Source organism: Camelus ferus, chromosome 16 (assembly GCF_009834535.1).
Source record: "Camelus ferus isolate YT-003-E chromosome 16, BCGSAC_Cfer_1.0, whole genome shotgun sequence".
Classification (NCBI taxonomy): domain Eukaryota; kingdom Metazoa; phylum Chordata; class Mammalia; order Artiodactyla; family Camelidae; genus Camelus; species Camelus ferus.
Window position 1 is genome coordinate 13594899 of NC_045711.1, and position 574969 is coordinate 14169867.

General features: G+C 46.2%; 9 protein-coding genes, 1 long non-coding RNA gene and 1 other non-coding gene across 24 annotated transcripts; 3 read left to right on the forward strand and 8 right to left on the reverse strand.

Moving 5' to 3' along the window:
* Nucleotides 1–310: 310 nt before the first annotated feature.
* GSG1L2 (GSG1 like 2) lies at nucleotides 311–11118 on the reverse strand. Its single transcript, XM_014552598.1, has 5 exons — nucleotides 10824–11118; nucleotides 6553–6600; nucleotides 5182–5334; nucleotides 3237–3348; nucleotides 311–569 (listed from the first exon to the last, which is right to left on the reverse strand). The coding sequence occupies exons 1-5, from the start codon at nucleotides 11116–11118 to the stop codon at nucleotides 311–313; spliced, it is 867 nt and encodes a 288-aa protein (XP_014408084.1).
* Nucleotides 11119–15191: 4073 nt separating this feature from the next.
* On the forward strand, nucleotides 15192–58985 carry GLP2R (glucagon like peptide 2 receptor). Its single transcript, XM_006176950.3, is given in 14 exon segments — nucleotides 15192–15575; nucleotides 22077–22164; nucleotides 24107–24211; nucleotides 26359–26480; nucleotides 32254–32360; nucleotides 33355–33508; nucleotides 35592–35751; nucleotides 36794–36854; nucleotides 38503–38572; nucleotides 42988–43076; nucleotides 49917–50055; nucleotides 55212–55253; nucleotides 56270–56497; nucleotides 56499–58985. Coding segments are annotated over 14 exon segments (1812 nt in total). The 5' UTR covers nucleotides 15192–15236; the 3' UTR covers nucleotides 56607–58985.
* Nucleotides 58986–61152: 2167 nt separating this feature from the next.
* RCVRN (recoverin) lies at nucleotides 61153–70341 on the reverse strand. Its single transcript, XM_006176951.3, has 3 exons — nucleotides 68107–70341; nucleotides 64950–65061; nucleotides 61153–61538 (listed from the first exon to the last, which is right to left on the reverse strand). Exons 1-3 carry the CDS (start codon nucleotides 68485–68487, stop codon nucleotides 61423–61425), a joined length of 609 nt encoding a protein of 202 aa, XP_006177013.2. The 5' UTR covers nucleotides 68488–70341; the 3' UTR covers nucleotides 61153–61422.
* Nucleotides 70342–72779: 2438 nt separating this feature from the next.
* On the reverse strand, nucleotides 72780–260598 carry GAS7 (growth arrest specific 7). Of its 12 annotated transcripts, none has more exons than XM_032498796.1 (14): nucleotides 260218–260400; nucleotides 143147–143267; nucleotides 121690–121770; nucleotides 110984–111064; nucleotides 104148–104206; nucleotides 98581–98670; nucleotides 96651–96766; nucleotides 94074–94148; nucleotides 89357–89435; nucleotides 82588–82716; nucleotides 81589–81712; nucleotides 80497–80576; nucleotides 78987–79085; nucleotides 72780–78258 (listed from the first exon to the last, which is right to left on the reverse strand). In XM_032498796.1, exons 1-14 carry the CDS (start codon nucleotides 260398–260400, stop codon nucleotides 78145–78147), a joined length of 1431 nt encoding a protein of 476 aa, XP_032354687.1. In that variant the 3' UTR covers nucleotides 72780–78144. The 12 variants fall into 12 exon arrangements, with proteins under 12 accessions (XP_032354687.1, XP_032354691.1, XP_032354692.1 ...); XM_032498800.1 differs by lacking the exon at nucleotides 260218–260400 and adding an exon at nucleotides 200971–201319 and having other exon boundaries at nucleotides 104148–104207; nucleotides 110982–111064; XM_032498801.1 differs by lacking the exon at nucleotides 260218–260400 and adding an exon at nucleotides 173439–173460 and having other exon boundaries at nucleotides 104148–104207; nucleotides 110982–111064.
* A 94-nt stretch (nucleotides 260599–260692) lies between these two features.
* LOC116669321 lies at nucleotides 260693–319449 on the forward strand. Of its 2 annotated transcripts, XR_004326686.1 has the most exons (6): nucleotides 260693–261332; nucleotides 279736–279913; nucleotides 295660–295844; nucleotides 318571–318627; nucleotides 319042–319235; nucleotides 319328–319449. It is a non-coding gene; the product is annotated as an uncharacterized LOC116669321 (long non-coding RNA). The 2 variants fall into 2 exon arrangements; XR_004326688.1 differs by lacking the exon at nucleotides 295660–295844.
* A 628-nt stretch (nucleotides 319450–320077) lies between these two features.
* Nucleotides 320078–320149, forward strand: TRNAA-GGC. Its single transcript has one exon. It is a non-coding gene; the product is annotated as a tRNA-Ala (tRNA).
* A 9505-nt stretch (nucleotides 320150–329654) lies between these two features.
* LOC102507296 (myosin-13) lies at nucleotides 329655–375065 on the reverse strand. Its single transcript, XM_014552593.2, has 38 exons — nucleotides 374862–375065; nucleotides 372337–372480; nucleotides 372095–372251; nucleotides 370487–370514; nucleotides 370286–370397; nucleotides 369225–369317; nucleotides 367266–367329; nucleotides 367081–367179; nucleotides 366865–366968; nucleotides 364472–364610; nucleotides 361412–361530; nucleotides 360567–360716; nucleotides 360289–360459; nucleotides 358361–358670; nucleotides 357122–357195; nucleotides 356939–357026; nucleotides 355141–355258; nucleotides 353393–353516; nucleotides 352203–352339; nucleotides 350379–350634; nucleotides 348041–348283; nucleotides 346148–346324; nucleotides 345140–345285; nucleotides 344946–345036; nucleotides 343764–344153; nucleotides 341455–341581; nucleotides 341250–341368; nucleotides 339345–339541; nucleotides 338786–338969; nucleotides 338186–338351; nucleotides 337384–337508; nucleotides 336161–336469; nucleotides 335877–336080; nucleotides 334277–334402; nucleotides 333806–333976; nucleotides 331610–331714; nucleotides 331414–331509; nucleotides 329655–330062 (listed from the first exon to the last, which is right to left on the reverse strand). Exons 1-38 carry the CDS (start codon nucleotides 375063–375065, stop codon nucleotides 329670–329672), a joined length of 6060 nt encoding a protein of 2019 aa, XP_014408079.2. The 3' UTR covers nucleotides 329655–329669.
* A 21487-nt stretch (nucleotides 375066–396552) lies between these two features.
* MYH8 (myosin heavy chain 8) lies at nucleotides 396553–424985 on the reverse strand. The gene is given in 41 exon segments (XM_032498793.1): nucleotides 396553–396830; nucleotides 397787–397882; nucleotides 398434–398538; nucleotides 398720–398890; nucleotides 398989–399114; nucleotides 400076–400279; nucleotides 400950–401258; nucleotides 402224–402348; nucleotides 402443–402608; nucleotides 402689–402872; nucleotides 403983–404179; nucleotides 404307–404425; nucleotides 404772–404898; nucleotides 405295–405684; nucleotides 405774–405864; nucleotides 405949–406094; nucleotides 406180–406356; nucleotides 406448–406690; nucleotides 409101–409356; nucleotides 410840–410976; nucleotides 411072–411195; nucleotides 411558–411675; nucleotides 411761–411848; nucleotides 413466–413533; nucleotides 413643–413952; nucleotides 414789–414959; nucleotides 416084–416200; nucleotides 416202–416234; nucleotides 416323–416441; nucleotides 417530–417668; nucleotides 417831–417934; nucleotides 418026–418124; nucleotides 419025–419088; nucleotides 419219–419311; nucleotides 419405–419513; nucleotides 419610–419637; nucleotides 421783–421939; nucleotides 422025–422168; nucleotides 422869–423107; nucleotides 424637–424680; nucleotides 424886–424985. Coding segments are annotated over 39 exon segments (5814 nt in total). The 5' UTR covers nucleotides 423079–423107; nucleotides 424637–424680; nucleotides 424886–424985; the 3' UTR covers nucleotides 396553–396680.
* Nucleotides 424986–441201: 16216 nt separating this feature from the next.
* On the reverse strand, nucleotides 441202–461695 carry LOC102507826 (myosin-4). Its single transcript, XM_032498791.1, is given in 39 exon segments — nucleotides 441202–441472; nucleotides 442272–442367; nucleotides 442467–442571; nucleotides 442661–442831; nucleotides 442927–443052; nucleotides 444307–444510; nucleotides 445122–445430; nucleotides 445699–445823; nucleotides 445925–446090; nucleotides 446171–446354; nucleotides 447543–447739; nucleotides 447867–447985; nucleotides 448412–448538; nucleotides 449033–449422; nucleotides 449515–449605; nucleotides 449854–449999; nucleotides 450079–450255; nucleotides 450557–450799; nucleotides 451465–451720; nucleotides 451849–451985; nucleotides 452079–452202; nucleotides 452528–452645; nucleotides 452732–452819; nucleotides 453392–453462; nucleotides 454296–454602; nucleotides 455302–455472; nucleotides 456790–456939; nucleotides 457028–457146; nucleotides 457349–457418; nucleotides 457420–457488; nucleotides 457642–457745; nucleotides 457836–457934; nucleotides 458619–458682; nucleotides 458817–458909; nucleotides 459004–459118; nucleotides 459874–459901; nucleotides 460959–461115; nucleotides 461233–461376; nucleotides 461477–461695. Coding segments are annotated over 39 exon segments (5817 nt in total). The 5' UTR covers nucleotides 461681–461695; the 3' UTR covers nucleotides 441202–441319.
* A 12158-nt stretch (nucleotides 461696–473853) lies between these two features.
* Nucleotides 473854–498149, reverse strand: MYH1 (myosin heavy chain 1). The gene is made up of 40 exons (XM_032498792.1): nucleotides 498060–498149; nucleotides 497778–497808; nucleotides 496065–496308; nucleotides 495830–495973; nucleotides 495555–495711; nucleotides 494467–494494; nucleotides 493597–493711; nucleotides 493410–493502; nucleotides 493212–493275; nucleotides 492426–492524; nucleotides 492232–492335; nucleotides 491940–492078; nucleotides 491619–491737; nucleotides 491381–491530; nucleotides 489893–490063; nucleotides 488840–489146; nucleotides 488678–488745; nucleotides 487489–487576; nucleotides 487286–487403; nucleotides 486513–486636; nucleotides 486285–486421; nucleotides 485932–486187; nucleotides 484199–484441; nucleotides 483930–484106; nucleotides 483705–483850; nucleotides 483366–483456; nucleotides 482884–483273; nucleotides 482150–482276; nucleotides 480222–480340; nucleotides 479864–480060; nucleotides 478909–479092; nucleotides 478464–478629; nucleotides 478253–478377; nucleotides 477551–477859; nucleotides 477260–477463; nucleotides 476805–476930; nucleotides 476539–476709; nucleotides 476152–476256; nucleotides 475949–476044; nucleotides 473854–474108 (listed from the first exon to the last, which is right to left on the reverse strand). Exons 3-40 carry the CDS (start codon nucleotides 496266–496268, stop codon nucleotides 473956–473958), a joined length of 5814 nt encoding a protein of 1937 aa, XP_032354683.1. The 5' UTR covers nucleotides 496269–496308; nucleotides 497778–497808; nucleotides 498060–498149; the 3' UTR covers nucleotides 473854–473955.
* A 2422-nt stretch (nucleotides 498150–500571) lies between these two features.
* Nucleotides 500572–524937, reverse strand: MYH2 (myosin heavy chain 2). Of its 2 annotated transcripts, none has more exons than XM_032498795.1 (40): nucleotides 524873–524937; nucleotides 524598–524640; nucleotides 522899–523122; nucleotides 522664–522807; nucleotides 521161–521317; nucleotides 520391–520418; nucleotides 520199–520307; nucleotides 519899–519991; nucleotides 519463–519526; nucleotides 519241–519339; nucleotides 518679–518782; nucleotides 518012–518150; nucleotides 517532–517650; nucleotides 517294–517443; nucleotides 516024–516194; nucleotides 515591–515897; nucleotides 515429–515496; nucleotides 514241–514328; nucleotides 514038–514155; nucleotides 513265–513388; nucleotides 513037–513173; nucleotides 511368–511623; nucleotides 509570–509812; nucleotides 509279–509455; nucleotides 509051–509196; nucleotides 508858–508948; nucleotides 508383–508772; nucleotides 507165–507291; nucleotides 506352–506470; nucleotides 506014–506210; nucleotides 505117–505300; nucleotides 504872–505037; nucleotides 504645–504769; nucleotides 504182–504490; nucleotides 503891–504094; nucleotides 503236–503361; nucleotides 502970–503140; nucleotides 502786–502890; nucleotides 502574–502669; nucleotides 500572–500858 (listed from the first exon to the last, which is right to left on the reverse strand). In XM_032498795.1, exons 3-40 carry the CDS (start codon nucleotides 523100–523102, stop codon nucleotides 500706–500708), a joined length of 5808 nt encoding a protein of 1935 aa, XP_032354686.1. In that variant the 5' UTR covers nucleotides 523103–523122; nucleotides 524598–524640; nucleotides 524873–524937; the 3' UTR covers nucleotides 500572–500705. The 2 variants fall into 2 exon arrangements, with proteins under 2 accessions (XP_032354686.1, XP_032354685.1); XM_032498794.1 differs by having other exon boundaries at nucleotides 524796–524899.
* Between the last annotated feature and the right edge of the window lie 50032 nt (nucleotides 524938–574969).

Genomic DNA, 574969 nt, shown 5'->3' on the forward strand with positions numbered 1-574969 from the left:
TATCCTTGGCACTCACATGCTCCCCCCCTTTTTTTTTTGTCACCCTTGTTAAAGTGTCAGGAAAGCTTGAGATGCTCATTTATACTACAATGTCATTGGTTGATATCTTCTGTAAATGCTATCTCACTTAAAGGTACTGGCAATTTAAAAAGAATCAGAAGATGAAGCCAAAGGTGTTTAGTGATGAATGAGATGGCAGGTGGAAGATTTACCTGGACCACAGCCTTGTGAAGCTCACCCCAGAGATATTCATTGTGGACGTGGTGCCTAGCTTGCCTGCTTCTGCAGGTCTGGCAGCTTTGAGCACTGGCTAGCACATGGACACCTTGCCTGGGACATCTGATGGCAGGTGCTCAGATACACTGATGACAGCATGCTCAGCGGGGCTGGGAGCAGCTTCTGTTTCCCAAACACTTTTCGAAGACTTAGGTTCCTGGAAGTTACGCTGAGAGGGCTGACTGCCCCTCTGTACACTTTTCTTCTCTGCGATTTCCAGGCGGGCTGTGGTGTATCTGCTCGTGGCCATGACTGACACAGCCATACAGAGGGCGAAAGAACACCACGCGAGGCTGTCAACAAAAGGCACAATTAGGAGACAGTGCAGGGCTATGATTCCAGGGCTTCCTGCTGGGAGTCAGTCTGGTGAAAAGTCAGCTCCTGTTTCTACCCAATTTGAACACGGATTTTGGATTACAAATCTCAGAGATCAGCCCATGTGTTGTTGGAGGCGTTGTGTTGACAGTTAAGAGGCTGGATCCTGGAGTCACTGCGCTGAGTTTGCTCTGTGGGTTTGCACCATCTCTCATTAGCTGTGCGACCTTGAGCCCGTGACCTCACCTTTCTGTATCAGTTTCCTCACCTGCAAAACAGGAACAGTGGTGCTGCACCCTCGGTGTTTGTGAGGAATTCAATGAGTTAATGTGTGGGACGCTCTCAGCATAGTATCTGCTAACATATGTGTTACTTTTTATTGTTGTGGCCGCTAATCCAGGACACCGGCACTGGGGTATTGCTCTTTTTACATTTCTATCCTCCGGAAGCCTGTTGCATTCTGAGTTGGTAGTCTCCACTTTTCATCTTTCACAGAACCCAGAAGAGTGGTTGCCGAGAAGAACCTCTACAAACTGGCATTTGTGTGTGTTTTCATGGAGCGGAATTCCCGGGTGAAATAAATGGCTCCACAGCAATCTTCTACCAGAAAGCCGTGCAGGAGGTAAGCTCTAACCCCGCTCCACAGTTCCCAGTCATCCTTAAATATGACTTGACAACCAAGGATACCAAGATCTAGAAGAAAGGCCCAACAACAAACAGAAGGAAGAAAAAAAGCATCTAAACAAAAGAGATAACACAAGAAACAGAAGAAAACAGCAACGAAACTCTTTTATTAGTATCTTCAGAGACAAATGAGAAGATATTGCTTCAGTAAAGCAGGATCAGGGTATAGGAAAGAGGAACAACTAGAAAAAAAAGGAAGATCTCTTGGAAATTCAAATACAATTCGAAAGAAGAATTCAATAGAAAGGCTTTAGAAGACAAGTAGAAAATTTTCAGGAATACCAAAAAGAGAGAGAGAAGATGTAGGGGATGTAGTCACATCTAGGTAATTAACCCAAGAGACCCAATGTCTACCTAAGAAGCGTTCTCTGAAAAGAGAACATAAGACCGAGGAATGGGAATAATCGAAGAAATAATACAGGGAAAAATTCTCAGAATTCCAGGACATGAATATTCAGATCGAAGGACTCACCAAGCACATGAAAGAAGTAGGTGAATGTAAAGAAGATCCTCTTCAAGGTCCATTATCAGGACATTTCAGAACACCAGAAATAAAGGGTAGAAGACAGCAGATTACCTCTAATGGAATATGAATCAGAATGGTATTGGGCTCTTGAAGGAAACAATCAATTCTAGAAGGAAACAGAGCCACGTCTTCAAAATTCTAAGGGAAAATTATTTTCAACAAAGAATTTTATGCTCCACCAATCTATCAATCAAGATGGAGCATTGAACAAATAAATTTCCAGACATGCAAAGAGTGAAATAATTTACCTCTCGTTGAACCCTTGCTTTGGAAGCTACTGGAGGATGTGCTCCCACAAAATGTAGATGGAAACTAAGCAGAATACTGATGGGGAATCTGGGACAGAAGGAAGCAAGGGAATCGCAGAAGGAGATTCCACTCGACAGCTCCATTCCAGACCTGAGCAGGAAGGTGGAGGGCTTGATGGGTTGGAAGAGTGGAATAGGGAGGGATGGGGCTGAGGGATTGTTATGTTTAGTACCATTTGATTTTTTAAAATTACGTGTATATATTTCTTTTATTAAAAATTATGAAATTAAAAATGATAGGAAACAAAAATCAAAACGAAGTTGGAAACAGACCATTCTTCCGACTTCTGTCGTGTTTGGGATTTGCTTCCATCCACAGCAACAGGACCTCAGTGTAAACTGGCCACATTTGCTGGCCCCTCCGCTGACATTCATCTGAGCCCTGGAGCAGCTCTCCTCTCAACCGTGTGCAGTGCCGGTGACGTCACCTCAGGACCAAGGGCACCTGTTCAGAGGGAGGCGGCTAAAGTGACAAACAGGTGGAGGGAACGGTGTTAAGAGAAACATTTGTGAAAATTAACTTCCTCTGATTTGGGAGATGAAGAAGATTCAAGCCTAGTAAATCATGAAGCTCATGGACAGCCGTGACATACGCACAGTCCCCAGACCCTGGAACAGCAGGGCGAGAGAGCGAGCCCTGAACGTGTTACACAAGAAGTTACACGGGATGAAACTGTAAGTATATATCCACACACTTTAAAGACACAGCCATGCCTTGGACGTCCACATCAAAGAGAACCCCTGTGGTCTTGTGTGACGTGGCCACGTCTTCCTGTTAAAGACGATTTCTGTCGTGGCCTGTCTTTCCATTACAATCAGGGGCTGGGCGCCCCCTCATTGAAGTAAGCTGTGTTTAAAAAGATAATAACACTCTCTTCATTTCTCAAGCACTTCACTCTGCACCAAGAATTTTATAAACGTAATCTCTTTACCTTCCCATAAGAACATCTGAGACAGGTATCATCATTTTACAGATGAGGAAACTGGGCTACAGAAAGATTAGGGAACTCATCCAAAGTCACAAGCGTAGCAGATGGCGGAGCTCTGGCCAAGGTCAGCGGTCCTGCAAAACCCGTGTGCATCCTTGTTGGCCCGTCAGGACTTGAGCACCATGGTCAGCGACTCACCAGTATGACCAGCCATAGTCCCACGTCTGAGGCTTCCAATCTTCTGGTCCAAGGTTCACAGTGATTTCAAAAATGGTTGTGTACATCATGTGAGCCACCATGGCTAGGAGCCCTGCATGGGGAAAGCTTGTGAGCCACGGTGCAGAACGTGGTTTCTCTACCTTGCATGAGCTGGAGGTTGGGAGCCCACTGGCACCTCCTTGAGCCCTTCCAAGCAGCCTTCTTGCTTTACATGGACACTAATTTCTTAGAGTCACCAGTCTGAGCAGTGATATATGCCCCTTGGCACATCATCCCTCCCATGACCACCTCTTTCCATTTTATCATGCCCCTGTGTCCCTTCGTTACACACTCTTTTTTCCAGAACAGATGAGGGGTGTTTGAGCCACACTTCACAGTGTTCTGTCATGTTATTCTTTTTACTGTGGATTGTTTGCTAACACTCAGAAACTTTGCCTAAAAATCTGCATGTGTTCCGGCCACACTAGACTCACAGGGCAATAAGTCAGTTGCCAGTGCAATTTTCTGTCCTTCGTAAGTGAATTGGTCTTTTTGCCTGGAAACCCAGAGGGTTTTTTTTTTTTTTTAAGTGGTTTCAGTGGGATGTGTCTGGACTTGGGTTACTGCGTCAGGTCCTCCGGGTCGGACGGAGTTTTCTATATATAGATTTGGGCCTTTCGTTCAAGGAAGTCTCCTTGAGTTTTGCTTTTAAATACAAGTTGTTTTATTGTTTTGTGTTTCTTTTTTTCAGGGACTCCCATTACACCTACGTTTTAATTTAATAAACGACAGGCAGTGACCAACTGGGGATTGGTTTCAGGAGTCCAAATAGAAATTAGTTTTAACTGGTGGGGCCATTATTTAAATATTAATGGGAAAGTTTAAAGTCCTTGTGCTGCACCTGCTCTTATAAATCCTTAAACGTTCCCCGTGAGATCACACGCACACAGTTGAAACTAAAGAGCTATCCAGAAAGAGGTCTACTCTTGACTGGGGGACCCTGGGGGAGGCCAGGCCTGGGGAGGAGTCTCCAAGACTCCTTGCTATGCAGATCTGGAAATTGGATTTTATCATCTTATTCACTGATAAGAAGAGAAGACCTGGGAAGGATGCGTCACACCTGTCCAGCCCACCAGGGATCTACAAACTAGACCGGTGCACTGTTAACTCAACAGAGCTTTGTGCGTCCAGCCGGAGAAATGGAGGAAGCTATTTGTGCAGGGTGCTTTCCGTGGTGGAGAAACCCACTTAGGAGACCAAATTAAGCTGTTCTGAAAGTTGCTTGGAGGAGGGAGGGTATAGCTCAATGGCAGAGTGCCTGCTTAGCATGCACAAGTTCCTGGGTTCAATCCCCAGTACCTCCATTAAATAAATAAATAAATACCCCCCCCAATTTTTTTTTAAGTTGCTGGGAGAATACAGAAGATCAAAAAGGAAAATTCTTTATTCATATGGGATGTTTACCCCAAGCACAGATAATAATTTTTAACGAGCTACCGGTTTTTGAGTGCTCACTGTACACTGTGTGCATTCTTAGTCATCACCGTAGCCTTTTGAGATAGCTAGTTTAGAGAAGTTAAGTTACTCGCCCAGGATCACACAGCCATTAAGTGGTAGAGACCAGACAGGCAGGATTCCTCCACAGACTTGTGCCTAACCGCTGGACTAAATCAGGCAATTTCTGTTCTTACAGCCTGTGGACTCCCTTCCCAGGGTTGTGATCAAGGCATGCTGAGGAATTTTATTCTCCATTTGTGCCTGTGCCCTTTCTTTTCTTCAGTCACCCATTGCCTCCGGCAATGGGATTAATTCAGTAGCTTCTCCAGCAGCCCAGCGGTCCCGCTGAACCGGCCGCGGGCAGGAAGAGCCAGCCTGGAGTTTCGCCATTCCCTCTGGGGCGGGGTGGGGGGAATCTAGCCTTTCCGATGATGTTCTTGGAAAGTACCTGCAAGCACCATGAGGATGGCTACAGAGGCGTCCACCTTGAGCCAGTGGAGCCCCGAGCTGTGATAACTCACTCTGGAGCCCAGGAGGACAGCGCTCATCAATGTCAGAAGGATGTTCAGGACCTCAGCCCCGATGGACAGCCACAGAACACCTGGAATATGCAGGGATGACAGATGCTGGGAACTGAGAATTCAGAAGTACTAGGACATTCAATCCTTTGAGTAGAGGGAAAAATATAAGACAAACACCACAGAGTGAAAGTCCACAGATAGCTTTGCTGAGTCTTGAACAGTTGGCAATGAAAAGAAAAGTTGGGAAAGATTGTCGTTAACTGGGAGGAAGGGAAAAAAACAACCAAGCAAAACTTTGATGTGAGGAACTGAGGGATACAGGGGTCTTCATTCCCCAGTTCAAAGTTGGGGAAGATATAGCTCAGTGGTAGGTCACATGCTTAGCATGCCTGAGGTCCTGGGTTCAATCCCCAGTACCTCTATTAAGATAAAAATTTTTGAAAAATTTTAGTGGGGAGGGCATAGCTCAGTGGTAGAGTGTGGGCTTAGCATGCACGAGGTCCTGGGTTCAATCCCCAGTACTACCATCAGAAAATAAATAAATAAATAAATAAATATTTTTTAAAAGTTAATGTGTTGTTTTATTCCTCCAGAAGATACTGTCTTTTAAAGGAGAAGATAGATTAAACCAGAGGCTGGGGGTGGGGAGAGGAATCTGAGAGTTTAAAAGCCCTGATTCGTGATACCAAACCCCCATTGTTTTCTCATGGGCCTATTATTTACCATTTGGATGGGACCCCAAATACAGCTTCAAGGAAATGTGTTGGTTGTGGAAGGGATTGAATAAAAGACGGCAGGGAGAGAAACTAATATTTGCAAAAGGCCTCCTATAAAGCAGTTTGGTACTGAGGACTCAGCAATGAATGAAACGGACGTTGTCTATGCCATCACAAAAGCTACATTCCAGGTGGGAAAACATATTAAGAAAGTAAGTACACATTTGATGAGTGTTACAGAGAAGAAAAGCTGCTGCAGGCAGTAAAGAGCTACAACTCATCTTTTTCCTACTCTGTGTTCACCTCTCACGGACTGCTTGAAGTTGGCCATGGCGGGAGCGTTTACACCATGGAAAGCTGCGGACACTACCAGTCAGGTGGTGCAAAGTGGGTTGTTTCTCAGTTTCTGGCGTTCCTGACTACAGGGCACGTGAAGACAGCCAGTGGCTCTGGCTTTTGGACTCGACTTCATGAGAAAACTAGAAAAATCTCTTTCATCTTCTCCGCCAGCCCAACCAGAATAAGAAAAATTGTCCAAGTTGCAAGGATGGCTGGTGGACAGAACGTGAGGGAGATATTTACCTCGTTCTTCAGCTGGTATTACACTCTGGAAACTCCTACACTTTTCACCTAGGAGAAAAAGAGAAGAGGATCGTAAGTAGGGTTAACCTTGACCACTAGGGGCAAACGGTGTTTCCAGCCCCGTATGAGCTAGAAGTGAATGTGCTGGTTTACACCACTGGGAGCTGGGGGCTGTGTGTTGCTGCAGCATAACCTAGCCTGTCTGGACTGACACTGCCAGCCTTAGACTAGGGGAACTCAACTTCCCAAACAGCGTCCATTAGGATGTGAATCTCAAATAATTAGCTTCTGTAACAACGTTTGTAATGATTTTTTAAAAAAATGCATTGTCGGTTCAGTGGTCCTCACAATAGCCTTGCTTTGAAGATTAAATGGGCTAGGAAAGTTTCTCTCACAGTTGATACGCGCTTAAACCTTATTGCAGTAAAATAAGTTCTGCTGGGGGCTTTTTGCATATGGTGAGCTTACATCATCATTTATTACTAGACTGCAAGTACCTTGAAGGCCAGGATCGTGTCAACTACATTTTCTGGACATTTTCAGGCAGAGAAGTAACTTTGGGGAGCATCTTTAGACTTTTGAAAATATATTCCTTTTATAGGAGAGAAAAATTCCAGGTAACTTTCCTATTCAAGAACTTATAATGGCTCCCCATGTCCTCCAGTCTCAAGTCTAAATTTCTCTTCTTCTTTTACGTCCTCCCTCCGTCCAGCTGACTTCTCAACACAGAGCCCATCTTTTTGCTTCCTGAGCGCGAGCCAGCGTTCACCTTCTGCCTCATCAGGCTCTCCCGGGAAGGACCATCTGTGCAAATAGATGCTTTAGGCGGTACCTGCCCAAAGATCATAAACCTTAATACTTGCCATGCTCAACCTCCGAGTGCCCTTGGGCCTCATTCCTTCACACTTCTTCGTTGCCCCTCTGCTGTGCTATGGACGGAGAGGAATAAAGTTTGGGTTTATGAGACAGCTGCTTGGTTGAGCTGCTCTGCTGGGATGCTTCCTGGCTTGAACGTGAAGCAAGGAATCATCTGTCATGTTAACTGTCCACAAGTGGCCTGAAGGAGTGTTTACAGCCCCTGGGCTGAGGGCAATGGAACCAGGGAGCTGTCTGCTAATACACAGCCATGGTGGCCTCTGCAGCCTCTAACTTAACTCAGCTTTGGATTGATGGATGCAGCAGGACATTTCTCCTGGTTGATTCTCTGATTTCGGCAGCAGCAGGGGTGTGGACAGAGTCTGCTACCTGCTGGATCAGTAAACAAAGGATGCTGTGGAAAACAGGACACTGGCCCTAGAAGGTTAAGTTGTATATCAAAGGAATAATTTCATTAAGCCGAGACTCTTGTATCTTCCTGCCCATAGAAAAACACTAAGTTAACTTGAGATGCCTGGTTTTTCTTCCATTAGCAGTAACCTTTTGATGTTCAGCTACCTGTTTTTTGGTAAAAACTCCTATATATCCTGGCTCCTCCCGTACCTCTTTGGAAGAGTCCCTCAGAGCTATCTGAGAGGTTACCTCCTGGCTTTAAGTCCTCAGGAATGCCCCAAATAAAACATAATTCTCAACTATTAGGTTGTGCTTTTTTTTTTTTCCTGGTCGTTAGCAGCATTATGGACACAGTAGCAAACGTTTGCTTTTGTCCTCCCAGTTCTACCAGTGAGGTCCCCACAGCCTTGGGGGCATCACAATATTCACTTTGGGCACAGTAGGGCTAATGTAGCCCTTTGTTTACATCTCATCAGGTCCTCACTAGAACCCTGAGAATAGCAGGCGGACATCGTGGACAGAAGGTGGCATTTAAACCCAACAGGACTGGCTTCTATGCCGGTTCAGCCACAGTCAGGAATCATAGGAGGTTAAGTAACTTCTCTGAGCCTCGCTTTCTTCATCTGCAAAATGCGTATCACCAAAGTCCTCCAGTGAGAAAGCTATGCAAGTATTTTGCAAACTGCCTCTCATGTTTTGGTGTGCCTAATGATTGACAAAGGCAAGTACAGCTATCCGGAGTTCACAGATTTGAAGGCCAGGTTCAAAGAGCTTGGTAGAGTCAGGAACTGAAACTGGGTTTTCTCACCCGAGACCAGTGCCTTTTTCTACTTCACCACCCTGCTCTCTTTCTACGTAGCGCCCGGAGGACTGAGGGTCTATCTGGTCTTCTGCAGAGGGCTGTCTCAACTCACAGGAGTCAAAAGGAGGCCAGGTACAGAGCCAGGAGCAGGGCAGAGCGAGAATGGAGTCCAGCCAAGGAGATTAAGAGAATTCACAATAGCTTAGAAGGCTGAATTTAGCCTGGGCGAAGGGTCAGACCATAATGACCCCTTGATTAATATGAATCCTCAGAAATGATGTTCCTTTTGAATAAGGCCAGCAGGATTAAAAGGAAAAATCTTCATAAATCCCATGAAGCTAGAACAGGCGGGTGTTACACAGCTCGACAGAGGTTCACCAGCCAAGCGGCGCATCAAACCAGCCTGGGGAACCGTGTCTGAGTCTTGGGGACTGAGTCTGGCACCCTGTCTGCTTGTTCTCCCCAACCCCCCACCCACTACAGGGTGCCCAGGCCCCTCTGTCCTTGAACAGCCTAGAATCGGAACTCAGCACATTTGGTTGGCTAAATCCCCCATGCAAGGAAAAGAACATTCAGTTGAAGCACTGCCACAACCAGGCATTTTTGTTTCAAATCTTCATTTTGGGAGGGAGCTTTCTCTCTTCAAAGGCATTTCAGGCATCAGGAAGAAGGTGCAGGGAGGGGAGGGTATATCTCAGTGGTAGAGCGCATGCTTAGCATGCATGAGGTCCTGGGATCAATCCCCAGTGCCTCCGTTGAAAAATGAATAAGAATAAATAAACCTAATTACCACCCCTCTACTGAAAAACAAGAAAGTGCAGATCTATTCTGGGGAATCAGGAGGATTCCTGAAATAGCCCTCCAGGTAGGGGCTCAATGGAAGGGTCAGCTTATGGGGGGACGGAGGTGGAGCTGATTCAGAAGGAACGTATCCAGGAGGCCTCAGGGGGCAGCAGAACTGGGGGTGGCCGGACACCCCAAAGCCCCTCTCCTGGGCTTGTTCAGGGTCCAGGAGCAACCTCCCCAGGCTGGAGTCCTTAACGACAGGGCTCTGTAGCTCTGTAGCAGTGTCCTCACCACACTTAACGCAGAGACCAGGGTACTGGCCTGGACACGTGGAGGGTGAGGCCTGGCGCCGCTGTCTGCAGTGACCATGGGGGCAGGGATGGGGAGGGGCACACAGCATCTCAGACAGTTCCTTCTTGTTGCCTTTTACTTAGACCTCAGGAATAAACCACTAATGCTACGAGTATGGGAAAAGAAAAGGCAGTGAGAAACTCTAGGAAAAGTAAAACACTGTATAAGAATGTAAGGTAACAAGCCTGAGGTCAGGATAGGGATGATGGGGGGGGGTCTCTCCCGTCCACCTTGGGGATGTGCTTTCCCAGCATGAAGGGGAGACCGTCCCTGTCCCGCGTGTGGGCTTGGCTTTGCAACCAGGCTGCTGAGCACTGAGGAGTCCAGCTCCTCCCTCGTCCGTTCCTCACGAGGTAAAAACACTCTCCTTTGACCTTTCCCGTCCCTCTTCTTGCTCCTTTTCCTTCAACATTTCCTTCACCACCACCCTGTCAAGCCCACAGGTCAAAAGATGGTGCACCAGGGCTGAGTAATACAGTGGAGGAGGGAACAGACTTGTCACTAGGTGACTTGAAACGCTCTGAGCCTCAGTTTTCTCATCTGTGAGTTGAGGAAAAAATACTTACTTTGCTAGATTATTTCAAAGGTCGCCTAGAATCAAAGTCTAACTTGTTCATGGTTTTACGTCTGGTGAGTGCTCCATAAAGGGCGTTCCCTTCCCACTGATGATGATAAGAGTTTGTTTGCTAAGTGAAATTTCTATTCCAAGACCTCTTAAAAATGCAAAGATGCAGCTTAGAGTTGAGCGGAGCACTTAGATTCTCCGGGAGTTGAATGACACTAGCAGACCGTAAAAGCGAATGTTTAACAAACCCTTAGAGTGTCAGGTGCTGCTGCAAGTGATTTATGTGAAGCCGGTCATTTCATCTTTATAATAATTCTAGAGCTGTGTCCTGACTGCCCTTGTTCCTATTTTATAGAAGAGAAAACTGAGGCTTGGAGAGGTGGAGGGACTGGCTAGAGGACACACAGGCAGTCAGTGGCAGAGCTGGGTTTCAAGCGTCTGCTCCTGGCCAGTGGCCTGCACCTGTCACCCGGGGTAGGCCATGCTGGCCGTGCTCACCTGGGCTGCCGAGGCGCTCCTCGCACGAATGCCAGAGCCCCACGTGGAACCTCCGCTGGATGAACTTGTCGTCCCCCATCTCCCAGATGTACTGCACAGCCTGGCTCCCGTTGTCCGCGCTGCCCGGGCTGTAATGGATGCAGTGCAGCGCCCCTGGACGGTCCTGGCACAGCGGCTTTGCCACCCGCCGGGTCCCCTCACACCAGTAGCTGCTGCCCACGGCCGTGAGGGAGCAGGTGAGGGCGAGGCCCACGGGGAGGAGGGTCAGCGCCCGCTGCCGCCTGGCCGGCTCCATGGCCGAGTGAGGGGTGTGCAGCGTCAGGGTGAGCAGCCGGGCCCGCTCCTCCTCCGCCTCGTCGTGGTACCTGCCCCTCCTCAGCCCGGCCATCTGGCATCCTCACGTCTTCCCTCACATCCCCCTGGGGAACCGGCCCCCTCCAGCGAGTGCCATCCCTGTGAGGCCAGCACCCTGAGGAATCACAGAGCTGGGACCCCCTTCAACACCGCCGGTCCTTCTGTCCTTCCCACCATGCAGAAGCGCTGCGGGGCGCGGCTTTCTGTTTTAGTTCTTTTTAAATGGTGCTGAAATACACATAACATAGAATTGACCATCTTAACTGTGTTTTTGTTTTGTTCTGTTGTGTTTTTTGGGGGCGATGGGGTAAGTCATTAGGTTTACTTATTTATTTAATGGATGTACTAGGAATTGAACCCAGGACCTCGTGCCTGCTACACTTGTTCTCTACTGAGCTGTACCCTCCCCCCATCCATCTTAACCATTTTTAAGTGCACAGTGAAGTACATTCACGTCCTGCAACCAGTCTCCAGAACTTTTTTCATCTTGTGCAACTGAAACTCTAACCCCACTAAACACGAACTCCCCAACCCTCCTCCCCCTGCCCCTGGAAGCTCCCCCGACCGCTTATATTCTCTAGGGATTCGGTCACTCTAGCTATATGTGGAATTTCTCTTTTTGTGACTGGCTTATTTCATGCAGCATAATGTTCTCAAGCTTCATTGTGTTGTAGCAGGAGTCACAATCTCCTTGCTTTTGTAACTGAGAAGGACCCTTAAGGGGCCTTCCTGGCACAGACTCCCCCACATATTCTCTGCTGTAGCACCTCTTTGAAATACCTAGATAATGGTATCTGATGCGTATTTCCTGAGTTTTTCAGATGCTAAAACCACCAGGGGAGGGAAGAAATTAACTACGTGGTGATCATCAGCAGAGCTCCCAGACTTTCTGGAGCCTAAGGATTGATCACTATTAACCATTCAGAGAATTGTGCACAGCTGACTACATATCCTGGGACACCCCTCCCTCACCTGGCCTTTAAAACTGCTTTGCTGAAACCCTTTGGGGAGTTGGGCGGCCAAACTTGGGCATGAGCCGACCACTGGGCCCTGCAATAAACCTTCCTCTGCTCCAAGCTCCAGCATTTTGGTTTGTTGGGCCTCGCTGTGCAGGTGACACTTTTAAAGGCTGAATAATGTCCCACTGTGTGGCTAGACCACGATTTGTTTATTCATTCTGGAAGACGGGGTAATTCGAGCGGGTGTCCGGTAAGACTGCTCGCCTTTGCCTGGTGCTTTGAGCAGGGTCCTCAGGCTCCCAGAAATGGGGAATCCCAAGGCCTGCCCTGCTTTATGGAGAAAGGGACTGCTGAGGACAGCTCTCTGTCCCAGAATTCAGCACCACCCTGCAGCCTCTAAAGCTGGCAGGCAGAGCCCCTTGGCACACCGTTGCTGGAGCTGGAGGAAGAACCATCACATCCCCAGGTCTTGGGCAGGTTTCTGCAACAAGGGAGTAGGAAAGAATTCAAGACAAGCCGTAGTAGGAGGGGTCCCTTTTCTCCACACCCTCTCCAGCATTTATCATCTGTGGACTTTTGAATGATGGTCCTTCTGACTGGTGTGAGGTGATACCTGATTGTAGCTTTGATTTGCATTTCTCTGATAATTAGTGATATTGAGCATTTTTTCATGTGCCTATTGGTTATTCATATGTCTTCATTGGAGAATTGCTTGTTTAGGTCTTCTGCCCATTTCTGGACCAAAAAAAAGAGTAAGCCATAGTAAAGTGACAGTTTATTTAGAGAGATACACACTCCACAGAGAGAATGCAGACCGTCTCAGAAAGTGAGAGCGCCCTGGAGTGTGGGGCTGTTTGTTTTATACTTTTTTTTTTTAAATAGTGGTACAGGGGACAGAACACAGGACCTCGTGCATGCTAAGCATGCGCTCTATCACTGAGTTAGACCCTCCCCTGCTAATAAGTGGGAGGAATATTCTAACTATTTGGGGAGAAGGGGCGGGGATTTCCAGGAGTTGGGCCCCGCCCACTTTCTGGCCTTTTACGTCAGCCTGGGAACCGTCGTGGCGCCTGGCGGGGGTCACTTAGCGGCTGACGTAGTGCAATGAGGTATAACGAGGCTCAAGGTGGACGGGGGTCGAGTCTTCCGCCATCTTGGGCGCAGGAGGGTCTGTCCACTTTCTGCCGTATCCTCAACAGCTGCATCATTCTTTTAATGGCTGTGCCCTGCCCCCTCCCTCCTGAGTCGTTATCACTCATGCCCGCGCCAAGGGGGCATTGCGGGAGTGGCCACGCTGAGGCTGCTTCTCCGGCAGGACACTGATGATGCCGTGAGGGCGGGAGGAGGGTAGCAGAGGAGTCCACGTGGCATCTGGGCACACAGGTTCTTGGGCCCCCGTTAGACACCTTGAGGAGCCCCTCGGACCCCCTCCGATTTTGCCAGCCTGGGCAGGTAGGAGGAAAAGCCGGATGTCATTTGGTCAGTATCACTCTGTCTGTATTCTCCTGATGGCAAAGACTAGGGACTGTGTTACGACATGCTGTCGGCAGCCTGTGAGCTGTGTCTGTCTGTCCTGGTTGCCGGCCAGTCTTGCGGGAAGAGGAGTTACCTTGTTTTATCACTAAGTGGCATCCATCCAACGGGTGAAGTCGTGTGTAGCCCCCTCAACCCCTGTCTCTTCCAGGAAGAAGATGTTTTTGAGAAAAAGTTTAGAGAGGTTAGATAAAATATTCTTACCAAGCAGGCAACTTGGAACGTAGTCTGTAACGTGCAGTTGCTGAATAGCTAGCTTTACAGCCACATCAAGGGTCAGAGGCATCGCACCAGCCGTGTTTTTCCCCTATCACATCATCCTACTCTGCTGTCCCAAAGAGATGACCACATTGATTCCAGGTCACATCCTTATATGAGTCCATTTTGGGGGTCTTTATTCATCATAAATGTTTTACTGCTAAGGTTGAAAATCTTGCTGTGTGGGGTTTTTAAGATTTCCAAGGATATCTATTAAGTGATGCTCACCTGTTTTTCCCAACTGTTCAAAATTCACTCACTTAGGTAAGTTAACCAAGATGAGCTCCTTCAGTTCAACTTATGGGAGAAAAAAAAACCTAAATGGAAACACTGTCTTCTCATCTCTTGCTGACCTTGTGTTTCATCCAATCAGGATGTCTTCTGCTTGGACCACCAGTTGGGAAGGCTGGGAAGACTTGGAAAGGGATGCTGGGAGCTGAAGAGGAAGAGGCTGGTGAGAAGCGCCAAGCAGAGCCTTTCAGAGACATGGTGCTGAGCCTGCTAGAGACAAGGAACTCACTTAGAGAGTCAGAGTCAGATATGACACTGTCCCAAGTAGCTGTGGTCAGGGGACTGGTCAGAAGACCCAGGAATCCTGGCTCTGCCATTCACTTGCTGTGTGGCTTAGGGCAAGCCACCTAACCTCTCTGAACCCGTGTCTCAGCTGTCAACTGGGGAAATAATCAGCCCCTTACAGGGTTATCGGGATGATGAACAACTTAGGACGCTGGGTGAAAAGATTTGGTCAGTGTGAGTCGTGATGAGAAGGATCTGTAAAAGGACCGCCAGGTGGGCTGAGGGAACTTTGCTCACAACAGTGGGGCATCCAGGGACATACTCGTTTCGGACTTTTCAGCATGTTGTGTTGCTGCTGTGCAGACAGGACTTGAGTTGCTGAGAGGGATTTTGCTTCAAGCCCTGGGTCAGGAACTGCTGTCTCCTGGGCTGGCTGACTGTCTCTCTGGAAGCCTTGGCATAAACATGGCCCAGAGGAGGCCCTGCCTTTGTGGCTGGACAAGCTTGAAGCTTAGTCAGAAACGTGCCCCCTCACCTCAGACCTGGCTGGGGGCCCGTCCTCCCCATCAGCTGGTCCCAAGCCTGTTGCATCCCCGTCTTGTGCAGAGAGCCTGACCTTGGAAGGGGGGGTGGGACCCACTGACCGCTTTGCCTTTTCTCCTTGGTGGCTTCTGCCCAGAAGTCCCAGGAGCACAGCTGACTTGGGGGAGGTCTGGGAAAAATCTCCCTGCCTTTGGGGGGGCCGGGGCGGGGGATGAGCCGCGGCTGATGAGAAACTTTGGAGATTCGGTAGATGGCTCTCGACCGGAGCAGCTGCTCTCGGCGTGGCGTGGAGAGGGTTCGTGCAGACATTTCCTTGCCGTGCGAAGAGGATCGCAGGAGGAGGCCGCCTGCGGCACATCTCGGACGGTCAGAGCCATGTGTCGGCACTGGTGACCACACAGCGAGGACGATGAGGCCGCCACCGAGCAGGGCAGGGCCCGGGAGGAGGAGACAGGGGCCCCTGCCCAGAGCCCACACGCTGCCCAGCGGCATCCCTGCCGCCCGGGCACTGCCCTCCCCCGGGAGACGCGCTCTCTCGACCCCTGCGAGGCCCCTCATGGCCCTGCTGCTCCTGGTCTCCATCAAGCAAGTAAGAGCTGCTTTTATTATTATCTCTACACTTATGATCAGTTGTACGTATTTTCCAATTATAGAAGCCCCTGAGGCCTCTGGTAGGCAATTTGGAAAATATAAAACATATTTAAACAATAATATTCAACCATAATCCAAGCATTCAGAGATAGTAATCACTGTTAATATTTTGGTATATTTTCCTCAAATCCTTTTTCTCTCCTTTTTTTTTTTTACACAGCTGGAATTAGGATGCAGAAAACATTTTATATCTCGGTCTCCCCGTTATATCATATTATAAGCATTTTCCCTTGTAAGAGTGAACGCTGCATATAGCCTTTACAATTCCTGCATGTTTCCTCCTATCTGTTTTCATCATTCTTTGAGAATTTAGATTGAATGGGAGGGTCTTTTTTTTCCCCTTCCTTCCTTACTTCTTTCCTTCCTATTATAAAAATCCAGAATGCTCATTGTTTAAAAATATACGTTTATAAAAGCCAAAGAACTATCAATACAAACTATAAATCACTGTAATCCCATCACCCAGAGCTCACCCTCATTCACGTTTTTTGGCTTATTCTTCCAGACATTTTTCTACCATATATTTACATATAGCTTTTTTTTTAAACAAACATAAGGCTCATACTATAAATATTATCTTGTAATCTGCTTTTTTCATAACAAAACACACTGATAACACAAGCTGACATTTTTCTTGAATGCTCACTATGCGCCAGGTCCGGTGCCCCAGTATGATTTATGCTCTCAGCAACCCCGTGAGGGAGGGTCTCCTGTTAATCCCATTTTACAAATGAGCAAACTGAGTCTCCGGGAGTTGAACGTTTTTCTGTGTCAGTAAATGTAGCGGTGCAGGCGTGATGTTTAAGGGCCTCGGGGATGCATCATAACGTATGTAACTATCCTCTTTAGTGGGGCTTCTGTTAGCTTGTTTTATTCTTATCCAAAGAGGTGAGACCTTTGCCCCTTCCCTTTTCAGGGTTCCATTTTTATACTGGGCCACGATGTGAAGGAACTTCAGTTCCACACATCTGAGGAAAGAAGAGTCTTGAGAAACGCTTCTCTTCCTTCGGTCCGTGGGCAGAATTTGTCTCTGTTTGCAGCCTCGGAATTCTGATCCTTCCTGCTTGCGTGGAGGGAGGGCCGGGGTTCCAGATCTCTCACGTGTTTGACTTACCAGACTTTCCTTGGGGCTGGCCCAGAACTGGACAGACAGAAAACCCCTACCAAATTCTCCGTATTCAAATGTTCCCAGAGGCTGGCTCCAAACCCTCATAGATTATAGACGGGAGCCCAGTGCATGGTTTCCTGGGATTCTTGCCCTGGTGGTGGTAGCTTCGTGGTGAGTGACCAGAACATTCCTGAGGGCCAGGTGGCCTGGCCAGCCTCCTGTTCTCGGACTTAATTAGTTAGTGGTGGGGCTGTTGTTGGGAGAGTTGATAGAGAATTTGCTTCAATACACTATTGCATATTCACACAGAGTATATTCAGCGAATTGGTGTTGTTCACCTTCTATTTACAACCATGGGTCGACTGTCTATTAAGAGCCAAGCTCTGCTGCAGCACTTGGCATTTCCTCATTTATCATCTTGGCATTTTATCATTTATCATCTTCCCTAAACCCCCCAATGAGTCTCTGAGAAAAACGATTGTTTCTGAACCCATTTTACAGACGGGGAAATTAAGATTCATGCGAGTTACACGATTGCCTGCGATCTTTCACTTGTGAGCAGGGAGCCATTGCGCCTGCTCCCAGGGCATTTGAAGTCCTGTGTTCTTTCTTCCCTAGCATTCCTTGGAAGCTGTTGACATACGAATATTTCTGTGTCACAGCAGCAGAATCTGCAGTGCCTCAGGCCGGCTGAGGTCTCTGACAAAGCCACTTCCTCGGTGTTTTCATAATTAATAATGTGCCTCTTAAGAACTCCCCTCCCCGCCTCGGCCACCAGCCTGTTTTCAGAATCTCTCCGCGCTGTCTGTCGCGCGGTGTGTGCAGATGGTTCTGACGGCCCTCCTCTGGGCCATCCGTCTTAAGCCTCGTGTTCTTTCTCCAGATGTTTATGTCAGGAGGCTTTGCGCAGACTTTTGTGATACGTTGTGCTCATAGACGCTGTTCCTGCGTGGATATAAATGACCGTGGCGTGGTTTTTGGCAGGAAGTCGTCATAAAATTCACTTCATGAGAAATCCTCAGGGATAGTTTAGTTTTTAGTTTCTAAATTCAAGCTGGGAAGTAGTGCTATCCCCTTACCATCCCCCCAACTCATTTAAGTTAATTAGTTGCTTTGGCATCAAAAAAACATAAACTCTCTAAGGCTCTTGGAGAAGTGAACGTGTGGCTTTTTCATACGTTGCTGGTGAAAGTGTAAAAAGCTGCATCTTTTTACATTAAAAAAAAATTTTGGCAGAGATAGTTTGGCAGTACACTGTCAAAACCTTTTAAGAACGTATAGTCTATGACCCAGAAATTCCACTTCCTCCTAAGAAAACAAAGATGAGCTCAAGTGTTTATGAATACTTTCATTACAGCATCATTTATATTAGCAAACATCTAAAAACAACATAGATGTTCAGTGCGGGAGGATTTAAAACATAAATTATATCACATTCATCCGTAGAAAATTACGTAGCTCTTAAAATGGTGTTGTAGAAGTGTAGTTCTTGGCATGGAAATAGATTCATAATACATCTTCTAGCGAAAAAGGGACTATGCAACAATATGACTTCCCTTTGGGGTAAAATTAAAAAGGAAGGAAAAAGAAGAAAGAAAAAGAATGTATGTGCACAGACTGAAGAGTCTGGAAGGAGATGGTTATTTCTGAGTAAAAAGATTCTGATTCCATCTGCTGCCCTTTTGCTGGTCTGTAATTTTTATTTTATTTACAGTGAAGTGTATTCCTTCCATAACGAAGAATAATAGACATTTTATTTAAAAGCAAGTCAACAGAGACTTTTTTCGCCTTTTCCTTAATCCTGTCTCAGCCAAGTTAGCTGTTGATGCTGGTTGTCTGTGCATGGGAAGAGGAACCAAGACCAGGCTGGACTTTTCCAGTAAGAAAACACCCACTCATGTATCACCTTTTATCATTACTTTGTTGAATTTGGCTGTGCTTGAACTTGGATCTGCCTCTTGCGTTTTTGGTGTCGTTAGGACGAGTACCTGGGAAGGTGGTCTCAGTTTGTCCAACTCCCTTAGATTGGCCAGATCCAGTGTTTCTGAAGTTTGTTTTTTTTTTTTTTTCCCTCTTTTTTTCCTGCTCCTGACCACAGCCATTAGTCATGGCAAGGGACGGGGAGTGGGGGAACGTTAGTCCAGGGAGAGCTCACATATCTGATTGATTTTATTGTCTCTTCCTCTGCTAGGTCCTAGTGAAGTCCCCGAGGATATAAACAGCACTTTATCCAAGGAAGGTCTTACTTTGGTGACCTGGGGGATTCTGGAAACTTATGATTTGGTTATCAACTTCTCAGCTGAATTTGTAAAAATAATATAGAGTCGGTCATGGTCTCTTTAGGATGTGGGTTTCTTTAAACAGTGTGTTGCTAATGTCCCATTGTGCCTCTGGGGCCGTACCCAGGAGAGAGAGATGAGTAATGGAGACTTAACACTCACTGGAGACTGAAACCAAGGGATAAATGCCCATTAATTCACCATCATTATCATCGTGATTGCTATTGATTGACAAATCCCATGTTTCCCAAATTGTGTGCTAAGGTGCCCCAGGACACCCACAAGGAACCTGTTCTGAGGGTAGCAGTGAAACATGACAGTTTACACTGTGAGAATTACTAGCTTATGGTAGTTTGTGGTGCCAGCGTTATATCATACTGCATTACTTTTGATGATGCATCTTTGCAAAGCTCGGTTTTCTGCAGTTGCTGTGATAAAAAAGCAAGCACTGCAGAAAATCAGTGCAGAGCAGGAACCTGCATGGGGCTGTCCAATCCGATTCTTAGGTTTGGGACATTTTTCAGTCCCTAGTAGGTGCTAAGTTGCTGGGATATAAGCACTTGTTACGCTGTTCAGATCTACCTACTGAATTAGCGGAGCTTGAGATACTTCTTTTGGCTTGGGGTGCATGGAAAAATTACTGAAATATGAAAGGCAGCGTTGATTGAGAAAGTTTGGGAACCTCTAGTCTAATGACCATACCAGCTTTTGTTCAGAAGGTTGGCTGTGTGACTCCTGGGACAAATGCAGAGGCAGTGCTCACTGACCGCATCACGAGTGCCCTGGGGCTGGGGGGTGGGGCATGCTCGGCACAGAAGTGGGGAGACTGGATAATTACTCAGGAGGTAAAAACTGCCTACCTGTTGGGCTCATGGATTTTTTTTTCTTAAATGCTTTTTCTTTCTTTCTTTCTTTTTTAATTGAAGTAAAGTTGATTTACAATGTCATGTTAGTTTCTGGTGTACGGCACAGTGATTCAGTTATACATGTTCTTTTCCATATGCCTTTCATTATAGGTTATTATAAGATGCTGAATATAGTTCCCTGTGTATACAGTAGGACCTGTTGTTTACCTATTTTATATATAGTAGTTTGTATCTATTAATTCCAGACTCCTAATTCATCCCTCCCTCCTCTCCCCTTTGATAACCATAAGTTTGTTTTCTGTGTCTGACCCTGTTTCTGTTTTGTAAATACGTTCATAGATACTTTTGTTTTGTTCGCTCTCTCTCTCTCTGTTTGGATGCCTTTCAGTGGAACCTCTCCCCAGTTTACAGTAGGCTCCCCAGCTCCCTGTAGTTACACCTGTCCTACCTCCTTCTTTCAGGTTATCTACCTGGCCCAGAAAAGCATTTTGAGTTTTTCACCTCTAGTGAGGGGAGACAAGACTTGAAAGCAAGTTGATGAGATGGACGATCTTAGCCCTGATCACATATTCAGCCTCTCCGTGTTCATCCCTACCCTCCGCCGCTCCACCTCTGCGCCTGTTTCTTTGGCTAGAAAATGAGAGAGAAAGAGGACAGTAGCCCCTGTGCTGGGGGCTGGTGTTCAGAGACTGTGAGGCTCTCTCAGCCCTCAGGGAATGTATTTAGGTGGTTAGGGAGATGAATGAGTGACCCACCCTTGACAGTACAGGGCGATGAGGTCACGAGACACTGAGAAGGGTTACCAGCTCAAGGTCCAACTCAAGTGGGACCAGCGGTCATTGGCTTGAGTTGAGCCTTGAGAGATGAACCAGGAAACGAGTGTGGGAGGGAGGGACCATTGGGAAGTATGAAGATCCCAAGTCGTGACTGGGGTTGAGAGACTTGAGATGGGGATGGCTGAGAAATTAAATCTTGAATCAGCAGGTCCCCAGGAGAAGACTTTAAGCAGGAGCGCCCTGTGCACAGGTCTGTCCCATGGACCTATCCCTCTGGAACAGTGTAGAGGGGGCACGTGGCACCAGGCTGGAGGTGGAGGAAATGGGAGGCAGGGACGGACAGGAAAGAAATGGAGGAGGATGGACTCCGGTGCATGGGTGGATGTGGAGTGAAGAAGGGGGAGCAGTGGAGGACAACTCCTGGTTTCAGGTTTGTGACATAGAGGACCGGGGTGTCAGTACTGAGCCACTGGGGAAGAGCCTGTTTGGAAGCAGAGGAGGGCAGGGTAGGATGGTCATGTGACTTCTTGGGCCAGCCAATTACCTAATCTCCTTCTCCTTAGCAGGTGCTAAGTCCTTGAGGGCAGAGACAGTGTCTTGCCATCTTTGTATTCCCTTCAACTCCTTCCTAATGCAAAGCTTGCACACAACATGTGCTCGGTTAACATGAGTGAATTGAAGAAGAGAAAGCCCCTTTAATTTTTTTCTTCTGTTTTTTTTTTATTTAATTTTTTATTGAATCGTAGTTGATTTACAATGTTAGGAGAAACCCCCTTTTAAAACCAGAACACATGGTACAGCTACACAATTAGAAGTTGTTAGACAGCCCAGTTATCTGGAAAGCCCAAAAAGCGTGTGGCTGTGCATCCAAGGTTCTACGGGATGGGACAGTGAACGTCAGAAAGAGAAAAATCCCTGATCCTTGGTACAGGAGCAGAGCATCTGTTAACCTAATGTTTTCGACTCTGGACCCACAGATACCTGGGCGGGATGGTCGGGCCCGCAATTGTTCCGACCCTTCTCTGACACACTACTGAGCCCCTTTAGTGGGCTGCCCCTCACTTTAAGACAGATCCACATTGTCTTAGAAGCATGCAGTTATTCATCTGTTTGGTTGTGAAACTTCAGACTGGGCGTATTGCATCCTCTTGAAATGTCAGCCTCACTTTAAGATTTTGAAAAAAATCTTTCATGTTTGTATTAAAACCCAGCATGATTAGATTACAGCGTGAATGTAAAATTTGTATGTCTGTTGATGGTAGAACAGAAGACACCAAAGAAATTGTTGCATGGTGCAGACCATCACAGGCAGTTCAGCGGGAGGGTTTGAGAATCATGGTATTAGACGGCAATGAGGCCACCTGTGTGCTTGCCGCCACCTGGGAGTCACTATAGTTTTTTTCCACTCAGGTTACAGGATCTCTCCTTGAGGAGACAACTCGGAAGTGGGCTCAGTACAAAGAGAAGTGTCTGAGAGACTTGCTCAAGGAACCTTCTGGTGAGCACATGTATTAATTATCTATGGCTGTGTAACAAATAGCCCAAAGCTTAGTGGCTTAAAACAGTAATTGTAATGACTTGTTATCTCTCCCAGTTTCTGTGGGTCAGGAATTCAGACAGAGCACATTGGGGATGGCTGGTTTCTGGTCTGCAATGTCTGGAGTTTGGCTGGAAAATGCAGAGGCTGGGGGTTGGAATCCTGGGCCGTCTGGTTCACACCCATCTCTGCTGGCTGATGCTGGGAGTCGAGCTGGGATCGTCGGCCAGAACGCTTCCACCTGGCCTCTCCGTACGGCCTGGGCTTCCTCACCGCATGGGGGCTGCATTGCAAGGGCAGAGATGACCAGAGGTCATGCTTCCTTTAATGACCTAGCCTTGGAGGTCACTTCTGCCATGTTCAATTGGGTCAGAGTTACAAAGGCGACCCACCTACACTGTAAAAGAGCACGTGAGATGGGACATGTATGCCTGTGGCCATCTTTCATAAAAGCCACCTGTCACAGCACACTGACCACCTAATCACGTGACACGAGCCACCATCGCAGAGTAACCTAGGAACCTGTTGTGTGTGGGGTTGTCCCTCAGTCTCCCAGCGTGCTCGCTGACTCTGAGTTATAACATTTCTCTTATCCAGGTCACATTAGGTGTAGAGCATTCTAGCAAATATGCTAATAGTTTGCCCACAGCCGCTTCTGTCCACATACTGACCCTTTGGGTGCATCCAGATTCATTTCTTTTTTAAGGAAAAAAATAAAGGATTAAGGAGCCTTGACCCACTGCCTCTGAGCACGGGGAGCTGTGGATTGAAAGTGGCCCCCTCCATGGTCTCCTGGCTTCTTTCAGGTCGTTTCATTCAGGGGCCCAGAGGTGACAGGACACTATAGACTCTCTCCTCCTTTTTCTGACCTGAAGTCAGTCCCAGCCTCCAAGCCATGCCCCACTCCCTCTAAACAGCTCTCGAGCCAGGCGGCAGCCATCAGGACTTGCCCTGTTACAAGAACCACTCCCACTTTGGGGAATGCTGCTTTCTGAGATCAAAGGAGGGCAGGCCTCCTGATCTGGAGCCACGCTTTGGGTGGCTCAGCCAGGTGAGCGCACACGGACTGGGTGCTACCACCTGGATGCCAGGCCCCCCAGGTGCCCTAAGCCAGCATAAGCAAACAGATCTGTGTTTGCAGCATCTCGATACCAGTAATCTGACAGTCCCCCCCCAAGTGGCCCTAGCAGATGGTGGGAAATGAAGCTTGGTACCCAAGAGTGAGGAGCTTGTAATACGGATGTTTGGGACCCAGGCTGAAACCCCTTCGGTTGATTCTGGGGCCCCACAAGCCTGGACCTTATTTTTGTAGCATCTCATTGCCAAGCGCCAGGGTGCAAGTCATCCCATGAGCTTGAGCTTCCCAAATATTTCATAATGATCATGGGATTAGTCTTTAAACAGAGAAACAGGACCAGATAGTGCTTGTGTTGGGTACACGTGACCAAGAACCTCAATTCCGCAGGCCCCCTTACATCCACTGGCCATTTTGCACCTCTCACAGTAAGGGTGTTCCTAGATTGAATTGGTGAGGGCTTGACCATGATTTAGTTAATTATGGAAACAGAAGACACTGGCTGAACCTCCCACTGTCCTCCTGACCCTGCGTTTCTGGGAGAGTTCAGCTTGTGTAAAGTAAACCGAAATCAGTGTGACCTGCACGTGACCTAACTCCCTGGACTGCTGCCAGGGGTCAAGTTGGGCAGCAAAGCCACAGTGTACAGGGCTGCATTAGGCATTCCGGTCCTCCCTGTCCCATTCCTCATCCTTGACCTGTCTGAAGAGGGGGACGTCCACACAGGTCCCTACACAGGCTACACCAGCTTCTGATGCGGGAAGGCAGGCTCTGGGCTCCCGAGGCCTCTGCTTCCATCAGTTCATTTTACCCCTCTTCTCTCTGCAGGCACAGTTTGTAACGGGACCTTCGATCAGTACGTGTGCTGGCCTCATTCCTTTCCGGGAAATGTCTCCGTCCCCTGCCCTTCATACTTACCTTGGTGGCGTGAAGGTAGTAAGTCTTATTTTACCACTTTCTAACATTTCCTTAAAGGCCAGTCTCTCTTGGGTAGAACAGCCAGGGGGCGGCTAAAAAGAGAGGCTCCCACCTGGTGCTTTTCTCAAGCCTCCTTATCCTAAGCTGTCAGTAACGCATCTTCCTTTTTCTCTCTGCCTCTCCTCTCGTCATCCTGCAGTTCTTCTGCGCCTGGATGTTCTGTTTATGTAATGGTCTTTAAAGATTAGAGTGTCCGGGTCTGGCTGCCACAGACTCTGCTGCAGTGAGAGTAAGAATTATCACCATCCTGGAGAGGAGAAAGAGATGGGGAGAAAGACTGGGAAGCTCACAGCCACGCAGTTTTTGGCTTCTCAGATGGCAAGAAAGAACGTCAAATCTACCCTTGCAACAGCATTGGAAGGAGGTGCTGTTGAATGGGTGCTTTTAAGTCCCCGGGACTCAGATGGTGAATTTAACCCTTAGCTGGCCCTGAAGTGACCGTTACTTAAGGCCCACCCCCAGCCTGCCCCAGCAGTGCAGCCTCCTGGTGGTTTTATTCTGGAAGGGGAGAGAGAAACAATTCAAATCTAGGGACAGGCAACTATTCGCAAGAAACGTCTACGGTGACGCAGTTGCAGGCAGAAGAGAAGGGGTTTCTGAGAAGGCAAGGTGGTGACATTTTGTATTTCATTTCAGACCAAGGAGTCGTCACAGCAGTTAGAATTCCGTCTCAATATTTCGATGGCTCCAGTGCAAAGAGGGAGTTTCGAAGGAAGATGTATTTCTGGAGGGGAGTGGTAGGGACGTAGTCCGTGGAACTGTCCTCTGGTGAGATGCAGTGGGAAGCAGCCCAGGAGGCGTGAGGATGTGAGGTTTCAGGAAGGCTGGAAGAGAAGATGCCAGAGAGTTAGCTGGACGGGAGGAGTCAGTGTTGGCGGCTGGGCCTTACAGGGCTTTGTGGGAGGCCAGATGAGCACTCTGACTTATTTTCAGAGAGCCCGTGGAAGATTTTGAGTGAGGCATGACTTACGCAACTGACGTTTTATCCAGCTCACTCTGGCTGCTGTGTTAACCGTAGACCCGGAGGGGCAAGAGTACTGAGGCCATTTGCAATAATAAGAGTGGAGGTACCAGGTGGGGGGTCCTAGGAGGTGAGAAGTAGTGCGGATATTCTGGACATGTTTGAAGGGAGAGAGACAGGATTGGCTGCTGGAGGACATGAAGAGTACGAGAAACAGAAAGCAAGGATGGCTCCAAGGTTTGGGGCTGGAGGACTGGGAAGATGGGTTTGCTATCAACTGAGGCGGGAAAATATGTGGGAGGAGCAGGTCTGAGGAGAAGATGAAGAGTTTGGTTTGGAGCATGTTGTCTGAGATGGCAATTAGCAAAGCTTTCAGACGGAGAGTAGCCGGAGCCATCGGTTAAATCCAGCAGGTAGTTATTGTTGGCCCACTACCCGCGGGGCCAGGAGTAGGAAGTTCCAACAGATTTCCGTTTCTTATTTGCAAGTCCAGGCCCTGATCATCCAGGTGGGAGGATGCCGCCTCTGGGGAGGGGCTCCTGGGACTGAGTCACTGAGCCATCATCGTGGGCAGCAGCTTTGCTTGTCACTTGCAGAGACACATTTTTTCATTTAATCCTTCCCCAGACAGCTGGGGGTCCGTACCGTTATTATCCTCAGCCCCTGATGCAGAAAGTGGAAGGCTCAGAGGGTGGGAGAGCCCTGTGTAAGGCCACGGAGCTTGCAGGTGGCTTGGTCCACCGCCCTCTCTTCTTCCTGGCACGGCCTCTTGGGCGTCAGGAAGAGATGCCCCACTGTGCCGGCGCTGGGAACCCCCAGGTCTGCCTCTCCCAGCTGGGGCTGCACCTTGGAGGGCTGTCACGTCTCTGAGTCCCCGGGGACTGTTCTAGCTCCCGGGACTTTGGGTAAACACAACGGATATTAACGGCTCATGGTTTGTTACGAAATGCTGAGGCTTCCGTGTTTTCCTTTCCATCCCAAATAAACAGCAAGGCTGCTAATGAGCCCCCAGAAGGGGAAATGAAAATTCCTTTCCCCTGGGATTTTCCACAGCTTTGCAGTGCGGACGAGGGCCTTCCCACGTGCTCTGGGGATGGGCTGCGTGTTCTGACCTTTCCCCTAGAGCTGTGTTTACTTTCAGAGAACTCAGGAAGGGCCTACAGATACTGCCTGTCTCGGGGCACTTGGCAGACGCAGGAGAACTCCACAGATATTTGGCAGGACGACTCCGAATGCTCTGAGAATCACAGCTTCAAACAAAACGTGAGTCCCCTGAGCTCGGTAAGGAAGTGCCCCGGGGCCCAGACGCCCTCCGCCGGGGGCCCCCACGTGCACGGCTGGCACTGGGGGCCACACTAGGGGCCTGCACCCAGCGTGTCGGCCCCAGACTCTCCTGAGGAGATCCTCAGTTACATGAAGCAGCACCCCTGTGGCAGCCATCGAATCTCTTCTGCTGCTCAGATGAGACGTGAGCCTCCAAGGGAAGGTAGCCTCCAGCGCTGGTCCCAGCCTCTGTGCTTGCTGGTCCTTCCACCTGGGACACCACAGCTCCTCTGTGGTTGGGCCTTCCCATCCTTCAGGTTTCAGGCCAAGGTCTCCTTTCAATCCAAGTCTTCCAAGGCCACCTCGTTGAGAGTGGCCTCCTCGGTCACTTTCTACCCAGTCCTCCAGTCGTTACAGCATCTGTCACTGTCCTACTTTCTCCCGTGTCCACCCCCTCATTAGAATGTAGGCTCCACCCCTAGTTAGAATGTAGGCTCCACCGCCATTAGAATATAGACTCTGCCCCTTATTCGAATGTAGACACTGCCCCCTCATTAGAATGTAGATTGGGTTGTGGCAGAAGACTGTGTGTCCTGAGGGAACACACACCAAGTGTCGGGGCGAGAGCTCAAGGCCAGGGGCCCAGGCAGCCCGACTTCATATCCAGAGTATTTGTTTCCTAGCCCTTCATACACGGCTCTGTGCCTCCGCTTCCCCATCCATCCCGTGGGGAGCGTATTTATTGCACGTGACCGCTGCGAGGGTTCAAAGAGTTGATAGACTTGGCGGTTCTCCACGGAGAACTTGACCTCTCGGCAGCGTGCCATACATAGGGGTGCTGGGTCCGCCACCAGAATCCAGCCGGTAACTGGGCAGTAAATCATCGTAGCTCGGCAGATGTCTGGCGGGGAGGGGGGCAAACAAATCTGCACGTCAGACGGCTCTCCACGCGTCTTCTTTCCAGCATCCTAGGCCACAGTCCCTCAGGTACCAGTCTTCTCCCCAGAGCCCTCCTGTTTGTACTTATCCTGCTGACCCCCTCCCAAACCAAGTGCAGGAGGCAGCGTGAACAGAGGCAGCGGTGCTTGCGAAGCAGGCAGATATCTAGGGACTCATCTTGGTTTCTTTCATTCAGACAGTAAGGATGTGAAGCACCTACTACGTGCTAGATTTTTGCACTAGGTACTGGGACAAACAGTGAATGAGACGTGGATACGGGATTCGTTTGTCGCTCTAACACACAATGATTTACTGCCCAGTTACTAGGCTGGGTCCTGGTGATGGAGGTCCTTAATTAATTTTTAGTGCCAAACTAGTTATTCCAATGCCCTTTTACATTTTATGCTGCATTAATATATTTAAGATATTAGATGCTTTAAATATTTTACATATCTTAAATATTTATTATGACAAACAAATCTTTAATTATGACATAATTCTATTTCATTGACTGCTTCAGGCTTATCAGGTGGGTCTTAAATTTTCTGAAGTCAATGCTGTTTTCCTTAAGTTTCCAATTTAAACTTAAAAGCACGTGCTTATTGATAGATCTCATACTAACCCTTATCCTCATCCTTTTACAGGCTACATTCTCTAAAGAGTAATACCAGTTCCATACAGTCTGTGCAAATAATTTCGAAAACCTCTCTCTAAGGGATGAATAGAAGGATAGTTATGTGATGACGCCGAGGAAAGCGTTGATGTTAGAATCGAGGTGGTGGGTGTGCAGCTGTTCTCCAGAAAATTCCTTCAACTCTGCTGTATGTTTGACCATCTTGGTTGTGACTCACTTCCTCCCGAGCCGAGTCGGGGTCGACCTGTCCTTCACTCTCTTAGGTCTATCATGTCTTCCTGCTAGGCACGGAGAGCCTTCCATCAGAGCCTTTGCCTCTGCAGGGAATTCTTTCTAGACCTCTTTTTAACATTATTACTTGATTTGAGTTGACAGAATTCCATGTTCCCTCCACCACGTGACAGGTCACACCTCTTAAAGGTATTAAGACCGTGCTTGTGTTTGGATGGGCTTCAGCTTATCTCAGGGATTGGTCTGACTTTTGTCACAACCCCAAGCTCATGCTAACTGCATGCCGTGAATTGGGCCAATTGCATATATTTCTTACCTTCTCTCCCAGACTAAGCTGCTTGAGAACAATGACAAAGCCATAGTAATATCTGAATACCTAACCCCCCACCTGGCCTGGTGCTGGGGTGCCCTAAAGCCTTGGCATACAGTGGGCATTTAGTACATACTGAATGAATGTTTCACAAATTCTGAGTCAGTGGAAGTGTGATGGGGTCAATACTGGTGTGAGAGTTTCCCAGGTGACTCAGCTGTAGCTGAGGCCGGAAGTGGAGGTGATGACAACGAATTCCTCGGCAGGTGCTTGCTGCTTGCTTCTTGCCCTGGGCTGAGGTCAGTGGACAGGGACAACAAAACAGGACTTGAAAACCGTTATTTCCAAGCTAGGAAGGAAAGATTTCTCTGTTTAGAACAGTGAGAACCAGGGCATTGGCCTCTCTGCAAATGGCCATATTTCCAAGAAATCAAATACTTAAAAAAATTTTTTTCTGGCCATGTTTACCTGTATTTCTAGTAGAGGGTTGAAATTTTGCCCCCAAAAGGCTAGTGTTAATAAATCTTTGCTCTTTGGAGTTTTAGCAAATTAGACATGTTAATGTTCTTCCAACTGATGACACACCTGGGGGTCCTCATGCACGTTAACTGACAGTTTGTAAGGAGATTGTATGTGAGTGTGTGTGCGTGCAGGTGTCTCTCTTTTTCAGAGTATCTTACTGTACACATTTAATGCCTTTTCCATCCTAACCACGTACTTATCACGCACTGCGGTCATAACTTCTGCAGTTTGAGGTGTGACAGCCAGACTAGCACAGCTTTCTTTACAATTTCACAGCTAGAAGATTGGTCCCTACTGTAGATCTGAGCAATTGCAGCATATGATTTTACTTTCTTTCCTTATTAAGTTGAGAACTTTCATCTTTTCATTTAAAGGAAGCACTTTGTGGCATCTCTTTGGTGTATCCGGATTGCCAGCATCACTACTCTTTGGGGCCATTATTAAAATAAGAGTCACTTGAACACAAGCACTGTGACACTGAGATTGTCTAATCACCGAGAGGGCTACTAAGTGACTAACGGGCAGGATACGCTGGACAAAGGGATGGTTCACGTCCCTGGGAGGACGGAGTGGGACGGTGTGAGATTTCATCATGCTACTCAGAGTGGCACACAGTTTAAAATTTATGAATAGTTTATTTCTGAAATTTTCCATTAAATATTTTCAGACTGAGGTTGACAGCAGGTAGCTGAGACCACAGAGAGCAAAACTGCAGATAAGGGGGACGAGTGTAAAAGAAAAGGTTGATAAATAGGAGTTTCTCAAAATAAAAAAACTTGTGCTCTTTTAAAGACACTTAAAAAAAAAAATAAAAAGGCAAGCCACAGAACGGGAGAAAATGCTTGCAAAACATGTATCTGACAGATTTATATCTAGACTATATAAAGAAGATTTACGATTCTAAATTAAGACAAACAATCCAATTTAAAAGATGGCCAAATATTTGAACAGATCCTTTACCAAATAAAATACACAGATGGCAAATCAGCACATGAAGTGATTCTCAACACCATTAATCATTAGAGAAGTGCAAATTAAAACCATGATGAGACACCACGACACACCCATTAGAATGACTAAAACGGAAAAGACCGATTGGATGAAGGGTAAGCAGAATCTGGAGCAGCTGTGTGCTCATATATCCCTGGTGGGGATGGAAATGGTTACAATTGATTGAGAAAATAGTTTGGCAGTTTCTTAAGAAGTTAAAACATACACCCTACTACCCCCCATCATTCTATTTCTAGATATTTATCTGCAAGAAATGAAAACCTATGTCCACAGAAAAATTTGTACAGAAATTTTCAGAGCAACGTTTTGTGTGTGTGAAAGCCAGACTCTGAAAACAATCCAAATGTCCGTCAATGGGTGAGTGCGTAAGTAGAGTGTGGTATTTTCACAATGGAATACTACTCAGTAATAAGGGAATAAACTATTAAAATTTTTTAAAATCTTAGGTTTATTTTTTATTGAGGCCGTCTCTGGTTATAACATTATATATTTCACGTGTACAACATTCTATTTCTACCTCTATATACCCTACAGCTCACCACCAAAAATTTAGTTTCCATCCATCACCCTGCAGGTTAATCCGCTTTACCCATTTCACACCGCTCCCACCCCTCCCCCTCTGGCAGCCACTGCTCTGTTCTTCACATATGCATGGGGTTTATTTGGTTTGACGATTTATTTTGCTTTTTTGTTTGTTGATTCTTTTATATTCCACATATGAGTGAAATCATACAGCATTTGTCTTCTCCGTCTGACTTATTTCACTTACCATAATACCCTCCAGGTTCATCCATATTGTCACAAATGACAAGATTTCATCTTTTTTTTTTTTTTTAATAGTTGAGTAGTAGATCACATCTTCTTTATCCAGTCATCTGTTGATGGGCACTTGGGTTGTTTCTATATCATGGCTGTTGTAGTTAACACTTCAGTGAACTTAAGGGTGCATGTATTTTTTTGAATTAGTGTTTTTGTATTCTTTGGGTAAATATCCAAAAGTGGGAAAGCTCTATCGTAGGGTAGTTCTGTTCTTAATTTTTTGAGGACCCTCCATACTGTTCTCCATAGTGGCTGCACCAGTGTACGTGCCCACCAGCAGTGTCAGAGGAGTTCTTTTTTCTCCACCTTGTCACCAACACTTGTTACTTCCTGCCTTTTTGGTAATAGCCAGAGAATGAACTAGTGATACGTACAATGACATGGATGAGTCTCAAAATAATTATTCTGAGGGAAATAAACTTGACAAAAGTAGAGTACTTATAAGATTCCATTTATAGAACATTCTAGAAAGTACAAACTAGTCTCTAGTAGCAGGGGGTAGTGAGAGGAGATGCATTACAAAGGGTCACAAGGAAACTTTTGGGAGGTGATGGGAATGTTCCTTATCTTGAATGTGATGAAATCACAGATATATTCATGCCCTAGTTCACCCAGCTTTATACTTGAAATATATGCAGTTTATTGTATATGTCAACAAAGCTGATGAAAGAGTTAGGCAGAGAAATTTAGGCATAATTTATTAGGAATTAAATATTTAGTGTGGGATCGTGTGCAAAAATTTATTTAGAAACATAATCTTGATGGTGATGTGCGCAATGGATTGGGTGAGAAGACGAGATTCCATTGGAAAATCATACTTAGTAACAGAATTTCCAGTAAACTACACTCTGTTTACAATCAGGCTGTCCTGGAACTCAGAGAAAATATTCCAGTGTCTTGTTGGGTCTTTGTTTAAGAGATCATCTATGAAAAGTTACATCCAGATGGAAACCTGGCCCCATCTTCCAGAGCGAGGGACCGCTACATTCTAGGGGAAACACACTCCCGGAACAAAGAACCTATCCTCACTTCCAAGGCACCCTGTTGTCCCGGGCACAATTCTCCTATGATACTGTGAATCTTGGTGCATCAGTGCTGGGCTGTGGGGCCAGCCATGGAGGAGAGACCTGGGGTGGGTTCTTCACTCATGAAGGTTCCCTAGCCTCTGAGATGTGCCAGAGAGCCAAGATGTCAGCAAGTCTCCCAGGGTTCATACCTTGACCTTGCTGGTCCTGGGCATGGATCTGGGGGCTGGACACCATGGCTGCCTGGCTCGTTGGTCATGTCTGCTCTTCCTCTGCGTTCAGGTGGAACATCACGCCCTGCTGTCGAGCCTGCAGCTGTTGTACACGGTGGGGTACTCCCTCTCCATTGTCTCCCTCTTCCTGGCTCTCACCCTCCTCTTGTTTCTTCGGTGAGTAGAACTTCTGCTCGCACGTGTTGAGACATGTAGCCCGGATTTGCTCATTAGCTACCTTTCGAAGGCAGGAGAAGGGTGGATGATGTCACGGTTTATCAGAGCTAGAAGGGATCTAAGAGCGTCTCTAGTCCATCCATCTCATTTTGCAGGTGAAGGGGAAAGTGATCTCAGAGGTCCAGAGGGAGGCATTGAGTCACCCCAGGTCACAGAGTACAGCTAGAGCTGGGATGTGGGAATCCTAACTCCTCTTTTGTTTCTTTTGGACTTGGTGACCTACTAGGTGCCTAGCCCTGCTCTAAACTCCTAATCATACCCATTACTAACACAGCCCATTCTCCCCACAATTCTACCAGATGAGTTATTTATGCAGAAGAGATTACAAAACTTCCCCAAAGCAAATGAGTGAGTGGTAGAGCTGGGATTTTAATCCAGGGCCCTCGGACTCCAATTAGCTATCAATCATTTGAGTGCTTCCTGGATGCCAGGCACTGTTCTAAGCATGTTACATGCATTAAGTCATTTATATCTCTTCCTAATTGGAATTAAGATGAATTTTAATCCTAGAAGATTAGCATTACTATTACCCCCATTTTAAAAGTGAGTTAACTGAAATACAGAGAGATGAAGTCACATGCCCATGGTCACACAGCTGGTGAGTGAGGGAGCCAAGATCACCACCAGGCAGGAGACCTGCTCCTCCCGTGCTTGTAAGGAGTAAGGATACCCATCAGTACATCCACATGCAGATAGCTTGGAACAGAGCCCGGAACGCTGAGCAAGCTATAGATGTTAGCAGTGATTATCTCCAGCTTACAGATGAGGAAAATGAGGCACCAAGAGGTAAGATCATATAACCCAGCCATCCAGCCCAGGAGCCTGCACCATGAACCTGTGCCCTTCAGCAATGATACACAGGGTTCAGGCACACAGCTATTGATCTGAGCCCTTCTCTTCTGAACGAAGGCACTTGTTTTTTCTCCTCGTGCAGAAAACTCCACTGCACCCGCAACTACATCCACATGAACCTGTTTGCCTCTTTCATCCTGAGAGCCCTGGCTGTGCTGGTGAAGGATGTCGTCTTCTACAACTCTTACTCCAAGAGGCCCGACAACGAGCAGGAGTGGATGTCCTACGTGTCAGAGGTATGTCTTTCCTCGCCATGGCTCCCGCTGGCGGGTCAACACTGCAAATCAGCACTGGGAATTAGAGGGCAGGAAGGTGAGTCTGGGGAGGGGAAGAGAGAGATAAAGGAGTGTCAAAGTCTTTCTGGTTAGCAATACATCACCTAACCTTAAAAAAAAAAAACCAGCCACCTCCAGAGAGTGGGACAGGTAAAGGCAATTGATAGTGGAAGAGTTCACTGTGGGGCTGCTTTATGCCCAGTGGGTGGAAAATTTCTTTATCTGTAAACAAAAGAATTGGACCAGATCAACTTGTTAAAATCATTACTTCTTTTTACAGCAGTAAAGCTTTTCAGCACTCTTTGTGATGGGTTTTCTTGTGTCCTGTTATTAATGAATGCAGTAACCTGTTAAACTAACCTTGCATTCCTGGAATAAATTCAACCAGGCTCTGTTAATTAATGTTTCTCCTTGACTGCTGCACAGTTGCTAACACTGTGTTTTGTTTAGCATTTCCTTATCTGCATTCAGAGATAATTTTCCCTTCTTGTACAGGCATACCTTGAAGATTTTGTGGTTTGGTTCTGGACCACTACAATAGAGCAAATATCACAATAAAGCAACTCATGTGAATGTTTTGGTTTCCCAGTGCATATAAAAGTTATGTGTACACTATGCTGGCATCTATTAAGTGTGTGATAGCATTATGTCTTTTAAAAAAAGTACATACCTTACTTAAGAAATACTTCATTGCTAAAAAATACTAGCCATCATCTGACAGCACAGGGTTGCCACAAACCTTCAATTTAAAAAAAAACAAAAACAAAACAGTATCCAAGCTCAATGAAGCAAAACACAGTATACAAGTTATGCTTGTACTGCCTTTATTAGGTTTTGGAATCAAGTTAATGCTGGCCTCTTAAAACAAATCATCTCTTTCTCATTTCTCTGGAAGAATATAAGATGGGTATTATTTCTTCCTTAAATGTTTACCCCAGTGAAGCCATTTAGGCTCAGAGTTTTCTTTACTGGAAGGGTTTTAATTATGGATTAATTATGAATTTTATATTCAGATTTTCTGTTTTTTTCTGGTGTCAGCTGTAGTAATGTGTTTTTCTAGGAAATTGTTTACTTCAGCGAGGTTTTCAAGTTTATTGGCATAATATTGCTTATATTCTCATAAGCTCTTTTTAAGGTCTGTTACATCTCTAGCAGGGTTCCCGTTTTCATTCCTGTTATTGATTACTTGTACCCTCGCTCACTTTTCTCCCCCATTGATCATTTTTGCTGATGTTTCTCAATTTTATTGGACTTTTCAAAGAACAGACTTTTGGCATTATTGAGTCTCTTTATTTTGTGTCCTCTATTTCATTAATTTCCACTATTACCTTTATTATTTCCTCCCATCTTCTTTGGGTTTAAGTTGCTGTTCTTTTTCTAACGTTTTTGACATTTATAAGCTAACTGACTTTCAGCCTTTTTCTTCTTTAATAAATGCATTTCAGTGTGTAAATTTCATTCAAGGTGTGGTACTGGCTGCATGACACAAGCTGTTTTGTTAATGGAGACACTGGGGATTGAGCCCTGGACCTCGTGCATGCTAAGCATGCACTCTGCCACTGAGCTATACCCCCACCCTCCCCCGACAAGTTTTGATGTACAGTGTTCTCCTTACGTTCCATAAAGAAATAATTTCTAATTTCTATGATCGTTTCTTCTTTGACTCATGACTTATTTAGAAGTTTATTTCCTCATTTCTAGTCACATGAAGATTTTTAAATCGTTGATTTCTTGTTTAACTGAACTAAAATCAGAGAACATACCTTTCACTGTTTTCTTTATGGATGTTACCGATGATGAATTCTTCCTGCCTTTGTCTAAAAATATCTAGGATGTCTAGGAAGAGGCTGGGCTTTAAAACCTGCAGGAAGCCCTGCTTCTGATTTTGATATTGTTGCCAGCCTCTCTGAGATGGTCAGCAAGGGTTTGGGAGAGAGGGGAGAACAGAGGGCGGGACTGTGCGTGGGGAGGCCCCTGTCCACCCTGTTGGGGTCCAGACGCTGCGGGAGCCTGGACTCACCCTCGGCTGCTCTGTCCTCCGCAGATGGCAGCCTCTTGCCGCTCGGCGCAGGTTCTCCTGCACTACTTTGTGGGCGCCAATTACTCGTGGCTGCTGGTTGAAGGGCTTTACCTCCGCACGCTGCTGGAGCCCACAGTGCTTTCTGAAAGGTGGCTGTGGCCCAGATACCTGCTGGTGGGCTGGGGTGAGTGACCTGAACTCCCAGCCTCTTCTCCTGGGGACCTGTCAGAACACGGGAGCCCAAGAGAGCTTTTGGCTGGAGTCAGAGACCAACTGGAGGGAGGTTTCTGGGACAGATAATTCTCCAATGATGAGAGATTCTGAAGGGGGGTATGTGTGCGTGGATGTGTGTGAGTGCACACATGTGCATGGATGTGTGTGAGTGCACACGTGTGCATGCGAGTATATGTTAAGTGCTGCAGACCTGATGCACACGTTCAGAAATTGGGACGGTTTTGGGGAGAAGCAGGTGACATTCCTCCTACCATGTTGGTCTACTTGGGCTGCCATAACAAAATACCAGAGACTGTGTGGCTTAAAACACAGACATTTCCCGCTGCTCTGCAGGCTGGAAAGTGTGAGGTCAGGGCACCAGGTTGGTTGAATTCTGATAAAGCTCCTTCTCCTGGCTTGTGGACGACTGCCGTCTTACTGTGGCCTCCCGTGACGGGGAGGAGAGCGAGCTCTCCTTTCTCCTCTTAGAAGAGCATTGGTCTCATCATGATGTCCCCCCCACCCCCGCCACACACACCTCCTCGAAACCTCATTAAATCCAAAGGCCCCATCTCAAGATGCCATCGCGTCGGGAGTTAGGACTTCAACATATAAATTTGGGGGGGACACACCAAGTCCACGTGCCAGCTCAGTCTCCCAAGACGAGCTCTGGAATCCCCGTTGCCACAGACTCGTGGAGAAATTGAGGCCGTGGCACTCGGAGGAGGTAACTTTGGCCTGTGATGCTGGAGGTTCCGATGAACGTCTTTGAATTTACTGTAAGCTGCTTTTTGACGTGCGGCAAGTCTGTTCTCCTCTCTGCTTCCTGGTCTCTCTGACAGGAAAACAGTGGGTGGTCCTGTGTCGCCCTAGGTCTCTCAGCTCTTCCAGTCCCTAATTCCATGGTGGTTGGGTTTTTATGAATTTTAACCAGGTGTGCTTGGCCCATTGGGGCGGGAATTAGGCAAGTCTGGCCAACCAGCTCCTGATTACATCTCTGTGTTTCCTCCCAGCCTTCCCGGTGCTGTTTGTTGTTCCTTGGAGCATCGCCCGTGCACAGCTGGAGAACACAGGGTAGATAACTCACCTGTTTACACTTCCACAAGCTAGTAACTCCCAGATACGCCAAATATAAGAAAATACACGATTTTCCCAAAGAGAAGACCCCCTCCTTTCTACTTTGACCATCTAGAATAGACTTAAGAAGGTAGATAAAACCATCAAAGATCCTTCTTGTAGTCATTAGTCTATTAATTTAGTGACACATGCAAATTAGCACAAATTAGGACAAAAAATGGCTGCTTAGGTTAGCAGCGACCCTGGGTGTGTACAGATGTAGGTGCAGGAATGGCTATTGCATCCACATTCACGGTGAGGGAAAAGGAGCAAAACCAACCAAATGAACCCCCCCTCCTCCGAACATCCACTGACATGGAAATCATTAAACTGTGGCACACCCAGGGGGTGGGCTAGTATAAAGCTACTGAAAAAGCCAGTGAGTTCCCTGTCTCTTGGCTTTTAGGGACTAAACCTCAACAGCACGTTGTTAAGCCTGTTGCTGAAAGATGTGTATCATATGATCCCATTTTCTCCCCTCCAGATAGCCACCACCGAAAAATCCCCTCTACAGGCACATGTTAGAGACACTGTGGGCTCTGTTCCAGACCACCGCAATGAAGCGAATATCTCAGGAAGGCGAGGCACGTGGATTTTTTGGTTTCCCCTTTCGTATGAAAGTGGCGTTTGCACTCTGTTGTAGGCTGTTCAGTGAGCAATAGCATTACGTCTGAGAAAACAGTGTGCACACCTCAATTTAAACACCTTACTGCCAAGAACAGAGTTCTTCTGTATGGCACAGGGAACTATATTCAATATCTTGTAATAACCTTTAGCCAAAATGAATATGAAAATGAATATATGCATTTACACATATGTATGACTGGGACACCACGCATGCTGCACACCAGAAATCAACACATTGTAACTGACTATACTTCAATTTAAAAAATGAAAAAATACTTGATTGCTAAAAAAAAAATGACAATAGTTAACATCAAAGATGACTGATCACAGATCACCACAGCAAATATCATAACAGTGACAAAGTTGGAAATATTGACAGAATTACCAACATGTGATGCAGAGACACGAAATGAGCCCGTGCTGTTGGAAAAATGGCGCTGATGGGTTTGCTGGACACAGGGTAGCCACAAACATTCAATTTGTGTATTTAAATAAAAGCTATGTCTGCAAAGCACAGCCGGGGGCAGGGTATAGCTCAAGTGGTAGAGCACATGCTTAGCATGCACGAGGTCCTGGGTTCAATCCCCAGTACCTCCTCTAAAATAAGTACATAAATAAACAAATCTAATTACATTCCCCACCCCCAGGAAAAAAAAAAAAAGTCGTGCAAAGCACGGTAAAGGAAGCCCAGGAAAATGAAGTATGCTTGTCTAAGAGTTTATGTTTGTAGGAACACGGAGAAAACTGTGGAAGGATACACACCAAGATGTTAGCATGATGAGCACTTCACTAGTAAGAAGAGTCAAGAGTACCGTCCTAACAGGAAGGGACTGGAGTCCTCCCTTCCCCTCCCGCCCTTTAGGAGAATGGTGGGAGGAAAATGAGTCTTGAGTATGAGCATCCTTCTTCCGGAGGGCGTGAGCCCTTCCGTCAACCTTGTCTCGATTGTAAGTCTTCTGTCGCCTGCTTTTTGCCGTAGGTGCTGGGGAACCAACAGGAATAAGAGTATCTGGTGGATCATCCGAGGACCCATGCTGCTGTGTGTGATGGTGAGGACAGCCTGCCCACCTTCTTCCTCTCTGAGCTCTGCAGCAGGAGAACCCCGCCCCCTTCGCTGCCACCCACCCTGTTCTCTGGCTCAGAATGAACCCGGGCCAGGTCCCCTGAGATGGAGATGCTGAGCTGTGAGTAGGATCTGCTGAAGGAGAAGAAACAACTTAGAAAAGTCTCTTTGTTCTGGCTCAGTCCCGAAATCCAGGCTTATACTATCAGCCTTCTTCCCTCTGGGTTTTCAAACAAGGTAAAGAAGCCTGCAGTCAGCTCAGTGACCTCCTCGTAAGGACTGGCTGTGCAGTGTACAAGGCCCTGGGGTTAGTGTTTTCAGTCACAGATGAGCCCAGGGCTGGCAAAGCTATTGGCCTGGATTTTAACACCACTAGCCAGAGGGAGGGGAGACAAAGGAAGCTTCTTTTTGAGGAAGAAAACATACAATGGATATTAACCCAAAGCCCTGGTGGGGGTGGAGTCTAGAGATGCTGCTGCTCTGAGATCTTGGGGAGGAAGGACCTCTGTTCCTTAAGGCTCAGAATTTGGGGGCGGAGGAGAGACTGCTCAACCCAGAGTCCTAAAGCTCCTTTTGTTTTGTTTGCTTTTGTTTTTCTGGGGAGAGAGGTAATTGGGTTTACTTATTTATTTTTAGAGGAGGTACTGGGGATTGAACCCAGGCCTTGTGCACGCTAAGCATGTGCTCTGCCGCTTGAGCTGTGTCCTCCCCCACCTAAAGCTCCTATGGATGACAGCGTGTGAGAATGATACCCACCAAAGAAGTCCAGGGGAGGGGCAGGGAGTTAGTGAACAGTTGGGAGGATGAGCAAGGTCCTGCAGGGAAGTGGGAAATCCTCCTGCCTGGACCCAAGGCCAGCGCCTCTGGGTGCTCACCAGCCAGGCTCCTCTTCCATCTGCTCTCTTCCGCAGGGGGTTGCTGGGCATTCTCCTTTTTCCATTTTATGTAAATAGTCTGGCTTTTGTGGTTCCTTGAAAAAAAAAAAAAGCTTGTTTTCACAGAAGAACGTCAGTGTTTGTCAATAACAGAAGGCAACTCTCCGCCCTGAAAGGGAGCCTTCTGTGCTTGAGGTTCTGTGTGCCCCCCATCTGGCCCCAGAGTCCAAGAGGAGTTGGCTGGGCTCCTTAAAAATTTCCTCCTTCGGTCCCTTTCCTGCCCATGCGCAAATGACAAACAGCCCCATCCGAAGGTGACAGCAAAACCCTTGTCTCCTGGGGCGCCTGGATGAAAGGAGGCTCTGTGGTCAACCGAGCTGGTGTTTCCTTCCGTGGCCGTGAAGATGCTGTTCTTCCATGTGGTCCAGTGGTTGATGCCCATTTTCTCTTGTCTGGTCTCTGGGAGACACAAAGAACCACGAATCAACACGCTTCTCATCCCAGCCCTTCATTTCCTAGGAGACAGTCCTCACCGAAATTAATTCGCTGAAATATGTGCCTTTCCCCTGTTAGGCTTACTTGGTAAGAAAAATGCCCGAGTTCAACAAATGGCTAAGCCAAGGACACAACGTTTTCCCTTTGTGATGAAAAACAGACAACCCATTAAAAGGGATAAATTACTTGGTTACATTTGGTTTGTGTTTAAGTGTTCTGTTACTAAATAATTCTTTGGCTGGGAATCTCCATTATTCCCGTTGGCTTGTGGATTGGAGGAATAGCCTCTTGCCTGAAACCCTAGTCTCTTCGCTTTGAGCATTGATTCTCCCGAGGCCAATGAGGCAAGTAATAGCAGGTGGGTATTGGATTCTACAGCTTGTGTTTCGTTCAATATGTGGTTTAAGACAGGGACATCAGTATTGTGTTGGCTCAATGCCGTAAAGACTTTTCTCCGTTAATTGTCACCCGACCACCATCTCTGTGGGCTCTTCCTCCATCGCACAGAGGCATTTTTAAGTCTTTGCAATTTTAAGAACAACTGCACCCAAAAGCCTCTTCTAGCGCCGTAAATTAGTGGAGAGACATTATCTCCAATCTGCATCCCTTGCCAACTACTGTTCCATCGATCTGCTTCCTATCGAAGCCAAGCCTCTTAAATGTGGTCTACACTCGCTGCCTTCCATCTTCACAAAACAGCATTGAGACCTGGCTTGTGCTTCTGCCTCTCGTAGTGAGCTCCTTGTTGCTAAGTGCGGTCTTATTTTGCCTAAATTCCTTGTAGCGTTGAAACCTTCTTGAAATTCTTCCCATCCTGAGCTTCCAGGAAACCGCTTCCTTGTGGTTCATTCCGGTTGGCTACCTTTTCTCCATCTCCTCTGCTGTCTCCTTTCCTCCACCTTTCCCTTCATTACAAGGTGATTCTCTTAACCCTCTTTTTCTCCCAGTCTGCGTAGCCTCCCTGGACATCTCACCTGCTTCACTGGCTCCATGCTCTGTCTGGGACCTCCCTGCTGAGGTCTAGACATAAATATCTCACTGCCTTGAGATAGCTCTTGTGTCCGAAACTACTAGATTCCCCCTGGCCCGAATGCTCTTCCTCCTCCAGTGGTCATTCTCAGTGAGGGGTACTAGCACACGTTGAGATCTACAGGAAACTTTGGAGTCATCTTTGACCTCACACCCAGCCGGTAGCAAAGGTCATCTGATGCAGACTCCTTAATACTGTCTGATCCGTCTCTTCTGCTCCGTCACTGAGCCACCAGCGCTACTGCTCTTCCCCTCGCCCTCATCCTCCCTGGGAACTCAGCAACTGCCTCCCAGCTCATCTCCCTTCCTCCATCCAGTCTTGCTTTCATCCAGTCTCTTCCCAGCCTGCTACTAATGAGATGCAGAAATGCAAATCTGATCAGGTCACTTGCCCCTTTAAAATTCATCACTGGCTCCCCACTGTTTTTCAGAAGAAAACCCAAACTCCTTAGGGTGACTGTGAAAGGCCCTGTAGGAACTGGCCCTCCCTCCCTCTCTCTCCCATCTCATGTCTCACAAACCCGGTTCTCATTCTCCAAGCCCTACCCACGCTCGGACCACTTGCTTTGCCTTCCCAGGAGGTTCGCAGTCTCTCATAGGGTTGCTGTCAAGAAGGTGGCCGGGCTGCAGCCCTGTGAAGGCTTGGCTGGGCTGGAGGGTCAGCTTCCAAGGGGGCTACATGTGTGGCTGGTAAGAGGTGCTGGCTGTAGGAGGGCGCGGCCCCCGACGTGGGCTTCTGCTTGAGTGTCCTCACAACATGGCGGCTGGCTTCCCCCAGAGTGAGCGCCGAGAGAGAGGACACCAGGTGCAAGCCATCCTTTGGAGGACCTGGCCTCGGAAATCGCATAGCATCACTTCTGCCATATTCTTTTCATTAGATGCAAATAGCTAAACCCAGCTCACGTTCCAGAGAGAAAAGGGAAATTCGGCTCTGCTTTTGAAGGGAGCAGTGTTGAAGAGCTTGCAGACAAATTTTTAAAAATTTTTCCAGCTTTAGTTAGATATTATTGACTTGTAACACATGTAAGTTTAAGGTGTTCAATGTGATTTTTTATTGAAGTATAGTTGATTTGGGGATTATCAGATATAAACTATTATATAGAGAAATAGATAAACAACAAGGACCTACTGTATAGCACAGGGAACTGTATTTAATATCTTACAATAATCTATAATGAAAAAGGATGTGTGTGTGTGTGTGTGTGTATATATATATATATATATATATATATAAAATAGCTGAATGACTATGCTGTACACCAGAAACTAACACAACATTGCAGACGTATTCTTAAATGTCTCCCAAGGCTGACAATGAAGGGTCCAATTTTCCCAGGCCATGACAGTTATGGAAAATTGTCTAGGGAATGGAGAAAATGTGCTTTCCAGTGAATTCCGTGGCAGCAAGAGGATGTCAAATTTGACACCAATAGGCCTGGAGTCCTTTGCAGCAGGAGGCATTGTGGCCTTCGGCTTAAGTAAAGGGAGGGTGATAATCAGATAAATCTGGACTTAACTACCAGCTCGTCCCTTCCTAGCTGTGCCACCTTGGGAATGGTACTTGCCTCCTCTGTGCCTCTGTTTTCTTACTGTATCATGGCATAAAAATAGTGTGGCTTCCTCAGAGGGTGTTGTGAGGATGAAATAAAATAATGTATGGAAAGTTAGCCCAATGCCTGGCATGGTGAGTACTTAATAAATGTCAGTTAAAAATAATCATGTAAATGTCCAGCTGCCTTCCTCAGATGGCTGCGGTGGTGGGTCTTCCTGAGGCAGAAGAATAAACTAAGTGACTTTTCGGATCCTTTCCAGACTCTCAGTTGAGATGGTATTAGGGAGAGTGGGGATTACGGTAAACACTTAACTACCTGACGGGCTGACTGCTGCGTTGCCCCTGTTTACATGGACAAGGATCTGATGGCCTGGTCCAGGGTGACCTGAATATGCATAGCCACATGGAGTCCATCACTTACCCATATCTCTTTGTTTGTTTTTTTTCCAGGTCAATTTCTTCATCTTCCTGAAAATTCTCAAGCTTCTCATTTCTAAGCTCAAAGCTCATCAAATGTGCTTCAGGGATTATAAATACAGGTAAGTAGCCAGAGGTCAGGACATCCTTTACACAGTCACCCTTTCTTTGTAACTTGCATTTGCTGGGTCCCGCCTTCTGTTTCCATGGCGACCGCTGTCCCACCTTACGGTAAGTCAGATCATAGGTATTTCTTGAGCTCTGAATTGCTGTAAAGACGAATGAATGAAAGAATGGAAGATAAAGGACTCCCTCCCACCTTCTCCCGTTACTCTTTACTTTCTGTAGAATGTGTGCACTTCTTGGGGACAGAATGTTTTAACCCAAAGTTTAGCTCCAAAGGTGGAGATTTCAGTCCATGTGCCAGGCCAGAGGTGGAGGGGTGAGTGAGGATGGCTGTAGCTCTGTTTCTCCCTCTCTGAGGCCAGAGGAGGGTCGGAGCCAGGTGAGACGGGAAGGTAGTTTTTTCATTCGCCTGGCAAACGTTTAATGAATGCCCGCAGTGTGCTTGGCACAGCGCTTCGAGCAAAAGGTAAATAGGATGGGGATCCCGGCTGCGAGGAGCACACATTCTGACTCACCAAGGGCCTGGATGTTGGTCTGGAACGTGAGGCCGGAGGCCATGGCCCCAGACTGACCCAGGGCAAGTTGCTTGGCCTCCCTGGGCCCGCCCTCTGGTGTGTAACGTGGGAGTGGCACACCGGGCCCCCCTACCCTGCTCGCGGTGAGTATTAAAGGAGGTCAGAGGCACAAGTGGCTCGGTGTGGTCGGATGTGGTGCTTGGTATTTACCCAGGGTTTCCAGACCCCACATCTTGTCTTCCTAAAACTCTCCCCCCAGGAATTCCAGAAGGGAAAACACACACAGCTGAGGGCCGGGCAAGTATGTACCATAGTTGGCTCAAATACCTTACAAAACCCCCGAGCCTTGGGGCACTTGGGCCGGCCTGGACCGCACAGAGCTACGCCGACTTTCTTGGCGCCTCTGGCCGAGTCTCCAAGTGGCCGACAGCCTCGTTGGCCCTTTTCCCAAGGCTCAGCCTCTCACTGCTCTCTGAGGGTGGAGGCCCAAGGCCAAGAGCCGGGCTTCTCTTGTCTGCTGCGTGGGCCCGTTCAGGCAGGGCAGCCCTCTCCCTAACCAGGGGCCGGGGACACCCAGGCACCACCAAAACCCAGCAGGAGACGGCAGGAGACAGAAACGGGGCAGACGAATGCCAAGGCACCACTTTCCACTCAGACCGAGAGCCTAAACCCCACCATCTTGTGCCCCCAAAGCCCACCATGGAGCACTGGGGCTGTCCCCAAGCTGCAGACCCACAGCGGCCCCTATAGTAGCTTTCCGTCCTTGCTGCTTTAAGCATCACCTGACAGCTGGCCCCAACTTGTGAGCCCCCCACAGGGTACTTGACTCAGTACGTGAGGGAAGGAACCCCACCACGTGACCTTCTTACAGGAGAATCCCCAGAAGATTCTGATACACAGCCAGAGTCGGGGGCCGCAGCCAGATGCTCTAGTGAAATAATGCATGGAATTTTCTGGTCGGCCCATGGCAAATGTGTTTCTAAGCAGCCTTGACATCCTCTTTTCCTGGCTTTCCTGCCTTTCCTCTAGAGTTATCCAGGACAGTGACTCCCAGGCTTTTCTAATCACACATCGCTGTCAGTAAAGAATGATGTCACCTCATCACATACACATGTGGTCTACTGAATGAGTGCATACATTGTAAATACCGACACAAGACAACTACAAGGAATAGATAAAAATTAACTTACGTAGAACTTCTATTATCTTCTGTTGTATATTCTTCCAGTACCAAACAGATTTCCTGGCAGAGCCCTGAAGTGTGCACACCTGATTGGGAGCCAATTATCTAGGCAAGTGTAAATTAGGATGCTGGGGAGATCTTCATGACTGAGCAGTGACTCAGGCCAGCTATCCTGGGGAGAGAAAGAGTAACCCTGACTTACATCCACAGTCTAAGGACCTGGTGGCTCCTTTTTCCTTTCCCCTGTCATTTCCTCATTCAAGGAAAAAGCTCAAAAAGAGGAACCTGGGTACCTACCAACCTGGAGGCCTCCCAGTGTGAGACACCTCACCTGGGCGAGTCTGCCCTTACCCGGGGACTGTCCTGGTGACTTCTCAGTGTCCCTGAGTGGCTGAGACTTTGGAGGGCTGACAAATACCAGCTGAAGTCACAAGAGACTAATACACAGACCAGACTATACAATTATTCATTCTTAGAGTCTGTGAAAGATGGGGGTAGGGCGGCGGCAGGGGTCCTTCTAGTGCCTGCACTCCTCATAAAGTTGACATCGAAAGATCCAGAAATCCAAAGCAGTCCGCAGAATGCTGCTTGGTGATCATGTCATCTAAGTGGTTGGTGTTGAAGGGTCACTGTGGTGGCCTGAGAAACCACCACTCCCCTGTGGCGCCCCTGGCTGTTGAGAGGGAGGGGTCATCCCCCAGAGTCTCCACCCATAGGGCTGGGTAAGTCCTGAGAACTTCCTGCTTCTTTGTGACTTTTCCTGCCATTTTGGTTGCCCATCTGTTTTCTGTTTATTCATTCTATCTCCATGCAGAGTGCAATACAATTGATTATCCACTAAAATCTGGAACAAGACAAGGATGCCCACTCTTACCACTAGTATTCAGCATAGTATTGGAAATCCTAGCCATAGCAATCAGACAAGAAAAAGAATATATATCTGAATCACTAAGCTTATGCTTATTAATTAAGAAAAAGCGAGGGCTCTGTCTCTTAGGATGCACCCAGGCCGCCTTATTTTACTCCCTGGGCTAGCTTTGATAAGCCCATTTGCCCATTTTTTCCATCTAGGCTGTGCTAACTCCCTCATTTCCAAGTTCTGGGAGGGCTGCTTTCTATTACCCCAGTGCGTCATGAGCACCCCAGCTCACACTGCCCTCCTTTACATTAGAAAGTTCTCCTCTTCCACAGCCCCCTCCATGTACATGTTCCATTAGGGCCCCCTGCTAGGGTGAGGAGGAAGGGGCAGTGGGCAAAATGGCAGCCCATTTTGTCCAAACTCTGGTAGGAACAGGCCTGTCTCCAACTCTCCTAGATTTTGAGAACTTTCAGAATGTAGTTTTGGCCCCTCTCCAGGAATATATTTCAGGAAAGTTTAAATTAAACACACTTGCCAGAGAGGCAAGTTGCTAGGAGCTGGAGAACCTTCTGGAGTCCTGGCCCTTGTCCCCAGGCTTCTACCTTTCAAGGGGAGAAACTGTAACCAGCCCAGCTGCCTGGTCTGGAGAGGGACCACTGAGCCAAGCCTGGAGGGAAAGCAGTGCCCTTGGACTGTGGACAGACACCAGTGGGCCCTCAGCTTCTCTGCTCTTTGTGGTTCCCAGCACAGAATGGCTGTCTCCTAGATAAATGATCTTAGCTTTCCATGTGACCCGTGGGGCAGAACTCTTAAACATATGAAGGAGAATCATTTCTTAACATGCTAAACCCCTGAAAGGACGTTCTGGTAGGCAGCTGAAGATGAAAAATGTCACAGATGGAAGTAAAATTATTTATCCAAGTCATTGAGGTTGTGTACAACTTGAGGGCAGGGATGTCTTCTGTAAAAATAGTGATAGCTGGGAGGTGGGTGTGGCTCAGGGGTAGACAGTATGCTTAGCGTGCAGGAGGTCCTGGATTCCATCCCCTGTACCTCCAATAAAAAAGTTTTTTTTAATTTTAAAAAAGAACTATAAAATTATTTAAAATAAAAATAGTGATAGCTAAATTTTATTGATCATGCATCCTGTATCAGGTACCATTTATTCTAAGGTTATTTAGTTCTTACAATGACATGTTATTTAATCCTGACAGTGGCACTGTCAGGAATTACCATTAATAATACTTTTATTATTTTAACATTTCACATTCTATTATTAGTAGTACAATCCTCATTTTCACAGATAGAGAGGTGAGATGATTTGCCCAAGGCCACATCTCTAGTAACTGGCGGCGCTGGGGTTTGAGCCCAGGACACAGGTACTGTCCCCACGTCCTGCTGCCTTAGACCCCAGCCCCTCCTCTCTCACTTACTTGCTCATATGCCCAGAGAGATGCTCAATAAATATTTGTTGAATAGCTAAACGACTGCAATAAACTAAACCATTTAAATAAACAAATGACTATAGATGAAAAACAGGCGTAAACACAGTCCCTAAGAGGAAGCTGCTATAGATATTTAGGGATTTTCATGTGGACAGCGACACACATAGTACTTTGTCTAAGGAGAGCTGAGAATGAGATGAGGAGTGGGAAGTCCCTTCTGACATCCACCCAGCGAGGCGGCAGTTATGAAAATGGCCCAGAACTTCATAAAAAGATGGTTATTCCTTCTTTTCATAAAATAAGCTGCAAGAATTTGGATTTCTGGGTCAAAGGATGTCAATATTTTAAAAGATTTTGATGTTTAGTTCCAAATTACCTTCCAGAAAGTTTGTATAATTTACATTTCTTCAAAAAAAATTCTTTAACACTGGATATTAAATTTCAAATATTTTGCTGATTTTATTTGTAAATATTAGCAATAAAAATAATATGATTAATATTAAATATAATTAATATTGGGCAAAATATGGTTATTTAAAAATCATCCCATGCTAAATGTGGGATCTTGGATTGGATCCTGGCACGTGGAAAGGACCTTAGTGGGAAAACTGGTTGAAATCTAGATAAAGTCTGAGTATTGGTATTGGTCACATGCCAACATTGCTTTCTTAGTTTTGACAAAGGTTCGGTGGCCGTGTAATATTTCAACATTAGGGGAAACTCAGTGAAGGGGATGTGGGCACACTCTATGCTGTCTTTGCTAGTTTCTTACAGATCTAAAATTATTCTAAAATAAAAAGTTTATTTAAAAAATATGTCAGGGGGGCAAGGTGTAGCTCAAGTGGTAGAGCACATGCTTAGCATGCACAAGGTCCTGGGTTCAATCCCCAGCGCCTCCATTAAAAAAAAAAAAAAAAAGTCATAGCCTGGCCCCAAGACTAAGTTGATAAGACATGGGTCTGCATGTAAGTATGTAAGTGCATGTCCGGGTGGCCCAGAGCAAGGGTCGTAGACTCACACACTTGCAAAGACCAGCAGGCTGGTCAGGGTTGGAGAGCACGTGGCCCCTCTAAAGCCTGTAGCCGACGATTGCCAAGCAGCAACTGGGGCCCAGAGTGGCCAGATCTCCCTGTTCCAAAGAAGCTGGAAATGTGGACACCTTTGCTTGAAATCTCCTTGTTTTCCAAGATGGTGCCAATGACAAAAATCACTGCCTAGCATAAGCAGAAAGTGTCTGCAGGCCGAATAGCCCATGGTTGCCACTTTGCAACCGTTCAGCTAGAGGGTTTTAAAACACTCCTGGAAATTAAACAAAACCCCAAACCCTTGAATAGTCTCTCCTCGGGAGCGCAGTTAGGTGGCCCTGGGCGTGGAAGCGGATGTGAGGTCGGCCCAGGAGGACCACGTAACTGGGGCCCGTGCCTCAGACTCCCCACTGCTCGGCCTCCCCTTGACCACCAAGGCCCTGGGACACTCAGCCCACGTGCTCAGGTAGAGTCCCTGTTCCTTGGTGACTCCTGCTCAACTCTTACTGGCTTGAGGTCCTTTTAGGACACAAAGGTGAGGCTTTCTGTTTCATTGACAACATTGCATTGAAATGACTCTGACAGACACAGGATTCGTGGTCAGCGCTTCCTCTCGGATAGAGTTAAACCTTCCTGGAGATACCGCCCAGGAGGGGCTGATGACCCCCTCTGTGTCCGCATCTTTGATTCCAGGGGACTTGTATTCAGTGGGGAGGGACTCTGGCCTACTCTGGCCCTTTAAGACAAGTGACTTGGGCTAAAAAAGAAAAAATCATTACATTTAAATTCTTTTTTCCCCAATGTGTATCAGACAGTAGCTTTGTTTATGCCCTGAATGTGAGTCACCTTTGCTAATGGAGTTAGTTTTAAATTGAGAAGCAGCTCAGTGGTAGAGAGCAGTTGTTCCCAAATGTGGCTGCTGACGCCGTGGCCAGTGGGGAGGTCTTTCAAAATCCCCGTTCCCAGGATATATATATATCCAACCAATAAAAAATATATATATTTAAAAATCTCCATAAGGAATTCTGGTAGCCTATTTGGGAACCACTGGCATGCGGTGCGGAATGTTTGGGCCCCAGCTGTGCAGTTTGCACGTGGGTGGTACCAAGGAATGTTTGTCTTTTTCGTGTAGAGTGTATACAACAGTGACCTTCCACACAGTGCTTTTTTATGGGGAAGGATCAGTGTCTCATTTCCTGCTGCCTTCGCTGTCACCAGGGTTGAGGGGCAGCCTGCGGGCAAATGGTGAAGTCTTGCTTGGAGGGTGCAAGGCTTGAGTGCGAGGTCTGAAGCCCAGCTTCCAGGCTGGGATGTACCACTTAGTAGGGGTGTGACCCTGGGCAAGTCACTTTCTTTCCCTTCTCAGGCTCAGTAGAGCCCTGACACAGGAAGTCTGGAAAGAGAAAGAGGTGGAGACTCGCTGGCTAGCCAGGTGATCGGAGACGTGTCAAACCTGGAAGGGGCGTGGCGTCCCAGGGTGACAGCCATGGGCATGGCAATCTACCCATCAGGCAAAACGTTAGGGTCTGTAGGTATATCATAATCTACGTGGGGGAACTCATTCATTCATTCATTCATCCATTTATTCATTCAATCCATGTGCTCTGAGCATCTTCCATGAGGCAGGTGTGGGGATGCTTCAGTGACCAAGACCACACTGGTCCTTGAGGCATTCCTTGAGACAAGCAGACAAGTGGGAAAACCCGCTGTCGGCAGGATAAGGGCTACAGTAAAGGACGCCCAGGAGAGAAGGAAATGTTGCCTGTTCCCCGTGTGCCCTCCTGACAGCGGTTGGGTTGTTGTTTGCAGACTGGCCAAGTCAACGCTGGTCCTCATTCCCTTACTGGGTGTTCACGAGATTCTCTTCTCTTTCATCACTGACGATCAAGTGGAAGGATTCTCCAAACTTATCCGACTCTTCATTCAGTTGACTCTGAGCTCCTTCCACGTAAGTAGACATCTGAACAAGGATGCCTTGGTTTTGGAGAAAACAAATTGCCCTTGACCTAAACAGATTCAGCATTGGGAGACCCCACGGTTAGAAACAGATTCTCGCATCAGCAGGATTTATCGGCGAGGGCCTCTGGCATTGAAGGGTGTGTAGATGGAAGTGTCGCCTTAATCCTGCCAGCATGACTCAATGACAAGGAAAGGAAAAGTGGTTTGTTTCCTGCCCTCCAAGAGTTCGTGTGACTCACGATCATATTAACTGTGAGTGTCAACATGAAGCCTTTTATTAAGTGCCTATTTTTTGCCGGGTTCTCTGCAGAGCTTGGGCAGAATGAACGTTGTCTGTGCTTTACACTCTCAGAACACAACACAACTTGGGTAGGAACCAGTGAGCAGAGGCCAAGAGGGTCTTGAAACTTGACAGATGTGTCGGGGCTGAAACCAGAACCAGGAGGCCAGCTTACCTCCTAGTTCAGGTACCTAGGTGTTTTGGTTATCCATTGCCTCAGGTGTTATCCATTACTTAGCAGATTAAAATGACAATACTCTATTTCTCACGATTCTGGGGGTCAGGAATCCAGGTGGGACCAGTAGGGCTGTCTCACCTGGGCTCCATGTGATGGCTACTGGGGCTGGACCTCCTAGATCACTCCCCGCTCACGGGTCTGGGGCCTAAACGTCGAAGGCTTGAGAGGCTGAGGCTGGCTGGAGCGGCTTTATTTGGGTCAAAATAAATTGCACTGACCCCTCACACCTGCCGCTGTAAGGGAGCAATTATTCTACAGTTTTAAAGATGAAGGGCCTGAAGCGCAGAGGAGAATTTGCAAATAATGCGAGGAAGTAAGTAAGAGATGAGATTTGCATTCAGAGATTAAGCCCTTGTTGGAACCACTGTGCAATGGTGCCTCTCAGGTGCCCCTGAGGGACAGAACCAGGAGACACCAGGTTCCTTATATCAGGGTCTGAAAGCCACTGTCACCAAGCAGGGTCAGGAACTGAGATTCTGTGGACGGAGGGAAGAAAACGTGCCTGACCTCTGCACACACACCAAAGGCCAAGGAGACAGAGCCTGGGTTACGGGCTGGGCAGCTGGACCATGGCTCTTTTTTCCTTCTGGTAGAGCTGACCTGATGTGGCTTTGAACCGAGACAGAGGACCCACGGGTAACTTTCTTCATTTTGAAACCATGTTTAATTTATTTCAATCTTCTGGGGGATTTCAAAGACTAAGGCTTAGTAATTTGGGTTTCCTCTGTTGCTTGACCTTAATCTTCTTTAAAAAGTAATCCCAAATTAGAAACAACAACAAAACACAAAGCTACAGCTGTTCTTTCTGGTGTATCTGGTGGTCTTTTTTCCTCTGAGGGCTTGGTCGGTCACGTGACTCCTGGATCAGCTGACCTCCCACACCCAAGGCTAGCTGAAGATCAGGCACTCACGCAGAGCTTTGCAGGACAGATTTCTGAGAATGAATCCGAGCCCATCAGACTCCTCTGGTGAGGGAGCAGGTTTTGGTTGTCCACTACTCTGCCACAAGCTACCCCCAAACTTCATGGCTTGAAGCAGTAACCATGTCATTATCCTTAATGATGCTGTGAGCCTGGGTGTCTGGACTCAGCAAGGTGATCCGTTTGATACACGTAATCCTTGAATGGGGCTGCAAACATCTGAAGGCTTGACTGGGCCGGAACATCCAAGATGGCTCCTTCCCATGGCTAGTCAGTCGTTGACCTGCGCTGTTGGCTGGGAGCTCTGCTGAGGCTATCAATGAGAGAGCCTCAGCTGTCCTCCATGGGGCCTCTCCATCTATCCTGCACCGCAGCTGGACTCTCAGGGCATCCCAGGAGCAAGTGTTATGAGAGAGAGGAAGCAGGCACTTCTAACCCTCTCAAGGCAGAGGCTCAGGAAGTCCCAGATGTCACTTCCACCACGTTGTGCTGGTAGAAGGAGTCACAAGGTCGCCCCAGATTCAGGGAGAGGGGAATAAGGTCCACGTCTCGATGTGAGGAGCATCACATGCCTACAGGGAGGGGAGGGATCCTTGGGGCCATCTCTGGAGAGCAGCTGCCACACGGGACCATTTGGTCCTTTCCTTGCTACTTTGGGGGCCCTTCACTCTCCCAAGGGCTGATTGCATGGAGAGTCTCACCAGCTTCCTGCTGTCGAGGGACCTTTGGAGGGACTGCCACGTGCTGGTGACACATGACGTGAGAACCTTACGTTCATGGGACCACTCCCTTCACACTTGCTTTGGTAGGAGACCTCTACCAGACTCCAGGACATTCCTCAAACCATGAATCAAGAACCCAAAGAAGAGAAAGACATGCTTGTGCTGTGGAATCCTATTTTAGCCAACTCAGGCGCAAGAGTTCTGGCTCCCTGAAAACCCTCCTCTTCTAACCTCATATGCCCAGAGGCAAATAACACCTGCGCTGCCAACTGTGCAGGGCAGCTGGGACCCTCCAAGGAGATGGTGTGTCTGAGAATGGTGACCTGGACCACCGCACCCCCGTCCAGGAGCAATCACCATGGAATAAAGGTGCCTGAGACAAGGAAAATTCCACACTCATGGACAGAATCCCCACATGTGACAGCCAGCGTGGAACTCTCTGGCTTCCGTAAGAAGGAGCATAAAAATCTTCCCCCAGAGCCACATTTTATAATTCCTTTTCAATTTCAGCTCCTTTCCCAGGACCAAACCCCCCTTACTAGCTACAGAGGGTGAGAGAAATGTTGTCGAGAGAGATGGAAGGGTCAGTCTGCACTGTGAGCTTCACTCTTGATTTGGAAATGTGTCCTTTCTTTGTGAGTCCTGGCATTTTACGAGATTCTTCCCATAAACACTCACGTCCTTGGGTCCTGCACACAGATTTAGCGCCAATATATCAGACACACAGCCTGAGTCCCACTGACCCTCGCGTCCCAGGGAAAGCCATGGCTCATAGGTTGCCACAGGAGGCTATTTAACAAATTAGGATGCAGAAGAGTCTGGGAAAACAATGGAAACAAACATTAACGAGGCGTCTTTGATTCCAGACCTCTGGTGGTTAAGCAGCACATCCAGAAAATGTTTGCAACCTCAAGAGATTACCCCTTGGTCGAAACTTCCCCAACGTGGATGCTTTGTGAACAGACACGCCATATAAATGTGGCCTCATGTTTGTTGTGACTCGTGCCCACAGTTCCAGGAAGAGAACAAAGGAGGTTGTCCTGTCGTAATTTAGAAATGGCCTGACATTGTACAAGGCAAGACTCTTTTAGTCATAAGTGACAGAAACTCAATTCATTCATTCGTTCACTCATTCACTCAACAAATACTGTTGACCTCCTACTATGTGCCAGGCGTTTGTTTCGGGTGCTGGGGATCTGGCAGTGAAAAGACCAGATAAAGGCGCTGGTCTGGTTGGGGAAGGTGGGGGCGGGGAGGGACGGATAATAACCAAGTTGGCAAATAAATAACAATTCTGGTTATTTGTATCCTGAAGAGTATAAAATGGAGGACTGCGATAGCGACTGGAATGGCTACCCAAACTTGAGTGGTCGGGAAAGACTTCTCTTTTAGGGAATTTTTGAGCTGAGACCTGAATTTTGAAAAGCCAGTTAGGCAGAGATATGAGGGGAGAATGGTCCAGAAAACAGGACGTGTGAAGGGACCCGAGGAAGAAGTGAGTTACAGTAGCCAGTCTCCAACATGGCCCCCAATGAGCTTTGCCTCCTGGTTTTCAGGTCCTTGAGTCACTCCCTCTTACGCTGAGTAGAGTTGAGCTGGGTGACCGTTAAGGTATTGTGGACATGAAAGCATGTGATGTTTGAGACCAGGACATAAAAAACGAGTCGCAGCTTCCACCTTGCTGACTTGGGTCACCCCCTCTAGGGGAGGCCAGCTCCTATATCATGAGGACACCCAAGAAGCTCTAGTTGAGGGGACAGAGGTCTCCCACCAACAACCAGCACCAACTTGCCAGGCACGTGAGTCACCTTGGAAGCAAGTCAAGCCTTCAGATGCCCGAAGTTCCATCCAACATCTTGACCGTGAGTCAGAATACCCAGCTAAGCCATGGCCAGATTCTTAGCCCATAGGAAGTATGTGAGATGACAAATCTGTTGTTTGGATCCACTTAGTTATTCAACATCCTAATACATCAGCTTGAGATGCTGGAGGCAGCCAGAGGGCCCGCATGCCTGAAATGTGGCGACCGAGGGGCAGCGTGGTACAAGATGAAGTCAGTAAGACGGACACAAGCCCACATCACCTGAGCTCCTTCTGTGGTTAGGATGTTAGATTTGAATCTAAGTGTGATGGGAACCCACTGGCATGGCATGATCTATCTTTGCAAGAGGAATATTCTGACAAGAGAAAGGGGTATCTGTGATCTCACAAAAGTGAAAAGTCCAGGATCAGGCATAACTGGATCCAGGGACTCAAAGAACATCATCAGAAATCTGTCTCTGAGCATCTCCAGGCTCTGCTTTTCTCTGCGCTGGCTTTACCCTCAGTCGGGCTCTCTCCGTGTAGCTGGGAATATGCCCTTGAGCATCTCCAGGCTAACTTTGACTGTAAAGCTGGCAAACACAGGGAAGACGGTGCAGCCTTCTCTTCTTTCACGGTGAAAAGAACTCAGATGGGCCCTGCTCGGGTCACATGCCCATTGGGGTTGGTTATAGTGGTCATGGCCACCCTGGAACGTGAAGACCACATGATTGACAGCCTTGCCAGAAGCCCAGGGAGTAGGAGAGGGTCAGTTTCCAAAAGGAAAGGATGCAAGCCAAGCAAAAAACAAACCAAAAAAAAAAAAAAAAATTAGCCATTGCCCACTGTGGACAGGTAGAAATCAGTTACCTTGTACAGTATTTATATAATTGAATGAATGAGAATTTAGGGTCTAATCATCATTGACCTGTAAGCACCTAAGCAAACATCTAGGCTGATATGGGTGGTGGGTGCTAATGAGGACACCCCGTGGAAACCTGAGTTAACAGTGACTCAGTCACTGTATGGTTAGTCACAGAACACGACTAACTGCAGTTACTTCTGGCAGGTAGCTGCCTGCCTCTTGTAGGGGCTCCTAGGACAAGGGTGACTTTAGGACTTTCCAAGTAACCCCCAGACACCTCTACCAAGTCAAGCTTCATGCCCCTCTTACTTCCATTCCAGGGACTACTCGTGGCCTTGCAGTATTGCTTTGCCAACGGAGAGGTATGTTTCCCACGCTGTCACCCTAGGCTCCTGCGAGGCTGGGGCTGGCGTCCCACAGTCCCCGGGGATTCCCGCGTCCATGATGGCGCCATGGGGGGAAGTGCAGTGGCCAGCATGTGCCGTGGGCATCCAGCAGAGAGAGCAGGAGGCAGCTTAGAGCGGTGGGGAAAGGTACTGGGATGTGCGGCAAAGCCAGAACCCAAACCTGGCCCCGCTGGAGCCACGCTGGGAGGATCAGAGTGTGACAGAGGGAACCAGCTGGAACCCTGGTGTCCAGAAATCTATTTAAGCCACGACTCACCTACTGAGGAGCTCTGAGTTAGTCAGGTCAGTGTAGTTCTTTGAGCCTCAGTTTCCTCATCTGTAAAATGGGAATAATAACTGTCCCTACCACACAGTGTTGCCCTGGGCATGCCTGGGAAAGGTCCTATGCCTGGTAACAATGATTATTTTTATTATTTATATTATAGCTTAGCCCCAGCCAGCTCTGTGCACCCTGGGAAACAGGCTTGAAGCGGGGGGGGGGGGGGGGCAGGCAGAGGCCCGAGCAGTTTTCTCCTGACTTTAGGAGTTGGTGGAAATTTTCTGGCTCTCTTTCATGGTCCCCTCTCTCCACCCCAGGTTTAAATATGGATTTCTGTCTCCTGCCACTAGAATGTAAGCTTCTGGGCAGCAACACCTCTTCCGCCTCGCTCACTGCTGCCTCTTCTGTATCTTCACGCAGGGACCCCTTATCTGCCAGGCAGGTCTCAGATGCCACCTCAACACAGTCCTTTTCTGAGTGCCGTTTCTCACATTTTTGTCTCTTACCCCACTGTCCTGTTTAACAGCCTCCAGGTGTCACTCCCACCTGCTCTGCTCACATGCATTTGTTTGCTTCTCTTTGCTTGTTTCCCCCAGTGAGAAGGTAGGTTTCCCAAGGGTGGCCCAGAGAGGACACTTGAGAAATATTTGCTGGGTGGACACGTGGTGCATTGGCTCCAAGACAGTAACCCTGCCCTCTCCTCACCTGGCAGGTGAAAGCCGAGCTGCGGAAGCAGTGGGCCCGCTTCCTGCTGGCCCACCACTCGGGCTGCAGAGCCTGGGTCCTGGAGAAGAACTTCCGATTCCTGGGGAAATGTCCCAAGAAGCTCTCGGAGGGGACCGGCGCCGGGACGCTGGGGAAGGTGCAGCCCTCGTCCGGCAGCAGGCAGCTCCTGCACTTGACTGTGGAGGGCCTGGGGGAGGTGGGCGCCCCGCCCCGTCCGCGGCCACGCCGCCTGGCCCCGGGGCAGCAGCCTGTCCGAGAGCAGCGAGGGGGACTTCACCCTGGCCCACACCATGGAGGAGATTCTCGAGGAGAGTGAGATCTAGGCAGGAGTGCCCCGCTCTGGCTCGGCTCTGGCTCCCGGGGGACTCCTGAGACCAGCGGGGACGGAGGCGGCCAAGCCAGATGATGCTGCTGTGGAGCAGAGTCCGTGTCCTCCCGTGCATCCCGCCCACACTGACACATCCGTCTCCTGGCTCTTCTGCTCTGTGTGGCAGAGGCTGCGCAAACACACTGCTTCTGCCTGCCCTCATCATCCTCATCACCCCGACAGGTGTGCTTTCTAGAATGACCCCCAGCCTCGGGGGCTGGCCCTACATTCAAGTGAATGGAGCCCTAGGACACAGGGAGATGTCCGCTGTGAAACAGGCCAACCGCCATCCTTCCTTCACCCTTCACAGTGCAAGGTGTGTATCTGAAGTCGAGTTCAAGGTGTCCAAGGACTGCCTGCAAAGCGACTTAAATGCAGAGCCTGACTCATGGCAGAGATTCTAAGAGACTGTGTCCGGGGCCATGGGAATTGTGTAGCACGCATCCCAGGTAATCCGGATGCAAGCCCACACTGGGCAGGGTGTGCAGGAGCTAGAAGGCCCTCTGAGCCGGCAGATGGCGGGATACGGCCGGTGCGTCAGCGGTGAGACGCACGCCTTCCTCTGATGGTGTGGACCCCACATCGCCCACCAGAGCCCACTCCTTTCCTTCTCTCCTCTTCCTCTCTTGTCAAGTCCTTCCTTCCTCTCTGCATCTCAGTTCTCATCCGTGGGCCGTAGAAGTTCTATCTGATCCGTAACAGCTCCATCCTTCCTCTGAGGGTTGGGCCCTGCTCCCAGGGCTCCTGTGAAGGTTGCCGTTGGTCATCTCCTCTGCTTTCTGGTTCCACCGGCCTTTCCGAGCTCAGCTTCTTCAAGCCTGCCTTGCCTACTGTTCTCTTGGTTTGCCCTTGGTACGTGGGCGGCTGTACCTCCTGCTCTGGGAGGTTTGCCCACTGCTCTCCCTGACTGAGTCCGCACCGGTAAGACTCCGACTCCTCTGATGGGGACGGGTGCTGAAAGCTGGAGGGGGCCCAGGGGAAATGCAAGGACTGGGGCTGATCTGGACACGCCCAGGCGGCCTTGAGGACCCGTTCTGCTGATGGAGTGCAGGGTGCTTCTGGAGACTGAGGAGGACCCAGGCAACCAGGGACAGGCTCAGTGGCTGAAACTGTAAGTCTAGAGGCTGAGGAAGATCAAGGGAGGAACATTCTCTGGAAACAGGGTGTCAGTGCTCAGAAGTGTGGCTGTTACAGTATGTAAAAGTATGTGTATGTGGGTGGGTGGTGTGTTGTCATGGAACCAAATGCTGCCCTATGTTAGGGGGAGGGGGTGATATGATACTATCAAGCAAGGTTGCCAGATTTAGCAGTCGATTAAATTTGAATTTCAGATAAATGAGTAATGTCGTTGTATAAGTATAGCCCATAACTGTAGCCATAAGTATAGTATGTCCCATGCGATGTGCTTTCTCTGAGATTCAAATCTCATTGCACATCTTGTATTTCACCTGGCAACTCTCTTGCCAAGAACAAATTGCATCTGGGCAGGGACGAGGGCAAGGCAAGTGATGAATTTGGGATGCAAAATTTAAGAGAGTACTGAAAAAAACCCCTCCATTGTCAAGATAAGTAACAGTTTAATGCAATATTTTAAAAAATCAAATCTGCAAACTACAGCCTATGGGGCATTTATAAAAATAACATTTTATTGGAACCAGGGCTGGGAGGAGGGTGGGGCAGGTGAGGCCATGAGATGCAAATGCAGGGTCTGGTCCTCACTATTTACAGTTTTGATATTTTGCTCATCATGGACATTTTAAGATTAATTTTTATTTTTAAATGATTGCATCAGAATATTTATCTTGATTACTGAGTTTTTTTTGGCTCCTGAAGGTCAAAACTAAATTTTGCTCCAGAGGCCAGTGCCCATCTTGCCTTTGCCCCAGTCCTGCCTCTGCTTTGCACCGGGGGATACGGAAGCAATGACATTAGGCAAGTATGTAATAAAGTAAAAGCTTTTTGGGAGCGTCCAGATTGTCTGTAGTTCAATCATTAAAATATGCATCCTTCTCACTTTTCTTTTCTGCAAATATCCCTGCCATTTCTCATCAGCCCATTAGCTCCTGGAAAGCTGGGGCGTCTCGTATTCCCAGCTTGTATTCAGAGCAGGTGCTTAGAACACATTCATCAAATGAGACAAGACAGAAATGTCTCGGGAGCATTGGATGCTGTTGGGGGTCAGTTATCTAGGACCTGGTCACTGATAGAAGGAACTTTAAAAAAAAAAAAAGCATTTGTAAATATATTCTCCCCCCTCTACAAATGGGGTGGCGCACACACACCCTGCTTGCTCTTGTTCTCCTAATAATTAAAATAACCAGTTTATTGAAGTTGATCTGTATTGTTGATTCTTTTATGTTGGTTTCTCACTGGGGCTGCAGGTCTCCACCCCTGGAGAGTCTGGGGCCAGAAGTGGGGAAAAGAGCTGCGGTATTAAGCCTGGGGACCTGGTGGTCCACTGTCTCAGGGACCAAGAGGAGTGGGCAGAAGGGGAGGGGAGGGGAGCAGAGGTCAGAGGTCAAAAGGGTGGAGGACAACTGTCTCCCTTCTTCTAGACTACTCTCTAAATTATTCACTTTGCTGTTTCCTTGAAGATCCAGCTGGTGAGTCTCAATCCTGGCATTGCACTTACCTGGGAAACTTTCAAGAAACACTGATGGCTGGTGAGACCAGAAGTCTCACCAGCAGCCCAGCACACAGCTCGGGCATGTCAGGAACGCAGTAGCCTGGCTGTGGTGGGAATGTGGTGCCCGGTGGCAGCAACGGCCCCTGGCACTGAGACACCTATTGGCGACTCTGTAGAGGACACCTCCTAGGGACGCTAAGAAATACCCAAGAGCCACCACACAACAGGCTGGGACCATGTGAGAGCAGTTTGGGTCATTGTTCTTGATGAGGCCACTTCTGCCCTTGAGTTTCCACGCACATGAGGAAGCAGAAATTCAGAGGTGTGAAATGACTTCCCCAAAGTCTCTGTCGTGGACACCTATTATTACAATCCACTTCTCTCAGACTAACAGCACCAGCATTTTCCTCTTGGAAATCACACATCTCCCACTCTCAGTCCATGAAGTTTGAGTGGTTCCAACTCTACCCTCAAATCTGAAAATCTGCTTGGCCAGCCTGAGCATGACATCCTCCTGGCACCAGATACCGGGTCAGGGTTGGGCGTATAGCCAATCAGAGCCAATGAGAGACAGTCCTGGAACTTTGGGACTCTAGACAAAAAAGAATTTTTTTTCACTGAAATTGGAACCATGAAGTAATAAGCCTGGGTTGGCTGGTGGCCCCTTGGGGAAAAAGCCTGGCTGGGAATAGAGCCTCCACAGCAGGAAGCAGAACCAGGAGAGGGAGAAGGAGCCCCGAGACCTTGCTGCAGCCCCTGGATTAAGCCTGGCCCAAAGCTGGTGCTACTCCGGGAATTTCTGTTGCGTGAGTCAATAATCTTTGTGCCACAACCGGTGTTGGGTCTTCTGTTCCTTGCATCTGGAAGGGTCTTGACATGGTTCCTTACCACCCCTACCTCTTCCTCTTCTCTTCAGTCAAGTTGGACTTTACACTGTTCTCTTAGCATCTTCACAGAGTGTACTTCACAGAGTACCCTACAGCTGTACAGGATGCCAGCCACCTTATGCTCCCAGAAGACGTGCTATTTAGGTTATGACTCCTGGGTCCTCCAGGTGGATTCTCCCTTCTAAACATCTCTAGAGTTGGCCCCGTTCTCTCCATCTCACTGCTGGTACCCTGGCCTGGGGCCACCTGGGCAACTATGAGAGAGTGACCTTCAGGCTCCCTGCCCCCAGTCTGGCCCCTCTGATTTATTTCCACCGGCCAGAGGGATTTCTGACAAACACATACCCCCCTTGCCTCAAACCCCGCAGTAGTACCCACTAGCCCCACGGTAATGCTGGGTCTTCCCATGGGCTGCAGGGAAGGCCTTGCATGGTCTGGCCCCTGCCTGCCTTGGAGGCTTAACTCACAATTTGCTCTCCCTCCTCCCTCTGCTCTCCGGCTACACGTGCCTTCTCATGGTCCCAGAACTTGAAATGCTCTTTCCTGCCTCAGGGTCTTGGAGACACAGTTTCCCCATCCTCACCTTTCCCCCAGCCCAGTCCACTGGGTCTTCATTTAAATGCCTCTTCATCCGGAACCCCTTTCCTGACCTCTGGACAGGTCAGCCCCTCCTGTTGTTTCTTCCCACACTGCTTTGCTTGTCTCCATGGTAACTGCATCGCCAGTAAGGGCGTCTTCAAGGTCTGCAGTCCCCTGTGCACCCTGAGCCGCAGGAGGGCAGGGCCAAGTCTGTCTCCTCCGCCACCGCAGTCCCCGCACCCTGGCCTAGGACTGCAGTGGCCACGCATTCCAGTCTTTGAGGTTGAACCGACAACTCATCTCCTTTTCTGGTTCAAGAACGACCAGTCAGCCATGTGCCCAGCTCCTCTTGCATTTATTGGAACCTGCTTACCCAACAGTCCACAAAGCAGCTTACACAGGGACTGATATTTGGGGCTCCTGTGACCTAATCCTGGGATTATCAGGGAGGCCTGGGCTGGCGGGCGGGGGGAGGGGAGGCGGGCAGGTAGGGCGGGCGGGACGCTAGACACAGAGGGAAGGTGGGACCAGTGAATCGCTAAAGACGCTTCCGTTTGGCAGGGAGCTGTGCTGTGGGTTTACCGTGCTGCGGGTTGGAGGCTCTCCCGGCCCCCGGGGTGTGTGCACACGTGTGTTTGTGTGAATGGCGGGGAGAGGGGAGGAGACCTGAGCAGTTGACATCAGGGTTTCTTTTCCTTCAACTTCTCCTTCACTTTTTGTGGCTCAAATTGGATCAGTCGCAGAATTTCCTTATTCGCCAAGGTCCCCTCAATGAATTCTTTCTCTGTAAGTTTATCTGCACAGGGGGAAAAGATCACAGTCAGGATAGGCTGTTTCCAGCTGTGATGAGGCTAACATCGGCCAGCATGCCCAGGATGGATGGCTCTATTCTGAAAAGACTGAGTCTCAGTGCCCCTGGGGGTACCCCCACCCCTCACTCCTCCCCAGGACCCCTGGATCTCCCCATGAATGAACAATAAAAGGGTTAATGACAGGCACGGCAGGGCCTCCCGGGTGCGGTCTAGTGCTGTGTCTCCTCTGACTGGTTGGCACCTCCGCCTTGCTGGTTATGAAATATTTCGAATATGACTCCAGGTCTCCAACCTCACGCTCTGGGGGATCTTCTAGGGGACTGGGCAAGGAAAGAGAGTCTCAGTTAAGAAGCAGGAAACAGTGTCTGCCCAGGAAGTAGGGAGTGAAGGGTGAGGGGTCCAATGTGTCCCAAGGAGAGGCTGGCTTATGAGGTGGCTCTCCACCCTGCTCCCAGCTCCTGGGCAGCCCCCTGATTCTTGGCTGACAACCCCTCCGTGGTCCTCCCTGCGTGTCTCTGCATCCTCAATCTACCTCCTTGTTTGGGACGAGAGAGAGCCTCCAGCTATTGAATTCAGTCCTATCTAGTTAAATGCACGTCACAGAGCCCTCCCTCCGTGCCAGAGCCACTGTGCTTGTGGCTGAGATTGCAGGGGGCAGAGGGTGGGGTGTGGCATGGAAGGGAGTGAGAAAAGGCCCCTGGCCCTGGGAAACTGTTGGTCTGATGGGGAGACAGTCACCTGTAGAAATGACTCTAGAATGAGGCAGGTGCTCCTTCCTGTTTATGGCTATCCTCATAGTCCTGCACGTAGTAGGTGCTCAGTAAAGCTTGGCTGAACTCACTGTTTACAACAGCCAAGATGTGGAAACAACCTCAATGTCCATCGACAGGTGACTGGATGAAAAAATACTACTCAGCCATAAAAAAGAATGAAATCATGCCATTTACAGCAACATGGCTGGACCTAGAGATGATCATACTAAGTGAAGTTAAATCAGACAAAGATAAATATCACACGATATCACTTATATGTGGAATCTAAAAAAAAATGACACAAATGAACTTATTTACAAAACAGAAACAGACTCACAGACACAGAAAAAAACTTAATGGTTACTTAATGGGAAAGGAGGGGACGGATAAAGTGGGAGTCTGGGGTTAGCAGATACAAACTACTATGTGCAAAGTAGGTAAACAGCAAGGTCCTCCTGTACAGCACAGGGAACTATAGTCAATAGCTTGTAATAACCTAAAATGAATGAAAAACCTGTAAAACTGAATCACTACGCTGTACAGCAGAAACTAACACAACATTTTTAACCAATTATAATTCAATTAAAAAAAAACCTCAGCTGAACTGAATTGGGTTTCCATTGGCTTATGTCCCAGGCCTTTGGGGCAATCGTAATCATTCCTGGGTTAGGAGCCAGGCTGCTTCCCGGTGCAGGTCCGGCTGGGAAACTGGGTTTTAAGGTTCCAGCTGCCCTGTCAGCCTCGCACAGAGCTTGAAATCCCACCCTCGGAACCCGATGCTGGAGTGAGGCGTTGACTCCAGATGGGCCGTGTGGAAACACAAGTCACCAGGCACGAGCGCGCGTGTGAGCCCCCAGCACCTCCCTCCCCACTGTGACTGTGAAATTCACCTGGGGCAGTTTTCCGGTTAGCAAGTAGCAGAACAAGGGCCTCAGCACGTGGCCGACCCCGAGGGACGTCACGAAAGGGGCTAAAGAGGGGCGAGGAGCCTCAGGGAGGAGCCTTGAGCAGCCAGGGTCTGGGCAACGGAGGAGAGGATGCTCGAAGGGGGAGATGACGGCTGGGTGAGGCACGGGAAGGGCCTCCCCTGCGAAATCTGAGGAGGTGCTCAGTTTCAGGGTCGTGTGAGCACAGGGCTGGCACTGACAACAAGGGCCGCCTTCCATTTGTGCCTGGGCACCTCCTTGCCTTGCCCTAATTCTGGCCCTACCATCAAAGACCTCGTTGCTTCCCGACTTCCTCCTGGACCGCAGAATAGTAGGGCCCTGATTTAAGGTCCTGCTCAGACCTGTGCCGGGGAGCCCTGTAAGAGGCTGCCCCAGAGACCACAACAGGGGCCAGTCCTGGCTCCGCAGGTGGCCTTGGGCCATGCAGGCCGTCATCAACGGAGGCGCTTCAGAGGTTAAAAATCTTGACTGCAGGGGTGAGGGGAACAGCTCAGTGGTAGAATGCGTGCTTGGTGTGCATGAGGGAAAAAAAAAAGAAATCTCAATTGCTGGCTGCTCTTTTTAAAACAATCAGGTAGCGAGACACCAGCAGCCCCGCACCCCCACGTGGCAACAATCGATCAGAGGCCATCAGACCAGACAGCCACTCCCCACTGTTCGCCAGGCCCTCACTAACTGGGCAGCCGCTCTCCTGTTCATCCTCCCAGCCCCGGGAGCCATTCAAGTTTGCCGCCCCCGTCTGACACCAACCCCTCTCTCATGTCCTTCCTGAGCTGCATGTGGGCACCCTGCATTAGCAGCCCCCTTTCAGTGCCAGACCACGCTGCTTCCAGCCAGACGGAGCAGGGCAGGGAGCCAGGAGCAGGGGCTCGAGGACGCCCCATCGGCTTGGCCAAGACCTTCTTAGCCCAGTGCTGCAGTCTCAGACTTTTCTTAAGCCCAAACTACCCAGAGGCGTTTGATCTACTTTGCAGCCCGATGGCTCCTCCAGATCCCTCCCCATTTTCCCTCATAGGCCTTCCCCCCCATCAATCTCTTGCCGTCCAATTTAAATCTAATCCCATCTGGTGCTGCCTCTCGTGGGCTCCAAATTAACTTCCTAAAGTAAAACCGTTTAAATCCAGATCCTGCTTGCTTGGGACTGGGTGCTCATTCAGATGGAGACTGAGCTGAGGTGTGCCTTGTCCTAATTGTGCAGAAGGCCTTTTTATAAACAAGTAAACCAAAGTGTCTTTGAAGGAAAAAAAAAAAAAAAAAGGGCACTCCATTTAAAAAGAAAGCCGTTCGCAAAGTCTCAAAACTCGCCATTTGCCTACGAACTGCTCCTGAGCTGTGCCCTTCCTGGTTACTACTCCCTCAGTGTGGGTGAGCTCTGTCGTAACGAAAGAGGTTTTCTTCCTTCAAAAGCACAACATCATTTAGAGCCTTGCTTCTCCCCAAGAGCGTCTCAGGCAGCAATGGAGTTTTACAAGCAGTGGGAGGCAGTACTGTTTCCCGCCAGCTCCAGAGTGGGCGTACGCACGACTGCCCGCTGGCCGTCCTGTCACCACCCACAAAGGCCCGTCAGGCAGCCCTGCAGTGGGCGGAGGTGACCTCTGTCCTGCCTGGGCACCGGACTCGGAAGGATAAATCTGGCTGGGCTTTCTGGGAAACACCCTGGGACTGGAACAAAGGCTAGGAAGGAGAAGGAATTTACCGTCTTCCTTCTTGCCAAAGAACCCCCAGACCTTCTCGGCTCGCTTCTCCGGGGTGTTTTCATCATCCGGAAGTCGCTTCACGTCCTCAGGACTGATCATTTTGAAAATAGCCTGCACCAAATCAAGAGGAGGAACCCATCAGAAGGAGCAGCTCCGGGGGAACCCACGTCGCCAGCCAGCATCCGCTGCGGCAGAGGCTAAAATGCAGGTGTCCAGGTCCCAGCTTGCCCTACTGAACCCCAGTTCCTGGGAGTGGGGACCGGGCATCTGGACTTTTGAGACCCTCCGAAGGGATGGAGAACGCAGGGGAGGGGGTGAAAGCAGCTTTCACTTCTTATTTTGTCCCTTTCCACCCTGCTGGAATTTCCTGATCATGTCAGCATATTACTTTCATTTTACTAAAAAGTGAAAATAAGAAATAAAAAGCTTCCTGATGATAATCTGACAGCAGCCCCAGGGCGGAAGTTTGGGATCTCCTACCTCGAACCCCACTGTCCAGAAATTTAATAACAGCAAATGGCTTTTTCTGGGTCCAGGGGGTACCTTGGTTGCCAACCCGGCTGGGCTAATATATAAGTGCTTAACGTGTGCCACCTTTCTAAGCGCTTTGCATGTGACCTTCACGACAACTTTATGAGGTGGGTATTATCGGCCCCATCTCACAGATGAAGAGACTGAGTCAACTAACCTGCTAGAAGTCCCTCACCTGGAAGTGGAAGAGTGGCGGTTCTAACCCAGGTGAGCTTGGTACTAGAACCTCTACACCTGCAGCACGTCCTACCCCCGGAAAGCCTTGGAGAGCGTTCTGGGGGCTGGCGAAGGTCTCCCAGGGCACGGGAAGCCCCTCATTTACTCTTCTCAGGGAGGCAGCCAGAGACAGATTCAGCTTTAAGCTCAAGGGTCTTGCTCATCACCCTCTAGTCTCGCTGACAAAGGAGCAGGAAGTGGTCAGGGAAAGGGACAACGCCGTCTCCACGTGCCCTTCCAGCTCCAGGCTACTAGGAGTCCACCAGGGCTGGCCAGGCCCAGAGGGGACACTCAGGATCGGACTCCAGGGAAACTAGGCTGGAGGGAGGATCAGCAGCGTCAGCAGCCCCCTTTCAGCGGCCCCCGCGCTGTAACACGCGGAAACCAGACCCAGCGGCTCCGGGCAGCAGCCCCGACGACGGCGGGACTCAGACCCGGGAGGTGCCCAGCGCAAACGGCAGCGGCTCCCTTAACACCGCCATCTGTCCTGAGCCGGGGAAGCACGTGCAGGCCGGAGGGCTAACGGCTGAGAGTGATTGGCTGCCTGCCCACCCTGCGTCCAACACTGAGGACAGACCCTCACGGCCTCAATAAAAGGACAGAGAAAGAACCATTGCATCTTCACCCTGGGCCCTGGGAGGTTATACGGTTTTCCCGAGGCCACGCGGCTTGTTGGTGGCACAGCTGGGACGAGAACCCATCGCTTCGGACTCCCAGGCCAGTCACGTGGACCTGGTAAACAGCGGAGGCTTGGCGTCGTCTTGCATAACCTCAGGTGTGGGTGCTCCACAACCTCTCTCCCCCTCCCGGCCTCCGTCCTCCTCTCCCCGCCCTCCCTCCCTCCCCTTCCTCCTCCTTTCCCCGAAGGAGAGCCAGCTCACAGGCCTCTGCTGGGCCTGGCATCCTTTAGGTGGTTCCGAGGGTGTGGTCCTCACCCCCGGCCACCTGCCAGTGCAGGGGGGCTCATTCTGCAGGCCGAGCCCAGAGCCCAGCGAGGCTCCCACACACACCTGTCCCTAACGGGAGGCCCAGGCAGAGTCCACTGACCAGAGGCTGCCTGCTTGGCCATTTTATTTACAGTTTCCCCGAAAAAGGGTGGGAGAATTGTGCGAATGAAAGCAGGATTATAAATGCATCGAAAATTATATAAAATATGAAAAACATCCTCTCTCACAGAAATGGAATTAGAGAAATAAAGGAAGTGGCATGAGGTAGAGGGCAAAAAACAGATCAAGTAAAACGAGGGCGCTGTAAATGAGGTAAGAGGGGAAAATGCAAACATTCGAATCCTCCAGACATAGAGGAGTGGGTACGTAATATGGCATGGCCAGACGATGGCGTTCTAAGCAGCTGTTAGAAATGGTTTGATATTGAAAGCACTCACAACAAAACAGTGACTGAAAAAAGGAAGATAAAAATCACATGTGAATATGTCATTGTTCTAAAATTACTTGTAAATATGTGGATGCAAGGCTGGAAAGTTGTATGTCAATACTTTGACAGTAGTTTGCTCTGGACGATGACATTAAAGGCCATTTTAACTTTCTTTTGCGTCGGTTTCTAAATTTCACTAATTACTTACATATTATAAAACTATTTTCCAGACACTGAAAGCCTTCTCAACAGATGATCTGATGCTGGGCCAACATGGACAGAGAGGAGAGCAGGTGTTGGGAAGCCCTGGCTGGCAAGGAGAGTGAGGAGCCAGCAGTTTGTGTAGAACACGAGACTGGACGCGAAAGGCAGGCTCCCGGGATGAAGTGACCTGCCCCAGGTCGTGAAGGCAGGACTAGAACCCAGATTTCACGTCCTGCAACTTGGGCCTTTTTCTTCGGGATATTTGACACATGCTATGTCTTTTAAATGACTTGTGGGGGAGGGTGAGTCTATAGCCCAGTGGTTGGGCATATGCTTAGCGTGTGTGAGGTCCTGGGTTCAATTCCCAGTACCCTCATTAGAAAACAAAATTTTTAAAAGAGGGCAGGGTATAGCTCAAGTGGTAGAGCGCATGCTTAGCACGCACGAGGCCCTGGGTTCGATCCCCAATCCCACCCTTAAAATAAATAAGTAAATAAATAGACCTAATCCCCTCCCCCACAAAATGACTTGTGAAAGAGCCAGAACGTGTACTGTTGAAGGTTTTGAAGGACATTCTCATGGAGAAAGGAAGGAAGTTGGGAGGGAAAGAAGGCAGGACGGAAACGAAAAGATAAATACTAGGAAATGCCCCGATTCTTCTGGAGGAGGAAAACGAAGCCATGGGTAAGTGTCCCTCATGAATATCGGACCCCTCCTGACCACGCTCTCGGGCCACCGAGTCACAAAGCCTGGGTCCCCACCCCGCTGCAGCCCCGCCCCCAGGTGGTGACCCCGGCCCCCAGAGCCGGAAGCCCAGAGGCCAGCACTGACCGTGACGATCTCCAGCACTTCGCTTTTGCTGATGGTGCCGTTGCCGTCCACGTCGTAGAGGGAGAAGGCCCACTCCAGCTTCTGGTTGGTCTTGCCCGCGGTGGTCATGTGCAGGGCGATGACGTACTCCTTGAAGTCCAGGGTGCCATCGCTGTTGGCGTCGAAGCTGCGGAACACATGCTGGGCGTAGGCCTTGGGGTCGGCCTCGGGGAAGAACTTGGAGTAGATGCTCTGGAACTCCTGCCGGGTGATGCGGCCGCTGGGACACTCCTTCAGGAAGGACTGGTACCAGGTACTCAGCTCCTCCTCCGTGAACTTGGTGTTCAGCTGCAGCTCCTCCAGGATCTCCTTGGACAGGGCCCCGCTCTTGCTGTTCCCCATGGGTGAGGCGGCGTGGGCCCGGCCGGGCAGGCGCTGCTGGGCGGGCGGGCGGGCGGGAGTGACCGAGGCTCCCGGCTGCCGGGCTGGGTGCCTGCTGGGGACGGTCAGACCCTGAGAGGCTGGTGGACTAGGCGGATTTGTGGCGGGTTCACCCCAGCACTTGGAGGGAGGAGGGGCCTGGAGCTGGAGGCGGGAGACAAGCTCCTAGATGCCCCCTGAGATTAAAATAAAGAGCTGACAGCGGGAGGTCAATCCACCTCGGCCTCCTGGCAGGACTGGGCAAGGGGTAGAATCTTCAGAGCGGAAGCCTCCGGCCGAGGCCTTTCCTGCTGCCCCTGGTCCATCCCTGCCCCAGCCCACCTCTGCCTCTGGCTCTCTGGCAGCACCGATGCTCCCTGGCTGCCCTCTGCCCTTACTCTGAGGACCTCAGAGGCAGAGATGGCCCTGTAATGCAGTGATTAGGAGCCACGCTCTGAAACCAGCTTTGGTTCAAATCCCAGCTTTGCAGGTACTAGCTGTGTGACCCCAGGCACGTTTCTTAACCTGTCTCTGCCAAGAATGCGCTTCTAATCTCTCACAGCTTTCCTTAAATGTCACCTTCTTAGCAGGGCCTATACTGAGCACTCTATTTACCATAGCACCCCTACCCCCAACCATCGGCACGCCCCCAACTTTCTCCTGCTCAGTGGTTCTCCCTCACGAGTACGCCTGACTGTTTATTTATTCTTGGTGTTGTCTGTGCTTGGCAGGACGAGAGCCCCGTGGAGGCTGGGGTTCTGTCTACTTTGTTCTCCACTGCAGTCTCCATTGCCCAGACTGGTGCCTGGCAGCTTTGGGCCCTCAGTGACTATCCCCTGAGCAGACAGCAATTAACAATGGTGTCTACCTCATTGTTACCGTGGGGCAGAAATGAGCCAACGTGTGCAGTGCACTTAGAATTGAGCCCGGCATGGAGTGAGAGCTCAGTATCTACTGGCCATTGTCATTCTTTGCCTACCACAGGGACTCAGCTGCCTCCAGGGGCCTGCAGGCAGGGTGTGCAAGTGAAGCAGGTGGGTCGGAGAGGCCGTAGGGAGTGGTGAGGCCTGTGTCGTACATGCAGGGGACGGCCAATGTTCAATTCCATTTGAATGTGATCATAAGGGACAATGGCCCAGTGTTACTCAATTTCTTTTTGATAATCCAAGGGAAATCCAATTGCTAGATGGAATTGCCAAACTTTTAAATGTTGAGAGCCATTTCAAAATTTTCAAAAACCTGGTGTGGGCCAAATACAGCTTCTCTGTGGCTGTTCCAGCCTGCAGGTCGTCAGTTTGCAACCAAGCCTGGTGCCAGGAGCTGGCAGACAACAGTCCATGCTGTCAAGTGAATGAACGGGTAAATAGGAGAGCAGGGCTCAGCCAGGGAAGGCTTCCACCCCTCAGTCAGCTCAGGCCACAGGGAGAACCCTCATGAATATGTACCTTAAATCGCACCACCCAGAGGAAAGGTTGGTGCGTCCTGGCGTGGCTAAGCGTAATGCCTGGGATCCCAGAACCACCATCTTGGATGGGAAAGATGGCTCCGCTTTGTCTAGGGGTGGTAACTACAAAATCAAAGCCCGCAATGTCTAGGCAGGAGAATTGGGGTTTGTATTCTATTTCATAACAGTCTAGCAGCAGGGGAAAGCAGGTCCCTGTTGCTGGGAGAAAGCCACCTGCCACCCCTCCCCCCGACGTCACTCAGGAAGGACTGAGACGCTCAGGCACCGATGTGCTGACCCATCCCTCCCACCCACCCCAGGCACTGCGAGGCCAGAGTACTTCTCAGGAAGCCTTAATGTTGTGGGCGTGTGTGAGTGTGTGTACTTAGTGTTTTTCCCCACCAGTTTGTGAGAGCATATCATTTCTTAAAAGAAGCCCTTTCTCTTTCTCTAGCTTTTCACTACCCACAGCAAGGCATTGTTCTCAAGAGTGGTTAGAACCAGGACAGTTGCTGACTGGACTCAAAAACAAACACACAAGCAAGACGCAGGCCATGCCAGTGAGGCCAGAGGCCGCCAAACCTGGCACGGCAGGCGATTAGAAGTGCCTCCTGGGTGTCCACACCGAGCCTGCAGGTGAGGCAAGGCCAGCGTTGCAGGAAGAAGCCAAGCTGCAAAAGGATGTTGCCTGCCTACGTCACACGGTTGCTAAATGACAAAGCCAGGAGGCGAGCCTCCCTGCTCAGAGCTGTTTTCACGAGTTACAGTCGCCTCCCTTCCCAAGGAGGCCTGAGCAGAAGGGGTGAGAAGATGAGTTTCCGGAGGTGAGGGGCTGGGTTGCTGTGACAACAGAGGAGGCCACGGGCAAGGAGACAGGGCCCCGGGTTCACACAGAAGGCGGCGGAAGCCCTTCAGTCCCTCCTGTCCTCCCTGAGGGCGAGGAGGAGGAGCCAGACCAGGTACCATCCACTCCTCCCGGCTGCCGTGCCTGCGAAGGGCCTGGCGCGGGGGGGGACCACTGGCAGCTGTGTTGATGCTGCTGAGAGAGAGGTCATGACCTGGAGGTTTGTTTGAAAACCTGCGTAAACATCTTCTATCAGAGGGAGAGTTTATTCCCCTTAGCCAAACAAGTTGTTGGAGATGATGTATTGTGAATGGATTTGTTAAGTCTGAACTGGGGCCATAAACTCTCCCCAAACCCCAGAGACCACTGGGAAGAAGGCCTCAGCTCTGGCCAGCGAATCTCAGTTGGTGACTCCCCATCCGGGTCCCACCATGACTGAAAGAAGCAGGCTCTTCCCAGAGGCTGGCCCTGTTGCGTCCCAAGCCAGGAGTCCCCCAGCCACCACCCCATGCCTCTTCCCTCCCCTGTTAGGAGCTGAAGGACAGAGAGCCCTTCCACGCCGGCCTGGAGCCAGAGCCTGCCCACAAGTCTGCCCTCGGGGGGAGAAGGGGCTTGGAGAGGGTGGGTGGGAGGCAGAGGAGGGGGAAGAACCCTCCTCCCATGGCTGTCCCCATCCCAGTAAATAGCAGTCCATCCTTTCGGTTGCTTGGACTGAAGTCCTCGGAGCCACCCCAGTGCCTCTCTGTCACACCCCACTCTAATCTGCCTAGAAACCATGTTGGCTCCACCTTCAAAGCACATCCAGAACCCGACCATTCTCCCTGCCTCCACGTCACCACCCCTGCTGGCACCGTCCCCTGGACGTACAGCGAGCCCGACAGCAAGGACGTCAGGCCGTGCACCTCTCGGCTCCGACCCCCCCGAGTAAAAGTCATAGGCCTTCGATGGCCCGAGAGGCCCTGGAGAAGCTGCCCCACCCCCACCCCTCTGCTCCAGCCACACTGGTCTCCCCCAAGTAGGTGCCTCTGGCCTTTAACCAGGCCACCTCCTCTGCCTGGAACATTCTTCCCCCAGCTACCTGCTGGGCTTCCTCCCAGGAATCCCGTCTTGGATCAAATGCCACCTGCGCAATGAGGCCACCCCAGTCATCCCACCTCATGCTGCAGCTAACCCTCTCTCACCCGAGACCACTGATCCCCCTCACTCCGCCCTGTCTCTGTAACACCCAGCATCTTCTACATCCACACTACACAATTCCGTGAGTCTGTCTCTTCCTGCTAGAAAGGAAGTTCTATGAGGTCAAGGTTCTTAATCTGTTTTAACCACGGATGTGTTCCCAGTACCTAGAGCAAGTGTCTGGCTCACCGTGGTGGTCTGTAATTACTGCATGGATGGATAGACGGACAGACGGATGCATGGGTGGATGAATGGATGGACAGATGGATGGGAAAAGAAACAAAAGGCAGGAGCCCTTCTGTCCACAGGGGAGGGGACTGGGGCCAGGGCCAGGGGTGTGATTTTGGCAACGTGATACCCCGCTGGGGGTCAATGCCCAGGTGTCCTCTATTCCCCTGCTAAGTCATCAGGGGTAAAAATAAAATCACGAAGCCTGGGAGTCTGGGAGCAACGCTGAGCCCATTCGTACAGAAGGGAGTGTGGCAGTCCTCCAGGAAGGAGGGTCGCCCAGCGGGACGACTCAGTGTCTCTGGACAGTTTATTTTACATGGGATGAAGCTAAGCATCTCAAGTGTACACACAAAGCCAAAGGGGGGAAAAAATGAGAGCATTTAACTTCCTGAAAATGCTCTATCATAATGCAGAACAATTATATATAGCAAATGCCTTCAAAATTTAAACTCTTTAAAACATTTAATTTGTCAGCATCAATACACACAAATGCTATTACAGGGGTGGGGGTGGGGGTGGGGAGAGGGTGGGAAGGGCGGATTACAGCCTCCATAGGGATCAGAGTTTCAACAGTGTTACTTATAAATTATAGCACATCGATTTTATTTACTGATCTAGGCAGCCGGGGATGGAAGGATATACAATGTGGAGTAAACACATTCATACTGGGATGAGGATTGCTGGCAGGAGACGCAGCATTTTAACATTAAAAATGTATAAAGTATTTAGCAAAAGTTACAGAAAACAGAGCAAACAAGCAAGTCTGTTAGAAAATTCCACGTTCATGGGGTTTGCTGATGTGCTCGCGTCTGTGAAAGGGCTGCCCCCCACCCCCATCATCTCCTTCCTAAGGGAAGGGCAGAGATGCAGATGTGGGGCCCCCGTCACCTAGGATGGCTGGTGTGACAGTCCCTGGGTCCACCTGGCTGCCCGGAGGCCACGGTCCCAAGAGCCGGCCGCTGTAGCTCGTGACGCTGGGTGCGGAGCACCTCCACTAGGCAGAGAACAGAGGTCCCAGGAGGGGACGTGGCTTAACTTCAGGTTACAGGACAAATGAGACAGCAGAATGGGGCCAGTCGGTGCCCTTGCCCGGGTACCTCCTTCCCTTCCTCGTCCCCATGTCACACTGCCCGCATCAGAGCACCCAGGTGCCTGCCTGCCTCCCCCACTGCAGTCCCATTAGGAACGTCCCTCAGACACCAAAGGGTCCGTCCCCCTGAACAGCACTCAGAGGTGCAAGGGCATCACGACCCCTCTCCCTCAGAGGCGCCCCCCGACCAGGGCTCCACACAGCCACGCCCCAGCATCTGGAGGCTCAGGGGAGACGGGACATGGGCTTCTGTCCCCTGTTTATTCTCACCCAAATCAGGAAAGAGTTGGGTCCCTCACCTTCAGGAAAGGCCAGAGTGCTCCGGGGGGACGAAGGGGAAAATTCAACCCAGAAGCGTCCTAGCAACATGGGACCCCGAGACCTGAGCTCCATGACCCACACCCTCACCCGGCCTGGACCCAGGAATGCCTTCCATTTGCTGGGAGAGGTGCCTGGTTGCCTTCCGGGGTTCACCTTTCACTGAGCAGGGCACAATCAAGTATGGCTTGGAGGGGTCATGACCCTGGGGGTCACACCCAGAGCCTGACCAGTGTTAACAGCAGAGATCCAGGAAAGGGTGGTGAGCCCCCTGCCTGCCGTCTCATCCACGTTGCCTCCATCTTCACCCTCTAACGCTCAACAGATGGCTGGGAATGTGCGGGTTGAAGGGAGGGGAGGGTCCCCGGGAACTAGTGGATCTGCCAGCTGAGATACAAACTTCAGGGTGTAGCGGAGACCCTGCCAGACCCTGCCCCGACCCCTGGCCACTTTCTGCATTGTCAGAAACCTAAAATGAACCCCATAAGCAAGTGTGAGCCCTAAGAACCACTCGTGGGCACAGTGGGTGGAAGTAGCCTTACAAACAAGCTGGAGAGCCTGGGCTGGGGACTCTGGGGACAAACAACTCATTTTAAAAGCAAGGAAGCAGTGGGTGCCCCCAGGCAACGGACGGAAGGCGACTTGGAGATGGAGATGCGAGGGAACCAACTACTGACACACAACGTGGTGACTCAGAGGCATCAAGCTGAGTGAAGGAAGCCAGACTCGAAGGCTGCATCGGTGTGGCTCCACTTTTAGGACGTTCTGGAAAAGGCAGAACTCCAGAGTCACAAAATCCATCAGTGTCTGCCTGGTGCTGGGGCTGGGAGGAGCGGATCGACATCAAAGACGCCTGAAGGCATTTCTGGGAGTGATGGAAATGTGTTGATTTTGGTGGTGGTTACAAGACGGCATAAATTTGTCCAAATTCATTGACCCATATACTTCAAGTGGGCGAACTTTACTGTATGTCAGTAAACTCCCAGGACTGTATATTGAATACCTCAATAAACCTGGAAGAAGAAAAGCCAGTGGCTCTTGTCAGGGTGGGGAGGATGTGGGAACGAGACAGTGTGCTGGCTAAGGCTGCGTGCTGCTGGTCTGCCCCCCACCTAGCATCTGTCCAGTGCTTCCCCTACCTACATCATCCCCAGCAGGTCTGCAGGATCCTGTTTAAACGCTCCTTGTCAAGGCCACTCACAGCAGGAAGTAAAATCACTTAAACAAGCCGAGGTCTTTGACGTCCTTTGAATTTTATGGCTTGTATTTCCAAGAAGGGACTTTGGCTCTGCCAAGATCTCTATGCACCCATCCCCTAATCTAGGAATTGATTGGTTTTCACAAAGGGAGTAGAAACAAACCCCTGGTTCCTGAATGTGTACACGGTTTCTATTTGCTTTAGGCATTAATCAGCCCCACCGTGGGGAGAAGTGTCTCCCCCCGCAGAAACGCAACCCTATCCTGGCCAACAAGCGTTGGCTGGAGTAGAAAGGAGCCCAGAGGGGTCCGATGGCAGACCCTCAGCACAGCCGTCTCTGTGGTTCAGGCTGTCACGGCAACCAAGTCACTTTTGTCTTAGAGACTGTTTTTTTAAACAATCACGTTTTCGCAGACAAAACGAAGCAGCACCCATGTCTCCCAGGCAGAGGCAGGTAGGAGAGGCTCACCTGTTCTCAGGAAGGGAACCATGGATGTGCTCAAGAATAACCCGGAGTGGCTCACTCTGAATAAAGCCAGGCAAACCCCCTTATAACCTAAACACCAAAACAGAAACCCAACCAAACTAAACTGAAACCGCAGAGCGCCACTCTGAAGCGCCCCTTCAGATATTCCAGACTTCATCCGAATCTCGATTTTGCCCAGAGGGGGAGCCCTGTTAATACTGGAACAGGGGCCTGGACCTTCAGCTCCAGCCCAGCTTGTAAATCACCATTCATTTCATGGCCCTCAGTGGCCATCCTTGGGTTTCATTCTTCCTCTTTGTGAAGCGAGGGGAAAGGAAATCTCTGAAATCTGAGTTGGATATGAGCTGTGAGGGTCTGGCTTTTCCGTCCTTGGGGAAATGCAACGTGGCAGTAGTTTGTATGATGAGTACAGGCTCCCCGTAGGTTAAATGTGGAAGGGTGCAAAGCTGTCATTCTCCAGAAGGGTCTGAACATCCCCCTGTCCACCTGGAGAACAGAGGGGACGTGGGGAGTGCCTGTCCTGTACGCACCCACACAACGCCTGGCTCGCCCCAAGTGTCTGCTGAGTAATAGGATGAAGGAGTGAATGAATGGACAGAGAGCTGTCAGCGCAACAGACAGTATCGCGGCAAACCAAAATTCTGCACAGGGTGCCCGTGTGTGAAGGCCAAGGTCACTGAGCCGCAGGGCCCTGGAGAAAGACAAGTCCACACAAAACAAGAGATCGTGGGGCTTCCCTGATGATAGGGCCATTTCTTGTCCTCAGATCTTAGCACATGGCCCAGACTTAGCTAAATGCTTGATGATGAATGAAGGAGGGAAGGAAAAAGGAAAAGAAGTATGTGGAGGAGCTAATGAGACCAAGGGGAGGGGATGAAGCGGAAGAAATGACTTCAGAACGCAGACTGGCCCGCACTGGGCCAGCCCGGGCTACCCTGGAAGAGGCAAGAGAGGTCCACAGAAGAACAGAAGACTCTGGAATCCTCAGATGGGAAGGAGGAAACAAAATCCACGAGCCACATCACACTCAAAATATCTGTGTTAATAACAAGGCTACTGGCTTTGAATGTTTTAAAACCATCCACAGATTAGTTTACCAAGCCACAAAGCGACTGCTACTAGCACCCATTTTTTTTTTTTTTTGTAAGAAACCAAGGAATATATATCCCCAAACTGTCAGCTGGTGTCACAGCCCAACCTCACACCCGGAAGGAGTGGTTCTCCACACCAGACACACAGACCCGTCCTGCAGGCCTTCGCCTTGAAGGCCTTCACGGTGAGCTTTCTGGTTGGGACGTTTTAATAAAAGTGGCCGAGCTTGGTTTGCTGTAGGATATTTGGCATCTTTTCTGTGATAAACTATGGCGGCGCCATTCTGACTCAATGAGAGAGAAGATTAACGAGTCATCAGTTACCAGCATGTAAGACGGAGAGAAAGACCAGTGATTTGTGCTCTTAGACTTCTGCCCTTTGGGAGACGTATGGGATCTGTACATCCAAAGTAATCAACGGGAAAGATTAACAAGAAAGATGGGTTTTCAGGACACGGGTTCCAGGCTAGAAATCTGCCCCTTGCTAGTGGTGTGACCTCCCTCAGCCCCTTTCTTCTTCTGGTCCCCTTGAGCTGAGCCTCAAGATTTAACATGATGGAGAATGTGTTTGCTGTGGTTCTGTAAAGGGAGAAAGTGATGAGTGAGACAGGGCCAAAAGCTTCCCAGGTCACACTCAGCCCAGGCTTCTCCAGGAATTGGGAGGCGGGGAAAGGGCAAGGTGGTACCAGCGCCAAGCGGGGGCTCCGTGCAGGGCTCTGGAACGTGCAGAAGGGGCTGAGAGGCCGAGGCGGCCGACTGCCTGGAAGGCGACATGTCCTGTGGACGTGAGGGTCTACGGTGCCTGTATGGTACACACCAGTGAAAGCCACACAAAGGACAGTGGTCCCAACCCCGCCGGGCACAAGCAGGTGGAGCCATCTGGGGGGTGACAGAGACTTGCACCACCACCCATCTCCCTCGTGGGACTGAGCCAGCCCCTGGGATGGGCAAGGGTGGGAGGAGGGAGCTTCCTGGAGGAAGAGGCTGCAGGTTGAGTGGACGGGGATGTCCAGAGAGGGGACTTGACAGAGGATTCCTGATCTATTAGGAAACAGGATTTGATGCTCCGACTTGGGGCTAATTTGCTGAGTGAGGTAGTTCCATCCTGACCTCTCTAGGCTGGGTCAGTCTGGGAAGACAGGGGCCAGGCCTTCTTCCCAAGACTCCCAATGATGAAAAGGAGCAGAGAAGAGCCAGGATGTGGGCTCCCGGAATGCAACGGGGAAAAATCAGAGAGGAGGGTTGCAAAGGATTCTGGGTGCGGGCTGTTGAGCTGAACGGTGGCTTCTATCCATGATTCTGTCAGGACACTCGGTTTTGAGACAGAGACCTCCCTCCCCTGCCCCTCCAAAGCCCTGGGGACAGGGGGGCCAGCTGGAGGAAGGGCCTTGGGGCTTCCAGGGGCACAAGCGTGTGACACAACCGTCTCTGGGTGGGGAGGGGACCCTGCAGTGCTCAGCAGGGACCAGAGTTCCAGCCTCAGTTGGTTCTTGGAGTGGCAAGCACAGCACAGGATTGGGGGGCTTCAGCCTCGGAGACAAGGGCAGGGCTGTGGTTCCATCTCCTCGGCCTGGGAACTATGGAGAGCTCCCAATGGGGCCGTCCAGGCCGCCCTCCTGGCATCACTGTCCCCTCTCCTCGGGGGACCAGGAGAGCGGGTGGGAGGGAGGCTCCGCCTGGCAGCAGCCCCCATGGCGGGGGCGCCACTTCCTCTCCGTGGGGCCCCCAGCCCCTCCTCGGCAGGACCCCCGGCCGCGCGTCTAGATCTCCATGTCCACAGGGCGAATGTTGCCCGTCTTGTGCTCTCTGACCCACAGCTCCCGGTCTTTGGCTGGGTCCACTTTTCGAAGCAGTTGGTCCACAGGCTCGACTGTCTGTAAGGGACGGAAAAGCAGGGAAACCATCAGAGGTGGCGGCCCAGCCAGGGACGTATCTTCTGAGCCATGCCGCCTGCACCTTTGCGCCCGTATCAGAGCAGCCTCTCTAGGGGGTCGTGAGGCACCAGGAGGCCCAGGCAAGGGACACGTGCAGGGGGCCATGAAGGGCGGGCCTGGAGCCCTGGTCCCTGGGAGCCTCCAGACCTCAGGGTGGATGAGAGGGCAGGTGGGTCTGCAACCTGTTTCTCCATTTGTCCCCACGTTTACCACCTGAGAGCAGGTCAAATGGAACTTCAGCTTTAGCTTTTTGCTTTGTTTTGTTTTGTTTTGTTTTGGGGGAGATTAGGTTTATTTAGTTAGTTATGTTAATGGAGGTACTGGGGATTGAACCCAGGACCTCGTGCATGCTAAGCATGTACTCTAACCCCGCCCCCCAGTTTCAGCTATTTTGAATATTTCTAGAATTGTAAGAAGTCCACCGGGGGAGGCAATGACATCTCCAGCGAATTCAACTATCGTGAGCATCTTTTACCTCAGCGCCCGGGCTCATCTACGTCACGCGCTCAGGAAGGATTCACGTGGACGTCCAGGGCCATTGACACGTCCACCCCCAGAGGTCGCCTGCAAGGCCGAGCCCCCGCCCAGCGCCTGCCTTCAGGACAGATTCATCTGTAGCAGCTCCTTAACCTGGTGGCCCAGGACCCGGGGCCCCGCCGGGAACTCACGCTTTGGTTGAACATGTCCGTCTCGTGCCGCAGCTGCGTGTACTGGCACAGGTGCTGCCGGATCATCTCCACCCTCTCCACCTCCAGCCGCTCCAGCTCCTGGGGAAGGAACCACCGGAAACCTCCGAGCGTGTCGCTGCACCCTGGGGACCACGCAGGGCCCAGACCGCCCGGCTCGCACCCCGCCCCATCGGGCCCTCTGGGGTCTGCCGAGGAGCTCGCCCCATAGCCAGGGGAGGAGGTGCGGCTGCGGGTGCAGCAGCTCCTGATGCCTGAGTCTTGTTCTGCCAGGCGCGCTGGGTGCATTCCTTAATAGTCCTCACAATAAATTTAAGGGATAGGTTCTAGTCTTATCCGAATCCTCCAAACAAGGGAATTAATTCCCAGAAAGGGAACATCACTTGCTCAAAGTGACACGGCATTCTGGGAGGAGTGGGCTTGGCACCAGGGTCTGCTGTCCTCTCAATCGTGGTTCTGCACCAGCGCAGCCCAGCCCCTGGTGGGGGAGGGAAACGGAACATGTGCAGGGGCTTCTGTGCCTCAGACTCCTGGGGCTTTGTCCCCAGGCCTCTGCTGGGTGTCCTTGTCTCCTCTGTCCACCCCTAGTGCTGAGGGACCAGCCAGAGACAGGCCGGGAGGGTGGGAGCGGGGTGGCCACTGTCAAAGGGAAGAGCGGACAGGGCTCGCCCTTCGGTTCCCCAGTGGTTCTGCATCTTTGCAATTTAGGGGATCAGACTGTTACTCTGCACACAACTAGGTCACTGCCCAGGTGGTTAACGGAGGTAGGGGGAGAGTAAAGAAGGAGCTTAATTAGGAGATTAACCAGGAGGAAAACTGGGTCACTGTCCCTGGGGGAGGCCTCTAATCTGCTCTGGTGGGCTGACGCCTGGGGACGGCAGGGGGTTAGTCCCACGCTGGACGGACAGATGGACAGGGGTGGCTTTGGGCAGTGGGACGGTGTGATAAGCACCTGGCATGTCTCCTTTCTCGTCGCCCAGTGGCCCAAGCGCCAGCCTCACCTCACTGTCCCACTCAGCAGGTGCTGACTGACTTCACTGGAAATACTCGGGAGATCAAATAAAGGGGTCTGATGCCTGACCCCCTGGCCCCTGGTCAGAAGCCTCCCCTGACCCCTCCCACACTGCTGCCCCAACCTCACCTGTTCACCCGCCTCACAGGGCTCTCCTGTCTCGGACCTGCACCTCTTCGGGGCATGGGGAGGCTCATGCTTCCTACAGCTTGGTTATTTTTCCTAAAAGGACCACTGTCTGCTTGGTTGACCCTGACCCCCCAGGGGGCGGAGCAGAGAGCAAGAACTGATCGTTGCCTGTGTTCACAGCCCGGAAGGGCCAGAGCAAGGATCTGAATCCACACGGACTGGCCCGGAGCCGAGGTCTTGGTCCCAACACTAGAGTAGACCTAAAGACCATCTCCAGGGTCCTCTCCACTCCGGGCTTCCTGAGCGCCTGTCCCTGTACTGTGGCATGCTTATGCATCTCTGGTCACTCACCAGTGTGGTGGTCACCATCTCTTCGAACCACTTGGACTGGGCCTGGTTGTAGAGGTCCACACAGCGCATCAGGTCATCTCCTGAAAAGGGCCAATGCCACCGTCAGTGCTCCATCCTGTCCTCACCGTGGCTGCCCTTTCCCACCTGCACCCAGGAGCCAGGCCCCTCGTCTCACCAGAAATTGACACAACATTGTAAACTGACTATACTTCAACTTAAAAAAGTCCAAAAAAAGACCTTTATATACAATGCTGTATTTAATTTCTTTGTCATTGACGTTTTTATGCCACTTTATCTCAAAATGTCCATAAGGTGGCTGTTTCATCCTATAATGAACTGATTGTACTAGGTTCACCAGAAGTTAGGATGAAAGGGATTTAGAGACCAACTAATCCAAACCCCGATCCCACAGCACACATGTTAATCCCCCGAAGCAAGATGCATTGTCCTTATACACAGTAAAACTGGTTTTTTAGAAATATTCAACATTTTTTTTAGCAAGCTTTTTCTCTTCCTTCGTGGAGGTACTGGGAAATGAACCCAGGACCTCATGCGTGCTTAGCATGAGCTATACCTACCCCCACAATTTTGTTTAAACTGTTTCTAACTAGCTTTTCTCCCCCTTCCTTGTGCATTAGCTAATTTTTACCTCTAGGGGGAAGCAGAAGCTAACTCACTGGGGCACTCCTTTGGAGAGACTCTGAAATGTGGTTATTTCATCAAACAAAATGTCGGCCTCTGTTCTGGGACAGAAGCCTGTCACCGCAGGTGAACTGTGCAGCGTTACTCCCCGGGGAGGTGGGACAGATGGGTGGGTGGGGTTTGCACTTATCCTGGAAGCTCCACGCGGCAACAGGACCCCTGAGTTCTGGGTGCCTGGAGGTGCTGGTCCATCTCCTGGCCAGAGACCCAGGACTTCAGCCACAAGGAGCCCCCTCTGGGGAGGGTGGGGAGCCCCGGCCCCCGCCATGGCCTGGCCACGGCCTGGCCTGCTCCCCACTCCACAGCCTCATCCTGTGGGACGCACCTGCCCGGGGCCCCGTCTCCCGGGCTGCTGAGACCCGCCGAGGACGGCGGCGGCGCCGCGCTCACCTGCCTGCGTGGACTTCCTCCGCGCCTTCTTAATGTCCTCCTCTGTCTTGTTGCTCAGCTTAATCTCCAGCTGCTGGGTCTTCATCTCTAGGTCTCTCTGCCGCTCCGTGAGGGCCTTCCGGGCCTGGGGTCCGAGGATGTGGAGCTGTTCACGGGGCTCAGAGCCAGGAGGGCCCGCGGGGCACCCATGTGGCCTGGCCTCCCCTCCTCGAGGTTTGAGTCCTGGCTTTTCCCTGCTTTTGTGGTTGACGCCACGTGGCTCCGACAGGCTGAGCAGCTAGACTCGCATCACCCAGCCAGTGAGGGACCCTGCAGGGACCCACCCCTGCCTCTCGGCCCAGAGCAAGCGTCTCACACCGTGCTTTCACTGGAGTGGGTGCACGTACTGGGGGCCCAGGCAGTCCCCAAACCACAGAGGTCACCCTCCGTCACAGCAAGGCTAAGCAGATGGAAGCACCAGCCACTGCTTTCTGGGGCAGGATGGGCCCTTTGGAGGAGCCCGCAGCAGTACGTGCCCCCTTCTCCTGCACCCCTCTCTAAGGCTGGCTGGAGTCAGCCCCCAGGAAGACCTCCCCCCCTCCACGACTGGCCACCAGCAGCTCCCACCGAGGTCACCTCAGCCTCTGGGAGGGAAGCGATTCCGTCAGGAGGGAATCTGCCAGGTGAGACCCAGACAAAGGGGGATGTGCTGTGTGGACCAGCAGCACATCCAGACTCCAAGTCCCACGAAAGCAGGGTGGACCCTGTCTCACGTGCCGGATGGAGGCCCCTCCATCGCCCACTGCAGGTGCAGCCTCGTCTGCTCCCACCGGGGGTCTGAGCGCCACCAGCTCAGAGGGAGCAGCTCTTACCTGCCCTCTAGCTGGGGGTAGGGGTGCCCCCAGTCCCACCACAGAGTAAACAAAGGCCCCTGCCTTGGCACACGGGCCCCATCCTGGCTCCCAGCCCCCTCTCCCCCACAGGACCGCTCCCACGAGGCCCGGCGTCCTGTACCCTCACCTTCTCCACCGCGGCATAGCGGCTGGAGAGCTGCTTGCGGAGGTCAGCGATGTGGTGGTCACACTTTTTCATGTCTTTCTTGAAGTTCTCGCGGAAGTTCATCAGGGGTCTCTCCACCTCGCTGTGCAGCTGTCGATGAAGGAGACACACTCAGGACCCCGGGCATCAGCGGCAAGCAGAGGGAGGGCCGCTCTCCCCAACCCCGCAGGCGAGGATGGGGCCCATCCCGCAGGAAGGGCAGGGACAAGCGGCTGCTTGTCCGGTCACGGTTGAGGAAGTCACCTCAGCTGGCCAGGCCCCGGTGCTCACGCTGATGGACAGGTTAGCGTCTGGAACCTTCCGAGTCCCCTTTTGGCACCCCCTTCCTGCTCTAAGCCCCCAGAACTTCCTCTAGGGCTTTGCTCAGGTGTCTGTCCATCTTCCTAACTTTCCAAATTGGGAACTTTCTGGGTGTGGAAACCAAGCCACCACCCCTGCGTCCCCAAGCACCTGGCACAGCGACTGCGTGTGGATGACGTTTCATCAGGTGATCCTGACTCGGTGCTACTTACTGGTCATCTCCTGTGTGCCAGGCGCTGAGACCACAGATGGTCCGGACATGGTCCAGGGCCCAAAGAAGCCAAGGTGGGAGCTCACAGGGCCCCTGTCCTGAGCTGCACCCTCACGGCTGCGTGGAGACAGGCGCACCCCCATCCCATCAGACCGACCTGGCCTCGCACCCTGGGGGCCAGAGAAGGGGTTTATGCTCTGAGAGGCACTAGGTGACGTGGGTTGTCGAGCTTTTTCCTTCTCTTTCATTCCTTCCCTCTTTCCCCCTCCACTCTCTTTGGAAGAACTTTTTACTTAAACCTTTTTTTGGGGGGAGGGGTGTGAACATAAAATGCATCTGGTGAGAAAACAGATAAATGTGGACCTGCTGTGGTCAAGGTCACAGCCTAGATCCCCCCGGCTCAGCCTCTCAGACCCCTACCCACCCCAACTTAGCTTCCTCTGGCCACTGACCCTCCAACACAGCCTTCCAGGACCCCTGACCAGCCTCCTATGCAACTTTCCAGAACCCCCCTGATTTGGTCTATGCCTCCCCCAAGACAGCTTTTTCCAGCCAAGAGTTTTTCAGGAACCTCTTGATTTGGTCTGTGACCCCCCCCCCCCCGCCCCAACACAGCTTCCCAGGACTCCTTGACTCAGCTTTCCAGGACGCCTCCACAGGCCTTCCAGGGTCCCCCAGCCTCCACCCATCTCTGGGAAGCAGAGCTGAATGTCCCCAGCCGGATGACATCCCAGCTCCAGGATCCTGTGATTTCTCTCCTCTTCCTCCTCAACAGGCCCTTGCCACATTATCCTTTCCCCGGAGACCTCGAGGACGGGGTGTTCCTAGTTCCAAACCACCGCTCACACATGGCTGTGAGCTCTAAGAGGGTGAGGGCCACGCTGGCTTGGCCGCTGCTGTGTCCGCAGCATCTGGCCAGAGCTGGCACGCAATGAGTGCCTCTCACTACTTGGAAGAATGACAAAATCTCCAGGGCCCGATGCCCTGGGTGACAAGACGACGTCTGTCAAAGACTAACAGAGAGCAGGCCACGCACACGCCCCTCTCCTCCTATGTTGGTTATGATGTCTGCTGTCTTTTTTTTTTTGAGCTCCTGGAAGTTTCCTTGTACAGGAAAACACCCCCATCTGCTGGCAGTTTGCAAGATGCTACAAACTTGAGTGCTGCCGATGAAAACCTCTTCCCCACAGATTAGGCCTTGGATGGGAGTCCATGTGGGTTAACTGGGCCTGTTGACCCGGTGACTCTGGGGTCTCTTTCTGAGGGCCTGGGAAGAGACAGACGTCTAGACTTCAACACGCCCAGGAGTGGCCTGGAGGGGCTTTCAACACGCAGGACTCCTGGGCCCCGGCCCCAGGTCCTGTGGTCTGGGGAAGGGCCCGGGATCCTGCCAATGCAGCCAAATGCTCTCCCCAAATTCCAAACGACATTCTGGAAACACGATGCTACTAACTGTCAGAAGTGATTTAATCCTGTAGATGGAAGATCCATGGATTCTCTCTATATATGTTAAGTGCTTAAAAGGCTAATTGTTTTCTTTAAGAAAGTTGTCTGGGTATCTTTTCATACTCATTCTTAACTTTCCAGCATCTTTGTTTAATAGGAGGCAGAAGTCCCTCCAGCAAAGCTTGCCCTCATGAACTTGAGTCAGCCTGTCTTGGCTGGAACCGGCTATTACAACCATTCAGTTTGCCTTTCAGAACTCCTGCCTCCTTTCAAGTCACTCATCAGAAGAGAGTAAGAGAAATCTCAAGTTGGAAGGAATTTCAGAGACTAAAGTCAGACCTCAGAGACAGTGCAGTTCAGTTCCAGACCACCACAATAAAGTGGAAATCGCAGTAAAGCTAGTCACGTGGATTTTGTTTTTTGGCTTGCCAGTGCACGCAAAAATTACATTTATGCTACATCGTAGTCTATTAAAAGTGTGCAATAGCATTATGTCTTAAAGATGCACATACCTTAATTTTAAAAATACTTAATCGTTAAAAAACGCTAACCATCTGACAACACAGGTGGCCACAAACTTTCAATTTGTAAAAAACACAATAAAGCAACGTGCAGTATAAAATAAGGCAAGCCTGAATGTAGTCCAGGGTTTTTGTTTTCCAAACAGTGAGTTGCTAAGAGTTGTGAAATCAGTTTAGTGGGTCAGGACGAGCTTTCAGATGAGAAGAGACCAGACATGAATAGAAAACAGGGTGCATTTCAGGCAAAAGGGTAAGCAGTTTCACGAAGGAGCTGTTTCAGCTACGTGTGTGCGTAGCTGCGTGTGGATACCTGGGCGTCCTGGGTGGCTGTGAGAAACGTATTACTGTGAGTCACAGTCAAATAAGTTTCAAGTTCACTGATCTGGTCAAAACGCTTCATTTCATACATGAAAAAGCGGAAGCTCAGAGATGCTACGTGACTTGCCCCAGGCTGCAAAGCTTGTTAGTGATGGCACTGACAGCAAAGTCATGTCTCCTGACTCCCGCTGTGCCCCTGAAATCTTCTGGCTGAATGCATGGCCTCTGCTGCGGGATCAGCTTTTCTCTCACCATCAGAAGGAACTTTTCTCTTCTCCCTTCCTTTATACGCAGCAGTCTTATTTCTTTAACAGTCCGTTGCTATGAACAGTGGCTCGGGCTAGCAGACTAGAAAGGCCTAAAAGATTGCCGTAATGAAATTACATTTCCTAAAGAGCTCTTGCCCCAGACACAGCACATTCAGGGCGGAACTTCAACGAGCCTTTTGGAGCAGATGTTAAAATGGGTTTTGCGTGTACATGGCTGTGTTATCCTTGGTGGATGGATAGTTCTTGCGGCCTTTTCTTTTTAAGGAATCATCAGATAACCACTGGGCCGCCACTCCGACTGCCTGGGGCCACCAATAATGATTGACAGGTTGGAGGCACAGACATTCTTCTAGAAAAATCTATGGGTGAATTTTGTGGAAATCATCTTCATAAGCCTCCCATCAGCTAGATGAAGTTGGCCCTGACTTAAAACATCCTGACATTTGGAGGGCCAGCTTGTACCACCCCGCACAGTCCCTAAGAGAGGGTACTGTGCTCCTCAGAACAGGGTTCTGTGTTTTCAATGCCACTGGGCTTCCAGGAGGAAAGGTCTGGGGCTCCAGCCTCCAGTTCGCTCAGTCCTCTCCTTTGCTTCTTCAGTAGCTGAGCCCATGTGGCTGTGTGACCATGGGCTGTGATGTAACCTCTCTGTTCCTTCTCATGTGTGAAATGGAGAGGATGTCTTGTGTGGCTGATAAAATTGAGAGGGATGAGTTTGTATCCTACACATAACCACCTAGAACATGCACATCACTGTGATTTAATAACAAACATATAGTTTGGTCTTTGTCCCCAGCTCCTGGCCACAGCTCCTAAAGCCACTGCAATTTCCTAAACAACTAAGGTGCCAGAAGCATCTTTACATCTAATGTTGGGACTTTGATCCCGGTTCCTGACCCCATTCCTACATCCTTTGGAATTTCATGGGTGATAGGAGCATCTTTTGTTCTAATGAGGCGACTCTCGGTGGGCTTGTCGAAAGCTTCAGGATGGGGGCTGGTCACCAGAAAGGCCAAGCCATGATTAGAAGCCTGGGACTTTTGGCCTGACTCCCCATGCCCTGCGGAGAGGGGCGGGGCAGGAGCTTGAGTTCACAATTGATCATGCCTTCATGATGGAACCTCCATAAAAATCTGTAAATCACAGGCCCCAGAGAGCTCCTGGGCTGGTGAACACATCCACGTGAGGGGAGGATGGGGACAGGAACAGCATGGGGACAGGCTCTCCTGCACTCAGGACTCTTTCATACCTTCCCCTACATGTCTCTTCATCTGTATCCTTTACGATATCCTTTAATATATAATAAACTGATACACCTAGTGTTTCCCGGAGTTTTGTGAGCTGTTCTAGCAAATCATTAAACCTGAGGAAGGCGTCATGGGAACCCCTGATCTGTAGCCAAGTTGGCAGAAGTAGTGGGACCCATCTGAAGTGGGGGAGGGGGGTTCTGCGGGACTGAGTCCTTAACCTGTGGGATCTGATGCTGACCCCAGGAAGTTAGTGTCAGAATTGAGTTAAACTGTTGGACACACAGCTGGGGCCTGGGAACTGGTCGGCGCCAGGAGCCCAGGGACAGGAAGGGCACTCCAGGCTTCCTGTACCAGCTCCTCCCTGGCCAATTCCCACCCACTCATTTGCGGACCAGAAGCACTGGTGCGAGTGGCGGTAGTAAAAGGAAAGATCAGAAGGAAACAGTGCAGCAGGCGTTCTGTCGCCCGCTGAGCACTTTATAAACAACCGAGAATCGGGGTCCCGCTGATGGAGAGTACACATCACCAGGATTCCCGGGGAGCCACAGGCGACCATTCAGAAGCTTGCAGACCTGGCTCCCAGCCCCACCACTCCCGGCGACAGCCCCACCGCCCTTCATCTCACAGTCAGTGGAGGTTTCTCACCGCAGGGAACGGAGCTGCTGGGGGCAGGAGAGGAGAAGGGAGACCTAGAGGGAACACCGCCATGAGCTGCAGCGCAAAAATAACTCGCTGCTTTGTAAGCAAGGCTCAAAAGAGACTAATTCACGGAGCTCCCTTGTCTCTCAGTGGCAATTTCCTTGTGAAAATGCTTGGGGTATGAGGTTAGTGTGCCGCTGTCAGCTCAGGAGTTCTCCCTCGCATCTGGTGTCAACACCACCTTGGGGCACTAGCATCCTTCAGATGCGAGGACCTGGTCCTTCCTCCCACCCCAGCTCTTTATAAAGCTCCTCCACACGTCTCAGCTGTGTGAGTCATTCATTCTGCCCTCACTGTGCGGAGAACCATGCTGGGGTGGATTGGGGAGAGCTGGATACAAAGCCAGTGTCTTGTCCCCCGACAGGATACAAAAGCCCAGAATCGCAATTGCTGTGGGAAAGGCACTAGGAAAGAGAGAGGACCAGAGAGTGCTGAGTGTGGAGGTCCCGGGAAGGAGCAGCCGTCTGCGGGATGCCACCTTCAGTAAAGGAGGTAGTGTACCCCCGATTTTAAAATGTGGGCTCAGAGGGTTTAAGCACTCTGTCCCACTGTTGTCTTGGGCTGCTGTGTCTGACGGGTGACTGTGGGAGGGCAGAAGAAAGAGTGTGGACCCGGTAGGCAAAGGTCACTGGGAATGGTGCCACTCTCCGGAGCTCCTCCTCCTTTAAAAGGCAAGCATGCAAGTGGGTGGTCCCATCAGTCATGCACACTTTAGTGTGAATTTCCCCCTTAGACTCTTGGTTTATTTTCACCTGAGAAGCAGCTGAGAGCCTGAGAGGGAACCTGGAGGCAGGAGTCAGGGACTGGGGAAGAGAGAGTCATTAGGAAACTTGGAGAAATCCTGGGAGAAAGTAGGCCTGAAAAGACGAGGGGGCCGAGAGGAGATAGGGGCCTGTTCATTCATAATTCCAGGAAACATTTGTTGAGCATCTACCATGTCCCAGGCACCACCCTGGGTACTGAGGGCAGAGTGAGCAGCACAGAAACATCGCTCTCCTCAGGGTCACAGTGCTAGAGTCTTTTGGACCAAATGAAAGAAGGGTCAGTTACCTAGTCTGAAATTCTCTAGTAACAACAAATGAAACAAAACAAAATTCTCCCTTTGAAACAGTCTAGTTTCTCTAGACACCAAGAAGAGGCAGAAAATGCCAGTGCGTTCCTTTGAAGGCCCAGCGACATGAAAGTGTGGTCCCATCACTCAGGGGCTCACCTGAGGAACGGAGGGACACCCACCCTCACGGCACACAGGTGAGCAGGGGCGGCTCGTACCGGCTCACCAGAGCCCAGTGTTAAATTCAGAGGAACTCTGTCGCCTGGTTGTTAAAGATGGCCAGTATTAAAAATTACACGAGCGAAACTTAAAATTAACAAACTATGCTAAAAACAGGTAACACGGGGAGAGAAGGAGGTCTAGCTCAGCAGTAGAGTGAGTGCTTAGCGTGCATGAGGTCCTCAGCTCAACCCCCAGGACTTCCGTTAAAAACAAAGGTAAGGCACACCCAGCCCCTGTCCCTTCCTAACCACCTGGGACTGTTACCCACGCTCCTGATGGACGTGTACGGCTACTGGTACAGGGGAGGACCCTCTAATGCTACGTGTTTTGTACTCTTGAAATTTACACCACTGGGCGACACCACACTGGGAAGATATTTGCTAAACATTCAGCGGTACATCGCTGTGTAGGACCAACCCAGGGAGGCCGCGGGGAGAGGTTACCTTGGCGGAGAACTTGAGGTGAACTTCGGCCTCGTCCGCAAGGCTCTTCTTCACCTGCGCCCACGCTTCTCCCAGGGAGCTGCAAGACCAAGGGCACGGTGAGGCTCGGAGGGGTCTGCGTGACCTCCCGTCAGACACCACGGCCCTCCCTGAGGCTGGCTGGTGGGTCTCGACCCCGAGTCCTGGGGGAACGCAGGACCCCTGGGACGGTGGACTTGGATGAGGCAGAGGCCAGGCACAAAACAAACGCGGGTACCACACCTCACCCGATGGGACCAGGTGAGGGATCCTGAACTGAGCTGAGGATCTTGGAGCTGAGAGGACAGACCACGGCAGACAGCTGAGTGCCTGTGGAAATATCAGGGGGCCCAGAGGACTGGGGAGATGTGAAAGGGAGGTGGGGTACAGTGCTGTGAGGGCCCGGACACCTGGCCCGTTACTGTCCCCTGCCTTTCCATCACTGCTCCCGGGTTTATTGTTGAGGAGTACGAACGCCTGCTGGCAAACCAAGGAAGGAGGACGGCTGCATTTTTAGGGAGAAGCTCTTCTCAAACAGAAGGTACCAAGTAGCCTGGCTTGCAGGCAAACGTCCAGTGGCTTGACTTCCAAGAGGGGTCAAAGACGGACCATCTGGGTCAAGGGACCTCTCAGAGAGCTCACCATCACCACCCTCAGAAGCGTGCCCCCCCCCCCCCCCACAGGCTAGTACTGATTCTGGATATGAGCTCCAGGGCTGCCTGGAGCCCGCAGAGAACAGAACAGAAAGTCCTCTAAGCTAAATCACTTTTCCACTCGAAGGAGCTGCTCCAAATAGAAGCAATCTCCTGAAGTCCCCAAGACCTTCGAACGCAGGCCCCCACGCTCCAGTCTCCCTTATTTGGAACTCTTGAACCTCGCTGAACTTCCAAACGATACCCCAGCATCCTGACTCGAGACCTCTCCATCCAGCGGGTAAACCCCGGCTGAATGTTCAGTTGACTCAATTTCTTCCAAAAGCCACTTCCCCCAGAGAATTCACTAAACTCAAGTGGCAAAGGCTGATTAAAAGACAGCGTACTGTGAGGCTTCTGGGTTTTGAGCCCAGCGGCCTACAGCTGAGAATTACCCAACAGAACAGAACGGATCCCTAAGACCACAGTCCAGGCCTGTCCGGTCGTGGGGCTGGCTGGGGCTGAGGTGGGTGTCTATGGGAAATGACTGACAGCTTTTATCTAAAGTCTGGCAGCTAAGAAGGTCCGCTCGGGTGATCTCAGCTGGGGGGGCCCACCAAGAAGAGATGGAGTGAGAAATGGGGTCATCCAAGCTGTTGACATTTGTCTTGGCCTGACGGGCCTGAGCTCCTGGAAGCCGGGCTGGGGCAACGCTGGGTGGCCTGGCTCCTCACTTTGATTTGGCAGACAGGTGAGGGGTCCACGGTAGGGGAAGGAGGGAATGGAAGCAGGCGTGATAGTCATGCAGATACAGAAACTGAAAACCAGGTCCAGAAAGAAACTCACCCAGATACGGGCGATGAGGGTGCATCAAAGATGCCAAGCATTTCAATGGGGAACAGACGGCCTTTCAACAAATGGTGCAGGGACAACTGTGCAACCACAGGGGAAAGGGGGTCCTGACCCTGACCTCGTGCCACACACACAGATTATCTCAAGATGGACCGCAGGTCTAAAGTGAAAGCCAACAAGCTTACAGAGGCAGTCCCGGGAGGAGCGGGGACTTGATTAAAGGAGGCTGGAGACGGGGGCTTGTCCCTGCAGCAGAGCCACACGTGAGCCTGCGGGAGGTACACACAAGAGCCTGGAAGCCAAGAAACCCTGGGTGGTGTCGAGAGTTTCTAAATCTTCTGTCAGCAGAGAATGTGGTCTGTAATTGGCCCAGGGACCGCAGTAGTGGCTTGAGACTGTCATCTGAGGGTTGCCAGGAAGAAAGGAGGAAACCCTGTTTCACACTCAGGACAATGTCCTTGGCCCCATCTCCTGGCTGGGCCTTTGCGGGGGGAGGATGTCACTCCAAACATTCAGATGGGCCTCTCTGAGCTAATACATTCCCAGGCAGGTCTCCCCGCTACCAGTATTCCAGCCCCACTTGGAGCTGCTTCACAAGGTAGAAAAAAGCAATTTAGAAATTCTCTCATTGAAGAGAGATTTCTTCATCTGATAAGAGGTTAATGAAAAAAAAAAAACAAAAACAAAAACAAAACCCGAGCTATAATTCCTGTGCCAGGAGACCGTCTGAGGCCTGCCAAAGCAAAACGCATGTGACTGTCACAATTCCCAGCCAGAAAAGACCAAAATCCCGTTTCCTTTCCACACAGGAGAGAAAACTGAAGACAGAATAAGTCTCCTGGTTCTGTTTATGTACTGACCGACATGCACGTCTCAAGCCTCCCCATAGGCATCTTCCTAGACGGCCCCAAACTTCTAGGCTCCAGCACTGCCCTCTTCAAGTTTCAGGTGGACGAGCTGATGCCCAAAGCCATGCAGTGTAGCTGCACGTTGTGAGTCGGGGGCCGACGCGCCTGCTGGAAGGAGCGGGGTGGCCGCAGTGCAGTGCGTGCGTGCAGTGGCCGTGGGGTATGTGTTCACGGCCATGAGCAGTGCTGGTGCACGCCCATGAGTGTGCGGTGGCTGCCCCCTTGTAGGTGCTGTGTGTACGGCGTGGTGATACCGCCTGACTCGTGCAGCTGGGAGCATGTGCCACGCATGCTGGCGGGATGCAGTGGCCCTGGTAGCAGCCCAGGCCGAGGACGTGGAGACCAGTGCAGCACTGCGTTCCAGGGCACGGGGGTACTTAGGAAAGCCCCCTTCCTGCCCTGGTCTCAGGCCCAGTGTTCGGAGCAGGAGTCTGGAGGCAACTTCACTGACGTCCCCAGGAGACACTGGCCCTGTGGGGCTGCCTGTGGCCTGCTGGGTCAGTGAAAGCCATTCAGAGGCGGCCTCCTGGCTGCACAACAAGCCCACGCGGAGGCCCTAATCAAAGCTGCACTCGGTCGGCAAAGCCCTGTCCCCTGAAGGACTCCAGCCGTGCAGGCAGACTTGGGCTTGTCCAACATCACAGCTCTCTGCACGCTCCAGCCATCGCACGGCAGAGTGCCTTCCATCCTTGGGCTCACTTCCCCTCGCAGGAGGGATTCAAACAGAGACTGCACTGCAGGGAGGTCGGACTAGAGAGAGGACCTCGGGGGACCTTTCAACTCTAACCTCCCGAGACTCTGCATTTGTGTCATTATGGAGGTGAAATTCACAGAACACAACATTAACCATTTCAAAGAGAACAAGCTTTCAGGACACTCACCACCCTGTGCAACCACCACCTCTCTCTAGTCCCCAGACATTTTTATCACCCTGTTAAGGACTGAATGTTTGTGTCCCCCAAATTCACGTGTTGGATGCTCTGACCCGCAGTATGGCTGTAATTTGCAGGTAGGGCCTGTAAGGAAGTCACTGAGATTACATGAGGTCATATGGATGGGGCCCTGATCTGATAGGATTTGCGTCCTTGTAAGAAGAGACACCAGAGAGCTTGTTCCCTCTCACGGAGGAAAAGCGGCGGGCAATGCAAGGAGAGAGCTCTCACCGGACACCAACCCTGCCGTCACCTGACCTTGGACTCTCCCAGCCTCCAGAACTGTGATTAATTGAATTTCTGTTGTTTAAGCCACCCAGTCTATGGTGTTGTTACAGCAGCTCAAGCAGATAAATAAACATCCCCCCCCCGAAAATAAACCTATTAGACAGTTACTCCCTTTTCCCCCAGGCCCTGGCCACCACCCACCTTCATTCTGTCTGTATGGATCTGTCTCCTCTGGACGCTTCCCATAGATGGAATCACACAAAATGCAACCTTGGTGAGTGGCTTCTTTCACTCAGTATAATGTTTTCGAGGCTCATGCACATGGTAGCATGGATCAGTACGTCATTCCCTTTACGGCTGAATAATATTCCATCATATATCCATGTATCCAATGTGGAGGGGCCACAATTTGTTTGCATTCACCCCCTGATGAACATTTGGGCTGTTTCCACCTTTTGGCTACAGTGAGTCCTGCTGCTATGAACATGCACGTGTATGTATTTGAGTATCTGATTTTCAGTTCTTTTGGATACAAACCCAGGAGTGGGACTGCTGGGTCATACAGTAATTCTACGTATAGTTTTTTGAGGCACTGACAAACTTTTTTTCCATAGTGGCTGCGCCATTTTGCCTTCCCGCTAGCAGGGAGGGGGTGAACCCTCTTTGCTAACAGACGGAGCAGAGACGGCCACAGTCTTTTCCCAACGAGGGATTCTTCTGTGGCTGAGAAGGTGGGGCTGGGCCTCCCCCAGCCCAGGGCCCTGCCCGGGAGGTCTGGGCTGCTGCAGCTGGAGGGGGCGGGCAGCCTGGGCCTCAGGCCCACAGGAGGGAATTCTAAACAAGGGGCTGGGTGTCAATCCTCACACAGCCAGTTTCCCGCCAGCCTGCTCTCAGAGGAAGGGGAGCAGGGGCGGGCGTCTGGGGCCGGTGCCCAGCTACCACGGGACGGGCCAAAGGGGGTCCTGACGCACTGCAGCACCTGGCGGGAGGCCCATGGCCACCACAGAGGAGATAATGTGCAAGTGCAGCCTTGAGCCAGGACTATGGAGACCTCCCTATCCACATGGGACCATGGCCATGGTGAGCGAGGGGTGAAAAGGGACTCCCCTTCCTGAGTGTCCCCTCTTCCTCCCCACTCCCTACTCACCCCTCCTCCTGTGCGGCCAAGGAGTTCTGAGACAGCTTGGCTAAGTTCTTCGCATATTCTTCTTCAATCTTTATCCTGCAGAGGGAGAAAAATCCAGGTCAGCTCCCCGGCGCCAGACTGTGGGTCCGACCTGCAGCCCTGCTGCTTACTAACCACGTAAAGGAACCCACCAGGCCACAAGCTCTGAGAACGTGGCTCTTGTCCATCCCCCTGACACACAGTAGGTGCTTAATCAGTGTTTGTTGAATGAATGAGTGAACGAAATTGTTGGAACCTCCATCTCCTCATCTGCAAGGTGGGATGTCTGCACCTGTGTCCCTGGCTGTGGCGATGAAGAGCTGTCATTTGTGCAGCTCCTGGCACAGGGCTGGATGCCTGGCAAACCCTTAACTGAGTAAATGTCACACATGGACCACTGCTGTCCCCCTCTCCCAGCCCCAGAGCTTGGGGTGGAGACCCTGCAAGGCAGTGTCAGCCCATCTGCATTCTCCCAGCCCCCAGTGCCCCTGTCAAGCCTGCAGGGCACAAGCATCTCCATGGAAACCAGCAGTGCCCGGATCCCACTTCCCCTGAGAGCCAAGATGCCTTGGGATTCGCTTCCAGCAGGCAGGCCCTTGACACACTTTCTAGGCAGCTCTCTGGGGAGTGTCTTGTATTATCTGGCATGTCCGTGTAAAATGTGTTGTCCTGGAATTATTCACCACCTAAGCGGTCCCCCGAGGAGCTGCGCTCATCATGACCAGAGCTGGCCAGGAGGCGGGGGCCTCAGAGCCCCTGGGCTGTCACTCGGCAAACAGAAAACCCCAGAGATGCCCCCAGGGCTGCAGCACGTGCTTCCAGGCTGCACAGAAGCTGATACGCGCAGTGTGTGAGGATGCACGCAGGACGTCCCGATCAAGTCCCGTGGCAGCATGCTGAGTGAGGATGATCTCCCGCTTTGGTGCTGAGAGACCACAGTCTGGTTCCTGCCCTCACCGCTGTGCCCTCAGCGCGCTCTCCATCTACCTCCGGCCCCCATCACTCGCTCTCCGTTCACTCTGCCTGTAGTCCCTCCCCTCCCCTCCCCAGGACCACAAGGATGGCCAGCCTGCAGCCTCTAGCCTCCAGCCTGAGGCCAGGAGACCTCTCTAGAAAGCAGATCTTACCATGTCACATCCTTAGCATCAAACCTCCAAAGGCGTCATCAGTGCCAACTGCGTGCACCGGGCACGAGGCCCGTCACCCCCAGAGCCCGCGCCCGCACCGCTCCCCAGAGCCGAGGCCACGCGGACATCCGGCCTCCAGCCCAGCGGGCGTTCACCTCTGGCCCCTCCTGGCTCTGAAGGGGCCTCCCTACCAGGTCCCGGGTGGGCTGAGAGAAGTCTCCGGAGCCCACCTGTCCCAGGGAAGACCAGAGTCCCCGCGTGGAACACTCCATTTACTTGTCAACGTGACGTCTTTGTGAAAGTATGAGCCGTAAGTGTGCTCACAGTCAGCTTCTACAGCCATTTTCCTCTTGGCCTGCTCTGCACCGCTGTTTTCTCACACCTGAGCTGTGCCACTTCTCAATTTCCTACTAGTTTAATGGGTCATAAAATAAAGACTTGATTATACCAAGAGGAAACAGGTGCTTTAAAATGCCAAAGAATTGCTACTGGATCATCGTTGTTATCATCAAAAAAGAAATGTTTTAAAAACACACTGCCATTTACTACAAATATTTCCAGTGTGTCCTGGAAACTCGAGAAGGGAAGTGTGTGTGTGTGCACGCATGTGTGCATATGTGGGGGTGGGGTACGTGCACATGTGGGAGTTTGCAGGTCTGCGGGTGTGTGTTTAACGGGGTCTCAAAACTTGGAGAGGCTGAGAGGAGGAGGGAGATGGAGGAGCTTCTCTTCTTTGCAGCTCTCCCCACTTGCGTTAGGCTGAATTCACGACTTCCTCATCTATGGTCAGGCAAACCGCTACTAGAATCCCTGCACTGATTATAAGGACCTTATCTGACTCCCCCATTAGAATGAGCTCCCTGAAGGCAGGGATGGGATGGTAGGGGTTTCCGTATGCCCAGACCTGCGACATAGTTTTGGCTGAAAGATGAATTGAAAGGTAACATTCTCCTTTTTTGTTATGATGAGAAGCAGTGCTTCAAATGGGGGCCCTACAGGTAAATAAAGGGGTCTGTGTGGGGATACAGTAGGGAGTGGTGGAGAGTGTGGCAAACTGGACACACATGCTCCCTGTACAGGGGCAGCTCCAGCCAATTACGGCATCACTTACGTTATAAGGGATGCAGAGTCACTGTGGCCAAACTTTCTGCTTTCCCCAGAGATGCTAGCTATCCAGATTTCAATGCGAAACCTACCAATGTTTTTTTTAAAAAGTCGGTTCAAATCTTTAAAAACACTACATAGGCCAAAGCAACACATCTGCTGGCCAGACATGTCCCCAGGGCTGTGAGTCTGCGGCTCCAGTCCTGCGTTGCCCTGTGCACTAACCGAAGTGCTGGGTGTGAGGTGCTCAGCCCCTGCTGCTCACTCCCTCAGGCTGAGGGTCCAAGGTGGTCACCAGCCCCCAGAGCTGGGTGGGCCCAGGCCTCACCTTTCCCGGATGAACTCCGACATTTCCTTCTGCATCTGTTTGCCCTTCAGCTGTTTCTGAAGCAGCAGTTCAAACCCAGCCACAGTGCCATTGCCTTGCGGGTCCTTCTTATCCGCCTAGGAAGGAAACAGAGTCCTGAGTGTCTAGGTGACACCGGCACCTGGAGCCAGGAGGAGTGCAGCGTAGGGAGGACAGGCCCCAGAAGGGAGTTGGACGCCCCTAGTAACCCCAGCCTCAGCCTGAGAGGAAGTACAGGGGCGGCAGTGCCAGCTGCCCCAACTCGTGGCCCCCCTGGTGCCCCGGCTCCCCCACGTTCCTTGGTGCTTAAGCAGTGCTTTGTCCACACTGGGAAAAACCAGCAAGATGTGGGCTTTAATAACTGGGTCAGCAGAGAGATTTCTGTGAGAGGAAAAGGTCTTGGCGGTCAGGGGGGTGAAACCCTGAGCTAAGTTTCAGAGTCCCAGGAGAGCGGGAATCAAGGTGAGAACTGGATGAGGCTGACCAGCGAGTGGCAGGATCACACAGTCCCCTTGGCTCCCCGACACCCCTACACGATACCCCACAAGCTGACTCCGGCTCCTTGGGTGCCCATTCCCGGGGCTCGAGCCAGTCTCCCCGCACGCTCTGTTTCCTGCACCCTCTTTATGGATGATGTCTCCAAGCCCAGCCGCGTCTCTCCATCTCCGCAGCCGCCACCATCTTTCCCGGTGTCCCCCACCCGCCTGCTAACAGGCACTCCTGGCTGCTTACATACAGCCCTGCCAGCACAACACAGATAAATCAGATCACACCTTCTTCCCACTTCAACCCCCCAGCACCTTCCTACTGCAAACTGAGTAAAACTCAACAGACCCGGAGAGCCTATGAAGTCTCTGATCCCTGCTCATCCCCGCCCCAAAGGTGTCAAACCCAGAGCCATCTCTATCCTGTTTGCTGCCTCTGCCCAGATCTCAGATCTGGAAGACACACAGCTGGGGCAACAGGAATCTTCCACTATCTTTTAAAGCCTAAGAGATTTGGTAGGAATTAAAAAGCACTCTTGTCCAACACTCGGTTAGCGAATCTAAAAACAGCGTAGATACAATCCATTTTGCACGGTGGTGAAAAACAATTTTTAAAAATTTTATTTCTTGTTCCCTGGGGCCTTTGCAAAAGTTAATTTTTTTTTTAGGTGTGCTATTCACTGGTATCTGATTCCAGAATGGGGTGATTGTATTTTAAAAGTGATTGTTAACTTTAAAATGCAAATATCTAAGGCTATCCCCAGAGCTTCTGAGTAGGACTCTGCATTTCACCAAAAGGCATTTATTTAATCGAGGAAAAATACACATGAAATTTACCATCTCAACCATTTCTAAGTGCACAGCTTAGTGGCATTAAGCACATTCATGTTGTTGCGCAATTGTCACCATCATCCCTCTCCAGAACTTTTCTATCCTGCACAACGGAAACTCTGTCCCCGTTAAACGATTTGCCAAGGCTCTGGGACCACAGAATTCTTAAAGTTGCAGCTCCCCCCAGATCCATGTGCCCAGCCTCCTCGTGACTTTGATGGAAACAGTCCAGGAGGAGAAGCACTTGTCCCAGGTCACCAACAAGAGTGACAGAGCAGGTGTGGAGCCCAGGCTCCTTTAATGAGGTTGATCCTGCTCTCCTGCCATCACTAAGGGACAAAGTGACCCTCCAGCATTCTGGGTGGGGTTTGCATGTTTTCAGGAATGAAAACTCTGTTGACTTTGAGATTCGTGGAATGATCTGGACTCCAAGTGGGTCTCAAGTTCCCACCTCAGGTGCTCAACCGACTGCCAACCCGTGAAGTTTCATCCGGAGACGTCACTCCACTTTGAGCTCAAGGCCCCTCCCGCCTCTCCTGGGTGTCCACTCCTGGTCCCTGGGGCCACAGTGCAGGGGGAACTGAGGCACCGCTCACCCAGAAGTAGTCGCAGTAGCTCCACTCGGTTGGCTTCAGCAGCTGTTGCTCTGGCATCGTGTCTGGGTGAGGAAAGGTCACGCAGTTTATCTGGAGGGCACAGAACAGGGAAGAAAATGGTTTGACTAGAGGGTTGGGAGAAGCCATGAAGGCTTTGGTTCCAGGACACAGCACTAAAGACGCCTCCTTTTAGGGCCAGCTTGCTAGAGAACTCACACAGGGGTCCCGGGACGCTCCAGCGGCCAGCACTCACCCTGTGCCCCCAAGAGGGGCTGAAACTGATACAAATTCTCTAGAGAGCAGCGGGACAGGGTCTGTCTACACGGCAAACGTCCAGAGCCTTCCATCCAGCGGCTGCCCTTCTAAGACTCTGTCCTCTGGGTGTGGTCACACGTACGCGTTCTTCACCACGGCTCGATTTGTAGCAAAGACTGGACCCCGACTCCACTGCCCATTAACAGGTGAATGGTTAAAAAGTGTGAGGCCGACACTAACGGGGACTGCATCTGTGCTGAAGGATGTGAGCACGTTCTTACACGGTGGGTGGGTGGGTGGCGGAAGAGCACGATGTACAACGTATTTATTGTTTGCCACCTTAGTGCAAAAAAGAAAAGGAGGAAGGAAAAGATACACAGTTGGTTTATTTCTGGAAACTGGTAACATTTTCATCTGCTTCCAGGGAAAGGAATTAAGTGGCTGAGCATCCTGGGTGAGAGGCTGCCTTGTGAATTTTATCTCACAACATATATTCTAGGAACAGGGGAGTTTAAATTCTACTCCAGGGTGCATGCCCGGGGCTGGCCCGAGCCCAGGAGAGGGCAGTGCAGGGGCTCCTGGGCTCTGTCTCAGCCTTTCATGCCCGAGCACGTTGACGATGCCCCTGGCTTCCCCGCTCGGTGGAAGTGGCTTTGCCGCTGACCCCACGGATGTTGCTTCAAGCCCTAGATCCACTCCAGGGGGAGCCGGCTAATTTGTTTTGGGAGCCGCGGGCCTCAGGAAGGCAAAGCCTGAGCCCTGTCAGTCTTTAACACCCATTGCAGCCCCAGCACCTGCCAACATGGGAGCCGTCAGATGTTCAAGGCAAGAACAGCGCAGAAAATCCCCGAGGTTTTGAACAGAAGCTGCGGACTCTGATGCCTGGCAGCCACACAAACAAGGAGGTGCTGGATGTCACGGAAGCTGCAGCTCGAGTTGAGGGGTGACCAGCCTCCGTTTTGGGAAGGACGGGGTGGGGGATGGAGCCTGTGAAGGTCTGTCTAGGGGCCTGATCCCCTTCAGCTCCCACCAACTGCTGTCAAGCCGGAATGAGGAGTCCAGGGTTGTCAGCTGACATGATAATTTGACAGATGCTGAGAATCGGGCTTTTTATAGGAAGTGTCTCAGTGTTTAAATGCTGGCAATTAATTCAAGGTTTATCATCGTCATCAACACCGTGCAAGCCAAACCAACCCCTGTCGGCTGAGTTGGGCCCACAGGCCCCCAGCCATGGTCTCTGGTTCAGGGGCTCAGGGCAGCTGGAGGTAAATCTAGGCCCCTTGGCTCTCAGGGGCACAGGCCTCACTTGTGGTCCTGAGGGGAGAACACAGGAGAAGTCCCAGCCAAGCAAAGAGCCCCTGCCTCCCAGATACTGACACCCAGCCGACGTGAGGGCGGAGATTCCCGCTCTGGAGGGAAGCAGGCCACGGGAGGAAGCATCAGGGGCAGGAATGACCCAGAGATCCCTGGAGATGGGGAGCATGGAGTTTTACCAAGGTCAAGGTGGAGGCGGGAGGGACCCCTGCAACCCCAACCAGGGTGGGGAGTTTTCTCCCAATGCCACACCTGCAGCCACCCAAGGTGTCACTGGCCTGCAGGAACCTGCTCAGGGGAGGGCCAGCCTCCCAATGCCCAGCTCAGACAATGGTCTCCCCACACCCTCTTTTTGGGGCTGACACCCCAAAGTGTGTCCAGAGGTGGGTTTCCTTCTGGAAACCAGAGCTGGATTCCAAAGTTTCACATGTTCCTTATTTCCGATTCTTGTTTCAACAATAACAATGGTCACAGCCCATCTTTATTTTGCTTAATAACGTGGTCCATGAAAATTTCAAGCAAATTTAATGATAAATTAACTACGACATTACACTGGGCATTAAGAATCATGGAAGCGGGAGGTTGAAGGTACGCAGCAGTGGGTATAAAGGTTTTCTAGAGTGCCCTGGCCAGGGTCTAGAAGGTTGGGCTGTGTGTGTGTTGAGGGGGGTCCCCACAAGTGGCCCTGTAACAACCACTGGAGGAGAGAGATTGGGGGTGGGGGAGAGGGGTTAGGGGAGGGTAAGGCCTCATCCCTCTTGTGGCTTCTGCCCCCTCTCTGAGGACACCAGTCCTTGGATGGACTGGCCAGTGCACCTCCCTCCCCGGGTGCCTGTCCCCACCCCTGTCAACTCTGGTTTTGGGGTTTCTCACACCCAGCAACCCCACCACAGTTTCCCTGAATCCTCCCAGAGCCCTGCACCCCCTGGTGGGCATCTCGAGAACTGCACCTCATCGGCCCCATTGTGGGATTCCTGGGAGAATTCCTGCCAAGAGCTTTAGGTGCATTCTCACTTCATCTTCCTGGCAACACCACGAGCTGGGTCACATTGGCCTCATTTTATTAACTGAGGATCACAGAAGTATCTGCACCCAGACTGGGCTGACTGCAGAGCTCAAGCACTCAACCACGATGCTGTGCAATGGAACACTTGCTTGATCACAGTCCATGCAAACATTTGTTGAATGGCTACTTGGGGCCACGCACTAGGCTAGATCTTTCCAGCACTTTGCATATGTCCTCCTGGCAGGAAGCTAACCTGGGAGGGTGTGGCAGAGGCAAAAGCCAGAGCTACGATCCGTGGAAGCAGAACAGAAATGCCCTGAGTACTTACACCCCATCCTCTGGTTCCCACTTCAGGTCCTGAGGTCCCAGACTGGCCACACCGGGAAGCGCAGAACCACGGGAGTCCCCAGATTCCTCTTTCTAGGACAGGAGCATGGCTGGGTGGCCTTACTGTCTACCATTCTTTCTGGAATCCTCCAGATTCTGATGCATCACGTTTGTGCCGAGGGCTGGAACCTGCCGTGAGTGCCCGTCACTCCCAGTCAAGCCCACTCACAGCAGCCCTGCGCGGGGGGAGGCCCCAACGCTGTCAAGAAGCCCACGTGTCTGCCTCTTCAAAACTTGTTCCTGGCCCAGGTCAGTTGGGGAGCTTCTTGACTGCACTGCTGGCCAGACTCGGATATCTAGCTGCATCACCCATCGCCACGCAGGCCTGCAAAGTTTCTGCTCCATGGGTCAGACTGCCTAAGGAGATGCACGGGGAGAGGGGAGCTTGGGCTCTGGCCTCCTCCCCTGCAGGGTCTCCTCCTAGGGCAACCATGCGCTCTGGAGGGTCAGGACTCTGGGCAAGGGGCCGGCATAGGGAGAGCAAGGGCTCCGTGGAAGGGACCGAGCAGCGGCTCAGAGGTCTTCAGCCCCACCGGCTGGCCAGCAAGGATGCCCGTCTCCACCCTGGAGATAAATGGGGCCACCTGGGCTGGCAGCCGGCAGCCCCGGGTTCAACTCCAGGGCTCTGCTCCTCACTCACCCTGTGCCTCTCCTTCAGTTTCCCCAGCAAAAATTCCCCGAGGCTCAAGTGTTTATTTAAAGCCTCTAGGAGTGCTGGTCACAATGCAAAGTTCCCAGCCTGGCCCCAGAGAGACCACCTGTAGGTCCTAGGATTCTACTGAGGAATCTGCATCTTAAATAAGCATCCCAGAGGCGTCAGATGCCAACCAGTTTGCAGGCTACCCTGTAAGAAGCACTGATTTAGGGCAGCGGGAAGGAGGCAGGAAGGCGGTGAGGCAGGGATGGACCAGGTGTGTTGCCAGGAGACGCGGGCCCACTATGAGAAAGCCCCAAGCTCTGGCTGGAAGGCAGACCGGAGCAGATGACTCGGGCCGCTCCCGGTGAGCTGGGCACCACCCCCAAAGGTCTTTTAAGCAACTCTGGGAGGCATAAGACACTGCTTTTCAATCTCTCGGATTCACTTTTCTTCTACGATGCTAATATATTCCCTCTCTTGTACTTTTTTCTGCCTCTTTCCAGGAACCTGTGGGAACTCCTGCTTTGCCCCCAGCATTCTGGGGCTTTTTGTGATGATGGAGACTGTGCTCTCGGGAGGTCTGCCGTGTGAACCTGTCCACGCCCTGCCTGGCCATCATCAGCTCCAGTACCAAGGAAGCTGTCCCTGGCCCAGGTCCACGCGGGCTGAGCCACCTGGTCCTGCCCTCGGAGGGCAGCTTCCATCGGGGACACTGCTGGTGGGTGAGAGCGTGGGTCTCAAACCCCTATGCTTTCCAGCTGTGAGACTGCGGGTGAGGCACTGCTCTGAGCCTCAGTTCCCTCATCTGTAAACAGGGTGATGAGGAGACCAGCGCGAACTGAGCATTTACCATGTGCCAGGCTAAGTGCTAAGTGCTTTCCACGTTGAGACTCACTCAGTCCATACACCATTCCTGTGACATGCACGCTCACCGTCACCCCATTGTACAGATGTGGACACTGAGAGACCGGGAACCTTGCCCTGGGCTGCTGCCCAGCTGGTAGGTGCTGTGACTGGCACTGGCTTCAGAGTCCAGGTTCACAGTCACCACACTGCCTTGGTCCTGTCACCTGCACTGGCGCATCATAAATGCACACGCGATGGCAGCAATTATTATTGCCATTGTTTGCCCAACGCTCTTCTTCCTCCCTAGCAGGACTTTATGCCTGCAGGAGCCCAGGCAGGGGACCCACTCTTAGTTCCATCTCCCTGGGGGTCAGCAGCATGGCCAGAAGTGTGTGACGGAGACTGAGCCAGCGACTCCCCGTCCCCAGCTCTGCAGACTTGGGTCAAAACCGCAAACCTAGAACCACACATCTCACATCTCCAAGTTCTTGGCTGTTTGAGCAGCTGGACAAGTCATTTCTCTACCTGGAGGGGCACTGACGTCCAGTGCTCACTTTCCCTCAGGAGCACGGGGCTGACCTGGGGCCAGAGATGGGGGCCTGGCGGGCTATGGAAGGGCCCTGGGAGGCAGTCTGGCCACCCCAGGCAGAGGCTGCCTGCTTCCCGTCAGGAACTCCCAGGAACTCTATTCTTAGGGCGCATTCTCTTGCTGTTAACTTTGACGTCTTCCAGAAGTTACCCCGCACAAAAGCCACCCTGCCGTGGCTGTAATTTACATGTCACAGCACTTGCTCAGAGCACAGTCCACCCCCTCCAACCCACTCCTGCATGCGTACCTTCCCCTGCCAGCCCCGCAAAAATGGCTTCTGCATGATTCCAACCTCCATCCTTCCACCTGTTTGCCCAGAGAGAAAAAGTGAAATGGGAAATCAAAGGGCCGGTTGAGGGTGGTGGGGGAGGCAGGGGGCAAACTTCCGCTACATCCAAGCTTTGGAACTTCCCAGATTACAGGCTGGGCATCGCTTCCACTCCGCGGTCTGCATTGCCATAGCAACAGCCCAGCCGTGGTCCACAGCCCCATCCTGCCACCCAACCTGCGCGCGCTCCGCGGGAGCCGCTTACCGTGATGGTGTTTTCCTTGCTCTGCTTTTTGCCTGGTGACGAAGATCCCAGGTTCTGGGGAGAGAGGCAAGAAACATCGTCAAAGCTGCTCTCCATATTGGACATCCTCTCTTTCATTCAGTTTCCCTGAAGGTGGAGGGACTGGTTAAAAGCCCCTTGCCAGGGAAGTTCGGGGATGCTCCGTTAACCCCCTAAGTCACCATATTCTGGGAGAAGGCAGGCAGGAGTCTCTCGCGCCCCAGCTTGAAGGCAAATTGGAGGAAGCCTCCAGCACAGGCTCGGAGGAAACTGCTCCAAACCAGGTCTGCCTCCTCTTCTCCCCGCTGTGGCTGGGGGAGTTAACCCCTCAGCTGCCCTCTGCTGGTAAGCGATTCCGTGCGCCGCGTGCTGCCTGAACCCACAGAATCCACCCGGGAGCACAGAGTTAAGGCAGATCGCAGACCACCTCCTGGCACTGAGGATTCAGAACATGACATCTTATTCCGAATTCCCCAGGTCCAACATACCACGCCCTATACCACGAGCACTGTGGGCAGGGGTGCTGGGCCACCTCCGTGCTGGGCCCCCTCCCAACCCCAGGAGCAGGGAGGCTGCGTTCTGGCTTCCATTCAGACTTTGGGTTGGTTTTTGATGTCTTCCCTTTGCCAGCAAGAAAATCACCATCCCAAGTACTGCCAACCCCACAGGTCCTCAGCATCTTGCCCCGGACCTAGGGTGCTCCTGGCATGAAACATTAAGGACTGCCAGGTGAACACGCCACATTGGTCACAAAGGGGAGTTCAGTTCTGGGTCTTTGTTGTCCCACAATCAGCGTTATTACATTAAGGACTCAATAGGGTCCCTGAGCAGACATGGGGTGCCCACTCCTGTCCCGAGTCCCATGTCGAGCTGGGAGCAGGCACTGTGGTGGCATCACTCGCGTGGGTGTTCTGGGACTCGTGGCCTTATTCTGTCTCTAGTGAAATGGAAGGGAGTGGCTGTTGGGACTTTACAGAGAAAGGCCCAGAAAAAAGCGCAAAGGGGCTCCCCCAGCAAGCCTCAGGGTACCAGCAGCCCCGTCCCGGGGCCAGCACAGCCTGGCGCACCCGGCAGGATGAGCCTCAGGAACCCAACTGCTTGTCAGGCAAAGCGGGGAGCTTTGAGGAGTCCCTGCTTACGGTGCCCTCAGCCCCTCAGCCCCATCCAGGCCTCCCCTGGCTGGCAAGTAGACGAATGAGGACTGATATCTCTGACCGTCCAGCTAAAAGGGACCTTACAGGCTCCTTGGAGAAACGGCTAATTCCCAATGCCAGGCGGACCTGGAACACCTACTGGGCTTGGAGGTAAGACAGTGTTCAAAGAATGACGCCACAGAAGGCAGCTCAAGGGGGCTCCCACAAGCCAAATTTGGGACCATCTGAGCATGAGTATGAATAATGACCAAATATTAAGTCCAAAAGATGGAGGGGGAGAGAGGGCCGTGTTTCCTTACAGAATGCCAATTAAAGTATGCATAAGGGCTTCAAAAGCCACGTTTGTGAACCCCAGCGTCAAGAGACTCAGGTCGCGGCGTCAGGGATGCTCGGAGCTCTGAGTGAGAAGGTCGCTCCGGAGCAGAATGTGTACGCGGCCTCGCCCTGCCACCCCAGAGGCTGCCAATACATCCGGAAGGGAAAACGTGCCCGTGCCAGGGAGAACTCTGGGGGTCCCCGCATGCACAAAGCACTGATAACCCGGGACTGTGTCTCCTGACGGCTGCAGGGAAAAGTATTCCACAGGCCCCCAGAGCTGCTGAACCTGAGCCCAAGCAAAAGGGAACAGCCAAGTCAAGAACGTAGGTCATTCTACCAGACAACTGACCCGCACTCTCCCCTAAAAGAGTCAGCGTGAGGAAAGACAAAAGAACAAATGCGCAGGAAATAGAGTCTAGATGAAAAGAGACTAAACAAAGCGAGAATCTGGATGAAATGGTAACCAGACACACACAAAGACCACGTATGACATGATCCCACATGCGTGAAACGTCCAGAATAGGCGAACGTGGACACAGAAAGCGCATCTGTGGTCGCCTAAGGCTTAGGGGGACTCTTCTGGGGGTGATGGAAACGTTCTGAAATTGATTTTGATGCTGGATGCACAACTCTGAGACTAGACTAAAAACCTCTGCGCTGTACAATTTTAAACGGGTGAACTGTACGCTATGTGAATTACATCTCCACAAAGCTGTTCTTAAAAGAGAAACTAAAGAGAGCGAGAGAGAGCAACTGATGCATCCACGTGTAAAACTGGAGCCTGGGCTGCGGAGAAGAGCAGCTATGAAAGATATTCTGGGGACAACTGGGGAGCATAAACACGGCTTATACACGTACGTATTAGATGATCTATTGAGTTCATGTTTTCGTAAAGTGTGCTAATGGTATTGTGGTTATGTCTTCATCCTCAGGGATATGTTCTGAAATATTTACAGTTAAAACAATACGTGATGAATTTGCTTTAAAGGAATCCAGTGAGGGGGTGGGGGAGGGGAGAGAGAGGAGAGGGAGAGGGAGAGGAGACGGGAGTATAAGTGAAACGAGACCGGCAGAATATTTGCTGAAGTTCCATGACTGGTCCGTAGCACTTTATTATAATATTCCTTCTGCTTTCATATATGTTTGCAGATATCCATGACCAAAGTTAGTTTTTTAAATTTCCCGTTCCTGATTCTAGAAGTTTTTTCTCCTCGTCTTTTTTTGAGCTCCCTCCCCAGCCTGGTTTCCTAGCCTTGCCTGGGCTGCTTTGCTGTCACTGTGAGGACTGACAGACAGTGGGGACACACAAGGCAGTGCCAGGTGGACTTGCAGTGGGTCACTCCCGGCCGATCCAGTGAGCCCTTGGTCCACATGACTTCTCAGCCCTGTCTCCTTTCTCTGTGAATAATCTGGGCCCCACATTCTCAGCAGGTGGGATCCAGCGTGAAACCCCTCAATGGCTCCCAGCAGGCCTTGAGGACTCCTCCAGTCACCTCTTCCATCCTCCCTACACCAGCTAATAGAGTAAACCACAGCCCTACTCGGCCTCTCTGGGTTCTGTGAAATCACTGTTCTCTGTCCTGCCTCCAGGCATCCATATATGCTGTTCTCTCCACTTGGAATGCTGTTCCCCTACCACCACCTCTTAACCAAGTTAAACCTTTGCTCATCTTTCCAGTCTTAGCTTTTCTTAAAGAGTCCATCCCCGACATTTCCATCACCACCTGGTCAGGTCCTCAGAGCACACACTTCCTCCAGCCCTGTCACTGACAAAATGAAATAATCCTTTATCTCCAGTCTTTCTCCAGGACCAGCTATTACCCTCCATCAAGACAGGGGCTATACTGTCTATGACTTGGTGCCCAGCAAAGACAGAGATGCTCTATAGAACATGTGATATTTACTAAGGAGGGAAGGGGGAGCCCCATGAAGCAAATGAGCTCTCAGAATCTCACCTCCTTCTCCATCTAGAGCTCCCTTCTCCAATAAGTCCCTTAAGTTTTCAAGCTCTTAGTCCTGTTCCCTTTCCTCTCTCTTGCGTCTAAAGACAGCCTTCCTGGGGGGGGGGGGCAGCTCATGGAAGCTGTAACAGTTGAAAGGTGGGTCACAAAAGGGCCTGGGCTCTGATGGGAAGGTTCCTTGTCCACCCTTTACATGTGCAGGGATCAAAGAGGGCCCCCACCACCCTAGCCACAGGCAGGCAAGGGACGGCCTAGAATGTGTCTCCGCAGAGGCCAGCAAGACTGTCAGCCTCTGATTCCCCCAACCTCCAAACAGGTGGGCCCCACATATCCAATACCCAGGCAGGGCTGCAACCCGCCCCAGGGCTGCAGACTTGCAAAGCTCCACTGGGTGGCACTAGATCACCACCACCACCTGTGCCCAGCTGTCAGGTCTCCCAGAGCTGGGGAAGGAGGGGAAGGGCAGGCGACCCCAGGGCTGCTGGGCACCCAGCCATCAGACCCCACCCATGATGGCATAGACACACTCCTGGTTTCCATGAAGATTAGACACGACCCCCACCTGCCCAAAATTCTAATTTTCCTGATTAGTTTGCTCAAGGAGGGGCAGCTAGCTGGTAACAGAAAAAGAAAGATGCTTAACCCACCCCCGACCCTGCATCTCCAATGGCCATGTGTTCATTCATTCACTCATTCATTCTTTCACTCATTCTTTAAATACTATCAGGTGGTAACTGCCATTAGTTACAGCCGGCAGCCTGGGGCAGCGGGAGTAAATACCACGCACACTCAAGTGTGCCGTATATACTCCGGGGACCATTTGCCAGCGCGCTCCGTAAACGCCAACCCTGCTTAACCTGTCTCTATGGTTGGCCTCTGGCGCCTCTGTGGTTAGGCAGCTCCGCAGTTCACAGACCCTTTGACAGCATAAAAGAATAACACCGTACCTTACAGTTCTGGGAAGCAGTGAACGAACGCGGCTTTGCTCTCTCCGCGTCCTGCACTGTTTATTTTGGTCACTTGGACGGTGCCGCACCCTCTTGACCTTATCGTCTATACAGAATACGCTGGAGCCCGCCCGTCCTGAAGCAGCACCCAGGCCTGGTTCTCCAGAGCTGCCCTTCCCTGCGTGCCCAGGACCAGCACCTCGCCTCTAACTCCTTGCTTTAGAATGCTCACTGTATGTGCCTTCTGGAAAAGTAAACTTGTAAATTTTAAAAATACTAAAAAGCGTATTTTAAAAAAATCACCTCAGACTAAGATGTCTCAACCTCTGCCCCAAGCATTTTTCCAAGCTAGGTACTTCTTCATTGTGGGGCCATCCTGCGACTTGTGGGGTGCTTGCTAACATCCCTGGCCCCCACTGCCCGGGTGCCAGCAGCACCCCCTCCCCAGCTGTGACAACCACAGAGTCCCCCAACGCTGCCAGACGCCCCCTAACTGAGAACCGCAGTCTGAGACGCAGACAGACCACCACCAACGTTCTGGCTTATCTGTCTTCTAGCCACTTGTCTCCACATATGGGTAGACTGCCTCCTCCCAAGTGAGACGGACTGGACACGCAGCTCTGTTCTGACTTTCCCACTCCATATTACGGCCTCAGCATTCTCCTGAATCATTCAATTTTCTTCCAAAGAAGGCGTTTTTCACAGCTGCCTGGTATCTCTGGCTGGGTGGGTGTCAGTGCCATAATCCGTTTGACCCGTCCCCTGTTGTTGGACAATTAGGTTGTGTCCAGTGTTGCAAGACTGAAAATAAAGCTTGAGTGGACAGCCTCACACACAGATCAGAATCCCTGAATGTACCCCAAGAACATGCTGGAAGGGAAATTCCTGGGTCAAAGGCATGGCACACACTGTCAGACTGGCTTCTGAGAAGGCTGGGTTTTAAACGTTAGGTGACAACTTGGTAGTCTTTCAGGGTCGGGGGAGCCGTGTTCCGGGGGGGAAGGCAGGCAGAATGATGGTGGGGAGCAGGGGCAGTTTCCAACATCCTTCCTGATGGTGCCCAGGGGAGACCAGCCTGTTGAGCTGCCGGTAAACCACAGCACGACTTCGGCTGGCGTCCTAGGGAAACCCACCGCAGGTACACGGCAGATACCCTTCATTTCAAACAGACCGACAGAGGCTGCGATGAGAAGGCTACCTGGGGGCCCTGCAGGCAACACGCAAAGTTGCTGTGGGGGGTGCTGTGAGAGGGGGCGAAGGGGACACGCTTGACTGCCTGGATCCTCGGCGGTCAGGCACGGTCCCCCCACCAGCAACACCAGCATCCCCTGGGGGCTCGTGAGGCCCCCTCCTTAGACCCCCGAGTCAGAACCTGCAGTCTAATAAGAGACCCTGGTGGTTCGTAAGCCCATCAGCGTATAAGGAGCCTTGTAGGTAAGAGGTCCCAATTCTCTTCCAGAGTTTGAACTGACCTGACCTGAGCCCAACGTTCAGCCTCCTAAGACAACAACATAGTTAGGTTTCTGAGAATTAACACTCTTGCCTGCATGAAAGCTAAGTGTCTCATTTGAGCCAACCGTCATCACAGACCACAGGGTCTTCCTCTCAGTGATGGCACGTAGTACCCACCGGTGTTGACAACAACCAGCTACTGTCACCACCACCACCACCATCACCACCACCACCCTGGGAGCCTGGCATTTTAACTCCTGGAAAGGGCTGGTGTGGAGGCTTCGTTAGGAACATCTGGGTAACTCGTGGCTGGACCACAGAAGACCAGTCCTCAGGTCCTCAGACACGGCTGAATGCCACTGGAAGAAACATGGGACTTGGCATCAAGTCTAGTCTGACCGCTTGGTAATCGTATCTACCTGCATGAGTCACTGAACCGATCTGAGACTCCGCGACCTCACCTGCAACACAGCCATCGAGCTGACACTTGCCTCATGCGCTTGCACAAGTGTCAGCTGAGATGACACGTGAGAAAGGAGCCTGGGAATCTGAAAACATACTCCCACCGCCTTCCATCCCATTGCTGCCCCTCTGCTAGACTGTTAAATGTGATCAAATGTTTTACTCAATTCCATTCTGGGTGAAGTCTGGGGGTGGGAAAAGGGTGGGTAGAAAGGAAAATGGCCTGGCCTCGTCCACATTCTTCAGAGTGCTGCAAAATCCAGACAGCAGGATGGAACAGCTGTAATTCCATCACCATCACCCCATCCAAACCACCCTCAGCTTCTAGAGAAAACCAGCAGACCACAGCGGTCTGCTCTCCCCGAAGGGACGCTGGAACGACCTGGACACCAGCCACTTTCTACTTGGGGCAGAACAGGGCTGTAGCCACCTGGATCCCCACAGCATCCCCGTCCTAAAGACACCTCCCTGGCTCTGCCTAAATGGCTCCCCCTACCTCCCGAAACAGGACCCCTTACCTGGGGAATCACCGGTGGACTTTCGGACACTCATGTGGGCAGTCTCGGGAGGGTGCGCTGGGGTCCCTGACGTGTGGTATCCATTCACTGCGGGGACAGAAACACCGCTCAGACGCCGTGCTGGCCACAGGCGGGCACCGCTGACCTTCTCCCACCTCATCGCCTGGTTCTGAAGGGTCGTGCACGGCTAGGACCACCTCTCAGGATCTCCCCAGTGTCTGGAGCTGGAAATGGGTTGAGAGCCTCTCTCTAACCCCCAGCACGCAACTACCGAACTCTTGGGGGACCAAGTTTCCTTTTGGACCAGAGAGGAAAAGGAAGATGTGTAGAAAAAGCTGAAATCGTCGGAGTCAAACAGCCACCACAGACAATGCCGCGTCAACTGTGGTCACTGGTGCTGATCGAGGGTCCTATCTTTCTCTACAGGTTCAGATGGTCCTGGGCCACCTTCCTGCAAATCCCACTGAGGAACTTCTCCCTAAGGACCTTCTCACCCTTAGTGAAATGTGAGTACAGTGAAAAGAGGACTGGCTTCACTGGTTTCCATGAAATTTGGCTTTACCAATTAATAGTCAGAGGATCACATGACATCCTTCTTGAGTCACGGTTCTCCTGAAAGTTTACCAAAAAAAAAAAAAAAAAAAATTCAAGGCCCTAAAATTCTACCCCTATGACACTCATTCATACTCCTAACGTGAGCTGATACACCTGCTCTCCAAGGGGGGATGGGGAGCCTGGTCCGCAGCATTTGCCAATTTCTGTGGCATCAACACTCCCATTGTGGCCAATTCAAATTCCCTGTCATTGCTGCCTGCTCCTGACACCACAGGTACACACTGCAGCCCATGCATCCTCAGCTCTCAGAGGCGGTCCTGCCCTCTCACAGGTGTAGTTACATGAGCCTCAGTTTCTGAATCTGTAAAATGGGGACAATCCCACCTCAGTCTCTAAACCTACTTTGTTGATATGAAAATCAAACAAGACAATACTTGCAAAAGGGGTCTGTAAATTACAGAGTATCCCACGACAAGAGATGGGAGGGATGGAGAGAGGGAAGGTCATTGCTTCTGTTCCTGAATCTGGTGGCCTTGAACCTCAAGCCTGCATGATCTCTGGAGACCGGGAAAGCATGCCTTCCTCAGGCCCCGGGCTTGGCGGACTTGCTACAACACAGACACTGAAGGTCAGCCTGGAGAAAAATTCACCAGCCGACATCCAGCTGAGAGCACTCTGCAGTGAGGGAGGAAGGGGAGCAGGAGGGGTTGAAGTCACTACCACCTGCCCATTTGCAGGGCTGGGGTCGAGCAATGGGGTGTAAAGGCCACCCCACAAACAGCCTTTTTCATGCTGGAGGAGCCTTCCATTCTCCACCAACTACAGCCAGAAAATCCAGGACCACTCGGAAGCAGAGATGCACTCAGCAGATTCCCGCGGGTGGCTGCATTTCTCCCTGATCTGCCTGTTGGTTCCAAGCTCCAGAAGGAGAGTGGGCAGAGACACTCCAGGGCGACAGCAAACTGGCCACAGAGCTGGCCTCCCAGGGCAGTGGCTTAGGGAAGCCACAAGAGACAGCAAATGAACCCCGCGTGGCCAGCCACGCTCAGGGCCCTCAGGAGGCCAGCCAACTCTTGATAGTTGCCAGCAGTCCTCTAGGTAAAGGAGGGGTGGGTAGGGGCCAGGATTCCAAGGGCATCGGAGAATGTTGAGGTCGTCAAAGAGAATCTACTCATGTAGGCATGAGCTACGTCAGGCAGGCACTAGACTGGTGCTAAATAAAACCCAAAGGAAGGCATAACATTCGAGGAATTTTTACTAACCCAGGAGCACAGGGCTGGCATGGACAGAACACAAATGCTGGAGGATCTAAAAACAACAGTAGGAAACCTTAATATATTGCTCTCAGCCTTGGGCTGATTAGTGGGCAAAAAGTCAGGATGTGGACTATCTCGGTAACTTAATTTAAAAGGCTGGCTGATTGAACTTGATGTATTAAATGTCATATCCTATAAACACAGACAATATCTTTTGCCAAGAAGCCATGGAACATTAAAAAAAAAAAAAGAGTTGGGCATATTCAAGCCACAAATAAAATATCAATAAATTGCAGAAGGCATAAATAACACAAGCCACATTCTTTGACCAGAAAGCAATTAAAATAGATACTAATAATGAAAGAACAAATACGCAAGGTTCCTCTCCCTCGGACTCCCAAACGTTCAGAAATTTAGGGAAATACCCCCTGAAACAATCTCAGGTCACAGAGGAGTTTAAAACTATAATTACATAATATTTGGAAAACAAGGAGGAAGAACATATCAAAACAAATGGGATAGGGCCTGAATTATATTTAGAGAAAAATCTATGGCCTTAATTATTTCATTACCAAAGCCAAGAGAATAAAAATAAATGGACTAAGAATTTAAGAATTTAGAAACAAATTTTAAAAGCCAGTAAAATAAATCAAAGGGAAGCATGAGAAAAGAATATAAATATGACCACAGAAGTTAATGAGTTAGGAGACAGGATAACATTAGCAACCCTAGCTGGTTCAGTGTGTGTCAGGGCAGTCGGGACTGGGGGTGGTAGAGGGGTGGAGAATCACAACAATAAAAAAGGCAGAGCAGCCTAATTTGAGAGTAAGAGAAAACCCAAGTGCTCAGAATTGAGAATTAGAAAACATAAACATGACAAATATAGTAGAAAAAAAATTTAATACAAGAGCATATGATTTATAACTATGCTATTAAGACTTCCGTAAGGCTCACAGGATCAAAAGGGGTTCAGAGGACACCTTTTACCAAAATGAGTAAAAACTTTGAAAAATAACCTCCTTCCAAAAGGCACTGGACCCAGGTGGTTTTATGGGCAAAGTCATTCAAACTCTCAATAAAGAAATACCCAGGCTCAGATCGCACCACTATAGAAACACCTGGTGAGTTTCCCAGTTTATTACACAAAGCCAGACTCTAAAATCTACCACCACCAACAAAACAGAATCAAGTTCAGTTGATCACAAAAATGAAACACATAGTTCTTACCTCAGCAAGCCTTAGTTTGGAACCAGTCACTACCTCTGATGGCGCCGGGTCCTTGTAAACCACCTTCCTGAGGGCAGAGGCTGCCCTTCTGACCCCAGCTGTGCCCCTTCACAGCGCCTCAAAAGTGCACCCTCAACACACCGTTCTGTATCCCCAGCTTCCAGCCTCCCCCAGGCTTGCGGCCCCCACGCTTAGGGCAGCCAGGAACCGTCTAACGCCACGGCATTTGCCTCTAATCCATCCTCTTGTTCTCACTTCAGTTCTGGTCTGTCAGCTGTTGGCTAATTACTGCTCATGTCAAAACAATTACTGAGGAAGAAAAAATAATTTTCCATTCAACCATCTCTCCCCACACAGCAGCTCTGCTCTGACACCCTGTCTTGCTGCATTTCACTCAAACAGTCCTGACATCTTCAAAAAAAGTCATCAGTGGGGATCTGAACAGTTACATCTCACCCACAACGCTCCTGACTGGCAATCCCATGCCTCTGGGCCCCCAGTGCCAAGGGTGAGACCCCAAAACAAACGAGGCCAGAAGTGGGTGCTTTCGAGGCCTCCAGATGAAACCGAGCAGTACCCTATGGGGTCCGCCCCAGTACACATCGTTTCCATGCCCCCCGTTTCTTCTTTGTAGCACATAGGCTTCATTCAGCCTCCTTGACCCCCCCCCCCCCCCCGACGAGTTCCAAAGGGCAGATTCTAACAGTTGCTAATCAAGGAAAGGAGAGAATGCAGAAACAAGGGAGGAACCGCCAAGAAACAACAGTGCAGGCTTGGCAGGGTCCTGGTTCCTCCTCCAGGGACACACGTAACAATACGAGTAAGTCCTTCTGCAGGAACTAAGGCCCTCATCCAGGTGGAGGACAGCAGCTTCAGGCTGGACCAGGATTCCTGGAGCACCGCCTGTTACCTCACCGCCAGCCAATTAGGAGACAGTCACACGCTCTGCAGCCCTCACTCCAAATTTGACCTATAAAAACCTCTCCCCGAAAACCACCAGGGAGTTCAGGGTTTTTGAGCACAAGCCACCCGTCCTCCTTGCTTGGCCCTGCAATCAATCTTCCTCTGCTCTGAACTCCGACATTGTGGTTTGTCTGGCCTCACTGTGCATTGGGCACATGAACTTCTGTGCAGTGACCCAGCCTCCGAGGGGAAAAAAATAAAATAAAATTGATCAAGGATTACTCATAACCAAAGGAACATAATTCAGTTGGGGATACAAGAAAAAAAATGTAAAATGCCAAATTCAGCTGTTTTTAAGATAAGAAAAGGGAACAGAAAGCCCTATCTAGTGACTTTTGTAACTTCAAATACAAAAACATACACATTTTATTTCTCTTTATGGGCAGTGAAAGAGAGAGCTTGGGAGACTGGATGGTGAGAGGCGGGCTGGATCCTGTGTAGGAAGGAGGGGGGGCTCTTTGCAGGGGGAGGGAAGTGGATAAAAACGGAAAATAAGACGCAAAGAAAGAGCTGTCCCCACGAGAGTCAAAGCCACACAGAATTGCCAGCGTCACCCGCTGCCCAGAACTCCACCTCCCTGCAGTCTGGTACCATCCCCAACTCCAATCCACCACATAAAACACCCGTCCTCCGAGTCCCACTGTCCAGCTTCTATGCCCTAAAGAAACCCGAAGACAAGACTTAACAGCTTCCGAACAGGAAATCGGCCTGACACCTTCCTCCTGCCTCCTGTGGGGATGGCCTCACCTCCCTTCTCTCTGGAACAAACAGGTGATTTCCTTCCTCAACCAGAAGAAACCTGGCAGCCCGAGGGCCCTTGTTTTTGAAATCCTTCTTCCCTCCCAACTATGACATCAAAGGCGGAAGAAAGGAAATCTCTCCCCAGGCGTTCGATGCACTGCACCAAGTCTGCGGGATGTTCACTGGATGTATTCCGTGGTGAACGTACAGGGCAGGGTCTTGTGGTCCAAATGCCCCCAGTATTCAGATTTGACGTTGTTTGTTTATAGCAAGCCTTTTAAAACACTCTGATGTGCTCTGTGAATCTCAAACGACGCAGCAGCGAGGTAGTCCTGCACTTACACGGACCGTTTGGGTGCAGGAAAGCTGGGGTGCTGCAGAACCCACTTTGGGAAATGCAGTGGAGGGCTGTCAGAAGGCAGGTTTTGAAGTCAGGCTACGAAAGCAAGCACCAGAGCCAGATCCGCAACTCAGCATCTCTGACTGCGCAGCAGGCAGCACCCTGCCTCACTGCCCCACCAGGCCCAGGAGGCCACGGAGGGCTGCCCTTCCAGCATCACATCCACCTCGCCGGCTGAGCGCTGCACCTGCCCGGGTCTGTTCAGGGGACTGGTTTTCACATTTATAGCCTTCTGGTCTGGAAATTCTTCTGGTTTTGAAATTTCTATCTGGCCACCCTGTCCCCACTGCCTCCCTGGTTGTCTGAGATGTAAACTGTATTCCCCCAAAGAGAACCCACAACACATGTGTCCGTGGGTGTGTGGGGTTGGAAAGCTGCAGCTATTCTCCAGGGTGTCAAAGGTTAAATAGGCCTTTGGGGCCTCAGCCAACAGGAAGCCGGCTTCTAAAGGAACATGAGGCCCCTGTGCCTTCCCAGGGGGGCCATGGTGAGGTCCAGTTGGGGCCACAGAAACTGCTCTAGGCCAGGAGGTTTTGCTAATTCTGCAGTGAGGAGGGGTCCCCGTTTGCTCCCAGCGTGGGAGGGGACAGCCGCCCAGGGCTTCCTGATCTGGAGGAGAAAGTGTGGTGTGGGTGGGGCCCTGGGTCTTGGAGCCCTTTTCCTGGGGGAAGCACAGCTGTCTGTCCGCACACACTCCAGGCCCGAAGGCAGGCCTTCCCGGATGGACAAGAGGACTGGCTCACTCCCCTGGGACCCGGCTCTCCTGGGGCTGCTGGTGGCAGGCTGTTTATCCAAGCATAATCCCTGAGCGGGGGTCAAGCTCCTGGCCAGGCAAAGCCAGCATCTGAACCCAGGGTTCCTGACATCCCCCGTCCCAGGGTAAGTCAGTAAGAGAGAGATTTCCTCCATCCTGAAAGGAAACAGATTCAAGCTCAACACACATCCAGGCCCAAAAGCTCAGAAAGGGATTCACTGCCCACACTGGCCCTGCCCAGTCAGATGGGGCGGCCACTAGCCACAGGCGGCTATGTCAACTTCAGTAAACTCTAACTGCAGCGCGGAATCCAGGATTGGATCCTAGAACAGAAGGACAATCTTGGAAAAGCTGGTGACATCGAATGAAATCTAGCTTAGTTAATAATACTGTACAACACCGATGTCTTAGTTTTGACAAATGTACCCCGGTGACGTAAGACGCTCCCGCGAGGGGAAATTGTGTAAAGGGTATATATAAGAACTCTCTGCACAGCTGTTGCCATTTTTCTGTAAACTTAAAATGACTCCCCAGTTTAAAAATCACTACAGTATGTTCAATGAAGTTGAATATTCAGCCCCTCACACATGCATGACACATCATGTCAGGTACCCGAGAGCCACATGTGGCCAGCGGTTGCCATACGGGACTATGCAGATACAGGACACTTCCGTTGGTGCAGAAGGTTCTAGGGGACAGCACTGGTCTACGTGGTCATCCATTCTACCCCGAAACTCCCTCATTTTTCACTCACATTTTTTCTTTCCATCTGCCTGTTACTGCTTCTCTCTCTCTGAATCACGACTTCATAGTAAACCAGCCTGAAGGAGATTTTTAACACAAGCAGTCGTTACTGACTAGAGCTTTGGGTGTGCTGTTTGGATTTCAACTTTACTTATGTGGACCTCGCCCAAAAAGCCTGGCATTAAGTGCCTCCTGTAAAGCTCCTGAATAAACACAGCCCCCACTGTGACATTAAAGGAAGCCACGGAGGGAAAGTCCGGGGCCCAGTGCTGACTCCAAGCACCCCGCCACATTCAAAGGGCAGGATCCGATGTGTGGGGGGCACTGGGTGTGTTTCCAGGTCTCCCTCCCCAGCGGACAACCTGGCTGGCTATGCTTCAGGCATCAGACAAACCTGTACTAGGAAGGGAGAACCAGCCCTGTGCAGGGGTGGTCCTTCCAACCCTCTCCAGAAGCTCGACTCAAAAGTAAAACTGAGCCCCGCAGCCGCCTCCAGCCCGAGGCCTCCTTAAAGGGGAGCTGCCTGAGCTTGGCTGGTTCATTTGTGGTTCCCGCCCTCCTTCTTCCTGACCTGTGTTTCCATGATCTTCACGAACGGCTACACGGGATGCTTGTGGTCAATAAACGCAGTTAAGTTTTCCTTCCGCACTCCCCCACCCACCTTGCAGGTAACGACCCCCGACCCCACCACGGCGAGCCAAGAGCTGCCTGGCTGCTTCACGGAGTCAGCTTCTTAGGAAGACGGACACCTCTGCTGCGTTTCACTTTTACCTGAGTCCCAACCGTCACGCTCAGAGTGAAATCCCCATGGCGCCTTCCGCCGGCTCAGGGAGCCCGTCAGGCCCCACCCCAGCCACGGTCTTCCTCCCGGCCCTCGGCTTACCAATGGGCAAAGTGAGGCCTGGTGAGAAGGGACGTGCCCCGAGGCCCCAGTCTAACGAGTTGCAATCTCAGAAATCCAAGGTGTCACCGATTGTCAGAGGTGCCCTTAGGTACTACTGAGCAAGAGAAAGGATGCTTGCAGCTAGACTAGGCTTCACCGTTGACTTCCAAGGTACCAAGCCTGGGGAACAGTACGTGGGTCTGAGGATCAGTGAGCTGGGGTCCTGCAGGCCTTGTTGCTGCTTCTCACTGCCATGGGCTGCGGTCCGTCGTCTGACCCCGAGCACTGCTGAGAGGATGCTGAGTCCCTCGAGAAAAGAGCTTCTAGCCCGGGCCCTGCTGACACACGGGACTGGATGACCCTTCGCGGTGGGGCCGTGCTGTCCTGAGCACCGTAGGGTGTCTAGTAGCATCCTTGGCCTCTACCCACTAGAGGCCTGTAGCATCTCCCCCGAGAGTGACAGCCAAAAATGTCCCCGGACATGGCCAAATGCCCCCTGGTAGGCAAAAATCACCCCTGAGTTGAGGACCACTGCACTCGAGCCAGAGAAGCTTAACACCAATGAACACAGGATGCAAACACACACGCGAGGACGGAAGCACCGAGTTACACGATGTCTTCGCTTCAGGCCTTCTCTGAGCAGATGTGCAGTCTCCAAAGGGGCAGAGAGGAGTCAGGATTTCCAACCATATTTGACCACAGAGCCCTTTCTGGCAGAGGACCTGGCAGATCTGGGATCCCACGGGAATCAGGTGCCTGGGGCGGGTGGGGCAGGGGAGGGACAGTCGGGGTCCACACACTGTCTAATGCCTTGGCCACCTCGGCAGGTCTCATCACTGGACCAGACCCTTTCCACGTCTCCCACCTTTCTTGGCCCCTCGGAGCCCCAGCACCCAGCACAGTGCTGGTGGACAAAGCTCTTGGGCTGGTCGTGAAGGCACGAATCTGTCATGCCGAGGCCTCTGGGCCAGGGGGCCTGAGCCAGCATCTCCCAACCCTTCTTTGGGGGATGGCCCCACAAACAGCAAAGAGGGGACAGGATGCTGCCGGGGACAGCACCAGGGCCAGCGGGCTTTGGAGAGGTGACCCCACCGACTCAATGGGAAAGTTCCCTGACGAGTCCCACGCTAGCAGGCTGCACAGCCTGGCAGTCCTCACCTGTCCTCTCTCACCCACACCTCCCCCCGTGGCCTGTGTCACAGCCTGGTCCTGCTCCCCAGACCACTGCAGCCGAAAAAGACAGCTGGATTTTCTTTCTAGTGTGCGGGTGGCCTGGAACCAGCCAGGATAGAGGGCCCCACCTCACATTATCCACACTAGGCATTTCTATTGTTTAAAAAAAAAAAAAGCAAAACACAAGAACAGCAACAAAAGACAAGGCAGTGTGCCTGGAAACGCCTACTGTCACATGACAGCCAGGAAGGCCGATGGCCCCACTTCTGGCCACTTGGTCTGAGGCTGCAGCACTCACTGCATCGTGAAATCAGGAGGAAGTGCCCCACGGCCTTGCCCCACACGGGGTTCCTTTCTTTAAAAAAAAAAAAAAAAAGGTGGGGTGGGGAGGGTAGAGCTCAGCAGTAGAGCGCGTGCCTAGCAGGTACAAGGTCCTGGGTTCAGTCCCCAGGACGCTCACTCACTCAATCACCTAATCCCCCTAGCCAATTACAGTTAAAAAGAAATATATATATATATGTGATTACACATACAGACAGACACACGATCACAAATATAAAAACACTTCAAGAGCCTAGAAGAACTTTCCATGGGAAACAGCCACACATCCCCTCTCCCAGGCCTCAGCTGATTCTCCAGATGTGTGTTCTGCCACCACTTCGGTTCTGAGTTCTCCTGCCGACAGTCTTCACATCCCTGAGTAATGCGCTTTGCTCACACTGTGATTTCTGAGTGTATCAGTGGTGGAGAACACCTAGTCTCTCCACGAGGACAGGTGGGGCCCTGGCCCGCTCCCACTGCACTTCCTTTCCCCCGGCCCAGGGTTTAAGAGTCCTCTTAGGACTTTCAGCTTTTCATTCGGTTACCTGGGATGCCTGAAGTAAATTATTTGTGTTCCAAGAAGGTTATGAGGCTCTCATCTCCCCTCCCCTGGAGTGAGGTGAGGGTGTGGCTGCTGCTTCTGCCCTCCCCTGACCCCCTACCACGTGCCTCCCCTACCGCCTGCCTCCCCTCCCCTGTCTAGCTGCAACCACGATGTCACAGCTACTGATGTTTACATTCCAGGCTGCAACCACCACCACGATCACCATCACCAGGCCTGGCCTCAGATTGATGCCTGAAGTCAAAAACCAACAAATGGGCTTCACACACCACATGATTATGGAGACATTTGTGAATTCACTCAACACTGAGGCCAGGCTCTGTCTGGGGACTGAGGAGTTTACGAAAGAAAAGGAGAAATGAAGTCTCCACCTCAGGGAGCTTACAGTCTGGAGTGGGTGAGTGACAGACAACAGGAGGAGTGCTCTAAGGGCAAGGAAACAGCAGGAGGCGGGGATCCAGAGTGATGGGCGTGGACGCTAAAGTAAGCCGGCCGGGGAGGCTTCTTGGAGGAGGTGACATTTAAAACAAAGCCTAAACCACAAGAAGTCAGAAGCTGTTCTCCCCACTGCTGCGTCTTGCAGTCTGTCTCCTGGGATCTCAGAACAAGGTACTTCCTAAGAGTAAATAATAAACCTCCCACCTATTATAGTAATGTCTACCTTGATGACCTCCACTTGATTACCTATGCAGACGGAGAACTCATATCCTTCACAAGGAATCTATTTCCTTTCCAAACAGTGTGAAAATTTCCCTGGAAACATCTGCCTCCTTTAGCTTCTACTCCTTGATGCCTTGGGGAACCATGTTTGTAGCAAGTCTGCCCCTGGTTCGGGTCTCCACACTGGCAGACAGGGGAGTGCTCTGATGCCTCACCTCACCTCACCATCCCCTCTCCCTGAGCACCTGAGAGGGAGTGAGAGGGACCAGAGCTGCTGCCGGCACTGCCAGGGAGACACCAGCCCACGGGGAAATAGACTATGGAGCCTCCGAGTCCTTTCTAAAGCCTTCCCCAGGTTTGGCCCACCATATCCCTAGCCAGGTTTCAGACCCAGGATCCAGAGTCTTGGCCTCTCCAATGAAGGTGTGTGTGCGGTCCCTCCCGGATGCCCCGACGTAGCGCATGGACAGTACCTGTTGGAGGCAGAGAGCTCCGGTGAGGGCCAGGGCTGGCTGGAATCCCAGGAGAACTGCTGGGACGCTCCCAGGTGGTCTCTGGTCAAAGAAAGAAAACAACCGCTTTGAGAATTTCACAGGGAAGAAGCTTGGAGTGTCACAGAGCAGCACTAGCTGGGAAAAACAGAGGCATCGCTGCCACCTTCCTCCTGAACCTCGGGAAACAGAAATCTGCCTTCTGCTCCCAAATCCATCTCCCTTCCTGCCTCCCGTGATGACAGAGCTTCTTTGCTGGGGACCCTGCTCCATGCAGCTGGGACCAGAGGAGGTAGCCTTCCAGCTACGCCCAAGGCTGCTAACTCACACACCTCCACTTTGGTCTCTCGTCCCAGAATCCCAACTGCTGACTGGGCATCACTCCCCAGACGCCCATTGTCACCTGAAACCCCCGAGTCCAGAGGAAAGGAGCCCTGGCGGGGGTTTGCACAGAGACACGGGTCCTCTGCCACACGAGTGATCCTCTTCCTGGTCTACAATTCTGCATCTTGTTTAAGTTACAGCTGCTGCATCTGACTGGACACTTCTCCCTCCTCCGTTGCCCAGAGAGGATTCTAGAGAACTGGATTTTTGCCTCGGTTCTGCCTCTCATCTGCTGTGCAGCCCTGGGCAAGCACGCTACCTCTCTGGTCCTCCGACTCTTCATCTAAAATAAAGGAGCTGGGCTGACTGGTCTTTTAGGCCCCATACTCTTGCCCTCCAGCTTTGATCAGTGGTCTTAAAACCTTAAGACTCATCATTTAGGTGTAAGGATCTTATGGCTCTAGGAGTCGGGTGGTAATACAGTCCCTTCAGGTGCTCCCGAGAGCACATCCCGCCTCGAACCTCCTGCACATAAGTGTGTCTCAGACTTGTCTGAGAACCTGACCTCAGAGCCCCACCCCCAAACATTCCATCCAGCTCCTTCCAGGGAATAAGCACTTTGTCAAAACCTCAAGGCACAGATCTTAACCTTGACATTGATCTCATCTCCTAAGGTCCACATCTGTGGTTGGCTCCCCTTTTCAAACAAAGCACCTCACTTGACGGACGCCCGGACAGATGGGCCGACAGGAGGATGGACATCGTGACGGCACGATGTGGATTCCCACCCGACGTACCTCCTCTCTCCAGGGATAAACAGACAGCACCAGTCTCCGAACAGCGGGAAAGGTCCTCAGAGAACTATCCACTGGGTACTGTGGCCTCCACCCCTTCGGTGGTTGATGCCACCAATCTTACTTCAAAAGAAGACCCAGCAGCTCCTTCCAAAATCTCGGAGCTGGCAGAAGTCTGCTGGGAGCTGGACTTCCAAGTCGGCAAATATGTCTGGAAGGCTATGGTCTGAGGCCATTGCTCTGGTTATAAGCGGAGTCTCTGGAACCAGAGGGAACCCACAGCTCTTCTCAAAATAAAAGGTGTTCATGCCTGAGATGAAACTGAATTCTATTCGGGCAAGAGATGTGCCTATGTATACAAAGCAGTGAACAATACAGTGACTCCTGGTGGCAAATGGAACAAAACCAGAGGAAGGGGAGGGGAGGTAACTCATGCCTTGGAAACAGTAGCATTTGGGTCAGACTGCAAAGCAATCTTCTAGCTCAGGCCACTGGGTCTGTGCAACACTGTACCCCTCAAGATGTGAACTTATTGAAAAGTAAATAAATAAAAGTGTAAATCTGCTCTCTTGCAAAGGATGGGAGGAGGGGAAAGGAAACCCAGCAGCCAATGTGAGGACTCTGCCATTTTATTTCCTGGCAATAGCAGGGGCTCCCGATTCACGCACAGACTCTTTCTTCCATCCACGCACTCATTCGTCCATCCCTGTGCGCTGCCAACTGCAAGACACCACCAGCCGTGGGGAGAAACAGACACTTAATATTTAGCAGAGAAGCTACTGGTCCCCACTCCTCCTTCCCGAGCCTCCAGAGCTCTAGTAAGCAATCGAGTCCTCAGGTAGCTAATGGAAACGTGCCCAGAGCAAAGGGCATGGTGCAGCTGCCCCTGAGAGGCCCATCTGCCTCTCGATGGGAATCCCAGTTACAGAGAAGAGAGGCCAGTGTGGCATCAAGTAGCACAGGGGGCTGCAGGAAGAGGCTCTGAAATCACAGGGAGATGCTGCCTGTGGTCACAACCCCACTTGGGATGCTGGGTCCCAGTGGACGGCCCCTTGGCCTGAACTCACTGGCCTGGCACACTCACAGGCCCCAAAGGCTGGAGTCCCTTCTCCCCATAAGCACTGTGCCTGCCCATCCGACCTCCACCAGGGGCTCCATCAGGGACAATGCAGACGCCTGAAGGATTCCACCCAGCCTATGTCTTGGTGTTAGCCAGCTCTGATCAGCCCCAAACACAAAGCTCCTGGGAGCGTGGGGCAGGAATGGGGCAGGCCAGGCCTGACAGATATCTGGAGAGAGGCCCCAGGGCTCTGGCTGAGGGACCTCGGCAGCAGCAGGAAAAAACTGTCCCAGATGACCGCACCATCCACAGGGAGGAAGCCATTTCCAGGTCTTTTCCCATAAAAGACTCCCTAATCTATTTACAGCACACCAGGCTCCTAGATGGAGCCAGAGCCAGAGCAAAACCAAAGTGGCAGCTTGGGGCCCAAGTTACCCTGGGCTGAGGCCCCCTTGCATTCTCTGGGCTGCCATCCTGGGGTTCTCGGTCATTCCAGGTGACCACCCAGACTCTTAACAGAGTCACTGCCATGCCCCAGAGGCTCTAGGGTGACAGCGAGGTCAGAGTGCAGGGAGTGAGACCTGTGCTCTGAAAGCCTCTGACCGTCCAACCCAATTCATGAGAAACACAGTTTTTTTCCCCCCAAGGCAACTCTAACTCAATTTGAAACTCTTCCACTGAAACCAGGGGAGACAGACACACACAAATGACCTGACCATGGATCAAACCACCTCAAGGGAGGTTGCTATGCTAGCCACCCATGCTAGAAGCCAGAAATTTCCAGTTCCCCATCAGTGGATTACAGCAGCTGCCCTATGTAGAATAAAACCCTTAAAGAGAAAGTATAGTTGAAAGGTGGAGTGATGTAAATCCGGCTTCAGAGCAGAGGTGCCCCTTCCTTAAAATAACGATAATTATTATAATTATTATTTTAAATAAACAGTAAGCAAGGCAGGAGTTAGTAGCTCTAAACAGTCACTTCTGGACTTCGTTTCCCCTTGCTAAGACTGCATCTTGCTTGCATTACATGTGTTAGCTTCCAGTGGGAAAGACCCAGGCCACTGGTCACGGTGATTTGCCCTGGGCCATCTGTAAGCCTGGGCTCCCTCCCTTTACCCTCTCCCCACTCTGCCCCACCCACCAGAGGACTCCTGTTCCTGATTGGTCAGTTTTCTTGGTTGGGTAGTGGCTCTCTGCTGCCCCCACTGGGGGCCTGAAATTAACACAACATTGTAAATCAACTATACTTCAATTAAGAAAAAAAAAGAAAGAAAAAAGGGTGTCTTATTGAGCCAACCAGGTGTGGGCAGCCGTCGGCCAGCTCAGAGAGATTATGACCCCTGCTGTATGGCTGAGAAAACTAGGTAGGTATTGAGAAGAAAATCTTATCAATTCAAAGCCTGGATGCTCAGGATTCAGGCCCTAAGCACAGCTACTTGGCAAACCCCAGTCTTGTTTCCCAAACTTGTTCGCTCACCAGGATGATTGGAGCTGCCTGCTAAAATGACAGATTTCCAGACCTTGTGCCCAAAGATTCTCATTTAGCAGAACTTGGGTGGAACCCAGAAGTCTGCATTTTAACAAACAGTCTCAGGGATGAACCAGAGGCCGGGAAAACTGGTACAGTCCATGGTGAAACATGACAGGAACCAGCCACAGACTGGGAGGTACCAGGATGAGACAGAAACCCCAGGGGAGGGGTCAGCATCAGGTGTGGTAGGAGGCAAGATGCATGGTAGCAATGTAGGTAACTCAGGGAACCCCCAAATGCCATTTCCACCTCAATTTTCTAAAAATAGCAGGTTCATAACATCTGTCCCCAGAGAGTCCCTGCTTTGACATGTGGCTTTGTTATCTTAGTTCCTGCGGGAGCCTTATGAATTAGAGTGAGAATTACAGTGATTACCACAAACCCTTTAGCATGACTGAGTCCTTGGAGTTTTTCCTAGAAAAGGAGAGGGAAGAAAGCACTACAGTGAAGGAAGCCAGGAGGGAAAAGGCACCAGGAGGGAAAAGGCACCAGGAGAAGGTTCTAGTGAGTGTGCAGCATGGCGGGGGAGGTGCTGCAGCAAAGTCTTATCTTAAGGCCCTGAGGGCAGAGTCCTGAGTCAGGACAAGAAGGGTGAGTTTTCTGCAATCCTGTTCCCAGGTGGTGCTTGGCGAGGACGGAGCTGACAGATCAGGGCCAGCAGGATATTCTCAGCCTGGCTGGGACACTCACGGTCCTGTGTGCGCCCCATCAACATCATTCAGACTTTCTGAGCACTAACTATGACCCGGCACCAGGCTTAGGGAAGAGATCTGAGAACCCACTGCATCGTCTCTGCCCTCAGGGAGCTGACAGCAGGGGCGTGTGGCTGACTCTTCTACCTCAGCTGTAACGTCTGCCTTCAGATCCCACCCCACCCTAGATGTGCTCTGAGGGCAGGGACTGCGTCAAATACATGTATCCCTGTCTCCCTGGCACCCAGTACAGCAGGCACTCATAGGGGTTTGATGAATCAATGAAGATTCAGTTCAAAGAGCTGTTAGAAGTCAGTCTAGTTACACGGCCAATGGCTGACTTTAAAAATGAGTGAGTGAGTGTGTGTGTGTGAAAAGACAGAGAAACAAATGATAGGAAGGCAAAGAAGGGCTGGAAGGGCAGATAGCACACCAATTCCCTTCACACAGTATGAATTACAGATCAAGCAAGACGCCCAGTCTAAAAAGAGCCAACACACACACAGGTGACTCACAGAAAAATAGTTACAAATGATCCATGAGGAAGAAAATGATGTTCCTTTTCACTCAGGATCGGAGAAGTGCAAATTAATAAGATAAGACACATTTTTTCACCCACTAGGTTGCTAGTCTTTGAAGATGAATAATCCCTCATTAGCAAGGATCTGGAAAAACAGGTTGGGAATCTCTCTCTTCAAAAGGCAACACGCATCATTAAAAAGTCCACAAACGATAAACGCTGGTGAGGGTGTAGAGAAAAGGGAGCCCTCCTACACTGCTGGTGGGAATGCAGTTTGGCACAGCCATTTTGGAAAACAGTGTGGAGAGTCCTTAAAAACTGAAAATAGACTTGATCCAGAAATCCCACTTCTGAGCATATATCCAGAGGAAACTCTAATTAAAAAAGATACATGCACCCCAATGTTCATAGCAGCACTACTTACAATAGCCAAGATATGGAAGCAACCTAAATGTCCATCAACAGATGACCAGATAAAGAAGGTGTAGTGTATGTGTGTGTGTGTGTGTGTGTGTGTGTGCATATATATATATGGAATATATATAAATGGAATACTACTCAGCCACAAAAAAGAATGAAATAATGCCATTTGCAGCAACACGGATGGAACTGGAGATCGTCATACTAAGTGAAGGAAGCCAGAAAGAGAAAGAAAAATAACATATGATATCACTTATATGTGGAATCCAAAAAAAAAAAAAAGACACAGATGAACTTATTTACAAAACAGGGTCAGACTCACAGACAGAAAAAGTTATGGATACCAGGGAGGAAAGGGAGTGGGGAGGGGTAAATTGGGAGTTCAGGATTTGTAGATACTAACTACTATATATAAAATAGATAAACAACAAGGTCCTCTCTGTAGAGCCCAGGGAACTATATTCAATACCTTATAATGGCCTATAATGAAAAAGAATAGGAAAAGGAATATAGGTATGTATAAATAAATCACTATGCTATACATCAGAAATTAACATAACATTGTAAATCGACTATATTGCAATTTTAAAAAAGTTAAAAAAAAAAAGGCAACGTGGAGATAGCTATCAAAATCCGAAATGCACATACCCTTTGACCTAAATAATCACGCTAGGTGTGCAATGATGTAAGTATAAAGATATGCTTTGGAGCACTTTTTGCTGAAGGGAAAACACTCCTGAGAGACAACACAAATGTCCGCCAATAGGGGACCAATGATGCTGCGTGGAAGGGATGGCGTTCTGTGCAGCTGCTCCAGCGAATGAGGTAGACCTGGGAGACGCCGACAGGCAAAGCAACTCCAAAACACCCTGCTAAGTGCCGGGTGTACCAAAGGTTCTCAGATGCTTTTATAAAAGCGCCTAAATTAAAGGGCCATGAATGGAAAGCTGCAGAAAGAACACACAAGAAACATCTGATGCTGATTAATCCCTAGAAATGAAACCAAAGTAAGAAGGCTCTTTTTTTTTTTTTTTTTAATAACAGTATAGCCCATGTGAATGTTTTCCCAAGTACATGAGAACTTCCCATGAAAGAGAAATAAACTGTGCAGTGCTGGTGCAGGAATAAAACGACAGATCTATAGAAAGGAAAAGAAAAAAAGAAAAAGAAAACCCAACAAGAAACAGACCTAAGCGGACCAGTTTAGCGCATGGTAGAGAGGTGCATTTCAGGCAGCGGTGAAAGGCTGACTCAGTCAGTAAATGCTGTTAGAACAACCGGCCAATGGTTTGAGTAACAAAGAAGGCAGATCCATTTCCTATGTTATTTTCTGAAATTAAATTCCATCTGGATTTAAAGCTTTAAGAGGGGTGAAAATTCCCAGCCTAAAAGAGTGGTCAAGATAATATTACTCTTTTGTTGTTGTTGCTAAAGGTCTTTAGAAGTGTGACCTCAAAAGGCAGAAATTGTAAAAGGGAAAAGACTGGCTGTCCATAAAAACAGAGTTTAGAAAAATCACAATCAGAACGATAAGACATTAAAAAAAATTAAAACTATGTGCCACTATGATCAAGACCCCTTTCTAAGAACTGTCTAAACCTCAGGGCTCCTCCTGGGCAGACCCACGTGTCAAGGGTGTGCCAAACTGGCCATTGCACTTGGACCAGCATCCCCTAGAATAGGACTTGGGGTGGATATCTCCTACCATCTGCAGCTGTTTTCTGCTAAACAGTTGCTAAAGAAAAAAGGCAAATCTGCAGAGAAAAATACGTATGAAGCAAACCCAGAGGAAGAAGGAGGCATAAGACATGAGGAAGTCCCAGAGACCCAGGATAAACAACGCAGCTGATTTTCGGTTCTTAAGTGGAGGCTTCTGGGAGATGCCCCATATCCTTCTAGTGAAAGTCTTTTTTTTTTCATGAGCTAGTCTAGGTAAGCTTCTGGTCCTGTAACAAAACAGCCCCTGCCCACAGACATTCTCCAAACTGCACTGCCCTGTGAATGGCCTATGCCAGCCCCAAGGCCATTAGATCCACATCTGGAATCTCCTTCTGTGACCATGCTGACTTGTGATTTCTTAACAAGCCCCCAAGTGGGATTTCCATACCCTCCTAAGGAAAAAAATCACACTGCTCAACTGTTGAGAAGCTCCTCTACCCACAAAGTGGTATGTTCTACTCTTACATCATCTTGTTTTGTTTTCTGAGAAAACTCAGCATTTATGAACTTCAATCGTTCTGCATCACTAATCCAGATTTAGAAGACTTTTTCCAGTAAAAGGTGTGACTTTGTATTTATAAATAATGCTCGAAATCACTCGGAGTGTTGCTTTTCACAAGCTGGAGGAAACTGTCAGAAAGAGCTAAGGTTATTTTGGGAAACAGAACTCAGCAATAATCTCTCTGAGGTGCAGCCACAGAGGCACTTCCCAGCCCGCTGGATTCCCAAGGAAGGCCGGCCATCCCCTGCCCAAGTCACAAAGGGCCCACAGCCCCTGCAGGTGCACAGAAGTCCTTCTTGTGAATCAGCGCCACGATGAACTGGTGTAGACATTCTGGGCAAAATGAGTTCTTCTCAAACGTCAAGAAAAGGTATTCAGGATAGACAAGACCACGCCAGATGGGGAAAAAACAGGTAGCATTTTAGAGTTGAATGAAATAAGATGCCTCGGGAAAACTGCAGGAGCAGGTTAAAAAAAAAATTCTGCTCTGCAAAGAAGCCCCAGAACACTTGATCCACTTAGGGGAATTCAAGAGCGCGGGGAACAGAGGCGGCCTCCAAGGTGGGGCTCCTCCAGCTTTACAGCGTCACAGCATCACCTGGAGGGCTGGTCAAACCACAGAACACAGCGCCCATCACGGTGTCTGATTCAGGAGGTCTCAGGTGGAGCCTGAGAAACTGTATTTCTAACAGATTCCCAGGAGCTGCTGATGCTGCCGGCCTGGGGACCCCACTTTGAGAACCACAGACCTAGAGGAAGAACGGGGAAGGGCAGAGTTCCCTACAACTTTGGGAGGTGGGGCCATCAAAAAAATTTTTTTGAAAGGTACAACAATCAAACCAACCCACGAATTACTACTCCTGACTTGAAAGAAAGTGTCCACTGCTCACCCCTTCCCTCCAAACAGGCGGTGCTGCCCAAAACCGCGGCAAATAATCAAGTTGTCTGGAGACATCCAGAGAAAGCCACGTGAAGCCCACAGGGCAGGTGCTCTGAGAGTGAAGAAGAAATCCACCGGGACCACAAACACTCAGGATGTCACAGAAGCCCCCGAGAGTCCCCCTCCATCTCTAAAGTCCACTCGCTGAGAAAGCTGTGCATCCGCACAGCCGTAATAGGAATTCACTCTTCACGCGCAAGAGCTGAGCCCGCTGGGCGGGGATGTGGTGTCCAAAAGCACCGTGTGCTCCCTGCCCCTTCTGTCCTGCTTCCCAAGGCTGTGCCCCTGCTCTGTCTTCTCCATACCTTTCCCGGCAGTGTCTCCCCCATCAGCACATATAGTTTTTATATACCAGCAGCAGAAAGCAAGTGAAGTCTTCATGTGAGGTAGGGGCAGAGAGAGAAAGAAGAAAGGGAGGAGGGGGAGGTGGGGGAGGGGGGGGAGGGGGAGGGGGTCTCCTTGACTCCCAGCCCAGCACACCCCTCCTTCTGTGGCAGACATCACGTGGCCTGGCATCCTCGGACACCCCTCACACCATATGAAAAAGGCCCCTTCTGGCTCCCCTTTGTGCATCTCAGCCCTGGAAGAGCCCCCTGAACACAAGACCCCCTCTTCAGAGGGACAGAGGAGGGTGGATGTTGTGCTGGGGAAGGGGAAGAAAGATCTCTGGCGCTCAGCCCCGGTCTGCTCCTCTGTTTCAGAGAAATTATTTTTACCCTACTTAATACAAGTAATGCAGGGCCAGGGAGAAAACACTGGAAAACACAGGAAAGTCAAAAGAGAAAATAAAATTCCTCCTTAGTCCCACTGCTCAGAAAGAACCATGGTGAACAAGCATCTCCCTCCACATCTAAATGCCATGGTACCTCATGAGAGTGGAGGCCACTCCGGGCAGCAGGGTCAGGGACAGAGGGAGGCGGTGGCAGGGAGCTGGGTCCTGTCTGCATGGCCACGGGTCTACCCCTAGAAAATACAGAGCTTGGAAGGGGCTTTCAAAAGCATCTCCTTTAGAGATGGGGGCGCTCGAGACCAGGATGCAAGTAGGAACTGGTACGCCAGGCAAGGGCAGAGCTGGAGCCATGACCTCCAGCCAAGTCCTCTCTGGTGTATTCAAGAGAAGCATCATAAGTATCTGGAAATTGATTGCTTTATTAGGGTCTCTTTTCTGTGGCTTGTACTAAAGGTTTCCTGCAAGCACTTCTCTGGGAATTATCAGAATTCTGGTACCCAAGGCAGCTCTTTTAAACCAGAGCCTACACCCCATATGCACTGTTAGGTTGGAAACACAACAGAAAAGCAGGCTACCCTTCCTGCTGCTGGTGCTACCTGACCCTTAGGCCAGGTGTCTGAGACACGGATGGCAGACTGCTCCATCCCACGGCCTTGCGGAGGACAAAACATCACCTGTGTGGCTTAGCAATGCCCAGAGGTGATGAGTGGCATGATATATGTGGGAAGGGTACTGGTTTCCTGCGCTGCCCGAACAAAATACCACCAACCTGGCAGCTTCAACATCAGAAATGCACTGTCTCACGGTTCCAGAGGCTGGAAGTCGGAGATCCAGGTGTCAGCAGGGTGGGTTCCTTCTGAGGGCGGTGAGGGAGAATCTGTTCTAGGTCCCTCTCCTGGCTTCTGGTGGTCTCGGTCATTCCTTAGCTCATAAATGGGCTCTCCCGTAGTCTTCACATAGTCTTCCCTCTGTGGGTGTCTGTCTCTATGTTCAAAATTCTCCTTTTGGCGAGGATCCAGCATATTGGATTAGCATCTTAACCTGATCATCTGCAAATACTCTATATCCAAGGTCACCTTCATGGGTCTTGGGGGTTAGGACTTAAACTTCTTTTTTTTTTTTTTTTAACATTTTTTATTGATTTATAATCATTTTACAATGTCGTGTCAAATTCCAGCGTAGAGCACAATTTTTCAGTTATACATGAACATATATATATATTCATTGTCACATTTTTTTCTCTGTGAGCTACCATAAGATCTTGTGTATATTTCCCTGTGTTATACAGTATAATCTTGTTTATCTATTAAACTTCTTTTTTGGGGTAAGGGGATTGCACAGTTCAACCCGTATCAGGAAGCAAAAGGCTGGAGCTGGCTGGGAACTGTAGGACCCCCGAGTGGAGGCTGAGCTAACTCAGGGAGTTGATCTGGGTTGCAGGCAAGAAAGTCCAGACAAATGAGAGACAGAGGAGTCCGAGGATTCAGCAGCAGAGGGTCTGGGTCTGTGGCAGGACCAGAGGGGCAGCCAGGAGCCCGACCACCAAGGAACAGGGGACAGCTGAGCCCCAACCCTAGCGCACATGCCAGCAGGCATCCAGGCAGAGTGCACGAGTGCAGTTAGACTGGTTGCTCTAATAAGTGAAAATTTTCTGTACCAGTTGGAAAACTGCTTCTGCTCTGATCTCTCCACTCCAAGTATCCACAGTCACCAGGACCTCCCCATTAGGTCCCCACAGGGCCACTAAAGTCCTAATGCCTGGGGAGGGGGCAGAGAGAAGTACCCACCTCCGGCATGTTGTTCCCACCATCCATCCCTGTGCCAGACCACCCATTACCGGGGCTATTTCTTCCCGAGCTGAGGGCATCTCTGGGCAGATGGGCACACTAACCACAGCTGGCAAGAGGGCAGAGCTTCATTCAACAGGAACACCCAGGGGGCCCAGCCTATGATCTGTTGAAGGACAGCAAGACCCTTCAGGGGAGGCTCTCAGTGCCCCGTGCACAGCCCAGCGCCCCACTGCCAGGGAGTGGCAAGCAGTAAACACTCATCTCGCATGAGTAACTTCTCACCCCATTCTCCTCCCACACCTCTTGGAAGAGCACTGCCTACTTTGGAATCCAGCTTGGACTGAAATAACAAAAAAGCTGTTCCCCGACTCCAAGATCTTCCTCCAATAGTGAAGATCCGATCGCTGGGAAACCACGCCAGCTTTCCATACGGAGGCACGTTCCCCAACGGTGGTGGGTGATGAGCATGGTGGTGTGGCAACTCCTGGTCTCATAGAATCTTAGATCCGGAAGGGACCTTCAGAGGGCTATTCAGGCAGGAAAGGAAATTGACTTCAATCCCCAATCTCATCTCCACTGGGAAGCACTCACGTAGCCACTCGCATCCTGCTCGCCCACACCACCCCTGCAAGAAGCCATCCATCCAAGTGGATGTTAGAAATGCCATCCATCCAAGTGGATGTTAGAAGTGGGCAGAGAGAAGGCACTGAGCAAACACTTTATTGCCTGATAATCAATTCACACAGTCCTTGCCCACTCACTTATTAGAATATGACTTATGGATAATTTCCATTTTTGCCAAGAGTTCCACTGGCTCCATGGGACCTAACCCTTTAAAGAGCGAGGATGGTTACCTCTGCTGAGACTGCCCTTCCCTGTGGACCCCGACTTCCTGCTGCAGTCACATGCTCCCATTCTCCCCACGGACACACTTACGGGCTTTCCAGAAGCCCACAAGAGGCAAAGCTTCCTGAGCTAATATGTCAGGTGCCCGTAAAAGCTCCAAGAATACAGCAGAGCATGGGATGAGTCTGAAGGTCCTTGTTGAAGCTAACCAGTCAGTCCTTTCTCCCCAGATTCTTGAATCTCATGCCTGGTCCGCTTTCATAATCTCCAATTTCCAAGTTCATTTATAAAATAGCTTCCCAGCTTTCTGTCTACTACCAGTTCTCCCCTACAATGCTTGCTGGGAAGCCAGGAGGCTCCTTCTGAACAGAGGTCAAAGCTCAAGCTCCCACAAGAGCCAGACACATAAGATGCTTGCACGAAGCCAACTAAGTAAGAAGAATCCGGAAAGGTGGCAACGTTCTCAGCTTCACCCAGTTGTATTCAGGCAGGAAGGTGGGTGGGATGTAGTCACACCTCACGATTTTTCAAAATGAGACATGTATTTGGGTGCTTGTGGGAAAACTTTCAATTTTTCAATGTTGGCAACTCGTCGAACATCTTTAAGGACTGTGGACGCAGAATGAAATGCTTCTGTGGACAGCCTCTGGCCTCAAGACAACACAACATGTGCCATCTACTACACCTCAGTCTTCGCAAGACAGCTCCCCTGGATCTAGAGGTCCTGACCCTGCCCTGCCTGATGCCACCACACTCATAGGCACTACGATGCCACTGCCCTTGAAATGCAATTGTCACAGACCAGCATGTTGTTTTTAACAAGAGTTCAAACCAAGCAAATGTCATTCCTTCTGGGTGCACAGCTCACAGTCAGCTTGTACTTTCTTTGCTCTTTAACTAATGGATGTGGGTGGGTCTAATGACTGGTATAGATCTGGCCAATCTGCATGGGTGGATTAGCCTGACACGGCTAGATTAGGCATTCAACACAACCCGATCCCACTGACTCACTAGGCCACTGGACTCTGCAGTGTGACGAATGAAGGGGGCACAGCCTTCCTGACCAAAGCAGAGGCAAGCGAGGATCCAGGCTACAAATCTCCAGAGAAGAGAAATACGAAGGCAGAAACCGTACAGCTTCCTTACGTCTCCAGGGACTGAACTGTTTCACTGGACTTCACGTTCCTTGAAGGCAGGGGTGGTGTTCAGTCTGCCTAGATGCCAGAGTGCTATGCAGACGCGGACAATGAAGACAGTACAAGCTCACAATTCTCTGACTTAGCTGCAGCTAGAAGCAAAGCTGAAACCGGAGTCCATAGGTTTTTTATTTTTCCCTAATGGCAAAAATACACTTTTTGAGATTAAAAAAAAATTGTTTTTTGAGCTATTGACTCAAAAGCTTTGAAATTATAAGACCTGCCACTACATCCTGTTATGTTGGTAAGAATAAATGCTAGAAATAGCCACAAGTCAGCTACCTTGACAACACTGAAGACTATAAACATTAGCCAGGTGAAGGGCCTTTCTTGGCAGTTTTACACTCATTCTGTGCCCTGTCATATAAAACTGAGTTATTCGTCTTCAAGTCCCTTTTCCATGAGATTCTACTTTAAAGACAATAGTTTATGGTTATATAACCTTTAACCTTAAGACCAGAATGCATGTTTACTTGTTTAAAGAAAATTTTATTTTTGCATTGGATTTCCGTTAAGAGAAAATTGGATTTAAACGGACTCTTTAGCTTCAGAATATCTGATCCACTGACCATGCTGCCATCAATCTGGTTGTCTCCTTGCAAGTAAAAAAATAGGTGATGACTATTTAAAAAGACTTACAATTCTAAAGCATAAATTTTTACTCCTACCAAACAGTAGATTCCAATTCAGTAGGTCTGCAGTGGGACTTGTCTATTGATATTTTTTCAACAAACTCCCTACGTGCTTGTAATACCACCAAAGTTTGGGAAACAGGCAGAAAGAATGCCCCAGCTGAGGCATCTAAGGAATTGTTCTGGAAGGACACCAGGAAGGTCACCAACTCGCTCACCCTCCCCAAAATGCCTGTTTTTATTGTGATTTAATTTATCTACCATAAAATTCACTCTCTAAAATCATACACTACAGAGGCTTTTAGTATATTCACAGAGATGTGCAACCATCACCACATCTAATTTTAGAACATCTTCATCACCTCAAAAGGATCCCTCTTACCCATGAGAAGTCACCCTTTCCCCCTACTCCCTGGAAACCACAAATCTACTTTCTGTGTCGATTTGCCTATTCTAAGCATTTCACATAAATGGATTCACACAATATATGGCTTTCTGTGTTCTGGCTTCTTTCACATAACATGGTATTTTCAAGGTTCACTCATGTTGTAGCATGTACCCATTAATACTTCACTCCTTTTTATGGCTGAATAATATTCCATTGTGTGGATAGAACACACCTTATTTATCCATTCATCTGTTGATGGACATTGGTGTTGCTTTTGATTTTTGGCCCTTATGAATAAAGCTGCTATGAACATTTATGTATGAGTTTTTGTGTGGACATGTTTCCAACTGTCTTGGGTGATAACTAGGAGCAGAGCTGCTGGGTCATATTCCACACAGTCCTTTTTGTTTCACACCTGAACCATTCGCTAATTGGTGACTCCAGCTCACAGTCAAAGAGGATAGTTCTTACACTGCTGACCAATAAGTAGTCTTTTTCAAAGTAACTCCAGCAAGCAGTAAAATTATTTGTCTCCTCTGTCTTTTGATTTTAATGGGTCATCAATTTACAGGCAGCGTAAATGGCTCTCTAACCCACTTGGCATTTGCAAAATTCCAAGAGATTACCCGTCTTAAAAACTGCTGAGAAATGAAGGATGTGTTGTATGCTTAAGTGTTACCCTAAAACTACAAATTAAAATGAATTCTCTGCAAGGAAAAGCAAAACCCACACAGAAACATACTAATAGTAAGATTTAAGGTCTAACAGCCTTCCATTAAGACTCCATCAAAGAAAAATAAGAAAGCCAAATTAAGAAACATGTATAAACACACACACACACACACACACACACACACACACAGAAAGAGAGAGAGAGAGAGAGAGAGAGAGAGAGAGAGAGAGAGAACTAATCCAATCAACAGAATGTGCCAATTAAAAGCATCTTTTTACTAAAAGCGTCTTTTTAATCTCACATTTGTTCAACACAGATGGACAGAAGAAAACAGATCAATGTTTTTGCATGTAGAAGCGTCTCAGGGCAACTTTTATGAACAGGGAATTATCAGGGCTGTTCTATCTGGGGAGTTAGAAAAGTATCTAATTGCTTGTATCAAAGAAAAGCTCAAAGAACGCTTTAAAAAGTGTTCTACAGGAAAACTTATCCAGAAACTCACATTAGCTCCTGGTATAATAAAGTTAAATGGGAATCTGCTCATTTAAAGAAAAATTAAAACAAGAAATCAAGAGAAGCACCACCTATGTGGCAGACGAATCTAAAAGCTCAAATCCTGGCTTAATCCTCCAAGCTTTACTCACAAACATAATAAAACATTTATACAGATGAATTCTTTGTCAAAAGAGTTTAAAAACAATCCCCAGGTCTTCTGGGTTTCAGTTGATGCTCTAAAAAGACAGTTATGTTTCCCTTAAAAGTAAAAAGTTATTTCAGATCGTTTTTTCTACTAATCCATGAACTCAGTCATCCTAACTGCAAATTAAGTCACCACTCCCCATGCCCATCCTCCTGGATACTGAGGCAAACAAGAAAGGATTAGAGGACAGCAGACCCAGGCATAGCTTGGCCAAGGGAAGGCCAAGGAACTCTGACTGAGTCCCTCTACCATGTAGGGGACTCCATTCCGCCTGTGTGAAATCAGTGGGCTCTACTTTGCAGAACCATCAAACTTTTTCTTCTAAAGGCCAGAGAGTGACTACTTTGGGTTTGGGGAGCTACATGGTCTCTACTCAGCTCTGCCACCTTGCTGCAGCAGCAGCCTTTGGCAACAGGTAAACAAAAGAGCACAGCTGTGTTCCAGTAAAACTATTTACAACAATAGGCTGCCAGCTGAATTTGGCCCAAGGGCTATAGTTCACCAACCTCTGTGTTGGATGATTTGGAAGGTTCCCCCTAGGATGACTGCAGAGTAAAAGTCATTGGCCACCTAAACCCTATACATAAGCAAGTCCTCCAGGTCAGACGGTGGAGAGGGTCGCACAGCACTCAGCGCTACAGGAGCCTTCGGGCTGGGACAGACATTGGGCCTTCCCTCAAGTGTCCATCGACCGCCTCCTTCTATTTTGGTTGGTATCTCACCCATGCTCCATTGACCATCCGCCTTGGGCTTGAATGAAGCATCACTCCATAGGGGTGGAATTGGAATCAGGCTTTCCAAGAGACTGCTGGGGGAGGGGAGGTGGCGGGTGATACAACCCCAAAATGTGGGGAAACAGCTCTCCAAGCGGAGGAGCTTGGCCAGTGGGAAACAGGAGATGAGAGGGAGGTGAGCAGGTAAAACACCTCTGCTCTCCTATGGACTATTCCAAGGCATGGCTTCTCTCCGCAAACATTCCAGAGAAGTGAACACACCTACTGAGTGACCTGCTGATCTCTCTCAGCTTACCATCAATGCTAGCCAAAATCATGGGGCATCTCCCTTTGCCTCTCTTCCCCATCTCACCTGCTCTCACTGCTCTGGGCTTATACCTCCTAAATAAGGTATTAACACTTAATCCTTGTCTCAGGCTCTGCTTTCTAGAGAAATAGGGCTAAGGCGTCACCCTCCCAACAAATGATCCTCTTTCTTTAGAAATGAAAGACATAGATAAATGAAACTATCCCTTCAAGATCCCAATGGTCAAATATATCCTAAACAATAGCTAAAAAGTCGGTATCTCTCCAAAAAGAGGACCTGAATCCCTATGATGCTATCACTATTAAGTGATTAAATGCGCGTATCTGGCCTTCCAGTTAGAAACAGAACAAAACAACTTTGTTTCTGTATTTCTTGAAATGCAGTTCTCTGTTACACAAATAAGAGGTGCCCCTTAACACTAGCTTAGGTGCCTGAACAGGATAGCTAATGATGATAGCCAGACATCCAGAAACTAAACACAACCCTAATTTTTGAGAATAGAGTCAACTTTAGGTGCAACAAAGCACTTTCCAAGACAGTGTAGTGCAAGCAATTTCCTGATACCAGAACCCCTGGGGTTCCTGGGGCCTCAGCTCAGGACTGCCCTGCATGACAAAACACCCTGGAGAGCCATTAACCATGGGGAGATAGGGTAGATGAAGGCTTCCCAAAGTCATGTAAAGCATGCTCTGATGGCCTTGCTGAGTTTATATGAAATCAACAGCATCACTGCATTAACTTACCCACCGAAATTTCCTGTTAGCCATCTGGTCCAACACCATTTATTAAATAACCTGTGCTTTCCCCAAGGATTTAAAATATTCACCCCCTACCCTCCACCATAAATATGATCTGTATTTCAGTCTGTCTTGACAATCTTTTCTCCTTTGCCTTTCATGACACTGTCTGCTCTAGGATGCCTCACAGCTCTGACAATTCTTTCAAAGCCTCCTCTGACCGTCCCTTAAGTGTGGTTCTGCAGGGCTCTCTACTCCATGCCTGCCCTGGGTGGTCTCCTGCATTCTCATGACTTCATTTCTCTGCTAATGAAATGCAAATTCTGGGCCACCCGTGCCTGTGCAGGTCGTTCACCACACAATAGGGCCAGGCCAAGAGGCAAATGAGGGAGAAACCCATCCTGCTCTCTGCCCGCAGCCACACGGCTCCCCAGAGTCCTGTCTCTGGCCCAGACACCCCCTGAGTCACAGACCTATCCATCCAACATAGGCTGACCATCTCTCCCTGAATGCTCCACAGGGAACTGTACACCAACATGGATTTACGTCCTTTCTTCCAAACCTGTTCCTCCCTCATGTCCCTGTTCTCACTGCACTGCTCCAGCACACAAGGCAGAAAATGTGGAGGAAGCTGAGAGGTTCCTCTTTGCGGGACCCGCCACATCCCATCTGACAGATCCTACCTCCTCCCCTCCCGCCACAGCTGCAGACTCGGCCCTGACCTCATTACTTCTCCTCCTATCGGGTCTGCCAGGTCCCTGCTCACCATCACATCACCCTTCACTCTGCTGCACGAACAACCTTGCCACAACATTCCGATGATGTTAAGCCACCACTCGGAAACCTTCCATCACTTTCCAGGCCCACAGGGCAAAGTCCCAAATCCTCAAAGGGCCCTATGGGGTCTTTAGCAACTCAGACTGAGTCCCTCTGTCTCTCTGCTCCTCACCCAGGCCAGGCACAGCAGCCTGTCCCCTGCTGTCCGGCTTCTGCTTGTGCTGCCACCGCAGCAGGGACGACTGAGACGAGGGCTCCCTCTTCAGAGATTTGTCTGCTGCCCAGATAGAGCTGACGACCCCATTCCTCGAGCCCCTAGATTTCCACGCTGACAGCCACAACACGTGCTGGTGTCTGCGCCTCTCTGCCTGCACTAGAGTTGCAGTGGACTGAAGGCGGAGACGGCCTCTGGTTCGGTTTTGTGTCCCTAGCACTGTGAGCATCCCCATACAGAAAATCCTAAATGGATTTGAAACTAAGCAGATTAGCCAGAGCAAGGGGATACAAATGTAAATTGAGCTGTCACCTCGTTGTATCTGTACATGGTATAAAAACGGGGGGCAGAGTGCCTAGCGTGCCCCAGGACCCTCTGCCAAAGAAACGATGGGGGATTAAGGGAGACTAGAACAGTTTGGAAGAAAGGGAGAAATGGCCCGTGGCAGCTTAGAGCCAGGCTCTGCGTCCTGGGCAGTGGTGCGCGGCTCTGGCCCGAGTCACACGGTGGGAGAGGTTCAAGAGTTGGGGCCCAGAGGTGGATGCAGCTGGCCCAGTTGAAAGGAGACATGAATGCCTCCAGGAGTCAGGAGGTCAGATAAGCATCTGCATGAGGCTGTTCTGATAAGAACTTCCCCGCAGAAAGGCAGTCAGTCTGATTCAAAAATTTAAAAAGCAGCCCAGCAGCCAAACATAATAGGTCTGAAGAGATCCCAGAGGAGAATCAGAAAGACAGCTGGGCTGCCAAGTCCCTTTAAAGAGCAAAATCCTTCCTGTGATATTTAGGGTCCACACGATCCTTCCCAACATGACTATCTTTGCTGTCAATGTCAAGAAGGACTTTCCCAACCCCAACTCCTTCCTCATGCTCCCTGTCTCAGCTGAAGGGCACCTCCTCCTCCAGGAAGCCTCCCCTGACCTCCCAGGGTCTCCCTGGGACATGCTCTCAAAACACCCTGCCTGGACTTCTCTCCTTCACAGCCCTGCTCAAGACTGTCATCAAACACAGATTCATTTAAAGTCTGCTTCCACTCTAAGGCGGCAAGCACTTGAGAGCTGAGCCCGCTTCTTTTTTTTATTACTATATCCCCAGCATCCAACACTCTGCCTGGAACAGATCTGAGGCCCAGTAAATGTTCGTTAAACAAATAATTCAATCAACCAAACAGATAAAAAATGAATTAAACAATGAATTAATAAAGCTGGCATGTGTCTAGAACGCAAGACTGAAAGCCAGGATTGCGGCGAGCACATGGGAGAAGGTGGGGAAGGCTGGGCAGGGGATGGCAGACAGCCTGGAGTGGCGTTGGCAGCCATTATGGCCTGTGGGCCAACCCTGGGCCACTCTGTTATCATACAGGCGGGAACTCCTTAACTAAGACCCTTAGTCTTTGACATTTTTAAATGGTTGAAAAAAGAAGCCAGAGTTACCTGAAATTCACGTTTCAGTGTCCATAAATAAAGTTTTATTGGAACACAGCTGCACCTGTTGGTTATTATCGTCTACAGCTGCTTTTGTGTGACAGTAGTAGAGCTGAGTAGCTCTGACTGAGATCCCATGAGCCTCAAAGCTTAAAATATTTACTATTTGGCCCTATACAGACAAAATCTGCTGACCCCTGGCCTGTGTCTCAGGACCCACAAGACAGGGCTGACCCATGGCACATGCTAACATCTGGGCTTCAGGAAAAAAGTTTTCTGATGTCTGGTAACGTAAAATGCGACTTAAATATCCCCTTAAAAAAGGGGGAACTAGTTAAATTAAGGAGAGCATACACTAGCAATGGACTGTTCTATGGCTGTTTTGGAAAAATGAGTTCGACTTTAGAAAGCCACTTTTACCTCATGCCCCTTTGCTCCAGAGTGACTCACTCAGGACATGAAGCCAAATTCTTAACGATCTCAGCATCACATGGACCAGTTCCTGCACTTTACAGATGGGGCACTGCACATAAACACAGTTTCCTCTGAAACTTCAAACTCTGATAACAACACAAAGCTGCTCGTGTGTTTATTTTGAGGAAGCTTATGATTAGAAAGGTCAGAAACAGTGCTACTTCCCTTTTCCTAGAAACCCCGGTTACCTTGTCAACGAGAACAACCCCTTGAGCCCGCAGAAGGCCGGGTTGCCAGGGAGTATAAACAAACCCAACACCCCGAGTGGCAGCTGTCAGCTGCTTTCTCTGCGGCTCTGGTCTAAACAGCAGCTGGCTCTCCTGTCACCAGGTCCCCTCCGAGTGCAGGTTCACAAACATCACTCATGTCAACGGTGCCGTCCGGTGGAAAGGTGGCCATCAGTCAGGTGGGCACAGGCGAGGGAAGTGACGCATCAACAGGTGCATCTGGGAAGGACCTGGCGTTCTGCCCGGGCACACACCTCTGTGAGGCCCACCAAGTCTAACTTTCTGTGTTTTCCTCTCTCGTGGCAATTTCCCTGGGGAGTCTTGGAGGTCGAGAGACAGAGTCGCTGGCTGGGTTTGCTCTCCCCGGCCCAGGACCACAGCCTGCACACCTTGTATAAATCCTGCCGCTCCTCCTTCTATAACCCTTCTCTGGCCTTCTTGCAGGTCACTCTGCAGCCTACCTGCTAGGATCCTGGTGTCGCCGTGAAGGCCCAGGAAGCCCACAATAATTGCGGGCAAGGAGGTACGAGCCTAACTCAACTCAGAAATGCACAGAGAACTTCTGTTACAGGTTAGAATAAATCATGAAGGAGCCCCAGCATTTCCCAAAGAACATTCTAAGAAATGCCAGCCAGTGAGATACTTCAGGGAAGAGAGAGTGATGCTGTGGTGAAATTAGGAAATCCTCACTGTCGTTAAGCCCTGCTCAGGTAGCCACTAGTGCATCCCAGGTTCCAAGAGATCGTGTAGTAGCTTAACCTGTTTAACTTGACTTAAACCAGCTGTGCGCTGTAGACCCCTCTGAGATCCCAGTTTGGAAAACACAGCCCCAGACCATGAAGCTGAGTTCCACAAAGATGCCAGGTGGTCGTGGGGTTCCAAGGATGACCCTGACCTTGAAGGGCACCCTTCCCCACCCAGGCGCGGCCCCCTCCCACCCAGCCCTGCGGGGAAGACAAGATCTCACTGCAGTAGACTTCAGAAGGAAAAGGCTAAAACCCAGGAGGTGGAGGAGGGAGGGGAGAAACGCCCCCCACCCCCGACAGAGGACCCAGGAGCTGGCGCAGGACGCTCCCCGGAGCGAGACTCACCGTTGGTGGCCGTGTTGACATAGTAGCGCCGGCCCTGGGGGGACAAGTAGCTCTGCCAGCCCGGTGGAAGGACGAAGGTCTGGCTTTCCTCTCCCGGCGGAGGGGGGACCATTCCAGGCTTCTGTGGAGGAGGAACGGAAAGGTCACACACATGTGGCATTTTTTGCAGCTGTCTTTCAACCAGGAAGTCAGAGGCAGATAAAGGCTCCTTGGTGTGTCTCGACGTTGAGGGGCGTGTGGCCCACAGGCCTCCCTAGGGGAGGTCACCGTCCACGTGTGTGTTTCGGGGGTTGCCTGAGCGGGAGGAGCCCTTGATTTTCAGAACGACCGGAGAAGGGACAGCTCCCCCCAGAGGACAGAGGAGATGCCAGTCAATTAGCAGAGCTGAGCTTTCTCCTCCTGGCCGCTAGAAACCCACTTACAGGGCTCCCACTGCGGAATCTGAAAATCCCCAGGACCACCGAATTCAGCAGCAGACGAGGCCCAGGGCCTGGGGTGGGAACCCCCCAGAAGTAATTAACGCAAGTCGCAGCGGACTTCCATAACAAGTCCGGGAACTGATGAAGGGCTGGGTGGGTTTTTCCTAATCTAGTATCCAAATCACTCTGGCAAGGAGAACTGGGAGTCTGAGTGGAAAGAGGCTTCCTTTCCATTGTACGCACTTGTGTACGGTTTAATTCTTTTAACCATGCACAGTAGTACTTTTCTTTAAAACAAAATGAGAGAAAAATATGTAACAGAGGAACGAGATGCAGATACAAAGGCTGAAACAGACAATTCCTGGTGGTGGGATGACAGGGAATTTGTAGTCTCTTCTTTTTGCTTCTCTCCTCCACCTAAATTTCCTTCAATAAACACAGAAATAAAAGTTGTTAGCTCAAGAACATTTAAAGATAAGGAAAGAGGGTCCAAATGAGCCCATTCAATTGCTGTTCCTTGCGAAGAAAGAAAACTGACTAAAATCAGAATTCCAGCCACACAAGAAGTGCTGTCAATTTCTCAACAAAGATGGACTAATAATAAAAAATATTAAAGCTCATCAGCTCTTCCCAAGCATCCTCAGCATCCCCCAGCCAGGCCTGCAGAGGCGGTTTCCAGTCACTAAGGACCCCTACTTAGGAAAATAAGAGACTGAAAGCCAGCAGTAGAGACACACAGCTCCCAGACTGCTCTCGGCTTTCTGAAGCTGCGAAACCACAAGCGTCCGCTCCCTGTGGTGTGCCCTGCACGCCCTCAGCGGGATCAGACCAATCCTAGCTGCTCCTGGGACTCAAGTAAACAGCCTCCCCGTGGCCCTCTGCGTAGTCACGGTGCGTGTTTCATTACGAATTTTCACAATTTAATTAAAAGCCCTCCCCCATGCCCCAAATGCTTCTGTCTCCCACACACCTGTCAACCCGCAGTGCCTCTCTGATTCCGTGTGAAAGGACTGGCTTCTAAAGACGGCAGCCAGGAGGCCTCCTCACCAGCAGGGCACATTCACCGAGCCCAAGCACACACCTGAGCATGTTTACCTGGGCGTCTAGACACTGCTCTCGCCTCTCCCGATCGACGGGTGGTCAAAATACATGCAAGACCAATAGCCCTATGATGAGCACAGGGCTTGTACATATAAAATATCCCACGTGCAGGAGGTGGACCTTTTGGGTGAATGGAGTTGGGCGTAAAGTAGGAATGGGAAGGTCTTGGCTTGAGAGAAGAAGTCTAGAACCAGGTTGCTTCTGCTTGAGTTCAGGTAACTTATAATCTAAGAAGAGAAGGCCAGATGGGTGCTTGTCTAAATAACCTGGTAAGAAATGAGAACTTGTTAAGGGGTGTTAACCAAGGGTCAGAGATAGACACGGCCAGAAATAGGTGGCCGAGGAGAGAGGGACCCAGAAGCACAGTGAACCAGCCCTGTGGCCTCAGGCTCACTTAATCCTGACGCGACCACATAGCCACCATATGACCCGGGGAAATGACTCACCCCACCTGCCTATTGCCACATCTGTGAAATAGAGGATGATGGTATTAGTCCAGCTGTAGAAGATGCCATGGAGGTTAATAACCAACTGGGGACCTAAGGCAGTGACTGTCACCATCGTACTCAAAAAAATGGGAGTTCCAGCCAAAAGGGGACCATTTGATGCCAAGCTTCACACAGCCTCTGCCTCCTGTGATGGGAAGTTCAGGGGCACACACCCAGCCTCCACCCAACTCTCACAGCAGCTGAAACATCACCATTCACAGTCACTTCCCTGAGGTGTCTGTTTCCAGGACTACTCAACTTAAAAGGCAAACACATACCCACAGGGGAGGCTGATGGGTTAAGACGCTGACTCACATGCTCTGGTGAGAAGGCCTCTCCTTATCTGGGCTGGTGGACGGAACCTGCCTGACTCTCTGGGTCCCACCTGCGGAATCGATCAATGAAATCCATCCCATCTCCACAGCTGGGTGGTACTTTTCTCTTTAGAATGACTCCAGTTAATTTACTTAATTCTGTAGGGTCAGAGCAGCCCTGCTTTACAACTAAGGACACTGATGACCAAGGAGGGGCTGTGACTGCTCCGAGGTGTCCCCCATCTAGGAAACGCAGGACCTTCGGAAGGTACCTGGAGGAGGCATCTCTGATGCCGAGCCAAGGAGGGTCAAGAGGTGCTGACAGAGAGAGGGGGCACCAGGGCCAACTCAGCCAATTTCCTAATGTGGCCATTGTGGCAAAGATGGTCCCCAAATCCTCTCTAGCAAGGTCCCTGCTCTGCCTGCCATCTGTGCTCTGCCACCACCCTCCAAGGCCGCCACAGTCCCCTTGCCTTCTCCCCTCTCCCAGATAGAAGTTATTCCTGTTGGCTGGCCTGAGATAAGTCAGGGGTCAAAGACATGGAGACAACTGGGTACATCCCAAGAGAACTGGAAACGGAGCTCAAACACTACACTTACACACACATGTTCACAGCAGCGTTATCCACAATCACCAACAGGCAGAAGCAACCCAAGTGTCCATCAGCTGATGAACAGACCAAGCGAATGTGGTGTATCCATAAAAAGGAATATTCAGTCAGCAAAAGGAATGAAGGGCTGATATGCCCTAACCCACGGATGAACGGTGAAGTCACACTAAGTGAAATAAACTAGACACGAAACCCCAGATTCTGTGTGATCCCGTTGACATGAAATGCTCAGAACAGGAAAATCCACAGAGACAGAAAGCAGATTAGTGGTCTCCAGGGACTGAGGGAGGGGGAAGATGGGTACAGGGTTTCGTTCTTGGGGTGATGAAAACATTCTGGAACTAGATGGTGGTGATGGTTGCACAAAACTGTGAATGTATACAGGTCATGGATGGTAAATTTTATGTTATGTGTATTTTACCACACACACAGTTGGCTTCCCCACCTGCAGGCCCTCATCCAAGAGGCCCAAACCACCATGGTTACCTCACTTGTCATGGCCGTGGACGGGCAGGCCTCGTGGGAGAGCTGCCCCACAGCCGTCAAGGGGATTCAGCTGAGTGACTACCCAGTAATTAAGGTCTCTGCCAAACCTATTCTTCTAATTACTTTTCTTCCAAGTTCCTTCCAAGTCAAATCCTCCCCTTCCCTTCCCTAGTCCTGTGGCTTCTCCCCTTCCATTCTGGCATCTCTTTCCCATGGGAATAGGAACTAGACGCAGTGGTGAGGCTGGCCCAGGGACTGGGGGCCCCGCGTACAAGGAACAAGATCAGAAGGAGTGGGAGTCGAGGGAGATGAAGACAGTTTACTCCAGCTCAGAAATTCTTAACCTAATGCCCAGGATGGCTGTGCGGGAATTAGAAAACGCTGTCTCTTCCTCCAGATAGGCCAGCCCCCTGAGTGCAAGGCTGGGTTTCAGCCTCCTTGACTCCCTAGTCTGGGCCCCCTTGTTCAGTAAACAACCTGCTCAACTGCACATGACAGCCCATCCTCTGAGAATCGGAAGAAAATGATGGAGCTTCTGCCCCAGCAAATGAAGGCAGGTGAACACGTACTCACTCACCCTATTTCCTATGGAATAGCAAGAGTCTCTAGAGCACTCCAGAACTCCAGTCTCAGGTACTCAAGAAACATCTGAGCACAGATCCCATGTGTGGCCGTGACAGTGACACTCACCGCTCACCAAATGCTACAGCGCACAAGGACTGGGCCAGGTGCTTTACATACTTATCTCTGATCTTCACCACAAGCCTACCACACAAACACCATTTTTCTTTCCCGTTTTAGAGTGAGGAATCTGAGACTCAGAGTTTAATATCTCACCCAGTGCTGCACAGCTAATTAAATGGTAAAATCAAACATGAAAATACTAGCTTTGTCCTAGAGACTTCTGTCCAGTCATCCAAATCCTGGCTACCCTCAGCCTGTCTCTCCCCAGCTGTCCATGAGCAGCTCCATGTCTTCACCTGGACCACCTGACATCCCAGCTCCCACCGAAGGAGGATGGCAACTCATTCTCCTGCCTGTCTCGTGGTCTCCAAATGAGCATATGCCTTCCAAGGAGATGGGCAGAAATATCACCACCCACATCCAGGCAGTCACGTTCCCCGGCTGCGGGTTGACTTCCTTGTCTCCTTACTTAAAACAACACAACCGAAGGAATTTTCCTCTTAATGATGGACTACTGATTTCCCCCGGGGTGGGGGTGGGTAGAGCAGGCAAACAAAGGGAAGTCACTCAGAGATTAAAAGCAAATCCCCCTACAGCAGTGTTTCTCAGAGTGTGGTCCCTGGGACACCCAGTCTTTCCCCTGGGATGTGGGTTAAAGTGTAGATTCCAGAGCCCTGACTCACACATCAAATCAACCTGTGTCTGGGACGCCTGCTGCCTTTTAACAGGCATCCCAGGTGCGTCTATGCTCTGTGAACTCAGAAGAGACTGGTCCGCGGCTTTAGAGGGGAGCCACTGAGAGAAAACATCACTTCTGACACCAGAACTGCGAACAGGGAAGTAATGATTTACAAAAGGACAGTGTATGGCTGCATGGCTACTTATTAAAGAAAAGGCTCTAGCCCCTAGCCCAGACCCTTCAGATAGACTATTTTAAGAGAGACTTGATCTTGTGTCTGCAGCCCTCAGGCAGTAGCAACCCCACACTCCACTCCCCACAGCCTCCACCACAATTCAAGTTCAACCCGGAACTCCTTTCCCCTCAGGAGACTTCTGGGAGCACCTGATTCCTACCTTCTGCAGCTGTGAGCAAATGTTATTCGCCAATGGTAACGGGTGGTCTTCAGATACTGGATTTCACAGCCGGATCAGACAGTTTTAAGGTCCTCCTATTCCACGTCCTCTCACATCCCAAACCCAGAAGCAATAGGAGCTCTAAAGAAAGGCATATCCACGGGGCCCCACACCCCCACTCCCCCCACACCCAGATCTATATATAACAGTGCTGAAGTTGTCAGCCTAACGAGCCACTTTCTGGCAGACCCGTTGCCATGGCAATGACTGCTAATGAGCCCGCTGCTGTGATTGGCACGGCTTGAAGGCTTCTCCACAAAGAACTCTCCAGCAACTTCTTCCTTCCCCAACCACACGGCCAGCTGGGATACCTGGGAGCAGCCAGGACCTGGCTGGGTGTGCCTGGGAGCGCCTGGGAGGCATGGGTCTCTGGGAACTGGTTTGTTGGTGGTGCGCCCGGAGCAGTCCAGACCCAGCGGCCAGGAGTGGCCTCCACTGTCACTCAACGTGGGTCAGCCAATTAGTGACAGGGCTGCAAGGGAGCCACCAAGAAGACCAAGTCCTGGCTGGGCAGGAAACTGGAGAGTCACGTCCTCCCCATGCCTTTCTGCCGGACACCTGTTTAGGGTGGAGAGATTCCTGTGCAAAGCCAGGAACGGCTACCCAAGGATAAATGAGCTCCGACTCCAGGTTGAAGACACAAGGCAGAAAGCAGGGCCTCCTCCCACACCCACGCCGCAAGCCTCAGGGTCTGTGTCTACACGAATATCGGGCACCTTGCCTCGGTCTCACAGGTGAGAGTACTGTTCTCTCTGGCTGCCTTTCTATCCATAGAGAGCGACTCACAGAAAATAGCTGGGGGAAGAAGGAGGGGACCCATGGCAACAGCACGATGCATTTTGGGAAGTATAGTCCTCACAAGCAGTTTTACAGGCTGGTGGGGAGAGGATGGACACTGGCACCATCTTCACGTTCTTCTAGGGGTGAGAGATCTGGAGACCTGGCCAGAGGGAGGAGGAGGACAAGAAGTCACACAACAGAGAAACAGACTAAGGTTCAGGAAGGCAAGGCCATGTCCATCTTGCTCCTAGTGTTAGTCTCTGTTCAGTACCCAGAAAACTGAATGGATGGATGGATGGATGGATGAATGAACAAATGAAAACTGGGAATTGTAGTAGCAACTGGGCTTTAAACAGATGTGAGAGGCTATTTCGCCAAACAAGTAGGCAGAGAATGGCAGTCCATGCAGTGTGTGTGCCCTACCTGTGAGCAAACCCCAGCTCTTCACGGATCTGAGTGAACCAACTGTTCAACTTTGAGTGCAGGGAGGTGGGGGAGACAAGATAAGAAAGCGTTTAAGTGCAGAAAATAGACCGAGGAACAGTATCTGAAAGCCTCAGGAGAAGCACAAACTTCTACTTGAGAGCTCATCTGGTCTCAGAAAAGAAAAAAAAAAATTCCAGGAAACCATTCAGCAACCTCAAAAGTGGGCAGGAAGATACAGCATCCATCATACAAAAGCAAAAAGTCATAAGGAGAGAACAGATACAAAAAAGGCAAGATGGTTTAAAAAAAAAAAGATATCAAAGAAGGACAGGATATGCTCCAAACTGTAGGGAAATTTAAAAGGTAGTAACAGGAGGAACATCCACATTGGTTACAATAGAAGACAGAATTCGTACTGCAGAAAGGAAAAAGAATTATGCACAGAACAAACTTACGAACTTTTTTCCCCAGAATGCAAAGGAAATGGGAAAACATGAAAACAGAAGCGACAGAAGATATGGATGTTGTGCGTTCCTGAAGAAGTGAACAGAACAAAAGCTGTGACAGAAAAGAAACTATAAAGGAAGGTTAATGGGGGAAAAGAAAACTTCCCTCAGCTCAGAGAAGACGCGCACGCGGCGCGTGGAAGGTCCTGTGCGGCTCCAGGCAAAACGGGTTTTCAAAGCCCAACAAGCAAAGCCCTTCTAACAATACGTTTACACAGCAAAGATGAGGCTGAAGTCCTACAACTGTTTAAGTGGGAGGAGGGCACCTGCCTCCAATAAAGCAGCAGAAATAAGCCTCAGGCTCCTCCGTGACCACAGTCCCAAAGACAGCCCCGTCTGGATTGTTAACGCAGTAACACGCCGACCCCTTCCTCTGTGGCCCCCATGTCTTTCACGAGTGAAAGCGATGGAAATACCTTGCGTTACAGACAAGGGTTCAGGATATTTACCACTCGTGTGGTTAGGAGATGCACTCCACCTGCCTGAAAGATTAAAATCATCACAGGTGAAGAAGGAAGACCTCCAGTTCAAAAGGGCCAGGGCTGAATACCAAAAGCTTTAAAAAAAAAATGTGTACGTCATCATCACAAACCTAGTTACAGAACATGTGTATGTGTCACTATTCTCAATATATAGCATAAAAAATGAAATAGTAACCTGTATCACGAGTTCCAGGTAATACTAGAAAAGGTCACGGGGTGGGAGGGCAAAGTGAGGACACCAAGAGGAAGGAAGCAGGTCCCGCTCTCCCTTTCCTCCTCTCCCCACCCGTGCCGAGCCTATCAGGTACCTGCTGGTGGCTCCCCTCCTCTGGCTTCTGGTATCTGCTCTCCTCTCTTCCCCAGAGGAGGACACGTTTGCAGCCAGAGGGAACACAGTTCTTGGAGACCAAAGACCTTCCTCCACAGGGAATCCTGAGCCCTGGAGTCCATAAAGTTGGACAGGTTGGGACCGAAGCGTTTTGCTGGATGAGGGAAAGCTCCTAGGGGCCCAGGGCTTCCAGAAGACTCAGTTGCACCCTCTGTTTGCCTTTGGAAGTTCTCAGCGCTCAGAGAAAACTCTAACCACTGCCCGGCCCGAGTCTGAGCTGTTCTGCATCCCTTCATCCACTCTGCTTAGACGCCTGGTGAAAGGGGATTTAACCATAAGGCTCACCTCCAGCCTTTCCCAGCAAGAAGCCACAGAGCCATGGGGACACCATTCTCCCTTCCACTTCTCTGCATGCAGGATTCCTCAGCAAGCAAGACTGACTTAGAGGTTTTGCCAGAACCTTCCATGGGGATCCTCACACCCCCCTATCTATAAATCACCTGGTTGGCAGGGCTGCCTCTTGGAGTCCATTTGAAAGGAAATATCCAAACCAGGCTCTCCGCACTTAAATGCAAATGTCCCAGAACTCTTCTAAACCCGGTACCCAGGCATCCTCAGGCCTCGCTGCCCAGAGTGGATGGGTGGATGGGCTCACATTCACAGCAATAATCCACATCCCTCTGGCTTGGACCCCCCTCCCCCCACCCCACTTCCCCTTGCTTATGCCAGATGTTGTATCCGCTGCTGAAAAGCCTCCCAGGATGACACCTACAAGTGCCCAGACGGGGGCTCACTTGGACTCCCCAGCTCCATTCCCCACGAGCATCTGCCTTGCTCTTCCTTGCCTGCATCAGCTACCTTCTGCAATCCCCCACGCGACTCTGTCACTGTCCTCCATCCACAAAGCTGCTAGAGGAAGCCTCGCCCTGTGGCTGCCGCTGGTGCCCACTACGAGAGGTGGACGTCAGTGCCCTGGGGGTGCCCGCATCCACCAAGCTGCCAGCCCTGGGCCTGCAGGCTGAACCGCTTTGAGCATTGCAAACATGTCTCGCTCCTGGAAGACAGTCCAAGCCACTCTGCATCTCCATCTGCAAGCCCCCAGTGCCTCCCTGGGGGCCAATCAACTCACTGGGCCTGTTTCTCAGGACTCAATAGGCAGAGAACACAGAACAATAAACTCTGTATTTTCTGACCCCAAAAAGGAAGAGGATGATCTGGTTAACCAGGAATTTTGATTAACACAATTACAATGTAGTCCATGCAAGGAGACAGGAAGTCAACCCTCGCAGGAAAACTTGCTAAACTGGAAACCATGGGGGTCTCCACCGGGGCAAGATGGATGGAAAAGTTTTGTAAACAATACCGTGAATTACAAGAATGAGCTGGAATGAATGAACCCTCCTGGTTCGGAAGCTATGCCATGGCCGTGAAGTGTCTGGGGGCCAAGCAGCAGGGGGGCCAAGCAGCAGAGGGGCGGGAAGGAATCGATCGTGTAGGAAGTGGCTTCCCCGTGGGCCCTGGGTACCTTCCTGCATGAGCCCCATTTCACCGACCCTGGAGGGAAGAGACTTTTATTCTTGTTGTACCTGGCAGACAGATTTAAGATAGAAGAGCCAATTAACAGGTTCGAGAGGAGACAATGCAAAAGATGAGGAACTCTGGACGGCTGGTGCTTTTCCTGGTGACACCGTCCGTCATGACAGGGATCTGAGAGATAACACGCTCTTCAGCATCTCTGGGGAGAATCTCCACCTTGACCCGAACAGCATGATTTGTGCCATTGAACAGCACAGTCACTCGTGCTGCTTACGAGGTTTGGAGCAGGTGCCCAGAGGCCTCCTGGCCGTGGTGAGGGCCACGTGGGGAAGGGGATTCCCACAGCTGTCCTGGAATATGAGAACGGCTCCAGGAATAAGATGGGAAGCCGCAGCTGCCTCCCCACCTTGGAGTCTAGAGGGGCTTGGGGAACCCCAGAGAAAGACCCCAGGTTTTGTCCCGTTTCTCAGGTCTGCCTGACTTTGAAAGGGAAAGGCAGTGTGCTCCCGGCAGCTTGTTCCAGCAACTGGCTTCTGAGCAGGAAAAATCCAAGTGATTCTGCTCACCGGCTTGTGATTAACAGAGACATTTTATTCAAACCCAGCTTCCTGATGGGCTGCTGAGAAGGCTGGCTCCCTTCCTCCTACCCCTCCCCTGGCAGATAAAAATAGCAGGGGCTGTTCTGACATCCTACCTCCACATCGGGACTTTCACAAGCATCTGCAGCAAGTACGGGGGGTCTGGGCATAACGAGACTGTGTTTCCCGGGCAACACGCTGTCTGTAATTTACAGTCCCCTTTGCCTCTCTGGACCTCTGTGTTCTCACCTGTAACACCAGGGACTGCCAGCCCTCAAACACTGGGGTTCTGCACCCTGAGGAACATCTTTCGTAACAGAGCCTAAAACTACCGTAAGGGAAATTTCAAGGGATTTAAATGCCCAGCGCCAACTTGCAAAAGCAGCGGCCACATAAGCAAAAGCGAAGACAGAGACGTCCTGGCAAGGAACATAAATGTCCATGAAACATTACCTTTTATTTTTCTTTTCCTGTGCAAGTCCCCCAAACTCTTTTGGGCTCCAAAGAGGAAGAGGTCTGAAACTCTTTTGGTCTGGAGATCCTGCTTCATTCACTCCAGACTCAGAATTGGTAGGGGGAAAGATGCCACTAATGTGAAACAATTAACAGAAATTGGAAATCATGAAATTTATGCCCAAACCAGGATACTAAGTTATGGGCATTATACCCCAAACCTCTACGTGGAGGCTGAACATGTAATTCTCCTCCTCTGCCACAGGTCACTATTCTGGCCGCTTTAAGGCTGAGATGTCCCTATTTGTCAGAGGAAGGAGATGGGCCAGAGTTTAGCACTTCCCATAGTTCTAAAGGATCTCAAAATGCACCTGAGATTTTCTATACTAGTTTCTATCTACACTGATGTCAATTCGCCTGCCCTGGGAAATGCTTTTGAAGGACACTTTGAGGCTCATACAGCAGCAACACTCTTCCTAGGGAGCTCCTGCCAGGGTGAAGCCCCCTCTAGATGATTCCAGGTCCAGCTTCCCTTCGCAGAGGAAAAAGCCTGGGAACAAGAGAGCTATGCCAGCACTTGGTACTGGGACAGGGTTGGGGGGACAGGCGGGAAGAGAAAAAGAAATACAGCCTTTCTTTAGTATTAAGGTGCAAAACCCCAAGATGCCTTATGCCACTCTTTCTGGTACTCTCAAGTTCTTCTGACTCTGAAGAAAACCCCATAACCAAATTTCCCAAGCATTCTGTCCTGTTCAAAATTGACCTAGGAAGTTCAGAAGTGAGGGAGGGAGTTGAAGGTTGCTAGCCCCGGCACTCAGAGGCTTGGCACCTCATGCAAACCAGCCTGCTTGCCAGAAAGAAACTTCAACGACAGGTGACACAGCTGATGCCCACAGATGCTCTGGGGGGGGGGGTTGGTGCCGTTTTAAAGGAAGGTGGACTGGAGCTCATTAGGGCACAAAGCTGGGAGTCTCTGACAGCTGGCCCGTGGCCACCATCCAGCTGGTCCAGCTTGGCGGATGCTACTTGCAAGCCCACGGGCACCAAAAGAAACGCAGGGCAGCCAGTCTTCTCACTGCCGAGACGCAGTCTGGTTACGCTGCAGCCCCAACGGCCCGTGCTCCCAGTGATTCCAATCAAAGGCCTCTGACTCTGCAAGCTGGTTCTCAGCGAGTCCTAATTGGCTCTGAACCCTGAGCACCGGAGGGAGATAATGGCTCAGAGGGGCTGGAACCGTTTCTATGAATCAGAAGGGGCACACTTCTGACCAACCCAAGTCATTTTCAGAGCCTCTGCTCCTGGAAACTAGATGAATGGGACAGCCGAGGACATGACTATGGGGGATGTACCCCCGGCTCTGGGGCACAGGGCAAAGAACACAGGATGTGAACAGGGAGGCGGCAGTGCCCAGGCCCGGAGCGGCCGCTGTCTTGCTGCGAGATCTTGAGCAAGCCACTTCATCTCCGCTGGTATGGAATTTCCTCATCTCAAGAATAGGGAAGTTGGACCAGATGGTCTCCAGGGCTGGGGTTTTTTGTTTGTTTGTTTTAAATATATAGCCTAATAGTCGATGTTTCTGGATGTCAGTCTATCATTTTTGAAGACGTGCAATTGTTGGAGTAGGAAAAAAGTCACATTCAAGTGTAGACACAGGATTTAGAGGCATCTGACTGTCCTGGAACGCATCCCAGGCCCCAAACACCTGGGCTTCTGCCTCTCACCAGGGTGAGTTCTGGTGAGTTCTTCTATCCTGATGGCCTGTGTCCATCCCCTTTCCTGTCACTCCCAGAGCCACCCAGGGTTGTGCTCTATTTAGCCTAGAACCAGACGTCCATCCCAGCATCTTGGGTGTCCCTGTGTCCAAAGTTAGAATTTGCCTAGCATGGAAGGCAGCCTCCAGTGGAACTGTTCCAGGCTCGTGGGCAGACAGCACCTCTGCTCACCCCTCACACCACTCCTGCAGCCTGGGCACAACCCGCCAACGGCCCGCACCCCACACACCTCGGTCTCTGCCAAGAGCTTTTCTGGGCTCCTCCCCACTCCCTGAATGCCCCTCAGTGTTCATCTTCTTGCTAATCCCTTCTTCCCCATAAACCTCCTGGCCACCATCCTCAGCCAAGGCCAGAAACACCAGAACCCCCAGGGCTCTGCAGCCAGGTCCTGGGCAGCTGTAACTGTCAGAACTTGATGGATTGGTCTCAGTTCTTTACCAGAATCCTTCTCCAAGTGTGGTCCCTGCACCAGGAGCCCAGGCATCCTCTGTGAGCTGATTAGAAATGTAGTGAGTGCTTAGCATGTGCAAGGTCCTGGGTTTAATCCCCAGCACCTCTGCTAAAAAATAAATAAATAAACCTAACTACCTCCCCCGTCAAAAAAAAAAAAACAAAAAACCAAAAACAAAAAAACAGGCAAGCTCTCGCCCCACCCTAGAGCCAGGCTCTACAATTTTCAAGGTCCCTGGGCAATTCAGATGCACTTTGAGCTTTGAGAAGCCCTGCTGTGAACTTTCCTAGGTCAAGATGCTCCAGGATAATGAGCACTCTTTCTCCTCCTGGTACAAGTTCAGGCGTCTATTGCAATTCATGCCGAAACCAGAGATGCTGATTTTGACCCAGCCAGTGGGACAGAACGTCCTGGAAGAAGCTTCTGTGCAGAGACAGACGAGCCTTTCTATCGAAAGTGGACTTCCCTCAGCTGTCCAGAACCTCAAGACAGTGGCTGCTAAAGTCTTGGCTGATAAGAGATTTTCTCTTTCCAACGTGGGGAGTCTAACTTTTAGAGGCAGAAGGGTTAGCGAAATAAGGCTGTTCTCCTCCTGCATCTCAGGAAAGCATCCATCATCTTTATGGAGGCCACTGCTGCCACCACCAAACTGGACAGAAGCCTCCAGTCGAGCCTGGAAGCACAGTGCAGATACCAGATTAACTGGACAGATCTTCTAGGGAGCTGTGTCCCCTAATGGGCTTTTCACCCTGCAGTGCCCCTGCTGGAACTGGGCCATGGAGTAGAGGGTAGGTGGGTGGGTAGAAACCAGGCCTTGGATTTGGGAGGAATTAAGTGGGAGAGGCAAGATCTCTGATCCCCATGATAGAAAAATGCACATCTCTACCCTGCTTCTCAGTCACAATGAACTAAACTGCTTCCCCAGGTAACCAAGGGGGAGCCAAGACTCCCCTCCTCTCAACAAACGCCCCCTTTCAATCATCTCCCCCTCTCTTCCTGCTTTCTCAAACAGCAACCGCATCTTCTCTTCCCCTCCCTCCACTTGCCTTGGGCCTGCGAAAGGCGCCCCCAACACACCAGACCTTGTAAGCTCAGCAGCTGGGAGCCCACATCTCGGGGGAGTTCTGAGAACGGCCTCTTTAAAATGTCAACGTCATTCCAGGATCATGCGGAGAAAAGCCAGCTGAACACACATCAGCAGGCGAGCAGGATCGGGTCTTACCATCATTGGGGAAGAGCTCATCTTCGGGGGCTGTGCACTCAGAGAGTCGTGGGTCCTGTCTGAAGTCGCCGGGCTGAGGGCCAGGCCCCTGCCAGCTTCCTCTGCATGGCCCCCTCTTCGGGAAATGAGGCCCAGGCGAGCAGCTCCCCCAGGGTCAGGGCGCCAGGCACCCGGGAGGATGTTCCTGCGGCTTTTCTCACTGCTGTTCTTTCACAAAGAACCCACCACATTGCGCATTTCCTTCCAAATCTGCTCCTCTTGTGGGGAAATCAGCAACACATTCTGGACTTTCCAGATGCAAAGGATCTGGAGGCCTGCTTTCTTTCTTTCTTTCTTTTCTCTTTTTTTGCACTCTCCCTTTTTCCCCTTTCTCAGCTAAAAAAAAGTTGGCTGAGGTCACGACATACAATGGCCAAGCCTGTGTCACTGACCAGATGCCTCCCACCCCCAGGCCGGTGGACAAGAGCGCCTTTGTCCTCTGTATTTTAGGCGGGACTCCCTGGGTCTGCCCAAGCCCTGCTGGGGAATGTTCCGCCAACTTCTTCCCAACCTGAAGTCACGGCTCTGGCCCCAGCTCCAGCCCCAGCTGCGTGAACCCAAGGCCAGATAAAAGCCAACAGAAAAAGGATGGAAAAGGCTCCCCCAAAGAACCAGTGTGTCAGACCCGTCCAGGGCTGGGAAAGCCGCGGCTCCCAGAGGGGCAAGGTGAGGGTCCCCTGCCTTCACTCACCCTCGTCACCTCCAAACCAGGACAGACAGCAGGTGAAAGCGGAGGCCATGTTGGGCATCTCAGATGAAAACAGCTCATGGGTCACAGAGCTGTTAAGTTTCAAGTGAAGAAAGGATTGTGGGAGCAACATCGCCTCCACCAACGAAATGAGTTTCAGCAGGGACTTGGATCCTTGGTGAATATATCACACTGCTCAGAAAGCTTTTTGGAGTAGCTGAAGGTTTAGCACTTCAAATGTCATGCACTTCTAGGGGCAGGTTATAGCTCAGTGGAAGAGCCCACGCTTCACATGCCCGAAGTCCTGGGTTCAATCCCCGGTACCTCCAATAAAAAAATGATTACTTAGTGAAAAATTAATTTTTTAAAATGCCATGCACTTCTGGGTTTGCTTTCAGATGCAAACCTCTGGGATTTTAGGAACTGATTCTATTGAAGTAAATACGGTTTTCTGGAGGAACCGAGGTCCCGAGGCCTGGGTGATTTCCTATAAACTATCACTTCTTTTCTCAAACACATGGATGAAGTGTCCACTATGAAGAGGTTTCAATGCCAGCTCCTTGGGTGGGGGCGAGGACAGCAATGCTATCCTCGGGGGACAGAGTCAGACCAGGGTCACACCCTCTAAGCTTCAGTTTCTTCCCGTGTAAAATAGAGATGACCGCAGAATCTTCCCCAGATGGCTGCTGTGAGGATTAACGGGGAGAAAGAACTCCACGTAAATACTTCACGCAGCGCGAGGGTCACGCAAGTCATTACGGCGGCTGTTACTATCAGCAGGGGCTGGTGGAGTAGGACTTGCCCTGCAGTTTCCCTGGACACAAAAAAGTTTAGCCTCAACAGCAAACACAAACCACCCAATTTTAAAAGAGGTGAAGGGCATTTCTCTAGAGAAGATATACAAATGGCCAAAAGCACATAAAAAGATACTCACATCCCTAGTCATTTGGGAAATGCAAACCGCAATGAGATCACACCTCCCACCTTATTCACAATAGCCAAAGGTGGAAACAACCCAAGTGGCCACTGATGGATGGATGGATAAACAAAATGTGGTCCATCCATACTGGGATACTGTTCAGCGTTAAACAGGAATCTGACACATGCAACATCATGGATGAACCTGGAAAACACTGTGCTATGGGAAATAAGCCAGCCACAAAAGGGCAAATACTACACGATTCCACTTCTGTGTGGTTCCTATAGTGGTCAAATTCACAGGGGCAGGAAGTAGAATGGTGGCTGCCAGGGCCTGGGGGGAGGGGGAGGGGGAGTTACAGATTAATAAGGGACAGAATTTCAGTTTTACAAAGTGGATAAGTTCCTTAGATGGACAGTGGCGATGGTTGTACCACAATGTGAAAATACCTAATGCCACTGAACCGTACCCTTGAAAATAGTTAAAATGGTAGATTTCATGTTAGGTATATTTTACCTCAATTGAAAACAAAAGTCTGGGACCCACAGACATAGTTTAGATCAAGAGAACCTGGCCAGTGTGACCCAGAAACAGGCACCCAGAGGGAAGCTACCCAGCTCCCAACGAGAAAGGCAGCCAGAAAACGAGAGGGACCATGGGCAGCAGGGCTCACCGAGCTCCACTGTGCATTTAGTCTCAGGGACCTCGTCCTGCGCTGGACAAATCGTGTTGTCCGATAATGACAATAAGAAAGAATATCTGGGAATGGCAATGACTCACTTTTTCTAAATGCTTCATAGTCCTGGAGGGAAATCATTCACCAGCCCGTGCAGTCTCCAGGGTACAGGGTCTCAAAGACACGCCCACCCCCTCCCTGATGGGCAGCCCCTTGGCTACGTGGTCCATCAAGCAACTAACAGTGACTAACGACCCCTTTCTGAATGCTGTGGACCATGCAGGCAAGCATCCTGTACAGGACCTGACTTCTAAAGCTTGGAAGATAAGGCAGAAACACAAGTGAAAACAAGGAATAACCGTACATGGGAGTCTGTCAGTAATGAGCGCCAACTGATAAGCCGATGGACAATGAGAGCTTTCAGAACCCAGAGGAAGGCAGAGCCCTTTCAGCTGGGACGGGCAGGAGAGGCTCCTCAGAAGGTACGGAATTTGCCCGACAGTGGGGATGGAAAGGAAGGGCTTGACTGAGCAGAGGGACAGGAAGTAAGAAGGAGAATAAGCCCTGGTAACTGATGAGACATAAGGGGAATGGGAGAAAGTAAAAGCCGGCGCTAAAGGGAACGAGAGAACTGGTCACCCAGAGATCCAGCCGCAGTGGGAGCCATCCCAGGGCACATGGTGGAGGTTGTTGTCTACATATCCAAGTTCAAAGTGATCCCTGGACGAGTCTGGCCCTTGGCACGTGAACTGGAGCATCTGACCGGAGATGGCGGTGAAATCCTACAGGCTGACTCTGAATTCAGGCAGAAAGGGTGCACAGCAGAACCTTGGTGGGGATGGGGGGGCTGGCATTCAAGTAGCAGGAGAATGAATTCTCCCCGATGCAACAGCCCAGTCCATCCCACCCCTGCGCCCCTCTCAGAACTCTTAAAGGCAAAAAACCAGGTTTTAATCCTCTTCCCCTCCAACCCAGCCCAGTGCCTCACACTCAGGGGCTACATGATAGGGAGAGAATGGATATGAGGTTTGAGAATCAGAGTCACAGGAAGCAAACAAGGAAGGGCTCTTAAGAAATTCGTAGTTAAATGTCCATGTGATGGGGTGGGAAGGGATAAACTGGGAATTTGAAAATTGCACCTCTTGAGGAGTGATGGAAATGTCAGCTATCTTCATTGTGGTGGTGGTTTCATTGGTGTAGACATCTATCAAAATTCATCAAATAGTACATCTGAAATATGTGTAGTTTACTGTACAGGAATCACACCAAAATAAAGGTGTTAAAAAAAAAAAAAAACAAGTGTCCACGTGAGATAACGAAGAAAACGCTTACTGACCACTGAGAGGCGGTTACCCCTGCTCATCTCCAAAGGAGAAATTTGGAAGTAAGGTGGGCGTGGAAATCTGCATACAGGCACACAAGGAGCTGGGGAGCGTTGAGGACAAACAGTGAAGGCAGGTAAGATATTCATATAGATGCCCACGCAGAAGAGAGCAAGAAAGAGGGCAGGGCTGTATGAAGGTAGGGGCTGGCCCAGCCCACGGGGCCAGTCGATGGCTTCCGTAAAGTGACTGGAAGTCATTTTCTTGAACCCAACACGGTTGCGTCCAAGGCCCCTTAAAAGGTTTGTATGTGTCCCACACCGTAACAGATTCCCAAGATCAAGTGGACATATCAGAAATGGCACCCAGTTTCAAAGGCCTCCTAACAGGCCCCGTTCTAGACCCAGGAGGTTTCCTCAGCTCAGCATCTCCCAGACCTCCGTCACCCACATTCCACTGTCAAGATTTTCCCATAATTATGCCTCGGCTGCACGATGCTTTACATGACTTTTTTAACTGACTTACAGGGAACCTGAACTTAGACTGGCCCTCAGCAATACATATCTGTGAAATCATGGATTCATTTGGTTGGTTTTTTTTTTTTTTTTCTATTACACACTAAAATAAATGTAACTTAAAAACTGTTATCTCAATGTGATCTAAGATCATCTCGCCTAGCTTTAGTTGTAGACCCAGCCCACTTTGAGAAACACAGCTTCAGGCCACGTGCAAAATGATCGTGCCGCATCCACCAAATGGCTTAAGAGGTTCTTTTTTGAATCCCAGAAAACCAAACTTGAATTCTTTACTGACCACATACCCACAACTATAGAAACGAGGTCCCCAGTGCGAGCCTGAGTCACCACGGGGAGGACCAAGAGCACAGTAAAGGGATGCAGAGGACTTCCCATGGAAAGGGACACCGGGCAGGAGCCCTGTGGACACCACTATCAACTTCTGATTAAAGTAGCAATAAGAGGAAAAAAAACCAAAAGCTAAAACTCACCCAAGCTTCAAAAAAACTAAAAATTGTGGACAATCAGAATCTGGTGGAAAAACCCTCCAGAACCATTAAGGCCAGTGGAGCAAATGGAGAAAGTCTTATAAAATGGAGACTAATTGTGAAAGGGGAAACAGCCCCCACCCCCTCGCTGCTGTCTCTAACTGGAGATGCACCTGGCGTCTTCACCATTCCCAGCCCCTGATGTGAGGTGCATGACCTGCACCCACCTGAGCCCCGAACAGCCAGCTCCTGTGGCTCAGAAGCAGCCCGAGATCTGCTTCTCCGTCCCCATCACCTGTTTCTGTACAACAATTCCCAGGAAACAAGCAAGCAGGCAGCGCAGGTGGGTGCAGGGGCTGGGAAGGGGTATTAACCATTCAGAGCGGGATGAATCACACAGGTCAAGTCGGAAGAATGCCCTGGCCGCAGTACATGGGGATGGGACCAGGGGAACTGTGATTTCTCACGCACTCCACCCGTTCAGAACATCAGAGAGCCAGGCAGCCGAGGAGCAGTGTGCCAGGTGACAGCCAATTTGAACACAAGAACTGGACTGGGAGATGTGTGCATGGTTGAACCTGCAAGTATGCAACTTGGAAGGGAATTCAACCTTCTTCCAAGTGCACAGAGTACCACAGCCAGTGACAGATATCTGTACTCTGCTGATATAATGCAGAGTCTACACAGATCCTGCTTTGTTAAGAATGAGTAAAGAAAGGGAGGAAACACATGGGAAAAGAGTGAGGAAATGCCACCCAGAAGGCTCAAAGGAAGAGCACATCTCAGAAAGAAACGCAGAATGTAAGTCAAAGTGTCAGGAAACTGCTAGAGTCAAGAAGCTGTTACCTCTTTGAAAGAGGAACAGAAAAATCATAATGGAAAAAAACCAGGTAAAGTAGAATGGATGACATAAAGAAGAAACCAGATGAGGTAAGGATTATACGAAAACTGCTCATTTAAATCCACAGTAGCAGTTGTGGATAAATAAAAATATTAAAAGTTACATCAGTAAAGTGCAGGGTAAACTTAAAAGGATCTCCCAAAATTGCAAAGTGAAAAAAAGCAAGGAAATAATGAATTAGTGTGGGCTTAAGAAGGAACACATTAGAAAAGACCAGAACAAGTATGTTAAAATGAGTAATCAATGGCAAAAATAATAAAAAGATGATTTAAAAATTCATGCACACCAACAGGCAAAGAGGGAAGGTATCTAGGAAATTAGTTCTTCCCCAGACTTCTCCTCTGCTCCTACTAACAGCTGGAGAACACTTCCCACTAGAATAAAAGCTCCGTGAGGCAGGGACTCTGTTTTCCTCACAGCTCATCGGGGCCTGGCATTGCGCATCTGAAAATGCTACAAACTGCTCAAAGACAAGTCCCACTGAGGTCAAAGCTTCATGGGCATGGTCGTTGTTTTGTTCAATCAACATTTGTTGAATGATGGAACAGGCTGAGCTGCAAATAGGAGTTTCTGTCCAAAAAGTTTGACATCGATGGGTACATATCCAGCCAAGCTGTATTAACATTGGATATGAAAGAAACAGCATTGTGCTGTACCCCAGAAGTTGATGCATTGTAATTGACTGTACTTCAAGCAAGCAAGAAAGCAAGCAAGCGAGCGAGCGAGACGGTTTCTTGAAGGTATGCAGGTGAAGACACCACCCACTTACTCTCCAGGCACTGAGAGATCAACTGAAATTAGGAAGATGCCACCAGGGAAGTGATCATTATCAATGCATCTGAGACCCCTCACTTAGTGAACTCTCCCAACTCAGGAATCCAGCCAATTGTGCTGTCTGGTGGATTCTCCAGATCAGGGATGAGGTTGGTATCTGAGTGTTTCCCTTGGTCCCCCTCTGCTGCTTCCCTCCATTCCAGAACCAGGATAACATGTTTCTCCTGAAACATCCTTCAAGGCCAGTACAGATGAAGCCTCTGGCCATGTGTGGGGAGCCATCTGTAGCTGATGCCACCTTTTCTGTCCAAGCTCCTGCCGACAATGGGGGAACTATTGAAGCTTTGTGGACGCTGTGCTGCGCGACTCACCAAACAAGGAGCCTCTGTCTCCCTCCTCCACCCAAGCAACGCTTCACTATGCAGAGCACCATCGAGGCCGCTTTCTTTGCCAGAGAACCTGAGTGGTGACTTTCTGCATATTTAAAACTCATATTGAATGAACCAAGTCTCCCCCCTACCCCCTTAAAACAGGAAAGACTAATAAACCACCCAGTGTCCAATGCTTTCTGCCATCAAAACCCTCTTTTATATCATCATCTCTCTAAGAGTGGTTCCTATTTTAGACATCAGAATCTGCTGCATGACCTCAACCACAGAAAAATAATGCTCTCCCCACCCCAAGCGAAGCACGAAGGAAACACACAAAAATGTTAGCAGAGGTTATTTTCGTATTGTGGGATTCCGCTGTCTGTTGTAAGTGTATTTATTTTACCATATTTAAATTTTTTAGTAACTTTTTTAATTTTGAAAATTAAAAAAAATTTTTTTCTTTATTTTAAAAATGTATTTACCAAATTTTTTTTTATAAGCAGGAAAACACTGCCCTTCTTCCAAATGAATATATACAGCTTTAAACATACCATATGATCCCAATCATGTAGACAAATATATACACCAAAAAAACAAGGAAAAGAATGATATTTTTTCTTATTTCTGCTTTTCTGTATTTTCCAAGTTTTCCATAGTGAGCACATGAATTTTAGTGCATTTTTAAAATCTTTAACTTACTCCATTATGAGCTAATGCACAAATATAGACTTATTTAAAATATTTAGATAATATTTGGTAGTAAAGTCCCCCTTGACATATCCCATCTCACTTGCCAGCCCCTAAAATGAACACTGTTCATTAGTTTAGGGTTCACTGTATTAGCTTTTGAATGGCAGGGAGACCTGCAGGGAGGGAGGGCTTTATTTGTAAGACGAATTGACTTAAGACAAAATGAACAACAGTAAAGAACTTTCTCAAGCAATGCAGGGCTGACACAAAAATCAGAGATGGAAGGGGCCTTAAAGATCATCTGAGCCCACGGTGCCATTTTACAGGAGGGGAAACTGAGGCTCAGAGACAGACGGGGATTGGATGCCGTGTCTCCCAGTCCAGGGACGGAGTCTCCCCCTTGCTCTCCGGCCACTCTACACCCTGGTGCTGGTATTGTCGTCATGGATGGAGGACTAGCTCTGGCCAGGTGGCATGGCAGAAGCCAAACCCCACTGAAGACCCCTCCCCAGGCTGACCCCCACACAGCTCTGTGCAAGGCGACCTTTGCCAATGAGCTTGGCTCTCTGCTCGACCGCGAGTCACTTCCTATCTGTTTGTGGCCAGTAGGCCTCCGTGAAGGGGGGTGACCCAGGGAGGAAACATCTGTGCACACAAAGAGGAGTCATAAACTCACTTGATTTTCCCTTTTGGCAAATCCTCTTCTGCTTATTTTTTTTCCACTCATTGAAATGCAAAGCTCCATTCCAACAAGGGAGCCTGGAAGATTCCAGAGGATTCGAGGAACCACAGCCTCCACTCTGTGACCCAAAACAAGGTATGCACAATGCACTGGGGTGTGGGGATGAGAAACAGGAGATGCAACCCCCACAGACCACTCGGTCACCCACAGACGTTCCTTCGCTTGTCCCCAAACCCAGCGTCTAACCTTCCGCCCGGGGAGAGGAAGTTCAAGTGCAGGTTCCACCCCTTGCCAGCCATACAACCTCAGGCAAGTCACGTCACCTCTTTGAACCTGTCTTTTTTTCTCTTCCATGTGTAAAAATGGAAATACCACCACCAATGCACAGGATTCTTGCCAAGACTAAATAAGAGGGCCGCAACAATGGAAGAAAACTCCGTCAGTATTAGCTGTGCCCCGTACCGTCCCAGCCCTGTTAGATCACTGAGCGACCTTTAGGAAACCCATCAGCTGAGGTCACCAACGCTGAGTCACTCCAGCTGCTCGACCTGCAGGCTAACCTCTCGGAGCAACACCTTCTGCCCTTCCTGACACAGACCACGCCAGCGAAGGAGAATGAGGAACAGCACGTGAGATGGAGTCGGCACGCTTGGCAGGCAAGACTGGGATTTCAGGGACCGTCAGAAGGAGCCAGTAAAACCCATGCAGCCAAGAACACCCATATCCACCGGGGCTGCTGGGGAGCTGGTGACCCCAGCAAACCAGACGGAGAAAGACAAGAGCTGTGAGTCAACCAATGCAAGGCCAGTCTTCAAAAAGCGGCCTGTGTTATGCCTTCATTTGACCTATTGCCGTCAGCAAGGACACCCCAATAGAATGCTCCCAACCCTGATTTCAAGCTCCTAATGAGACAGGTGCATAGTAAGAAGGACAAAGGGTCAGGTTTTTTTTCCCCACCGAAGTTGATCCACTCTTAGTTCTTTCCTATGGTTCTTCCTTGATGAAGTGCTGTCTGTTGTGGTTGAGTAACTTGTATCTATTGTAGCTTATCTGACCTTTACAAGAATCCTGGGAGAATTTTATTTTCATTTTATAATCAAATAAACCCAGGTCTTATCCAAGGTCTTACAAGTAACCAGACACAGAGACCGGTTTGAGCCCGGTGTCCCGTCTCCAAGGCTGACGCATTTCCTCCTGACCCCAGGCCATCCCCGGATTCTTCCCTGGATATCGAGGCTCAGCCTGGGTTCAACACTCCAGCTGGGGCGGGGATCCCTCCTGCTCTGTCTGAGGGGCCAGGCTCCTCACTGCTTGCTGTCTCCTGGGAGATGCAGCCACTCCACAAGTCCCACGTCCCTTTCCCCTGGAATGGTCCACTCCCCACCTTCATGGCCCCTCTTGTTCAGGGGCCAATGATGAGTGGTCCTCACCCCACCGCTTACCTGAGCTCCCTGAGAACACAAACAGTGTCTGACTCAAATCTGTCCCCAGACACAGAAAATACACCCAACAAATACTGAATCAATGGAGTTCTTTCAGTCTCCGGGTAGGACTGTTAGCCCACTAAGGAAGTGGGGTTCAACCTCCAAGTAAATATACTTGGGAAAAATGTACTCTCTTGGCTCACTTAAATGACTGGTGAAGTCACTAAAGCCTTTAGCCAGAGAGCAAGTGGACAGAAGCCAAGTGACCCTCTAGGGCCACAGCAGTCTGAGTTACCGAATTAGACCTGGTACGTTCATAGGTGATTGGCTTTACCTCCAAGTGTTTAAAGAGCTGGTATATTATTTCCCCCTAAGGACTCCCAGCCCAAGAATGCCTGGTTATCTTTGCTGAGCTTGTGCAGCCAGCCTGGTCCCTCTCAGTGGGATTCACTCCCTGGCCTCGTTTGCTAGAGTCACACACTGACACTCCCCTGGGAAGAGAGCCCAGTGACCATCTATCTCTCCAGGACAGTCAAAAGCACCAGGACTCCTCCACCACTGCTGCCCCAACGGGACCCTCAGATGGGTGGGTTGGGGAAAAGGGGACTGGATTTGCTGAGACGTTGTAAGTCGGAAGGATTCCTCCAGCCCTTGAAGCACATACAGGGCGCTGCCTGAAGTGATGTCGGGTGAAACCCTTAACTCCTTCTCCTCGGCTCGGGATCCCCATTTTCCTCCCCCGCCCCCAGGTCTTAAAAGGATGGAAAGTGACACTAATGGGACCCTGCCCTTGCTCTGGGCCCAGAGGAGTGGTTCTCAGCCTTCAGATGCATCCGAAGAGCCAGCAGGACCCAGACTGCTGGGCCCCACCCACCACCATGTTTCGGAACCAGTGTGTGCGGGATGCACCCAACAATCTGCATTTCTAACAAGATCCCAAGTGCTGCTGCTGCTGCTGGCTCAGGCATCACACTTCGAGAACCAGAAAACCAAAAGAAAAAAAAAAAAAGGCACCTGGTCTAAGTCTACCACCATTCCTTAAAAATTAATCTTTAGGAGATTCACTTTCAGAAAGAACCTCCTTAACACCTTGAAAACCGTGGTCCTCTCCCCTTCCCTCTTCTCACAGACACGGCTACAGGAGCTATTTCACATTTCCCTACTCATGAGAGAAACATCACAAATCACATGAATATCCATTACTGCTTTCAGGACTGGCAACCAGCAGAGATGGGTGGGGACTGTGGCAAACTGGAAAAAAAAAAACAACTCATTCACCATATTAGAGCCACAGAGGACGGTGGGCTCGGCATCGCCAAAGCTACTCATTTTTGCAAGAGAAGCTGGAAATCTGAATTTTTAATGTGAAATTTACTGATTTTTAGATGTTGGCAACCAACTCAAAAAATTTTAAATGAAACCATAGGCAAAAACGAAAACAAAACCACCACCAAAAGCCCCCAGAGTTTTGCACTTGATTTTTCCCATCAGCCACCAGTGTGCAACTCCCGGTTTTAATTGTTGGGTATCCACACAAGCAGTCATTTGAAGAGAGGGCGCCCTAGTTTTAAAGAACCGAACACCACAATCCACCTAGACTAAGAGTGTAATTAGCACTTTTACCCCATACTAACCATCCTCTTGCTAAGACCTCTTACTACCAGCGTCTCCTGGTAGCTGAGCTCCATGCCGGCTTCCGGGTTATCAGTGCAAACTTCCCAAGGGCTGCAAAGTTGTGGCCAACTCCATCCCACCCAGAGCTGAGCACCCCAGCCTGGGTCCAACCTTCCTTGGAAGGGAAGCATGGGACAAGGTGTGGGGGCCAGAAGGGACCCTGGAAAGTCTGTCCTACTCTGTCTATGGAAAAGTGGTCCCCCAACAGCTGATGAGAAGGTTCAGAAGGGGAGGTGGTAGGGAGGAAGCTGATACAGCTTCAGGAGCCAGGCACGCACCACTGGTGGGGCAGGGAGGCAGAGAAGGTGGTCCGTGCACAGAGCAGGAACCAAGGAGAAAGAGAGCCAGGCCCAGCAGCCTCGGGAGGCGAGACGCACGTCCACGGTGTGTAAAGGTCAGATACACAGGTGCCACAGTGAGCAGGGAGATTCCCACGTTTTGCATGCACTGAGCAGCCAAAAACCAGCATCCTGGGAGCACAGTGCTGGTGGGAGGACAGCTGGGTCCATCCCTCGTGAGAGCAGTGAAGGATCCACACCTGCAGGGCTCCAGGGCGGGGGAACGCGGGCTCTGGGGCCGCTGGGGAGCGTGCAGGGTGAGTTGGCAGTCACCACAAGAATCACAGGCATCCTTCTCAATCTGCCCACGGGGAGCTCTGACCTCAGGCCCCGGGAGGGGGGCTACCGCCTCCAATCCCCTGACCTCATGCTTCCCAACCAGTCTGCTGGTCCCTGTCTGGGCTGCACGCTGCACCCCAGCAGCTTCTCAAGACGATGTTTGCGTGGGGCTCTCCCCTACTGAGAACCCTTCTTTTTTCCTTCCAGCTTTTCCTTGGAAAAGAAATCCCCAGCCAGCCACAGGAGACTTCAGGCTCGTCGAGTCACCACTCAAGACCAGCAGTTGCCATTCTTTTGTTTTGAAAAGTCTGACCCACAGGAAAAAGCACACTTCACTCCACACGAAGCAAGTTTCACGTAGCAGGACTTGCTTTCCCACGTGCAATGCACACTGATGCTTTCCGACTCTGGTTTTCATGCTGGTTAATATGGATTACAGACACGGCGTGTTCAGAATACACTGCTTTACCTGGTCTTGATCCCCCCTTTTTAAGAATCTCCCCCCTTACACTTATTTTTCATTATAAATTCCCATAAGGGATTTCTTCATTCCACTTTTCTTATTCACCCAGGCAGAGGTGAGTGCGTGCTCCCAATTCTGAATCTCGCAGCCCCACAGACTAAATACCACTCACAGGCACCTAGATTCTAATCGTACGAATATTCCCTTTTCAAGAACAAGGAGCCTTGAAAGTCTGTGGATCCAGGGCACTTAAGTTATTTGTAGAATGTTTGTTGTTAAAGAGGAAACCCGAACGAGGCTTCCTAAACAAAGATAAAATTGCACTGCGCTTCAAGGCACACCGCAAAACCCCATCTGCAGAGGAGCCCTCAGCTGCTGGGGGCAGCCTCTCCCGGCAGCAGCGGGCGGACGGCGCCCCGAGGGTGCCTCATGGTTTCCAAACCGCTCTGGCTCCCCGCAGGTTCACGCCGGCTGTGACAGTGACCTTCCACAACAGGGCTGGGAAGGGATTCCAGCGTTTAGGGAGGGAAATGGAGCCTCCAGAAAGGCGGACACAGTTGTCCCACAGGAAGTGGCTGAATCTGCATGAATCCCAGTTTTCCAGACTCTAACTTACATGCTCTTTCTGGAAGCCTTAATGGCTTCAACTCCTGTTATATAATCCTGGGTTCCTTACAGGACCCCCAACTTGTGACATGAGAAAGGAGCACCCCTGAGGGGACCACCCTCTCTGCAGCACCCTAAGTCTGGTGTGTACACCCACAGCCGTCCTGACCCCCATGAGAGGAATGCCTGCATCAGAAGATCTCTGGGCACCTGGTTCCCGTCCCACTCTCTCCCTGACTGGCTGTGTGACATCTGGCAGAGTGTGCACCTCTCTGGGCTTCTCCTTCATTTAGAGCTGAGGGAGCTGAACCTGCCGATTCCCAAGGTCCCTTCTGGGCTTTTCCTGAGCACTCTCTCTGTACCATGTGGAGTCATCTGGCCCCAACAGGAGAAAAGGCAAAACAGAGGAGGCACAGATTCAGACCGGGGAACCAAGTCAAAGGAAACAAGGAAAATTTACTCTGCCCTCACCTCACCTGACACCACCCTGCCTCAGTGGCTCGCTCTTCTCTCCAGAACTTCTGGTTCCCCGAGGCCCAGGCTCACTGAAAGGATGAGGAGGGGAGATCCGTGGGGAAACAGAAGTATCACCGCCCCCAGCCCAGCAGGAGGCCATCCAAGGAGGGCTTCCCCGCTCCCACAGGTGTGGCAAGTGTGGCTGCCTCGCTCTCTCCCTGCACCAATGAGCTTCAAGCACCTGGCCAGAAGATAACCCGCACCGCCCGGGGGCCCACTCACCTCAGCCCCGCAGTCCCTCCTCTTGCAAAGCTGACCCGCTGGTCATTTTCTGCCACCGTCTCCACATCCGCTGCTTCCCCGTGGCATCAGCTAATTCACTGTGCAAAGCAGCATTTATATATAGAAAGTTGCAGCCACGCAGGTTAGCATTAAAATAGAGACTTGATGTTGCTGTGGCAACCAAACAAATGATATTCAAAATGAAAGAAGTATTCTGCAATCGGGAAAGCATGTCCACCGCCTTCCAGGGCAGCTGCACTGTTTCCCCTGCGAGGGTGGGTGGGACCACCCCTGAGAAGGGCCTGGTCCCCTATAAGCCTCCACCCCATGAAGTCACTGGCTCTGGTTTCAGCTGTGGCCACGGCCCCCGGCACAAGCTCCTTCCTGAAGCCAGCTCCCACCCAGAACAGACCTGAGTCCAAGACACCAAGGGAGTATGGTGATCTTGACCAGGTGTATCAACCTGCAGAAGCTCTACTCCTCAAGCACCAAGGGGACACAGCCTGTGGCCCCAGGGATACTCCCACGATGCTTCTGGAAATCAAGGTGGCTTCTGCCAACTGTGGGTCACATGCAAAGGGTCAAGAGGCACCAGTGAGCTGTGTGACATTTGGCCAGCTGCTTCCCCTCTCTGAGCCTCGATTTAAAAATAAGGAGGGATGAGGGGGTGAAGGAGCCTAGTGCCTCCCACCTCTGTGATTCGAGGATATGCACCTTTTCTCTTGCCTCACTTCCTGTTTCTACTTTCCTTGTTTCCTTAGTCCCTAGATACATGCCTTTACCCTGCCACAGGTGCCCTGATATTTCAGAGTCCCCAGTCTCACACAGAAGCTACCGGTTTCTAGTCTGGCATGTGAAATAACCTGCTCAGCACAGCCACCACCCAGAATGCTCACAGCCATCAAGTCAGAAGGTCTGGATTCTAGTTATTCACGGAGCCACCAAGAGGCCAGGGGCCTCGGACAACTCTGAGCCTTTCTGAGACTCATTTACACATTTAAAAATCAGACATGATCCAGAAAGACTAAAATGTAAGAGACTGACCAGGACCAGGTGCTGGCCAGGATGCAGAGCAACTGGCCATCTCAGCCACTGCTGGTGGGAATGCAAAATGGTGCAGCCACCCTGGAGAGCAGTTTGGCGGTCTTCTATAAAGCTAAACACACCGACCATACGACCCAGCAGTCCCACTCCTAGATATACACCCAAGAGAAACGAATATACAGGTCCACACAAAGTCGTATACACAAATGTTCACAGCAGCTTTATCCGTAATAACCCCAAACAATCTCAGCGGGGACTAAGGAACAAACTGTGGTACATCGACGCAATAGATCACTCAGGACAGACACAAAGGAACACACTGTTGATGTATGCCACAACCTGCAACCATCTCACAGATATGATGTTAAGAAGCCAGTCTCATGGGGGAGGAGGGTACAGCTCAGTGGTAGAGCGCCGTGCTTAGCATGCATGAGGTCCTGCATTCAATCCCCAGTACCTCCATTAACACGCTGATTGCCCCGTCACCCAAATCTGGGTGACAGTGTGTTTCCCCAGAGGCACTTGGTCCACAGTGGGCGGTCAACGTGGAAGGGAGGGAGGAAGCGAGGGAGGAAGAAAGACAACCCAATACTGTTGTCATCTAATGGCCGAAATAATTCAACATAAGGACATTAAAAAAAAAAAAAAGCCAGTCTCAAAAGGTTACCTCCTGTATGATTCCATTTATTCAACATTCTCAAAAAAGACAAAACTATGCGGATGGTTGATGAAGGGGCAGGTTGGGGGAGGCTGTGAACGGAAAGGGAGGCACGAGGGAGGGTCCCGGGGTGATGGAACTGCTCTCCACCGGGGTTGAGGTGGTGGTTACACGAATCTATAGCATGTGTTAAAATTCCAGAGAACTGTGAAAAAAAAAAAATCACAAACATCGATGATGATGCTGTCGCCTCATAAGATTTTTCAGATCAAAAGCGGGGTCCTCACAAGCAACAAGGATGTACTGTACAGCAGAGGAAAACAGAGCCGTCCTTTTGTAATAACTTGAGGTGAAATATAATCTATAGAAATATTGAATCACTAATGTTGTACACCCGAAACTAATACTGTAAATCAACTATACTTCAATTAAAAAAGTGAGGTAGGTCCTCACCAATCAACTGTAAAGTCCTGAGGACCATCAGTTTCATCATAAAGACCCTCGTCTGGTTCTAGACCAATGACCCTCAGCCTCGGACCAGCAGCATCAGTATCACCTGGGAATTTGTTCCCGAGTAGAGACTTCTAGGCCTCACCGCGGCCCTCCTGAAGCAGGAACTCTGGGGGTGAGGCCCCGTAGTCTGTTCTAACAAGCCCTCCAGGTGAGTGTTTCTAATGCAGGTTGAAATTTGGGGACCACTGGCCTCCACACACCAATTAGATCCAGCAAAGTCCAGCCCATCATGGAATGATCTGGCCCTTTAATATCAAAAGCACAAATACAGGCGATGTCTTCCTCCATAACCTCCTTGCCCACTCACTGATTGTCCCTCTCTTTTCTTCTCTCCCTGCATCTGCCTTTCCTCTGCCCCCAAGCACGGCCAGCTGTTGCCTGCAAGGAGGAGCCAAAGGCCGCAGCTCCATCTCTGGGCTGCACCCAGAGGCAGCAGGTGACATGGAACCACGTGTTGACTCAGCCAGGGACGCCTGGAATGAGGCATCGTATGACCCAAGCTGAGGACCAAGGAGGGGCTCTGGCTGCGCACACCCACCGCAGGCTCTGCAGAGCCTCCTCCCTTCTGACCCAGCGTGGCTCCTGGGCCAGGACCAGAACCAATGTGCTTGGGAAGCAATGTCCACCTCCCAGTCGCAACTCCCAGAGCCCTGCTTGAATCAAATGGGGATCTCACGGTTGCCCCCGTGAACCCTGAAAAAGCACCACGTCCCACTTACCCCAGAACAACCACTTCAAAGCCGCTTCACATGGATTCTGGCTCCGAAGCCACACAGAGACGACGGATCACAAAGAAGAAATCGGAACCATGTGGATTTCGCAGTCAGCAAAGTAAACAGAATGACAGCATCAGGGTTGGGTTGAAGAAACCAGGGGGCGGTGCATTTGGCCCAGAGCCCGGGCTGGGTGGCCCCCCATGTAGGCTGGGCTCCCGGCCTCTCCTCTCTGCCCACGACGCCCACAAACAGTGCGGGGAACACCCCACGTGCTGGCCCACCTTGCCCCGGACGCCGCTAGCAATGCTACTTCGGCTGACGTTTACTGAGTTCCTACATTCTCTTGGATGATGTAGTCGAAGACAGTTCAGCTGCTTTTCTAGTTCTGTACAAACAGGCACAAGTGCACTCTGCCACGATGACCGCGCGACAGGTCCAGGAGCCCCGGGGAGGGGCTGGGGGAGCAGCTGTGGCCCCCACCCGCCTTTACACCACTGGTTCCTTCCTTCCAGAGAGAACCGTGCTGGGTGCACCCACGCCTGGCCTCACTCTCATCACAGAGCAGAGAAACTCTTTCCTCTCCCAGTTTCTAGGGAAATACCATGGCGGTCCCCATAGCCAGCGTCTCTGAACCAAGGGTGATTTTGCCCCATGGGGACATCTGGCAATGCCTAGAGACATTTACTGGTTGTCACAATGGGTGAGTGTATCAGTTCCCTATTGCTGCTATAACAAATTACCACAAACTCAGTGGCTTAAGACGACACAAATTTCTTACCTCAGAGTTCTGTATTTCAGCAGTGGGTCTCACTGGGCTAAAATCAAGGTGTCGGCACGACCGCGTTCCTTGTGGAGGCTCTAGGGAAGAATCTGTTTCCTTGTCTTACTGAACTTTCAGCTTCCAGAAGCCACCTGCATTCCTTGGCTCATGGCCCCTTCCCCCGTCTTCAAAGCCAGCAACGGTGGGCCGAGTCTTCCTCAGGCTGCCAACTCTCTGGTCTTCTCTTTTCTGCCTCCCTCTTCCACTGACAAGGACCCTTGTGATTATGTCGGGCCCACCTGGCTCATCCAAGATACTCTCCTCACCTCCAAGTCAGCTTATTTGCAATCTTAATTCCACCTGCAACCTCAATTCCTTCTTGCCATGTGACTGAACATACAGGTTCCAGGGACGTGGACATTTTGCAGGGAGGGGGGTCATTTTTGTATCTACCACTGGCATCCAGTGAACAGAGGCCAGGATACTGCCAGACAGCTTACAATGCACAGGACCCCCTGCCCACAGAAAAGAACTGTTCATCCCAAAATGCCGACAATGTCAAGGTTGAGACACCCTGATACAGCCTAACGCTCAGACCGGGTCTTAGCTGGTTCCCCATGACTCTGATCCAAGTCCATTTCCACAGAGAGACCAACTGTAGGACTTCTGGAGATCACAGAGAAGCTCTGACTCACAATTAAGGAGGAATATTAACCATTCTGTTAACTACTTTAAAGTAGATTCTGTAACTGCCCGAATCATCCTCAAATGTTTCCTTGTTGATACACACAAAAAAAATACACAGACTTTAAAAACAAATAAAATGCATCTTGCCCACTGAAGGCACATGAACACTGTGGACACAGATCATTTAAATCTCTTTATGTAAATAATGTCAAATAACATGGCTAATTTGGCTTGGCTGCTGGGTTGCTGTTGCTTACAGAAGTGCCTGAATTAGCAAGCCAGGGCTGCTAGTGTTCCCTCTCCTCCCTCCCTCAGGAGGGCTGAGCCACCACCAGATGATGAGGGTTTCTAATGACCCTGCAGATCTTGGTCCCCACACCATATGCCCTCCAGCCCCCGGGCTCCTGTGGGCGCCCAGGGAGCCCCATACGGGTGAGGCCTGTGGCCACCAGGACACCCGTAGGGAAGGGACGGCTGCCCAGGAGGCCCTGTCCAGCCCTGCAGGCAGCAGGGGCCACTCAGAAAGGACAGTGCCCAGCAAACACAACCTCTGCCCTGCCCCAAGGGCCGCTGCTGGCTGGCCTTCCCAGAGCAGGTCAGGAAGAGGCAGCAGAGAGTGACTTAGTGGTGGTTTTGTGGTGATTTGCTGGGTCAGGAAAGGCAGGCAGAGCCCACTAACACCACTTTTTGTCATTCTGACAAAAGGAGTCCCTGCTCCCTCCCACCTCCATCAAAATGCTGAGTAGGGAACCCCCCTATGCGGTTGGTAGTTTGGTGCAGCCACTATGGAAAACAGTATGGAGATTCCTTTAAAAACTGAAAATAAGCTTAACCTATGATCCAGCAATCCCACTTCTGGGCACAGACCCAGAGGAAACTCTTAATTCAAAAAAGATACATGCACCCCAATGTTTACAGCAGCACTATTTACAGTAGCCAAGACATGGAAGCAACCTAAGTGTCCATTGACAGATGACTGGATAAAGAAATTGTGGTGTATTTATACAATGGACTGCGACTCAGCCATAAAAAAGAATCAGATAATGCCATCTGCAGCAGCATGGATGGACCTAGAGATGATCATACTAAGGGGAGTAAGCCAGACAGAGAAAGACAAGTATCATGTGATACCACTTACATGTGGAATCTAAAAAAGTGATACAAATGAACTTATTTAGAAAACAGAAACAGACTCAAAGACATAGAAAACAAACTTACAGTTAAGAAAGGGGGAAGAGGGGATAAATTAGGAGTGTGGGATTAGCAGATGCAAACTACTATACACAAAATAAACAAGGTCCTACTGTACAGCACAGGGAACTACATTCAACAGCTTGTAATAATCTATAATAAAAAAGAATATGAAAAAGTATGTATATGTATATGTGTATAACTGAATCACTCTGTTGCATACCAGAAAGTAATACAACATTGTAAATCAACTATACTTCCAATTTTTTAAAAATGTTGAGCAGACAGAGGCATGGGGGGAACTGGCATGTGCACGTGTGCCCACATCCAGGGGTCCCCCATCTTCCTACAGCCCAGACAAGCCCCTGCTATTCTGCTCTCTCTGCTCCACACAACCAAGTGCTTATCTAACTTCTCTGTGGCAATTATCCAGCATTTTCTGCCAGAGCCACCATCTCTGCCCCAAAGCATGGAAGCAGCAGCTCAGGTGAAGTTGGCACAATGTGTGAATTACCCGGGACTCAGGAACACCCGTGCCAAGATGCCGGCTAACACAGCACACACTGTGTGCGTCCACTTATCTGTCTAGCAAACACTTGCCGTTGCATGTCCTATGCTCCAGACACCCTTCTGGACCGGGAAACCATCGCAGCCAGCAAGACAAACAGGCCTTGCCCAGGGGGAGCTTAAATCCAATGAAGGGAGAAAGTAAGTTTCTGCTCTGAACACTGATGCACATTATCTCACTTAACACTCGCACCGACGCTGGAGGCAGGTGAGGCATCTTAATTTTCAGTTCATTACAAGCACAGCAGGAAACACTTAACGTGACACAACGTGCCTGAATGTTCTCATCAGTTTACGTACAGTCACTCACCCCACCTCCATCACCACCCTGGAGGTATGTCCTGCAAGTACAGATGGTCCCCGACTTACGACGGTCCGACTTAATGATTTCTCGGCATTACGACGGTCCAAAAGCGATACGCTGTAGAAACCGTACTTTGCATTTTGAATCTCGGTCTAGCAAAGGGATCCACTGCTCCCAGTCAGCCCCACAATCAGGAGGGTAAACCCCCAGTCATTCTGGACCCAGGGGACCACTCTTTTTCACTTTCAGTACAGTATTCAATCAATTACATGAGATCGTCAACACTGTATTATCCAGCAGGCTTTTTGTTAGATGATTTTACCTGACTGTTGGCTCCTGTAAGTGTTTGGAGCATGTTTAAGGTAGACAAGGGTAAGCTATGATGTTCAGTAGGTTAGGTGTATCAAATGCATTTTCAGCTTGCAACATTTTCAACTCACAATGGAAATACTTAAGTTGGGGAAGATCAGTATACTCATTTCACAGGGGGAGGAAACTGAGGTTCAAATAGTTGGCAGCCTGCCTTAGGGTGTAAGTGGCATTTACACTTGTAAGTGTCAGCACTGGGTGAGGCTAGACCCAGGTGGCCCTGAAACTTTGTCAGGGTGACAAACCCAAGTTTACACCGTAAACAAGACATGACAGAAGGCAGCCTGAACCTGCATACCTGGCTCCAGAACTCTGAGCGCGTCACCTCTCCTCTGAGCTGCTCGTGGAGACAGCTTCCTGACCATCACCTTGCACAGCTTAACCGCTGGGCACCCTCCAGGGCCAGATGCCTCCTCCAGGACACGAGGCCCAGGGCTCCCACCTCCACAAGGCAGAGAAGGGGCAGGAGGAGCATTGTTTTCACGTGGCCACAGCAGGTCCTCTGTTGCTTAGTCCCCACAGTGAGTCACCTCCCTCCACAGACTGTGGCCAAAGAGAGCCCCACTGTAGCGGGAGCGCTCAGCTCCACTCTCCTTTTCCGTTTCCCAAGCGCAGCTCTCACCAGGTCGAACATTAGTCATGAAACGCCAACAGAAGTTCAAAGATGCTTTGATAATGAGATTTTCTAATACAAGCAGCTGCTGCTGCTGGACACAGAGCTTCTCAGCTCTCTCACCCGATCCCTGCCTTTTTTGTGACCTCCAGGGTCAGCTTCTCCATCTCCTGTGATGTGTGGGGCTGAGTCTGGTTTTCACACTTGGATTCTTCTGGCAGAGGGAAAGCCTCAGTGGCATGGCCTGGCATCTCCAAGCACATTGTGGGGGATCTGGGGCCTGGAAACCACCATGGTCTTCACTGGTGTCTCACAAGCCTCAGGAACCACCAGGCAGGACACAACTTGAGACAGTTCTCAGCTCTGTGTGACTGTCCCACAGCCGTGCTTCTGGTAAGAGCACCCCTGGTTTTCCTCTGGGGATGTGCTTTTCCCCGACTCTCATTCATCACAGTTTGTGGGGACAGGTGGCCCCCACTTCTCCAAGGAGTCTATCCCCTTGACCACAGTGGCTAGTTCTGGGATGAGCAGGTGACCCAGAGGCTCAATCCCTGGACTTTGGTTGGAATTACTGGGGAGAGGAAGCAGTACTATGATAGAAGGTGAGCCTGAAGCTGCGGATGGTCACCTTGACACCCTACAGGGAAAACTTCCCTGAGAATGGAGGCCACAGAGAAGAAAAGTGACTGGTGAGAAACAGAAGGGACAGGGTGGGGGGCAAAGAGAGACATCAGACTGCTGACACTGTGTGAACCCCTTGATCAAACCATGCCTGAAGCTGACACCTGGAAATGTTTCAGTTATACCAACCTACAAATTTTTCTGTCTGAAGCCAGTCTGAGGGGCATTTTTGTAACATGCAATAGAGTTATGCCTAATAGTCCCTTGGCACAGGCCAGGGCAACAAAGCTTAAAGATCATAAAGTAGAGAGTATTTAGAGAGTCAGCCCTTTTCATCAGCCTGCATTTGTGGTAAGGGCTTCTCCCAAAGATACCTGCATTGCCAGATACCCTCTGTATTACTTTCCTATGGCCACTGTAAAAACTTATCACAGATTTGGTAGCATAAAACAACAGAAGTATGTTGTCTCTCCACTCTGGAAGCCAGAAGTCCAAAATCTGTACCACTGAACTGAAATCAAGGTTTTGGCAGGGCCATATTCCCTCTGGAGGCTCTAGGGGTGAATCCATTTCTTGCCCCTTCCAGCTCCTGGTGGCTGCCAGCCTCCCTTGGCTTATGGCCACACCACTCCAGCCACTGCCTCCCTGATCCTCCTCCTCCTGTTTTGTATGTAATAAAATCACCCTCTGCCTCCCTCTTAAAAGGACAATGGCATTTAGGACCATCTGGATAATCCTCTCATTGTAAAATCCTTAACTTGATCACATCTGCAAAGACCCTTTATCCAAACTGGATACCATTCCCAGGTTCTGGGGATTAGCATGTGGACACAGCTTTGGGAACCACTATCAGCTGCCTCCCCCCAAATCTGGCCAGGTCGGACTGTTGTGTGACTGTGGATGAGACATGCTGCTGTTCACAGCTCCAAGGCCTCACTAGGTCTGCCTGGCTGGGCGCCACAGAACCATGGGGAACTGCTGGGCAGGTCGAGTGGCACTTGGAAAAGAAGTTACTGGGGCGGGGGTGGGGGATGGCTCAGCGGCAGAGCACATGCTTAGCATGCAGGAGGTCCTGGGTTCAATCCCCAGTACTTCCATTAAAATTAAAAAAAAAAATATATATATATATATAAAGTAAAAAAATAACTGAAGCATAAGTAAAACAGCATTAGAGCAGAAGACATACAGGGAGCAGAGTGCCGAGCACAGCCAAGCAGGGCTGGCACCCCCGGGACGAGGCCTGCTCAGGGACATTTGGAGGAGCTGGAGTCAGGGGCCTGCTTGGGGGTAAAACGCAACTTGACCTCAGAGCAAGATGCAGATAATTAGAATACACCCCCACATGCACCCCAGTTTCCCCAGTGACCAGGAGGGCTGGGGCAGGATAGGGTGGAAGGCCCCATGAGTACTAGAAGCAAGAGGGACAGGGGGAGACAAGAGAGTGTGACAGGAAGCCACGTCCAGCTGGACTGTTTCTTACAACGTAGGTGCTTCCGGCCTGTACCTGCTGTCAAGGGGGCCCTGGCACCAGAGGAAAGGGCAAGCCCGCCAGCTGGAGAGACCTGGAGCTGCCGGTGCAGGTGCTCACCAGCCGGGCAAAGGTGGGGTCTTGCCTCTGGGGTGGAGAACAGAGGCTGGCCAAGCCCACAAGGGTGTCTGGGTGGACCTGGAGCTGAGTGGGAGTCCACCGCAGCCACCCCGAGAGGCCTCAGGCAACCAGGGAAGGTGCCCTCACCCCCCTGATCACAGCAGGAAGCCACCCCCCCTACCCTAGCCACGTGGGAGTGCTGCCACAACGCGAGGTGGAAACAGCTCTAGGGAAACACCGCCATCGAAACCAACTGTGGAGCTTCTGTTGTGGTCTGCAGACCTGGCTCTAAGACAAACTGGGTTCCCCAAAGTGTAGGCGTTTCTATAACACTGGCAACACCCAAGATGAACCCTTAGGTGGTGCCCAAGATGACACACAGGATGCGCTGAATTCCCCCAGCAATGAGCTCTGACAATGGTGGGAAGTTCACCTACCAGGGCTGCTCGCAGAGACTCAGAGCCCAGGGGCTCCGTGGGGGGCTGGTCACACAGGCACCCTCTGCCCGATGACGTATAGCAAAACCCCAGTCTCCCTGGAAAGCAAGTGTTCACGAAACCACAACACGTGTAAGAACAGTTTCACTAAGAGCCACCCTTATCATTCAGGGAATGGTGGGACCCTTACCTAAGTTCAAGGTCCCGGGTGCCAGGCAAAGACAAACATTGTAAGCAAGTTTTGTAACGGGAGAGGTCTTGGGCCAGCTCTGTTAACTTTCTGCACACAGGCTACAGAATGTTCCTTAGAAGGGACATCCCCTGCTGTCTGGCCCATTCAGTGGCAGATTCCTGCCACCAACTCCTAGGCAGGCGATGAGTCTATGAAACATTTGTGCTGACGGAGAGCTCACTCCCTCACAAAGCTTGCTAGTCCACAGCTGGCCTGTGCTCACTGATGGCCTCCAGGTGCAAGATTTCATGTTGATGCACACTTCATACAATAATGACCACCACTTACTATCACTGCATCGGGCACTGGGCCCAGCACGTGACATACATGAGTTCATTTAATACAATATTCCCATTTTACAGTGGCGTCAACTATGGTTCAGAGGCATGAAATGATGTGCCCAAGGTCCCGTATTATAGGGTCCCGTTTGACCCTAGAGCTGGATACCCTGGACCCCTACACCCAGCTCCCCCGGGGAGCCAGGTGTCTTTTACCAACCACATTATCATTTTCAGCCTCCCATCATACCACTTCTCCTCTTGTTTAGTTACTATTTTTAGTTGACTTACTTTTTCACTTAAAAAAAAAAAAGCCTTTCTCACAAAATTTTATAGTATTCTCTGAATGGAAAACTAGTAACATTTGCCAGAAATAGCACAAAAATAACTGCGACTGCAAAACCAAGCAGTTACTGAGTCCCGGCTGGAGCACTACCTGCCGTGGCCGGTCCTCACCCAGCACCGCCGGAAACTCTCCTGAACAGAACCAGAAGCACTGAGGGCACTGCAAAGGGAAAACCCTTCTCCTTTTGTGATTCCGTGCTACTGAAAGCCTTGCCCAGAGACCACGGAGACCCATCCTTGCCCAGTCTTCTGGAAGATGCTACATGATTACTTTCTGCGCTATATGAACCTGCCCCGTCTGGCTTGTGCCCTGGGGTCATGTGCCATCGGCACCCATGTGGATCCGCTGCTGCTTCCACTCCTGGCCTGTCCCCCTGTTCACCCTCGTTCCTCGTTTCTGCTGCCATGGGCTCCACTCAGCTGGCCTGGCTACTGACCTGACCTCAGGGAGACAAAATGCCAACAAAGATGCTGTCCTTCCGGCCCATTTCCAAAATCAAGAGGAGGCCGGGAGAGAGGGGCAAGTCATAATCTGGGATGTGGGGGTGGGGACAGGAAGGGGGAAGAGCTTACAGAAGCTGGAAACGTACAATTTCTCTAAAACAGGGGACAGTGGAGGGGGTGGATATAGCTCAACATCAGAGCACGTGCTTAGCATGCTGAGGTCCAGGGTTCAATCCCCAGTACGTCCATTAAAAATAAATAAACACCAACTTAAAAAAAAAAAACAGATCAGAGAATATATATATATATATTTTTTAATTTTAAATAAAATAAAACAGGGTACTCTGCATTCCAGATTCCTACTTCCCCAACACCACACATGACCCTCTGATGGGGCCCGACCATAGGCTCTGAGCCAATCAGAGTCAGAGGGTCCGCCTCAGAAGCTCATCTGTGGGGTATCCGCAGGCAGAGGGCACCAAAGGACGCCACGCACAGAAAGGCAGCAGGATGGCCAAGAGCTTGAGATTATGAAGCAAAGAGACCCAGGTTCAAGTCTGGGATTCACCATCCCATTGGCGAAGTGACTTCCCACATCTGAGACACAGGATCAAAATAACATATACCCCATGGGGTTGCTGAGGGCTAGCAGGAATTACCCAGCGTCTGGGCTCAGCAAACATTTTTATGGAGCTGGACTCTGAGTCTGAGGCCAAGAACAAGAACAGGACACGGGCGTACTCACCCACAAGTGCAGGGAATGGGGGACGGGCGGAGCCCAGCCTCATCAGCATCTGTCTGAGAGGTGTGGGCTTAGCCTGTACGTCAGGGGCCTACATATGAAAACCAGGAAATTTCCCATTGAAAAATAAAGATGGCAATCATCTCCTGAAAAACTGAAAAGGCCGTGCTGAAGTTGCCCTGACAGCATGGAGATAAACGTCTCCATCTTCTCTGCCATCCCCTGATGCAGTGGTTTTCAGCCTGGCTGCCAGTGAAAATCATCTGGGAGTTTTAAAGCTGCCTCGATGCCCAGGAGTCCCCTGGCCCGTGAAATGGGATGCCTTGGGGAGACACCCAGAGGCGGGGGCCTTGTAAGCTCGCAGGTGATTCTAATGGTGGCCGAAAGGGCTGCTCTGACATCTCCATGGCCACCACTTGCCTCTTGGGGACAGTACCAGACACGACCTAGCCCACAGCTTACTTGGCCAAAGTTAATAATTAGGAAAGGCTGGGTCCCCAGGACACAAACCAGCATGCAGACCCTGCCAGTGGCCCCTGATTTAACCATCAACCATTTTCCCCAGCAGCTGTGCAGGCCAGTGTGGTGCCCCTGAGCCTCCTCTCAGGGATGCATCACCTCTGCCCATCCTGGAAAAAACCGACGGACGAAGCTTGTCAGGGTCCATGAACGCACTTGGAGCCGTACGCAGGGAGGCTGCCCCTGCCCAAGGTATGAGGACGGCCCCCAAGGCATTCAAGTTTCCACTCTCCTCCTGAGTAAGAGGTTCTTCTGGCTTCAAAGATGCTTTCTGTAAAACCCTGGAGCCAGACCATACCCAGAGAAACCCCAGGTCCCATCACTTACTGATCAAATGATCTTCTGTCCACAAGCCTCCAGGACCCACAGGAGTTGATAAAAAATGTGGGAGAAAGAACAGAGTGGACCACTTGCCAGCACTGTTTCGGAGACGTGATGGGGAGAGCCAGGGACAGAGGTTCGGGGGTGGACCTCTGGTCTGTCTGGCCCCAGGGTTGGTGCATTATGGATTTACGTGCGATTTAGGGCACTGCCCCCTGGTTTTGTGTCATTTCTCTGAAAACAAGGGACTAAGAAAAATGAAGAAAGCCAGGGTGAGGATGTCACAGTCTCCAGTCTGTGTTATGATTCTGGGCGTACAGGGTGAGCTGCCTGTGTCTTGCTGGGGGCAGGCAGCAACAACGGAGACATAAGAGGAGGTCCTCCCGCCTAGGGACCCGAATGACAGCAAGGCGAAGGCTCGCCGGAATGAAGCAAGGAAACAGGATTCTGACTGCACAGATAAAGTGTGGCAGGGCCAGAGGACAGTGACAAGTGACATGAGAATCACAAAGACGAGAGCGTTTCAGGATGCAATGCGTCCAAACAAGCCAGGTAGCTCAGCCTGAGAAACAGGAAAACGGGGAGGAGGGTGGTCACGGTGCAGGGAGCTTGGAGAACATTCAGGGTTCAGGGCTGGGGACGAGCACACGGGTCATGAAACACAGTTTGGGGCAGTGATACCCTTCCCTGGCCAGCATGTGCTGGGATCTTTCACAGTCACTGGTAAGAATCCTGGAAGTCAGGATGGTTTTCATTTGAGTCTGTTCTCCAAGGATAAGAGTCACTCCTGTTGTCCCCGAGGCCCTGGGGGAAGAAGCCACGGTGGCGATGACAGCATGAACCCTTGCTCCATAAAGCATGGGCCACATACCAGCAACAGTGAGCATGCTGGAGACGCAGCATCCAGGACCCCGCCCCCCGCCCCTCCTGCATCAGCATCTGCCGTCTAACAAGCGCCCCAGGTGACCTGAGCTCAGGTTAATGTTTGAGAAGCTCTTCTTCGCTGCGCAGGTTATTTTACTGCCTCTCGGGGAACTACCGCGGACCCATCGAGGGCAGAAAAGCCACACGGACAGCTGACGACTTTATAGGTTTCAGCTGAGGCATCTCACCCTGCCCTTTTCCCCAGTCAAATCCAAGGCCGCAGTCTGCTGTCTCGGTTCCCAACTCACAGATCCACCCAGGCGATCGCTGATTAAAACAACTCCCCATAGCCATTGAACCTGACAGAGTAATGCCTCTGGATTTACTTGCCCCTCTGTTCACTTACTTATTTACTTGTTTGCCCCACTCATTCAAACACTTACTGGGCACATGCTCTATGTCAGGCACTGCGAAGCAGCAGATAAATGACCCAGAAGAGGTCCCCTCCTGTAAGAGAGAAAGATGGCAGACGGGCAGTCACAGTGCAAAGTGATGGAGGTGTGCAGTGCTAAGGGGAAAAGCCAAGGAGTCCAGAAAGGCCGAGGAGGAGGAGGTGCTGCCTGCAGGGCATCATGATGACATGCTTTCTCTTTGCCAGGCTTTTCTCTTTGCTTCTTCTGCTCCCCCTTGTCTTGCATTTTTTGAGATTGATTGTATTTTCTTTAGTCTCCTTCCAACCCCACAACCTTGGCATTTGTACAGTCTGTTGATACTTACTTAGGTGGTGACACTGACATTTTTAACATGTACACTTGACTTCAAGCACCAAGTTAATCGATAGCTCTTTCCTTCCTCTGAATAACACAAAACCCTGCAATGCTCTAACTTTGATCTCCTCCCACCTACCTCCTAGGTGTCCGCAGATTGAAGATGCTATCAGCGGAAGATGCTTTTTTCCCACGAGTCTTGGGACAGCCTGGTTATTTACTATCTCCTGCCACTAATCGTTTTTCAGAAAAACTGAAAATTCCAAACTAACTCAAAAGGAAATAGAAAACCTGAATAGATCTATAACCTTCAAAATCAGATGCTGCGGTCTTAAAATCTACCTTAAAAAATGATAATGGGTTTATGTGGTTTTACTGACAAGCTTTCTCAAACCTTTAAGGAAAAGGCAACAGTTAGCCTCTCCCAGAAAGAGACAGAAAAACAATCAATTCCTTTTATAATACTCAGGTACCAACCGTCGAAGATAAACAATTTAAGAATTAAAAGCCTGTCTCCTAACCTCACAGGGCATAGGTATAAAAATCCTAAATACACATTAGCCAATCCTGGGAATTAAAGGATATGAAAACATTAGAACACTCACTAGTTACACTCACCATATTACAAGATTATAAGGAAAAAACAGAATAACCCAGAAACAGAAAAAGTACCAGACAGTTTAAACTCCTCACAAACTAGGAATGGAATTTTCTTAGTCTGATAAACTCTATTAAAAATTACAATAAACGTCACATTCAATGGAAAACACTGGAAGCTTTTCTTTAAAGTCAGGAATAAGACAAGGCTGTTCTCCACCACTGCTTCTTTTCAATAGTGTTGAAGATTCCATAACACAGAAAGGCAATAAAAAGGAATTTTAAAATATTTAAGGATTGCAAAGAAAGAAACTGCAGACCCAGATATTCATTCCCCTTCGAGGTATCTGTCCTAGAGGAACACTCACACATGTGCACAAGGAGAGGTGTACAATGGTTCCCAGTAACCTAAAGTGTCCACCCACAGGGATAAACTATGAGACATGCATGTTCTAGAAAACCAGAGGGCCGTTAACATGAACTAGGTCTACATATATCGACGTGGATAAACTTCAAAAACAACGTGTGAGGAAAACCCAGTTCCCAAAAGGGAAATACATCTCATACAAGTTTAAAAACACATGAGACATTAGCAAATGTTATTTTAGATGCATATGTGCTAATAAAAATTTTAAAACGTGCTCATGGAAAATATGCATCAACCGCAGACTAAGGGTTACCTCCGGGGAGAGAAAGAGAAAAGGGAATTGAATTGGAGCAACACGCAGGGATTTTTTTTTTTTAATGCCAAGTGATGTGTTATTTTTGACACTTGGCAAGTGTTAATACTTGAGAAATCCGGAGATGGTGATGAGCACATGAAAAATGTTCAATATCGTTAATCCTCAGGAAAATACAAGTTGAAAGCACGATGAGAAACCACTTCATACTCACTAGAATGGCTGAAAAAGAAAATGTTGGTGAGAAGCTAGGACAACGGAAAGCGCATAGGTCTCTGTGAGTGATGAGTGAGGTGGAGAAGATGGTTTTGCCATTTCTTATAAAGTTAAACATACTCTTCCCATAGCATCCAGCAATTTCACTCCTAGGTATTGACGCCACAGAAATGAAAACATGTCCGAAGGACTTATATACAAATGTTCGCAGAATTATTCATAACAGCTAAACACCAGAAACGATGCAAATGTCCGTCAACTGACAAATGGATAAGCAAATCCTAGTATGCTCAACTGATGGAATTCTATTCCTCAATAAAAAGGAATGAACAACTGATGCAATGATATGGATAAATCTCAGACATTATTCCCTGTGAGAGAAGCCAGATTCAGGAGTACACACCCCACGATCTGTTTCTATGAAATCCTAGAACAGGCAAAGCTAGTCTACAGGGCAGAAAATCAGAGGTGACCTCAGGAGATGAGTGAGAGGAGAAGAGAGAAACTGACTGCAAATGGGCAAGAGAGAACTTTCTGGAAAGATGTCCTGGACTTTCATTAGCATGGAAGTTACATAAGTGTATATATTTGTCAAGTCACCGACCTGTACACTTGGATAGGGTGAATTTTATTTTATAGTAAATTATAGCTATGGTAAATTTTATTTATTTATTATGGTAAATTATGATAAATGTATGGTAAATTATATATTTTATGGTAAATTATATAAATTATAGATGATTTTTCAAGTAGGGACAGTAGATACATTGGTTATAATTTTTTTTGTAGACAACTATTATTAAAAATTAAGTGGATTCTACTCTACACTAGAATTTGACACAATGTAAAATGACTATCACTCAATGAAAAATGTTAAAAATAAATAAATAAATAAATAAATAAATAAATAAATAAATAAAATACAAAAGTAAAAAAAAAATTAAGTGGATTCTAGAAAATATTGGTCATTATCGACATATATGGTGGAGCAGGAGGTTTCAGGGGTAAAATGAAGAACTGAAGGCTACCGACGCTAATTCCTGGCCCTTCGCCACAGAAGAGCCATCTTTTTCATCACTGGAACAACCCTGTTAGAAACCCAAGGGTCCTTTGAGATCATCTAGTTCAAGCCTCTCATTTTCAGAAAAGCAGCCCAAAGTGAGATTTGTCCACAACCATTGCAGCAACTGCTGCTTAAGTGCCCACTGTCCTTCACCACTTATTTCAACACCACGCCATTTCTGTTTTTAGGAAATCATCTCTCAGTGGGTACTTTCTCTGTGCATCTCTTAAACACGAAGGGGTCCCCGGGCGGGGGTTCCTTACTTTTCCGCAGAGAGAAGGTGTGCCTGCCTCTAGATGCTCTCTGCTGATCCCTCACGAGACAGGTGGGGTTCCTCCATCACCGCCAAGCACACCTGGCCACACTGGGTCCGCTAGATCGCTCCTGTTAGTCCTACCACCTGGCCTCACACAGCTGAGCACCTTGGCTTCTATGTGCTTTTAGGAGGTTTCCCCAGCCTCCTGCCCATTCTGTGAGCTTCCAGTATCTTTGCAATAAATTCCACTTTGCTTACATCAGCTAGAGTCGGTTACTGAAGTTTGCAACCAAAGAACCCCGTGTGACACATCACCCAACCGGCCCCAGGTAGACTGGGCTCACAGCCCAGAGTTCTGGATTCTTGACAACATCCCTGGGCGTGGCCGCCACCTAGCTCAGTGTCAACACCTCAGTCCCGCTGGGCTGCTGCGACACAGCATGAGAAAATGATCCCGTACTGAGTGACACGTTAAGCGCTCCGCCATGCTTTAATTCCATCCTTCCCACAGCCTGGTCATGTAGGGATTACCCCACTTTACCTATGAGGACAAAAAGGAGGAGGAAGGTATTTTTCCAAGGTCACAGAGCTCATAAGTGGCAGAGCCAGGACTTGAGCCAAACTCTAAAGCCTCACTCTGTTTTGTCTCGCTCAGGCCAGCTCTCATCTCGCTGCCTTGTCTCAAGAAACATTCAGTCTTCTCCTCCTACTTTACAATTAGGTCACCAGGACTTCAAATTAGGCATCAGAGGCATGCCTGGATGTTGGCCACACCTACAAAGTGGCAAGGGGGCAAGGTGGGTGGGGACGGGTCAACCGCATACACTGGGCCAGGACACCCACCCAGAAGAGGGTGACAATGGATTGGGGGGGGGTGATGGGGGTGCAGCAAGGGGTGGGGGGCTGAGGAGGACATTGCAGCTTCAGGAAGAACAGACGTGCCCGGAGAACAGTGTGGGAAACATCCACATCCCTGAGGAGGGGAAGTGAATTCTTTCTGCTTTGAGATGAATGCATGTCCACGTTCCCATGGCAACGGAGCATGCTCACTGTTGTCCACACCTGACAGTGAGGGACTCACGTTTCTGGCATCACATTAGCCCAGTCCTGTCATTAGCTAGTCAGCTGAGAATGCACACACAGGGGGGTGGGGTTCGGGGTGTCCCTCTGAGGCTCCAAGAGCAGAGATCATATCTCCTTTGCTTTGACAGGGCATTTGCAATCCCTGGCTCAGTCCCTGTTGCCAAATCATTGTAAGGAACCTGAATTTGTTCCGGGTGCTCTAACTAGAGGGGATGGTAGCCGAGTTTCAGCTAAAACTGAGGGTAGGGAATTAAACATGACACGAAAAGTCAATCAACTTGGGTTGCACAAGCTGTTGAAATCAATTAAGAACTGCTGGGGAGGTGGAGAATTCCAATTTCAGACCAAAACTTGTTAATAAATCCTGACGGGTGGCATGGGGAAGAAATGATGAGATCCTGCTGGGGGTCGGGCATACACATCCCCAGGGAGGAGGAAAAGGCATCTCAGAAGATTCTACATAGCTACTAGCTCCCGGGAATGCACCACGGCTAGCTGAGCCGTAAGAGAGACGGGGGAGGTGGGGGGAGCAGTAAGAGCCGTGGCGTAGACTCCAAAGAGAGCCCAGGTCAGTGGCCTCTCCAGGAAGAGGACGCCTAGAAGCTGCAAGGACACCCCCAGACCAACCTGGAAAAACTTGAATGTTTCCCAAGTAACTAAAATGATTCTATTGGTTTAATAAATTTATCTATAGGGCACCAGCAGATACTGCTACGGTTTCCCTCTAAAGAAAGGGAACACCTGTGGTTCCCACGTAGTTTCAGGAAAGTTCAGAGGTTCAGGTGGGCACGGGGGAAAGCCAAAGAGGAAAATCTACCAGACGAGGAGAGTCGAGAGTTAAGGGGACATCCCACCCGCCCAGATGTCCCAGTGAGCTGGGCCCTGACTCCCTGGGGGGAAGGGGGATGTGCACACAAACTACCCCAATTTCTGCTCAGTGGGCAGCCCTCTCCCGGAAGATGGGATTGTTGATAAAGACTCGGACCAGGATGTTTTTTGAGGGGCGCTAACACCACCACCACTTCAATAGCACTTGTCAGAGAAGGTTTAAGTAGTGCCTGGCACATGCTTCTCCTGGCCTGGCAGTGAGCTTGTTGGCTGCTGGGACGCAGAAGGCCAAGTGTCCACACTGGGTGTCTACACTGCCCACAGCACCCAGCAGACAAGCCTTGCCCACTGAAGAAATTCAATAAAGGTTCACTGAACCATGCTGGATGGATGGATGAACGAATGAATGAATGAATGACAAGGCCTTTCTGAACAGCTTCCTCAAACAGTTCGGAAGCCTTCATCATTGTAAAGAGGCCTGACTCAGGGAGCCTTTAGGTCTCAGAACGCAGCCAGGCCACCAGTGCCGAGCTCAGGAATCCTCTATAAAGAGAGGACCTGGAAATACAGAAATGCACCAGCCTGTTAGAGGATATATTCAGAAGGAGGGGAGAGAATGAAATTCTGATCAGTTGTGCTGAGAGCAGACCTATCTGCTCAGCAGGAGGGTTGCTGGGGTTTCAACCAGCTTGGACCTATCTCACCTTGCTGTGAACCAGGTCCAATTTCAGTCTATTAAAAGGGTGGGGGGGGGGTGGACAGCATGTGCTGCTTTAATAAAAAAACAAAAGGTGGGGGGAGAATCAATTTCTCAGCCAGCGAACTGTGGCTGTTTAGGGTACCAGGGAGGTGGGTTGGGTTGGAAGGAAGATAGAGAGGGTGGTACAAGACCCTGGGCAGCCAGCTGCTGGAGAACATCCAACAGTTCGGTACTCTGAGCCCCTGAGCTGAAGCGATGAGGGCTCAGGAAAAGGGGACCCATGCATCCCGACATGAAGCTCATTGGCCTCTGGTCGACTCTCCTTAAACCAGTGCAGGCTTCACGTGGCATCTTTTAACAAGGATCAGCCCCGCATGTAGGATTCCAGTAAGTCCTCACATGGACCATTATCTCTAACAGAGAAATAAATCATCCTTAATGACACAGGGCAAGGGGCCACGCGTCCTATTTCTGAGTGGTTGCTTCCCATGCTGGAAGTGGGGGAGAGTGTGGGATGGGCACAAAACCCAGAGGAGGGAGGTCAAGTTCAGAAGGTCTGACTTCAGAGCAGGGAGAGGCTGGGAGGATGGAGCGGAGATGAGAGAGTTAATGAAAGTCCCCACACCACATCTTCCCTCATCCAGACCCCAAGTGCAAATTAGAGAAAGACAAAATAGGAGCAGAAAAAATGTGATGAGGTCTGGCTGAGGTCGGGGACCTCTCCAGTCCAATCTCCCAGCACAAGAGGGTGGCCCCAAATTTGGCATGGAGCTTTGCAGCCAGAGCAAAGAGGGACCTGTGTTTGGCTAAGGAGCCCTTGGTGTCTGTCCTGAAGATAAAATGAGCCACCTGCCCAGGGGAAGCACAACCATCCCTGCCCTGATGCTAAAAGAAATTCCTCCCATGGGTTCAAAGAAAAGAAAAAAGAAAAGAAAAAAAAGAAAAGAAAAGGAAAGGAAAGGAAAGGGAAAGGGAAAGGGGAAAGGAAAGGAAAAGGAAAAGGAAAAGGAAAAGGGAAAGGGAAAGGGAAAGGGAAAGGAAAGGACTTGAGAGACCATGAGTTTCACAGGGCTGTTCATTCTAACCCTTGGTTTGAACCAGATCCTTAAACAATAACCCCTGGCATCAGTTTCCAGCTGCCGTTCCTACCACCCAGGTGTTGGTGAATGCCTGGCTAACAGAATAAGTAAACGTAAGCAGCAAACTGTCCCATCTGGGGAGGAGGGTAGGCAGAGTGCAAATCACTCCTCATCTTTCTTAACAGGGAACCAACAGACAGTGCTAACGCAAACAAATCATGAAACAACAGCGAAGTCTTTAAAATTCTGGCAGTCACGGTCAGAAAAACTAAGAATAAAATGCAGCTGGAGAGGGAAGGAGGTGGGTGTGAGTTGTATAGTTTAAAAATGGTCAACTTTCAGGGGGTGGGTAGAGCTCAGTGGCAGAGTACATGCCTAGTGTGCACGGGGTCCTGGGTTCAATCCCCAGTACTTCCATTAAAAATAAATAAATAAATAAGCAAACCTAATTACTTCCCTGCCCCCAGAAAATAAATAAATAAAAATAAACATTAAAAAAAAATCAGGAGATTTTTTAAAAATCAAATGCTGAATTTTTGTTAGATGAATTTTATTAATTTTATCTCAATCTTTTAAAAAATGTCATGCCTCAAATCGCATCTGTCCAGCGAATGCCTACCTTCCTCAGAGTGAAAACCCATGTTCGTGGTGGCCTGAACAGCAACCCCCTCCCTCCCTCTATTCCAGACCCAGCAGAGGGGCCAAGAGCACATCCACCCCTTGGCCCACGAGTTAACTCTTCCCTCCCCTGGAACATTCTCTCCTCAGACATCCATTGGCTTGACCCCTCGTATTCGGGTCTTTGCTCAAATGTTAGCAGCCAGAGACCCTTCCCATCGACCCCACTGAGAACAGCACATCCTGTTACCCTCTGCTCTGTGAGAGGAAAACAGAACCTCATTAGCTTGATACTGTATCCCACAGTTATTTGTTTTCTATTGTTTGCTTTCCCCAGGAGAATCGAAGCAGTGTCAGCAGAGACGGTGTTGTAGACGCCCAGCACCTAGAACAGGGCCCAAGGTGCAACAGGTGCTCAGTAAAAATGCGTTGAAGGAATGCATGAATGTTCATGTGTTCAAGGTGCAAAGTTCTAAAACAGATAAACAGTAAGTTTACACTGTATAGCACAGGGAACTACACTCAATATCTTGTAGTAACTTATGGTTAAAAAGAATATGAAAACGGATATACGTACGTTCCTACATGACTGAAGCATTGTGCTGTGCACCAGAAATTGACAGAACATTGTAAACTGACCACACTTCAATATAAATATATTTTAAAAAAAAAAAGGTTCAAAGTTCTTTGACCAGGGATCACTATTTCCCCCACAAGGGGCATCTTGATAGGCTGGTTTTGACAAATGCTCGCTGTATTAGTCTCATTCAGCTGCTGTAACAAGTAACCCCAAACTTGGCAGCTTAAACCAACACCCATCTTTTTCCCTCTTATAATTCTGGGAGCCAGAAGTCTGAAATCAGTGACGCTGAGTCCAAATCAGGGTGTCAGCAGGCCTACACTCACTCTGCAGGTTCTAAGGGGCTTTGTTCCTTGCCTCTTCCAGACTTCCTGATGGTTGCAAGCATTCCTTAACTCGTGGCCACATCACTCTTATCTCTGCCTCTGCAGAGAAGTGGGGACACATCTTTACCCCACAGCCACAGGGATGGGCATGTTGGCTCATTAAGCCAGCTTGTACATGCAGGCGGACTCTGACTGGCTCTCCTCTTCCAGGGCATAGAAGGTGGCCCATGGCAGTAGCCATGAAACCAAGGAGAAGGTGCCCATGGGCCACAGGCTGCTAATCACTAACCAAAGGCGATGACCCCAAGATCAGCCTCTAGTAGCCGCTGCTTTGCATCCCGTGGCTCATTCCTAGGTCCCCACTTGGGTTCTGACTCATGTGATAAACCACATTCTGCTTTAGAGACACACGCCATGAACACCTCAAATTCAACATGTCCAAAAGCAAATTCTACTCCCTGCCACATAGACAAAATATATACATATTTTAAAATATTGCTAGTACTCAGAAACCCAAACCCCACATCAGACATCTTTGGTTTTCCCACTTACCAAATGCACCACAGTCAGTCACTTCCAAAGTGGTCTTTAAAGTTTCACAGGGCTGTTTATTTTAACCCCCAATTGGAACTAAGTCCTTAAGAAGCAATCCCTGGGTTTCCGTTTCTGGCCAAAGTTCCTATAACCAAGCTGTCAGTGAAGGCCTGGCTAATAGCAATAGGATAAAGAAGACAACTAATGCATCTGGGAAGAAATGCAAGGGAGGAGTCCTAGCTACTCAACCCAGCAAAATCTCTCCACATTTTCTTCCCCTACCCACCCCTCTGCTGCCTGCCAGGACAGTGTCCGCCTACTCAAAACCACCTCTGACAGCCCCTGAACGGCATGCAAAACAAAATGCACAAACCCTGCAGGGATCTTCAGCCTTCTGGTGAGCAGTGATAAACACCTGCCAATCTGCCCGCCTATGCCCCCGGCCCCCTTCCTACAGCACTGGCACCCCACTTCTCCTGTGGGGACGCACACCTCTCCATTCTCAGGTGTGGGCAAGGCAGAGCCATTACCCAGCCAACGAGCACACTCCACGCCCCTGGCCACAGCATCCGGTCTGAAACCTACCGGACTTAACTCGGAACTTCATGGGAAAAGCAGCCCTTTTGCTGGCGGCCTCAAAGCAGGGAGGACGACAAAGTCTTCACCGTGGGGCTGGCCTAACGATGCAGATGAAGTGAGAAAAAACACATCCTGACGTCCTTGGGACTGTGGACCCTGTAGGGGAGTTCAAACATTCTTTTCTTGGCTGAAGCAGCCCTGAGCTGGTTTTTAGCACTGGCAATAAAGAGGATCCTGTCAGAGGCGACAAGTTCCTTCCTTCTCATCATCTCACCTCTCACCCCCATGCGCCTTCGGCCACGCCAGATCAAATGTTTTCTAAATCAATACAAAGCAATCACCAATCAGCCTATTCAAGCAAGTCCCCTCAGTTAATCCCCAAGCTCACCTTTGGTGCCTCTGTGCCTTTGCTCATGCTGATCCCTGGCCTGGGTGGCCCTTCCCTCTCTGGCACCTGGGAACCCTCCTCCTCCTTTTAGAGGAGAGGACTCCCCCTCCGTGAAGTCCTCTTCACCATCTTCTGAGCCCCTGTTAACATTCTGAAGCCAGCGCCGCAGGCTCCCTTCCAGGCTGCTTTGTTTTCCTGAGCTTTTACAAACCCGAGACCTCAGAACCGCGTAACTCACTCAGGTTCCGGGCTCCGTGCCTTTGGCCAGACCTACAGGCAGGTATGGGAGGAGCACACTTGTAATTTCCTCACTCTGGGTGGGGAGGGGGGGTTAAAATGTGCATCGGGACCTACTTCCTTTTGCCTGAGAGACCCTGGGGAGCCTTGAGTTCCTGTTAGGCTCCAAAGCTCCCATCCACTTCACTGCCCCGTCTCTCCTCTCCAGGGAACCTTCTGGGTGGCGGGGCAGCCAGAACAGCTGGAAGGAGTGGTGGTGTGGGGGCTGAGGGACACGTGGGGACCTGCCCCCGGGGCTAGCCTGGCCAGAAAAGCAGAGATGGCTTCCTCAGTTGACATAAAAGACTCCTCTGACCACAACGCCCCAGCCGCCCCAGGCAGGGGGCACTGCCCTCTGCCCTCTCCCCTCTTTCACGCTGCCCTTGAGTGACTTCTTTGCTCAGATTTACTCTGTATTCACTACACAGAACAGATCTAATGGGAAGACAGGGCGATGGGGTGGTGTAGGCATCACGTGGGGAGGCAGCTTTCATTTGCCTAAGGTCCCAGTGGCCAAGATGGCAGAGGAAGAGGATACTTGTGAGGCAGGATTCGAGAAAGCATGAGGGTCAGCTCAGGGCTGGGGGAGCTGCACACATCCCCCATGCTGGGCACTCACTTCCTGAGTGTAAATTATCAAAGAAGGTTATGTGAGGGGCAGAATGTGTCCCTGTGCATGGAGGCGAGCGACAGGTCCCCTGTCCACCTTTCCACTCACTGCTCCGGGACCTTCCGGAAGCCCTGTTTCCTCATGCTTGTGAAATAAGCCTGCTGGATCTGATGATCTATCTCTGAGGCCCCTTCCAGCATCGCAGCCTGTGAGTCATCGGAAAAAGCAGAGGGAGCTGGGGACCGGCCTGTCCTGCCCTCCCTCCACCACGCCCCTGTTTACCACACAGCTCCTGCTCCTACCAGCCGGGCGAAGTCAGGACGCATTCCTGCGGAGTTCAGAGCTCCCAGGAAAGGTGACACAGAGAGCCCTGCTTGGCCTCCTCCACACATGCTGCACACACGCAGTCTGGGCAGGCAGAGACCTGGTAAACCTTTCCAGGCCGGTGAAAAGTTTAAACTGGGTTGCGGCGTCAAGCGACCCAAGAGGAGCGTCTCTCCACCGCCTGCCCAGGGGGTGGATTCGGGACAGTTAGCCAGCTTCTCTCCATGAGGGCGCTGGACGTGAAGCAGGAACTGCATTTCTTAATGTCTCCTCCAACGTATTTTCACTCGCAGTATCCTGGCGTAGTTGGATGGTCAGGCACGAGCTGAATCCTCTAACACCCTGGACGCCCATCCTGTGAGATGCCACAGGAGAGAGGGCCATCCCAGGCTGTTATAAAAGCACCCACACGCCTGCACACACAACGCTTGATTCTGAAAAGAAAGCTGCATCTCCATGCCTTCTGCAAGATTAATCGTCCTGGGCGCACCACCTAAGTGTGCCGGTCCATGTGGTCCCTGTGCCAAGGTTTCCCCCGGAGCTGTTCTCTCGCAAACCCAGCACAGCTCAAACCTGACAACGTGATGAGCTAACTTCCTCCCAGACTCACTGGAAATGATCAGCGTCTGCTTCATACCAAAAGGTGGCTGACTGAGCCCGGGAAGGGCCAGGACTTTGCTTCTCTGCTGCTGGGCTGGAGAAATAGTCTTAGCTTACTGCCAGCCCAGCTCTTTAGCAGGAGATCAGGAAAGGACACAGAGAAGAAATGAGGAGGCTGGAATCCAACCATTCCCCACCTTGGTAGGAGTTCTGAAGGTTCAGGAGGAGGAAGCAGAAACTTTAGGTTAAAAGAAGACTTAGGGGACTAATTCAGGTTTAAGCAGGTGACAAAACGAGTGATTTACAAGGTTCCTGGCAGCCTTGTCTTTTTGTGATTCATTTCATTATATTTTTAGCCCTGCAACCGGCAACCTGCAACCCTGTCTCCTATTAGCACAGGTGATCAAAATCTTGCCACCAGACTACTCAAAAGAATGGTCTCTCTCTGCCTGCCTGGTGCCTCACCAGCACCACGTGTTCCCTTCTTCATGTCCTTGCCTGGACACGGGCACAGACACTCTCTCACACAGTTAAGAGGGATCACCACTTCCCACAGGCCTTTTCTCGGCCCTCAGTACCCCAGGCTCCTTGCAGCCGCTGCTTTCACACCTTGAGACTTAACCCACTGATGTCAGTGACACTGATCATTCAGTCCCCTCTCTGCCTGAGAGCTGGGCTGGTTCTCCCAAATCCCATCCAGGCTCACCTCAAGGATTCCATCACTTCCACATCTCATCAGTTACCATTTGGGGGTAGATTTCCATTCTCCTCCCTCTGGAACCAGCCGACCTTGATTTTCTCCGCTGGGTACCACTCTTGTTCCTTTCTCAGTCCACGTGTTAGGATGACCCCATCTCCCAACTATGCCATCCACTGGAAAGCTGCCCAGTGATTTCCCCTTTTTCTTGGAATTACCAAGAGTTTTCAGAATCTTTCCGAAGAGGTGGCTAAGCGAGACAATGAAGCCGACCCACGGAACGGAAGCCAAGAGACAGAGACTTTTGACGACGTTGCCTTCACCTCTTCTACTAGTTATTAACTGTTGCAGTTTTAACAAATTAGCCCAAAACTCAGTGGCTTCAAAACAACACATGTGTCATCTCAGTTTCTGTGGGTCAGGGATCTGGGGACAGTTTACCCAGACTTTGAGCCTTACCCAGGGCTTCTCACAAGGCTGCACCCCAGGGATGTAGTCATATCAAGGTTCAATTGGAGAATCCACTTCCAAGTTCATTACCGTGGCTGTTTGCAAACCTCAGATCCTTGCTGGCTGTCTAGGTGTTAGTTCCTTGCCACATACAGAGATGCTTTAGTTCCGTCTGACTTGCATCATGATTCCTGTTAATGAGTGTTGGCAACTGGATGCTAGGACCCATCTTATAAGTTGGACTTTCTGTTGGTCAACTGTTTTGTTCCTCTGTCCTTGTTCATGACCAGGCCGTGTGGCTCAAGGGGCCCCACCATTTGGGTGCCTTCTTTGAAGCTGTCTAAGGGGCCTGGGACCAGCAGGGACTGGCAGAACCTATGAACAACCCCCTCTCCAGACCCAAATAAGTTCCCCCCAACCCATGAAGCCCATACATAAGGTAGACCAGATGGCCCCAGGAGCTCTGGCCCGTGAGCCAACATGGTCATCCCAGGACCCCATGAAGACTCCAGAAGAACAGCCTAGTGAGCAGATTGCTCCTGCTGGCCGACGTGGAATTTCTTCGGAGGGACTATGCAAGACTGGGCAGCTAGAACAGCCTTGGAACGCTGATTAGGGGTGACGAGTTGTTTATACAGACAGGGGCCCACGCATCCTGGGGGGGCCCTGCCTCCAACCCACTTTGCCCACCTACTCCCATGGTCATCCCCTTGACCCAGTATTTTAAATTAGTGTTTCTCAAGCCTGGATGAACACTAGGATCAACAGGGAAGCTTTTTTAAAAAATGAGGGTGGCTGGGATCCACCCCACACAGATTGATTTGGAATCTCATTCAGAATTTTAATACCCAGGCTCGGGGATTCTTGTTTTTAAGTTCTCCATAGAATTCTAACTTTGAGAAGACCTGCTTTAAACGGATGGCCACAAATTTCAAACTGGCACTCAACTCTCGCTGCTCTGCCCTGAAAGTAATCTCAATGTGCGACAATTCAGGCATCTCCGGGGCTCGAAAGAAATTGTATGTCTTCCTAAGTTTCCCACCGCAGAAGCACAATGGAGTCTTGTTCCTCAAAGTGGGATCCAAAAACCAGCAGCGGCAACACCACCTGAAAGCGTGTTAGATGTGCAGAATCTGCACCTTAACAAATCCCCAGGTGACTCACTTGCACGTCCGAGAAGCACCATTCAAGTCAACTGGCACCCCTACTGCGGTCAGCCCATGATTTGCTCTCCATCTTCAGAACAAGGATTCCATACTCTTTCTCAGATAATGGCCTTGCCTCATACTTCACTTAGAAAGACAACAGCAATCTGACAGTAACTGGTCATCAAGTCCCCGCCCAAATTCCATCCTGCCCACATCAGTGCCCACGTTCTCAGCCTTGCCTGCCATTTCAGCAACTGAAAGGCTCTCCTCTTATCAAAGGTAACCTACAGCTTTCTACCTGTCAGCACATAACACCTGGCTTTAAAAAAAGAGAGAGAGAGATCTATCTTCTTACCCCCGCTCCTCCAGCCAGTGTCTATTCCTTCGCTTCTCATCACAGTGAATACTTTCACCCAAAGACCTACTGATATCATGACCTCTACTTTCTGACCCACTCCACTCAGTCTGATCTCCAGTGTCAACAATGACCTTCATGCTGTGACCAAATCCAAGGGCAACTTGGACTCTTCTAGAGTCCCTGGCCAGGCAGCCACATTCAACACTCCCTCCTTCAGGAAACCATGACTTCTCATGGCTTCCATGGCATCTCAAGTAGTCATGTTTCTGGATCTTTCCCCATGCTGTCTTAAATGTTACAGCAATCTCCTGCCCTTTCTGTTCTTTCCTACCTACTCACTCTCTCTTTAGTGGCCTTACCCATAGCTTTATACATCCCCTATTTCCTGAGGACCCTAAATTCACTTCTCCAGCCCTGACCTCTCCCCAGGGTCCATCTGACCACTTGCCAGTGCTACACAGATGCTCGAAAGGAATCCCTAAAAGATCCCAAAAAAGAACCCATTTCCTTGCTTCCAAAAACAAAGCAAAACAAAACCAAACCCACTCTCCATGCCTCATTTGAGCAGATGGCGCCATGATGCATCCTGTGGCTAAAGCCCCTAATCTAGGATCATCAAGTTCTCCCACTTTTTCCATCCACTCCCTCTCCACTCCTGTCAGTCTTCCTCCAAAACTCATCCGGAATCCACTCAAGTTTCTCCGTGTCCACTGCTGCCATCCTGTCCCCAAGGCACCATCCCCACTCCCTACATTGTCACAATGATCTTCTAACTGGTCTAACTGGTCCCCTCTTCATCCCCTACAATCCTTCCTCAACACAGCAGCCAGAGGGAACTTACAAAGCATTAATCAGATCGTCTCACCCATCTAACTACAATCAGGCTTCGCACTGCCTCTTCGAGAAAAAAAATCCAAGCTCTTTATCCTAATACACCAGGCAGTCAAGTCTGCCTTTTATCGACCTGATCCTTCAACATTTTACAGTCCCTCTCCCTCCAGCCATGCCGGCCGTCTTGCTCTGGGCTGTTCAATGCAGTGGACACCAGCCACATTTTTCTCTTAAAAGTTAAATTTAAACTCATGAGAACTAAAGTAAAATGTGAAATTTGGTTCCGAAGCCTTCCTAGCCACATTTCAAGTGCTGGCTTGTCACATGGGGCTGGTGGCCCACACAACAGTGCAGACCCAGAACATTTCTGACACTGCAGAAAATTTTCTTGGACAGTGCTATTCCGGCTGTTCCTTGGATGAGGAAAGTGCAGTCCTTAAGGCTTCTGCACTCGCTGTCACCTCTGCCTGAAGTCCCCTTCCCCCAGCTCTTCCCAAGGCTGGACCCAGACATCAGCTTAAATGGGCAGTCCCCTTGCCCAAGCATCTGATCTAAAGAAGCCACCAGTTTGTTATTCCCAATTACACAAACCAACTTAATTCTCCACAGCAGTTACCACCGGATAGCGGTCCTCTTGTTTATTTGGGTTTGTTGGATTATCGCCCAGCTCCACACGCCTCCCCACCCTCAGCAGACTTAGGAGATCAGGGACCTTGCGTGTCTTGCTCCCAGCATTCCAGCGCGTCGCCCTGTGCCCATGGAGGAGGGCACCTGACACACCTGCTCCATCAGTGGTGACTGGTTGCTAGACCCACGTCATTCTCATATTTCCTCTCAAATCCCTGACACTCATCACGTTTCCTCCATTTCCCTGCCACCACCCATCTGGGACTCCACGCCACCCCGACAGCACTACAAACAGAACCCTGCCTCTGCCCTGCCGCAACCCTGCAAACACCAGCAGGTTAAACTTGTTAGTATTCCTCTCTTGAAATCAGTTCCCCGTCCCTGTCCTTTCTGATCCTAAAGGGCCTCTGTGTCCCCAAGTGGCATGCTGGTTCCTACCTCCGTGCTGCAGTCGTCTTTCCCTCCACCTGGAGTCCTCTCCCGGCTTCTCGGTGCGGCCACGCCTTCTCCTGCCTCCCAGGTGTGGCTCAGGTGGCAGTTCCTCTGCAGACTCCGGCCCCTCCTTGATTTGCTCCAGCGCTTCCCATCTGCAGCACTCACTCACAGAGGACGAGAAGTCCCACCTCCCACACGCATGCCGACAGTCCCCGAGACGGCTCCTCAGAGCGATGGTCCCCAGACTTCACTGAGGCGCAGAGGCACCTGGAGAGTGACTCAGGAGCACACCAGTCAGGGCACCACTGAAGCAGCACAGATCCGGCCCTCAGCCCCTTTTCCACAGTCCCTCGGTGGCTGGGAGACCCGCCAAATTTGAGCTGCACTGCTCTGTAACATCAGACCCTCAGGGTGAGTGGTTCAAGTCCTGCCCACTTCCACCAACTCAGAACCCTTGGGCAATGCCGGAAATACCCTTCTCTTGCACAAACTTGCTCTCCTTCAAGTACTGGAAGCTACCCCCTCATGGTGCTCCCCCCACCAATGGAGCCCCATCTTAATCTTTGGAACCTGCATATGTTACCTTATATGGCAAGAGAGACTTGGCTGGTGTAATTAAGGATTTGGGGATGAGAAGGTTATGCTCACTTATCTGGGTGGGCCCTAAATACAATCACAAGAGTCCTTATCAGAAGGAGAAATGGTCAAAGAGGGAAGAAGCCAATGTGAGGCCAGAAACGGGGAGAAAAGGTAACAGGATGTGCAGCCAGTGAGCCACAGAAGGAGCTTCTAGAAGACGGAAAAGGAAAGGAACAGACTCCCTCCAGAGCCCCCAGAGGGACGCTGCCAGCCCTGGGACACCTTGATTTGCACCTCGTCAGACTCATTTTAGACTTCGGACCTTCAGGTGTAACAGAGAGGTGTTGTTTTAAGCTACTATATTTGTGACAATCAGAAACTAATACAGTTCCTTTTAGGTAACACTACAAGGTCAAGTTCCAAGTGTCCAAGGATGATGATTTTCTCCTTAACTCATTACTGCAAGACAGCAGGGGAAGAAAGAAATACATGAAGTCCAGAAATAGATCACCGAACTTGACCATCTTGGGGCAGAAGTACTACCATATTTTGACTTGTGGAAACCTGCTTCTTAGACTCTTATTCCCATCCTGAAAAGTGCATGACTTAGAGCTGTGCCGTCCAATATGGAAGCCACTACACACACACAATTTAAATATTAATTAATTAAAAATAAAACTGAAAGGGGAGGGTAGAGCTCAGTGGTAGAGCACATGCTTAGCATGCACAAGGTCCTGGGTCCAATCCCCAGGACCTCCATGAAAAAAAATTAAATATACAAATAAACCTAATTATCTCTCCCCACCCGCCCCCAAAATAAACAAAAACCAAAAAACTGAAGACCCAGTCCAGCAGATACACTAGCTACACCTCAAGTGTTCACATGTCAGTGGCTACCACATTGGACGGCCCAAAAAAGCATTTCCATCACCGTGGAAAGTTCTACTGGACTGTGCTGGCTGAGAGCATCTCTCCGACCACGCTTGTCTCCAGCCCCACCTCCAGCCCCCTCACTAGGAAACCTTAGGGGAAAGGAATGCGGCCACCACGCCCCACTCTGCCCTGGAATTCATTCTTGAGCATGTGTCCTAAGACGCACAGCTAGGAGTGGGGTCCAGAGATTCTGGCCCAAGTCTGACTTTCCATTGAAAAGACTATCTTGGGAAAGTGAGGAACAGAAGTAGCAGCTACAGAAACTGCACACGAGTGACAGGACGTATGCAGGGGTGAGGTGAGGGACAACGGAGTTGAGAGAGAGGAAGAAGCAGGGAAAGGTAAGAGGAGCAGCATGCAGGAAAGGGGCTCTAGTGATGCTGCCACGAGCAGAAAATTCCAATGTCGCAAAGGAGGCCTCCCCAAAGATGTGAAAGCATGTAAAACAGCAGCCAGCCTGCAGAGGGGCGAGACCACTGCCCAGAGGAGGGTCTGCAGGACAGACTTTTATCTGCTGTGCGTACCCTTACCTCCACGCGCTGTCCCCATAGTGGGCAGAGAGAGTGTGGAGGCAAATGGGGACAGGAGGTCAACCTGAAAGCAAAGGCACGAAACTCTTCCGTACAGAAAATTAAAAAACTGGAACATGCATGGTGCTGGTGAGGCTGTGGGGAAATGAGCACTCACGGACATAGCTGGTGGAGGGTAAGCAGCGCTGCCCCGGTGGAGGCAATCTGGCACTTTCCATCGAAATTACAAACATTTAGACTCTTTACCAGACTTTCAACTTCAACAACTGATCCTTCCCTGGCAAGCCCCCATGGCTGGAATGAGGGACACACAGGGTCTCCCCGGCAGGTCAAGGAAACAGGAAAAGATGAGAAGCAACCTATGTGTCCATCAGTGAACTGAATCACGGAGGCATTAAAAAAATGAAGATGCTCTTTCTATGGACTAAACTCCAAGAAATATTGTTACAGGGTCTGAAAAGCAGAAGCAGCAGCAGCAGCAGCAAGGGGAAGAAGGAAGAGGGAGCTGCCACAGGCATGAAGGGAAATGTAGCCGCAGGTCTATCTGTAAATATCTGCGCTGTTTCTTCTACACCCACAAGAAACTTGCAGCTTGCTCACCTTTGGGGAAGGGAACTGACAGGCAGAGGACAGGGTGGGAGGGAGGCCAACTTTCTCTCTGTACTTGTTAGTGCCTATCAAACGTCAGAAATGATCAGTATATTACCTAGTCAATAAAACTGACAAAGATATACTTCTGGGTATGCATACTCAACAAGAGTTTAAAACCAACCCCCTACACACCCTCCTGCATGGATGCTACAACCTCAACAGGAAAGTGGTATCTGCCAGGTGAGTGGGCCCAGCGGACCAGCTGCACAGCGGCCACCAGCCCCCAGGGTGCCCCAGGCACCACTGTTGCCCCTCCCTGCAGCAGGTGTCTCCTCCCCTGTGGTCTGGGGCCTCAGAGCAGCCTCAGCAAACCCAGGCTGCAATTCAGACTTGGAAACAACCAGGGACAGTCCTGCCTCAACCGGAAGCCCAGCTTCCCGGTCCCACTTCTGACCAGGGTGCCACCACATCCCAGTCCTGCGAGGGCAGGGCACCCGCTGCCACAGCCAGTGATGCCCCGCCTGCCTCACTCTGGGGGCTAAAATGTACGGCTGCATCTGATAATCACTATGGACACCAGCCACCAGCTTGTATCAGGTCTGCGTCCAATTAGCCACCCCCACAACACCACCATAGCAACGAAGGTAATATTATTGTTCTATGGAGAAAAAGAGAAACACACACACACACACAATGTGTCATACAAAGGCTTTCAAAGCCACAGAGATAACACTTCCCTACGCCCTACAGCTTGCGCCTCTCACTCCTCGATGAAGTGGCGTCTTCGGCGGGAAGTCACAGGCTGGGACAATTACCTCGTCACACACCTGCAAGCTGTGTGCCCTTCACAGGAAACAGAAGGAGTCCCCAGCAAGCCAGGAGTAGGGGCTGTGTGCCTCCCTCCTGGAGGCAGGGAGGCCGGCTGGGGGCAGGACAGCCTCCGGGTGAAGCTCCAAGCTGCCCTCTGGCTGGCTGGCTGTCTGGCTGGCTGGCTGTCTGGCTTTTCCGTGCCAGACCCAAGGTGGGCACTGGGGTTTTGGTGGCTGCAGCAATGAGCCACACGCTAATCTTCAGACCCAAATGTGGAAAGCATTAACCCAAATGGAAAGACATAAATCAGGAGGGGAGCTTATGGCACAGAAGAAAACAGCTCTTCTCGGAGGGCCTGGGCTGTTGCACAAGAGCTGAGTGAGTCACCCGCCGGCAGAGGGAGGACTGCGGACCGAGGAGGGAGGGGAGCCCCAGCGGGACAGGCGGGTGTACGGGGGGCGGGGGGCGGGGGCAGTGGTGCAAAAACACAGCTGTGGGTTCATCACTAACCACCCTTCATCAGCAGTCCGGGGAGAGGGGGCTAACATGTCACCTCCCCTTCCCAACTCAGGAAGTGTTTCAAAATGTGTCTTCCCCAGAGAAGACAGCAGGAAAGAGTCTTCCTAACAGTCAACTGGTCACCCTCTAGGGCCTGCAGCTGCGTCCCAGGGAAGCCAACCTCAGGTCCTCTACAAAGAAGGCCTCCCTTCTCCTTCTTTGCTCCTCCCTGGCCAGGCGCCATGCCCTCTGAGGGTCTTCAAGCCCAAGATGCCCACTGTGGGCATACAACCCTTGCCCCACCTGCCACTGTTTCTTTTCTTCCTTTCTGTCTTCCAAACACCCCATTCTGCAAACAAGCTGCTGGTGACAAGACAAACCCATCAGCTTCCCCGTCTCCCGTCCCTGGGGAGAACCTCCTGGCTTCTTTAAAGACCTCGCCTCCCTCACCTAGTCCTCTGCCAAGACGGACTCCCAATCTTCTAGTTCTGAGGACCTGCTCTGAGGGAGGCCCTGCAGACCCTGGGTGTGGCTGTGGGGAGGAGCCCCCGAGAGAGAATGCAGCTGGAGAGTGGCAGGACCAGGCAGCCTGAGCCCTGGGGGCTCTAGAAATCCCCATGGCAACGCGCTAACTTTGGGCAGGACCCATCCCTCCTTAGGTCATCTTCATCTCGCTCTGATGAAATAAGAGGTCGGGCTTAGAGATCAATGCAGGGGGTCCCTTTGACTCGGACGACGCTATGGGAGAAACACACAAACAAAACTAATCCTCCCAGGGTCCCTGGCCGCCGTGGGGCTCACCCCCGAGAACTCCCAGGGCTCTGGGTGCTGCATAAGCATGACCAACAGAAGGCACCACCATCCGCGCCCTGAGAGGCAATTCGCTTACAGGAGAGGAGAGGCTGAAATGGACTTAGACAACCGCAAGCCAAGAGGACAGGCTAGGAGGAGAGGACATTCTTGGTCTGGAACCATCCGTTCACTCAAGACCGACTGAGCCCCTCTTCTCTACCAGACATGTTTAGGTGCTGGGATGCCCCCGTCAACAACACAAAGATCCGCGCCCTAGCGGAGCTTAAGCGTCTCTGAGGGCAGACATGCGGCCCATGAGACAGGTAAATCATCCGGTTCGGTTGGAAGGTGATGAGTGACGGAGAAAGATCAGAGCAGGAGAAAGGGATGGGCCTGGCAGAGTGAGCAGGAAACTCAAAGCAGATGAAGGAATGGCCTGGTCTCCGGTGGCCGCTGTACCAAACCATCAAGGGCTAAGAGGCTCAAAATTACAACACAAATTTCCTGCCTCCCAAAGTCTAAAACGGGTCTCCCTGGGTTACCGTCAAGGCATCGGCAGGGCCGGTTCCTTCTAGAGACCCTAGAAGAGAATCGGCAACCCTGCCTCTTCCAGCTTCTAGAAGCTGCCTGCATTCCTTGGCTCGTGGCCCCTTCCTCACGTCCTCAACCTCTTGCTTCTGTTCTCACATCTGCTCCTGACCCTGACCCTCCTCCCTCCCTCTTAGAAGGACACTTGTCCTTACGAGGCGCCCACCTGAGTAATCCAAAATCATCTCCTCCGTTCAAGAGCCTTAATTTAATCACACCTGCAAAACCCTGTGTGCCTTATACGGTAACATTGACAGGCTCTGGGCGCCTATGGGGGACCATTACTCAGCCCACTGCCGGGAGGTAGCCACGTGGGCTGCCAAGGCCTTAAGGGGGAGGCATGCCTGGAGCATCTGAAGGGACACCAGAGAGGCCGACCCGCCGGAGAGGAAGGAGCGAGGGGCGAGGGAGGAGCGGCCCCGAGGTCAGGGCCGTCACCATCCTGTGGCACCCTGTCAGCCACCATGAGGACTTCTTCAGCTTTCACTCTGCCGTCCTGGGGGCCCATCGGGATGTTCTGAGGGACAGAGTGATAGGACCTATTATCTGAAAAGAACAGACGGGGGTCTGGCAGAGCCGTCAAGAGGTGACCGCCCTAGTCTGAGGGCACTGTGATGGTGGCTGTGGCTCAGAGCAAGATGACAGTGGTGAGGGTGGCCAGGAGTGGCTGGATTCTTTAAAATTCTATCTGGAAGGAGGAACCCATCATGCTTACCTGACAAACTGAACATGGGATGTGAAGGAAAGGGCAGGTGGGGGGAGGGGTCAAGGGTTTGGACTGGAGCAGCTGGAGGAACAGGCCTGCCAGTTAACTGAGTTGGAGAGGCCGTGGGTGGCATGACGTTTGGACAGATTGATGGGGGATGCCAAGTAGGCAACTGGATATGGGTCAGGAGGTCAAGGGCAAAACCGAGCAAAGACTTGAAATGGCCTCGGAGTGGGGGCTGCCAGGGGTCTGGGCTGGGCCCAACCACCAGGCTAAGAAGTGGAGTCTGGACTTGAAACTGACAGCAATGGAAGTCTGGGCCCAGGGGCAGCCCCCAGTGGAGACAGCCGTGAGGACCCGGAATAATTCTGTGGGTTGGGCACCAGCTTGCAAGACAAGATAGAGGCTGAGTAAACAGGGACTTCACCTTAGCCCTCAATTGCTCAACCGGGCACCTTTCCATTTCTCACAGCCCAGCGGGTGGGATCTGAGTTGTGGGGATGGGAGGAGGAGAGGGCAGGATTCAGGAATGTGGTCCGACCACAAGCTCCAGAATCCTGAGCTACGGACAGCTCTACTCACTGCCTGCTCATCCCTCCCTGTCCTGCCCACCAATTCTGGAAAGCCTGTGTGTGCCTGGGCCGTCGGGCAGGCTCAGCGTGGTCCCACCTCAGGGGCCCAGTGAATCATGAGGACCAAGCAGGCCGAGGGCAGGCGGCCAGACTGTGCGGGCACCTCCCAGGGGACGCAAAGCTGCCCCTCCCACAGGACAGCGTGCTCAAAGGTCTACTGCAAGCGGATTCCCAGGGACAGATGGCACAAGCCAAGTACCTCCTGGGCACTCTGATCCATTTATTCATTCGACAAATATTTAGTGAGCACCTACCAAGTGTCAGGCACAGTTTCTAGATACTTGGGGCATTTCCTGTCATCAAAACAGAAGGGAGCACTGGTTCCAGCAGGGGGTGGGGGGAGCAGACAATAAAAACTATAAAGAAGCAAACTATGAAGAATTTTAGAAGGTGATGGAAGAAGAAAAAAAAGAACAAGGTAAGGCGAATCAGGAGTTCAGGGTAAACTGGGAGGGTGGGTAGCAATTTTAAATAGTCCAAAATGTTGCAGTTGCTTCTAAGACATAGCTGAAGATCTTTCTATCTCTTCTGTCCCTCTCCCTCCTTCCTTCCTCCCTCCCTCCCTCAGTTATCGAGTGCTGACCTAGGCCAGCCCTAGGCGCTCCCCACTCTCAAGAGACCGTTTTATTTTATATTTTGTTACATTTTATTACACATTTCATTCAGGGACACAGACATTAAGATGACGACTAATTCCAGAAGGGTTACGAATGAGCAGAGACTCACTGTCTCCTAGGATTCCTGCAAGCATGCTAATCACAATGTGGAATCCTCCCAAGAGCATCTGATTCTTGGTCCAGGTCCCTGGTCCCCCTTCCTCCCTCCTGCTTCACACCTCGTCCCCCCGTCACCACCATGACCTGGATGAGGAGAAACCACACCTCAGTGGTTTCTCCAGAAGCTGCCCACAGACTGTCCTTACACCTTGCCCGGTCGCCGTCCCAAAGCACTGACTGGCTTTAGGGCCTCTGGACTAACGTGGGCTCCACACTCAGACCCAACGACTTCTCAAGAAGCACCAGCCCCAGTGCTGAGTGGGCCTGTCGGCCGCCACCTCACCTCCTCTGCTCTGAGTGCCTCCATCAGGCAGGTTTTGATTCCTCCTGCCCAGCTTTGCTCACCTCCAGGCCACGGTGACCCGGGGGCAGAGAATGACAGGGGAGGATGTCACACTTGGGCTGTCTGAGGACAAAATCTGTTTGGCAGCTCACGCCTCTGACCACAACTTGGAGCTCTGTTCTCAGCGGTGCTAACCACCAGGGAACAGCAAGTGAGCCCAGCGCGAAGGCGCTTCCTGTCTGGAGCAGAGTCAAGGCCGGCCTCTGATGCACATGCACATCCCTGACAGTCTTTTGGCCTCTGGACCCACCGTCTCCTCCTGCTCTGCATCCAGCTGTGAGCCAGCTGGACCTGTGCTGGCCCCCGGCACCAGTGGATGACACAGCCACCAACGAGAGGGGGCAGCCACCAGGAGCTGGCCCAGCCGCTGCCCTGGCGGCAACCCTTCCGTTCTCATTTCCTCGCAAGGGTGGGGGGAACTTGAGAAGACGGGGCACCATCACTTTCTTTCCTTCCTGTCTCACTACTGAGTCTCCCCCAAATGGTTCAGCCAGACCAGGACTCAATCCCCAGACCACAAAGATGACACTGCAAAACTGCCTGGAGTCCTCCACACCTCCATAGCTGCACAGATGGGCAGCTGGGAGGGGGAGGCATGTAGCTGCAATGGCTCCACTTCCCTCCGTGGGAACGGGGTGCAGACTCAATACAGCCACCAGCAGTTCAGATCGCAGGCTCTGGAGAGAGATGGCCTGGGGACAGACCCGTCACGGACTGGATGACCCTGACGAAATGATCTCACTTCTCTGTGACTCGGTTTCCCCACAGGTGAAACAGGCCTGGCAGTACTCATAGGTTTGTTGTGAGGATGGAATGGATGACTAAATAAAGGTGCCGTGTCTGAAACAGTGCCTGAAAAATACCAACTGCCATGTAAATGCTGTCTGTTATCATTCAATATTTTTGAGTCGACAGATCTGTTTTAAAATAGTCTATCCAACCTGTGCAGCCACAGGTCTGTTTATTAGTTAAGAAAATACAGAAGGAGGTAGTAGTGAAGATCTGCCCACGTACCACGGAGGCTCACTACTCATCAACCTCTCCCACGCGTCTCCAGCCCCATTTTCCCAACGAAGTCTCAGAAGGCCAGGTATTCCTGGGTGCCACCAGCACCCCAGCAAGAAGCTCGGCAGCCCTCCCACCCAGGGCACAGCACCGGCATCTCAGAAACCACTGAGACCCATTCTCACAGGGGAAGACTTGGGAGCCGGTGGGCCCCTGATACAAAACCCCCAAAAGCACGTGGCAACAGTCTGGCCGCTCATCAACAGCCATACAACTTCCGTACTCCAACAGCATCCTCAAAGCCCCACCCTGCAAATGTCATCAGCGCCACAGCCCTTGCAGGTGGCAGGATGGAGGGAAAAGAACGTCCGAGGACACCGTTTACCCGAACCCCCTGAGAGCACGCCTTCTCATCTGTGAACGCGGTGGTCTGCCTCCCCTAGACCCACCCAGGAGACAGCGCCTCAGAAAGCCTAAAGCCTCAGAAACGGTCAGCCCCTGGGTCTGCCTTCTTCCTGCCCTCCCACTGAAGACTTGCAGAGAGTGCTTTCTCCTTGGAAAAGCCAGCTTCTCTCAGAAACCCTCACATGTTGAGACAGGGACCCAGACACCCTTCACTGGAGGCACCGTCCCAAACACTTGGGCTGCTGTGTGTGGCCGTGTTTAAAAGCGCACTCATTTTCTCAGACCAGGCCAGGAGCCACCTGGGGCCTGGCTCACTGGGCGCTCCCGGCCGGAAGGGGCGGCCTCACCCCGCTGGCCTTACAGTTGATGGTGGGTTTGGTTAACAGCCGTTGGAGGGAGGGTAGAGAGTGGGAAAGCCTGGCTCCCAACCACATCTCCACTGCACAAACATGTTACTGACTACCATGAGCCTCAGGTTTTTTCACACATAAACCCAAAACACAACCTTGACACAGCTGTAGAATTAACTGAAATATGCACAAATGTGCAGAATGAGACCTTCATCTTTTTTAAGGTCATATGGGGGGGGGGGCTCATGTTCAAAAAGATATTTTCATTACTCTCCTTTTTCACCTTGACATAGTCTGTCTCTTCTTCTGCCGCTTTTTTTTTCCAATTGAAGTCTAGTTGATTTGCAATGTTGAGTTAGTTTCTGATGTACAGCATAGTGATCAGTTATACATACGTGTGTATATATATATATATATATATATATATTCTTTTCCATATTCTTTATCATTATAGCTTATTACAAGATAGTGAATATATCTCCCTCTGCTATACAGTAGGACTTTGTTGTTTATCTGTTTTATATATAGGAGCTGTGTCTGCAAATCCCAGACTCCTAATTTATCCGTACCCTCCCCTTACTATCTATTTGACTGTCTTTAGATGGGCCTAAGCCCTCCAGGTTGCTGTGGCTTCAACACTCCTGAGTCACCTGTTGGACCCCAGAAGGCACTGAAACCTGTTTTCAAACACCCTACTCAGAGCAATGGTCCTGGAGCTCCCGTGTGCCATAGAATTCCCTGGAGAGCGTGTATAACACAGATTTGGGGGCTCCACTCCTGCTTTCTGATTGAGCAGGTCTAGGGAGTGCTGCTGGATCAGGGACCACAGTTTGAGAAGCCCAGCCTTAGAATCTGAAGACTAGAAAGTGTACCAGGATCCTCTTCTAGGATCACGAGAAGAGCCAGGGGACACTCCAGGCCCCGTGCCTGGTTAACAGCTCCTGGTCCAGTCCTGCCACTGACCTGACACGGGGCTGTTCCAGCTCCCATCTCAGACACAGGCGGGGCCAGGCAGAGGCCCCAGCATCTTGTTCATCATTCACACAATCTGTGGCCCCTGCTGGTTCCTGCTTCCTGTCCCTCGGGTCCCCGGGCTGCTGCCTTCGACATCCAGCCTCTGGATGGCCTCTCCTTGGTCCCTGCTCCGAGCCAGGATCTACCCTCCCTTCCAGGAACAGACAGGCGTGGTTGCTCATAGGAGGTTCTCAAGGCTGGGAGGGTGGAGTCCGAGGCCCCAGAGAAGGGAAGGGGTACCGCAGAGCCATGGGGGGCAGTTGGTTTGAGGCCAAGCCCCTCCATCCTGAGCAGAGCTGGAGACAGTGGGCTCTGGGGGGTGGGGGGCCGGGAAGGCACACACACTGCACCCAGTGTCCCCACCATACAATGGACAAGGGGCTGGCGGGGCAGGCAGCCAGGGCCCACTCATGCCAGTACCATCTGGGCGCCCTTGCCAGGCCTCGGAGGGCCGGCTGAAGAAGCTGGACTCTGTCCTGGGGCACAGTTGGGCTCTATTCTTATCTCAAGGGGGAATGCGTGACTCTCTTTGCAGTGAATGGGGGCCCCGGGCGAGGTGGAGGAGGAAACAGGGCCGTCACTGTGCCCAAGAGGGCTCCCCACACGGCTCCGACCAGCCCCTGGTGCCAGGGCCTTGCACGAGCCTCCGACAGGGACAGGCCAGGCGACAGCGGGCAAGGAAAAGCACAGCCCAGCGCAGACCGGCCCTCACTCCCTGCAGGCCCCAGGCTGGCGAGGCCTGATGGAAACTGGCACACACGGGTCCTAGGTAAGACCCAACAGGATGGGTCCTCAGGGGAGACACAGCCTCCACGACACAATCCCTCACCAAATCCCAAAGGAAGGGGCCCAGAGAGCCTATGCACCCCACACACGGGCAGAAGCCCCCCTGGCAGACCCGGGTCCCCCTCTCATCCAGCCCACATGTGCAGGAGGCAACAGATATCATTAAGATCTTCCTTTCGTTTGACAGAAAGAGTCACCAGTGAACCTGGCATGCATTCAGCCAACCTTCCAGGTGTCTCAGGACCAAGGAACAACCCACTTAAGAGCCTGGGTCACTACAATGCACTCAAAGACACAAATCACTCATATCTTAAGTCTGCAAGTATAAAGGTACCCCGTGGTGGATTAAGTGACAGATGAGGATTACAAGTGATGTGCTGGGGGGCAAGGGGATGGAAGAGCAGCTATGTGTGTTGGAATAACTGAGGCATACCTGAAAATAAAGAAGTGAATTATTTACTCGTCACCCACTGTGTGTCAAGTATATAACTCTGTAAGGCAAGTATCAGTGTTCCCATTTCAAGATCAGAAAACAAAGTCACCACGGAGACAAGAGATTTTCCTTAGGTAGTTAAATACACAGCCAAGATTCGAGACAAGGCCCTCAAGTTCAGCCCTCTCTGCCCACTAGTACCCCCACCCCAGTTAGCAAGGTGCTAACTGGGCCCAGAAGGGACGGGCAGGAACAAGGCATTGAGGAGGGATCAGTGTTGGAGAGGGAGGAGGTGTCTCAGGCACGGTGACCCACAAGGGTGTTGGCAGACTACACCGCTGCACATTTTTCTTTCACATTTTCTCCTTTAGGCCTGCAAATGACAGTCGTGGCCAGCCAATGGGGCAGCGAGGGCTGGAAACTGGTACCACCTTTCTGAAGAGCAATGACAGCACGGGTCAAAATGTACACCATAGAGGTACATGACGGAAATACAGAGCATCCTTCTTTCTAGGAAAAGTCCCGTCTCAAGGAATGTTGGCTTCAGTGATTTTAATAATAGCAAAAAAAAAAAAAGAAGAAGAAGACACAAACTCAGTGCCCATCACTAGGGGATTGTAAATAATAAATAGTTCATCCAAACAATGAACAGCAAACACTAAAAATAATGCCTTAGATACATCTACTGACATAGAAAGATATTCAACATGTATTAAGTTTAAAGAAGAAAAGACAGTTTTCACAATTGCATATGTAATACGATTAAAAGAGGGGAAACAAAGGAGATTGTTCTTTCTCTCCCAGGAGGATGAAGGAGGGAGGTGAATGGTGACAGGGCGATGGGGTGGGGTCAGGGTGGAGCTGGGAGCGAGGCCGAGGGTAGGGGGGTCAGCTGACGGTGGGAGTCAGTGGACAAGTTAGCTTTCCTCTAGATCAGCCCTAAAGGACTAGAAAACATCCAGAAAATACTGAGCTAGTAAACCTTTTACAACCTCGTCTGCTTTATTTACTAATGTTTCCTGCCCACTCATACCCCGCTTCCACCCCTAACACTCTACCCCGATTCCCATCATGGGGGCCGAAGGACCTGGACAAGGTGGACCCGGTGAGCCCTCAGGCTCTGCCCACTGTGGGTGCTGCCAGTCGGGGGCCAGGACTCCCGCAACACCTGGCTCTCCATCTCAGAGCAGCCCCGGCAGCTGCAGGGGACCCACAGCAGGCACTGAGCCTGGTGACATGACTCCGATTCCCCAGACACCAACTCACCAGTAGTGACCGACCCAGAGTCCGTGCCCAGTGAGGAAGGGCCCAGGTTAAACGGGCCTTCCCTGCAAAGGGGAGCTGCTTCTCAGACCAAGAAACACACAGGCCGACCTCAGAGACGCTCTGGATTCGGTTCCAGACTCCCACGATAAAGCGAGTCACGACAGTTTTTTGTGGTCTCCCAGTGTGTCTAAAAGATATGTTTACATGACACTGCAGTCTGTTAAGTGTGCAATAAAGAGTATTATGTCTAAGAAACAATGTACATCCCATACCTTAATGTTCAAATGCTTTATTGCTAAAAAAATGTTAATCATCCTCTGACAATGCAAGGTTGCCACAAACCTTCAACTTGTAAAAAAGAATGCAGTATCTGCAAAGCACCAAAAAATGAGGTCTGCCTGTATTTCCTTCCTCTTCTGACTCTCAAACTCTCTCTCTTCCAGGGAGCTCCTTGGAGTTCTCAGGGAGGAAACCCGCGGAACAGTAAATGGGTGTGGGGGAGAGAGAATTCACATGTCTGCACACACACACGCCCTCTAGATCTCCTCTGGTTCGTGAAAAGTCCACAGAATTCCGGGAAGCTGTTGCGGTCAAACGACAGCTGTATTTGGAGGCTGAGGAGCCAATCTCAGGGTGGAGCTGTGGGAAGAGAATGTGACCAGGACCCTCAGACCCCGATTCCTGTTCCAGTGACAGCGGAGCAGACAGAGCCAGCCAGTTCTGGGTTCAACTCCAAACCCTGCCCCTTCCTGAGCCGGGTCGTCTACCTCAACCACGTTGGGTCTCCTCCGTCCCCTCCGCTCACGTGGACGGCCAGACACAGCACCCGAGCCTGGGTGTCCAGACCCAGGTGAGCGCAGGCTGACGACCAAGCCGGTGACCTTGGGCAAGCCACCCTGTCCCTAGAAGCAAGCGTCCTAGGCAGGGAGAGGGTTGCAACCAGGCCGTTGGTAAGTTCTGGTTGGCCCACTGTTGCTGGCTGTTGTTTTTAGTTTGAATCAATTACCAACATTACAAAACGGGGCAATTTCAAATTTCCGGCTGGGCAGATGGTCCCCAGGACGGGCCGAGGCTGCCTGTTCCCAATGGCACATAAATCCTGGGAGCTTAGTGGGGTCTACCTGGCGCCTGATAGCTGAACCTGCCACCCCTGCACTTGAGATGATGCAACATTCTGTGACTGTGAGTATCTCTTCGCTCTGAATGCTGGGGTTGACTAATAAGCCGCGACGCGGGGCGCCCCTGGGAGAAGGCAGCAGTGTCCCCCTCGTCAGCCCCTCCTTGGACCCAGCTCTGACTTATGACTTACAAGGGAAACTGCTGGTTTCCCAGGCGGGGTCACCACATGGCCCTCAGTTGGGAGCTGCTGGGGGCTGGCGGGGGGGCTTCTGCTCCTGGCCCCATGGTCTGGAAGAGACCTGGGCTTGAGGCACTACATGGCAACGTTCACTTTTTCCTTGTTGCAGAATCTTCGTCATCAACAGCTCCACCCAGCTGCCTGCAAAAGCATTTCAGCTATAAGCTCACAGAGGGGTAGGCTCAGGGCTGGAGGAACCAATTCTTGCTTGAGAACTTTGATTGACTGATTGGTTGATTGGTTTTAATGGAGGCACTGGGGACTGAACCCAGGCCCTTGTGCACGCTAACCATGCACTCTACCACTGAGTTATACCCTCCCCTGCAAAGTACTTGGATTTTAAAGACACTAACCTCAACCCAGGAAACACTGGACCTGGACAGAGAACTCCCCTAAGTCCTGAGCTCTGACCGGATTTCCCTCCAAGATGTGAGCCTCCGTCTCCATCCCCTGAAGGCCCTGGGACTGGGCAAGTTCCCACCAGGCTGAGAGGACCAGGGGAGAAAGCTCTGAGCAAATCCTGGAACCCCAAGTCTCTCCTCGGAAGCGCAGACGAAACACGAGAACCACACAAAGATCTGAGCGATTCCAGGACCACCTCTGGGGCCACATAAGCTCTGGAGAGAGCACACACAAACCCTGAGTCAGGGTTCTAAACATCTGGGGCTTAGCTAATTCTCTGCTCTGGGGCGTTCAGCTTGGGCGGACTCCCGGGAACTGCAGAGCCGGCGGGGGAGCCGGGCCAGGCCTGGGAGCCCAGCACACAGCCCTGCCCCGGCTGGGGCCCCGAGTCCCACCCGAGGCCAGGCGTGCATCCCCCTGGCCCACGCCTGCCGTTCTGGGGCAGCTCCTCGGCCCAGCCCACACGTGGGAGGCAGAGGCCTCAGCCCTCCAGGAATTCCAGTCTGCGGTGGAGGCTTCTAGAGGAAATAATTCCCTAATCCTCTTCCTAAATCAAGGCCAAGAAGCCGACTTGTGCAGAGTCCCCCAGACTGCTCCCTCTGCCCGGCTGTCCTTGCGTTGACCTCCTGTAGCTAAAGGGCCATGGAGGGGTTCCTCGTGCTCACAGACCCACACTTGATGCAGTCGGCTCTGATTTTCAGTCCACAGTCCATCGAATTCCAGAGCAAGCCAAGGCCAAGGGCCTCTCCCACTCACCCTTAACTGGGCCAGAATATAAAACTGCGTTTCATTACTTACAGTTATTCAACACCATTGTTTGCTGCCTATTTTCACTTTCAGGGAAAGTTTTCATTGGAATCTTGTTTAAAATTCCAACCAAGGCATCTTTTAATGTAAATGTTCCTTGATTGATTTGATTTCTCCCTGTGGGTCCGCAGACAGACTGGAGATGTTTCTTCGCCCGATCACTTAAATTCATAACGTAGTTAAAAGATGCCTCGATGATAAAGGTGCCAAGACTGTAAAATGGAGATAGGACAGTCTTTCCAACAAACAGTGCTGGGACAAGACAGCCACCCACGAAAGAATGAAGCTTCCGCCTTTCTCTCACCCTTTACAAAAATTAACTCAAAAGAGATCTAAGTTCTAAACTGTAAGAGCTACGACTCAAACTCTTAGAAGAAAACAGTGTAAATCTTCACGGCCTTGGGTTAGTCAACAGGTTCTCAAACAACGAAAGCACAAGGGACAAAGGAAAAAAAATAGACATTATCAAAATTAAAAACTCCTGTGATTCAAAGAACACAAGAAAGTAAAAAAGACATCTCAGAGTGGAAGAAAATTTCTGCAAATGGCATATCTAATGAAGGACTTTTCTCTGGAGTATATGAACACTTCTAGCTCAATAATAAAAAGACACTTGTTATTTAAATCAATACAAGAAAAAAAAAAGGCAAAGGCTCTGACAAGACCCTTCTTCAACAAAGATATAAGAACAGCCAATAAGCACTTGAAAAGATGTTCAACATCATTAGCCTTTAGGGAAATGCAAATCAAAACCACAATGAAATGCCCTTTCACACCCACCAGAAGAGCTGTAATCAAAAAGACAGATAATAACAAGTGTTGGCAAAAATGGAAAGACCCTGGTACAGACTAGGAATGTAAACTGTGCCCCAGCTTCCGAAAATACTCCTGTAGCTCCTCAGAAGGTTAAAAGTTACCATCTAACCCAGCTGTTCTGAACTCCTGATCTTCAACCCCACCCACCCGACACACGTGAACACGTTCACATGCACACGCAGATGACTGTCACTCATCATTGGTCTTTGTCTCCACAGCCATGACTCAGCCTCCCTACGGCATCACATTCGAAGAAACATCACTCAGGCAACCAAAAACTGTTTTAAAAGCAATATGACCTTAAACTAAAGTCTCTTTTAAAAGAGGGAGAAGGGCCTCATTCACAACTACATAACAAAACTTAAAATCTTATCTTCCCTTTCAATCTGAGTCACAGGCAGCAGCCAAAGTCCAAATCTCCTTTGTCCTTGCTCCAGTGGACTTGAAGTTCCTCCCACACCCCTGTGGCTTGGGTCTTTCCACCCTGCAGACATCCTTTTCCAAAAGAAAGAGAGACAGACAGATACTCATACACTCATCTTCAAGATCAGTCCTTTCTCTCTTCTTCCTGAAACTAGCCTTCCAGGATGCTCCAACTCTGTCCCTCTGCCCACTGCTCAGACTGGTTCTCCACCATGAAGGCCAGGGACTGGGCGAGCCGGACAGATTTCTCCTAAGCCAATAAAGGCGGAGGAGCAGCTATGATGGCCCCATGTCGCTCTGCTGGTTTACGTCTGTTTACATTTCTGACTTCACCTTTTACTATTATTTTTCATGTGTGTTTTCCCATCTCTGTGTGGAGGGAAAAGGTCCGGCAGTACAGGCACGATGCCATCTCATTCCTGTCCACCCATAGCTCTGGTCCCGCCTTCCGAGCTCTGTGCCCCTCAGCACACAAGATGCAGGCTTAGAACTAAGGGTGGGGTGGGGATGGGGTGGGGGGGGGCGCCTGCCTGCCAAGCCAGGGTCGGTGGAGGTGGTGGTGAGGGGTGGGGGGGTCTGCATTGCTCAGAGCTGGATGCCTCAGCTCCAGGAAGGAAATAAATTTCCAGCAGCAGATCAAAGGAAGGAACACTAGCAGAAAACCAAGAGGGAAGACCTGAAGCTGTAACATTTAAGGAGAGATGAGACTTTTCCCCGTTCAGAGCTGGGGGTGGGAGAGAGTCTCAAGAGCAAGGACATCAATTAGCAACTTGGCCCCACGGGAGCTCGGGGCGGGTGCAGCCGGCCCAGCACAAAGGGATGTCTGCAAGAGGACCAGACGCCCCGAATTACAGCAAACGCCTCCCAAATGCGGCCTGTCTTTTATGAGTTAATCACGATGTCACCCGTGGCTGTGACTAACGCCAGCTGTAACTCAGGGGGGCGTGGGGCCAACTTACTCATCTTTCTTTCCAAACGAACATCCAACGACCCATGGGAGGCTGGGGCTTCCTCCGTGGATCCAATCAAACTGCATTGTGTGTTTCTGGGCTCGTCCTCAGAACAGAATTTCTCCTGGGGACAGCCAAACCCCTTGGTTAGTTTCGTCTCTCAATCCAGCCAGAGGTTGGGAGAGTTGCTGGGGGTGGTCCTCAGAGTTTCTTCCGACTCAGCACAATGGTGCATGTGGAAAATGCAGGCCAGATTTCTCCGGACTAGAGAAGGGGGGCTTGACACATTTCCTTCTCACAGGAAAAGCCAAGGAGCTGTGTCTAAGACGAGGCTTGCAATCCATCAGCAAACTCTGTCAGTGCCTCCTCTGACACGGACCCCAAATCCAACACTTACTACCACCTCCACAGTATCGTCCCAGGCTGGGCCACCCTCCCTCAGGCCACAGCCCACTTTAACTCAGCCTCCATGGGCAGCCAGAGTGACCCATTAGGACAGAGCGACCCACCTGTGTCACTCACAGCTCATACACCCCTCAGTGGCTTCCCTTCACACTTAAAAAATAGAGCGGCGATGATGGCCCACAAAGTCCTGCATCATCTGAGCTTCCTTGACCTCTCAGTCCTCCAGTCCTCTCCCTCTCCTCCTGCCAGCTCAGCCAACTCAGGCTCCATGGGCACCGCTGCCCTTCCACAGGGCCTTTGCACATACCACCTCTCCCAGATCTCCACGTGGCTCACCTCACTCCGTCTTCATTTTGTTCTCTGCTCAAGTGTCACCACAGAAAGGTCTTCCCTGACCACCCCACTTAAAGTAAACCTTCCCCTACTTGCCTCACTATCCACTCCCTCCCCTTGCTTTATGTTAATCATATTCATAATATTTATCACTTAGCTGACACATGTATGGAAAGTGTGTGTTTACTGGGAACTTAGCTTCACGGCTTAGGAAGTTGGTCTACTTTGTTGACAGCTGTATTCCCAGCGTCTGGAACAACTCCTAGCATGTTGCAGTTGCTCCATAAATATTTGTTGGGAGGAATGAGTGAATGAACACATGAATTCCTGGTTGATGATGGTCCAATAAAGAGGTTATGGTACCCTCTCATTTTACGCTTTTTTCATGGTTCAAATGAGAAAGCATTTAAAGCATTCAAGCAAATGGAAAGGAAGGAACTACTGATCCATTGTTATCTTTCCAACTCACCAGTAAGAAAGGGAAGGAAAAGAGAGATCTGCCCATGTGATGGATGTGAACATAGAATATCTTTAAAAGGAATAAGGAAGGGTGCCAGCTGGTCCGAGGTCAAATTTGCAACCAAGAACCAAACTAAAACTAGAATCCAGGTTCCCAGACTCTCTTCCAAGTTGCCTCTGATTTCAACACTGTCCCGCTAGAAAATCTATTAATATCATTAATAATAACAATATTTCCAAAATTAAAAATATATATAATCATCTTGAGAGATGTTGACAAGGCACCATTTGATAAAAATCCACACCCATTTGTGGCTTCAAAAATACCTCTTCTTGGTATTAGGACCAGCCTAATCTTATACTCTCCATGAGAACACAGGAAAACACACATAAAAAGGATATTAAAATGCTAAGTAGAATATACACATGCTATCTAAAACCAACAGCCAGTATCAGAGTTATAAGGAAATTCCCATTAAAGACAGAACCTGATTATTTATCAACATCCTTCTGGAACAATATATCATCAATAACCAGTTTAAAGCCTTAATTAAATTTCATTCACAATAACAAGAAGAAATATCAGCTTCCTAGGAATGAACTTAATGCAGGGAATTATGCAGCCATTTATGGAGGGGACAGAGTGAAACTGAATTATATGGAGGTATTATGTTCCTGAATAGTGTCAAGAATAGTGAAAGGTCTGAGATTTCTTACTGTCAGTCCAGGAGCAAAGTAAAACACTCGACATTCTGGATTTGATTTAATCCTTGCAATGAATCCTCTACAAAGAGGGGTTTAGGGTTCTTATTTCCCCCTTCGTGGAAGAGGCACCAATCAGATAACTCCCCCAAACTGAGATCGTTCTGACTCCCGAACCTGCTGTCTTCCCATCCGCTCACCCAACCTTCAGGTGGTGTGATGGATTTTAATGTGTCACCTTGACTAGACTGAACTTCAGCTCCCAGAACACATGTTCTTGTACGTTCTGGTTCAAGTGGACCATAGGAAGAGTCTCGGGAGGTCAGAGGGCAAAAGGGAAGTGGCAGTCACCTGGTAGTTCACACGCCTTCCTGCCGACTGCTGACCCGCCCCACGGGCATGAAGCAGCAGCCTGGCCACAGCTGCTCAAACCCAACCACACCCCCACCCCAGGATCGCCCAGATCCTCCATCGGCTGCAACTGCTCCAAACCCCCAGCCACCCAGCCTCCGCCAGCTTCTCCACTCCCAGGCCAGATGTGTGCGTGGTTTGCAGGACGCCCACACCACCAAGGTCAAGTTCATCCTCTTGAGGTTCCAGCTCATGATCTTCCCTCCTGACTCCGCCTGCCCTGTGGGCATCAAGCTCCAGCATCAGGAGTGGAGATGACCACTTAACCAGCCCCAGTGCATAAGACCGATTCCCTGTCAAAACCCTCTCTGAAAATGCATATATGCATTTATAGGTAGAATTTAAAAAAAAAAAAAGACACAAATGAACTTACTTACAAAACAGAAACAAGACTCACAGACATAAAAACAAATTTATGGTTATCAGGGGGAAAAGTGGTGGGAAGGGATAAATTGGGAGTTTGAGATATGCAGATACTAACTACTATATATGAAATAGATAAATAACTAGATAGAGCACAGGGAATTATATTTGATATCTTGTAGTAACCTACAATGAAAAAGAATATGAAAAGGAATATATGTACATACATGTATGGCTGAAACATTATGCTGCACACCAGAAATTGACATAACATTGTAAACTGACTACATTTCAATTAAAATATGTGTATGTGCATAAACAACAAGGACCTACTGTAGAGCACAGGAAACCATATTCAATAGCTTGTAATAACCTCTAATGTAAACAAATATGCTGCACACCAGAAACTAACTCAACGCTGTAAATCAACTATACATCAATAAAAAATTACATTAAGTGACAGAAACCAGACACGCACAAAATGCGTACATATTCGTGTATGTGTGTGTTGTGTGTGTCTACACGTGTCTGTGCATATGTGTATACATGTGGTTGTGTGCACTGTGTGTGTTTGTGAACCCAGTGCCTAAGATGAAGCCCCACGCTGGCCACCATCCCAGTGCACCTCACTGGGTGCCCCATGCAGGGGACACACACACAGGGGTCTCCATCATTACTGCCAGCTGCCAGGCTGGCCCCATCCCAGCCTGCACCCAGCTGGGCCCCTCTGAGAGCCACGTTAAGGCTGCTTCTGGAGACCCTGGGAGGTGGCCCCAGGACCCTGGCCCTGCCTTGGGAGGCTGCTCACAGGCCACATAGAGGGGACATTAGTGCCACTGTTCAAATGAGTGCTTGGCAGCACTGAACAGCCCCTGCAGGTACCCCAGGGCAGAGCCAAGCCCTAAGAGCTGCAGCTCTGAACGCTCCCCTCCAGAAAGCGAGCTCCAAAAAAATAAAAGGGAGGGAGGGAGCAATGAAAGCAATTACCCCAAACATGCAGGCCTGACAGGATGGGAGCCACACAGACTCCAGGCCAGACCCCAGATCTGCCAGATCCTAACTCGAGTGGCCTTGGGCAACTGCTCTCTGAATGCCTCATCTTTCAAACATATATAGAGGGGTGGGTACAGCTCACTGGTAGAGTGCATGCTTAGCATGCATGAGGTCCTAGGTTCAATCCCCAGTACCTCCATTAAAAAAATTTTTTTTAATTTTTTAATGTATAATAGTCATCTTACAATGCAGGGTTGTGGAGAGGGTTAAAATTTTTAATATTTTAAAAATTAAGTGTAATAAGTGTTAGCTATTTTTGTTGAGATTACCACTCTTAAGAACAACTTTGCCACAGCTCATAGCAGAGTCAGTAAGTATGTCTGAAGAAACAGGGATGGAGTATTTACAAAGTCAGCAGTAGTCACAAAGATAACGATTAGAACTAAAAGCTGACTGTAAACCTTTCAAGTTATCTGAAGAAACACACAAAATACAGTCAGTAAAACAGACTATATAGTAAGTCTATGTAACTAACCACATATTTTAAAGGTTTAAAGACAGAGAACATCATAAAATCAGAGCACTAAAACCCATCATAATTCTCATAGAAAGATTCTCAGATGTCCTCAGTAGGTTCTGAACTTACACAATTTTTTAATTCCATGCACCCTTGATCAAGCTGGACGGTTTTGTACGTAGGCACAGGCGGAACTCATGGGGGTTCAGACAAGAGTAACAGAGTGTGTAACAGGAGCTGCATTGTGTCACACACTCCCAAACCCATATGTTGAAGTCCTAACCCCCAGGACTTCTGGGTATGACTGCCCCCTGGAGACAGGGTCTTTTAAATCACCCCTTTTAAAGGGTGATTCCGTTAAAATGAAGTCATTAGAGTGAACCCTAATCCAATAGGGCTGGTGTCCTAAGAAGAGGAGATCTGGACACACAGGAGGGGAGACCAGGTGAAGGCACAGGGAGGAGACGGCCGTCTACACGCCAAGCAGAGAGGCCTCAGAAGACGCCAACTCTGCCCACAGTTTGACCTTGAGCTTTGGGCCTCTAGAGCCATGAGGAAATAAATGCCCCTTGTTTAGGCACCCGCGGTCTGGGGAACTTTGTTCTGGCAGCCTGAGCAGACGCATACAGTGTGTCGGGGGCTCCACGGGCAAAGGGGCTTTGCAGCTCAAGCTGGTGAGTGTGGGGGAAACAGGAGCCTATGGGAGGGGCTCGGGGCCCAGCCCCGGCCCTACTCCGACCTGGCCCAGGACCAAGAATGGTTGGGCCCTGGTCAGGTGCTCGCCCTCACACTCCCGCAGCTCAGAGGAAGCAGGCGGGGCCCTCAGACTGGTCGGCCAGTGGCCCACCGGGATGTGATCACAAGGAGTCCAAAGGCTGGGGCGGGGGAGGGGGGGGCTGGCGACCGGTTCCAGCTGGGGTCCTGTGTGTAGCTCAGGAACCCGCTGCTGGGCCCACCGACACTCCTCGCTGCCCCTAAAACAGAGCCAGGCGTGCGTCCTGACCACAGCTGCCAAAGTGCTCGCCGAAAGGTGCCCAGGAGGACAGAGGGGCTTCTGCCGCTAATGGGCAGTGCTGGGCCCAGGGGAACACCTCCTAGTGAAAGAGAGTGACTCTGGTCAGAGCACAGCAGACCCCGGGCTCACCGTACGGGTTTAGGTCAATCAGGCCAGAGTAAATCCCATGCAAAGTTGTGACATCAGCCCACAGCGGCTCATGTCTGCAGGACCCCTGGTACCGGATAAAAAAGGGTCTGGGTAATGACTGTGTAAATCACTATCTATGCACATCGAACTTCTAACAAAAACTACAGCTTCTGTGCTCAAAGAGAATTCTATGACAGACACCACTGGCCAGAACAATAGCTGCTGCCCGCCTCCTGACCAGAATCCCCTGGAAACCAAACCCCTAATCAGAGACTGGCACTGGGGGAGGAAGTAGTTTGTATCTGGGATTACTGTATACACAATAAACAACTGGGTCCTACTGTACAGCACAGGGAACTATATTCAATGCCTTGTAATGGCCTATAATGAAAAAAGAACATGAAAAAGAATACATATATATATTTACCTGAATCACTATGCTGTACACCAAAAACTAACACAACATTGTAAATCAATTATACTTTAATAAAAAAAATAATAAAGGTAATAATATAGATTTTTAAAAAAGAAATGGAATGGTGTGTCCACTCAGCCCACCCCAGGTCAACCCAAGAAAAGATGCCCCGGGAACGGGTCCTGGCCAAGCCTTCCACATAGGGACTGAGCTTCATACCTTTCTTTACAAAGCAAAACCCTCTCAAGAAACAGAAGGTGAATTCCCTGGAGACCTGCTACTCAAAGTGGTGGTCACAGACCAGAAATGCAGGTTCCCAGGCCCTCCGGTTGGGTCTGAGGCCCCGCTCAGCTTTAATGCACCATGGCTGGAAACTGACCACCTCGGTAGGTAACAGGCTACACCACAGTCAATGGGTAACACCTTAAAGGTCACTCCTTTCCGGCAGTGAGACAGTAAAAATCTCTTACATTAGGACCTACTATTTCAGAATCCGTGCTCCTCTGGGTGTGCTAACTTGAGATTTACCTATTAAGTTAAGAATTTCGATAAGCAAGGAGGAAACCAAAAAGCCTTCTTCAAATGTTTAGTCACTCAGTTTACATTTTTCGTTAACATGTCAATGGCAAAATACTTTTTCGTACCTACCTAATTCGCTTTAAAACATTTGAAAATACTGTGTTCATCATACTTGGGCAAGATCCACTTTACGCCTGGTTTTTGGCTTATGAATAAATAGTTGTTTTCACACTTCTAGGCAAAGCCACAGCAGTGGGGTTTGGGGTTTTTGGGGGTCGGGGTGGGAGGAGGCATGTATGTGTCCCTGTGTTTAATCACAGTTTAGTTTAAATATACAACTGTGTCTCTGAAACTTGCAAAACCTCCCAGACAACCTCAATTCGGTTTTGTTTTGTTTTTTTTTTAAACACTCAGACAAAAGGAAACATCCTGAAAGTTTCTGTAAATGGTGTTTGATCCCAGCTGAACCTATCTACCAGTTCGGAATTTACTAGCTACTTAAAAGAACAGGGACATCCTTCTATTTCCTCTTACAGCTCAAAGAGAGACGCTGAGACCAGCCAAGCAAAGTAAGAAACCTCACACATAAACACAGAAAATAAACTTGTAAAAATATGCTGGGTAACTGTGTGTGTGCACACGGGATGGGGTCGGCAGGGGCACAGGGCTACCCCTCCCTCTTGTGCCAAAGATCCAGCCACAATTTTACCAAAGCTTCCCAAAACCAAGCTTGAACTCTCTAACGTGATCCTTTAAAAAAAAATTAGAGTATCTTTATCTTGATTTTAAAACGAGCAGTGAACATTGCCAAGATCTTGTAATAAAAGAGCACAGAACTCAGTCAAAACGTCTGAAAGCTAAGTCTGTCCTTGACTAACGGCCACTTCCTAACCTGGAGCAAATCACAAATTCCGAGCCTGCTGTGCCCTTGGCTATAAAACCAGGATGATGGGAGAAGTAACTGCTCCCCCAAGCTCACAGGTCCTGCTGAGGACCCACCATGCATTACACGTGAGAACATCTGGTAGACCTGAAAGCTCATGCAAACCTTAATTATTGCCAAGAACAGGCATTTTTGACTGAGCAGCTTGGGAAAGAGAGAGTTAGGGTTGTTCTTGTTTTTGTTTTTTTAATTTCTTGGTTGCATTTTGGTGTCGGGGCTGACTTCCGTGGGAGTGGCTTTGTTGGTTTGGGTTGACCTGGGCTCTCTCATCCCTCTGATGATCCGTTACTGCTGGTTAAGAACGACCATCAGGGCTGGGGGTCCTCCCTCAGGTGGTCTAGATGAACCCACAAGCCAACCCCCTGCTGCAGAAGGTTGGCACATGGCATGTCAGTTTCAAGAGAAGAGGGGCCATTTTTAAGGGCATACCATCTCCCATCTCATCAAATTCAGGATACTACAGCCAAAAAATGAAGCACCAAGTTGCAGGTTTACAACCTTCCATAGATGGCATTTAAGGATTAGAGGTTAAATAGCTAGGAACAAGTTGGCAATTCCTCAAAAAGTGAAGCACTATGTGACCCCACAGTTCCACTCCTGAGTATGCACACCCAAGAGAAAGAAAAAATAGCCACACAAAAATTGTACACAAACATTCAAAGCAGCATTATTCATAACAGCCAAAAATCAAAAATCACCCAAATGTCTGTTAACAGATGAATGGATAAATTAGATGGGCTCTATCCACACAATGGAATATGACTAGCCATAAAAAGGAATGAAGTCCCGGGAAGGGAGGGTATAGCTCAGGAGTAGTGTGTGCTTAGCATGCGTGAGGTCTTGGGTTCAATCCCCAGTACCTTCAAATAAATAAATAAAATACTTAATTACCACCCCTTGCAAAAAAGACCATTCTCTTAAAAAAAAAAAAAAAAAAGGGAATGAAGACGCATGAGACAACAAGGATGAACCTTGAAGACATTGCGCTATGTGAAACACCCCAAACACAAAAGGCCACACGGTGTATCATTCCATTTATGTGAAATGCCTGGAACAGGCAAATCCAGAAAAGACAGACAGTAGATTAATGGTTGCTGTGGAGAGGGGGGTGTCACCGTTAATGGGGACAGGGCTCTTTTTGGGGTGACAGAAATGTTCTAGAATTAAATAGTGAACATTCACTGAAGGGTATACTTTAAAAGACTGAATTCTATGCTACGTGAATTCTGTCTCAATTGTTTAAATATATTGTAAAAACAAAGCACGAGGAATGGTGCTTAGCCAGCTCATTAAGATGACAACTAGCCGCCCTAACAGGAGTTACTCACTGACGCCCAAAATCAGGTGTGACACAGACAGCGGACTCCATCTTACCCTCAGCCTCCCAACCCCACACATTCTTAGACACCTCTTACCTTTCTTTTCCCCTTCCTCCCACCCTCTCCCTCCTGCCTCTGAATTTTCTTTCCTTTCTCTCTTTTCCTTCTATTTCTTTCTCTCCCTGAACTGGTTATATCCTTGAGGGGAAAAAAAAAAAAAGAACGACTGAATGCAGGTTAGGAGGTAGAGGGTTTTTTTCCCCCCAAATTTCTCTCCTTTCAGACAGTAATTGTTCAGTAACACCTGTGAGAGGCAGCATGGTGGGATCATTCAGAGCATGAGCTGGGAGACTGGCTGTCAGGCTTTAATCCAGGCACCAATGTGTGATGGTGGACAAGTCACTTTACTCCTGTGCCTCAGTTTCCTCACCTGTAAAATGGGGACAGCGGCAGAAACTACTTCCAGGAGTCGCTGTTAGGATTCAAAGAGTTAGAACAATGCCAGGCACGTAGCAAGCACTCTATGTGTGTCTGACAAATAAGAAAAATGAAGGAAAGAAATCTGAGGTCCCCCAGACCTGACTCACAAGCACTCTTTTGAATGCAAAACTTCTTTTGAAGACTGTCTTCTAACTGCAAAACTCACACATGTTCACTGTTCCTTGGTGATATTTTGCCTTATTAAATATTCTTCTACATCATTCAATGACAGCATAGCATTTGATTAGAGGAAGATGTATACCCATTTAAAATAAAATCTGCCAGTTTTGACTTTTTACCTGCAACACCCTTTCTCTTCCCCTGTTGCTAGTGGGACAAGAGAAATCATTGCTGCCTTCCAGGATGGAAGGAAAGGAGAGCCAGGGCTCTCAGTCATCCACAAATTTAAGCCAAAAAGGATGGGGAGGGGGCAAAGGGGAGTGGACTTATAAGCTCCTGTTACTGGGTAGAGTTCAGGGATGACTGATGACTGGTTCCAGGGGCTCACACAATGTCAGTGGAGTGCCATCTCACCTCCTGATTGGCTGTTCTCTGCAGGTGAAATCTCCCTAATTTAGGGGACCATTGGTAACTTCCTCCCAGCTCATTTAGCAACCTACCTTGGCTGGCAAGCACCACCAGGACTACAGGGTTGGGGGTGAGGGGGAGAGGAGGCTAATTTCCCCAAAAGATGAGAGACAGGACATCATGATGGGCCAATCAAAACTAAAGCTACAGCAACTCTCCTTGGAAAGCAATCGACTGCCCCAGAAGATTTTATTGGGAAGCTATTGGGTGCTCAGCACTGGCTAAGGCATTCTGGTGGAATACAGAAGGATTGATAACAATACCCTGAGTTTCTATAACTTCTATAATTTTGCTTTACAGTGAAGAGGTGGTTTCACAGACATTTACCTCTTAACTCTTACAGCTCTCAGTAATATTAGCTTAATTTTACACATGCCAAAATAAGGCCGGCCTAGACTGAGTGACTCGTTTAAGGTCAGCCAGCCAAGATGTGAATTCAAGTATAAATTCCTTGAATCTTAGTGCTTCATACATCACTGCCCAGGTACAAGAGACCATATTAAAAATCACAGAAGAAACAGATACAGTCCCGGCCTCAAGGACCTCTCGGTTTTTACATATATGCTTCAAAAAAGCCAATTCAAAGCAGTATATGTCAGATGCCTCTTAGGTACTTCCTTCCCAAGGAAGGAGAGAGATGGATGACCAGCCAGACTTCCTGGGGGAGGGCCCTGCAGGATGCAGGGAGATGGTAAGGAGGGACAGATAGGCCAAGGCACAGTCCAAGAGTGGGTCATCTGTTGGACTCCTTCAAAAGGCTCCCAAAAGAAATCAGTAGGGGGGAAAAAAAGATAAAGACAAAACAAAATCTCTGAAGTTCTACCTTATTTACATATATTAACTGCTTTATTTAATTCTTCCAAAATTTCTGTTTGAGTCCCATATTATTATGCCCATTTTACAGATGAGGAAATGGATGCAGTGAGAGGTTCGAGTAGCTTGCCATGGGCCAGAGGCACCAAACATGACTCAAACCCCGATCAAAGTCAGGTTCCCCGCGTTCTTATTGACTGTATTCCACTGCCCACTGTGATGCTCCAAGCCAGCCAGGAAACAGCTCCATGATGAAAGCTGAAAAGACATACTCATCTCACTGTGCTCTGGGAAACCCACCCTGGAGAAATGTTTCATAAAAGTGGAGTCACCATCATCCCTTACCCAGGCCACACACACACCACCTCCTAAAATTCATCTCCACAAAGCTTCAGGGAACCTCCACCCCTAAATCCTCCTGACCACTAACTTTTCAAGATGAGGAAAAAAAAAAACATTTAAAAGTTTTCCTCTCCCTCAACCTCCCTACCCTCAGCACTCTTCCTTCTGATGCCCACACCCCCATGCTGTCCCCCAGCTGTGCTCTATTCACAACTAGAAGGGCCAAGGACTATTCATACTAATGTGTAAATGACTAGTGAGCCGCCTCTGACAAACGGCCAGCCTCCAAGAAGAAGCTAACTCAAGCCAATTTCCTTGGCTCACCTCCCACTGCTTTCTCAGGGATCAATTTGGATCATGGCTTCCCTCCCATTTTCTCTTCCCCGGAGGGACCATTCCTCCCTTCCCTCCCGCCCCCAACCCCAAAACTGCTCCACTCGGTCCTCCCTAGTTCACAGGCAGCCTTTGGGACAGGGTCAGAGAACCTGACAGTTAAACCATAAAGCAATGGTTTACAGTTTCTAGCTACTGACTAGAAATACCCAGGAACCTTTAAAAATATGCTAATGCCTCGGCCCAGCCTCCAGAGGATGCAGGTTTCACTTATGCGGGCCAAGCAGTGATATTATTTAAAGGACAATCATATTAATAGATCACACTGATTGCCTGGTTACTCTGTGCTGGACATTATTTTAAGGTTTGTGTCCATTTATTCATTGGAACCTCAATACAACCCTATGAGATTGGTTTAAGAATGGTCTCGTCTCCAGATGAGATATCTGAGACACAGAGAGGTTAATTAATCTGCCCAGGGTCCCAGAGCTAGTAAGTGGCAGAAGAACGCAGCACTCCGGAGCCAGAGTCTACACGCTGGACTATTTTCTTCCACGGCCATAAATAAGCATCACCAGGAGTCAAGATCCCAGGGACTAACTTCTCCTTCCACCAGCAACTGGCTTAAGCTCAGCCCATTCCACAGACTTCTGCCCTTGGCCCTTGTATTTCCTTTCTTGTTCCACAAGCCAGCCTTGAGGTGGGGTTCTCTACCTCAGACCTGGATGCTTCTCCAACTCTTGAGTTGACTTCTCCTTCAGTAAAACCTAGGCTCTGCCATGACCTCCCTTTCTTTCCATCTCTTTTTGATACGTGATATTTCCTTAACAAGTGGACTTCCCAGGTCCCTCTACCCCCAGGACCTCATTCTGGCTCCCCCCACCTGAGACCCACCATTTCTCCAGGGTGCCTCTGTTCCTCCCAGACCCTTGGTACCACGGCCCAGGAGTACCCCTCTCCCACTGTCTCCTGACTCAAAGTAAAGGAAGAATCTCTACGTTCAAGGCCCGTATTTGCATTTGACCTCACTTCCGTTCTTAAACCAAAACTCCTTTCCAAATTCTCCACAAGGGGTTTTTAATTTCTTCCTCCAGAGCAAATATATTGGCACTTTAACATGGGACAAAGGTCTGGAAACAGTTCCGGGCTGATTACTTTCTATTTGCCTGTCAGGATCTGCACCCAGCCCTTCTCCCGCCTGCTCTGTGCACCAGACGGAGAAGGGACTGCACTCAAGGACTCCCCTGTCCACTGGTTAACAAGTGGGTTCAGCCAATGGGAGAGACAGGTAGGAGGCGAGAGGTAGGAGGCGAGAGGTCGGAGGAGAGCAAGGTCTGGGCATTTCCACCTGCTGCCTCTCTGCGGCGGGCTGTGGTCAGCGGTAACATCCACCAGTCAGCCCACTCCAGCTATAGATCTCTCTCCAGTTTCCTGTCTCTGCTCCCTCCCCTTGCCTCCCCTGGGCATGCTCCGCCCTCTTCTAACCCCACAAACACCTCCATACAAAGCCCCTCCTTATATGCCCCACTACCTCCACAAGGGTGTTTCTTTGCTCTCCAAACTTTTACCGATACACCTTCCAGTGGTGCCTTTGGGACATGACTGCCCCTGAGGACAGGCTCTCTGGACAACATTTTGGTGACTACCTGCCCCTAGCCAGTAGCTCCTTCACAAAATGACATCTGACAAGAAACAAAAAACCAAATGAGGATGTGCTTGACCTCACTTCTCCCCCCCACCCCGGCCCAGCCCGCTCTCCATGACGAGGCCACATGCATGCAGCTGCAGGATGCGACAGATGGGGCCCCAGGGAGGGGAGGAAATACCCGCCACTCACAGACTTGCAGCAAACCCAGAGTCCTCGCCCACGAAGGGTGGGACGAGGACCGAAGCCCCGAAAGGCAACATTAGCCAACCCTGACACTGACCAGGGAAATGATTTTTTTAAAAGCTCCTTTTCTGCCAACTTCCCTGAGCACATCAGGCCTTGCGCCAGCACCCTCGCCTTTCAAGACAAGGACAAGTCTGACACCCACGTGGGGGGCTCAGAGTCACACTTCCTCTGGCAGCTGCTGGTCAAATCCCTTTACAAAATCTGCTAATGATTTTGAGTCCTCTTGCAAGACTGACACTCACTGTAAAGAAAGTTACATAACTGGAAATGATTAGATGATAAGGCTTCGAGCAACATGCTTAAAATTTTCACTACTCTACCCAATTTCAGGGTGGATTTTTAACAAGCCAGCATTTCCTTGTTGGGAAGTCTTACAGGGCATGAGAGAGTTGACCCTCAATTAACAGCAGACACCTTGGAATCATATCGTTACAGGAATACACTCTCGGTATCCCCTCACCAAACCCCCCTCAAAATTAAAAGTCATCCTTAGACATGTTATAAGCGAGAAAACCCAAACAGCATATTAAAAGGTGCCCAGCATCATTAGTCATCAGGAAGATGCACGCTGAAACCACAGTGTGATGCTAGAATAGGGAAAGAAAAAAAAAATCAGAGCAATGGCTGCTTCTGGCAGGTGGGGGTGGGGACTAACAGGGGAAGGGACTCGTGGGTGAAGGTCACGTTCTATAACCTGATAGGGTTTGGGGCCACACAGGTGTAGGCATTTGTCAAAACTCAACAAATGACTCTTCCAATATACACACTAGACGGTACATAAATTAAATCTCAAAAGGATAAAATAAGTGTCAACACTGTGCTGTAGTGTTTAGGGTGAGGGGTACTGATGTTCTCAGCTTACTCTGAAATGCTTCCCCCCAAAATACGACCGACGGATGGCTAGAAGAATGGATATGTGATAAAGCAAGAACAATAACATGCTAACGGCAGACGCCAGGGGAAGGCACAGGGAAGCACAGTATGAAATTCTTGCAACTTTGCTGCATGTTTATAATTTTTCATAATAAAACGTAGAATTTTTTTTAAACTGAAAAGGTAAAGATAAAAGACATAATGTGAAACTACTACACACTCACCTAAATGACTAAAAGTCCAAAGGCTACACCAGGCGCAGGCCAGGATGTGGAGCAACAGGAACTCAGACGCTGATGGGACGAATAGAAAAACAGCACAAGGTCCCAGAGAGAAGAGAATCTCACTGGACCAGCTTGGACCACAGGCCCGCGCCTGGATCACTTTGGCCAGGGGCAGTCAGGACAAGCCTGGGTCACGTGTCCACCCTTAGGGTTCAGAGGCAGCACGAGCCCCAGTAAGAGCATTCCATTTCTATGCACTCATCACACCTGTGGTTCCCCAAAATAAAACTGAGGTGCTGTTACCAGAATAAGGAGAATAAGGGACAACAGAGAACAGATATCTACATGGTCAGTATCATCTTTGTCCCCTAACTCAAGCATCATAGCAGAATTCTACCATGGCCCCGGGGGGAAGGTCACAGGCTTCGAACCTGAGCTTCATAGGGGCTCACACATTTCCGCTGTCATCCACTCAGTGACTGAGTGTTACACGTAAATCAAATATGCCCCCCAGTTAGCCCAAAACATCCAATGACAGATGAGGCAGCCAAAGACAGTCAACGTGCCCATCGATCTCAAACACCTCTCCAGCCTCCTGCAGAGTCCTTCACGGGCTCCCACTTGGACATGCTAACTCCCCAGGCCTCTCTGGAGATGCAGCAGACAGCAGTCTCGGCTGAGGACCAGCCCTGCTCTGGCGGCCGGGCCGAGGGAGTGGGAGCTGCCCTGTGTCAGTCACAGAGCCTGTGTTCAGAGCGCTGGGCGGACTTGTCTCAGCTGAGGGGGGAATAAAACCCCATGAATCTTCTCTCTAGGAGGGAGCTGAAGATTTTATAAATGGTGTGAACCATACCTGCTGTCATTTCCTCAAGTTATTTGAAGAACTCTTCGCGTTTCCCCCTCCCAGGCACTCTTAACAAGCAAGGGGGATCTCATATCTTCTGACTTTTTTAAGGAAGAATCAGGGAAAAAAAAAACCCTCAAAAAATTGCAAAGATCTCAGTTTGCTCCATGGTCATTTTTTTAAAGTTCAATCTTTTTCATGTCACCAACCACTTGTCCCACTGCTTTTCCAGACAGGCACAAAGTGAGAAAAAACAGCCAGATCTGATCAAGCTGTATTTTTCTATGAATCCACAAGTCGGTATAAAATGGAGTCACTTGTGCTAAGCCCGATGTGTCCAAAAACCCAAACACAATACCTAACCAACTGCAGTTTCAGCCTCACTCCCAGGAGTGGAATTTTAAACCAATGAGTCTAGAATTTCCTGATCAACACTAGTGAGGTCATCTGCATGACAGACTAGGACCCACCCTCCAAAGGAAGGCGGCCTTGCTCCAAATCATCCTTTTTCCCTTTCTCATCCCTTCTCTGCCTATAAAAACCTTCCTTTAAATCCAGATTCTCAGAGTGCTTTTCTATCCACTATGTTTTGGGATGCTTCCTAATTCATGAATCGTTTAGTAAAATCAATAGACTTCCAAATTTACTCCACTGGATTTTGTCTTTTAACAATTATTTGCCTATTAAAAATATTTTAGAATGCTAAGTGAGATAAGCCCATCACAAAAAGACAAACACTATATGGTTCTCCTTATATGAGGTACCTAGAGTCATCAAATTCATAGAAACAGAAAGTAGAAGGGTGGTTGCCAGAGGCTAGAGGCGGGGGTGGAGAGGCATTGTGTAACAGGTGCAGAGTTTCAGTTTTTGCAAGATGAGTAAGTTCTAGAGCTGGCTGGTGATGACGGCAACACAACCAAGTAAATGCACCTAATGCCACTGAACTGTACCCTTTAAAAAAAGGTGAAAATGGTCAAATTATGTGTATATTACCATATTTTTAATGGATAATAAAAACAGACAAGGAAAAAATATTTTACATAGGAATAAGAGAACAAGGTTTAAAGAAATAAAAACATCCAGGTATAAAAAATGCATTAAAAATGCACTAGAAGGGGGAGGGTATAGCTCAAGTGGTAGAGCACGTGCTTAGCACGCAGGAGGTCCTGGGTTCAGTCCCAAGTACCTCATCCAAAACTAACTAAATAAATAAACCTAATTGCCTCCCCTCGACAACAGCAACAACACGTTTTTTTTGTTTAATGCATTAGAGAGGAAAACACTGTTTCCACCTAGCTGAAGAGTTCTTGGGCCACCAGCATGGTGCCCTCACTGGTCTCCACAGCCTCCTTTTACTTAGCAACGCCTTCTGCCATCAAATTCTATAGACTGCTCACTATGTCAGCAAGCTTTGTCCCCCAGCTGGGTTTTTGCCAAGAGTGCCTTTAAAGTTAAACCTTCCCCTTCCCCTGGACATCTTCAAATAGAAATCCACCCCCAACATAAATACAACCAGAGTCTTCTGCTTGCATCTTTATGTCATATTGACCCCTCCCGCACAGAGCCCCCCAGTTCCAGCTCCTCCCACTGTGGCCCCCACCCGGGGTGAAATCTCTGTGTGTGTCATCTCTTTTATCCATTCATCCAACTGAGGTTGTTTCCATGTCTTGGTTATTGGAAATAATGCTGCAATGAACATGGGGGTGTGGAAATCTCTTCCACATAGCTTCCTTTTGCTTTTTAATGAAATACTCATGTTTCTCTTTTTAAAAATGTTTGTGTTTCTCCAATGACAATATTTATACGTGTTATCTGTAAGAAACTGAGGAAAAGGGCTAATTGGAAAAAGCCCAAAAAAGCAACTACACGTTCCCATAAACCCTTCACCCGGCAGTAACTTTCATTAGCATTTTGATGAATCTTCTTCCAGCCTTTATTTTATACACACTCATCTTTTTCACACAAACTTGGGATTCTGTTGTGTATATTTTGTGGCCTTTTATATATGGTGAACTAATATTTTTTCAAAGAAAAAAATGTTTCTTATTCTGCTTAGTCAGTGAAAGCACCGGGTAGTAAAAACAGCTTCAAGCCCTCTAATATTTGAAAAGTAAGGAACCCTTGACTGAATTAAAAAAAGACTAGCATCTTGATCAAGGCAGGGCCCAGCCTCCCATGAGCTCTGTCCTGGGCAGCCCCCCCAGGGGGTCCATCCCAGACCGGAAGGACCCTCAGAGTCCTCCTCACCTGCCGCCCCATCACAGTGGGCAGGGACTCCGCCCCAGGTCTCCCCTCTTCCACGGCCTGCTGCATGACCGTGGACAAGATGTCTCACTTTTCTACATGTCAGTTTTCACACACCTAGAGCAGGGCATGAAAAAAAGACCTGCCTTCTGGGGCTGTTGGAGAGATTTAAGGACACAACATGCTCCAAGGCCCTGTCACGGAGACTGACGCCAGCGGGGTGCTCAACCTCCCCCACCCCTAAGACTTCAGCCCCACCACCTAGGAAGTCCTCTTTTCATGTTACCCATCAAGCCTGGGCACATGTGCAAAAATGAACACTGCAGTGGTATTTTTAATAGCGAAAAAGGGTGGGGAGAGAAGGGAAGACAAACTAAGAAACACCCTAAACATCCATTAACACAAGATAAAAAATGAAATACACCACATCCATACTGCAGAACATCACATGGCTTTTATAAATAACCACGACGTATCTGTGCTAACAAGACAATACCTCCAAGCTGGATTGTTGAGTGGCCACGAAAAAGAAGTCAAGAAACAATACACTCTTATAATTTATGCAAAAGAACTAAACCCACGAATTGTCAGGATATATGTCCACAAGGGGCTGGGGAGGTCATCCAAGGAGGCTTCGGTCTAATTCAGTTTCTCACCTTCCTATTCACGATCACCCTCTCTAAGGGGCCTTTGAAGACGTCTTCTGTCATCACTCCCCTACCATCAGGAAGTTTTAATACTTCAGTCCTACTTGCTGGTCTGTTTGTGTATCGTGAGCCTTCAGAGAGCCACAAATTACGGGTAAAGACCTAGGATAATCAAGAACCAACTCTCTCCTCCCCACTGTGGGTATGTGGTTGAATTCACATGTTATTTGTGTGATTAACAATTAATCATTTTAAAAATTCTGCCCTCGGCACCACGTGAACAGGGAGGCTATGCTCCTTCCCAAACTATTTGTGGATGGGCTGCCAGGGAGGCCGGGGGATGGGGCAGGGGATTAGCAAACTGCAAACATGATTTGAGCCATGCTAAGACGTCTGTGTTTGTGCTGAAAGGGTGCAAAAAAAAAAGAAGAAGAAGAAAATTTTAGTCATCCTATAAGCTGCAAGTCTTATCTCAGAAACTGTCTGGGGTGTGCTTAGGACCCCTGAATGCTGTCTAATCCTGGGGAGCCTCGGTGTCCCAGTGACCCTGAGCTGCCGTCTCAGAGTGAGATTGCTCTGGTCTCCTGATTCCCCTCCCACCCACCCAGTGGCTGAATCTTCTCCTTTGCGGTTGGTATTCCCCTCGCCCCCTTTGGGGTGCCTCTGGGCCCCATCCCTGGCCCTCTTCTCCGCCCACCATACTCCTTGGGTGATCTCATCCAGTACAGACCATCCACACAAGAATGACTTCAAAATCATAACCGCAGCCAACCTCTCCCCTGAACTCAAGCATCATCTTTCCAAATGCCTACCCAGTATCATTGCTGGAATATATGTAAGAATCTGAAACATAACACGCCAAAGCAAACTCTTGATACTCTCCCAAAACCCACGTCTTCCAATCCTCACCTTCTCGTTTAATACCAGCTCCTTCCTTTCAGTTGCTTAAGCCAAAAACCTTGGAACCATCTTCAAGCTCTCTCTCAAACTTTATACATTCAATCCCTCACCAGATCCCATTGGTTTTACCTGCAAAATACAGCCAAAATCCAACTGTTTAAACCACATCAATATCTACTACCCTGGTCCAAGCCAGCATAACCTCTCGCTTGTGTTACCGCGATAATCTCTCTACTCACCTCCTTCCTTTCATCCTTGCCCCCCACTGCACCTGCATTCCCCACATCCATTCTTAACAAAGCAGGAGAGCAATCCTTATAAATAAATCAGGTTACATCAATCCTCTGCTCAACGTCTCCCCCTGGCACACGAAGTAAAAGTTAGGATCTCGAAGCTCCTCCTGCCCTGGGCCCCTCCCACTTCCCTGCCCCCATCTCTAATACGCCCCACCCACAGCCACACAGCTGTTCCTGAACTCCAAGTATGTGCAGGCCACGGGGCCTTTGCACTGGCTGTGCCCTCTGCTTTCTGGCTGGAATGCTCTTCTCCCAGAAATCCACACACTTGCTCCCTCTTCCAGGGGCGTTTGCTCAAATGTCCTCTCCTAGTAAGACCTTCCCTACTCATCCCATTTAAGATGATAAATCTTAATCAATACACAGCTTAGTTTTCTTTACTGTCTGCTGCCCTCAACTAGAAGGTAAACTGTGTTACCTGGTTTACTCCCGTATCTCCAGCTTCAAGGGTGGCGCCCTGTATACTGTAGGCTTCCAGCTTTCACTCAATGAATGAATTCCTTATCTTGTTCACGTGCCAAAGGGTTCCAGTGTGAAGGCAGTGCCCCTGTATAATACCCAGCAGTTTGGTCATCTCAGGGAAGGTCTCTAAGCTTAAAAAATACCACCTCCCTGCCAACACATACACACAGGTCCCTGAACAACTCAAAGGCCAGTGGGCACTTCCTGTGGCTGAGCCAGCAAACATCACTGGTCCATGTTTTCTAAGCTCAGCAACCTGCCCAGGGCGGAGCCCCTCCTAACCGCCAGGCACTGTTTTTCTCTCTACAGCTTTACCCAAGCCACAAAAAATCTAGGTTCCATCAAGCTCTGAGCCCCATTCATGGAAAACCCTAAAACTTCCATCATTCCTTAAGTCAGAATCTTTTCCTTCTCTGATTTGGAAGAAAACCAGAGGTGTTAAAACCAAACATCTTGACCCAATTTCCTCCAGGCACGTTTTCCCTCGGCTCCCTCACTCCAACATCCCCCTCCCTCTGCAAGACCCAGTTGAAGCCAGACTTCTCAGTGACTTCGTCCAATGCAGAACTCCAGAAGTGAACCCGGAACCCAGTTCCAAGCAGCAACATCATTCAGAGCTGGCTCCATGCCTGTTACCACGAATGGTAACAGTTCCTTAAATGAGACTCGCTGGTAGCAAATGAGGAACACAGCAAGATAGCAGGACACTGGCTTTCCTTGAGGCTTCTCTGAAGTTTGTTGAGAAAAGAGGAATCTGTACGGGTTGAGTAATAGGGCAGGCCACCTGCAACTTCTACAGAAAAAAAAAAAAAGAAGATCTCCAAGATGAATGGGGTCCAGCTCCACAAGGATTCATTTCCCATCTCCCTAAGTAAGTGCTGCTGTGTGTCCAGAGCAAGTTCCTTAACCTCTCTGAGCCTTAAGTTTGTTTAGTTGAGGGATAGACTCCACTTTGCCAGGCTGTTAGGAAGATAAACAAGAAATCGCACATGGAAGCCCTCTGCAACCACTACAGGCATAAACAAGCAAAGTTCTTATCACTTATATTCAACACCACTAAGGTTCAGAACCTATGAGGGATGCCAAGAGCAAGCACGAGGGGGAGAAATAAAAGACAGCCATCGCCTTGCCTCCAAGAAGTTGAAACTGGGAAAACAACACAAACGGGATGACATAAGATGAAGCATTTGCAAAGCAACACACCAAAGAAAGCACAGACCTCTCCATCTGCCATTTTCCTCCAAGTGTCCTTTGGGTCTACTTATTTGGATTCTAATATCTGCCTAATTATCCATCAATCTGGTTACTTTCCTGGACTGCAAAAGGTCTCGAAACTGCCTATAAATGAAGTCTCTAAAGCCAAGCCCAAGGGAATGGTGGGGCCACTTCAGCCCACGTTTTCCCCACTCAGGTCCGGCCGTGACTGACTTCTCCCCCATCATCCAGGCAACGCTGCCAACCACCTGCCTCTGCCGCCCCTCCCAGCCCTCCCAGCGATGCCTGGATGACACCCCATCACTGTGGGCATCTCCAGTGAGGCACTGGATGGAAGACTACCAACTATGTCCCTGGGCCAGCTGAAGAAAGAGGAAAGGAAAAGGGAATTCAAATGAAGCTTTTAGCAAAAAGGAGAAAAGAAGAAACAGAGAAAAACAGAAAGTGAGAAAATCAAAGGGAAAATGAGGAACATCAGTAACTCGCATTTGACATTGGATTTTCCAGCTCAGAAAGGAATTCAGCTCACATTGTAATGATCTGTGCCTCAAACAACATTCTGTGAGGCTGAGTAACGAAGGCAGAGAATTTTATACCCATTTCAGCAATGAGCAAACTGAGGCTTGACAGGGTCTCAGAGCTGGAGCGAGAGCTAGGACCATGAACCTACCTCCTCGTCTCCCAAGTGCTTTGTCCTCCACCAGCAGCCCATGCAGCCTGGATGGGCTAAAGAGCATTTGGAAGCAGCACTGGAGACAGAAAAACAAGTGAACGGTGCTAGTCACGATGGCCAAGATGTGGAAACAACGCACTTGTCCATCAACTGACGACTGGATGAGCAAAGGTGGTGAATCCATATGATGTAATATTGTTCAGCCCTGAAAAGGAACGAGGATCCTGACCTGTGCTACAATGTGGGTGAACCACGGAGACATCATGCTAAGTGAAGGAAACCAGACGCAAAAGGCCACAGACTTGATTCCATCAACATGAAATGCCCAGAACAGTCAAATCCAAAAACATAAAATAGATTAGTGGTTGACAGGGGCTGGCGGGGTGGAGAGAGGATGGGAAATGACTGCTTAATGGGTATGGGGCTTCTTTTGGGGGTGATGAAAATGTTCGGGAACGGGATAGCAGTGACTGTTTACAGTGTACAATACTGTAGATATATTAACTGTCACTGAACTTTTTATTTTATTTTATTGAGGGGGGTAATTAGGTTTATTTACTTATTTACTTGTTTAATGGAGGTGCTGGGGATTGGACCCAGGACCTCGTGCATGCTAGGCACGCACTCTACCACTGAGCTACACCCTCCACCCCCCGAACTGTTTACTTTCAAATGGTACATTTTGATGTGGTATGTGAGTTCACCCCAATTTTTTTTTAAAAGCGGGGGTGGAAATGAAAAGAAAACTGGATGCAGAGTAGGAGGAATAGGAAGTAGTCAAAAATTCTCGGGCAGGTCACGAGTTTCTCAAAGTCAGGGACCTTCTCCACATGTCAGACCAGGGGAACTCTGCCCTGTAAAAGAAGCCTCTCCTCTTACACTGAGCGGATAACAGGATGCCTGAATCAGGGGCTGCAGACAAAGAACCCCCAGCAGCAGCCTGGGGAGGAAAACAGAGCAGCAAGCACAGGGCTGGCCTCCCTGCACGAAGTCCAGCTGATCCCACCGGGAAAGGCTTAGCATTGACTTATCTACTCTTTATATTGATGGAATTATTCATTCCCCGAATATGACCCAGTCCCCAACTCTGTGCCAGCCACTGTCATCGGCATCAGGGACGCTGCAGTGATCAAACCCCTGACCTCACTGAGTTAACCCTCAGGAAGGTGACAAACCCATTGGCTGTATGACCCAGTTTAATATCTGTGGCTCAGCCCACCAAGTGTAGAAAAACTAATCAATGAACCTTTCTTCTCTGATTTTTAACACATTTTAATCACATTTGGTGCCTGAGTGGAGATTAGAAAGATAAGGGACACAGTCTGGTGACAGAGAAGGAAGCCACCTTGCAGGGTGAGCTCCAAGCTGAGACCTGGAGGCGAGAAAACCAGCTATTTTAATTAAAAATTTTGGATTTAGGCCCAGAGTGAGGAATCTGACTTCAGGCCGTTGCTTTAGACAGAATTCATCCAGAAGACGCGTCCCAGTGCCAGCGTGGGCCCTCACCTGTGCCGGGTCCCGGGGAGCCTGCAGTGAGCGGACCAGACACAGCCCTGCCCTCGCGGGCTCGCGTTCTAGTGTGGGATGTGGGCATGTCACGTGGTCACGAGGGAGAAAAAAACAGGACAACCAAGGTTTCGATCCCAAGCAGAACTATACAAATAAGTCCTTCACCCAAATCCAGGTTAAGGGACCTGCAGGAGCCGGCTCAGGAAGCCTGAACAAAGCACCGCGGGCCGAGGGCAGCTCTGGGGGCTGGAGGTCCCAGATTAAGGTGTCGGCAGGGTCGGTCTCTCCTTGGCTTGTAGACAGCCGTCTTCTCCCGTGTCTTCATGTGTCTTCCCGTGTGTATCTGTGTCCTAACTCTTCTTATAAAGACACTCTAATGACACCATTTAACTTACTTACATCTTGCAGGACCCTACCTCCAAATAAAGTCATCTTCTGAGATACTGCAGGTTAGGACTTCAACATATGAATTGGGGTGGGGGACACAATGCAGCCCCTAACGGGTCCCAAGTGCTCCCATGGCCCCAGACCACCACCTAGGGCCCCTTGCTGCACAGGGCTTCTCTCCCTGGCCACCCTCCCAGTCCCCCATGGACTAAGAGCCCTCTGACCACAGGGACCCGTGAGTCGCATTCTGTCAGCCTCATTTTCGGCTGCATCCACGGGGCCTAGAACATACCTTGTGCCTCGGAGGGGCCCAGTTCAAGGCCGCGGAGAAGGAAAAGGGAGGTGATGAGGCTGACGGAGCTCTCACTCCAAATGCTTAAAGCACGTCTGGGACAAGAATATCAACAGCTCTTTTAATCACCCAAGCAGTGGACAAGGTGGCCACTTCACAAGCAAGTTCCAAGGGTCCAGGGCAGAAAGGACCACCACAGAGGGCTGAACGGTTGGGACAAGGCCACCAGGGAGAGTCAGAACAGCGGGGTCCATGAGCACCACACCCTCCCCTGCTTCCTGCACAGCCTCTGGTCACAGGCCTTGTGCTCATCAGCTCACCCTGAGATTTAAAGCAAGTTCACATCCACCGTCACCTTGAAACTCCTTTCAACTCAAGAGGCAGCAGAATGGGGGTCACCTCCCCTTTGCACATGAAGAAACTGAAGGTCAGAGACTTTTAAATGACTTTTGCAAAGTCAAAAAGTCAAAAGGTGTGTGGGGTAGAAGGTCCTACAATCAGAACCCACGGCTTCTGACCGTTGTCCACAGAGTCCTGGGCTCACTCACCCGTCCCTGCAGCAACACGGCTAAGAAGCAGGTCGGGGGACCGGCCCATGTGATACCTGCTCAACTGTCCCCTGCCACTCTGGGGTGTCCTGTCCTGTAGCCCAAAGAGCTTTGTTCTCCAGGCCCCAGTGGCCTTACTTTGATGTTCAGCTCTAAGCTGACCTGGCTACCCGTCCCCTTCTAACTGGGGCCTTCCATGACCCCAAGCCTCACCCCAAGGCAATTTACATCTTTTCAGAGAAAGGTGGATTCAGCCATGAGCCGAATTCAGAGCAAGATGTGCCCAATTCTCTAAGACAAGCTCTCTCTTCATCCTCTTTGGTTCATCCATCCATCCAGCCGGCTATCCCACAGTTACCAAGCCAGACCTCAGGGATGCCAAACGCTGTGCCAGGCTGGGCAGTTTTCCTGCCCTGGAGGAGCTCAGAGTGCAGGAGGGGAAAGAGTTGTATAAACAAGTCACTGCAGTCCCACAAGGTTAAGTGTCATCACAGTGGGAGGCCTGGGGAGAGATCAAAGGCCACACTCAGGCTGGATCTGAAGGCGGGTGCTCACTCCCCAGGCAGGCAGAAGGGGGAAGGGACCCCAGACAGAAAGGCAGCTGCGCCAAAGGCACCACGGTGTACCAGGCACCAGGTGTGGGCCAGGGAGGGCAGGTGAGGTGGCCAGGTGCGCTCTGGGAAGGACTGTGTTCGCCCCGACAGGGAGCGCCTTGACACGGGGCAACAGGAGCCAGGGGAGATGCCTCTGTCGGACCCAGGTTTTAAGAGGACACCATGGATGGCCACATGAGGCCAGTGGGAGAGGGACAGTACCTCTAAGCCTGGGGTTCCTGGCTGAGTGGAAACAAGGAATATTTACTAAGAAGCAGATTAACGGAAAACTTGTCCACTTCTGGCGAGGTGGAGGGGGATGTCAGTCAGCTTCAAACCGCTTCCCTCCAGCCTTCCCACGTGGGGTCCAGCCCTCCAGGAACAACTCTTGCTCCTCCTGCCCCTCCCGCACAAAGCCAAGTGCAGGTGAGTCCGTGACCAGCAATCATGCCAGTGGCAGGTCTGCGCTGTAACCCTTTCCAACTTGCCTGCATCTCACATTGGTCCTCGTTTGCAAGAGACTCGCAGCTACAGCTGAATATATATATATATAGTCCTGACGATTTCCAGTGAAGCACAATTTACACCTGCTGCTGCTTCTCCAAGTAATCATTTCCCCAAGACTAATAATAAGGCGGACCAGCCACCTAAGTAACAAAGCGACCCAACCTCCCCCTGGCACCCAACTCAGAAACAAACCAGAACGACACGACACTCGGCGGTGGCACCTCCCCTCCCCCACCCCCACAACCCCTCCCCCAAGCAGCACCTGATACTGGGCTTTCCAAACCGTGTTCCCCAGAGCCCTAGGTTTCCTGGAGGAGTCTCCCGGAGCCACTCTCAACAGGAGTGATCAAGGGCCGGCCCACAGCCCACTAGGAGTGTGTGTGGCCAGAACAGAAGCGCTTGCATCCGGCCTCCAGAAGCCAGCCCAGGGAACCCCAGGTCTGGGAGACGCGCAGACTTCAGGCTGGCTCTGCCTCCCATTCACGCAGCAGCATAGCTGTCGTCTTGGGCCGGGGGCACAGTCAGGAGCAAAGGGCCCAGGGATCAGGCCAGGGCTGGCTCCACAGTCCCCCGGAGTGGCTGGTAATGCTTTGGCCAAGCTGTTCCCAACACCTCCCCCACCAGAGGGGCTCGCCACCAGCCAGACGCACCCGGAATGGCTCCACGCAGAGGGCTCTGCACAGATGAGCAGGAGGCCTGGCTACACCTTCATCCTATTTTCTCTGGGGTGAGGCGGAGGAAGTCCACCTGAAATTCTAAACACGACCAGGATCTCTGTGGCCACAGCCACCCCAGGGCTCCTTAAGGGCACACGCAGATCAGGTCATGGACCACTGCTGTCTGCACGGACCCCTGCAAACCCCAGCTCGCTGTCGCTCTGATCCCAAATTCCCAATCAGTGTGCGTCAGTCACCTGGTCAGGGTGCAAGCAGAGACCTTTCAAAGATCCGCACCCATAGATTTTATTTCCTGAAGGCCACACTGCCTCCTCTTTCCAAAGCAGGAGTCAGAAGCAGGAAGACCCTCCCTGCCCTCTCCTCTGGGTGGGCTGCAGTGAGCCCAGGGAGACTTCTCTCTTCTGTGCCCCGGTTAACGGGGGGATGAGAGGGGAGCCAAGGATGAGCAGAAGCCTCACCAGTGCCACCCTGAAGGCCTGGGCAGAGGGGACCTGGGACACAGGCAGAGGTTCCCACTATTGGGCTACCCTCTCGCCCCCAAAGAACCTACAACAGTAGTGCTCAGAAATCCAGCAGCTGGCTGACTGAAAGAAGGAATCAAGGGCTGTTTCGCCACGCCACACACACACCAACTTGAAAATATCCCCAGGTCCTACGATCCCTCACTCCGAGCAGGACCGCACCCAGGGCCTCTGGATGCAACCTGCTGCAGAAAAATCTGCATTTCCAGGCAGGTTTATCTGCCCCAGGCTCTGAGACAAAATTCCCCTTAACTACTGACCTGCAGCTAAGATTCTAATCTTGCTCACACACCCAGGGAGGTTTAGCCCCGTCAGAGAGGGTCCAGATGGGAGGCGATTCAGACAACTGTGACATTTCAAAAAGGGAATTTCTGGTTGAAGTTAGTGGTCTAAAGACGCCATGGCAAAGCAGAGGGTCCTTCCGCAGAAAGGCCGTGACTTCCAAACCCATCTTCAATGATGATTCAAAACCTGACAGGAAGGGTCTTACTTGGAAGAACCAAGATGGAAACTGAGCTGAGTTGACAAGAGCCAGAAAGACAAGGTCTCCACCAGAATTGATGACCCAGGGGTCTGGAGTTAAGAAAATAGTGACCAGAACCCTGAGTGATGGGTGGCCACCAGCACCTCCAGGCCCTGGCCCCAGGCTCTCTGCAGAGCATTAACAACCAAGTAGACAGTTCTAACTCTCACAATCATCCTCTGATACGAGCCTCATTATCCCCATTTTAAAGATATGAACACTGAGGTCCGAAGTCAGATAAGCAACATGCCCTAAAGTCTCACCCAGCCAGCATCCAAACCCAGGTCAGATCAGCTGGAAACAGCATTACACTAGAGGATCTACAGACCCACTCTAGGATTCCAGGATGACCCAGCAATCAAACAGTCCCCAGGGAGGTCAAATTCCTCTGCCCGTTTCTCCCTCCAGCAGGATATCATGGTGTGCCGCAACTTCTGGACGAGGAGACAATCCTACCTCATGTAACCCAAGCTATTTGCTCCCACAGGGGGATGTTCTGCCCTGAGTCCTGCACACTCTCTTCCCCATCTATCCTGGACACACAGTCCACACGTTCAAGATGTCTGGGTGGGGAGTAGAGATTCCGTAAGTGTATCACTCTGCGAAGTCTTTTATTATTGTTTGTCCCCTTTGAAACCAAACAGCTATCATGGGTGCAAACCCAGAATCATGTATTCGGCGGCGCCATGGTCAAAATGACTGAACTATGTATGGTCCGCCTACGCCTGGTTGTGCGCTGCACGCTGAGTCTATAAAGATCAGAGACCCAACCCTCGACCTCGAAACATTGACAGTGCAGTGGAGGCAACGTCTGTTCCAACACCGTGGGGTGAGTGCTAAGATGTCTGGAAGAATGCAGGGGAGCTGTGTCGGCGAAGTCTTCCCAGGAGATTAACACCCAAAGCTAAGAAGTGAGAACAGGTTCATCTGGCTAAAAGGAAAAGAAAAAGAAAAGAGATCACAGCAAAAAGCATGAATAATGCAGGGGCAGGGAGGGCATAGCTCAGTGGTAGACTGTATGCCTAGCATGCACGAAGTCCTGGGTTCAATCCCCAGTACCGCCATTTAAAAAGTAAATAAACCTAATTCCCTCCCCCTTCAAAAAAAAAAGCACAAAGCATGCAGTCAAAAATGGACAAAGAATCTGAATAGACATTTTCCCGAAGAAGATACACAAACTGCCAATTAGCACATGAAAAGACACTCGTCATTCTCAGTCCTCAGATAAATGCACATCAAAACCACAGTAAGATACCCCTTCGTATCCACGACCATGGCTATAATTACAAAGACAGATAATAAGTGCTGGTGAGGAGACAGATAAATTGGAACTCTCATACACTGCCCTTGGGATTGTAAAATGCTGTCACCACCTTGCAGAAGTCTGGCAGTCCCTCAAAATGTTAAACATAGAGTTACCATAGGACCCAGCCATGCCACTCCTAACTATATACCCAAGAGAAGTGAAAACCTATCTACACAAAAACTTGTACACAAAGGTTCATATGAGCAATATTCCTAATGGTCAAAAAGGAAAAACCCAAATGTCCAACAACTGATGGATGGATAAATGAAATATGATGTACCAGTACAATGGAATATTATTCAGCCATAAAAAAGAATGAAGTACTTATTTATGCTACAACATGCAGGGACTCTGAAAATAGTATGTGAAATAAAAGCCAAACACAAAAGGCCACCAATTCTATGACTCCATTTATATGCAACTGTTCAGAAGAGGCAAATCTACAAACAGGCAGTGGATTAGTGGTCGTGTGAAGTTGGAGTTTGGTGGGGAAACGAGGAGTGACTGCTAACAGAGATGGAGCGATGACAATGTTCTAAAATTGATCCTGGTAACGAATGCACCACCCTATGAACATGCTGGGAAAAAATCACTGAACCACACACTTACAATGGTATGTGAATTATATCTCAGTAGAGCTGTTAAAATCAAAAGAAAACAGGATGGGAGTAAAGAAAGGATGGGGAGGAAGGTCATGTCAGGGAGAAGAAAGCAGGACGTGCCAAGGACACACCCAGGAAAGCCAAGGTACATCCCAGAATTGAGTGGTCCCTACCTGGATGTGACAGCATTATGCATATGGAGAAATGGCTAAAACACCGCTGGGGACAGAGGCAGAGGCTACGGCACAAAAAGCCTTATAAGCAAAGCTAAGTCGTCTTACATCCTAAAGGCAACGCAAAACCTAAGGAAAGTCTTAAACAGGAGCACTCCGTGATCAGACTGGCTGGAAAAATCACTGTGGCATCATTGTGGAGAAGGGACTTCACTGAGGGATTAAAGGAACAGCCACTGCTTTTAGGCAGCCATCCAGGCAAGAGAAGAGAGGCCAAGTCTGAGCAGTGCAGGCCTGCGTGTTCTACCCGGGGGGCCAAAGAGGATGCCTGCTTTGTGGCACCACCACCAACTCTGGTTTCGTGCCCTAGGGCACGGGCCCACTTGTTCTGAGCCCCACAGCAACACTTGCAAAAGCGAATTTCCATCCAGATCCTTGAAACAAACCTTTCCTTCGCCCCAGGATCAGCAAAGATTAAAAGGAAAGCCTAAATCCTGTAGCAGCCTCTTACACATCACCTCTCCCAACAAACAAAGCCTCTTTCTCATTGTAAGAGCCTCTTCTGGGAGCATCCGGGCAGCCAGGGGCCCATCAGACCCAGGAAAGAAGCAATTACGACTAATTAGCCCGCCTGAGCTCGGCAAGGATTCTGCAGCAGTTTCAGAAAACTAGAACCGGCCAGCAGCGATGGTTCACTTCCTTTAACTAGTAGGACCTGTGTCCTGAAAACCGCCCCCAAAAGTGCTCTCCAGTCGTGCTAGTCAAAGTGTGAGCCCAAGACCAGCAGCATCTCTGTGTTAGAGCCTGTTAGAAACGCAGACTCTCAGGCCCCAGCCCAGACTGTCAGAAGCCGAATCTGCATTTAGTAAGATGCCCAGGGGATCTGTGCCCATGGGTGGGAAGGCCCTGACCACAATGCTGCAACCAGACAGTCTCGTACCTGATCTCAGAGGGGCCCATAGAAAAAGGTTTCTCCCACCCCAGCAGCTCCTGCCCACAATGGGAGCCCCAATTAACTGGCAGCTCTCAGCATTCCACTTGGCAGGATCCCCAGAACATGTGGGATGTAAACTCCATTAACAGAGTGTATACAAGGTGCCAGCTACCCTCACAGGAGCCCAAGGAAGCTGAGGAAGATTCTGCAACTCGCCTAGGGTCTCGCAGGCGGCAGAGCGGAGCCAGGATTTGAACCCAGAGCTGCCTGCCACACTCTTGTCCTGCACTCCGAGGCCCACATGGAGGGAGGTTCTGGCCACGTCCTTGAACAAGTCCAAGCAGTGGAAGTAGCTGCAGGGCTCACATTCAAGCCCACAAACCCAACCACACAAGGCAACCAGCATCCCCTTGGAACCGAAAAACTGCCTTGAGATGTGGCAGCCACATCCCCAACGCACGTTTTTCCAAACACTGTTGGTACCTGGCAAGACCATTCCAGGCTCTCTCTCTGCCATCATGTTCGCACTGCAGTCAAGACGCTGGGCCCGCTGGGCCCGCCACGCCCGCCGCGTCACTCACCACTCTGCCCCCAGCCTCTCTTCCTCCACAGCTGGCTCCTCATCTGGTAAAACATTGAGCCCTGCCTCCACCTGTGATGGAAGGTCCCTCTGGGCAAACAGGAACACCAGCTTCCCCCATCTCCACACCTCTGTCCTCTCACAGTCAAGTCTAATTCCAAAATCTGTGTTCTTTCCATGACCCTGTGTAGCCTCATATCATCCACAAAGGATAAAGAAAAAAGAAAGTAACCGAAATCCAATCTAATTTCAGGATTTAATCATGACTGGCAAACTTAAAAACCCCTTAGGGTGTTCAAATGTTCTCCTACTCAAATCGTGGCTCAGAGGCCGGCTGCTTCAGCACCACCTGGGAGCCAGTTAGGTAACACAGAGTGTCCGCCCCGCCCCAGCCCCACCGAATCCAAACCTGCATTTTAACCAGAGCCCCGTGTGATCTGCACACACACTAATATTTGAGACATGCTGGCCTTAAAGCCCTTCATGGTAATGTCATACAGGTAGATTCCACATGCCCACACCAAGAGAGAGGCCCCAGCATCCAGATCCTTCTGTATAATATGAAAATATAAGATTGAGTACCAGATTAGTAGATTTTGTGGTATGCCCTCGATTATTCAAAACTCAAGTTTTATTTTTCACTCCAAGCACAACAAAGGTTTGTAGCCATTTATCAATAAAACACTTGCTAAAATAAAAACAGTCGACTCCAACTTTCTATTTCTATTTCCACATTGTGTCACGAATCAAAAACAAATGCCTCAATGACACTCATTCTTCCATGAACCACTGCTCAAGAATTCCTGTCGTGATTAAATTAAGACAAGGACTCATTTCTGTAGAATTTTTTAAAATATCTCTGAAGGGTTCTCACAACTCAATTAGTTTTTTGTTGATGAATCCTGGAGTCCTCAGTGCATTTGACAAGCCAATGAGAAGAGAGGAGGAATTGAGGCATCTGAGAAAGAACAATGGATGCTAAGTGACAAGTCTTTTAGAGAAGTCACCCACCAGAGTCACCTGGAGGGGCCAGGCCAGCACATCCCCAAGGGCTCCCAGAGGAAGACTTTGGCCCCAGGTCTTGGCTGTATCCACTGATACAGCTTTGTGGAGAGCCTGGCCCACACAGTAGGCGCTCAAATATAAATATTTGTTTTTGTTGAACCAAAAGTTGTGACAGATGCATTTACTGCAAACAAACAAAAAAAAATCAGGCAGTCTGGGATCAGGCCAAGAATCCACTGGTGCGCCCAGCAGCACGCAAGATGCCAGGATAGCTCGAGGGAGGGAGTGATTTGAAAGACCAGTCAGAGTTCATCCTGGTCTCAGGAGATAACGGCACCTGTGAGGCTGAAGTCCAGGGGAGCTCATCAGACATGGAGAGTTCCAGGCCTCATCCCAGACCTACCAAGTCAGAATCCAGCCAACAAGACCCAGAAGTCTTGCTCTAGAGGCATCAAAACCAGCTTGAGAAGCACTGCTCAAAGTATGGTCATAAAACACTGAGGCTGAACTAGCCCAGAAGCGGGGCATCCCCCTGAGTGAGGCTGCACCTGGTGGTCCCAGGAGCTGTCCACGAACAGGAAGCTCTCCCCTTCTCTCCTTTTGGGCATGTGGCTAGAGTGCATTTCCACAGTCACTTGAACTTTAGCATAGCTGGGCTTTAGTCAATGAGTTCTAAGCACAAATGTCATGTGTCACTTCCGGGATGAATATGATCACCAGCAGGATTCCAGACAGTGGTTATTCCCTTATCCTGGGTCCTGGAGGGTCTTACAGCCCCAAACCCACTTGCAACAGACTTTTAGCATGAGGTAGATGCAAACCTCTGTTGTTTACAAGCACTAAGATGTGGGGGTCGTTTGCTATGGCAGCATCACCTAACCCATCCTGACTGGCACAGCACCTAAGCCCCCGATGCCACCATCTTCACAACATCTCTCTTACTCCCTATGGAGAACGGCTCAAACACATCTTTCCTTGAGAAAAGGACCTCTCTTTAAACCCTGAACAGTGTTACTTAACTCAATTACCTTCTACACTCTTCCTTCTTCACTCCAACAGTCATCTTATTTTCTCCTTCCCCTAGATTTCCCCACGTATTTGTGCTTTTATCTTATTGTACCGTATGCTTTTTGGTAAGCTGCTTTATATCCTTTTCTCGACAAGGTGATAGACAGACAGTCACATGTACAGACACACCAGACTTGGCTCCAAATGAATTTTGCCTGTTTCCAAAAAAAAAAAAAAAAAAAATCAAATCCACCCCTCGAAAGACAAAAATTTGCTGTTATAGAGGATATTTAAAAGCATATGGTCCTGGGCCAGGCCAGCATCCCTTCAACCTGTTCTTGGCACAAAAGAACACATAGAGCATGCATTGGAAACACTGTCTCTGCTTTTAAAAAACAGTTCATTCTTGGAAACACTATCTCTATTTGCCTCGTCATAAGGCAAAGTCTGAACCATGCTAACTCCTTGAAAACACTTAGTATCACTGACAAAAAATGTTTCATTTACAAAATTGAGCTGAGTTCCCTCTGCATGTCTGGCCTGTGTGAAGCACAGGTGAACCTTATTTTAACCAGTCCCTCCTGATGGGCAGGTAAGGCGTGGCCAATCTGTGCTCTATTATAAACAGTGCTGCGAAAGGCACTCTGGTGCTTACAGCGTGCCTACCAGATGCTTCCTGAGCCCAGATTTCCAGACGTGGAATTGCTGGACCAGAGGGCATGCACGTTAAGGTTTCAAGGTATACTGCCAAATTTCCCTCCAGGATGCGCATGGCAATTTCCCTGCACCCTTGCCAACACTCATTCTTTTATTTTAACCACTTTCATCAAAGCTATCTTTTACAAAAAAATTTGCAATTCTTTGATTACTAGTGAGGCTGAATATGCTGATGACTGCATATCTTTTATGATAAAGTGTCTATCCAAGCTCTTTGCCCATTCTTATAATGATGTGTTCCTTTTTTCTTTTCTAATCATTTTTAAAAGTACTTTCTGCATTAAGAGCATGAACTTCTTCCCAATTTTTATTTGCCTTTTACCTCATTGTTTTAAGGAAGTGGTTTCTGGTGGCAGCATGGACGATGCACAGATGAGGAAAATACAACAGGAAGTGTGTATCACAACTGGCCTGCAGAGGTGAGGCCCTCAGCGCCTACAGTCAATCCGGCAGCAAGTCCTTTTGATTCGATCGATCGACAAAACACATGCCCAAAGCACCTACTTCTATCTCAGCATCTCCACTCCCATCGCCCTGCTCCAAGCTTCCTAACTCATCTTCTTGCTTCCCCTCTGCCCTCTTTAAATCCATTCTCCACATTACACCCTAGGTGAGCTTTCCAAAACAAATCAGAGCACAACAGCCCCTTCCCTCAAACCAGAAGTCTTTCTGCTGCATTCAGACACCTACCAACCACTAAAAAGAAAGGATAATTAGGTAACATGATAGAGGTGTTAAATATCACTATCATGGTAATATATAAATGTATCAAATTAACACGGTATATACCGGGACTTGACACAAGATTGTATGTCAAAGATACTCAATTTTAAAAAATCATTGATAGGGAGGGTACAGCTCAGTGGAAGAGTGCACACTTAGCATGCACGAGGTCCTGGGTTCAATCCCCAGTACCTCCACTTAAAAGAAGAAAGCAATTAAAAATACATAAGTAAACTTAATTACCTACCCCACCAAAAAACAAAAAAAATAATCATTGGTAGCTTGAAATCAGCCACAGCGAGAGTATTTACACCCTGGAAATTGGTAAATGCTACAAATCAGAACTTCTCTCTCTCTCCGCCTGCCACCCTCCACCCCACCAAAGCTGGCTGTTCAACATTTACCAGCACACCAGTGGAGGCAGAAGCAGCTTTAGACAGTGCCAGTCCTCCAAAAACTGCTGAGAAGGAGAGGAGGGAGCTCCAGACAAGCGTCTGTCTGTCCCTGGCAAAAGTCTGGGTGGACAACAGAGCCCCACACGGGGGAGGACAGTTCAGCAGATGCCCAAATGACACTGAGGAACAGCTGGGCCCTTGGAATGATGCTGTTTTCGGTTTAGTCCCCACCAGCACATAAAGCAAACCTGGGGAAAGGCAAGGAACCTCAAATTATTTGACATCTCTTCCACCATGCAGAATAGAGACTCGAAATAGCAATTCTCATAGAAAAATCAAGTTCTGCACATTGTGGGGGTAAAAAACAACTCTGCAACTTACCTGCCTCCCTCTGTGTCACATCCCAGCCTCTCTTGCCCCGGCTCCCTGCTCTCTATCCATTCGGGAATACTCTGGCTCTCTACAACATATGAAACACACTCCCCTCTTCAGGGTTATCTGCAGTTGTAGTGCAGGTACTTACACTCCCCCCAGATACTCACATGGTGCACTCCTCTGTCTGCATCACTCCAGTCTCTGCTCAGGCATCCCCCTCCTTGGGGAAGCCTTCCCTGAGAGTCTTACGGAACCCCTTGCCTCCACCCCATACCCCTACTCTGTCACAGTACCCTGTTTTTTTTTTTGGCCCCATGCCATTTTGAAATTATCTTTCTTTTCTTTTGCTAGTTTACCATCTCCCCAACTAAAAGGTAAGCTTCTTTTCTATGCCTTTCACTGCATCACCTCCAGCACCTACAACAGCACCCACAGCTCACCCTAGGTGCTCAAATTAGGGATTGTTGAATGAATGAATGATCAACTTCTGAACAGGGATTGGCAAACTACACACAGCCCATAAGCTAAGAATGAGCTATCCATCTTTAAATGGTTGAAATCAAAGCAAAAGAAGAATACTGCCTGGCACAAATTCAGATCTCAAGATCCAAAAATAAAGTTTTATCCGAACGCAACCACGCCCACTGGTTTCGGGACTGTCGATAGCTGTTTCATGCTTCATCGGCAGAGCTCGGTAGCTGTGACAGAGACCAGATGGGCGCTCGCAGCTTGTCGCCGACTCCGGTGCTCTACCAAACACAGGGATGCAGCTGTAACTCGGTTTCGCCTCTTGGCCCACAAAACCTAAAATGTTCCCTGGCCCTTGACAGAAAAAGTTTGCCATCGCACGTTGAGGAGGAGAAAGCTTCGAGGCATGTTGCTAAGGGAGAGCAGACAAGGCTTGGTAACAGAATGAACAGGAGGGAAAGGGCGGGGGAGGGGAGGGGCAGAGGCAGGTGACATGATGGAGAGCGAGATGGTAGGGACATTCACGACGCTTTGGAGGGTGGGGGAAGAAGGCAGCGAAGGGAAGAAAGAGATGAAGAGTTGAGTCTGGACATGTGACCAGTGAGTACCTTGAGACTGAGTCTGGACACTGGCTCTAGAGTGAGGGAAACACAGAGAGCCAGGAAGTGAACCTAACAAACCTTTATCAGATGATTGGACAAACAGGTGACACTAAATGTGAAAGAAGGGGTGGGTGGGTCCTCTTAGGAATCCACAAGAACCTCACACAATTCACACACTCGTTGCAATGGATCCTCCACAATGTCACCCCAGGCTCTAATTCTCCAAAGGACAAGCCAGTCCGAAGCCAGTCCGACCTGCTGGCCACCATTTCTACATCTCCCCATGGGGATAACCACCACCCAGATGCTCGCCATTGCAGGGAGACTAGAATATACTCATTTTGCAGTTAAGTACCGGGGGGACCAGTGCTGACATTTTTTTAAAGAGCTTGTCACGTGTTGCCTTGCCCCTGGGAGCAATGAGGGAGCAAGCCGGGAGAAGCACGTCCCCTGGAGGGGCCCGACAAAGACCCTAACACCTTACACAGATCCGAGCTTTCCTGGTTTACCAAATGTTTTCTCTCACTAGCCAGGTGGAGTCCAGCATCCGTGCTCGTAGACGAGGTCAACCAGGCTGTGAGATAAAAGCTGGGCTTTTCCAGGCTGAGAAGAATACAAGCCCGTCAGCATCTCATTCATGTTTCTAGCTGGTCACGGACGGCAGGGATTCACGTGGTGGTTAACAGATGTCAGGGATTCCTGCCGACTTGTTGCTAAGGGAACTTTTGTGAAGATGCCCCGAATCCAGAGAACCCATAATCCCTGCCTACCGCTTTGAAGTCCTGTGAAGTGGCCACCTGACCAGACCCGCACACGGCAGTGAAGGGGGGGGCTCCCCTGGAGCAGAGGCAGAGAGAGGGTGGCACCAAGGTAGAGTTTCCAACCGAGGGAGCCACAAACTCGGGCCACAGCCCCCTAATCAAAGGGCAGGATGACTGAGTGATGATTCCAGAAAGCACTTGAATCTTTTTGGTCACAATTACATGCTCCACAAAACACCAGCCCTAATTTTACTTTGTGAACAGAGCTAACGACCGCCTGAAAAAAATCAGCATGAGGGACAAGGTCACACCCCTTGTAGGTAATTTCCACGTTACAGAAAGACAAGCCCGGTATGAAAATCAATTTGCGCCACCCAGCAAGTACCTGCTAGATGTCAGACAGCTCAGATACACCATGTCCATTAATAACCAGCACCCAACAGCCCCGACCTGAAAAAGCTGGGCTGGTGCGCTGATGGCCCGGGAGACAGACCCCAGGCTTCAGGGACAGGAAAATCTGGTTTCAAATTCAGCTGCCACCATTTGTCCTATGGGATAAAGAAATTCCTGGTGTCTTTTTTTTTTTTTTTAAATGGAGGCACAGGGGATTGAACCCAAGACCCTGTGCATGCTAAGCACACACTCTACCACTGAGCTATATACCCTCCCCCACTCCAAGTAATCCCTGGGGTCTTTAAAAAAAAAAAAAAAGCCTCCAAGGATGGTGACAGACTACCCTTCTGAGGCAGCCAGTTTGCAAAATGGCCCTCAATAAACCTTGCCTTGCTGCATCCACACCTGTTTGCATCTCCCTCCCACACTGAATCCGGACTGGTCCTGCAACTCACTTTACCAATGGGACATGCTGGAACTGATGTGCTAGTTCTGAGCCTAAGCCTTGAGAAGGCCTGGCAATTCACACTTCTGTGTTCCTGGAAGCCAGTATGTAAAAACTCCAACTGCCCCCTGCTGAAGAGAAAGGCAGCAGAGGATAAGACGCCAGGCAGAGAGGGAGGCCCCGGGGAAGAGCACCAAGACACCAGACATGGGAGTGAAGATGTCATTTTGGAGGTTCCAGCCCAGCTGAGCCTCCAGGACCCTAGCGGCAGCCACCATCCAACTGCAAATGCGCGAGAGGAACCAAGATAGACCAGAAGAACTGCCCAGCTGAGCCCCATCGACCCACAGAAATGAAGGAGATAGTAAGTGGTTGTTTTGTGACGTTAAGTTTGGGGGTGGCTTGTAACATAGCAATGGATAAAACATTATCCCTTAATTATCTACAGCCCAGCCCACATCCCCAGCTCTGTATCCCTCTCCCCCCAGCCACATCTTGTAAACTCTTGCAGCACAATCACATGAACCCAAAACGGGAGAACAGAAGGTGGAGAGAAGGAGGTCAAGTCCAAGGGTGACCCTCTGCAGCCAACTGGTTTGGTGGGCAGTCTCATATTCTGTTAGTACCTCTGAGGTCCAGACCTTGCAGCCAGGTCATGGATTCTGAGAACAGCACCCTCATTCAAGGAAAGCTGTTGTGTCTGCATTCCAATCTTATTACCCACCAGCATGACTTCCCAAGAGCTCTGGCCGTTTTCGAAGACGTCTTACAGCATCTTCCACATCCCTAATTTCCTCTCCTCATTCGAGGTAAGAGCATCACCTCGGCTCCTTCTTGACCATGTCTCTCTCAGCTTCTCTCCCTCCTCATGGCTGAACAGACCCTCAAGAAAGATGCTTCTGGTGGCTTCTATCTAAAGGCCTTGATAACTCCTGGGCAGCTGTGGGCCTTATCTGCTAGGCCTCCTCCCTCCTCTGGGAGCAGCTGGCTCCCTCCTCCCAGCACCCTCTGGAAGGCTGCCCACCTGCAGGATCCTTGCAGCCACTAGTTGCCCACCATCACTGCTTGGCTGAGGCTTCCCTGGTGGCCACCCTGTCCCACCATTTCCTTGGGGTCTTGGCCAAAGAGATTTCCCCAGTAACCAGAACCAGAACCTCCACCAAACTGGCCTCTCCCCCAGGGCTGGCTGGCCACCAGGGCAGATCTTCTGGCCCTCTCAGTCAGCTCCCAGCTCCCCGACATGCTTCCTGTAAACCAGGGCCACTTGGTTCCCCTTTTTTCACATGCACAAGGGGGAAATACTCGGGGCACGTTCATTTTGCACACACTGCTCTCAATCTTTAGCACATTTTTGCCAAGATGGGGTTTCCTGGAATCACTCTTTCCACCAGAGAGCACATGGTACACTGGGGCGGGGGCGATGCTGGCGGTGCCATCTCAGCTGTGTACCCACCCTCCCCCTCCTCCTGCAGGAGGCTGGTGAGGTCCATTCTGTCTGTACTTGTAACCCCAATAGCTCCCCTGGCCGTCTGAACTCCATGCTCCCAGCAAGCTCGTTGCCAGGCACCCCAGTAGCGGGGGTTTTTCCACTTCTCGTATCCCTGGGCCCCTTCTCTTGCCTCCTGGCTTCTGCACCAACTGCCAGCCTTGAGGAACACATGACTGGTGCTCCTTTAGGCTCAGGATTCGTTACTTTGGCCAGTCCACCACCAGTGACCCCTCGGGAGTTCTGCATTTTCCACTCATCCACTTTGTCTCTGGGGACTCACTCCATCCCAAGGGACTCTACCTGCATATACTCCATCTGTACCCAGCCCTGAGGTCCAGCCTGCTCATGCACAAGGTTACCAGACACAAAGGGCCCTGTTGAAACTGCATCTGTTTTGCCCTGAAAAGAGTCCCAGGGCTGAGGCCCACTCCTGCCTTGGCTGGGAAAACCAGCCAGCTCTGGGTGAAACCAAACTTCAGGGTTCACAGAAGAGATGCTCTATGTGGGAAGGAGCCACTGCCCTCACTGTCACCCCAGCATCCCAGCCTCCCCTCATGGATGCTGTCACCAGCATGCTGACCTCAGGGGCTGCACTGGCCCTTTCCCACAAGGACCCAGATCCTGCCTTCACTTGCCTTCTGGTACATTTGGGCCCAGGGTATTGGATTTAAAAGAGACATGGGAACATTCAGTCAGCTGAGCCACTAACCAAGTATACCAACATAACTCCTTGGGTGATTGCCTTCACCTGTCTCATACTCAGTTTGTCTGCCTATAAAATGGGGATAGTGCCTCCCCTTCCCAGGGCTGTCAGGTGAATTGCTGACCATGTATGTACCATGCCAAGTAGGTGCTGAACAAATGGAGGCTCCTCTGGGGTACTGCTCACACAGATGGGTAGACGTCTGAGAGCCCCTTAGGCGACAGAGATTTCCTGTGTATGTGTATGCCACAGAACTGAGATTGACACACCCACGACTGTCCCAGATGATCTTTCTGCAGGTTCCCCTGGGTCTGATTCACTTTCCCCAGGAAGAGAAAGCTGAGCCACTTCACTCTTGCTAACACAGCCTACAAACCCAGCAGCCTCACCCCCACCCAACACACAGCTGGCTCAGTCCAGCCAGGGACGCTCCTCACCGGACCTCCAGCAGCCAAATTTCCACATCAGTATTTCCTGGAAAACTGTGGCCACCGGAGGACTCTATAATAGTCTCTCCCAGGGCTTCTGGGCTGGAAACAGGAGGCTCCAGGTCTTCAGAAGCAGCAACTCACTCGCTTTCTTTCACTCCTGAATCTCAAGAAGGGAACCAGGAAAGCTGAGGAACACCTGAGCCTCTCCCACGCACACAGGTTCTCAAATTACAGAACCCAGAAGGTCCCAAACATACTCAGCAGACAGCCTGTGAAAGCTCCTTCTAGCCTCAACTTTACTCAAATGCTACTAATCCATTTAGGGGAGATTTTGCTGGTTACCCCGAACCTGAAAGAGACGTACCTGCAGGAGGCCAGGCTCTGTTTTTGATAATGTTTCCACGGGCTATTTCTCAGGCAAGCTCACCCATAACCAATTCGCCTCTATCTTTCTTTTTTTCTTTTTGGAGTTGCACAGAGTATTTTCAGTCAAAATTTGCTACTTTGTTCTTCATGAAGTAGGTCAGAGGTTAAATTATTAATGAATTCAATCTCTATGATTTGGACAGTGTTTTGCCAGAATATTCCTGTGTGCTCACAGTGTCTACAGCAGTCCTGGGGTCGCGCAGCCTTTCACTAAAGGGAACATCCCGTAACCCCCCGCGTCCCCCCACCAAAGGACTTTAGAAACTTCAGATCCCACTCAGTCTGTAACCATGAGCTCTGCAATGGGAGGACAGTGAGGCCTCCCAACTGTCACCCAGACAATAAACAGCCAGCTGGCTTGGCTCAGCAGGTCCTGTGAAGCCCCGGGGCCAGGACAGAACCCCAGGACAAGCCACTTTTCAGGTTCTGAACCTTGGCCTGGGGAAGCTGGGTCGGGGAGGAGGCGCTGGCCGGGGGCTGCGGCACGCCTGGATCAAGCCTGCGGACGGGGCTCGGGCTGGTGGCCAGCCAGGCGCAGCTGACCAGCAAGTGGGCGGCCCCGAGGCGGTCAGGCAGTCCGACCCGCCGCAGCACGACCGTACACGGGTCGGCAGGCTCGGGGCTCCGGGGCCCAGGCGGTGCCACTTTTCCGATCCCGATCCTCCGTGCGTCTTCCCCAGACCGCGGGCTCGGCAGCCCTCTGGCGGCTCCGGCCACCGCCGGAACGCGCCCGCCCGCTCGCTCCAGAACTCATACAGGCAACAAGTTCTCGCTTCCTCGGGGCGGCCACGATGTGCTCGCGAGGCCCGGCACGGGGGGCGCTCGGGGGTCGAGCCCCGCACTGCCCACGCCCCGAGGAGCGCCCGCCGCCCTCGCGGCTCCTAGGAGCGCGCGGCCCCGGGTCGGGTGCCCCTCGGGAAGGGGTGGCTCCGGTCTCCGCGGCGCGGGCAACAGGTCTGCATGCACGCCGAGGACGGATGCCCCGGCCTCTCAGCCCCGGCCCTCGCTTCTTACCTCCAGCAACTGCACGTAGCTCGCTGGGAACCAGCCGCGGAGCCCGTCCTCCTTCTCGCCTTCCCACCAGCCGCCGTCCGGGACCTGCAGCAGCGTGATGAGCTCGCCCGCGGCGAAGCGCAGCCCCTGGCCATGCCGCTCCCCAGAGAAGGGGTACAGGGTCCGGCAGCGGGCGCCGGACATGGCCTTGGCGCCCGGGTTCACAGCGCAGCCTGCATCCCTGCCGAGCCCAGCGGGCTGGGCAGCGGCTCCGCCGGATCCCAGGCGCCCGGCGCTCCGGGCTCCCGCGCTCTGGGCGCGCGCCGTCTCGGGGGTGCACGGGGTCCCCGGCCGGGCGGGGGACGCACACCCCGCGCAGAGAAGCGAAGACTCGCGGGCTTCGGAGAGCGAGCGGCGACGCCCCCGGGCCAGGCGGCTCACGGCTCCCAGCTTGGGGCGGGGCTCAGGGGGAGGAGACCCGAGGCACCGCGGGCTCCGGAGACAACTTCCCGGGGACGCGGAACGCGGGCAGCCTGCCGCGAGGGCCCAGCCGGAGCCCGGGCGGCTCTGGCGCGCGGAAATGCGCAGCTCCCCGCGGAGGTGGGACCCGGAGCATCCCCCTCAGCCCGGCTCCGCGGCGAGGGAGTGGCGGCGGACGTGGAGAGGGGGCTGGCGGCCGGGTGGGGGCTCGCTCGGCGCGAGGGGGCGGGGCGGGGGCTGGACCAGGGCGGCCACGCCCGCTGAGGGCCGGGCGCTCCGTCGCAAAGGGGGCTGGTCACTGGGGAGGGGTCTCCCGGCTCACAACCCCACCGCCACCGAGAGCCGCGGGAATAGAAACGCCCGTCTCTGCCTGTTTTGTTGGCCTGGTGGCCCGTGGCGGGCGGGCGCCTCCTCTGAGGTGCCTGTGAGGGAATGTGTTTGTGGCCGTCACTATAGGAGTTGAACCTGGGGTTATACTTGACTCACCGGAAACTGGACAATGGGTGAAAGACAGGTTTGAAGCCAGGCGCCTCAGCCGGGAAGCCGGGTGGCAGCGTGTTACACCGGAGGGACAGAGCGGGGAGGCGACGGAGTCGGAACCCGAGTTGGTAGAATTGGAAGCAGGTCGATGGGCATCAAAGGAGAAGAGCGGGAAGGTGAGAGAAACAGCCCTCATGATATTGCATGCGAAGGGGAGGCTGGCCCTGGGTGCCAGACCTCTTGAAATAGAGATGGGCCAGGCTGAGGAGTCTACATTCATTTACTCAGTCAACAAACATTAGTGGGAGGCTGCCACCTTCCACACAATGTGCCAGATAACTGCAAAATTCATTTGGACAAGCTCCTGCTATGCAGGGAGCAGTGGACCTAGGTGCTGAAGGAAGCTGACCTTAAACTGAGGATATAGAAGTAAAAGACAGCTTTCTTTGTTAGCCTACTCTATAGGAAAACTTAAATTCCACTTCCTAAATTGTAAATAGCTGGACTCTTTAATTTCTCTGTATACTTCTAATTGCCTATCCTTACATCCTCCTCAGTAACCTTCCATGGCTCCCTATTGCCCTTTACATTGAGTACTGACTTCTCAGCCTGTGCATTTCAGGCCCTCCCCCAGCCTCATCTCTCACTGTGCTTTCCTGGATACACTTTACCAAACCAATCTGGCTGGGCTGCCAGAGCCTTAAGACCTCTCACATCTTTCCATGCTTTGAATCGGTGGTTCTCATTAGAATCACCTGAGTAACTTTTTAAATGCTTATCCCCAGGCCCACCCTAGCTTTGAGAATCCCTGTTGAGCCACATTCTGCATTTAAGTCATCTCTCCTAGGCAGCCTCAGCCTGGCCTCTGGCAATAGGCAAGTTGACAAAGGCAGGTTGTTTATAATACTCCATCAATTGCAAACTCACAAACCCTTCCTTCTCTACAATCAAAGGGAAACCAACTCTTGACCACCGTCACCACTGAGAGTCCCTTAAAGCAGAGCTGTGAAATTTGATATAGAAAACAGTCACGAAAAAGTAACTGACCTAATCAAGTCTTCTAAAAAATAATTTTATTTTTGTTTTTGGGGGGAGGTAATTAGGTTCGTTTGTTTATTTAAGTGGAGGTATTGGGGATTGAACCCAGGACCCTGTGCATGCTAAGCAAGCACTTGACCACTGAGCTATACCCTCCCCTCAATCAAGTGTTAAAGGGACTGGAATGCCCTGTATCTCGGCCATGTGTGACTGTCAACAGGTTAATCTCAGGTTTCGTATCTGATGATATGGCCCAGTTCAAGTTAGGACAGCTGGTCCAGAGCCTTCCTGCAACCCAAAATCCTCCAGGGTGCCCATCAGCAAACTGAGATTCAGTTTAGGACTTGAGACATCTCAGCCTACACAGCATCCCACACACTTCAGTTCCAAATGACCCTCCCCAAACAGTTCTACAGCACCAAAAGTGAGCAAGGCTGTCAACCTCTTCAATTCTTTCATTTCATTCTTGTAATCCTATGAGCTGGTGTGGTTATTGCCCCCCGTTTACAAGCAGAAAAACTGGGCTCAGAGGGTATGACTTGCCCACCATAATATATATGGCCAGTCAACAGCAGAGGTCAGGTCTGGCTTGTTGTACATCGAGCACTGCTTCTTCTAGTCCATGCTGCCAGAGTCAGAAACCTGTGTATCCTTGTGGCTCATCCCACAAATAGCATTTTAAGAAAAGGCTGTCATCAGTCTTGATAGAAGTAAGACTGCACCAGCATCAGTGGAACTCCTGTCCCTGATCTCTTATCAATCAAGTGACCTCAGACAAATCCAGACACCTCTGGGTCTATTTCCCCACCTGTGACTGGAGGCTGAGTCCATCAGCTGGACTATGGGACTTGAGGTGGTTCAATATGTAAGCCCTTGGGGGGAGGGCATAACTCAGTGGTAGAGCGCATGTTTAGCATGCACAAGGTCTTAGGTTCAATCCCCAGTCCCTCTGTTAAAAAAAAAAAAAATGTGTAGGCTCTGGTCTCCCTGTATCCAAACCTCAGTTCTGCCATCTTCTAGCTGTGGGCCCTTGCGCAACTTACTTAACCTCTCTGAGCCTCATTTTCCTCATCATTAGAAGATGATAGTAGTATTTCTATCATAAGTTATTAAGAGGATTAAATGAGTAAAAATCTTAACTGTTTGGAGCAATATCTGGCACATTAAGTACTCAAATATTAGTGGTCATTTTTATCTATTGATTTAGTCCAATGGTCCTGGTTATTTACTATCCAACACTTCTTTTTGAACTTAGATTTCCAGGACAATAATAGGAGGGGAAACCCTTACATCTTTGGAATGTCAAAAATTTTAAAGGAACACACTCTGGGTTTCTATTTTCGCACCAGATCTTGAAGGAAGGATGAGTTCCTCCCTTATCTGTTTTCCTCCTTGCCTTCCTCCCCTGCCCCAACCCCCCATTTTCTATTATTATCTTGAACTTGTATTTGAATCTTTAAATTGTTAACTTCTTTGATAACTCTTGTTTTACTGATTAGTTGCTTAGTAACTGGGTGGAGGACTTGGGGGAGGGAAAACATGTTTGCTTTAAATTTCCATCTATCCCTCTTAAAGCCTAACATTGAGTCTGGCAAAAAGTAGGCATTCACTGCTTCCCAGATTCGTTTTGCACAGATTGTTTGCCTTTGTTCATATTCAGATTTCCCAAATTGCTGAGTTACTCCATAAACACATGTGTTAGAACATCTGGATTAGGCTGTAAACTCGTAAGAGCAGGCTTTAGTCCCTCTTTCTTAGCTTTTTCTCAACACTGCACGTTTGATAGCTATGTGCTGGCAGATCATTCTTTTCTACTCAAAACAGCCTCATGTGCCTTTCCATCAGCAGCCTATGGATGGCAGAGAAATTTAAGGGTTTCAGTTTCTTAAAAAGTTAAACATAAATTTGCCATTTGACCCAGCAATACTCCTAGGTATCTACCCAAGAGAAATGAAAACAAATGGCCACACAAAAGCTTGCAGTGACCATCCATAGCAGCAGTATTACTAAGAGCCAAAAAGCGGAAATGATCCCAGTGCCCATCAGCTGATAGAGAAGGTGTGGTCTACCCAGACAATGGGCTATTCCCTCTGCCACAAAAAAGGAATAGAGCACTGATCTACACCACGGATGAATCTCAAAGACATCATACGACACAAAAGGCTACATATTGTATGATTGCATTTATAGAAAATGTCCAGAAAGGGCAAATCTATAGAAACAGTTAGCAGATAAGCAGTTGCCTGGGGCTAGAAGTGGGAATAGAAAGTATGCAAAGGGGCAGGAAGTTTCTTCTGGGGGTGATAACAGTGTTCTAAAATTGGACTGCAGTATGGTTGCCCAGCTCTGAAAATCACTGAATTGTACACTTAAAACAAGTAAATTTGGGGGTATGTACATTATACTTCAAAGAAGCTGCGAGCATGAACCAAAAAATAAACAAAAACATATAAAGGCCTCATTTATTCAACAAGGGTGCTTTCCCAAATCCATGCATATGGGTTCATTCAGCAACAAGCTATTAAGCACATGCTATAAAAGTATGGAGCATGTATAAAGAATTCCTATGGATCTGTAAGAAAAAGACGGATGGCACCATAGAAAAAAGGGCAGAAGACTTGAACAGGCATCGCATAAAAGAAAATATCCAAATGGCCAATCACATTAGAAGGTGCTCCACCTCGTTAATCAGTCAAGAAAAGCAAATCAAAATCATAAGGTGGTAACAATATACACTCACCAGGTAAATATAAAAACAAACTAGAAAATAGCAGGCATTGTGAGGCCATGGGGCTCCTGGCGTGCTCGCTGAGAGGAGCCCCTTGTGATCGTGGTGCTTGGCAAAGCTGTATGGAGCATCTTTTCTGAATCATCCATTCCCCTCCTAGGTACAGAGCCACCTGAGATGTGTTCATACGTTCACCAAAAGACATACACAGTGCATACAGCAGCCCTGTTCATAATAGCCCCAAACCGATTACAGCCCAGTGTTCACCACAGCAGAGTGGATAAAGGATGACAGATTTACACAATGGAAAACTTTACACTTTGAGAATGAACAAACTATTGCTCCATGTAAGTGAATCCCACAGATGTAATGTTGAACGAAAGAAGCCAAACACTAAAGGGTACATATAGCGTGGTTCTGTTTCTGTGAAATTCCTCAAAGTCAAGAGAGTCACTATTTGAGGAAGGAGTAGTGAGGGCATGGGGTTGGGGGGTGGACCTGGGATGCTGATAATATCCAGTTTTTGATCTGGATGCTAGTTACACAGGGTGATTCTCCAGACGGTACATTTACCTCATGCACTTTTCTGTATGGACGTGCTATGCTTCAAGGCAGTTTGTTAAAGAGAATAATATAGTGCCTGACCCCAAAGAATAGGTAGTATCTTGATTCTAGAGTGATATTCTTACGACTTTATCGACTGTGGACCTCTATCAGTAAAACTCCCAAATAGATGTATTTCTATTTTTTATAAATTAAATACATGAACCACTAAACTAATGAGTATAATACACAAGATTAAAATTTTAAAACAGTTATATTAAAACATACATTATACACAATAAGAGGTTCTAAAGTTGTCTTCCTGCGTTGTAGTGGGTGTTCTGTGCATTTCTTGGGAATCTCAAGATTCAGCTTCAAGAAGACAGTGGGAAGGAAAAGAAAGTTAGGGTACTGAAAATAAGCCTTTTGAAACCATGACTTTGGAAAAAATAAATGAGTCCAGTTCTTCTCTTGGAGTCTGGGGAAAAAAAAAAAAAAAACTGGCGTTGGGACCACGAGGAAGAGAAAAAACATTCAGAGCTTCATCCATCCCCTCCCCAGTTCTCCCATCTGGAGTGTGAGTCAGAAGTGTAGCCAAAGAGTCTGAAACTTAAGTGTATCTAAGAACCACCGAAGAGCATGCTAAAAATGATGCCTATTCCTGGAGATTCTGATTTAGTGGGTCTACAATGGGCCCAGGAATCTGTGTTTTCAATAAAACTCCAGATTTTTCTACTGGAGTCCTTACGCTGTACTTTGAGAAACACCATCCTTAACACCAAGGTTGCCAGACTCATTTCCAGGTATTCCTTGTACCATCAGAGAACATTGTCATTTATAAGAAGGGAAGGTTTGCATGTGTATCCTATTTGGGCAGGCACACCACCACTTAAACAGATGCTGAGAGGCGTGGAATCAGAGCCAGAGGCAGAAGGTGGGAGGCAGAGACATAAGGGATAAATGAGGAGGGGAGGCATTGTGGGGAAGAGAGGAGACAGAGACTATAGAATAAGAGAAAGGGGGTGCGAGAGCAGGGAGGGAGGAGGAAGAGAAAATACAGCCCATCTTTCCCCCCACCTCCCCTACCCCCAACCCGACTAGGCTCTGAAACCAAGGAGGACCAGACCCCACTTCCTCAGTGACATTCACTAAAAGAAGCTTGAAGAGTAGAAAAGACCTCAGAGAAATTGTCAGTTGTGGGGCCAAAAATAACATTTAGAAATTGAAGTCTGTCTTTCCACCGGCCTTGGTGGGTGAGGAGCAAAGGAGTGTCCACCCCCTTCGCACTCGTCCCAGGGTGGCTGCAGCAGAAAGTATGGAAATGAGATCCCCCCCAGGAGTAAATAACAACAAAATACCCCTCAAGGAGTCCAGCAGAGATAGGCAAAGCTACATTAAAGAGACGGAGTGTCCCCAGGGAGAAGATCCACCTGCAACTTGATGGCGGCTATTAGCATATGGAAAGCATGGAAAAATACACACACACACACACACACACACACACACACACACACACAGAGGATGGGCTTCTGATTAACATCCTAGCCTGCTTCTCTTACCCCCAAAGACAAGCCAGACCCTAACCCCTTTCCCCAACAGTGTGGCTGAGACTGGAGTTTACCTATGGAGGTGCTGCCTCACTTATCAAGATGGGAATATCATTGTCCAAAGCAGCTTAGGTGGACACAAATCCCCGGGGAATCTTGAGCTTTGAATAAAGGCACAAGGATGACCTTGCTGCTTGTTGGCTTGACCCTGGAAGACTGCTGGAAATAGCACGTTTCTAGCTTCTGAACAAAACCTCACCACAAGTCTCCATTCTTTAGAAGACTAAAAATAAATTCAGAATTAATCACGACAGAAAAGGAACAGGCTCTTCAATGACTATAATTAGCTCTCCATTTATTAATGATGACTCAAATTATTAGGCTCATCGGAGTCCCAACTTTTTTGCTTACTAATTACACACCCGGGACAAGTGGCTTCACCTCTGGGAACCTCCATTTCCTCGTCTGCAGAAGAGGGGTGGTGATACCTGTTTCAGGAGACCACAGGAAGGATCCGCTCACAGGAGGCCGTCTGGGGAGTGTTCTCAGTCGAGAGTCCAGCTCTAGCGAGCAGGCACTGGTCTGGGTTCAGACTGGAAGAGACTTTACCCAAATCTAGGATCTGAGAAGCCAGAGGGTGGCTTTATTAATCATCATTTATTAATGATGATTGTCCTGATGTCATAAGCAGATGGAATTCATGCTAATTTACTCTATAGACTAATAAAAATTCCTTCCAGAGCCTTCCAGGACAACCTTGATGAGGAAATAGAAGACAGGTTTACATTCCTCCTGACTTCCCCAGCAGGATCTCCCGGTCAGGCAAATGCTCTCCGGTGGTCACCTAGAGGCCAGAGCCTGAGGAGCATGTGGACCCTGGACGCAGCCTGAAGATGGGGGAAGATGGGCTTTGTGAGAACCTTGTAGCAAATTGCCCTTCAAAGCTGCCCGGGCCAGCATCTTTTTTTTTTTTTAAATGAAGTATAGTTAGTTTACAATGTTGTGTCAATTTCTGGTGGACAGCATAATGTTTCAGTCATCCGTATACATACATATATTTCTTTTAATATTCTTTTTCATTATAGGTTACTGCAAGACTAGTGAATATAATTCCTTGTGCTATACAGTAGAGCCTTGTTGTTTTGTGCATCTTGAGTTACCACTAAGAAATGAAACTGCATGATAGGGTCCTCTATGGGTATCCAAAGTTGATGCTAACAGTACGGGAATATCCAGGTCCTTCAGGAATCCAGAATTCAACAAGAACTGAGCAAAAGGGAATTTTGGACAAACAAGGCAAGAAATGTGTACCATGTAGTTAATTGTTGAAGGTGGGATCCTTCAACCAGAGGGGGGTCATTAGTCTGTTCTCTCTCCTTTTTTATAGGTTTGAAATTTCCCATAATAAAAAAAAGAAAGTCTATGTACCCAAGCCTCTTCCATGTACCTACCTGTTAGGAAAGTCCTTCAGGATCTCAGTGAGAGCCTACCTGCTCAGTTTTCAAACAATTCTAACAAACTAATTTTTCTTAGCTAGTTTTTTGGTCCATACTATATGGAACAAGGTGTCTTGACAGCAGGAGGAAGCGCCAGCTGACAGTTGACACTGATGGGGAGAAGGATCTGGGAGAATTACTAAAAAAGACTCAAGAAAATGAAAAGTATGTTAGCCCAGAGCCATTTCTCACTCAAGATCTCATTAAGGTGTCGGTAATGGACATTCATGAGCATGCTGAGCAGCACAGACAGACAAGGCAGAGCTGAGTCAGCAGATCCTGAACGAAGCTTGAAAAGCAGGTGATGTGGCTGGAGCCTCAGTCTCCTCATCTGTGCAACAGGAACAAAGGTCTCTGCCCTACTGATCTCACCGCTGGGAAAACCAAAGTAGGCAATGCATTGAAGGGTGGCTCATGAACTAGAGAGCTTTCTCAGATACGAAGTTTTGTAAGAGTGGCAATGACCCTGAGCCCTTCCATTTTAAAAGTCAAGGCACTGTGTACCCCTTTTTAAAATGATCTTTGTCTTAGTCCATTTTGGCTGCTATAACAGAATACCAGAGGCTGGGTAGTTTCTAAACAGAAATTTAATTCTCACAGTTCTGGAAGCTAAAGTCCAAGATCAGGGTGTCAGCAGATTGAGCGTCTGGTGAGGATCCACTTCTTTGTTCGTAGACGGCCCCCTTCTCACGGTGTCCTCACAGGGCAGAAGGGGCAAGGCAGCTCTGTGGGGTCTCTTTTACAAAGGCACTAATCCCATTCATGAGGGCTCCATCCTCATGACCTGCTCAGCTCCCAAACACCCCACCTCCTAATACCATCACACTGGGGGTTAGGTTTCAACATATGAATTTTGCAGGGGGACTCATCCAACCATGACCACCTTCATCCACAGTGCTTAAACTACCTCAAGTTATTTCAAGTGTTTGCAAGTAAAAGGGACAGAAGTTTAGTTGATTGACAATATTGTGTTAGTTTCAGGTGTACAGCAAAGTGATTCAGCTATATATTTTTTTCCTTTTCAGATTATTTTCTATTATAGATTTTATATAGAATATAGTTCCCTGTGCTGTACAGTATAATCCTTGTTATTTCTCTCTTTTATATATAGTGGTATGTATCTGTTAATCCCAAACTCCTAATTTATCCCTCCCCCGATTTCCCCTTTAATAATCATAAGTTTGTTTTCTATGTCTGTGAGTCTGTTTTTGTTTTATAAATAAGTTTATCTGTGTCATTTTTTTTAGATTCCAAGTATAAGTGATATCATATGGTAGTTGTTTTTCTCTGTGTGACTCATTTCACTTAGTATGATAATCTCTAGGTCCATCCATATTGCTGCAAATGACATTATTTCATTCTTTTTTACAGCTGAGTAGTATTCCTTTGTATATGTGTGTGTTCTCTCTCTCTCTCTATATATATATAGTATATATAAAACATCTTTATCCATTCATCAATTAATGGGCATTTAGGTTGCACCCATGTCTTGGCTTTTGTAAATAGTGCTGCTTATGAACATTGGGGTACATGTACCTTTTCGTATTAGAGTTTTCATCTTTTCTGCATATATGCACAGGAGTGGGATTGCTGGATCATATGGTAACTATCTTTAGTCTTTTAAGGAACCTCCATACTGTTTTCCATAGTGACTGCACCAATTTATATTCCCACCAACAGTGTAGCAGGGTTCACAAAAAAGGACAGTTGATTTATGGACAAATTCATTGATGTGGAACCAACTCACTTCCTAACAAAAATTAAATGAGGTGGCTGTAAACATTGGTCATTTGGGGGGAAAGGCAGTGGAAATGGAGGGGAGGGTAGGAGGAGATGACCCTTTCTTTATAAATCTTGGCATCTTTTCATTAGTTTCAATGAGCACATATGACTTCTGCAATCTAAAGCTAATAAAAAAAGAGTATTAAGAAAATGAGGGGGGAGGGTATAGCTCAGTGGTAGAGTGCATGCTTAGCATACACAAGGTCCTGGGTTCAATCCCCAGTACCTCCTCTAAAAATAAACAAACATAATTACCTCCCCCCACCAAAAAAATAGAAAAGAAAAGAAAAGAAAATGAAATACTCATAGTAAGCAAGGGAATAGAGATCTTGAACAGAGATCTTGTACCGGTGGCCCTTCACCAGGTTAGGCAGGGGATCTGGACACTTTTTCCCATGGTGAGCTCCATCTTCCAGCAACACTTGCCTTATAGGGGCTGAACCTGTTAGCCTCCTGAGCAGGGCATCAGGCCCTGAAGCTCTGAGCAGAAGGTTACTGAGATGCGGAGTCCAGGTCTATGCTGGTCACGGGATGGGATCAAGAATTAACTTTGGGAAGATAACTCCAGCAGGGTCCTATAATTGCACATATATCACGTGCAGGTAAGCCTGTGGGGCTACCTGGAACCTTGAACTCTGACCCTCCCCATGTGCCCCCACCCTCCCTGCCTCTTGAAATAGTATCCTAGTGAGTTGGTATTAAATTGAGTCATACAAAAACAGCAGTGCCAGCTCCTTTTGGGACTTCCAAATAACAATTTTAACTTCACAATTTCGGTGCAACATCTCCCATCCAGACCTACCCCTAGGAGGAAAATGAGGCCCATGGAAGCCCCCAGTCCAGTCCCAATTCTCCCACATTCCTTGTTGACCATCCACTCTACAAAGCTTTACCTTATGTTATGCTGGATTCATGATATAAAACACCAGCAGTTCACTGGAATCACTGGGAGCTTGTGACAAATTCAGATACCTGGGACCCACTGAGGAGACTTTGGTTGGGGAGGTCTAGGTGGTGTGCATGCTTAAGTTCCTTGGTGGTTCTCACGCACAGACCTGGCTGAGACCCTTGGCTGAGTGCAAGGTTCCCACCTCTTGCTGTATATCAGAATCACCTGGAGACTTAAAATATCCTGATGGCAACCCTGTACTCCATACTCAGTAAATCAATATCCAGGAGGGGGAAGCAGGCATCAAGATATTGTAAAGATCTCCAGGGGTGTCAATGAATAGCCAAGTTTGGGAACCACTGACACAGTGGGTAATGGACTTTGCTGACTTTTATTCCCAGAGCCAGGAGTCACCTGCAGCCCCAAACTGACCACATCATCAGGGAATAAAAATCATGCAGGGAGGGTAGAGACCTGCCCATGTGGGGCTCTGATTAGGCCCTGGGTCAAGCTTACCTGTTCCCCTAGTACCAGACTCACTGGCTTTGCCTACCTGGCAGTCTGGCTGTTGAGACTGGATACTTGCTAAGCCTTGCTGCCTCAGCCCCTCCTGTTTCCAGGGCAGCTCGCCTTCTGATGCCCATAGCGAGAGACACACTTGGGAGCTGCTTCCCCTGCCTGGGAGTGCAGCCCAGGACCCACCAGGGAGCGTGTTGCCATGACAATTGTGGCACACTGCTCCCCAGCCCCCTTCTGCCACTGCAAAAGCCCTGTGAAAAATCAGAATTCACAGGGCTTTTCAGACTGCCCTGACTTCCCACGAAGGGGATGTGGGAGATTTTTCCCCCTCTGTAGTTTGGGAAGATGGGGCAAAGGAGAGGACAGCCACCAAAAAACCAAAAAACAAAACCCAAAAAACCCCAAAACAATAAAAAACAAATTTCCCTGTCTACTAGGATATATGAAGAAATCTACTTTCCTATAGCAAGGATTGTCAACCGTAATTGTTGTCATGGCATTTGTCAAGAGGAAAATGAGTGGGGACATAGGAATGAAAAAGAGCCATTTCTTCAGCTGGAGGAGGAAGGCTGGAATGGAGAGAGAGGGGAGAGAGCGTGGGGGCTGCACTGAAGGGTGATCCTTAGAGAGAAAACCACAACTGGAGGAAGAGGATGAGGTTGAAGGGCTGTGTGGGGCAGGAGTGGGTAGCCTAGTAAAGGAATCAGGGAATTTCGCCAGGAAGGAGAGATAGATCAGGGAAGAGAAAACTAGTTACCCACTGTTATGGAACAATTCCTGCAAAATATAGTGGCTTAACACAACAATAAATATCTATTAGCTCATGGTTTCTGTGGATCAGGAATTCAGGAGCAGCTGAGCCGGGTGCTTCTGGCTTGGGGTCTCTTAAGAGGTTGCAGTCATGGTGTCAGCAGGGGCTGCATCATCTGAAGGCTTGACTGAGGCTGGAGGACCTGCTTCCAAGATGACTCATTCATGTGGTTGATGAGCTGGTGGTGGCTATTGGTAGGAGGCCTCAGCTCTTAACGCAAGGAGCCTCTCCTTTGGGCTGCTTGAGTATCCTCATGACCTGGTAGCCAGCTTCCCCCAGAGAGAGCGATCCAAGAGCCAGTAAGACAGAGCTGCTGCCATGTTTACGACCTAGCTTCAGAAGCTACTCACCTTCCCTCTACAATAGCTTATTGGTTACACAGCCAGCCCTCTGTGGGGCTCGGAGGGATTATGTGAGGGTGTGAACACCAGGAGGTGAGGCTCCCTGGAGGTCATCTTGGAGGCTGGCTACCACAAGGAGGAAATCCTTCTGAGTCATGGGACTGTCAAGTATAGTTGCACAGGTTAATCTCTGCACAAGGAAACCCAGCATATGGGGCAAGCGCGGATTGCAATCCAGGTTGAACTCTGAAAGTCTGGCCATGCCCCAGCCAAAGCAGGCAGGTATACCTTTTTGTAATGTGCCTCTCTAGAAGAGGCATATGCATTCTTCCTACAAAGGTATAGCTTGTGCCTCAGCCTCAATTTATCAAGATACTTTTAAATGTAAATAATAGAAAATCCACCCCCACCCCCCCACAAAAGAATGTAATGTATTGGTTCCTATAAATGAAGGATGCAGGGATATGAAGCTTCAGGCATGGCTGGATCCAGGGTCTCAAACAATGTCCTAATCTCTCTATATCTTAACTCTGCTTTCTTCTGATTTGATGTGACTCTGTCAACTTTACTCCTTAAAGCTCTCTCATTATCATGGCAGCCAGCATCTTCAGTCTTACTAATGCTCAGATTCAGCCCAGGTATGGAGATTCTTTCTTCCAGCATTTGAATTAAAAGTTCTGATCCTGACTCTCTTTGACCCCTTCCTTGAACATTCTCTGTGGCCAAGGGGACGGGATATGCTGATTGGCTTAATCTGCAATATATGGTCACCCCTCAAAACTATGGGGGCTGGCTTAGCCCCACCCTGCAATTTCAAGACGTTTCCCCCAGGGGAAGCTGTGGATGCTAGGGAGGTAAAAATCCCAGTGGTCTTCCATAACTCTGAGTCAGTACTTGACTGAATCTGGATGGAGAGGGTTCCTCCTGGAGCCTTGGGCTGATGCTAATGGTCAGAAAATGGACCAGGTCAGTGCTGAGACACAGAGGTACAGGAGGAAACATATGATGGCTCACTTAGGCGAGATCAGAGTTTCCCCCAGGCTTGGCTGATGGAGCCTCAGATGATAGGCTTATGATCTAAGCTGCAGACCTTTTAGAAGTAAAAAGTAGAATTTTGTTTTCAAATTACTTTTCTCAGTAGTATATAAACTAAAAGAATCTATTCACTTACCAAATTTTCCATCAAACACATTTGAAGCACTGTGCTACACTGACTTGTGATGAAACAATATTAAAATAAAAAATGGGGAACCATAGGTGTAAATCCAGGACTGATCCCTTTTAGAATTTAACTCTCAGTACCCATTGCTTATCCAAATCTACTCACAGGCATGAGTTAGACTAGCCTGACTCTCCTTTTGGAATTGGAGACCTCTCCAGGTGTGTGCCCATTTGGGCAGTTCCAATTTTGGGGATGAAAGTTTCCTGCTTTGCCTTTTCCCATGCTTGAGTCATGGGAAACTCTTCAAAATTCAGCATATTCTTCTCCGGTTGGGGACCTTATCAATTCCATCCCTAAACTTTAAAAATCCTCAAATCTTCCCTTGCACAGCAATTCCTGCTTTACCTACACATTCCTCTGTCCTGAGGCAGAGAAAAGAGAAGCACCTGGAGACCCGCGATTCAGGTTCAAGCAGGGGAAATGAGATTCCTGTTAGCTAGATGAGCCACCAGCTCCAGCCCCCTGCTAGCACACTCTATGGCTCCCTCCTTCCCCTTTAAGTGTCCTTATCTACATGTTAGTAACTCTACCAAGAATGATTTAAGATTCTGCTCAATTCTGCGTTTAAAAATCTGACTCTGCGAAAATTTGCTGGAGAAATGGCTTCTATTTTTAAAGGGGCTGATTCTTTATTCTTTTTTTCTGATTATTTTCAAGTGAAATTTGAACTTAATGGAGCGGTTTTGAAAGCCCAGCTGCACCGTGGATCCTTCCTAAGCTGTGCAGAGCTGGGTCTGAAGTGAGGGGGCACTTCCATTGGGGGTCTGGTGATTTATTAGGTAATTGCAGGGGGCATAGGGATGAGCACTTAAAATGATGTTAAGTTGAATATTTTGATGAGCATCAAACATGATTTCATGAGGTTTTTGCTAGCACAAGGTGTGGTAAAAGTCATGAAGGTGGCTTTATTAATGTCCCACAGCTGCTTTAACAAATCACTGCAAACTCGGTGGCTCACAAGGACATACATTCATTCTCTCATGGTGGTGAAAGCCAGAAGTCTGAAATCAGTTTCACTGGCCTGGCCCTGCAGCCTCCAAAGGCTGGAGGGGACAATCTGTTCCCAGCCTCTTCCGGCTTCTCTGGTAGCTGTGGCTATTCCCCTGGCTTGTGGTCACGTCACTCCAATCTCTGCCTCCCTGCTCACATGCTTTTTCCTCTTCTGTGTGTAGTAAAATCTCCCTCTACCTTCCTTTTATAAGAATGCATGTGATGGCATTCAGGGCCCACCTGGATAATCCAGGATAATCTCCCCAACTCAAGATCTTGGATTTAATCACATCTACAAAGTTTCTTTCTTTCTTTCTTTCTTTCTTTTTTTTTTTAAACCAAACAAATGTATTTATAAGCAGCAGGGATTAGGATGTAGATATCTTTTGAGGGGCAAAGGGGTATTATTCAGCCTGTCACAGTGGCGTAGGAAATTTGGAACAAAGCCAGTTAAGAAATAAAACTTTGTGTACAGCACTAGGAACTACATTCAGTTTCTTGTAATAACATATAATGGAAAAGAATCTGAAAAGAAAAAATATATATAGGTATGTATATGTGCAACTGAATCACTTTGCTGTATACCTGAAACAAACATTGTAAATCAACTACATGTCAATAAAAATTTTTTTTAATTAAAAAAGAAAGAAGACTGTACCTTGTACACCCACCCAAGGGTCTCCACCTGCTGTTGTGGAATCTGCTCCCACCTAACTGTCACCAAAGACCCTGGAGGAGTAGGATGTCAGGGGAAGGACAGTCGTCTCCAGGCTCCTGTGGCCTGTGGAGGGGAAATACTTGTGGGAGCGACCCTGGACCCATTCATTCTCCGTAACCTGAGATTCTTGGACACTGGTGACAGCCACCTTGGACAGCGTGAATTTTAAGTTGTCCAGATTCCAGTGAGGGCTGTTTTACTCCATACCGATCACTACCTTGGGGGTCCCCCTCAGATTTGCACTGTATTTATTTAAATTACTTTTGAAATGTTAATCACCGAATGTTAATAAACACAGTAATTACTCTTGATTTTCCTTATGGGTTCCATTTATTAACGGGAACTGAGATTATTCATGATCTCAGAAGGAAGCATGAGCTCTCTAAGTAGGCTAATGCGCTTTTCTTATGAAATTAACGAAGACATTTTCTTATTGCATAATCAGTAAATTAGAAACGGGATTATGCCATTTAGGGGAAAGGTGCCGGAGCAACTTCTCGCTGGATCTGATTAGCGCATTGACAGAGAGGGCTGTCTCTTGGGCGCCTTTCTGGAAGGAGGGTTTAGCAACTGACCTCGTGTAATTCGGCAAGTTGAGTTAAAGTGTGCAAGTGAGGCCAGTGGGAGAGACGGACTGGATCTCCACCAGCTTTGATCCGATCTGGCCTGCTCCCCACCCCCACGCCCACCGCCCGCCCTCCACGCATCTGCATCCGCGGGGCCTGTGATCGCTCTGTCAAGTGGCACCAGCAAGTGATGTCTCCTTTGGCTGAGCAGACAAGAGCAGACCGAAGGAGCCCGAGAGCTCCGGGGGAGAGGCCTGACGGTCTGCAGCTGGCGGGAAGAAGGAGCCAGACCAGCGTCAGGTCTTTCTCAAAGACTGAGAACCTTGGCAGAGAAGCTCGCTCAAAAACCCCCTTCCCCAAAGGTCAGGCCTGATGACCTTTCTTTGACCCTGCTCTTCTTGGGGCTCACCAGCATGGGAGATGCTGGCTCCGGACCCACAACGACCGACCCCTACCATTGTCAGGCTCAGCTCTTGCCTCCCCTGATCTTGATTCAAATCCCAGTGTTGGATATTTTTCCTCAATGGGGTCCTTTTAAATAAAGGATGTGTTGTTCAGGAAGATAGGAGGGCTTCATGCCTGTGCTGTAGTCTTTGGTCAAACACAGAGCAGACTTCCCCACGGAAAGAGCATGACGTCGTCCCGCGGCTGGGGTCCTGGGTCACAGGGAGACAAAGCTCTGATTAGAGCTAGTCAGAAAGACACGGCGGGGTGGACATCTTGCTGGATTTATTCACAGGACCTATCACTAGTGACCAACAGCTAGAAGCAATAAAAATAGGTCTCAAAAAAATTTTTTTTTTTTCAAAAAAGAAGCTTAAATGAACATTCTGTACCTTTCCATATGATAAACGGGGATTGATCTTACTATAAATTATGCATCAGCACATAGAATTTGCCTCAAGTTTTTGGATGAATACTCCCTAAACTGACCATGTTTCTAACAAGCAATATTTAAATAAACTACATTTATTTTCTGTCTTAGAATATTAAAAATAAAATAAAAAGAGTCCCATGTCAGGGGGGCAACGGACTCAGTGACTTTAAAGGTCCCTGCAGTCCTGCCAGTCTGATTCTTTTATGACTCGCTCATGCCTTCCTCCTGGGCAGAGCGGTGGGGTGGTCAGAACATGGGCTCTGGCATCAGACAGATGGCCCAGGGTTTGTATCAAATCCCACTGCTCACAACTGTGCAGCCTTGGGTTTGTCACTTCTCTGGTCACTTGCCCTTGTCTACGAAAATGGAGATACCATGTTCCTCGACAAGTTGTTGGAAATTATGAGACAGAAGGGCACTGGGCCAGTAACCAAGCCCAGGCCTTCTTGACAAGCAGCATGTGCCCTGCCCCTGCCTGGCTTTGTAGGTAGACAATGCCTTGGTGCATCTGGGCACCTAGGGTTTCAGAGGCAGGAATTCAGATCGAGGATCCAGAAAAATTCCAGTAGGGGGAGAGCCTAAGAGAAATCCCAAGAGCAGACTTAACAGACCTGGCCATGTGGACCCCAGAGCCTTGGACCACTTTGCTTTTCACACAAGATGCACCTCCCTCTGGGGACCTCCCACCAATGTTTTCTGGTTTTGGTTGCATCAACAGTTTCCTCCCTTGGGTGGAGAATGGCCAGGTGTGACCTGAGGGGAGGAATTGGGGCGCTCCCCCTAGTGGCCATCACCAAGCATGTCAACAAGGGGCCTCCCGCCCACAACTCCACCCCATCTTCTCAGGGCCTTGTCCTTTCTGAGTCTGCTTTCCAAATCTGGCCGCTGCCTCTTTACACAGGGCCAGTGACCATAGATTGGAAATCCGTGGCTCTCATTTACATGTTCAGCACAATATTGTTGAAAAATGTTATTACATGGTAGTACTTAAATATCCAATTTGACATAAAAATCCCAATGTGTAATTTCTCTTGAAAAATCAGAAACTCTGGCCACACGGACCTTGGGCTTCTGCCTGGTAACAATTGGTCAGAGCAGTGTGCAAAACAAGCAAAAATTCCTGCCCTCGAGGAGCTTATGGACTGGTGGGGAAGGGGAGAGAGAAATAGCCCTTAATAAAACCAATTGTGATGCATGTGGGGGAGGTGAGACCCTGCAGGGCTTATAGGCCACTTAAAGGACAAAGGTTTTTACTCCAGTAGACAGGGGGCCATGGGAGGGCTCTAAGGAGGCTTCTGTCATGGGACACGATCGCTTTTACTTTAAGTTAGGTTGTTCTGGTTGCTGTGTAGACTGGGGCGCAGGGGCAGAAGCAGGAGGTTCCTTCAGGGGGTTGCTGTCATCCTCAGGTGGGAGGTGACTAGGATGCTGTCAGGTGGGAGGTGGGTTACCCTCCTCCAAGTCTTCACAGGTAGCCCATGTTTCTATATCCCGGGGGGATCATTCACCAGGACCCAGAGAATACCAGCTCTGTACCTGCACCATATAGAAGACACCAGCAAAGGCCAGCCCCCCGTGTGACTCACAGAACACTTAAAATTTTGTTAAAGTGTCTCCCTCAGGTTTCTGGGATCTTCTACACACTACTCTCCTTCCTTAGAAGACTTCTCCGCTCCCCCTGGTTAGCCCTGTTTTCAGCTTAGACATCGCTTTCTCCAGAGAGCCTTCCTTTACTCGAGGCCTTTGCTGGGGGTTGTTGTGTGGTGTGTGCCTCTCCCAGTCTAAAGGGGCTCCAATCCCACCTTACACAGGACTGGGACTAGGGGACAAATTCTGAGGTGTTACTCTCAGGGCCGTGCAAGGGTAGGGGTGGCTTGGGGGAGCCTCCTTACCCCAGCCCAGCCCTGGTTGTGGTCCCCCATATGGGAACCCCAGGTGAGGGGTCCTCTGCCTGGCCCTTCATGGCCCCAAATCCCTTGTCCAGTAGGGTTTCCCTGCCAGGGTGTTCCAATGAGATTGTGGCAGGAAAATGGTTGTGTTCCAGGTCTCAGGTAAGTCCCTGGGACACTCCTCGCCAAGGGAGGGTCCTTGGCTTCCCATAGGAAAGAATTCAAGAGTGAGCGGTAGTAAAGTGAAAGCAAGTTTATTTAGTGAGATGCACGTTCCATAGGCAGAAATAGGGACAGTCTCAGAAGGGAAAGCGGTCCCCGATGCAAGGGGTGGTTAGTTTTTATGGGCTGGGTAATTTCATATGCTAATAAGTGGGAGGGATATTCTATTTCAGGAAAGTAGGCGGGGATTTCCAGGAATTGGCCCCGCCCACTTTCTGTCCTTTTACGTCAGCCTGGGAAGCGTAGTGGCGCCTGGAGGGGTGTCACTTAGCGGCTGGCGTAGTAAAATAGCGTAGGAGGCGCAAGATGTACCGGAAGTCCATTCTTCCGCCATCTTGGTTCCAGGAGGTTCTAATTACTTTTTGCTGTATTCTCAACATCTGCGGCATTTCTTTTCCAAGGCTGTGCCCTGCCCCCTCCCTCCTGTCTCCGGAGGCACCGGTGTGGTGTTTGGAAGAGAGAAGAGCAGCAGAAGCCACGGCTCTCCAGCGCCCTCGCCTCCCCCCGCGGACGCCCCTCACTCCTGAGTCACCTTCCGGAGCTCGCCCCGCTGGGGGCCGCCGGCTGCTGAGAACGTAGGTGAGACCATCCCGCGTGTTCCCCACGCCCGGTCATTTCCCGCCCCACGCTTCTCTTTCCCTCCAGTGAACAGCTTCTTCCCTTAACTACCTGAGTGGCTTCCACTTTCCAGGCTGAACCCTCACCGACATAACCCCCGCCGTCCCCCATGAGGGGGTGGCTAAAATTGTCCCCAGCCGCCTGAACAAGCACCTAGCTGCCGCCGGTGAGCTCCGCCCACCTGGGCCCAGGCCTCCCGCCTTCCTTTAGTGCCTGCACCTGGCACACGGCTCTGCCTCTGCCTCCCAGGCAGAGTCCTCAGGAAGCCTTCTCTGGCCATGCTCACCCCTGAATGCAATTCACTCTCTGCCCCATTAAATACTCAACTTCTAACTCCATAGTTTTTTCCGCCCTCTTCACATCAACTTATCCCAATGTATTTCTTGATTATTCATTGACCACCAGCCTCTCTCAGTAGGGTTTATAGGGGCAGGCAGCCTTCAGCGCTGTGGTGTCTTGTTGGGAAATGAATGAGTAGCAGACACATAATAAGTAGATAAATGATTTGTTGCACTGAATTGCATCAAGCAGTCACCATCCATTGAGTACTTAGGGTAACATCAGCATAGTGACAGGCCCTGTGGGAGAGGTAAACAATAAATAATCTATAAAGAGAAATGAAGGGCTAGGTGTTGTTTATTTTTATTGAAGTACAGTTGATTTACAATGTGTTAGTTTCTGGTGTACAGCATAGTGATTCAGGTTATATATATATTCTTTTTCATATTTTTTGTTATAGGTTATTACAAAGTATTGAATATAGTTCCTTGTGCTATACAGGAGGACCTTGTTGTTTATCTGTTTTGTATATAGTAGTTCATATCTGCTAATCTTAAACTAACTTATCCTTCCCCTCCTTTTGATAACCATAAGTTTGTTTTCTGTCTGAGTCTTTCTGTTTTGTAAATAAGTTCATTTGTATTATTTTAAAATTTTTATTTATTTTTAATTTTTTAAAAATTATAGTCGATTTACAATGTTGTGTTTCCGGTATACACCATAGTGATTCAGTTATATATATATTTTCATATTCTTTTTTGTTATATGTTATTAAAAGATAATTGGATATAGTTCCCTGTGCTATACAGTAGGACCTTGTTACTTATCTATTTTATATATATCGTTTATCTCTTTATTATATGTAGTAGATAAATATAAATATATATAGTATATAAACATATGGTGTGTGTATATATATAGGAAATATATATACATATATAGTTAGTATCTGCAAATCCAAAACTCCCAATTTATCCCTCCCCTCCCCATTCCCCGACCTGTAACCATAAGTTTATTTTCTGCGTCTGTGAGTCTATTTCTGTTCTGTAAGTAGGTTCATTTGTGTCACTTTTTTAGATTCCACGTATAAGTGATATGATACAGCATTTGTCTTTTTCTGGCTTACTTCACTTAGTACGACAATCTCTAGATCCATCCATGTTGCTGCAAATGACATCATTTCATTCTTTTTATGGCTGACTAGTATTCCATTGTGTGTATGTTTATATATATATTTGCACATTCTTTATCCATTCATCTGTCAATGGACATTTAGATTGTTTCCATGTCTTTGCTCTTGTAAATAGTGCTGCTGTGAACACTGGGGTGCATGTATCTTTTGGAATTAGAGTTTCCTCTGGATATATGCCCAGGAGTGGGATTGCTGGATCATATGGTAGGTCTGTTTTTAGTTTTTCAAGGAATCTCCATGCTGTTTTCTATAACGGCTGCACCAAACTATATTCAAACCGGTAGTGTAAGAAGGTTCCCTTTTCTCCACACCCTCTCCAGCGTTTATTGTTTGTGGAGTTTTTACTGACAGCCATTCTGACCAGTGTGAGGTGATACCTCATTGTGGTTTTGATTTACATTTCTCCAATAATTAGTGATATTGAGCATCTTTTCATGTGCTTATTATTCATCTGTATGTCTTTGGAGAATTGTCTATTTAGGTCTTCTGCCCATTTTTTTTTATTGGATTTGTTGTTGTTGTTGTTGTTGTTGTTATTGAGTTGAATGAGCTATTTGTATGTTCTGGAAATTAAGCCCTTATTTGCAAATATTTTCTCTCAGTCCGTAGGTTGTCTTTTTGTTTTGTTTATTGTTTCCTTTGCTATGCAAAAGCTTACAAGTTTGATGAGGTCCCATTTGTTTATTTTTGCCTTTATTTCTGTTGTCTTGGGAGACTGACCTAAGAAAACATTGCTACAGTTTATGTCAGAGAATGTTTTGCCTATGTTCTCTTCTAAGTTTATGGAATCCTGTGTTATGTTTAAGTCTTTAAGCCATTTTGAAGATTTTTGTGTGTGTGTGTATGGTGTGAGGGTGTCTTCTAACTTCATTGATTTACATGCTCCTGTCCAACTTTCCCAACACCACTCGCTGAAGAGACTGTCTTTCTTCTATTGTATATTCTTGCCTCCTTTGTTGAAGATTAATTGACCGTGGGCGTGTGGGTTTATTTCTTGGCTCTCTATAGTCTGTTCCATTGAGCCATATGTCTGTTTTTGTGTCAGTACCATGCTGTTTTGATTACTGTAGCTCTGTAGTATTATCTGAAGCCTGGGAGGGTTATGCCTTCAGCTTTATTCTTTTTCCTACGTATTGCTTTGGCAATTCTGAATCTTTTGTGATTCCATGTAAATTTTAGGATTATTTGTTCTAGTTCTGTGAAAAATGTCCTCGGTAATTTGATAGGGATTGCATTAAATTTGTAGATTGCTTTGGATAGTATGGCTATTTTATTTTATTTTATTTTATTTATTTTTTTTCGGTGGGAGTGGGGAGGTAATTAGTTTTTATTTTTAGGAGAGGTACTGGGAACTGAACCCAGGACCTCATGCATGCTAAGCATGTGCTCTGCCACTTGAGCTATATCCTCCCTAGTATGGCCTTTTTAACAATATTAATTCTTCCAATCCAAGAGCGTGGGCTATCTTTCCATTTCTTTAAATTATTTTTAATTTCTTTTACCCATGTTTTATAATTCTCAGTGTGTAAGTCTTTCACTTCTTTGGTCATATTTATTCTTAAGTATTTTGTTTTGATTTTTTGATGTGGATTTTAAAGTTTTTTTTTTTTTACTTTTCTGATATTTTATTGTTAGTGTAAAGAAATGCAACAGATTTCTGTATGTTCATCTTGTTCCTGCTGCCTTGCTGAATTCATTTAACAGCTCTAGTAGTTTTTGTGTAGAGTCTTTAGGGTTTTCTATATATAGTATCAAGTTATCTGCATATAGTGAGTTTTACCTCTTCCCTTCCAATTTGGACCCTTTCTATTTTTTTTTCCTTGTCTGATTGCTGTGGCTTGGATTTCCAGTACTATGTTGAATAGAAGTGATGAGAGTGAGCATCCTTGTCTTGTTCCACATTTTATCAAGGGATTGGTATTGTGAAGGCATTGTTCCACTATGGCCATCAAAAAATGTCTCCCATCCAGTCAACTCTTGTTGCAGTATAACCTTGACACTCCCTCCATCAAAAAGTGGGTCTGTGTCCCCTTCTCTTGAAATTAGGTGGGCTTTTGTACCTGTTTTGACCAATAGAGGACGGCAGAAAAGTCGTAACAAATGATACAGCTGCCACCTGTATGGAAAACTCACTTCTGAAGTTTTCAGCTATAAGCACTGCAGCTCCCCTGAGGCCACCATACTTCTAGGAAGGCCAAAGTCCCATAGATGGGAGGCCCTGAGACCACTTGAAGAAAGATGCCCAGCCAGCCCCCAGCTCTCCAGCCACTGTCTGATTGCAATTGCATGAGACCGAGGCCAGAACCATCCAGATAAGAACTTCCTAAATTCCTGACTCTGAGAAATGACTAGTTTTATTTTAATCCATTGAATATTGGAGTGATTTGTTACACAGCAAAAGATCACTAGAAAAACTCTTGACTTCAAGGAATTCAAAATCAAATTGGAAAGCCAAGAAGTGAGTGAACTTAGCCAGGTTTATTAGACAGTGCCAGCAGTCTCTGGGTGACAAAGACCCAAGCTGTAAAGTCCTATCTATGTAAATATAGTAAGTACACCCAACCATGCACCCACCTTTTCTTTCCCTCCATTCCTATACCCAGCCCCTTCCTTTTCTCCTGATCTTGATTGACCTTCCAAGTCTTTGGTTCCCATCATAAATCTGCAGTTCCCTGCAGGGCTGACTTTCTCAGACTCTCAACTTGTTGGAGCTCTAAATTAATGAGCTACCTGGTCTCACCAACTTCACTTTGGATATACTGCCGAGAGTGGAGTCAAGGATGTTTAGACCACAAATCCCTAGTTCTGGCTCCTGGTTCTTGGCAACAGTCGTCACATAAATTTTCCAACAAGAGACACATCCGCATAATTAGACCAACGATATCGCAGACTCAGACACATGCAAAGAGGGCAGGGCTGAGAGAAGGGTACTATTCATCAAAACCTCATCATAAATTCAAGTTGAAGGATTGAAAAGAAACAAAACATGGACACTTCCCAAACTCGGCAGCTGGACGTCTCACTGAATTTCTGAAATCACTGCTGCTCAACTCAACATCTGGGAGAGAATAAAAAATAATAAAGATTTAAAAAGAACAGACGCTTGGCAATTAGCAATTGAAGTGCGGATCAGGAATATAAATTCTCCAAGGGCCTAAAGACAGAAATATACATTGGCACATGGGTCTTAGGACTGTGAATTTCATCCAGCTGTCACCACCGTTCTTTTTTATTATGGCTAATATTTAGTTAGCAAATGTACTTTCTAAGCAACGAACATAATTATGTTCAGGTTGGCATGACCTGAGTTAGGATGACCAAGTTTTTACTTATTCAGCATTGGCAGTGTAATACTACGTCCAAAAGATTTTAGTGCGGACCAGTAGCACCAAAGAACATTGGGAAGAACATTGTATTTACATTTGAGAGACTTGGGTTTAAGTCCTGACTCTTCCATTTATTAATTGTGTAAATTTGGCATTATTTAACCTGAACTTGTGAAGAAATCTGTACGTAGAGATAAGAATTGCCTCACAGAGTTTTTATGAGGATTAAGTTAGGTAACTGATCTTCAAAACTCCTGCCACATTGCTTTTAGCTTCTTCATCTATGAAATAGGAACAATACTTCTGTCACAGGGTTAAGTTACCCTGTAAGCTTTCCTTAGCTTATAATATTACTTAAGCTCCTTTTAAGACATGTAAGGTGCTTTTGGCTGTAAATAACAGAAAGTGAGACTCATATCAGCTTTAAAATGAAGGATTTTGAATTGTTCTAGTTAAAGAGAAGGCAGGAGGTAAGTGGTTCAAGGGTAGGATCAATGGTGTCAGGTGTTGAGTCCAGATCTCTGCAATCCATGTGAGTTTCCCCTCATGGTGGCAAGATGGCTGCTTCAGCTTCAAGCATCACATCTTTATACCAGAGCACCCAAAGCATGAAAGGAAAGGAATCTTTTCACACACTCTGATCAAGGAAGAAACATTTCTTAGATACCTCCTGCAGATTTCCCTTTACATTTCATTGACCAGAACTGGCCTGTGGCTGTCTCTTCTGGGAGGCAATCTGGGGAAATGAATGTTCAGCATTTCCAAAAGCTAACATGGGAAGCCGCTTCTACCAGCAAGGAAGAAAGGAGAGAAGAATAACTGGGGTAGGAAACACACTCTGCGCCTGCCGCTGTAACATATGTGAGAGCGTTTACCATGCTGGGACCCACTGGTCAATGGAAGTAACGTTTATGGGAGAGCTTAGTATATGCTAGACATCATTCAAAATGTTTTACATGCATCACTTTATTCCATCCTCTCAACAACCCTATGAGGAGATATGACTGTTATCCTTATTTTATAGATGTGGAAACTGAGGCTCAGAGAAGTTAATAAACTTTCCCAAGGTTACACAGCCCATGAGTGCTGGGGCCAAGACGTTTGATCTGAGTCCGAGCATATTGAGTCTTCACAGGAGGACAAAGGTGGATGCCCAGCTCACATCTTAATGACATGCTTATCCTCATTCTCACCTCAAGTTCAAGTGGGTTTGAGTTGTCATGTGGTTGTTGGGTTGTCTACCTATTTATCTGTCTTAGAGGTGAACATGTCCATGAAGCATTACCATTAAGCAGTGAGATCTTTTAAGTTGTTCAGAATTTACATGTTCAAATTGTGGTGGTCATCTGGGAGTGGGGACTTCATGATCAGATTCACCGTGGGGGAGCTGTGAGGTAAGTGACCCCAGCTCATCCTGGGATAGATTTGCACCTGTCACTTTACCTGGGGGTGGAGAGATTATCTCCAGAGACGGGGAGAGCAAGGTGCAGGACCCGCAGTCTCTTCTGTGCCCAAGAGTGTCTTGTGAACTGGGTGGGGAAGCCACAGGAAGGAAGACCCCAGCACAGCGCATGGGGCCCTGGGGAGAGGATTTGAGCCTGGCAGGAGGAGCAGGGCTCAGCCACTGGGCCTGAGGTTCTGGGTGCAGCATGTGTGTCTCCCCTGAGGGAGAAGATCTTGTATCACTAACGCTCATCATCCCAGGCCAGGGAACAGAACAGAGAGAAGGAGAACTCCTTCCCAACTGATCTGGAGATGAAAGCAAGTCCCAGCATCCCAAGGCAGAGCAGAGCACAGAGCTGGGGCCGGGCCTCGGGTGCTGATACAGTCTCCTGGAGCCTGGGGGAAACAGCCCTCGGCACCACCAGCTGCAGACAGAGGTCTTCCTTTGACCCCCTATTGTGTGCCAGGCCTGGGCTGGCTTAGTCCGTGCTCCCTACAGATATACTGACAAGTGAAAAGGAAATTAAACAGTGGGCTAAATTCCACGAGGTGGGGGTACAGGATGCCAGGAGAGCCCCCAGGAAGGGCAGGCACACGTGAGCTTCTGGAAGCCTTCTTGTTAGATCTTTCCTAATCTCCTGTCCTGCTTCTGATGCTTCTGCTATCTTGCTCTTCTCGGTAGCACCCCAGCCTGCACGGGGCAGCTAGATTTTTCATCCTGAAGCAGTGTTTTCTCAACCTTTTTATCATGATCACCTCTCCCCCGTCGTGAAATTTTAATACCAGAAGTATATTGTCTGTCTTTGTGTTACGTGTGTATCTGTGCTTTATGCATAAAAAGGGTAAGATTCTTCCATCTCCCGAGAACCAGTTTTTGTCCCCTCGTTGGCAAAATCGCCCCCTGGTTGAGAATGTACTTCTAAAAGAATAATCCCACCTTCCGCTGACTGGCAGCACGATCGTCCGGCTGTGCTCCGGCGTATCTTGTGTAAAGGCATTCAGTCTTTTCAGTGTTACGTAGAGCCCTTTCATCAGGGCTGGGAGGTTAAGGCACAGACAGGCACACCTCGGGGAGACTGTAGTCAGTGGTTCCATCAGTTATCTGTTACTCCATAACAGCTACTCTGAAGCGGAGCAACTCAAGACACACATTATCCTTCAGTTTCTATGGGTCAAGAATCCCGATGAGGTTGAGCTGGGTCCCCCAGCTCGGGGTAGTCCCACAGGCTGCAGCTGAGATGTTGGCCAAGGCCAAAGTCATCTCAGGTTCATCTGGGGAAGGATCCACTCCCAAACTCATTCACTGGTCATCGGCAGGATTCAGTTCTTTATAGACTGTTGGACTAAGGACCTCAGTTCCTTGATGGCTACCATTTGGAAGCCCCCTACAGTTCCCTGCCGTAAGGGCCTTTCCATAGGGAGCTGGGGTTGGGGTGAGGGTATGGCGTGGGGAGAGAGAGTGTGTGAGCAAAGCAGAAGTCAGTCTTCTGTAACCTAGTCTCAGGCTGACTACCATCATGTTTGCAGTGCTCTTTTCCTTAGGAGGCCCTGGGTGGGTTCCAGGAGGCAGAATCTCTGGGAGCCATTTTAGAAGCTGCCTAGCGCAGTGGTCAGGCTGAAATCAGGGGACACACAGGTCCCAAAAGTCAGGCCATGGGTGGTCTAGGTAGGGTAGGTGGTCTAGGTAGTGTGAGTGGCCAACAACCAGGCAAGCAGCCCAGGACCTTGTCATTAGAGCAAAGCCACGGGCCAGGACCAGGAAGGTGACACAAAATCAGGCATCTGCAGGAGTAGCATTCCAAGCAAGGTGTTGGGTCAAGTTGGGAAGGATGCTCCTGACCCCAGGCAGCCCTGGCAGTAGAGATGACCCAGGGCAGCAGCAAATGTCTAAAACTCGGTGATGGCCGTCTCAGCCAGGTAGCCTCTTACATACCATCTCCCTGATAAAGATGACCCCAGACCTTGGTGGTCCAGGGCCTGAAGGTGGGAGCAGTGATGCTCTTTAGGAAGGAGAGGAGTTGGGCAGGCTAGAGGCAGAACTCAGAGCAGACAGGGAAGCAGCATGGAGAAGCCTCTGGAACCAGGCTGGTGGGCTGAGCAGCCCAGCCCAGCCCAGCCCAGCCCATCCCAGCCGTTTGCATGTTGTGGGACCTTTGGGGAATAAATTGACCTCAACCTGAGTTTTCTCCTAAGATAATACTTAACTCATAGTGAGACTGAGAAGATGAAATAAGATACTTAAAAAGCCTTAGTTCAGTGTCTGCTGCAGAGCAAGCACTCAATAAATATTCGTTACTGTTATTACTATTATATAAGAGTAATACATGCAGAAAGGAAAATGAGTCCACTTCTCAAAATCAAAACTGCAAAAAGAGCTGAATCTTTTATGGTTGAAAAGATGCCAATTCAAGATCTAACACAATTTCATATTCATTAATAAAGTGTGGCAAGCAGGATGGGAACCAGAGTGGCTGAGTGGCTATTCGATGTCATACGTGGAGTGAGGTGCCTTATAAATCTGTCTTCATGCCTTCCTTTCAACTCACATAAATGATGGGTTATTATTCTCATTTCACAGACGAAGCAATAGAGATCCAGAAAGATCCAGTATGTTGCTGAAGGTCATGTAGTTAACAAGAGTCTGAGCTGGGAATTGCATAAAAGCCCCTTGGTGCCCAAGCCCACGACTTCTTAAATACAAGATCCTATTTATATTAAAAGTGGTTGGGTAGAGATGTTAACCAGACCCCACTTTTCTTACTCAAGGTACAGGTGTTACCACGTCCAAGCTCATACTGCTTGCTGCATGACAAGCCAGTAAATCGAGGGACAAGCTGTGGGGGCAAGGAATAGTGACTATTTGGAAAGCCAGCAGACTGAGAAGATAGTGAACTAGTGTCCCAAAGAACCACCTTTCCTGAGTTAGAATTCATGCTTCTTTTATACTGAAAGCGGTGGGAGTAAAGTCGAACATTTCTGGTTCCAGTCAGCCTCCCGGAGGGGATGTGTTAATTCCTTCCTGCCTACAGTCATTCACAGGTGGGCCTGGTCAGGATGTTTCCTGTGAGCTATGCAAAGGTATTTTAGCTTAATGCTCACTACCTGGGAGGCAGGGTTCCCAGAGATGAGCCATTATGTGTAATTTAAGCTTATAGGCAACATACCTTTAGTGATTAACAAGCAATAGAGGTGGGCTGGGTATAGCTCACAGGTAGAGCGTGTGGTTGGCATGCACAAGGTCCTGGGTTCAATCCCCAGTACCTCCATTAGAAATATAAATAAATAAAAATAAATGTAATTGCCTCTCCCCCCAGAATTAAAAAAAAAAACTTAAAAAAAAAAACAAAAAAAAAACAAGCAACAGAATACAAAGGTTAAAGTAAAAGAAGCAAACCAATACGGGGTCAGTCCTTCTTCGCTGTTACACAGGGTGCCAGAGGTGAGTTCAAGTCGTGGAGGATATGACAAGAGAAGACGGTGAATCAGCCAGCTCCTGAGGGCAGAGGATCCCGGGAAGGAGGCAGGTTCCTCTTTAGGCGATCAGAATCAGTCCAAGAGAGCAGAGGACCACGTACAACCTTATCAACAGGCATCAGCTCTTTATCACTGGGGTTACCCCTGGGAAGGAATGCCCCCTTCCTCCAGTCCGTCCTCCAGTCCGTCCTCATCTACAAACAGACTTACTTTTACACATGGTCTCCAGCAGGCTCTGGACTTCCAGGAGGTTTTGATTAAGGATGGAAGATTCTCCAACACTGTTTTTTAGATACCACAGTGTGCACTCAAGGTCAATGTCAGTTGTCAATTAGATACAATGTCAATTGGAGACAATGATTGAGGTGCTTAGTTGCAGGAAAGTGTAAGCAGAAAGGGGTTTACTATAGGGTATTAGGCCATTTGCAACGGGTCTAAGAAGGCTGGAAAACCAAGCTCAGATGTCACACAGCCAGGACATCTAGCTAGCCATACTGTAGGGCTTTCCTGGTTTTAAATTATGTATAAGAAGGTGTTTGGGGACGTGCTTCAAAATGACATGGGAGGGGGAAGAGTATGTTGGGGTAGAGATGAAAAGAAATTGGCCTCAATAACTTAAACCTGGAGTAGGTAAAGGAGCGTTCTTTTTACTAGTCTATTTTAAAAAACAGATTTCTTGAGATGTAATTTACATACCATAAGTTTCACCCATTTAAAGTGTACAATCCAGTGATTTTTAGTGTATTTACTGAGTTGAGTAATTATTACTACATCTACTTTTAGAACATTTTTTATCAACCTTCAGAGAAATCCTGTACCATTAACAGCCACTCCCCTTTCCTCCTCTTCCCAGCCTCTGGCAACCAGTAATCTCCACTTTCTGTCTCCATAGATTTGCATGTTCTGGACATTTCATATAAACGGAATCATACAGTACGTGGTCTTTCGTGATTGGCTTCTTTTACCTAATGTTTTCTAGGTTCATCCGTTTGTAGCATGTATCAGTGCTTCATTTTTTCTTGTTGACTAATATTCCATTGTACGTATGTATCACCTTTTGTTTATCCATTCATCTGTTGATAGGCAGTTGAGTTATTTTCACCATTTGGCTGTTGTGAATAATGCTGCTATAAGTATTGGTATAAAAATATCTAAGTCCCTGCTTTCAATTCCTTTGAACATATATCTAGGAGTGAAATTGCCTGATCATATGGTAATTCTATGTTTAACTTTCTGAGGAACTGCCAAACTGTTTTCCACAGCAGCTGCACCATTTTACATTCCCACCAGCAATGCATAAGGGTTCCAATTTCTCCACATCCTTGCCAACACTTGTTATTTTTGATTCTAGCCATCCTAGTGGGTGTGAAGTGGTATCTCATTGTGGTTTTGATTTGCATTTCTCTGATGGCTAATGATGTTGAGCATCTTTTCATGTGCTTATTGGCCACTTGTTTATCTTCTTTGGGGAAATGTCTATTCAAATCCTTTGTACATTTTTAAATTGCAGTTTTTAAAAATATTTTTAATCAAGTTGTTATAATACTTTATATATTCTAGGTGCAAGTACCTTATCAAGAAAAGGATTTGCAAATATTTCCCAGCATTCTATGGGTTGTCTTTTCACTTTCTTGAGGGTGCTGTTTGAAGCATAAAAGTTTTAAACTTTGATGAAGTCCAGTTTCTTCTATTGCTTATGCTTTTTGTGTAATATCTAAGACATCATTGCCTGAACCAACTGCATGAAGCTTTGATTTACTTTTATGTTTTCTCCTAAGAGTTTCAGAGTTTTAGCTTTAAGTTTAGGTGTATGATCGATTTTGATATTGTGTGAGGTAGGGGGTCCCAATTTATTCTTTTGCAAGTGGATATTAGTCTGTCTACATTAGTATATATTGAGTTTTTCACAATAAAGACCTAACTACAAAAATGGCAATGACAAATCATATACCAGGTAGGAACTGCCTTTAGTTGCTAATAACAACTACTTAAAAATAAGAGTGGCTTCAGCAGTATATGTTTGCTTTTTTAACTTACTCATTTTAGGTCAAAGAAGTTCAGGAGGTAGGTACAGCTGATATGGCAGTTCCAGAATCATTATTGAACCAGGATCCTGCTCTCTGTTTGTTTCAACATTCCTGTGTGTGGCTTCCAGCCTCAAGGTTACCTAATGGTCACAAGGTGGTTGCTGGAACACCAGCCAACTCTTCTGCATTCTGAGCAGGAAGAAACAAAGGAAAATGGGAGTTATCCCTCTTTAAATAACTTTACCTGAAACCAATTAAAAAACTTGGGTTTACAGCTGATGGCTTCTCCTATGGTAGGGAGGCTGGGCATAGTAACATACTCGTCAGTATAAGGATTCTGGGTTTTGCGGGGAGGCGGGTAATTAGGTTTATTTATTTTTTTATATTTAACAGAGGAACTGAGGATTGAACCCATGACCTCATGCATGCTAATCATGTGCTCTACCACTGAGTTATACCCTCTGCTCCAAAACAAGGATTCTGAAAATAAGTTTTCTATTCATGGATATCAAGTAGCCAATGCAACAGGCTGTGGTGGAGTAGCAGTTATCCAACCAATATCTTTTCTTTTCTTTTTTTTCTTTTTTAGAGATTATCCAACTGCTAACTACATGTTAAAATGTTCGTGGGTTTGTTCACTGGGTCATATACTTTGTTTTGGGTTTTTTTAATATATATTTTTTTGAAGTATAGTCAGTTTACAATGTTGTGTCAATTTCTGGTGTACAGCACAATACTTCAGTTGTGTAGAAACATACATATATTCGTTTTCATATTCTTTTTAACTGTAAGTTGTTATAAGACTAATAGCTATTTTTCAGTATCTTTAGTGGCAAGTAGGATTGAGGGATCATGAGCTCAGTACTGCCAGAGCTTTCAAATTTTAGAGGCTTGAATTTTACATTTCCTATGAACTCTCCTGATTTTTCAGTGTTGGCAATCAACCAAAAAAACCACATTTCACCTTGCCTGGGCCAGACACAATCCATCTGTGGCCCATATTCCGTATCCATGCTCCTTGTGGGTGACTTCTGCTTTCAGGTGATCATCAGAGCCCTTTAAACACCTGAAGGGCACGGGAGCGGTATTACACTTCCTCTGGGTGGCTCTGAGCCAGTGAGTGAAAGTCACGAGGAGGGAGGTTTTGGCTCCACTTTAGGAAAAGCTCCATCCGCAGAGCTGTCAAAAACAGAAGGAGCTGCCTGGGGAGGTAGGAAGTTCCCTGTCGCTGGAGGTGTTTGAGCAGATGCTGGAGAACTGCTTGGCAATGACTTCTAAGGTCTTCCCAACCACAGGAGTCTTGGAATATCACCATGATGACTACGGCTGCTGCGATGACTTGCTGAAAGGAGACAAGCAGAAGGGGAGAGGCTCTGCATCTGGATTGTGCGGGGGCTGGCCGCCCGCCAGCTGGTGTGTTCCTACCTTCTAAATAACAAGGAATATGCCCTCCCCGTCGAGATGACCTCTATTCAGTCTAGACGGACAGAAAGATTTACTTCCCAAATACTCACAACAGTGGTTTGATACATCTCCTCATTGCTTACAAGCACACAGCACATACGGGACTTTTCGTATGGAGGATGGTTCAGGCTATTCAATTCAATTCATTTAGTTATTCATACTTCCAAGGCTGGCTACAGGGACCTGCATTCAGGAGGGCCCCATGTTTAGCCTGCTGCTTTTTTCTTCAAGTTCTGAATCCTTTTGGAACAAGGGATTCCACATTTTCATTTTGTGCTGGGCCTTGCAAATGAAGTAGCCAATCCTCCACAGTTTTACTGAAAATCTACTCAGTATTTAGCCAGTGCCAGGCATTGAAGGTACAGCGCCACACTTAACACGCTTATGGTCGAGTTGGGGGCCGGGGTTTGGGGAAGCTGAGAGATAAGGAACTACTGACGTAGCTGCTGTGTAGCGTACTAGGTGTTTGCAAGAGGGATGTCTAACCTAGACAGAGTGGTCAGGGGGTAGAAAAGGCTATCCAGAGGAATCAAGGTCTTCTGAACTTCAATTGTTTGTTAAAATTTGATCTTCCCTTTTTAGACGACTGTAACTAGTCATGGCTGCTTAAATAAGGACTGCATTTCCCAGCATCCCAGCAGTTAGTTGTGATCATGTGACTAAGTTATCACCAATGAAATGAGTAGAAATGATGTGGACCGCTTCTAGATCTGGACTTCAGAGCATCCCAGCATGCTGTCTCCATCCTCTCTTCCCTGTCGCTGCAGATGGAATGTGCATATAGTTGGGGGTGCGTCGCTTCCATCATGCAGCTAGATGACCATGAGGGCCTGGAGGCTGGCAGAGCAGTGACTGGCAGGAAGCTGGGTTTCTGAAGGACCACAAGGAGCAGAGCTTCCCACTCACCTGGACTGCTCATCTCAGAGAAAAGAAACTTACATTCTCTAAGCTGCTGCATTCTGGGATCTTTGTTAGCCTACTCTGCCGAACATGAGGAGGACCTAGGAGTTAGCCGTGTGGCAAAAAGGAGAGGAGACAGGCTCCAGGGCACCTAGTCGAGAGGACGTGGCAGTTCAAGATGCCTGGAGTGATGGCTGTGAACGGGAGGGTGGTGTCTTGGTCAGGTTGGGCTGCTATAATAAAGTACCTTAGAGTGTGTGGCTCGAACAGCAGATGCTTATTTCTCACAGTTCTGGAGGCTAGGAATTCTAAGATCAAGGGGCCTGTAAATTCAGTTCCTGGTGAGAGCTCTCTTCCTAGCTTGCAGATGGCCACCTTTTTGTTGTGTCTTCACGTGATGAAAACAGGCAGCTCTGAGCACTCCTCTTCTCGTAGGGACACTAATTTCATCATAGGGTCTCTACCCTCGTGACCTCATCTACCTTAATCACTTGCCAAAGTTCCCCCTACCTCCAAATGCCGTCTTATTGGGAGTTAGAGCTTCAACATATGAATAGGAGGGGGTGAGGACAAACATTCAGTCCATCACAGGTGGGAAGAAGGAAGACTGGGCCACATCTTGGACCTTGTGTTCCAGGCAAAGACATTGGATGTCATCCTGTGGGCTGTGGGGAGCCCAGCTGGGGAGTGACATGATTAGATTAGCTTCTTGGTCTGTCAATTGAGCTGGAACCTGCATATTTTCTAAATCTATGAAGTATTTCAGAAGACTAGCCAATAATCCAGTGAGCACTCACATACCCATCGTCTAGCTTGAAAAATGTATCACAGATAAAGTTCCCAGCATTCCCTTCCTAATCCCATCTTCAGTTTAGTTGTTTGTTTTAGTTTTGTTTTTCCTAAGGACCCTTGGAAGGGTAAATAGGACATGCATCATTGAACATCTCCTGTGCCCTCAGCACTGTGCCGGGTACCATAGTGTACGTATTAAAGAAGCAGTCACAGCTGGGTGGGAAAAAAAACCAAAAACAAACTTGTGCATTCCCAGAATGAGGTGACTCCCTTCTGAGACCAGATGTGGGTTGCTTGGAGAAACAAGATACAGGCTTTGATCTGGAGCACAGATACAAGATGTGATGGCATATTTGCTCAGAGTCTCCAGCCATTGCCTCCTCCTGATGCATGTGCAGGTAAATGCTGCAGCCAAAAGAAATCTGAAGTATGTCTCTGGAAGTCTTAAAGTTCTGAGAGGGACTTGGAAGGACTTGGGGGTACAGGTGGTATTCCATCTTTTCATCCAGCTGATGCCTGTGAATCTGGAGGAGAAAGGAAAGTATACTAGGAGTGAACAGCTGGTGATGTTGATGGTGTTGATGAGGATTTCATTTCCTGGGCAAGAGCCCAAGATCCTGGAATAGGAGACTACTGGCAAAGAACTGAGAACGCCACAAAGACAGGGGAGAATGTTTGGCAGGAGATTTCCCAGTGGCGTCAAAGGGCATTTAAAAAGATTGCTGTGCGATGCAGAGTGGACAGCTGTTGTTTTTGTCTGCTCAGCATCCGTTTGCCTTCTTCTTTTAACAGCCTCTTTTATCTTTGAAGGGAAACCATCCATCATCTTCTCAGTCTGTGTGGCTAAAGACGGTTGATCCTATCCTTTGGCTTCAGAAAGAGTCCATCAAAATCTCAAAGACTGTTTCAGAGGTAGCCATGTGGCCGGATGTGGAACAATGAGAGCTCTCCAGGACTTTGCTCTCTAGAACTTTGCTCAGATGACTGGGGATGAGGTAAGCCTTCTTTCTCAATTAGAGTAGTTGAGATGGTAGAGATAAGCTTGAAGTTACTGAATGCCATTGCCTTAATGAGACTGGGAATGAAGTCCACATAGCAGAGAGCTGAGCCTAACGATGGAAAGAGAGAAATGACTGAAAATGTGACAGCACGTGGATTTCACCATGTTTGAGGCTAACCCTACCCCCTTGGACTTTTCAGTTACGTGAGCCCATATTTTTCTCACCCTCCCTCTGGGTTAGTGTCAGTTTCTACTGACGTGCTACCACACTGACAGGAGAAAGTGGAAAACGGCCTTTGTGATACAGACAGAAGCAGGGAAATTGAGACAGTGCTGTTATTCTTGAGCAGAAATACACTTTGGCCCGGAACTTTATTTATGGCCTTGCATGTCTGTTTCCCAAGGCAAAGTTTACAGGGAATGGATAGGCAAGATTTTCATGTTACCGAGAGAAGAAAAATACAATTTCATAAACGTGACTGTCACTTGCAGGGGATTTGTAACTAGAAAGTGACAATAGAAGGATATAGACTGCTTTAAAAAATGCAAATCTTTTTTTTAGGGGGGGTAGGTAATTAGGTTTATTTATTTTTAATGGAGGTACTGGGAATTGAATCCAGGACCTCATGCATGCTAGGCATGCACTCTACCACTTGAGCTATACCCTTCCCCACTACCAAGTACAAATAGGAAGGGAAAAGTATGTAGCATCTTCTGCCAAGGTCTGTCCGTTGGTGTGGAGAGCTTTTGGGTCAGGAATGAGGAGAACCCTAGAAGCAAGTGCCTACTCCACCCCCAGGCCAGAGAAAGCTTCCAGATGATGTTTTCCCAATACATGTCACAAAGGCAACAAAACAGGGTTTTTGTGGGGGAATTCCACTTATCCAGGCACTAACTGGAATTCTCCTTTTGTTGAAGTTTAGAACATCTGATAAATTATTAACTGACTTTGCTAACAGTTTCTCAGAATATAGAAGCAGTAATGGAAGAAATTGTTCTTTCATTTTATAAAAAAAAAATAATTTTCTCCCTGGAATATAAAAGGAAGACATCCCTTTTATGGAAAATTGGATAATATGGTGGTACAATGGCAACCACTTATAAATCTATTTCCAGATGTAAGTGATGGGCCTTCAAGACAGATGCTGGCTAAGTATTTGCTAAATCAGTTCATTTAGTCTCCACAGCAATTTTAAGAGGTTCATTCTAGTGTGAGCCTCATTTGGTTGATGAGGAAACTGAGCTTTAGCAAAACTAAGAACATTACCTAAGCCAAGTCGGTGTGATAGAATTTGAACTCAGCCATCTGGGTCCTACCCACTACCCTCTGCTACATATTTCCTTCCGTTTATAGAAATTCCCCAGTTTATTGTCTGTCTGTCATTTTGTAGCTTGCTTTTTCCCTTCCACTTGATATGATAATATGAGCACTTTCCCACTTTGTTAAAAACTCTGACATATTTTAAAATTAAAAAAAATTGTGAAGTAGACTAATGTAAGGGATGCCCATGAACCCAATCACACAGCCTCCACAATGAGCAACCAATCTTGTTTCCTCCACCCGACTTCGCGCTCCATTACCTAAAGCAAATTGCAGATGTCGTATCCTGTTACCTGTAAACATTTCATGAAATTTTAGTAATTCTTGAATATTATCAGATACCCAGTCAATGCTCAGAATTTCCTGATGTAAACATTATTGTAGATGCTGTTTACAATTGGGTTCCAGGATTCATCGGGAAGAATTGGTGGGAGTGTGAAAGTACCAGAAACCTTGAACCAAAGCGACCTTGTCATTTTGGAGTTTGTCATAGCAAATGTGCAAGCAAAGCTGCCCTCCCCCAAATTTAGGAAACCAGATTTCCAAAAGTTCAGTAGCAAGAATTATGTATCACGTCATCTTGAACTGCACTGTCAACAGTAGCACTAACCACACATGGCTGTTTACATTTATGGTAATTAGCATTAAATAAAATGTGAAAGTCCATCCCTCGGTTGCACTGGCCACCCTTCAAGTGCTCAGTTGCTGTGTGTGGTTAGTGGCTATCATATTGGACAGTGTGGATAGAGGACATTTCCAAGATCATAGAAAGTTCCTTTGGGCAGCTGGTCTGGTGTCTAAGAAGGAATAGTATTTACAAGGGCAGGAGATTCTGAATAATTAAAATTTTGTCTGCACTGATGGTTGTGGTAGGCCTGGAAAGTGTGCCGTGTGTCTGCTTGAGGGACTTGACCAGCTTAACATTCAAGAAGAAGTAAAACACACATCTCAGTTCTCATTCGTTTCTTTAACTGCTCTGATTGAACTGTCCCCACTTAGCCTTGCACCAGCGAGGTTCACTTTGTTTTTATAACTAGCTTCCTTTTTTTCTAACAAAAACCCTATTCACGCTTAACAGTGGAAAAATTGAAGTTAGCCCTGTCTTGTAAGTATCAGCTCTGCCCAGCCACTTCCAGTTTAAAATAGTTTCATTTCGAGGAAACGTTCCACCGCATTCAGTTGTTACTTGCTACCACATTTTCAGTTGAGAGCCCCTTCCCTGGGCTTGGGAAGCAGGAGATGGCTTTGGCTCTGTTTATTAGCGCTGCTTCCCCTTCCTCCTTGCAGCCCCTCGTGCCGGCTCCAAGGGTCTCCTTGTGGAAAGTGGAGAACGCAGACCTCTCCTTTCTCTGCCAGGTTGTGTTTCTCTGTGTGACCAGGTCCTCAGTGTCCTTTGGCAGCTGTGCACTATGTGGGGTCCCAGGTAGGATTTGGCTGTGATGCTTGGTGTAGACCGTGGTCCCAGCAGTGTGTCTCTGTCCAAGGTCCTCGTCCTCTGTGTCTGCCTCCCTCCCCCCCATTACTTCTCTTTGGTGCTAAAATCTAGTAACTCAGTTTAAAAGGGTATATTAGTTACCTATTGCTGCAGATCAGTTTACCCCCAAATTTAGCAGCATAAAACAACCGTTATTATCTTACATAGTTTCTGAGGATCTGGAATCCAGGTGTGGCTGGCCTGGGTGGTTCTGGCTCGAGATCTCTTGTGTGGTTTCAGCCAGGATCTCTGCTGGAGCTGCATCACCTGAAGGCTTGACTGGGGCTGGGGAAGCCACTTCCAAGATGGTGCACCCACGTGCCTGTAGGCACCCACATGCCTGTTGGCAGGAGACTTCAGCTCCTTGCCACAGGGGCCTCTCCACAGAGCTGCTCACGACACGGCAGCTGGCTTCCGCCTTCCCTCAGAGCAACTGATCCGAAAGAGAGAGAGTGACCAAGATGGAAGTGTCTTTTATAGCCTAATCTCAGAAGTGATATACCATCTCTTCTGTCATATCCTGTTGGTCTTGTAGACCAACCCTCATACAGTGTGGGAGGGGAGCTGAATAAGAATTCCAGGAGGCAGGGATGCTGGGGGTGGAGGGAGGCTGGCTACCAAGATGAGGTTCATTGAGTGAAGATTTGGCTGGGAATCAAGCTCTTTTAACTGTCTTTTAGAATGAGGCAAGTTCTTTTCACCACGCATGAGCTTTTCCAGGGAAGGAAGGGTCTTTGCTGCGATTACCCTGAATATACCTACTAATAAAATTATACTTTGTTCTTATTATATAACATGTGTTAATTGTAGAGAAGAAAAAAAAACCAGACAAGTGAAAAAGCAGATAAAAGTCGTTTTTTAGTCCCCTATTCAAAAGTAAACTCTGACATTATGGTTTTACAGAATTTTCTCCTGAATGAATGTTACTTTTACCAAGTCTTCTCTGTTCATTCATGCCTTTAACAACTGTTTTTTGAACATTTACTATATGTCAGTAATTCTACTTCCAAGAATTTTTTTAGTTGAAGTATAGTCAGTTTGCAATGTTGTGTCAAATTCTGATGTACAGCACAGTGTTTCAGTCGTACATATACATACATGTATTTGTTTTCATATTTTAAATTTTTATTTATTTTAATTTTGGGGGGTAATTAGGTTTACTTACTTATTTTTGGAGGAGGTACTGGGAATTGAACCCAGGACCCTGTGTTTGCTAAGCATGCGTTCCACCACTTGAGCTATAACCCTACCCCCTGTAATTTTTTCATTATCTACTTCCAAGAATTTAGTTGAGGAAACATTTAAGGCCATGAGCAAACGGTTGGATACAACCAGCTTAATCCAACACATTTACCCAATAATCTTAATGTTGTTTTACATTTGTTTATATTTCAGATTTAGAAATCTTTTTCTTCATGGTTTCTGGCTCTGGAAGTTCTTATCCTAATCTAAGTTTACATAAATTCATTTTTAAGCAGTAGGGTTTAAAAAAAGTTGTCTACTTTCTTTGCATTATAATTAAAAAAAAGGTATACTTATGGCCATTCAGTGTCCTCCTTAGCTACACTTTCCTTTCATCATTTTCTGGTCTCTTTGCTCTTTTCTCTGAATTTTGAAAACTTTTTTCAAGTTGGTCCCTACCTGTGAATATTCTCCTTTTTTTAAATTTTAAAATTCTTTTAAAAATATTTAACTAAATAAATAAAGCAGACAAAATAATATTCACAACACATGTAAGGTATAAGCTACCACTAACAGTTTAAGAAATCAAACAATATCAGTGTCTTCAATGCTCCTTCCTCCTCCCTGAGGTTTGTGGTTATCGCTCCCTTGCATTTCTTTGTAGTCTTACAACAAACGTGTGTATCTTTATACAATACGTTGTCCAGTTCATGCATTTTTCTTGTGGAAATGCAATCACGTAGTGTATGCTCTTCGGTGAACTGCTTCCCCTCTCTTCCCAACATGACTTTTGTGAGATTTCTCCGTGCTGATGGGTATGACTGCCACGAATACTGTGCTGTAGTGTGTCAGCGTGTGAATGCACCACATTGTGTCAGTTCAGCTCATGGACATTGGGAAATTTCTGGATTCTCACAATTCCAAACAGTGCTGCGGTGAACATTCCAGTAGATGTCATCTGGTGCGCACACACCAGGATTTCTCTCGAGCAGTCATTCCCAAACTTAACTGCACATTGGAATCATGTGGGAGTGAAGAAAAACTTTTGATGTGTGGCTCACACCCTCAAGACATTCTGATTTAATTGCACATCTGGGTTTTAGGAAGCAGATTCGGAACCATTAACCTAGTGTATCTGGGAGTGGAATTGCCAGGTTGTAGGTTATGTGCATCTTCTGTTCTACTGCAGGTTGTCAAATTGTTTCTTACCAAGAGTGTGCAAGAATTCTAGTTGCTTCAGGTCTCTGATTCAAAATTTTTTTTATTGAGGTATAGTCAGTTTACAATGTTGTGTCAATTTCTGGGGTACTGCACAATTCTTCAGTCAGATATGAATATACATATATTAATTTTCATGTTCTTTTTAACCATGAGCTGCTACAAGATGTTGAATATATTTCCCTGTGCTATACGGTGTAAAGATTCAAAATTTTTTTGGTGGCATCAGCTCTATTGTTAGGTGAAGGGAGTTGTGATGTGAATTTTAATCTGCTCTTGTGTTTAATTTCCTTGTATTCCTCCTTCACCACTCTTTTAATGCTACTTTTATTTGTCTCTGTCTGTTGCCTTCTTCACCTGAGTCTGTTTCTCCTGCGATCCTATATTTCAGAAAGCCTGTGTCTTCTGGTGGATGTGAAAGGATTTCCCAGCACCATCCTTTGGCAATGAGTGGTTGTCAGTGGCTTGCTCTTCCTGTGGGTCTTCTAATTAGGCATCTACCTTTTTTTCCCCCTTCTGCATTTTTTCATGGATACTATGCCAGTTTTGTTCTCTTAATTTGCTCTTTTTTGAGGCGAAGGTAATTGGGTTTATTTATTTATGATGGAGGTACTAGGGATTGAAGCCAGGACCACGTGCATGTGAGGCATGCACTCTACCACTGAGCTGTGCTCTCCCCTCTTCTCAGTTTGCTCTTGAACAACATGTGATCCGATGCTAGTCAGTGGGTAGAAGGCAGATCACCTGTGGTCTCATGGGGGCAGTGGTCCTGGTTCCTTTCCAGCCTACAGCTGAAGTGAAGCAGATTAGTACACTTCCTTGATTGAAACAGGCTCTCGCTTGGGATTGCACAGCTCTAGGAGGTGGCGTCTTCCTCTTGTTCGCATCGTAGGTTGTGGGGAGGGGTCAGATTTAACGGATTCAACACCACATCTTCCTGCATTAATGGTAGGGCAGGGGAAGTGAAAGTGCCAGTGGCCTTCCCTGAAAATTGGAGTTGATAACAGTGTCTGCGGATTAATTACACTGAAAAGTCTTCACATAATGTTCGACAGATGGCAAACATTTAATAAGTGGTAGCTGCCATCATCATCTTATCGTTGGTATATTATTAGTCTGTTGTATGTTGGTGGGTATAGTATTGACCTGTAGTATTATTACTACTCATCCCACTGGAATGAAAGCTACAATGAAGGTAGGGATTTTTGTCTGTTTTGTTTATTTCTTTATCCTCAGCAACTGGAACGGTGCGTTACACATGGTGCATGCTCAAGAAATATTTGTTGGATGAATGAAATTTTGAGAATTTGGAGAGGCTGTAGTAGGAATTGCTCACCATGTGCTATTTTGAATCAGAAGTTGGCAGTGTCATTTATATTGCGAACAATTTGAATCAACCTACATGTCAAATAGCAAGGGTTAGTGGAATAAATTACAGGACGTCATATGCTGGAATGCTGTGCAAATTATATTGCACAATGTTTTTTGACAGGAGAAAGGTTTACTTATATTGTTGGAATGAAAAAAAGTTACAAAGCAGTGTGTATGGTATGATCTCAAATATATAAGATGTGTGCATACAGAAAAAATCTGAAAGTAATGTAACAGTATACTCATAATGGTTGTCTCTGGTGGTGGGATTAAAGATAATTACGAATTTGCTTCTTTGAGCTTCTTGGTATTTTCCAAGTATGTTTATAATAACCATACATTATTCTGGAAATGAGAAAAATTATAATTTTTAGCAGACACGTACCAAAAGATGAATTAAGTGGCATAAATCCCAGGGATGCAATACAACAGTGGGAGAGTAACGTCAGGAAGGCTAAAGCTGAGAGTGCTTTAGGGCCCAAAGGAAGTTTTAAAAGACAACAAAATAGATGCTTGATAGATCAAATAGCATTTTTAGTTGCAAGCACCAGAAATTGGCTGATTTAAAAATGCAGCAAGGCAATCTATTTAAAGGAACCAGAATAGCTCCTAGAATTGCCAGGAGGGCTGGAGGACCAATGTCAGCTGCCATCTAGTGAGAAACAATGCTCCAGATCTCACTGCAGAATTGGCCCAGCTTCCCCTGCTGATCCTAGGGACAGTGTCAACTCTGCTGCCCTGGGACCTGAACTCGCCCCTGGGAACCACAGGCTGTAACTCAGGTGTGGTCCTGGGAGAGTTAGAAATGCAAATTCTCAGGCTCCACCCTGGCCCTACTGAGCCAGACTCTCTGGGGGTGGGGGTGGGGGCACGTGCAGCTCAGCAAGACTTCAAGATGATTCTTGAAGACACCAAGGTGTGAAAAGCACTCTCTATGATTGCTGGTGATTCTTTGCATTCAGAATCTAAGAGGAATATGTCCTCTTGGCAGATCCTAGGTCACGTGCCCACATCCTTGCTGCAAGAGAGGCCATGGAAGTGGGTGTCAGCAATGATCAGTTCTGCTTTGTACTACAATTTATGGGGATGTGGGATTCTCAAGACAGAGAAATGGTCCAGATGCTGACCCACCAAAAGAGATGACTGGTGTCTATATCTTATCCCAATGGTTGGAGTAATCAAAGGAGCAAGAAGGGATAAGGTTGTTGTGTCAACATTATTATTTAATAATCATTTTGCTCTGGTCTTTGTCAGAAAGAAGAACAGATTTTCAAACTGAAAAATGCACAACTAATTTTTAAAAAAAATTATTTATTGAGATAACACCGACTTACAACATTGTATGTTTCATTTGTACGATACTATACTTCTACCTCTATATACCTTACAGTGTGCTCACCACCAAAAATTTAGTTTCCATTCATCACCCTGCAGTTGACCCCTTTACCTATTTTGCCCTCCCCCCCGGCCCCTCACCCTCTGGTAACTACTACTCTGTTCTCTCTGTATCTATGTTTTTGTTTTTGCTTGGTTTGGTATGTTGATTTATTTTGTTTTTTGTTTGTTTTCTTTTTTAGATTCCACATATAGGAGAAATCATGTAATATTTGTCTTTCTCCATCTGACTTAGTTCACTTCAAGGTCCATCTATGTTGTCACAGATGGCAGGATTTTATCTTTTTTATGGTTAAGTAGTATTCCATATATATAGTCTCCTTATCTTGGCTATTGTAAACAATGTTGAGATGAACGCTGGTGCACATACATCTTTTCAAATTAGTATTTTGTATTCTTTGGATAAATACCCTGAAGTGGGGTAGATGGTTCATACAGTAGTTCTGGTCTTAATTTTTTGAGGACTCTCCATGCTGTCTTCCATAGTGGCTGCACCAATTTACATTCCCACCAGCAGTGCGTGAGGGTTCCCTTTTCTCCACAGCCTCCCCAGCACCCATTATTTCTTGCCGTTTGATAATAGCCATCCTAGATGTGAGGTGGTCTTTCCTTGTGGTTTGGTTTGCATTGCCCTGATGACTAATGGTGTTCAACATCTTTTCATATGCCTGTTGGTCATCTATTAAGTCTTCTTTGAAAAAAATGTCTATTCATCACCTCTGCCACTTAAAAATTTTTAAATTGGGTCTTTTTGTTGTTGTTAAATTGTATGAATTCTTTGTGTATTTTGGATATTAACCCCTTATTGGATATATCATTTGCAAATATCTTCTCCCATTTGCTAGGTTGTTGTCTCATTTTGTTGATGGCTTCTTTCGCTGTGCAGAAGCTTTATAGTTTAATATAGTCCCATTTTTTTCTCTTGCTTTTGTTTCCCTTGCCTGAGGAGACATATCCCCCAAACTTAGTGGCTTAAAACAACAAACATTACCTTGCAGAGGGTCATGAATTCAGGCGTATCTTAGCTGGGCAGTTTGAGCACTCAGGATGTCGCTGAGGCTGCAGTCATCTGTATCAACTTCCAAATCCATCCATGTAGCTGTTTTGGGAGGCCCCAGTTTCTTACTGGCTGTTGACAGGGGGCCTCGGTTCCTTGCTGCAGGAGCTGTCTCATAGGGCTGCTGCCAGTGTGGCAGTTGGCTTCTGCCAGATTGAGTGATTCAAGAGAAACAGAATAACCAAGATGGAGGCTACAGAGTCTTTTGTAACCTAGTCTCAGAACTGACCTACCACCTCTTCTGCCGTATTCCATTAGTCTCACAAACCAACCCTGGCACAGTGTGGGAGGGGATGGCACAAGGGTGTGAATTACAGGAGGCACGGATTATTGGCGCCATCTTGGAAGCTGGAGAGCACAGTCATGGACACACAACTCATAGAGGAAGGAACTCAAAACAACCAACGAACTATGAAAAGAGGCCCACTGTGACTAATACTCATTACACATGAAAATATTGAGAAACTGTTTCGTACCCCAAAGCTTGGCACCTGTTAGTAAGTCTGACAATACCAAATGTTGGTGAGGATGTGGGAAAAGAGGTCTTATATAGTCCTGGCAGGAATATGCATTGGAACTAACTGATAGACTGTCTTGCAGAGCAACTGGGTAACATAAACTTGAAGATGCGCACACCCTAGGACCCAGCACTTCCACCATGCATCTGTCTTAGAGGAACTCTGGAATATGTGCACAAGGAAATGTGCTTAAGGACATTCAACGCAACACTTTTTGTGGAAATACTCGAATTGTCCTTCAGCAGAGAATTTTGTTTAAAAATGGGAGATTATAAAGTAGTTAAAATGAATTAGATCTATATGTATCAATATGGATACACTTAAAAAACAATATTGAAGAGTACTAGGAAGGTACATACATGTAATGCTACTCACGCAAAATTTTCAAATGGAAAAACTCCGTAATGGGCTTTGTCTAAGGATACATATAAGTATACTGAAAGTACAAAATGCAAAGGAATTACACACTCCTTTTGGTGGTGGGAGGGGGATGGGAGTGGAACTTCAGCTGTGTTTGAGATGCCTCATATCCTCAAAAAAAAAAAGATATCTGAGACAAATATGGCAAACTACTAACATCTATTTCATCTTGGTAGTGGGTACGTGGACGCAAGAATGATACTGATGACATTTAACCACTGACACACCCTTGGTTGGACGAGAACAGACTCCGACCGCAGGTTGGAACCCTGTCCTGCCATGCCAACCATCACCTCATTACTTGTTGGATTGTGGGTGGTTCCTTGAGAAGGACTGGGTGAGATGTATGTGGCCACCAGAGCTCTTAGGTAGGTTTGGAAATGATTATATCTCAGGCTGGAGACACACCAGCAGACTGCCTTGGGGCCAGCTCTTGGCTCTGTTCTGTCCAACAATGGTATCTGTAACTCAGATGAAAACATAGCAGGGACATCCGCCAGATTCTTAGGATATAAAGCCAGGATTCACGAGCAACCTCATACTCACTCAGTCTCAAGACTCCAGATCTCAGATGCTCAAGAGTCAAGACTGAGTCTCTAATGTAATCATCCCAACAGGTGGGAAAGAGAAACTAGAGTCAACAAAATAAAATTTTAAAAGTGTAAATACAGTATTTGATTTAGCTTAGAATCAATGATTACTTATAGACATCTGGCTTGGCAGGCTCTCGTGTGAAAATTTCAGGAGTCTTAAACCTTTTATAATCCGTCGATAGAAGTGTAAATTGGTTCTAGAGAATAATGTGATAGATAATTAAAAGCCTCACAAGAAAACACATGTCTTTTGACCCAGCAATTCAGCTTCTGGGAATGATTCAGAAGTCATCAGATATGCTAAGTGCAGTAAGTCAGACAGAGAAAGACAGACTGTATGATCTCTCACATGTAGAATCTAAAAAAACCTGAGCTCAGAGAATCAGAGTGGTGGTTCCCAGGGGCTGGAGGGCGTTGGGAATGGGGAGATATTGATTAAAGGGTACAAACTTCCAGTTACAAGATTAACAAGCTCAGGGGATCTAATGTACAGCATGGTGATTATAGCTAATAATACTGTATTACATACTTGAAAGTTGCTAAGGAGGAGATCTGAAATGTCCCCCCCACAAAAAAGAAATGATAATTATGTGGCGGGATGAAGGTGTGAGCTAACCCTGTGGTGGCCATCATTTTGCAATATAAACGTGTAACAAATCAACACGTTGCACACCTTAAACTCACACAATGTTACATGTCAATTATATCCAATAAAGCTGGAAATAAAGGAAACCATCAGAGAAACATACAAAGATGGATATATAAGAGTGTTTATCGAAGCATTGTTTACAATAGCAAAGCAAACCAAAACTGCATGGAATCCGTCCAGAGGGTACCAGTTAAATATGTACCATACTTGTGATATTATGCAGCCAACAGAAGAGACAATAGAATAAGCAGATCAAACAGTATGGGAGATTTTGTAAGAATATGTTTACAGTGATTATCACTGGGTGGGGGGTTGTGAGAAGTTTTAAAATTTATCTTTTGTATATTTGTATTTTCTCATTTTCAAAGATTATGTGTTGCTTGCATGATGAAGAAGCAATGAGTTTTAAAAATTAGTTTTGATTGAATATATATATTCTAATGCAATCCAATAATGTAATGCCGCTGCTAAACAAAAGTCACCATTTTTTTAACACTTTTTATTGATTTATAATCATTTTACAATGTTGTGTCAAATTCCAGTGTTCAGCACAATTTTTCAGTTATTCATGGACATATACACACTCATTGTCACATTTTTTTCTCTGTGAGTTATCATAACATTTTGTGTATATTTCCCTGTGCTATACAGTGTAGTCTATTCTACAATTTTGAAATCCCAGTCTATCCCTCCCCACCCTCCAAAAGTCACCATTTATATAATTAAGGAGGAATACAGGAGAAATTGTGATCCTATTATACCCTTCATGTTCCCCTGACGGGGGTTACATTTTAAGGGTTCAGGGGAGTGGCACCAGGATGTTGATAGATTTGGAAATTTTATTCTACAAGTAAACTGTTGAGAAATCAGGGCTATTTAAACCAGAAAATAGATGAGTAAGGGGAAGTATATTGCATTCAGATATTTGAATGTCCATCCTATAGAAAATATTGGCTCAAAATTTTCCCAGAAAACTGAAAACAGTTGTTCTAGAAAACAGTTGCTCTGGAAAACAGGAATAGGGTAGAAGTTACATGGAGTAAGAGTTGAGTTTGCTCTAAGGAAGAGCTTTCTAACAGCAAGGGATGTTACTGTTGCCACCATGAGTCGAATCAGGATTCTTTGGTTACAAACAATAGAAACAAACTCCTTAACACATGTGCAGGAAAAAAAAATAATGGAGGTTGGGATGTCTCAGAGAGAAGTCTGGGGAGCAGGCTTGGAAGAATGGAGGAAGTGGGAAATGTCTGGGATTCTAGATGGAAGGAACTCAACAGAGTGGCTACTGTTAAAATAAATTAGCTCCCGACTCCACCTTAGAGGTTTGGCATCACTGCACTCAAGATCTAGAATTCGTGGAGTTAGAGTCGGATAAGCCTGGCTTGGCTCAGGGAAGGCAAGATGCCTTCATTGACAGTCCTCCTAAGGTGTCACACAATGGACAAGAGATCATCTCAGAGAGAGAGCGGGAAGGAGAATGTGACCCAGAGAGTGCTGTTCTGTAATAAGGGAGCGTGAATCCTAGGGACAAAATAACCAATATCAATACATCATTTTACTGGGCTAACCATGTGCTTCATCATTGAAGGACTTTAAGCAGAGGCTGAATAGCCAATGACTGATAATTGTCTGTTTAGGCTGCTATGTTTGGGGTGGGGCTGTGGACTGAATGAGTTCTGTGGGCCCTCAGTAACCCAGTGAGCCCAACATTCTGTCTCTGAGTCATACTGCGGGCGTTCTGCAGAAGCCACTGGAAATTTTCATCCAAGAATATTAAGAATATACTTCTTAGAACTCCCCAGGGCCCTCTTTACCATCCAGTATGGTTCTGTTACCCATGAGTTAAACAAACCTTTCATGAACCCAAACATTTTGGTATGCTCTACCTCTTCTGGGTACTTAATCAGGTCCACCAGCTTATGAAGTCCAAAAGATCATTACCATATAAATGAGCACTCTGTTTCTTGGTCCCCAGATCCTGCTAGGCATTCACAGATGTCCCCTATTACCATGTTTTGGGGTTTAGTGAACAAGTTTATGTTTGCTGTCAAAACTCCTTTTATCTTAAAAATAAAGGGCAATTTTAGAAATTCCCTGCTGCTCACCCCTCCACCCCAAGTTTATTAGCCTGTGGAATGATCTTCCATGGGATCTAGTGGAGCAGATGATTATAGAATGGAGTGGCTCCATGCTTTCTTTACATGAGAGAGGTTTTCCTCCCACTGATCAGAGCATCATGTAGTTAGAGTGAAACTTGAGTGGAAGGAAAGAATTGGAGGATAAGGAGCCCAAAAGAGAAAAGAACCAATACAAAATTCTCACTCACGCCAGGCATCAGGCTAGACACTTAAGTAGTCAGGATTCTTCGTTATAAGCACAGAAAATTACTGAAGCAGGAGAAACGTAATTTGGAGGCTATTGGGTGGTTCACAGAATTCTCAGAAAGATCATATAACGAGGCAAAGCAAATAGGCAGAGACAAAGCAGGGATTTGCAGTCAGAGAAAAACAAAAATCATGCCATAGAACTGGTTCAGCACAAAACAAAACAAAAAACCCTGCTGGCAGCACCACTGAATTCCAGAGAGCAGCGCTTGCATTGCTGACTGTCTAGCCTGGACACCAGACACCGAAGCTGTAACGTTGCCACTGTCTTACCGCCCGCCCCCTAACCCCACCTCATTCCTCTTTCTCACCTTCAGTTCCCCTCCTTCCCCATTATTCAAAGCCTAGAAACCTGTGCCTCTGATTGACGGGAGTCTAGGTTACCAGCCATGCCTGAGCTTCACAGGAGGCTAGGAGAGGAGGAGCCAGAGTTTCCTACTTCTCTAGTTACTGCACGACTCTGCTTTGTTTGGGCAGCCGAAAACCGCTTGACATGTTTTCTAATCCAATTATAAAAATAATAAGAGTTAATAGCTATATGCTAGGTTATCTGCAGTCTGAATGAACAAGGATATACTCAACAAACATTTCATTAGTACTTACAGCATCATTAGGGTACCGGATGGTGGATGGAACATTGTCCCAGCCTTCATGGAATTCTTTTTTTCTAAATAGAAGTATAGTCAGTTACAATGTGTCAATTTCTGCTGGCCAGCATAATGTTTCAGTCACACACACATATATATACATATGCTCATTCTCATACTCTTTTTCATCATTGATTATTACAAGATATGGAATATAGTTCCCTGTGCTATATGGAAGAAATTTTTTAAAAATCTATTTTATATATAGTAGTTAATATTTGCAGATCTTAAACTCCCAAGTTACCCCTTCCTACCCTCTTTCCCCTTGGTAACTGTAAGTTTGTTTTTTATGTCTGTGAGTCTATTTCTGTTTTGTAGATAAGTTCATTAGTGTCTTTTTTTTTTTCTTTTTTTTTTTTTAGGTTTGGAATTCTTATTCTAGCAAAGGAGCAAAAACATAAGTGCCTCTTACTGTTTTTATTAAAGTAAAGCAATATTATCAATAATGTCTTTAGGACTCTGCAGTGTAAGAAGAGTCTTTAACGTACACTGTCTCAGTTAATCCTCACAGAATTCCCATAACACCAATATTATCCCCACTCCACAGATGAAACTGCACCCAATCAACGTATATTTGTTGAGTGCCTACAATTTGCATACTGTTATGCAAAAGGCCAGCTGTAGAGGGAGGTGGCAAAGAAGTGAAACCCATAGTCTCTCTCCTCACAGAGTTTACAATTTACTTGGGGAGATAAAAAATAATACAGAATGTTTCAATCACAAGAGACAAGAGCAATGCAATACAGGAGTGAAGAGATGTTGAAGGCTGGGATTTATTACATAATAAAAGGGGGTGCAAAACATAAATACCATAAGAATTAACATGGAAGCTGACACCGTGGGCTTACAGTGGAGCACCAGGAAGCACCTTCCAAAAGAGCTGAACCTGGATTTTAAGGATCGGTGGGTTTTCACGAAATGGAGAAGGGAGAAAGGCATCCCCCGTGAAGAGTGAAGACTAAGAGGGTGACAGTGCATCTCTGTGAGGCAGGGAAGACAAGAGGATAGTGAAGGAAATGAATGGGCGTTTGTTGATGGATGGATAGGTGGATGGATGAATGGGTGAGGGTGCGATGGGTGGATAAATAGATAGGTGGATAGGTGGCTGGATGGATGGGTGGATGGCTGAATAGATGAAGAGATGGATAAATCTGGGTGACGCTCACTTTTCTGAAAATGTCTCCAATCATGGCAGCATGATAATGAATTCTACTCTCTTCCCAAAGTAACTTGGTTTAGGTCGTCCGGACGAAAGAAAGACATTGTGGCTATCCAAAATCCCTTATTGAATTAAGACATTTGAATGTGGTCAGAGCTACAAGGACAGGCCTGGACTTAGGGTGTAATCAGGGCAGTGTGGCCTTTTAACATTGTATGTGGGTGTGTTTTCTCACAAACACATGTACAGAGACACACATGAAACTTTGTTTGGGTTTTTTCTTTTCCTTTTTACTGTATCACGCCAAACTTCTGTTTTGACTGAATTGTCACTTCCCAACTTCCCAGTGTGTGGACGCCCAAAGCCCCATGAATCAGCATAAATGAGACCTTTGGACTCATAATGGTGGTAGCAAGTATTTACATAACTTGGGTAAAGGGTACAGTTCAGCTGGTCAGGAAAAAGGATATTCTTGATGGGAAAGTGGACTTGGTTCCCTCAGTCCCATCCTTATTCCTGACACAATCATGTTCAAGATCGATGGGCTTACGTGATCAACATGAGATGGGAGATGCCCCCTCCTCTAGCTTTTGATCCCTGACTACTGACGAAGCCACATTATTAGCATAGTATCAATTTCTGCTGACTCCCCAGTATAACCCATCATCCACGTTCCTGGTGCAGAGTTTCCAGCTGTGCCCTACCTCTGGACACAGGGGCTTTTCCTTCAGCAGAGGGGCTTTCCAGCCTAGGGTTTTCCCTAAGATGGACCTAGCTCTGGTCTAAGTCAAAATATTTGGACTCAATCTGAAATGTGCCTTTTTTTTTCTGTTTGTAAAAATTTCCCAGCCTAAAATGGCTTGAGCAACCTTCAGTCTGGTGTCTTGTGGTTTCTCTGGCTATTCTGGCAGACATGGTTGTTTGCCTATACAAGCCATTTCTGGCCGCCCTTTTTGCTCTTGCTGCCTCCAATTACAGGACCTGAAAAACCAAGTACAGATTTTCCCAGACTCCCTTGAGTCATATGTGGCCATGGGACCTGGTTTGGGCCAATGAGAAGAAGACGTCTACTTGGGGCTTCTGGGAAAATTTTTCTTCCTTAAATAAGAGATGAGTTGAACGCTCACTGATGTCATCTTCCCCTGTTTTTCCCCATCTTGGATGCAGAATTGATGTCTAGCGCTAGGGCAGCCTTCTTGGGATCACAATGCTACGAGTATGTGAAAGAAAAGTCAACACACTAAGAATGGAAGAACAGAAATATAAAAAAAGAGCCAGGATGATACAGCTGAGCTGCCAAACAGTGAGCCTTCTTCCAGCAGATGTCCGCATTGTTTAAAACTTTGTAGTTGAGCTCTCTGATACTTGCAGCTGAACATATTTCTAAATGGTGTGGTCTGCCCGCGTTTAGTTAAAGGACCATAGTGAGGAATAAGGTGGATTACGGGTCTTAGATATTGACCTTGGGAAAAAACAAGATATGAGAAGCCAGCAGCCCCAATCAACAAAAAAGACTCCTCTGGCCATCTTCCCAGTTGAGTTTTCCTAATTTCTCACACACACCAAATACCTCTCAACTTGAGTTTTAATGCATTAAATCCTTTAAAGGAATTCCAAAATATTGTTGTTGCAAACCCCACGTATATCTCTGTCAGTAGCAAGTTAAAAATGATCTTCCCCTGGAATCAAGCTCCACGAGGGTATGGATTTCTGGCTCTTTTGTTCCTAAGGTCCAGAACAGTGCCGAGCACATAATAGGTGTTCATTAAATATCTGTTGAATGAGTGAATTATTGAGATGGTGCCGAAGAGGCTGTTATTAGTTTGAAAGGCTAAAGGTTTGGCAAATTGAAAACTGCTTATGATCTGATCATATGGTTTGATTATAGATTTCACTCTGCTTCCTCTAAGGTCTTTTTAATAATTGTCTTAAGCTTATTTATAATTACCTTAAAGATAGTTGAAAAGGCACCAGCTTTAGGGAATAGGGTTGGAAACATTGACTATTCCCTTGTGACATTCTATGCTTTTGAAAAGAGGAAATTCTAGGGGGGAGGGTGTAGCTCAGTGGTAGAGCATGTGCTTAGCGTGCACGAGGTTCTGGGTTCACTCCCCAGCGCCTCCATTAAAAAAAAAAAAAAAGACTAATTACCTCTCCTCCCGAATTTAAAAAAAATACAAGAGGAAATTCTTTTGGACCTTTAGATTAGGAAAGGGAGAACCTAGCTGAGGGGTATTTTCATGACAGAGTTTTGAATAACCTGTGTAGATAGCTTGTATTTTATTTTAATTGTACACTAAGTATAATCTACTTAGTCTCTAGCAGTCAAGTCTGAAAGGACCCTTCCCGCCTCATCTCTGCCTCCCTCCCCACGCCTCAGTCACATGCCTGCGAGGCCCCTTCCCACGTCTCACACGGCCATCTCTTGGTCAGCCCTGAAGACCCAGCTTGGCCTTTCCCAGTGCCCCCAGGCAGGAATAGTTGCTTTGGTCCCAGGGACCCTGCAACCTCTCATTCCTTTCCCATAGCACCTTGTCTGGCTGCCTTACATGCCAGGATAACGTCCTTTCCATCTTTTTGCTCCTAGTACACGCTGAGTTTGTAGGGTGAATAATGACAGTTGCCATTAGCATTTACTGAATGTTCGCTTCATGGCAGAGCCAGTTCTAGGTGATTTACAAGTATTGACTCATTTGCTCTTCTCGGTAACCCTGAAGTAGGTACTGCTGATAACCCCATTTGTTTATTTTCTTTCTTTCTTTCTTTTTCTTTTCTTTTTTTTTTTTTTTTTTTTGTGGAGCCAGCATTCACATCCTGCTCCCGTCTCTCTTTTGTAAATTGAAGTCTAGTTGATTTGCAATTTGTGTTAGTTTCTGGTGTGCAGCATAGTGATTCAGTAATACATGTATATGTTCTTTTTCATTATAGGTTATGACAAGATAATGAATATAGTGCCTTGAACTGTACAGTAGGACCTTATTGTTCATCTCTTTTATATACAATAGTTTGTACATCCTGCTCTCTGAACCGCTCCATTATATTTTGCCTCACAGGTGCATTTATGTTGTGATACGACTTGAACAGTTAAGGATGTCTGGTTGGTGGGTTTAGCAAATTCTGCAGATATTTTCTGAGCCGCTGCTGTGTGCTTGGCACTATCCCAGGTGCCAGGGATGTGGTCTCGAACATGACAGGATGGGTGCCTGTCCTCACAGAGTTGACAGTCTGGTCCCAGGGAGGGTAAAGTCAACAAAGAAGAAAATAAATCGGCGGACCGATACTGACAGAAATTGGGCAGGCCTGGTGCACCAGAAAAGAACTTTCCAGGGCTAAGGGGCGAGAAGGGGCGAATCCTCCCACAGGGCGCTCCTATTAACATACCACAGATGAGACAGGCTGGCGATGAAAGACTTGTGGCAGGAAGCGTCACAAAACCTGCTGGGCAGAGATCAGTCTTAGCCATGAAAGGCAGCATGAGAGAGGGGCGAGCGAGGCAGAAAAAGCGGCGGGGGTCTGAGGGGCATACATCCAAGCTGCGGGCAGAGGGAAAGGCGGTTACGGAAAAGCCTCAACACACTGGCAGGGCAGAAAGAGGAGTCGGCGGTAATGAAAAGGATTCTCACAAGTGCCTGGAAATAGGCTGGCAATGATTGTACAGGCTAAGGCTGAAAATGGCTTTGTTCTTCTGTGGGATAAGGAAAGCCATTGTGGTTCACAGGAAGTAAGGAGCTCTGGAGCGTGCGTGTGTGTGTGTGTGTGTGTGTGTGTGTGTGTGTGAGTGATTGGGCGTCAGAAGGCATTCTCTAACCCCAAATGCAGGATGATGGTCAGTGTCTGTTTCACACCTTGCACCTCCTGACCAGAGGGCTAGAACTGCCCCCGAGGGAACACGACGTAGTCAGGTCTGGAGGTAGGAAGTCTGGGATGTCACTGTGTGCCTGAGTCACAGCACGTGACTTTCTGTGAACCAGCACATCCCTGCTGGATCAACAGGGCATCTCGCCCCTGCAGTGGGGTCCCAGAGCCCACCATGGTGAGGGGGTGGATGCATCAGGGAGAAGCTGGCACTGACTGCAGCCCTGAGAACCTGCCCCGAGGGCCTCTGGGTAAGACAGAGACCTAGCAAATGCTGGACCACAGCTGCCCCGAGGGAGCCCCCCGCCCCCGTGACCCCAAGGTCCTACAGAGTGGCTCAGGCAAAGTCTGGAGAGTGACTAAAGGGCCTGTGGAGAACGCCAGGCTGGGATTTTCTGCCTGCCTTCTATTCAAGGAGCCATGTACCGAAGTGCAGGAGAGTGTAGGCTCTGGAGTCACCCCTAGGGTCACATCCAGGCTCCAGGGTGACTTCGGGCAAATTTGAACCTGTTTCTAAGTCTACAAAATGGGCACAGTAGTCCTGCCCTCATGGGGCTCAAGGGGGTGTGAAAGCTTAAAAGGTGTGTAGGACATAGCAAGCACTCAATAAATATAAATAATAGTTGTTGTTATTATTAGTAGTAGTGTTATTATTAACTCTGGGGGGTTGTCTGGCAAGGGAAGAGCACACATTCTTTGGTGCGTACCATTTCCCCTGGATCCTTAGTTTCAAGGGCAACCGACATTTTTCATACAGGATGAAGTCTAAGGACAAACGTTACAATCAAGTCCCAGACCTCTTAGCTGCCCCCGTCCTCTGCCCGCCCTGGGCAGTGGTGAGGAAGCCTCCCGCGGTGGTGTGCCCCTGGCTTAACTGTCCGAGGCCAGCCTGGAAACATGCAAGTCCAAGTGGTCCCTCCTCCCCAGAAGTTCTCATAGCTGATGACATGAGTTGGGTGATCTGGGCATCACTTGCCCCCGGCCCCCAAGGCTTGCATTTTTTTATGGGGAGACGTTGTAATAGTTCCCTGGGCCCCTACCCGCACCGCGCTGCCGTCTAGACTCTGCCTGGCCAGGGCAGCGCTCACCCCTTCCCTACTCAGTTCCTCCCTGGCCCTCCAAAGAAGGGGTGGGGGTGATTTACATAACGTTTGGAAGCAGAATTATAGAAGCTTTCTTTAGATGCCAGGGGTCTTTTGAAGGGCACAGAGGCTAAAGAGGAAAAAACAAAAGGAAATATTCTGGGAATTCCCAGTTCTTGGCACCAGTAGGAATCCTAATTTACTAGGAAGTTTTTGTCTGCATCTCAGTTCCCTGCTCCCTTCCCCTCAACCCCCCACCCCACACACACTTTCCAGAGCTTTGTGAGTAAGTGCCAGGGGCTAATTTGAGCCTGAAACAAGCCCTTAGAGGTCCCACGTGGTATCCTGGGTCCTGCTCTGGAGATAACCTGTGTAGGGCAGGTCCGCTCAGATAGGGAGCTCGGTGTGTGCCCACATCTCTCTGGAGGCTGTTGGCAGCCAGAGTCCTCTGGGGACCAGGGATTCCGCTGTGGGCCTTGGCCGTGCCTTGTTCTCGCTGGCATTCCTAATGATGGTAAACGGGGCAAGAACAGTAGCTATGTCCTTGGAACATTGTGGAGATTGAGTGAGTACATATACAAAAAAAGTTTAGAGCGGTGCCTGGCAAGTGGGAGCACTCAAATCTTAGCTATTTTCTGTAGCATCCTACTTGTTAAAACTAAACTGCTTCTATTGGGAAAAAAAACAAACAACAAAAAACCATTCTTTCCTATGCCCCGTGGGTCCCTTTTGGTAAAGCAAGCAAATCTTTCCACCTTGTTTTTCAAGGATGCCTTAGTTATTCTTGGTCTGTTACATTTCCTTATAAAATGTGAGATTAACTTTTTAACTGCTACTGAGACAGAGAAAAAAGAGAGAGGAGGAAGTGTGTGGGAGGAAGGAAGGAAGGAAAGAAGAAAAAGGCGGTGGAAACGTTTAATTTGGATCGTACCAAATCTATAAATTGATCTGGGAGGAAATGACACCCTTATTCTGTAGTGTCTTCTAATCAATGAATGTGCTCTATCTTTGTTTCAGGATTTTTTAAACCAGCTCTTAATAATTTAAAATTTAATCATTCTATCATTTTTTTCTGTAGTTGTCTTGTAGGTGCTCTGTTTTATTTGCTGCTAGGAAATTGATTTGAAAAAATTCAATTATAAATAGTATAATTTAAAAAACCATTGTCTACCCATTTCGTGCTGGAATATACAAGTCCAATTTATTTGTGCTTTTTGGTTTCTAATTTTTTATAAATAAACTTTTAATTTTGGATTAATTTTAGATTTACAGAAGCGTTGCAGAGACAGCACAGAGTTCGGATATCCCCCTCGCCCAGTTCTCCCTGGTGCTGACATCTGACGTAACCACAGCACACCCATCAAAACTAAGAAACCAACACTAGGGCATTACTGTTTAAACTCCAGACTTTATTTGGATTTCACCAGTTTTTCCAATAGTGTCCTTTTTTTTGTTGTTGTTCCAGGATCCAATCCAGGATACCTCATTGCATTTAGTGTATTTTTATTTTTGAAAACAGCTACCACGCTAAACCCCTATTAATAATAAATAAGAATTATTGTTAGTTGTGATATTTGTATATGTAGATTTCTTAGAAAATTTGATGAATACAATCGACAAATAATGACAGTTTTGTTTCCTCCTTCCTGACCCTTGTATTTTTTTGTATCTTTCTCCTGCTGTGTTATATTAGGCAGAAATTCTAGTACTCTGATTAATAAAAATAATGATGGAGGGGACCCATGTCTTATTCCTGATCTCAAAGAAAAAGCTTTCAACATTTTACCATTAAGGCTGATGTTTTTTACAAGCTTTTTTGGCAAAGACTCTGTGTGATCATGGAATTTCCCTTTTATTCCTAGTTTAAGAAGGAGCATTTCTTTTTTTAATAGCAAATGGAGGTACACACTTAAAATGGTAAACAGGTATTGAATTTTATCAAACATTTCTTTTCTGCACCCATTGAAATGATCACATGATTTTTCTCCTTCAATCTGTGTATGTAGAATGTTACCACTAATTGATTCTTATAATGTTCAGTCCCATTTACCATCCTGGAATAAACCTGGTCTTTTCGCAGGATATATTATCTTTGTTATATATTCCTGGATTCAGTTTGCTAGTGTAACTTTTTGGAATTTTTTTGCATTTGTGCTCATATTCATGATTGAGATTTACATGTAACTTTTGTCTTGATATCAACATTTATATACATTGGCTTCATCAACTGAGCTGGGGTGCAGTTTTTTGGTTGGTTTGTTCTCTGTAAGAGTTTGGGTAAGTTGGGAATTATTTCTTCCTTAGCTATTTCACTCCCATAAGTGTCTACAGCCAAGAAATACGGGATCCTGACTTAAGTGTCTCACCACCATCTTTGTTGCACTGTTTCTCTCCAGGGCCCTGGAGCGCCCCCCATGGGTTACAGTAGCCATTTACCATCATGAGGAGAGCAGGTGCGTGTCTCGCCCTCTCTGGGCTCTATAGTGCTGGAGGCAGTGGGTGGACCACAGATCATTTACAACAGCCTAGGTAGGCTGAGTGGAAAAACAAGTGTTTGTAAGCTTGCGAGAGATGTGATGCTTTGGGGAGGTGCCTCATGGGCTTGCTTTTTGGAGTGGGGGAGGAAATGGAGGATTCCAGAAAGCCAAGGTACAGAGCCCCAGGCCCTCAGTGCAGCAGGTACATTCACATTGACTCCAAAGCTGTTCATCAGAGGCTTGGCCAGAAGTAGCAGCATCGGTGTAGAAGTGTGGACGACAGTCCTCCTTGCTCTCTAGCCCCACTAGATAGATTGGTACCACTGCTTTTGTACTGTGAGTACCAATGTCAACACAGCGAAAAAGAGAAATGATATCTTGGAATTACAGTGAAAATAGCTGTGGCCTGGCAAACCCTCTGAAAGGGACTTCAAGACCCAGAGGTCCACAGACCACACTTGGAGGACTGAAGCACTCTGACACTGACTCGGCTGCACCTGAGAGTATTTGGTGATTCCCGAGGAATGATCAGCCTCCGAGATGATGACGACGGTGATGCTACTGCTGTTAATTGAGTGCTGAAGGTGAGCCTGGGCTTTTTAATCATGTCCCATGAACTGTCTCTTAATTCCCACTACAGTCCTATGAAATTGACTTTATTATTTTCATTTCACAGGTGGGAAAACAGGTTTGCTGTGCCCAAGACCGTATAGCTCATACACTGGGAGCTGTGAACTCTGTCTCTCTGGGTCTCCTGAACAACCCACAGGGGAATAAAGGCAGCGGGTTGGTCATGGGAGAAGTCGTGAATTGTGATGCAGTCACAACAGGGGTCTCCGTCGATCCCATGGGCTTGGGGCGGGGGTGGGGGTTGGACTGTGGACTTGAGATGGCTCTTCTGTGTTATCTTGCTTTGGGCAAGGGGATCATCCCTGCTACCCTCTCTGCCTGGTCTTTGCGTGCAGACTGCCCTGGGGACGGGGGCATGATCCTGGGTGAGGTGGCTTTCTTGGGTGGAGGGCAATACCTGGGGAGGGACCTGGCTGAGAGCTGTCAGCCACCACCACAGCACCCCTTCTAGGGTCTGAGGCTTAAGATAGTTGAGTTCTTTGGCCCAGAGCCTGACTCCCAGTGGAAGGAGAGCTTCACCTCTGGGGCAGAAGGGTAGTGGGGTCATAAATCTGCCTGAGCGCCAGTGAAGCCTAATGGCTGGAATTCATGAAAGAGGCTCCAGTTTCTTTAAGGTTGAAGGGGCCTTAAAACCGTCAGACCCAAATTCCCACCCAGTGCCAGAATCCCTTCAGCATCACCTGAAGGGAGGCCCCTCAGGCTCCATCTGAGCTATTGAGTGTGTGGACCTGTTCTGCCATTTGACCTTGGACAAGTCAGTTTCCTCATCTGTAAAAACAGAAACGATAGCGGGGTGAGGGGTATAGCTCAGGGGTAGAGCGCGTGCTTGGCGTGCATGAGGTCCTGGGTTCAATCCCCAGTGCCTCTGTTAAGGAGAGAAAAAAACTAAAAATAAGGTGCTTTAAAAAAATAGAAACAATCATGTAACAACTTGCTATTGCTCTGTCTCAGGGCTGTTGTGAGGTCTGAGGGAGGCAAGGACTGAACGCATTTTGTAAAGGGAAAGCTCACCTGTTTCTGGGCTACACAACGCCCACTGTTAGAACATTCTTCCTTCTATTAAGCAGGAATCTGGGTCTTGTAACTCTTAGCCACTGGTTGGGGCCTGTCTTCCAGTCTGTGCTGTGATTCTCAGCTTGCGACCCCAGGACTAGCAGCATCAGCGTCTTCTGGCAGTGTGTTGGAAATGCAGATTCCCAGGCCCCGCCCCCAAACTAATGACTCAGACAGTCTGGGGATGGGCTCAGCTGGCTGCACTTTAGCGAGCCCTCCTGGCGCCTCTGAGCCCTGCTGGGCGTGCTGAGTACTCGGCTCATGCCACGTCTGCAGCGTTAAAGACGGGCAGCGTGTGGTCCACCGACCAGGAGGTTGGGTGTCACTGCAGTTGTCAGATGACTTTAAAAGCTTCCCAACACTCTCAGTTTCTGTCCTTATCCTGTGGGAGACCATCAGCAAACAGTGCAGAGATGGGCACTGGTCTCTGAACGACAGTGCAAGTGGAGTTGCCCCAGAGCCATACCTCTCAGGTTTCACGTGCTCGCAGGTCACCTGGAGATCCTGTTCAGGCGCACGTTTGGATTCGCTGCATCTTGGAGGGCTCTGGGATTCTGTGTCTCTGAGCACCCAGCGGATGCTGCTTGGACCACTCTTAGAGCAGCAAGGCTCTAGACAGAGCACATTCCGTCTCTTTTCTCATGAGTGTCTACCTAAGTGTTTGAAGCTGGCAATGGTGCTCCCATTCACCAGGCTTCTTTGGCATAAATATGATCAACTTCAGGCAGCAGAATTTCCACACCCCCTCCCCCAGTCACACCCCCACTCCTATGCAGGCTGCACCTATGGGTGTTATCCACTCCCTGCCCTCCTGCCCACGCCTCCTGTCTTCTCTTTCCTCTCCACCTGGCATTTGGCATTATTTCCTTCAGTATTTCCTAGGCTGACTCCAGCTCAGGGGGAATTTTCAGATCGCTTCTGCTTCTGGGAAGCTCTTCAGGCCAGAGGAAGGAAATCAGGCCAGAGCTGGACAGAGCAGTGTGTACCTGCCTGACCTGGACTCACTCCCTGGTGAGCCTTCTGCTCCTACCGCCCCTCCCCAAGGACTCCTGTCTGCCCATCCAGAGTTGCCTCAGTTCAACACTAGCGACCTCGGCTTTCCTGTCTCCACCCCTTCTTAAAGCACCCGGGGCACTTGAGGGCTGGGAGGATAACACAGAGCAGAGGGGGCGGGAAAGTAGCTTTTGTAACTGAGTTGACACTTCTGTGACACTTCACAAGGATCCCCCATCCCCGTCACCCGGAAGCCCTTTCCTCCATCTCTGAGGACTCCCCAGAGCCAATCGCACACCCCAAAGCCAGCCTTCAGCCAAGGCTTTGTTTCAGAAGATCCCTGTAAAATGCCTTTGCTGGGAAGGAGCAGAACTGAGGCCAGTCTCATGCCCGAACATCTCAGCAAGGATTCACGTATCAAATTAGAGAGTAGGTTGCCCATCCTCAGGGGCATAAAACGCATAGGTAGATATCTTAAAAAAAAATTATACACAACTTTGCAGAGAAAGGAAGCCTCAAAGAGATGAGAAACCCCACTTCCTCACCCTGATCATCATGTCCGACACATCCACATGTTTTCACAGGGATTTGATCAGCGTGCGTATATTAAGCCTCTTTCATTTAACTTCTTTTAGTAAATATCTTCGCAGATACATCCTGATGCAGTCCAGTGTTTATGCTGTCGCCTTTTAAAGGATACCTAACCCTCCAAGTAATCCTAGACTAGCATGGTGATTGCAAACTCGGGCCCTATCACTAAACTAGCTGTGTGACATTAAACAAATTCTTAACCTCTCTGAGCCACACCTGTAAAATGAGGATAAAATAGGAGCCTACAGCAGAGAAGTTGTGCGAGTATTAAATGAGATGAGGCATGTAAAGTTGTTAAAACAGCGTCTAGCACGTAGAAGGTACTTCATGAGTGTCAGCTGCTGTGATTATAACTGTGCCTGTGAAGTATTCAGGTCGTCCTTGATTCCTAAGCATTTTAGGTTATTTGCAATTATTTTTTTTACTATGAAAATGCTGTTATGAACGTTTATCCTTTCTGGCAACCTCTATGGACATCGGCACTGGAAGATTCTAAGATCATGAAGAAGGTGCCGGCCCTTGATGGAGGTGGCAGTTTCACGGTGGAGAGAAACCGGGAAATGAATGGTGGCAATAATCCAAGGGCCCGGAGAGGAACGGGGGAGGACAAGTGAGGGGGTGAGAATCAGGAACCGGTCGGTGGAGCAGTTGACTTTTGAGAGGAACTTGTGATAGCTTTGAGGGGAAGGTGCTTCTGAGGCTTGTTATTTATTTCCCCTCTGTGTCCCCAGAGCTAGAGCAGCTCCTGGCCTGTCACAGAGCCTCAGTCAATTCACTGTTGGCTGGATGAGTTGCCCGCTTGGTCTCCAGAAGGAGCATTGCCCCAGCAGGGCCACCAGCCTGCCGTGGGCTGGCTCTGGGTTCACATCCCAGCCGTGTCCCGATTTGGGTCCAGATGTTTGTGCTGGCCCCACCCAGACCTCTCCCTCCTGACTCATGGGACAGGAAGTTCCTGGCTGCAGGGCATGGCCTCTGAGCTAGGGTCTCTTCCTCCTCCTGTCAGCAGGGAGAGGCCCTCCGTGGAATTCGGGCCACTGGCGGGGGAGGAAATGATGTTATGTTATGAGAAGTTGCACTCTTCGCAGGAGTGTTGAAGGACAAGGGGTGTCTGCTGGGTCTGAGTGCCGGCGGGTTGAACAGTGAGTGGAGGGAGATAATCTGTACACAGGCTACGTCTTAGCATCTCATGTTAGCAGTGGTTCCTCTTTCGTGGGAAAGCGACAAGTCAGGATAAGCAACGAAGAAAGGAAAATGCCAGCCGGCATTCTGGATAGCCCACTTTGCGCCAGGGGCTTTACAGCCGTCGTGTGGGTTTGTCCACACAATGACCCTGTGGGAAGGCAGCCCAGTTCCAAAAGCGAGCAGCAGACTCAGCAAAGCCCGTGGCCCGGTGCTCATGAACCCTCATCATGAACAGTTAGTTGGTGCATTTTTTTTTTTTTTTAGCCCCTACATTGCTTCGTCTGGAAATAGGAACTTGACCTAATGGGAGAAATAGGAAACACCCCTCTGCACTCTGGTTTCGTGGGGTTTGGGTGCAGCTGGTCCCCCGTGACTCAGACTTGACCAATCAAAGCCCCCTTCCTGCCTGCCACCTTCCCACCAGGAGCCAGACCATCCGGGCAATCAAAGCCCATGAGCCCAGCCCTTCGGCTTTCACAGGAACTCCGGGGAAAGAGAAACTCTTCCCTTCCGGCTGCTAGAATGAGATGCTAAGATACAGGATATAAGCCTAGCCGTTTTGTAATCAGAGGGGCAGGCTTCCTGGGAATAAAGTTAATTTGGAGGAATGCAGGATGGAGAGATAGAAAGAAAGAGAAAAATAAGAAATCATCTGGAAACCTAGATCCAACTACATATCTGTGGGCTCAGTCAGCCTGGAGATTGACTACCCTTGAAATTTTCATTTAGGTGAACCAATAAATCTTCCTTTTTGCCTAGACATTGAAGCTGACTTCCTGTCACAGCTGAGTGAGTTCCTATGACTTGTCCCCCCACCTTCCCCACACTCTGCGGGATGGAATGCTTGGCCCTGAGAAGTCCTCTCAATTTGCTGCCTTGAATAAGGTGGCCTAGTAGGACTGGCAGGCGCAGGGGGTGTGGGTGTGGTCCTGCATACTCTGATATCTCTATATACAAATTAGCAGATTTGTTTTTACTTGAGTTTCATTGATTCCACTTAGTGGTGTGCTGGTAAATGTTTAACAAGCAAACAAATAAAAAAAGTCTGCATTGAAGTGTTTGCCAGTTTCTGTGGTGTAAATATTTGCACAACGGCTAAGCAGAATATCCGCATGACATCAGTAAATGCAGAGACAGGAAGAGATGTAAGTACCACACCGTCAGAGATGTCTGTCACACGGAGTTAGCAGTCGTAAATCATAGGTCATGATACAGTGTAGTGAATAATTAGGAAGTTACAGGTTTAGATTTTTTATTACTTTTGTTTTTCACATACTGACAATCCCCGACGTACGATGGTTCGACTCACCATTTTTCAACTTGATGAACGTGATACGCACTTAATAGAAACTATACTTCGAATTTTGAATTTTGATCTTTTTCTTGGCCTAGAGATGAGCAGTCTGATCTTCTTGCGATGCTGGGCAGGGCAGACACAGCTCCCAGACAGCCACGCAGTCACGAGGGGAAGCAACTGATGCACTTACAGCCGTCCCGGACCCAGACAACCGTTCTGTTTTTCACTTTCAGTGCGGTATTCAACCCACTACATGAGATAGTCAACACTTTACCGTGAAATAGGTTTGTGTGAGATGATTTTTCCCAGCTGTAGGCTAACGTAAGCATTCTGAGCACGTTCAAGGTGGGCGAGGCTAAACTATTAAATGCATTTTCAACTTAACGGTATTTTCAAATTACAGTGGGTTTATTGGGACGGAATCCCATTGTAAGTCAAGGAAGATCTGTAGTTTATCTTGTAACATTATAAAATTTAATTTTACTAACGTCTGTGTACAGCGGTCTAACAAAATTCCTAAAAATTTTATGATTGGCTTTTGTGAGCTGGCACGAGCTGGGTCTAGCACTCTGGGTTACCACTTAGATCCCAGAGGAAATAACTGCTTCTTCCTGGATTCAAGAGCTGTGAGTGTGCGCTCTGGTTTAAGTTTAAAAAGGGGCCTAGATGCGATCCTAAAAGCTTGATTTGGGGGAAGGCCTGTGTCATGTTGAAGTGTGCAATGAAACTGAAAGGGTCATTAGCCATCTGAATGGGACTGATGACCTGAAGACGTCCACTTGTGCAGGTGTGGGCAGGTGTAGGGAGGTCACCAGGGTAGGGCAGAGCTTCAGGTCAGATTGCTCGGGGCTCCACGACCTTCCCTTGGCCTGAAGGTGCAAGCGGGGCGAGAGGACTGGTTACTAGAGATGGAGACAGAGAGGGCTGGGGAGTGGGGCGCCTGGCAGGAAGTGGGACCTTTGCCTGCAGGGAGGGACGCAGGGAATACACACCCTCTCGCCCCTCCTTCCCCTGCCTTTCTGTCTCAGCTCCCCATTGACTGGACCCACCTGAAGGCCAGAGAGCAAGGAAGCTCATTGTTTCAACATCCTGGGGGGACTGGAGAAAGAGAGGGGCTCTGAAAGGGTCAGATGGCACCAGTCTTGACTTGGGTATATTGTTGTGGAGTAGACGCCCTGATCCTTTGTCTCAGGACAAGGAACCTCACTTTTTGAATTGTCACAGCCCCCTGCATCCCAGAGACACCCAGGGGCTGGTCACCCACCCCTATTCAGGGCAGGGGGCTGTTTGTGGAGGTGCACTGCCTGCCACCCCAGGGCCCACACTTCTCTTCTAGCCTGGCAGAGGTTCCTGGGATGAGAAGCATGAGGTCTGGGAGCAGACCCTTGGCCATGGCCCCATCTGTGCTGCTGCCCAGGTCAACCCCAGGGCCCACTCTCTGCCCGGCCAGTCCTTAGCCTCCATCTCAGATTCTGCAGGGTCCTCTTCTCCAGACACTCAGCTGAAGGAGCCCTGGTCTGGGAACTCCGAGGCCTGGGCATCTGGCTCTGATTCTACACCTGAAGTGGTTACCAGATCCTGTCACTAATCTGATTTTCTCATCTGCAAAACCAGAAGCCTGGACCAGATGTCATAATTCCGGGGGCACCTCTGACTCAGTGTCTAATTTCCAGACTTCAGGGGTGCAATCTCTAGGTCATCTGCATAATGAAAGGCGTGTCTTTTCACAGCCAGGAGGTGGCAGCAAAGCTCTGTTTTGAAGGGGCCCGTGGGTCAGGGTAGGCTCTGCTCTCCAAGGCCCCAGAACTGGGGTCCAGATTTGGTGGCTAGGTTTCACTGCTGAATGGTGGTAATAATGATGATGATAGGAGGAGCAGTAGTAATGCTAACAACAACGATACCATTGTTATCATTCTTGTTAGGTAAACATCTCCAATTTGGGTGACACTGCAGTGCTGAGGAAGTCTTGCACAGCATCACACAGGAATCTTTCAAACAACTCCATCCTGAAGTAGGTAAGCACCAGGACTTCCATGTCGAGGCTCAGAGACATTCCCTGGCTTGCCCAAGGCCTTCTGGAAAGCCTGGGGTGCCAGATATCTGGGGGCCCAGGGTGGGGTTGTGGGGACCAAGTAAGTGCAGAGACACTGCAGGGTGAGGGTTGGGGGGCTTCTCCGGGAACTCCAGGTGAGCTGGAGTGTGTTTGAGCAGGTGGAATTCAGATCTGCTTTTATTGGGGTGTCAGGAAGGAGTGATTCCACAGGAAGTTTTTTTGATGACCTCCAATTGCATGGTATGTTAACTCCCCAAACCAGAAGAAGCCCCTTAGAGACACAGCCAAAGCCCCAGGCTGTTGTCCATCCGGACCCCTGTCTTACACTCCCCCTAAGCCACAAAGCCGTGTGTCACCCCTGCCCACCATGATGACAGAGTGCTAACGATGTGTCCAGCTCTAGACCAAGGGCATTTCTTGCGCATGCTTACTTACTGCTCAAAATAACACTCTAAAGGACATTGTTACATCCCACTTTACACACAAGGAAGCTGAGACTTAAAGTCATGAAGTGACTTGTCCCTAATCACACAGTGTGTGAGTGAGGGGGCAGGACCAGGACCCAGGCAGGTCGGGCGCCCAGGCTCTCACCACCACAGCACACGCCCAGGCCGAGGGAAGAGCCACCGGCCTGAGACTCTGTGCTGTACGGCGAGTCTGTGGAGCTGCCACTCAGCTCCTCCTCAGCACTGGGCAAGCCGTCGCCCGTCTGCAACACCGCTGGAAAATCGCCTGATCTCCTGACGGGCTTGTTGGGAAGCCGGAATGGAAAAGAGGAAAACAGGCACATGAACACTCAGCCTCATGCAAAATTGCTCTATGTATTTGAAATTGTATTATTATTCTTACTGGAGGACGATGTAGTGGGTGGCAGATGTGGGACTAGGATTTGGTATCCAGGGACTTTGAGAATGGCCTCAGTTTCCTTGCCTGTAAAGGCGAGGAGATTGAAGAGATCTCTCTCTTTTTTTTTAATTGACATATAGTAAACTGTCAATTTCTGGTGTGCAGCATCATGTTTCAGTCACACATATACATACATATATTCCTTTTCATATTCTTTTTCATTGTAGGTTACTACAAGATATTGAATGTAGTTCCCTGTGCTGTACAGTATAAACTTGTTATCTGTTTTATATATAGTAGTTAGTATCTGCAAATTTTGAACTCCCAATTTATCCCTTCCCACCACGTTTACCCCCTGGAAACCATAAGTTTGTGAAGAGATCATTTTTAATGGACTTTTTCATCCTCAAGTTTGGCAGTGGTGATGGTGAGGATGGTGATGGTGGTGATGACAGTGAGGATGGTGATGATGATGGTGAGGATGGTGATGGTGGTGATGACAGTGAGATGGTGATGATGATGGTGAGGACGGTGATGGTGGTGATGACAGTGAGGATGGTGATGGTGGTGATGACAGTGAGGATGGTGATGATGGTGAGGATGGTGGTGATGACAGTGAGGATGGTGATGATGATGGTGAGGATGGTGATGTTGGTGATGACAGTGAGGATGGTGATGGTGATGGTGAGGATGTGATGGTGGTGATGACAGTGAGGATGGTGATGGTGATGGTGAGGATGGTGATGGTGGTGATGACAGTGAGATGGTGATGATGATGGTGAGGATGGTGATGGTGGTGATGACAGTGAGATGGTGATGATGATGGTGAGGATGGTGATGGTGGTGATGACAGTGAGGATGGTGATGATAGTGCTGGTGTCAGAGCCACAGGGGTTGGGCTGGTGATGAGAAGGAAAGGAGGATCTAGAAGGCCAGAGAGAAGGGGTGATCTAAGTGTTCGAGGAGAGGGCACCTCAGTGCCTGGTACAGACTAAGTCAGACCACCTGCACCCCTTGCCCCCAGCCCAGCCCCCCATCTGTCACAGCGAAGCTATGATTTTTGATTGTTATCTCCGCCTTACAGAGTAAGGAGATTGAGGTTCAGAGAGTTAGTCTGAAGCTGCCCAAGGCCACACAGTTGGTATGTGATAGCATCCGGATTCCATCCAGGTTTGCTGGAACCCAAAGTTTGTAACCTTGACCACACAGGTCAGTCTGACCGTGAGACAGCTCAGGTTCAGAGAATGCATGTGGGCAACCCAGGCCATGCAGCTACTGCTACTAAGCGGTCAGGCCGAGGCTCAGATTTAGTCTTGGCTCCTGAAGCTGTCCTTATTCATCTTGCTGCATTCCTACTGCTTCAGGATAAGAAAACCAACATAATCAGAATCAGTGGGATCTGGGGAGAAGCCGGGAGTGAGCCCTAAGACTAGCTGCTCCCTTCCCCCTCGGCCCGAGCGCCCATGGGGGAGGATCCATGCACGTGGAGAGGAGAGACCCCGCTGGAAGGAGGAGCAAGGCTTGCAAGATAGGCCAGCCCCTATGCAGTCTCTCCCTAAGCATCTGTCCGCTCAGGAATGAGTGAATTCAGGTGCTCGGATGTTATGGGAGCTGTGGGTGGTCTGAGAGGAGTGGGCACAAGGCCCCTGGGAGGGACAGGATGGAAAAACAGAGCTTCTTGGAGGAAAGAACCTGGCCTGGGGTCTGGGATCTTGTGGGTTGTCTCCCCTTTGCCCTGGACAACTACAGTCAGAACACTTCACCTTTCTGGGCCCAGTTTCCCCTTCTGTAAATTTAGGGAGAAATGGGGAAGTGAATTTGAAAGAATTGTGAGTTGCTAGGACAACAGTGTGCTATAATTATGAGAAAGGGTCTTTATTTTTAAATGCACAGTGAGGGGTGGGTGGTGGTTGATCTGGAAGTGGGCTGGAGTTCCACCTTTCCCGCTTGGGGCCAGGAGGCTCCACTTCCACATCCCTTACTTTCTGTGTGTACAACATACTGGCAAGAATCTGAAACCACCTTGTGGAGAAGAAAGGGACCATGATAATAAGCACAGCAGAGCCAGGGATCCCAGTAGTCAGGAGAGTTTATTTCTCACAACACTTTCCCTCCACTCTCCCGAGATGTCCCATGGCAACAGGCATTGGGAGAGGCTCATTCTTCCATCTTCTGTGGGAGAAAAAGAATCGTACACAGAAGATGAGTCAAACTGAAGGGGAGGCTGAGCATCGTCTTCAAGTGGGCAGCTGGGGAGGCTGGAACCTCAGAAAAATATTAAGGCGTGGCTGTGTCTCCCTTTGCATTGTAAAAATAAACCAGTTGAGCCCCTGGAGATGGGATGGACTCCACCCCTCACCCCCCACCCGCACCTCACCAAAGCAGGGGCTTCTTGGGCAGCGCCACTTGTAACAGGGAGGGACAGGGGAGAGGAAGGGTGTCTGGCCCCTGGTCAGTCACTGCTCCCCCACTCCATGGGCCTGGAACCACGGGGGGCCTGGCTGGAGCAGTGGCATCTGTGAATGCACTACCAGCAGCAGGGAAGGGGCACCAACAGGCACCTTCCAAACTCTGCCTGGGTGCTGCCTGGTCTGGGGTCTCAGGACGGCTGGGGAAGAGGTCTGCTCTCACCTGGGCCCCCACATCCCGGCTCTTGGCCCGCAGCTTGTTGACCTGGGACTCAGCGATGTCTGCCCGCTCCTCAGCCTCCTCCAGCTCGTGCTGGACCCGCCGGCACCTGGACAGCTGCGTGTTGGCCTGCTCCTCCTGAATGGAAGACAGAGGGGGCAGGAGGCTGAGGAAGGCCCACACCTGGCCCCTGACAGCCCCTGGGGAACTGGGAGGGCTTGGGCCCCCAGTTCCCTGATAGCAGAGGAGAGACAGCTAGCCCTCCAGCAGTGCGGACGACGCCCGCAGCTCCTGCCCGTGTGGACTGCCCTGGCCCCTCACGGGTCTGCTGCCCCCGGATGCCCCCACGTTCCCCTGCACCCCCTTCTGTGTCGTCTCCCCTGCTGGAGCTCTTCAGAGGAGACCCGAGTCTCCCAAGTCACCTGGAAGTGTCAAGAGACTGATGGCCCAAGCCCGCTGCCCTGTGCCTGCTCCCAGCACCATCTGCCTGCAGCGAGGACAGCGCGTGGGTCTCTCTGAGGGCCATCCAGGGGTTTCTGATGAAGGTGGCCTCCTGGGTCCCCTCCAGCCCGGCCAGTCCTGCGTGACTATGCTAATCTGGTGGGTAAGGATACCTCCCTCCATTTAACCAGTTCAGATCTGCTTCCTGAGGTCAGGATGGAACCACCAGTCATTGATCCAGGGCAGGGTCCCCAGACCTTTTTCCTCAGGACACTTGTCCCGTGGGATGCTCTGCCTCTAATAAAAAGGAGCCAAGGTCCATCCAGGATGGGAAATGCTACATTCAGAACGCCTCTTCTACTTTGAAGAGCTCATTCCATGTTACCTGCAAAATCTGAGAAATCCTTGAAGCAAAACGATTCGTCCAACTTTGTGGAACCCAGAGTTTCCCAAATGATTTTTTTTCTATTAAAAGAAAAAGACCCCACTCCTCCCCCACCCACTGCCCCAGCTTCCTGCTACTAACATCTTCTGACCTAGTGTTCCCAGAAAAAAAATCTCAGCAGTGCTGGTTTCTGCCCAAACCGTTTCCTCCCTGTTGCTTTCACTTGTTTGCTAAGGGCAGATCAGAAAGGATGAACAAGAGGGTGGGAGTGAGGGAGGCCGGGGAAGGATGGAGGTGGTGAGGGCCAGGGACGGGGTGAACCAAATTAGGACGTGAATTAGAATGAGGTGTCTGAGGTCAGGTCTCAGGGGCAGGGAGGGCGGAGTGAGGCAGGGGCAGATGGGGTGAGTCAGGGTGGGTGAGATAAAGCCAGGTCGGCAGAGGCAGAGTGAAGGGGTGGAGGTGGCTGGGCCAGAACGGGTGAGGCAAGGGGCCTGGGGAGGGGAGGTAGGGCAGGTTTGCCTAATACAGACTGGGAGGGAGATGGCAGGTGTCCTGTCCTCGTGTTTATAACCTGCTGACTGAAAACCGAGGCCTCAGACCCTATGAACCTGGGATGTCCTCCTGCTCAGGACCAGGGGGCCCCCAGGACCCCACACTCACGGCCTCCTCTGCCTGCCTCTTGTAAGCCTTCACTTTGGCCTGCAGCTTGTCCACCAGGTCCTGGAGCCTGAGGATGTTCTTGCGGTCCTCCTCAGCCTGCAAACAGAGTGTACGTGCCAGGGCCCCAGACCCCTGCCGCTTCTGCCGGCGCTGATCCAGCAGGCGTCCCCCGAGGATTCAGTGAGTCACTGCTTACCTGGTAAGTCATTTCTTTAACCTTTCGTTCATATCTGTGGGCGCCCTTCAGGGCCTCGGCTCCCCTCTTCTGCTCAGCGTCGAGCTCACTTTCCAGCTCCCGCACCTGCACACGGAAGGAGCGCAGAGGTCAGGTGGCATCTCCCAGGCTTTCCTCACCCACTCCTGTGCCATTTGTTGGAGGGTGAACTCAAGATCTGCTAAGCCTGTTTTGCAAAAGTGTCTGTCCTGGGGCTCAGGAACACATTTTCTTCACAAGGCTGCCTCTAGTCCGTGCCAGGGCTCTGCACACGTGACAAGACGTCCTCTCTGGGCAGAAGCAGCCCCAGGGGCACATGGCTTGGCTACTGGATTGGGCTGTGCAAAAGATGTGCCTTCCTCTGGGTAATGCACTCAGCAAGGGCTGTTGTGGGGACTCTGATTCCTGATCAAGTAAGGCAGCAGGGCTCATGGAGAGGGCTGGAGCCAGGGAGAGTCAAAGGTGTGTTTAAGCCCTGGCTCCAGCTGACTGATCCAAAGCAAGTCAGCTGCCATCACTGAGTACGAGTTTTCTGCGTATTTAGGATGGAGATGATAATTCCTGCCCAACCTGCCTTGAGTGTGGGGATCAAATTAAACAAAGTCTGTGGATGATGTTTTGTAATGATACAGTGCTGCACATGTATGGTTGATTTCATAGCTGCGTCTGCCTTTTCTCAAGTCTTGAGGGGACAGGACAGCCACCAAGGATGCAGGTCACCCCCTACGGCCCGACTCCTCAGTCCAGAGAGAGCCCAGCGGCGGGGGTGGGAGGGTGGCTCTGGGCTTGCAGACTCGCTAGATCAACCTTGAAATCTACCAGCGGAACAGGCAGCTCTGGGCACAGATCCAAAAAGGATCCCACCCACGGGCCCTAGGAAGCTGTCTTCCGTCAGGTTCTAGAAAACACTTGCTTCCCTTGGGGATTCTCGCTAGGCCTCTGAAAGGTTCGTGGAACTGAGATAACGGGGCAGCTGGGAATTGGAGGACAGTCATGGTGCCTCACCAGGCTGAGGGGAGGCTGGCAAAGTGTTCCCTGCCAACCCAGGAATCAAAGAATCATTAGAGGGTGGCATGGGGTCTAATTCCTCCCTCAAGGGAGGACCCATGAGATGGATAATCCCAAGTTCGTTTTAGTAGAAGGGGACTGGGAATAATTAAAAATAAGCATTTAAAGAATTTGAGGGGGAGCTCTAATTTCCCTGGTGTTTACTTCTGTTTCTCGTATGTCTACAGCTTTGTAGTTTTTAGCTCCAAAACCTTTTCACACTTAAAATGTATTCAGAGCTGGGTGACCACATCCTTGGGCGGTTGGCGTAAAGAATGTGTTTGGGTCTTTCCTGCTGGGAGAAATTGTTTCCATCTCTTCTCCCCCTCATCCTCTTCCTCTCCCGCTCCTTCCCATCCCTTCTCTCGGGGACCACAGAGACAGTCTAACGTCCTCCTCTGTGGAGCTCTTCTGCAAAATGCCAACTCATAGTGCTGCCCGTTTTAAAACACAAATAAAACAAACCATCCCAGGTCTAAAGGGGAAAGGAGGGGGTACAGGAGACAAAGGGAAGAATCAGCAAATAAATTTAAAACTACGAAGTACACTCCCAGATAAAGAAAAAGCACGACTGTCCCATGTGGACATTGCACTTCGCCAGCGAGTGAGCCTGGAGGAAGTGCCAATCACCCTCCGTTTAGGATGAGTGAGAAAGATGTGGGAATTGCAGGCGGCGTGTAGACATTAGGAAATCTGGGGAGGGAACGAGATCCGGCAATGGGAGGCAAAGGAAGAGGACAGATTTTACGTAGGATGGGCCATCACTTATCAAAGTGGAGCTCAGTCCAAAATGTAAATCACACCAAAATGTGTAATTTTATGATTGTAAAGTATGCCTCCCCACAATTTAGGTAGATGTGACTCTAGATAAAAACATTTAAAATGTCGTTACATTACAGGTACCGAGGGACATGCATCCTAAAGTGGGTTTGTGTGTGCTGGCGGAGGGGCCAGCGAGGGAGAAACAGGTGCGACGCTGGGCTCACAGGGAGCTTCACAGGCGGTCCCCAAATGAAACCTGCAGTCGACTCAGTGCCCCATTCCTGCCACCTGAGTTTCCGCATTGTGGTTCTGCCAGGGGTGATTGAATGGTGTCCCTTTGGGAGCGAGAGTCCTCCCCCATTGCCCTACCCGGTTCTCCAGCTTCTGGATCTGCTTCTTCCCGCCCTTCAGGGCCAGCTGCTCAGCCTCGTCCAGGCGGTGCTGCAGGTCCTTCACCGTCTGCTCCAGGTTCTTCTTCATCCGCTCCAGGTGGGCGCTGGTGTCCTGCTCCTTCTTCAGCTCCTCGGCCATCATGGCCGCCTGGTTAAGTTCACAGGAAGGACCGGTGGGCCACCCGCCCTCCCTGCCCGAGTGCATGGAGGATGCTGTGAGGTTGGTCCTGGGTGTGCTGATGCCTGCCTCCCTCCCTCAGCCGTCACTGATTCCGCACAGCTCCCCTCCCGCTTTGCCTCTGCTGAGGCTCCATCTCCTTCCGTCTCTCCAGGAAGCCACCACTGTAGGTGGTACCACTGTAGGTGGTAAGGGAAAGAAACCTACTTGTGCTGCTTAGAAGCCCCTTTCTTATCTCCAAACAGCATCTCTGATAATAAAGGAGCTCACATCTGTGATGGCCTTCTTGGCCTTCTCCTCTGCATTTTTGGATTCCTGGATAGAGTTCTCCACTTCCGCCTGGCACTGGGCTATGTCAGCTTCCAGTTTTTTCTTGGTATTTATCAGGCTCGTGTTCTACAAGAAAAATTAGGTTCAGGTTACATTTGGACACTAACAGCGATTAGAGGGAGAGAGCTGGGTGGGGAAAGACGTCCAGCATGATCATGTTCCATTTCTTATTTTTCACATGGGTGAAAAAATATAAAAAAGATAGTGTTTCATTCTTGGTTGAACAGTAAGTGCCAAAAAAGACCCAAGAATTGTATGTAAAAGAATTGAGTAAATGATAAAGGTAGACTTTCAAATATTTGTGGAAGGATAGATTATTTAATTAAAGGTGTTGGAATAAGAAAATGGTTGACATAACTATATGAAATGAAAAATAATTCTCATGATCAAAATACATCATACATGGAATTGTAAGGGTGATGACAAACCAGAAAACATTTGCAATGTATGTTGCTGAAAAAATATTTCCTTCCTTAATATGTAAATAAGACAAATCATTAAGAAAAAAGGGCGTAAATACCAATAGCTAAGACACAGAAGAAATACAGATGGCCAAAAATGTGATGAAATGTTCTACCTGACTAATAATCAAAGAAATAAGAATTTTAAAAGGGAGATGTTTTTCAATCACAGAATTGGTGAAGATTAAAAAAAAATAGCTAGGGTTTTTGAGAATTTATAGAAAATAGTTCTCACATATTTTCCCAGTGGGAACAAAAATTGGGATAATTAAGTTAAAGAGTAATTTATAACATAAATATCTTTAGCATTTTGACCATGGAATTGTCCTTCCAGGAATTTGTTTACTTTTAGGAATATTAAGGAAATAATAATCCTGGATGTATGTGAAAATTTAGTTATGAAGAAGTTTGTCATAGCACTCTTTCTAATAGTAAAAATTTTTATTGAGAACAATCTAAAACTATCCAACCATATTGATTAAATAAAAGTACCATAATACACAACTAAAATGGACTACTTTTCTGTCATTAAAAACCATATCATAGAAAACTGTTTTAAAGTATAGAAATATGATCAGGACACATTATTAAATGAAAAAAAGTTACAAAAAGATTGATCACATTTACAAAAAATATCATATTTACGCACAGAGACGAGCACCTAGAATAAAAGATCTCTAAATGTTAACACTATGGTTGATGTTTTTCTTCTACTTTTTGGCTTATATTCTCTATTTTTTACAACAAGGAATTTAAAAAATTTTCCTAAAAATAATTATTTCAAAAAACAATCTTAATTTTCTAAGCTTGCTGCTTAAATGTTACTGCCTCAGTGAAGACTTCTCTAGGCCCTTTATGCAACAATTCATCCTTCCTTGCTTTGATTTCCCGACAATGTGCATGTGCAACCTTTTATCTTCAGGTAAAGGATAGTTCAGGAATCTGTCCATCTAGAGACAGTTATTTCAAGAACTAAGCCTAACGGAAGTTGGTCTTGATCACTAGTCTTGGAGGAGCGATGGGGTTCCTTTCCGCCCAGCCCCCAGGGTGGACCCCAGGCGGAGGGAGGAAGGACACACCTGGGAGTGCAGGAGCTGCACGCGGTCACTGGCGTCCAGCAGCTCCTGCTCTGACAGCTTGCGAGTCCGCTCCGTCTGCTCCAGGGCCGCCTTCATCTCCTCCAGCTCCTCCAGCAAGAGGCCATTCCTGCGCTGCACGATGGCCAGCTGCTCCTTGAGGTCCTCATTGCTCCTCAGGGCGTCATCCAGGTGCAGCTGGGAGTCCTTCATGGGAAACCAGGGGTGAGGCCAGAGCCCAGGGCAGGCTGAGGTCCTGCCAGGTCTGCCAGGGGCCGCACGCTTACCTTGAGCTGGCCCTGGACTGCACGCAGGTGTTTCTGAGTCTCCGCCACCTGGCGGTTGGAGTGGCCCAGCTGGATCTCCAGCTCATTGAGATCTCCTTCCATCTTCTTCTTCAGCCTCAGAGCATCATTCCGGCTCCGGATCTCAGCATCCAGCATGCTCTGCATGGCCTCTGCTGCCCGCTGGCTGTTTCTTTTCAGCTGCTCAGTTTCTTCATCCTTCTCAGTGAGCTTGCGGTCAAGCTCAGATTTTAACTGGTTCAACTCTAGCTGGGCACGCAAAATCTTGCTCTCTTCATGTTCCAAGGAACCCTGATAAAAGTAAAGGAGTGATTGGGAGTGCCAGGGGCAGCCACCTTTTTGAATGGGTTTTTTCATCCCTATTATTATAAAATGAGTATTATTATGCTTGTTTCATGAGCATTTGAATAGAACAATACTCAGAGAGGTCAAGCAATTTGCTCCCAAATGTCCCTACTGACAATGAAACTAGAAATGAAATTTTATTTATTTATTTATTTATTTATTTATTTATTTATTTATTTATTTATTTATTTAATTGACGTATAGTTGGTTTAGTGTTGTGTTAATTTCTGGTGTACAGTGTAGTGATTCAGTCATCTATATACATATTAGAACTGAAACTTCTATATCTGTTATTAACAATCTTATGTCTTGAGGAGGACAGAGCATCTTTTTGAATTGGATTGAGTGTGTCTGTTTTAATAGTGACCAGAAGTCAGAAGCCAGCCCATTCTCTAAAAGGACACAGCAGTTGTCCTCCTGTTATCCCGCGTTGTGCAGACTTCCTTAGAGACATCTCAACCTCCTGCCCCGCGATGGCCACAACTGATGATCGCATCAGGAGACTGCACTCTTCAGACTATGCAGAATTCCCAGTAGCCAAAGATGACTGTGCCCAACTCTCTTTTAAAACTAAGGGATTCTGAGCCAGCTCCAGGTTGTTTGGTGGTTGAGTTCTTGCTTTCTGAGCAGAAGACGTCAAGGACATAATGAACAAATTTATTTATTTGGAAGGGGAAATACAGTGCACCAGAGGATACCCAGGAGATGAAGCGAGAGAATGCACTTACTTCCTCCAGGGAAGCTGGATGGTCTTCCTGATGGAGCCTCAGTGCCTCTCGGCAGGAAGGGCCCCCAAAGGAGTGGTCTAGTCCCCTCTCCTTCAGTGCCCTGCCCTCCTCCATCGCATCCCAGACACTTGCCTCTGCCTCTTCTAGGGCAGCCTGAAGATCTGACTTTCCTTGCTCCACTTGCTTCTTGGTCTTTTCCACTTCCTGAAGATTCTTGTTGGTTTCTGCAATCTGCATGGTTAGGTCGGAAATCTCTTCTGCAAAGGACAGGCTTGATTTAGGCTGTTTCAACAGGCTCTGTTTGATGGCACAGGCGTTTGCCAGGGAATTTAGGGATTGGTGATTCATTCATGACATTCATACGGGAGAGAATTAACACAGTGAAGCCTTTTGGGGGAGGTGTCGGCAAGACACAGGTGTGTGGCGCCACCTGAACCATGCAGAGAGAGGAGCAACAGGACACTGTGTGACCCTAAATCTTCACACCATCTACAGAACGGTCCCAGAGAGGACCAGGGGAGGATATTGTGGAGAAAATGCATAAAATCATAGTCTTAGAGATAGAGGGGGGGCTTGGAAGGGGTATTGGACCTGGTCTGATTTTGTACGTCAGGGTCCTAAGGGATTCAGTGGCCCTCCCGAGGACACAAAGCCACGTAGAGACAGCATTGCAGAAGATCCGTCCTCCAGCAGAGCCTGGTGAGCCCTCAGTTCCCTAGAACAGGGCTTTGCTGCTACTGTGCCTTATGCTGGGGGGGGTTGGGCCTCGGGGTAAACTGAGTAGATGTGAGGATTTTGTGGGGGCAGTGGGAAGGAGGCGGGAGCTGTGGCCAAATGGGGGAGGGGTGGCCAGAAGAGAAGGGGGACAGTTACACACCTGTAGTGGGGTAGAGAGCTCAGGGGCTATCACACACCTGTCAGGGGGAATGGTTACCTTGGAGATTTTTGTTCTCCCGTCTCAGCGTCTCTAACTGATCCACCACCTCCTCGTAGGCATTCTGCATCTTGAAGATTTCTGTACTGAGTGACCTGGACTCTTTCTGAGCCGCTTCCAACTCAGCCTGACTCTCATCCAGTTTTTGCTTCCACTCTGTGAGGACCTAGGAGATGGCAGAGGGACCCGTGAGAAGCAGAAAGGGCCAGGGACGCGGAGGAGTCATGCAGACAAGGGCTGTCAGCAATGCCCAGGTTGGACCCTTCCATCCTTAGGGACCAAGGAAACAGGGTGAGCCCCAGTCTAGATCGGGGGTTCTAAACCCGGATATCTCTACAGAGATCTGCTGTATTCTTCAAGATAGCTGGATCTCAGAGGACTCTGAATTAGCTTTAATTAAAAATAAAATTCCTTTGGGGGGGACCGTCACAAAGACAGAGAGAGAGCATGAATCCTAACCCCCCCCCGCCCCGAGGCCTGACACTCCGGGGGGCTCCCCAAAGCTGTGTGCACTTCACACATCTCGAGTGACAGGCCATCACTTTCACCGCTGCTGCCGTCAAGCGGTGGTATCTTTGGTGTCTTATCTTTGACAAGAACCTTATCGAAGTTCCTCTGCTTCTTGTCCAGGGTGGCGCAGGCTGTGTTGGCCCGCTCCAAATCCAGCATCAGGTCATCCACCTCCCCCTGCAGCCTCTGCTTGGTTTTCTCCAAGGAAGCGCACTTGGAGCTCACAGCCTCTGTGTTTTCCTCTGCTTCCTGGAGCCTCTGGGCCAGTTTTTTCCTAGGAGAGCCAGATTTGTGGTGGTGGTTGTTGGCAAAGGTGGACGATTTCAGAACTGCCAGCTCAGAAGAGAACTGAGCCCTCTCTGGAGGACTGCGGTTCGGTAAGACCAAGAGCTAGAGTTAGATGAACGGACAGTACGGGTCACCTGAAGAATCCTGAAATGGTTGGTGGCAAAGCAGTCGCCCAGGAGGTGCCAAGGGGGCCAGGTGAAACGGGCAGGACCCCAGGGGAAGGGCGGGGAGACCGGATCTGCATGCTTAAGAAAACTAGAAGGCCTGGGGAGGGAGAGAGGGTCTCTCAGGGTGGGATGAATCCCGTCCCTTCACTTGTGTCTTCGGGTCCTCTCTCCCACGGTGACCCGGGAGCCCGTACTTGGCCTCCTCCAGCTCCTCCGTGCGCTGGATGGCGTCCGTCTCGTATTTGGTCCTCCACTGGGCCACCTCGCTGTTGGCCTTGGACATCGCCCTCTGCAGCTCGGCCTTGGCTTCCTGCTCCTCCTCGTACTGTTCCCGCAGCAGGTCGCAGTCGTGGCGGGAGGACTGCAGGGCGTGGGCCAGGGCGTTCTTGGCCTGCGGAATTACAGGGGTGACGACTCACAGAAACATCTGGCCGTTTCCAAGTTAAGGTATTTTCGTTGAGACCAGTGTTTCCCAACTTGAATCCTTCCCAGGCTGCTTTCACAAACGTTGCTGAATCATCCTAAATCCTGCTTTTATTTACTTCATTAAAAAAAATGGACTCCTTTATTCTATTAAAATAAGCTTATTTAAATGGAAGACCATTACCACTCGCCATAAACAGAAGGTAACCGTGAGAATAAATGCAATGATGGCGAGGCAACGTGATCACCTTGGAGCTAAGTACTTTGCCGCTGGGGCCGTGTCCAAGGCGCACTTTCTGTGTCATGCTGAGGAAGATACGCAGGTGCTAGAGAGATGTGATCCACATTGAGACCTTTTCCTTGTTTAATCAGAAGGCTTGTAACAGAATTAGAAAGGGATCATTTTCTCACTACTTAATGCAATGTTATAGAATACTGTGACCATGAAAACCCCCAAAGTATCTTTTGGTGTCACCAGTGAGCTGTGTTCCCCACCCGCCCCGGGAACTCTAACAGGAGCGGTGCCGTTGCCACAGCTCTGCCACCTCTTCCCAGGCAGAGAGGGGACACATGCCCAGAGGCCTCCGTCACTCACTCCCACCTGGCCAGGAGAACAGTGTAGCCCTCATCATAATGTCACAAAACACTTTCTGGTTGTAATGCGTATATTTTTATCCTTTTAAAGACACAAATAAACAAGGAAACTTTGCCCAGGAAGGAAAACCTAGCTGCTTCTGTCTCCTGGTCAGAGGACAGCCTTGCTCCTGTAATGGACCTTCTCATTACTTGTTCAGGCTCTGGTTCTCTCCAATTCCTGCCCCTCAGTCCACCAAAGACCCTTCCCATATAATAGGAAGATGGGAGCAAATAGCGCACTTCTTTCTTAGAAGAGGGCAGATGGAGCTTGTGGAGAATTCTAAAAGATGGCCCTGTAAGTTTTAGCTATAACATGGCAACCTCAGAATTCCATCTGTGCAGTGTTTTGGTCTCCTGGATTCCCATTCTAGTGCTCAAATACACATCGTCAGCATTTGCTATGCACCTCCTATGTGCACTGTTCTACTGTGTGCTGTTCCTATTGCTCGTTACTGTGGAGGGGCAAATAATTCTTACCGTCTAGAATTTTATAGATTATTGGGCAGACATTTATTATTACAAACATTAATATCTTGACATTGACATCCAGAACATGATGATGGTGTTCGTGTTTATGCAAATGTCCTAAGGATGCCCCTAAAACCATGTGATCTTTTTGGAGGAGCGGGGCTTAATCCTGGGTGTTGTAGCTGGTGATACACAAAGAGGGATGAAGGAGAAAGGGGAGGGCATTTCAAGGGGCTGGGATGAATTGCTGGGTAGAGGGAGAGAATGCAGAGGCAGAGATGGCCAAGCTAGTGCAGTGATGGAGAAGAGGTGACCTTGGCAGGGGAGGGGAGTTTATCAGCCCACTCTGGGGAGGACAGAGAAGCTCAGAGGATGGAGCACATTGGTAGAGTTTTCTAGCTCTGAAGAAAGATCAATGCCAAGGTCTTGGAACCTCAAAGAATGGGTTCCTGCCCTACTACAAGGTAGAGAGAAGCATTGGACTTTGTGATGTAGCACCGCCTCCAAGCAGCTTTATGACTTCTCAGGTTCTACCTGACTCTGCCACTCCAAACAGAGACGCCCATCCTCACCTTGCTTTCTTCTTCCAGCTGCCTCTTAAGCTGCTCCAGCTGCTGAGTGAGGGCTTGCTTGCTTTTGGTTAGCTGTGAAATCAGAGCCTCCTTCTCTTCCATCTGGTGGCTCAGCTCCCCTAGCAAACAGATGTGGCTTCAAGTCAGTGTTCTGCCCACCCTCTCCCATGGCCCTACAGGACCACAGGGACCTGCCCATCCTCACCATTTTGGGTCTGCAGTCTTGCCTTCTGCATGTTCAAATCGTGGATTAACTGTGTCTGTTGGACATCCTTGGCTTTGATTTCATTAAATTGGTCTTCCACCGTCCGGCACATCCTTTCCATGTTACTCTTTAAAAAAGAAAAAGTCAACATGAATGGGGAAAATGCATCCTTGGTCCCTTCTCCTCTCATCTCTTATCACATAAAATAAATCCATTGACCATGTATGTCTTATGATTGCCAAGTGTGGGACGGCAGCAGGAGAGGACGCGATATTAGGTTCAAAGGAAATCTTCCAGGAGCTTAGGGTATCTGTGAGAAGAGAACATTTGAATGTGAAATAATTAAATCAGGGGAGTTGAAAAAGGGATGGTGACTCACAAGGAGAAAAATCAAAGGCTACACCAACTTAAAACATGTAAGGCAATGTAAAGTGCTGCTGCCCCTGGACTGTAAAATTCAAAACAGAACAGACGGCAGTGATGGAGATAGGGAGCTTGTAAAGATAAGGAGGGGGTGGTTATAGGCACAGCATGTGGGTAAGCCTGGGATTTCTTCTAACTCAGTTGACCCTGCAACCTGGCCTGGCTTGGGGAGATAAACAGAGATAGAGACAAAGATAGAGAGAGAAGGAATATAAACACAACATTTTAGAGGGAGACAAAACCCAAGAAGGGCAGAAAAACCAGGAAACTGGAAAGAGAAAGGAATTGCCATCAGGGAGTGGGGAAGAAATCAAGGGCATGTCCATCAACAAGTGACTGGATTCTGGGACATTGTGCTGTACACCAGAAGCTGACACATTATAACTGACTGTACTTCAATTTAAAAAAAATGACTGGATAAAGGAGATGTGGTATATACATAATGGAATATTACTCAGCCATAAAAAAGAATGAAATAATGCCATTTGCAGCAACATGGATAGACCTAGAGATGTATAGCACAGGGAGCCGTATTCAATAGCTTGTAGTAACATATAATGAAAAAGAATATATACATGTGGAGGAGGGTACAGCTCAGTGTTAGAGCGCATTCTTAACATGCAAGAGGTCCTAGGTTCAATCCCCAGCACCTCCATTAAAAAAATGAATGAATGAATAAATAAACCTAATTACCTCCCCTCAACAAAAACAAAAAAAAAACAAACCAAAAAAAAAGATTATATATATGTATAACTGAAACACTATGTTCTATACCAGAAACTAATACAACATTGTAAACCGACTATATTTCAATTAAAAAAAAGATCACAGGCAGCATGAACCCAGACCCTAAACAGGAGCCCCCCAGCCCCACATCTGGGGTCACTGCGCGTTCTGGCCCAGCAGAGCAGCCCAAGCGCAGCCCTGAGCACCCACGAACGAGGGCAGCTCCTGAATCTAGGAGCACACAGCTGCTCTCTGAGGAAGCCTTGTCCTTGAAGTCACACACAGAGGCGGGTTTACCACGAAGCTGGTGAAAGTTAAGCTTCCGTGTGCTCTTTTGCAAGGGCCCCAGATCACGCAGGGAGTTGTCAAAGGCTCTAAATGGGGAGGGGAAGCTAGTCACAAGCAAAAATACCTTTCTAGGTAGGCATTTCAGGCAAGTAGCCAGAGATTCTCAGAAGACAGTGTAACCTGAGTCCCTGGAGCATCAGTAATTTGGGACTTAGTTTTCTTATTCTAAGTAAATATTTACTTTCATGCTTAATTTTGTATTCATAATTTTGCATCCGTTTTTCTTTTTTTTGAAATTTCATAGGTTTTATTTTTTAAATTTTTTAAATATTTCAGTCATACATATGTATATTTGTTTTCATACTCTTTTTCATTATAGGTTACAAGCTACTGAATATAGTTCCCTGTGCTCTACAGTAGAAACTTGTTGTTTTTGTTCCTTTTTCTTAAAGAATCCCTCGTCTCCTGAATTTTGTATACTTCAAGTGCCACAAAACCTGGACCCACCCCTGCTGTCATGCATAACGTCACATTGTCTATGCCTCCTGGGGACCAATATTGTAGCCTAAAGAAGGTGGCGTGGAGAAAACTGTACCCAGCAAGACCTCTGGGTGCAGTCCATCCACGAGTTTAGTTCTAAAAAGTGCCAGATGGATTGGAAGCTTTCTGGAAGACTTGGGTGGATGATGAGACCTTGAGTTGTAGCAGATCTTTGGATCAAGGCTTGGATGACTTGAATGAATCTGGGGATTGGGGCAGGCGGAAGTGGGGAGAGGGTTTCAGTTTAGAACACGCAGCGAGTTTGAGGCATTGAACTCTACATGCTCACTGGGCAGTGGATGCTGCCTGGCGTTTGCAGAAGCATCAGATACCTTTGACTTGGAGACAGTCTCAATGTTGCTGGCCAGGTCATCAATCTCCATCTTCAGCTCACTCTTCTCCTTCTCCAGCTTCTGCTTGACCCTCTGCAGGTTGTCGATCTGCTCCCCCAGCTCGGCCACGCTGTCCGCGTGCTTCTTCCTCAGCGCGGCCGCCGTGGCCTCGTGCTGCAGGGTGGCCTCCTCCAGGTCCCGGCGCATTTTCTGGAACTCGGCCTCCTGCTTCTTGTTCATCTCGATCTGGGCTGAAGTCGCCCCACCGGCTTCTTCCAGCCGCTCGCTGATCTCCTCCAGTTCCCGGGCCAGATCCGCGCGCTGCTTCTCGATCTTGGCTCTGAGGTTGTGCTCTGCTTCGACCTCTTCCTCCAGCTCCTCTGTGCGGGCCTGGAAGGGTCACTGGGTCAGGAATGCCGTGTGGGGTGGAGGGCGGGAGGACAGCCCACTTTGGGAGGGCATGGTGGTGAGAAATGGGGTAGGCATCATAAAGTTCATTAAATCCAAGAAAAAAACTTGGCAACAATCTAGATGCCCATCAGTAGGGGACCGGTCAAATCAACCGTGATAGAGCTCATAGTCTGGGAGGCCACGAAGCAGTAAGACATCCACCCACGTCTCCATGGACAGCTCTGCAGGACGTATTGCTATGTGACGAGAGCAAGTTGCAGAACGATAGTCCCAGTATGATAATTTTATGTATATTTTGTGTATATACACATATACATGTATTTTATGCAGAAGTTTATATATATATATATATATATATATATTTATGTTTTTAAATATTTTCCTGTATATGTATACGATGTGTGTATTTTTTTCCCTTGGGTCTTGAATGTGTACATAAATTCATGGCCAAAGACCCAGAAAGATGCACCTCTAACTGGAACTAGCAGGGACTTCTGAGAAGATGGAAGGGGACAGGCTCAGGGGTGGCGGTCGGAGCATGCCTATGAGAATATTTAATCTCATTGGTAGTATTTTAATGATTTTCAAGGAAATCTATTTATGTGCTACTTAGAAAACTTGTATTTTAACTTTGAAAAACAGAGGGAAGGACAAGACATCCTCTCCAGCTCTAAGAGGAGAAAGAAAAGAAGCAGCTAAAGAAACCAAGGGCGAGGAGCAGGGAGGGCGCCTGCGTGGGGTCCAGGGGTCGGGGAGGTGCTGACGCGGTACCTGAAGTTCCTTAATCTTCTTCTGTAACTGCAGACTGTGAACTTGTTCGTCGTCAATTCTGGTCTGTAACTGACTGATTTCAGACTCCTTCCTGCAAATAGATGCATATATGTTTATATTTAAAATAACATGCGACACGAGCCTCTTAAAGGGGGAAGGGGCTTCGGGGCTCAGAGGCGACTAGGAAAGGTTACTTCTTCAGTTTCTCCTCCGCTTGCTGCTTGTCATTTTCTAGATCCACGATGGATTCCTGGGACATCTTCAGGTCTCCTTCCAGCTTCCTCTTCGCTCGCTCCAGGTCGGCCCGCAGTTTCTTCTCCTGCTCTAAGCAGCCCTCGAGCTGGGAAGACACGGGTGGAAGGGCTGAGATGCTGCTGAGACGCGAGCTCTCCTCTCAGCCAGGGCAGCTTCCCTGGGCTCCCGGAGGGGGCGATGGCCACCTCTGACCCAGGCGGCAGCATGTTGTTCCCCTGCCTCCCGTCTCTTCCGTCCTCCAGCAAAGGCTGGATCTGTCCGAGGCCTCGGTGCCTCTTTCGGCCGAAGCCCTCTTGGCCCATCCCAGGCCACGTTCCCAGTGGAGCCACACTGCCCAGAGGTGCCTGCTCTTGCTCCGAGGGGAGCAAACGGGGCTTCTGTGGATGGGCACTGCTCCAGCCGTGCCTGTGAAGGTCTAGGTGCCACACCATCACTTTGCCTACTTACACCATGCAACCACGGGGAGATTTAGGCAAAAAATGTGTGTGTGTGCACGTGTGGGTGCGGGGAAAAGCAGGTGTCGGGGAGGAACACACCTGCTCTGGCCTTAGGACAATGACAGTGATCTGGAATGTTCTAGCCATGATTGGGAGTGAAACCTGAACTCATTTGAACAAAGTGAGAACAGGGACCCAAAGGGCCTACAGATGGAAGCTGATAATGACGCTGCTGATGGTGTTAGCAGCCAACATTTTACTGAACCCTCCCTGTGTGCTCTCCATGCAAACCCTTCGAGGTAGAGCTCCCGGCACTCCCATTCCCTAAGGTGGACACTGAGACTTCATGAGTTTAAGCGGCTCCTTCAGCATCCCAGACTCGCTGGAATGGGCTGAGATCGGAACTCAAGGCTTCTGACTCCAGGGTCAGAACCCTCAACCCCTGCGTCCTGCATAGACCCTGTCCTGCCTGTGCTTCCGCAAGAGGTAACAGCAGTAAAATGTCCTCACGTCGTCTGCTTGCTGCTCCAGCTTGACGTTTATTTTGATTAGACCGTTGACTTTGTCCTCTTCTGCCTGAAGGTCGTCCAGTGTTTGCTGATGAGCTTCCTGCAGAGATTTCTTCTCTTTGGTCAGCTTGGAAATGTTTTCCTCAAGTGCGGTCATTTCTTCAGAAAGATTCTTTACCTAGGAGAGTATCAACACCGACTAAAAGTTCCAACAGTTAAACCAGAAGCGTCCAGCAAAGGCTTCTGATTCCTCAACGCCCCCTTTTCCTTTTTCTTTTCTTTTTTTTTTTTTGGCTACTGCTTCTTTGCTTCTCCAGCAGGTGCTCACCCTCTTGCCTGCATCATCCTGAAATTGGCAGCCTCTGGGTTTTTAAAATCTTCCTCACTGGCCTATCACAGCGGCTCAGACCCTCCCATGAGGATGGTTCCTTTAAAGAGGGCGTTGTTATATGGTACAAGGAAGGATGCTAATAAATGCAAAATGTGCTGCCTCTGAAAGGCAGCACGTCAGTCTGTACTCATCGCAACATGGGCATTTATTTATTAGCTGATGGGGGTTGAGAGTAAGGCAGGAAGGGCAAGGAGAGACATGAGGTGCTCTGCGAGGAAATCCAGGACAGCCATCCTGCGGGTCAGGGAGCAGGACAAGGGTACCAAATGTGGAGCATTAGGGCGCTGAATTGAACTTTTCTCCATGCGTGATGCTCTTCCAGATCAGAGCTTGCTAATTCCTGACCTGTGGACTGAATCTGGCCCCAGACATGTTTTCTTTAGTTTACAACTTTTGAATAAGTTACAAACATTGAGGGGAAAAAAAACAGATTTCACATAAAATCTGGATGTCTGGTTTCTCAAGGAGAATTGGAAGCTCTGGCCATGCTGGATTCCCAGTCCCACCTGGCAATGGTTGGCGGGAGCCGAGTCCTGGCTGTCACCTGTGGACAGGGCAAGTGCTCTCCAGTTTGCCGCAGTCCCCACCCCTCCCTGTCACCTCTCTGTCAACTCCCAATTGTCTCTCTGACACTGACTGGTCACCCAGCCTCCCTCCTCCCGTCATCCCTTGCTCTACCTCATTGGCAACCACTATGATGAGAATCATGGACTGTGTTTTCCATGTATTTTTGTAAAGTGTGTATTGTTTTGTGTGCATGTAATTTTAGTCTGCAGAAGTGGTGCCACGCTGTAGATTTCATCTTACTTCCTCCCCGCACTCAGCACAAAGTCTTTCACATCTGTCTTGTGCCCTGTGCGCACGAGCCTTTGCTCCTGACGGCTGCGTGGTACAGCCCGGTGTGCGTCCTCCGCGTCTCGCCTCTCCGTTCCCCCGGGGTGGACCCTGATCTGCCTCTACTTCTCCTCCACCGCAGGCATCCTCATACATGGCCCCATTTGGACCTGGCCTGGGAAATTCCCTGGTTTGTATACCCAGGAGCAGAATCACTGGGTTGAAAGATACATGGGTTCTCAGTTTGAGTAAGAATTCCCCGATGGCTTTCCTGAAGGCTGCACCAGTCTACGCTTGACCAGTAATGCACCAGGGTCCCTGTACCTGTAACCCCCCTGTCCTTCCTTGGTGTGGTCCAGCTCTCTGCCTCCTTCACCGCCTGTCTCCCTCACCGGCTGCCTGGCCCTGTAGCATGTTTGTTGGCTCTCCCTGTGCCAAGTGCCTCTCCTCAAAGATCTGCTTTGTGGGGGGAGGGCTGGGGCTAGAGGTTTGTGGTACAAGGGGCAAGCAGCAGAAGCTGGGAGAAGAGGCAAGGGGTCAGGACCAGCCTAGAGGCAGATGCGATGGGACAGAACCACCTGTCCACTCGCCCTCTCACTTGCAGGCAGCATTGGGTGAACGGGGTCCTTCCCTGGCTGTCTCCTCCTCCCCGGGGCCGGGCGTGCCCACCTTGTTCTCCGTGGCGTGCTTCTCCTTTTCCACCTTGGTCAGCGTCAGCTCCAGGTCGTCAATGTCCCTTTTGAGGGAAGAGCATTTATCTTCCAGGTTCCTCTTCTTGGTGACCAGTTCAGAATTCATCTCCTCCTCCTCTTCCAGCCTCTCGTTCAGCTCCTTCACCTTGGCCTCCAGCTGAATCTTGCTTTTGATGAGCCCCTCACACCGCTCCTCTGCGTCCATCAGATTTTCTGTTTCCTGAAACAGATCCAGATCATTGCGTGTGTGTTTTTTTAAAGTAGTCGGTTTACAATGTTGTATTAGTTTCTGGTGTGCAGCATAATGATTCAGTTTTATATATATATATATATACATATGTATATGTATATATATATATATTCCTTTTCATATTCTCTTTCATTATAGGCTATTACAAGATACTGAATATAGTTCCCTGTGCTATGCAGGAGGGCCTTGTTTATCTATTTTATATATAGTAGTTTGTACTTGCTAATCCCAGATTCTCAATTTGTCCCTCCACTCCTCCCTTTCCCCTCTGGTAACCATAAATTTGTTTTCTATGTCTGTGAGTCTCTTTCTGTTTTGTAAATAAGTTCATTTGCCTCATTTTTTTAGATTCCACATGTAAGTGATATCATATGGTATTCGTGTTTCTCTTTCTGACTTACTTCACTTAGTGTGACAATTTTTAGGTCTATCCATGTGGCTGCAAATGGCCATTATTTCATTCTTTTTTATGGCTGAGTAGTATTCCATTGTGTATATACTACATCTTCTTTATCCAATCATCTATCGATGGACACTTAGGTTGCTTCTATGTCTTGTCTATCAGATCGTTCCATTTTGATCAGCCTCTTGACAAACCCCAGAAGTAAAGGGCTTTGCCCTTCAAAAGCCCCTTATCTGGGCCTGAGCCAGGGAATGGAACATGGACACACACACGTGTACACATACACACACACATCATCCATTAAAAAAAAAAAACTACTAATGACATCATCCACATAATAGAAATTCTCCTAAAATAATTTCAAGCAAAGGCGTTCATGGTGTTCATAAAGTCTCTGCAAATTCACCAGATTTGGACGTCCAGCCATCTTACTCTTCCTTCCAACACTAGCTGAAAAATGCCTCATCTACCCTGTCTGTCACAAGCTACCTAATATTTCCAAAACATTACTACCTTTTAAAACTCTCAACAGAAAAGCCCTTCCTATGCCTCCTTGAGCCACAGAACAGAAAATCAAAGTAGACAGAAATAAGTGACTAAATACGTGCATGTCCCAGAAGACTTTGTCGTGACTCTCGTGGACAGGCCAAGATTAGCTAGTTACACTCTTAAATGTAATTGGGCTGTATCTTCTCACACCAGAGAATTGTAAGAACTGGACATGTGTTTGAGGTGATGGATACAAAGAGTCTGGCGAGAGAATGATCCTCTGTGTTTTTTGAGTGTGTGCCGTGTGCGGGGCACTTTCCTTGCATGAACTGATCCAATCCTCCCAACGACCCTACGAGGTGGGTACTATTACTGTGCCCATTTTACAGATGGAAAAACTGAGGCACGAGGAGGCTAAGTCACCCACCCGAGGTCACACAACTACCAAGTGGAGGATCTGGAGTGTAAACCCAGAGATCTGACTCCAGATCTTGTTCGTGCCCACTGGGCTTAGGAAAGTGTTCCTAACAGCTGCACATCCTGAGTGGGAAGGTGGAAAGAGGGTAAGAAAACACTGTGCACATGAGGAAAGGCTCATTGCAAAGGGCAAACGATAAACATCTTAACTCTGTGGAGTGAGACAATTACGTTGCCAGAGTATTAATATTACATATACAGTTTCATTTTCCCTATTTCTTTGATAAAAATGCATAGCTTTAAAGCATTTTTAGAGTATAACCATTTTCTCAAAATTCACAGAGAAAAATGACTCTTTCTACTTTGAATTGAATTATTTAATTTTAGTGATTTGCTTTTATTTTTTTAATTATGTGGTTTTTTTGTTTTTTTTTTTTACTTTTATTTTTAGTTACACAATTAAAAAAAAGACCGGATGCATTCCTGACAGATTTTTAGTATGATGACATCCCCCTCATGCCCACAGCAAAATACGTCTAACTCCACTGTGGAAGACAGGGAGAAATCAGGGCGAGCAGAAAGTCACTTTGCAGACGTGTTTTCCAAAATGTTCTGTGTCCACGAAGCCAGCCAGGGCCGGCCTCCTTTCACCCTCTGGGTAGTGATGCAGTACCCTAAAAGGCCACTGGGTGGCACCACTGTCTCTTGAATAGACATCAGATGGGGGCCTCCTGGTCTCAGGAAGAAGATACTTACAGACTGGACCTGCAACTGAAGGTCGTTCTTTTCCTGCAGCAGGGACACCATTTTCTCCTCCAGCTCCTTCCGGCGAGCCTCAGATCTGGCCAGTTCTTCCTTGGCTCTCTCAAAGTCTTCCTTCATGGTGGCCATCTCCTTCTCAGCCTCCGCACTCTTCAGCAGGGGCTTGATTTTGAAGAACAGGTTCATCCAGGGCCAGTGCTTGACGTTCATAAAAGATCGGATGTTGTACTGGATGCAGAAGATGGAGTCCCTGTGCACCCATCAGGACTGGGATTAATGGACCAAGCAAGACCCAGTCCCTACTCCCCCCTGGGGCCCCGAGACCTTTGCCCTTCCCGGCCAGGTGGGAAAGAGGACAGCCAGGCTGTGCGGAGCCTAAGGACTCCCGAGTCCGTTCTGCAAATGAGGGGCAGAGGAAGCAGCACGTGCAAAGGGTGGGAGGCGAGAGAGGGTCTGGGACCCTGCGGCTCTCCCGTCCGCCTGGCTTCCACCCCCATCACCTTATTGAAAATGCTCAGCCTCAGGTTGTCAGTGGCCTCCAATTACCATGCGATGAGCGTCTTTCATTCCTATTTTGTTGGCTCTTTGCCCCACATTTGAACTGTTGACTCTCACCTTTTTGAAACTCCCTTCTGCCTTTGGCTCCTTGGTAAACCAGTTTTCCTGCTGCACTCTATTTTGCCTCATGCCTGCTTCCTGCTTAAGTGTTGGTGTCCACCCAGGACCTGTCTCCCGCCCACTGGTCACCTCCCAGATGCTTGTCTTCCTAAGATTGATCTTTTCCCCAGTTTAGACTGTAGCCTATGTCGCAGCGACAGCGACACCATCTCCTACTCTTCATCCTCCACGGCTCACGTGAATCTGAAAACTGGCTTCTCTTCCCCTTAAACTGGCCCCTTCTTGGGACTTTTTTCATTTCCGTGCTGGCTTCCTTTCACTTCATCGAGCTCGATGCCTGGGAGGTATTCTTGTCTAACAGATACTCATGGTCAGTTATGGCAATGATGTTAGAGATGTACTGGGTCTCGGGGAGTCGGGGAGAGTGGGCTTGTACCAAATTCCCCTCTCCGTGAAATGCCCACACAGCCAGCCATCAGTGCTGCTGTTCCTCCTGCTGAATTATTGGAGGAACAAGGCCTTTAGAGATTCCTTCGATCTCTTCCATCATCTGTGTCCTGATTCAGGTCCTTGTCTTTTATGGGGATGTCTGCTACAACCTGGTGTTGGCGCCTCCTGTGCCCTTGCGCCTGCTCTCCTTGTGGCTGCCAGAGTGACTCCCCTGAGCTGTAAACCCGATCCTCTCCCTTGTCTCTGTCCACACCCCCAGCAAAGGCTCCCCACCCACCAGAAGATCCAGTCTGGGCTCTTAACGTGGTACCGGGGGACCCCCGACTGCCTGCCTCTGGCTGTGCTCCAATCATGTGACCTGCTTGTTGGTCTCCCCACTGGCCACCCTTCCTCCAGCCATGCAAAGCTTCCTTCAGAAAGTTCTTTCTTCTTGCTGACTCCTTCATGTCAACCCCCAACCCCAACCAGTTCCCCTTTGCCCCGAATGCGACTCTGACATTGAACTTGTCACAGGTTTTCACATTAACCATGCACGTGTTTGCTTCCCTCTCCTCCATGGGCTCCTGGAGGCGAGGGCTCATTTCTGTATCCCCAGTGCCAAGCGGAGACCCCAGCACAGAACTGGGGCTCAGCAAATGTTGGTTAAATGGATGAGCAGTATATTAAGATCCCAAGACTAAAAGCAGGAAGCGAGCATCAGCTCCTAAGGAGGAGGGCGGGGTGGGGGACAGAGGCGGGGGTCTGCGTCACCTCCTCTCCATCATCTTCTTGAATTCCACCCGCATCAGGTACCCCTGGCACAGAGCCTGCGTACGTGTCATCAGGGTCACCAGCTTCTCGTCCCTCATCTCTTCCAAGAGCCCCAAGAGCCCAGCTTTGAAAAATACCTGCATTGAAGGAGAGATGAGCCCTGCCTCAGCCTCAGCAGGTGTTCACCCCTGGGGCCCTCGAGGGGGGCTGTCTCTGCCCAACCCCAGCCCTCGGCCTTCAGACGGTGGGGACCAGCAGCCGTCTGGCTCCCAGGACGTGGTTTTCGGAGGCTCTGGTCTCTGCGGTGGCCTCTCCTGTGTCCTGTTCCAAAGCATGTTCCAGGCCCCACTAGCCCACGTGGACCAGTGCTGATGGGGTTCACGAGCAGGAAGCAAGGACGAGTCAGGAGGGTAACCAAAGGTGCAGCTGTGCCCAGATTCAGAGAGAGACATTCACAGTCACCTCTGCCTCCGCGTCCTCTTCTCCCTCTGCTCATCCCAGGAGGCTGGTCCCGCCCTGGGGCCCCCTCCCACCCTGTCCTCAGTGGCAGAGCTTCCTCCACCCCTGTGATGTTCCAAGGGAACAGGGCACCCCTGGGGACAGCAGGCTCTTCCTGGTGGGGATGTTTCCCTGGCCCTTCCCAGGACGTAGAGCTTTGGAGTCAGGCCAGGATTTGCACCCGCCATCCAGGTGACCCTGAGCAAGCTTCTTGTCCCCTGGGAAACTCCATTTCCGCTGCCTCCCAGTAACCCCATGAGGCAGGTACCACTCTTATCACCACTGAGTTATCGGAGGATTCAGTGAAATGTGTAAAGGAGGCGTGTTACAGGTCTCAAGGCACGTGTGTTCAGTAACGGTGATCATTTTTATCGGTTACAATTCGTCTCAAGTCCTCACTGTCCCAGGAACTCTTTCTCTGTTCTCTGATCTCTTGGGCTCCCTGTCCTTTTTCAGGGTGCTACTTCCATGCTCCCCATCCATGTCTTTTGTGGCTGGGGATGGGGAGCTCCAGCTTCCAATTAATCCCCTGGACCCTTAAAACCAACACGGAGACAGAGCTTCCTGTACCTGGAAGCAGAACTCTGCATGCCTGGGCTACTGGCCGAGGGATGGCAGGCTGACCAAAAGGGGAAAGGGCAGCCAGGCCTGGGGGCTCCCGGGGGGGTTGTCCCAGCCCCACCCGTGCTCACCTTGGTGTGGCCGAACCTGTACTGCTCCCGGTCCACGTCGATGGAGTTCAGCAGCTTCTCGGAAGCATTCTTGCTGTCAATGAACTGCCCTTCTGGGATGGCGCTGGCATTGAGGATCCGGTACCTGGGCAGGGAGGGCGGTGGTCGGCCCCGGGGCCGGGTGTGCGCGGGCAGGGAGTCGGGTGCAGTTGTTGGGAGGATGCTCAGTCGTGCCGCTTCCTGAGGGCTGCCCTTTCCTGCTCCTCCCTGCTCAGGCCCAGGGGCCTCGGAGCCCAGTCATTCAGTGGTGACCCAGGCCAGAGAGGCCACAGCCTCCCTTGTTCCATGGGCAATGCTGGGACAGGAGGAGGTGGTGTCCCTTGTACCAGGGGTGGAGTCTGGGAGGCAGACTCCAGGGAGCCACTGCAGCCTCGGGGACAGGCATCTGCCAGCAGGTGGCCCTGCACACAGAAGCTGAGGACCACCCGCGCTCCACCTCCCACCTTACTGGAGCCCTGCACTGGGAGGCTGGGTTAGGACTCGCATCTACCTAGAGCTTGGCAGTGCTGGGGAGGTTGGAGGCTTCAGCTGAGGGATAACAGCTCCCAAATGGGTTCATTGCCTACAGAAGTCCCCACACCTGAGACCAGGCCTTCTAGAACCTTCTCCTGCTCCAGCCTTAGGAGGAAATGGAATATTATACAGCAACAAGTCTGGCAGAGAAGGAATCTAGGGGTTAATTCTAGGCAAGCAGGTTGTGACAGGAGAAAAAGAAACAGCAAGAAGGCCAGCTGAGTGCATGGCTGGAATTTTGCTTTCAGAGGAAATGGTTCTTATCTGACTTAAAAGAGTCTTGACTTAGTATGACAGATCTCCAGGTACAACCATGTTGTTGCAAATGGCACTATTTTATTCTTTTTTATGGCTGAGTAGTATTCCATTGTATACATATATTCGACAACTTCTTTATCCAGTCATCTGTCGATGGACACTTAGGGATAACTTGGGAGTTCGGGATTTGCAGACACTAACTACTATATATAAAACAGATAACCAACAAAGTTCTACAATATAGCCCAGGGAACTACATTCAATATCTTGTGATAGCCTACAATGAAAAAGAATATGAAAGGAATATGTATATGTATAACCGAATCACTGCTGTACACCAGAAATTAACACAACACTGTAAATCAACTATACTTCCATAAATTTTTTTTAAAAGAAGAGCCTTGAAATCAGCTGTGACCTGCAGCTAATAGTCATTTTAGGGAGTCTTTTCATCTCTGCTTCCCTGGACAAGGCCTGAACTCATGGGCTCAGATGGCAGCTGGCAGGAGAATGGTCTAGAGCTGTGGGTCTCCACTGGGGGCCGTTTGTCCACCCAGAGGGCATTTGGCATGTCTGGAGACATTTTTGATTGTCACAGTTTGAGGGGTGTGGTTTGCTGCTGAAAACTGTGGGTAGGGGCCAGGGATGCTGTTAAAATCGTTCAACACAGTCCCCCCAATAAAGGATTCTGCAGCCCCACATGTCCACGGTGTGGGGCTTGAGAAACCCTGGTCCAGAGTCACAGTCAGGATAAAGTGGTCTGGGCTCTGCCCTTGGAACCTAGCTCTGTGCAGAGAGGATCATTCTCTCAGCAAAAGGTGAGTCCCTGGGAGCCTCGGGAGGCTTGTGAGCTCACCAAACTCCCAGCTCTAGGAGTGCCTTTGGGGAATGCAACAGGTACCCTCAAAAGGAGAGAGGTGCAGGGGCAGGCGACCTACCGCTGTTTGAAGTCAGCATAGAGGATCCGGCTGGGGAAGCCTTTCCTGCAAATCCGGATGCCCTCAAGGACCCCGTTACAGCGCAGCTGGTGCATGACCAAGTGGTGGTCCATCACGCCTGGGGAGAGAACGTGCCGGGTTGGGGAGGGTTGGTGTCTTTTCTGTTGTTTCCTTTGATGGTCTGGGCACCATGAGATACCCCGACATTGCCAGACTTTTTGGTTGGAAGGTTTGGTGCCAGCTGCTCCTTTCCAGATGGCTGGGGACAGAGGGGCCAGGGATGGTCGGAGCCCACCTTCAGCCTCACAGTAGGAATCATCTCAACCTCTTGGGGAGACTCTAGCACCCCAAAACCGTGGGACTAAAGGCCAAAATATTCATCTTTGCCCTGTTCGTGGCCCTTGACTCTGATGAGGATGGACTGGTTGTCTCAACCTAGAATTTTCTCATAATTATTCTTCTTATAATAATGATAGTTATTATTTATTATTATGACCATAATTGACAGCCAACATTTATTGAGTGTTTACAAGGTGTTTGGCCATATTTTATTTTATTTTATTTTACTTTACTTTACTTTTTTATTTTATTTTATTTTATTTTATTTTATTTTATTTTATTTTTCTTGGTGGCCTAATAAATAATCAGTTGTTTTAAGAGTTTCATGGGAATTCGCAAAGAAGTGTTCCCTGTTGTCAGAGCATCATGTTGGAGGTACGTTGATTAGGCCGACCATGTAATATATTATATTACGTGCAGTCTCACATGTTTGGATCCCCCTCATCAATCACAGAATGACAGAATTTATTTAAATTCACCTACAACTATTGTTGTGGTGCTATGTACCAGCATGTTTTAAAAATAGTTGACATGAAACATTTCATTAGTTTCAGGCATACAGAATAACGATTTGACATTTGTATGTATTGTGAAGTGATCACAATGAGTCTCGTTAATGTCCGTCACCATCCATAGTTAGAAATTTCTTTTTCTTATGATTGTCTCTGTTTTCAGTGCTTTTTGTGGACTCGCTTATTTAACTCTCACAACCACCCTCTAAGGCTGGTTAAGCGAGTTAATACTTACAGAGTGAGTAAACACTTTGTAAATGCTCATTCAATAAGTAAATGAATTAACCAAGTGAATGGATTAATAAAATGCCATTTGAACCCTCCTTTTATAGATCAGAAAGCCAAAGTACTTGGCTGAGGTCCCTTGGCAGGTAAAGGTGGAGCTGGGGTGTTTTTCCCCGACCGTCTGATTCCTCCATCCTCCTGTTACTGCTGCTGAGGCAGGACCCTGACTGTTGGGTGGGAAGCCCAGTGTTTGGGATGGAAGAGCTTGGCTGCTGAGTGAGCCGCCTCGTGTCCGCAGTCTGTGTGATAGTTTGTTCTCCTTGTGACAAGTGACCCTGAAGGCCAGCTGCGCTCTAAGAATATCTGTGAGTCCAGGACTGGGGATGGTTAAAGGTCTACTGAGCTGCACAGTGTTCTACATCTATGTATCTGGTTCTGATGCTCGGTTTTCTCACTTATAAAACTGAGTTAATTACACTTACCTTGCAGAGAACTGTTGCAAGCAATAGACATGGGGACATCTGGTATTTTTAACTTGCTAAGTCTGCAGCCTTATTTCGTAGACTACTTTGAGAAGTGTTGAAGACTGTAACAACACTGTCCTCAGGGAACCACACGTGCACAAACACACAGACACACGCACGTGTGCGACCCCTGCTCCCCCACCCTGCAAAATTTTGCATACGTCTCAGGGACCCCTGTTCTGATGGGGACTTACTCACCAGGAGTCTTGGTCTCATTGGGAATCAGGCATCGTACAAAGTGAGGGTGGGTGCTCCTTAAGTTGGTCATCAATTTGTTTAAATTTTCCTGGGACAGAAACCAGAACAAGTACATTTACCACAGCAAATGCCATTTCACTGGGCAGAAAAACAACCGAATGTGGAAGCTGCCAAAAAACAAACCCTGAACACAGCGGACACGGTCTGGAAGGAGGAGCCCTTCTTCTTCCCGCCCTTCTTGCTGCCCCCGGTGTCGCCTGGAGACAGACAGAGGGTGTCTGGTGAGTCCTGAGGACACAGTGGTGGCTTCCCGCCGCTCCCCCTCACCCCGGTTTCATTGAGATACAACTGGCATGTGACATTGTATAAGTTTAAGATGTACAAGGTAATGATTTGATACATGTACAGATCGTGAAACGATCACTGCATTAAGTCTAGTCAACATGTCATCACACGTAGTCATAATTTTTCTTTCTTGTGATGAGAACTTTTAAGATCTACTCTCTTAGCAACTTTCAAATACAAAATAATCTTATTAACTCTAGTCACCATGCTGTACATTTCAACTGCAGAACTCATTTATGTTATAACTGGAAGGTTTAGCTTTTTAACCCCCTTTCCCATTTCCCCTACCTCTCACGCCCACCTCTGGAAACCACAAATCTACTCTCTGTTTCTATGAGTTTGGGGTTTTTTTTAGATTCCACATGTAAGTGAGATTAGACAGGATTTGTCTTTTTCGGTCGGACCTATTTCATTTAGTATAATGCCCTCAAGTTTCATCCCTGTTGTCACCAGTGGCAAGATTTCATTCTTTTTAATGGCTGGATAATATTCCATCATATAATATAGTAGTACTTTCATTTCCTTTGTGTATATACCCAGAAATGGAATTGCTGGATCATGTGGTAGTTCTATTTTTAATTTGTAAAGGAATTTCCATACTGTTTTCCATAGTGGCTGCACCAATTTACTGGACATGGTCTGTTGCAAAGGTCAAAATTCCATTCTTTTTTATGGCTGAGTAATATATATATAATACACACACACACACACACACACACACACACCCCACATCTTCTTTATCCATCCGTGTGTTGATGGACACTTAGATTGCTTCTGTACCTTGTAAATGGTAAATAATGCTGCTATCAACATTGGGGTGCATGTATCTTTTTGAATTAGTGTTTTTGGTTTTTTTGAATGTATACCCAGAAATGGAATTGCTGCATCCAATGGTTAGAACTCAATCTCTTAAGGAAGAGGAACAATGGAAGCAGGAGAAAGAAAAGGGGCGCTCAGAGACGAGTAAGTCTAGGTCAGCCTGAAGCTCACTGCTGACTACTGTTCTTCATGAGTGATGAGTAATTACACAGAGCTTTCCGTGGAAGGGGCAGGGATAGGGGGAGAAAAGATTTTCACCTGCTTCTGCACCAGCATAGTTGGAGAAGAGGAAGGACAGTAGCTTCAGGGAGGACTTCTGGTACAGCCCGACCACCGTCTCATTCAGGGGGTCCTTGTTCTTGTCCAGCCAGCCGGCAATGTTGTAGTCCACGGTGCCCGCGTAGTGGACCAGCGAGAAGTGGGCCTCCGCCTTGCCCTTGGCAGGCTTGGGCTTCTGGAAGTTGCTGGACTTGCCCAGGTGCTGGTCATACAGCTTGTTCTTGAAGGAGGTGTCTGTGGCCTTGGGGAACATGCACTCCTCTTCCAGGATGGAGAAGATGCCCATAGGCTGGAGGGAGGATGACAGGCTATCCTTAGCGTTTAGCAGCATGTCCCAATGACTCCATCATCTGTAGGAGCCAAGGACAGCTTCTCTGGTTTTGTCACTCTGTTACTAAGAACACTGGGATGTAAAGCACTGTGAGAGCAAGGCTGTCTGCTGCGATGACAGAACAGTGCCAGCCATAATAGTAGATGCTTATTTAATATTTGTTGAACAAAAGAACATGAAATGAAATCCCGTGTCTGCAAATGTAGCTCACGGTGAGATAATAGAAAATATATGTATTGGTCTCTGCCCCCAGTTCCTGGCACAGAGCTTCTAAAACCCTTGTAATTTCCTAAGTGATCAGAATACTAGGAGCATCTCTTGTTCTATTGAGGGGACTCTGGATGGGTTCTTGGGTGAGAGAACCAGAATGAGTCACCAGAAAGACTAAATCACGGTTAGAAGCTTAGGATTTTCAGTCTAAACCCCTCATCCTCTAGAGAGGGGAGAGGGGCTGGAAATGGAGCTAGTAATTCATCATGCCCCCTTGAGGAAGCCTCCAGAAAATCCCAGTTGTAGGGGGTTCCGAGAACTTCCAGGTTGGCAAAGACATCCACACTGAGAGGCGGACACTCCCCAGTCCCACCAGGACAGAAGCTCTGCACTGGGGACCCTCCGGGGCCTCACCCCATGTATCTCTTCATCTGGCTGACCCTCTGTATCCTTTATCATATCCTTTTATAAATGGTAAATGTAAGGAAGTGTTTCCCTGAGTTCTGTGAACCTCTCTACAAATTAATCAAACCTGAGGAACTTTTGATTTGTAGCCACGTAGATCAGAAGTTATAGGGCACCTGGGGACCTACTACTGACATTTCTGGGTCAATTGTGTTGGAATTGAGTTAAATTCTAGGACACCCAGCTGGTGTCGTAGAGAATTGCTTGTTGTTGTGAGGAAGAACCTCTGCACATTTGAGGACCAGAAGTATCAGAAGTGAAGTGTTCTGTGTGGGTCATAAAGGAAACTCACACGCAAGAAACACCATAGGAAGGAACTGCGATTCCCCCTAGTTAGGAAGGAAAAAAGCTGAGTTTCCCCCCATTTGACTCATTTTTAGCATTAGATTTACAAAAAATGTAAAGTTGGAAACATAGGCTTAAAATCATATGGGTCATATTTTAAACAATAACTTCTGGGTTTCTCAGTAGCCACCTTAGGAAGATATACTTCCAAAATGACCAGTGCTCAAAATGTGATGGAATTCCGTTTTCAAAGCTAATGCCGTCTGCTGTTCTCATAGTAACATTCCTCCAGGAACCCCGCTTCTCTGTGGTCCCCCCTCCTTGGGTCTTTGGACAAGTCAGGTGTGAATGAAACCCCGAAGTCACCCCTGGGCTGCATTCTTAGAGATAGCTGAACCCCTGGGTCTTAATCACCCACGTACCCCTGTAAGTGTCTGAGCAGATTCTGGTGCTTTCTAAACACCTACCCTTTCTGCACAGGGGATTCAGCTCTCCGAAGGCTCACAGTCTGGGGGAGTGGGGTTAGAGGCACTGGTCTGTTAGCAGGGAGGGGTTAAGCAAAGAGGTGATGGTCCCACCAAGGAGGCACTGTCCCCGGGGAGCAGCATTTTTTTACCTTTTCAATGAGCTCGATGCAGGCAGCCAGGTCCATCCCGAAGTCGATGAACGTCCACTCGATGCCCTCCTTCTTGTACTCCTCCTGCTCCAGCACGAACATGTGGTGGTTGAAAAACTGTTGCAGTTTCTCGTTGGTGAAGTTGATGCACAGCTGCTCCAGGCTGTTGAACTGGGTGTTTCAAATACCGAAGAGTTTGAGTGAGTTTGGAAAATTTAGTGGAGACTCAGCAAAGAGGACACAAAGCGGAAGGGTGTCCACTCATCCAAACCACTCACATCAAAGATCTCAAAGCCAGCGATGTCCAAGACCCCGATGAAGTACTGCCGGGGCTGCTTGGTGTCCAGCTGCTGGTTGATGCGGGTGACCATCCACAGGAACATCTTCTCGTAGACGGCTTTGGCCAGAGCACCCACTGCATTGGTCACCTTGAAAAAGGATCATCCATTCAACCCTCAAGTTAGCGTTTTTATGACTGTATTAAGTTGAAACATGTGAAGCTGACATCTTGAAGGTCAAAAGCAGGAAGAGATTGGCAATTTCATACAGTTCAACCTAATATTGAATCTATCTGTAGGCACCTGCTCAGTTCATGTGGACTATCCTGTTTACAAAGATCGTTTTCTAACAGCCACGGTTCTAACACATAACTCTAGCCCGGCCACACTTAATTGAGTGAGAGGTGGACATCTGATCCAGGTTGGGCTAAACAGAGTGTCTCTCCCGAGAATTTGGAATTGGGATCAAAAGATGCTGGCCTCAGTCTCAGGAAGGGGCTGGAATGACAGAGGTGTAAACTTGGGAGCTATGCGGTGGCCGTGGACAGGAGAGGTGGAGAAGGTCTCCCTAGTGAGCACACAACAGAGCGGGAGGGAAAAGACAGTTCACGGAGCCCCAGAGAAGGAGCCAGAGAGAGGCTGCCTGGCTCCAGGCCCTTGTGGCGCCCAAGGCACACTTTGACTTTCATTCCTTGAGTCACCCCCTGGGGCCTGAGAATGAATTCCCCCTTCCTGCTGAAGCCTGTTTCATACGTTTTTCCGAGACCTGCAACCGAAAGAACTTGAGGATGACAGTTAACATAGCAAAATGGCTGAGTCAGCTGCATTCAGAGCATCTCCATTACCTGCTGGACATTCTGCCCTTTAGTGACATATTCGTTCCCAACCTTCACCCGTGGACAGCACAGGCCTTTCAGCATTTCTGCAGAATTCAGACCCATCAGGTACCCAGCTTTGTCAGCCACTGAAGAAAGAGGAGAACAGGTGTCACACGAGACAGCAGCTGCTAAAATCTCCAGTCAGGCCCTAGCTCCTCCCAGAAATATTTTCTGTAAATCTTTTTGATATTTTTATGTTCTCACATGCCCCAGGCCTGGATTTGTCAAATGGAGTTTCAACCTCATAGTGCAGGGTCCCAGGTTTTCAAGAACCTTCAATTTGCCTCCTAGATACATTCTTTAATAAGAGGTTGATCTTGATGTACTGATATTTAAGTTTCATTAAAAAACATATAGTTACTGAGCACTGTGGGAGTCTGATCTTACCACGAAGGGGTGTACAAGTAAAGGAGACACCATGTAGACAATTAACACTCTATATTAAGCACCTTCCTGATTTGTGCAGGCTGCCAGGCTAGCAGCTGAGAGAGAAGTACAAAACCTTGACACAGCCTGCGAGTGTTTGGAGATGGTTAAAAGCAGTTGGAATATTGGCAGTTTCACGTAGTTCACTAGGTGTCCACGTGACTTCCGGATGGACCTGGCTGCCTGCATCGAGCTCATCGAGAAGGTAGAGAAATGCTGCTTGCCGGGGACAGCACCTCCTGGGTTGGGACCATCACCTCCTTGCTGGTTATGGAGACAAGTCAGTAAAAACCCAGGGAAAGTGTTGAGGACTTAATAAGAGGTCAAATGCGTGCCTGACTCTTTGCAATCCCTTAACTATCCCTTCTTCCTGCTTTGCCCATTGACGTGGATGGTACCATCATTCTTCTGGTTCCTTAAACTTGAAAGCTTGGGGTGATACATCCTTCTTTTCCACCCGTGACATGCTGTGTTGAGCCAGGCACCAGGTCCTGCTCACCTTCAAAAGAGCTTGCATCTCTACTGTTTCCAAGAGTGTAGAATAGGGGTGGGGAATAGCTCAGGGGGAGAGTGTGTGCTTAGCATGCATGAAGTCCTGGGTTCAATCCCCAGTACCTCCTTTAAAAAATAATAACAATAATAATAAAAAATAAATTTAAAAAGAATGTAGGATAGTAAAGTGGCAAAGAACATGGGTTTGAATTTGGGCTTCTTTTTTTTTTTAACTTATTTTTTAACCAGTGACTTTTTTGGGGGGGTGGGTAGTTAGGTTTTTATTTAATTAACTTATTTTAATGAAGGTACTGGGGTTTGAGGACCTCGTGCATGCTAAGCACGTGCTGTACCACTGAGCTGTATCCTCCCCGCGGGGCTTCGTTCTTTATGTCGCAGTCTGTCATTTGTCAGCTGGGGGACGGTGCCAGGCCCATGTGACTGGATGCTTGTCAAGCAGGCCTGGTGCATGGTGAGCATGCAGCCAGTGCTGTCGTGGCTTGTATCCTCATCAGAGGAGCTCAGGCCCCAGTTACAGTCACCGTTTCCCCTTCGCCAGCCTCTTTCTGCTTCTAAACACTGAACACATGGCAGCCAGGGCTGGAACAGGGCCTGGGACCCCGCCATGATACACGTCCATATGGTCCGCCCATGCTGAGGAGCCTGACACGTTTCTCTGCAAGGTTCCACACTCTTGGTGAGCCTGACAGCTGACAGATTAATTCTGGGTTGTCACACATACTCTGCTACTACTTGGAGCGTCAGTGGCTTCTGATGTCTAGCACAGACATTCTAAACCATTTATCCTGGCACTCGAGGCTTTCCCAAACTGATGCCAAAATAATCGCTTTTTCATTCCCATCTCTTACAAATCCATGACACACATCTTCTTCTCTAGGCAAAGTGGACCATGCTCTGCTCCTCTGTCCCCATCACGTTCCTCCCTTTTCCTCCTTGTTCAGCATGTTTCTTCTGCCTAGATGGCCCCTCAGAATTCTACCTGTCTTTCAAAGTCCAAGTCAGTGCCCCCACCTCCTCCAGGAAGCCTTCCCTGATTACCCAAAACCAGATGTGCTTCCTGCTCTGAGTTTCTCTCCTGTTACTTTGCATGTACAACTGGGGGGACCCTCCCTTCCCTCAAACCAGTGTACATTCCCTGGATAGTCCCCTCCACCTGAGTGTGGATGGAACCTTGGGAATGTGATGGGGTATTACTCTCGTGATAAGGTTACTAATCAGTCGACTTAGAGTTAATAACAAGAGAGTGTATCCTGGGCAAACCCAACCTAATCAGGTGAGGCTTTCTGAACCCTGATAAAACCATATGTATTTTCCTGTCCTTTAATTCATGGCTAGTGTTCCTTTTTGTCATCTGGGATTCAAGACACACTGCTTCATACAGTGTGGGGATGTTATCAAAAGGTAGAAAATTTTAGGGATGAACAGCTTTTTACTCAGGGAGTTCGTAAGATGCAGTGCAAGAGATATGAGGCCTGGTGAGGAGGGCATATGGTGGCAGGTCTTGCTGTTGGTTAGCCCTGGACACTGCCCTCCACTCCATTTCCAGGCCTCTTTGTGGATGAGGCAGGGGGCATGGTGAGGTCCTCCAGGTGAGAGTCATGGGAACAAGACTTTTTCATCAGTCCTTGGTTCAGGGTCAAGTTCAACAGATGTCAGGGTGGAAGAGAAAGTGATAGGAGGGAGAAATTTAGCTCCCACCTTACCAAAGGTCTCATTTTAAGCCCGATGATTAGACCAACATTCTGGATATTAATAATGATATGCTCAGAAAGTGAAGTTCGCTTAGCCAAATCCTCTCTTAAATGTCCACCCAAAAATAACAGGTGAACTGATGGTGAGAGATGGTGAACAGGGATTACTCATGTACGAGAATGACACTTTTGGGTGTCCGTGTCGTTGCCACTGAAGGATTCTTTGACCCAGCGAATGGGCTTCCCCAGCGCAGTGTCAGGAGCTTTGTGCAAATTCAGTTTGCACGGTTTTCAAAGAACAGCTCTTGAGATGACACAAGGCTTGTCTCACGTGGCCCCGTCCACACGTGAATGCAGGTGGAGGTCAGACCTCCGTCCCCCTCCCGGGTGTGGTTACCTTCGGTGCCGTCCGGCTCTGCCTGCTCCTCACGCTGCTTCTGCTTGAATTTCATGTTCCCATAATGCATCACGGCGCCCGTGAGCTTGTAGATCCCAACTTTCTCCTCTGAGCTGAAGCCCAGGATGTCGATGGCGTTCTGGGAATTAGAAAAAGGACAGTCGTCACAGCAGGACTCAGGGATCCCCTGGCACTTTGTATGGTACACGAGACAGCATTTATCCCAATAAGCGGATGACAGGTGGGGTCTGGTAAGTTACAGGTTAAAAACCATTTTTTTAATGTGGGTCACATGTTGGTGTGGGTGGGTGGATATTATGGGGAGAACATGTGAATAGCCTGTTTTCTTCCATCCAATGAGAATTGATTTTAATCCTTTCCCACTGTGCATAGATTTGGGAGCTGTTTTCTGGATGAGGCCATGGGGAACCATTGCATGATGCTGGGTGGACACTATCCAACAGTCTGCGAGTTTGGCATTGCAATCCAGGAATTCCCGTGTTCAGAACTGAGACAATATGGCATCACGGAATATTAGAACTGGAAGGGGAGATGTCATTTTTCAAATGAGAAAGGAGCTAGGCGGGGGTTAGGCGCTATCCTTATGTAATCTCATTAAGTCCCTATGAGAACCTTATGGATGCACAGATATTTCCAAGTGAAGAACTGAATATTTCTAAGAGGGTAAGGAACATGCCCCAAGTCCTGCAGGCAAGATGTGGTAAGACTGGGACTGGAGCCAGCCTGAGTCACTTCAAAGCCTATAGCAGGTGCCGATTTGGTTTTATTCCCCCTCGTTCTACTATGAAGATTTATACTGGAAAATCTTTCTCTGGGGTGTACATATGATTTTGTAGCAGAGTTTGTAGCCCGAGCCTAAGCAATGTCGGTAAGTGGGAGCTGAAACGTGTGGACACGTCTGGTGAGCTGGTGGGGCAGCCTGGTAGATTGATGTCAGCAGGATGGTATTGAAGAGTGAGGCACTCAGGGTGGCGTCCCCTTTGAGGGGAAGGAGAGTCCATGCCAGGAGCTGACCGAGGGGAGGAGAGATTCTGAGGCCCTTGAATCCTTATCTCACCCCAGCAGATGCATATCTGGGTTCAGGAATGGGTGGCTTCTGGTAAAAAGAGAAAGAACCTTCGCTAAATGCTGAAAAGCAGCAGGTGACAGCGGGATTGCTGGGGAGCCTCCTGGAGGAGGCAGGCACTCAGAGGGAGCGATCCCGTTCTATGTGGCAATAAACCATCGCCCAGAGAAGCTCCGTGGGAGGAAGGAGCAACGGCAGTCTCTGAAGGCAGGGATCTCTAGTGAGGCCCTGAAATAACTGTGGGGACTTTCAGAATTCCTCAGGAGGGCATTCGTGGAGGATGGAGGCTTTGCATCAGCCACTAACCCGCCCTTTCCGTACTCCTCAGTTGGTAAAGGCTGGGAAAACCTGGTTAAACCTATATAATGGCCAGACTTAAATTAACGGAAGTTTCTCTGATTATGAACATTTTCTCCTTGCCTGAAAACAGCTAGCATCACCTGGAAAGGTCACACAATGAAGGCCCTGGGCAGTGCCCCTGCGGTGTCAGGCCCCTTTCCACAAGCTTTTGCCACGTCTGTGATGGGAGAGCCAGCCGGGGTGACAGTTAGTTGCTCAGAGATGGTATATTTTAGTTAAAAACACAAGTTCTGCAATTGGGCAGATCTGGGTTCAAAGGCTGTCATTTACAAACTGTCTTTAAGCAAATAATGTATATTGTTTTCTAAGACTCAGCTTCCACCTTTGTGAAATGCGAGCAGTTAGTGGTACTGATCCCACAGGTCTTGTTGAGGCTTAAATGAGATAATGCAGGCAGACCTCTTATCTCAGTTCCTAGCACAGGTAAGTGCTCAGTGTACTCAGTTAGTATGATGATTATTGACCCTGGAGATACTCCCCAAAGCTAAAGGCCAGAGGCCTGACAGGTGTGCTGAGGAGGTGGGTGCCTGGCTCGAGCCCCAGCCCGAGGTGGTAGGTAGCTGGAGGGGGAAGCAGCAGGGTGGGTGTTTTTTTCCCTGCTTCAGACTTTCCCATATTTTCTAGATTTTCTTAAAGGACCATGTAGATGGTTTTTGTACCCTAAAAACTTCCACCAAAACCTTTAAAAGCCTTATCCATGAAAACATTTACTCTAAAACACCGGAGAATGGAACTGAAGGCCTGTTTAGGAGAACTTTTGGAATCTTCTGAAGTGGAACTGGGTGGAGGAGGGGTGCGATCGGTACTAATTCTCCAAGATCTTGGGTCTAATCACTTAGCATCCCTGTGTCCCAGCTTCCTCATGAGATCACTTGGGTACCTCTCAGCTCATAAACTCAGTAATTCTATGCATACGGGGATAAACACGCGCACACACACTGCTTACATCAGTGGCCAACAACTCCTCACTGTCGTCAATGCTGGCCACAGTGACTTCTCCTTGGCTCACGAAGGGGAAGTCAAAGGGATTGGTTGAAATGAGAAGCAGGTCTGTGAAGCAGAAAGATTCCTTTAGCATCTTATGCACAACTGACTTCAAGTTTGTTTTTTTTTTTTCCAATGTGATTGATTTGGAAAATGAGAGTGATCACCAAGGACTTACCAATGAGTTCTGGCTTCTTGTTTGACATGATTTGGTAAAAAATATGATAGCTTCTCTCACTGGATAACTGAAATGTCACCCTGGATTTTTCTAAGAGATCTAAGGTAACAAAAAACAATGTGGTTTTAGGTTCCTGGGAGATGCCTCTGTGGCCGAATCCAAGGGGCCAGCGTGTTTGGACTCACAGGTTTCAATGTCTGCCGATGCCAGCTTTCCCGTGGCTCCAAAATGAATCCGAATGAACTTCCCCTGTCCAGTGGCAGATTGACAAAGGCCATAGTTATTTTATTTACATGCACTGTAGCTGGCCTCTGTTAGAGGCTACCGTGGGTGGGAAGTGTAGGGCCAGGGAGGAGGTGATGCCAGGGGTGTGAGGACTTCCTTCGCTGTTTGCCTGGTACCCAGAGTCCCCACGCTGGCTCAGCCAAGCCTCTGGGAGCAATGACAGAAGCACCCGGCCCTGTTCCTGTAGCTCTGGGGATGGATGCCCGCAGGCTCCCTCTCAGCTCTCTGCTTGGGACCACCTCACACCTGCCTGTCTCCTTGGTTTTTATCCTGCTCCAACTCTCCACAACACCTTTGTGTTGATAACCTGGTTGAACTGTCTGTCTGACTTCTTTTTTGCCTCTGGGTGTTACTTCTGAGATTTCTTGCCTCTGTTTCCCTTACTGTTTACCACATGCAACCCTGGCTCCCAAAGGACCTACTCAGTGCCCGAGTTCCCCCATTTTGGGGAATGAAAGGGGAAATTATACGTAGTGTGTGTCTGTGTGTGTCTGTATGTAATTCCCTTTTTACATTATCTGCTTAATTGGTCTCTGCTGCACCAAGCACATTTGAGGGCAAGAATGTCACCTTGCTGATTCAGCTACAGGCTCTGAAATGTAGTCGGTACTCAGTCATAGTCTCAATATTTTCCGAATGAAGCCTACGAAGAGTTAGAGAAGGTCCAGTGGAGTTTTGTGTGAATTATAAATATATTTGTTGAGTCTTCAGGATTTTTAGCCGGTTAATGGAAGATGATGGAAGTGACCCTTAGCCGGCGAATATTTGGAGGGTGGAAAGTAGATGAATGATTGTGAGTTCTGGTCAGGGCCAAGAGCAGAGGTCAATAAACTAAATAAATGGGAGTGAGACTAGAGAGTGCCTGCAGGCGTGTCTGGCCCTTTAAGCTGGTGCCAGGTTAGCGCAATAGCTAACTTCGTGTAAGCAGGTGTTACTGTTGCCCTGTTACATGCACCCAGGTCCCCTGCAAGGAAGAGTTTAGTCGTGCAGCTGGGAAGACATGTGCCAGGGGGCGATGCACAGAGGACCAAGGGGATGGACAAGGAAAGAAAGAAAGGTCAGGGCTCGAGAAAGAAAGGTCAGGGCTCGGGGCCATGGTCTTCGATGCCTACATGTATTTCTTATCAATGACTATCTTACCTTTGAGCGGTGCCAATAAAATTCAGGTTTACGATTATCCAGCTACTGAGATGTACGAAGTTCTGATGTACTTTTGCAACCACAGGCATAAATGAGAGTTTCCCCTTTGGGAATTAGGCCACAGGCCAGTGAAGTCAGGTTGAGGACTGAATGTTTATTTGCCCACTTTGGAAATAAATGCCTCTTTGGCTGAGCAAATCCTAGGTGAAACATTGAAGTATGGAACATACCCTTCAACATCTCCAGTACCAGCATTTCCCCAGTTTTTGAGCTCTTCTGCCTTCGCCAGGTTTTCCCCACCCCCCAGTGGCTCCTGACTTGGAGGAGATCAAGTCTGCTAACAAAATTCACACTCAGGTTTCCATGGCTAATAGGTCAGTGGGTATTGCTCAGTGGACTTCTGCATTTTAAAAGGTTTCCACTGAAAGAGACCAATTTTAGCGCAAAGGAATTGCTCTCTACCTGTGGAATTTGAATCACTGTGACTTCAGGGTGCTCTGAGGTGCTGTTGATTAGCTAGGGAAGGACAGCTAAGTCCTCCCCTGCTGGGAACAAGCCAACACGTTCTCCTAAGTGTATCAGAATAGCCCAGTTGGGCTGCTTGATCTAAATCGCTTAGGGGTAGGTATATACTAGTTTATGTGGCAATTTTTCATATCCAGCATTGGAGGAGAGCGTTTGGTTTTGGGGGTGTAGCTGACAATTGGACTGAGTCTTACGAATCTCGAGGAGTTGTCATTCCTCACGGTCTTGGCATTTCCAAAGGCCTCCAGCAGGGGGTTGGCCTGGATGATCTGATCTTCCAGGGTTCCCTAATAATAAGCGAGAAGAGGAAAAGAGAGGACTTTGGATGTCTTCTGAAGTAGCTTCTTGCTGGCTCAGAAGTGTGGATGCTCTGGGAAGGGCCCAGGGAGAGGGTGACCAGCCCGGGCTGGTGGCTAGTGCAGACATGTGGAGGTGCCCACAGGCCCATCCCCACTGTATCCAAGGAGTCTTCAAGGTCTTCACAGAGCATCAGAGACTTCTGGCCACACCAGATGCCAGGTCGAAGCATTGCCCCCTCCGTCTCAGTTTCCCAGACTGCCTTCCTTCGATAACATTTCATCATAAACCACGGATTTTTAGACTGTATACCTCTGTTACTGCAGGCACCACGACCCATTTATATAGATATTTGGGTTCAGAAGTTGAAATAGAATGTGAGCAATGAAAGTGACCCATGGGCTAGAAAGAGTGGTTCTCAAATTTTTTTAAGTAGCAAATAGTATTTCCTGAGGACTTTTACTCAGAAGTCCACCGATGGAAAGCAGAGTTTCACCCTCCCCACTCCTACCAGGGTTGTTTATCCTTCTGACTTCAGAGCTGTTTGGAAACCACTGTCCAGTCAGGTGGTTCTCAAAGTGTGATCCCTGGGCATAGGAGAAATGCAACACGCCAGGATTGTGAATGTGAAATAGGAATTTCTATCAGAAATTCCGGGCTTGGGGCCCAGCAATGGGTTATAAACAAGCCCTCCAGTTTGAGAACCACTGGCCTGAACAATTCCTTCTCCAGAGGAGAGGGTGGAGAGACTCCCGATCACGGGGCTGCTGGTGCTGGAGCCATGCTGGAGCCTAGGTCCGGGAAGTGGAGTCACTTCCTGCCGTCCTGTGAGCGCCCCTGGGCAAGACCTCGAGCCATGCATCTCTGCTGAGCACAAAGCCCTGCAAACACGTGGTGCTCACCAGGGATTTAAGTTGTACCTATTCCAGCAAGCCTCCGGGTGCAGGAAGCCACTCACCTGCATTTTGCCTGACTGCTGCTCCTTCTTCTTGTCCCCAGTAACCGCAATTGTTGCAAAGTACTGGATGACACGCTTCGTGTTCACCGTCTTCCCAGCCCCGGATTCTCCGCTGTCGATTTAAAAGTAAGTGAGGTAAAGGAGAGCAGAAGGGACGGATGGCGCACTTCCAAGTCATCCTGGTGCAAACGGGTTACTCACGTGATGAGGATGGACTGATTGTCCCGATCTAGAAATGAGGAGGGAAGCAGAACAAAATAAAAAAACAACGAACAGGCAGGGTATACAAATCGAGCCACACTGGGGGTGGGAAGAGCCCGTGAGTTCTAGAACTGGCTTTGCCATTAACTAGCGGTGTGATGCTTTGGTCATGTCTAGTCTTCTTGGAGACCATCTGTGCAGATTTCCCAAATGTGGGATGTGTAACGTGGGCAGTGTGCGAAGCGGACAGCAGACCCCACAGTGTGAAAGTTATTCATGTGCATCAATCTTTAACTCCTCGATAGCACTTTCTCATCTCTATTTTTAACGAAGAAAGCAAGCCTCAGACTCAGAACTCGTGAGAAGCCACAGCTTCTGTTTAGAACTTACGGACACTGGTTGTCATTGCAAATTTCTTTTACCCTTACCTTCCACTTGTGGAAAGTGACAATGGCTTTCCACTTACAGTAGTGTTACGGGTTGAGCTGTGTTTCCCCCTAGATTCATATGTTGAGGTCCTGACCTCCAGTACCTCAGAACGTGACCTTATTTGGAAATTGTTGCGGATGTAATGAGCTAAGATGAGGTTACGATGAGGTCGTACTAGAGTAGGTGGGCCCCTAGTCCAATATGACTGGTGTCCTTATAAAAAGGGAGATTTGGAGGCACATGAGAGAGAACACAAAGTGAAGGGGGAGGTAAAGATCAAGGTGACCTTCCTTGAACCACCGGAAGTGAGGAGAGAGGCCTGGAACAGTCTCCCTTACAGCCCCCGGAAGGAACCAGCCCTGCTGACACCTGGATCTCAGACCTCCAGGCTCCAGAACCGTGGGACAATGCATTTCTGTTGTTTAGGGCACCTGGCTGGTAGGATTTTGTAGCCCTATGAAACTAATACTAATAGTGATATAGTTTTCCTTTTGAAATGGATGTAACGTGAGTCAATTTAAAGAAAGATATTAAATACGCAGAAATGGCCAGCATTGTGACCGTGAGGTGGGAAAGACTGATGTCTGCGCAGCATTGTACAAGAAGACATCTCAGTGTCTTCAGATCTCGGATGCTTCCTTCTACTTCCTCTGTCTGCACCGAGTCAAGTCAGGTGGGAGTCGAGCAGACAGAAGTGTTGTCAGGCATGACAGCGTGACGGTGTTACCACATCTCTCTCCTCCTGCTATTCTGGAAATTTAAGGAGGAGAAAGAGGAGCCTGGAGAAGACAGGCGAAGGGGCACCGCTATGCCCATTTCTCCAACTCTGCCCTCCTAAGTGGCTACTAATGTAGTCTCTCTTCCAAGCATGCCCATGTTGGAGGTTCTTTGAAAGTGGGGCAGGGCATCTCATTGCATTCTACATTTCCCCCAAATAAGCATGTGCTTTGTGTGACTTTGGTCTCCAGCACTGGCTTATGCACCATGACTGGTTGATGGAAGCCACTGTGCCTCTGGCATTCATTCCATCCTGAAATCATCTGAACCTTACTTTGGTCATTGTACCAGTTGGATGATTAATGGTAATCGGGTAATTAACTAAGATCCAGTCCAGTTAAAGGACTTGAGTAATTAACTGAAAACTGTTTTAAAAAATATAAATTAAAGAAATTGACTCACCAGTCAGCATGAACTGATAGGCGTTGTCAGAGATGGAGAAGATGTGTGGCGGGGCCTCCTGGCGCTTTTTGCCTCGGTAGGCAGCCACCACCTCGGGGTTGTACACCGGCAGCCACTTGTAGGGGTTGATGGTGACGCAGAACAGGCCCGAGTAGGTCTGAGAAAATCAGAAAATTCCACATGTGGGATTTATTTTCGCTCGGGGAGGTAGATGGGATAAAGAGATGTGGAGGGGCGCTCACGTAGATCATCCAGGCTGCGTAACGCTCTTTGAGGTTGTACAGCACTCCTGGCTCATGCAGGTGGGTCATCATGGCCATGTCCTCGATCTTGTCAAATTTGGGAGGGTTCATGGGGAACACCTGGTCGTTGTTCAGAGTCAGTGTCTGGGTATTGAGAGGAGAAGCACGTGATGAGTGGGGTAGCTGGTGATCAGTACCCCATGCTACTGGAGCGGTGAAAACAGTGAGACGTTGTGGTGAGACTACCCCATTACCACGGATAACTTTCTGGATCATTTCTGTGCCCAGAGATGATCTGTAAAGAATCATTCTTGATTAATCTATTGCTGCTCAAACTGCATAAGCAATTCTGGTCCAATGCCCCCAAGTCGGTGTGCCATTCTGGGTGCCAGGAGTGGATCACAGGCGTGCAAAGCTCTAGAGCCCTTCAGCTTCAGGGTGGCCAGGTGGGACTCAGGACGGCCAAGGCCAGAGTGGCTTGCTTCTGTTTGCCCCATTTGCTGTGGGTGCTGTGATGATACCGAGCGTGGAATGTTGGAAGAAACTATTTCAGTGTATTCTGTGCATCCTCACCTCCATGCTTCCGCTCACGTGGGTTCCTTGGTCTGCAATATCTACATTGAAATGATGTCTAGCCACCTTCAAAAGTCTTCTTAAGTGCCATCTCGTCCATGACCTGTTTCTGCTCTCCCCTGTCTTATCTTCTCTTTTTGTTTTATTTTTGTGAGTGTTTGTTTTCAGTTTAGTTTTTTTTTTTTTCAGGTAGACAATGCATTCACGTGGTTTAACAACCAGAACATACTAACAGGCGGACAGTCAAGACTGCCTCCCATCTTCCCCCTTCCTGTTACCTATCCTTTCATTCTCCATCCCCACCCACGACTTTTCAAGGCTTCCAGAATCCCTTGCAGCTCTTTTCTAATGGTTAAACCATTTGGACTTGGAGTGTGGTCCATGGCTGAACAACATTTTGAGACCATTCCCCAATTTCCCCCACTCTGTTTTTCCCTCTGGTTGGGCACACAGCTGGCTCTGCACTCCCTGACTCAGGAGAGGTAGAAAACGGGGCAGAAAAGAGAAAGAGCCTGTAAGCCTTTCCAGCCTTGGTTTTCCAGAAGCCTATGTCCTTAGAAGAGTTTTGAGGAGTTTACCAAAAAGATAAAAGGAAGGAGATTTGTTGGAATAGACCAAATCTCTTGAGGAAAGAAGGCCCTTCTGCCCCACTACCCTACACTAGAGGGAGACACCCAAAGTCGCACAAGGGAGACACAAAAGTCTGTGTATCCTGAAGCTCTGGGGACCAGGACTTGTTTCTTATTCTTAGCACATCCTTCATAGTGGGAGAGACCCAATGTGGTACTACTGAAAATGCGGCACAGCTCTGGGGCGGATACCCCAATAATGCACAAGAAAATTTGTTTCTAGCCCTTTGAATAGAGGCTGAAATCGGAAGTTAAATTCAATAACAACAACAACAACAATAACAATAAATCTGTCTCGTACGCTCGAGTTTGTGAACGGTGGTTCATACCTACCATACCTAAACCTATAGGTAGGTATAATTGATAATAGGTATCAATTACATTTTATTGAAATATAATTGACTTACAATGTTGTGTTAGTTTCTAGTGTACAGCACAGTGCTTCAATTGTGCATATATATATTCCTTTCCATTATAGGTTATTACAACCTATTGAATATAGTTCCCGGTGCTATACAGTAGGACCTTGTTGCTTATCGATTCTGTGTATAGTAGTGTGTATCTGCTAGTCCCAGACTCCTAATTTATCCCTCCTCCCCCTACCCTCTTTGGTAACCATAAGTTTGTTTTCTAAGTCTGAGAGTCTGTTTCTGTTTTGTAAATAAGTTCACTTGTGTCATTTTTTTTTAGATTCTACATATAAGTGATACCACATCATATTTGTCTTCCTCTATCTGACTTAATTCACTTAGTGTGATCATCTCTAGGTCCATCCATGTTGCTGCAAATACCTGCCAGGGACTCTTGATTCCTACACTGGATGGTAAACTTTGGGGAAACAGGGACTGAGATTTGCTCATATTTGCAAGGAGGTGGACACTGTGACCTAGACGTGCTGGATGTCCAGTAAGTACTGAATTGAACGGTTCTCTGTAATTCTCTACATTAAACTCAGCATTGCCTCTGGAGCTCCCTCGGTAAGTCACTCTGCAGCCTAGAGAGTTATATTCGATATACTTGCCGACCCAGCAGCAATCAGCAACAATCTTTTCCTTACATAGTCCAACCTCTTCCACCCTCACTGTCCCTTTTCTCCAAAGCAAACATCACAAAACTCTCAAAGCCCAAATCCTTGGGGAAGGAGAGGCAGGAGTGAAGGTGCGCGTAACGGCAGTTTCCCCTTGCGACTTCACTGCAGAGCAGACCTGTGTTAGTCTGGTGCTATCTTCAGCTCCCTCTGCACAGCATGCAATTGCTAATACTCCACCCCAGGGGAAAATGAGGATGCCCATGTTAGCAAGAACACCTGGGATCAACACTTACCCTGTCGTCGAGGGTCTTGACTGTGACTTTGTCATTTTCCCTGCTCTGGATCATACCTTTCACGTACAATTCCTTATCATCCACTGCAAAGCAGGCTTTCTTAGAATCGAATGGGCGATTTTGAGCCTCGATTCTCTCCTTCTCCGATTTCCGCAGGTAGGGAGCTGCTTCTCCAAAAATGGCCATCTCTGCATCAGAGCTCATGACTGCAGGCGCTGGGAAGACCGGGACGGCTGAGTCTGGAGCCTGAGGGACTCTTGAATCCAAAGGGCCCCATCCTGTTATTGCCATTCAGGCAGGGGGCCAGATTCAAAAGCTCTCGGGATTAACCTAGGCCCTGAGGAATCTAGGACCCGGTCTGAGGGCCTTGAGTGGGCAAGTAGGAGTGAGCTAAAGGGGATCGTTTACTGTAGGAAAAAAAGTTTGAGGGGTTGCTTTACTCTCTGTTGATTTTGAAACATCTCTTAGTCCAGCTCCAGGTGTGGAAATCTGAACCAATTAGAGGAAGCCATGCTGAGCCCAATACAGGAGGCCTCAGAAAATACTTCCTTAATTATAGGTCATGTATAAGCCCCATGATCTGTGTCAATCCCAAATCTTCAGAGTGTCTGGAAAGAATGATTGAAATGTTGGTAATTCCTGGTAGGAGTTTCAGACAGCCAGTGGAAAGTAATGACTGGAACGTAAAATGCTTCCACACTTTAGCCAATTACAGGTGACAAGGCGATAGGAGATATTATGGCCTAGTGCCATGGTTCCAAACTTTAAGATGCTCCAGAATTACCTAGAAAGCTTGTTAAAACACAGATTTCTAGGCCCCAAGCCCTGAGTTTCTGATTCAGTAGGTGTGGGGCGGGCCCTGAGAATCTGCATTTCTAGCAAGTTCCTAAGTGATGCTGGTCCAGGGACACCATCCCCCCCTCCGAGAACTGCCAGATTAGAGCCTCCTGACTCTAAGAGTGGTCCTTGGAATGTTGTATCAGCATCACTCTAAGAGTTTGTTAGAAATTTAGAATCTCAGACCCACCCCAGATTATAAAACCAGAATCTGCATTTTAACAAGATCTCCAGGTGATTTCTGGGCATAGTAGAGTTGAGAAGTACTGGGCTTAATGCAGTGGTCTCCAAGCTTTAGTTACATGTAGCAGTATCGGGGTGCGACACACAGTGTTTAATTAGATTAATACACTGCCTGGTGTGTGTGTGTGGTGGGGTATATAAGTGTCTTTCTGCCTCTGCCTTTCTCTCTCCCTCTTTCTTTCCCACATCCTGCCACTCATACCTCCTGTCACTCCCTTCCAAACCATCTCCATCCATTGGTCCTTTTTCTATATATTTTCCCTGCTTAGAAGCTAGAAAATCTGGCTTAATGTCCCAGCACTGAACTTTTAAAAAAAATAGTTATGAGATTGAAGGGGCAAAACCCACAAGGGACCTGCAAGACCTCCCAAGCAGGGCCATTGCCTTCCAGCTTTTGTGCTTCTGTTAAACGGATTGCTTCTAGGAAAATGAAACTTACCCCTAAAATTCCATTGGTTCCCAAAAGCTCACTCCTGATTGGTCCATTTCTAACACCTCATTTGCATTTACCCCTAAAATTCCATTGGTTCTGGAAAGCTCACTCCTGATTGGTCCATTTCTAACACCTCATTTGCATATGGCACAAACTTAATCAAAACCTAAAGCCCTATAAAAACCTGTGTAAACCTACAAATGGGGTCCAGAGCTTAGAGTGTTAACTCCTCTGGGACTGCCGGCATAAGAAACCTGAGTTCTCCAACCCTCCGAGTGTTGCTTGGTCTCCAGGTGGGATTCAGGTTGCTGTAACAAGATTTTATTCTGATAGCTGTAACTACAGTGCTTGTTTGTTGAAATGAAAACTGAAGACAAGTAAACAAAACAGTTGACTGCTAATTGTGTATTGAAAGCAGTAAGAGGTTCCACGACACCGAATAAACCAGCTCTGAGGTTTTCCCTAAGATAAAGTTTAACAGCTCAGCTTCTTCAGTGTTTATCCAAATACAAAAGAAAAAAGTAGAGGTTAGCATTTTCAATGGCAAATCTGACCCAGGCTAAGGCGGGGAAAGCATTTGTAGACAGGGGCTCCGAGAGGTTGGGGCTCTAGGATGACCCCCCATGCTCCTGCTGGTGAGACCCCAGAGAGCCCAGAGCAGGCAAGCAGGAGCGTTCCAACCCAAGTGCCCGTGCTGACCCAAGAGAAGGCTGGGGTCTCTCCAGGGGGCCTGAGAGCGGTGGCTGCAGCCTCCAGCCCATCTCCTGGGCAGCTGTGTAAGCATAAATCCAAGCACAAACGCTATGGGGTGTGGAGTGACCTGAGACAGAGCAAATCCCAAGGTCCCTATTGCCAGCACTGAACTTGACGGAACTACGTAGCTTCTCTGAGCCACTGATTCCACAGACAATGAAGAAGCAAGCCTGGCTCATTTCTAAGGCCCCTGCAGGTTGTGGGGCTTTCTGGTTCCTTTTCCTCATCTGCATGTGCTCCTCCTGCTCCCTCTGGATCTCGTCCCCCACCCTTCCTGACCCTCTGCTTACTGCCCCCACATCGCTTCCCCCATCTCCTCCTCTTCTTCCTTTCTTCCTTCGTTTCTTCCTCTCCTTTTTTCTTTCCCACTCATTCTCCTAAAACTGACCGTAAAATGGAGTTAAACTACACACACGCATCCCCATTTCTCCCTTAAGAAATAGTTCACATTTTTTGAATAAGGCCTTTTATATTTCCTATTAAAAGTGGGAAAACTGAACATTTTTATAATTACCTCTTGGAAAGCACTCCTCCTCCCCCAATCTTACCCTTGATGAAGTTAACTCTTCATTGCTAACTGAGTGTTGTTTCAATATCCCTCCTTGCGATTCTGGGGGGATCTGGTCCTACAGAAAGAGGAGCATCTCCTTCCCTCTGGACCTTATTCAGATAAATTGCACTTTGGTTTGACTTTGGTCCGTGGCTCTGCTGAGCCATCTGTGTGCTCGTGGTTAAGTTTTCATAGTAAGAGACTGGAAATCAATATAGTACCCACAGACAGGGCCCCTGGTCTGCAGCCTCTGTGCTGGTTTAGATTTTCTCAGTTCCTGCCTGGTGGAGAGGAGGAATTCATTCACATTGCTTTTAACGTCTCTGAAGATAGCCCCTACTGTTGAGGCTTAAGTGGGGTTTACTATAGCAGTGGTTCTCAAACTTCAGTTCTCTCAGAACACCTTCATACTCTTATAAACGATCAGGAACCCAATGAGTTTGGTTTATGTAGGTCCAATATTTACAATATTGGAAATCAAAATTGTGAAAAAATTTTAAATATTTATGATTCATTCAAAATTACTGTCAAGTCCATTGCATTTTAACATTAATAACATATTTTTATGACAGTGACTCTCTTTTTCAAAACCCCTCAAAATGAGTGACACGAGTATAACCACTTTTCATGTCTGCAGTTCTTTGTAATGCCTGCTGAACGGAAGATGGAAGGATTTCCATGTCTGCTTCTGTATTCAATTTGTTGCTGTTTTGGTTTTTGTTTTTGGTTAAAGTAGATGTAGAAAATCTTGCCCAGTTACGTAATTTGGAAATGGAAAGGGTATTTTAATTGCCTTTTCAAATAACTGTAGATATTCTTCTTAGGTACTGTACCTAAACTTGACACGTGGTAGTTTTTTAAAGGCTGGATGCAATGTAGAATATGAAACCAAATTAACAAACATTTTGTACCTGTTATAATCTGTTGATCTGTCTTGAACTTTGAATGGAACTTTTACTCATGTATGAATGTCATACATTGATTGCTTGGAAAATACTGGTTTGCTTAGTTATACAGAACTTCCAAATATTGACATTTCATTATGCAATATTAAAAAAAATCACAATCCTTAATATCAGCACTGATCTCATTAGAAAATTGAAATACTAGCAAGTTGTCAAGCTAATGGTGGCAGCTAATGGTTTTCCAAAATTTTAGTGTCGAGGGGTAGGTATAGCTCAGTGGTAGAGCACATTCTTAGCATGTACGAGGTCCTGGGTTCAATTACCTGTACCTCCATTAAAATTTTTTCTTAGTTTTTGGTTGAATGCTCAAATATGTCATTACTAACAAGGATTGTCAGTTATTTTCCTTGAAATGATCAGAACTTTTCATTCCTTTTGGACAAAATGTCTGCCAGATTTCCAAGTCTGAGAAACCATAGTTTGTCCACTAGTCATTCTTTATGTAAAAATGGTGCTTCGTGAATCAACTGGCTCGTTCATCTTGCAACTCAGACAACTGCACATGTGCTTTTTCTTGAGACAACCATCAAAGTCTGGTGTACAGTGGGAGTGCTGTACTAGGACGTCCTGTCCCAGCATGCAGAACATTATAAAGATGTGGATAAGTTTGAGAGGGAATAAAAGTAATAATTTTCACGGCTGCAAATTTAAGTCCTTTAAAATCTTTTCAAATTAAAAAAAATTTTTTTTGCAGTGCCAGTGTATGGCAGTGAAGAATACTATGACTGCTAGTACAGTTTGGTGACGTGTCTTGACTTGTAATAAAGCACCAGAAGTTTTATCCATCCTTGCTTCTGCATCATTAGGTCAACAGAGTAAACAAGGTCTTGTTATGGGTATTATTATGAAAATTGTTTTGATCTCATGTACCTCCTGAGAAGTTCTTGGGCATCTCCAAGGACCCACGGACCACACTTTGAGGGCAGACCATTTGACAATGGTTGCACTATAGCATGAGGGTATCTTGTTGGGTTGCAGGTTTATGATCTTACGTTATTTAGCTTGACTTAGTGTTAAGCATGGTACCCAAAGTGTTAAATGATGATCCACGTCAGAATCGTCTGCAACAGAATCTCTGTGGTTGGGATTGAGGAATCTGAATTTTTCCCAAGGGCCCCAAACACAGTGCCTTTTGGGAGCATTCTTTTCCTTTCTAAAGCCGCTCTTTCCAAAGCCATGGCCTGTCCCACTACTTAGACACAAAATGATTTTAGGCAAATACTTCCTTAATTTTAATAACTGTATGCTTATTTTAAAGTCTGTTACCTTATTTTATAAAGATGCCATCAACTGTGAGATAAACTATTTTGTGTTCCACAAATTAAAAAAAAATAGAGCTAATTACTATACTCCCTTCATTGACTATAAGATGAACCCCAAGTTTAGAGATAGTATTTTGTAAAAAAATGGAGAAAATTAGAATTGATAAAATAAGGTAATATGTGCTTCCCATTTAGAGATTGTGCAATGTCTGTTTATACTAGTGATATAAAGCAGTGTTTCTCACACTTTGGTGTGCACAGGAATCCAACTGGGAGTCTTGGTGAAATGCGTATCCTGCATCAGCAGATCTGGAGTGGACTTTGAGATTTTGAATATCTAAATGTTCAGTTGATGCTGATGGAGATAGTCCACAATTTCACAGCAAGCATATATGGTAACTTTGAAAAACAAATAAAAGGGAAAACAAGGAATCAAGGTAAATAAAATATTAAGTGATTCATAGTACTGCTGTTAAATGGGTATTGCAGAATTTGTGATGGTGCGGTAAGAATGAAGCCTGAAGTTGGGGAAAGACTTCAATAGGTCATGGTCAAGCTATATTTCTAGGCCTCTTAGAAAGACAAGGCTTTCCATCTGGGATCCAAGTCACTGCCGGTTTTGAGGTGGAGATTTTTCTTCTTCCACCCACTACTCTAACCATGACTCAGCATCTTCTAATGTTACTGCCTGGATGGTGCATGAGTTGTATCAGCAGTATTCTTGCAAAGGTGTTGTTCAGCCTTTTTGGATGCCTTCAGGGATAACTTTTATCCATTTGGTTAATTTTTGGAAAATTTGGAAAAATCATTTTGGGCGGGTTTCACGAGCCGAAGATTTTTCTTGCTTGAACCACAAGCTGGCTTTCTGTGACTTCAGGACGTGCGCTTCTCATTCTGGCATTCTTGGTAACAACAGAAAGAGTTCACACTTTCTTCCCACAAGACAACTCTTCAGCCACGTGACGGCTGCTCTGTGTTCACCTTAGCTTTATCTCTTCCAGAGGCATCATCATCTGCTTCTTCCGTGGCATGCTTCTGAGTCTCCTTTCCCATCACGGTGAGCTCACTCCTGTTAATCTCTTAAAGTGTGGCATCCAGACCACATGTCATCCTCCATCAGCATGTGCCCTCACCTCTCTTGACCTAGGAGTCATGCCTGAGGTGGTGACTGCCTTCTGGCAACCTTGTCACATGCTGACTCACCGCTCGCTGTCAAGCGAAGTCCCTCAATCCTCTGCGTGCGTGTGGTTGCTAAGTCAGATCTTGGCCCCATGTTTATGCAACTGTGTTCTGGGACCCAGTGATAAAACCATTTATTCTTGGCTGATAAACTTTGCCTAGTGAGGTCTGATCTGACCCTCGAGGCATGACTCATGGTGTCCCTGGAGATTCTCCCCCCAAGAAAATCCCCTAATTAGCCTCTTCTCTGTTTTGAGAGCTGGGCCTGCTTCCAACCCTGCACAGCTGGGTCCTCTCAACCACCAACTCTGCTCCTTTCTTTAGGGGGTCTTCTAGTTGAGATGGCCACCCCAGTCCCCATCACCCCCATCTCCATCACCACCCTCCGAGTGCTCCCCACCCCCTTTCTGCTGTGAGTCCACCATGATACTGTTCTCAACTTTCATCCCCTATCCTGGGAATTTCTCAGCTACTGTATCTTGTCAGCAGTGGGGTGGTCATGACTTAATTATGCTTTGGTTTCCTCAGTCCTAATTCATCTAGAATTACCTTCAGTGAACACAAATTTCGGAGCGGAAAGTGTTTTTATTACTATGCTGGCCACAGGTGTGAATTGATCGCTTTTTATCCCTCAGCATTATTTGTGAGTAAAGGCACAGCTGAGTGGATTCAGGGGCGCGGACTCTGCTCAAAGAACAGCAAATGTAGACTTGTGTGAAGACTGGATCCTTATCCTACGAACACCTTGTGCAGGGCCAACTAAGTATATTGACCTGGAGCTTTCGTGTCAAGGTTCTGCAGTGTATTTTATACTTATCAGTGTAATGAGCAAATTTGGGAAGCCATTGCACCTTGGGGAAAACCTGCCTATTTTGTAATCTGCCTTTAGAAATACTTAAGCAATTGATTTCAGTTTCATCATTTTCAGCTTCTTATGAGCGCGGCAAGAATGAGAACGTGTAAAACGATATTCGCTAATTTCAATGATTGTATCAATCAAGATGAAAGTAACGCTTACCTTACTGGTTCCCAAAGTGACCGTCAGTGTCCTTCAGGAATGAAGTGTCTTCCTGGGGAGTGATTCCAGAAATCAAAAACCAAACAAAAACAAAGAACAAATGAAGTATAAGGAACTTAAGTAAATCTAGAAACTGTTTATTCTAAGTTTGTCTACATTTAAATAGCTAGACAGTGGATTCTGTGAGATGGAAATAAATATTCCATTTTCTCCCTCAGTTAAATAATCATTCTTTAAATAATTGGTTCATTATAAATTTCGATTACCACTTTTTTTTTTTGAGTATCTTCTGTGTGTGCAAAATACCATGTCAGTTCCTGAAGACTAACAACAGTCTCTGCCCTAAAGGAATGCAAAATTTAGTAAGGGGTAAGAGAAATGCTCAAATAAATCTCTGAACGAGGAAGAATAACACAGATTCTGTAACAGTCTAAATGAAGTTTTATAGGGACTCAGAGAGATGATGCTTCTGGCTGAGAGAAGGGGCCTGTGAGGGGTCAGGGAAGAAATGAAGGAGGGAGGGGAATGATCCAGATTATAACCTGGATGCTTAGACCAGGAGTTGAATTCTTTGGCCAAATGCGAGAAAAGTTGTGAATTAGAGGCAAGACTTCTGTAAGAGGTCTAGGAAGGGCACCCTCAATATTCTATATTCTCTTGGAGAAGAGGAAGATAAGACAGCTGATAACTCATCTGGGACTAAGGAATCTCAGTCCAGGAGTTTATAACCTATATGAAGATCTCAAGAAGCCATAAGAGTCTGAATAATTTTCAATATCGAATTTAGCTTAAACTTCCCATTCACCATACAGTGCTTTTACAGAACCAGGGGAACATGTGAAATACCATTTAGGTAGGAAGAGGCATTTCAGCACTTGATTTACTGCTTTGGTTTCCTCCTTTTTTCTCTTCCTTTTCTGAGTCTCTAATAGTTGCCAGCCATATCCTAATATTCTCACAGATTTCTCAGGTGAAAATTAAATGATTAAGTATTATATTCCGAATCCTTAGTTCAAAAGAAATAAGACTCGGAGGCAGAGCCTCAGTTTTCTAATGCCAGTTCTCTAGAATAGCTGTTGTAATTTCTTTGGGCTTTAATTTCCTTCTGTGAAATGAAACAGATGGACCAGAAAATCTCTCAGATTCCTCTCAGCCCTGTCAGTGTATGACAGAAGGTATTCTGGTGAGGATGGTGGCCAGAAATCAAAGCACCACAAATCTCCTAGGGTTGGAATCCCTCTGGGGGTTGCTACTGCAGTGCCAGACATGACCCAGACCAAAGTCCACGAGGTGCGCCCTGCAAGACCGAGCTAGAAACCGGACGCTAACAAGCAGACTCAGATGCATTCTGAGATAGATAAAAATGCATGGGAGAATTTCTTCCCAAAATCCTCTCCCTGATGATCAGAAATCCTGATTTAAGAAAAAAGTTTAAATAGCCACAAAACTTTCAAATAATAGTTCAAGGCAATCACAGAAGAGCTATCACAATCAGACATGTTTATTTGTTGACTGAATGTTATAATATTGATCTAAACAATTAGAGACATAAGTACGCATTTTATTCAGCTTTATCCTGCAGGTTAATTTTTTTTGTCTCATAATTGCTTATATTCTTGTCTTTTTACTGTTTGTAGAAGCTTCTTAAAAGGCCTTGCCTCCTTGTCTCCCGTATTGCCCTTAACACAGTACCTTATGCTTAGTAGGTCCTCAGCAAACGCTACTGTGTTGCCTTCTCTCCTTGACTGGTAACTGGATCAGTGGTAATCACAGCTACAGGGAGCAAAAAACTGAGCACTGGTGAGCACTTACCTTGCGATGATGTGGTCAGAGCAGTTTCAAGAGTGTGGCCCCCCAGCTCCCTTTATACGTCCCGAATCTGCAAGGCCAGCACTCTTAACTTGGCTATATTTGGGGGATAACCATTTACTCGTTAGATGTAAATGCGTCGTAGCCCTGATCTCTCACTCTTGTTAAGTTACTTGGATAAGTGACCAGCGGAGGCTGATAATGCCAAGTCAGCTGCGTAGGGATTTTGATGTTGGACACAGATCTTTGAGACTTAGAGAGTCCTAGGGGCTGAGTGGAACTGGGGCAGAGTGTGCTAAGAAGGTCAGCGAAGGGCAGAGCGACAGGAGGAATTGTCAAGCAATCAGTGATCAATAGCATGGATGCTAACTCCATCTTATTTACCCCGCAGTGTAAACATGAGACAGTGTGTGCTTCTTCTCAGAAGCTTCCGGAAAACATCTGATTGGCCATGTAACAGCTCCATTCTTATTTATTTATTTTTAGTTAAAAAAAAATCCATTGTAGATGGAAAACTTTTCTAAAATGTATTACATATTATCTTGTTTTATTTAATCTAGTATCTTGAATAGAATTTACCTTTTCCTGCATCACTCAGGGGTCTGGGAAGTGATGGAATGAAGTCGTCAGGGATTTAATAGTTTCTTCATGGATTTTGCCCTGCACTAATTGTTCCTAGATTGCTATGAATTTTCGTGTCTCCTTTCTAGTTTTCATATTTTCACCTTCATGGCAAAATACTCAGCTGTAATTCTTTCTGTGGTTGCAGTGTGTTTGCCTCTACTAGCCCGAGTTTGCTTTTTCTAATCTGCTCTAGACTGGGAAACAGATTACAAAGTTGAGTCACTAAATGCCAAATGAAGTTCTAGAAGGGTCTATTGAAAATACATTGTCTTTGTGACAACTCTTATGATTGCTTGGGGGTTATCAATATCATGCCTCTAGAAAATAGTAGTAGAAATAGTAATAGATTGTACTAAATAAGTGACGTTTGAATATGTGGGAACAACAGTACATTGTAGAATTTAGAGCCGTTGACAAAATATGGTCTGACTTGTTTACGTTGTACATGATCAATGTTTACTGAACTATATTCAATATTTTATAATAATCTGTAATGCAATATAATCTGAAAAAAATAACTGAATCACTTTGTTATACACCTTAAACTAACACAGTATTGTAAATTGACTACACTTCAATTAAAAAAAAATTCCCTCTCCAGTCTTCCAGTGGGTAGTCTTATGTAGGTGAGGCATTTTCAAAGGACAGTTTGCGTTACTCAAAGTGACATTGTGGGCAGAAGAGGAAGACATAGGAACAGGACTTCCACACAGCACTTTCCAAAGTAGATTTGACGGGATGCTGATTCTGAGAGAAATTAAAAGGTCCCATGGTGAAATGAGTTCAGGAAATGTGGTCAGCTCTGTCCCCTGTTGAGATTCACCATAAATATGAGCATGTTAAGGAATCTGAGAAGCCTTTCGGTAAAGAATTACGAAGAAATTTTTTGTACCTGGTGATTTGATGTTGGAGCACCATCTTACTCTCTGCTCTAGAAAACAAGAGGGGAAGGCTGAAGGCTGCAATCCACATGGAAGTTGTCTCTGTTTCTTAGCACCATGTGGCCTAAAAGAAAGCAACAGAGAGCTATGAGGCATAAACACAGCTGCTCTGATTCAAGGGACAGCCTTTCGTATGTAGCAGACGCTCAGTAAGTTTTGTTCCTGTGAATGAGCAAATCGAGACGATGTATGGGGAATCTGTGTTGAAAAGAGGGCTGGACTGATAAGGCAGAAAAGAACAGACTCAGTCTCACTTCATAAAATAGTTTACATTTTTTAAGAACTCACCAGGCACCATATTGGCTTTATCCAGATTGGCTTACTTGAGCTTCATAATAGTTTTTTGAGGTAGGTGCTAATATCATTCCCATTTTTATGGTCAAAGAAATTGGGCCACTGAGAGTTTAAAGTAACTTGCCCAAGGCCACACAGCTAGTAAGTGGCAGAAATGGGATTCAAATCCTCTCTGGCTCTAGAGCCAATGCCTATAACCTTTTACTTTTGCAAGCCCATCACTTTTCAGTGCTGGCAACAGGGAATGAAGACACGACATAGGGATACTGCTCCAAAGGAGGTGATAATGGGCACGAGGAGAGAGTACATAGACATGAAAAGGATAAAGGACTTCTCCAAGGTTAACTTAAGTCCAAGATGAGTGCACTTCATAGAGGATTAGAGGTGTGTATCATGCATTTGAAACCCATGAGGTATTCTGTGTGTGTACAATATTATCAGAGTTGTTTTTAATGATAATGATATTGCTTTGGAAGAGAAAAGAGATCTGAAGGGGAGTGGTGACTGTGGAGATAATAATAACCTTTTTGTGGTACTTTCCACTTTACATAGCATTTTTGTATATTTTATTATTTAATATTCTCTGTAAGTCTTAGGGGGTTATACTATTTATATCATTATTATTCCCATTTTCCAAATGGGGAAACTGAGGCCTAAGGGGGTTAAGTGATGGATCAAAAGGACCCACAGCTAGTATGAAACAGAGGCAGAACTGACATCCTGGGTTGCTGATTCCAAAGACTGACTTTTCCCCCTTTCCTCTTCTCTCTCATGAAGGAAGCAGACTTTAAGAGAACAGGGAGGTCTATTACTGTTTGGTACAATCTATTACTATTTCTGTTACTATCTTCTAGAGGCTTGGTACATGCATTTGATAACTACAGGGGATGGAAAGTTTAAAAAGTAGATCCCAGAAGATGAAAGTTACTTTAATGGAGAATTTTTCTTTTAAACATCAAGATAAATTTCAGAACACTTCAGTGACAAAAGATTTAGTCTACTAAAGAATCCGCTTGATAGCTACACATTTCAGACCATGAAGTTAACATTAGGCTAGGGTCTTAGGGACTGTGGTTAGAAACAAGGCTTCTGAGGGTGTGTTTCAGGAAGGAGGACCTGGCAGGGTTGCGGTGGGGTTGGGGGTTATATGGAAGTGAGGCTGGAGAAGTGGGCTGAGCCTGTCTCTGACAGGCTGCCAATGCCCAGGGAAGGAGTCAGGACATCATTCTGAGATCACTGGGGAACGTTGCAAGGTTTTTGAGCAGAAAAGTAAATATATGTATCTATATATATCTATACATACATCTCTCTATATACACACATCTCTCTCTCTCTCTCTTTCGATATATATATGTATATAGAACTAATGATAGGATATATTGGAGAAGGGAGAACCTGGAGTCCTAGAACCACTTAGCACCTAAATTTAAAATATCTCAGTGTAAAACTTGCTGAGATGATTACACAGGCTCTGATATGACTTATGGCGGTTGGTGGGCAGTTAAACAGTTAGAATTAAGTCCTGGATGTCCCTGTGAATTCAGATCTGGGTTAAAACTCTCCATTAGCACCAGAGGGCTGGCTTTCACAGTCGTTGTGCTGTTGGATCTCCGAGTCCATCGTGCAGATTGCAGAAGAGCATTGTGTGGGCTTGAAGTTTTCTGCCTCATTGTCCCATTTAGGAGTAATGAGAACCCTGGGAGGTGAAAGGAATATGTTGGGCCAATATAAGACCTCTCTGAGCTCTAGGCTTATTTTTTGAAGCCCTACCTATGGTATATCAGCATATTAAAATCCACTCGATATATATTAAAAATGAAAGTAATATCTACTTGCACTGAATACCAAAAATAATCATGGTGTCAGATGGAGAGGGCCTGGATTAAGTAGTACAGAAATGAGATTTAAAAGTAAAGAGAAAAAGATTGTACTGTGTAGCACAGGGAAATATATACAGGATCTTGTGATGGCTCACAGCAAAAGAGAATGTGACAGTGAATGTATGTATGTTCATGTGTAACTGAGAAATTGTGCTCTACACTGGAATTTGACACAACATTGTAGAATGATTATAACTCAATAAAAAATGTTTAAAAAAATAAAAGTAAAGAGAAAACCCAAGGGTTGCCCTGAAGGCAGGATCCACAGGACTGGTGATTGCTGGGTTTGAGGAAGGAGGAGGAAACAGCGAATCCTGCCCTTCATGCAGCCCTCATTTCAGCCTGGAAATCTAAGGGCATGACAGCAGCCCAGGGGACATATGGAAGGAGAAAAGAAGAGTTTAGATTCTGGACAGATGGAGGTTGAAATGATGCTGATGTCCCATCAGTAGGTAGAGATAAAGGTTCTGAGTTTACAGGAGAAGTCAAGACCGAAGATACAGGTCTGTGTGTGTGTTTGTTGGGGGTAGGGGTTGGGGGGTGTCACCCATATGGAGGTGACAGCTGAACTTATTAAGGAGGTTGAGTTCTCAGAGAAAGGCTGCATGTTTAAGATGTGGGAGGAGGAAATGAAGATGGAAAGGGTGGAAAAAAAAGGGTCATTCTGTGGGTAAGTAAATACCTGAGTGAGATCTTGTTGGAGTTGGAAGAGCCCGATGCATCTATATTTCACTTCTACCATTTACTGACTGTGGGAACTCACATCACCTCTCTTGGCAACCGTGTTATTTTCCCCTTCAGCTGCAAATCCAGAAAGATAATTCTATGTCTGCCCAAGTCATGAGGATAGTGTGGGGATCCAGTGTGATACTGTCTAGTGGTGGTTCTCTGTGAGCTATCTGTTTCCAGCCCTTGCCTAACAGTATGTTTCGATCTGTGTCAACCTTGTGCTAAATAATCCATTAGCACAAAGAACATGAGCAATGTGGACTTGACGGAAGATTTTGCGGAGGAGACTGGAAGAGGATTATATTCCATACCATAAAGTATTCGAAGTTTCCATCGGAAATGTGAGCTCTACAAAGTCCAGTTTTCTTTCACACTGATGCAGGTGGTTTATTTCCTTTTTCTGCTGAGATATCTCCCCTCAACCCCTACAGGTACTGCGTTGTTTCTCTGTTACGTGGAGCCACTTAACTCTGCCACAGACCTGCATTCCTGTTCATCTGGTTACTCAACAAAAGTCCTCAAGTAAAGAAGAGCATTTTCATCCTTAGACAGTTTGGTGACCAACATTTTTACTCACATTTTTCCTTTTAGGGGCTCCATCTTTATCCCACCACCATCCTGTGGTCCACAATGCATGTGTCTCTACCATCATCCCATCTCTCCCAAGCCTGAGAGGAGGTGTGTCAATGAGAGTTTTCTCCAGTCTTGTTACAAAATCATTTTGTCAACTCTAAAGTGAAGGGAACTTTATTAATGTCAAAAGAAGTCAAGGGAGGTGGTATTTTCAAGAGAGAGGATATAATAAAAGCTTTACAGAGAAGATGGAGAAAAGGAGGACCAGGAAAAGGGCACTGGGTTGGTCAGAGAGGTGAATCTGACGTTAATGTCAGCAGGATGGTGGGGGTGGAAGCTCTGAAGGCAAGGATTAAGGAGGGCAGGTGTTGAGGAGGAGGAAAGCATTTTCCTGATTTCCCTAGGAGCAAATCTCCCCACCGATCACTATATAAGATGCATTCAGAGGAAATTGGGTGGAGAAAGCAGTAGGCGGGCCAGATAGCGAGGACTAGGAAACAAGTGTAATCAAGGTCATTCCTCAGAGGGCTACTTGAGAAGCAAGGGCAATTAATTGTGCTGATAGCAGGATCATACCTTACCCTGCACGACTATCTAAGAGCTTACATGACAGATGGAATTTCAAAAAGCAGCAAGAAGTTCCCCAGCCAGAAACAGAAATTTCTGGGCAAACATCACAGTACAGGTACATTAATGAATGACACAAATTTGTATCTAATTGCCTAATTTAAAAAACTGAGTGAGAATATTAGATTCCAGAACTGGAGGGGGCCTTGAATATTACCTAATCTAACCCTGACCTTCCAGAATCAGAAATTGAGGTTCTGGGCAGTTTACCTATTTAATGCTAATTATTTAGGTAGACCCCCTTCTCATTCTCTCAAGTGCAATACATAACTTTCTTCACTGCTAGCATATTTATACACTAAAATTTTGCAAAGCGAAAAGTTGATAGGGGATTATCCAGAGCATTATTTAAACTGATTTTCCTTAAAATCTCAAAGAGGAGATAGATTTATCAGTTTTACAGGTGGGAAAACTGAGGCTTGGCAAGATTAAAGGACTAATCATACAGCTAGTAAGTGGCAGAGTGGGAGCTAGAACAAGTTCAGTTTGACTCCAAGTCCGGTTTGTCTTTTCACTCCAAGACAGCTGCTTCTGGCTTTGCAAGATCCTGCAAGACACTAATGCTCTCAGAAATATACACGCTTCTCGGAATTACACACAAACCAGGCATCCTTCTCTGAAAACAACATGGAGAAGGAGTCTGCATGGCCTGGGAACATTGTATTCAGAGATGAAATTGCTCAGTAAACTACAGACTTCTCTGTCTGGCCTTATAACCTTGACTGATGCCTGTGAGAGTTAAGGTCTCTGCCATTTGCCCCTTTTTGTCTATTAGTTGTGTTTTGGTTGCTTCAGTTGCTTAAAACCTCATTAGAACTAAGAAAAGCATGACCAATTACTTTTAATTACTACTCTTGGGGTCCGAAATCATGTATCCTATAAAAAAAGATACATCCTTTGCTGGTCATAGCCAAAATGTATGTTTACATTGCTAATATCCACAGGATAATGTAGTAACTAAGAATGGACTTTGAAATTCAGAATACTGGGGTTCAAATCCTAACTTTATTATTTAAATTATGTGAATTTGGGCAAGTTATTCAACGTTTCTGAGCCTCAGTTTCTTCATCTGTAAAATGGGGATAACTGACAATATCTAACTCCTAGGGTCCTTGTGACAACTGAGTTAATGAATTGATGGTAGGCTACTTTTTGGAAGCACATGTGAAATTACTAATTTTGAATCTGTCACGCTCAGAGCCAGTAACAGTGAGCATGCATTCATTCAATCGTTTATTCATTAAACATTCACTGAGGGCTTACTACCTACTGTGAGGATTTTAAGCGGTAGGGAACAGAACAGGCAGTCTCTGCCCTCGTGGGAATTCTGTTCTAGTGTGTGTGTACGTGGGGACAGACAACAAACACACAGATCTCTAACGTCCATTAGTGACAAATGTGCTGAAGGAAAGGAAAATTAGGATGAGGAAACAGTGGCTGTGCAGTGTCTAAATAGATCGATAAGGGAGTTTCTTTGAAGAGACGATATTTGAGCAGACAATTTGTGAAGGAGTGAGCCAGAGGAATTTCAACAGGGGACAGTATTCCAGGCAGAGGAAACAAATGCAAAGGCTCTGGGAGGGGAACGTGCCTGCACAGGAACGGAATAAAGGCCAGTAGGGCAGGAGTGAAAGGAGCGAGCAATACAGTAAGTAGTAAGAAGCGGCAGAGGCCGCCAGGGGCCAGATGGTTAGAGCCTTGTAAACAAAGGTAAGGATTTTAAGTTTTAAATGCCGGCTGTTATTACAAAGGCAACTTTATTCTTCCTTATTCTGTGCTGTGGGCTGTCCTTATTATCAGCTCTTTTTCTACCCAGCTTTGCTTCATTCTGTCAAACAAAAACAATTTAGTGAACATCTGCTGTTCATTTAACAAATGGCTTATAAAGACACTGTTCCAGGCATTGGGGATAAGTTAGATCTCTCGGTTTACGATCTGGTAAGGGGTGGGGGTGGTGGGTGGGTGGGTCACAGTACTGACAACGCAGGAAAAATCAGCAGCTGTGGGCTTTGATAGAAACTCCCAATGGCTACAAGAGAAAACACCTGGTTCCAATTTCCCAGCGAGGAAAGGAATCACTTCCGGTGCGCCCCAGGGCATCATGGGAGGAGCGAGCCGGCCCGAATAAAAGGTCGGAAGTGATCGCGCCATGATTGGAACGAGCCTGGAGACGGTGGTGGGAGCTGGTCAGTGAGTGTGCGTTTGCGAGTTTGTGAGAGAGGAAGGCCTTCCTTGTCAGCTTCGCGACTCCAGAGAGTAACGGTGTGTGGCGGGAGGGTGTGAAATAGGACGCAGTGAGGGAATTTGAACGCGCGGCTTTTGACATAACGGGACCACATGTAAATTTTTGAAAATTCTTAACTCGCCAAGTTCCATTTGAAGTTTCTCAGTGTATGTATAGGCGTTATTATTACATTGTTATTACATTGTCTATACATATACCTATGTAATATATTGGGCTAAATCCGTTTTGGGTACTAGAATTTGTGGCTATCAATTGAATTATTTTTCAGAATATTCTAGAAAAAATTATGATTCTGTTGCTCAAAAGGTACCACCTTTCCCATCCGTGCTCTTAGCAACATTTTTCATATTTTGAGGGCTCCCTTGGTGTTTAACCTGTTTCCTCGAGAGAACCATCAGCCATAGTTTTTGTTAGGAGCTGGGAAAATAGTCCCCCATCTTGTGAAGGTCAGGGTACTATAATCTAAGAAAAGCCCTGATTTGGGTGTGTTCCCCAAGGGTAAGGTTTTTCTCCTTCATCAGGGAAGACTTCCTTTTTCTCTCATGGACTCAGGAAGCAGCATCTTGGTGGTCTTTGGAGGCAGGAGGAAGGAATCAGGGTGGTAATTTCCATCCTTAAGTAAGGCTCTTTTCATCTGCCCATAGCTGATTTTTTGCTTCCCACTTAGGAAAATGTGACCGACCAAGTCCGCAGTGAAGGTGCCTGGGGACACTGGTGTGTGTAACATGTCCCCAAATCCCTGTCACAGCCAGGAGGCAGAATTTAAGTTTGCTTGCTGACAGCTGCTCTGTTAGCCCCGGAATGTTAATCCCTACGGAAAGCTTGGATGAAAGGCAGCAGCTTTTAGCAGTTGTGCTAACGGCCTCATTCATCAAATGACCCTCTCTTCACCTTTCTGTTGTCAGTTATATCCATGTTTTTGTTGAGACGTGGATATGAAATACTCTTAAGGAGTAGGTTCCTTTTATTTATGTATTTTAAAAATATGAGTTTTTAAAAAAATTTCCAAAAGTAAGGTATGCATTGTAGAAAGAATGAAAAATATAATCAAATATACGGAAGGAAACATTTAAATCACTCTTGAAATTTAAACATAGAGGTAATCTCTACCTAAATTTTGGTTTATGTACTTTTACACCTTTCCCCCCATGTTTCTAAACACATACACAGTTATTTTTTTTAACATGCACACAACTGGGATATGATTCCATGTGTTGGCTATTGTGAATAGTGCTGCTGTGAACATTGAGGTGCATGTATCTTTTTGAATTAGAATTTTCTCTGGATGTATGCCAAGGAGTGGGATTGCTGGGTCATATGGCAACTCTATTTTTAGTTTTTTAAGGAACGTCCATACTGTTTTCCATAGTGGCTGCACCAAACTCTATTCCTACCAACAGTGTAGGAGGGTTCTCTTTTCTCCACACCCTCTCCAGCATTTATCGTTTGTAGACTTTTTAATGATGGCCATTCTGACCGGTGTCAGGTAGTGTCTCATTATAGTTTTGATCTGCATTTCTCTAATAATTAGCTATGTTGAGCATCTTTTTTTCATGTGCCTCTTGGCCATATGGATGTCTTCTTTGGAGAAATGTCTGCTTAGGTGTTCTATCCATTTTTTGATTGGGTTGTTTGATGTTTTTGTTATTGGGTTGTATTAGCTATTTGTGTATTTTGGAAATTAAGCTCTTATCAGCTGCATCATTTGCAAATATTTTCTCCCAGTCTTTAGGTTGTCTTTTTGTTTCGTTTATGGTTTCCTCTGTTGCGCAAAAGTGTGTTAAGTTTTATTAGGTCCCATTTGTTTATTTTTGCTTTTATTCCTATTTCCTTGGGAGAATGATCTAAGAAAACATTGATATGATTTATGTCAGAGAATATTTTGCCTGTGTTCTCTCCTAGGAGTTTTCTGGTGTCATGTCTTAAATATGTCTTTAAGCCATTTTGAGTTTATTTTTGTGTATGGTGTGGGGGTGTTCTAACTTCATTGATTTATATGCAGCTGTTCAGCTTTCCCAACACAGCTTCCTAAAGAGACTGTTGTTTCTCCATTGTATATTTTTGCCTCCTTTGTTGAAGATTAGTTGACTGTAGGTGTGTGGGTTTATTTCTGGCTCTCTGTTCTGTTCCATTGATCCATATGTCTGTTTTTGAGCCTATACTGCACTATTTTGATTACTACAAAGCTATAACAGCTTTATGGGTCTATTTGATGTATAACAGACTGTACATACTTTAAGAGTATTCACATATGTATACACTGTGGCACAATCATCTGAATCAAGATAAAGAACATGTCCATTATCCCCCAAAGTTTCCTCCTAGTCCTTTGTAATATGTCCTACTATCCTTCTGTGCCTCTCATAAACCCTACCTCCCATCCTTAGGAACCACTAGTCAACTTTCGGTCACTAGAGATTCATTTTTACTTTCTAGAATTTTATATAAGTGGAATAATAGTGTCTACACTTTTTTAGGGGGGGATCTGACTGCTTTCACTTAGCATAATTATTTGTGATCCTTCCATGTTTTGTCTGTGTTAATAGTTTATTTCTTTTTGTCATTGAGTAGTATAGTATTACATAATGTGAATTTACCACTATGTGTTTATCCACTCACCTGCTGTTGGACATTTGGGTTGTTTTCAGTTTTGTGCTATTACAGGTAAATACACTGTGAATATTTGTATTAAGGTCTTTGTGTGGACATATGTTTTCAGTTCTCTTGGGTAAATAACTAGGAGTGGAATGACTGCAACAAATGAATAATTTCTTAACTTTTTGAGAGGCTGCCAAATTGTTTCCCAAAGTGGTTGTGCCGTTTTACATTATTGCTAATAGATACAAGAGGTCTATTTCCCCCACCTCTTGGCCAACACCTGGGCTTTTAGCCATTATAGTAGGCGTATAGTGATATCTTATTATGTTTTAATTATTATTCTCCTAATGACTCATGCTGTTGAGCATTTTTTATGTGCCTGTTTGCTCTCTGTATGTCTTCTTTGGTGAAATGTTTAAATCTTTTGCCTCTTTAAAAATTGGATGATTTGTTTTCTTTTTATTGAGTTTTTAGATTTCTTTACATATTCTGGACACAGGTCCGTTATCAGGGATATAATTTACAAGTACTTCTACTCAGTCGGTGGCTTGTCTTTTCATTCTCTTTAACAGTGCAGAAACTTTGAATCTTGATGAAATTCAGTTTATCAGTTTTTCTTGTTGCTTTTGATGTAGGCATCTAGGAAATCTTTGTGTAAACCAAGGTCATAAAGATTTACTCTTGTGTTTACTTCCAGAAATTTTTATGATTATATTTTTGGTTTCCTTTTTGATCCAAAATTTTATTTAGTAGAGCATTTTGAAATTTTTTGTTTTAAACTTTTATTATTCATTTCGGACATTTTTGAGACTGTGGCCTGTGCAGTTTGCACCGTAAGGTGAGGACTGATGGGGTTGGGAGGCAGGGCGGAGTGTATGGTGGAAGGTAGAAGAGGCACAGGAGTGCATAAAATGCAGATTTTGTCTAGGCTGCATTTTTGCTCTACTGCCTCCTCTCCTTCTAGAGACTAAACTCCTCATGTTTATACTGCACCAAATCTTTCTTGTCTTATTCTTCCTCTTTTCATAAGTTTTTTCTCTCTCTCTGACCCACTCATCCATCTAATCTATCTAATCCATCAGAAAACCCTACGTGCGCTGCCTTCACAGCACATCTAGAGACCTTCCGCTTCTCATCATCTCCCAATGCTGTCTCTCTGGTCTAAGGCACTGTCTTTTTTTGTCTTTTTTTTTTTTTTTTTAAGTAGGCTCCTAACTGGTCTCCCAGTTTGTACCTTTGCCCTGTTCAATCTATTCTCCATACAGTAGTCAGAGTGATTCTTCTAAAATGCATGTTAGTATCACTCTTCTGCTCAAAACCCTCCAAAGATTTCCCATCTCACTCTGAGTAAAGGCAGAAGTCCTCAGGTGGCCCTCAGGCCCTACATGATCTCTGGGCTCCCACGCTCCTCTCTTACATCATAATTGTCTTGCTTACTCTCTGCTCTGCTGCCTTCCTCCTTGTCCCTGGGACATGCCAAGCTGCCCCTGCCTCAGGGCCTTTGCATTTTCTGTTGTTCCCTCTGCCTGGATATACTCTGCCATCATACACTCACTTGGCTTACTCTCTTGCTTCCTTCAGGTCTCTGCTCAAATGTCTTCTTATTAATGGGGCCTTCCTTGACTACTCTCTGCAAAGTACTAACTGCCTCCCTCCTGCTTTTTCATTTCTCATCAGCACTTACCATCTGATACATTACACAGCTTCTTATTTGTTGACTGCCTTTCTCTCCTTGTGGAATATAAGCTCGCAGAGGGCAGGGACTATGCTTTGTTTACTGCTGCCCCCATAGAACTTAGAACAGTACCCAGCACATAGATGCTCAGTAACAACTTGTGAAGTGGGTACACAAGAGGGTCCTGTCTGAAGGGGTAGCCTCAGGAAGTGTGTTTTCCTGAGAAATCTGTAGCACTTTAGAGAGATTTAATAAAATCAAGTCGAGGAAAAGAATTGTGTGTGTGTATGTGTGTGTGTGTGTTGGGGGTGGGGGTGGAGATGAGAAAGGGGATGCTGTGTGGTGAGGGAGGTACAAATATTGAATGTTCTGCAAAGCCATGTATAATATTTTAAAAATAACTAGGTGAGAACTATGTGTGACAAATAATTTTAGAAATTAAAAATGATAGTCTGGTTCAATTTATAAGTTCACTGTAGTTTTTATTTATTCAACATTAAGAGAAAAACACCACAAAGCAAGTGACCCAAAATAGCACATTTTGTGCATTTCTTCAGCCCCTTGGCAGCATCAGGCAGGTGTGTTCACTCTGCAGTGACTTTCGTGTGAACCTCCCGGCTCTTGGCCCGCAGCTTGTTGACCTGGGACTCGGCAATGTCTGCCCGCTCCTCGGCCTCCTCCAGCTCGTGCTGGAGCTTGCGGAACTTGGCTAGGTTAGCGTTAGATTGTTCCTCCTGAGAACAGAGAGAAAGTTGTGAGATTCAGACTTTGTACTTCTCATTGCACTTGTCCCCAAACAGGATTATTTCCTCAACTCAGCTATTTCCTTCTTATGGTCTGTTTGCCATCTCTGACTTCAAATCCAGACAGATTTGTAACTTCAGTTACATTTTTCACTCTTAAGAATGAAAGAAAAGTTTTGAAATGGAAAAGACAAGCTCATTTTGTCAAACCCATATTTACATGAAATCCACTGACAACGTGTGGCAAGGAGGAAGAGCCCATGAACACTCACGGAGTTTAGAAAGTAAGTGTAAGTTCAAATGATGACTTTGGGAAAATTCCACTTAAGATTTTTTTGCCGTGTGTTTTGACTCTGGTTTACAGAGATAGGAAAACATGGGGCCAGGAAGAAAGTACGCCGCTGTGCCTCTCCCTTTCTTGTTCCCTTTCCTTCCTTCCTACTTTCCACATTGTGTCTGGAAGAATGGGGAACAACCAGGAAAAGTGAATCTGGAGAATCTTCCAGCACACCCCAGTCTGCTACAGCAAATGAACAGAGATAAGCCCCTGCTGATGACACTGCTAGTGAGTGAATGAGTTGGTTGCGATCAAAGACTTCTGTTTGGTTTTTGGGAACACTTGATCATGTGCATTTTTAGAGGGAGAAGAATATTTATCGTGCTGTTAATTAGATTTTCTACTGGATATTCTTTGCAGCTATCAAGTAAGGTGGGTTATTTGGAGCTTTTCTTTTCTCCCTCAACCCTTACAAATTGCTTAATATAAATATCTCCTCTTGAAGTCCTATTTTATAATTAGGATTTGGGCATAAATTAATATCATCTTTGTTAAAATATGAATGGTATATTCTTACTTTGTGTCTTTCTTTCTCATTAACACATTCTCTTCATATGCTTTCTGCCCCCAAAAAGTTTACTTCTTCCCTCAAAGGCTTAAAGATACTTACAGCCTCCTCAGCTTGTCTCTTGTACGATTTCACTTTCGCCTGTAGTTTATCTACCAAGTCCTGCAGCCTGAGAACATTCTTGCGGTCCTCCTCAGTCTGGAAGTTTGAAAAAATGGCCTGCATTCAGTCCAGTGAGATAAGCCTACTATAGGTGGTAAAATAAATTACTTTGGTATGATGGCAGGCGGGCCTGGGGTAAACGTGGTGACCTCTGAGGCTTCCTTTGTAGTATTAACAGTAGCCGCTCTTGTTAAATGTCCACTGTTTGCAGGCATTACATTAGAGAATTATACACACCTCTAATCCTTACCTCCCTACTCTGGTGAGTAGATGTTGTTCTATTTTACAGGTGATGAATTAAGGTTTAGAGGGTTAAGTAACCTATCCAAAAAGTAAGGCCAAACCAGGACTAGTACGAGTTTATCTGGCTTTGAAACCTATATTTTTTTCCCCTCACTTACGCTATTTTCTAAAGGCCATTCTGATTTTCCTGGCTTAGGAAGGGGTCTGTGATAAGTAACTGTGTCATTTGCCCCTTATATCTATCGTGTCAATGTGTATCTATTTGTGAGTGCCACATAGTCACCAGGTTTTTAACTTCCCTTTGAGTAGGGAGTCTGGATATTCTAGAAAGCTACTCCCCTTACCTGGTAGGTGAGTTCCTTTACTCTTCTCTCGTGCTTCCGCAAACCTTTAACAGCCTCAGCATTTCGTTTCTGCTCATTTTCAACCTCTCCTTCAAGCTCACGTACCTACAGTCAAGAAAGATACTTAGTCAGTCTTGGGGGATATTAACTGACTCAGGACCTACTGATGATATTGGGTGAATATCCCCGGCCCCAAGACTAGGATGGGAGTCAATATATAAGAAGAGAGAAGGATGAGGGAGTGCCCTTTTGCCCTCCCCAGATTCAGAGAGACTGAGAGACCCACCCTGGCCTCCAGCTTCTGGATCTGCTTCTTCCCGCCCTTCAGGGCCAGCTGCTCAGCCTCATCCAGGCGGTGCTGCAGGTCCTTCACCGTCTGCTCCAGGTTCTTCTTCATCCGCTCCAGGTGGGCGCTGGTGTCCTGCTCCTTCTTTAGCTCCTCGGCCATCATGGCCGCCTATTTAGTTAAAAAAAAAAAAAAAAAAAAAAAGCCAATGAAATAAAGAAACCTGGTAACACATATGTTAACGTTAAAGAAATACTCATCTTGCTCACATCAGTGATGGCCTTCTTGGCCTTGTCTTCTGCATTGCGTGATTCTTGAATTACTTCTTCCACTTCACTCTGAAGTTGTGAAACATCATTTTCCAGTTTCTTCTTGGTGTTGATCAGGCTGGTGTTCTGTTAAAAGTAGTGGAAATTTACAAGACCTACATTTTGCACACTAGGGATTTTAGAAATTTCTTACTTGTTGCCTCACGTAGGGGACCTAATGGCAATATTTCACTAAACTTTAAATATTCAGTGCAAAATGTTAATCATTTGCAAGGTTGGACCCCCTCCCCTCCACTACCCCAGTGTTCATCTAATTTGTGCATATGGCGTCCTGAGGTTCAATAATGCCAACCAGACATCGCTAGTATTCTATCCTTAAAAGGTTGGAAATACTGGAAAAGAATAGATTCTTTTTGCGAGAACCTGGCACTGAGAGTTTCTCAATTAGAAGGACTCTATTCTCTGTTAATGTGAATGGTTTGCTCCTTCGGGGAATACTAAATTAGTCTTATGAAAACATTTTCTTAAAATTTCAACTCAGTAGTTCTCTAAGGGAAGCAGTACTACCTCAGCAGATATTTCAAAACGTTTGGGGGTGGATATTTTTGGTTCCAAACGACTAGGGTGTGCTACTAGATTTAATGCCTGGGCAAGTCAGTGGTGCTAAATGTCCTGCAAGACACAGGGGTGGTAAACAGCAATGCTGAATGCTGAAGTGCTCCCGATGAGAAACACTATGTGGAACATTTTCGGATTTTGAAGTCAACAGATACCTTTATTCAAGTTTATTCCACATCATGATTTTCAAAATAATCTAGGGTCAAACCTTACTTTTAAATTAAAAAAGTAATACCCCTGCCCCTTTTTGGTAGAAGACCTAAAAAAGACAAGAACACACGCCAAAAAATCATCTATAATCCCATCACTCTAAGATAATTGTAATTAATATTTCAAAGCATGCTCCCATCCTTTTAAAAATATATATATATAATATATATGTATTTATTTATAAAATTGGAGGACTTCCATATTCTAACTGATTCATCACTCAGCAGTACACCAGCATTTGTTTGAGTGAGGGTCTCACCTGGGTGTGCAGCAGCTGGACGCGCTCACTGGCATCCAGGAGCTCCTGTTCTGCGATTTTCCTGCTCCTCTCCGTCTGCTCCAGGGTGGCCCGCAGCTCCTCCACCTCCGCCTGCAGCAGGTTGGCTCTGCGCTCCACGATCGCCAGCTGCTCCTTCAGGTCCTCCTGGCCCCGGAGAGCATCGTCCAGGTGTAGCTGGGTGTCCTGTTAAGTTAATGAAAAGGCCTTAGACACTTGGAAGAGGATGTGAACATCCCAGGAGATGAACTGGAAGAATGGACTGGTGCCAGGAACGGGAAATGACAGGCATGTCATTTGCATAAGCCTGAAAATGGTGATGTCACCAACTCTGGTGGAAGAGAATTACCAGGAGACAGATTCTTGCTGTGTTTTCTGCCTCCAACTGGTTATTTTTTCATGTGCGAGTCACTAGTGTGTCCTTTATGGAACATTTTCTATATGTACTACCCAGAACTTGACATTTCTCATCTCCTTTATCTTCACAGTAACCCTATGAGGTGGGTAGCTCCATTCTTATTTTGTAAAAGAAACAGAGGTTCTGAGAGTTTAAATAACTTGCCTAAAATCAGGCTGCTGTTAGTGACAGAACTAAGATTCAACCTCAGGCTTATTGGTGCCAAAGTCTTGCTCTTTCTCTCATATCAGAACTTATCTCTGGGCTTCTGTTTATTTTTTTTACGTAATATTTCTTTAAAAATATTATGTTTTATATGTATTTAATTTAGCTACCTACATGCTATGAACTGTATACTTTATTAAAAGGGAAAGAAAAGGATGGCTTAACAATAAGGTGTTGTGATGAATGGAAGATGGGTCACTTCCCCGACTTAGCTGTTACTGGGGACCCATTTACCTTCAAGATCCCTTGGGTGTTCCTGTAGTTCCTCAAGCTCTCTGCTGCCAAGCGGTTGGCATGGTTCAGCTGGATTTCCATTTCATTCAGATCTCCTTCCATCTTCTTTTTGAGTCTCAGGGCATCATTCCTGCTCCTGATCTCAGCATCCAGTGTGCTCTGCATGGTCTCCACGACCCTAATGTGGTTCCTCTTCAGCTGGTCAATTTCCTCATCTTTCTCAGCAAGTTTCCTGTCAACTTCAGACTTGACTTGGTTCAACTCCAGCTGGATGCGGAGAATTTTTCCCTCTTCATGTTCAAGAGATGCCTTAACAAAACAGTGATCAATTAATAGTGGAAAGTGACTTGAATATTTGGAGTATATTCCCTGTGAGCCCAAGTATTACTAATATGTTTGTCTGATTTTGCAAAGTGCAGTACGACAGTTCTAGGAGCCTACTAGGTAAATCATCCTTTTATTTATTTGGTTGTGGATTTTAGAGGGCAGCTCTGTAATAAGGGTATTATTTATTTGGTTGTGGATTTTATAGGGCAGCTCTGTAATAAGGGCACTTTGTAAAGTATAAAGTGCTATACAAATATTACTCATGTGAGTACAACACAAATTATGATTAAACTTATGTCTAGTAAAGAGGAATTCTCAGTGTTTTATAAATTAAAATGTTCTGTGTGATATACTAATTCCTATTGTAGAAATTCTGTTTTAAAACATATATACACATTTCTGCTTATAAAGTGTATGTTCACTGTACAATGTGGAGGTAATTTATAAAAACAGAAAAACTTCCTATTGTGCCTCCACTCAGAGGCACAATTTTAATGTGTGTTTTTTTTCTAGTTTTTTTCATATATATATATATATATTTACATGATAAAATTGTATATGCAAGTGCATGTCTTGCTTTAAAAATTACTCTCTGCCATAAATATTTCCCCATATTAATTACATTTAATGGCTATAGAAAATTGCATCGTATGGATGTTCCATAGTTTGCTTCACCTTGTTTTTGGATTGGACACCTTTGTGTTTAAAGCTTTGCCTCCATTTAAGATAATTTTCTTAGGATAGATTCTTTGATATAGAACTGATAGGTCATAGTATTACATTTTCAAGAGTTTTGATAACTCTTGTCAGATTGCCCTTCATAAATGTTGTATGAGTTCAAGTTCTCACCAGCTGTGTAATAATGGGTCCATCTCATAGTACCATCACCCACTGAGTGTTTTCACCAATGCTTATCTTTGATTTTCCCCTCACATTATAATATGTACCTCTGCTTCCTCTAAGGCAACCTGAATGTCACATTTCTCTTGTTCCACTTGCTTCTTTATTTTTTCCAATTCATGAATTTGCTTCCCTCCTTCAGCAATCTGCTCAGTGAGGTCAGAAATCTCCTCTGTGGTGAACAAAAGGGAGAAGTGGTCAGACTGATGTAACGTGGAAAGGTCCTACCAGGGCCATGTGGGGTAGGGAAGTTCAAAAGCACTCACGCTGCAAGTTCTTGTTTTCTCTCTTTAGCGTCTCAAGTTGATCTAGGGACTCCTCGTAGGCATTCTTGACCTTGAACAGCTCAGTACTGAGAGAACGGGACTCCTTCTGGGAGGCCTCAAGTTCAGCCTGAGTTTCCTCATACTTCTGTTTCCATTCTGATAGGACCTGGAAGTACACCGGGACTAAGCCTCTGTAATCGAGAATCATGTCAGTGTCCCCATGGGAATCTGCTCACTGGGAGCTACCTTGTCAAAGTTCCTTTGCTTCTTATCCAGGGCCGCGCAGGCCGCGTTAGACCTCTCCACATCCAGCATGAGGTCCTCCACTTCGTTCTGGAGCCGCTGCTTGGTCTTCTCGAGGGAGGCGCACTTGGCGTTCACGGCTTCCACATGTTCCTCTGCTTCCTGCAGACGCTGGGCCAGCTTCTTCCTGGAAAGTTATCCAGGTGGTTAGGGAGAGAGGTCAAGAACAGGGGCAAGTGATACCCTCCTGGGCCTCCTTTCACAGTCCTGTTTCTACAGTGTCAAGTAGCATGGTTTTCAAAACTGGTAGCCAGACTGCTTTCTAGGTTGAGAAACTATGGAAAGGTCCAAAGTGGTGAGCAAGTGGACTCAAGTCCTTTTTTGTTTTTGAGTTTTTAAATTGTTGGAGCTGATGTTCTGTGTATCTCACTGTGTAAGATTTCAGGATTTTCAGGACTTCTGATTGACTGTAGTGTGGAGGATGATTACCCAGGGCAGTTTTATTGATTGATTTATATGTCTCATATCATTCCATAAAAGGTTTGAGACTAACTAGATGTTTTATTGGGCGCAAATATACCGGGCATACTCTTTTGATTTCTGAGACTTCCCATTTTGTTTTATGTACTTTTCCCCAGGAGAAAAATAGCCAGTTTCTTCTAATCATATATAATTTGGACAGTCTCACCAGAGAAATAAATGGATAAATAAATCAGAATAAATAAATCCATGCAGTCTAAGCAAAGGCAGGTTTTTTTTCCTTCTGTATTGTCTAATTCTTTACTCCCAGTTGTGTACCAGTTATGCATGTCTAATGTACACAAAAACCTTTAGCTCTAATGCTTTAGAAGACCTATCTGAAGGTCTCCTTTGGTCTGTACACAGACTGAGGCTTTACTTTATTCAGACTAACCTTGCCCATTATGCACGGTTTGGTGGCCTCCAACATGAGTTTTAAGAGCTACGTCTTTGGACTACAATACTTAAGAAGGTGGTCTCTAGAATCAGAATGTCTAGTTCTAATCTCAGCTGTACTAATTAATCATATGCCCTTGAGTTAGTTGGTTAACCGCTCACAGTCTCAGTTCCCTCATCTGTAAAATAGGGATACACAAATAATGCAATATAGTGTTGCTATGGAAACTAAATGAGTTAATATATAATAGTATTTGACAGACAGTGTGCACTTAGTAAATGTTAGCTTCTGCTATCATCATCACAGCTGTTTCTGGGAGTTGCTGATTTGAGCAGCTAGGAAACCATGTCATTTTCCTCCTCCAGAGTTCATAGTACACACTTGGCCTCCTCCAGCTCCTCCGTGCGCTGGATGGCGTCCGTCTCGTATTTGGTCCTCCACTGGGCCACCTCGCTGTTGGCCTTGGACATCGCCCTCTGCAGCTCGGCCTTGGCTTCCTGCTCCTCCTCGTACTGTTCCCGCAGCAGGTCGCAGTCGTGGCGGGAGGACTGCAGGGCGTGGGCCAGGGCGTTCTTGGCCTATGGAGGTATGAGTTCCATGACTTAAATTCATTTCTTCAGTGATATTTAATTTATACACTTAAAGTAGAACCTAACTGAACATGTTCAGATTTAATTAGCCAAGATGATCTTTGGTAAAACTTACTTTAGTTTCTTCCTCTAACTGACGTTTCAGCTCCTCGATCTGCTGAGTAGATGCTTGTTTGCTCCTTGAAAGTTGAGAGACCAGAGCATCTTTCTCATCCAGTTGTCGGGAATATTCACCTAAGAATTGGGGAAGTGAAGGAATTTGTTAGTGGCATAAACAAACCTAAAGTTCATGTGTGTGTCTGTGTGTGTGTATAACATATATAATTGACTAATATATAGTTTATCTAATTCTAAATATTACAGAACTGGCTAGAACTGGAGATTAAAAAGCAGCATTGCTGTTGGAGTGTAACAGGTAAACCAGCCTGCTGACTCTTTCTTGCTGTCCTTTTTTTTTGACCTGCTCAGCCCATCCTGGTGGTTTGCTTTCCCTCCTCTAATGTGGGAGTATTGCTATTAATCCAGAACGCCCGGAATCGCTTTTGTCTAGTACACAGTTGCAGGCCTCAGCAATGCTTACCTGCTTCTGTCTGCAGGCGCCCTCTCTGGGCCGTCAGATCATTGATCAGCCGCTGCTGCTCTTCCTCCTTTGTCTTAAGTTCACTCACTTGATCTTCTAGTGTACGGCACATCTTTTCAAGGTTTCCCTACAGGACATGTGGCAGTGAAGGTTGAGACATTAAATGCAACAAGGAAAAGTTAACACTTGATTCTTAAAATTTTTTAGAGTGAATAAATTTATGTCCAATGTGAGTAGCAACTTAATGGCACCAACTCTATGGGATATGCTAGGATTTAAGTATAGTAGGTGCGTACAGCTCATTCATTTATGCTAGAGATGCTTGATGCTGACAGTCGCTTAAAGTGGATTTTGAAGTCATCATAATGAGTCATATGCAGCATTTAAAAAAAGAAACAGAATGGAATACATTAGAATAGATAATCAATGCTATAAACTGCCTTCAGACAATGTTTAATGACAGAGAACAATGGGGGTCCTTACAGGTTATTAAATACTCTCATTTAAAGATAGTATTGGATACCTTGGCTTTGGAAATGGTCTCTGCATTACTGCTAAGGTCGTCAATCTCCATCTTCAGCTCACTCTTCTCCTTCTCCAGCTTCTGCTTGACCCTCTGCAGGTTGTCGATCTGCTCCCCCAGCTCGGCCACGCTGTCCGCGTGCTTCTTCCTCAGCGCGGCCGCCGTGGCCTCGTGCTGCAGGGTGGCCTCCTCCAGGTCCCGGCGCATTTTCTGGAACTCGGCCTCCCGCTTCTTGTTCATCTCGATCTGGGCTGAAGTCGCCCCACCGGCTTCTTCCAGCCGCTCGCTGATCTCCTCCAGTTCCCGGGTGAGGTCAGAGCGCTGCTTCTCTGCTTTGGCCCGGGAGGCCCGCTCTGCCTCGATTTCCTCCTCCAGCTCCTCGATGCGGGCCTGGCCGTGACACAGCACAATAACGTGAACTTATCTCAATTTCAGGTGTTTTTGGGGGTGCAGAAACTAATGGAGGTGAGATGACTCACCTGCAACTCTTTGATCTTCTTCTGTAGTTGAATTTCTACTGCCTGCTCATCTTCAATTTTGCTTAGCAGATTGCTGATTTCAAATTCTTTCCTTTAGACAGAAGAACAAGACATATTAGTATCCATATGAATTGAAAGATGATATTGCATAGAATTTTTTTTCTGGAGTATCTACTTTTTGAGTTTCTCATCAAGTTGCTGTTTGTCATTTTCCATATCTATTGTGGATTCTTGGGCCAGTTTTAGGTCGCCCTCCAGTTTCCTCTTTGCTCTTTCTAGGTCCATTCGAAGTTTCTTTTCTTGCTCCAGAGACCCTTCAAGCTAATGAGAAGGTGAAATTTGTTAAAAATTGAAAGTATATTTAAAAAAAAAAAACCTTTCAAATGGATATTAAAAACACACTTACGTCATCCACTTGCTGCTCTAGCTTGGCTTTAGCTTTGTTCAGGGTGTTGACTTTGTCCTCTTCTGCCTGTAGGTCATCCAGGGTCTGCTGGTGGGCCTCCTGGAGGGCCTTCTTCTCCTTGGTCAGCTTTGCGATGGTTTCATCCAGTCCTGCCATCTCTTCTGTGAGGTTTTTCACCTTGAAAAGTTAACAAAGGAATGATCTCTGTAGTAAAGCAGCTTAGTTGGATGGCAGAGTGTCTGCTGATATAGCAGAAAATGATTCATACCTTGTTCTCTGTGGCGTGTTTCTCCTTTTCAACCTTGGCCAGTGTCAGCTCAAGGTCATCTATGTCTTTCTTCAGTTCTGAACATTCGTCCTCAAGTTTCCTCTTCTTGGCCGTCAGCTCAGCATTGATCTCTTCCTCATCCTCAGCTCTCTCAGTCACCTCCTTGATCTTGGCCTCCAGCTGGATTTTGTTTTTAATGAGTTGCTCACACCTTTCCTCTGCATCAGCCAAGGCATCAGCTTCCTGTGGAGAGATTTGTTGAGCTATTTAGAGAATTTGTTACTTACTTGTTCTTTGCACAAAATAGTAGTGTTTACTGGATGCTAATGAAATTTTCAGTATGAATATAAATTAAACTTAATTGAACATTTACATTGTCTGGAGATATTTAGCTAATTTGATATGAGTCTATAAATTTAGAAGTATTTAGAACATTGGTCTGAAAAATGATTGGATTGAAGCAGTTGAGTATTTTTAAAAGTAGTGTGTAGAAGAGTGGAAGGACCAAAGGAAGCCTGGGTTCTTGTCCCCAGTTTGCCTCCCTGTGTGTGACCTTAAGCGAATTGCTTTTCTCCTCCTCTTCTCAGTTACCTCATGTAGTTAGGAGGATTGGAATGAACGATTGCTAAGGGTATTTCAGCTGTAATATTTGAAGATTTCAACTTAGTCAAATTGGTTAGTTTTGATTTTGATCATTCCCTACTCACCTTAAACAAGTAGTTGCTAGATTGAATTTTTAAAAAGAAAAATAAATAGTTATGTCTATGAATACATTTCCACGAAGCACTTTTTATAGACTCGAAACCTCCCTGATAGTCCATAACAGTGTTATAATTGTCCAAGGTTTTCATTTCCATTTTAAGAATTACCTATTAGTCTCAAAATGAATTTTAGAATATCTAAGAACCTGTAATGTTGAGAAATGATACAACTCAATGAGGTTTCTATAAATGACTAAAAGACTCATAAAAATCAGTTCCGCCACTAACTTATTAGATTACTCTGGCCTGGAGAATTTCTTTAACTTCTCAGTGTTCATATCTTAAGTTTTTTAAATGCTTACATGGATGATAATGGGGACTTCCCAGGGTTCCTTTGCTTAATTTTTAATAGTAATACACTCAGTAAATGTTTACTCACTGACTAATGATAATACCTTTGAAAAGAGGTTAAGATGAAGAAACTTTGATGCTGTGCCTTTGGGAAAATGTAACCTTCATTCATATAAGTGAATTTATCAGAAGGAATAGTTGAAAATAGCTTAAGATTTATAGGAAAACTGTCCTTTTTTCAGGTTTCTTCATGACATTGTTGGGCTTGTTGGACCAAGGAAATGGGAGGATGTATTTGGCCAGAATGCTGGCACAAAACCTACCCCGACTCTGATTGCAACTCCTTGAACCGATAAGCAGAGGTCTTAAGAACTCAGTCTGTATCAAAGGAAGAGTCACAGAGGTCACTAGGTCTACTTTCCACCTTGGTAGTTCAGTTCAAGTAACTGCAGATAAATTTATTGAGCTGAATCTTGGGGATTGGGGGAAAGAGATGCAGAGAGGAATAAGAAAAACTGTCTTTCTAGAGTTTAAGTACAACCTCAAACACTTGCATTCAGAAAATATGGCTATACTTTTAAGGCTGAAGGAGGCAAGGCAAATGAGTAAAATGACTGAGATTTGGGGTCTTGCCTTTAAACTGTTTCCTTCATGGCTGTAAAATTTGTGATACTGTTAAATAAATTCTTCAGTTTTCCCTTTTCTGTTTGCAATTCGGAGGTAGTTGTCCCCTACTTCCTTACTTCCAGGAATATTGAAAGTTAAGTGAAATAACTGAAAAAAGCAACTGGATAATTTCTGTTTCAAGAAGAGGCCATTTGTATTCCATTGTATATTCTTGCCGCCTTTGTCGAAGATGAGTTGACCAAAAGTTTGTGGGTTCATTTCTGGGCGCTCTATTCTGTTCCATTGGTCCATGTCTGTTTTTGTACCAATACCATGCTGTTTTGATTACTGTAGCTCTATAGTATTGTCTGAAGTCTGGGAGAGTTATTCCTCCAGCCTCTTTCTTTTTCTTCAGTAATGTTTTGGCAATTCTAGGTCTTTGATGGTTCCATATAAATTTTATTATGATTTGTTCTAGTTCTGTGAAATATGTCCTGGGTAATTTGATAGGGATTGCATTAAATCTGTAGATTGCCTTGGGCAGTGTGACATTTTAACAATATTGATTCTTCCAATCCAGGAGCATGGGATATCTTTCCATTTTTTTAAGTCTTCTTTAATTTCCTTAATCAGTGTTTTATAGTTTTCCATGTGTAAGTCTTTCACCTCCTTGGTTAGATTTATTCCTAGGTATTTTATTCCTTTGCTGCTTTAAAGGGGATTGATTCTTTCGTTTTCTGTTGATTCATTGTTAGTGTAAAGAAATGCAACTGGTTTTTGAACATTAATCTTATAACCTGCTACCTTGCTGAATTCTTCGATTATTTCTAGTAGTAGTTTTTGTGTGGACCTTTTAGGGTTTTATATATATAGTATCATGTAATCTGCATATAGTGACTCTTTTACCTAAGAAGAGGCCATTTGTAAATCCAAAGTGTATGTGAATTCAAAAAAAGCTTCAGTAACATGATACATTCAGAGCACACAATACTTACAGATTGAACCTGGAGCTGCAGGTCATTTTTCTCTTTTAAAAGAGTCACCATTTTTTCCTCCAGTTCCTTCCTTTTTGCCTCTGACTTGGCGAGTTCATCCTTGGTTTTCTGGAACTCTTCCTTCATGGTGGCCATCTCTTTCTCGGTCTCCGCGCTCTTGAGGAGAGGCTTGATCTTGAAGAAGAGTTTCATCCAGGGCCAGTGCTTGACGTTCATGAATGCACGTACGTTATACTGGATGCAGAAAAGGGCTTCTCTGAAATGACATAAAGATATCAGTGTAGATTGATCCATTAGGGACAATGTTATTGTACTATTTTTTTACATACAAACTCCCCTTTTAATGACCCCCCCCACATATAAATATGACAAATTCTGTATATTTTATATGTAGGCTTTACACACACACAGACACACTCTCTCTCTCACACACACACACACACACACACACTTGTGGTGGTCCTCCGTATGACCACTTTGCCAATGTGTACTGCTCATACTAAATAATTCTGGGTTCTCAAGTCCCTGTCAAACTAGCAAAGAAGCTGACTTTAGAGGAGGAATACTTTGCATGTATGAGCAGCATGTACCATTTTAAGATCATTTGAGGTATCACAATATTAGTGATTTGGGAGTGGATGTGGCAGTTGTAAGTTGATTGGGCTGTTTGGCTGTCGGCACACTGATGTGAACTGTGAACAGGAGTAGCTTGCTTTCTGATTTGCCCCACCTAAACTAGCTTATGATTTATCATGTCTTCCTTGAAGCCTGTCCTCTTATTTTAATCACCACAGAATTATCTACTCCATAAAGTTCTTTTGTTAGCTTTTTCACATAGTATACTGGCTCTTCTCAAATCAGTTCAAATGTTTCATTCTTACCTACTCAATTAGATTGTTAATGTCTACAGGGCATTTAGCATGGATTGAACTCTAAAATTTGTTTTGTTTAAATAAAAATTTTAAATAGTAATAAAAGATATCCCTTCTGCACATGGTAGCAATAGACTGGCAAGGTTTGACTACCTTGCAACAATGTGTCTGTTTCTTCAACCTTGTTAAAATGGAAATTCTATTTCTATGGGTCCAATTTATAAGAACCATAACTCTGAGGAGGCAGATGAAATGACATAAACCATAATGTTGACACATAGAAAAGACTTGGGGATACTTATAATACAGAAGTAAATAAGTATAGATGAGGAAGGTAAATGCAAAACGGGTGTGTAAGGACAGAATGCAGAGTGCTGGGTAGATGGAGTTGGGTGACGTTAATTTAGAGGAAGGGGAAATGGAAGTTTTGAATTGGTAACTAGATTAACTAGGCTGAGGGGAGAGGGCTTATGTAAATATGAGAACAGGAGAGAAGCAAATTGTTTAGCCTGGCAGGAAAAGGCTGTGTGGTTGGAAGTGATAGATGAGGTGGGGGATGGAGGCCTTGACAGACACCCAGGCAACTGGAATTTGACATGGGAGACCGTGGGGTGATGAAAATAGCACTCCCTGCAAATGATTCCTGCAGCTGTATGTGAGGTGAGAGAAAAAGAAATTGAGGAAGGAGAGGAAGTTCTGCAGGGAATCCAATTACGAGGGGTTAAGCAAAGACTGATGTGTTATAGGGGTGAGTTCTGAACTGGGTAAGAAGCACATACGTATTAGCCACAAAACCAAAGAGTTAATGAATTAAGAAGGCTGATTTAAAGTCCCTGAGGGACCTTACAAGTCCTAATATGTTGTTACCTCCTTTGCAACATTTTCTGATATTCTACCCTCATTAGAAATCCCCTGCAGACAGCTTGAGTTCTTGTTATAATCTGGGCCAACTTTTCATCTCTCATTTCTTCCAGAAGACCCAGAAGGCCAGCTTTGAAGAAAACCTGGAGAGAGAGGAAATCATACATCATCTCCATACTACGGGAGAGACGGACATGGCAGAAGGTACTTGGGTCTCGTGTAAATGAGTCATAACTACCTTTGTGTGCCCAAATTTATACTGGGTGTGATCAATATCTATAGAGGCAAGAAGTTTCTCAGAAGCCTTCTTGCTGTCGATGAATTGTCCATCTGGAATAGCACTTGCGTTTAGAACTTTGTATCTGTTCAACGGAAGAAAGAATGATTAGGAAGATGTGACCATGTAGGAAAATCAATGACACCACGAAGAAACGTCAATAAAAATCTCAGAGAAAAAGCAAAAGTAGAAAAATGCACCTGCCCTTCAGGTTCAGATAGTAAAACAGTGATTTTTCCATGGTCTAATGCATGCTTCCTTCCTGTTTTTAAGAAATGTCACCTTTTCTAACCTATATTCTGTCCTGACACAATAAGACTGTATTATTTGACTAAATTTCATAGTATTTACTAAGTTAAGATACATAAAATACGATGAACAGAGGACAGGAATGAAGGTAATTAAATATTCACAACATTCAGTACAATACGACAAAGAAAGACTGGCCTTTGTTTAAAATCCCCGTAGAGGATCCTGCTTGGGAAGCCCTTCCTGCAGATGCGGATGCCCTCCAGCACTCCATTACAGCGCAGCTGGTGCAGGACCAGTTCATGCTCCATGGCCCCTAAAAATGTAGCAGAGCACTTACTACTGGGCACTGAATTTTCAAACTTGTGTGTGTTAGATTATTTCATGCTCTTCGGTCTTACCAGGAGTTTTGGTTTCATTGGGAATGATGCACCGTACGAAGTGAGGGTGTGTGCTCCTGAGATTGGTCATCAGTTTATTTAAATTTTCCTGGAAAACCAGATAGAAGGGACTTGATGAGAAGGTTCTATTTCAGATTGCTTTTTGGTAAATTATATGGAACGAACCTAGGCACCTTCTTAAATACTAGGCATACGTCTATGAGGCTTCAGTTGCTCTGTATTTTAAAGGTCTCAAGAGTTCCAGCCTGCCAGATAACCACAAGGCCAAAGTGTGGGCGGAAATGCAGCTCTCCGTGGTGTTCATTTATAACACCTAGGATCTTATCCTATAAACAAACTGCAAGTTCAGTAGCCTCATGCACAGGAAGTGTTCCCAAGCGGGAATCAGAAGACAAAAGACTACGGTCTTGCTTTGCCACTAATGAGCTGCTTGACTGTATGAAATCCCTTTTGTTTCTCTGGGCCTCATCTGAAAATAGTTGAGATTACCTCTGAAGTCTCTTTCATCTCTCTCAGTGCCAATTGTCACAGTAGTAGTTTATAGTGGTAACCTCGGTTAGCAACTGTCCCAATGTTCTCTGTTCCTTCCTTGAGTTTATTGTTCCCTGGGACCTGTAACCTCTTTTTTTTTTTTTTTTTTTTTTTTGGAATAGTCTAAAATCATGAGACTCTCTGACCTTGTGTGGGTGGATCTTGGGTACCTGAGAATGATCCCCAGTCTGAAGCATATGGGAAGAGTTATTCCAGAAATAGCGTTAACTGGTTATGACACACAGTGGTGTTTTATTCAACCATAGAAAAACTGGCAGATAGCTGTTTCTCAGTATTTCTTAGGTATATTCTTTGAGATGGCAGAGTTGCTTTTTTTTTTTCATATCTCAGTTAACCATGAGGAAATAAGAAAATAAGTAATGTGAGTTTCTAATCTTGAAAATATGTACAAAGATAAGTTGTTGAAACAATATATTTGAGATAATGCAAATTGGTAGTGTGAAAAGAAAAAGAACAGGGCAGTTTTCTTGTTCAGGTCATGTGCTGTATCTGCATTTTAGTTTTAAAAGAATTGAGATTTAGCCGTACAAACCCTGACAAAGCAGCCGTTGGAACAGACGTTTCGTACATTAGAAGAGTCCGTTTTTAAGCCATCTAAGAAAGTTACATTATTTGTAGTAACATTGCTATTACTGTTACTTTAATCTCAAGAGATATTTTCTAGCTTAATCATCCATCTAAATCACTAGGTTTGGCTTTAGATGATTTCCACCTATTGTAAAAGATTAAATCCACTTCAGAGGACAAAGATGTGTTTTGGTGGAAGGATGTCCCAAAGAATGTGTCTCAGGCCCATTCTCAAAGACGGACTCAGGAACATTCTCAAAGGGCAACATTAGTGGAGAACGATAAGGCTTTCCACAGGGAAAGCTCTGAAGTTCAGCTCTGCTTCCTTAAAAATCAGCCTTATTATATAATGAGAAAGCTGCTTAGGGCGTTTTGGAATTCTTGAATACACTAGGTGAGCATAATAAAGAATAAGGGGTGAAACATTCCATCCTAAGGAGAAGTACTGCTTTGGCTGTAACCTCACAAGAGCGAATATTTGAAGTAATTCCTATTAACATCCATTCCCTCCTAATACATTCTAACTCCTATAAGTCTGATAATCCATACAAGCTAAATAGGCTTTCAAATTAAATTTGTACTTTACCCTAAAAAGGGCTGACACAGTCTGGAAAGAAGAGCCCTTCTTCTTAGCACCTTTCTTTGTGCCGCTGTCTAAGATGAAAAGAAAACCCATCAATTAAAGTAGAATCCCAGAGGCTGGAATGGTATGGTAACATTCTGTGGGGACAGATTGGATTTAGACTGGGGACACAGAAAGTACCTGCTTCAGCACTAGCATATGTGGAAAAGAGACTGGCCAGAGTCTTCATTGCGGACTTCTGGTACAGCCCAACCACGGTGTCGTTCAGGGGGTCCTTGTTCTTGTCCAGCCAGCCGGCAATGTTGTAGTCCACGGTGCCCGCATAGTGGATCAGGGAGAAGTGGGCCTCGGCCCGGCCCTTGACCACCTTGGGCTTCTGGAAGTTGGCAGACTTGCCCAGATGCTGGTCATACAGCTTGTTCTTGAAGGAGGTGTCTGTGGCCTTGGGGAACATGCACTCCTCTTCCAGGATGGAGAAGATGCCCAGTGGCTGAATTCAGAAAAGTAGACACTGGGGTCAACCAATCTTGTCTCAGAAGATACAGACATAATGGCTGTCATTTGATAGAATTATGAGCACTCCTATTTAAGTATGTTTATAAAAGTAAACCATGGTCATAGCACAAAGAAGTCCTTTTGTTATCACTATAATGACTTTTCCACCCTTCCTTCTCATGTTCAAATCCATACCATTTCAATTGAGAGAAAAGCTGGGTACATACTCCAGATGTCAGAACACCATGTGGGGGTGATCTATGAAAAATGTTTTACATTTGTCACATTTTTTTTCCCATTGTCAAAGTTTTATATTTGTATGAAAAGGACTTACTGACTTAGAATGATGTTTACTTTATATGCAATAATTTAACAGTATAAATAACCCAAGCCTTACTTAAGACATTTTGTGTATTTAATGTCCTTAAAGATAGATGATGAAGAATCATAAGCAGTTTGAGTTCTTGACTTACATATTACCTTTCTTATAATCCTTAGCTGTATTACCTGTGCATTAATTTTTATTTAGAAAAAAGACATTCCTATTGCTGACATCTTGGATCATAATGGAGATAAATTCCAGTGAAACAGACTATCTCAATAGAGATGCTGCTTTAAAATTATATTTGAATCAGTGTTAGAACAAAATGAGACTAAACACTCTCTGATCCTTCTTATTTAAAAGTTGAAAAGAGAAGGTCATTTTTAAACGGTAATTTTCTAATTTATTCCGACATCAATCTAAGATTACAGTAGTACTTTCTGGAGTTGCTTAAGATACTTGGAAATGTTATCCGTTCAGTTCAGTTTTCCTTTAGAAGTCAAACAGACCTTCTCAATGAGCTCGATGCAGGCAGCCAGGTCCATCCCGAAGTCGATGAACGTCCACTCGATGCCCTCCTTCTTGTACTCCTCCTGCTCCAGCACGAACATGTGGTGGTTGAAAAACTGTTGCAGTTTCTCATTGGTGAAGTTGATGCACAGCTGCTCCAGGCTGTTGAACTACACAAAACAAAAATTTTCAACATTAAATGAATTTTTATAGCAGTAGAATTCATTACTGAAAGATCTTTTACTCGAAAATGTGGAATATAATAATGAAATAAAAGTTAAACTGATTTTTGTTTCTTCAGAAATCCCAGGAAAAAAATGATCATTTTGACATGAACCCTTTTCGTGATTTGGGGGCATTATTAAAAGACACAGGTGTCAGTCACACAGCAGGAGTTCTGGTAGAATCTACCTCCTTTCACCTCTACGATTGCATGGGCAATAATGTGCATTAAAAGTATAACCATGATCCTATGAGTTATGGTTTGGATTGAAGGGTGAAGGTAATTTTTTGCAAAGCCTCACATTTTTTTGCCAGCTCCACTCTCTAATTCAAGATAAAGCTCACACTTTCACTTTTGGCTGTCACATTATTAAGCGAAGCTTATCTTCAGACCTTTAGTTGATGTGCAAAGGGAAATTAATAGGCCTATTTCTCTTCTATTCAGTATCAAACATTTGGGAAATCTTCATTGTCAGGCCTATGACAGTGGGGACCTGATGTGGTATAGCAGTTGAAGATCCAAAAGAGTCTTTGTAATAATTGACATCCTCATTTTGTAGATGATGAAGCTAATGCCCCAGAGGGGAAGGGGTATGTGTCAGATGATCCTGGAAGAGGGCAGGCTATGAGCTATCACTATGTTTCTACCATTTGGCCCTTTCCATGGGAGGTTCCTTGTGTATGGACCAAACGCCCCAGATCCAGGTTCCTGTCCTGGCTTTGCCTTAAATGGCCAGAGGCTTTTTAGCAAGTGTTTTGATTTTCTTACATCTGTTTCTACACATGTAATTCAGAAGTAATGTTAGTTACTCCTTCATGGGTTATTTTGAAGATTAAATGAGATAACATTTTGAAATGCTTAGTAGAATGCCAGAAATACAGACTTCTCGATAAATGTTAGCTATTGTTATTATTAGTTATTACTTGGTTACCTCCTAGGTACTTTATTCTAGGTGCAGTGTTGGGAAAAGCAATGTAGACACTACAAATGTAAATGAATAATGATAATACCCAGTATATCAAAACCCAAATTGCCTTTCTTCCACTTTTTATTGATATGGAGAGAACTCACATCAAAGATCTCAAAGCCAGCGATGTCCAAGACCCCGATGAAGTACTGCCGGGGCTGCTTGGTGTCCAGCTGCTGGTTGATGCGGGTGACCATCCACAGGAACATCTTCTCGTAGACAGGCTTTGGCCAGAGCACCCACAGCGTTGTACACCTTCAAACAGAGTCACGATCATTCGAGTTTTTAAAGACATGTCATGAAGGCCTGAGATGTGTGTGACTCGTAGACGTCATGTGATTACCTGCTGCACAGTCTGGCCTTTGGTGACGTACTCGTTGCCGACCTTGACTCTGGGGTAGCAGAGGGCTTTGAGCAGGTCAGCAGAGTTCAGACTCTGAAGATAGGCAGCCTTGTCAGCAACTGTAGAGACACAATTTAAGAAATGTTTAATGGCAATATTTTCTTTGATGTAATCTTTCCATTTTTTGCCAATCCATTTTCTTTATTATTTAAAGAAAAATCTTTAAATAATTCTATAGAAGATGAGATGAGGCTTTCTGTACATTAGAGCATGGACTTGCTAATAAATGGTCAGTCAGTTTCACTGGCTTTTTGGCGACTTACTGTAAGCAGCTTTTGGTGAATTCATCCACAATAAACATGTCCAGTGTTTATGGAAATACTTTGAGTCAGAAGCCAGACCCTGCTCTTAAGACCTAGTAGGTGTAGTTGGGAGAATAAGCGCACCTTATCTGTTGCTGCTTCTCCCAGTTTAACCAAATCAGTTAATCTGAAAATATAAGGGTTAAATTTCACTTCACGATCCCTACAGAGTCCCCTTCTAAAATTTTGTCATTGACTATGGTGTAAATGCTATGTCAGGCACAGAGGTTACTGCTGCAAAGTTTAGAGGAAGGAGAGAGAATGTCGTTGAGTTGGGGTGGTCAGGAAGGGGGTACGTGTTCTTTCCATACATAGAGTATATGATTTTTCTTTCTCAGCTTCTTTTTTATCTTACTTGCAGCCTAAATTGTCTGCAGGTTCACGCACAGACAACACATACACACGTGCACAGATGTCTAGGGATATCCTCCACCCCAGCTCTGTGTTTGGGTAGATCCTGTATTCCTCCCAGGAGGTTTACCTGGCTGGTGCTGAAATAGACCAGTATGCCAAGTCATCCTGTATACCTCTTCGCTATTGCTGAGGCAAAGCAAGAGCACTGTTCCAGCTCATTCTCTCTCTAATGATCTGACCCCAGGTTATGCTTTTTAGGTATATCCTTGCAAGTGGCTATTATTAGGGTTCATTTTAACTTATTTGGGCTGCATAGAAATGATGGAGATATGGAGATGCAAGGAAGGAAAGGGGGTAAGGAAAGTCCTGCACTGTGTGTAAACGTGTATATGCCCTTCAGAAGTCTAGCTACAAAGGAGATGTGAGTTTAGAATAAGCTTTTGTGTTTTCTTGCCATGTTCTTTCAATCCAGATGGAGGTTCACCCAGTACCTTCAGTGCCATCTGGCTCAGCTTGCTCCTCACGCTGCTTTTGCTTAAATTTCATGTTCCCATAGTGCATTACTGCCCCTGTGAGCTTGTAGATGGAGACTTTTTCTTCAGGAGTAAAGCCCAGGATGTCAATGGCACTCTACCAGGAGTAATGATAGGAAAAATGTTAGGGCAGAAGAGACTAACGTATTTTGGAGAATTTACACTATATTCCAAGGTAACTGCACCTGTAGTGGGTTGCTATGACAATATGACATTCTCAAACAACGAATTTTTATAAAACTTAGTGTATGTGTCTTACATCAGTAGCCATCAGCTCTTCTTGGTCATCAATGCTAGGGACTGTGATCTCCCCTTGACTGACGAAGGCATAGTCATACGGGTTGGTGGTGATCAGGAGCATTTCTGGGTACATAAAATTCAGGGTACACATTTTACATTTGAAGTTCTTAATAAAAATATTAACTTTCATCTGTGAATTTAAGTTCATTCTTACCAATCAGATCTGGCTTCTTATTGGAAGTGATCTGATAAAAAATATGGTAGCTTCTTTCTGCCTTCAGCTGGAAGGTAACTCTAGACTTTTCTAGAAGATCTGGAAAGAGAAGAAAATAGATATTGAATTAGTAAAAAGTATCAATGCTGCTTAGATATTAAATGAACCTCAGTGTCTTTGGCTAAAATTGGGGCATTACATTAGGCTCCACTGAGATTTCAATTTGATGATGGATCCTCTTGGCACTAGGTGTATGTAGAATTCCAAATACATATGGAGATTGCCTAAGGTTCTCACCATCTCAGAGCAGAGGCTGAAGTATACCTGCTCTAGTAAAAGTTAACTTTTCATATGGATGACCTGTGACCTCTGTATTATAATTGATCCTTAATATTCCCCTCATTCTTCAGATCACCTTACATTCTGTGGTGAACAACTACCAAAGCTCAGCTAAAGAGCAAGTCACAGTCATACATATACATACACATATTCCTTTTCATATTTTTTTTCATTATAGGTTACTACAGGATACTGAATATAGTTCCCTGTGTTATACAGTATAAGCTTGTTGTTTATGTATTTTATGTATAGTAGTCAGTGTATGCAAATCCCGAACTCCCAGTTATACCTATACCAGAAATTGAGACAACATTGTAAACTGACCATACTTCCATTAAAAAAAAAAAAAAGAAAAGAAACAAAAAAGAGTAAGTCACAGAAATGTATTGCAAACCTATAGGTAACTCATAGGAACCTATAAATAATCCTATTGTTTGTCCTGGAAAAGACAGTTGCTTCTGAGGCAGGAATTCTAGAATGTGCTATAGAAGCATCAGCCTGAGATTGAGGTAAATAGAGTACGTGGCAATTATGGATAAGTCTGGCATTAGCTCACGGGCAATGTTGGCAGTAAGGTCAAAGCTTACCAGGTGATGCAAAATATCCCAAAATGAAGTCACTTTTCCCTCTGTTTGATTTTCAATGATCCTGTTAACTCACATGTTTCGATGTCAGCAGAAGCCAGTTTCCCTGTGGTACCAAAGTGGATTCTGATGAATTTACCCTTGAAAAAGAGAAAGATTATTTAGTATTAAAAAGATGACACACAGGGAGTGATACAAGTGAAATAATTCAGGCATAGCTACTCTGACACTTAAGGTTCAGGAAGACCCCTCTGTGACCAAGAGACTTACAAAGCGAGAGGAGTTGTCATTCCTCACGGTCTTGGCGTTGCCAAAGGCCTCCAGTAGGGGGTTGGCACTGATGATTTGATCTTCCAGAGTCCCCTGCAAAGACAAGAAGACAAGAGCGGTCCTCACGTGTGGGGCTCCAGGCTTCCTGAGAGCCCTGACTCTTTTGATTCTAGCTATCAGACCTACCTGCATTTTGCCAGCTTCCTCTTTCTTCTTTTCTCCAGTCACTGCAATTGTTGCAAAGTACTGGATGACACGCTTCGTGTTCACAGTCTTTCCTGCCCCAGATTCTCCGCTGTCAAACAGAAACCAGAGAAGAGATCAGAACTACAGCTCACATTATTGACATCTAAGACAATCACCGCATACCAGAGAAGGAGAAGTCACATACGTGATCAGGATAGACTGGTTCTCACGATCTGTGAAAGAGAAATCAAGACCATCAGTTTTTGAAAATAATGCACATTCAATATGAAGCTTATTGACTCTGTTCAGATTAAACAGAGTTTAATCTTTTTAGCATTTTGAAGATGTTGCCTGCGATTTTGGTTTTGTGTGTAGCTCCCAAAGAGTACTTGCCTCTTGGAGTAAAATTTGTGCAAGTGAGATGCAAAGAATCATCTATTTCTTTTTGTATTTTATCAATTTGAAAACTTTGCTATGCGTAATTTCAAACATACACAGAGGGAGAGACAATAATATAAAGAGCTCCCATGTACCCATCAGTCAGTTTCTACAGTTATTGTTATTTGGTCAATTTTATATATTTTTTACTCCCTATCCCAAGCTCACTGAGTTATTTTAAAGAAAATTCCAGGCATCATATAATTTCATCTCTTAAGTCCTTCAGTAAGAAACATAGAATTTTGAAGTTTCACTTAACAGATAAACTGAGACCCAGAGAGGAACAAGTGACTTTTCTAATCATAGCATAGCTTGTCAAAATTATCAAGTTGTTTTGACTTCCAGGCTGCCTGGCCTCCTCCCAGTTCTTGGTATTAATTTGACTGCTGGTAATACTAAAAAAGAAAGTGATTTAGAATTGTAAATGTTGGTGTTCATTCATTTTTATTTTCCTTTTAATTTTATATACATTTCTAAGTAATAAAAACAAAAATTATCACTAGTTATATGACTAATGGATATGTTAGATTTATACCAATTTTCTGATTTGTTAAATCTTTAATTCTGTACTAATAGATTTTAGAGAATTCTCAAAAATCTATTTGGAGAAATATATACTAATCTGGATGCTATTTAGATGAGAATATAGGCTTCAGAGAACTTTAAACTTCTATTCAGGGAGGTAGGTACAGCTTTTGGAAAATATTCAGATTGATTTCTTTTTCCAATAGGAGAAAAAGCATGAAGGATCATATCACATCTAGTGGGAACATACACAAGAAGACAATGTTCCAGTTTCTAACCTGGTCAAATGCCACAGGTTTTGCATGGTTTTATACAAAAATCATGTTTGGAGACATAAGTAATCTTGAATTTGGAGCAGCTCCAAAATTTAGAGGAGTGGAGACCTTAGAAAGGGTAGTGGTGTGTATAGCCGTGAAAATGCAGCTGCTGAGTATTAAAACCTCTGAAATGAGCCCACATTTGGATAATTTCTGGAAGGTAGCTAGCATCTGTTGTTAAGCAAAAAGCAGTTTACCGGCCCGAAATTCTTGTAGAACTGCTGGCCAATTTGAAATAGAAGACTCCTATTCTACCCCTTTCCCTCTCTCTTCTCCTTTAAAAGACAATTAAAAGACAGTGCAACAATGACGACGACCACAAAACTGCAACAAAGGAAACAATCAAATAAAAAACCGAGAAAGAACAGAATCCTCTCAGGTTTCTGAAATCCCATGGAACCACAAGAAACCCAGGAATTTAGAATATTTCCAAAGGCAATACATTTGGTGTGTGATGATAAACGGTTTTAATGTTGTGTTTGAGCCTACAATTTGTATCAAAGCTGTCTGTGTATACTTTCATTAGACAGGAGTAACAGACTTTGATATAATTTAAAAAATATTGTTTTCAAAGAAAGATATTTTTATTTTCTTCCATTCTGGTAGGAAGATGCTTGAAACTCTTTGGGAGGAAACTCATAGCTCTTTCTTTGCTCATGTTTTACCCCAAAGGTTGGCAACATTAGCTGTGTCTATTAAAAATAAAGGTAAGAATTCAGTTATGGCTGGTAACTATTTTCCATGATTGTTGTGGATATTTAAAAAAAAAATCTATTTGAACTTTTTTCTCTATCCAAATCAGAAAGTAAAAAATATGGGGAAGCAACAAATATGTTTACAGAGGCCTGCTAATGTCTCAAGTAGACTTCCAGTTACTAGCTGGGTTAGCTTGGGCAGGTCAGTGAACTCAGTGAGCTTCACTTTACTCATCTATCAAATGGCCTTCGGGAAGAATATGTGACGTTACAGCTCTGAAAGTTTTTTGAAAACAGTGAAGCCCCATATGGCTGCAATGTATTATAATCAAAGCCCAAAGTCTATTTGTTCATTAAAGATTCTATTTCCACATTCCTGTAAATAGATGCATCACTCACTCACCAGTCAACATGAACTGATAGGCGTTGTCAGAGATGGAGAAGATGTGGGGCGGGGCCTCCTGGCGCTTTTTGCCTCGGTAGGCAGCCACCACCTCGGGGTTGTACACCGGCAGCCACTTGTAGGGGTTGACAGTGACGCAGAACAGGCCCGAGTAGGTCTGAGAAAATCAGAAAATTTAACATGTGGGATTTATTTTCGCTCGGGGAGGTAGATGGGATAAAGAGATGTGGAGGGGCGCTCACGTAGATCATCCAGGCTGCGTAACGCTCTTTGAGGTTGTACAGCACTCCGGGCTCGTGCAGGTGGGTCATCATGGCCATGTCCTCGATCTTGTCATATTTGGGAGGGTTCATGGGGAAGACTTGGTCTTCTCTGACAGTTAGAGTCTGGCAAGTAAAATAAGACCAGTTTGTATTAATGGTTAGAGATAGGGTTTATGTTTATCTGTTTGTTTTGGTTATAAAACTATAATTGTGGACACTTCCCAATATATTATTTGGTGTCCTTTAAATAAAGACATGAAAATATGTTTATTTTAGAGTTTGATGGTAAGAAAATCTGTTTCCTATGATGAGCTAGAATACATACTACTTTGTAAAAAGTACCCCCCCTCCCACATTTCCCTGTCCCAGGTTTATTTGTCAGTTTCTATCCTTTTACTTTAATAGGTTTAATTTTTAATTTTTCCTTGCCATTCATTATTAGGAACTTCAACTTGGGGAGAAGTAATGGGGATACCAATACGTTATGTACCTAAGTAAATAGTAATTCTTTTGATAGGAGAAGTTAGTTTTTATTTCTCCCAAGTTTGAGGATTTACACTGGGAAGTGAGAAATTAAAGAGATACGTTGGACGCCTTCTAATACTACTACTGTGTTAAAAGCCCTTTGGGTAGTTGGGAAAGGGAGAAATGAGGTTACTGCTGAGAATCTCTTTTACCTTCCAAATCTGGTGTCTGTAAATGGACTAGAAGGGGGTTTGTATTGTCAATAGGCTTAAAGATTTTGAGCAAGTAAGTTTTCAACTTGAAGTGAGGAAATAGAGAAGTAAAACAGTGAATGTTTTCTCCCTATGTGTTTACTTACTGCTCCACGTTCTGTCTTTACAGTTACTTTCCCTCCTTCCTTGCTTTGTATGATGCTTTTCACATAGGATTCCTTGGGCTCCACGACAAAGACCGATGTTTTAGCGTCAAAGGGCTTGTTTTGGGCTTCAATCCGCTCCTTTTCCGATTTTCGAAGGTAAGGAGCGGCTTCACCAAAAACAGCCATTTCAGCGTCCGAACTCGCACTCATGGCTGTGATTTATTCAGAGAGAGCTCTGCCTTGGGGTAAAAATGGGGGAGAGGAGAAACAGAAACCAGAAGTTATACCTGCAAGCTAGATTTGAAATAAAAGAAATGTTTGTCAAGCCTCCATCACCTGCCTGGGCTGTAACTATTTTTCCAAGCTGTTGTTGACCAGTGTTCTAACACAGTAACACTAGCACTGGGGCTGCCTTGGAATGTGACTGCAATTTGCAGCTTCATTTTTAGGGCTTTGAAAATTTCCTTCCCAGATGGCATGTCTTGATATTTAGGGCCAGGGCATCTACAACTGAATGAGAATGGAATCCTGGCATGTTTTAATCTCTAAACAGTAACAATATCTATAGCTAAGACTGTTGTTGATGGAGTGTTTTGTAGCACCTGTCACTCTTTAATCCCCACTTTTCCTTCTGCGTAATGTTTGCATCTGCCATTTGCTAGGATGTCATAGAGTTAGGAGGGCAAGTTTGTCTTGTGCAAATGAAGCTTGATATTTTCAGAGCTATCAAAAACATCTTTGCCTTTTAGATGGCCATTTTTTTCTCTTATAAGCCAAATAGTTATTTTTAGCATCTACTTTATGCTAATAATTGGTGTTATATCTCTTTCGTGAGTTATTAAAAGACCCTCATAGTAAATCTTTACTACTCTGGTTTTTTTTGTTGTTGTTGTTTTTTGTCATTTGGCTTGTTACCAAGAGACTTAACATTGCCTTAATTCCAAAATCTCTTTTAGCATTCTCCTTTTGGCATGAGAGATTTCAACTGTCAGTTAACAGATCTAACCATAGAGAAATGAGAACTTCAGCATGAAGAAGGTTTTTCATCCTGTGTAAATTCCACAGGCTTATTTTCTTTCCATCCAGAAAAAGAAAAGGGGCAAAAGTTTGAGAGTTCATCACTTGCATATGAACCATTGTCTTCTGTTGATAGATATGTCTCTCAACCTTGGCATGTTAGATCTTGGGTCTTCCCTTTACTCTCAGGCAATTACTTGGAGGAAGGACCAGGAGCTCTTCTAAATTAGGTATGATATTTAGCACTCTGTGGGCGTAATACTTGTGGTTTTTAAATGAATAATAATAAATCTTCCTAAAAACAAATAACAGTGAATTTATGAAAAAGTAGCTAAAACACTGTGGTTTTAAAAAGATGTTTGTTTTTATTTACATTTTTAGATTAAGAAGTTTTCTGGGTGTTTAAAAATTTTTGGCAAAACATGTTAAGTATTCAGTGCTTGTCAGCAGAGGGAAGTTGGCATGGAATAGTTGGTTGCCCCTGGATGGTTCTAAGTACTGCTGAGAATTCACTGTCAAAATTCTTTCTTTCCTAAATGGTCCTTTAATTCTGGAACTCAGATGATGGTGATCTCTGAGAATACAACATTCTGAAAAAATGATTTCCCAGCATAGATAAGTGATCCTTTGGAAGCACTGTCTACTTAGATAACTGTAAAACCATAGAAATAGTGTACAGTTAAGATCTGTTCCCAACTTCATTAGGCTAAGTCCCCTCTGTCATCAATAAATGAGTAAAGCCAAGTCTTACCTCTGGAGTTCAGATGAAAAATACAGGTTCAGAAGTGTCTAACACTGTAAAACAAGAAGTTTCTTATTAGTGATGTTGTGAAATTCCAGTAAGGTAGTTACAGAATTAAAATTTCCCTGGTCTAAATCTTGGCTCTATGAAAATAAAAGTCAAAGTTGGGAGGAACAGTTTCATGCTCAGAGATGGGCAATGGGGTAAGCTACTTCTTCCCCCTTGGGTCCTTCAAGTCCCAGGACCTGTACCACTTACCTCTGGGTTCTTGGTGGCGATAAAGCAGGAGGGGTCTGTCGTGCTTATATAGGAACTAATGTGCTGATGCTGCAGCTATCTCCTCTTTGTTAGGGCAAGACAGTTGGCAGCATGAACCCTCAGAGTACTTTGTACTGACATTTGGCATGTTTGGATATAATTAGAAGTATTCATATCATTTTGAGTATGTGAACTAATCTCCTATAAATAATTTGACAGGGACCAATCTGCCGGCAGAGAATGCTTTCTAGCACGCTGGGAAGGTAATCTTTGACAGCGCCTGGTGGGGCCTCAAAGTAAGTTCCTAAGAGCTATATTCGATTTGGCAGACTCTTTGACGCATGCCTGTGGTAACCCAATGATCACATACTCAGCGACACATTGCTTTCAGGGCCCTAATCACTTTTCCTTCTTTGTTACCATAGGAACCTCCACCTCCTTCATTCCCTTGGGTCACTGCCAAGGCTCACCCTTGGAGTCTGGCCTTGGGCTGCGAAGCCAAGGTGAGAGGAGGTTCTACACTGAGTCTCCACCGTTAGTGCCCATCCGCCCAACACTGAAAAAAATTATTGTTCCATTAGAAAATATGTATTCATTGTAGGAAAAATACAGTTAAGCAAAGAGAAAAAAAAATCTGTAATCCCAAAGTGCAGATGATGCTATTTACACATATATAGTACATATATATTTTATAATCTACTTTAAAAATTATACCATAGGGATAATTTACACCCTTAATTTTTAAACAAACTGTATTATGATCATTCTTTTTAAATTAAAGTCTTTTCTTGTTTAGTGATTAGGTATATTGAGGTATAATTTATATTCGGCAAAATTTACTCTTTTTAGGTGACAGTTGTATGAGAGTTTTTGCTGCTATTTACAAAAATTTTAAACTACAGTAAAGTTCACTTCTTTTGTTTTATAGTGCTATGAGTTTTCGCATGTGCACTGATTCTTGTAACCACTGCCATAGGCAGGATGCAGAACAACTTCATTTCTATGAGTTTTGATGATACGTGCCATTGTGTAGCCTCTTACATTCTATTTATATTAAAAATTAAAGCCTTGTAGATTAGACTAAAAATTCTTCTTTGATGAACACTCACAATGGGGGTAGCTTCCTTCTCTCTAGAGGTAACCACCAGTACTAGTTTTGTGTGTAATATTACAGACCTTTTCTGTGCATTTACTAATTTATATTTTCCTAAATATAAATATTATGTTTATATGTATATAAATATTAGTAAATAGTTTATATTTACTAGTATAAGTGGGCCTGAGAAAATTGGCCCATAGGAAATTTGTAATTAGATGTTTAAAATATATTATAGTCAAAGTTGACATATTTACCAACTTCCTTTTTTCACACTATACTCTCGGATCATTCTTCATGTTAGTCCATAAATAAAAATATGGAAAAATTTCAGATGTATATAGAAGTAGAAAAAAATGCTGTAATGAGCCCATTGTACTCATCATCCAGAATTAATAATTATCAGTTCATGGTCAGTATTATTTCATATATACCCCTACCCTTTCCCTCCATTCTCAGATTATTTTGATATTACTCATTAAAAATTTTCTGCATAGACTTCTCTGTTTCTGGGTTAGAATTATTTTCTTTTTGTACAAGTTATAGAAGGTTTCTCCTTTTACATGAGACCTATTAAATTAATAGGTTAATTTGAAGAAAGTTGGTATCTTTACAATAATGAGCCTTTCAGTTGACAGGTATGCTGTATTTTCCTGTTCATTCCAAGTCTTTTAAAAAATGTTCTTCAGTCATTTTTTTCCTAGGTTTTTTTCCCCTTCATAAAGGTTTTATATATTTCTTGTTAGGTTTATTCCTAGAGGTTTTATAGTTTTTTGTTGCTATAGTGAATAGGATTTCTTTTCCTATTATATGTACTTTCTGCTGTGTTATTACCAGCATGTGGCAGATGAATTTGCCTACTTGAACTTTAGTTTTCTTATTTGGCAGCTGTATGCCAAATAAACTTCATTTCTCAGATGCTTTTGCAGCATAGGTTAAGCACGTTACACTGGGCTAATGAAATGCAAACAGGAGTTGCTGGGTGGGCTTCCAGAAAAGCTCTTCTGTGAAATAGAGCCGACTCCTCTGGTGCTGCCTTTTCCCTTTCCCCTCTTCTCCTTTTTCCTGTACAAAATACAGATGTAAAATGACTGGAGCTATAGCCTTGAAATAAAGATCAAGAGCGTTTCAGAGACAGCCTTGACGTCTATGAGCTGAAATTTTATTGTGTGGAGAAAAATATCAACTGCTCGTATTAACAAGGCACTGTTCACTCAGATTTTCTGTTATATACAAACAGCAATCCCTAACAGGTGTGGCATTTCAGAAAGTTATTGATTTTTCTATGTTATCTTTTATCTGGCCCCCTTGCTGAAATTCCTTATAACTTCTAATAATTTATTTGATTCTCTTGGGGTTTTGATGTATTATACACAAATAATCACAATTTTGTGTCTGTCTTTTGTAATTTATATGGGTTTTTTTTTCCCTCCTATTGCATTGTCTTGAGACATTTAGGGTAATTTATATGGGTTTTTTCCCCCTCCTATTGCATTGTCTTAGAGACATTTGAATAGCATTCAAACTAGGATACTTGTTTATATAACCTATATACGATAAGTGATCCTTTTCTTGTTCCTGATTTTAATTGAATTACATTAATGTTTTGTCAAGTATGATGTTTGCTGTATACTTTATATATAATTTCCTAATAATTTTAATCATAAAAATGAATTCAGCTGTTCCATTCCTAGGTGTAGGACCAAGAGACTTGAAAACATATGCTTATACAAAAACTTGCATACAAATGTTTGTAATGACATTATCCATAATAGCTAAAAAGTGGAATTCCAAATGTCCATCAACAGACAAATAGATAAACAAAATGTAGTATATCTATACAGCCATGTTCTATCTATACAGCTATATTATTCAGCCATAAACAGAAATGAAGTATTGATACATGATATAACATAGTTGAACCTTGAAAACACTATGCTAAGTGAAAGAAGCCAGTTGCAATGTGCTCACATTCTGTCATGAAGAGGCGAGTCTATAGAGACAAAAAGTAGATTGGTGATTGCCAGAGGATAGTCTGGAGAGGAGAGATTAGGGAGTAAATGCTAATGGGGTTTCTTTTTGAGGTGATGAAAATACTCTGGAATTAGTGATTATGGTTTGTGAGTCTACTAAAGCTGCTTAAATTGTTCACTCAAATGGTGAATTTTATAGAATCTAAATTATATCTAAAAAATGCATTGGATTTTATCAGTGTTTCTTCTGCATCTATTGAAATTATATTTTTCTCCTCTAACTTGTTAATGTAGTGAATTATGTGGTATGTTTCCTCAGTTTTACCACCCTAGAATTCATGAAATAAAACCTATTGATACAATATGGTTAAATTTTCTGCTGCTTTAAATTTGTTAATTTTTAATATGGGATTTCTGCATCTGAGTTCATATGGGACCAGGCCGTAGTCTTCTTGTGCTGTCATTTTCTGGGTTTGATATAGGATCATGCTAGTCTTGTAAAAATGAGCGCTTCCCATTTGTTTCTGTTTTCTTTGGCAGTGTGTTTAGGATGTAAATAATTTGTTCCATGAAGGTTTGGTAGAGTTCCTTCATGGAACTCTTTTTGCCTGTAGCCTCTTTGGAGGAGAAATCTTTTGCTCATATTTAAGATTTTTATGACTATTGATTAGCCTGTTCAGAGTTTCTACTTGTTTTTTGGGGGGGCACATTTGCAGAATTTATCTTCCTAGCAAATTGCCCATTTTTTGTGAGTTTTTAGGGATTTTGGGGGGGAAATTTTTTTGTGCATATCTTTATCATTTTAAAAAGTCCTATGTAGTCATCTATTTCTTTTTTATTCTTTGTGTATTTCATTTTACTCTTTTTATTTTAAATCATGTTTGCCAAAGTTTTGCCTTTTGTGTTCATCTTTTTAATTTCGATTTACCAAATAACTGTTTTTCCATTTTATTCTGCTTTAAATCTTATTCATTCCTTTCTTTTATTTCTCTAGGTTTATTTTGTTAGTCTGTATCACCTTGAATTGAAAGCCTACCTCATTTATTTTTATTCTTTCTTATGGTCTTATAAGTTTATTTATGGTATACATTTTTTTACTTTGGTTACTACTTTGGCTAAATCCCACAGGTTGGTATGTAGTACTCTGATTATCCTTTAATTACAATTATTTTAAAGTTTCTATTTCCGTTTCAACTCCCAAATTATCTAAAGTATGTTTGTTTTTGAATTTCCAGATGTATAAATTTGGGCTTTGGGGGGAGCATTCCTTTTAGCTGCTTATTCTTTTTATCTTGTGTGTATGTGTGCGTGCGCGCGCGCGCACGCGTGCGTGCAGTTTGTTTCCTAGTAGGTCCAGTAGGAATAAGAAACCTTATGTGCCTATGTTTGTGTTTGTGCATGTAAGTAATAAAACAATTCAGATCGCATCCAGATCAGAATATTATCTGCCTGGTAAATCTCTCATGATCCTTCTCATTATACTCTGATTTCCCTCTCCTAAAGGTAACTATGGTTTTTATTTTTTTATTTTATTTTATTTTTTTTTAACATTTTTTATTGATTTATAATCATTTTACTATGGTTTTTATTTTTATAATAATAATTTCTCTGCTTTTCTTTATAGTTTATTATCTTCATATGCATCTATAAATAATATATATACATTTTACCTGTTTTTTAAGCTCCATATGAATACACCTTTATTTATTCTTTAATATCTCTCTTCTTTTGCCCAACATTATTGTAAGATTTTCTTTCCATGAAGGTAACTATTTTATTTTCATTATTGTCACTATTACATTGTATGATAATATAATTTATTTGCTAATTCTACTATGTACAAAATTTGGGGTCATTTGCAGTTTTTTCCTGTAGGTTTTGATTTTTATATTTTGCAAGATTAGTGGTGACTGTCATTTCTGATATCTTGTTCTAGAAATAGTGGATATTTCTTTTGTGACTGTGTACATGGGTCAGTTGTTCCTCCTCTTCCTCCTCCTTCCCCTCCTCTTTTAGCAGCTTTATTCGGGTAGAGTTTTATATACCTTAAAAAGTCATCCATTTTAAGTATACAGTTCAGTGAGTTTTAGTAAATTAATGCAGCTGTGGTTTTATAGCACTATCACCAGCTACAAAAAGTTCCTTGTGCCCGTTTGCAGTGAGTTCACTTTCCAACCTAGACTTCAGGCAACCTCTGATCTAGTTCTGTCTCTATAGTTTTGCCTTTTCTAGAAATTTCACATAAATAGAATCCTACGATGTGCAGTCTTTTGTGTCTGGCTTCTTTCCCTCAGCATGTTTTTGAGTTCATCTATGCTGTTGCATGTATCAGTAATTCATTCATTTTTGTCACTGAGTCCATTGTATAGAGGTGCCCCATTTTGTTTATCCCTTCAAGTTGATGGACATTTGAATTATTTTTAGTTTGGCTATTATGCATAATGCTGTTAATAATATTTCATACACATTATTGTTTGGACATTTGTTTTCATTTCTCTTGGGTAGGTAACTGGGAGTTAAATTCTAAATTGCAGATGTCCAACTTCTTAAGAAACTGCCATTCTTTCCTGCAGTGGCTGTAACATTTTTCATTTCAACCAATAATACGAGGGTTCCAGTTTTTTTACATTCTCACCTACACTTATATTGTCCTTTTTGATTATAACCATCCTAGTGAGTATAGAGTGGTATCTTACCGTGGTTTCAATTTGTATTTCCTTAATGAATGATTTTGATTACTTTTTTGTGTGCTTATTGCCATTCATATGTTTTCTTTAGGTGAAAAGTCTGTCCAAATCTTTAGACCTTTTTAAAAAATTGAATCATTTTCTTCTTTATTTGTTAGAGGTATTTATACATAGATAGATAGATATAGATGTAGATATGTTTTGATATAAGTCTTTTATCAGATATATGATTAACAGATACTTTCTTTCAGCCTGTGGCTTGTCTTTTCATTTTCTTAATTGTGCCATTTGAAGAGCAAAAGTTTTAAATTGTGATGAAGTCCAGTTTACCAATATTATAGATCATGCTTTTGGTGTCATATTTCACACATACTTCCTAATACAAGGTCACAAACATTTTTCTTCTATGTATTTTATATTTATAGCTCTTACATTTGGTTTATATACCATTTCAAGTTAATTTTTGTCTGGTGTGAAGTAAGGGTTTAGGTTTATTTACTTTTACATATGGCTATCCATTATGTTTCAATCCCATTTGTAGAAAGACTATCCTTTCCCTACTAAATTACCTTAGTACCTTTGCTGAAAATCTTTTTTTTAAATTTTATTTTATTGAGTTATAGTCGGTTTACAATGTTGTGTCAATTTCTAGTGTACAGCACAATTTTTCAGTTATACCTTAATATACATATATTCATTGTCACTTTCTTTTTCACTGTGAGCTACCATAAAATCTTGTATATATTTCCTGTGCTATACAGTATAATCTTGTTTATATATTCTATAGATACCTGTCAGTATCTACAGATTTCGAACTCCCAGTCTGTCCGTTCTCACCCCCTGCCCCCCTGGCAACCACAAGTTTGTGATCTATATCTATGAGTCTGTTTCTGTTTTGTAGTTATGTTCGTTTGTTCTGTTCTGTTCTGTTCTGTTCTGTTCTGTTTGGTTCCGCATATGAGCGATCTCATGGTATTTTTCTTTCTCTTTCTGGCTTACTTCACTTAGAATGACATTCTCCAGGGATATCCATGTTGCTGCAAATGGCGTTATTTTGTTTTTTATGGCTGAATAGTATTCCATTGTATAAATGTACCACATCTTCTTTATCCAGTCATCTGTTGGTGGACATTTAAGTTGTTTCCATGTCTTGGCTATTGTAAATAGTGCTGCTATGAACATTGGGGTTCAGGTGTCTTTTTGAAGATGGGTTCCTTCTGGATATATGCCCAGGAGGAGGATTACTGCATCATATGGTAAGTCTATTCCTAGTCTTCTGAGGAATCTCCATACTGTTTTCCACAGTGGCTGCACTAAGCTGCATTCCCACCAGCAGTGTAGGACGGTTCCCTTTTCTCCACATCCTCTCCAGCATTTATCACTTTTGGACTTTTGAATGATGGCCATTCTGACTGGTGTGAGGTGATACCTCATTGTAGTTTTGATTTACATTTCTCTGATAATTAGTGATTTGAGCATTTTTTCATGTGCCTATTGATCATTCATATGCCTTCATTGGAGAATTTCTTGTTTAGGTCTTCTGCCCATTTTTGGATTGGGTTGTTTATTTTTTCCTTACTAAGTCACTTACATATTCTGGAGATCAAGCCTTTGTCAGTTTCATCTTTTGCAAAAATTTTCCCCCATTCTGTAGGTTGTTGTTTTGTTTTGCTTATGGTTTCCTTTGCTGTGCAAAAGCTTGTCAGTTTAGTTAGGTCCCGTTTGTTTATTCTTGCTTTTATTTCTGTTGCTTGGGTAGACTGCCCTAGGAGAACATTGCTGAGATGTATGTGAGATAATGTTTTGCCTATGTTTTCTTCTAGGAGTTTTATTGTATCTTGTCCTATGTTTAAGTCTTTGATCTATTTTGAGTTTATTTTTGTGTATGGTGTAAGAGAGTGTTCTAGCGTTTGCTGAAGATCTTTAATGATTTTTCTTATTTTAAAATTGAAACTATTTAGTGTGAGAAAGCTATTTGGTTTTCCTCCCCAGAGTCAACAACAGTTATCAGATTCTTGTGTGCCCTTAAGAGGTATTTTATGCATGTATAAGCAAGTATAGATATATATCTCTCTCCCCCTACATGACTCAATTTTTGTGAATGTTTTACATAGTGTTTTTAACCTTTTTTAAAAGACCACTGAAGAGAAAAATTAATTAAATGAAATTAATTTCTCTTTAAGATATGAATATTAAGCAATATCTTACTTAAATACATTTAAATTTAAGTTAATTTCTTCATAACAAAAGAAAGTAAACAGTAAGATTTTTTTTTTTAGATAGGGGTGAGCTTTTTTTTTGCTGGGGCAGGAAGCACAAAGATTATAATACCTTAGATTTTTTTTGCTTCCCTGAGAACTAATTTTCACTTTCTAAGAAGTGATATCACCTCCATTGACAATGCATATATTAGATGTTTGAAAAAGATTTATGTTCTCTTCATTGTTAGTTACAAAGTTTTGTTTATCTTTACAATTCAGCTTATTATTTGTGGTTTTCAAATCATCTGTGTTTTTAGTTTTGTCTACTTGATCTGCAATTTTTCTAGTAAGTATATGTTAAAAATCCTAAACTCTTATTCTCAGATTTTCAGATTTTTTGTTTCTGTAATTCAAAGATAGCTGCTAACTATCTTTGTAGAAATTTATGATCATTTCCATACCCCTTAGTACAGTGTCTGTCACATTTTTTTTAATCTTCCTGGTAGATTGTATCTTTTAAAAATAAGATATGAGCTATCCCTGCTTCTTTTAGTACTGTTTTGCTTAAATTTCTTTTTTTGCTAGTATTTTGCTATATTGTATTTGCTTTTACTTTTTGGTAGCATATGTATGGGTTACCTTTCCCATACTTTTATTTTCAACCTTTCTGAGTTATGTTATATTTAACTTTTGAAAAACAAATAGCTACTTCAAAAATCCATTGTGAGAACTTCTAATAGGTAAAGTTTTAGAGGCAACATACTGGCTGGCATGTATCTTATGGTGTGCACAATGCTTTAAATATCAATCTAACTAGTAGAGGTTATTTTGTATGATTTTAGGCAAGTCCCCTAACCTCTGTTAGCCTCAGTTCGTTAATCTGTTAAAGGAAAATAGTAAAAATTCCCCCAACCTCACAGGATTAATCTGTCTATTCAGTGAGTAATATATGTAAAGCGTCTAGCATATTATCTGGCAATGTAGAAGGTATTTAATAAATAAATACCTATTACCACTTCATTTAAAATCTTGTAAGAGATAGGGCTCTGTCACTGTGAGTCATGGGATGTCACTGGAGTCTTTTAAACAAGGTACTGACGTAAGATTTGCATTTTAAACACAGTTATGGTAGCAGCGTGGAAGATGGGTTGGAGGAGTGCAACAGAGATTAAAGAACTCACTTAAGCAGTTGTGGTGCTATTTTAGGAAAGAGTTGAGAACCTAAACTAAGCCAGTAGCTCTTGGAAAAAAAAAAAGAGGGGATTAAAATCAAGAGGCATTTAGATCGTAGACTTGACTGTGCTTGCTGCTGGTGAAATAGAAATAATTTTAGATGTTTAGGAATCATTTAAATTTATTCTACCCCAAGACAACTAAAAATAAACTGAATTTCCTGAGATTAGGGTAATGTTTCTCAGTGGAAAGAGAAGAGACTTGGAAGTAATAGACAAAGGATAGAGAATTGCAATATTAGAGTTCATAGTAAAAGAGCTCAAGTTTCCAGGAATAATAAACTTTTAGCAGACAATGAAGTAATAAGCCACCCTATATGACATCAAACATGTTTTAGAAATATGGTGATTAAAACAATGTGAAATTAGTGTAAGTGAAGACAAGTAGGTCAATAGAACATAATATACTCCAGAAACAGGCTTTTGCATGTGTGGAAATTTAGTATATGAAAAGGTGACATTTCAAATCACTGAGAGGAAAGAAAGGGCTATTTGTTGAATGGAGTTGAGACTTACTTAAAAAAAGTTAAATTAGGTTCTTACTGGACAGCATTTTAAAAAATAAGTTATTTATTAATTGAAGTCTTAAGCATTGAAACAAAGCAAAACTTTAAAAATCAAGAAGAAAGGGAGATACAAGCAAATAGAAAAAATAGCCAATAGATATAAATAGACAATTCATGGAAGAGGTAATACAAATGGCCATAAACTTGAAAATAAACTCAACTTCAGGAGGTGCAAGATCAAATAATAGCCAGTACATTTCACCCATCAGGGTGGACAAAACCCCAACTGAAAACTGTTAGCCAAAATTTCAGAAATGGAGATCTGACTGAAATAAAGAAGTATTTATTTGGGATTTGTTAGGACCATACCCCGGGAGACACAGATTCAAGAAGCACTTGAATTGTGTAATGCTGGACTACAACATGGGCGAGGTTTGTATAGGCTAAAACCCTGCAAGGTTGCATAAATTGTTAAGAATTAGAATTGGAACTGGTAAGAAGTAAGGGTGCTTGTTAAGCTAGGATTGGTTGGGGTCTGATTGTTACATGGGGGGTGTATTTTGAAACTGTAATAAGATTGTAGCTAGCAGCTGCTAGCAGATATTGTTGTGAAAACAGCTGGTGGTGTGCTTGAGTCTGATACAGCTCAGAGAAAACTCAGGTTCTCAGTGATGCAGGAATGTGTCTGAAACTACATCCTCAGTGCCCACCTAGCTCCATTGTGGATGCCTGAACCATAGTTACTCCATTTTGATTTTTAAATGCGCTTAAATATGTCATCAAAATCGATAGTAGCGAATGCTGGTGGTGAGGAGTGGATGCTCTTATATGCTGTGGATAAGGGTGTAAAATTTCAGGGCCATTTGTTACATTTTTTGAAATTTAAAATGGCAATACTGTCCCTTCCTATTCTCTTTCCTAAGCACAGCAGGACAGGAATGCCAAGGCTGTGCATTTAGCATTTCCTCTAATAGCAAAACTTTCGAAACAAATGTCCTTTCAGTTACTTCATCTGTGGTTAATTAACTGGCCACCTGTTATGGTGGTGCTCTGGTTATGGGGTAAGTGGTTGAAACCTAACCCTCACTTTAATCTGAGCTTGGATCAACATAGTATATTTTCCACTTGTTTTCTCTGAGATGTAACCATGGAAATGGAAACCTTTATTTAAAATAATAATAAACAGTAAAGAGTTTTAATGGGCAATATATAAGAAAACTAAACTGTGAGATATATTTTGTTGAAGCTTATTTATTGATATATTACAACCCTTCTCCAATGCAGATAGCTCTTACACAATTCTTTTGTGACAACTCATTTCTTTTGGAGTAAAAGCTCTTCCAAGGTCTTGCTTATATCCCTTGCTCTTGCTCTTCTCATTGGTATCTGCTTACAATTAAGCCCAGAACCAGCATTAAGTTACCGTATCTAATGATCCTTCTGCTCTGAGAGTCCTTGCCAAAAATTAGCTTACAAGTCTCAAGATTCTCTTTGCTCTAAGAATTTATCTATTTTCTCTCTCCAGTGAGGAAAAGCAGAGGCACTACAGTCACTTAAGGCATCTCTCCCTTTTCTAATATGAAACTCTGTAATCATCTCATCTTCAACCAAAGGAAACAACAGCTCTCCTTTCATAAGACTCATGCCAAAGAGGAATGTTGTTTAGATTCGTCTGTGTTCCGTGTAGTTCGTTTCTTTTTATTGGTATTCCGTTGTGAGGATATACTGTATTTTGTTCATCTATTCTCTTGCCTGTGGATATTCTTATCTTATGTGGATGTATATTTTATTTCCTTTGATTAAATCTCATGGAGTAGAATAGCTATATCAAAAGGTGTATAGGTACATATTTAATATATAAGAAATGGCCATATAATTAAAAAGTGATCAAACCATTTTACATCCTCGCTAGTAATATATGAGAGATGTAGTTGCCCAACATCTTTGCCAACATTTGTCATGGTCAATCCTTTTATTTTTAGCCATTCTTATGGATGTGTAGTGGAAACTTCTTATAGTTTTAATCTGTATCCTCTAGACCAATGGTACTGAGCATCTTTTAATTTGGTTATTGGACCTTCACATTCTCTTCTTTTTGAAAGTGTCTGTGAAGGTCTTTTGCCTGTTTTTATTGGATTGTTTGCTTTTTTATTGGATGATAACAATATATAAGTTTTATGTGTACAATATTACATTTCAACTTCTGTATGCATTACAGTGTGCTTACCATCAAAGGTTTAGTTTCTGTCTGGTCACCACACATTTGACTCCCTTTACCCATCTTGCCCTTTCCCTACCCCCTTCACCTCTGGTAATCATTATGCTGCTCTCTTCTCTGTATCTGTGTGTTTGCTTTTATTTGTTTTGTTTTTATTCCACATATGAGTGAACTCATACAGTGTTTGTCTTTGTTCACCTGACTTATTTCACATAGCATAATACCCTCAAGGTCCATCCATTTTATTGTATATGGCAAAATTTCACCTTTTTATGGCTGAGTAGTATTCCTTTCTTTATATACCACATCTTCTTTATCCATTCATCCATCAGTGGGCGCTTAATTTCTTTTCATGTCTTGGCTGTTGTCAACAAAGCTGTGATGAATGTAGAAGTGCATATATCTTTTTAAAAATATTTATTTTTTATTGAAATACCATCAGTTACAATGTGTCAGTTGCTGGTGTACAGCACAATGTCCTAGTCATGTATATACATACATATATTCGTTTTCATATTCTTTTTCACAAAAGGTTTTTACATGTCTTTTTGAATTGGTGTTTTTATGTTCTCTAGATAAATACCCAGAAGTGAGATAGCTGGATCGTATGGTGGTTCTATTCTTAACTTTTTGAGGAATCTCCATACTGTTTTCCTTAGTGGCTACACCAATTTACATTCCCATCAACAGTGCTTGAGGGTTCCCTTTTCTCCACATCTTCACCAACCTTTGTTATATCCTGCCTTTTTGATAATAGCCATTCTAACAGGCTTGAGGTGATGTCTCATTGTGGTTTTGATTTGCATTTCCCTAATAGTTAGTGATGTTGAACATCTCATGTGCCTGTTGGCCGTCTGTATGTCTTCTCTGGAAAAATGTCTAGTTGACTCCTCTGCCTATTTTTTAATCAGTTTATTTTTCATTCTTGTATGAATTCATTATGTATTTTTGATATTAACCTATTGATGTGTACATGATTTGTAAATATCATCTCCCATTTGGTAGGTTGTCTTTTTGTTTTATGAGTGGTTTCCTTTGCAGTGAAGAGGCTTTACAGCTTGGTGTAGTTCCATTTGTTTATTTTTACTTTTGTTTCCCTTGCTTGAGGAGACATGGATATTAAATCTTTGAATTTTTGGTATAATTCACAAAGTCATCTGGTCCTTGACTTTTGTTTTTTGGGAGGTTGTTAATTACTCTTTAAATCTACTTACTAGTGATTGGTCTATTCAGATTTTCTGTTTTTTTCATGATTCAGTCTTGGAAGGTTGTGTGAGTCTTAAGAGTTTATCCATTTCTTCTAGGTTGTCCAATTTGTTAGCTGTTCATAATATTCTCTTCTAATCCTTTGTATTTCTGTGGTATCCATTGTTATTCCTCTTCTTTCATTTCTGGTTTTATTTATCAGAGAGTGTTCTCTCTTTTTTTCTTACTGAGTCTAGCTAAAATTTGTCAATTTTATTTATCTTTACAAGAGCCAGATCTTAGTTTTATTTATTTTTTCCTGTTGTCTATTGTATATTATTATATATTTACATCTTTTAATGTTACAAATCCAATAACACGTTGTTATAATTATTACTGTACTATCTGTAGTCGATTTCCTTAGCCCAATATAGCTTTGCTCCCATACAGCTCCTTTGTGCTGTCTTGACCATTACAGTGCAGGTATATTACCTTCCTCTCTCCCTCCCTTCCTTCCTTCATGGAGTTGAATTTATTACTTATTGTAATATGGGAGGAAACCACCTATGGGTGGATATTTATGGTGTTTTGTGGTATGGTTAAAGGTGGGTCTTTAATTCAGGGATCTGAGTTAGAGTGCAAAGTTCATACATTTTTTTAATTGAGGTATGACACATAATGTATTAGTTTTGGGTGTACAATGGAATGCTTTGATACATGTATTCATATACATGTGTCTTTCTTCAGACACATCTCAAGAGACCTCTTTCTTTAGATACTTTCTTAGTTGGTTAGCCAATAATTCTAGGGAGGGTATTAGTTGAAATTAGTATATTTTCAGTTTAATAAGAGATTAAAGTGAGCATCCTCCAATATTCCAAGTGTTCAATCTCTAATAGGATATTTATATATAAGATTGATAGAAGGGGAGGAAATGTTTTGGAATGGAAGGATCCTGAGATTTCTTCTGTTCTTGATGTCTGTTGGTTATCTGAACACTTATGAATTGAGTTGAGGGGAAAAGATTCATGGTATTTCAAAGTATCAGTTTGTCAGTGGTCCCAGATTTTGCTTTCAGTAACCGTGGTATTTAAGTCCTCAGAACGTAAAGAAACTGGCCTTGGTACAAATTCCTAGGAGATTTTATTAGTGTCATGGAGCCTGGCTGGATACCAAGAGCACTAGGGCATGGTCATCTCTGCCTAGTTCCCTATGTATACATTTTAAATAGGTTTATCTATATGTTAGAGAAAAAGTGCCTTGCCCTTTGTAACATTTCACAGTCTTCTTCTAGTCTCAATTTCTTTCCATCACAGTAAGTCTAAGTGCTACGTATCAGGAAGGAGTCAGACTTACACTACCTCTGTTTTTCCTGGTTTAAAGTTGTTCCTGAAGCCAGCCTCCTGCTTTCTGCCTGCACACATCCTGTTTGGGTTCTTTTATCCAGCATCAGTAGATTAGAAACAGTCCCCAAATCTCAATGATCCCTCATATCAATTCAAGAAAATACCAAGAGTATTATTAGTGTAGATCATCATGTGAGGTTTTGCTATAAGAGATAAGGAAATAAGTCTATAAATCTCTTAATCTGTGAGGAAGATGAAGAAGAATATTAACCAGTATATCTGTGACTCTAAATCCTTACTGCTTTAATCAGGGACCCCAGAGTAATTGACCTCTAGATAATGAAATCTACTCTCAGTTCTCTACGTAAGCAGTTATTTAAATAGTTAGCAGACAGAATAATAAGGCAATTGCCCAGTGCTTTTGAGGTCAGTAGGTTAACTCTACAGAGTTTAATTAAAATTTGATAATAAATGCCTGCTTTAGGCAGGACATTTCATTAGTCTTCTTCATGGCATAGGTGAAATATTCTTTATAATTATTTTCTACCCCTTTTAAATTCTCTTCTCATGAAGCAGGCTTCTTATTACTAATTAGGATTCCCACGCTGGAGAAGGAGATTCCCCGAAGCAGCCTCCTCATTAGAAAGGGATAGCACTGTAAAAGAATAAGTTAGTATTCTGCCAACTTAGTTTTTAAATGTCTGCACAATGAAGCCAAAAAGTATTATAAAAAAAAAAACCCACTCTGGCAATGGCTATGATAAAATTTCAGTCACATTCTTTTGATATTAAGAAGATAAGGTATAAATTATTTTTCTTGTTCTTCATTAAAATATGTATGGAACTGAGAAAAATAAGGTTCCTTGGTAAGCAGAATTGTATGTAGATATTAGGTCAATGGGAAGATTAATCTAAAAAGTTCTGTCCTTTTTCTTAGAAAGGTAGGTAGTTCAGAGGAAAAGAATTTCCTTGAGAAGGAAATAAAATCTGTAACCACAGAGTAATTGGGAGGTTTGAATGCTGTGAAACTCTCTAACTCTCTCAGTGCTCTCCCAGGCCTTTCTTTATGCCAATAATGGAACCCTGCTTTCACTCTGCACTCTCGTTCATTTCTATCACTGTCATCTCTGATTTGGATCATTCTTAAGGCCTTCAGAGTCTTCCCAGGCTCCGATCTTTCCTATCCTACTCCATCCTCCACAGTACTGCCCAAACTGTGTCAACTCTCCTCCTCGTGAAATCTGACCAGTTTGATGCATGTCCTAATTCCTTAGTGCTGCATATGACTGACCCTTCACGGTCAGGTCTTAACTTCCGTCTCTGGCCTTACCTGATGCCCTTTGCTCATGGAGCTGTGCTTAAACTACTCTGAAATCTCATGCCTATTTTCTCTTAGAATGACCCTCTCCTCTTCTCTTCTGTATCATAACTATCTCCTCATCTTTTAGGAGCTAAGTCAATCTCCTTTGAGAAGCCTTCCTGGATTCCCCAGGTTAGCACCTCACTGTTATGGCCACACTTACTTTCATACTTCTGTGAGTCTGCATGTTGTACTAAAATCTGTTTGAATTGCTGCCTCTCATGCTGGCTTGACCTCAGAGCAGGGAAGATTGTCATATCCTTGGTGCCCATTTCTCTACAGACATATTCTTGGTACTCAGTAAAATTGGTTGAATGGAATTGAGGATACATTAACTACCTTTGCATCCTCTTGAAGCACTTCATTGCACTTGCCTTCTATTAAAGTTGGTTCACTGACTACATTCATTTTTTGTCATCATCTCTGACTGCACACAGTAGGAGCATAACAAATGCTGAATAAATACATTGGTTCTAATAGCATTGTAGACCTTGTAAGTAAGAGACATGTAATTTTAGATCGCAAAATTCTCTGCAGATTTATTTTCTTGACATTACAGTGACATGTGACAGTGACAAAGAACTTCACATTTTGCGCATTTCTTTGGTCACTTTTCAGCGTTAAAGTGAATCACTCTTCACTGACGATTTTTGTGTGAACCTCCCGGCTCTTCACCCGCAGCTTATTGACCTGGGACTCGGCGATGTCTGCCCGCTCCTCAGCCTCCTCCAGCTCGTGCTGGAGCTTGCGGAACTTAGAGAGGTTGACATTGGATTGTTCCTCCTGAGAAAAGAAATGCATTTGAGAGAACAAGAAAATTTGACATTTTCTGATTCTTATTGCCTTTGTTACCAGAAGCAGCTACAGGATTTGCTTCATGAATGAGAAGGCAGAGGTCCTGTTAGTTGCTGATGTGCTTCTCTGGGGCAGGGCATGCCACATATTCGCCTCTGTGTCAGTGGGCTTCCAACCCCCTGTTCAGTCTCTCTCACTTGACTCTCTTCCTGGCAAACTTAAGATGCTGCAGTGACAACAGGGAGCTCAAAGTAGCAGGAATCTGAATCAGCCTTATTTCTGTGAAACAACCTTTAGAAAGTAGGCACCATGGTAGCACTGGGTGTAGAGAACCTTAAGGAAGGTTTTAGAATTAACAGGATGAGAAAGATAACTGCAGCCAAATGAAAAAGAAATGTTATGAGGTGGCTTTATCATGAAGTTAAATAAGTCTTAGACTTCAGAGCCCTCATTCGCACGGCCTCTATGAGTGCTGGGCATTGCTGGGAGTTGCGTCGTGCTACAGATTGGGAGGGAAGTGGTTGTAACCAAGTGTAGCATTTCTGTACTGCCATGTCTGGAAAACTGCTTGAAGAGGTCTCAGAAGAAATGAATCTCAATCTCTAAGGCTCTAGTAATTAGTGGTAAGATTTTTTCTTTCTAAATAACTATTCATTTTCAAGTCTAACTTTGTATTCCCAATTTTGTGTTCTTTGCCTTGATGAAAGCTGCTTAAATTGTGTGAACTTTAGTCTCCACAAAACCTGGCCCCACTCCTGAACCTTTCTCTCACTGTGGAGGTACTCACAGCCTCTTCAGCTTGTCTCTTATAAGCTTTGACTTTGGTTTGTAATTTGTCCACCAAGTCCTGCAGCCTGAGAACATTCTTGCGGTCCTCCTCAGTCTGAAGTGAAAGAAGTAGCAAGTAGATAGTGTCATTATTCCAAAACAGCTCATTATTTTTATTGTCTTGAAAGAGGTAGGCCTGAAAAATACTGGTCACCTGGTAAGTGAGTTCCTTCACTCTTCTCTCATGTTTCCGAAGACCCTTGACAGCCTCGACATTGCGCTTCTGTTCACTTTCAACCTCATTTTCAAGCTCCCTCACCTGGGAGAGAACAAAGATGTTTAGCCCCTTGGCTGTAACCCAGTGTGAACAGGCTGGGCGTCTGGGAATCAAATGAAGTGGAGACCCACCCTGGCCTCCAGCTTCTGGATCTGCTTCTTCCCGCCCTTCAGGGCCAGCTGCTCAGCCTCGTCCAGGCGGTGCTGCAGGTCCTTCACCGTCTGCTCCAGGTTCTTCTTCATCCGCTCCAGGTGGGCGCTGGTGTCCTGCTCCTTCTTCAGCTCCTCGGCCATCATGGCCGCCTAATGAGCAGTAAAATGAAACAGGTTGAGAGAGCTAAGATAAGATAGCCCGTCAAGATTCTAGCTTGACCACCCCTGCGTGGCCCTCTGCTCACGTCAGTGATGGCCTTCTTGGCCTTCTCTTCTGCGTTGCGAGCTTCCTGGACGATGTCCTCCATCTCTCCCTGGAGTTGGGAGATGTCTGTCTCCAGCTTCTTCTTGGTGTTGATCAGGCTGGTGTTCTGGTTCAAATTAATCAAAAAGAAAAGCTCATTTAATTGTAGCTATCTACATTGTCATTTTTACTAGTGTACACAGGCATAAATTATTGATAAGAAATATTCAGTATAAAAGTGAAATCAAAAGTAGATTTTAAGTTTATGGCTTATTTTCTATCTGCCTATATCTGTGAATAAAAATTCTCTTAAATTCTTCCAGATGAAAATTAATTTTTGATATCAATGTATTTGACTACTATCAGTGGCTGCTTATAATTACAAAGCACAATCACTGCCCCAAGAAAAAATTTGAAGTGCTGCAGGTAGCACCACACAGCTCTTGACAAATGAATCATTAATTTTTAGTTGTTTGTTCACATTTGTTGGCTCTGTATGTTAAATGGATAAATAGCATCATTATTGGTACAAAAATGAACCAAGAATCGCTTATGTTTTTGGAAAGTTGGCAGTATTTAAAATAGTCAATCAAGTCAAAGGTATTAATGAGTAAGGAAAATGTGGCATTTTAACTTCTTTCTAAAATTATTTTGTAGTATGTGATTTTAACTTTTCCATGATTGCTATTTTCATATATTGCAACTCAAAGTATGCAATGATATATACTTATTATAAAAAAATAGTAGGACATATAAATTAGCAAAAAAGAAACAAAGAATAATTATTGTACCTTCACTACCTAGTGATAACTATTGATTAACACTTTTGTTTATACTTCTGGATGTTTCCTGAATATTTTTAACAAAAAGAAGCATGCTTTGTATATTATTATTAAGTTGCTGTTTTTGCTTACTGTATTGTGAACATCTTTCCATGGCAATAAATTCATGAATACTACAATGGCTGCTGATTAGCCATTGTGAGGATATACCGCCCTTAATGTAACAATCCATTATAAACAACAAATGGTGACTAACAGTAATGGTGGCCTTCATGCATTTGATTTGTTTATCCCCTTTGCAGCTTAGAGTTACAAGACAAGATGGTTACCAGTGTTGTAAATATGACTATTAGGAGGTCTTCTGTGTTTTTTATTACAAAAGTTTTAGAACTCTAATTTCAAATTAACATGATTATGCCAGTCCATATATACACTTGTGAACCAGCTGGGTCCCAGTGCACATTTACTGATGGACATTTTCCAGAACTCCTGGGAGGGACACTTGCCAAGGTTACTCCTTACTGTATAATAGACTTATCCTCTTCAGTTGTCCTCAGCTTCAGGGAGTGCATTTGCTCAACCATAGTCGTAAACCTTACCTGTGTGTGCAGGAGCTGCACACGCTCACTGGCATCCAGAAGCTCTTGCTCTGCCACTCGCCTGCTCCTCTCTGTTTGTTCCAGTGACGCCCTCAGCTCTTCAGTCTCAGCCTGCATCAGGTTGGCTCTACGCTCAACCATGGCCAGCTGTTCCTTAAGGTCATCCTGACCTCTGATGGCATCATCCAGATGGAGCTGAGTGTCCTACATGGAAAGAGAAAATGACTCTTACTCATGCTCCAATTAAAGCAAATACAAATTTAGGGTCATGTACACACGCTGATCTTAACAACCTAGAGTATGTTTAGGTAGGAAAAAATCTCCAAGTCTTTGTAGCCTTCAGTAGCAATTCTATTCAAAAGAACATAATGTTACATTATCTTACATCCTGAATCATGAAAAAAATACCATGACTAAAGCTACAAAATTTTGGATTAGGAAAGTATCCTTAGAGATGAGATAACCTAATCGTGTTAATCAAATACAGATATACATATTAAATATACATATATTTATCTACATTAAACACATACAGACCACATAAATGAAGTGATTTATGTGGTGGCATTTAGATAAACTCATCACTTCCTGTGCCTCCCAATCCCTCACCACTTTGTCTTCTTTTCAGTTGACAAAGTAATTTCTGTTTGGACTTTCAAGAATTTAACTATTTTTCAGCAGTGTACATAAAATTTCCAACTGATTACTATATTATTTAAGTGATTTATGGCATATAGTCCTTCTAAAATATTAAAATTAGAGCTACACAATTACTCCCAGATTGTGTATTACCACATTTGTTTATCCCGGTTTACCTTCAGTATTCCTTGTGTGTTTCTAAGATTCTTTATTGCCTCAGTAGCCTGGCGGTTGGCGTGATTCAGCTGAATTTCCATTTCATTGAGGTCTCCCTCCATCTTCTTCTTGATTCTCAGGGCATCATTCCTGCTCCTGATCTCAGCATCAAGGGTGCTCTGCATTGACTCCACGACTCTGAGATGGTTCCTCTTTAGCTGGTCAATTTCTTCATCTTTTTCAGCAATTTTCCGGTCAATCTCAGATTTCACCTGATTTAACTCAAGTTGGATGCGAAGGATTTTGCCTTCTTCATGCTCAAGAGATGCCTTTTAAAAAAGCAACATTTAAATTACCTAAAGGGCTTTTTTTTTTTTTTTGCACATTATGATGATTTTCTCAAGAAGGCATTAGAAAAACTCAGACTTCCATATATCTTAGTTTAGCCTGTTAGTTCTACATTCCCAAGGTATAATTCAGTATTTTTTACTAAATAACATGAGTTATCTCCTGAAAGTTTGCAACATAATAAATGTCAGTTGCTATTCATTTTTCAATTTATATTATAATGCATAGGTGAGCCAATGAAACACATACCTCTGCTTCCTCTAGAGCAGCCTGTAGTTCACCTTTCTCTTGATCTATTTGTTTCTTTACTTTCTCCAGTTCATGGATATGCTTTCCTCCCTCTGCTATTTGCTCGGTCATGTCAGAAATCTCCTCTGTAGTTTAATAATAAAATACCAAATTCAGTTAAGAAAAATGAAAAATTGTTAAGATCCCTACCCACCATTTTTGAAATACAGTGATTACAAAGACTCACGCTGCAAGTTCTTATTTTCTCTCTTTAGCGTCTCAAGTTGATCTAGGGACTCCTCGTAGGCATTCTTGACCTTGAACAGCTCATTACTGAGAGAACGGGACTCCTTCTGGGAGGCCTCAAGTTCAGCCTGAGTTTCCTCATACTTCTGTTTCCATTCTGATAGGACCTGGAAGTACACCGGGACTAAGCCTCTGTAATCGAGAATCATGTCAGTGTCCCCATGGGAATCTGCTCACTGGGAGCTACCTTGTCAAAGTTCCTTTGCTTCTTATCGAGGGCCGCGCAGGCCGCGTTAGACCTCTCCACATCCAGCATGAGGTCCTCCACTTCGTTCTGGAGCCGCTGCTTGGTCTTCTCAAGGGAGGCGCACTTGGCATTGACGGCTTCCACATGTTCCTCAGCATCCTGCAGACGCTGGGCCAGCTTCTTCCTGAAAAGTTGGTCAGTGTGAGTGACCAAGAGCAGAGTCAAAGTTACCACAGTGAACTTTCTAAAGCTGCTGATGAGGAAAGTGTATCTTCCCCAAGATTTCTTGCTCCTTTGTCTAAAAGTTGTTATGATTTTTTAAAATATCCTCAGCACCCATTTTCTCTCTTCTGGAATTCTATTTTTCCTGGTGAATTCGCCTTTATCTTGGGGGTTGTCAAACAAATTTATGAGACCGTTTTTGTGTGTGTTTGGTGGTGGTGGTGATATGAGGCACGGAGGTTATGAAGAAACATCTTAGCAGAGTGAGCAATGTGCGGACGTGAAGGTGGAAGAAGTGACACCCGTGAACAGGAGGCGTATCACTGAAGAAGCTTAACATTGAATAGGATCCTTAAACATTTTCTAGCACGGTCCTCTTTACCAGTGAGGAAACTGTGGCCCAGAGAGATGTGTTCAGTGTCATACAATTAATAACTTTCTGGGCTTGGTCACCCCTGATAATAAATATTATTCCATTATTACCCTTCTCAGATACCCTCCGAAGTCTTACTGCCCCCTTCACCAGCCCACATGCTTGTGTCCGGGGTGCTCCTTCTGCGAATGCTTGTCAAGCCCGTCATTCTGTCTGATTCCAACAACCACTGCGGTAAATCAGATTTAGGGAAACTTCCTTTGCTGAGAATAAAATGATTATTTTCCTTCCATGTGGAACTCCCATGAGTTTAATTCCACAAACAGTGTGTGTGATTAGCTGTCAGGTAAGTGATGACAGAGTATGATAGCCCCGTTCTGAACTTCTAATACTCCAGGTTAGGAAAAACTGATTATTATTATTTATCATACTCATAACAATGTACCAGATAAGTGTTGATGTCTGTTTCTCTTTATATTAAAGGAAATTAATTTACTTAATTCATGATGAATATGCTGGTAATTATTAATTCATTTTGGTGGAAAAAAACTTAAGATGCTTTTGGAATAGGCCAGAATGGAGAGAGGGCTCTGGTCCTGGCCCATTCTTTAGTGGACATAAATTAGGCTGTCAGAAGGAAAATGTGGTGGAATTCACCACTCTATAATCAAACAGGCTGAAATCCTTCGTCTGTCTCCATGGAATAGTCTCTGTAATTTTTCCTTCATTGTTTTTAAACTTTTACTTCTTTCTGTCCCCCTAACTAAGAGCCCGTACTTGGCCTCCTCCAGCTCCTCCGTGCGCTGGATGGCGTCCGTCTCATATTTGGTCCTCCACTGGGCAACCTCACTGTTGGCCTTGGACATTGACCTCTGCAGCTCGGCCTTGGCTTCCTGCTCCTCCTCGTACTGTTCCCGCAGCAGGTCACAGTCGTGCCGGGCCGACTGTAGGGCGTGGGCCAGAGCACTCTTGGCCTGGACCAACCAAAAAGTGCACAACGTAAGTTTATGTTCTGATCATTGGTATTCTCTATGTGAAGTTCAATAGTGTGTCATGCTGCCAAGTTCAAGTGATTGAAAATACCAGCTGGAGAATCCTCACCTTAATCTCCTCTTCTAGCTGCCTCTTTAATTCCTCAATCTGTTGCGTAAATGCTTGTTTGCCTCTGGATAGCTGAGACACCAGAGTTTCCTTCTCATCTAGCTGTCGTGCAAATTCACCTTAAAACATATAGTGATTTAGTTATGTGGTCTAGATGAAGAGTAGTTTAAAGAGTGAAATAATATCATAACTCTCTTACTTCAATTTCATACGAGAAGGAGAATAACAAGAGGTCTGATGCTGTTGAGAAATTTATTTCTTGTTTTTTCAAAAATGTGGGAGCTGTCTTTGTAGTCAGAGATTTGGGTGGGGGAGGGGGGTGTTGAGTAATGCTGATACAACAAAAATCTCTACACCTCAAGGAGCTTAATTTTTTTTTCCCCCAATTATAGCTTATACTCATTGTACCATCTCACAATAAAAGGATGGAGAAATAACAGATCAATGATAGATGGCTGTATAAGGCCAAAGAAGGGATTTGTGTTTGATAGGTCTACACGGGTGGAGGCTCGCATCTCGTTCCTCACAGCTCCACGTTTACTGACCGGATTCTGTGTGTAAACGTGCCTTCTGGGCTGACAGTTCGTTGATTAATCGCTGGTGCTCCTCTTCTTTGGTTTTCACTTCACTAAGCTGGTCCTCTAGTGTGTGGCACATCTTCTCCAGGTTTCCCTGTGGTGGGAAGTAGAAAACAGGAAAAGATGATCTGCTTCTCTTTCTAAGTCTGAGATTTGGAGATCTATGACAACTGGTGGAAAGGGGCTAGACTTTGTTTAGTTTGCTGTCTGCTTCAGAGCCCTGTAAGGTGCCTTGGCTGTAGAGGCACATAATTTAGGCCAAATGAATAAATACGTTATTGTGAAAATCAGATTTTTCTTTTGGAAAACCAGAACATTGTTTAAATTCTGCATTATACAGAGTATGTGTTTTAGATACTTCTTTTCTGTAATTGCCTTTCACGGTAATAGTGACAAAGTTTAAAGGGATTTCTACAAAGAAGGTATGCAGACTGAAATGATTCAGTTCAACATAGTGATAGTTAAGAATAATTTCAAAGTTTGAATTAGCACTTTAAGTTTGAACACTTAGATTAGGTATAATCATGTAAAACTCAATCATTTTGAGTTGTTGAAAATAAAGATGAAAGGGGACAAGTTAGTACAGACCTTGGCTTTGGAGACGGTCTCCATGTTGCTGGCCAAGTCGTCAATCTCCATCTTCAGCTCACTCTTCTCCTTCTCCAGCTTCTGCTTGACCCTCTGCAGGTTGTCGATCTGCTCCCCCAGCTCGGCCACGCTGTCCGCGTGCTTCTTCCTCAGCGCGGCCGCCGTGGCCTCGTGCTGCAGGGTGGCCTCCTCCAGGTCCCGGCGCATTTTCTGGAACTCGGCCTCCCGCTTCTTGTTCATCTCGATCTGGGCTGAAGTTGCCCCACCGGCTTCTTCCAGCCGCTCGCTGATCTCCTCCAGTTCCCGGGTGAGGTCAGAGCGCTGCTTCTCTGCTTTGGCCCGGGAGGCCCGCTCTGCCTCGATTTCCTCCTCCAGCTCCTCGATGCGGGCCTGGCATGGGGAAAGGCTCAAAGTTAAGAGCTCCTTGGTGGTAGGAATTTTTTTGTCATTTTGGATGAGACTGATGGAAATCACATACTTACCTGCAACTCCTTGATCTTCTTCTGCAGCTGCATCGCAAGGGCCTGTTCATCTTCAATCTTGCTTTGCAGATTGCTCATCTCAAATTCTTTCCTGTTAGAAGAGCAACACGTTAGCTCTCCGTCCGTCCTCCTACCAGTCTTCTTTCCTCTGTGTAATTGATTATCTTTATACTGCTGGTGTTGACGACGTGAGTAGGACATGCTTTACAAGTCAGTAGTGTACCATTTTCATTACAGACAAAAGTCAAAGATGACATTGTTTTTCTTCTGTGTGCCATGAAGTAATATTTTAGAGACCCAGACAAGAAGCAGGTTACAGTTGAATTCTATCATACTCACTTTTTGAGTTTCTCATCAAGTTGCTGTTTGTCATTTTCTATATCCATTGTGGATTCTTGGGCCAATTTTAGGTCACCCTCCAGTTTCCTCTTGGCTCTCTCTAGGTCCATGCGCAGTTTCTTTTCTTGCTCCAAGGACCCTTCAAGCTTAATATAAATGTCAAGTCAAAAGGATTGCTTAGCTTCCTTTTCAAGAAAATAATTTCCTTGATAATCCTAGACTTACGTCATCCACTTGCTGCTCTAGCTTGGTTTTAGCTTTGGTCAGGGTGTTGACTTTGTCCTCTTCTGCCTGTAGGTCATCCAGGGTCTGCTGGTGGGCCTCCTGGAGGGCCTTCTTCTCCTTGGTCAGCTTTGCGATGGTTTCATCCAGTCCTGCCATCTCTTCTGTGAGGTTTTTCACCTTTAGATTTAAACAAATTACAAGAATGTTAATGATGTCCTGTTGTCTTGATGAATATTAGGATAACTTCAACCTGATATGAAAAATGGAAACTGAAAGGTAACCCAGGCCTATGTAGCTGAAAAATATAGGCGCTAATGGGCAAAGTAAATAGATAGGAATGGTGAAGAAAAGAGAGATGCCATAATTATGACAATATTGTCCTTTCATATATAATAATTTTAAGATTAAACTTTCAGTTAAGAGACATCAGTAACAAGTTAGCACTTGTAAATACACTAAAGTGAATCATGATTTTTACCTTGTTCTCTGTGGCATGCTTCTCCTTCTCAACCTTGGCCAGTGTCAGCTCAAGGTCATCTATGTCTTTCTTCAGCTCTGAGCATTCGTCCTCCAGCTTCCTCTTCTTGGCCGTCAGCTCAGCGTTGATCTCTTCCTCATCCTCGGCTCTCTCAGTCACCTCCTTGATCTTGGCCTCCAGGTGGATTTTGGTTTTAATTAGCTGATCACATCTTTCCTCTGCATCAGCCAAGCTATCTGCTTCCTAAAGGGAGAAATTAAACGTATTCATTTCTTTAAGCTATATCTGCAAATGCACAACAACTTATTAAAAGGGAGAAACTTCAGTGACTCAACCAGTTTGGTCAGCACATATGCCAGCTAACTTACCAAGTTTTAAAAATTATGTGGACAAAATGTTAGTAATTGCAATTTGCTGATTAAGTATAATAATAGATTTCCTCCAAATATTCATGTGTGGAAGATCAAGTCAGTAAAATTAGCCTTTTGGCAAAATCTGTACCTTTACTACTTGGGAAAAGTCACTTTTAATTCTCACAGTTGAGGGGAGATGAATTTAGCCTTTTTTCTGCAGTGGTACAAACAACGTAACTACTATTTTATACACAAAAAATATGTACTGAGAAGAAAACAATATAAAATCTCAGAGAAGGGTCTAAGGGAAGAAAATGTTTATGGATATTTTTATGACTTTGCTCACTGATGACTGAACTACGTATGAATGTGCGTCGAACATAAGCAGAGTATGATTTGTGATCCTGCTTCTGTTCTTCTTCAGTCTGAGTTAAACAATTACAACACATGTTTCAGTGGAAACCATTTATTTATAAACCTTAAGTTAAAAAAATTCTCATATCCAGTTCGTGGCTGGATGATATGTGGTTGAACTGTGCAATGTATAATACTCACAGATTGAACTTGGAGTTGTAAGTCATTTTTCTCTTGCATCAGAGTAACCATTTTCTCTTCAAGTTCTTTCCTCTTTGCCTCTGACTTTGCGAGATCTTCTTTGGTCTTCTCAAATTCTTCCTTCATGTTGGCCATCTCCTTCTCTGCCTCTGCACTCTTGAGGAGGGGCTTGATCTTGAAATACAGCTTCATCCAGGGCCAGTGCTTCACATTCATGAAGGCACGGATATTGTACTGGATACAGAAGATGGACTCTCTGTAGGAAAGAAAAAAGATGCAAATGAAGAAACGTGTGGAAAGTGACCATCCCTCAACAAAAGTAATAACTGCATTGGATTCAGCTGTGAAAATGTGAAGAAGCAGGCCTTGTCCTTGGTTCCTCACCTCCTCTCCATCATCTTCCTGAACTCCACCCTCATCAGGAACCCTCTGCACATGGCTTGAGTGCGTGTGATGAGCTGAGCCAGCTTTTCATCTCGCATCTCCTCTAGAGCTCCCAACAGGCCAGCTTTAAAGAAAACCTTGCCAAAGAACAAGTTAAATGTGTGATTTCCACTCATAAGAAAGCCCTAAGGTGATGAATTGCGATACATAGAAATTAGGGTTGATAGTACCTTGGTGTGACCAAATTTGTACTGGGTGTGGTCAATGTCGATAGACCCCAGAAGCTTCTCGGAAGCCTTCTTGCTGTCAATGAACTGACCGTCTGGGATGGCACTTGCATTTAGAACCTTGTATCTGTCAGAATGAAAAAAATACTAAAATGTGGTTTTTCTTCACTGAAGATAAAGGTGAAACTCTTTGTAGCTATCATTTAAAAAATAATGGATTGAGTTTTGGAGAAAAATAATTCCATTAAAACAATCAAACAATGCCTTTTGTAAAACTTGAGAAGATATGATGTAAAACTTAGGATAATATAAACCTAGCCTTCTTTCTTTTATGATAACCTTTCAAGTGATCGAAGTTCACTTTTCAAGGAAAAGTTTAAAAAGTATTTGAACTATGTGGCAGTTTTCATACAGACAAACACATTGAAAAGGAAAAATAATGAGATACAAACCTCTGTTTGAAGTCTGCATAGAGGATCCTGCTGGGGAAGCCCTTCCTGCAGATGCGGATGCCCTCCAGCACTCCATTACAGCGCAGCTGGTGCAGGACCAGTTCATGCTCCATGGCCCCTAAAAAAAGAGGTACGTTTTCCATATAATAATAGTCTAATGAGAAGTCACACTGGAGTCTTATTTGGATATCAGGAATGTCTTACCAGGAGTTTTAGTTTCATTGGGGATGATGCAGCGTACAAAGTGGGGGTGAGTGCTCCTCAAGTTGGTCATCAGCTTATTTAAATTCTCCTATAAAACCGTGTGAAAAGTTTTAAAATAATTTCTAGTTATATCTACACGAGAGTCCCTGTCGATCTGTAATTAATGTGCCCCCATTTCACATTTTAATGAGCCATCTCAGTGAGGAACAAAGCATGTTGGCCAAGAGAAATCATGCACATGGAGAGTGGATAGGAAATTATGGATTACTCAAAACCAACCAACTTTAGTTTATTTTTCTCAAGCACTGCCAATCAGAGAAAATTTATACTGAGACTTGGGACCTATGAAGGAGATGTAACTGACTACAGTGGTTGCTTTTTCAGAGAGAGTTTGACTTCATGTGAAATTTGCTTAATGCTGGATCTTTTAGATTTGGGGCTTAAAGAGCAATTGGTTCATTTATCAGAGAGGTTGATGTGAAAAGACACACTGTGAGTCTTCTTTCTGTTTAATTTTTCCTAAGGAATTTTTCAGATTTTTTTTTTAGTACATCACTACTTTCTTCAGTTTCACCAAAGATTTCTTAAAAAAAATTTTAAGTTACAATCATTTCATATTTTTACAAAAATAATCCTCTGGAATTCAAGAATATACTGTACCCTGAAAAGAGCTGACACAGTCTGGAAAGAAGAACCCTTCTTCTTGCCACCTTTCTTTCCACCGCCACCCTCTGAAAAATAAAATAGAAAAATTTAAATTATTTTTAACAGGCTTTTAAGTACTATCCATAGACATCACAACTGCCAGAATTCCCTTTGGAATTTAAATTTGCACTCATCCACTTGTGTCATTTCCTAATTTTTGCATATCTTCTCTTCAACTATAGATTAAGAAAATATAAGCATTGGCTCACACAGTAGGCATTCAGGACAACAACAACAAAACAGCTCTGGGTGAAAAAGTGAAGATGTGGGAAAGGGATGGGACACGTCTACTCCAAGGTGAACAGTCTGTCCCCTGAAGGAAGTGCCAGGAGACAGAGTCGTCATGCCTCCGTAGTGCAACATTTCCTGAAGAACAGGCAAGACTGTGCTTGGTCCCAGGTAGGTGAGCCTCTGATTACCTGCAGGGAAGTCCCATTGCCTAATTGCCTGTACTTTTATTCTGTTACTTACACACCTGTTCTGAGGGGTCTTAAGAGGACAGAACTTCCAGTTTCTCAAGCACTAGTGCCCTGACAAAGGATTTCCTCATTTCCAACTTAGCTGGATCCTTGAGAGACCTAATACTGTTAAAACAGGAGAAAAGAGCTGTGTGACCCCAAGTGAGTGCTCACCTCTCTGAACCTCTGTTTCCTCATTGGTGAAATTAAGTCATGGACAGAAAGATCCACAGTGTCAATTTTAGCTTTAAAACTCTGTGATCTTAAGATTGTGCCACACTTACTACATATACACCTTTTCATTAGCTCCATATTAGCCAGTATTTTCATGTTAGGTTGTGCTATAACTATACCTGTCTCTGAAGAAACTCTAGGAACATGCTAATGATATTAAAAATGACCTTCAGAGCCTGAAGCTGCAGCGAAGAGGAGAGCCAGAGTCTTCAATGCGGACTTCTGGTACAGCCCGACCACAGTCTCATTCAGGGGGTCCTTGTTCTTGTCCAGCCAGCCGACAATGTTGTAGTCCACGGTGCCCGCGTAGTGGATCAGGGAGAAGTGGGCCTCGGGCTTGCCTTTGGCAGGCTTTGGCTTCTGGAAGTTGTTGGACTTCCCAAGATGCTGTTCATAGAGCTTGTTCTTGAAGGAGATGTCTGTGGCCTTGGGGAACATGCACTCCTCTTCCAGGATGGAGAAGATGCCCATAGGCTGAGAGAATGAAAAAGAAGATGATATTTGAATTTTGTCTGCCAATAGAAATAATATGTAACATTATGATCCTGTTTGAGTAAATTCGTCCTTTAATTCCTAGCAGTTAATGAAAACTTAGTCTTTTGTTAATTTAACAAATATTAATGTTGTTCCTATCAAGGTAATCGAAGAGTGTGCTCCTGCATACTTTGCATATTTGCCCCAAAGGCCTTAGAGCAGTATTTCCACAAGTATGAGTTACTAACTGGTTTTGTCAGAAGCACTTGGAAAAAAATATCTCTGTAGGTGAGATTAGTGAAATATATACAATTTTAAGTACTTGTGGTGAGGCTTGGGCTTAATTCAGAGGCTCTGCTTTAAGGTGCTAGAAACTCAAATTGCAAATGCCAGGAGTAATGAATCCAAGGCTGACAAAGAAATAAGGAGTAAAATGTACTCTCCTCTGAGCTCTTTCATAAGGAAAGATGGTTTAAGTGTAAAGTTGAATTGCAAACTGTAGGGAAATGCAGAGTTCTGGACTCGATAGAAGAGATCCAGTCTCGTTTCACTGAATAGCTGCCTCAGGGTTGGCAAAAGGACTTTCCATGATTTTGTTTATATGTAGAAGTCTTGTACCATAGAATATACCAAGTTTTATGATTAAAAAAAAAATAGTGGTCAGCAGTATGATCTGCAATCTGAAAAAGGGAAGCGAACCTTCTCGATGAGCTCGATGCAGGCAGCCAGGTCCATCCCGAAGTCGATGAACTCCCACTCGATGCCCTCCTTCTTGTACTCCTCCTGCTCCAGCACGAACATGTGGTGGTTGAAAAACTGTTGCAGTTTCTCGTTGGTGAAGTTGATGCACAGCTGCTCCAGGCTGTTGAACTAAATAAGCAGAAAACACAAATTGCCGTTCATCTTGTGATACAGCCTCTCTCTGAACGTGGCTTTTCTTGCTTGGCTAGTCTACCTGCCCACCTGCGGAGAAACACGATTGGGAATGCTCTTGACTGAAAGCGGTATCACCGTACACAGAAGTCAAAGAGGTTGTACAGGACGGATGAACCTTGCAAACATTAGGCTAAGTGAAAGAAGGCAGCTTCAAAGGCCATGCATTATATGATTCCGTTTATATGAAATGTCCAGAATAGGCAAATGCAAAGACACAAAAGAAATTAGTGGTTTCTAGGGGCTGGGGGAGAGGGAAGTGGAGAATGACTGCTTAATGGGGAGGGATTTCTCATTGAAGGGATGACAATGTTCTAAAATCAGTTGTCGTGATGGTTGCACAGGTCTGTAAGTATATCAAAAACCTCTGAATTCAGAAATTTAAATAAGTGAACTGTACGGTATGTGAATGATTATCTCAGCAAAACTGTTATTTTAAAACTCTCAGAGTCTACAAGCTTGCACTGTTGTTAGTTCTCTTATTTGAAAACGTGTGGATTGCTCTTCCTGTTCCGTCTTGGTACCAGATTCTCTCTCTTTCCCGTGTCGGCTTGAAAATTTCTGGAAATGCTCTTGTCCGTAAAACTCAGACAATCTCATTCAGTGTCCATCAGTCTACTTATAGAGAAAGGGGAAGACGTGGGACCTCTGGATCAGACACATCCGAGACACTACTGTCAGGAAGGGGACTTTGGTAACCTTCTTCCTAAACTATATGGCTTTAGTCTGTCCTGGGCAGTGGAATTTGAGTGTCTTTATGATGCTGTTTCCATCCTCCGTACCTGCACACGGCAGGGCAGGTAGGAATCTCAGAACTGTTCTTTGCATTTGTCATCGTTTCCCCACTGCCAGTTTGCTGCCGTTGTTGCCTCTTCACCTTCTTCATCATTTACTAGATGCTGACTGTGCTTGGGGACTGTGCTCATGTCTTGAAATTAAGAAACCCAGCGGTAGAAAGATCTCAGGAGTGAGTGTTACCTGGAGTGTTAGGTGTCTTACATGGTAGTTGAACTTGCCCAGCTTTGGGTCGGACACCATTTCCATTAACCAAGTTCACACAGGTCAGAACTGACAGGTAGAATCTGAGCCCAGATCTGTCTCGCCCTAAAATTCACGTCCTTTCGTGGACTTTTGATCTTCTTTCATGTGTCAGTTTACTTTGTAGTGTAGCTGTCTTTCATAGACCTTTTGTAACACAGACCGTGGAAGTAAGATTTGTTAAGTTTTTCTCCTGCGAAATCTGTGCTAACTCACATCAAAGATCTCAAAGCCAGCGATGTCCAAGACCCCGATGAAGTACTGCCGGGGCTGCTTGGTGTCCAGCTGCTGGTTGATGCGGGTGACCATCCACAGGAACATCTTATCATAAACAGCTTTGGCCAGAGCACCCACGGCGTTGTACACCTTCATAGAGAGAGTAATGATCACTGCGTTATTGAAGACATGTCATGAGGACGTCGGGGGTGTGTGATTCATAGTGTCATGCACTTGCCTGCTGCACAGTCTGGCCTTTGGTGACGTACTCGTTGCCAACCTTGACCCTGGGAAAGCAGAGGGCTTTAAGCAGGTCAGCAGAGTTCAGACCCTGGAGATAGGCAGCCTTGTCAGCAACTGCAGAGACACAATTCGAGTATCCAGCATGACATACTGTGGCCTCACAGTTGATAGGGACAGAGTAAGGAGTGAATCATACTGTGTGGGGGTAGATTTGTGTATATGCATCCGAAGCTCAGCTGTAGAGGAGACATGAGTTTCGAATGGGCTTATTTGCCTGTATTCTCTAATTTAGCCCAGATAGAGGTTCACCAGGTACCTTCAGTGCCATCTGGCTCAGCCTGCTCCTCTCGCTGCTTTTGCTTGAATTTCAAGTTCCCGTAGTGCATTCACTGCCCCTGTGAGCTTGTAGATGGCGACCCTTTCATCCGCAGTGAAGCCCAGGATGTCGATGGCGCTCTGCCAGGAGAGATGAGAGGACAGAAGTTGGGCAGAAGGCACCAACTTATTTAGGAGCATTTGTATTATGTCCTTAATCACACCTACAGCAGGTTGTCATCGTCATGCCCAAATGTAAGGAATTGTTTTTTAAAAACTGCACGTGTAACTTACGTCTGTGGCCATCAGCTCTTCTTGGTCATCAATGCTGGGGACTGAGATCTCCCCTTGACTGACGTAGGCGTAGTCGTACGGGTTGGTGGTGATCAGGAGCATTTCTGTGTACGTGGAAAATTCGGTGTATATGTTTCACCTTAGAAGATGCTAATAGAACAATTAGCTTCTAACTTACAAATTTAAGCTCTTACCAATTAGATCTGGCTTCTTGTTAGACATGATCTGGTAAAAAATATGGTAGCTTCTTTCTGCCTTTAGCTGGAAAGTGACTCTAGACTTTTCCAGGAGATCTGCGGTGGAAAGCAGGCGTTGGCGTAGGTGAAAAAAGTATAAAGTTCCTGGAGTGATTTTGGAACCGTGGGTCTCTAGCTAAATCTCCTTGGCATGCTTGAGATTCCAGCTGAACGTCCCCACGAGGTAGATAGTCCACGTTACGACTCTGCAAACGCCGCGCGGTTGCTCTTACTACCTCTAGAAGGGAACTAAAGTTGCCTGGCCCAGGACGTATTCATTCTCACACAGAAGGTCCTTGACATTTGGAATATACCTGATCCTTGATAACTCGGTCCTCTCCTGGGTCTCTTCTCACTTTATACCAGAGGGGTTACTAAGAGCATGTTTATGAAGGCTCGTACTAGGAAGAAATCACATACACTGAACCCATAGGAAACAGATATACTTCTAGTCTTAGCTTTTCCCGAGAAAAATTTGAAATTTGTTCTGAGGCTGGACTACTTCAGACAAGCCCCACGAGCCCTGGCGGTTTCTCCAGAACCGTTAGCTCATGACTGGGGCGGGGGGGTGGGGGGGGATAAAGCCCGCTGCGGGCTGTGGTTGAGACTGGCATTAACCACGGGTGTGCTTGGCAGCAGACTGGTGTCTCACAGGCTCCAGGCTCAGCAGGAGCTGTAGAATGTTCCTCCAAACCATCATTTGCCGTTCTTGGATTCTACTTAGGGGGTCCTGTTACTCACATGTTTCAATATCAGCAGAAGCCAGTTTCCCTGTGGTACCGAAGTGGATCCTGATGAATTTACCCTTGCAAGTGAAAAGGGTGATGTTATATACAAAACTGGAGGCACAGAAGTAAGAAGAGACTGAAATGATAACTGAGACATGCCTCGTTTGGCACTGAAGGGCTGAGAAAGCCTTTCTGTGACCTAGAGACTTACAAAGCGAGAGGAGTTGTCATTCCTCACGGTCTTGGCGTTGCCAAAGGCCTCCAGTAGGGGGTTGGCACTGATGATTTGATCTTCCAGGGTCCCCTGCAAAGGCAAGAAGGCAAGAGCGGTCCTCACTTGTGGGGCTCAGGAGTTTCTCACCTGCCAGCCCAGATTCTGACACGGCGGCCAGACCCACCTGCATTTTGCCACTAGTAGGTTCCTCCTTCCTCTTCTCCCCAGTCACCGCAATTGTTGCAAAGTACTGGATGACGCGCTTCGTGTTCACAGTCTTCCCAGCCCCGGACTCCCCGCTGTCAGACAGTGATCCAATATGTGTGAGAGATTAAGCTCTTGTGACAAATGAAACGACTTTCATCTGCATTCACTGCCTTATTTGCCTGCTTTATATTTCTTGTCAGAGTCTCCTAGGTCTTTCTCTTCATCTAACATGTAGCTCATGGTGTTTCTGGTGCTTTGCACTCAACAGAAGCTGAGACATTCATTCAGTAATCATGTAACGCTTATTTCTTGAGCGCTTAAAATATGCGAGACTCTCTTCTAGGGGCTTAGCCCGGGACTTGAGTGTCCAAGAAGTACCCACTCAATCACTATGTAATAAATGAAGCAATTAGTGCAAAACTCTCTGAAATAATGATGTGTCTGTCAGCTTCCTTAGGCTAAAGACATTCCCAAGTGAGGTCTTTGAAGGAATAAGCATTCCCCAGTAGACCTTGCAAATGAAACACTGGCAACGTTGTCAAACTCCCAACCGTCGGAAGCTGTGTGTGCTCGCTTCCCGGTAACGGGTTCTGGCCGTGTGAGGATGTGGTGGTTTACATCTCCAACTTGCCGGAACATTCTGGAACTTTCAGTACTGGACTAGCAAATGATTTAAATTGGGACATTGTTCTTTTGCATTCAGATGTAACCTAAACTTTATAATATCTAATTGCAGGCTGATCATGCTGTTGGTTTAGTATGGGGGCATGAAGCAATTTCTTGTTTTGGTTTGTCATTTTCCCAGTGTGAGTAAAATAGGAATAAGTCTCATAATATTAATACATACGTGATTAAGATAGACTGATTCTCCCGATCTGGAAGAAAAATAGTGGACAGTCAACATTTATATCATTACACAAAGAACCTTTCTTTAGGTAGACACTGAGAGCATCGTGTGTGTCTAGTTCAATGGAGTTTTTCAATATATTATTATAAAGCTATATGTGATATTATTTTTAAGTCTCAAGTTGGGAAAGAGAGACATTAAAATATTGTCATATTTTAAACTTAGGCACCACTGGAAGTGTGTCCTTTTGATAAAAAAAAAAAAAAAAAAGCAACTTTACAGAGCCACATTCCCTACTTGTCATCTGTAGATTTCAGGCTGTCTGCTGACGGATGCATATAACTGAAAAATACATAATATGCTAAGACTTAGACTCTATTTTATAGTTTAAAGTAGTGTTAATCAGACCAAAGTTCAATTCATATCGCAGATACACACATGCGCACGCATATACACATGTACTCACTTGTATCTCAGGGCCATTGACTGCAACCCTAACTCTGATCAGCCTTCCCCAAAAATGCCATTGGGTCAAATAAAGATCAGGTGAGAGATAGTGCCTGTATCAGAATTAAGTTCTTTAATAGGGGAACAGTAACAATTTCCGTTTGTATGCATGTAGCCCCAAAATATCACTTTCATCAGAGAGAGGATATTGTCTCTGAGATGGTTTCTGACGACTTTAAAGATGTAACAGTACTCTTAAAAGTATCCAGGTTGCAATCAACAGGACACTTAGGTACTAAAATGTTGAACATGTATTTTTCATTTCTATTCAGACAATACACTTCAGCTTGTTTTTGTTAATTAAATGTTTAAAATCATGAATTTCCAAGCAAAGAGACTATCAGCGAGTCACACTTAGTAGGATGGAGCAGTACGTGGTCTGGTGGAGTCATGGGGGTGGAATCAGAAGAACTGAATGTTAGTTCCCGCTTGACAGTGTGGACCTCACTGTTGTTTTGTCCCCTCTTCTGTGCTACTGGGAGGTTGGATTCAATTATTTCCAAAGCCCTTTTTTGCTTTACCATTTTGTGATTATAGGTGGTAAAATAATTCATATGGAAAATATTTGAACCACTCACCAGTCAGCATGAACTGATAGGCGTTGTCAGAGATGGAGAAGATGTGGGGCGGGGCCTCCTGGCGCTTTTTGCCTCGGTAGGCAGCCACCACCTCTGCGTTGTACACTGGCAGCCACTTGTAGGGGTTGACAGTGACGCAGAACAGGCCTGAGTAGGTCTGCACCAAAAGAAATAGAAAAGAAATTAATTATTTCATGGGGACCTTAGGAATGTGCTGTTTTTCAAAATATGAGCGACGTGCATGAGCAGAAGAAGTCCATGAGAATGAACTCACGTAGATCATCCAGGCTGCGTAACGCTCTTTGAGGTTGTACAGCACCGCGGGCTCGTGCAGGTGGGTCATCATGGCCATGTCCTCGATCTTGTCATATTTCGGAGGGTTCATGGGGAAGACTTGGTCTTCTTTCACAGTTACTGTCTGTCAAGTCAAGAAAGAGAAGCCAGGTCAAAAAACTATGTGTCAGCTCCCTTACCTGAAGATGAGGCCCTGTCTCATCGCCTGCAGATGGTTTACTTACCGCTCCAGCTTCAGTCTTGGCTGTCACCTTCCCCCCTTCCCTGCTCTGCACGGTCGCTTTCACAAAGGACTCCTTGGGGTCCACCACAAAGACTGATGTCTTGGCATCAAAAGGCTTATTCTGGGCCTCGATGCGCTCCTTTTCAGACTTTCGGAGGTAAGGAGCAGCCTCCCCAAAGACAGCCATTTCCTGATCTGAACTCATGGCTGCAGATTACTGATGGCAGCAGGGCACCGATGTACCTGAGGGAGAAAGAGCGCTGGATGGTGAGCCAGGGCGTGGGTTGTCCTTTTGCTCTTCAGTCAGTGCTTTAGTGGCCACGCCGTTCCTCACCCTGCCTTTAGGGATCACGCGTGTGTACTCTGCCAGGTGCTGATAGAGCACATCGTTGATTTGAAGGTCTTACGTTGTTAACTTAATATGTGCGATATCTAAGCCTCCAATCCATCCCTGATACTTTCAGCCTTAGTTGAGAATTGTGGAGAAACTAATGTTTCAATCAGCAACATCCCAAATGTGTTCATAATCTTTTCTTCTTCTCTTTTTTCCCTTTCGTTTTTCCAACCCCCTGCCTTTTTTTTTTTTTTTGACATTATGATGTTAAAAGAAATGAACATAATTGTTTCCAATGGTGTTTTAATCTAAATGAACCTGTTTTAAAAACTCAGATATTTAGGGAAATTTTCCTCCTCCTCAAATTACTTAAATAGGAGTTGTTAATTGGGTGTAAAAATTATTAAAATGGGATGTATGAAAAGTTAAATCTGTTTTTTGTAGGACCAAAAGTCCAGGTTGAAAACACCTGATGAGCACAAAGAAACTCCTAGTTAAGTAACAAGTACCCAGTAAGTAAAGGGAGAAGTCAGTACAGTGAAAGCCAAAAATGCAACAGACGGTTTTGTCCTCAACAAAAGTAAGTCTTTTTTATCAGTTCTCAAAATTTCTGAAAGTCAGTAGATTATCTAAACGAAAGATAACTTCTAACATCTTAACATTTAATTAAGAATCTGAATTCTTAATTAAATTTCATAGTGATTATATATTTTTGGTGTATAATTTTCTTTTTTTAAAGCTAGATATCGGCCTGCTAGTTGTTTTTATCTAATTCTTCTTTTAGCTATTTTATAGATATAAATATAGATATAGATATATATCTTACCCCATCCTCTTTTTTCAAAAAAATACCAGTCCTTTAAATGTCTGTTTTGAAATGGACAGCCAGTATAGAGCGTCACGCCAAAATGGACTTAAAATTTTTTTCCACTGACAAATTAATTTTGAGAAAATAAATCCTCTTGCCCTGATGAGTGACCAGAGTTAACGAAGGTGGAAAGCTGGGTCCTGGTTGCCAACAGCAACGAGAACAGCAGCCCTGGCCTCTTGCAGGTTTTCCAGAAGATGTCTTGCTCTTTAATCATCAGCATCACGCTTCCTCTCTGTTTAGAGTGTTAGAGAGTTTGCCACATACTGTATCTCTGAAATCGATCTAGCTTGTACCTGTAAAAGTCTTTTGATGGTATTGAACTTTAGATATTGGAACATTTACTGTTAGGGCTTTTTCTTGGAAGGATAAATGAAATTTTTGTTTGTTTCTGTGTTTTTATTCTTGGCAATTTTGAATTAACAACATACTGCCTTGTAGAGATTTCTGTGATACAGTCTATCCACAAAACATGGAAACGGTGCCACCCTTCCCGTCTCAGGTCTGAGATCTGTCATTTCCCAACTTGTGGGTCACAAATCCCCAGGGATCCTCGGGGTCCTTGAATCCAGCTGCACAGTAATAGTGGCCTCAAGGTGGGACAAGCAACATTCCCAAACTATGTTTTCTCTTTTAATGAGTATAGCTGTCATATTAAATATATACTCATTGCAAAGAATTATTAAGTGTATAGTAGGTGTTCATCATCACGTATATTCCTTATATGATACTAAAAGTACAGGTTGCAGCACATGGAGTTGGGGGAGGTCCATTAAATTTTTTGATTCTATGGAGTAGTCCTTGGAAACCACTGACTTAGGCCGTAGATTGCAAGAGCTCAAAGAACCTTAGTAGTGAAGTTCAGCTTCCTTGTTTTGCTTATGAGCAACATGAGGGTTAGAAAGGTGAAGGGCCATTCAGTGTTAGAAAAATGTAAATAGTAGTATGGGACATGAGCCCTATTCTCTTAAGTCCAAGTTCAGTGCCAATTCCACTGCAACGCACTGTATTTCAACGTACATAAGAGCCAGTTGGCTTGACCCAGGCAGCTAGGGTCAACGAAAAGCCTGGATTGGCACCTAGAAATTTTGATTTCCAGATCAACACATTGTTGATTTTATCATTCCATTTCTCTGGTATATCCGCATTGGGTAAGTTGCAGTAATAGTTCATATTAAATATTACACATGATCATTGCATTCTTTCTGAAATTCTAATAATGTGCAAGAGAAGAGTCATTAGGTTTTCTGTGGTGAAATGGTCTGTAAAGTCAAAATTTTGTGAGAAGCCATTTTAAAAGATGATCTGCTCCTTCTATCCTATTCCCAACGCTAAACTAGGATATCAGAGTGCAGCTCTCTGAGACGTAGCTGTATAGAAGGCTCTGCTCTTCATAGTGTAATAATAAATTACTCTTACCTCCTGTGCTCCCAGGTGCGGAAGGTGGCAGGCTCAAAGCAGACAACTACTGTTGAAAGAAAAAACAAACAAGAGAATGTGGATTCTTATAATTTTTTTCCCCATTTAATCCCAAAATACTAGTAACTATATTGTGTACGATATCATCCTTAGGAATGTTGGCAAGAAAAAATTAAAATTTGGGAAACAGTAGCCATTTCCCTTAAGTGAATAACCGTTTTTCATCAGGAATGTAAGACTAGCCATGTGTTCTTCCACGTATACATACCTTAAAGAATTTTGAGGAAGGACAGGACTGAGGCATCTCAGCTCCACTTTTATAGAGACCATTTTGCAAACACAGCAGCCATCTCAGCTGTCCCAGCTGGGAACCTACTTGGCAAAACCTTTTTTGGCAATCTCTTTGCACAATATTCACTGACTGTGGCTGTGAATGGATATAATTAGAAATATTTCTTGACACCTATAAATAATTTGACAGAGGATGATCTAGGGTTCTTTGTTGGCGTGTGATAGGGATGGGGATTCAGGGCTTCTAAGGCTGTTTCTCCAGCTTTGCTGTTGCATCATTCATCATGGAATTCACAGCCAGGTTCCTGCTTATTCTCTTGCCTATAAAATTGGTCCGACAGAAACTAATTGATTTTTTAGCGCTTAAAGCCATTAAGGAGCTGGGATGAACTTTAGATCTGACGCTGTGATTGGAAGCACTGAGTGATGGATATTAAAGCAGAAAATTCCTGGCACAGGTCCGGATTTTAGAAACACTGGCGACAGAATCTTTTAAAGTCTGAGAGCATGACATGAAGGAGAAAGTGAATTCTCAGATTAGGCAGCAGTGATAGTCCAGTGGGGGAGTCGTAAAGGGGTTAGAACAGTTGTGAGCACTTCTGTTCCTTTTCTGGAGGACTTGGCATGGCTGTCTTCAGCTCGCATGTTTGCACTGAGGGGACAACAGGATGCTGTGTGATGTTCCCTGCATATTTCCACTGCATAATGGAAGGAGACATAAACACATCTTCCTAGTTCACGAGCAAATCCTCATGACTAGCTGTAGCTGTAATGAGGTGGGTAATACATATTTTTATTTAAGGTGGGGGGAGAGACATGGTATCCACAGACTCTCTTTGTGGATTGAGAACATGAGTGGGCTCTCCCATATGCCTATGATTCTTGTAAAGTGGGTTTCGGCAGTTTTGCAACACACACAGCTATTGCTGAATGTGACAGGAAATCTATCTACTCTAAGTGTGTCACTAAGAATCCAGTGTGATATTTTTGGCTATCAAATGCTAGCTTAGATTACTGGTTAATGTGATCACTGTGTTTAGACATCTTATTAACTTAGAATTTCTCTTTCATAAATTGACAGATTGAATCTTTTATACTTTTTATTTCTTTTGATACAGTGCTGTGGAGTAGGCGGTCAGGCTCCTCACCCCATGGAAATGATCCACACATTCTGATGACTTACCCAGAACATTAGGCTCTAAGCCAGAAAGAGATGTCTTCTGATTTTTCTCTAATTTAAGATTTTCACAACTCAATTATTTTTATTTCTTTTGGAACTTAATATCTAAATTATAGACATAAATATTATCAAACACATGTACTAGTTTTGGAACTGAAAGATAAAAGAAGAAAGTACGGGTGAGACTAAGACACATAGGTTGTTATACAGATATAGCTAATGGGGGTTCTCTACCTAAAAGTCAGAGCTTTGACTAGTTGCAGGTAGACTGATCATCAGTTCTTAAAAGGTCTAAAACAAGACAGTGATATTCTAGTGGAGACTGGCAAGGACCACCAGGAGTGGGTCAGGGAACCTTGCAGACCTTGGGTAAGGAGAGAGGAGCAGCAGTGCTGAATGAGAGTCAGGTGTTTCCCTACTCTTGCTTCTCAAAGGATCGACTAAATAAGAAATACAGTAAATTAATACTAAGCTTTCTTGTTATTTGTGTGGTTCTTCATGACTGTGGGTGGGCAGGATGGCTTCGGTCTAAATTAGGAGAGTGGTTTAGAATGCTATATTTAAGCAGTCTAGATAAAAACTTCTCTCTAGCATTTCCCCACACTGTCCTCGAAGAATTGGAAATATTACAGACTGATTTTGCACTTCTTTATCTATTAAAACATAAATCTGGTGAAAACCTAGTATTTCCTTCACCTTACAGACCTGTATGAATTAATTAGATTATATAAGTAATCTGTACATATACTTGCATAAGTAATACATGTATTATAGATGATTATATTACTGTATCATAAATGGAGAGTCTATCATATATAATCTCACTTAACATGTACGGATACATACGCTTACATACATACAGATGTCATACGTAAATACATAAAATGCTTAGAACAGTGTCACCAGGGGCTGCTGAAGCAGACATTTCTCAGAGGTGAAGGTCACAGTGACATTTGGATCTCCCGAATGTCCCCAGGGAACTGAAGTGGTAGAAAAGGGCTGAAGATAGTTGGTGGTTATGAAATGTCAGTGAACGAGATTATTTTTGTTAAGCTTTTTATGTTGTCATGTTTGTTGTTATGTTTTTCTTACATAAAATTTGTAATCCTACAGTTAGGAGCTAGGTTGGAGATGTTTATGTCTTAGCTTCTGTGGGGTCCAGCATGGCAGCATGATCTCAGTAAAACCCCTTGAGATTCAGCAAGTCAGGTGGTTGGTTGTCTTCTTTTAAATTTCTTTAGGAATCCAATGGGTCATCATTATTGAAAATAAGTTGTGTTCATTTTTAAGTCAGCTGTTCATTACACTCTGTGGAATTCTCTGTTCCAATGTGTGGGTGCAGTCGTTTGCTCACTTGTAGGTTCCGCATGTTTATTGCATGTCCACTGTGTCAGCCACTGTTCCAGCACAGGGTTACTACAAAAACTGGCAAAGCCCATGCTCTCGTGGCGGTTTCATTCAACGAGGAGTGGACGTACACAAGCAAATAAACAAGGCAACTTATAATACGCCAAATGGTATTAAGTGCTAAAAAGAATAATAAAGCAGAGTATGGGGGAAAGGGAGTATTACACATGGTGGGTGATCTAGCAAAGCTTCTGTATTAAGGTGACATTTGAGTAGAAGTTTGAGGGAAGTGAAGGCGTAAGCAATATGGATAGTTAGAAGGGAAGTGTTTTGGACAGAGGGAACAGAAACTGCAAAGGCCCTGAGGCAGTAGTAAACCTAAAGTATTCAAGGAGAAGCAAGGAAGCCTGTTACAGGGGGAGAGTGGGAGGAAATGAGGTAGGGAGTGTCAGATAATGTAAGATCTTGTGGGACAGTATTAGGGATTTTGGTTTTTAATCTGAATGAGGTAGAAAGCCATAGGAGAATTTTAGGAAGTGAAGCAATGTAATCTGACTGAAGATTTAGAAGAACCACTCTGATTCCTGTGCTGAACATAGATTGTAGGCAGCAAGGGGAAGCCAAGGGGAGGCAGCAGGCCATTGCAACAATGTAGGTGGAATAGAATGATGACTTGGACCATGTTCAAGTTATTGTAGCTGCAAATCAGCAAATTTAATTTTAATTTTACCTTGAATTCTCTCTTCTTTCTTAGTTCCAGTTAGATAGCAAAATACACTTGGGCATCTTGCTTCAAAAGGAGGCCTTTTATGTTAGGATTTTTATTTTTCTGTTCAAGTTTTAGGTGTGTACTAAAATACTTTTAGTCCAGAAAGGAAGTGCCAAGACATTGATATCAATGAGAGAGAATTGTGAAGAAATAAGAGGAAGTTGTGTTGGGAAAATGTAGTAAATGTTTTAGTTTTCATATACTTATTGTTTGTGAATATTTTGGATTTCTATAAATTGTACCGTGCATACAGCTGCCTATTGGTCTTAAAGATGTTGAAACCAAGAGAAAGCTGTAAAAAAAACTATTGTTTTTCTTCTCTTACTTTTTAAGGAAAAAACATCTTTACTGAGATGTAATTCACATACTATACAATTTACTCTTTCTAGTGTACAGTTCAGTGTGTTTTTAGTATATTCATGGGGTTGTGAAAGCATTGCCATATCTAATTTTAGAACATTTTTGTCCCCTGTAAAAAGAAATTTCACATGCCTTAGCAGTCAGTCCCCATTCCCTATTCCTCACTCTCACTCCCAGGCAATGAATAATCTTCATGTCTCCATACATTTGCCTATTCTGGGTATTTCATATAAATGAAATTATATAACATATGGCCCTCTGTGTCTGGCTTGTTTCACTTAGCATAAGTTTTTTATTTTTCTTAAATATCTGTTGCAGTTAGGGGAAATTCAGAAGTAAAAAGTGGATAAATGCAACTATTTTTCTTTAAAAAAATGAACAATCTAAAATATGGCCTTGCTTTGAATAACAAAAGAAATAAGACAGGATGCAGTAATGTAAGAGGAGAGAAGGCAGAGTGCATCAGCTGAGCAGGAGACATAAGACAGGATACAACAACTGACCATGAAGGATAAGACAGGGTGGAGTAAAAAGAAGAAATAAGACAGGATGCTGTAGTTGAAGAGGACATATCCTTATCTCTTTCTTAAGGATGCAATAAATGAGAAGGAGAGAGAGAAGACAGGATATAATAACAGGAGAGAGAAGATAGGATAGAATAACTGAATGGAAGAGATAAGACAGGAGGAACTGAAACAGAGAGATAAGAAAGGATGTGGGAGAGGCGAGACAAGATGCAGTAAATGAGAGGTGACAGTGAGGGAGGGAAGGAGGAAGAGAGAGAGGACAGGATGCAATAAATGAATATGAGAGAGACGACAGGAAGGAATAACTGAATTGCCGAGATAAGACGGGGTACAGTAAGTGAGCAGGCCAGATAATACAAGGTTCAAAAAAGAGTAGGAGAGACAAAATGGGGTAGAATAACAGAGAGATGAGACAGGATGCAATAAATGAGAAAGGGACAAGACGGGATGTAGCAAATGAGCAGGAGAGACAAGGCAGGATGAAATAGCTGAATGGGAAAGATGAGGAAGGCTGAAATAACTGAACAGAGATAGGACAGGATGCAATAAATGCAACAGAACATAGGATACAATAAATGTGCAGAAGACAAGAAAGATGCAATAACTGGACAGGAGAGTTAAGAGTAACTAGGCATGAGACAAAATACAATAACTGAACATAAGAGATAAGACAGGATGGAATAATTGAATGGGAGAGATGAGACAGGAAGTGATGACTGAACAGGAGAAAGTATTAGGTAATTGCTCTAGAGAGTTCTCCTTCTAATAAGAGAAGGCTTCTTGGAACCAGTGCCCTTGAAGGATGACTAGGGTGGACTTACAAAGAGGAGACAGGAGCATTATGGCCAGAAGCAATGGGAATGAGAAGAATGTGACAAAGATAATAAAATATGGGAAAGAAACATTGACATCTACCTGGGTGCCATAGAGTAGGTGCTTTGTCTGCTAAAGAAGGCATTAAATGGAGTAACATTTAAGCTGAGGCTTAAGGAATGGGTAACATTTGCCAGTGGATGAGAGTTGGAGGGCATGCAGGTAGCAGATTCAAAGGTATGGAAACGTTGATTCATTCACGCTTTCAGAATGTAATTACTGAATATGTGCTGTAAGCAAATCACAGTGCCATGTAGAGGGTTACAAGGATGAACACAGTAGACCCCAAACCTGTGCTCATGTAGCTTACATTTTAACGAGGGAGGAAGACATTATTCACAGTTTAGTAAGTGATAAGTGAAGAGAACATTATAACAGAGAAATATGACCATTTCTGGAGGGTCTAGGGAGATTTTCTTAAAGAAGTTAAGTTGACTGTGACATTTAGAGGATGAGTAGGCCTCTTGGTCAAAATACGGAGATGGGAGGTAAAAAAGTCCTTGAAGCTGAGGGAACAGCATGTACAAGTCCCTGACGTGAAGAGGCTCAGTTATGTTCATGGAACTGAGAGGAGGTTAGGTGCAGCTGAAACATGAAGAGGGAGGAGAGTATCACAAGGTGAAGCTTGCAGGGTGGGCCAGGACCATCTTCCGGATTTAGTCTTTCTGCCAGGAGCAAACGAATGGCTCTAAGATAGAGAGTAACGTGATCAGATGATTGCTTTTAAAAATAGATTTCTCTGGCTGAAGTTTAAATTTTGCCAGAATGGTTTGGACTTGGAAAGGAGGAATAAATGTGTAAGAGACCAGGCAGTAGATGGTGGTAGTTCAGATGAGGAATATAGCAGAACATACAGAGAAAAGTTGATGGTCTTGAAAGATATTTAAGTAAAAAGCATGATGATTTGATTAGATATGGGTGAGTAAAGGACAGATAGGCTTCAAGAATGATTCATAAATATTTAGCTTGAGCAACTGAGTGATTTTTGTTGCCATCCACTATGGCAGGGGACAATATAGTAATACAGGAAGGTTTCAGGAGAGGAAGGGAAGGCAATGAATTCATTTTGACTGTGTTGAGTCTAAAGTGCCTATTAGCAGAGATGCCAAGTCTGGAGCTCAGAGTAGAGAACTAGAGATGGATTATAAGTTTGAAATTTATAGATTTTGGATGGTAATAGACACTAAGGGGCAGATGAGATTATCCAGGGAGAAAGTGTGAAGTGAGAAGAGAGGGGACCTACGATGGAACCTGAGACACGTTCCACTGAGTTCACAAAATCTTTTGAAGGTTAGGCAGAGAAAGATGAGCTGGTGAGGAGAGAGAAGGAGAGGATGGAGAGCTAGAACTATGAAGAACACCAGGGTAGGGAAGAGTTCTAGAAATCAAGGGAAGAGAACATTTCCTATATGAGAGAACAGCCAGATGTGTAATATACAGTTGGAAGGTCAAGTTAATTGAGCTTTGAGAACTGTCCATTCGACTTAGCAATGAAGAATTCACTGAGGATCATAGTGAGATGCATTTAGGTAGAATGGAGGGAGCAAAAGCCAGACTGGAGTGAGAAGAGGAGTAGGGAAGAGGTGAGGAAATGGAGACAGTCTGTATATACAACACTTTTGAGAATTTGTGTTTTAAAGGAAAGCAGAGAAATGAGACAATAGCTGGTGATAAAAATAGGGTCAAGAGAATGTAAGAAAAGATAGAGTGGGAGGGATTGGGAATAAAACTGAAAGGATAGTCCATTATATCAATATTCTGTGGAGGGAGGGGATGATATTCAAAGCCAGGTGGAGGTGGTGGCCCTAATTGGAGGAGAGACCTCCACACTGGAAGGATGAAGCTGGCTTTGCAGTAAAAATGTGTGGCCATTTCCATGTGATGGCATCTATTTTTTCTTTTAAGCAAGATGTAAGATCATTTTCTGGGCCCAAAGAGGGAAATGGAGATTTGAGGAGAGTGGGAAGATTTGAAATAGAGGGAAATAGTCAGAAATTGACTGCATGACTCCAGCACTGAAGGCTCAGTGGGGTTAGTGATTGGGACTTTATGATGGCATCATTTTCTCTAAAGTATGGAGTAATGAACTATTTGATTCATTCAGGTTTAGTGTCTTTGCACTCAAGTGTGACAAGGGATAGAAGATGGCCAGGACATTTAGAATATTGTCAGTAAACTAGACAAAAAGCTAGATTATGAATTTTTGCTTAGTTGTGAGAGAAAAAAAGATAAAATAGGGTCTGTTGGGTATGGAAGAAGTGAGAAGTTAGAATACTGGAGGTGCCAGTGGGGTTGAGGAATTGTGTTGGAGATAGTGCAACAAGGAAGCTAGAAAACCAGGGCAGAGATGCCTGATTTGGTGAATTAGAAGGTTGGGCATTTTCTAGAGTGAGGCTGTGGAAGAGATGGAGTGGAAGAGAAAGCAGTGGAGGGCGAGTCAGTGTACTGGATGAATCACCCAGGTGGACGTTGAAGTCTCCCAGGAATGTAGTAAGAACTGGGTGGAGAGGGAGGAGATGCCAAACTCTTCAATGAATGAAAAGTCAATTGATGACAGCAGTAGGCATGTGGCATAGCAGAACAGCATGCATCTTAAGGAGGCGCTTTCTGTAGAGGATAAATAGCAGTCGGGATTGACGGGGTTTTTCACTTCTAGGTCAGGACAAAGGCATTCTTAAAGTGTGAGAGGATAATGTCCCTCTTTCAGAAGCTTCCAGGAAGGCACTGTTCTCGGCGGGGGGGGGGGGGTGGGGAGAGTTCAATTCAAGCCAGAAGGTGGGGGAATGGTGTTGGTTCATCGATTGCACCATTGCACCAAACATGCCTGCACTGATGAGGGAGGCTGAGAGTAGGGGAGTGTATGTGTGTGGTGGGGAGGGCTCTGTGGGAACTCTTTGTATTTTCTGCTCAATTCTGCTGAAATCTGAAACTGCTCTAAAAAAGTTAAGTCTATTTAAAAAAAATAAAGGAACACGGGAAAGTGGGTGTTTAAAAAAAAAAAAGGTGGGAGAATGTCCCAGTGGCATAAGGAATCTCATGTTTTTCAGGAAAGTCAGTATTAAGTGGGGTACCACTAAGATTGGCTACCACTGTCAGACCCTACCTTCCTTTCCTGCTTCTCTGCTTAACGTTTGTCCATTTCTCTCTTCATTTTTCTCATTAAGTCGACCAGTGAAATGGCAATGTGGAATTAGAGTATCAGGTTGTAATCACTGGCAGAAAATTGGATAATATATTAAGGACTATTAAAAACTGCTTTATAAATTTTTTTAACGTGCAGCTCAAGTTATAGCATCAAACAATTGGCTCATTTAATGATCAATAAAAAATAGGTGGAGGTGTGTAACCCCCCAGAGGGAATCTTCCCCAGAAACTGAGATCCAGAGGGTGCAGCTGGAAAGTTTAACCTCCTCAATAATAAAATTAAAAACATTTAATTGTGTATTGCTTCTTTTAAATAGGTGTGTGATGTTCTTGTAAGACCTTTGTTGTATGTATTCATAATGGACAAGATACTGGCTGTTTGACCTGCTCCTTGCCTATTAAAAATGAGATAAATAGAAGGTCCATGCTAGCCTCAGTGCACCTAACTCTGTAGTGGTAATACCAGTTAGAGTAATGATGATAAAAACTACCATGCGCTATAGAAAGGCACAGTGTAGTAACCAAAAGATAAAATAATGAAAGTAGGGAACTGCCTTTTTAAAAATATTACTTGACCTTCTATTGCCAGCAGGAGTACTAGGAGAAAGCCTTGTAAAATGTACAGAAATTTGCAAAGATAAAGAACAGATACTGAAAGTATATTCATTCTTCATTCCTGTTTACCATTCTAATGTAATAACAAGCGAGGAGGCTTAGTAAAACAAACAACTAGACATCTGTAGGTAACAAAAAATAAAAGTTCCGAAAATTCTTTAGAACGTGTTTCCCTCTCAAAGGGTCCTAATCCAAACTCAGTGGAGAGTTTGCATTTTTGAGTGTCTGTTCCATTTTTTTAAACTTTTATTTTATGTAGGTAATTGGTGTTTTGATTTGTTTTTATTCAGTCTTAGGATCAAGGATTTCCTACCATTTTATGAAAAAAAAATCAATGACTTCATTAACAGAAATCCATTTTTTTCTGGTAACTAGCTAAGGCTTTGCCAGGCGAGTTTTACTCTGTATTCTGTATGCCCTGTATTTTGTATGCTGAAGGTCTGCCTCTTGCTTCCCTTGCTTCCCAAGGGGCATTTATGATGTTGAGGGCTCTTACTGACGGGGATTGACCTGGATACTCCTGCCATGTTTTATTCTTGGTGACTAAATCTTTCTCCTTAAGATATAAGTAAAACATTTGTTTAATTCTTTCTTGTTGGATAAAAATATAAATTGACACAGTGGGAAAAAAAGAGACTCACAAGTTCCTTACAGATAAATTTTTTATCTGCAAAACTCATAAGTATAAAACAGAGTGACAAAGATTTTCACATTTTGTGCATTTCTTTGGTCACTTTTTAGCATTTGGGTGAATCACTCTTCACTTATGATTTTCGTGTGAACCTCCCGGCTCTTCACCCGCAGCTTGTTGACTTGGGACTCAGCGATGTCCGCCCGCTCCTCGGCTTCCTCCAGCTCGTGCTGGAGCTTGCGGAACTTGGAGAGGTTGACATTGGATTGTTCCTCCTGAGAATAAATGGAAAGACAGTTATGAGAGGGGGAAAGTTCAGAATTTCTCCTATCTTGGGTCAGTGGGTTTTGAATCCCTTTTTACTTAAAAATGGTTCATTCTAATAAACCTTTTTAAAAACCTAGAGAAATACTCTTGATTCTTTTTTTAAAATTAATTCCTCTTATACTTCTTGAAGTCATGTGTAGGAGGAACAGGTGACATTTGTCTCCAAGATGTTCTAAAAGTTCTCAATTTATAATATCTTAACGTCTTAGAGCTACTACTAAATATGTCGGCTTTCCAGCCCCCCCACCCCACCCCTGAATCCTGAGAATGGAACCAGATTTCTTAAAAATGCAGGTATACAATCTATATTGTACCAGACTAACAGCCTTAAATATAAACTATTGTCATTTAATGTTGTTTAGAAATTAAACAAGAAGTTGATTGTTTGTAAAAATAGTCCAAGAGGTCCCTGATTATGTCTGAATATATAGCAGTAAGTTTGTGAAGGCCAGTTCTAGTTTAGTCTCTAGTAGTCACTCTTTTTTTTTTTTAAAGGCTCATTAAGAACCATCCAAAATATGGCACTCAAATTTAGAACATTTAGAAAATTCTGCGTCACTAAATAACAGAGCTTGGAAAAAACCCCAAATCTTCCTCTTACAGATGAGGAGAATAGGGTTAAGTCTCTCCCTCTCCCTCTCCCTCTCCCTCTCCCTCTCTCTCTCTCTCTCTCTCAGACCGTAGAGGTCAGGGGAAAAGGAAAAATCATAAATAATCAGAGGAACTAATTTGTGATATGTAGGTGTGTATATCCATACTTCCATACTTAGGAAATTGATATTATTTGATTATTATTTCAGGTAAATCCCAGGCTAGGGAATGAGATGTGGTGGAGTGTTGAGGATCTAATGGTTTGAGCATAGTCCAGACCTTCTGAGACTTCATATTTAACTGCTTACTTGACACCTTCACTTGTGTGTATAATGGTATTTCAAACAGTGTTTCCAAAACAGAATTTGTGTTTCCTTCTTGAGCTGCAAATATGTTCTTTCCTTAGCTCTCCATTGTAGTATTGTGCCATCCACCTGGTTACTCAAACCATACATCTGATGAATTAGCCTTACTTTCCTTTCTCTCACCTCCCAAGCACAACCTATTAGCATATCTTGTAGTTTCTACCTCCAAAACAGACCTTGAATCTCTCCACTTCTCTCTTTGTGCTCCAAAAGCCACTGGGCCACCTGAAAACCCTCCTAAAATGTCTCCCTGCACCTGTGTTTTCTCACAATCCGTTCTCCACCTAGTAGCCAGAATACTCTTTTTTTAAAAATATATATATATATATATATATATATATATATATATATATATATATATATATATATATATATAAATAAATCAGGGCACGACCAACCCAGATTAAACCCCTCCTGTGGCTTCCCAGTGTTCCACTGTATCTCAAATAAAAGCCAGACTTCTTATCATGGCCCGGAAGACTCCATGACCCGCCCCCTGCCCAGATCTCAAGCTCCATGTCTGCTGTTGTCTCCCTCATTCTTTCTGCCTCTTGGACCAGAACATGTCCTCCTCTCTCCCTGTCCTCCTCCCTGTGCCCCTCTCTCCTCTTTCCTGCTCAGAAGCCTTGCATCTGCTCTTCCTCCTCCCTAGACATTCTCCCCTGGCTCGTCAAGTGGTTGGTTTCTTTTCATTCTTCAGATCTTTGTTGAACCATTTTCCTTTGATCCTTCCTTATTTTACCCTTCTTTCTTTCATTCCTTTAACTAAATTGATTTGGACATAGCTGAGAACAGGAGGCTGCCCCATCACCCCAAGGGGTTCTGAACTCACCGCTTCCTCAGCTTGTCTCTTGTAAGCTTTCACCTTGGCTTGCAGTTTATCCACCAAATCCTGGAGCCTGAGAATGTTCTTGCGGTCTTCCTCAGTCTGAAATATTTTAAAGAGTAAGTTTCTTGAAAGTACAGATACCATCATATTTGGTTTTTGATTTCTTGCAGACTAGGGGAAAAACCAAGACAGGACATTTTCCTTACTTGGTAAGTGAGTTCCTTCACTTTTCTTTCATGTTTGCGTAGACCCTTGACGGTTTCAACGTTGCGCTTCTGTTCGCTTTCAACTTCTCCTTCGAGTTCACGTACCTGCAAGAAGATGGGCATTTTAGAGGTGTTTACTATGATCCATTCACTCAGTGGATTTCTACTTCTTCAGAAGATCCATAGTACTTCTTTTACTCGGCTATATATGTAGTACTTGATGCCTTAGGCTAATCACTGCACCTCCCCCCCCCCCCCATGAGCTCTTGGGCAGCAAGGAATATGTCTTGTTCATCTTGTGTGCCCCACATCACCTAGAAATGCTAGATATTCAAAATTGTGCATTGGATTGGAATGAGATGGGAATATGCTGATCAGAAAACCCACCCTGGCCTCCAGCTTCTGGATCTGCTTCTTCCCGCCCTTCAGGGCCAGCTGCTCAGCCTCGTCCAGGCGGTGCTGCAGGTCCTTCACCGTCTGCTCCAGGTTCTTCTTCATCCGCTCCAGGTGGGCGCTGGTGTCCTGCTCCTTCTTCAGCTCCTCGGCCATCATGGCCGCCTAATGAGCAGTAAAATGAAACAGGTTGAGAGAGCTAAGATAAGATAGCCCGTCAAGATTCTAGCTTGACCACCCCTGCGTGGCCCTCTGCTCACGTCAGTGATGGCCTTCTTGGCCTTCTCTTCTGCGTTGCGAGCTTCCTGGATAATGTCCTCCATCTCTCCCTGGAGTTGGGAGATGTCTGTCTCCAGCTTCTTCTTGGTGTTGATTAGGCTGGTGTTCTGGTTAAAATATAAAATTTAGAAATATTAAATACATAAAAGCAAAATTAAGATGTCCAATGTGCTAATGAACTTACAAACTAATTAAGTTAATAATTAGTATACCTTCTTGTTCCATAAAATATCTGAGTTGATAATATATTTTTACAAGACAGTCAACTCTGAATGTCACAATTTAGATAAACAAATATTGTTAACCCCAAAATGTTAAATGTTTTACACTTCAACCTCCATAAAGCATTATGAATAAATTTTTAGGTAGTACTATGATTTGAGCAAGAATTTCCTTTTCAGTCCACTGTATGTTTTACTGTTCTGTTAATATTCACCTGGGTGTGCAGGAGCTGGACGCGCTCACTGGCGTCCAGGAGCTCCTGTTCTGCAATTTTCCTGCTCCTCTCCGTCTGCTCCAGGGAGGCCCGCAGCTCCTCAATCTCGGCCTGCAGCAAGTTGGCTCTGCGCTCCACCATGGCCAGCTGCTCCTTCAGGTCCTCCTGGCTCCGGAGAGCATCATCCAGGTGTAGCTGGGTGTCCTGTGGAATGAATGATCATTGAGCCACCTTGTTCTCAGGGCTGCCCTCACTCCAACTGCTCTGGGACCATCTATTGAACCCATTTACCTTGAGGATGCTTTGGGTGTTCCTGTAGTTCCTCAGGGCTTCAGCAGCCATGCGGTTGGCATGGTTCAGCTGGATTTCCATTTCATTGAGGTCTCCCTCCATCTTCTTCTTGAGTCTGATGGCATCATTTCTGCTCCTGATCTCAGCATCCAGAGTGCTCTGCATTGACTCGACGACTCTAACATGGTTCCTCTTCAGCTGGTCAATTTCCTCATCCTTTTCAGCAATTTTCCTGTCAATCTCAGACTTGACTTGGTTCAACTCCAGCTGGATGCGCAGAATCTTACCCTCTTCGTGTTCAAGAGATGCCTTAATGACAGCAAGGGGTGACATTAGCAGGGACTGGAAGTGTGTAGTATTCTAGAAATACGAATTAGTTCCTGCCTTTGTGCCACCATGACACATCTTTATTCTGTTGTTATAGAAATTTCTACAGTGTGTTACTGTTGGTTTTGTATAATTCTGTCTCTCCAACTATTTCATGCCCTTGAGGGCAGGGCCCTTAACTTATTCATCTTTGTTTTCTCAGTGTCTAGCACACAGTTCCTGATGTACAGTTATGTTAGTTTAATGCGTGGTGAGTTTTCCATACTCATACTTAGTACACAGCATCAAAATTATTTTTCTTTTCTTTTGATTCACCAATTCAGTAGATCTTAACTCCTCTCAAAATTGTTTTAGAGTATACAGTAAAATATCTACCTCTGCCTCCTCTAGAGCAGCTTGAATTTCAGACTTTTCTTGCTCAATTTGCTTCTTTATTTTTTCCAGTTCATGGATATGTTTCCCTCCTTCTGCAATCTGCTCAGTAAGATCAGAAATCTCCTCTGTTGGTGAAAAAAAATTAAATTTGTTCAGTGAGGGAAAACATTCTTTCAGATCTTTTGTTGAAGAAAGGGTAAAATGTACTCACGTTGCAAATTCTTATTTTCCCGCTTCAAGGTTTCAAGTTGGTCTAACGATTCCTCATAAGCATTCTTGACCTTAAACAGCTCTGTGCTAAGGGAGCGGGCCTCTTTCTGGGAAGCTTCAAGTTCAGCATGAGTTTCTTCACACTTCTGTTTCCATTCTGCTAGGACCTGAGGGGCAAGGAATGGTCAAGAAATTTGGTGGAGAAAGTTTGATGGTATGAAAACCATCTATTCTGGCAACTTTCAGACAGAGTTGAGATGATCTGGGACTGAAAAATAATTACGAAAGAGAAAAGTAGAAATCACTGGAGTCCCTCCTTCTCCCTACTTACTCATGGAGCAGCAGCTGCTGAGAACAGCCCTTGGATGGTTTGAATCAGATACACTGAAGGTAGCAGACTTTAATCACATGTTGAATGCTGAGGCAGAAACTGGGGTGGAACTTACCTTATCGAAGTTCCTTTGCTTTTTGTCCAGGGCCGCGCAGGCAGCGTTAGACCTCTCCACGTCTATCATGAGGTCCTCCACTTCATTCTGGAGCCTCTGCTTGGTCTTCTCAAGGGAAGCACATTTGGCATTCACGGCTTCCACATGTTCCTCGGCATCCTGCAGACGCTGGGCCAGCTTCTTCCTGAAAAGTGAAATGAGGACAATAGAAGTGACTGGTCACTCAGAATCTCTTCTAAGGCATCTACCACAACATTATAATTCCCACTATATGGCTGTACATTATTCCCAGAATAAATGACTTGATCTCTCCTTAAACTTCCTGTTGAATAAGCAGGTCCCTTCCTTAAACTCTGTTGAATAAGATTCTCCCTCTTACAGTTCAGTCTTGAACTTTGGATTGCATTGAATATTTAGCCCTTTATATAACAATATGTGTTCTTTCTTATTACAGAATTTAATGTCTACTTTTTAGTCTTTAACAATGTATCTCTTTTTTCCCTCTACAAAAAGCCATATTTTTACATCTCAAAAGGAGGAGCTATGCTTCAGAGTCTGACTGTTTTTCTCTTACCTACCTATCACCTTGGACTGATTCTTCCATTAGTGGTTAAGAGGAGAGAGAAGCACAGGAGAGTACAGCTGACTCTGTCTCCACACTTGTGTAGATAGGATGATGTCCATAGTTCCCCTTTTTAAAAATAATCATTCAGCTTTGTCTGGCCTTATATCCTTCTATCCTCTTGCCTTTTTCCTTCTATCCTCTAATTTAATTTAATTTTTCCCTATCAGCAACCTGGAGTATTGGTTTTTCTTATTTAGGTTTATGTCATGCATGATTTTCCCCTAGGTTTTTATTTGTTTGGGGAGCAGTGGACATTTGCCCTTGTAGTACATATAGCAGGTGCACTTTGTTAATGGAGATATTTCCATTTTAACTAAGTCTAGAACATACTTAGCCTCCTCCAGCTCCTCCGTGCGCTGGATGGCGTCTGTCTCATATTTGGTCCTCCACTGGGCCACCTCGCTGTTGGCCTTGGACATCGCCCTCTGCAGCTCGGCCTTGGCTTCCTGCTCCTCCTCGTACTGTTCCCGCAGCAGGTCGCAGTCATGGCGGGCCGACTGCAGGGCATGAGCCAGAGCACTCTTGGCCTGAGAACATAGAGATTGGTGACTTAATTTTATATCTTTAAAGTTATGTTTAGTCCCTAAACTCCTGTAGGCCACCAGAAGAAAATGTTAGAAGTAAGCAGAAAACAACCTCAAAAGCAAGGACAATGACAAGAACAACAGCAGCAAAAAGCAGGGCTAACCTTTATCTCCTCTTCAAGCTGCCTTTTCAGTTCCTCGATCTGTTGTGTGAATGCTTGTTTGCCCCTCGAGAGCTGAGAAACTAATGTGTCCTTTTCATCTAGCTGGCGTGAATATTCACCTATAAAGACCAAGAACCGGAAAACTCAACTCTACTTTGGAAATTAAAGCTCTAAATTACAGACTGGAGCAGGGAAAGGGAGGTGGGTCTGAAACATGATGTAGAATGTGGATTATAGCAAACCACCAGCATCCACTTCAACCCTGATGAGCACATCTATGTGAAATGAGAAGGAAGGAAGACTTTGAGGTAGAATACATGCTTATGAACAGCATAAGAGATTTTGGGAGATGTTTAAAATTATTTGATCCCAATAAAAATTGATGAAGAAACATGTGAAAAGAAATGCAAATCTAACCAAAACAACATTCCAGTGCTTTTTGTCTAAGGCAACAGTGTTGTACTAGTTTACCTTCCATTGACTGAAACAAAATTTATTCTGTGAAAAATAGGAGACTTTGAGCAGTTCCCTCTGTAAGTAGAAGTGATGTTCAAAAGAAAATCCTGAAAGCATTTTTATATTAAATAATCAAGTGTCCTTCCACCCCAAGAATGAGTTGGATTATGGATAACTAATCAATTTCTAAACTAAGTAGCATTTAAATTTGTCTCCCATTCTTTAAGCAATATAATTCTGAAAATACACTATACAGTTGACCCTTGAACAAACTGGAGGATTAGGGGTTCCGACCCTCTGCACAGTCGAAAATCCATGTGTAACTTTACAGCCAGCCCTCTGTATCCACATCTACAGATTCAGCCACCCGTGGATCACGGAGTACCATAGTATGTATTTACTGAAAAAAAAAAAAATCCGCTTATAAGTGAACCCACACAGTTCAAACCCATGTTGTTCAAGGGTCAACTGTATTATGTTAAAAAGAGAGAAGATCCTTTTAGCACCACTTTTTGAACTGGTTACCTGGAAGCCTTATCTTTTTAACACTTAATAAGAATCACAACTTTCATTTTTTTTCCCATACCACTAAATTACTAAGAGTAAGCATATGCTGAGGAAAAGAAACTACAAGGAGCATTTCGACTCTTCAAGAATGCCATTTTTCATTTTCATAAAGTGTGCTTACCAAACCTGCATAACAGTAACAAAAGCCTTACTTGAGCTGTGGTCTAGAAAGAATAATATTTGAATGAATATGAAAGAGTAAAATATTTCTCCAAGACGCTGATCTGCCTACTACTTTAATAGTCCAAATGACCCATTGAACAATTTCCATCTTGTTACCTCTTGCTTGGGGAAGTCAAACTCTGGTAGAAAGTTGGATAAGTTGATAGGAGGAGGAGTAAATGCAAAGACTGTCCAATTTGGATGATCAAAACTATGTAACCCTCACTTGAATGCTCTTGGCTGGGTTGGGGTCCTGAATATTTCCCTACACCTGCTGCTGGTGCTACCAGCAGTTGGAAAGACTTGAGGAAAGACTGGAGTGAGCATCCTTGGACAGGTCATTTCATCACTGTCATAATCTGTCATCTTTAAAATGAGGATAACATTACACTGACTAATGAGGGTAATAAAATAACAAAAAACTCGTGGCAGCATTTTGAAAAGTGAAAATAAAATACTCTGAGGATATGCTTTTTGGTAACTTATAGATTAGAGTCAAATCTGCTTTAAAATGTTAAAGCAAAAGAGCCTGGATCTCTTTATTTAAAAGAAAACAAACCCCAAACCGAAAAGACAGAAAGAAAAAAACTAGTCCATGCCAGTGATCAATAATGTGTTCAAATGGGCGGGCACCTCCCAGAGGGGACATATGTGAGCTCAGGTACCTCACTGCAGAGTTTTTCAGTGAATTGAGCGTGCATTGTAAATTTATCATTCAATGTCAACACTGGTAAATGTCCCACCTGATTCCGTCTGCAGGCGTGCTCTCTGAGCTGTCAGGTCATTGATCAGCCGCTGCTGTTCTTCCTCCTTTGTCTTAAGTTCACTGAGTTGGTCTTCTAGAGCGCGGCACATCTTCTCTAGGTTTCCCTGCATTCAAAAAGTGGCAGATGGCATTGCAAGCGTTTGGTCCATAGACATTTTCAGTAATCCAGACATTCCATTGGAGCTCATTTATTTTGAGAATAAACTTTCTTTAGAAACAAATGAAGACAACCCAGGCCTTAGATTGTGATGGAAGTAGTAACAAGACCGGTAGTCTAAACATAGTGCCACCAAATTGCTTTGTGAATTGCAGCCTTTACTCAGTTGGCTTGTCTGTGATACGAGAATAATGGTACTTGATGATGCAGCTTATGAGATTTTTTTTTTTGAGACACAAGTTATGTATTTGTGTTTAAGGGAAAAGCAGAAAGCCTAATCAAGGTGAAGTGCTTTAAAGACTTCAGAATGGATCATTGAATTGTATTTTTTATTTGAAAGAACTTGAGTTGTTAGGGTGCATGTTCTTTGCGTACAGCTATTCTCATGTAAAGATGGAGCACTTTGCCCCAACACACTGTAGTTGCCCCTCCCTCTGCCCAGCCTCCTGCCTGGCACTGCCATAGTCTCCTCCTGCCAGTTACTACTGATTCTTGAAAGACTCACTCACACCTGTCCTACAGAAATCTCTTTAAAACTTAAATCATAATTGTACCTTGGCTTTGGAGACGGTCTCCATGTTGCTGGCCAGGTCATCGATCTCCATCTTCATCTCACTCTTCTCCTTCTCCAGCTTCTGCTTGACCCTCTGCAGGTTGTCGATCTGCTCCCCCAGCTCGGCCACGCTGTCCGCGTGCTTCTTCCTCAGCGCGGCCGCCGTGGCCTCGTGCTGCAGGGTGGCCTCCTCCAGGTCCCGGCGCATTTTCTGGAACTCGGCCTCCCGCTTCTTGTTCATCTCGATCTGGGCTGAAGTCGCCCCACCGGCTTCTTCCAGCCGCTCGCTGATCTCCTCCAGTTCCCGGGTGAGGTCAGAGCGCTGCTTCTCTGCTTTGGCCCGGGAGGCCCGCTCTGCCTCGATTTCCTCCTCCAGCTCCTCGATGCGGGCCTGGCATGGGGAAAGGCTCAAAGTTAAGAGCTCCTTGGTGGTAGGAATTTTTTTGTCATTTTGGATGAGACTGATGGAAATCACATACTTACCTGCAACTCCTTGATCTTCTTCTGCAGCTGCATCGCAAGGGCCTGTTCATCTTCAATCTTGCTTTGCAGATTGCTCATCTCAAATTCTTTCCTGTTAGAAGAGCAACACGTTAGCTCTCCGTCCGTCCTCCTACCAGTCTTCTTTCCTCTGTGTAATTGATTATCTTTATACTGCTGGTGTTGACGAAGTGAGTAGGACATGTTTTACAAGTCAGTAGTGTACCATTTTCATTACAGACAAAAGTCAAAGATGACATTGTTTTTCTTCTGTGTGCCATGAAGTAATATTTTAGAGACCCAGACAAGAAGCAGGTTACAGTTGAATTCTATCATACTCACTTTTTGAGTTTCTCATCAAGTTGCTGTTTGTCATTTTCTATATCCATTGTGGATTCTTGGGCCAATTTTAGGTCACCCTCCAGTTTCCTCTTGGCTCTCTCTAGGTCCATGCGCAGTTTCTTTTCTTGCTCCAAGGACCCTTCAAGCTTAATATAAATGTCAAGTCAAAAGGATTGCTTAGCTTCCTTTTCAAGAAAATAATTTCCTTGATAATCCTAGACTTACGTCATCCACTTGCTGCTCTAGCTTGGTTTTAGCTTTGGTCAGGGTGTTGACTTTGTCCTCTTCTGCCTGTAGGTCATCCAGGGTCTGCTGGTGGGCCTCCTGGAGGGCCTTCTTCTCCTTGGTCAGCTTAGCTATGACTTCATCCAGTCCTGCCATCTCTTCTGTGAGGTTTTTTACCTAGGAAAGTTAAGGAAGACATTATCTTTGCTCCAAAGCAGCGTAATTGGATGGCGGAGTCTCTAAATGCTACATAGAAGTGTGTTTCATACCTTGTTCTCTGTGGCGTGTTTCTCCTTTTCAACCTTGGCCAGTGTCAGCTCAAGGTCATCTATGTCTTTCTTCAGCTCTGAACATTCGTCCTCCAGCTTCCTCTTCTTGGCCGTCAGCTCAGCGTTGATCTCTTCCTCATCCTCAGCTCTCTCAGTCACCTCCTTGATCTTGGCCTCCAGGTGGATTTTGGTTTTGATCAACTGGTCACATCTTTCCTCTGCATCAGCCAAGCTATCTGCTTCCTGAGAAGGAACAGTAGACACTTCTGGATTTTGTTTTGTGAACATTCTCAGATTTTATTAAGATTTTGAAACCAAACAAGTAAATTGTGCTTTAAAGTCTTAGGTTAATTTTTATTAGTTTTCCATTGTTTAGGAAATATTTATTGGGCACTTATGGCACTGAAGATACATTTAACATTATTTTCCAAAAAAGTTTATTAAAAGAAAACAAAGAAAATGGTTGGGTATCTAGCAGGTGCTTGGAGGGAGGGGTAATATCAGAAAAGTGACTTCAAAGGAAGACATGTCCTACAGTAACAAGAGTAGCTGGGAGTTAAAGGGAGCAGCTGGAACGACTCAGGGCAACAGAGCATTTTTAAAAGGTGGTGCTTTGAGAAGTAGCAAGAGTGTTTCTTAGGAGAAGAAATGGGAGTTGGAATATAAACTCTCTGAGGGCAGGGTCCATGTCCCTTGCTCAAAGTTGTATCCCTAATGCTTGCTACTTCATGAAACATTTATTAAATAGGTTGTTGATAGAATAATGTTGAAAAGAGGTCATATTATGTTGAGAGGAGAGAATTATACTTGGATCAGACTCAGGTACCCTATGCAATTATCCTTTGATTCTTGAAAGTGTGATGAACCCCTCCTCAATTTAGAAAACCTTGGTCTACGAAAACTACAAGGAAAATCACAGTGCTGACCTAGGTATTTACAATTCATCTTTCTTTAAATTTTCTAGTCTTGTGTCTAAAACCTGTGCACCCAGTGGAACCAATGTAGAGTTTGTTCTGAATTCAGAGAACTAGAGAGTAGCCTTAAACATTTCTGTTGTTGATTTCAGTGGCGGTAGCTGAAATTCTCTTGTCATTTAGGTCACAAAAATGGGTTAGGTGATGGTGTTGATCAAATATTTCTTCCAAATATTCTCTGGATATTTACTGGGACATTGGACCAAGAACATCAACACTATCTCTCATGCATCGTCTCATTGACACTATTTATGAAAAGTATTGCCATTGTCTTTGCAATGGTCCTGTTCTTTCAGGGGACTAGAGAGTTTCTAATGATACAGTTGAGAGGGAAATTGCCCGGGGGACCAGAGATACAGAAATTCAGAATATTGGTTTCAAGTTGATACATTTTCATCACAAAGTCTCCTCCTTTTCCCTGTCAATATTTCTCTTTTTTCACTGCTCTTATTTGCATTTTTCAGTAGGGATAATCTTAGGGATCAAAGATCACTTTATTTCCTGCCCATATTCTGTTAGGAAAAACAACAGGGGGAAAGGAAGAATGTTTTTTATTTTTCCCTTCTCAACAGCAAGGAATCCTATCACAGTGCTTTTTAGTAATATTATATATAAAATTTTATGGACCATTCTGAGCAGTTGTGAATTAGGAACGATTGATAATCAGTCCCTTAATAAGGTGGAATCTGGCCTCTCCTCTAGTAATTGCTGAATCGAAATTTTAGCATCAGATTGCAGGCAGTGGGCTCTGATACTCACAGATTGAACCTGGAGCTGCAGGTCATTTTTCTCTTGCATCAGAGTAACCATTTTTTCTTCCAGCTCTTTCCTTTTGGCTTCAGACTTTGCAAGGCTTTCTTTGGTCTTCTCAAATTCTTCCTTCATGTTGGCCATCTCCTTCTCTGTTTCTGCGCTCTTGAGGAGGGGCTTGATCTTGAAATACAGCTTCATCCAGGGCCAGTGCTTCACATTCATGAAGGCACGGATATTGTACTGGATGCAGAAGATGGACTCTCTGTAATGGGGACATAAATCCTTAAAGTCAGATATAACAGGAAGCAAAATTAAAAGGCCTAGGCTGATGGGGTTTAGTAAAGTATCCCATTTAGTACCTTCTCTCCACCATCTTCTGGTACTCTACTCTTGCCAAGAACCCTCTGCACCTGGCCTGGGTTCGGGTCATCAGCTGGGCCAGCTTCTCATCTCGCATCTCCTCTAGGAGCCCCAGAAGACCAGCTTTGAAAAAGACCTGTGTGGGGGCAGAGTTGCAGATCAGAAACTTTGCGTAGACTCCAGAGAGACAGGCACAGTGTCAAGAGGGCGTTAGAGACGGGTGTTACCTTGGTGTGACCGAATTTGTACTGGGTGTGGTCAATGTCGATGGACCCAAGGAGCTTCTCAGAAGCCTTCTTGCTGTCAATGAACTGTCCTTCAGGGATGGCACTTGCATTTAATACCTTGTATCTGGTAAAGTAAATATAGTTTTTTAAAACTTGGTTTATTGATGGCACTGCTAGTCGCTAAGCATTAAATGATCCATTTTAAAAACTCAGCTTTAAAGTAATTAGTATTCTTTCTACGCTGTCTACACAGATAGTAAATCTAGTATCTACTGTCTATTTTTATTCCATTTTACCTCCCTGCACAGTTGCCACTTTACTTTCTGCCTCGTCGGACCCTGTTCTCAGGAAAGGATCCTTCAATCTTGTTCACATTTATGTAGACAACCAACAAAATGTAACATATTATTCTTTCTAGATGCATTTGCTATGGATAGCACTTATCTCTACTGAGTTTTTGTAAGGATTAAATGAAATAATCCAAACATATTGAGCACTCAATAATGGCTGTTCTTATAATTTTTGAAGTTAATGTAGACATCTATGAGCTAAGCCAGGGGCATAGTAAGTCCAGTGAAACGTCTGCAGAGTGCTTAATATATCTGTGGAGTGGTATATCTATATTTTAAAGGTGTTTTGAGACATAATTTTTTATTCTTTTTTTGGAAATTAAAAAATAACAAATAGAGGCATATTTTTCACTAAGTTGTTTTGCTTACACTAAATATATTTATACTGAATTTTAGGATGCACCACAATTAGGAAAGTCTGACCTCTGTTTGAAGTCTGCATAGAGGATCCTGCTGGGGAAGCCCTTCCTGCAGATGCGGATGCCCTCCAGCACTCCGTTACAGCGCAGCTGGTGCAGGACCAGTTCATGCTCCATGGCCCCTAGAAGGAGAAATACCACCCACGCCTTATTTCATGATCTAAAGCAGACACACCGGAACTCGTCTGGATGTCAGACGTGCCTTACCGGGAGTTTTGGTTTCATTGGGGATGATGCACCGTACAAAGTGAGGGTGAGTGCTCCTCAGGTTGGTCATCAGCTTGTTCAAATTCTCCTGTGGAACCATATGAATATTTGCTTAAAAAACGCACTGTTTTCTTACATTCACATTTGTAGACATAAATCATCCTGAGCCATGACATTGGTTCGATTGTAATGAATAGCATCCAGGTTGAATTGGCAAAGGATTTTCTCTGGAATCTCCACACTCCCAACTTGTCCTTCTGTTTCCTCTCTCTGTGCCTTATAAACTAGCTGTTAAAGTGGTCGTTCGCTGCTATGGAATTTCCTAGCATATGTTATAAATATGTGACATTTTAACACATGGAAACACGTCACTTACGATCTTTTGCCTAGATATGCGGTCTGATTTACAAGTAATTCAAAGTGTTTCTCCAAATCTCCCATTTCTTTCTTTCTCCAACTTTCAGTTGCACCTGCTTTTCTATTACATGCTTACTCCTTATAATTACAGAGCTGGGTCCTCCTGCTGGTTTCATAGAAAGGGGCTCTTCAGTGCCATGTTCTGGGAATTGTCAGAAAACCGACAGCCATATTACCAAACGTGAGAAGTTTTCCACTCAATGGAAATCGTGATTTTTTTTTTTTTTCAGAATAACTAGAACTTCAGTTGTTACAGATAGGATTGTCAAAGGATGAGTCAGTTTTCCTTAAAAAGCTATTTCTTATCACATCTGGTTTCTTATTTTCTTCTTTTAGATCAGTCTCCAAATCCTACCACTACTTTTCTATCCTCAACTTTCAAAAGCTACTCATTTTGCTTCTATGCCAATATACGCCTGAGCACCTGCCTCATTTGGGCACTCCCATAGGCTCAAGAAAATCTTAGGTTTTGCTTAATCTTCTCCCAAAGGAACATTTATTGTCAAATAACTTCATTTCCTGTCCCCAGTACTGAATTATACATCTCACACTGACTCCAACTTCCGGACACCTGTGTTTCCTGTATACTGAGCTCTCTCTTCCAAGCTACCTCAGGCCTTCCTGAGACTCAGTTCTGCCACTGCCTGCTGACCCGTCTCTTTGAGCCACATCTAGTTCTAGAATCCTTGCAAGATTACTTCCCCTTCCACACACAATAAAGTAAAATTGAACTTCCTGAATCTAATTAGAGAGAGAAAAATGAAGTTTGTACCCTGAAGAGAGCAGACACGGTCTGGAAGGAAGAACCCTTCTTCTTACCACCTTTCTTTCCAACAGACTCTAAGAGGAAGAGAAATCACAAGCAATCATAGTGCAGGCGTTCTCTGCCTGGGTTTTCTATATTGAGTAAAAGGTTAATTCTGTTGAAAGTTACCTGCATCAGTTTCTCTTCCAGCGAAGAGGAGAGCCAGAGTCTTCAATGCGGACTTCTGGTACAGCCCGACCACGGTGTCGTTCAGGGGGTCCTTGTTCTTGTCCAGCCAGCCGATAATGTTGTAGTCCACGGTGCCTGCGTAGTGAATCAGGGAGAAGTGGGCCTCGGGCTTGCCTTTGGCAGGCTTGGGCTTCTGGAAGTTGGCAGACTTTCCAAGATGCTGCTCATAGAGCTTGTTCTTGAAGGAGATGTCTGTGGCCTTGGGGAACATGCACTCCTCTTCCAGGATGGAGAAGATGCCCATAGGCTGAGAGAATGAAAAGGAAGATGAGATTTGAATTTCGTCTGCCAGTAGATGTAATATGTAACATTATTATCCTGTTTGAGAAAATTCGCTGTTTAATTTATTATGGTTGGTAAACCTCATTTCTTTGATTGGAAGTTGTTAAATTACCAATATTTATCTGGTACTTCTGAAGATCCAGATGTACTGCAGGCTCTAGGGTATGATGGAGAGCAAGTTAATGGAGATGAGCTCTACTAGAGTTTGTGACTTTCTCCCAAAGGCTTTAAAGCAGTATTTCTCCAGGGGTAACTTGCAAGCAATGCAGGTTATGTCAGAGAACTTGGAAAACAAGTATTTCTATGATTGAGATTAGGGAAGTGGGCAATTTTAAGTACGTGTGGTGAGTCTTTGGCTAATTCGAGAGGCTCTGCTTTAAGGTGCTAGAAACTCAAATTTCAAATGCCAGGAGTAATGAATCCAAGGCTGACAAAGAAATAAGAAGACATACTATTCTCTGAGCTCTTTCATAAGGAAAGATGGTTTAAGTGTAAAGTTGAATTGCAAACTGTAGGGAAATGCAGAGTTCTGGACTCGATAGAAGAGATCCAGTCTCCTTTCACTGAATAGCTACCTCAGGGTTGGCAAAAGGACTTTCCATGATTTTGTTTATATGTAGAAGTCTTGTACCATAGAATATACCAAGTTTTATGATTAAACAAAAATAGTGGTCAGCAGTATGATCTGCAATCTGAAAAAGGGAAGCGAACCTTCTCGATGAGCTCGATGCAGGCAGCCAGGTCCATCCCGAAGTCGATGAACTCCCACTCGATGCCCTCCTTCTTGTACTCCTCCTGCTCCAGCACGAACATGTGGTGGTTGAAAAACTGTTGCAGTTTCTCGTTGGTGAAGTTGATGCACAGCTGCTCCAGGCTGTTGAACTAAATAAGCAGAAAACACAAATTGCTGTTCATCTTGTGATACAGCCTCTCTCTGAACGTGGCTTTTCTTGCTTGGCTAGTCTACCTGCCCACCTGCGGAGAAACACGATTGGGAATGCTCTTGACTGAAAGCGGTATCACCGTACACAGAAGTCAAAGAGGTTGTACAGGACGGATGAACCTTGCAAACATTAGGCTAAGTGAAAGAAGGCAGCTTCAAAGGCCACGCATTATATGATTCCGCTTATATGAAATGTCCAGAATAGGCAAATGCAAAGACACAAAAGAAATTAGTGGTTTCTAGGGGCTGGGGGAGAGGGAAGTGGAGAATGACTGCTTAATGGGGAGGGATTTCTCATTGAAGGGATGACAATGTTCTAAAATCAGTTGTCGTGACGGTTGCACAGGTCTGTAAGTATATCAAAAACCTCTGAATTCAGAAATTTAAATAAGTGAACTGTACGGTATGTGAATGATTATCTCAGCAAAACTGTTATTTTAAAACTCTCAGAGTCTACAAGCTTGCACTGTTGTTAGTTCTCTTATTTGAAAACGTGTGGATTGCTCTTCCTGTTCCGTCTTGGTACCAGATTCTCTCTCTTTCCCGTGTCGGCTTGAAAATTTCTGGAAATGCTCTTGTCCGTAAAACTCAGACAATCTCATTCAGTGTCCATCAGTCTACTTATAGAGAAAGGGGAAGACATGGGACCTCTGGATCAGACACATCCGAGACACTACTGTCAGGAAGGGGACTTTGGTAACCTTCTTCCTAAACTATATGGCTTTCGTCTGTCCTGGGCAGTGGAATTTGAGTGTCTTTATGATGCTGTTTCCATCCTCCGTACCTGCACACGGCAGGGCAGGTAGGAATCTCAGAACTGTTCTTTGCATTTGTCATCGTTTCCCCACTGCCAGTTTGCTGCCGTTGTTGCCTCTTCACCTTCTTCATCATTTACTAGATGCTGACTGTGCTTGGGGACTGTGCTCATGTCTTGAAATTAAGAAACCCAGTGGTAGAAAGATCTCAGGAGTGAGTGTTACCTGGAGTGTTAGGTGTCTTACATGGTAGTTGAACTTGCCCAGCTTTGGGTCGGACACCATTTCCATTAACCAAGTTCACACAGGTCAGAACTGACAGGTAGAATCTGAGCCCAGATCTGTCTCGCCCTAAAATTCACGTCCTTTCGTGGACTTTTGATCTTCTTTCATGTGTCAGTTTACTTTGTAGTGTAGCTGTCTTTCATAGACCTTTTGTAACACAGACCGTGGAAGTAAGATTTGTTAAGTTTTTCTCCTGCGAAATCTGTGCTAACTCACATCAAAGATCTCAAAGCCAGCGATGTCCAAGACCCCGATGAAGTACTGCCGGGGCTGCTTGGTGTCCAGCTGCTGGTTGATGCGGGTGACCATCCACAGGAACATCTTATCATAAACAGCTTTGGCCAGAGCACCCACGGCGTTGTACACCTTCATAGAGAGAGTAATGATCACTGCGTTATTGAAGACATGTCATGAGGACGTCGGGGGTGTGTGATTCATAGTGTCATGCACTTGCCTGCTGCACAGTCTGGCCTTTGGTGACGTACTCGTTGCCAACCTTGACCCTGGGAAAGCAGAGGGCTTTAAGCAGGTCAGCAGAGTTCAGACCCTGGAGATAGGCAGCCTTGTCAGCAACTGCAGAGACACAATTCGAGTATCCAGCATGACATACTGTGGCCTCACAGTTGATAGGGACAGAGTAAGGAGTGAATCATACTGTGTGGGGGTAGATTTGTGTATATGCATCCGAAGCTCAGCTGTAGAGGAGACATGAGTTTCGAATGGGCTTATTTGCCTGTATTCTCTAATTTAGCCCAGATAGAGGTTCACCAGGTACCTTCAGTGCCATCTGGCTCAGCCTGCTCCTCTCGCTGCTTTTGCTTGAATTTCAAGTTCCCGTAGTGCATTACTGCCCCTGTGAGCTTGTAGATGGCGACCCTTTCATCCGCAGTGAAGCCCAGGATGTCGATGGCGCTCTGCCAGGAGAGATGAGAGGACAGAAGTTGGGCAGAAGGCACCAACTTATTTAGGAGCATTTGTATTATGTCCTTAATCACACCTACAGCAGGTTGTCATCGTCATGCCCAAATGTAAGGAATTGTTTTTTAAAAACTGCACGTGTAACTTACGTCTGTGGCCATCAGCTCTTCTTGGTCATCAATGCTGGGGACTGAGATCTCCCCTTGACTGACGTAGGCGTAGTCGTACGGGTTGGTGGTGATCAGGAGCATTTCTGTGTACGTGGAAAATTCGGTGTATATGTTTCACCTTAGAAGATGCTAATAGAACAATTAGCTTCTAACTTACAAATTTAAGCTCTTACCAATTAGATCTGGCTTCTTGTTAGACATGATCTGGTAAAAAATATGGTAGCTTCTTTCTGCCTTTAGCTGGAAAGTGACTCTAGACTTTTCCAGGAGATCTGCGGTGGAAAGCAGGCGTTGGCGTAGGTGAAAAAAGTATAAAGTTCCTGGAGTGATTTTGGAACCGTGGGTCTCTAGCTAAATCTCCTTGGCATGCTTGAGATTCCAGCTGAACGTCCCCACGAGGTAGATAGTCCACGTTACGTCTCTGCAAACGCCGCGCGTTTGCTCTTACTACCTCTAGAAGGGAACTAAAGTTGCCTGGCCCAGGACGTATTCATTCTCACACAGAAGGTCCTTGACATTTGGAATATACCTGATCCTTGATAACTCGGTCCTCTCCTGGGTCTCTTCTCACTTTATACCAGAGGGGTTACTAAGAGCATGTTTATGAAGGCTCGTACTAGGAAGAAATCACATACACTGAACCCATAGGAAACAGATATACTTCTAGTCTTAGCTTTTCCCGAGAAAAATTTGAAATTTGTTCTGAGGCTGGACTACTTCAGACAAGCCCCACGAGCCCTGGCGGTTTCTCCAGAACCGTTAGCTCATGACTGGGGCGGGGAGGGGGTGGGGGGGGATAAAGCCCGCTGCGGGCTGTGGTTGAGACTGGCATTAACCACGGGTGTGCTTGGCAGCAGACTGGTGTCTCACAGGCTCCAGGCTCAGCAGGAGCTGTAGAATGTTCCTCCAAACCATCATTTGCCGTTCTTGGATTCTACTTAGGGGGTCCTGTTACTCACATGTTTCAATATCAGCAGAAGCCAGTTTCCCTGTGGTACCGAAGTGGATCCTGATGAATTTACCCTTGCAAGTGAAAAGGGTGATGTTATATACAAAACTGGAGGCACAGAAGTAAGAAGAGACTGAAATGATAACTGAGACATGCCTCGTTTGGCACTGAAGGGCTGAGAAAGCCTTTCTGTGACCTAGGGACTTACAAAGCGAGAGGAGTTGTCATTCCTCACGGTCTTGGCGTTGCCAAAGGCCTCCAGTAGGGGGTTGGCACTGATGATTTGATCTTCCAGGGTCCCCTGCAAAGGCAAGAAGGCAAGAGCGGTCCTCACTTGTGGGGCTCAGGAGTTTCTCACCTGCCAGCCCAGATTGTGACACGGCGGCCAGACCCACCTGCATTTTGCCACTAGTAGGTTCCTCCTTCCTCTTCTCCCCTGTCACCGCAATTGTTGCAAAGTACTGGATGACGCGCTTCGTGTTCACAGTCTTCCCAGCCCCGGACTCCCCGCTGTCAGACAGTGATCCAATATGTGTGAGAGATTAAGCTCTTGTGACAAATGAAACGACTTTCATCTGCATTCACTGCCTTATTTGCCTGCTTTATATTTCTTGTCAGAGTCTCCTAGGTCTTTCTCTTCATCTAACATGTAGCTCATGGTGTTTCTGGTGCTTTGCACTCAACAGAAGCTGAGACATTCATTCAGTAATCATGTAACGCTTATTTCTTGAGCGCTTAAAATATGCGAGACTCTCTTCTAGGGGCTTAGCCCGGGACTTGAGTGTCCAAGAAGTACCCACTCAATCACTATGTAATAAATGAAGCAATTAGTGCAAAACTCTCTGAAATAATGATGTGTCTGTCAGCTTCCTTAGGCTAAAGACATTCCCAAGTGAGGTCTTTGAAGGAATAAGCATTCCCCAGTAGACCTTGCAAATGAAACACTGGCAACGTTGTCAAACTCCCAACCGTCGGAAGCTGTGTGTGCTCGCTTCCCGGTAACGGGTTCTGGCCGTGTGAGGATGTGGTGGTTTACATCTCCAACTTGCCGGAACATTCTGGAACTTTCAGTACTGGACTAGCAAATGATTTAAATTGGGACATTGTTCTTTTGCATTCAGATGTAACCTAAACTTTATAATATCTAATTGCAGGCTGATCATGCTGTTGGTTTAGTATGGGGGCATGAAGCAATTTCTTGTTTTGGTTTGTCATTTTCCCAGTGTGAGTAAAATAGGAATAAGTCTCATAATATTAATACATACGTGATTAAGATAGACTGATTCTCCCGATCTGGAAGAAAAATAGTGGACAGTCAACATTTATATCATTACACAAAGAACCTTTCTTTAGGTAGACACTGAGAGCATCGTGTGTGTCTAGTTCAATGGAGTTTTTCAATATATTATTATAAAGCTATATGTGATATTATTTTTAAGTCTCAAGTTGGGAAAGAGAGACATTAAAATATTGTCATATTTTAAACTTAGGCACCACTGGAAGTGTGTCCTTTTGATTAAAAAAAAAAAAAAAAAAAAGCAACTTTACAGAGCCACATTCCCTACTTGTCATCTGTAGATTTCAGGCTGTCTGCTGACGGATGCATATAACTGAAAAATACATAATATGCTAAGACTTAGACTCTATTTTATAGTTTAAAGTAGTGTTAATCAGACCAAAGTTCAATTCATATCGCAGATACACACATGCGCACGCATATACACATGTACTCACTTGTATCTCAGGGCCATTGACTGCAACCCTAACTCTGATCAGCCTTCCCCAAAAATGCCATTGGGTCAAATAAAGATCAGGTGAGAGATAGTGCCTCTATCAGAATTAAGTTCTTTAATAGGGGAACAGTAACAATTTCCGTTTGTATGCATGTAGCCCCAAAATATCACTTTCATCAGAGAGGGGATATTGTCTCTGAGGTGGTTTCTGACGACTTTAAAGATGTAACAGTACTCTTAAAAGTATCCAGGTTGCAATCAACAGGATACTTAGGTACTAAAATGTTGAACATGTATTTTTCATTTCTATTCAGACAATACACTTCAGCTTGTTTTTGTTAATTAAATGTTTAAAATCATGAATTTCCAAGCAAAGAGACTATCAGCGAGTCACACTTAGTAGGATGGAGCAGTACGTGGTCTGGTGGAGTCATGGGGGTGGAATCAGAAGAACTGAATGTTAGTTCCCGCTTGACAGTGTGGACCTCACTGTTCTTTTGTCCCCTCTTCTGTGCTACTGGGAGGTTGGATTCAATTATTTCCAAAGCCCTTTTTTGCTTTACCATTTTGTGATTATAGGTGGTAAAATAATTCATATGGAAAATATTTGAACCACTCACCAGTCAGCATGAACTGATAGGCGTTGTCAGAGATGGAGAAGATGTGGGGCGGGGCCTCCTGGCGCTTTTTGCCTCGGTAGGCAGCCACCACCTCTGCGTTGTACACTGGCAGCCACTTGTAGGGGTTGACAGTGACGCAGAACAGGCCTGAGTAGGTCTGCACCAAAAGAAATAGAAAAGAAATTAATTATTTCATGGGGACCTTAGGAATGTGCTGTTTTTCAAAATATGAGCGACGTGCATGAGCAGAAGAAGTCCATGAGAATGAACTCACAGTAGATCATCCAGGCTGCGTAACGCTCTTTGAGGTTGTACAGCACTCCTGGCTCGTGCAGGTGGGTCATCATGGCCATGTCCTCGATCTTGTCAAATTTGGGAGGGTTCATGGGGTAGACCTGGTCATCTTTCACTGTCAGAGTCTGGGAAACAGGAGAGATGACTGTTTATGTCAATTGAGTGACCAAACGAAATCATCAGTGGAATGTAGTCAGCTCCTGGGACCCTACTCACCGCTCCTCCTTCGGTCTTCACCGTCACTTTCCCTCCTTCTCTGCTCTGGATCGTCCCTTTGACAAAGGATTCCTTGGGCTCAGCCACAAAGACTGATGTCTTGGCATCAAAGGGCCTATTCTGGGCCTCGATGCGCTCCTTTTCAGACTTTCGGAGGTAAGGAGCAGCCTCCCCAAAGACAGCCATTTCCTGGTCTGAACTCATGGCTGCAGGTTATTGATGGCAGCCCTGTCAAAGACCCTGCCTGGTAGAGGAAGAAAAGATACTATAAAAATTCAGAAACTTGACCATTAGATTTATGTTAAAAAACCAAAACAGTTTTCATTTACTGACCAGTTTAGAGCGAGCATAATGTTTCGTGTGAGCACCTCCCTGGCTTGGCTGGAGGTGAAATGTCATTCTCTGCATTCTGTGCTAGTGCTAACAGATAATTACTCTATTTGGAAAGAAACTTTTGTTTCTGGCTCATCCATTGTATGATGTTGTACCTCCTTTTCCTGTTTCATTTGCATATTAACCTTTAGAAGGAACCCATGTCAGGGTATCCAGAACACAATGCTAACGTGACAGCAGGGCTTCTCCAGCTCTTTAACTCTTAGTTCTGATCGTCCAGCTAGATTATAAGCATCTTGCAGGCAGGGAGTGCTTTCCTTTTACAGCATCCCTCACGCCTCTTAGGACACATGCTAGGTACAGGGAAGGATCAAAGCTGGCTTTATCAATTAAAAGTTCAACAGAAACACATTGTAAAATTATAGGAACTGTTTTGTAAATGGTGAAAAGCTTTTTTTTATAGATTTCTGGTTTTCAAATACTACCTAATAGAGGAAAGTAGAAATGAGAGCAACTTTGTTTTGTCAAAAATAATCTATTACACGTCAGTTTCTCCTGTTCCTGTGTCGTACTTCTGACAAGCTTCCGCTTCTTTACCCACCTTTAGTATTCTCAGAAACTTATTATAAGTGTTATTACCTATATTTTCTTACTTTATTACTAATATCTTTATAAAATTTCAGAAAATTTTTTTCTTGTCACTTTTAGCATCTGTTAATCCTGTCAATAATGATCATATGTAACCTGTTTTGTAATAATAGAAGACATCTTCCAGGAAAACTCAAAGCACTTCTTAACATTTTTCCATTCAAACTACAGTGATTTGGAAAGTACAACTAAAATCTTTTGTCTTGCTAAAAAATGCTCACAATCAACTTTCACATCATATTTTTTAAAATGTCCATTTTATAGCATGTGAAACACCATGCAGATTTCAGCCATTTTCCAAGGCAAGGATTCTATCCATTCTGCTTATCCATTTAGACAGCTTCTTAAGGTATTTTATATTATATATTGTGCTGAGTAAAAGCTGTAGTATGAAATTTACATTTTCTCTATGAATGAATTATAATGCTCTGAAATGTTATATTGCATGTTGCAATTCAGTTATTTGAAAGACAACCTGTAATACTACAAATAGAAAAAAATGTATCTAAAACTCCTAAAGATTCTGAGAAAGCAGATATTTCATATATTGCAAAAGATATAAATTAATGAGAACCAGTCTGTAAAGTCCCCCTCGGAGTTTTTCAAGGGAAGAATGAACAGCCATGAAATTGAAATGCTTTTATTTTATAATCCCCCCGGCCACTCTCCAAACCACTGCAAAAGATTTCTTGCACCCTGCCAAGAATCAGAAATAAAAAATCAGTATCTTACCTTAGAGATGCAACCTTGAAGTGGGTCAGAACTGTAAGAAAAAAAGCAAATTTCCTTTGGTTAAATTCTGGCAATTCCCAGCTGTAGCATGAATGATTCTTAACTGAGAAGCAGGAAATGACTGGGAATACTGAAGCATCTAATTAAAATTGCTACAGCGTAAGTTGGTGCTTGACTGGAAGGGCTGCCAGCGGCAGTGGGAGCCAGGATGTGTGGCATGCGTGCGGGCAGCCAGACATCCCTGCCGGTCCTCCGACAGGGCCTGTCCTCACACACACTTACCTTGAAGCTTTATGAGGAAAGACAAGTCATACTCATTCCAAGGGCACTTTTATAGGGTCAAATATGGAAAACACGTAGCCTCCTCCCCTTTCTTAAATCATATTTGGCAAAACGTGTTTTTGGCAATGAAGGTCTCCAAGCATAATTCCCCTCATATTAAAGATGTTTGGATATAATTAGAAATATTTCGTCTCACACTGGGTTCAGTGTATAAATCAGTCTCCTATAAATAATTTGAGTTGTTGGCAACGTGGAAGTGACCGCCTGCGGAATAACGTGAGGCGTTGTTTCAGAAGCAGCCGGGATCTGCGTGCCCTCCACCTGGTTTTCCTGCCTCGCCGTGTCAGGGCTCTTCAGCTGCCGCACGATTGCAGATACTATACCCGGGAGGAAAGTTTCTGCTCTTTACCAGAGGGTTAGGAAAAGATGGCGAGTTTCTCCCGAGAAGCCGTAATTTTTTCCCCCAATTTGCTGTACTTTTTGGAGGATGCTTCGAAATTTAATTTTAAAACTTGCTTCATGAAGAGCAGCCAAAGACAGACGGCTTCTTTTGTTTCCTTCAGTCAGTCTGTTCACTGTCAGATCACTCCACTCCCACTTCAGGCTTGCTCCAAGATTGTATTGCCTCGCCGAGCTCGGATGTTCTGCCTCTCGCTCGCTCGCTCGCTCTCTTTTTTTTAACACAAGTTTTTTTGTGAAATCCTCTGTGAAACTCAATGTAAGAAAATACTAGAAAACAGAGCATTTCTCTGTCTACATATGCAGCATCTGTGACTTCTCCTCCATCAGTTATCAATGGTATATAGTTCACATTTTGCTTGTGAATGATACAGGCACATTATTTTCCATTCTGATTTTTTATCAAAAAAAGTTTGTTTTATTGTCTCCATGGCCTTGCCTGTCTCTGTGTCATCATTGTCTGTCTGAGATTGAGACAGAATTTGCTTAATATACCCTGTTTTGAAGCCATTCCTGCATTACTGTAATTATATTTCAGTCAATTTAATGGAAATAAGCTGCCTTATGAAAGCAGGTATCTGGAGATACTGTTCATAATGGTCACATGATTTTATTGCTGTAAGGGACTATTAAATCCATATTCCTCTTGTCACTGAGAAAGAAACTGAAATTCAAAGAATAGAAGAGAGTTCACAAATCACACAGCAGTCCAGACCTTGGTCACTTGGTTTGCAGCCCAGCATGCTTTTTAAAGGCATCAGGAAGGGTCTTACAGGAGACATGCGTCTGAGTGGGCATGCCTAGCCAACTCTTAACCTGCTTTGTAGCCACAGGCACATCATTTTACTTTCTTACACCCTTTCTTTATCAGGCATCTGGAAAATGTCAGTGTTCTCAGGGAGAGAACACTTTAATAATGCTCTCAATAGGATTCCATGGGAATTTTTAAATGGCTTTTTGACTGCTTTGGGTAGATTTTCCAGTAAGTAGAAAATAAGATGTTGTTTTTGGTCATTACAGCCAAGTTCTGAGGCACTTAAGTATTTACAGGTGATGTGGGAACACAGTAGAAGTTCAGTGAAAAGTGATTCCACACCCTTCCTGAGGCCAGTGTGAATCCAGATTCCCTGTGAAGCTGCTTCCACACATCTGATTTAAGGCGTTCTCTCACAGGGGCATTTAAATTACACTCTCTGGGAAGGTTACCTTTTTGGCTGTGCATCACAGCTGAATCCGGTTTAAGACATCTTGATTCTCTCAGGAAACTTCTCTGAGTAATTCAGATTACTACCATGTCTAGTTTTTGCACCAAATTCATACTTATCATTATCTGTGTCCAGTATACATTTGAATAATTTATTTGGAGGATTCATATTGATACTTTTAGTCATTTATTGATCGATATAAATAATCATTTATAATCTTTACGTGATTATAGAAGGCCATAAAATCTGGAAACATTGGCTAATAAACCATTTATTGATATTATATAGCATATAGAGTAATATTTTGTCTCCAGACTTCATAGCCACTTTGTAGCTTTCATAAGGAGAAAGGTCACATCTTACTTTTTTAATGTTGTACCCATTACCCGATGCATATGCTGTGAATATATTGGTATTAATGATGAAAATTTCCCTGTGCTAATAGTTATACTTGTATTCTTGATAACAGTTATTAAGCAAGGAGAATTAACGATATAATTCAGTGGGAATCCCCTGTGTGAGAGTATAACCAGTGCCAGTCTTTGTGTAGACCTGGAAAATAAGGTTCATGTTACGGGAAGCTGGAGCTTTTTAAGATCCTACTATATTCCCCAATACTAGGGAAAGGTTAGAAAAATAAAAATAACTTCCATATTTCTGCTCATCAGATCAGACTTCCCTGATCAGCGACAACTTTATACTCTTAAAGTATTACTATAAACCTAAAATAAAAGCAAATATAGTTATTTCTTAGTGGCAGGTCAAATGTGATTGTTTGATACCCTTATGATTATTCAGGCTTTGACATCGTTTCAGGAGAAAGAGAAAAGAGAAGACCAGTCTAAGGATATTGCTTGCAAAATGCCCTATGCTTTTTATTTCCTTTGCAATAGGGTAGGATAGACAACAATTACAGAGAGAAATGACCGAAGACTTCACATTTTGTGCCTCTCTTCAGTCATCCCATAGCATCAGGTTATGATCACTCTTCACTTATGACTTTCGTGTGAACCTCCCGGCTCTTCACCCGCAGCTTGTTGACCTGGGATTCAGCAATGTCAGCCCTCTCCTCGGCTTCCTCCAGTTCATGCTGGAGTTTGCGGAATTTAGATAGATTTGTATTGGATTGTTCCTCCTGAGGATAAAAATATAATTGTAAGCAACCCATAATGTGCATCTTTCTAGACTCTGTAGACCTAGGGGAAGAAAGGACTTGGCAAGTGCAGAAAAGTTAAAATACCCAGCAGGAAACACTATTGTCTTAACCACCTCCTGGATTTTGGTTATCATTGAAATTAACTTTTTGATTTATTTGGGGCTTCGTGTCTCATAAATAATCGCAGTTCTATTTTTGCAACCAAAACATGTTAAAAAAAAATATGTGCCACAAATAGATCAAGAGAAAACACAAGAGCGGAGAAGAAGCAAGCATCATGCTTGTTAGTGCTTGCTGGAAGATGACTGTTTGCTCAAGTTAGATATTCTTTATCATTAAGGATGAATTTTTTAATAGCATCTTTAAATTGAAATAAATGTTGAATTTTATCATAAAATTTTGGCACATTTCAAAACAGTCACTTTTTTTCTCCTTCTCTCTCATGTAGTGATTCTACTGACAGATTCTCTGATGTTAAGTAATCTTTACATTGTAGGAATTAAGCCTATTTAATCACTGATGGGCAATTTCCTTAATAAAGTAAGGGTTTCAGTTACTTAGTAATTTATCTTTGCTACGGCTATACTCATAAATAAAACTGTCTTTAGTTTCTTTCCCTGTCCTCTCTTGGACAGGTTTTGGTATGAGAGTTACGTGAGCTTCTTAAAGTGATTTGGAAAGCTTTCCATCTTTTCCAGTGCTCTGGAATGGCTTACATAGCTTGGGGATTATCTGTTCTTTGAAATTTTGAAAGACCTATCTGGACCTGAGTCCATTTTCAGAAGTAACTCTGAAATAATTTATTTAGCCAACTGAGTCATTTATATGCTCTTGTTTCTTTACAATTTCAACTGTCTTGACTGATTTATATTTTACATTAAAAAAAAATCTTCTATTTGTATAGTTTGTTCCCTTTCTCATTTGTAATGTTGTGAGTTTGCATTTTCTCTCACTTTCCCCCTGATTATGTTAGTTATAAGTGTATTTATTTTATTAATTTCCCAGAAATTATCAGATGTTACTGAAATGATCAAATTAGAAAATCATATACTCTAATTCATCAATTTCTACGTTTATCTTTAACAGCACCTCTTATTTTCAATAATTTACTATTTATAATTTCTTTATTAGACTGTCAGTTTCTTCATTTATGAAAGCATATAAAGCAATGATTTGTCCTCCAAGAGCAACTTTGACTACACTCTAGGTTTGTAAAAGTCACACCTTACTTGGATTTTTATTTATAAGTTGCTAATAAATTAATCAACAATTACTAATAATTATTAATAATTACTCAGAATTATTAATAATTACTCCATGGTTACGTTTTTTATTTTAATTTAACCCTAAAATTTTTAGGGAAGTTTTTTTTTAACATTTAACTTTTTTTTAACATTTAACATTTCTGTTTATGTTTCTCATCACTTTATAGCTTTATCACACTATGGCTAGATAATGTTGCCTGTATTATTTCTGCTTTGACATTTTTTAAGTTTTCTTTGTGGCTTTCAAAATCAAGCCATTAATATTATAAGTAATGAGAATTAAGTAAAAAATATACAAATATTTTTAAGACATTCACAGTCTTCTATAAAGCAAACAGGTTATTTACCACAAGGAGTAAGCTTATATAATTATTTTTTAGCTTTCTTAATGGAAGACTTCTCTCTTCCCTCTATCTTAAGGATACTTACAGCCTCCTCAGCTTGTCTCTTGTAAGATTTCACTTTTGCCTGAAGTTTATCTACCAGGTCTTGAAGCCTGAGAATATTTTTCCGATCTTCTTCCGTCTGAAAGATTATAAAAACAGGGCCTTACTTAAAAATCACATGACTTTAGTATCTATGCATGTGAGCGTTTCCCACATACGCAAGGAGTGCTTAGCTGATAAAAACTGTTGCTGCACCTGGTAGGTGAGTTCCTTCACTCTCCTCTCATGTTTGCGCAGGCCCTTGACGGCTTCCACGTTACGCTTTTGCTCACTCTCAACCTCTCCTTCCAGCTCACGTACCTGCAAATGAATAGGCTCTTAAGAACATTAATCCAATAAGGCATTGAGAACAAATGGAAATAGATATTGAGAGACCCACCCTGGCCTCCAGCTTCTGGATCTGCTTCTTCCCGCCCTTCAGGGCCAGCTGCTCAGCCTCGTCCAGGCGGTTCTGCAGGTCCTTCACCGTCTGTTCCATGTTCTTCTTCATCCGCTCCAGGTGGGCGCTGGTGTCCTGCTCCTTCTTCAGCTCCTCGGCCATCATGGCCGCCTAATGAGCAGTAAAATGAAACAGGTTGAGAGAGCTAAGATAAGATAGCCCGTCAAGATTCTAGCTTGACCACCCCTGCGTGGCCCTCTGCTCACGTCAGTGATGGCCTTCTTGGCCTTCTCTTCTGCGTTGCGAGCTTCCTGGAGAATGTCCTCCATCTCTCCCTGGAGTTGGGAGATGTCTGTCTCCAGCTTCTTCTTGGTGTTGATTAGGCTGGTGTTCTGGTTAAAAATAAGTTATACATTTTTTATCATGTTACCAAAGTACTTAGTTGTAGCCATTTTTTGAAAAAAATTTCAGATAAAAATTTGCAAATCAAATGCCCTTTAATGTTTTTGTTATATAGTACAATTAATTAAAATAGATATTACAGAATATTCAGCCTTTTAAGGTACATAGTTCAGAATTAGATCAAATAGCTCTATAATTTTCTAACTGCCATTTACCAGTAAGATCACTAATAGGGATAAAATTGTAACAGATGTTCAAACACTTCATTTCTCCACAATAAAAAAGCTAATGTTGATAACAAGGGTCAGTAAAGATATTAACACGAAAGAATATGGGCAGCCTTAGAATAATTTAGGAAATCAATCAATAATAATATGTGCAAAATAAAACAGTGAAAGATTTCTCATAATGAAGTGAAAATTTGATAAAAGTATAAAACCTGTCATATAAAAAGTTCAAGCTTATGTTTTCTGGGACATAGGCATTTACTGAAGGTAAGTTCTTTGTGCTGAATCCCACCTGGGTGTGCAGCAGCTGGACGCGCTCACTGGCGTCCAGGAGCTCCTGTTCTGCGATTTTCCTGCTCCTCTCCGTCTGCTCCAGGGAGGCCCGCAGCTCCTCAATCTCGGCCTGCAGCAGGTTGGCTCTGCGCTCCACCATGGCCAGCTGCTCCTTCAGGTCCTCCTGGCCCCGGAGAGCATCGTCCAGGTGTAGCTGGGTGTCCTGTGGAATGAATGATCATTGAGCCACCTTGTTCTCAGGGCTGCCCTCACTCCAACTGCTCTGGGACCATCTATTGAACCCATTTACCTTGAGGATGCTTTGGGTGTTCCTGTAGTTCCTCAGGGCTTCAGCAGCCATGCGGTTGGCATGGTTCAGCTGGATTTCCATTTCATTGAGGTCTCCCTCCATCTTCTTCTTGAGTCTGATGGCATCATTTCTGCTCCTGATCTCAGCATCCAGCATACTCTGCATTGACTCGACGACTCTAACGTGGTTCCTCTTCAGCTGGTCAATTTCCTCATCCTTTTCAGCAATTTTTCTGTCAATCTCAGACTTGACTTGGTTCAACTCCAGCTGGATGCGCAAGATCTTACCCTCTTCATGTTCAAGAGATGCCTTAATGACAGCAAGGGGTGACATTAGCAGGAAGCATTCAGAACCTTTTTCACACACCTTCCCTTCCACTAATTTTGTGCTGTTTTTCTTTCTATTCAATGTATAGTCCTCATTCTCTTATGACTTTGTTTACAATGCACATTTTGACCTGTACCTCTGCTTCCTCTAAAGCAGCCTGAAGTTCAGACTTCTCTTGTTCCACTTGCTTCTTTATTTTCTCCAGTTCGTGGATACGTTTCCCTCCTTCTGCAATCTGCTCCGTGAGGTCAGAAATCTCCTCTGTTGTTTGGGTAAAAGGCAGGTAGAGAGTTGGTCAGACAGAGGACGTAAGAGAAATGGTCCTCCAAGGCATGAAAATTATTGAAAGTGAAGGGGACTCACGCTGCAAGTTTTTGTTCTCTCGTTTCAAAGTTTCTAGCTGATCCAGGGACTCCTCGTAGGCATTCTTCATCTTGAACAGCTCAGTGCCAAGCGAGCGAGCCTCCTTCTGGGAGGCCTCCAGCTCGGCATGGGTTTCCTCATACTTCTGTTTCCATTCTGCCAGGACCTGAAAAAAACCGAGAGTGGTTACTTGCCATGAAGGATGGAGGACAGTGGTGAAGAGCAGGGGCCGCTGTGGAACTTACCTTGTCGAAGTTCCTTTGCTTTTTGTCCAGGGCCGCGCAGGCTGCGTTTGTCCTCTCCACATCCAGCATGAGGTCCTCAACCTCATTCTGGAGCCGCTGCTTGGTCTTCTCAAGGGAGGCGCACTTGGCATTCACAGCTTCCACGTGCTCCTCAGCAGCCTGCAGACGCTGGGCCAGCTTCTTCCTGGAAGGTTATGTATGTTTGTAGAGAGAAGTGGACCACACCAAGAGTCATGAACTATTACCACACTGAAAAGTACTGGAAGCTTCACATGAGAAACATCCACTCAGTCATTCATTCAGCAGATATTGGTGAGCTCCTTTTCTGAACCAGAGGCTGAGTACACAGCAGAGAATGGGGCAAAAATGGGCCCTGCCTCATGAAGCTCCCAAACTCATAAGGGAGATAAACAGCAAGTGAATGAGAAGATGCATACTAGCATATTGCAGATACAAGTGCAATGAAGGAAACTACAACAGAGTAAGGGACGGGCAACTCTTCTAGATACTCAGGGAAGTCCTCTCTGAGGAGACGACATTTGAGTCAAGGTCTAAAACTGTCAGAGTGAGCTTGGGTGAGATCTGCTGGGAGGGTGTTACAGACACAGAGGGACCACCAAGTGCAAAACCCCGAAGCAGCAACGAGCTGAGTGTGCTTAACAAACAGCAGTAAAGCTAGCTATCAGTATAATTGTTATTCTTTGTTCCCTTAACTGGAGTTTAGGCTTGGAAGACAGTGATGGTATTTGCTTTATTCGTGTCTTATTCCCAGGGCCTGGTAGTGCCTGAAGTGACTAATGAACGTTTGTGCGCTAATTCACTGTTCCTTCAAAGGTTGTGTCTTTCTGATTCAATAGGCAAAGCTTTCTGCACATTCTGTCATATCTGCGCACATACTTGGCCTCCTCCAGCTCCTCCGTGCGCTGGATGGCGTCCGTCTCGTATTTGGTCCTCCACTGGGCCACCTCCGTGTTGGCCTTGGACATCGCCCTCTGCAGCTCGGCCTTGGATTCCTGCTCCTCCTCGTACTGTTCCCGCAGCAGGTCGCAGTCGTGGCGGGAGGACTGCAGGGCGTGGGCCAGGGCGTTCTTGGCCTGCAGAGATACTTACACCTTCATTCTACTGGATATTTAATGTTTAATTCTTAAATTTCAAAACCCTTTAAAAGTTGTTGTAATGGACTCCAATTAGGGTCAGGTAGTGGGGAAAAAGACGAGTCTTAAAATAGTCATTACCTTTATCTCCTCTTCAAGCTGCCTCTTTAATTCCTCAATCTGTTGAGTAAATGCTTGTTTGCCCCTTGATAACTGAGACACCAGAGTTTCCTTTTCATCTAGCTGACGTGAAAATTCACCTGATAGGCAAAAGAAATGGCACCACTTTTTAAAGTGAAGAAAGAATTTTGCAAGCCCATATTAGAAATAAATTCAAATTCTCAGCCATCCTTGCGGCTAAGTGCTCAGATGATGGGGTTCTCTATTGACATCTTCATACTTAATGTCAAATTTTTTATTTTTATGGTGAAACTTACATATTAACCTGAATGAATAAATACAGCTTAAATTCTCTTTGTTCTTGCCCTCACTGAGTCTTTCAGGGTTAGATGATATTGTGCAAAACCTGTTGATGACTGTCAGAGATGGGAGCTCAGATGTCTAATTCTCATTGTCCCTATTTCATGAGACTTTTGAGAGATTGGGTTATCCATTGCCATATTCAGGAATTTGGTTCACTTGTGATCTAGATAAAAGCTTGGTCTAAAACAGAAGCCCTGGACCCATGCTGGAATGACCCCTGACCCCAAGTAGGCCCTCATTGTGGCCGGATTCTGTTCAAGGGCTTTGTGGAGCAGAGCTTGACCCCGTCCTGAGGAAGTCTCTGTCTCCACTGCCGTCCCCAAGTGACCTTGCAAGTAGGAGGAGAGTCTGAGCTGTTTGGTGAATCACACATATTCTCAGTTGCTTTTATTAGGCTCTCACATCACCAAATCAGTTGGTTTTCACCACATCATCTCCACTTTTAGGCCCCATGGGAGAGGAGAGAGTTACCAGATTCGGTCTGCAAGCGTGCCCTCTGAGCTGTCAGGTCATTGATCAGCCGCTGCTGCTCTTCCTCCTTCGATTTCAGTTCACTCACTTGGTCCTCCAGAGTGCGGCACATCTTCTCTAGGTTTCCCTACATGAGAACAAGGGAAAAGTAAACAAAGACATTTTAATAATAGTTTGTTACAGCTATAGTTTCTTCTAAAACAGAAAAATATTTATTTTGACATAGAAATTCTCTTATATGTAATATGATACACAATAATTTTTTCTTTACATTGTATGATTGCTGTCCTAAGTCGAAAATATACATTGGGATTTTCTCAAAGCTAATTGTGAAGCCATGTTCCATATTCCAGGCATACCTTGTTTTATTGCTCTTCTCAGAATCTGCATTGTTCATAAATGAAAGTTTATGGCAAACTTGCATCGAGCACATCTGTCAGCACCATTTTTCCAAAGGCATTTGCTCACTTCATGTCTCTGCATCACATTCTGGTAATTCTCACCATATTCAAACTGTGGTGATCTGTGATCAGTGGTCTTTGATGTATCTACTACAACTCATTGGAGGCTCAGATGATGATTAACATTTTTAGCAATAAAGTATTTGTAAATTAAGGGATATACTCTTTTTTAGACATAATGCTTTTGCACACATAGTTGACTACAGTATAGTATAAACATATAATTTATATGCATTATGAAACCAGGAAGTTTGTGTGACTTGCTTTATTTTGATATTTGCTTCATTGCAGTGGTCTGGAACTGAACCCACAATATCTCTGAGTTAATGCCCATAGTAAAAAATTTAAAGATTATGTTCTAAATTTAAGATTTTTGTCAGAACTGAATAGCATGTTTTTAAAAACATGTTCATAAATACTTTATTGCCTTTATGTACAATGAAACTTTTCTTACTGGATAATTGAGAATATTGGAGATGCGTGTTCTCTCATTCAAGAATAAGAGAGCACTGATGACCTGTGTTCAGTGCTTCTGCTGTCATTAGTTAATGTGTGATGGGGCTGCCATGCTTAACTTCTCTGAATTTTAGTTTCTTCATATGCTTAAGTGGAAATAATACAGACGCTAGTATCTTTCTTGCTTACCTCCTGGATTACTGCAAAGAACGAATTACGTGATGTGTATAAAGGGCCCTGTGTAACCTGATGTGCACATAAAGGGTCATTGTTAGTAACAATTCCCCAGACTCTGTGGTACCTTGGCTTTAGAGATTGTTTCTACATTGCTGGCCAGGTCATCGATCTCCATCTTCATCTCACTCTTCTCCTTCTCCAGCTTCTGCTTGACCCTCTGCAGGTTGTCGATCTGCTCCCCCAGCTCGGCCACGCTGTCCGCGTGCTTCTTCCTCAGCGTGGCCGCCGTGGCCTCGTGCTGCAGGGTGGCCTCCTCCAGGTCCCGGCGCATTTTCTGGAACTCGGCCTCCCGCTTCTTGTTCATCTCGATCTGGGCTGAAGTCGCCCCACCGGCTTCTTCCAGCCGCTCGCTGATCTCCTCCAGTTCCCGGGTGAGGTCAGAGCGCTGCTTCTCTGCTTTGGCCCGGGAGGCCCGCTCTGCCTCGATTTCCTCCTCCAGCTCCTCGATGCGGGCCTGGCCATGAGGAAAGGCTCAAAGTTAGCTTCTTCATGTCATAATCGTGCCTCTTTGAGCCAGACTGATGGAAATATGAACTTACTTGCAGCTCTTTGATCTTCTTCTGCAGTTGAATGCCAAGTGCTTGTTCATCTTCAATCTTGCTTTGCAAATTTCCAATTTCAAACTCTTTCCTTTTTAAAAAGTAGCAAAGGATAACCATTGAGTCCATATGCAACATTGAAAGTTCATAAGCAATTCTTTCGGAAGTTCATAAGCAATTCTTCAATACTCACTTTTTGAGCTTTTCATCAAGTTGTTGTTTTTCATTTTCAATGTCCATTATGGACTCTTGGGCCAACTTGAGGTCACCTTCAAGTTTCCTCTTGGCCCTCTCTAGATCCATGCGAAGTTTCTTTTCTTGCTCCAAGGATCCTTCAAGCTAAATAGGAATAATGCTGAGTCAAAAGGATTGTTTAACTTCCTTTTCAAGAAAATAATTTCCTTGATAATCCTAGACTTACATCATCCACTTGCTGCTCTAGCTTGGTTTTAGCTTTGGTCAGGGTGTTGACTTTGTCCTCTTCTGCCTGTAGGTCATCCAGGGTCTGCTGGTGGGCCTCCTGGAGGGCCTTCTTCTCCTTGGTCAGCTTTGCGATGGTTTCATCCAGTCCTGCCATCTCTTCTGTGAGGTTTTTCACCTTAGAAAGTAAAAACAGTTTGCATTGCATGTTACATTTTGGTGGATTCAGTTTTATGATTGTATTCCCTAATAATAGTGAAAAAATAAACTTTTTTGGGTATATATTTCATACCTTGTTCTCTGTAGCATGCTTTTCCTTTTCAACCTTGGCCAGTGTCAGCTCAAGGTCATCTATGTCTTTCTTCAGCTCTGAACATTCGTCCTCCAGCTTCCTCTTCTTGGCCGTCAGCTCAGCGTTGATCTCTTCCTCATCCTCAGCTCTCTCAGTCACCTCCTTGATCTTGGCCTCCAGGTGGATTTTGGTTTTGATCAACTGGTCACATCTTTCCTCTGCATCAGCCAAGCCTTCAGCTTCCTTTAGTTGGAAACAGAATTAAAATTGGGAACTTAAGAATGAAGAATTTCACAATGGTGTAAATCTCCACTGTTGGTTCTTTGGATTAAACTTCTATGGACCAGCTGCTGTGTGTGATACAGGACACTCTACACTGTGGGAAAAACAAAGTGTATCAGATATTGTCCTGTTTCTTTAGAAGAGTGTCTTCTACAGCAGACTAGAAAGCTTCCCCCGACAAGCTACCATTACTGCAGAAAGCAGTTAGTGACGTGAGAGATAAGAGAAGTTGTATCATAAATGGTTTCATGAGTGAAGCAGCATTTGAGTTGGGCCTTCAGAAATGGGTAGGATTTGGTTTTGTAGAAATGAATTTATTGGGGGAAGGAACCAGAGGAGAGAGGGCATTCCAGTAGAGAAATTCTGGGTGCAGCTGCTACGAAATTATTTCCCTTTGTAGTCCTGGAGGATGATCCTGGTTGTGATGCTCTAAATTCAAGTTGAGTCATAAAGTGATCGAGAAATTCCTAGCAACCTGTTTGTACATAAGAGGGTTGGCAGTGGACAGGAAGTGAGAGAGAAACTGATATGGACATTCATCAGTGAGCCTCCATAGCAGCCTTTAATACACAGAAGAATGGGAATGTGCAGCACGGCCGTGTGGTGGATGCAGTGCTGTAGGGCAGATTCTGAGTGATTCTCTAGGGACAACAGAAGAGAATTCAGGATAGACTTGAAGGGGGTGGGGACAGAAACAGTTTTTTTTCCCCTTCTGTAATCTAAAAGAAGGAGTTATTACACCACCCAAACTTGACGGAAGAGACCAATCTTAAATAGAAGGAAAAATATATGATTTTGTGATGAGTAAACTATACCAGACCAATTCACTTCAGTCCAAATGAAAGACGGTCTTAAAAGTTACATTTCAGAGTTTTGGAAACAGTTTTGAAATGGTTAGTTCAGGAGTAGCATGGAGCAGGATGGTTGGAGGTAGAGAGAGTTCGGGGGAGACAGAGCAGGTTAGGTGCGGATGCAGCAATCCAGGTGTGATGTGATGCAGCACTGACTATGGAGATGGTTTAGAAAGAGCAGATCTCAGTTTGGGAGATCAGTAACAAGCAATAAATCAATAAAATTTGATGTAGAATGCTGTCATTTGTCAGCTCTACATAGTGTGATTTAAGACCCATGGACATCTAGAAGTTCAAGGAAGTTTCAGAGAAGAAAAATCACTCCCTTCATGCTGTACTCTCCTTAATATTTTATTTGGGATAGTTTCACGTTCAGATCACTTTCAAGGTCTGTCTTCAAAGGGAAAGGCAGTTGTAAACCCTGTAGTTTGTTGAAGTTGAATAGAATGGAAGACAATGGTCAGTTCTACCTCACTGCCCTGGCCCAGGCTTGGGGGGTTTATTGGGCGCTGAAGGAATATGGACCTTATTTGCACCATCAGAGAGCTTTAACCTCCCTCCAGTGCGTGTCTCCCACACAGACTGTCCAGCCCGCTGCTGCTAGCGGCCAGAGCTGTAGTGCTTGCCTTCTGCTTAGTCGTGCCCAGGATGATACCACTACTTACAGACTGAACCTGGAGCTGCAAGTCATTTTTTTCTTTCAACAGTGACACCATTTTTTCTTCCAGTTCCTTCCTTTTTGCTTCTGACTTGGCAAGTTCGTCTTTAGTTTTCTGGAACTCTTCCTTCATGGTGGCCATCTCCTTCTCGGTCTCCGCACTCTTGAGGAGGGGCTTGATCCTGAAGAACAGTTTCATCCAGGGCCAGTGCTTGACGTTCATGAAGGCTCGGATGTTGTACTGAATGCAGAAGATGGACTCCCTGAAATTTAATTGCTACAAATTACATATTGTATGGGTGATGAAATGAGATTCAATCTTGGCAGTGAGATCTGGAGGTTCTGTCCCCCGTCCCCACCACTGAGTTCCTCTCTTACTTTCAAAAGCACAGATGAAATAAATTTTATTTGGGGATGATGGACATGGACTCATTAATCATTCATTTCTCTACATCAGTGCTTCTCAAACTTTGATGTGAATAAGAATCATCTGAAGGGCTTGTTAAAATACTGGTTCCTGGACCCCTACCCCCGGAGATTCAGATTCAGAAGATATGAGGTGGGACCTAAAATTTGCATTTTTAAACAGTTTGCAAGAGATGCTGGTGATGCGGGTCCAAGGACCATCCTCTGAGAAGTACTGCTCTACTTCAATGCTTCTCAGACTTCCCTATGTGAACACCACTGAGAGCAGAGAGGGGGAACTAGACGCCTGAGCGATGTAGGGCATGGGATAAACAGACCTTCAGAATTTCTCTGAAAAATCTCTGGCTTAATATCTTAATGTGTGATTTTTGCATTCAACTCTGTAATATCATCACATTTGTTCTAATCTAAATTATTTTTAGAAAATAATTACCCTGCAAAATGGCAATTAAAACTGCCCAAATACATTATAAACAATGGGTCATGACCAAACTTACTATGTTTAATGAAATAGAATACAATAGAAACTAGTAGCATAACTACAGGTGATAGAAATAAAATCCGTTTCATGTAAATTATTTATCTACTTACACACATACGTGTATGCATGGATGTACAGGTGGCAGTTAAAAATGCACCTCTCACTATGGGTCCTGTTCATGTACATCCTGTGGTTTGAGATGCCTGACTCTTTAGTCTTAGAGCTCTATCCCTGCGTCAGATTAGATCATTGAAAAGCTAGGTGCCTCAGGGAAGTTGTATTGACTTACCCAAAAAAAGTTTCACAGACTTTTGTCCTTAATACTTTAAATCATAATAATTCAGTAACAGAAAGGATCAGGTGAAGAAGTTGTTTCTGCATCCTATGTGAAAACACTGTTGAGAATACTGTCTGCCATAGTTCAATGCATGTTATTCAATGATCTACCCAGTAAAATCATATTAAAATCAAGTGCTAGGGCAGCATTTTATCTTTTCTTACTTATTGGGATGTTTTCTCTTCTTAGATAAGACCCACACACAAATTATGCTTCTTTCTTTTTTTTTTCTTTTACCTGAACATTCAGTGTATTATATGGTGATGATTCCTACCTCAAGTTTCCTGGTACATGTATGTCTCCACTTCAGTATCAGACTCTTATTCCTTCTTACCACAGCGGCCTTACCATATCTGAGTCTTAACTGCAAGCCACCTCAAATGTGCCTCTGAAGAAGGAAGATGTGAATAACTGAACAGTATGTTTCTGTACCTCCTCTCCACCATCTTCTGGTACTCCACTCTTGCCAAGAACCCTCTGCACCTGGCCTGGGTTCGGGTCATCAGCTGGGCCAGCTTCTCATCTCGCATCTCCTCTAGGAGCCCCAGAAGACCAGCTTTGAAAAAGACCTGTGTGGGGGCAGAGTTGCAGATCAGAAACTTTGCGTAGACTCCAGAGAGACAGGCACAGTGTCAAGAGGGCGTTAGAGACGGGTGTTACCTTGGTGTGACCGAATTTGTACTGGGTGTGGTCAATGTCGATGGACCCAAGGAGTTTCTCAGAAGCCTTCTTGCTGTCAATGAACTGTCCTTCAGGGATGGCACTTGCATTTAATACCTTGTATCTGGTAAAGTAAATATAGTTTTTTAAAACTTGGTTTATTGATGGCACTGCTAGTCGCTAAGCATTAAATGATCCATTTTAAAAACTCAGCTTTAAAGTAATTAGTATTCTTTCTACGCTGTCTACACAGATAGTAAATCTAGTATCTACTGTCTATTTTTATTCCATTTTACCTCCCTGCACAGTTGCCACTTTACTTTCTGCCTCGTCGGACCCTGTTCTCAGGAAAGGATCCTTCAATCTTGTTCACATTTATGTAGACGACCAACAAAATGTAACATATTATTCTTTCTAGATGCATTTGCTATGGATAGCACTTATCTCTACTGAGTTTTTGTAAGGATTAAATGAAATAATCCAAACATATTGAGCACTCAATAATGGCTGTTCTTATAATTTTTGAAGTTAATGTAGACATCTATGAGCTAAGCCAGGGGCATAGTAAGTCCAGTGAAACGTCTGCAGAGTGCTTAATATATCTGTGGAGTGGTATATCTATATTTTAAAGGTGTTTTGAGACATAATTTTTTATTCTTTTTTTGGAAATTAAAAAATAACAAATAGAGGCATATTTTTCACTAAGTTGTTTTGCTTACACTAAATATATTTATACTGAATTTTAGGATGCACCACAATTAGGAAAGTCTGACCTCTGTTTGAAGTCTGCATAGAGGATCCTGCTGGGGAAGCCCTTCCTGCAGATGCGGATGCCCTCCAGCACTCCGTTACAGCGCAGCTGGTGCAGGACCAGTTCATGCTCCATGGCCCCTAGAAGGAGAAATACCACCCACGCCTTATTTCATGATCTAAAGCAGACACACCGGAACTCGTCTGGATGTCAGACGTGCCTTACCGGGAGTTTTGGTTTCATTGGGGATGATGCACCGTACAAAGTGAGGGTGAGTGCTCCTCAGGTTGGTCATCAGCTTGTTCAAATTCTCCTGTGGAACCATATGAATATTTGCTTAAAAACGCACTGTTTTCTTACATTCACATTTGTAGACATAAATCATCCTGAGCCATGACATTGGTTCGATTGTAATGAATAGCATCCAGGTTGAATTGGCAAAGGATTTTCTCTGGAATCTCCACACTCCCAACTTGTCCTTCTGTTTCCTCTCTCTGTGCCTTATAAACTAGCTGTTAAAGTGGTCGTTCGCTGCTATGGAATTTCCTAGCATATGTTATAAATATGTGACATTTTAACACATGGAAACACGTCACTTACGATCTTTTGCCTAGATATGCGGTCTGATTTACAAGTAATTCAAAGTGTTTCTCCAAATCTCCCATTTCTTTCTTTCTCCAACTTTCAGTTGCACCTGCTTTTCTATTACATGCTTACTCCTTATAATTACAGAGCTGGGTCCTCCTGCTGGTTTCATAGAAAGGGGCTCTTCAGTGCCATGTTCTGGGAATTGTCAGAAAACCGACAGCCATATTACCAAACGTGAGAAGTTTTCCACTCAATGGAAATCGTGATTTTTTTTTTTTTTCAGAATAACTAGAACTTCAGTTGTTACAGATAGGATTGTCAAAGGATGAGTCAGTTTTCCTTAAAAAGCTATTTCTTATCACATCTGGTTTCTTATTTTCTTCTTTTAGATCAGTCTCCAAATCCTACCACTACTTTTCTATCCTCAACTTTCAAAAGCTACTCATTTTGGTTCTATGCCAATATACGCCTGAGCACCTGCCTCATTTGGGCACTCCCATAGGCTCAAGAAAATCTTAGATTTTGCTTAATCTTCTCCCAAAGGAACATTTATTGTCAAATAACTTCATTTCCTGTCCCCAGTACTGAATTATACATCTCACACTGACTCCAACCTCCGGACACCTGTGTTTCCTGTATACTGAGCTCTCTCTTCCAAGCTACCTCAGGCCTTCCTGAGACTCAGTTCTGCCACTGCCTGCTGACCTGTCTCTTTGAGCCACATCTAGTTCTAGAATCCTTGCAAGATTACTTCCCCTTCCACACACAATAAAGTAAAATTGAACTTCCTGAATCTAATTAGAGAGAGAAAAATGAAGTTTGTACCCTGAAGAGAGCAGACACGGTCTGGAAGGACGAACCCTTCTTCTTACCACCTTTCTTTCCAACAGACTCTAAGAGGAAGAGAAATCACAAGCAATCATAGTGCAGGCGTTCTCTGCCTGGGTTTTCTATATTGAGTAAAAGGTTAATTCTATTGAAAGTTACCTGCTTCAGTTTCTCTTCCAGAGAAGAGGAGAGCCAGAGTCTTCAATGCGGACTTCTGGTACAGCCCGACCACGGTGTCGTTCAGGGGGTCCTTGTTCTTGTCCAGCCAGCCAATAATGTTGTAGTTCACCACGCCCGCGTAGTGAATCAGGGAGAAGTGGGCCTCGGGCTTGCCTTTGGTAACCTTGGGCTTCTGGAAGTTGGCAGACTTTCCAAGATGCTGCTCATAGAGCTTGTTCTTGAAGGAGATGTCTGTGGCCTTGGGGAACATGCACTCCTCTTCCAGGATGGAGAAGATGCCCATAGGCTGAAAGCAGACCACAACACAGAGTTACAATTCTATTTAAGCATTTTTCTCTGTCTGTGTAATTAAACAAGACGCAGCGAATAAGTGAGCTGTCACAGAGCTTGGTTTCTGCAACACGAAACAGACCTTCTCGATGAGCTCGATGCAGGCAGCCAAGTCCATCCCGAAGTCGATGAACGTCCACTCAATGCCCTCCTTCTTGTACTCCTCCTGCTCCAGCACGAACATGTGGTGGTTGAAAAACTGTTGCAGTTTCTCGTTGGTGAAGTTGATGCACAGCTGCTCCAGGCTGTTGAACTGAATAAATAGATACGTTTACTTTTCTCTTTAACAAATTGAGCCTTTTAAAATATAGGGCTCTTTAATTTAAAAATGTGTGTCGAACAGCCTTTAGATGCTAGATATCAGAATCTCTGGGGGCCTGTAAAATCTAATGTGTTCTCTGCTGCCATTTTATACAAAATCCTAAATCATTAATACTCTTTTCTTGCACTTGCCTAAATTGAGTCAGGTGTTTTTCTAAGTTCCTGCTTAATCATTTCTTGTTTATTCCCTATTATCTTCTACATTTTCTGTTGACTCACTTAACATCTAATTTGCAACCCATTAGAAGCTGACTGGGAGGAAACTGAACCGAAGTCACAGTGGTCAGCATTGCAAGGGAGCAATTATTGCCACCTTTGTTCTTCTCTAATGTGAAGTGAGAAAGAAATCAAGATGCCATTATGTACAGTGTGTTAACACAAACATATTTTTGTAAAAAACCAAAAAGTTAACATTAGGTAGCTATATAAATAGTGTAATTAATGTGAAATATTTTCCCTTGATTTTCCATATTTTCTGCAATGCCTGAGTTTTGCTTTTATAATTAGAAAGAAAAAGATAAGCTTCTTAAAACTGAAAGCAGAAAAAATGTATTTTGTAATCAAATATGACTTTTTAATCCCATGATAATCACATTAATGAGGATTAAGAGTTAATTGCATTGAGTTTATTAATGCTGACCCTCAATTACTAACCTTACTATCTGCCTCAGTATTTCTGGGCGGTTTCCCACCATATATTCAGAGCGTATTATGTATTACCCAGGTTTCTTTTGATATTTTTATGTTACCTAGATTTGGCATTGTGGGGTTTTTAGACCCCTCATTACACCGACTGAATTCCTAACTCCCGTTGGATCATGTATCACGTTAGTCCTCATGAAGTTCATTATTTCTCACAGAAGTAGACTTGCCACTTCAGTGAACGATTAGTAGCTGCCCAATCATTCTCTTCTAGATTTTAGCATAACTTTTTGACTGTGATGAGAAAAGGTCATAATGTTCACATACTTCTTATTGATATTTCCATTGCCTTATTGTAAAAACCCCTTACCAAGTGACCACCAACTCACATCAAAGATCTCAAAGCCAGCGATGTCCAAGACCCCGATGAAGTACTGCCGGGGCTGGTTGGTGTCCAGCTGCTGGTTGATGCGGGTGACCATCCACAGGAACATCTTCTCGTAGACAGCTCTGGCCAGAGCACCCACCGCATTGGTCACCTTGAAAGACCAAAGGTGTATCTCTTGTGGTTAACAGAGCACTTAAAATGCTGGCACCCTTGGTGGTGAATTTGAATTATGCACCTACCTGCTCTACAGTCTGGCCTTTGGTGACGAATTCGTTGCCGACCTTGACCCTGGGAAAGCAGAGGGCTTTGAGCAGGTCAGCAGAGTTCAGACTCTGGAGGTAGGCTGCCTTGTCAGCAACTGAAAGCAAGAAAGGGTAGAATGATGTTATTGTGGCCCAAAGCAACCCATTTTCTGGAAAAAAAAAATTTTTTTTTAAGCTCCAGGCATTTTGTGCAGTGTTTTCAGAATATCTTTTTGAGTATTCTTGCCCATTTTTTCCACCAAGTTCGAGAACTTGATTATGTGTAGTGTGCCCTAAAGAACTTCAGAAATTGAAGCAAAATCTGTCTAATACCCACACTGCATATATCTTATTTATGTATACTTTAAAACACCATTCTTAAAAATGAACTTGTCTTCCTAGGAGAAATCCAGGGTAACAAGTTACGAATATGGTTTTCAAACAAACATGAGATCAGGTGGCTGATTCAGTTGATACCTTCAGTGCCATCTGGCTCTGCTTGCTCCTCACGTTGCTTTTGCTTGAACTTCAAGTTTCCATAGTGCATCACAGCCCCCGTGAGCTTGTAGATGGAGACCTTCTCTTCATTAGTAAAGCCCAAAATATCAATGGCACTCTGCCAATACAACCAGTTGGAGAACTGTTAGGTTGTTATCCACGTGTTTACTATTGGTGGTTCACAGTCAGATTCCTGACCTGTTGGTCAAACTGAGGAAACTGCCAGTACTGGTGGAAAGCAAGGAGCTCCTTAGATTGGATGTATAGGGAGTTGGTCAACCAAAGGCCAGCACAGAGCATTAGAGTTACAGGTGCATACGCTCTGGAGATTCAAAAAATGAACTTGAGGTGGAGAACAAGGATAGGAAAGTCAAGCATCTTGTTATTTTTAGAGGTGGTTTGGAATTAAAGCATGTAGATTATAAAAAATGGTTCAGGTAAATTCAGAAAGGATAGAGCGTTGAAAGACTGCTAAGGGAAAGTGAGATGCTGTAGGGGCACATCCTCATCTTTCCAGTTGGCTCCAGGAGGCACATCCGTGCTCATCCTTGACTCTTTTGCAGTTTTACTAGAAACTGAACATGTATCTGGAGGGAGCGTTGCTCCCACCAACATAAGCGTTCTAATTTTCTTGTGTTCTACTTACATCTGTCGCTATCAGTTCTTCCTGATCATCAATGCTGGGCACACTGATCTCCCCTTGACTGACGAATGGGTAATCATATGGGTTGGTGGTAATCAGAAGCATTTCTGAGTACATGGAACAGAGCAAAAAGTAAGCAGAAGTATCTTCTTCATTAAAACAAGAGATTTCTAGGCAAATTATAAGGCACTGGAGTGGAAAAAGCCATGAAATATTATTGCTAAGGAAAAAAGCAGATTACAGAAGAGCCACGTACATGTAATGCCAGCTATTGTACGTCTGTATCTATTTGTAAAGATATGTGTACAGAAAATGACTAGAATGATACTCATCCAGGTGTTCATAGTGGTTGTTTCATAGTGATAGGATTTGGAGATGTTATTTCAGTTTTCCTTTTGAACGTCTATAGTCAGCACAAATAAATTTTTACCAGACTTACAAAGCTGTTTTCAAAATCAAGACAATAAATGCAATTGACAGAATTCCATCATGGAATATTGAGATGGACCATGCATTGATAGGTGCAGATGCAGTAATTCTGAAAAGGAATTATGACATTTCTTACCAATTAGTTCTGGCTTCCTGTTTGATGTGATCTGGTAAAAAATATGATAGCTCCTTTCAGCTTTAAGCTGGAAAGTAACTCTAGACTTCTCCAGCAGATCTGGAAGCAAATATATAACAAACAGGGAAAATTTAAAATTTGTGTGAGATGTAAATGTTACTTTGGTCAGCATTATAGGTCATAAGAAACAGGAATGATTGTAAAGGATATCTGAGCACTTACATGTTTCAATATCAGCAGAAGCCAGTTTTCCTGTAGTGCCAAAGTGGATTCTGATGAATTTACCCTTGAAAGGAAAACTAGTATTACTACTTTGTTTTTGAATCATATCAAATCTTTGAGAAACTTGAAACACTTGAAATGCTGATGTTTTAACATTAAATCAATTCAAAGACTATTTGTACCAGGGAGAAAAGGTGTATCTCCTATTTTGTAGGTAAAATAATTTTCTCTTTAATTTTAAAATTGTGAGTAATTGTAGGTAATGAAAGATAAGAACTCAGATATAAAGTCACGTATCTTTTTAGACAGGACTTGGATCCATGTCACTACATTCTCAGAGAAAAAGGAAAAACCATGGTTATTACAATGTGATCGAAAAAGATTCAGGGAACTTTGACCAGGGAACATTGTCCATAATAGTATCCAAGAAACTTACAAAGCGAGAGGAGTTGTCATTCCTCACGGTCTTGGCGTTGCCAAAGGCCTCCAGTAGGGGGTTGGCACTGATGATCTGATCTTCCAGAGTCCCCTGCAAAGGCAAGAAGGCAAGAGCGGTCCTCATGTGTGGGGCTCAAGGAAACTTTTTTTTTTTAATGGAGGTTCTGGGGATTGAACCCAGGACCTTGTGTATGCTAAGCATGTGCTCCACCACTGAGCCCTCCCCTCCCCCGCCAAGGAAACTTCTTACGGGACAGGCCAGTCAGAGCCTGGACTCTGACCCTGGCAACCCACCCACCTGCATTTTGCCAGATTCCTCCTTCTTCTTCTCCCCAGTAACTGCAATTGTTGCGAAGTACTGGATGACACGCTTCGTGTTCACCGTCTTCCCAGCCCCGGATTCTCCGCTGTCAAATAAAAATGAAGTCAGATGAGGTCCCAGAGCTGGCAGCCAGTGCAGTCACAGAAGGAAAGTGTAACATCTACTTACGTGATCAGGATTGACTGATTCTCTCGGTCTACAAAAGAGAAGTCGTAGATATTTAAGACTGTGTTCTAATATATTTGTAAATAGTAAGTTATAAAATATAATGACATGAAAGACTTGGTATTTTTCAGACTTACTATTTTCAGCAATCCCTAAGGCTTGGTGGGCCCTAGCCCTCCACCCTTTCCAGTACCCATCTGTCTGCTGCCTGCAGCTCCCCCCACTGCACTTCCACACACACGCAGCCATTTAAACAGAACCCTGCAAGGAAGCACCAGACTTTCCCTTTTTATACACTACCACTAAATAAATTTCAAAAGCGGACCTGGGTTTTTCCGATGGGTTTAGATGACAAGTTAGTGACATGTTTATTGTAGGTACAAGAAATAATGAAAAATATGCATTAGAGTTATTTTCATGTGTGAGAAAGAATAAATATAGCAAAGGCAGTAGCTTTGGAAGTAATCATGGCCTTAGTCATGTATTTAAGGAAAGATCAAACTTCATTTTGATGTTTTACTCTCTCTGAAGAGGAAATTTCTAAGCCATTTCCCCTGGTGCCATTGTACCTTAGACTGGCCTAGCTGGGACAGTATTCTAGGAAGAAGATTCGTGGTGTAACTGTTTTAATACCAGATACACCTTAAAATCTGGAGTGTGTTTAGGCTGGTTCTGGGCAAAGGGCAATAGCATTTAGGGGACCATCCCAGAGGGTGTGTTGAGATGGTTAGAGTCTCTTTCTCCTATGGTTCTGCTCTAAACATTCAACTCACCAGTCAGCATGAACTGATAGGCATTGTCAGAGATGGAGAAGATGTGGGGCGGGGCCTCCTGGCGCTTTTTGCCTCTGTAGGCCGTCACCACCTCGGGGTTGTACACCGGCAGCCACTTGTAGGGGTTGACGGTGACGCAGAACAGGCCCGAGTAGGTCTATGCAAGGAATAAGAAAGAATAACCACCCAAACACTGTTATTTGTGCAATTCACTTATTAAATGAATTTTAACTAAAAGGAGCCCTTTTAAGTAAGTACTCTACATTTCTACAGGGCATCAGCATGAAAACTAGTTCAAATGTTCAACAAGAGAGCAAAGTCCTTGAGGGAAGGGCCTACAGCTTAGACCTCTTGTTACCCCTCTTGGGATTTGTCACAGTGATTTTCACTTAGCAGGAGCTCCAGAGGAGTGTTCCTTTTAATGTAGTGTGAGATGTTTTTATTGTATTTTAGAAAATGGGCATGTATTTCTTTTGTAGCATTAAGAGAGTTCAGATTCATGAAAGCATAAATTTGGTTGCTAAGTACTCAACAGTATGGAATAGTTAGGTGAACTATGGAAAATCTTCTGAAGATAGTGTGATGCAGACATTTACAAAAGTAAACATGAAGGTATGCAGCAATCCTGCGGAAATACTTGTAAAATACCCCTGAGTTATAAAGAAGCAGAATGCAACGTGATGTCACTACATTATGATTACAGTAGAGGGATTTCCAAAATCTTTGACAGCTGGTCTAGGATAAGCACCAGCGAATCAGAATGGACACTGACTCTCAACACCAGGTACACTTGTGTAGTGTTGTCCAGCTGAATATCACCAGTGGCTAAACCATGCAAAAACGTCAACATAGCATAATAAGTTCACTTAGAAAATATCACTGAGTTTGTACTGTCTCTAGCACATCATGAGATGAGAAACTCCCAGTCTATGCAGGAGACAGACATGGAAATGATTGATGGTGGGAAAACACCATCGGTATTAACCCAGGAACAGAAATAACGGGGCAGAACATCCAGCTCTGCCAAGAGAAGCTGGAGAGGTTTCATCAGAGAGGCATTCCACATAGAAGGGACCAGAACACAGAGAGAAGAATTGCTGTGATTTTGGAGGAGTGAAAAATGGGTGAAATTTGGTCTTTAAAAACATTATTTTTAAATGTTAAAAATGTAAGTTTTAATTTTCCCTCTGGATGATTCTGCAGCAAGAATGGGGAAGGGGAAAGATGGCCTGTGGTTGAGGTATGAGCAGTAGCTGCCCTAATGTTTGTTCAAAGGATCTGTAGCAAACTTAGGCCAGAGACAGTGGCCTTTCCTGGCTTTGGATGAGAAGACAAAGGATGAAGGGCCAGCTGCTGGGTTGTGGCTTATAGTAGCAATTGTGAACCTTTTAACTAGTTACACTACTAGAGAAAGTGACGGGTCCCTACTTGTGACCCACTTATGCTATAGTGGGCTGACAGGGTCCAGTGATAAAGACCACTTTGAAGGGGAGGGGCGCTCACGTAGATCATCCAGGCTGCGTAACGCTCTTTGAGGTTGTACAGCACTCCTGGCTCGTGCAGGTGGGTCATCATGGCCATGTCCTCGATCTTGTCAAATTTGGGAGGGTTCATGGGGTAGACTTGGTCATCTTTCACTGTCAGAGTCTGAGAAACAGGAGAGATGACTGTTTATGTCAATTGAGTGACCAAACGAAATCATCAGTGGAATGTAGTCAGCTCCTGGGACCCTACTCACCGCTCCTCCTTCGGTCTTCACCGTCACTTTCCCTCCTTCTCTGCTCTGGATCGTCCCTTTGACAAAGGATTCCTTGGGCTCAGCCACAAAGACTGATGTCTTGGCATCAAAGGGCCTGTTCTGGGCCTCGATGCGCTCCTTTTCAGACTTTCGGAGGTAAGGAGCAGCCTCCCCAAAGACAGCCATTTCCTGGTCTGAACTCATGGCTGCAGAACTCAGAGGTCCTAGAGGAGATGACACAGTTCATATTAGAGATCTGGATTGTCAGCTCTATCAGTAAATCTCTACATTAATGATATTTCATGGGCCCAGTTGGAAATTCCCCCAGGCAGGTGCACTGTACACTGTGCTCTAGTTACTGAAACAGACATAACCACAAGGACTCAAAGGCCTCGAGGGTCTCAGTGCACTCTGTATTTTAACACTGTGTGTTGGGGGTCACACCAACACTGTGCTCAGGGTTTTACATCCATTATCTTCTTTCACCCTTCAAGACTGACGTTCTAATCACGGAGCTGGGTTGTAACCTTGCAGGCTGCTAAGGAGCGTGTGCCCTTGGGTAAGGCCCTTGAGCCTTCTGAGCCTCAGCGTCTCCATCTGTAGAACAGGAATCACAGTATCTGCCTTTCTTAATTTGCAACCGTGAGATACAGTGAAGACATTTTGGGGGGAAAGTTAACATAATAGCTGAGAAAGCAATTTGAAATAGTTCAGGCTACCACTGAGCTATAAAATGTCATTTGTTATTGGGAATTCCATTTCTTGCTGTATAATGTAAGAGAACTTTATTTCCTCCTTTAGACGTTCAGCCACAGGTGTTCACGTTCAGTGGATTTGGGGGGATTATCATCTCATTTACCTTTTTTTGGGGGGGGGGGCTTAGTAGAGTTTCTGTAGCATAATTTCTTTGCATATTAAATCCAGTTAATCGGTTTAACCCAGTTAAACTAATTGAGGCATAAAAGCCACGGCAAACATTATCCTTGTTCTTCCACATCGAAGGCTCCCTTCACTGTCCCACCTTTCCTTCTAAAAGACGCAGGCTTGGGCTGCTCTGTTCTGTGTTATCTGCAGGTTGCCGGTGGCATCAGTAGAATGAAAGGTTTGGCAAAGGATGTTACTGCGGTCATTACATGATCAAGTTACTTGAAAGTCATTTTAATCAGCTATCCACCAGCCTCTCTCTTTAGAAATGCAATGCAGCAGTAGGGCAGATTAATACCTTTATTTTCTGTTGACAAAATGTCAGTGTTTTGGTTTCACACGACACTCTGCCTTGGGTAAGGTAACTGTTTAAAAGGCTTTAAAGAAAGAAAGGAAGTATTTTCATAGGTACTTCTTTTCTTGCTTGTTCATTACCATGTTTACTAAATAAATTCTATAGCAGGATAGATTTTGATCACATTTGAGATTTTAAGCAAAGGAATCTTTGTGCAGATCTTTTTTCCTACAGAAACAAAATGATATTCTGTTAAGAACTATTCCCTTGCTGAAATATGATGCCACCAATGCCCGAGTTTTAAGTAAGACTGTGTGCATTGTCCTAAAAGGCAGTTCCTCCCTCTCCCTCTCCTTTCCTGAAGCACAGTTGCTAAAGTATTTACTGAGACAAGCCGTTTCTCAAAGGTTGCTAAGTGACACACATCCATCCCAGAGACTCTCACAGCATCCTCCAGGGACTGGTTAGTCCAAGTCTTACCTTGTTAGCAAGTGAGAAGATGCAGCCTGGAAGTGAGGCGGTTCTATAAAAGAAAAGGGGTAAGCACTTGATTAGTTAACCGAAACCAAACCAAACCAAACCAAACCCAAACTCCCATTTGCGGCATTCCTTGCTATTGTAAACGGAAAGGGACAAAAGTCATGGGTGTGAAGCAAGCAGCATCAGAAGCAGCAGTACCAGCGCCAGCAGCTGCAGCCGACGCTGGGCGGCGTGGCCAGTGTCCCTCCTCAAGGTCTAGCCCTGTTCCCTTTTACCTTGGAGCTTTTTAAAGCAGGACGAGTCAGCCTCATTCCAAGGGCCTTTTTATATGGATAGCTATGGAAACAATGCAGCTGCCTCTTCTTTCTTAAGTCAAAAGGAATTGTTTGGCAAAAAAAGTCTTGGCAATCTTGTGTCCCCGCATAATTCTCATTCATGTTAAGAATGGTTGGATATAATTAGAAATATTTTTCTTATTGAGTATGTGGATAAATCTCCTATGGATAATTTGAGAAGATGATCTGAAAGGAAGGTTCAGGCTGGTGGATAAAGGCAGTGGCTGGGCAGCCAGAATACCTGGCCTCTCTCATGAATTCCTCCTGGCCTTGCTGGGCATGCCTTTCGGGCTTGTCTTGCATCACTTTTCATATTTAACAGATTAAATGAGAGAAATTAAATACAAAGATTTATTTGAATTTTGTCAGGGCTGATTTTCACCTGTTGATCCTTTCCTTCCAGCCCTGCGGAATTAAGCTATGTGCCATCCTGTAATGATTTAAAAAGAAAGTCTTCCCTTCGTCCCAATACTCTCATGGTTTCGGGAATATGCTTACTCTCTGCCTGTTTTGCTTTTGCCCAGGCTGGTCTCTTACATAGCACACTGTTTCCTGTCCACCCACTCATTGGACTTGCCTGCAAAAAGGAAGGCTGAATATTTAAAGGTGCTTTTAGGGAATACTTCCCAACATTTTTTTCATATCAGCACACCAAGGAAAAATGGTAACATTTGTGCAGTGCGCCAGAATAACGTGGGTGTGGTTTGGTTACTATATACAGGCTGTGGTAAGACCATGTCATTATGTTTCTTTATGTGATAGAAATATAATAAATATAATATACACAGCATTAAGGAAAATTTAAAAATACTGAATGTGTCTAAAACTTCCAAATAATATCTTTGTTTAATCTTTTAAGGAGAAATTTCAGCTTGATGCCGTGGACAAAACTTGTTTTTATCTGGCTTTATACTTCAAGTAATGACACACATTTCCTGATCAAAATTTTTAAAATAAGGGCATACAGTATTTGCATACTTGATAATTAGCATCATAGAGAAACTGCAGAAGAAGGCTGTAAAAATGTAAAACCATGTATTTTTTTTTTACCACTGTTGAAATTATATTTAAAAAATTTATAGCTCTTCTTTTTCCTTCACTCACAAATATAATGTTGAAATTTCTAGGATAATGAGAATAAATTTTGAATCTACTTGAACTCTTTTGCATATCAAATATTTCAAAAGATGATGAAGATCTAACCTTCAGAAAGTCCACATGTTTAATTAAGTAAGGAGTCATCCTGATGCTAGGCTGGTCCCAACTGAAAGGGCACATCAGCCACAGATACGCAGAAGTGCCTGACACAGTCAAAGTGGGAGATTCGGAGCTCCCTCTCAGAGCTGTCTCTGCCGGGACGATCCACTTGGCCTTCCAGCACCCTGGGCTGGCTGGCTGCACTCTGGCTGCATGCCCTGCTCCAGGCATCCTTGAACACCAGCCCTCCCAGAGACTCCAGGGGTCTCTTGCTTGCAGCTGGCAGCATCACACTCTCTGCTGGCCTCTGAAGTCCATGCCCTCCTCGGTTCCACTCAGCACGTGGTAAATGTGCTCGCCTGCTCTGAGGATGGCAGTGTACGCCGTCCAACTCCTACTTGGCGCGGGCTGCCCCCTGGGGAGCCCCGGGTTAGGCTTCTCACGGCTACAGACCACCTCCCAGGGCTCTGGCCTCTCTGCCCATCCAGCCACCCCGTGACTGAGGGATCAACAGTTCGTGACACATCTGTAACCTTTTTGACGCTAAGACTCAGTGGTTGGCAGCTCTCTTTTACGGTGAGCTGAGGTTCTCTTTCCCCATACGCAGCAGCCATTTCTAGTGCCCAAACCAGTATTTTGATGTGTCTTGTTCTATTCCTGAAGCATTTCTTCTATGCTTCATTAAACAGTTCTTGTTTTACGTTCTTTACAAAATGTCCTTCACTTTTAATCATGTCATTGTTATATATTCTGCTCCCTCAGTTTGTAAACTCGTTCGGTGGGTACTGTATTTACTGGTACAGGTCTCTAATGTATATTTTAGTGTAAAGAAGGAAATACAAAGCCAGTGTTTTCTCATGGCCAGTGGTTGAGAAACACTCTGAATTGTTCCCTATGCCTTGTGGCTCATGACTTGTCGCTGGTAGATGTTCACTGAGAACTAGGGCTTAAAGAACACGTCAGCCAGGATAATTTGCTTTTCCATTCTGCAGGCAAGTCAGAGATACACATCCGCCTCTGGAATTGTTCTTGATGTCACCACTATTTTGACTGCTGCTGTAATAAGTCAGGAGCTCTTGACTTTCCAGTGCTGAGCCTTTGGGGTATCTGTCACATTTAGGTCTAGTGACGGTGCAGGAATGGAAGGAGCTCAGGAGTGAATCCTGGTCTGTGCGGTGACAGAAGTTTCAAAGGGAATGGCAGCCACCGACTCTGCCTTCAGAAGGTTGTAGTCTAGCTGGGAAGAGCAGAAAAGCAGAATGAAGTGGCTTGAGTCACCTTCTAAACAATGTGATAACAGGCTTAAAAAATAAAATGTACAAGTGATTTGCAGGGAAGGACCCATGTTTTAGGCATCTGTTTGATCTTCATCAGCACCTAGAATGATGCCAACGTGTAGAAAGAGTCCCCCAAATTTCAGTCTACAAATTCCCAGATGTTCCAGGTTTCTTTATCCTAATCATTCTTGTTCCCAACAGTTGGAGTCTCGATTTGACCCCTGAGTACACACCAGCTGGGCATCCTTGGAGATTTACTACACCTCCCCCAGTAGACTCCATTTCCTGACCTATAAAATGGATAATGAAGTGATACCTCATAAGGGTGTTCGAAGAATAAATAGTACAACACGTAGAACCTTAGAAGTGTCTGGAGCACAGTAGTAATTCTGCAGATAGTAACAGCTGTGACTTCTGTGGCCCCAACCTTTGTTAGTTCTCACTGTGAACTCTGTTGTGGTGAAGTAGTTTCCTTCTTGATTCCTGTGAGAAGACATGCTTGTGTAATTGGTTAGTTCAACTACCCAGTAAACATGTGTAGAGCATTGCTATATGCCAGGCTCTCAGGTAAGTGCCCCACTGCCACCAGAAAGGGATGTCCTCTTTCATATCATTCATCTGTCTCGTGTATCAAAATCCAGCTCAGGTCCTACTCAGACTTATTTTTGCAGTTATTCTACCTGCTAGAGGAAGGAAATGTTGGCCTGGAAAGAGACAGGCAGGTGTAAGAGACAAGCGTACACTAAGATAGTTGTGAAGAAATGAGAGTCTGGTCTAGGGAGTTGGTGGTAGAAATGAAAAGAACGGATGCTCAAGAAACCAGTTACCTAGTGCTTTCTTAGGGGAAGAAGCAGCCAATGATGGTAGCAAGGTCGGAGGGAGACTGAGGTTTCACACTGTGACCTTTCGTACCTTTTGAATTTCCTGCTGGGTGCGTGTATACCTGCTTTAAAAATACAAAGTGATGATTCATCAAAAGAGGATCCCTCTAAAAAAATGCAACAAATAACGGATAGGATTGAAAGAAACGTGACCAGAGAACTAAAGAGAGGAGAGACTAAGCCCCAGAGGAGTCAAGACCCAAGACGTGAGTTCTCGGCGGCCCCTTCTTTCTCTTTTCCGTCAACTAGATTCCAGCTCCATCAGCCCACATGTTGAAAACTGTGAGTGTTGATTTCTTTTTTCCTGGGGTGTGTTGGCTCTCCGGTTCAAACGTGGTCCCTTTGCAACCCTTGTGTATAAAGTCCCATCGGTAGAAATTTACACTTCCAAATGCCTAGTCATAGAATTTCCTGAAACTTTGCTTTATAAAGAAAAAAGAAAATGGCTAGCAAGAGGCCTATGGGAGTGCTTGTAATTTAAAGTTATTGGCAGAGACGGTGAGGATCATTCAAAAGCCATTTCTAACTTGGTTTTGTCATACATTACATGGTTCCTTTTGGTTGTTGCAGATAGGAGCTTTCACATACTACGTTATTTGGTCCTAATTTGAAATAGAGGTGGGAGAGGGCCAGTTTGTATCTGCGAGCATTCGTGGGTAGAGCTGTGCAGGGAGTTGCTGGAACTGCGCTGTGCTAAAGTACAGGAGTACGAAGGCTTGTTGTGTGCGAAGCATCCTATTAAGCACTTAGAAGAGAAGAAGGTGGGCCATACGTGGTGCCTCACCGCCAGCACAAAGCATGTAATTTGTATGTAGATGACGGAGTTTGGTGACCCTTCATGGAGAAATTTAGGAGAAGAATAACGTAATTCCTTTAAGATTAAACCAACGTTTGTTTGGTTTCCAAATTGGAAAAGTGATAAAGGTATATGGATAGTCTAGAAATTTGGGGAAAGAACAACAAAAAAAACGAAAGTCGAGATAATTTATATCTTAATGGTGGATGCAGAGAAAAATGCATTCACTTCTGCATATCTCAACATTCACCTACCAACTTGTATCAGGCTAATTATTCAGTTAACGGGTATGTAAGTATGTATATGGTCTCTAGTCTCCTGCTCGTCAAATAGTAGGTATCAATGCATGTTAGCTGAGTAACTGAAAAAATAAATGAACATTATTTTGATAATGCTCCTATGTACATAGCATTTGTAGCCTGTAAACATCTTATGGGCCTTATCTCACTGTTGACTTTCAAAGCTCTGGGATGCGGATGGGGCAGATGAACTCTCCTCATTTTGCATTTGAAGAAACCGTGATTCAAAAGGTGTGTGAAATGGCTTGCGTGAGCAGAGAGGGACTCAGATTTCCTGCTCCCGCTCTGTTGCTTTTAGTGCCTAATACGTGTAACTCTGATTACTGTTCATTTCAGAATTTCTTTAACTCCTTTAGGTAGACAATTAGGATATAAGTTAATAAACTACCAGCCTTAACCAGACATCTTACAGCATTGTGAGGAAGGTAAAATGACATACTAATAGAAATCTACCAGGAGTTTTTCTGGAATGCAGACAGTATTAAGTGTGCACCTCCAGAGGAGATGGGCTGGAAAGGCCTTCCCCCCAACCCTTTGCTGCCCTGTTTTCTCCATCACCTCAGAGTTCGTGCACTGAATGTAGCAGTACGTGCGTATTTCTTTAATGCAGAGATGGGATCTGGTGGAGGGACCAGGGAAGGCTTTGTAGAAGTGACACCTGAGATGGTCCGTGAAGGGGTGGGTAGGATGTGATACGTAGGGATCCAGGGAGAAAGAAACTCTGGTGCAAGAACAGAAACAGAAAGAACCAAGGTGGGAAGAGGGGAAGTCTGACGTCTGAGGAAGAGGGAGCTGTCTTGTCTGACCTGAGTTGAATGGATGTGTCAGGGAGACAGACCGAGAGCAGATATGTCAGAAGCTGTTCCTGTGACTAACCCATTCTGAACGGAATGTCTTGTCTCCAAGTTGCAAATGAGGCTGACCAGAGCACCTGATGCAGGAGCTTTTTTGCCTTTGTCCTTGAACCACTGACCCCTCTGCCCTCCAGTTTCTTTATTTTTCACTCGATTCTGCACTGTAGTTGGTTTTCCATCCCCTCTATCCACACTCACCACAACAGCCTTTCACTGTTCGGCTCCTCTTCTGCCCCTGATTTGCCCTTGATCTCTTCCTCTCCGGACCATGCCTGATCGCACTGTCAGGACACCTAACTCCCACCCTCTCCCTTGACCGCGATCCTTCCTCCCACTCGAAGCTGGGAACAGCTGTGACTTCTGCCCAGCTCCTACGCTGCCCTCTCAGACCCTCTCACGGCATGTGACAGCAAGGTGAGTGCTTGCTCGAATGCTAGACACCCAAGTTTGACTTGAATAAACTAGATGGTTAGCCCCCCAAATATGGGGCTATTAACCAAAACAACACCGCCATGAATTTAGAATGCTGTACCATTGAGCACTAAAATCATCTCACACACGGTGTAAAATAAAATCTACCCAGTGTTTCTCTGAGAAAATTTTATTTCATTTGACTGTGATATTTTTATAGTCAATTTTTATGAATGAAAAAAGTAGTCAATTAACCCAGTCTTGTTTTCCTTTGTACTAATTGTAAGGGGAAAAAAACTCAATCAAAATAATATTTGTTCTGCCCTGCCCAAGATCATCCCCCTCAGAAAAAAAAAAAAAAATCCCACAAAAAAAATTTTTAAAAAGAGGTGAGTGTGGGGTGGGAACGGAATTCTCCTGTTCAAAGGACAGATTTTTGCTCTTTCTGTGAACTGGACATTTCAAAGAGAACCAAATGTGATTCAGCTTCCTCAGAACTGCTTCTTTTTTCTTGCCTTTGGCTTGTCCCAGTTGAGCAGCTGGTCCAGTGGACAGGCGTTGATGAAAACAAGGCTGAGCTCCAAGGCCAAGGAGTATTTTTAGGTCTCGAGGAACAAGGTTTTTTTATTTGAAGGAAAGGGTGGTAATGTCATCCAAAGCACTAGCCTTGTGTACAGGCTGGCCCTTGGCGGACGCGGGAGGCGTGCTTTGGAGGGAACAGAGCCACAGGCCAAGCTTCAGGAAGCTGACCCCTGTGGTGACCCAGCTGTTCATCTGGCCTCTCTGAAAAACTTAATGGCAGACGTTTGAGTGGCTTTTCTCATTCTCTGTCCCTTTTATAAAACTGTCAATGAACACAGGCATTTGCTCTGTTTCCATCGCCCCACAGGAGGCTCAAGCCTCACATTCTGTATTCTTTCCCCCTTGAGCAATAAGAATAAAAGTAACTGTTGAAACCCCCAAGGGAGGTCATATCCTCATGGGAAAGTGTTAGCCGGCCACCTTTGAACAGTCCTCAAGGTAAAAATTACATGAAGAAGCGAAGGATTGAAGATTAGATGCCAGTGGGTGTATGCTCCCGTGGGTGCACTGTGTGTGTACGTGAGCCCAGCACGCGTGCGTGTGCTTGATGAAAAGTGCCCTGTGCGGTGAGGGGAAGGCGGGACGGGCAGCGCCGCCCACCTTGCACGGGGTGGCTGGCTGTTCAGACAGGCCTGCTCCCCTACGGTCTCACTAGAACAAGTGATTCTAAGTTCACATTCAGGAAAATCAATGATTTCGGTGAAATAAGGAAACTGAAACTGTCTTCAGCTGAATCTTGTAATTTTCGTTGAGCTGCTCAAGACCCATGGGCAAAGGCTTATGAACAACTTCCTTATCTGTAGACTGCTTTGGTATTCTCCTGGGGGAGTTCTTCCAGACGTACCATAGACCATCTTTACTCCAAATGTGTCTTTTGCACTATTAGTCCAGCACGACAGCCCACCACGTCCTTCTCCTGAAGAGGGACAGTTCCCAAAGGTTCTTAGCATAAGTCTTGCTTTATTGTTCTACGTTTTTCATTTATTTATTTAGCCATGGGACATTTTTTCTTTCCCACTTTTCACTTGCGCTATACTGCGCAATACAGGAAAGCATTAACACGAGATACAGCTGTTCTTAAACTCGACATTTCTGTCTGTATGCCATTAAGTATGTGAGAGGTAATCAAAGTGGAGTCTGTGTGGACAGACCACTGTGTGTGGTCAGTCACCTGGGAGCTCATGAGGAATGCGGATTTTGCCCCCCCCCCCCACCTGAGACCTACGAATCAGAATCTCTGCAGGTGGGGCCCCGGAATCTATGTTCATAAGCTCTCCATGGGATTCTCATCTGTGCTAAAGTTTGAGAAGTCCAGATGCAGCTGTTCAGTCAGAGCTGAAGCCAATAGTCACACACTTAGATGACAGCCAATCCACCAAACCTTATGGATTCGCTCCTTGGTTTTTAAGGCCCCATCCAAGCAACCCAAACTTAATTTACTTTTAATTCCAACTCCATGCCCTGCTCACTGCCTCCTTACTCTGCTTCTCACAGCTACTGGTACTGCTAATGCTGTCTTCACCTGTTTTTGTGCCATGGACCCCTCCGCAGAATAATGGTTTTAAATGCTCACAACGAAACATAATATTTCAAAGAAACCAAGTTATACTGAAATACAGTTGTCAAAATATTTTAAAAGCTGTGTTGATAAAAGAAGCGAATGTATTTGCATTTCATATAAGATCTAGAGGCAGATCTGTCACCGTTATAATTTCAGAGTGGTGATGTCTGTAAACAATATTTTGAAATGCCTACAGCTACTGAACTGCATGAAAATACCTGTAACTTCTTTTGGTGGCAGAGTTGCAGGGACTGCTGCTAGCAGTGGGGTTTGTCACCATATTGGAAGAAAGTAGACTCTAAGTTAATTTCCCATGAGTAGCTTGTCGCTTCCTACTGCCTATCCAAACAGCACTCAGTTTTCAAGACCAGCGAATTTCTTCACCTGTTCCAGTCTCCATGGAGAACCCACATTTCTGGAGCTTTTGTGTGTGTAGGATAATACCCAGCAAGGCACTTCAGTTGTTTGTAGAATTCAGCTTTGTGTCTTATCTCTTCCATCTCAGTGTGGGTTTCTTAGAAGCAGGGACTAGACTTGTGCTTATTTTGAAATTCCCTGACCAACAGCAACCAACACAGTGCTGGGCAAATGGTACCCCAGTGATTCTCAACCCTGGACACACATCAGAGCTACCTGCAGATGCTTGGGTTCTGTGCGCCAGGCCAGTGGTTGTCAGCATGGAGTCCCCAGACCAGCAGCGTCAGCATCACCTGGGAATTTGTTAGAAATGCAGATTGTTGAATCAGAAACTCTGGAGGTGGAGGGGACAGCGATCTGATTTTGAGATGCACTAAAGTTTGAGAATCACTGCCCTGGGGATTCTGATTCAGAAAGTATGGGATAGAATTCAGGAAACTGTATGGGAAAAGTATCACTATTCAGTAAACTCCATGAGGTGAAGGGTATGGTTAAGGTTTGCTCACCATTCTTTCTCCAGTGCCTGCCATACAGTCAGGACTCAAAATTAGTTGTCAAATAAGAGAAAGAATGTGATTGTTGAAGCCCACTGTCTGGGTAATGAGCAACTGTATATCTCAGTGTCTGGAGACTTTTATAGGAATTAGGTATAACAAGCCCTTTGGAAGGTGAACACTCCCTTCAAAGGTGCCATTTATTGCAGAGCATCAATTTAATAAATGATGCACTGGAGGCTTTTCTGATAGCTCCAGCTAGTGATTTAGGTTATGGGAGAATTTTGGAAAACAAGCCAAAAGATCAGACTTTTAAAACCTAAAAGTCTTCACCTAGTTAATTAAATCTTGCTTTATTTTCTTCTTCAGGAGAACTCACCATGTTGAGCTTGTTACCGAACTTAACTGGGTCCACTCGCCCGACATGGAGCAAAGCCAATCTGCTGACACCGGGCTGTGATGAAGGTAAGGACAGCATTTATTGCAGGGCACCAAACAAGGAGAGTGGGAAGCTCACGCTCGAAAGACCCGAACTCCCTGATGCCTTTCAGGAAGGGGTTTTTAGGGACTGTGTGAGGGAGAGGGTCATGGGTGTGTGATCAGCTCGTGCACAGTTCTCTGACAGGTACATGGTGAGGTGATAGGATGACGTTTGGGGAATCGCAGTCATCGACCTTCTGGTTCCAATCTTTCTTGGGCCTTCCTGCTAGTGGTCAGCAGTTTCATCTGGTAGGAGCCTGGTTTCTGTAGAAACAAGTCAAGGATATGGCTCAGGATATTACCTGTAGGCCTTGAGGAGGGACTAGGGTTCCTTGACTTTGTTTTATGGCTAAACTATTACTGTTTTGTCTTGCCTGACTGTTTTCCTTTGTTTTTGCATTTTCTTACTTCTCTGATTCAATTTGCTCTTTGGAACTTGGGGGAGGCCTAAGAGGCTAAAGCTTTTCTACAAACCAGAAATGAGGGACACAGGGTGGCAGGGGGTCTGTACCTGGGAAGACCCCACATTATCCTGCTTGGTTTCAAGCTCTTCGGGGTCTTCTGATCTTTCTGACTACAGTGAGTATGACCTGAGCAACCACTGTCTATTCTCCATCACTATGAGTTTGTCTTTTTGAGGCTGTTACATCGATGGATTAGTACATAACTTTCTGAGACTGATCTCTCACTCAGCATAGTGCCACTGAGACTCACCCAAGCTCTTGAGCTTGTTCCTTTTATTGTTAAGTGACATTCCGTGGCATGGATGCACCACAGCTTACTCATTCTCCTCTGCTGAAGGACGTTTAGGTTCTTTGCAATTTGGGGTCACTTACTATGAATAGGGCTGTCTTAAACACTCCTGCAGAGATCTTTGTGTGAACATAAAGTTTCATTTTTCCTGGCTAAATACCAAGAAGTGGGGTTGCTAGGTTCCATGGTGAGTGTATGTTTAATTGTAAAAACTGCCGAGCTGTTTTCTAGAGCAGCAGTTCTATTTTGCGTCCCCATCAGCAACGTGTGAGCATTCCAGCTCCTCCGCATCCTCGTCAGCCGTTGGTATTGTCAGTACTTTTTATTTCAGTCATTCTGATCAGTGTGCAGTGGTATCTCATGGTGGTTTTAGTTTGCATGTCCCTACTGATTCATGATGTTGAACATCTCATGTCTGTATTTGCTGTCCTCGTATCCTCTGTGGTGAAAATGTCTGTTCGGATCTTTTGCTCATTTTAAAAACGGGTTAATCTGTTTCCTTACTATTGAGTCTTGAGAGGTCTTTGTATAGTTTGGATATAAATCCTTTGTTGGCAAAGATGGCTTCATGGGAGTGTGACCTGCGTAGTCGCACAAGGCCCATGCTCTAAGGGCCCCATGCTTCACTTACTGTTCTGCTGTTGCAGTCTTAAAATTGTTAACAAGTTTTCAACAAGGGATCCCACATTCTCAGTCTGTACTGGGTTCCATAAATCATGTAGCAGGCCCTGTTTGTTGGATATGCAATTTGCAAATATTTTTTCCCAGTCAGTGTCTTGTCTTTTCTTTTTCTTAACAGTGTCTTTCTCAAAGCAGGTTTTACATTTTGATAAAGTCCAGTTTATCTTTTTGGTTTTGGATAGATTTTGCTTTTGGTATCATGACCAAGATCCCTTTGATCACAAAAATTTTCTCTTCTGTTACCTTGTAAATGCATTATAGTTTTATATTTTGCATGAAGATATGTGATCCACTTTCAGTTAATTTTGTATAGTATATGCGATTTAGATTTTACATTGAAACTTTGATTGGCAATATATTTACTCTACAGATTAATTTAGAAGGCACTGACATCTTTACAATGTAGCATCTTTCTATCCAGGAATGTGATAATGTTTTTTAAATTATTCAGATCTTCTTTTATGTCCTGTAAAGTTTTATAGTTTTATTCATGTATATTTTGGTCATTTTTAGTAGCTTATTCCTAAATCTTTTGGAGTTTTTTGTTACTACTTGAATGAGATTTTTTTTCCTTTATATTTACTAATTCATTTATAGTTGATGAATATAGTTGAAAAGAAAGCTTTTTTTTAACCTTTTTTTTAACATTTTTTATTGATTTATAATCATTTTACAATGTTGTGTCAAATTCCAGTGTTCAGCACAATTTTTCAGTCATACAAGGACATATACACACTCATTGTCACATTTTTTTTCTCTGTGAGCTACCATAACATTTTGTGTATATTTGTTTTGTGTGTTGTTCTTGTGTCACAACTACTTACTAAAGGGTCTTACTAATTGTTTGCTTTAGGCAGGTTCCCAAAGAGACAATTCCTCCCCTTTCACTTCCTGTCCTTCCTGGAGTCGGGTAGGGTGTTGGTCCTGTGAATTCTGCTGAAATGACAGAAGCTGGCCAGCCCTGAGGCTCAGGAACCGGCCCTGGGTGCTGTGAGGGACTTAATGCCATTGTTCTCAGCTGTGGGAGTTAAGAGCTAATTGCATCAGACAAACGACAAACACATTTTATCAGTTCATATTTATCCAGCTCAAGTAATAGTCGAGTGACATTTATTTTTTTAAATGTGTTTGATTTTTCCTCACAAAACAAAAAATCTGGAGGTACGCCATTGCTGGTGTGGGTTCAGTGCTTCAGTAATGCCATTGGGAATCCAAACTCCTTTCTTTTAGACTTTTTTCAAAATATGCTTTTTACTTTGGTATAATTTTAGATTCACAGGAAAATCACAAAGAAAGTACAGAGTTCTCATATACCCTTTACCCAGTTTCTCCTAGCATTAACGTCTCACGTAACTAAAGAACATTTGTCAAAAGTAAGAAATTGGTATATTATTATTCACTAAACTACAGACTTTATTGGAATTTCATCAGCTTTCCCACTAATGTGTTTGTCCTGTTCCAGAATCCCGGCCTGGGTACCACATTGCATTTAGGCTTCATATCTCTTTAGGAGCCTCTTGTCTGTGACAGTTTCTAAATCTTCATTTGTTTTTCTTAACCTTGACACTTTTGGAAGAGTGCTAGTCAGGTATTTTTGTAGACTGTCCCTCAATATGGTTTTGTCTCATGTTTGCTCATACTTGGCCTGCGATTGTGGACTTGGGGGAAGAATGCCACAGAGGTGGAGCGCCCTGTCGTTGCATCAGATTGGAGGGGGGGGACGTGATACCAACATGATTAATCCCTGGTGCTGTTAACCTTGTGAAAGTCAACTGATAATGTTGAACTTCATCACAGAGGTAATATCTACTTTTTTATTTATGGAGACTTTGAAACAGACACAGATGTAGCGAGAATATGCATGTATGTCCAGCTTCAACAGTTGCCTATTTATGATTGATCTTGTTTCATCTATACTTACACCCACTTTTCTAACAGCCCCCACTGAGCTATAATAAAGCAAGTTATAGACATCGCTGTATTAATCTGTATTTCAGTATGGATCACTAAAAGATAAGGACTTCTAGAAAAATAGCCACAATATCACTAACATTCATTAAAAACTATAATTTCAAAGCTATTTCTGTGTTCCCACTCTGCCCTCTTCATCCTTGCTGTTTCACAGCTGAAGGAGAGGTTCTCCAGCTTCAGCCGTCACATCAAAGTTGAAGGCAAGACCCTGGGAGGCAGAGTAGCAAGAAATCAGCTTTCCCAGGTCCCTCCCTCCTTCACCCACACCAGCAGACTTCAGAATGTGTTTCACTGGCCAGTGCTGTGCCGTGTGCCTATCACAAGTAACAGGGGAAGTTGGAAAAGCTGGTGTTTGGCTTTCCAGTCTCTGTAATGGAGGATGACGTGGAATAATAAGGTTGAGGGTAGTTGTTAAGTAAGCCAACATATAGTATCTTTCACACTAATTTTGAGAAGAGAAAAATTTCACTTGGCACCTCTCTCTATTCTGTGAAATTAGTCATTAGGACTGGCCGAGGACAGGGTGGAATTGGCAGCAAGAATAGCTGAGCTGCTGAGCTGCTGAGCCATGGCCATGATCATGTGTCCCCTGTTCTTGGCTTGATGGGGCCTTCAGGCTGGGACATGGCTGAGCCTATTAGTAGAGGCTGGAGCCCCAGCTGTGGATGCTGGAGCCACGTGGGGCTGGAGTCAGGCAACCGTTTTCATTTGTCTTCCAACTACTTGAAGAAGTAGGTGTTAAAGAATGTCATTTCATAGGCTGTAAAATTAGGGCATTTCTAGATTACTGAATAGGTTAAGTATGTGCACTGCCAAAGTAGGGAGTCTGTGAGAAAAGTTTAATTTTGATGACTTTAGCAAGAATTTTGCAAAAAAAAAAAAAATTAGAAGCTACCAATTTTCAATGAATCTAATATGCACTTCTATGTACTTCTAGGAAAGAAGTTGTGCTGCCAGTAAACGATAACATGCCATTGATTCTAAGGCACATCCTAACTTCAGAAATGTTAAAATGTGGAAATGTGTCTTAGTATTGATGAAATATGGTATTTCAATTATGATACACAAGTAAATTTTGAGTTTTATGTCACAATATTTAAACTTTAAAAAAATTGAGGTGTAATCAGATCAGTGAATCTCACTTATGTCTGCATCTATGTAACAATCACCGAAGTTAAGATATAACGCTTTTTCACCATCTTAGAAAGTTTCCTTTTGTGCCTTCCCAGTTAATCCCAACCACAAAGATGAGTGCTTTCTGATTTTTTTCACCACAAATTAGTTTCGTTTGCTCTGGGACTTCATAGAAATGGAACCCTTCACTTTGTAACCTTTTGTGTCTGGCTTCTTAATTCAGCATGAAGTTTTTGAGTTGTGTCCATCTATGTAAAAATATAACAGTTGTTTATCCATTCTCCTGTGATTGGACATTTGGGTTGTCTCTATTATCTTAACAATTGTAGTAAAAGCTGGCTTCTATGAGTATATGTGTAAAAGTCTCTATACAGACTTGTATTTTTCTTTCTTTCGGGTAAATACCTAGAGTGGAATTACTAGATCATAGGGTGGTATATGTTTAACTTCATAATAAATAATAAAATGCTAAGCAGCTTTTCAGAGTGGTCTTACCATTTTATATTCTTACCTGTAAGGTCTCAGAACTGCAATTTTCTCCATATCCCCCAAACACTAGGAATTGTTCAGTCTTTTAAATTTGAGCTAAATAGTAAATGTGAAGAAGTATCTCATTGTGGTTTTATTTTTCATTTCTCTGATGACTGATGATGCTGAGCATCTTTTCATGTGCTCAACTGGCCACTTGGATTACTTCTCTTGGGAAGTTCTCATTCAAATCTTTTGTCTGCTTTTTAAAAAAGTGTTTATTTCTCTTACTGAATTGTAGGAATTCTCAATATATTCTGGGTTCTGAGCTCTTTTTCAGATACACATTTTGCAAGAAACAGTCACTTAAATGAAGGAAAACTATTAGAGCTAATCGTGAAACTGAAGTCAAAGTAACATTTACTGAATGATCGTCAGATACTACAGCCCTCCTGGCCAGTATTTCCCCTAACCCTCATCATGCAGTCAGAGAATTGTCTTCTTGAGTTTTGCCTTGTGATCCTGAAATCCAGTTTTCCGTAACTTGTTCAGTGTTGCCCAGCTTGTAAGGGTGGAGCTGGAATTCAAAGAATTCTGTGTAAATCCTTCCCCTTAAAAGGAGTACACATATATTGGCTGGCCTCTGTTTCCCCTTTTCTCTTGAATTATATAGAAGGGACGTTTAGTTTTTTCAGTGCTTGGACCTCTAGAATCTTTTCCTGTCCCTGAATTAGGACTAGTGTTCTTCACTGGATCAGATTACCAGATTATGGTAGATTTATTAAAAATAGCAATGATCCAGGTTACGGAGGACCGAGGGGGCAGAAATAGACGGAGGAATCTGAAGCAATTTGAAAATACAGCTTATATGCAAAGAACACTGAGGCAGAAGTTCAAGATGAAAGAATAGGTCAAAGCCAGGTCAGAAGCTGGAAGCCAGCAAGTCTCCAAAAGCTGGAGGTCAAGACAGAGCAGGGCTGTAAAGTCAGGGAGGGGACAGATGCTCAGGGGTGAAAGGACCATGAAATTCATTAGAAGCCTGCCTAAAACATACAGTTTTCCAGCTTCAGGACTAACCATAAGCTTCCCCATATGTGACTGTCCTAGGTCTAGAAGCTCAGGGGCCCCTTCAGATCAAGAATGCCATACCTGGCAGGTCCCATCAACACGGATGTCTGTGAAAACCTCCAGCCTTGTTTAGTTGGGACTCTTGGTTGTCAAGTTACAGAAAAGCAAATCAAACTAATGCAAACAAACAAAAATATGTATTGGTCTGTACTACTCAGAAGTTTAAGGGAGTGAATCTGGCTTCAGGCGTGGTTCAGCTTTGGGATTCAAATGATGCCTCCAGTAATGTCTCTTTTTCTCCATGTCTTGGCTGTGCTTTTCTCTGTATTGGCTTCATACCTACACAGTCTCCCCCTCTGTGGTGGGAAATGTAGCCGGGGGCGGCTCTAGCTTTTCATTGTCCTTCTGGCTAGAGAGCTCAGAGGAAGAAGAAAGCCTTTCCCCAGGAGTCCCAGTACCGATTCTGACTGGCTGGCTCGTGTCACCTTTTCTTCCTGAAACAGGGTTGCCAAATAAAATACAGGACTCTCAGTTAAATCTTAATTTCAAACAAAGAATAATTTTTAACGTATAATCATGTCCCATGCAATATTTGAGACATGCTTATAAAAACAATCTTTTATTTATCTGAAATTCACACTTCAGTGAGCATTTTATATTTTTATTTGCTAAACTTGGCAACCCTATCCCTACCCCAATCACTTGGGACCAAGGGGATGATGGACTCCTGGGTCCTGGGAGTCGAGTTAGTTACTAAAACATGGAGATCAGGAATGGGGGAGGGCTAATTGCCTAGAGAGATTCTGGGCAGACAAACAACTCGGGTCCACTCTACCTCCTCTTCCTTCCCGCACGCCTGGTCGTGGGTGGACTTTGCCAGGACATTCATCTCATGTAAAAACTGAGATCATCACCTTCACTTCCACTTTTTTTTTCTTTTCTTTTTGGTAAAACTGCCAGTTACTAACAACAGGTGTCACCATTCCTCTGGTTCCTGGTTACAGAACTTTAAAGTTTGAGGTTCTTCATTCTTGACTCACGTTTAGTACCTAAGTCCGTAGCTGGAAAGCCTAGCAACTTCTTATCCCTGTCTCGCCAGACGAAGTCTTACATTGCAGTATCCAACTCAGGCAGTCTAGGTGGAGGTGGCTCGGAGCAGTGCCCCTGGCAGGCAGTATGATTCAGATGCAGCACGTCTGTTGATTTGAGAGATCATTCAACTTTTTATTTAAAAAGTTAAAAATTATTATTTTCTGAAATAATGTATCCTATCATAAGAGCAAAATTTGGCTTACCCCTTAGCTGGGGTAGGGAACTGAATTCAAGAAGTTTTCCTAGTTGTCAGAATTGCTGTTACAGCAGTTTTATCCCACTTTGTCATCTTCTCACCTGTGTACCTCAGCCCTGTGTATGCGTACCTGGGAACTTGCAGAAGACATTATTGTATGTCCGATTACATCAGTTTATATTACTGGCAACTCTCCCTTCAGTATTGTTGGAATTCTTGGTCAGCTGGGTTTACTCACTTGGAGCAGTTTGTGTGGTAGCTGCTGAAGGACCAGGCTGTTTTATGGAAGAGTTCTTTCCTCTGGAAGCTATGGGATTTGAATGATTCCTGTGTCTTCTTTTGAGCAAGTCACCCTAGAAGTGGATTGACCTTTAAAGGAAATTTCAGAATAATTTTCCTCTGGTCTATGTTTGGCAATCAAAACTAATAAAATCAAGAGCTAGGGAAGCACTGACTCATTCTCTGAAATCCTAGGTTTAAGTTGAGGTTAGAGAAAGCATAGGAATTTGGAACTTCATATTAATCTGTGGGCAGGTGCTTTGACAAAAAATAAACACCACCACCAACAACAAAACCTCTTGTAGGTGACAAAGATGGAAAGTAAAATAGACCAACATCAAGAAAAATGACATTCCGGGTTTTGATCTCAGGGAACTAGTTCCTTGTCTGTGTTTCAGGAATGAGAGAAAATGACATTTCAAATCCAAGTTGATGTTTTCCTTTTAGTTAAATTATTCATGACTGAATGGTCCTTTTGTATGTGAAGAAGATCATTCCTTCTCTCCCTGATGTTCTCTTGAAAACAATGGGATAATTGATTCATCCTACCAATTAATCTGATAATACAAACTCTTAAATGTGTGAAATCCAAATTTAGAGCTTCTTGTAAAGATCAAATATTCAAAGGAAGTGTAATTCATTAAGGATTTCCCCTTTGGAAGAAAAATCCTTAGAAGGTCAGACAGCTCTAATTAGGTAAGTACAGTGGTCACAGGAGAAGTGTTAGATTAAAGCAAAGACGTTTTAAGAAGGCAGAACAATTGAGAAGGTCTAAGGACAGATTAACGTGTGGGAGTGGAGTGACTGCACCACTGGCGAAAAGAATTTTTAAAGGATATATTTCAAATCGTTCAATGGTAAATGGTGGGGAAGGTATGGAAGGAAAAGGGGTTGGGGCCCTTTACAAATATTTTCTTTAATGGAGGGACCTTGTGGAGGAAGAGCAGCCTGGAGCTGGCGTGGGTGAAGGGGAACCTTTTGAATTCACTACGACCTTAAGTGCCTGGAGGAACTCATGAGCTCGGCTCAGGAAGCCACCGAAGCCACGGTGTGTTGAAGGAAACAGGAAGGTGAGGAGGGCAGTGTGCTGGAGCGCAGAGGGATGCAGGGTGGAAGGTGGGGATGGAGGCTAATGGGATTTCTTATGAAGTGCATTGCCAGGGCAGAGGAGCTGGGACAAGTCTGAAACAGTTTGAAAGAGTGGAGAGCTCTCAGATAGGAATTATAGACAGGCTGGCTGCTGTCTTTGAGGCTGTCTGCTGCCCAGTACAATCTGTCTCAGTTTCACAAGCACATTTTGAAACGGTTCCTTGTACCGGCTTAGCCGGGGGTTCACTGGGTTCTCTAGCTACCCTTTCAGAAAAGCAGCGTTCTCTACACTGTAGGATCTACTTTATTGCCTCTCTGCATGTGTCCTCTCCAGAATGTTCCTGTAGCATCAGGAGCCTGTCTGCTGGCTCTGCTGCAGGCCACCGTCCCCACCTCAGACGGGAGCTAAGCACCTGGGGCAAGGCCAGCGCCCCTCTGCTGGAGGAGGTGAGCTGGAGCAGCTTCTCCTTCGCTCAGCTCGTTGCCACCCTGTTCCCCTAAAATCCTCAAAACCAGGCCACTAACTGTGATCTATAAAATTTCTTTATTGAAGAGTTAGAAAAGAGAATTACAGCGTAAGAGGGTAAAAAGCTCGTAAGCCCTAACCGTTGTGAAGTGGCGGCTCCGCGCGCCACAGCACCGAGAGCTCTGCACGCCCTGCCTGGGGGAGTTTAACCTTTACAGCAACCTGTAGGGGGGGATATTGTTATGATCGCAGTTTTACAGAAGAGGAAACCAAGACCCAGAGAGATTCAGGAGCTTCCCAAGTCATACGTCTGCTGAATGGTAGAGCTGAAATGTAAACCCAGGGAGTGGGGCTTCAGAGTCTGCATCTGGACCGCTGCGCCATCCGTGGACTCTCAAGGGAACACCTGAGATGCAGACCCTCCCAAGGAGGCCCTCCCTTCCCCCGTCTCCTGAGCTGGCTTTCCTACCCTGGGGCTTGGGCCTCCTGTTCCCACGCTCCTCACCTTCAGCTCTCTCTGTGCAAAGCTTCCACTTGTTTCCCTTGGGTACCCCCCCGTCCCACCAGACGAGCCCCGTATGTCTGTGCCTGTTCCCCATACACTGCCCCGAGCTTGGATAGCACTGGAGCTCAGGCGAATGGGAAGTGACGCTCACCCACGCGCAGGCTTTGGGAAGGGGGCTCTGGCTTCAGAGATAAAGGTGGGCACAGATCTCTACCTCTCTACCTGCCCCCCCAAGCTCCCTGTCACTGTGGGCCCACCAGTTCCTTTACTAAGTGATTTAGTAAAAGTATACGTATCTCCCACAGATTGATATTAATTTCTTTTTTCAATTAAAAATTATTAATAGGTTTTATTTTTAGCATTTTCATGTTTGCAGAACATTTCAGCAGAAGGTGCGGAGTCCCTTATGCCGTCTTCCTCCAGCCCCCATGGCCTTCCCTGTTGGCATTGGTGATGTGGCACATTTGTTACAAGTGACGGGCCAATATTAATACAGATGTGAATACTAACTGAAGTCCATGGTTTACATTAGGGTTCACTTTTTGTGCAGTTCTGTGGATTTTGACAAACGAATAATTTCATGCATTCACCGTTATGGTATCCTAAGACATTAATTTATCTCTCAGACATGGGGTAGATTAATATCATATTGGTGAAGGAATTTTCCTTGATCACTAAGGCATCTGCTCCTGTATTGAAGTCAGCGGGTTCCCACTGTTATTCTGAGGAGCTTTGAATGTCCTTCCTGCTTTGGAGGTGGTTTCTCCTGGCCTTCCTGAAGAGCTAATAGTATTGTGTAATACTCTCAGTAGGGTAATGTATCATATGTCACTCTGTAACTTCTCTAAAATCATAGGAAACACTGAGCCCCAAACACACTTGGCCCCAGAGGTTTTGGATTTGGAATTGTGGCCTTGTATTACCTAACGTTCCCCAGCAGGGTCTGTGACAGCACCTAAGAATCAAACACCTTAATACTTCAGCAGTGTAATAATCTCTGCACATAAATGTTCACACTAAGTGGGAAGAATAGAAATAAATACCTCCGCATCAGCTGAAGACAGGTTTTATTGCCAAAGTACGTACAGTGTGTGTATGTGTATGCGTATGTGTGCGTGTGTGTGTGCACGCGCGCGCGTGTGTGTAGGCTAGTATAGCCTATCACTGCATTCTCACCTCCTGGCTTGTTTTTTCAAAGCATTGTGGATTTCAGAACTGCAGGTGAGCGAAGGTGGGCCTCAACAATACATGCCCAAGTAGAATGAATGCCATCACAGAACAGGCTGTGGGCACACGGGGGGCAGTTGATTCACGTGCATGCCCCGTCGCTGAAGCTGATTTCAGGGGGCTAGTGAAAAGGGAATGGAACTGACAGGTACTGACTCTTCATGTAGAAAATTTGTGTAAGTGTATCAGTTGGTATGTTTATGTTACAAGTAATGGAAATTCCACCTTAAAGAAGTTGAAACAGTAAATGTGTCAGCTAATATACTTGGAAAAGCCAGAGAGAGGACTAGTATAAGGCAAAGCTTGATCCAGAAGCTCAGTGATACTTTCAAGGACTTGGATTCTTTTGGTCTCTCTGCTTTCCCCATGAGTTGTTTGTGATACCTAAGTTGTTAAGCTGTCCTCATAGTTCCAAGATGGCTGCCAGCAGCTTGCAGATCTACATGCCTCCTCACTGAAGCCCAGAGGAGAGAGAAAACATTTCTCTCTTGGACAAACTTCAGTTACAGGGTCATCTCTATAGCCAAGGGATGAGAATTCAGTGATTGATTTGGCCTAGGTTAGCAGTCTTCAAACCAGCTATGCATATCCTTGAAGGTAAATGAGACTTTCAAAAACATTCACAGGCTTGGATAGTTAAAAGACAATCAATTTTCTTATATTCACTTTCCGTATGCATTCTTGCCTAAAATTGACCTACCTGAGACTCTGTCTGCAGGTGAGGCATTGGGCCAGTTCTTTTCATTCCTCCTTTCATGATTAGCCTTCTCCTGCTCTGCAAGGAAGGGGGCATCTCTCATCCATCCTGGTAGTTACTATGGTGCATTCCCCTTTGGCCTAGAAGCTGCTGGGACACACTCAGAAGGGACAGTTATGAATTGTTGTTGTTAAAACAGTCTTCTTTAATCAAGGCTTAAGGATTTTTCCTGTCTTATGCAAATACCTGTGAAGCATGACTTAGAAAGCAAGTATTAGATCACCTTGGTATGTTTTGGATTCAGAGAGGAGTGGTGGGACAATTTCCATTTAAAGCCATTAGATGTGAAAAAGGCCCTCACATCTCCTTGCCCGCCACTGTGCTTACAGAAAGTGTCATTCCTAGGGGGAGAATTTTGTGAAAACAAAGCTAAGGGGAATAAATGAAAAGGACTGAAAAGTTGGGGTGGCTGATTTCCCCTTGCCTCCTCTATAATCATGAATTCAGACGTGACATGATGTCATGAGTGACATTTGTGTTTGAATTGAGAAGTGAAGAGAGTCTTTTCTGACAGAAAGTAAGTCTATTTGGCTGCAGGTTAAATAATAAGATGGGAATTTGTCAGCATTATTATATGACAGACATTTCCTATAAATTCGGTGAGTAAAATCTGCTGTTCCAAGGTTTCTATGAAGTACATTAAAGGCATCTGATAAACATTTTACTTTTAAAATGTATTAGTAATGATTTATTGAAATTAGCAATATTTCTATTTTCCATACCCTTTCTGGGTAAATCAGATTAAATACAGTATCTTGTAGTGAAAGAACAACTAAAATTCATAGTCATTTGCTATCTAGGTAAAGCCTTTTTGGGTATAATTCCTCAAAGTTGAGAAGGTGACTGACTCTAACTGGGAAACAATTTTATTAGCAATATATGTGATTTCCAAATCTTTGTTTCCAACAAAGTTAAAGAAAAACTCTGAGCTACCAACTGATCATTAAAAATAGGTTTTTACAAACCACTGTGTGGTTTTAGGCATATAAAATGTGCACATAAGAATAAAATACTAATTCCTTTGATAAAATTTCTTCTCTTCTGTATATTTATATGAATGAAGTCTTGGCATTTATATCTAAAGAAAAGAAATAACAATAGAATTAATTCTGGAAACTATTTCTCAAAATTAGTAATATTTATCTATGTGTTTATGAACTAATTAAAATATAAACACTGCCTTATCCATCTCATTAAAAAATACCTTTCCAATACAACTTTACTCTTTATGTTTGGTCATTATTTATCAAAACCTGTCAGATATTTAGATTACTGATTAAATTTTTACTAGGAATAGTTATAATAATCACACTGCAGAAAAACGTCATGAAACTTATGGTCACAAAAAATTAATCTCAAATAATAGACATATTTTATTGCACAGATGAATAACAGCTTACTGAATAGCAAAAAGAACATTACAATGTGATCAAATTCTGGGGAAGAAATAGAATAGAAATACAACTTTTACGTAATAAAGAACAATGGAAAATCTGGCCTGTTGTAGAAGAGCTCGTTCATGTATTTTAGATGTTGGAAACCAGTTACCATGGTATTTGGATTCTGTTGTATACAAGTAAAAGAGTGAATTAACAGTTCTATTTTAAAATGTCAAAAGTTACACAAGATTATTTCTTTTGGAACCATCTAAAACTGATAAGGAAAGATTTTGGATGTCACCCTAAAAATGTGTGAAAGGGCATAGTTTTTCAAAATTCTTTTAGGTGTTCATGAACAATGAGAGAAAATTGAGCACGACTTCAGTTTTGGCTCAGGCCGCGTGCCCCATCCATCCCTGGAGGTAGCAGGAGTGGAATCGTCTTCCCTGGAACTGTCTAGATACCCAAACAGAAACCAGAGGATACTGGGAAGGTGCGAAAGAGATTGGCTGATCCAGAGGCAAGCAATCCACAAGTATAAGGAGAGAAACAATTGAAAGGCCAATAGAGTCAAGATAAGCTTCTCCCCCACAACACCCTTTAATAGGAGTGTATGTGCTTGTTTGAAGGCAGAAGGGAAGAACCAGTGGTGAAATGGGGTCTAGACGTCCAGTGGAGATGTCCTGGGGGAGGAAGGGAAGGGAAGGGTTTTAGACAGAGAGAGACAGTAGGTGTGTGGCTTTGTAAATAGGTAGCAACTGGCTCTGACATCCCTGAACTTGAACTGCCTGATAGACAGACAGGCACAGCTGGTCGTGGCCGAGCAGAATCTCTTGGGGATTGCTGTGGTTACAGAGCAGTTTTTTTCCTGCAATGTCTAGCCACAGCCCTACCCCAAGCAACATGAGAGCAAAACCCATCTGTTTAATCATTATTGTTTAAAGGGTCCAAACTTCTAGTTGTAAGATGAATGAGTTATGGGGATCTAATGGACAATCTAGTGATTATAGCTAATAATTCTGTGTCACACATACTTGTAAGTTGCTAAGACGGTATATAGATCTTATACATTTTCACCACACACAAAAAAAATGGTAATTATGTGGCATGATGGAGAGGTTTATGGAGGTAATCATTTTGCAATACATGGGTATCAGGTCAACCCTTTGTAGACCTTAAACTCACACAATGTTATATGACGTCAGTGAAGCTGGGGGAGGGGAGAAAGGATATTGTTGTTCAGCATGCTTGGACATGCCCCCAAAAGTCAAAATGCACTTCCAGGGCATAAGATTTGGTGCCTGAATTTATCCTTGCTTGGTTTCAAGTAGCAACTATTGCAGTAGTTTAACCAGGTAGGCTGTTGGTAAACCATATCCATAGAGATGTCTAGGTCTTCTGTATCTTTCAATGAAGATAGCATGTTTATTTTTAAAACTCTATTGAAGTATAATATAAATACAAAAAAGTAAACATCCCTATGATTATAGCTTGGTGGATTTTTACAAACTGAATGCACCAGGGGGTCAGCATCCAGGCAAAAACAACATTACCAGCACCCACAGTCCCTTCTACGTGTTAATCTAATAGTGTTTAAACTTGACCCAATTTAGGCCTGAGGCTACCAAAACAAAACAACAACAAAAAATGTAGTCTGCCTTTGAAATAATATGATGGCAACTTTAGAGCAAACCGTAACTTGGTTATGTGTGTATTTCACTGCTGGAAAACTCTGATTTCAGAAACATTTTGCTCCTAAAAACCACATCTTCAAGCAAAACTCTGAATTGCTTGTAGAAATAATTTTCTTCTTTTGGTACATCAGCGGAATCTGTCAGATGAACTGGCAAATTGGTGAGAAGTGGTGGATGTGGGTCTTTACTAAGCAACGATGAATGAGCACAGAAGCAAGATTTTAGCAGAAAAGTGGAGACTCTGCCTTAGCGATCTGATTTAGGATACTTTTATAAACATGCTCTGTGAGTGCTCTGCCTGTTAATTACTTTTTAAGGTGTTTTACTTTGTAAAGGTGATTATTATTGGAGAAACTGGTTTTCTTTTCACCTCATTTTATGCTAGTAATAATGTCGATAGTTTCTAGTTCACAGTATCTGGTTTTATATTTTTACAGAGCGTTGATGTATTCATTTTCATTATTCTGATTCTTTCCTTTTTTATTTTATATCTGTGCAGACCAGACATCTATGTATCTTCCTTCATTCTAATCAGCATATGTATGCTTATGTGAGTGGAGGATGGGGGATATGGTATCTGTGGGTTTTTTTTTTTTAATGGAGGTACTGGGGTACCCAGGACTTTGTGCATGCTAAGCATGTGCTCTGCCACTGAGCTGTAACCTCCCCCTAGGGCCTGTGTTTTGAAACATCAGTGGATAGCTACAGTTTTGTTGTTTTGTTACGTTTTGTTTCTCCTGGGGTAGGTGGGGTAGAAGGAGCAGTTGAGGGTTGGAATGAGAAAGAGCGGGATTCAGAGGGAAGAGACAGGAGGCTGAAAGGTCATGGGAGGTGCTTCTGCTGAAGTTGTTTGTCACACTAGGGGACCAGAGGGCCAAGCTGAGGTAGAGCGGACTCTCCTCCAGTGTTCTTGGCTCCCTTAGCCCTGCCCGGCCTCTGCTGGGACTGAGGACTAGGCGGTGGTTGCCATTGGCTGGCCTGCTCCAGGTGACTCAGTGCTTTCCTGTTCCCTGTCCTCTAACCATGCACTGGCTCCTGGGGCTGTGCTGTGTGTTCATCAATGTACATTTATTCGTTAAGTGCGCACCCTCATCCTAGCACATACCAGTTATCTGGGAAATAGCAAACACTGACATTTGTTTGTTTGATTATAAACATTAGCCAAAGAACTCTGGTGTCAACTTTTTTAATAGTAAGAACATTGAACATAAGGGTAGCCTCTTAATAATTTTTAAAGTGTACAATATGGTACTGTTAACTGTAGACACGGCATTGTACAGCAGATCTATAGAACTTACTCATTTTCTATGACTGAAACGTTGTATCTTTTGAATAGCAACTCCTCATTTCCCCCTCCTTGCAGTCCCTGGCACCACCATTTTGCTCTGCTTCTGAGTTTGACTATTTTAGTTTCCTCATATAAGTGGAATCATGCAGTATTTAGCCTTTTGTGACTTATTTCACTTACTATGATGTCATCAAGGTTCATCTATGTTGTGGCAAATGGCAGGATTTCCTTCTTTTTAAGGGCCAAATAATATTCCATTGTATGTATAAAACAGTTTCTTTTTTTTTTTTTTTAAGCATTTTTATTTTTTTCTCTCTTTTTAAATTGAAGTATAGTCAGATACAGTGTTTCAATTTCTGGTGTGCAACATAAAGTAAAACACATTTTCTTTATCCATTTTTCCATTGATGTACATTTGTTTCTACATCTTGGCTCTTGTGAATAACACTGCAATGAACATGCAAGTGTAAATACCTCTTTGAGGTCCTGATTTCGGTGCTTTTGAATAGATACCCAGAAGTGGGATTGCTGGATCATCTGGTAGTTCTATTTTTAATTTTTTGGAGGAACCTCTATGCTGTTTTCCATAGCAGCTGCAGCATTTGTGAATATGTGATATCTTTACTTTAGTTATTTAAGTAACTATCTCATTGCAGTATGGTCACGGTAGGATTTCTTCTTCTCAAGAAATACCTGTGCCAGTAGTTGTGACTTACTAAACTTTTAATTTTGATAAGAAAGGAGCTTGAATATAAGAAAGGAACTTGGAAATTGGGAAGACCTTGCTGAATCTCAAAAAATTGATTTTTTTCTATCAAAGGTAGTTCCCTCTAGCCTTTTTCCTTCTCAGTGTGGTTTAAATTCAGCATTTTAGGTTTATTACTTTTTTGCCTGCATTTAAATTCCCACTTGAAGTAATTGAAATGTAACAGATGGCCCTTGACACGCTGCCACTTTCTGTCAAAACGGGCTGTTGAAAATGCAGCGTTTCTAGGGGGAAAGTTTGCGCCCATGGTAACAGTGGGGTTGTATCAGCATTCTGTGAAGTAGAAACAGTGATTTGGAAGCTCAGAATTGTAGGCTATTGACATGTCAAGGTCAAGGAAGTTACAAATGTGCTCTTGTTAATGGAAAAGTGTGAGGGTGACTGGTGATTGGAGGCCCAGTAAAATGTAGAGGGAGGAGTTAAGGCAGCAGGCTGAGAAGGTAGAGGGAGGAGGCTGTAGGAGTTGAGGACCAGTGTAGGTTTTAGGAGTGAGGACACTGGTGGTGGGAGTGTAGGGCTTGGAGAGTCAGAAGGGAAAGAGGAGGAGGTGGACAGGACGAAGTTGGAGTGAAATAAGATGAGATGTGGTCTCAGGTACGAGAGAAGAGGACCTTATGATACTGTAGAATGCAGGGATGGAAGGGGAACTGAGGCCAAAGATGGCAGAGTAGATAGAAAAGGGGGAAGGGGCAGTGAAATTAGTTCCCAGCAACCCCACCAGCGTTCTAACTGCCTGTAGAATTATGGCCTTGAAATAGCTCCCATGGAAAGCTAGAATGTCTGGAAAGGTAATTGGATACAGAGCATCTGTCAGTTTACTGAGCTTCGAGAAAGGCAAGAACTTGATTTCCTGACTTGTGAATAAACATTTACTCTACTAAGAAAAATTAAGGGACTCTATCTCATCCAAAGCAAAGTGAGTCCTTTTTTTTTTTTTTTTTTTTTTCAGCTTAAAGAAATATTTTCACTTGTCAAGTGCTCCATAAGTACTACTTAAGAATACTGGTATTGTATATTTTGCTAACAACTAATAATAATTATATTAGGAAACTACCTTAGTAGAAATAAACATGTTTTATGCAGAGATGCTTTCCTTATGAATCAGTTCATCAGAATGAAGGGTTTAGCCAAAGACTTGAACTATCCCAGCAGAAATGTTCCCACTGTTGCCTCCCTGAAAGAATGAAATAGGTTTGTATGTGGGAGAAATGCCTCAAATTAAGAAATGAAATGTGCCTGCTTGTAATGAAAGAATCCTGTCCCTGTTTCTTCTGGGGCTTACGGTGCCCAGGCACGTCCGGAGCCCAGAGTGCTAAGTAGAGTGTTGCCCCCAGGGAGGCTCACGATCAACTTGATGAGAGATGATTTGTGTTGAAAGACAAACCACCTTCATCTGTTGAACTTGTGAATTTGAGCTGGGGACACACTTGTCACATAGCGACCTTGAAATAAACAGGGTGGCTGCTTACCCAGAAAAAGCATTTTCATTTGCTTAGGGGGTTGGGTTAGATGATCCTTCAGGTCCTGGTACAGCTCTAGTCCTTTGTGGCCCATTCTTCTACCCTTTAAATACATCTGCGGTTGAGGGATTCTCAACTCGTATTGGTGGTGGGATAAACTGAGGCAGCATCTTTAAGAGGGCAACTTGGGAGTATCTATCAACACTTAGAATGCACAAATCCATTGGCCAGGCAGTTCTACTTCCAGAAATTTAACTTGTACACTTAGCCATATAGGTGCACCACCATATACACAAGACAGCAATGTTTGTAATAGAAAAAAAAGTGGAAAAAAACCTATGTACCCATCAGTGGGAGACTGAATGAATATGTCATGAATACCCATTCACGGAAATACTAATCAATATTAAAAAGTATGGGATAAATTTATATGTGTTCATCTATGTGTGTTCTTACCTCTGTGAAGGCATATATTTTTGTCTCCCCCCCCCCCCACCGCACTTAAAACAGTACCCAGAACATAATAGGTGCTAATCATTTTTTGAGTAAAGGAATGAAGAATGCATTTTAAAAAAGAGTTTAAAGATGCCTATTCTGAATGCCCAAAGAGCACTCTGTACTCCCCAAGGCATTTCATAATTGGATCCTTGGTCTTTTCCAGTTGTAATTGCAAGGGGTATGAATATTTTACACCACTTTGCCCTTGAGGAGGAGATGGTTTTGCTTAGTGGTGAGTGATAAGGCTTCATCCCAAATCCCAATGACGTCCCCTGGGGTTGTAGAGGTGGAGGCGGGGAAAGAGCCCCACAAACACTGTTCACCATTCAGAGCATTCCACGAACGACGCTCACGGCCACAGGTGGCTTTAACTATGCTTGAAAACTGAATAGCAAAGAAATTGCCAGCTGTTCCATTTAGAAACATTTTACTTGATTCCTTGTTAGTTTTAACACAAACTCAGCAAAGTTTACTACTTAAATGAGACAAAGTATTTCAAAAGAATATATTTTTGCAATGAGCATGATGAAGTTTCATATCAAGGAGTTCCAAGTGTTAAAAAGAAACCTTTGGCCCCAGATGGAGTCATTTATGCTAAGCCCCACCAAGACTTAGTACCTAACTTAATTGCAGTTTCAGCCAGGAGTGGAATTTTAAACCAATCAATCTGAAATTTCCTGACCAACACTAGTGAGGTAATCCACTAGAGAAGACCCTGCTCTCCCCTGAGGGAAGGTGACCTTGCCTGAAATAATCCACTCTTTTACCCTCTTTGTCCCTCCCTCCTTCTGCCTATAAAAGCCTTGGTTTTGTAGTAGAGCACCCTTCTCCTTAGATAGGATATTACCCTATTCATGTCTCTTGAATAAAACCAATTAGATCTTTACATTTACTCGATTGAATTTTGTTTTTTAACAAAGATACATACTTAGTGAAAAGAAAGTAAAAAATGTTCTTTTCCTGAATTAATAATGTGAGAAACAAAAATCCTACCACGAACCTGATTATTACCTGTATTTTGAAAGATTGGAAAGCATGGTTTCCTTCCCCTTTGCTGTTGTATTTCTTTGCCTCATATTTATTTTTATTTTCCATTCTGTCCATTTCAGTGAAACGCCTGGGGATATACTCTTATACAGGAATTTGAAATTTATAGTGACGCACTTCCAAGCCCTTTATAGGAGAAATCATAAAGCCTAGTAAATAGAGCTGCACCTGTTGGTTAAAGATACGCGTTACAGAAAATTAAAACCACCGCTCATTTTCGTCTGCGTGTTCGTGAGAATATTTAAAGGCTTGTTTCAAAAGAACTGCTGAAAATGTGGAAACTTGACATCATCCTGAAACTTGCTGAAACGCTGGGTGCCGGATTTACAAGTACGCTCCCTCAGCACCCGCGCTGCTGTGGATAAGCCAAGTCTTGGCAGCCTGTCATGGCCACGGAAATTCGCACGACTCTCATATAGTCCGATGTAGAAAGGCGGAGGAGTACAGCTTTGGATTGACAGCTATTAGAGCTTTCAGGACCGTGGGTTTGCCCGCTACAGCCTTCTTATTTGGGGAGATGGGACTGAGGGAGATTAGTCACTTCATTGTTTACCATTAGCTTGATCCTGCTTCCATCTCTACACCTTTTTAGTGGACTGAAGGAGGAGTGTGAAGAAATGTATTGGAAATTTGAACTCTGCCTCTAAATGGAGTGGAAGGCCCCTTTGTCGGTTTATTCTGTGGCGACAGTTCCTTTTTTTCTCTTTCTTTTTTAAATTTTTTATGTCTTTTAAATCTAACACTTTTTTTTTAACCTGGTCTTCATTTTCTGTCCAGGGTCCCGTCCAGCACAGCACATTTCTTTGGCTTGTCCATGACTCTTTAGGCTTCCCTTGGCTGTGACAGTGTCTCAGACTTCCCTGGCTGTTGATGACCTGGACAGTTTGGAGGTGCACTGCTCTGGTACCTTATAGGGTGCTCCTCTGTTGTCTGATGTTTTCTCATGATTAGATGGGTTATTGGTTTGGTGATTTAGATCACAGGTAAAATGCCCTTTTCTGTTAACATTGACTTTGAACACCTGGCTGAGGAGTATTTGCCAGGTCCTCCACTCTAAACTTACCCTTTGGCCCCTTTCTGTACTGTACTCTTTGGAAGGAGGTCACCACAGGCAGCCCACACTTAAGGAGCGGGGAGTTGTGCAAGAAGGGTCTTGAGGGCAGAGTATCCACATAAATTACTTGAATTCTTTTGCTTGGGAAATTTGCCTCTTCTCACCCTTTATTAATTTAATTGAGCAGTTATTTACATCAATATAGATGTGTAGATATTTATTTTACACTTTGAGTTATAGTCCAATTCTACCTTTTGTTGTTGTTGTTCATATTGTCCCAAATTTGGCCAGTTAGAGCTCTTTTAGTTGGCTTCTGTGTCCCTTTGACTTATTCCCATTACTGCATGTGTTTCGTTTATCACTTCCTTACTTTCTAGCACCATGAGATGCTCCAGACTCATCATCTATATTTCTCTTCCAATCCTTCATTCAACTGTTTCTCCGGTAAACCCTGGTTCCTTTTACTGGAGAACGGTATTAGAAGCAAATATCTGGGCTTACAGTGGGCTTCTTGCTACTAGGGTGTCATTTCTTTTAGGCCTTTCCAGCTGACAGAGCAAACAAATGTATGTGCATTTACTAACCTGTGTGTGTGCACTTATCTATGTGTAACCGTCTATCTGTCAAGCTAAACATGAGCTCATCTGTTACCACGTGGCTCATTCTAGCCTCCTTCCTGTGCTTGTCTATAGACTCTCAGTCCAAGAGGAGAGGCCTGACTCTCAACATTGGCCATTTACTTAGCTGGTCAACTTCAGGATGCGTGTAGAGCAGTACCAGAATCGCCACCCTGTAGCCCTGTGGCACGGCTTCGTTAGCTGGCGTGCCGTGCTTACGTCCGGGCCCTTTTGCGCCTGGTCCTGCAGACTCCCTTCGCTTTCAGACCGCTTGGGTCAGCACCCTGTACCCTCGCCCCTTTCCGCGAGATTGCGTCATACACTCGTAATGCAGGCTTTTACAGTCTGCATTCCTTACTGGAATCGCCTGACGCTAAATGGTTTTTCAGGCTGCACACATCAAGGTAGTCTTTGGGCTCTTAGTTCTGTGGGTTCTGACAAATGCACCATGTCAAGCCAGGGGAGGATCACAAAGAATAGTTTCGCCTAGTAAGTCAGACAGAGGGAGACGAGCACTGTATGGTATCACTTACATGTGGAACCTCAAAAATACAACAAACTAGTGGATATAACAAAAAAGAAGCAGACTTACAGGGAACAAACTAGTGGCTACCAGTGGGTGTGTGGGGGGCGTGTCATACGGGGAGAGGGAGTGGGAGGTACAAACTTTTGGGTATAAGGTAGGCTGCAAGGATGTATCTATCGTGCAGCATAGGGAATGCAGCCAACACTTTATAGTAACTGAATTTTTAAAAATTTTAAACACTCTTAAGGTGAAACTAAAAAAAAAAAAGTCTATTACAGGTATTGTAGGGGGAAAGAAGAAGAACGGTTTCACTGTCAGAACATCCCCTGTGACTCACCTCTCCATGATACGCCCTTCCCCTGAGCCCCTGGCAAGCACCGAGCTTTTTGTTGTTCCTATAGCTTTGCCTGTTACAGAATGCCAGATAGGGAGTAATTGGAGTCATACAGTGTGTAGCCTTTTCCAACTTTCTTTTTTTTTCACGTAGCAGTACGCACTTAAGGTCCCTCCATGTCTTTGTGGTCTGGTAGCTTGTTTGTTTTTATCACTCAGTATTATTCCATTTTATGGATGCACCACACCGTTTATTTGTCCGTTCGCTTGTTGAAAGAAGCCACTTCTAGTTTTTGGTGACTTCATACCACTGTTATTTATGTGCAGGGTTTTTTGTAGACATAAGTTTTCAAATCAGTTGGATAAATCCATTTCTTTTGGACATGAAACTCAAAGAGAAATGTGAATGTTTTTAATTTAACAGTGATGGGGAAGGAGAAGTCACTTTCCAGTGGTTTATGACTCTTAGTTTCTATTTAATGTCTTAAAATGGTCATGTGATCAACATTTATCTTATTCTTCTTCCCACCATCACCCTTAGCTTTAACTAAAAGCAGCTGTACTAAGACACTCCACATATGGTTAGGGCTGGGTAGTTCTCAATATTACCCATTAGATTAGATTGATATAAGTACCTCATAGTATGACTGACAAAATGATGGACAAACCCTAGCTGTCCCCTAAGCAAATCTGCCTGTTGCAAGAAGCATCAAATGAGGAATTCTCCCATGGAAATGTAATGACCTATTCTGGGTTCCAGTTAAAGGAGTGGAGTTCTTTGTTCTGCCAACATTTCAAGCTCACCTTTGTCGGTATTCCCTTTCCCTGTAGTCTCCTGGGTAGTGTTTCATCATACCGACACCCAGGGTTTCCTCTGACGATAGGCTCCTGTTGTGACTGGGGAGAGAGAATGCTGGAAACTGGAGAGGGGAGACCTCCCCATGCTCAAAGGTAGGAGCCACAAGCATCCAGAAACCAAGAATTCAAGAAGAGAGTCAGTTCCAAACCGGGGAGGAGGGGCCACATTTGCAAGATCACTGTCTCTTTGTTTTCTGGTACTCCCTACTGTTTGTTGTGGCTAGTGGTTTGTTTTGGTGGTGGGAGAAGATGTAATTGGGAATGGCTTGTGCAATAATGAGCCCCGTCATAACCTGTATAAACCTCTGTCAAAGTTCTCTCCTTCAGTGTGTACTTGGGACGTCCATCACCTATTCCCAGGAGGTCAGCAGATGTTATATTGTAAGAAAAGTTTGCAAAAATTCTGTGTGTCTGGCTGAACTTTGAGACCCCATAAAAGGCACAGCTCCTAAGGAAAGGCTGGAATTCCTTTCAGCTCTACTATGAAATACTTCATTCCAAATCTCTATCAGATTATGATTTACAGTCTTCATTTATAAGCACATCATTTACTAACTTGCCTAATTTTGAATATATATACTTATAGAAGTATTTAAAAGCCTCTTTAGGAGTTCGTACCACACGGTATCTTTTTGGCAGGCATCAGCATCCTTGTTCTGTAGGATAGTCTGACCTGGCCCTACATACAGAGTAAATAAAATATTAACCTAAAACAGAACATAAGTCTCTAACTTACCAAAAATGACACCATTTAACTTTTTAAGTAATTGTTAGTGATACAAAATATACATACAAAAGAGCATATACAAGGTAGATGCATAGTTTAAGTAATAATAATACATCTTCCCCACCTGGAAGTCCTGGTCTTTTGGGGTGTAGAAATGTCACGTTGGGGTCTACAGAGGCTTCCTGACACTGCAGCAGCAGGATTGGTAGCTGGTTCTGCTGCTTCCTGATCCAGCGGGCTTTGATTGTTCAGCTATGAGATACTATTATATCTTTTCTCCCTTCAGTTTTGTTGAGGAGTAATTGACATACAGGACTGTAAGTTTAAGGTGTACAGCAGAATGACTTGACTTAACATCAAGAAGTGATGACCACAACAAGTTTAGTGACCATCCATCATCTCATACAGACACAATATAATAGAAAAATTAAAAAGTTTTTCTTTTCCTTGTGATGGGAGCTCTCAGGGTTTACTCTCTTAACTTTCATATATAACATACAACAGCGTTAGTTATATTTATCATGCTGTACCCTTCACCCCTAGTACTTATCTTATAAAACTAGAGGTTTCTGCCTTTTGACCACTGTCACCCAATTTCGCCTCCCCCTGCCTCTGGTATAACCACAGAGCTGATCTCTTTTTCTATAAATAGTACACTTAAAAGAGCAAATATTTGACATAAATTTTGAACATGGACCATCTTTCAAGTCAGAGTAGATGCCTACTGATTATTATCTACAGCCATTCTGTTACTTTTCAGTTGATACAAAAGTTCCCTTTTTCTAGACCCTCGAAGGAGCAAAGACCCAAGGATTTTTACATCATTGCATAATGAAGGTAGTGACAGAATAGAAATAATTTCTAAATACTAAAAGTTATGACCCTGTGGCTTTTAAATAGTGACAGACTCTAACAAATGCTATGTAAATCCTCTACATCCTGGCGCTACTCAAAGGTGGTCCACAGGCCAGCAGCATCCGCGTCACCTGGAAGCTTGTTAGACATGCAGACTCTTCGGCTCTGCCTCAGGCTGCTGAATCAGGATCTGCATTTAACAAGATCCCCAGGTGATCCATATGCACAGCAAAGCATGCTTCTTGGTCTGATGTCTAGGATGCGTAGTAAAATGTTCACCCAACTCACATTTAGAGCACAGAAAACCATTCTCCGAATTCTAGAATCTCATAAAGACATAAGAATGGGGTTTTCTGGAATGAGTTTATCTCCTAACATTCTGTTTCTTATATATGCACATTAATATATCCCTTAGCTTGAAGGGTCAGTCTCCGTGTCTTTATCACTCTTCTCCTTAGGTCACCTGAAGCTGTCCTGAGATAAACACTTAGGAGCAGAAGCCAGTCTGGAGTCTTGCCTCTGCAGGGCTCAGCAGGGTGGGGACCATGAGGGATTAATAGCCTATGAAATTGCAAATTCTATCAAATGAGCAGGAGTCAACTTCATTTAGTGTTAGGGTTAAATGACAATTTTGAAGACACTGTGATAAAATATGGAAATCTATTGAGACAGAAGTGCAAGCCTCAAAAATGAAATGCTATACAGTGTAACAGAAAGTATATCTCTAAAATTAATTCTTATGTCTGGATTTTTGATTGTCAATCATATGTCAAACCCTAGGCCGTAAACCATGAGTTTGATGGATTGTTAGCAGGTTGACTTGAAGTCACACTTGAAATACACTTCAATATATATTAAATATATTTTGAACAAGATACCACAGCAGGATAGAGAAAGCAGTTTTGATCTCCCTATTCCAGAGTCTCTCAACCTCTGCACTGTTGACATGGTTAATCTTTGTTGTGGGGACAGATCTGTCTGTGCACTGTAGTATGTTTAGCAGCATCCCTGGCCTTTCCCGACCACATGCCAGTGGCATCTCCTTTCTCCTGAGATGTGACAACCAAAAATGTCCACAGACATTGCTAAATGCCTTCCTGGGGGACAAAGTTGCCCCCAGTTAGGAACCATGGCCCTATGCCAAGGTAAATATTCATAAAAAAGGTAATGTCTGTTCCTTGAGCATTCTGCTGAGATCACAGCCACAATGTATCAGACAACGAGGCTTTTGCAGAACACCTGGAAATATCTGGAAGGTTGGATTTTGAAGATGAGGTCACTTAGCTAATAGGCTTGCAGTCTGGTAACATTAGTGCTCATGGATCTTCTGTTCTACCGTGGACATGCTGTTGTAATTTGTTTAGTAGTTTCTTGCAGAATATCTGTGGGAGCCTCTACAGCCTTTGAAACTGGGAGATCCTGGGAGACAGCTGTGAAGCAGGTCAGGGCATTTTTGGATGCACAGAGCGTCCATTTCTCAAGAGCAGATGGTGACTCTTTCGGAGCTTTACAAGCATGGTAACCCTTGGTCTCACCCTCCTTGATCACAGCCCTGGGCTCCCAGTACCCTTAGAACTTCTTCGTCAGTTCAGGTAACAAAATACCAGACAGGTAGCTTATAAACAGCAGAAATTTATTTTTCAGAGTTCTGGAGGCTGGGAAGTCCAAGATCAGAGCATCAGCAGATTCAGCGTATGGTGTGAACTGGCTTCCTGGTTCATAGACAGCAGACCTCTCACTGTGGCCTCACATGGCAGGAGGGGTGAGAAAGCTCCCTGGGGTCTCTTCTATTCGGGCACTAATCCCATTCATGAGGGTTTCACCCTCATGACCTACTCACCTCCCAAAGGCTCTTCCTCCAAATACCATCACGTTGCGGATTATGTTTCAACATAAGAATTTTGGAGGCGGCACAAACATTCAGTCTTTACAGGGAGACAGAGTCAGAAAGCTAACTCTTTCCCAGCTGTTTTTAAGCAAAGCCCTCCCATCAGGGAATGTTGCAGAATGAGCACAGTTTTGGATTAGAATTCAATCCAGTCATTACTCTACAGTCCTCTAAGATTCTACATCCAATCCAAACATCCCCTCTCTGACAGAGCTTCAGGGATGGCTGATAATAGCCCCAAAATCAGTCTCTGGGGACTTTGTCCTTCCTAAAACAGAGCTGCCATGGCCCCTCGAGTTCACTCAAGCGCTGACTCCTCTGTCATTTTCCAGCAGCGCAGGCTTTCCTCCTGGACGTTAGTTAGATCACGAAGATCAGCCTTCTCGTCCCCTTGCTCCACCCCATGCCTGTCCAGTTCTTCCAGGTTCATTTACCTGCCTGCTGCTTTTGCCCCTGGCCTGCCATCTGCCCAAACTGGTCCAGCTGCTCTCCCTTTGAGATCCCACTCCCACTCCTTCCCAGGCTTCTTGTGTGGATGGACAAGTCCCTCTTCTCAGCCTCTCTGCTAGAGAAACACTTGAATCAGGGCATAGACAGACACATTCATAGTGCTGTTGTCAGCAATGGGAAAAACTGGAAACAACCTAAATGTTCACTGCTAGAGGAATGTCTAAGTTCCCCTGAGCACAGCTACTGTGGAATACTACGCAGCAGGTGAAAAGGATGAAGCCTCTCTACATGTACACATGTAGAGCTGAACTCACCCCAGAACATTGTGGAACGCAAAGGCATGTGGGAGAAATATATGTAAAATACGGTACCATTTAAGTTAGGAAGAACACACCTAAATGCTTTAAATTTTCTCTGTGAGTGCCTAATTATGAAAATGTATAGTAAAGTAGAACAGTTATTACCTCTGGGGGGGCCAAAAGTAAGGGGAACAGCTCTGGAAGAGAAGTGTGAAAGAGACTTCGAACTGAGCTATAATTTTTAAATTTCTTATGAGATTTATGTATGCACGTATTTCTTGACCAATGAAAAATAATTTTTGAGAGTGAAAAAATGTCTATGGGAATAATATACTAACTCAATGGTTCTTAATCATTTCTGGATTGTGACTTATGAGAATTTGATGAAAGTTCCCCCTCACCCCCCTAAATTCCACAAAGGTGCACAGGTTTTTGTGTAATTTCAGGGACTTTCTAGATGCCCTGAAGCCCACCCACAGGCCTTCTGGATCTCAGGCTGAGTGTCTCGACTGCACGATCTTTGAGATTCCTACTTTGCTTTTCTGCTCTGGGCTTCATGACCCCTCTTGGTCGTACGTGTCCTGGGTGTCCTGGAGGAGTCATACTGCCTGACAGCTATTTTTATAAGAGTCAGCAGCTCTCCTTCGGCAGATTAAATTTCCCCAGAAGGTAGATTTTCGCTGACATCTTAATACTCAGAAAGGAGCGGATGATCCTTGAGGAGTGAGCGAATATAGCATATGGTTTGCTGAGCTGCAAACAGAAGCTGGTCTGTGTCAAGGAAGCTTCCAGGGCTGTGAGTTGGCTCTGAGATTCCATCAGATTCTTTTTTAAGTTCTGCAGTGTCATTCTCCCTGCACATGCACAGAGACCCTTTTACAGTGTTTCCACTTGGCGATAAAAATAGATTTTTTTTTTTTTTGCTTTTATGTTTTTAAAGAAGAAAGGGTCAAGAAAAGGGTATTTTCTCACTCTTAAAACTTTAATCAGTTTTCCTTCCACTATTCCAAAATGGTTGCAGAATGAGGGTTTTTATAGGCCCCCCTTTTTTAGCGTCCTTTAAACTGTGTTAAATGGCAGTCCATTCTCATAAGAGTAAGCTCCTTGGTAACCTACTTCTTGTTAAGTTCAGGAGCTGCCGATAAATTTATGGTCTCTGCTGGTGGTCCTAAGAGTGCTGTGCATGCCTTTGCCACGAGTGCTGTCCACCCAGGTCCTCTGGGGAAGCACTTGGAACCCTCTGCCTGTGCCCACCCTGTGCCCCAGTGCCCGGCGCACTTGGAGGTCCGGGAGAGCCTGGAGAAGTAGGCTGTGGGTGCGTTTATTCATCCTTTCTCTAGGTTCCCATGGATTCACTTGCATTTATGTAGGAAATGAGAGGTCTAAAGACTGTATACAATTTTCTAAGAAATGTGGGTGCTCATTTCTTGAAAACAGCAACAATGCTAGCAAACTACATGCTTTATTCAGTAGGGGTACAGCTGAATATTCTTGAGTCCTTTCCCCTTTTGGAGAATATTGTCTGCAGCTGGCATTGAAGCTTCTCCTCTTGCTGGTCTGACCTGTCTTTTTTTGCTCACTGCTTGCTTCCACGAACTCTTGGGTTCAGTGACTCCTTAAAAAAATCCCTTCCTGCCTCAGTCTTTGCTTGTGCCCTTCTGACTCTCCCTCATATGGCCCCAGACACATCTGTCTTTTCTTTCCTCACCATGATCCAGATCCCAATCTGAATTTTTCAGACAGCATTTGCAGATGAACCCAGATGACCATTCTCATTCTTCTTTGAGTCTTTACAAAACTTCCTCCACTCACAAGGGACTTCTCTCCGGAATGTTGTATTGTAGCTGCCGTTTGGTAAATGTGGATTGAGCCCTTACTGCCCACAGATGCTGTTTCGGTTGTGGGATACAGACAAGATTCTCTTCCCAGAGAGTTTATAGTCATTTGTGTAAAACAGAATTAACAAGTACACAGATAAATGCAGTTCTTTCAAAGAGTGAAGAAAATGAAGCAAGGTAATGTGCTAAAGTGACCGAGGAGGAGAGAGGGGTGATGTTAGGCAAGATGCTCAGGGAGGGTTTCTGTGAGGAGAAAGCATTTGAGTTGAAATCTGCATGATTGGAGGCACCAGCCATGCAGAGATCAGAGAAAAAGCACTGGGGAGCAGGAGCAGTGGGTGCAGAGGCCTTGAGACAGGAAGGAGCTTAGTGTGTGGTGATCATAGGTTTCCTTGTAGAAAAGGATTTTTGTAAGAAGACTGTGCCCCTGCAGCACCCAGCACATCAGCTGCTAGACTCCATGAAGGTAGATCCCACGCCTGTCTAGCTCCCCATGCCTAGTCCTGCCATTGGCAGACCCTCAAACTGATGAAGAATGGGTGGACCCTCACTGAGTAACTGGATGACTTATCTCTGGTCTGATGGCACTTTTGCATCAAAGCCAGAATGGACACAAGAACTCCTTCACTTCCTAAAATGTTAGTCCGTGCTGAGCCGGTCCCTTCGGACCTCTGTGGTTTAGTGTTGCTGTGCGTTCAGTGATCTAAGAACAGGGCATTTGCTTCCTCTTTGGAGGAACACGGTACACGCGAGTGAGATCTCGTATACCAGATGTTTGGAACTTTGGGAAGCTGCTCAGTGAATTCAGGCAATTCCTACAGAGCAGCTCAGCAGGTGTGCAGCCAGGAGTCACTGTATATTAAGTTTTTCCCCAGCAGCAGTGGGAAAGCACTGTGACTGGTCCCTGCACACGCCACTGTAGGATTCCGAAGCTGGCACCTCTTTTAAGCTTTTGGAATGTGGATAAAGCATTCCATCATGTTAGCAGGACTCTCTTTCACCTTCCGTGCTGCTGAGTTTATTGTTGTAGTAATTGCAGGGCTCCTGCCTGGCCCTTCCCTTGCATTCTCTCATGGAGAAGCCTGTGCGCCAGTCATTCAGGGTAATCCAGAGTGGAGTGGCGTTTTTAGCATATTGAGGAGACTGTCCATTCATAGAAGCAATAATGTAGTGAGACCAGTTTTCAAGAGCATGAGGCTAATAAAGAATGTAATCAAAAGTTCTGTTAAAATAATGAGCCTCTGAAATGCCTCCCCGCCGTGAACAACAGCAGTTGAAACTGTAGGCCTGTGTCGGCTTTCAGTGTGCGTGTAAGGAGCATAAACTGCTGTACACACCTCTGAAACGGCTAGATGTAATTTCTTCTCTCAGTGCTGAGCTTTTCAGCACTGCTCCGTAGGGCTGTCACATAGGAGAAACAGTGGCCACTTGTTCAAACACGGAAGTGGGTGACGCACTTGGAGGCTCTTCCTCCAGTGACACCAGTTCACCCTATGGAGGGGTCAGATGTTTTCTAAACAGCAAAATGTGGGTGCTTTCGAAGTGCTATTTCCCAGGAAGAATCTTAGCCCGCTCCCATTTGCAGACGTTCTGCAGTTGTTACCGCTGCCAGCGGCGGCCCGGACCCCAGCACAAGCGGACAGCCAGATGCAGGCAGCCTGGCCTGTGATGCGTGAGCCAAGCTAAACTCACGGCTAAGTTTTATTTTTGCCCCACAACAGATAACCTGGGCTGAGGATTTCTCCACACACGCCCAAGTTGTTTCCACCATTCAACTTGAAATTCCAGGTCCAACACTGACCTGGTGTTGTGGTTGGAGTTTTGTATTATATGTATATTAATGCATAACCGATGGTGGGAAGAGGGGCCAGGATGGGATGGCCCTGCCTGAGCAGCATCTCCCACAGGGAGATGTGGAAAGTTTCAGTCTGGGTGGGGCGCAGCGGGGAGAGAGAGCACCAAGAACCTGGAGAGACGCACAGGCGAAAGACAGAGGGTCTTCGGTTAGTCTAAGTTCTGGACACTGTGAAACAGATACAGTCACTAACAAAACCCGAACGACTCTCCCACTCATTCTTACCCATAACATTACTGAGACCCTGAGAGAAGGATTTAGGAGGTGAGATCATGGGCTTTGGTGTATGACAGACTTGAGCTTCTTTTTTTTCTTGGCTCCAAAACTCACTGTGTTTTGGGCTGTAAAAAAGCACTGTAACTGTGCTTTCAAAAAATTATTCCCTCTCCCTAAACCTCAGTTCCATTGTTTGTAAAGTAGGGGTAAGAGTAGCAGCTTCTTAACTCGGGACGTAAGGAACAAGAGCATGTGCACGATGCGGCCAGCAGGTGTTGGCTCGCACAGCTTGTCGCGTTCATAATAATACAAGGTTAACACGAGTATCTGATGAGCAACGTATGATTGATAATAACGTTTCCTTGGTGGGTCAGTACAGAAATCCCAGGCCGGGTAGATTGACCGAAGTCAGATGACCCCACCACTTGGCTTCTGAGAACAGCCCCGGTGGGACTTACAGCTTCGGCCCCGCCTCTCGGCCAGATTTGCAGTGTCGGGAGGACACCCAGAAGGCTCATCCTGTCCTCGGATTTCTCTCCCCGTGGGGACCAAGGAGGGGAGCCCGAGCCTGGGATTATGAGACATTCTTGCCTCTCCCCGTGTAAAATGATAATGCCAAAGGTTCCTGGCACCAAGCAAGGGAACGTGTCCTCCCTCCAAGGCTCCTTGGCCCCCCACACGGTGACTTGGTGTCTGCTGATGTTAGACTCTGGGGACTGTCTTGAAAGTCCTTGTTTCTTTTCCTTTTTGTCTTTGTTTAGCAGCTATATTTTACAGGTAGGTATGGGGAGCATTTCTGCCTCCTGGGAGTGATTGTTAACCTTAAAAAAATTTTTAATAGGCTGTATTCTTTTTTTTGAGCAGTTTTACGTTCACAGCAAATTGAGCAGAAAGTATAGAGATACTCATATGCTTCATACACACAGCCACCCGCACTATCAACAGCCCCCACCTCAGGGTACATTTGTGACAGTCACTGAACCTACACTGACACGTCATTGTCCCCCAGATTCCATAGTTTACTTTAGGATTCACTCTTGGTGCTATGGCTTCTGCAGGAGCTGTTGACTTTTTACACTGGAAATTGTCCCAGGAAAGCCTATTCAAATAATTTGGGTCCAGGCTGGTGATGCTAACCTGTTTCTAAATAACCTGTTTTGGAGAAGAGCATTTCAGATGGAGTAGAGGTAGAAAAGAAAGAAAGAAAGACATGATGGAAGGAAGGAAAGAGAGAGAAGAGAAAGGACCATCACTCCCCTAGGAAGTCCCACCGCCCATCTCTGAAGCTCTTCACAAGCGGAGGGAATAGTTCTTGCCCACATTCTTCTTCTGTTTTCTAAATCTGTTTCCACCACCCCACTCTGTCTCTGGGCCTTCCTCTTCCTAGAGAGAAAATTCTGCCTTGGAATCTTTTCCTTGAAGTTTTTTTCCTGCACATCCTCCAGGGCTCCATGCTGAGACCCCGAACTGTGAGAGGGGTAAGTTTTATTTCACAATAGAAGGCTCAGAAACAGACTGGGGCAATTGTGCAGAGACTTTTTTTCCCAGCACCTAAGATAGCCATTTTAATGGCTCTTGCCAAGTTCTTGTAAGGAAATCTGTCAGCCTTTTGCTCCAACAGATGAAACCTTGTGAGAAGTTGGCTGCCCCCGGAGCCCCAGGCAACGCTGAGGTATCCTTCCAAACAGGGACCCAAACAGCTGAAGGGCTCTAGTTACCCCTGAGGTGAGTGGCATGGACACTTGGCCAGTTGGAGGAAGGGAAGGAGTGAGGCAAGGGAGCTGGTGGAGAGGACAGAGGAGAAAGAAGGGCAGTGATGAGAGGGCAGGGGCAGCGAGGAACGAGAGAAGCAGGAAGGGCTGAGCAGCCTGGAGGGAGAGAGCTAAGCGTCCAGTCTCTGACCACACCCCCTGAGGACTCTTGGGGACAAGGGTGGCACCCTACCTTGAACCTCAGGTGGGATCGAAGACTTACCAACCCAAATTACCCCTGAAGTGGGGATGGTTCTGACCATGTGCCCCAGGGTCGTTCAGGTCCTCTCCTGGCAAACGACTGTTGTAAACAGAGCCAGCCATCTTTGAGCTGGCAAGTGGAGTTTGTCCTGAACCTGTGATTCAAGATTTAAATATGTGTGAGTTTTTCCAAACAATGATTTAATGCACACCCATTTAAATGTTTTTATTTTATCTTGTTTTCACTCTTTTGCATTTTCTGTATCTTCCTACAATGAATAATGGATTGCGTTGGCAATGATAAAAATAAATTACTTTCAATCATAAAAATTGAATTGGTTTGAAAACCTTCACAAAATAGTTTTTTAAAATTTAATAGGGAAAGGGGTAATAAATCAAATTTTTAAACTTGGTTAACTTGTAAGACGGAGGTGGAAGTGGAACCAGAGATGGGCCTTAACTTTTTAAACTGTCCCAATATTGTTTGACTTGTTAAAACAAGTGTATAGTACACTGCTTTTGTCTTTCTTTAATGTAAACTCAAGAAATTTCTTTTTACTTTTGCCAAGTTTTTTTTTTTAAAAGACGTTCATTAAGTGCAGAACTTTTAATTCACTATTTTTAACTGTATAAAATTTTGTTAATTAAATGACATTTTCTTAACTCTTTAGCAAACCCTTTCTGCCAGTTTTGGGGGTCAGCCCACCTGACAAAAGCTGAGTTTCACATTCGTCCCTCAGTGTGGACCATGTAGGCTTTTCTATCACAAGCAGATGTTTCCACCACATGAATTCATATATGTGCATTTAATTCAGAGCTTCAATAGCTTAAGTTATTTTTTTTCAACTATGAAATTTCAAGGTGACAGAAAAGTCTGGAAAATAATCTGACAGCTATCCATGACCCACCATTTAGATTGAACAAATATTATTTTTCCATATTTGCTTCAGATCCTTAAAAAATAATAGTAATAACAATAATGATAATAAATACTAAAGTTATTTATCCCCTGCCTTCATCTCAGCAGCAGCTATCTCCCTGAAGTTGGAGTGTATCTTCCTGTCCAGTGTTCTATACCTTTATTTTGTGTGTGTATCCATAAACAATATGCACGATTATTTTATATTTTAAAACTAAACTGAAATATTTTGGTGCTGTATACATAGTTACTTTTTGCTATTCTTTCATCAATATTTTTTTTTTTTTTAGATTTATCCAAGTTGATACGTGTAGCTCTGGGTCATTCACTTTCGTTGCTGTGTAGCCATCGCAGTGTATGGCTCTGCTGCAGTTTATTTATCCATTCCCTCGTGGATTCAAGGCATTTCTGATTTTTCCCATTGCTGCACTGAACATCCTCACCCTTGTCTTCCTGGGCACTTGAATCAGGACTGTCTTAGCCGTGGACCCACTGGGTCACTGACACACCTTTCAAAGTTCAGGAGAGAGAGAAACGTGCACAGTTTTAGGTCTTCTTCAGGAAGCTTGGTTTCAGTAGTGATCCTGGGTCACCTCATTTTAGCGGAGGCTGGGTTCTCCACTTCCATTCACCACGTTTCTCCCAAGTTTGAAAACTGGGAATCAGAGCCCTGATGATGAACATCGAGATCAATGAGTTTATTCAGGAGAGAACGTAAGTTTGGTGAGTAGAATGGCGCACTAGCAGTGCTGAGTCTCTATGAGCCAGACTGAGGGGGGCCCTGTGCTGTCGCTGGATGAGCACCCCGTGGTGGTATTTCCCTCCTTCTCCATCGGTTTCACTGTGTTTACAGCAACAGATTCCAGGGGGTGAATAGGCAGCGTCCTTTTATTAGTGTGCCCCCCTCCACAAGAGGTAGGATAAAGGCCCTGCCATTGCCCACTTCCTGCCTCACTCCCGCCCCGTCGTGAATCCGTCCTCCCAGTCTGATCCCACGAGGATCCCGTGAGGATCAGCTGCTGCCTGTACCTGTGCTCAGCTGAAGTTTCTCCAGCCCCACAGGCACCTGCTGTAGGGGGTGTACAGCAGCTGTTCCAGACCCTTCCCAAGGCTTCCCAGCGCTGCCAGACCTCAGCCCTGTGTGGCCCAAAGTGTGCCACAGGCGCTAGATGTGACGTGCACGTGGACTAAGGTGGCCTATGGCTGAATTGGTTGCATTTTAATAGTTATTAATTTCCAGGTAGACTTCACAGATTTTATTGCTGAGGACCAGGCTAAAATAAGCATTTAAGGTTTTAAAAAAATATTTGTTTTAAAGAAAAATACTAAGTATATAAAGGTGTGTGTGTCTGTGGCAAATATTGTGAAGACCATGAGCAGGAAACTAGATTGAAGGGATGTTAGTTGAGCCAAAGTATAGTCTGGCGTAAGTTCTGTAAGTCACTGAACTTCCATGAGCATCACAGTTATGGGAGTGTTGATTTGGGCCTGTCCCTTCAGTTCCTTGACTCTCAGTTTACCCACCTGGAAAATATGGGGGTTGGACTAGACCAGTGATTGGTAGCCCTGACTTTACCTTTGAATCATCTGGGCAAATTTTAGGGGGAGGAGGACAAATTTTTAAAACACTAATACCTGATATCTCCAGACCAACTCAATTAACATTTCTAGCATCAGGGTTGTTAAAAATTTCTCCAGGTGATTGTGTGCAGACAACGTGGAGAACCACTAGATACGATGACATCTGAGGTTCCACCAAGATCTAAGATGAATTGATTTTCTGATCTCAGTGGATAGAAAATAAATGCAAAGTAAGTACTGATTCAGTAACAGCAGAGGGAAGTGCATTGTCCCCTCAGGCTCAGCCATAACAAGTGTCACTTTTCGCCACTGTCCAGGCTGGGCCAGCACTCATCTAGCAGTCCCTGAGGGCAGGGACCTTGTCCTTTATCTGGGTTTCACCAGTTGCTGCGACAGTGCTTGGTGTGGAGAAGGCGGTCAATAAATGTTGGATGAAAGAATAATAAATTGAAGTTTGGGAACATGACTTTACCAGGGCAGCTAGGATTAATCAAGTGGTCAGAGATGAGTAACCAAACTCGCAAGAGACTGACTTCTGTACCAGAATTCCAGGTTATTAATTTCTCAAGGGATTTCCTCTGGATTCGAGTAGAGCCAGTCTTTGTCCCATGTGGTCTCTTCCTGGTGAATGGGGTCAGAAGGTTACTTGGTGAGCATGGAACAGAAGTTGGACCTTATTATGTGCTATTTCTATCAGGTTCTGATGGCCCGGTGATCTGGCCTCCGTTTCTTTAAGGCTATTCTTATGTGAAGGGTCAGGATCAGTCATGCAGCCAGAGTGCCTGTTGGACCTCCTGGTGACAGGCTGATGGATTTTCATTTTCCAGTTTCCCTTTTCAAATATCCGTGCAGACCACCACCCCACCGTTTACACTCGTTACCACAACACACGGTCTCCTAAGCGTTGGATTGTTTTGCATTGAGTTAGGCTGTTTGCTCACGACATACCTGGGACAGGCACTTTAATCTCCTCAGTAAGGTCACTCCAAGTCACTCTGCAAGATGGGTTACTTCTGGAAGGCTGTCCTGGAGACAGCTAATCCCATCCTTCTCGCAGACTTGACTTTTGGAGATGGCATCTGCTGACCTTACGTTTCGAGAGCCATCTTATTTTGAGGACCACAGCGCTCTGTCCGCCTTCTACAGTTACCGTGACTAAAAATACTTTGGAGGGTGAAGCGTCTTCAAGGGGACTTCGCGGACTGGACTGTGTTCCTCATTCTTTGGTACCATATTTCAAGGCAATAGCCTTGTTACTGTGCTAAGCTGCATATTACCTGCTAGAGCAACATTTCAGGTTATAGTTGATCGTAGGCCAATCTGTTCTCTTTCCAACATGCTCATATTGCGTGATTTATTAAATTCACTCATTTCAATGCATGGCGAGATGTACGGGGGGCTAGATGAGTTAGGTTAACATACTTAGAATGAGATGTAAGCGGGGTGGAAGGGCCACACTACCTGAACCCTGGTTACACAGTGTTCTCTTTGTCTGTCTGTCTGTCTGTCTTCTCCTGTGAGCCTTCTCTGCTACTGGTATGGTTACCAGGACCCAAGTTGAGGTGGGCCACAGATGGACTCTTGCTCTGGCAGAGCCAGGCCACGTGACCGTAGGCCATTCCTTACGCCAGGCTCTGTGCTCATGTTACCCTTTCCCTGCAAACCTTGCCAGTCACCATGTTGCTGTGGTTTTCCTGATCACACAGCCCCGCTGCGCCTCAGTGCACAGGGTCAGCCACCTTTCCTGTGAGTCATGCCAAACCGTCATTTTTCTCACACAAACGTGAACTTCCATCCATGTGTGCCAGCCACAGTTCCCCTACAGGCCACCGCCCTCTCCCACACCCAGTAGTGTCACTTGGGAGCTTCCAGATAAACCTAAGACCAGAAGAATGGAGATGTCTTTGTGTCGCACAGGTGCTGGCGTTTGTCTAGAGAAAAGTGTGGACCATGCTGTGTGGGTCCAAACTGAACTATGAGAATGTGTCCACATCTTTGTTTGCCACTGATTCTGTTACTGACCTTGGGCGAACCTGGGTCCACCCGCCTGGACGCACAGCCAAGTCGACCTACTGACACTGGGTTGTGGTGAGGCTGAGTGCAGGCTGCCGAGCAAGGAGGCCGGGCAGCTCGTGCTCTGAAGACCCGAGCTCCCCGCCGGCTTTCAGGGAGGGGTTTGAAAGCTGACATCAGGGTGGGGGTTACAGGGTGCGCGCTTCTCTGACTGATTGGTAATGAGGTAACAGGATGTGTCAGGCACCTCAGTCATCAACCTTCTGGTTCCGGCCCAGCTGGGGTCTGTGTGCTGGTTGTCAGCTCGCAGTCAACTTCTTCTGCCTGGTGGGGGTTTTAGAATCTGCAGAACAGCTCAGGGGTGTGGCTCAGGATAGTATCTACAGCTCTTAAGGAGGAGCTAAAGGTCCTTGAGTCTGTTTTGCGGCTAAACTATTTTGTCTTGCTTGACTGCTTTCCTTTGTTTCTGCATTTTCTCACTTTGATTAAATTTGCTCTTTGGAACTCAGGGAAGGCCTAGGGGGCTAATGCTTTTCCACAAACAAGGAGGGGGTGGTGGGCCAGTAGAGTCTGCCCCCGGGAAGGCCCTGCAGGGTCCTGCTTGGTTTCAGTTTGATGAGCTGTGTGAGTGTCACTCAGAGTCACGTGCCGGGAGGCTGCCAGCCCTGGATTTCAGGCTCCACCGCTTGTGGCCCCCTGTTTTTAAGTGAGCTGAAGTAAAAGCAAGTGCTTCCATCATATAAAAATGGTAGAGGAACTTTGAGGACTTGCTATTATGTTAACAAAATTCTTCCTTAAAATTAATTTACAGTTTTCTTCCTGCACTCGTAGTGTGATTGCACCATAGGGGTTGTGCATGTGTGTGCCTCTGTGTGTGTGTGTACTTGTACATGGATAGAACATTTACAGCAGGATACACAGGAAACTGGAAACGGTGATTAGCTCAGGGAAGAGCTCTGCTGAGCTGGGTAGGGAGAGACATTACTTTTACCCTTCTGGGCTGTGTTAGACTGCTTCTTCATCCGTTAAGTGAGAGATTGTATCTGAACGACCATGTGATCTGAGTCCCTTCTCTTAGTGTCCATAGTTCTCTTACACGAGGCCCATTTTTTACTTTCTTTCCCCAATCTCTTTACTGAATTCAGCTCTGTTGGTTATGTAGAAACACAGCACTGCCTGAGGGTGAAATTTCCCACACTGTAAATTCTCCAGGTGAGTGACTCTAATTCCTTTCTGTTGTTGAAGTTTGCAGTGAAGACTAACAGAATATTTGTAAGTTGTATTATATACCTTCCTATCCTCTTTTTAAAAACGTTATTGAGGTATATTTCACGTACCGTAACATTCACCCATGAAAAGTTCACAGAGTCCTGAAACATCACCACAGTCTAAGTCTAGGACATGTCCACACTCCAAAAGAAACTCCAAACCCATTAAGCAGTCACTCCTGCTAATCTATTTCTGTCTCCATGGATTTGCCTATTCTGGACATTGCACATGAATGGAATCATTCAATATGTAGTTTTTTTGTTTCTATCTTCTTAAACAGAGCAGAGTTAACAGTACTTTACCTTTTCTTGGTAATTTAGGCTTATTATGATTGACAGCTCATGATGACCTCCCGGAGGCAGGGAGGCTGCTTGCCTCTACACTCCATGGCTCGGTAAGATGTACATGACTTTCTCTGCTGCCCAGGCCATCAGGTGACTTCTTGAATATCTTGTCTTATGACTTTTAACTCTTGCTTTAACCATCATTTCCTTTCTGGTCCTCCCATTTTTTTTTTTCAGAGTGGGACCGTTAGTACCTAAACTAGATCAGGCCCAAAGCCTCATGCCTTCTCTTGACCCAGGCTCCTAACACAACTCAGGCGCAAACCTCTGTAGTGTGTCTCTTTCTCCTGGAGTGATTAGACATAGACAGGCTGCCGTCTTCCCTTCTTTCATTACTATCTTGAGCATCTTGTATCATTCAGTTAGCTAAATTCCATCTTAGTGGCAAATCCTCCACAAGTATTTTATGATCTCTCTGGTTTAAGCTGTGCTAAACCCTTTGATACTTTGGATCCTTCCTCTCCCCTTTCTTAAAATAGTCTGCAGCCCTCAGGTCAAGGACTTTATCCACTTGCCTCTCTCTAAAACTGCAATTGTGAAAGAACACGTTTCCCTTGTTTCCTTTGAAGAGTGTGCATAGTCAAAACATTCCTGAATGCAAGCCTGCAGGCAGGGTGGAGCAGAGCCGCCCCTCAGTCAGCAGGACACAGGTCTGCCACGTCCAAGAGCATCTGCATATTTGACAGGGAGAGGTGATATTTGACATCTGACCTGTCCTGGGAAGTGGAATCTCTGTGTTTTATTTAACTCTTGGCAGAAATGGGGTAAAGAAGGAGAATTTAACGTGGGGCATGGTTTGGGGTCTGGGTCAGACTCTTTACCGGGTTGGTTGAGGTTTGAGTCAGGATGGCAGGGAGGGCACTGTCACCCATCTGAATTGGGCCAGAGGAGCAGGGCAGTCTGACCAGGAGTATGTCATGGGTATTTGAGGCTTTGTGGCTTCTTGTTGTGAGCTCATTGTCAGGATAAGCCCAGGAGTTTGGGGGCACCCTTGCTGAGAGCAGCTCTGAGTCACAGTGACTCTGGAGAGTCACCCAAGAAGATTCAGTCTGTGGGAGGGAAACCAAATCTTCATGAGGTCTGACTTGGGCAGGGCAAGGGTGGCAAGTGGAGGGGTGCCTGGCGCAGAGCAGACCCAGGAGCTGTCTGCTGAGTGACTGGGTCTCTGGTGTCAAGGCTGAGCAGTGGGTAGCAACTTTCTGACATGAGATGCCCAGAAGGATGCTCGGGCCAGTTTAGGTGGGAAACGCTGTAATTTAGGGCTGACCTGCGGGGGTGCAGGTGAGCAAGCAGAGGGAAGTAAATGTTCCTGTAAGTCCTGGTGTAGGAAGTGAGAGCAGAATCCGAGCTTGAAAACCCTGACATGGCCCTGAATT

Excerpts from the sequence above, each read along its gene's own strand:
- GSG1L2 (XM_014552598.1), bottom strand. The coding sequence starts at position 11,118 with ATGGAGCCGGCCAGGCGGCAGCGGGCGCTGACCCTCCTCCCCGTGGGC. Across the intron at positions 6,601-10,823 it reads GGAGCGCCTCGGCAGCCCAG|GTGAAAAGTGTAGGAGTTTC; the intron begins GTGAGCACGGCC and ends TTTTTCTCCTAG. Across the intron at positions 3,349-5,181 it reads CATCCTCATGGTGCTTGCAG|GGCTCCTAGCCATGGTGGCT; the intron begins GTACTTTCCAAG and ends TTCCCCATGCAG.
- MYH2 (XM_032498795.1), bottom strand. The coding sequence starts at position 523,102 with ATGAGTTCAGACCAGGAAATGGCTGTCTTTGGGGAGGCTGCTCCTTAC. Across the intron at positions 520,308-520,390 it reads AATCAGTCAATCCTGATCAC|CGGAGAATCCGGGGCTGGGA; the intron begins GTAAGTAGATGT and ends TTTATTTGACAG. Across the intron at positions 504,491-504,644 it reads CTGCTTTAGAGGAAGCAGAG|GCATCTCTTGAACATGAAGA; the intron begins GTACAGGTCAAA and ends GCTGTCATTAAG.
- LOC102507296 (XM_014552593.2), bottom strand. The coding sequence starts at position 375,065 with ATGAGCTCTGATGCAGAGATGGCCATTTTTGGAGAAGCAGCTCCCTAC. Across the intron at positions 366,969-367,080 it reads CAAGAAGCCAGAACTCATTG|ACCTGCTTCTCATTTCAACC; the intron begins GTAAGTCCTTGG and ends TCTGCTTCACAG. Across the intron at positions 336,081-336,160 it reads CAGTCCAGGGCCAGCTCAAG|GACTCCCAGCTGCACCTGGA; the intron begins GTAAGCGTGCGG and ends TTTCCCATGAAG.
- RCVRN (XM_006176951.3), bottom strand. The coding sequence starts at position 68,487 with ATGGGGAACAGCAAGAGCGGGGCCCTGTCCAAGGAGATCCTGGAGGAG. Across the intron at positions 65,062-68,106 it reads AAGTGCTGGAGATCGTCACG|GCTATTTTCAAAATGATCAG; the intron begins GTCAGTGCTGGC and ends GATTTGGTGCAG. Across the intron at positions 61,539-64,949 it reads CTTTGGCAAGAAGGAAGACG|ATAAACTTACAGAGAAAGAA; the intron begins GTAAATTCCTTC and ends CCCCCTGTGCAG.
- GAS7 (XM_032498796.1), bottom strand. The coding sequence starts at position 260,400 with ATGTCCGGCGCCCGCTGCCGGACCCTGTACCCCTTCTCTGGGGAGCGG. Across the intron at positions 96,767-98,580 it reads GCTACTGCGACTACTTCTGG|GCGGATAAGAAGGACCCGCA; the intron begins GTGAGCGGTGCC and ends TTTCCTTCCTAG. Across the intron at positions 82,717-89,356 it reads ACCTCAAGTTCTCCGCCAAG|CTGCACAGCGAGGTGGAGAG; the intron begins GTAACCTCTCCC and ends CTTCATCGACAG.
- MYH1 (XM_032498792.1), bottom strand. The coding sequence starts at position 496,268 with ATGAGTTCAGACCAGGAAATGGCTGTCTTTGGGGAGGCTGCTCCTTAC. Across the intron at positions 495,712-495,829 it reads ACGCAGCCTGGATGATCTAC|ACCTACTCAGGCCTGTTCTG; the intron begins TGTGAGTTCATT and ends CTTTTGGTGCAG. Across the intron at positions 476,931-477,259 it reads TCCAGCTCCTGCACACCCAG|AACACCAGCCTAATCAACAC; the intron begins GTGAATATTAAC and ends TATTTTAACCAG.